General features: G+C 43.8%; 4 protein-coding genes across 6 annotated transcripts; 2 read left to right on the top strand and 2 right to left on the bottom strand.

Moving 5' to 3' along the window:
- Positions 1–66,395: 66,395 nt before the first annotated feature.
- Positions 66,396–70,415, top strand: LSM5 (LSM5 homolog, U6 small nuclear RNA and mRNA degradation associated). The gene is made up of 5 exons (XM_082308027.1): positions 66,396–66,459; positions 67,305–67,400; positions 67,634–67,661; positions 68,315–68,387; positions 70,189–70,415. The coding sequence occupies exons 1-5, from the start codon at positions 66,414–66,416 to the stop codon at positions 70,219–70,221; spliced, it is 276 nt and encodes a 91-aa protein (XP_082164153.1). The 5' UTR covers positions 66,396–66,413; the 3' UTR covers positions 70,222–70,415.
- An 81,945-nt stretch (positions 70,416–152,360) lies between these two features.
- PDE1C (phosphodiesterase 1C) lies at positions 152,361–479,235 on the top strand (the record flags this gene model as incomplete). Of its 3 annotated transcripts, none has more annotated exons than XM_082320990.1 (19): positions 152,361–152,445; positions 198,003–198,053; positions 203,548–203,719; positions 390,833–390,946; positions 391,809–391,991; positions 394,090–394,156; positions 399,819–399,935; positions 401,860–402,000; positions 413,885–413,985; positions 415,759–415,887; positions 427,424–427,525; positions 428,838–428,958; positions 431,966–432,047; positions 439,073–439,193; positions 440,268–440,443; positions 445,312–445,611; positions 449,050–449,124; positions 470,834–470,893; positions 479,066–479,235. In XM_082320990.1, the coding sequence occupies 19 exons, from the start codon at positions 152,361–152,363 to the stop codon at positions 479,233–479,235; spliced, it is 2,367 nt and encodes a 788-aa protein (XP_082177116.1). The 3 variants fall into 3 exon arrangements, with proteins under 3 accessions (XP_082177116.1, XP_082177115.1, XP_082177117.1); XM_082320989.1 differs by having other exon boundaries at positions 470,828–470,893; XM_082320991.1 differs by lacking the exons at positions 152,361–152,445; positions 198,003–198,053; positions 203,548–203,719 and adding exons at positions 266,725–266,825; positions 287,558–287,584 and having other exon boundaries at positions 470,828–470,893.
- Positions 479,236–487,348: 8,113 nt separating this feature from the next.
- Positions 487,349–498,130, bottom strand: PPP1R17 (protein phosphatase 1 regulatory subunit 17; the record flags this gene model as incomplete). Its single annotated transcript, XM_082322034.1, has 4 exons — positions 487,349–487,428; positions 494,419–494,580; positions 496,040–496,192; positions 498,049–498,130. 4 exons carry the CDS (start codon positions 498,128–498,130, stop codon positions 487,349–487,351), a joined length of 477 nt encoding a protein of 158 aa, XP_082178160.1.
- Positions 498,131–524,224: 26,094 nt separating this feature from the next.
- On the bottom strand, positions 524,225–570,798 carry ITPRID1 (ITPR interacting domain containing 1; the record flags this gene model as incomplete). Its single annotated transcript, XM_082304350.1, has 12 exons — positions 570,675–570,798; positions 558,027–558,078; positions 557,117–557,203; positions 556,335–556,537; positions 549,901–550,493; positions 547,662–547,716; positions 532,788–532,873; positions 530,906–532,411; positions 527,212–527,339; positions 526,265–526,376; positions 525,214–525,567; positions 524,225–524,281 (listed from the first exon to the last, which is right to left on the bottom strand). Exons 2-12 carry the CDS (start codon positions 558,056–558,058, stop codon positions 524,225–524,227), a joined length of 3,213 nt encoding a protein of 1,070 aa, XP_082160476.1. The 5' UTR covers positions 558,059–558,078; positions 570,675–570,798.
- Between the last annotated feature and the right edge of the window lie 5,918 nt (positions 570,799–576,716).

Below are 576,716 nucleotides of genomic sequence, written 5' to 3'. Positions count from 1 at the left end.
TAGGGGGAGAGAGAGAGAGAGATGGTGCAGGTGGGGAGGAGGTGCTGACGAGCAGCGTCATTTTCCTGTGATGAAAACCATTCTGGATTATTGCAGGTGTTACTTGGCTGCCTTCTTGCTTTCCTTTTTTCCCTTTTCCCTTCTCCCTTTTTTTTCCCTTCTCCCTTTTATCTTTCCTTTTCCCTTTCCTTTCTTTTCCCTCTTTCCCTCTTTCCCTTACCTTTTCTTTTCTTCCTATGGCCAGATCCTGGGTTTCTGTCCCATCCCAAGTGCCTTGCAGTCCCACCACACAGAAGACACATCAAACCTCTCCCTCTGATTCCTCTTCCCACCTCCCCACACCGGTCACACACCTCTGTCTTCCGCTGCGTCTGGGTCACCAGGCCCTGTGGCAATGCTGATTTAGCCTTTACTGCTTACGGGCCAGGACCGGCTTTTTTCCCCCCCCTTCTACCTGGAATTATAAAGGTGCTTCCATACTCTTTGAGCAAGGAAGGACTTTTGAAAATAGTTAGAAAAGAAAGTTGCAACAAAATCGGGTAAGCTCAGCTCATTAATCTGCATTAAGCGTGCTTGCACGGGGGTTTGCGTGTACAGATACTCCAAAGTGACTGGTGAGAGACGATAGCGCGGCCAAAGCCAAGAGGTTCTGTCAGTTGTCAACACAAGTATGTAAGTAGTCTTCAGATTGCATTGAAGGCATCCAGAGTTGTAACACGGGGTCCTTCTCGTGCTCCCAGACGAGAGGCACCTTCCTTGCCCGACAAAGGGGGTTTAGCTAGCGTGTACTTCTGCTGCCTTTTCTTTCCTGGTACCCGCGCACAAACTGGAAGAGAAATGCAAGGAAACCCATTTGGGTAACGCCAGCCTAGCTAAATAAGCTTGCCCTTGCCCTTGCCCTTCCTCTTCACTTTCCCCTTCCCCTTCCTTTCCCTTCCCTCCCAATGAGTCGAATAACGATGAGGCTGATTTGATTGTATTTTTCGCACTCCGTTTCAGAGCAGATGCTGACAAGCAGGCAGACGGTGTGCACGTGGAGCCAGGAGCAGGCTGAGGCAAGGCTCACTTGAGCTTGAAAACACCTCACTTGAAGCCTGGCAAAGGGAAGGGAGAGCTACAGAATGCCGCAAATCCCCTACGTCATGTGGAAAGCCGGATGCATGATTATTATGGTTAATAAAAGATGAACTTTTGCCAGAAACAGGAAAGCAGGTGAGTGACTGACGCACGAGGAAGGCGCTCTGGAAACCAAATGGAAAAGTCTTAAGAATGTGATTTTTCTCTCTTTTTCTTGGGGATGAGTTCTTTCACGTGGATTTTTATTTTGGCATCTGAGAAAAACCAAGCCCAAAACGTTCCCACACCTAGTTTATAACTACTGTTTTCTCTTGTGTTTCTAAATTCTTTTCTTGTTTCAGCCTGTGAGAAGAGAGGACTGTCCCCAGTGTGACGTATCACGGGGGATGAGAAACTGAAAGAATATGGCAGCAGGAATAGCGGCCGAGCAGTCCCCGTTTCCTGAAGAGCGTGAATTTGAAGAATGAGCATCGGGACCGATCACCCACAAAAGACGAGGAGGAGGAGGTGCGTGGTATTTTCAAAAGTATTCCACTTCTGGATGCCAGTGCTGCTTTGTGGCATGCAAAACTGGCTCCGCTGTCCTTGGGCAGCGATGGGCAAGAGAGGCAGAGAGAGGCAGGGCACGAGCGGTGCCTCGGAGGCGCAGGAGCAGCAGGCAGGGACCGAGTGGAAAGGGCCCAGAGGAGCCCTGACAAGGGGCTGTGCTTAGTGCTAGAGAGGACAAGAAGCAACCCCGGGGGCCACCCTGGGCCCGCCCTGGGAGCCTGGAAATCTTCCTCCCCCCAGCTGCGGGGCACGAGGGCCACCTTCGTGGAGCAGGAGCAGCAGGCACCTGGCCAAAATGGCTCAAAGCAGCCCCGGCAAGTGCCCGTGCTCAATGCTGCGGAGGAAGGCAAAAACCCCCGGAGACACTTGCTAGCCTGCCGTGGGGAAAGAAAAGCCTTCCTCCCCGCAGCTGCAGGGCACGAAAGGCCATCTTGGTGGTGCGTGAGCAGCAGGCAGTAACGCAGCCAAAAGGGATGAGAGGAGCCCTGACAAGTGGTCATGCTCAGTGCTGCAGAGGAAGGCAAAAAACCCCCGGGGAGCAGTGCCAATGTGCCCCGGGGGAAAATTCCTTCCTGACCCCAGCGCTGGCGATCGGCTATTCCCTGAGCGCGTGAGCAAGACCTGCCTCCTCGTCCCACAGCCTGGTCACGCCTCCCAGGAGCTGCCCAAGCCCTCTTCTCCCTCACCCTGGAGCCACCTCAGGAGCTCCCGAGAGTGGCCAAATGTCCGCGGCCTGAGCGACCTCGGGGGCAAGAATCCTTCCCAGGCCTGGCAGGACACCAGTGGCTGCTCCAAAGCACTGGGAGCCCTTGCAACATCTCTGCCTCCCATTTCTTGCAGCTGCTGCCCCTGGCTCTGCAGGGGATGAGGACAGAGGGCTGTGCACTGCTCCTCAAGTGCTGCTGCAGAAGGCATTGCCTTGGTCTTGCCAGCGGGCTCGGTGGTTGTTGTCATCTCCTGAGGAGCTGGCGTCGGTTCCCTGAGGGCTGAAGCAGGATTTCCATCCATCCATCCAAAGGGCTTTGAAGGTGGCCCCGCCGGGAGCTGAGCTTGCAGCGGAGAAGCTCCAGCAGACTCGTCCAGCCTCTGGTCTTCTTCCCTGCAAGTAATTCCCCCGGCTCCTCAAGGACTTCCTCTGGGACGTCTTGGGCTGCGCCCAGGCCACCTATGGCAGCGGGACGCGGGACGATGCTCCCTTTTATCCTGCCCCGGGGCATTGTGACTGGTGCTTTGCCGGGTGGTGGCCCTGTGACATGGAGGTGACAGGGCCCCCCATGCACAGCCCCACGCGCCGCCCCTCCGCCCAGCATCCTCGGGAGGAAGGCCTTTGGGGTGCTGGCCCCCAGGCAGTCCCTGTGCCCAGGAGGCCCAGGGAGCTGTCCCTGCCCTTGGTGGCCGTGCTCTGGGCACAGTTGAAACCACCTAGGAATGGCGGTGGGATGAAATTCCTGATGAGGTTCTTCAGATAGAAAGGAACTTTTCTCTCCCCTCTCCCCTCTCCCTCTCCTCTTCAATAACTAAAAGAAACGCTGACAAACAATCCTCTGGCACACGCATGGTCATTCATGGGTCTGCAAAACCGGTGCAATGAGTGGAGAAAGCTGCCAGCCTATGCCAATTCAGTGAAAGAATGTCAAGCTTTTGATGCCAGCTCCATGTGAAGCGGCAGGCCCTCGCGCGTGGGGCAGATGGGGATGGGATGGCTGAGCAGGCAGAGGGAGGCTAGAGATGAATTCCCTTGCCAGGATGCCCCCTGTCCAGAGGGCTGTTAGGAAAAAGCCTTGGGGAAATTAGTTGCATTTCTTGCCGATGCAATCAGAGTGAGGTCATGAGAAACCAAGGGCTAAATGTTAAAAGAGCTTCCCCCCACCCTTCCCTCCTTCCCGGGCTGCAGGGGAATCCGGCGCCTGGAGCACCTCCTCCCCCTCCTTCTTGAACTGACCTTGGCGTCTGCAGAGTTGCTGCTCTCGCGTATTCTCACTCCTCTCTCCGGCTGCAGTCGCTGTTGCGCAGAACCATTTTCCCCTTCTGGAAGATGTTACCCCAGAGGCGTTACCAGCATCGCTGCTTGGCTCGGCCTTGGCCAGCGGCGGGTCCGTCTTGGAGCCGGCTGGCCTTGGCTCTATGGGACATGAGGGAAGCTTCTAGCAGCTTGTCACAGAAGCCACCCCTAGAGCCCCCCCGCTCCCAAACCCTTGCCACGCAAACCCAAGACACCCTGTTTTATTCCTCCCATTGGGATGAAGCTTTTTTCTCACCCGTCTCACGAGCTAGAGACGCGATGCCGCTCGCGTGCGCACTGGCCAAGAAGAGTGGCAGGTGAATGCTCTCCTCCTCCTTCTTTGCCCACTGCGAGGCAGGAAGCAGGTAGGAGAGATGAGCCCGTGGCTTGTGTCCTGGCAAAGGGAGTAGGGCTGCAAGCTGGGGGCAATGAAGCCCTCTCTCCTTTTTTGTCTAGAAGGGCTTTGCTGTTCTGAATCCCCAGAGTAGCAGTAGTGAAGTGCGTGTGGGAGATGGGCAGAGGATGATTTTCCCGGTGGTATTGGGTGAGGAAAAGAATGTGAGTGTTGTGGCAGAGCCCCATGCAGAGCCAGCCCCGCGCCTTCTCTTCTGCCAGCCGCGCAGCGGCAGTTCCCTGGGCCTGCCCGTGTGTGCCCCGGCCCCTCGGCATCTCGAAGGCGCTGGGCTGGGCCCGCACCGCTGGTGTCGGTGCCTCTCCTGTGCTGGGGAGAGCAGACCGGGACACGGGAGCGCGCGTGCAGCCTCCAAAGTGCCGAATGAGAGAGGAGAGCCTTTTGTGTGGTTAAACGGGGTTTTTTATTGGGTTGTATTGGGTTTTTAATTGGGTTTGATTGGGTTTTTATTGGCTTTTGACTTGTTTCTTGGCCAATGTTGCTGTCTCCGCCATCTGGACTGTTTGCGGGGATGGGGCATCTAGCTGCTTTGATGGTCTGTTGCTGTTGTCTGCGCAGTGCCAGGGCGGGTGTGGCTTCATCTTCACCCCCCCGTTGGGTAGCTGAGGCGAGAGCTAGCTGAGGACAGCCACCCGCCACTGGCTTTCTCATCCTCAGACTGCCCAAATGCCACCTCCAGGCCCCAATAGCCTCGGAGGTGCTCCAGGGGAGTCCAACAGGCTCTGGCGGTGTCCGGTGGTCTCCGAGGGTCTCCGGTGGTCTCCAGCGGTGTCCGGTGGTCTCCGAGGGTCTCCGATGGTCTCCAGCGGTGTCCGGTGGTCTCCGAGGGTCTCCGGCGGTGTCCAGCGTTGTCCGTCGGTGTCCGTCAGTCTGCGATGGTCTGCGTCGGTCTCCGGTGGGCCTGAAGGACTCCTCCTGGTGCTATGGCGCTGCCGGGCAGAGGATGGCAGCCCCTCTCCTCGCCTCTTGGCCAGGGCTGAGGGCAGAGGAGATGCCCCCGTTGCTGAGGGGCGTGGGTGGGGGGTGGGAAAGCAGGGCTCATGTGGGGCTTGACGGCCGGGTGATGTTCCCGCTGAGCCTGGCGGCTGTCGGCGTGGCTGGTGCCGTGAGGGCTAGCGTCGGCTGCGGGGGTGGCGCCGCTTGTTGGGAGCTGGGTGCCTGGAGGGTCCCCGCGAGGCCGTGGCGGTCTTGCGGCGCTTTGGGCACCATGGTGCTGGAGGCAGCCCGGCCATGGTGGTGTAGTGCCCCATCAGGCCTGCGGAGGGTGGGTCCACCTCCATTGGCTCGTCCTCTGCAGGTGGATCCACCTCCATGGGCTCCTCCTCGGCATTGCGTGACGGGTCGACCTCCATGGGCTCGACTCGCCTGCCAGAGGTGCTGCTGCTCCCGTCAGCCCGTTGGCGTTTTTTGGGCTGTGGAGGCATCCCGAGTGGCTCCAATGAGCTCTTGTGTCTCGTCCCACTCAATGTGGGCTTGTCTGGGTCCTCCTCTCCCAAGCAGGCTTGGTGTCAGAGTGGCTAGGTGCTCCGGGAGCTGTGGGCCAGCCGCAGGGGTGCCTGCTTGTGCAACGGAAGGCTGGTGACGTCACCAACGGCCACTGCTGTGGGGGGGACGGTGGCCCCTGAGGCCCTGAAGGCCGCGTTGCGGGGGGCCATTTTGGTCGTCGGAGAGAAGGGCTGTCCCTGGGGCAGCGGGCCTTCTCCCCATCTCCCCTTGTGTGGCCTGGGCTCCAGCCCCCTCCTCGTGCCAGGCCTGGGGTCCCCTGAAGGGGCCAGTGGCCACGGTGTCCCAGGAGGGTCGGGGAGGCCGCATCGCCCTGCAAGCGCCGGGCTCCCTGCAAGTGACATCGTCCCCGCAGCCGCCAGTAGCAGAGAGGGGCAGAGGGGAGGAGAGGGCCTGGCGTCGTGCGGGCTGCTGCGCGGGGGCGTCAGGAGGAGCGCGTTGTAGGGCCGCCGAGGTGCTTGGGGCGTGGAGGTGGGGTTTTGGGTCTGAGGACGGGAAGGCCCCTGGGGGATTGCTGTCCGCGGCTCCTTCTTGCCTCAGCTACCGAATGGGTGGGTGAAGGCGAAGGCAGAGCCGCCCTGGCGTTGCAGAAAGGGTAGCTGCAGACCAGTGGGGAGTCTAGAGCAGCCCGCAGGACGGATTTGATCGTGGCTCCGGGCTCTTGCGGGGAGTGCTGAGGGCGAAGGGTGTGCAGGTACTTCTTGTCGCCCACCAAGTGGATTCCCGTGTACCTCAAGCAGCGTAAAAGCTGTTGAGAGCACGCCATGAGTGAAGGAGTCAAGGGAGGTGTTTTTCTTTGCTCCCCAGTGGCTGGATGAGAAACAGTCGGCAACGAGATCTGTGGCTGCCCGTGGTTGCAAGGAGGCAAAGGAAGCTGGGTGTGAAGGCGTTCCTGGTGACGGCTTGCTGTGCCTGCGCTGCCGTGGTGAGAGCAGATGCCACCGTGCCCCTTGCGCCCGTGCCGTGCCGGTCCTCTGCTTTCCTGGCTTGCGTAGCTGCAGAAGGCAATAGCGCCTTTGAAACTGTGCACTGGTGTCCTGGGGGAAGGCGTCGTCTCTCCGCTCTTCAATAGTTTCCTTTCTCCCTTTGGCTTGTGCTTTTTGGTCACGGCCTCTGTGCAGAGCACCTCTTTAGGGGATTGTTTGCTTTTCTTTGGGTTAGATTTTGACAAGCTTTTAGGGAGAGAGAGAGAGAGATGGTGCAGGTGGGAAGGAGGTGCTGACGAGCAGCGTCATTTTCCTGTGATGAAAACCATTCTGGATTATTGCAGGTGTTACTTGGCTGCCTTCTTGCTTTCCTTTTTTCCCTTTTCCCTTCTCCCTTTTTTTTCCCTTCTCCCTTTTATCTTTCCTTTTCCCTTTCCTTTCTTTTCCCTCTTTCCCTCTTTCCCTTACCTTTTCTTTTCTTCCTATGGCCAGATCCTGGGTTTCTGTCCCATCCCAAGTGCCTTGCAGTCCCACCACACAGAAGACACATCAAACCTCTCCCTCTGATTCCTCTTCCCACCTCCCCACACCGGTCACACACCTCTGTCTTCCGCTGCGTCTGGGTCACCAGGCCCTGTGGCAATGCTGATTTAGCCTTTACTGCTTACGGGCCAGGACCGGCTTTTTTCCCCCCCCTTCTACCTGGAATTATAAAGGTGCTTCCATACTCTTTGAGCAAGGAAGGACTTTTGAAAATAGTTAGAAAAGAAAGTTGCAACAAAATCGGGTAAGCTCAGCTCATTAATCTGCATTAAGCGTGCTTGCACGGGGGTTTGCGTGTACAGATACTCCAAAGTGACTGGTGAGAGACGATAGCGCGGCCAAAGCCAAGAGGTTCTGTCAGTTGTCAACACAAGTATGTAAGTAGTCTTCAGATTGCATTGAAGGCATCCAGAGTTGTAACACGGGGTCCTTCTCGTGCTCCCAGCCGAGAGGCACCTTCCTTGCCCGACAAAGGGGGTTTAGCTAGCGTGTACTTCTGCTGCCTTTTCTTTCCTGGTACCCGCGCACAAACTGGAAGAGAAATGCAAGGAAACCCATTTGGGTAACGCCAGCCTAGCTAAATAAGCTTGCCCTTGCCCTTGCCCTTCCTCTTCACTTTCCCCTTCCCCTTCCTTTCCCTTCCCTCCCAATGAGTCGAATAACGATGAGGCTGATTTGATTGTATTTTTCGCACTCCGTTTCAGAGCAGATGCTGACAAGCAGGCAGACGGTGTGCACGTGGAGCCAGGAGCAGGCTGAGGCAAGGCTCACTTGAGCTTGAAAACACCTCACTTGAAGCCTGGCAAAGGGAAGGGAGAGCTACAGAATGCCGCAAATCCCCTACGTCATGTGGAGAGCCGGATGCATGATTATTATGGTTAATAAAAGATGAACCTTTGCCAGAAACAGGAAAGCAGGTGAGTGACTGACGCACGAGGAAGGCGCTCTGGAAACCAAATGGAAAAGTCTTAAGAATGTGATTTTTCTCTCTTTTTTCTTGGGGATGAGTTCTTTCACGTGGATTTTTATTTTGGCATCTGAGAAAAACCAAGCCCAAAACGTTCCCACACCTAGTTTATAACTACTGTTTTCTCTTGTGTTTCTAAATTCTTTTCTTGTTTCAGCCTGTGAGAAGAGAGGACTGTCCCCAGTGTGACGTATCACGGAGGATGAGAAACTGAAAGAATATGGCAGCAGGAATAGCGGCCGAGCAGTCCCCGTTTCCTGAAGAGCGTGAATTTGAAGAATGAGGATCGGGACCGATCACCCACAAAAGACGAGGAGGAGGAGGTGCGTGGTATTTTCAAAAGTATTCCACTTCTGGATGCCAGTGCTGCTTTGTGGCATGCAAAACTGGCTCCGCTGTCCTTGGGCAGCGATGGGCAAGAGAGGCAGAGAGAGGCAGGGCACGAGCGGTGCCTCGGAGGCGCAGGAGCAGCAGGCAGGGACCGAGCGGAAAGGGCCCAGAGGAGCCCTGACAAGGGGCTGTGCTTAGTGCTAGAGAGGACAAGAAGCAACCCCGGGGGCCACCCTGGGCCCGCCCTGGGAGCCTGGAAAGCTTCCTCCCCCCGGCTGCGGGGCACGAGGGCCACCTTCGTGGAGCAGGAGCAGCAGGCACCTGGCCAAAATGGCTCAAAGCAGCCCCGGCAAGTGCCCGTACTCAACGCTGCGGAGGAAGGCAAAAACCCCCGGAGACACTTGCTAGCCTGCCGTGGGGAAAGAAAAGCCTTCCTCCCCGCAGCTGCAGGGCACGAAAGGCCATCTTGGTGGTGCGTGAGCAGCAGGCAGTAACGCAGCCAAAAGGGATGAGAGGAGCCCTGACAAGTGGTCATGCTCAGTGCTGCAGAGGAAGGCAAAAAACCCCCGGGGAGCAGTGCCAATGTGCCCCGGGGGAAAATTCCTTCCTGACCCCAGCGCTGGCGATCGGCTATTCCCTGAGCGCGTGAGCAAGACCTGCCTCCTCGTCCCACAGCCTGGTCACGCCTCCCAGGAGCTGCCCAAGCCCTCTTCTCCCTCACCCTGGAGCCACCTCAGGAGCTCCCGAGAGTGGCCAAATGTCCGCGGCCTGAGCGACCTCGGGGGCAAGAATCCTTCCCAGGCCTGGCAGGACACCAGTGGCTGCTCCAAAGCACTGGGAGCCCTTGCAACATCTCTGCCTCCCATTTCTTGCAGCTGCTGCCCCTGGCTCTGCAGGGGATGAGGACAGAGGGCTGTGCACTGCTCCTCAAGTGCTGCTGCAGAAGGCATTGCCTTGGTCTTGCCAGCGGGCTCGGTGGTTGTTGTCATCTCCTGAGGAGCTGGCGTCGGTTCCCTGAGGGCTGAAGCAGGATTTCCATCCATCCATCCAAAGGGCTTTGAAGGTGGCCCCGCCGGGAGCTGAGCTTGCAGCGGAGAAGCTCCAGCAGACTCGTCCAGCCTCTGGTCTTCTTCCCTGCAAGTAATTCCCCCGGCTCCTCAAGGACTTCCTCTGGGACGTCTTGGGCTGCGCCCAGGCCACCTATGGCAGCGGGACGCGGGACGATGCTCCCTTTTATCCTGCCCCGGGGCATTGTGACTGGTGCTTTGCCGGGTGGTGGCCCTGTGACATGGAGGTGACAGGGCCCCCCATGCACAGCCCCACCCGCCGCCCAGCATCCTCGGGAGGAAGGCCTTTGGGGTGCTGGCCCCCAGGCAGTCCCTGTGCCCAGGAGGCCCAGGGAGCTGTCCCTGCCCTTGGTGGCCGTGCTCTGGGCACAGTTGAAACCACCTAGGAATGGCGGTGGGATGAAATTCCTGATGAGGTTCTTCAGATAGAAAGGAACTTTTCTCTCCCCTCTCCCCTCTCCCTCTCCTCTTCAATAACTAAAAGAAACGCTGACAAACAATCCTCTGGCACACGCATGGTCATTCATGGGTCTGCAAAACCGGTGCAATGAGTGGAGAAAGCTGCCAGCCTATGCCAATTCAGTGAAAGAATGTCAAGCTTTTGATGCCAGCTCCATGTGAAGCGGCAGGCCCTCGCACGTGGGGCAGATGGGGATGGGATGGCTGAGCAGGCAGAGGGAGGCTAGAGATGAATTCCCTTGCCAGGATGCCCCCTGTCCAGAGGGCTGTTAGGAAAAAGCCTTGGGGAAATTAGTTGCATTTCTTGCCGATGCAATCAGAGTGAGGTCATGAGAAACCAAGGGCTAAATGTTAAAAGAGCTTCCCCCCACCCTTCCCTCCTTCCCGGGCTGCAGGGGAATCCGGCGCCTGGAGCACCTCCTCCCCCTCCTTCTTGAACTGACCTTGGCGTCTGCAGAGTTGCTGCTCTCGCGTATTCTCACGCCTCTCTCCGGCTGCAGTCGCTGTTGCGCAGAACCATTTTCCCCTTCTGGAAGATGTTACCCCAGAGGCGTTACCAGCATCGCTGCTTGGCTCGGCCTTGGCCAGCGGCGGGTCCGTCTTGGAGCCGGCTGGCCTTGGCTCTATGGGACATGAGGGAAGCTTCTAGCAGCTTGTCACAGAAGCCACCCCTAGAGCCCCCCCGCTCCCAAACCCTTGCCACGCAAACCCAAGACACCCTGTTTTATTCCTCCCATTGGGATGAAGCTTTTTTCTCACCCGTCTCACGAGCTAGAGACGCGATGCCGCTCGCGTGCGCACTGGCCAAGAAGAGTGGCAGGTGAATGCTCTCCTCCTCCTTCTTTGCCCACTGCGAGGCAGGAAGCAGGTAGGAGAGATGAGCCCGTGGCTTGTGTCCTGGCAAAGGGAGTAGGGCTGCAAGCTGGGGGCAATGAAGCCCTCTCTCCTTTTTTGTCTAGAAGGGCTTTGCTGTTCTGAATCCCCAGAGTAGCAGTAGTGAAGTGCGTGTGGGAGATGGGCAGAGGATGATTTTCCCGGTGGTATTGGGTGAGGAAAAGAATGTGAGTGTTGTGGCAGAGCCCCATGCAGAGCCAGCCCCGCGCCTTCTCTTCTGCCAGCCGCGCAGCGGCAGTTCCCTGGGCCTGCCCGTGTGTGCCCCGGCCCCTCGGCATCTCGAAGGCGCTGGGCTGGGCCCGCACCGCCGGTGTCGGTGCCTCTCCTGTGCTGGGGAGAGCAGACCGGGACACGGGAGCGCGCGTGCAGCCTCCAAAGTGCCGAATGAGAGAGGAGAGCCTTTTGTGTGGTTAAACGGGGTTTTTTATTGGGTTGTATTGGGTTTTTAATTGGGTTTGATTGGGTTTTTATTGGCTTTTGACTTGTTTCTTGGCCAATGTTGCTGTCTCCGCCATCTGGACTGTTTGCGGGGATGGGGCATCTAGCTGCTTTGATGGTCTGTTGCTGTTGTCTGCGCAGTGCCAGGGCGGGTGTGGCTTCATCTTCACCCCCCCGTTGGGTAGCTGAGGTGAGAGCTAGCTGAGGACAGCCACCCGCCACTGGCTTTCTCATCCTCAGACTGCCCAAATGCCACCTCCAGGCCCCAATAGCCTCGGAGGCGCTCCAGGGGAGTCCAACAGGCTCTGGCGGTGTCCGGTGGTCTCCGAGGGTGTCCGGTGGTCTCCGGGGGTCTCCAGCGGTGTCCGGTGGTCTCCGAGGGTCTCCGATGGTCTCCCGCGGTGTCCGGTGGTCTCCGGGGGTCTCCAGCGGTGTCCGGTGGTCTCCGAGGGTCTCCGGCGGTGTCCAGCGTTGTCCGTCGGTGTCCGTCAGTCTGCGATGGTCTGCGTCGGTCTCCGGTGGGCCTGAAGGACTCCTCCTGGTGCTATGGCGCTGCCGGGCAGAGGATGGCAGCCCCTCTCCTCGCCTCTTGGCCAGGGCTGAGGGCAGAGGAGATGCCCCCGTTGCTGAGGGGTGTGGGTGGGGGGTGGGAAAGCAGGGCTCATGTGGGGCTTGACGGCCGGGTGATGTTCCCGCTGAGCCTGGCGGCTGTCGGCGTGGCTGGTGCCGTGAGGGCTAGCGTCGGCTGCGGGGGTGGCGCCGCTTGTTGGGAGCTGGGTGCCTGGAGGGTCCCCGCGAGGCCGTGGCGGTCTTGCGGCGCTTTGGGCACCATGGTGCTGGAGGCAGCCCGGCCATGGTGGTGTAGTGCCCCATCAGGCCTGCGGAGGGTGGGTCCACCTCCATTGGCTCGTCCTCTGCAGGTGGATCCACCTCCATGGGCTCCTCCTCGGCATTGCGTGGCGGGTCGACCTCCATGGGCTCGACTCGCCTGCCAGAGGTGCTGCTGCTCCCGTCAGCCCGTTGGCGTTTTTTGGGCTGTGGAGGCATCCCGAGTGGCTCCAATGAGCTCTTGTGTCTCGTCCCACTCAATGTGGGCTTGTCCGGGTCCTCCTCTCCCAAGCAGGCTTGGTGTCAGAGTGGCTAGGTGCTCCGGGAGCTGTGGGCCAGCCGCAGGGGTGCCTGCTTGTGCAACGGAAGGCTGGTGACGTCACCAACGGCCACTGCTGTGGGGGGGACGGTGGCCCCTGAGGCCCTGAAGGCCGCGTTGCGGGGGGCCATTTTGGTCGTCGGAGAGAAGGGCTGTCCCTGGGGCAGCGGGCCTTCTCCCCATCTCCCCTTGTGTGGCCTGGGCTCCAGCCCCCTCCTCGTGCCGGGCCTGGGGTCCCCTGAAGGGGCCAGTGGCCACGGTGTCCCAGGAGGGTCGGGGAGGCCGCATCGCCCTGCAAGCGCCGGGCTCCCTGCAAGTGGCATCGTCCCCGCAGCCGCCAGTAGCAGAGAGGGGCAGAGGGGAGGAGAGGGCCTGGCGTCGTGCGGGCTGTGATCTGTGGCTGCCCGTGGTTGCAAGGAGGCAAAGGAAGCTGGGTGTGAAGGCGTTCCTGGTGACGGCTTGCTGTGCCTGCGCTGCCGTGGTGAGAGCAGATGCCACCGTGCCCCTTGCGCCCGTGCCGTGCCGGTCCTCTGCTTTCCTGGCTTGCGTAGCTGCAGAAGGCAATAGCGCCTTTGAAACTGTGCACTGGTGTCCTGGGGGAAGGCGTCGTCTCTCCGCTCTTCAATAGTTTCCTTTCTCCCTTTGGCTCGTGCTTTTTGGTCACGGCCTCTGTGCAGAGCACCTCTTTAGGGGATTGTTTGCTTTTCTTTGGGTTAGATTTTGACAAGCTTTTAGGGAGAGAGAGAGAGAGATGGTGCAGGTGGGGAGGAGGTGCTGACGAGCAGCGTCATTTTCCTGTGATGAAAACCATTCTGGATTATTGCAGGTGTTACTTGGCTGCCTTCTTGCTTTCCTTTTTTCCCTTTTCCCTTCTCCCTTTTTTTTCCCTTCTCCCTTTTATCTTTCCTTTTCCCTTTCCTTTCTTTTCCCTCTTTCCCTCTTTCCCTTACCTTTTCTTTTCTTCCTATGGCCAGATCCTGGGTTTCTGTCCCATCCCAAGTGCCTTGCAGTCCCACCACACAGAAGACACATCAAACCTCTCCCTCTGATTCCTCTTCCCACCTCCCCACACCGGTCACACACCTCTGTCTTCCGCTGCGTCTGGGTCACCAGGCCCTGTGGCAATGCTGATTTAGCCTTTACTGCTTACGGGCCAGGACCGGCTTTTTTCCCCCCCTTCTACCTGGAATTATAAAGGTGCTTCCATACTCCTTGAGCAAGGAAGGACTTTTGAAAATAGTTAGAAAAGAAAGTTGCAACAAAATCGGGTAAGCTCAGCTCATTAATCTGCATTAAGCGTGCTTGCACGGGGGTTTGCGTGTACAGATACTCCAAAGTGACTGGTGAGAGACGATAGCGCGGCCAAAGCCAAGAGGTTCTGTCAGTTGTCAACACAAGTATGTAAGTAGTCTTCAGATTGCATTGAAGGCATCCAGAGTTGTAACACGGGGTCCTTCTCGTGCTCCCAGCCGAGAGGCACCTTCCTTGCCCGACAAAGGGGGTTTAGCTAGCGTGTACTTCTGCTGCCTTTTCTTTCCTGGTACCCGCGCACACACTGGACGAAAAATGCAAGGAAACCCATTTGGGTAACGCCAGCCTAGCTAAATAAGCTTGCCCTTGCCCTTGCCCTTGCCCTTCCTCTTCACTTTCCCCATCCCCTTCCCTTCCCTTCCCTCCCAATGAGTCGAATAACAATGAGGCTGATTTGATTGTATTTTTCGCACTCCGTTTCAGAGCAGATGCTGACAAGCAGGCAGACGGTGTGCACGTGGAGCCAGGAGCAGGCTGAGGCAAGGCTCACTTGAGCTTGAAAACACCTCACTTGAAGCCTGGCAAAGGGAAGGGAGAGCTACAGAATGCCGCAAATCCCCTACGTCATGTGGAGAGCCGCATGCATGATTATTATGGTTAATAAAAGATGAACCTTTGCCAGAAACAGGAAAGCAGGTGAGTGACTGACGCACGAGGAAGGCGCTCTGGAAACCAAATGGAAAAGTCTTAAGAATGTGATTTTTCTCTCTTTTTTCTTGGGGATGAGTTCTTTCACGTGGATTTTTATTTTGGCATCTGAGAAAAACCAAGCCCAAAACGTTCCCACACCTAGTTTATAACTACTGTTTTCTCTTGTGTTTCTAAATTCTTTTCTTGTTTCAGCCTGTGAGAAGAGAGGACTGTCCCCAGTGTGACGTATCACGGAGGATGAGAAACTGAAAGAATATGGCAGCAGGAATAGCGGCTGAGCAGTCCCCGTTTCCTGAAGAGCGTGAATTTGAAGAATGAGGATCGGGACCGATCACCCACAAAAGACGAGGAGGAGGAGGTGCGTGGTATTTTCAAAAGTATTCCACTTCTGGATGCCAGTGCTGCTTTGTGGCATGCAAAACTGGCTCCGCTGTCCTTGGGCAGCGATGGGCAAGAGAGGCAGAGAGAGGCAGGGCACGAGCGGTGCCTCGGAGGCGCAGGAGCAGCAGGCAGGGACCGAGCGGAAAGGGCCCAGAGGAGCCCTGACAAGGGGCTGTGCTTAGTGCTAGAGAGGACAAGAAGCAACCCCGGGGGCCACCCTGGGCCCGCCCTGGGAGCCTGGAAATCTTCCTCCCCCCAGCTGCGGGGCACGAGGGCCACCTTCGTGGAGCAGGAGCAGCAGGCACCTGGCCAAAATGGCTCAAAGCAGCCCCGGCAAGTGCCCGTGCTCAATGCTGCGGAGGAAGGCAAAAACCCCCGGAGACACTTGCTAGCCTGCCGTGGGGAAAGAAAAGCCTTCCTCCCCGCAGCTGCAGGGCACGAAAGGCCATCTTGGTGGTGCGTGAGCAGCAGGCAGTAACGCAGCCAAAAGGGATGAGAGGAGCCCTGACAAGTGGTCATGCTCAGTGCTGCAGAGGAAGGCAAAAAACCCCCGGGGAGCAGTGCCAATGTGCCCCGGGGGAAAATTCCTTCCTGACCCCAGCGCTGGCGATCGGCTATTCCCTGAGCGCGTGAGCAAGACCTGCCTCCTCGTCCCACAGCCTGGTCACGCCTCCCAGGAGCTGCCCAAGCCCTCTTCTCCCTCACCCTGGAGCCACCTCAGGAGCTCCCGAGAGTGGCCAAATGTCCGCGGCCTGAGCGACCTCGGGGTCAAGAATCCTTCCCAGGCCTGGCAGGACACCAGTGGCTGCTCCAAAGCACTGGGAGCCCTTGCAACATCTCTGCCTCCCATTTCTTGCAGCTGCTGCCCCTGGCTCTGCAGGGGATGAGGACAGAGGGCTGTGCACTGCTCCTCAAGTGCTGCTGCAGAAGGCATTGCCTTGGTCTTGCCAGCGGGCTCGGTGGTTGTTGTCATCTCCTGAGGAGCTGGCGTCGGTTCCCTGAGGGCTGAAGCAGGATTTCCATCCATCCATCCAAAGGGCTTTGAAGGTGGCCCCGCCGGGAGCTGAGCTTGCAGCGGAGAAGCTCCAGCAGACTCGTCCAGCCTCTGGTCTTCTTCCCTGCAAGTAATTCCCCCGGCTCCTCAAGGACTTCCTCTGGGACGTCTTGGGCTGCGCCCAGGCCACCTATGGCAGCGGGACGCGGGACGATGCTCCCTTTTATCCTGCCCCGGGGCATTGTGACTGGTGCTTTGCCGGGTGGTGGCCCTGTGACATGGAGGTGACAGGGCCCCCCATGCACAGCCCCACCCGCCGCCCAGCATCCTCGGGAGGAAGGCCTTTGGGGTGCTGGCCCCCAGGCAGTCCCTGTGCCCAGGAGGCCCAGGGAGCTGTCCCTGCCCTTGGTGGCCGTGCTCTGGGCACAGTTGAAACCACCTAGGAATGGCGGTGGGATGAAATTCCTGATGAGGTTCTTCAGATAGAAAGGAACTTTTCTCTCCCCTCTCCCCTCTCCCTCTCCTCTTCAATAACTAAAAGAAACGCTGACAAACAATCCTCTGGCACACGCATGGTCATTCATGGGTCTGCAAAACCGGTGCAATGAGTGGAGAAAGCTGCCAGCCTATGCCAATTCAGTGAAAGAATGTCAAGCTTTTGATGCCAGCTCCATGTGAAGCGGCAGGCCCTCGCACGTGGGGCAGACGGGGATGGGATGGCTGAGCAGGCAGAGGGAGGCTAGAGATGAATTCCCTTGCCAGGATGCCCCCTGTCCAGAGGGCTGTTAGGAAAAAGCCTTGGGGAAATTAGTTGCATTTCTTGCCGATGCAATCAGAGTGAGGTCATGAGAAACCAAGGGCTAAATGTTAAAAGAGCTTCCCCCCACCCTTCCCTCCTTCCCGGGCTGCAGGGGAATCCGGCGCCTGGAGCACCTCCTCCCCCTCCTTCTTGAACTGACCTTGGCGTCTGCAGAGTTGCTGCTCTCGCGTATTCTCACGCCTCTCTCCGGCTGCAGTCGCTGTTGCGCAGAACCATTTTCCCCTTCTGGAAGATGTTACCCCAGAGGCGTTACCAGCATCGCTGCTTGGCTCGGCCTTGGCCAGCGGCGGGTCCGTCTTGGAGCCGGCTGGCCTTGGCTCTATGGGACATGAGGGAAGCTTCTAGCAGCTTGTCACAGAAGCCACCCCTAGAGCCCCCCCGCTCCCAAACCCTTGCCACGCAAACCCAAGACACCCTGTTTTATTCCTCCCATTGGGATGAAGCTTTTTTCTCACCCGTCTCACGAGCTAGAGACGCGATGCCGCTCGCGTGCGCACTGGCCAAGAAGAGTGGCAGGTGAATGCTCTCCTCCTCCTTCTTTGCCCACTGCGAGGCAGGAAGCAGGTAGGAGAGATGAGCCCGTGGCTTGTGTCCTGGCAAAGGGAGTAGGGCTGCAAGCTGGGGGCAATGAAGCCCTCTCTCCTTTTTTGTCTAGAAGGGCTTTGCTGTTCTGAATCCCCAGAGTAGCAGTAGTGAAGTGCGTGTGGGAGATGGGCAGAGGATGATTTTCCCGGTGGTATTGGGTGAGGAAAAGAATGTGAGTGTTGTGGCAGAGCCCCATGCAGAGCCAGCCCCGCGCCTTCTCTTCTGCCAGCCGCGCAGCGGCAGTTCCCTGGGCCTGCCCGTGTGTGCCCCGGCCCCTCGGCATCTCGAAGGCGCTGGGCTGGGCCCGCACCGCCGGTGTCGGTGCCTCTCCTGTGCTGGGGAGAGCAGACCGGGACACGGGAGCGCGCGTGCAGCCTCCAAAGTGCCGAATGAGAGAGGAGAGCCTTTTGTGTGGTTAAACGGGGTTTTTTATTGGGTTGTATTGGGTTTTTAATTGGGTTTGATTGGGTTTTTATTGGCTTTTGACTTGTTTCTTGGCCAATGTTGCTGTCTCCGCCATCTGGACTGTTTGCGGGGATGGGGCATCTAGCTGCTTTGATGGTCTGTTGCTGTTGTCTGCGCAGTGCCAGGGCGGGTGTGGCTTCATCTTCACCCCCCCGTTGGGTAGCTGAGGCGAGAGCTAGCTGAGGACAGCCACCCGCCACTGGCTTTCTCATCCTCAGACTGCCCAAATGCCACCTCCAGGCCCCAATAGCCTCGGAGGTGCACCAGGGGAGTCCAACAGGCTCTGGTGGTGTCCGGTGGTCTCCGAGGGTCTCCGATGGTCTCCCGCGGTGTCCGGTGGTCTCCGGGGGTCTCCAGCGGTGTCCGGTGGTCTCCGAGGGTCTCCGGCGGTGTCCAGCGTTGTCCGTCGGTGTCCGTCAGTCTGCGATGGTCTGCGTCGGTCTCCGGTGGGCCTGAAGGACTCCTCCTGGTGCTATGGCGCTGCCGGGCAGAGGATGGCAGCCCCTCTCCTCGCCTCTTGGCCAGGGCTGAGGGCAGAGGAGATGCCCCCGTTGCTGAGGGGCGTGGGTGGGGGGTGGGAAAGCAGGGCTCATGTGGGGCTTGACGGCCGGGTGATGTTCCCGCTGAGCCTGGCGGCTGTCGGCGTGGCTGGTGCCGTGAGGGCTAGCGTCGGCTGCGGGGGTGGCGCCGCTTGTTGGGAGCTGGGTGCCTGGAGGGTCCCCGCGAGGCCGTGGCGGTCTTGCGGCGCTTTGGGCACCATGGTGCTGGAGGCAGCCCGGCCATGGTGGTGTAGTGCCCCATCAGGCCTGCGGAGGGTGGGTCCACCTCCATTGGCTCGTCCTCTGCAGGTGGATCCACCTCCATGGGCTCCTCCTCGGCATTGCGTGGCGGGTCGACCTCCATGGGCTCGACTCGCCTGCCAGAGGTGCTGCTGCTCCCGTCAGCCCGTTGGCGTTTTTTGGGCTGTGGAGGCATCCCGAGTGGCTCCAATGAGCTCTTGTGTCTCGTCCCACTCAATGTGGGCTTGTCCGGGTCCTCCTCTCCCAAGCAGGCTTGGTGTCAGAGTGGCTAGGTGCTCCGGGAGCTGTGGGCCAGCCGCAGGGGTGCCTGCTTGTGCAACGGAAGGCTGGTGACGTCACCAACGGCCACTGCTGTGGGGGGGACGGTGGCCCCTGAGGCCCTGAAGGCCGCGTTGCGGGGGGCCATTTTGGTCGTCGGAGAGAAGGGCTGTCCCTGGGGCAGCGGGCCTTCTCCCCATCTCCCCTTGTGTGGCCTGGGCTCCAGCCCCCTCCTCGTGCCGGGCCTGGGGTCCCCTGAAGGGGCCAGTGGCCACGGTGTCCCAGGAGGGTCGGGGAGGCCGCATCGCCCTGCAAGCGCCGGGCTCCCTGCAAGTGGCATCGTCCCCGCAGCCGCCAGTAGCAGAGAGGGGCAGAGGGGAGGAGAGGGCCTGGCGTCGTGCGGGCTGTGATCTGTGGCTGCCCGTGGTTGCAAGGAGGCAAAGGAAGCTGGGTGTGAAGGCGTTCCTGGTGACGGCTTGCTGTGCCTGCGCTGCCGTGGTGAGAGCAGATGCCACCGTGCCCCTTGCGCCCGTGCCGTGCCGGCCCTCTGCTTTCCTGGCTTGCGTAGCTGCAGAAGGCAATAGCGCCTTTGAAACTGTGCACTGGTGTCCTGGGGGAAGGCGTCGTCTCTCCGCTCTTCAATAGTTTCCTTTCTCCCTTTGGCTCGTGCTTTTTGGTCACGGCCTCTGTGCAGAGCACCTCTTTAGGGGATTGTTTGCTTTTCTTTGGGTTAGATTTTGACAAGCTTTTAGGGAGAGAGAGAGAGAGATGGTGCAGGTGGGGAGGAGGTGCTGACGAGCAGCGTCATTTTCCTGTGATGAAAACCATTCTGGATTATTGCAGGTGTTACTTGGCTGCCTTCTTGCTTTCCTTTTTTCCCTTTTCCCTTCTCCCTTTTTTTTCCCTTCTCCCTTTTATCTTTCCTTTTCCCTTTCCTTTCTTTTCCCTCTTTCCCTCTTTCCCTTACCTTTTCTTTTCTTCCTATGGCCAGATCCTGGGTTTCTGTCCCATCCCAAGTGCCTTGCAGTCCCACCACACAGAAGACACATCAAACCTCTCCCTCTGATTCCTCTTCCCACCTCCCCACACCGGTCACACACCTCTGTCTTCCGCTGCGTCTGGGTCACCAGGCCCTGTGGCAATGCTGATTTAGCCTTTACTGCTTACGGGCCAGGACCGGCTTTTTTCCCCCCCTTCTACCTGGAATTATAAAGGTGCTTCCATACTCCTTGAGCAAGGAAGGACTTTTGAAAATAGTTAGAAAAGAAAGTTGCAACAAAATCGGGTAAGCTCAGCTCATTAATCTGCATTAAGCGTGCTTGCACGGGGGTTTGCGTGTACAGATACTCCAAAGTGACTGGTGAGAGACGATAGCGCGGCCAAAGCCAAGAGGTTCTGTCAGTTGTCAACACAAGTATGTAAGTAGTCTTCAGATTGCATTGAAGGCATCCAGAGTTGTAACACGGGGTCCTTCTCGTGCTCCCAGCCGAGAGGCACCTTCCTTGCCCGACAAAGGGGGTTTAGCTAGCGTGTACTTCTGCTGCCTTTTCTTTCCTGGTACCCGCGCACACACTGGACGAAAAATGCAAGGAAACCCATTTGGGTAACGCCAGCCTAGCTAAATAAGCTTGCCCTTGCCCTTGCCCTTGCCCTTCCTCTTCACTTTCCCCATCCCCTTCCCTTCCCTTCCCTCCCAATGAGTCGAATAACAATGAGGCTGATTTGATTGTATTTTTCGCACTCCGTTTCAGAGCAGATGCTGACAAGCAGGCAGACGGTGTGCACGTGGAGCCAGGAGCAGGCTGAGGCAAGGCTCACTTGAGCTTGAAAACACCTCACTTGAAGCCTGGCAAAGGGAAGGGAGAGCTACAGAATGCCGCAAATCCCCTACGTCATGTGGAGAGCCGCATGCATGATTATTATGGTTAATAAAAGATGAACCTTTGCCAGAAACAGGAAAGCAGGTGAGTGACTGACGCACGAGGAAGGCGCTCTGGAAACCAAATGGAAAAGTCTTAAGAATGTGATTTTTCTCTCTTTTTTCTTGGGGATGAGTTCTTTCACGTGGATTTTTATTTTGGCATCTGAGAAAAACCAAGCCCAAAACGTTCCCACACCTAGTTTATAACTACTGTTTTCTCTTGTGTTTCTAAATTCTTTTCTTGTTTCAGCCTGTGAGAAGAGAGGACTGTCCCCAGTGTGACGTATCACGGAGGATGAGAAACTGAAAGAATATGGCAGCAGGAATAGCGGCTGAGCAGTCCCCGTTTCCTGAAGAGCGTGAATTTGAAGAATGAGGATCGGGACCGATCACCCACAAAAGACGAGGAGGAGGAGGTGCGTGGTATTTTCAAAAGTATTCCACTTCTGGATGCCAGTGCTGCTTTGTGGCATGCAAAACTGGCTCCGCTGTCCTTGGGCAGCGATGGGCAAGAGAGGCAGAGAGAGGCAGGGCACGAGCGGTGCCTCGGAGGCGCAGGAGCAGCAGGCAGGGACCGAGCGGAAAGGGCCCAGAGGAGCCCTGACAAGGGGCTGTGCTTAGTGCTAGAGAGGACAAGAAGCAACCCCGGGGGCCACCCTGGGCCCGCCCTGGGAGCCTGGAAATCTTCCTCCCCCCAGCTGCGGGGCACGAGGGCCACCTTCGTGGAGCAGGAGCAGCAGGCACCTGGCCAAAATGGCTCAAAGCAGCCCCGGCAAGTGCCCGTGCTCAATGCTGCGGAGGAAGGCAAAAACCCCCGGAGACACTTGCTAGCCTGCCGTGGGGAAAGAAAAGCCTTCCTCCCCGCAGCTGCAGGGCACGAAAGGCCATCTTGGTGGTGCGTGAGCAGCAGGCAGTAACGCAGCCAAAAGGGATGAGAGGAGCCCTGACAAGTGGTCATGCTCAGTGCTGCAGAGGAAGGCAAAAAACCCCCGGGGAGCAGTGCCAATGTGCCCCGGGGGAAAATTCCTTCCTGACCCCAGCGCTGGCGATCGGCTATTCCCTGAGCGCGTGAGCAAGACCTGCCTCCTCGTCCCACAGCCTGGTCACGCCTCCCAGGAGCTGCCCAAGCCCTCTTCTCCCTCACCCTGGAGCCACCTCAGGAGCTCCCGAGAGTGGCCAAATGTCCGCGGCCTGAGCGACCTCGGGGTCAAGAATCCTTCCCAGGCCTGGCAGGACACCAGTGGCTGCTCCAAAGCACTGGGAGCCCTTGCAACATCTCTGCCTCCCATTTCTTGCAGCTGCTGCCCCTGGCTCTGCAGGGGATGAGGACAGAGGGCTGTGCACTGCTCCTCAAGTGCTGCTGCAGAAGGCATTGCCTTGGTCTTGCCAGCGGGCTCGGTGGTTGTTGTCATCTCCTGAGGAGCTGGCGTCGGTTCCCTGAGGGCTGAAGCAGGATTTCCATCCATCCATCCAAAGGGCTTTGAAGGTGGCCCCGCCGGGAGCTGAGCTTGCAGCGGAGAAGCTCCAGCAGACTCGTCCAGCCTCTGGTCTTCTTCCCTGCAAGTAATTCCCCCGGCTCCTCAAGGACTTCCTCTGGGACGTCTTGGGCTGCGCCCAGGCCACCTATGGCAGCGGGACGCGGGACGATGCTCCCTTTTATCCTGCCCCGGGGCATTGTGACTGGTGCTTTGCCGGGTGGTGGCCCTGTGACATGGAGGTGACAGGGCCCCCCATGCACAGCCCCACCCGCCGCCCAGCATCCTCGGGAGGAAGGCCTTTGGGGTGCTGGCCCCCAGGCAGTCCCTGTGCCCAGGAGGCCCAGGGAGCTGTCCCTGCCCTTGGTGGCCGTGCTCTGGGCACAGTTGAAACCACCTAGGAATGGCGGTGGGATGAAATTCCTGATGAGGTTCTTCAGATAGAAAGGAACTTTTCTCTCCCCTCTCCCCTCTCCCTCTCCTCTTCAATAACTAAAAGAAACGCTGACAAACAATCCTCTGGCACACGCATGGTCATTCATGGGTCTGCAAAACCGGTGCAATGAGTGGAGAAAGCTGCCAGCCTATGCCAATTCAGTGAAAGAATGTCAAGCTTTTGATGCCAGCTCCATGTGAAGCGGCAGGCCCTCGCACGTGGGGCAGACGGGGATGGGATGGCTGAGCAGGCAGAGGGAGGCTAGAGATGAATTCCCTTGCCAGGATGCCCCCTGTCCAGAGGGCTGTTAGGAAAAAGCCTTGGGGAAATTAGTTGCATTTCTTGCCGATGCAATCAGAGTGAGGTCATGAGAAACCAAGGGCTAAATGTTAAAAGAGCTTCCCCCCACCCTTCCCTCCTTCCCGGGCTGCAGGGGAATCCGGCGCCTGGAGCACCTCCTCCCCCTCCTTCTTGAACTGACCTTGGCGTCTGCAGAGTTGCTGCTCTCGCGTATTCTCACGCCTCTCTCCGGCTGCAGTCGCTGTTGCGCAGAACCATTTTCCCCTTCTGGAAGATGTTACCCCAGAGGCGTTACCAGCATCGCTGCTTGGCTCGGCCTTGGCCAGCGGCGGGTCCGTCTTGGAGCCGGCTGGCCTTGGCTCTATGGGACATGAGGGAAGCTTCTAGCAGCTTGTCACAGAAGCCACCCCTAGAGCCCCCCCGCTCCCAAACCCTTGCCACGCAAACCCAAGACACCCTGTTTTATTCCTCCCATTGGGATGAAGCTTTTTTCTCACCCGTCTCACGAGCTAGAGACGCGATGCCGCTCGCGTGCGCACTGGCCAAGAAGAGTGGCAGGTGAATGCTCTCCTCCTCCTTCTTTGCCCACTGCGAGGCAGGAAGCAGGTAGGAGAGATGAGCCCGTGGCTTGTGTCCTGGCAAAGGGAGTAGGGCTGCAAGCTGGGGGCAATGAAGCCCTCTCTCCTTTTTTGTCTAGAAGGGCTTTGCTGTTCTGAATCCCCAGAGTAGCAGTAGTGAAGTGCGTGTGGGAGATGGGCAGAGGATGATTTTCCCGGTGGTATTGGGTGAGGAAAAGAATGTGAGTGTTGTGGCAGAGCCCCATGCAGAGCCAGCCCCGCGCCTTCTCTTCTGCCAGCCGCGCAGCGGCAGTTCCCTGGGCCTGCCCGTGTGTGCCCCGGCCCCTCGGCATCTCGAAGGCGCTGGGCTGGGCCCGCACCGCCGGTGTCGGTGCCTCTCCTGTGCTGGGGAGAGCAGACCGGGACACGGGAGCGCGCGTGCAGCCTCCAAAGTGCCGAATGAGAGAGGAGAGCCTTTTGTGTGGTTAAACGGGGTTTTTTATTGGGTTGTATTGGGTTTTTAATTGGGTTTGATTGGGTTTTTATTGGCTTTTGACTTGTTTCTTGGCCAATGTTGCTGTCTCCGCCATCTGGACTGTTTGCGGGGATGGGGCATCTAGCTGCTTTGATGGTCTGTTGCTGTTGTCTGCGCAGTGCCAGGGCGGGTGTGGCTTCATCTTCACCCCCCCGTTGGGTAGCTGAGGCGAGAGCTAGCTGAGGACAGCCACCCGCCACTGGCTTTCTCATCCTCAGACTGCCCAAATGCCACCTCCAGGCCCCAATAGCCTCGGAGGTGCACCAGGGGAGTCCAACAGGCTCTGGTGGTGTCCGGTGGTCTCCGAGGGTCTCCGATGGTCTCCCGCGGTGTCCGGTGGTCTCCGGGGGTCTCCAGCGGTGTCCGGTGGTCTCCGAGGGTCTCCGGCGGTGTCCAGCGTTGTCCGTCGGTGTCCGTCAGTCTGCGATGGTCTGCGTCGGTCTCCGGTGGGCCTGAAGGACTCCTCCTGGTGCTATGGCGCTGCCGGGCAGAGGATGGCAGCCCCTCTCCTCGCCTCTTGGCCAGGGCTGAGGGCAGAGGAGATGCCCCCGTTGCTGAGGGGCGTGGGTGGGGGGTGGGAAAGCAGGGCTCATGTGGGGCTTGACGGCCGGGTGATGTTCCCGCTGAGCCTGGCGGCTGTCGGCGTGGCTGGTGCCGTGAGGGCTAGCGTCGGCTGCGGGGGTGGCGCCGCTTGTTGGGAGCTGGGTGCCTGGAGGGTCCCCGCGAGGCCGTGGCGGTCTTGCGGCGCTTTGGGCACCATGGTGCTGGAGGCAGCCCGGCCATGGTGGTGTAGTGCCCCATCAGGCCTGCGGAGGGTGGGTCCACCTCCATTGGCTCGTCCTCTGCAGGTGGATCCACCTCCATGGGCTCCTCCTCGGCATTGCGTGGCGGGTCGACCTCCATGGGCTCGACTCGCCTGCCAGAGGTGCTGCTGCTCCCGTCAGCCCGTTGGCGTTTTTTGGGCTGTGGAGGCATCCCGAGTGGCTCCAATGAGCTCTTGTGTCTCGTCCCACTCAATGTGGGCTTGTCCGGGTCCTCCTCTCCCAAGCAGGCTTGGTGTCAGAGTGGCTAGGTGCTCCGGGAGCTGTGGGCCAGCCGCAGGGGTGCCTGCTTGTGCAACGGAAGGCTGGTGACGTCACCAACGGCCACTGCTGTGGGGGGGACGGTGGCCCCTGAGGCCCTGAAGGCCGCGTTGCGGGGGGCCATTTTGGTCGTCGGAGAGAAGGGCTGTCCCTGGGGCAGCGGGCCTTCTCCCCATCTCCCCTTGTGTGGCCTGGGCTCCAGCCCCCTCCTCGTGCCGGGCCTGGGGTCCCCTGAAGGGGCCAGTGGCCACGGTGTCCCAGGAGGGTCGGGGAGGCCGCATCGCCCTGCAAGCGCCGGGCTCCCTGCAAGTGGCATCGTCCCCGCAGCCGCCAGTAGCAGAGAGGGGCAGAGGGGAGGAGAGGGCCTGGCGTCGTGCGGGCTGTGATCTGTGGCTGCCCGTGGTTGCAAGGAGGCAAAGGAAGCTGGGTGTGAAGGCGTTCCTGGTGACGGCTTGCTGTGCCTGCGCTGCCGTGGTGAGAGCAGATGCCACCGTGCCCCTTGCGCCCGTGCCGTGCCGGCCCTCTGCTTTCCTGGCTTGCGTAGCTGCAGAAGGCAATAGCGCCTTTGAAACTGTGCACTGGTGTCCTGGGGGAAGGCGTCGTCTCTCCGCTCTTCAATAGTTTCCTTTCTCCCTTTGGCTCGTGCTTTTTGGTCACGGCCTCTGTGCAGAGCACCTCTTTAGGGGATTGTTTGCTTTTCTTTGGGTTAGATTTTGACAAGCTTTTAGGGAGAGAGAGAGAGAGATGGTGCAGGTGGGGAGGAGGTGCTGACGAGCAGCGTCATTTTCCTGTGATGAAAACCATTCTGGATTATTGCAGGTGTTACTTGGCTGCCTTCTTGCTTTCCTTTTTTCCCTTTTCCCTTCTCCCTTTTTTTTCCCTTCTCCCTTTTATCTTTCCTTTTCCCTTTCCTTTCTTTTCCCTCTTTCCCTCTTTCCCTTACCTTTTCTTTTCTTCCTATGGCCAGATCCTGGGTTTCTGTCTCATCCCAAGTGCCTTGCAGTCCCACCACACAGAAGACACATCAAACCTCTCCCTCTGATTCCTCTTCCCACCTCCCCACACCGGTCACACACCTCTGTCTTCCGCTGCGTCTGGGTCACCAGGCCCTGTGGCAATGCTGATTTAGCCTTTACTGCTTACGGGCCAGGACCGGCTTTTTTCCCCCCCTTCTACCTGGAATTATAAAGGTGCTTCCATACTCCTTGAGCAAGGAAGGACTTTTGAAAATAGTTAGAAAAGAAAGTTGCAACAAAATCGGGTAAGCTCAGCTCATTAATCTGCATTAAGCGTGCTTGCACGGGGGTTTGCGTGTACAGATACTCCAAAGTGACTGGTGAGAGACGATAGCGCGGCCAAAGCCAAGAGGTTCTGTCAGTTGTCAACACAAGTATGTAAGTAGTCTTCAGATTGCATTGAAGGCATCCAGAGTTGTAACACGGGGTCCTTCTCGTGCTCCCAGCCGAGAGGCACCTTCCTTGCCCGACAAAGGGGGTTTAGCTAGCGTGTACTTCTGCTGCCTTTTCTTTCCTGGTACCCGCGCACACACTGGACGAAAAATGCAAGGAAACCCATTTGGGTAACGCCAGCCTAGCTAAATAAGCTTGCCCTTGCCCTTGCCCTTGCCCTTCCTCTTCACTTTCCCCATCCCCTTCCCTTCCCTTCCCTCCCAATGAGTCGAATAACAATGAGGCTGATTTGATTGTATTTTTCGCACTCCGTTTCAGAGCAGATGCTGACAAGCAGGCAGACGGTGTGCACGTGGAGCCAGGAGCAGGCTGAGGCAAGGCTCACTTGAGCTTGAAAACACCTCACTTGAAGCCTGGCAAAGGGAAGGGAGAGCTACAGAATGCCGCAAATCCCCTACGTCATGTGGAGAGCCGCATGCATGATTATTATGGTTAATAAAAGATGAACCTTTGCCAGAAACAGGAAAGCAGGTGAGTGACTGACGCACGAGGAAGGCGCTCTGGAAACCAAATGGAAAAGTCTTAAGAATGTGATTTTTCTCTCTTTTTTCTTGGGGATGAGTTCTTTCACGTGGATTTTTATTTTGGCATCTGAGAAAAACCAAGCCCAAAACGTTCCCACACCTAGTTTATAACTACTGTTTTCTCTTGTGTTTCTAAATTCTTTTCTTGTTTCAGCCTGTGAGAAGAGAGGACTGTCCCCAGTGTGACGTATCACGGAGGATGAGAAACTGAAAGAATATGGCAGCAGGAATAGCGGCTGAGCAGTCCCCGTTTCCTGAAGAGCGTGAATTTGAAGAATGAGGATCGGGACCGATCACCCACAAAAGACGAGGAGGAGGAGGTGCGTGGTATTTTCAAAAGTATTCCACTTCTGGATGCCAGTGCTGCTTTGTGGCATGCAAAACTGGCTCCGCTGTCCTTGGGCAGCGATGGGCAAGAGAGGCAGAGAGAGGCAGGGCACGAGCGGTGCCTCGGAGGCGCAGGAGCAGCAGGCAGGGACCGAGCGGAAAGGGCCCAGAGGAGCCCTGACAAGGGGCTGTGCTTAGTGCTAGAGAGGACAAGAAGCAACCCCGGGGGCCACCCTGGGCCCGCCCTGGGAGCCTGGAAATCTTCCTCCCCCCAGCTGCGGGGCACGAGGGCCACCTTCGTGGAGCAGGAGCAGCAGGCACCTGGCCAAAATGGCTCAAAGCAGCCCCGGCAAGTGCCCGTGCTCAACGCTGCGGAGGAAGGCAAAAACCCCCGGAGACACTTGCTAGCCTGCCGTGGGGAAAGAAAAGCCTTCCTCCCCGCAGCTGCAGGGCACGAGAGGCCATCTTGGTGGTGCGTGAGCAGCAGGCAGTAACGCAGCCAAAAGGGATGAGAGGAGCCCTGACAAGTGGTCATGCTCAGTGCTGCAGAGGAAGGCAAAAAACCCCCGGGGAGCAGTGCCAATGTGCCCCGGGGGAAAATTCCTTCCTGACCCCAGCGCTGGCGATCGGCTATTCCCTGAGCGCGTGAGCAAGACCTGCCTCCTCGTCCCACAGCCTGGTCACGCCTCCCAGGAGCTGCCCAAGCCCTCTTCTCCCTCACCCTGGAGCCACCTCAGGAGCTCCCGAGAGTGGCCAAATGTCCGCGGCCTGAGCGACCTCGGGGTCAAGAATCCTTCCCAGGCCTGGCAGGACACCAGTGGCTGCTCCAAAGCACTGGGAGCCCTTGCAACATCTCTGCCTCCCATTTCTTGCAGCTGCTGCCCCTGGCTCTGCAGGGGATGAGGACAGAGGGCTGTGCACTGCTCCTCAAGTGCTGCTGCAGAAGGCATTGCCTTGGTCTTGCCAGCGGGCTCGGTGGTTGTTGTCATCTCCTGAGGAGCTGGCGTCGGTTCCCTGAGGGCTGAAGCAGGATTTCCATCCATCCATCCAAAGGGCTTTGAAGGTGGCCCCGCCGGGAGCTGAGCTTGCAGCGGAGAAGCTCCAGCAGACTCGTCCAGCCTCTGGTCTTCTTCCCTGCAAGTAATTCCCCCGGCTCCTCAAGGACTTCCTCTGGGACGTCTTGGGCTGCGCCCAGGCCACCTATGGCAGCGGGACGCGGGACGATGCTCCCTTTTATCCTGCCCCGGGGCATTGTGACTGGTGCTTTGCCGGGTGGTGGCCCTGTGACATGGAGGTGACAGGGCCCCCCATGCACAGCCCCACCCGCCGCCCAGCATCCTCGGGAGGAAGGCCTTTGGGGTGCTGGCCCCCAGGCAGTCCCTGTGCCCAGGAGGCCCAGGGAGCTGTCCCTGCCCTTGGTGGCCGTGCTCTGGGCACAGTTGAAACCACCTAGGAATGGCGGTGGGATGAAATTCCTGATGAGGTTCTTCAGATAGAAAGGAACTTTTCTCTCCCCTCTCCCCTCTCCCTCTCCTCTTCAATAACTAAAAGAAACGCTGACAAACAATCCTCTGGCACACGCATGGTCATTCATGGGTCTGCAAAACCGGTGCAATGAGTGGAGAAAGCTGCCAGCCTATGCCAATTCAGTGAAAGAATGTCAAGCTTTTGATGCCAGCTCCATGTGAAGCGGCAGGCCCTCGCACGTGGGGCAGATGGGGATGGGATGGCTGAGCAGGCAGAGGGAGGCTAGAGATGAATTCCCTTGCCAGGATGCCCCCTGTCCAGAGGGCTGTTAGGAAAAAGCCTTGGGGAAATTAGTTGCATTTCTTGCCGATGCAATCAGAGTGAGGTCATGAGAAACCAAGGGCTAAATGTTAAAAGAGCTTCCCCCCACCCTTCCCTCCTTCCCGGGCTGCAGGGGAATCCGGCGCCTGGAGCACCTCCTCCCCCTCCTTCTTGAACTGACCTTGGCGTCTGCAGAGTTGCTGCTCTCGCGTATTCTCACGCCTCTCTCCGGCTGCAGTCGCTGTTGCGCAGAACCATTTTCCCCTTCTGGAAGATGTTACCCCAGAGGCGTTACCAGCATCGCTGCTTGGCTCGGCCTTGGCCAGCGGCGGGTCCGTCTTGGAGCCGGCTGGCCTTGGCTCTATGGGACATGAGGGAAGCTTCTAGCAGCTTGTCACAGAAGCCACCCCTAGAGCCCCCCCGCTCCCAAACCCTTGCCACGCAAACCCAAGACACCCTGTTTTATTCCTCCCATTGGGATGAAGCTTTTTTCTCACCCGTCTCACGAGCTAGAGACGCGATGCCGCTCGCGTGCGCACTGGCCAAGAAGAGTGGCAGGTGAATGCTCTCCTCCTCCTTCTTTGCCCACTGCGAGGCAGGAAGCAGGTAGGAGAGATGAGCCCGTGGCTTGTGTCCTGGCAAAGGGAGTAGGGCTGCAAGCTGGGGGCAATGAAGCCCTCTCTCCTTTTTTGTCTAGAAGGGCTTTGCTGTTCTGAATCCCCAGAGTAGCAGTAGTGAAGTGCGTGTGGGAGATGGGCAGAGGATGATTTTCCCGGTGGTATTGGGTGAGGAAAAGAATGTGAGTGTTGTGGCAGAGCCCCATGCAGAGCCAGCCCCGCGCCTTCTCTTCTGCCAGCCGCGCAGCGGCAGTTCCCTGGGCCTGCCCGTGTGTGCCCCGGCCCCTCGGCATCTCGAAGGCGCTGGGCTGGGCCCGCACCGCCGGTGTCGGTGCCTCTCCTGTGCTGGGGAGAGCAGACCGGGACACGGGAGCGCGCGTGCAGCCTCCAAAGTGCCGAATGAGAGAGGAGAGCCTTTTGTGTGGTTAAACGGGGTTTTTTATTGGGTTGTATTGGGTTTTTAATTGGGTTTGATTGGGTTTTTATTGGCTTTTGACTTGTTTCTTGGCCAATGTTGCTGTCTCCGCCATCTGGACTGTTTGCGGGGATGGGGCATCTAGCTGCTTTGATGGTCTGTTGCTGTTGTCTGCGCAGTGCCAGGGCGGGTGTGGCTTCATCTTCACCCCCCCGTTGGGTAGCTGAGGTGAGAGCTAGCTGAGGACAGCCACCCGCCACTGGCTTTCTCATCCTCAGACTGCCCAAATGCCACCTCCAGGCCCCAATAGCCTCGGAGGCGCTCCAGGGGAGTCCAACAGGCTCTGGCGGTGTCCGGTGGTCTCCGAGGGTCTCCGGTGGTCTCCAGCGGTGTCCGGTGGTCTCCGGGGGTCTCCAGCGGTGTCCGGTGGTCTCCGAGGGTCTCCGATGGTCTCCCGCGGTGTCCGGTGGTCTCCGGGGGTCTCCAGCGGTGTCCGGTGGTCTCCGAGGGTCTCCGGCGGTGTCCAGCGTTGTCCGTCGGTGTCCGTCAGTCTGCGATGGTCTGCGTCGGTCTCCGGTGGGCCTGAAGGACTCCTCCTGGTGCTATGGCGCTGCCGGGCAGAGGATGGCAGCCCCTCTCCTCGCCTCTTGGCCAGGGCTGAGGGCAGAGGAGATGCCCCCGTTGCTGAGGGGCGTGGGTGGGGGGTGGGAAAGCAGGGCTCATGTGGGGCTTGACGGCCGGGTGATGTTCCCGCTGAGCCTGGCGGCTGTCGGCGTGGCTGGTGCCGTGAGGGCTAGCGTCGGCTGCGGGGGTGGCGCCGCTTGTTGGGAGCTGGGTGCCTGGAGGGTCCCCGCGAGGCCGTGGCGGTCTTGCGGCGCTTTGGGCACCATGGTGCTGGAGGCAGCCCGGCCATGGTGGTGTAGTGCCCCATCAGGCCTGCGGAGGGTGGGTCCACCTCCATTGGCTCGTCCTCTGCAGGTGGATCCACCTCCATGGGCTCCTCCTCGGCATTGCGTGGCGGGTCGACCTCCATGGGCTCGACTCGCCTGCCAGAGGTGCTGCTGCTCCCGTCAGCCCGTTGGCGTTTTTTGGGCTGTGGAGGCATCCCGAGTGGCTCCAATGAGCTCTTGTGTCTCGTCCCACTCAATGTGGGCTTGTCCGGGTCCTCCTCTCCCAAGCAGGCTTGGTGTCAGAGTGGCTAGGTGCTCCGGGAGCTGTGGGCCAGCCGCAGGGGTGCCTGCTTGTGCAACGGAAGGCTGGTGACGTCACCAACGGCCACTGCTGTGGGGGGGACGGTGGCCCCTGAGGCCCTGAAGGCCGCGTTGCGGGGGGCCATTTTGGTCGTCGGAGAGAAGGGCTGTCCCTGGGGCAGCGGGCCTTCTCCCCATCTCCCCTTGTGTGGCCTGGGCTCCAGCCCCCTCCTCGTGCCGGGCCTGGGGTCCCCTGAAGGGGCCAGTGGCCACGGTGTCCCAGGAGGGTCGGGGAGGCCGCATCGCCCTGCAAGCGCCGGGCTCCCTGCAAGTGGCATCGTCCCCGCAGCCGCCAGTAGCAGAGAGGGGCAGAGGGGAGGAGAGGGCCTGGCGTCGTGCGGGCTGTGATCTGTGGCTGCCCGTGGTTGCAAGGAGGCAAAGGAAGCTGGGTGTGAAGGCGTTCCTGGTGATGGCTTGCTGTGCCTGCGCTGCCGTGGTGAGAGCAGATGCCACCGTGCCCCTTGCGCCCGTGCCGTGCCGGTCCTCTGCTTTCCTGGCTTGCGTAGCTGCAGAAGGCAATAGCGCCTTTGAAACTGTGCACTGGTGTCCTGGGGGAAGGCGTCGTCTCTCCGCTCTTCAATAGTTTCCTTTCTCCCTTTGGCTCGTGCTTTTTGGTCACGGCCTCTGTGCAGAGCACCTCTTTAGGGGATTGTTTGCTTTTCTTTGGGTTAGATTTTGACAAGCTTTTAGGGAGAGAGAGAGAGAGATGGTGCAGGTGGGGAGGAGGTGCTGACGAGCAGCGTCATTTTCCTGTGATGAAAACCATTCTGGATTATTGCAGGTGTTACTTGGCTGCCTTCTTGCTTTCCTTTTTTCCCTTTTCCCTTCTCCCTTTTTTTTCCCTTCTCCCTTTTATCTTTCCTTTTCCCTTTCCTTTCTTTTCCCTCTTTCCCTCTTTCCCTTACCTTTTCTTTTCTTCCTATGGCCAGATCCTGGGTTTCTGTCCCATCCCAAGTGCCTTGCAGTCCCACCACACAGAAGACACATCAAACCTCTCCCTCTGATTCCTCTTCCCACCTCCCCACACCGGTCACACACCTCTGTCTTCCGCTGCGTCTGGGTCACCAGGCCCTGTGGCAATGCTGATTTAGCCTTTACTGCTTACGGGCCAGGACCGGCTTTTTTCCCCCCCTTCTACCTGGAATTATAAAGGTGCTTCCATACTCCTTGAGCAAGGAAGGACTTTTGAAAATAGTTAGAAAAGAAAGTTGCAACAAAATCGGGTAAGCTCAGCTCATTAATCTGCATTAAGCGTGCTTGCACGGGGGTTTGCGTGTACAGATACTCCAAAGTGACTGGTGAGAGACGATAGCGCGGCCAAAGCCAAGAGGTTCTGTCAGTTGTCAACACAAGTATGTAAGTAGTCTTCAGATTGCATTGAAGGCATCCAGAGTTGTAACACGGGGTCCTTCTCGTGCTCCCAGCCGAGAGGCACCTTCCTTGCCCGACAAAGGGGGTTTAGCTAGCATGTACTTCTGCTGCCTTTTCTTTCCTGGTACCCGCGCACACACTGGACGAAAAATGCAAGGAAACCCATTTGGGTAACGCCAGCCTAGCTAAATAAGCTTGCCCTTGCCCTTGCCCTTGCCCTTCCTCTTCACTTTCCCCATCCCCTTCCCTTCCCTTCCCTCCCAATGAGTCGAATAACAATGAGGCTGATTTGATTGTATTTTTCGCACTCCGTTTCAGAGCAGATGCTGACAAGCAGGCAGACGGTGTGCACGTGGAGCCAGGAGCAGGCTGAGGCAAGGCTCACTTGAGCTTGAAAACACCTCACTTGAAGCCTGGCAAAGGGAAGGGAGAGCTACAGAATGCCGCAAATCCCCTACGTCATGTGGAGAGCCGCATGCATGATTATTATGGTTAATAAAAGATGAACCTTTGCCAGAAACAGGAAAGCAGGTGAGTGACTGACGCACGAGGAAGGCGCTCTGGAAACCAAATGGAAAAGTCTTAAGAATGTGATTTTTCTCTCTTTTTTCTTGGGGATGAGTTCTTTCACGTGGATTTTTATTTTGGCATCTGAGAAAAACCAAGCCCAAAACGTTCCCACACCTAGTTTATAACTACTGTTTTCTCTTGTGTTTCTAAATTCTTTTCTTGTTTCAGCCTGTGAGAAGAGAGGACTGTCCCCAGTGTGACGTATCACGGAGGATGAGAAACTGAAAGAATATGGCAGCAGGAATAGCGGCTGAGCAGTCCCCGTTTCCTGAAGAGCGTGAATTTGAAGAATGAGGATCGGGACCGATCACCCACAAAAGACGAGGAGGAGGAGGTGCGTGGTATTTTCAAAAGTATTCCACTTCTGGATGCCAGTGCTGCTTTGTGGCATGCAAAACTGGCTCCGCTGTCCTTGGGCAGCGATGGGCAAGAGAGGCAGAGAGAGGCAGGGCACGAGCGGTGCCTCGGAGGCGCAGGAGCAGCAGGCAGGGACCGAGCGGAAAGGGCCCAGAGGAGCCCTGACAAGGGGCTGTGCTTAGTGCTAGAGAGGACAAGAAGCAACCCCGGGGGCCACCCTGGGCCCGCCCTGGGAGCCTGGAAATCTTCCTCCCCCCAGCTGCGGGGCACGAGGGCCACCTTCGTGGAGCAGGAGCAGCAGGCACCTGGCCAAAATGGCTCAAAGCAGCCCCGGCAAGTGCCCGTGCTCAACGCTGCGGAGGAAGGCAAAAACCCCCGGAGACACTTGCTAGCCTGCCGTGGGGAAAGAAAAGCCTTCCTCCCCGCAGCTGCAGGGCACGAAAGGCCATCTTGGTGGTGCGTGAGCAGCAGGCAGTAACGCAGCCAAAAGGGATGAGAGGAGCCCTGACAAGTGGTCATGCTCAGTGCTGCAGAGGAAGGCAAAAAACCCCCGGGGAGCAGTGCCAATGTGCCCCGGGGGAAAATTCCTTCCTGACCCCAGCGCTGGCGATCGGCTATTCCCTGAGCGCGTGAGCAAGACCTGCCTCCTCGTCCCACAGCCTGGTCACGCCTCCCAGGAGCTGCCCAAGCCCTCTTCTCCCTCACCCTGGAGCCACCTCAGGAGCTCCCGAGAGTGGCCAAATGTCCGCGGCCTGAGCGACCTCGGGGTCAAGAATCCTTCCCAGGCCTGGCAGGACACCAGTGGCTGCTCCAAAGCACTGGGAGCCCTTGCAACATCTCTGCCTCCCATTTCTTGCAGCTGCTGCCCCTGGCCTTGCAGGGGATGAGGACAGAGGGCTGTGCAGTGCTCCTCAAGTGCTGCTGCAGAAGGCATTGCCTTGGTCTTGCCAGCGGGCTCGGTGGTTGTTGTCATCTCCTGAGGAGCTGGCGTCGGTTCCCTGAGGGCTGAAGCAGGATTTCCATCCATCCATCCAAAGGGCTTTGAAGGTGGCCCCGCCGGGAGCTGAGCTTGCAGCGGAGAAGCTCCAGCAGACTCGTCCAGCCTCTGGTCTTCTTCCCTGCAAGTAATTCCCCCGGCTCCTCAAGGACTTCCTCTGGGACGTCTTGGGCTGCGCCCAGGCCACCTATGGCAGCGGGACGCGGGACGATGCTCCCTTTTATCCTGCCCCGGGGCATTGTGACTGGTGCTTTGCCGGGTGGTGGCCCTGTGACATGGAGGTGACAGGGCCCCCCATGCACAGCCCCACCCGCCGCCCAGCATCCTCGGGAGGAAGGCCTTTGGGGTGCTGGCCCCCAGGCAGTCCCTGTGCCCAGGAGGCCCAGGGAGCTGTCCCTGCCCTTGGTGGCCGTGCTCTGGGCACAGTTGAAACCACCTAGGAATGGCGGTGGGATGAAATTCCTGATGAGGTTCTTCAGATAGAAAGGAACTTTTCTCTCCCCTCTCCCCTCTCCCTCTCCTCTTCAATAACTAAAAGAAACGCTGACAAACAATCCTCTGGCACACGCATGGTCATTCATGGGTCTGCAAAACCGGTGCAATGAGTGGAGAAAGCTGCCAGCCTATGCCAATTCAGTGAAAGAATGTCAAGCTTTTGATGCCAGCTCCATGTGAAGCGGCAGGCCCTCGCACGTGGGGCAGATGGGGATGGGATGGCTGAGCAGGCAGAGGGAGGCTAGAGATGAATTCCCTTGCCAGGATGCCCCCTGTCCAGAGGGCTGTTAGGAAAAAGCCTTGGGGAAATTAGTTGCATTTCTTGCCGATGCAATCAGAGTGAGGTCATGAGAAACCAAGGGCTAAATGTTAAAAGAGCTTCCCCCCACCCTTCCCTCCTTCCCGGGCTGCAGGGGAATCCGGCGCCTGGAGCACCTCCTCCCCCTCCTTCTTGAACTGACCTTGGCGTCTGCAGAGTTGCTGCTCTCGCGTATTCTCACGCCTCTCTCCGGCTGCAGTCGCTGTTGCGCAGAACCATTTTCCCCTTCTGGAAGATGTTACCCCAGAGGCGTTACCAGCATCGCTGCTTGGCTCGGCCTTGGCCAGCGGCGGGTCCGTCTTGGAGCCGGCTGGCCTTGGCTCTATGGGACATGAGGGAAGCTTCTAGCAGCTTGTCACAGAAGCCACCCCTAGAGCCCCCCCGCTCCCAAACCCTTGCCACGCAAACCCAAGACACCCTGTTTTATTCCTCCCATTGGGATGAAGCTTTTTTCTCACCCGTCTCACGAGCTAGAGACGCGATGCCGCTCGCGTGCGCACTGGCCAAGAAGAGTGGCAGGTGAATGCTCTCCTCCTCCTTCTTTGCCCACTGCGAGGCAGGAAGCAGGTAGGAGAGATGAGCCCGTGGCTTGTGTCCTGGCAAAGGGAGTAGGGCTGCAAGCTGGGGGCAATGAAGCCCTCTCTCCTTTTTTGTCTAGAAGGGCTTTGCTGTTCTGAATCCCCAGAGTAGCAGTAGTGAAGTGCGTGTGGGAGATGGGCAGAGGATGATTTTCCCGGTGGTATTGGGTGAGGAAAAGAATGTGAGTGTTGTGGCAGAGCCCCATGCAGAGCCAGCCCCGCGCCTTCTCTTCTGCCAGCCGCGCAGCGGCAGTTCCCTGGGCCTGCCCGTGTGTGCCCCGGCCCCTCGGCATCTCGAAGGCGCTGGGCTGGGCCCGCACCGCCGGTGTCGGTGCCTCTCCTGTGCTGGGGAGAGCAGACCGGGACACGGGAGCGCGCGTGCAGCCTCCAAAGTGCCGAATGAGAGAGGAGAGCCTTTTGTGTGGTTAAACGGGGTTTTTTATTGGGTTGTATTGGGTTTTTAATTGGGTTTGATTGGGTTTTTATTGGCTTTTGACTTGTTTCTTGGCCAATGTTGCTGTCTCCGCCATCTGGACTGTTTGCGGGGATGGGGCATCTAGCTGCTTTGATGGTCTGTTGCTGTTGTCTGCGCAGTGCCAGGGCGGGTGTGGCTTCATCTTCACCCCCCCGTTGGGTAGCTGAGGTGAGAGCTAGCTGAGGACAGCCACCCGCCACTGGCTTTCTCATCCTCAGACTGCCCAAATGCCACCTCCAGGCCCCAATAGCCTCGGAGGCGCTCCAGGGGAGTCCAACAGGCTCTGGCGGTGTCCGGTGGTCTCCGAGGGTCTCCGGTGGTCTCCAGCGGTGTCCGGTGGTCTCCGGGGGTCTCCAGCGGTGTCCGGTGGTCTCCGAGGGTCTCCGATGGTCTCCCGCGGTGTCCGGTGGTCTCCGGGGGTCTCCAGCGGTGTCCGGTGGTCTCCGAGGGTCTCCGGCGGTGTCCAGCGTTGTCCGTCGGTGTCCGTCAGTCTGCGATGGTCTGCGTCGGTCTCCGGTGGGCCTGAAGGACTCCTCCTGGTGCTATGGCGCTGCCGGGCAGAGGATGGCAGCCCCTCTCCTCGCCTCTTGGCCAGGGCTGAGGGCAGAGGAGATGCCCCCGTTGCTGAGGGGCGTGGGTGGGGGGTGGGAAAGCAGGGCTCATGTGGGGCTTGACGGCCGGGTGATGTTCCCGCTGAGCCTGGCGGCTGTCGGCGTGGCTGGTGCCGTGAGGGCTAGCGTCGGCTGCGGGGGTGGCGCCGCTTGTTGGGAGCTGGGTGCCTGGAGGGTCCCCGCGAGGCCGTGGCGGTCTTGCGGCGCTTTGGGCACCATGGTGCTGGAGGCAGCCCGGCCATGGTGGTGTAGTGCCCCATCAGGCCTGCGGAGGGTGGGTCCACCTCCATTGGCTCGTCCTCTGCAGGTGGATCCACCTCCATGGGCTCCTCCTCGGCATTGCGTGGCGGGTCGACCTCCATGGGCTCGACTCGCCTGCCAGAGGTGCTGCTGCTCCCGTCAGCCCGTTGGCGTTTTTTGGGCTGTGGAGGCATCCCGAGTGGCTCCAATGAGCTCTTGTGTCTCGTCCCACTCAATGTGGGCTTGTCCGGGTCCTCCTCTCCCAAGCAGGCTTGGTGTCAGAGTGGCTAGGTGCTCCGGGAGCTGTGGGCCAGCCGCAGGGGTGCCTGCTTGTGCAACGGAAGGCTGGTGACGTCACCAACGGCCACTGCTGTGGGGGGGACGGTGGCCCCTGAGGCCCTGAAGGCCGCGTTGCGGGGGGCCATTTTGGTCGTCGGAGAGAAGGGCTGTCCCTGGGGCAGCGGGCCTTCTCCCCATCTCCCCTTGTGTGGCCTGGGCTCCAGCCCCCTCCTCGTGCCGCGCCTGGGGTCCCCTGAAGGGGCCAGTGGCCACGGTGTCCCAGGAGGGTCGGGGAGGCCGCATCGCCCTGCAAGCGCCGGGCTCCCTGCAAGTGGCATCGTCCCCGCAGCCGCCAGTAGCAGAGAGGGGCAGAGGGGAGGAGAGGGCCTGGCGTCGTGCGGGCTGTGATCTGTGGCTGCCCGTGGTTGCAAGGAGGCAAAGGAAGCTGGGTGTGAAGGCGTTCCTGGTGATGGCTTGCTGTGCCTGCGCTGCCGTGGTGAGAGCAGATGCCACCGTGCCCCTTGCGCCCGTGCCGTGCCGGTCCTCTGCTTTCCTGGCTTGCGTAGCTGCAGAAGGCAATAGCGCCTTTGAAACTGTGCACTGGTGTCCTGGGGGAAGGCGTCGTCTCTCCGCTCTTCAATAGTTTCCTTTCTCCCTTTGGCTCGTGCTTTTTGGTCACGGCCTCTGTGCAGAGCACCTCTTTAGGGGATTGTTTGCTTTTCTTTGGGTTAGATTTTGACAAGCTTTTAGGGAGAGAGAGAGAGAGATGGTGCAGGTGGGGAGGAGGTGCTGACGAGCAGCGTCATTTTCCTGTGATGAAAACCATTCTGGATTATTGCAGGTGTTACTTGGCTGCCTTCTTGCTTTCCTTTTTTCCCTTTTCCCTTCTCCCTTTTTTTTCCCTTCTCCCTTTTATCTTTCCTTTTCCCTTTCCTTTCTTTTCCCTCTTTCCCTCTTTCCCTTACCTTTTCTTTTCTTCCTATGGCCAGATCCTGGGTTTCTGTCCCATCCCAAGTGCCTTGCAGTCCCACCACACAGAAGACACATCAAACCTCTCCCTCTGATTCCTCTTCCCACCTCCCCACACCGGTCACACACCTCTGTCTTCCGCTGCGTCTGGGTCACCAGGCCCTGTGGCAATGCTGATTTAGCCTTTACTGCTTACGGGCCAGGACCGGCTTTTTTCCCCCCCTTCTACCTGGAATTATAAAGGTGCTTCCATACTCCTTGAGCAAGGAAGGACTTTTGAAAATAGTTAGAAAAGAAAGTTGCAACAAAATCGGGTAAGCTCAGCTCATTAATCTGCATTAAGCGTGCTTGCACGGGGGTTTGCGTGTACAGATACTCCAAAGTGACTGGTGAGAGACGATAGCGCGGCCAAAGCCAAGAGGTTCTGTCAGTTGTCAACACAAGTATGTAAGTAGTCTTCAGATTGCATTGAAGGCATCCAGAGTTGTAACACGGGGTCCTTCTCGTGCTCCCAGCCGAGAGGCACCTTCCTTGCCCGACAAAGGGGGTTTAGCTAGCATGTACTTCTGCTGCCTTTTCTTTCCTGGTACCCGCGCACACACTGGACGAAAAATGCAAGGAAACCCATTTGGGTAACGCCAGCCTAGCTAAATAAGCTTGCCCTTGCCCTTGCCCTTGCCCTTCCTCTTCACTTTCCCCATCCCCTTCCCTTCCCTTCCCTCCCAATGAGTCGAATAACAATGAGGCTGATTTGATTGTATTTTTCGCACTCCGTTTCAGAGCAGATGCTGACAAGCAGGCAGACGGTGTGCACGTGGAGCCAGGAGCAGGCTGAGGCAAGGCTCACTTGAGCTTGAAAACACCTCACTTGAAGCCTGGCAAAGGGAAGGGAGAGCTACAGAATGCCGCAAATCCCCTACGTCATGTGGAGAGCCGCATGCATGATTATTATGGTTAATAAAAGATGAACCTTTGCCAGAAACAGGAAAGCAGGTGAGTGACTGACGCACGAGGAAGGCGCTCTGGAAACCAAATGGAAAAGTCTTAAGAATGTGATTTTTCTCTCTTTTTTCTTGGGGATGAGTTCTTTCACGTGGATTTTTATTTTGGCATCTGAGAAAAACCAAGCCCAAAACGTTCCCACACCTAGTTTATAACTACTGTTTTCTCTTGTGTTTCTAAATTCTTTTCTTGTTTCAGCCTGTGAGAAGAGAGGACTGTCCCCAGTGTGACGTATCACGGAGGATGAGAAACTGAAAGAATATGGCAGCAGGAATAGCGGCTGAGCAGTCCCCGTTTCCTGAAGAGCGTGAATTTGAAGAATGAGGATCGGGACCGATCACCCACAAAAGACGAGGAGGAGGAGGTGCGTGGTATTTTCAAAAGTATTCCACTTCTGGATGCCAGTGCTGCTTTGTGGCATGCAAAACTGGCTCCGCTGTCCTTGGGCAGCGATGGGCAAGAGAGGCAGAGAGAGGCAGGGCACGAGCGGTGCCTCGGAGGCGCAGGAGCAGCAGGCAGGGACCGAGCGGAAAGGGCCCAGAGGAGCCCTGACAAGGGGCTGTGCTTAGTGCTAGAGAGGACAAGAAGCAACCCCGGGGGCCACCCTGGGCCCGCCCTGGGAGCCTGGAAATCTTCCTCCCCCCAGCTGCGGGGCACGAGGGCCACCTTCGTGGAGCAGGAGCAGCAGGCACCTGGCCAAAATGGCTCAAAGCAGCCCCGGCAAGTGCCCGTGCTCAACGCTGCGGAGGAAGGCAAAAACCCCCGGAGACACTTGCTAGCCTGCCGTGGGGAAAGAAAAGCCTTCCTCCCCGCAGCTGCAGGGCACGAAAGGCCATCTTGGTGGTGCGTGAGCAGCAGGCAGTAACGCAGCCAAAAGGGATGAGAGGAGCCCTGACAAGTGGTCATGCTCAGTGCTGCAGAGGAAGGCAAAAAACCCCCGGGGAGCAGTGCCAATGTGCCCCGGGGGAAAATTCCTTCCTGACCCCAGCGCTGGCGATCGGCTATTCCCTGAGCGCGTGAGCAAGACCTGCCTCCTCGTCCCACAGCCTGGTCACGCCTCCCAGGAGCTGCCCAAGCCCTCTTCTCCCTCACCCTGGAGCCACCTCAGGAGCTCCCGAGAGTGGCCAAATGTCCGCGGCCTGAGCGACCTCGGGGTCAAGAATCCTTCCCAGGCCTGGCAGGACACCAGTGGCTGCTCCAAAGCACTGGGAGCCCTTGCAACATCTCTGCCTCCCATTTCTTGCAGCTGCTGCCCCTGGCTCTGCAGGGGATGAGGACAGAGGGCTGTGCACTGCTCCTCAAGTGCTGCTGCAGAAGGCATTGCCTTGGTCTTGCCAGCGGGCTCGGTGGTTGTTGTCATCTCCTGAGGAGCTGGCGTCGGTTCCCTGAGGGCTGAAGCAGGATTTCCATCCATCCATCCAAAGGGCTTTGAAGGTGGCCCCGCCGGGAGCTGAGCTTGCAGCGGAGAAGCTCCAGCAGACTCGTCCAGCCTCTGGTCTTCTTCCCTGCAAGTAATTCCCCCGGCTCCTCAAGGACTTCCTCTGGGACGTCTTGGGCTGCGCCCAGGCCACCTATGGCAGCGGGACGCGGGACGATGCTCCCTTTTATCCTGCCCCGGGGCATTGTGACTGGTGCTTTGCCGGGTGGTGGCCCTGTGACATGGAGGTGACAGGGCCCCCCATGCACAGCCCCACCCGCCGCCCAGCATCCTCGGGAGGAAGGCCTTTGGGGTGCTGGCCCCCAGGCAGTCCCTGTGCCCAGGAGGCCCAGGGAGCTGTCCCTGCCCTTGGTGGCCGTGCTCTGGGCACAGTTGAAACCACCTAGGAATGGCGGTGGGATGAAATTCCTGATGAGGTTCTTCAGATAGAAAGGAACTTTTCTCTCCCCTCTCCCCTCTCCCTCTCCTCTTCAATAACTAAAAGAAACGCTGACAAACAATCCTCTGGCACACGCATGGTCATTCATGGGTCTGCAAAACCGGTGCAATGAGTGGAGAAAGCTGCCAGCCTATGCCAATTCAGTGAAAGAATGTCAAGCTTTTGATGCCAGCTCCATGTGAAGCGGCAGGCCCTCGCACGTGGGGCAGATGGGGATGGGATGGCTGAGCAGGCAGAGGGAGGCTAGAGATGAATTCCCTTGCCAGGATGCCCCCTGTCCAGAGGGCTGTTAGGAAAAAGCCTTGGGGAAATTAGTTGCATTTCTTGCCGATGCAATCAGAGTGAGGTCATGAGAAACCAAGGGCTAAATGTTAAAAGAGCTTCCCCCCACCCTTCCCTCCTTCCCGGGCTGCAGGGGAATCCGGCGCCTGGAGCACCTCCTCCCCCTCCTTCTTGAACTGACCTTGGCGTCTGCAGAGTTGCTGCTCTCGCGTATTCTCACGCCTCTCTCCGGCTGCAGTCGCTGTTGCGCAGAACCATTTTCCCCTTCTGGAAGATGTTACCCCAGAGGCGTTACCAGCATCGCTGCTTGGCTCGGCCTTGGCCAGCGGCGGGTCCGTCTTGGAGCCGGCTGGCCTTGGCTCTATGGGACATGAGGGAAGCTTCTAGCAGCTTGTCACAGAAGCCACCCCTAGAGCCCCCCCGCTCCCAAACCCTTGCCACGCAAACCCAAGACACCCTGTTTTATTCCTCCCATTGGGATGAAGCTTTTTTCTCACCCGTCTCACGAGCTAGAGACGCGATGCCGCTCGCGTGCGCACTGGCCAAGAAGAGTGGCAGGTGAATGCTCTCCTCCTCCTTCTTTGCCCACTGCGAGGCAGGAAGCAGGTAGGAGAGATGAGCCCGTGGCTTGTGTCCTGGCAAAGGGAGTAGGGCTGCAAGCTGGGGGCAATGAAGCCCTCTCTCCTTTTTTGTCTAGAAGGGCTTTGCTGTTCTGAATCCCCAGAGTAGCAGTAGTGAAGTGCGTGTGGGAGATGGGCAGAGGATGATTTTCCCGGTGGTATTGGGTGAGGAAAAGAATGTGAGTGTTGTGGCAGAGCCCCATGCAGAGCCAGCCCCGCGCCTTCTCTTCTGCCAGCCGCGCAGCGGCAGTTCCCTGGGCCTGCCCGTGTGTGCCCCGGCCCCTCGGCATCTCGAAGGCGCTGGGCTGGGCCCGCACCGCCGGTGTCGGTGCCTCTCCTGTGCTGGGGAGAGCAGACCGGGACACGGGAGCGCGCGTGCAGCCTCCAAAGTGCCGAATGAGAGAGGAGAGCCTTTTGTGTGGTTAAACGGGGTTTTTTATTGGGTTGTATTGGGTTTTTAATTGGGTTTGATTGTTTTTTTATTGGCTTTTGACTTGTTTCTTGGCCAATGTTGCTGTCTCCGCCATCTGGACTGTTTGCGGGGATGGGGCATCTAGCTGCTTTGATGGTCTGTTGCTGTTGTCTGCGCAGTGCCAGGGCGGGTGTGGCTTCATCTTCACCCCCCCGTTGGGTAGCTGAGGTGAGAGCTAGCTGAGGACAGCCACCCGCCACTGGCTTTCTCATCCTCAGACTGCCCAAATGCCACCTCCAGGCCCCAATAGCCTCGGAGGCGCTCCAGGGGAGTCCAACAGGCTCTGGCGGTGTCCGGTGGTCTCCGAGGGTCTCCGGTGGTCTCCAGCGGTGTCCGGTGGTCTCCGGGGGTCTCCAGCGGTGTCCGGTGGTCTCCGAGGGTCTCCGATGGTCTCCCGCGGTGTCCGGTGGTCTCCGGGGGTCTCCAGCGGTGTCCGGTGGTCTCCGAGGGTCTCCGGCGGTGTCCAGCGTTGTCCGTCGGTGTCCGTCAGTCTGCGATGGTCTGCGTCGGTCTCCGGTGGGCCTGAAGGACTCCTCCTGGTGCTATGGCGCTGCCGGGCAGAGGATGGCAGCCCCTCTCCTCGCCTCTTGGCCAGGGCTGAGGGCAGAGGAGATGCCCCCGTTGCTGAGGGGCGTGGGTGGGGGGTGGGAAAGCAGGGCTCATGTGGGGCTTGACGGCCGGGTGATGTTCCCGCTGAGCCTGGCGGCTGTCGGCGTGGCTGGTGCCGTGAGGGCTAGCGTCGGCTGCGGGGGTGGCGCCGCTTGTTGGGAGCTGGGTGCCTGGAGGGTCCCCGCGAGGCCGTGGCGGTCTTGCGGCGCTTTGGGCACCATGGTGCTGGAGGCAGCCCGGCCATGGTGGTGTAGTGCCCCATCAGGCCTGCGGAGGGTGGGTCCACCTCCATTGGCTCGTCCTCTGCAGGTGGATCCACCTCCATGGGCTCCTCCTCGGCATTGCGTGGCGGGTCGACCTCCATGGGCTCGACTCGCCTGCCAGAGGTGCTGCTGCTCCCGTCAGCCCGTTGGCGTTTTTTGGGCTGTGGAGGCATCCCGAGTGGCTCCAATGAGCTCTTGTGTCTCGTCCCACTCAATGTGGGCTTGTCCGGGTCCTCCTCTCCCAAGCAGGCTTGGTGTCAGAGTGGCTAGGTGCTCCGGGAGCTGTGGGCCAGCCGCAGGGGTGCCTGCTTGTGCAACGGAAGGCTGGTGACGTCACCAACGGCCACTGCTGTGGGGGGGACGGTGGCCCCTGAGGCCCTGAAGGCCGCGTTGCGGGGGGCCATTTTGGTCGTCGGAGAGAAGGGCTGTCCCTGGGGCAGCGGGCCTTCTCCCCATCTCCCCTTGTGTGGCCTGGGCTCCAGCCCCCTCCTCGTGCCGGGCCTGGGGTCCCCTGAAGGGGCCAGTGGCCACGGTGTCCCAGGAGGGTCGGGGAGGCCGCATCGCCCTGCAAGCGCCGGGCTCCCTGCAAGTGGCATCGTCCCCGCAGCCGCCAGTAGCAGAGAGGGGCAGAGGGGAGGAGAGGGCCTGGCGTCGTGCGGGCTGTGATCTGTGGCTGCCCGTGGTTGCAAGGAGGCAAAGGAAGCTGGGTGTGAAGGCGTTCCTGGTGACGGCTTGCTGTGCCTGCGCTGCCGTGGTGAGAGCAGATGCCACCGTGCCCCTTGCGCCCGTGCCGTGCCGGTCCTCTGCTTTCCTGGCTTGCGTAGCTGCAGAAGGCAATAGCGCCTTTGAAACTGTGCACTGGTGTCCTGGGGGAAGGCGTCGTCTCTCCGCTCTTCAATAGTTTCCTTTCTCCCTTTGGCTCGTGCTTTTTGGTCACGGCCTCTGTGCAGAGCACCTCTTTAGGGGATTGTTTGCTTTTCTTTGGGTTAGATTTTGACAAGCTTTTAGGGAGAGAGAGAGGGAGAGAGGGAGAGAGAGAGAGAGAGAGAGAGAGAGATGGTGCAGGTGGGGAGGAGGTGCTGACGAGCAGCGTCATTTTCCTGTGATGAAAACCATTCTGGATTATTGCAGGTGTTACTTGGCTGCCTTCTTGCTTTCCTTTTTTCCCTTTTCCCTTTTTCTTTTTTTCCCTTTCCCCTTTTTTTTTTCCCTTTTCCCTTTTTTTTTTTTCCTCTTTACCCTTTTTTTTTCCCTTTTCCCTTTCCTTTTTTTTCCCTCTTTCCCTCTTTCCTTTACCTTTTCTTTTCTTCCTATGGCCAGATCCTGGGTTTCTGTCCCATCCCAAGTGCCTTGCAGTCCCACCACACAGAAGACACATCAAACCTCTCCCTCTGATTCCTCTTCCCACCTCCCCACACCGGTCACACACCTCTGTCTTTTCGCTGCGTCTGGGTCACCAGGCCCTGTGGCAATGCTGATTTAGCCTTTACTGCTTACGGGCCAGGACCAGCTTTTTTCCCCCCCCTTCTACCTGGAATTATAAAGGTGCTTCCATACTCCTTGAGCAAGGAAGGACTTTTGAAAATAGTTAGAAAAGAAAGTTGCAACAAAATCGGGTAAGCTCAGCTCATTAATCTGCATTAAGCGTGCTTGCACGGGGGTTTGCGTGTACAGATACTCCAAAGTGACTGGTGAGAGACGATAGCGCGGCCAAAGCCAAGAGGTTCTGTCAGTTGTCAACACAAGTATGTAAGTAGTCTTCAGATTGCATTGAAGGCATCCAGAGTTGTAACACGGGGTCCTTCTCGTGCTCCCAGACGAGAGGCACCTTCCTTGCCCGACAAAGGGGGTTTAGCTAGCGTGTACTTCTGCTGCCTTTTCTTTCCTGGTACCCGCGCACAAACTGGAAGAGAAATGCAAGGAAACCCATTTGGGTAACGCCAGCCTAGCTAAATAAGCTTGCCCTTGCCCTTGCCCTTGCCCTTCCTCTTCACTTTCCCCTTCCCCTTCCCTTCCCTTCCCTCCCAATGAGTCGAATAACGTCTGTCTTGGAGCCGGCTGGCCTTGGCTCTATGGGACATGAGGGAAGCTTCTAGCAGCTTGTCACAGAAGCCACCCCTAGAGCCCCCCCGCTCCCAAACCCTTGCCACGCAAACCCAAGACACCCTGTTTTATTCCTCCCATTGGGATGAAGCTTTTTTCTCACCCGTCTCACGAGCTAGAGACGCGATGCCGCTCGCGTGCGCACTGGCCAAGAAGAGTGGCACGTGAATGCTCTCCTTCTTTGCCCGCTGCGAGGCAGGAAGCAGGTAGGAGAGATGAGCCCGTGGCTTGTGTCCTGGCAAAGGGAGTAGGGCTGCAAGCTGGGGGCAATGAAGCCCTCTCTCCTTTTTTGTCTAGAAGGGCTTTGCTGTTCTGAATCCCCAGAGTAGCAGTAGTGAAGTGCGTGTGGGAGATGGGCAGAGGATGATTTTCCCGGTGGTATTGGGTGAGGAAAAGAATGTGAGTGTTGTGGCAGAGCCCCATGCAGAGCCAGCCCCGCGCCTTCTCTTCTGCCAGCCGCGCAGCGGCAGTTCCCTGGGCCTGCCCGTGTGTGCCCCGGCCCCTCAGCATCTCGAAGGCGCTGGGCTGGGCCCGCACCGCCGGTGTCGGTGCCTCTCCTGTGCTGGGGAGAGCAGACCGGGACACGGGAGCGCGCGTGCAGCCTCCAAAGTGCCGAATGAGAGAGGAGAGCCTTTTGTGTGGTTAAACGGGGTTTTTTATTGGGTTGTATTGGGTTTTTAATTGGGTTTGATTGTTTTTTTATTGGCTTTTGACTTGTTTCTTGGCCAATGTTGCTGTCTCCGCCATCTGGACTGTTTGCGGGGATGGGGCATCTAGCTGCTTTGATGGTCTGTTGCTGTTGTCTGCGCAGTGCCAGGGCGGGTGTGGCTTCATCTTCACCCCCCCGTTGGGTAGCTGAGGCGAGAGCTAGCTGAGGACAGCCACCCGCCACTGGCTTTCTCATCCTCAGACTGCCCAAATGCCACCTCCAGGCCCCAATAGCCTCGGAGGCGCTCCAGGGGAGTCCAACAGGCTCTGGTGGTGTCCGGTGGTCTCCGAGGGTGTCCGGTGGTCTCCAGCGGTGTCCGGTGGTCTCCGGGGGTCTCCAGCGGTGTCCAGTGGTCTCCGAGGGTCTCCGATGGTCTCCCGCGGTGTCCGGTGGTCTCCGAGGGTCTCCGGCGGTGTCCAGCGTTGTCCGTCGGTGTCCGTCAGTCTGCGATGGTCTGCGTCGGTCTCCGGTGGGCCTGAAGGACTCCTCCTGGTGCTATGGCGCTGCCGGGCAGAGGATGGCAGCCCCTCTCCTCGCCTCTTGGCCAGGGCTGAGGGCAGAGGAGATGCCCCCGTTGCTGAGGGGCGTGGGTGGGGGGTGGGAAAGCAGGGCTCATGTGGGGCTTGACGGCCGGGTGATGTTCCCGCTGAGCCTGGCGGCTGTCGGCGTGGCTGGTGCCGTGAGGGCTAGCGTCGGCTGCGGGGGTGGCGCCGCTTGTTGGGAGCTGGGTGCCTGGAGGGTCCCCGCGAGGCCGTGGCGGTCTTGCGGCGCTTTGGGCACCATGGTGCTGGAGGCAGCCCGGCCATGGTGGTGTAGTGCCCCATCAGGCCTGCGGAGGGTGGGTCCACCTCCATTGGCTCGTCCTCTGCAGGTGGATCCACCTCCATGGGCTCCTCCTCGGCATTGCGTGGCGGGTCGACCTCCATGGGCTCGACTCGCCTGCCAGAGGTGCTGCTGCTCCCGTCAGCCCGTTGGCGTTTTTTGGGCTGTGGAGGCATCCCGAGTGGCTCCAATGAGCTCTTGTGTCTCGTCCCACTCAATGTGGGCTTGTCCGGGTCCTCCTCTCCCAAGCAGGCTTGGTGTCAGAGTGGCTAGGTGCTCCGGGAGCTGTGGGCCAGCCGCAGGGGTGCCTGCTTGTGCAACGGAAGGCTGGTGACGTCACCAACGGCCACTGCTGTGGGGGGGACGGTGGCCCCTGAGGCCCTGAAGGCCGCGTTGCGGGGGGCCATTTTGGTCGTCGGAGAGAAGGGCTGTCCCTGGGGCAGCGGGCCTTCTCCCCATCTCCCCTTGTGTGGCCTGGGCTCCAGCCCCCTCCTCGTGCCGCGCCTGGGGTCCCCTGAAGGGGCCAGTGGCCACGGTGTCCCAGGAGGGTCGGGGAGGCCGCATCGCCCTGCAAGCGCCGGGCTCCCTGCAAGTGGCATCGTCCCCGCAGCCGCCAGTAGCAGAGAGGGGCAGAGGGGAGGAGAGGGCCTGGCGTCGTGCGGGCTGCTGCGCGGGGGCGTCGGGAGGAGCGCGTTGTAGGGCCGCCGAGGTGCTTGGGGCGTGGAGGTGGGGTTTTGGGTCTGAGGACGGGAAGGCCCCTGGGGGATTGCTGTCCGCGGCTCCTTCTTGCCTCAGCTACCGAATGGGTGGGTGAAGGCAAAGGCAGAGCCGCCCTGGCGTTGCAGAAAGGGTAGCTGCAGACCAGTGGGGAGTCTAGAGCAGCCTGCAGGACGGATTTGATCGTGGCTCCGGGCTCTTGCGGGGAGTGCTGAGGGCGAAGGGTGTGCAGGTACTTCTTGTCGCCCACCAAGTGGATTCCCGTGTACCTCAAGCAGTGTAAAAGCTGTTGAGAGCACGCCATGAGTGAAGGAGTCAAGGGAGGTGTTTCTCTTTGCTCCCCAGTGGCTGGATGAGAAACAGTCGGCAACGAGAACTGTGGCTGCCCGTGGTTGCAAGGAGGCAAAGGAAGCTGGGTGTGAAGGCGTTCCTGGTGACGGCTTGCTGTGCCTGCGCTGCCGTGGTGAGAGCAGATGCCACCGTGCCCCTTGCGCCCGTGCCGTGCCGGTCCTCTGCTTTCCTGGCTTGCGTAGCTGCAGAAGGCAATAGCGCCTTTGAAACTGTGCACTGGTGTCCTGGGGGAAGGCGTCGTCTCTCCGCTCTTCAATAGTTTCCTTTCTCCCTTTGGCTCGTGCTTTTTGGTCACGGCCTCTGTGCAGAGCACCTCTTTAGGGGATTGTTTGCTTTTCTTTGGGTTAGATTTTGACAAGCTTTTAGGGAGAGAGAGAGAGAGAGAGAGAGATGGTGCAGGTGGGGAGGAGGTGCTGACGAGCAGCGTCATTTTCCTGTGATGAAAACCATTCTGGATTATTGCAGGTGTTACTTGGCTGCCTTCTTGCTTTCCTTTTTTCCCTTTTCCCTTTTTCTTTATTTCCCTTTTCCCTTTTTTTTTTCCCTTTTCCCTTTTTTTTTTTTCCTCTTTACCCTTTTTTTTTCCCTTTTCCCTTTCCTTTCTTTTCCCTCTTTCCCTCTTTCCCTTACCTTTTCTTTTCTTCCTATGGCCAGATCCTGGGTTTCTGTCTCATCCCAAGTGCCTTGCAGTCCCACCACACAGAAGACACATCAAACCTCTCCCTCTGATTCCTCTTCCCACCTCCCCACACCGGTCACACACCTCTGTCTTCCGCTGCGTCTGGGTCACCAGGCCCTGTGGCAATGCTGATTTAGCCTTTACTGCTTACGGGCCAGGACCGGCTTTTTTCCCCCCCTTCTACCTGGAATTATAAAGGTGCTTCCATACTCCTTGAGCAAGGAAGGACTTTTGAAAATAGTTAGAAAAGAAAGTTGCAACAAAATCGGGTAAGCTCAGCTCATTAATCTGCATTAAGCGTGCTTGCACGGGGGTTTGCGTGTACAGATACTCCAAAGTGACTGGTGAGAGACGATAGCGCGGCCAAAGCCAAGAGGTTCTGTCAGTTGTCAACACAAGTATGTAAGTAGTCTTCAGATTGCATTGAAGGCATCCAGAGTTGTAACACGGGGTCCTTCTCGTGCTCCCAGACGAGAGGCACCTTCCTTGCCCGACAAAGGGGGTTTAGCTAGCGTGTACTTCTGCTGCCTTTTCTTTCCTGGTACCCGCGCACAAACTGGAAGAGAAATGCAAGGAAACCCATTTGGGTAACGCCAGCCTAGCTAAATAAGCTTGCCCTTGCCCTTGCCCTTGCCCTTCCTCTTCACTTTCCCCTTCCCCTTCCCTTCCCTTCCCTCCCAATGAGTCGAATAACGTCTGTCTTGGAGCCGGCTGGCCTTGGCTCTATGGGACATGAGGGAAGCTTCTAGCAGCTTGTCACAGAAGCCACCCCTAGAGCCCCCCCGCTCCCAAACCCTTGCCACGCAAACCCAAGACACCCTGTTTTATTCCTCCCATTGGGATGAAGCTTTTTTCTCACCCGTCTCACGAGCTAGAGACGCGATGCCGCTCGCGTGCGCACTGGCCAAGAAGAGTGGCACGTGAATGCTCTCCTTCTTTGCCCGCTGCGAGGCAGGAAGCAGGTAGGAGAGATGAGCCCGTGGCTTGTGTCCTGGCAAAGGGAGTAGGGCTGCAAGCTGGGGGCAATGAAGCCCTCTCTCCTTTTTTGTCTAGAAGGGCTTTGCTGTTCTGAATCCCCAGAGTAGCAGTAGTGAAGTGCGTGTGGGAGATGGGCAGAGGATGATTTTCCCGGTGGTATTGGGTGAGGAAAAGAATGTGAGTGTTGTGGCAGAGCCCCATGCAGAGCCAGCCCCGCGCCTTCTCTTCTGCCAGCCGCGCAGCGGCAGTTCCCTGGGCCTGCCCGTGTGTGCCCCGGCCCCTCGGCATCTCGAAGGCGCTGGGCTGGGCCCGCACCGCCGGTGTCGGTGCCTCTCCTGTGCTGGGGAGAGCAGACCGGGACACGGGAGCGCGCGTGCAGCCTCCAAAGTGCCGAATGAGAGAGGAGAGCCTTTTGTGTGGTTAAACGGGGTTTTTTATTGGGTTGTATTGGGTTTTTAATTGGGTTTGATTGGGTTTTTATTGGCTTTTGACTTGTTTCTTGGCCAATGTTGCTGTCTCCGCCATCTGGACTGTTTGCGGGGATGGGGCATCTAGCTGCTTTGATGGTCTGTTGCTGTTGTCTGCGCAGTGCCAGGGCGGGTGTGGCTTCATCTTCACCCCCCCGTTGGGTAGCTGAGGCGAGAGCTAGCTGAGGACAGCCACCCGCCACTGGCTTTCTCATCCTCAGACTGCCCAAATGCCACCTCCAGGCCCCAATAGCCTCGGAGGCGCTCCAGGGGAGTCCAACAGGCTCTGGCGGTGTCCGGTGGTCTCCGAGGGTCTCCGGTGGTCTCCAGCGGTGTCCGGTGGTCTCCGAGGGTCTCCAGCGGTGTCCGGTGGTCTCTGGGGGTCTCCGATGGTCTCCAGCGGTGTCCGATGGTCTCCGAGGGTCTCCGATGGTCTCCAGCGGTGTCCGGTGGTCTCCGAGGGTCTCCGGCGGTGTCCAGCGTTGTCCGTCGGTGTCCGTCAGTCTGCGATGGTCTGCGTCGGTCTCCGGTGGGCCTGAAGGACTCCTCCTGGTGCTATGGTGCTGCCGGGCAGAGGATGGCAGCCCCTCTCCTTGCCTCTTGGCCAGGGCTGAGGGCAGAGGAGATGCCCCCGTTGCTGAGGGGCGTGGGTGGGGGGTGGGAAAGCAGGGCTCATGTGGGGCTTGACGGCCGGGTGATGTTCCCGCTGAGCCTGGCGGCTGTCGGCGTGGCTGGTGCCGTGAGGGCTAGCGTCGGCTGCGGGGGTGGCGCCGCTTGTTGGGAGCTGGGTGCCTGGAGGGTCCCCGCGAGGCCGTGGCGGTCTTGCGGCGCTTTGGGCACCATGGTGCTGGAGGCAGCCCGGCCATGGTGGTGTAGTGCCCCATCAGGCCTGCGGAGGGTGGGTCCACCTCCATTGGCTCGTCCTCTGCAGGTGGATCCACCTCCATGGGCTCCTCCTCGGCATTGCGTGGCGGGTCGACCTCCATGGGCTCGACTCGCCTGCCAGAGGTGCTGCTGCTCCCGTCAGCCCGTTGGCGTTTTTTGGGCTGTGGAGGCATCCCGAGTGGCTCCAATGAGCTCTTGTGTCTCGTCCCACTCAATGTGGGCTTGTCCGGGTCCTCCTCTCCCAAGCAGGCTTGGTGTCAGAGTGGCTAGGTGCTCCGGGAGCTGTGGGCCAGCCGCAGGGGTGCCTGCTTGTGCAACGGAAGGCTGGTGACGTCACCAACGGCCACTGCTGTGGGGGGGACGGTGGCCCCTGAGGCCCTGAAGGCCGCGTTGCGGGGGGCCATTTTGGTCGTCGGAGAGAAGGGCTGTCCCTGGGGCAGCGGGCCTTCTCCCCATCTCCCCTTGTGTGGCCTGGGCTCCAGCCCCCTCCTCGTGCCGCGCCTGGGGTCCCCTGAAGGGGCCAGTGGCCACGGTGTCCCAGGAGGGTCGGGGAGGCCGCATCGCCCTGCAAGCGCCGGGCTCCCTGCAAGTGGCATCGTCCCCGCAGCCGCCAGTAGCAGAGAGGGGCAGAGGGGAGGAGAGGGCCTGGCGTCGTGCGGGCTGCTGCGCGGGGGCGTCGGGAGGAGCGCGTTGTAGGGCCGCTGAGGTGCTTGGGGCGTGGAGGTGGGGTTTTGGGTCTGAGGACGGGAAGGCCCCTGGGGGATTGCTGTCCGCGGCTCCGTCTTGCCTCAGCTACCGAATGGGTGGGTGAAGGCAAAGGCAGAGCCGCCCTGGCGTTGCAGAAAGGGTAGCTGCAGACCAGTGGGGAGTCTAGAGCAGCCTGCAGGACGGATTTGATCGTGGCTCCGGGCTCTTGCGGGGAGTGCTGAGGGCGAAGGGTGTGCAGGTACTTCTTGTCGCCCACCAAGTGGATTCCCGTGTACCTCAAGCAGTGTAAAAGCTGTTGAGAGCACGCCATGAGTGAAGGAGTCAAGGGAGGTGTTTTTCTTTGCTCCCCAGTGGCTGGATGAGAAACAGTCGGCAACGAGAACTGTGGCTGCCCGTGGTTGCAAGGAGGCAAAGGAAGCTGGGTGTGAAGGCGTTCCTGGTGACGGCTTGCTGTGCCTGCGCTGCCGTGGTGAGAGCAGATGCCACCGTGCCCCTTGCGCCCGTGCCGTGCCGGTCCTCTGCTTTCCTGGCTTGCGTAGCTGCAGAAGGCAATAGCGCCTTTGAAACTGTGCACTGGTGTCCTGGGGGAAGGCGTCGTCTCTCCGCTCTTCAATAGTTTCCTTTCTCCCTTTGGCTCGTGCTTTTTGGTCACGGCCTCTGTGCAGAGCACCTCTTTAGGGGATTGTTTGCTTTTCTTTGGGTTAGATTTTGACAAGCTTTTAGGGAGAGAGAGAGAGAGAGAGAGAGATGGTGCAGGTGGGGAGGAGGTGCTGACGAGCAGCGTCATTTTCCTGTGATGAAAACCATTCTGGATTATTGCAGGTGTTACTTGGCTGCCTTCTTGCTTTCCTTTTTTCCCTTTTCCCTTTTTCTTTATTTCCCTTTTCCCTTTTTTTTTTCCCTTTTCCCTTTTTTTTTTTTCCTCTTTACCCTTTTTTTTTCCCTTTTCCCTTTCCTTTCTTTTCCCTCTTTCCCTCTTTCCCTTACCTTTTCTTTTCTTCCTATGGCCAGATCCTGGGTTTCTGTCTCATCCCAAGTGCCTTGCAGTCCCACCACACAGAAGACACATCAAACCTCTCCCTCTGATTCCTCTTCCCACCTCCCCACACCGGTCACACACCTCTGTCTTCCGCTGCGTCTGGGTCACCAGGCCCTGTGGCAATGCTGATTTAGCCTTTACTGCTTACGGGCCAGGACCGGCTTTTTTCCCCCCCTTCTACCTGGAATTATAAAGGTGCTTCCATACTCCTTGAGCAAGGAAGGACTTTTGAAAATAGTTAGAAAAGAAAGTTGCAACAAAATCGGGTAAGCTCAGCTCATTAATCTGCATTAAGCGTGCTTGCACGGGGGTTTGCGTGTACAGATACTCCAAAGTGACTGGTGAGAGACGATAGCGCGGCCAAAGCCAAGAGGTTCTGTCAGTTGTCAACACAAGTATGTAAGTAGTCTTCAGATTGCATTGAAGGCATCCAGAGTTGTAACACGGGGTCCTTCTCGTGCTCCCAGACGAGAGGCACCTTCCTTGCCCGACAAAGGGGGTTTAGCTAGCGTGTACTTCTGCTGCCTTTTCTTTCCTGGTACCCGCGCACAAACTGGAAGAGAAATGCAAGGAAACCCATTTGGGTAACGCCAGCCTAGCTAAATAAGCTTGCCCTTGCCCTTGCCCTTCCTCTTCACTTTCCCCTTCCCCTTCCCTTCCCTTCCCTCCCAATGAGTCGAATAACGTCTGTCTTGGAGCCGGCTGGCCTTGGCTCTATGGGACATGAGGGAAGCTTCTAGCAGCTTGTCACAGAAGCCACCCCTAGAGCCCCCCCGCTCCCAAACCCTTGCCACGCAAACCCAAGACACCCTGTTTTATTCCTCCCATTGGGATGAAGCTTTTTTCTCACCCGTCTCACGAGCTAGAGACGCGATGCCGCTCGCGTGCGCACTGGCAAAGAAGAGTGGCAGGTGAATGCTCTCCTTCTTTGCCCGCTGCGAGGCAGGAAGCAGGTAGGAGAGATGAGCCCGTGGCTTGTGTCCTGGCAAAGGGAGTAGGGCTGCAAGCTGGGGGCAATGAAGCCCTCTCTCCTTTTTTATCTAGAAGGGCTTTGATGTTCTGAATCCCCAGAGTAGCAGTAGTGAAGTGCGTGTGGGAGATGGGCAGAGGATGATTTTCCCGGTGGTATTGGGTGAGGAAAAGAATGTGAGTGTTGTGGCAGAGCCCCATGCAGAGCCAGCCCCGCGCCTTCTCTTCTGCCAGCCGCGCAGCGGCAGTTCCCTGGGCCTGCCCGTGTGTGCCCCGGCCCCTCGGCATCTCGAAGGCGCTGGGCTGGGCCCGCACCGCCGGTGTCGGTGCCTCTCCTGTGCTGGGGAGAGCAGACCGGGACACGGGAGTGCGCGTGCAGCCTCCAAAGTGCCGAATGAGAGAGGAGAGCCTTTTGTGTGGTTAAACGGGGTTTTTTATTGGGTTGTATTGGGTTTTTAATTGGGTTTGATTGGGTTTTTATTGGCTTTTGACTTGTTTCTTGGCCAATGTTGCTGTCTCCGCCATCTGGACTGTTTGCGGGGATGGGGCATCTAGCTGCTTTGATGGTCTGTTGCTGTTGTCTGCGCAGTGCCAGGGCGGGTGTGGCTTCATCTTCACCCCCCCGTTGGGTAGCTGAGGCGAGAGCTAGCTGAGGACAGCCACCCGCCACTGGCTTTCTCATCCTCAGACTGCCCAAATGCCACCTCCAGGCCCCAATAGCCTCGGAGGTGCTCCAGGGGAGTCCAACAGGCTCTGGCGGTGTCCGGTGGTCTCCGAGGGTCTCCGGTGGTCTCCAGCGGTGTCCGGTGGTCTCCGGTGGTCTCCAGCGGTGTCCGGTGGTCTCCGGGGGTCTCCAGCGGTGTCCGGTGGTCTCCGAGGGTCTCCGATGGTCTCCGGCGGTGTCCAGCGTTGTCCGTCGGTGTCCGTCAGTCTGCGATGGTCTGCGTCGGTCTCCGGTGGGCCTGAAGGACTCCTCCTGGTGCTATGGCGCTGCCGGGCAGAAGATGGCAGCCCCTCTCCTCGCCTCTTGGCCAGGGCTGAGGGCAGAGGAGATGCCCCCCTTGCTGAGGGGCGTGGGTGGGGGGTGGGAAAGCAGGGCTCATGTGGGGCTTGACGGCCGGGTGATGTTCCCGCTGAGCCTGGCGGCTGTCGGCGTGGCTGGTGCCGTGAGGGCTAGCGTCGGCTGCGGGGGTGGCGCCGCTTGTTGGGAGCTGGGTGCCTGGAGGGTCCCCGCGAGGCCGTGGCGGTCTTGCGGCGCTTTGGGCACCATGGTGCTGGAGGCAGCCCGGCCATGGTGGTGTAGTGCCCCATCAGGCCTGCGGAGGGTGGGTCCACCTCCATTGGCTCGTCCTCTGCAGGTGGATCCACCTCCATGGGCTCCTCCTCGGCATTGCGTGGCGGGTCGACCTCCATGGGCTCGACTCGCCTGCCAGAGGTGCTGCTGCTCCCGTCAGCCCGTTGGCGTTTTTTGGGCTGTGGAGGCATCCCGAGTGGCTCCAATGAGCTCTTGTGTCTCGTCCCACTCAATGTGGGCTTGTCCGGGTCCTCCTCTCCCAAGCAGGCTTGGTGTCAGAGTGGCTAGGTGCTCCGGGAGCTGTGGGCCAGCCGCAGGGGTGCCTGCTTGTGCAACGGAAGGCTGGTGACGTCACCAACGGCCACTGCTGTGGGGGGGACGGTGGCCCCTGAGGCCCTGAAGGCCGCGTTGCGGGGGGCCATTTTGGTCGTCGGAGAGAAGGGCTGTCCCTGGGGCAGCGGGCCTTCTCCCCATCTCCCCTTGTGTGGCCTGGGCTCCAGCCCCCTCCTCGTGCCGCGCCTGGGGTCCCCTGAAGGGGCCAGTGGCCACGGTGTCCCAGGAGGGTCGGGGAGGCCGCATCGCCCTGCAAGCGCCGGGCTCCCTGCAAGTGGCATCGTCCCCGCAGCCGCCAGTAGCAGAGAGGGGCAGAGGGGAGGAGAGGGCCTGGCGTCGTGCGGGCTGCTGCGCGGGGGCGTCGGGAGGAGCGCGTTGTAGGGCCGCTGAGGTGCTTGGGGCGTGGAGGTGGGGTTTTGGGTCTGAGGACGGGAAGGCCCCTGGGGGATTGCTGTCCCTGGCTAGTTCTCAACTCTGCTAGGACAGGCTAGAAGTGTTCCCCTTAAGATGCCTCCAGAAAGGCTGCCAGTGGAACCTGCTGAATAGAGCGACTTCAGCATTTCCCTCTTTGAAACAAGTGGTACAGTTGAAGGTGCAGCAGACCTGGAAATGTAGGCAGTTCTCAAAAGAGTTGACAAAATGAGCAGACTGAACTTGCTCTTTCCTTAGACATCTCCTACTTCTGCAAACAAAGTCAAGCCTAACTTGCTAAGAAGTCTGCTTGGAGACATACGCTCCCTAGGTATAAGTAAAAAAGGCCATGTGCACGGATTGCTCAGGCCATGGTATGTGCTGATTTCTGCAGATTGCAACAAGTATTACCTTACGGAGCTCAAGTACTTGAAGCTCCCAAATGACAGCAGGAGCACATACACAATTCAGGAAGGGCATCCTTCCCTCTCAAAGATCATATTCAGGCTCTTTTCTAAGACTAAGGTATCAGCTCTTTCCTTCCTGGTCTTAAGTTTCCTTTGCATGCCAGGAAGAAAATCTACGGTCAGGCAAGACAGGGGGATTGGTCTTCAAACACAGTCCACACAAAAACACACCAGCACAGACAGGCAACTCCGACACTCCTTTCGAGAAAGCCATCATCACATTTACGTTAAAAAGTTCAAGTACTTTGAAGATCCTTAGGACAACCTTTGGGATCCCACAGGAATATGCCTTTCGGTATTTACAGTAATCCACTCCCATGTCTGTGACACCAAGTTTGAAATGTCATTCCCCACAGGTGTACAGAGGAGTGGGTCAAGATCAGCTGCCGTTATTTTACAGAGCAAGGATCCCAAGCAAACAAAAGTGACTGGCAATGTGAGCAGTCCAGGACACACACAGCACCTTCCCCACTAGTCACACTTTTTTCTTTTCCACAACACAGTTGGAAATGCATATGTTTAAGTCAGGAGCAATTTGGAAGGTAGTCAAGCCCTTGAGAGGATACGTGAGACAATGGTCACCCACTGCACAAGGTCAGAGGTGATCTGCAGAACTGCTCAGGACCCCGAGTGCAGGAAAGGTGGGCCAGGCTTCTCTAGTATCAATTGATGCGCAAATGCTTTCAGGACTGAGTTGAAGACTTTCTCTCACGCTCAGCTCGTGTCCCCGCATTTCCCTCTGTTCTCACTCAAATGTTCTGGGCCATTTAGAGCACATTTTTTCATCGGAGAATTATGCAGGGCATTCTCAGTTAGGTTAGGAGTGTGGTGTCTTAAAAGTACTTCTTCCCAGGTGCACGTAAGCAGTAAACCCTCTTTTGGAAGGTCTAAAAAGTAGAACTTTCTTGTGGGCAAGAGCTATTACGGCTGAGACAGTATGAAGACAATGACAACATATTGTGAAACCCCTTTTTTCTGTATGGTTTTTCTGTAAATCATGTTGAGACACCCAAGCTCGTGATGGCATACAAAGGTTTTGAATTAAACTATTCAGACAGAAATCAACAGACTTGCCTTTTTCTTTAACTCTGTGTTTAAGTTCTTCTGTGTTCTCATAACTGGAAACTCTCTGTCCACAGAGGGGAAACATACTTGTTGTGTAACGAGGAGCTGAAAAGTGAAAACAACCTAAGACAAATGGGGAATTTAATCTAAAATCAGATGTGTTATGCCTGTAGAGCTTTTTTTGCCTCAATTGTTTCTAATCTTACAGTTTCTGGCTCTGGATTTTATTGGTTATTGCATCAATGTTTTTAGTGTTCCAATTCCATTTTTTGGTATTTTTTTAGTAATTTCCTCATTTTTCCCCTACACATATTTAAAATTAAAGTGCTAGAGAAACTAAATAAGCCAATCCGCTTAAGAACTCTAACTGCTATTCAGTTAGAGGCTTATAAGTCCTAAAAGGCTAAGAAGAAAAGAAAGAATTATGGTTAGCACTTTTTTTGTGGGATCACAGTGAACTCGATTCCAGAATTTGTTTCAGGCAAGAAAAACTCTCCTCCGTAAGGCTTAATTCAGTTCTGTCCTGTAGAACCTGACAAGCGTGTAGAAACTCCTACCAAATCAGAATTGTGTGTTTTACATAAATGGACAAAAGTATGAGCAACTACATATGACAAGGGGCTGTGTTTGGTGTTCCTCTTTCCTTAGGCAACTCCTCTTATCACTACCAAACACGTATCGAAAGAACAACTTTTCTGGACTCCTAATTAAATGTTGTAGTAGTTTTATTTCAGATGAATAAAAATCATGTTAAATTCCTGTTACAAAAGGCAGGCTAGCTGCATGATCTCTCGATCTTAAGCTCAACAAATTCACTCTGACTTACTGCCATTTGAAAGCTGCAATTGCTTTTCTGCAATTAGTAGTTTCTCGTATGCAATCTGCAGTGCGTCCGCAGACGGTTCATATCCACTTATTCCTGTGCCAGCGCTGTCTTTTAGATTAAATGGTTGGTTTTTCCTCCTTAATTTTCACTTCCTGACAGGCTCCGTGTCAGACTGCGTGTAATGCTGTGGTTCAATGAATACTCCAAACACCATCAGCAAACATGGGAAGCAAAAAGAGAAGTCCCAGACTGCCACTTACAAGAGACTCTTTTCCACCCCCTTGCTGGTCTTCTCCTTGTGCCCGTGAGAACCCATGAACCAACCGGCTGAAAACCAAGGCACCAAAACAAGGCTTACTTTTTGGAAGCCTCCTTTTGTTAGCCTGCCTAGCCAAGCTCTTCGAAGTCCTCCTCTTCCTCCAAACCAGAGTGCCCAAGGACTATCTCATCCAATCCTGGAAGCGACAGAGAGAATCTGCATCCATTTTTCTGAAAGGTGGGCCAGAATTTTTATACATCGATAAATCTATTATTATTAGGCTGTAGATTTGTTGGCCCCTTCCTTGCAGATCACAGCACTTTGGTGACTTGCCCAGATTATAGCTACTTTATTTTTTTGTACCAAGAAAGCAAATCTATCATTTACTCTGACAACAGACGCAGGTCAGTCAGGCATGATCCATCTTTAGTGAATGCACATAGGACTTGGTCTACTTAGCTTGATGTTGTTGATGAATTCTTTCCTTCACAAATTCTCTAGAGCCTTGCATGCTACTGATGCCAAACCCATTAGGCTATATCTGCGCAGCTGCCTGCCTCCAGCTCTTTTAGGAAACGTTTTCTGTAGGTAGTTCAGTTAACAAATCTGCTAAGTGAGGTAGAAGATGTTGAAAGTTCTTGCTCTGAGAGAGGGCTTCTGTTTCATGGGTCAGTTCCTTCTAAATTCTGAAACAAGTTCCCTGATGCCTTTGATCCAGCCTACTGAACTCAGTCCTTGCTTCCTCGTGCCATCTTTAACATTCATGCTCAATATCATCATTTTTGTTGAAAAAGGAGACAAAGGATTTGTTTAAAGATAATTGCATACGCCCCAAAAGCAGAAATCTCCCTATCTTCCTCCTGACCTCCCTCCTCCCATTTTTTTTGTATTTAGGAGGCTGAAGAGAGCTCTGGTTTGATTTCCCTTCGGAAGGAAGCCTGGCTGTTTGTGGCTCTAACGATTGTCATTCTATTCCTGCAGTTCTTCCGCTGTGACACAGCTACCCCATCCCCTTCCCCAAGTACCTTCCTCTGCAACCCCCTGAGTTACTTAAAGTAGACTGTGGTTCAGAGATGTTTCCCCCTGCACACCTGAACAAGGTGAGGGCAAAAACGCACTCTTCCTCCTCCAGACCCCCAACTAACGCTCATCTCCTAACAGTCTTTGACAAGAAAGTGACTGATAAATACCGCAAACCTTGCAACCTAGATGATCAAATTCCTTCGTAGGAACTGATCCTGAGAACATCCACATGCGAAGAGCCCCTAGACACCCTGAGGAGAAAGGATGCATTACAAAACCATACAGGTCTTTCAGAAGAAGAGATGGAAGAACGCATACAATGAATTATTGCACTTCTGCTTCCGCCTCTGCTGGTATGAGGAATTGTTTTCTGTGTTACCATGCTTGTTTTGTTTCCTGAAGCATTAACAAAGATGAATTTATATCTCTGGTACCTTGTATGGAATGCGTTCATGTCAGACCAATTCTTGGCTAACAATGGCCATCACATACATGATTCTTCTGGCAATTTTTGTAAAGAATACGAAGGCTCCACGGAAGAAGACTGGTCGGCCCTCTCCCACTTTCAGAAGAGCTTCTTCTGGGAGTGTGGAAGGACACTGCCGTTTGAGGGCTCCCTTAACTAGAGCATCCAGTTCTCCTGGAACTGAAACATATCGGACCATTTAAAAAAAAACCCTTTCAGGAATGAAAAAAAAAAAGCTAGTGAGTAGCTCTCCCCATTGAAACTCTGAAATGCAGTCTATGAGGCTTAGCTAGTGAGAGAATAGAGAGGGGGAGGAAACAGAAGGGAGAAGAATGAAAACAAAGCCAATTTTGTGTTAAACAGATTCAATTCACTGCCTCACTAAACCCCTTGATTATACCAGCAGTCACAAATGCTACTGGTAATGTAGGTGCCCTACCTTGAGGGAAATTGGGGCTGTAACTTCAGGACCATCTGTGCAGGTCGTGAATAAAGGAAAGCCGGCAAAACCGAAAGGAGTTACATCACGGTTGACGAGGAAGCAAATGTGGAATGATCTTGTACAAGCCGGCGTCCCATGATCAGAAATAAACAGGATTACAACATCAGAAATGTTTCACCAATGGCAGAATTTAGTGCCTACACAAAAAAGCTGACTGCCCCTGGCCCGGCCATCAACTCCATGCCCGGCCTCAGCCCTGCCTGCCACCTCAAGGCAAGGTACTACCTGGCAAATGCCAAAATAGTAGAAATGAAGGTTTGGCAGGTCCCCCAAGATTGCCACCGCTGTAGCCTCTTACTGTGAGGGGGACCAACCGCCCTATGTTCCTTTAACTATAAAGTGGCGGTCCGGGGTGATTTTACATGTGTTAGCTCTGGTGGATACTGGAGCCGAGGTTACTGTATTACATAGTAATATTAATAATAAAGAAGCCACATCGGAGATTTGTGGATTGGGGGGAAATCCAACCCCTGCCCTCTGAGCTAAGGTTACCTTGACAATAAGAAACGCCACACCACTTACCACAACAGTGTTAATTGCCCCAGTTACAGAATATACCTTGGGTATTGATGTGTTGGCAGCAGGATGAACAGTTGAAACTTTACATGGTTGCTTCTGCTTCGGGACTTGGCAAGCGGGATTCGCTATTCGATCTATAACTGTCTTGTGTGGATTCCTGAAGTGGGATCCCGTTGTGCTGCCCGTGCCTGCCAAGGTGGTAACTGTAAAACGATATTTTATTCCAGGGAGGGAGGAGGAAATTAGTCAAACCATTCAGGCACTTCAACAAGTGGGAATTGTTAAGGAAACCGTGACTGCTTTTAATAATCCTATCTGGCCTGTTCAAAAACCAGACGGCACTTGGAGAGTGACTGTAGATTATAGAGAATTGAATAAAGTCACCCACCCACTTGCAGTTACGGTACCAGACATGGTTACTGTTATAGAAAAAAACAGCAAAAATTTACAACCCTGGAAGGTGGTGATAGATCTTGCTCGTGCTTTCTTTTCAATGGCCATTGCTTCAGAAAGCCAAAGCCAGTTTGCCTTTACCTGGCAACAAAAGCAATATACTTTCCAAGTATTGCCTCCGGGATACAAACACAGTCCCTCCATTTGCCGCCAAATGATAGCAGCTGATGTAGCACTATGGCCAGGTACCGTTACTGTTTACCACTATATTGATGATCTGTTGATTACGGCAGAGTCACAACAAGAAATTGAAGTAGCTGCCGAATTGCTGAAAGCACGTTTACAGGACCAAGGCTGGGCGATTAATCCAAAGAAAATACAGGGCCCTAGTACTACTGTACAGTGTTTGGGAATAGTTTGGCGTGGACAGATTAGAGAAATACCAAATCAGGCACAGCAAACAGTCCAGCGATTTCCTGTACCAGCCACAGTAAAATGGCTACAGACCTTCTTGGGACTTTTAGGGTACCCACATCTGGCAGCATTAATGCGCTCTCTGCAGAAATTAACTAGGAAGAAAGTTGTTTGGCAGCTGACCAAGCAACAACAAGAAGCCTTTGATGCCTGCAGAAATGCTTTGACTGAGCATGCACAATTTTACACTCCTAGGCATGGATATCCTGTTGAATTAGAAGTAACAATTCTAGATGATATAGTCTTGTGGGGATTGTGGCAGATGACTGGGCCAAAAAATCAGACAGAGCCTGTAGGATTTTGGTTCAAGGCATTACAAGGCTCCGCTGTACGTTATACCCCGATGGAAAAACAAATTTTAGCTTTAGTTTGGGCATTACAAGAAATTGAGAGAATCACAGGCCAAGATAGCGTGACTGTACACACACCCACACCTACTCATGGGTGGGTTACTGATGGTTCTGTTAGGGCCCATGCAGGGGTAGCTCAGGCAGCCACACATTGGAAATGGCAACATTATTTACAGCAACGATTTCTTCCGGGAAAACCACGTATAACCACTCCACATGCCACTCTTCTAGGAACTGTATCATTTAATCATAGGCCCACGCTAGCGGAAACTCTTCCCCTTGGAGATATCCCTGCACCTCCTGTGGAGGAAGCTCCCCCTTATGATGAGCTAATAGAAGAGCCCAAAAAAGATGCCTGGTTTACCGATGGAAGCGCAACATACGCGGCAACTGGGCAAAGACAATGGAGAGCAGTTGCGTATGCTCCAGTTCCAGGAATAACATTATGGCAAACAGGGGTATGGGCATCTAGTCAGTGGGCTGAACTGGTTGCAGCATCTCTTGCCATGCTGGAAGGGAAGGCACATGACTTATACACTGGCAGTTGGGTTGTATACAAAAGCCTCACAATGTGGTTACTCTGCTGGGCCCAAGAGGATTGGCATATACAAAAATACCCTATATGGGGGGCAGATATATGGCAACAAATTTGGCAATATCTACAAAGGTACCCTTTAAAATTAAGGCATGTCTCAGCTCATCAAAAAGATGACTCGCTTGAGTCACAAAATGATAGGGAAGTAGATGATATGACCTCCGCCAAAGTACGTGCTCAAGCTATAAATGCGCATATAGCTTGTGGACAACGATCAGCTCATACTGCATGCGCGTGGGACATTTGCTCACAATCAAACCCCTCTGCCATTACATATTTATAAAGCATGTGCACATAATTGTACTGTTTGTACACAGCTACATTTAAGGGCATTATATAGGCCATGGGCAAAGACAAAATGGGGTCAGTGGGCCTTGAATACCTGGCAGGTCGATTACGTGAGCCCCCTGCCCCCGTTGAGGGGGTGGCGATATGTATTCACTGCTCTGGATAGTGTCAAGACTGTTTTTTGCTAAACCCACTAAATAATCAGCAAATAGCACAACTGAAGCATTAGAACAACCCATTCATCAATATGGACCTCCTCACCAAATACCAAGTGACCAAGGAACACACTTCAGTGGACATGATGTCCAAGATTGGGCTCCAGGGCTAGGGACAGATTGGATATTCCACATTGCCTACCATCCCCAAGCTAATAGCTTGATTGAAAGAATGAGTGGGATGTTGAAGGAACAATTAAGAAAGCTAACCAGTACTAAAACTTTGCAACATTGGATTTCACAGCTTATTAAAGCAGGTTTTTTTGTTAACAGCCAGAATATTCATAAGCAAACACCCCATGATCGTATTGCAACACCTCCAGTACAAAACATGGCGAGGACTGAAATTCTTCCAAATGGTATTTCTCCCAAAATATTAACTACAGGGCAAATGGAATTGTTACACTGATGGATTGCGTGGTGGGACCACGACCTATTAGTCTAGATATGAAGATTCGTATAATGACCCCTGAGAACGCCGTATGGTTCTGTACCCCAACTTCTCCTCTTATTTTACATCCTCTGTTGATGTCAGATTTTCGAGTTCTTGTATTTCAGCTATCTTCAACGAATACCTGTGCCTTATCTAGAGGAGACAGATAGCATTGGAACGGTGTTATTGGTGTCGTGAACTCAACATCAAACGAAGTTCAATCTGAAAAAGCGCAAGCCATATTTCTTCAATCTGTGTGGGCAATTACCCCACATCAGGCTATCAAACCCAGAGTAATATTAGCTGAAGGAGCTGGAGCAACAGCGTACGTATTACTGGAAGGAGATGACACTCCTGTTTTCTTCCCTTATCACAGGTTGGCTCATTGTGCTTTGCAGTCTTGTACTACAAGCACATGCCCGGGATATGTTTCCGTGAGATCAACATGTAAATACTCGGATTTGGTTGGCCTCTACTGTAACTAACTCATCTTGCCTTTTGTATTGTATTGATTAACAGCTGCAGATCTTTTGACAACCTGTTTTATTGGCGTGCCAACTCCAGTAGCTGTATTACAGAATTATACTATGCTAAGTGCTTTTGATATTAATGTTCCTCATTGTTATTCTTTCCGAGTAGGTAACAGCTGTACGCCAAGGAACATTACAAAACCAATTGGCAGTGGACTATGTCCTTCTTTGACACCATAAAAACTTCTCCAATTTTGAAGGCATGTTGCTTCAACACAACTGATGAATCAGCCAGCGCAGAGGATGACATTCAACATCTCCAGGATTTAATGCATCAAATGAAACCATCTACTGGTGGTGCCTGGCTGGCCGAGTGGTTTAATTCCCTGACAGGATGGGTGGGACACCTGGTTCAAGGTATTACTGTACAGATAAGTTTATTCCTTTTTCTATATGTGTTTATATGTGTCTATATGTGACATGCCTCTAAGTTACCCTGCCCTAGACCCTGCAAGTCCAAATGGACACCTCCAGCTTTGCCAGCCCCAGTGGAAGTGGTCCCTTGAGCGAGGGGGTGGCATGTGGGATAATAACAGAAGATCGGCGAGGAGGACTACAAACACACTCAAGTGACTTGCAGCTGGGGTGCAGAAAAATATGTATATCATACTAATTGTTGTTTATCCTTCTGTGCTTCACAAGTAGAACATCTGTGTTTAGATAGGATGGGCCTATGATAGACTTAGAGGCACCCTATTGGACACACTTGAAATTCGTGCCCTGCTACGGAGAAGATCAAAGCACGGTGGTCAATTATGCCTGTGTGAATCCCTGATAAATAGGCAAAAACAGCAGGGTCGGCGATCCTCCAGCGTGGACCGAGCTGTCATGTCCGCATCCCCGCTTGTGTGCCTCTGCCCGGGTGCTGCTTTGGGGATCCCCTGGTTGGCGAGGTAACGAAAATAAATTTACGCTTTGGATTTCATCCGCGGGTTTGTGGTTGTTCCTGCGCGCCGCCCGTGCTGACTCGCGCCGTCGGTGTGAGCACCCCAGCTGGCCCTCCGTACACCCTCTGCTCCAGGCAGCGACGCCAGCCCTGCAGCGCGTCGGGACCAGCGTGACATCTCTCTGCTCTGCCCACGGCGCGTGGAGCCCCGCGGGGCAACGGCACCTGCTGATTTCGAAAGCCGTATTTCACTTCAGGAACAGAAAGCCCCAGCGTTCAGCGTTACCTGGGAAGGAACCACATTTACGAGCCGCGCCAGCAGCCCTGCGATGCCAGCGGCTGTCCGTCCTTCCAAAGGTACGCGCGTCTCTGGAGGCAGCGCCGTCCTCCCAGGCAGGGGACGGAGTTTATTCAGGGCTCCCTTCTTCTGGCGTCTGCCCCGTCACAAAGCGTGCAATGACCCTGGAAGCTGAAACACCGGGTTTATTTAACACCGTCGCATCCAGCAAGCAAAGCGTGCTTGAAGAGCCAGCGGTTTTTTGGCTCCATATCCATATATATGTATACGCAAAAGGGCTTCTTCCGACAGCTCTCTTGGGAATTAATGAGCAAATCTGGGAAAAAAAAAAATAAAAATCAGCGCATAAAATCTTTCCGCTCGGCACGGAAAGACGACTTATCGGAAGGGCGGGCGGACTGACAGCCTGGGGCCGCCGGTACCGCTCGTACCGGGCACAGCCCAAGGCGGCGCTGCCCGGCTGGGCCGGCAGGAGGAGAAGGGGAAGAGGGAAAAGGTTTTTTCGCTTTAAATCTGTACCTGGCCGCGTTCACAGCAGGCGCGGGGCCGCGGCTCCAGCTCCTTCCCGGCGTTTATAGGAAAACGGGGGGAAGGCCCGCGGCCGGAGCGCAGGAGCGACGGCTCTGCCATCCGCTCGTCGGGCCTGCTGAGTCGGCTTCCCCGGGAGGCGGCAGCGATTGGTCAGGTCTGGCTGCAACATGGCGGCTAACGCGACCACCAACCCCTCTCAGCTCCTGCCCCTCGGTAACCAGCGCCGCCGCGACGCTTCGGCGCTCTGCCGGTGCCCGGCCGGGCGGGCGGGGAGGAGGGGGGATCTCGTCTGGTGACCCGCGGGCGGGGAGGAGGAGGGATCCCGTCTGCTGACCCGCGGGCGGGCGGGGAGGGAGAGGCCGTTTGTGGGCACCTCTGGGTGGCGCGAGCGCCGCCGCCGCCGCCGCTTGGCGGGAAGCTCGAACGGGGCCGGGGCGGGCGGGCGCCTCACGCCGGGCCGGGGTTTGCTCGCCCTGCCCGGGGGGTGAGAGCCCTCAAGTGCCCGGGGCTGCGGGCGGGGCGGGCTGGGGCGGCCGCTCCCGGCGCCTCGGTCACGCCTCCGCCTGAGGCCGCGGGGCCTCCCGGCGCGGGGCAGCCGCGCCCGGGCCGGGCACCGGCGCAGCCCCTGCCCGCGGCGGCGGAGAGGCGCTGGGCCGTCCCGGTCTCCGGCACGGGTGGCGGCCGGGAAGGTGGCTCTGGGCCGTGGGTTGGGTGCGGAGCAGAGGCCGGCGGGGAGGAGTGTTGGTGCTCGGCCATCACAGGGTGATGAGCTGCGCACCGGCCGCGCTCAGGTGTTCTCGCTGGAGGGGACCTCTTCCTGCAGCGTGCTAGCCTGTTGCCTCAGAAACATATGTACCAGCAGCAGTAAAACGTGCAAAGAAAGTTTTAAAAACATATTTTTTTGTGTCTTCTTTTTTCCCCTTATTTTTGTGGTTTTTTGCCAGTGCCCGTGGCAATTACTTCTTTGCCATCACAACGTCAGGGGTTTTGTTCTAAGAAATGTATGTTCTATAAAATAATCTCTTGTACCTTTAGATGTTTTTTGTTTTTATTTACAGAACTTGTGGACAAATGCATAGGCTCACGCATTCATATTGTGATGAAGAGTGACAAAGAAATTGTTGGAACACTTCTAGGATTTGATGACTTTGTCAGTATCCTTTGATGGAAACGTTTAAGGCTGTCCACTTTATGCTTTGGATCAATTCATTTATTGCTTTTGAGAGGTTTGAGTTCACTGGATAGAACCTTTTTGTATGGGTTAATTGTATTATTCTGATATTTTTATTTTACAGATAAAATCACAGTTCAGTATAAAATTTAAATACCTTTAAATATTGTGATTTTAAAATTCTGGGCCTTATTTTCCTTGAAACTGGATTTTCAGATATGGTGTTAGAAGACGTTACAGAATTGTAAGTATTATTTCTGCCTCTCGTTGCTATTTAGTTTTTGATTTCCTGAGGGAAAGCATTGTCTAATATCTGTAAGCAAAGTGTTTTTATATTTTTGGAATACTTGCCAGCTGAATAGTTTATACCTTGGATTTAAACTATAGAGGGTGATCTATTAAGGACAGCCATATCATAGAGTAGCAGTTGCACGATTTATACTTGTAATCAGATTCCTAATTTGTAGCCTTAATTTTGCATGGGTTGTGCGTTGAACTTTGCAGTAGTTTGTTTGCTTTTACATTTCCTTAAGGTCTAGGCACAGATTTAAAAAGTTAGCAGACTTAAGGATGAGTATTTATTACTTTGTCATGCCATGTTGCTCTTTGAAACCTATTTTGAGTATTGGCCTTATTCAAGAAATTGCCAAGATTTAGAGGGTAAATCTGTATCTTTATGTACTGAGCAGAGAAGTACAATGGATCTTTTTTAGTTGGCAGGTAGCTTTCTTTACCCAGGTGGTCAGTTTATCAAGATTATGCTTCAGTGTGGCTAACTATTTGTTAGTTCCAACAAATGTCATCTTAATACAGATATTTATGTCAGTTCTGTAATCAAAACTGTAATCATTGTCTCTGGTTGTGTGTTCTTACTTACTTTTTCTAATGCAACTTCAGTGAGATTACACCTGAGGGCAGAAGAATCACCAAGCTAGACCAGATTTTGCTAAATGGAAATAACATAACAATGGTAAGTCATTATTGTTAAAAGGCTGCATGCATTTATTTTCTGTACCTGTAAATCGATCAGTAATTGAGTTCAACTACTTCAAGCTGAGCTTTCCAGACAGTTCCATTACATAAGCTACTTTGAAGTAGCTTCTGCAGTGTATGTGTGTATGAACGATGCTGGAAAAGTGATCTTATTGCCTTACTCAGTACATGTTGCAGTTTAAAAAAACAACATGAAAAGAGCATGGCCCTGATTTTATTTTGGCGAATGCTTTTCTGGTCTTCAGGTGTGCAAGTGAATCACTGGCTTTGTTGCCCACTCTGTATGCTGGTTCGTACAGTGGCTTTTAACTCATGAGCGTTTGCCTGCATGAGTGTGTAGGGTGGGATACATCTACATTTCATCCGTTATTGTATGTATAGGTGTGTTTGCAGCAGTTTGGATGCTTACAAGCTCGTCAAGTCATTTGGCGATTATGATACCATGTGATGCCCAGAGAGCTGTACCTTTATGTGCTCTGAATAAAAAATCTGGCCGCCTGTTGGATTATACCAAATCAGAAGCACGATGATTTTTAGTTTATCGTGTGCTGATGTATGTAGATCAGTACTGAAACAGTAATTAAGTATTGTGATTATGCATCCCTAAGGTGAATTCTGCAACTTCCTAAATACCGCAAAAGCAGACCCACAGCAGTTTTTTGCTTGTCTGCATAGATGGCTACAAAATCTGGACTTCCTACATAAGGGCATTCCTAATTTTGTGGGAAGAGGAAGACTGATTTGAGCCCAAGTTGGCTCTTTGTGAATGAAGAAGAATCTCTGTTTTGCCGTCTTGCCTACCTTGCACCTCCTCCCTGTGTGTCTGAGCAAGTGCCATCTTGTCTTCATTTCAAAGCCTTTTTCTGCTTTAGTTATTGTTCTGCATCCTTAAAGGACAGTGCATCTTCTGACTTCTTGTATGGGGTAAAATTACTACCATCCAGTTAAGCTGGTGGTATAGTGCTCTTGGAGCAGAAGCTGGTGATTCTTAAGAGTGCAAATTTTCAGCAAGACATAGACCTGTTTCTGTATTAGATCTTGTGTCTTTTGGAGACGCATCTTCCCATGTCAGGAAGACTGCTTTAGACTTTTTCTTACTTCAGTCCCAAAAGCAGCGAAGCTCTTTGTCTTTAGAAGTGCTCAGCTAATTATCAAGAACATAGCAGTAAAAGGAATAGTTATCCTCTTTTTTTTTTTTCCCCCCTTATTCATGTTTTTCCTTTTGTATTTCTTCTTCTATTGTTCAGTTCTTTACTTTCTTCACAGGAAAATGCTATGCTGACTTATTCCCTGCTGCCTATAGAAGGGTTCAGGCTCTTTATTAGTTTTTGGGCTCTGCTTAGCAATAGAAGTTGGAAAGAGGAAACCAACTTACCAGTATAGCGACAGTCTGGGGAAGAATCAGCGACTGGAGAAATCCTTCGTGAAAGGAAGCATTTTCTTTCTCCTTTTAAAAATAAGCTGTAGTGTTTCAAGACAGAAACATCTCCCTGAAGTGAATAACAAAGACAAAAACCAAAATGTGTGTTCTCTAGGAACTCCTTTGTGTTTTGTTCAACATTCTTCGTATTTTGGAGATTCTCTTTGGCATGTGCTTCTCTGGCAGTAACTGACATCCTCTGTTGGGAGAGGAAGATAATATTGAATCTAAAAACCACTTTTGTGGTCTACCATGAAGTCTCCATCTGCTAAAATGTTGTAAAGCAAGAACTGTCATGTATGGGTTTGCAGAACTCAAATCTGTGCCACTAATACAAAATTGTCTTATTCTTTTATAGCTGGTTCCTGGAGGAGAAGGACCTGAAGTATAAATTCATACAGTTGTCATCTATGAAGACATGTTATATATATATAAATAGAGCTTTTGGGGTATGGGTGGGTTTTGGTGTGGGTAGTTTGATTGTTTTGGGTTTGTTTTTTTTTTTTGTTTACACACTCTTGCAGTTGACATTTGATAAGAGACAAGGATTTCCTCTTCAGGAAAGGTGCGTTGCTAATGATAATGCTGACTTTGTAAGTTGAAATCATTACTTTCTTGTATAGATGCACTAATCTGTTCTGAATAAAAGGCTTTCTTTTTGTTATTGTGTTCTGTTATGTAAGTGCACAAGTTACAGTTTTATAACTGGTTGATGGAATGGAAAAATAGTAGTTATGTTTAAGTTGCTGTCAGTCTTCAGTTTTTCTACATCTGTTGCATTTGTTTATGGCCCAAGTCTATATAAAACACAAGTCGCGAGCTGATGTTGCTGTTTTTTGGAGTACAGGCAGATACTAAGCCGGATCATTTGTTTAAACACGGCTTCAGGCTGTGTCACCAGAAACCATGTGTTAGAGTGCTAGAGAATTCTGAAAGCTCTTCAAAGTGGGTGCATCTGTTTGACACTCAGCAGCCTTTGGTTCCGCTGGCCTTGAGGTTCAGCTGTCTTGGAATTCTTTTGCTTAGTAGATATACTTCCTTATAGTAAAGGCACTGTAATGGTATTTGGCAAGCGAGGAGAAATGGATCAGACCGAGTTCATGTTCAGGGGATTTAAAAAAAAAAAAAAAAAAAAAAAAAGGCTGCTGTTAAAACTTCTCATTCCTGTCAGTGGAGACTCCGCTTTCACCACTAAGTGGTGCTGTGTATACTTTAATTGGAGCTACCCATGCCTGCTTGCATAGTTGGGAGTAGTCGTTTTAGAGTAAATGTTCTTTTGGCTGCATCTGTTCTCCTGTGATACGAAAACTTGACAGATATTGGGGGCAACGACTACTTCTTTAGGAAAACTTCTATAAATTAAGGAATTGCTGGTTTTATTTTGTCGTGACGGACAAAAAAAGAACTGAATCTAAATCATGTCCACTGCAGCTTTTGCCTCCATAATACACTACTCAACTGATTTCTGTGTGTAAATGTCTTTGGAGAAGAATCACAGGTGCCTGATGTTACTATAGACAAGCAGGATAGAGTATGGGCTCACAGGGACAGGACATGCTTTGCCTTCCTGTCACAGAAGAAGAAAGAAGAGTTGAAGAAGGGGGCTTAGGAGCAAGAGACTGCAAAGAAGTTGCTGTACTAGATCCTCTCACCTTGCTTTATCTGACAGAAAAGCTGCCTTCTGCTAGCTGCGTTTTAGCTCGAAATAAAGTGAGAACTTCTCGCTTTAGCCTATTAAAGGGGAAAAAGACTCCCGCTTCTCTCCCAGGGAGCATGCTACTTTTGACTCGCTTGTTTTGAATATATGATCTGCAATTCTCATGTTTAGATTGCATGGTGACAATCTATACCATTGATTCCCTGAATGGTTTTTAATTTCTGTCCCCGTTTCCTTCTCCAGCTTTTTTCAATACATCAATTAAAAAAAAAAAAAAGAAATTAACTTAACATTTGATTGGAACATCATGTCAGTTTTGGCCTCAAACATTTTATTTCCTAGAAATAAGTTGAGTCTTTTCATCAGAACACTTCAAAGATTTCTAGCCAGTGTAGTACTATTGTGTTGGGGTTTTTTTGAATAAGATTCTATACGTGTTCCAGTGCGTGCACTTAATTTCTGCTTCACTTAGTATTTTGAAAACAGTCTTAAACTGAAGAGAGGTTTCATGCTTGGGAGAGAAAAAGAGCAGATCTTGACTCAAAAGCAGCTTTTCAAAGGGAAAGGTAAACTATGTTGTTTCTTTTTGGATTTCTACTCTGAGAGCACAAATGTCTTGTTCTCTCGGGATTTTGTTATATCCGGAAAAAAAACTTGGTATTCCCTCACTTCCTCCTTCTCTGGTGTTTTTTTCACTCCCTCTAGAGGAAGTGCTAAGACTGTTCTCTCTTAGGAAGACATTTTAATTCATGACTCGGAGGTCTGCAGACATCACTCTAAAGACAGTTTCTGTGCATCCAAATGCTGTTAATCCTTTAAAATATGAAAGGAAAGATTTGTAAGTTTGAGCTGAGAATTCAGAGTATTCCAGATGGGTCTGGCTTGCTTTGCATTCAATATTCCTGTAGCCTGTTGCTTTGGAAGTGCAGGTAATAAGCTTTTCAATTGAATAAGTGAGTGGTGGTGGTTTCTGTTTTTACTCCCCTAGAAATCCAGTGCTTAATCATACTGCACTGTCCTGTAGAAGTTGTGGACACTCGTGTTCTCCAGAATGCTACTTAGAGTGCCACTACAAGTAGGTCATTTAAAATAATAACCTTAGCCTTTAAAAATATGTAAAAATCAATGATGCTTAAAGATTAGAGCAGGTCAGTCATCAGGTTAAAATAACTTCATGCTTATGACGTGCACAGTGATGGTTCCTTTCAGGTTTGGGGTGGTTTTTTTTCACTACTTTAAGATGGCACTGGTTGCAGTGATCTTTAGTTTTACTACATGGCTAACTGTCTTAGTGTGGACATGGTTCCTTTCTGCCTGCTATTTCAGTTTACTTGCAGACATAGTTAAGATAGCTGTTTGGAGTTGTGAAGTATAGAGGCATATGTGTGTGAGTGTGTATGAAAATAATAAGACCTAGTGCCCTCCCCACATTCTTAGTTTTTGCTGAGCTGTATTTCAGCGTTATCAAGATTTTGAAGTGACCCGAGTATTGCTGTTGCAAATGTTTCCATGTTTGTCTAACTATTCTGATTAAATAAATACAAAAAGAAATCAAAACACTAAGTTTTGCCTTATAACTATACAGGCTTTCCCTGTCTAATATGTATTCCTTTTTTTCAGGATTCACTATATTTTTTTACCATATGAAATGGAAAGAGATTTCTGGCTTACTGTTGGCTTTTAATAGATGTTTTATCCTTGGGAAATTGCCCAGCAATTAATTCACAGAGTTTGGAATTGAATTGATGGATATTTTTCATGTCTGTGTTCAAATATTGATAAAAACAAGCCATCATACCGTTCATGTTCGTAGCTTTATGCATACTTTAAAAGATAGGCAATAGTCTTATTTTTTTAATAATACTTTATCTTTTTCTCATTGGCAAGAACAAGCAAATCTGCCTGGTTTTGTAGTACTTGCAGCTTTTCCCTATCATCAGACTTTAAAAAGGGGAAAATCTGTATCAAGTACACAGGATGGTGATTTTTAAAATACTAAGTTGTATAACGGTCTCAGGAAGAACATGTGTGACTGTGAGGGAGAGTTTGTGGTGCAGCATTACTAATATTTGCTAAAAAAAGTTTTGAAGAATGAAGCATTTGCTTTATGAAAGATACTTGAGGACAATTTCTGATGCTGCTAAAGTTTATTGAAAAATTTGCACTGATTTCAGTGATTATGCAGGTTTGATTTCTGCTCATTAAATTTGAAAAGAACAGAAACCTACATTTGAAGGAAGATTTTGTATGAAGGGTAATCGACCTAGTGACCTACTTTAAGAATTATTTTAAAATATTTGAAGCATCGGTTAAGGCAAATAAGTAGTTTATCATATGCTCCTACATCAGCTGCGACTATTGAATACAGTCAGCAGTCCACCTCAGAACTTTTTGGCGTCCAACTGGAACGTGTAAGTTACAAGACTTCGCTGCCATGAACTGACAGGCCGTGGTGTTCTCAAAGCATAAAGTGTGGTAAGTTTAGTTTCTTGCATGACAGTGACTCTTTTTAACATTAGTAACCATACAACAGGGTAAAAGACAAATTTAGTGAGTAAGATGTGTCCTTGTCAAAACAGCTGTTCCGCATTTCAATGTGATGCAGATCCTTTCTATAGCGGTGGCGTTGGCACATGTCTTGGAATTCAGCTGATCTTCTCGTGAACTCATTTAAACTTTTGGCCTTCACTACATCCCTGACAACATGTTTCACAATGGAAAAATTATTTCCTTAAAAAAAAGAAGAAAGAAGAAGAATGGGTGGAGGAAGTGGGGATAAAAAGTCTATTTTCTGCCAATGTTGTGGGCTGCTCACTCATTTTTCTGTTGAACTTATGTGGCTTTTTTATTTTTCTACCTTAGCTTATCCTCTGCACCTTTGGTCATCTCCTGAAGTTTGTCTGTAGTTTCCTACATTAGTAGGTAAATTTATCTGTTTTATTTTATAGAGCTTTGATAGTCTTTAAATCGTCTTTAATAGTCTTTAAATTATACAAATAAGTTAAATCTTGAAACAAATGTATTTGCTTATTAATTTTTGTGAGTAGCTATGAAAATCTTATTCATCAGTTGCCCCTTTTTAAATTAAAATAAAAATTAATGTTAAGTAAGAAATATATTGGAAGTAAATAGTAGAGTCCTACTACTGCTCAGTGTCGAGAGATCGTGGGAAATACAGAGAATTTGTATTAAAAATTTTGGATGTTTTTCAAGATATTTTTCCGGGTCTGAGACACTGAAAGATTTCTTTCATATGGTGGTGTGTTTGGCTTCATTGACTTCAGCAGAATACATTGACTTAAACTAGCTGAGAACCTGACGATCAGATTTAATACTCTACCTAATGTAGTGTTGTGATGACTTGTCATCTGAAATCAAAATTGCATTTGATCATCTTAACAGGAGGCTGGATCTTTGATCTGGAAATTATACTGATAGTGACGTTACAGAATCCACGCTCATAACTTCACTGGTTTCTTGCAGCCCCTCAAGTTCATAATAGCTGGGTGGGAGGGATTGGTTAAAGTTACTTCTTATTTGCACAATTTAATATCTTAAATATGAGTGAACAGTATAATTGGAACAGTTTCATTTTTACAAGAGGAAATTTATAGATCGGTTTTATCCTGTGTTAGAATTAAGATACATATTTACTGAAGACAATGAGTGTAGCCCAAACACTGAAACACCTCAGTCTGGGTACAGTATTAGAACTTTTGTAAAATTTTCAAATCATAACAATCTGTCAGTTCATGCTTGTTGAGTCTGAGACATTACATGATGCCCTATGAAAAGGTAAGTATTGCTAATAATTGATATTTGGGTTGTAGACTATGCCTTTTGTATGCTCTAAAGTCACATATAAATAACTTTGTATTGTTTCCTTTTTATTTATAGAAGTTCTGTTCACCAAACCATATAAGCACATACCTAAATTCCAAGCACATACCTAAATTCCACTAAATTTGTTGTTAAGCTTCCTGAATTGCTATAAACTGTTCTGTTGCTGTAAACTATTTTGGCTGATAAACCTAAGTCGTCAACTTTGTATTCCTACGTGTATGTGTGATTAATATGCAATAGCTCAGAACAAGTTACCAGGCAACTGCACGCTCAGGCTGCACAGGAGGCACAAAGCACCTGGCCTGTTCCTTTTAAGCAGTGGAAAAGTACAGATTCTCCTGTGACCTCGGTCACTCTGTCTAACATAGATAAGAGTATTTTTATACTCCTCTCACAGTGGGAGAAACACTGTGTGTGTTTCTGCAGCATGTGAGAATCACTTTACCAAGGTTCTTTTATTTCTGAAACACTTAAAAAAACCCAAAACAAAACACAGTTTTAAAAATAATTTAACCCAAGGTGGACTTCAGGATTCTCATTCTCACAAGTTATTTTACAACTGTATGACCTTACAGACTCTACTGAGAATGAGTAGCTCGTATGTGACATTTAAAAGTGCCATTTTTGGTGTCCTACGCACTTCTGCTGATCGTAATGCCTTTGCCTAATGGCAACTGGCAACAGATGATGCATATTGGTTTCAAGGCACTGTGGAACGGAAAAGGTAGTTTGCCAATGTTCTAACTGCTGTTGCAGGCATTGTTTCAGTGGTTTGCAAGTCACACGTTCCAAGTACCTTTTCCTACCATTGCTGTGTATTTTTTTTTCTTTTTTAATCCAGATGAATGTTTCTATACTTCCCTTCCCCATAGATGCATGTTGATCTAGGTTGCATGCTATTGCAGAATCCTTGGTCTACCAGTTACAGATTACTTCTTTCAGTTCTTGTGCGTTTATGAATGTGTATCTACTGATACGCCTACTAAACTGTAACATTTACTCAGACCAATATGCAACTGATACAGAAGTCAGCTATTTTGCTAGTTATGGTATTTGCCCCTAGTTAGTTCTTTTACAGTCTAATAAGTACCTGATGACAGAGAAGGGGAATGTCAGAAAATAGATGAGTTAGGCTTTGTATTAGAAATGGTTTTCATAAGACTTAAGAGAACACGATTTTGGAATAAGGCTTTACATACTGCTTACAGTGATCTATTGGGCTAATGTTTTGCAAGAAAATGAGGTGTTTAACTTTCAAATGCTGTTTATATAAATTGGCTTACCTATGAGTAATCTCCTTCAGCTGCGTGTAACAAAGAAATAAATTTGCATATGTAGACATGTGTGTATGCGTACGTAATTGTAGGTGCACAGCTGGGCATGGTGCTTGTGTTTGGTGACTGTAAAAATACACAGAGGGGCAGCAACGGGGAAAGAAGAACCTTTAAAGATAGTCTAGTGTTGCTCTCATTCTAAAGGTGAATAATCAACTTTCTGTATCGTTCTTGACAAATTGTCTAATTTATTCTTAAAAATTTCCTGTAATTGTTACTACTATTGCAAAAATTGCTATGTACCCTAAGTTTTTCAGGTTATAATTTAAGCCACATTATTCTGTGTCCTACATGCAGTGGATGTACAGAAAAGTTTTTTCTTTATAGCTACCATTTAGATGTTTAAACATACTTATTTCTCTTCAGTATTGCCCTTTCCAGGTTAAGCAGCTGTTTTTCAGTATATACTTTGAAGTCAGACTTTTGTAGATCATCGAGCACCTCTTGGACTTCCTGTAGGCTCTCGCCGGTTATACTACACCCTTCTTGAAATGCAGTACATCATCTGGAGGGTTCAACAGCTAATCTGTGCAAATATAATGCTGCAAAAATAATGCGTGGATGTACTAACTCAAGTGTGATGTGTGACGAGGAATCACTGGGCCTTTTAATTAGTGAGAAATGGTACATAAAAACTAGGTGACAGAAACAGGACAAGAGGCTGGCATACTGGTCTTCAAGCTTGCAGTGCAGCTCCATGGGCTTTGGATGACTAAAGAAAAGCATGAGGCACAGGAGAGAGCTGCTGCTGGATCTTAGTGAAAGGTGGTAAATGATTTGGAGAGAGGTTTTCAAAGTCAGAAATTAAAGTCAGGTGCCCAATTCCGAATTGTCTCTGAAATCACTGTGTACTTCCCTCATTTGTGTAACTTCATGTTGTATATTGTCTGGCAGCTTTTATTTCAAAGTTAATGAAGTTACACTTGTGTGATAGGTGATGCAGTGCTCTCATAACAATAGGCATAATCCCAAGTCATGGAAAATGTCAGCATTTGAAACAGACCCATGATAAATTATTAACGACTTATACACCTGTCGCTTACCATGCCTTCCATGTTACAGCTGTCTTAATCATTGATGCCGTTTCCTCAGACTTGGAGCTGTAATATCTGATTTTTGTTTCAGGGTATGTTCTGTCGTTGCTGATGGCACTGCCTTAGCCCTTTGGCTAAAAGGACTAGCAAATAATTTGTGGATTATCAGTATGAGCAGAAGTCAAACAGCATTCTTTTCAAATCAATAGAGAAGAAAGTTGCACCAGTTTGTCTGGGTTCCCTAATAACAAAGGTCTTTCCCACATTTATTGATCTTTTTGTATTTTCCTCCTTGTTCAGGGTCAGCTGATGACTGGAGCAAACAGTCACATCTTTGCAAACTGCTTGTAACTATGGAAAAGAGATTTGTTGACTTCCTTGTGTAATAAGTAGACACTGAATAAATTGTATGCTGCTCATCTCTAAGTCAGAGACAGAAATTAGATAGGAATGTGTTACTGGAAAACAAAATAGCACTGGGCCCCTTGAGACAGAAACGTGTTGTTGAAATCATGTAGTAGTATTAATCGAGACGTAGTGACTGTTTTATCAGCTAACAAACAGCTCCTATGCTAAAATGATGTTTGTTCCAGGTAATTCCAGTCAGTCTCTCAAAGCAATGGATCTACTTTGCAAATGAGAAAATGCGGACCTAAATATTGAAACAATAAGGGATGGTTTTCTCCCCCATTTCAAAACTGGCACAGCAGAGCCTATATAGTTTTCAAATCGGTAGCAGCTCCTTCACCTGCTTGTTAGCGTACAGAGCAGAATCTGTACTTTCTCCTTCTGTACGGCTCTTGAAAGAAACTTAGTTGCACTTGTTCAGTTGTTGGGAAAAAAATGAGATGTTGATCAAGTGCATCTGTAGCAAATACTCACTTTGCTTAAACAATTTAGAGTTTTCCTGTGTTGATACTCATTAGAAAAAATCAAAACTTGAAAAAATTGCTTTAAGGATTAAGCTAAACATTATTTTCAGAAAAAAGAAAATAGAATAATAAATGGAACATAGTTTTAGAGAAAGTAACACTCATAGCACTTCGAAGTGAGGCAAAAGAGCTGTCTGTAAGCACAATGTTTAAGCAAAAGATATCTGGTGTCTTTGTGATTCTTTTTGTGTGCTTCTAAATGAGAAGTCTGACTGTGTGAGCCCTAGTTATCTAAACTGATCTGCTTTGCAAGCTGAGAGTGTTCTGAAACAGAGCAACACAAGAGACATGGTCTTATGGTTTTGGTTACTATCATGTGTAATTTAAACATACTGTATAACAGCCAAATCTTTTTGTGATTTAAAAACTCCATTTAACTGCGTAAAGGATGAACGTGCCCCGTGGATAGTTTCTTGTGTTTATGCACACTGCTTGTATTTTACTACTGAGGGAAATCCTAGCAATCGTAAACAACTAGATGATTCATCAGAACCTCAAATATAAATGTATCTCAAGTAATTTTTGTATCACAGCTAGTCTAATGCATTAACTTTTTATGTTATGAGCTCTTCCATAATAATCTATTTCTCATTTTATGGGATAGACAATGAAAGAATTTCTTGAAATATCTAGGGAAAGGAAACATTGGATGAGAAAAAGAAGAGAGACTGAATGGGTTTTGAAGTGTCGATGCAATATTATAGATTGTGTTCCAGTTCACAGAGGAAAAGATTACTTCGGTTATGATACCAAAATATTTCTTTTCCACATCTGTAAGCTACACTAATTACTTCACACTTAGAAACTTAAGAGATCCTGAGAAATTGATTTCAACGTCTTAATAACGGCTACTTGGCTAACATGATACTATTCCATCTATGCGGTCTAGATTAACTCATATCTTTCTCAATGACAACTATTGAGCTGAAAGTTTTATTTTCACATGTCCTGGATATCAGAAATGATAGGACTAAGTAAATTGTTGGAGGTTTGAATTTACAAGTCTACTGAAGCTTTTAAGTGCCTGATTAATGTTTAAGAGCAGAAGAAACCCTACTGAATTCAAGTGGGACCATGCTTTTGTGAAATGGCACATCTGGTTTTAGTACACTCCACATTAGTTTAGAAATGCTGTAACTATGTGATGCAAAGCAGTGAAATCATGTGACGTTGCTCTTCTAATTTGTTTTGTGAATAAATTTCAAATGAGCAATTTGTCTTAGCAGATTCTGTGATGGATCATGTACTGTTTCCTCCCCCATAAAGCATAAAAACTGTCATAAATATCAGATTGTAAGTTCTGGCTCAATCAAAAGAAATTTGCTTACACCTCATCAAGAGGAAATTTCAACTTCTAGATGATCCAGTAGTACACAGATCTAATAATAATGAAAATCGAACTACAGCTTCCACACTTTGTTGGACTGAAACCAGAATGTACAGTACCTTATAGGTGCAAGTGTAGCTGTAACCAACTCTTTTTACCATATTGTAAGTAATTTTTTTACCTTATGTTCAGTTTCAAAGTTATTGTGAATGCTAAGCTGTGTGTATGCCATAATGCAGTATGTTTAGTAAGTTGAAATGAATATTTCATAACAACACAAGAACCAAATGGCATCTGGCATGGCATTATAATTTACCCCGAAACCGTGGCAGGAGAACTTTGCCAGGAAGTACCTGTAACAGAAATCCATGATACTGCCAAATTGCCTGTTTTCTTCACCAGTGAAGATGTGAATTTTCAGTAAGGCATAGCTAAATGAAACACGTAAGCAAGGAAGAATCTATTATTGAACGCAAAGGAACTAATATTAAACTGAAGTCAAGTTTTCACATAAACATTCACTGTGCTTATTCTTGAAGTCTCAGGTTGCATAAAAAGGGAAGGTATTTGTCACATTAAGTCAACAGGCATTTTCGAAGGTGTGTACTGAAAGAGCACATACTTTTTGCGCCAAGGTTAAATTAGCAGTTTATGCAAACATCGGGGCACTTTAAAAGTGAAATCCTTCACTATTTCCTGCTGAAGTCATCAATACTGTTAAGCCTTATAAAGCGCTGAAATTTACACCAAATTTAAAGCTAATAGTTTCCTCTTGCAAAGATTTAACTGTACCTTGGGGAAAAGTTGCTTCCCTTTGAGATTAAAAGGGAATTACTCCTACAGAGAATAGCTGTATATAACATAAACTTCTCTGCCTTATATGCTAGCTCTAGGACCCACGTTAACCTAAAGAAAAGCAAACAAATTCAGTGAGTTTTCTCTACAGACCAAAATGATGGGAAAGAGTAATTTTACAAGAATAAGATTTCTCACCTACCCATAACAATGTTTTCTGTCTCATGTTAAATATTCAGCTGAAAGCAAGGTATTGTTCTCTGACAAACTCCAGCTGTCCTCTGCGCTTGCAGTGGGATCGAGGCTAAAAACTGTCTGCTTCTGAAACCTTGGTCAGAGCTGCGAATGTGAAGCCCTCGGGGAAGAGCTGTTTTCGCTTAATCTATGTTTCTGCGTAACAAAGAAGAGACGACGCTCTATTTGCTACTGATTTTTATGATGTTTCTTTTCTCCATCTTTCTCTTTACTTTTCTGACATGCTGGAGTCTCCCAGAGGATGGGATGGTGTCATGAGCACTCAGGCACAGCATATCCACTTTAGTTCAAATAATTGGCATGTGTTTCTTAGGCTGCTGCCTATAAAAAGCATTTCGCTATGGCAATAGTCCCAAGTGACAAAATGGATGGGTCTGTTGGTTTAATTAAACCTCTCCTGCATTGCTGCTTTTCCCACCCCATCCCCCATCAAGCTCATATCAAAAATCAAGTAACAAGGCAATCTTGAAACGGAAATGTTGGTGGGTTTTAAGGCAAGGGCAACTCTTACTTAGTCTGCACTCCAGTATGCCACGAAAGAGGCTTGTGCCAAGCAATTGCTAAATCAAGCTTACTATGATTGCTGTTTATTATGGTAATGATTAGGGATAAACCAAAAGTACATCATAGCTGTACAGGTGTAAAGAAGTAGCTGGATTTCTGTGGTCTGTTCATACTGGATACACATTATTTGATGTATATGCATAGCTAATATTCACATACCTAATTAGTGAATTGTTCTAGCTTGTATGTACAGAATTTCAAATTACTCTGTTCTGGATAATGTAAATATTTGGAGAAATTAGTGGCTGAAATTCTGAACTTGCAGAAGAGAGCCACCACCTTGAAATACTTATTTTCTTCAAAGGAAAGACATCCACTAATAAATACTACCAGTGCTGTGTAATCAGAATATTACATTATGGCATTTTCTTCTAATATCATAGCATAAGATTAGGATAATATTTCAGTTTTTCACAGATCTTTCACAGTTCACAAAGAATGGGAAGCTCAGGAAGACAAAAGTACAAAAGCTGTATTTTGTAATATGAACATCTATAAGAAAGCAGTAGGAAAACATCCAATGACAAAACTACTTTTGCAATGTATCTTTGCTCCTCTTTGGTTATTTATCCCTCTTCTGTCAGTTCTCCAAAATCATCCAAGCATTTTAATTGTCTACTGTGTGTGTATTGGTTTGGGTGTTCTCTGTCTAAAATTACATGCGCAGAGCACAGAGTTGTTTCGTCTTATTTGAGGCTCCTGTAGCTAAATGTATAAAGGAATATCTCAGGTCGGAGAGCTGCAATATAGACAGTTTACTTTATCAGCAAAGATGATTTATTTAACCTCCGCAGTGGTGTTCTAAGGGGTTATGAGTGTCTGATCTCATGAGCGTAATATGCATCTAGATAATATCTCACAGCTATTTGTGTTAGAGGAAATGGCAGTTCATTCTTAACACTTGAGATCACTGCTGCTTCTGAATTTAACACAACCTTGGAAAATACAGTAATAGCACACGTATGGATGAGATGCTGCAGGACAACAAATAGGCAGAATACATAAATCATACTTTACAACCTGTTGTCTAAGAGTCAGACTGAAGTATCAGAAGATGCCTTTTTGAAAATCGTGTTAGTTATCTAATCCCACTTGTTTGCATAAGTGGCTAAAGGCTTATTTTTTTTAAATACCCCAGAACTCGCTCAGCATATTTTACATGTCTAAGCGTTACTCCTGCTGAGGAAGTAATAAGTGACGACTCCTGCCTTCTCACGGCATCACAGTGAAGGTATCTGGGCATAAGGGAAATGAGGAATGGCTGTCTAGAGAGGGCAGCAGGGGCTTGGAGCGTGGCCTGCATGGTCCTGGAAAAGGACTCCTTAAACTGCCCAGACCTAAAAAATTCTTGAGCTCAACTGGGTTTTACCGCTTTTAATTAATTCCAACTTTGGAGATGCAATTAACTTTTCACCCTGAAACTTGTTTTACAGTAGATGAGGGAAGGCCCACAGGTAGCTAAAAATCAGGTATTTTTCAAAAACACTTCAACAGCAAGAAATGTTCTAAATAAATATATTTAATCCGCTTGGTCTGTGAGAGTATAAATATTTGTTTGTCTTCCAAATCATTTAGACCTGACAAAGGAATCCTCTAAAATGCCGGCCAAAGGCTAGAAATCATGATTTAAAAAGTTTTCAGTGTAAATGAAATTAAAAGTTAATCCACCTAAACAGATGCCATCTGCTGAAAGAATAGTTCATTGCGTAACTTGCGAGTGTTAAAAGGCTGCTAGCTGTAAGGTGGGAGTGCTGCAAAGACGTACAGTCCAGGGAAATGGTGCGGTCGAGAGGATTCGTTTCTGTTCAGTAGTGTGGTTGTAGGTTTGCCGCTGAGCCTCAAGGTTGGTAATGGAGGGAGGAAAAAAGATTAGCCTAAGTGTGGGAGCTGTGGTTTGTGCTCTTTGGGAGAGAGAAACGCAGCAGATAAAGCAAGAATGCAAAGCCCTGTCCACCCTCTGTTGCAGACCTGGTTTTGCTGCTTGAAAGCCTGTTGAGCCAAACGCAGCCACTGTATACTGTGTATGTTTTAGTACTTCTCCTGGTAGCTGTAATTACAATGGTGGGGCTGCTGGTGGAGCAGAATGAGTGCACTTTCTTCTCCCCCCCCCATTAATCTTCCTCCCCCACACTTGTTCTTTGGTTGCCGAGCAATGCTACTCTCCCCGTCTTTGTATCAGCGGCGGAATTTGGTGTCGTGTATCTGCCGGTCCTGCTCTGTCTGCCTCCGCCACGGGTGAAACGTCATCGCTCCTGACAGAAAGCTTGTCACCTGGCCGCGGGAAAGGCCATCCCTTTGCAGCTCGCATCTCTCCCGCTCTGCTGGCAAACGTTTGTGCTCGCAGGCAGGGCACAACCCTGGCAGCTGACCGAGGGGGGCAGGTACCCCTCGTGCTAACTCTTCCATGGACTCATGTAGCCTCGGTTCCTGCCAGTTTGGGGCTCGAATTTAGAGGCTGATGCCTGGTAAGAAATAAGTTAAGGCTGCGGTCTTTCCCACAGTGGAGAGGAGTTTTTGTCACTTATTCCTACAAATCTTTTCATGAGACTTGCATTAGCTTTGCATCTTTGAGCACTTTACCGTTTTAGATTCAGGCAAATCTGACAAAGAGTTAAACAATTATGAGGAAGTCAGTGATCCTATGAGCCTTATTTTCCTTTCGGCTGAAATACAGCAACGGAAGATCATTTCAGGCAGAGCCAGAAACAGAACTCAGGCCTTGTATTGTGGCAGAGCCCGATTTCACCCCCTTTGCATTTCAGAAAAATAATTGCCTCTCAGTCCTTAACTCTGCAATAGCTGCTCCTGCCATTACATGGGCATCGTGGCTGTAAGGCAGCTTTCAGCTGGTGATTCACCAAAACCGAGTATTTGTCATGTACCCCCTTAAAATCTGAGACGGCCCAACTCAGGAACGACTTGTATGTTATTCTTCAGGCTGTGGGTGCCGGGCCTGCGTTGCAGGTGTCGGTAGCTGTCGGAAGGGACTGTACGGAAATCCTATATTTAGAGCTTGCTGGTGATGCTATGTTATAAAAACACACACATAGGATCATACAGTTAGATGGAGTTATGATGCCTGTGTGCAATTTGGCTTCATGTTGGGCTAGCAAGTTTAATTCTCGCACGTCTTAAAATTTTGTGCCTGGATTTCATAATTCTGCAATGTTGTATGTCATTAATACTTTTACTCCTTCAACTTAAAGTTTTTTTTTTAAATAAATATTCAATTAAAATGAACTTTCCCTTACCACACACCAAAACTGAGGAAAATGGGGAGACGGGGTTGTTCTAGAAGATAGGCTAATACTTTTTATTTCCAGTCTCGTCTTCTCGTGCTTATGGAAAGTTCTTCCCGATCAAGTGGCATCCCCAGAGAGCGAGACGTGTTCTCTACCTGACATGCTACTTCGTGCTGAAGCTGTCTTCCCTGCAAGGAGAATCAAGGAGGTAGACGCACGGAGACAAAAAAGAATTAAACAATTGCGGAGGGTTAAAACGAGCAGGCTGCGTGCGCCGTTGTTTTCTTGCTTTCCGATGCAGTAGCGGCACTGTTTCTGTCCAGAAAAGGAAGACCGCTCTAGCAGAGGAAATTCCCATTCACAGTTTATTACGTCAGCGTTGCGTTGCTTTGGGATCTCGCTGTAAGAGCGTAGCAAGAGGAGAGCGAAGCAGCCGGCGGCAGTCGGCTCTGAGGAACAGAACTGCTTGGGAAAGGGGCGGATCCTTTCCAGGCACGAAAGAGAAGCGGGATAACAGGCTGCGCTCTCCTGACTCCTGCTCTGGGGAGAGATGCAGCTGGTTGTTACTTTTGTGTTGCTGCTTGGTGTCGCCGAAGGGTTATGTGAAAAAGCAGAGACAATATGCTTAGGAAAGTGTATCTATATTCTACTGTCATTTTAAACATCTAAGGAAATGTCTGTCACAGTCCCATATTACAAGGGTACCAAAGCGCCTTTACAACTTGCAGCGCCCTGGTGAAGTTTTATGATATCTATTTTACAGATCCGAAATTAAAGTCAGCTTTGGAAATCTCCAGCAGCCGGGAGCCGCGTTCAGATTGTAAAAGACCTGTGCTAGCGATGCCGTCATAGCTGGTGACTGTGTCTGTAGTGAACTCTACAGTTGTGAGCTGTCAATATGGTACGGCCAGCGATGCCGTAGCGGTTAACGCCGCACAACAGCGGGGGCTGGAAGGCGCCTCTGGAGATCGCCTGGTCCAACCACCCTGCTCGAGGCCGGGGCAGCTAGAGCAGTGCCGCGTCCGCTGCGTGCCACCGTGCTCGCCTTTCCCTCTGCCTGTGACAAGGCCACCCTTTTACTGAGAGCATCGAATGACAAATAAGGACACTAAGGAGCAGTAAAAAGCGTCAGACTTCGTCCCGCTCCCTTAGGCGGAGGGGGAAGAGCAGCGCGACCGCAGCCGGCCAAAGCAGCCGGTGCCTGGGTGCCGCGGGCTGCCCGGCGCCGGGCGCCTTCCCACGCCCGTGCGGGGGCCGGGGGGGAGCCGCCCGGCGGCGGGGCCGCCTGCCCGGCGCGGACGCTCTCCCGGGGAGGCGGGAGGGCTCCGTGCTGACACTCCCGCCTCTCCTGGCGCGGCGGGGAGCGGGGGAGGCAGCGTCCCGGCGAGGCGGGGCCCCGCGGCGTGCTCGGCCGCGCCGGGAGCGGGGCTTTTCTTCCGGGAGGGGAGGTGGGGCCAGGGCAGCGGCGCTCCGGCCGTGCCGGGGGCCGCTGCCGGCGCAGAGGCGGCCATGGGCTCCGTCCCCTCGGCGCTGGGCCGGCGGCGGCGCGCCCCGCCGCGGGTGGGCAACGAGCCGCCCCCCGCCGCCCCCCGCCGGGCCCCGCCGGCCGCCGCCGCCGCGCCGCCGCTGTCCGCGGTGCTGAAGCTCGGCGGGGAGGAGGAGGAGGAGGAGGAGGAGGAGGAGGAGGAAGGCGGCCCGGCCGAGCCCCCGGCGCCCCGCCGCAGCCCCGCCGGCCGTGAGTGTCTGCGCGGCGGGGGGGCGGGGGGGGAGGGGACACCGCCGGGGCTCCCCGCCGCCGCCGCCGCTTCCTGGGCGCGGGGTTTCGGCCGGGGGCAGGGGGCCCCCGAGGGTCTGCGGGGGAAAAGCCCCCCTCGGGCGTCCCCCTCCCTTCCAGGCTCGTCTGGGAGCTGAGCGCCGTTTGCTCCAGCGGTGGGGTGTGGGGAGGGGGCGGGTTCGTGGCGGGGAAGCAGAAATTGTGTTAAGCCTTCCCGTTCTCTTACGCGGTCGTCCGGGTGTAGCTTTAGGGCGAGGAAGGAGCTTGGGAAGCGTTAGGAGTTCCTTGCTGGGGTGCTGGCTGCTTGCAGTTGCTCCCTCTGTGTCAAAACTTACTCAGCTAAGATTTCTGGTCTTACCGTGCGTGCCTGTGCAAAACTTTTCCCATCGCCGTCCTTCAGTTTCAAAACAGCGCGCCATACTTTTTGGATGATTTAAAATGATCGGTGTGTTTTATTCAGTCAGGAGTCATAAAAGCGTAAGGCTGGATACTGCCTTAAAAAATCTTTCATACGTTGCAAAGGAAGGCAGGGATGTCATCTCATATGAAAACAAAGTTCCATACTCTGGCAAGTAAATAACCTGCTCTTTATGCTGCTTAGCATCAGCTTTCTCTTGTTCGTATACCTCCAGTTACGTTAGGTGGTAGGCGAGTGTCATTGTTTAATGAGGCTTGCTTCACAGCTCTCTTTTGTTGTCTCTACTCTTTAGACCACGCACGTAATCATTTGAAATCAATGAGCTGGCAAAGCTTAAGGGTGCTAATCTAACTAAATGCAAAGTGTGGCTCCTCACTTTTAAATGCAGGCTCTCTCATGAGAAGGCTTGGCCATGGCGACCTTTTCATTCATACCATTCCCCCTTTCTTTCTATTTTAATATCTCCTGTTTATGACGTTATATGAGTGGGAGCAACTGTTTTTATGTCCCATCAATTTTTTGTAAGTTACTGACTCATTGGTCTTTTCACTTCAGGTCCTGTAGTTATGTCTTCAGAGCAATGCACTTGATACATGATCAGTCTTATAATGCCAACATCACAAATTCCTCAAAAATTCAGAATAATACGATCAGATCCTGAGGTGTTGTCATCCCTTGAAAGAGATGTAATGATAGTGCTTGTTACCAATAATTTGCCATTAGGATTTACCTAGTCATGCTTTCTAACTCTTCACTCTACAGGAGAAAAGAGTACGTACAGCAGGATGTGCAATCTACTGGGCCTAAGTTTCTTCTTTACACCTGGTCAAGATGCTATTTACCTGGAATTTGAGTTGAAGGAATTAATTTGGCATTAAAATAGATTTTCAAGCACCTAGCACTTTTTTTTTTTCCTCTGAGTGATTCCTAGGTTGTAGACTTCAAACACTTTAAAAATTTCGCTAAAGTGCATGACTAGTGGTGTAGTCATTTCAGTTAAGGGTTATTACTGTGCTAAGCCTCGAGGCAACGGTCTGCTGATGATACTTCCAAATGAATATTTAAGTTCACAGGGTATTTGGTGTTGCTTAGCCACGCATTCTAGATCTAAATATTTCTCAGGATTATTATTCTCAGCAATGATCTCACCCTTTCTTCTGTTGCAGCCATTTGAAGTATTTTTTAAGGTATTCTTCTTGCTTATGCCAGGAACATATACACATATTAGCTAAGCAGTGTCAAATGTTGTAATAGGAAATAGATTTTCTCACTTATGTTGCAACCCATATAATTAAACTTAGGAATGATGCCTTACACTGGCTGCGAAATGGAACAATTAGACATGATTATGTGTTTTGAGATTGATTCAGTTTCACTGAAGGAGACTGTAGTCAGGAATTATTTGACTTGGCTGAGTTTTGCTTGCATCCATCTTAGAGGCTCAGTTTTAGCCTGGGCTTGAATCAGCGGTGGGGCAGAGGTGCAGTGCTCTTATGGGAGTTCCTGGAGGCACCATTCCTCAAGAGACGTGTCTGGTCGTTTCCTGAGCCCTGGGGAGCGTGGGTACAGGGATGGTGGGAAGTGAAATCTGCTATTTTGCTCGGTTCCCATCACACACTCAAAGAAAGGGCCTGACACAATTCGTCCTGAATTGCCACGAGTACCAGCACGTGGCCTTTCCATACACAAACATTTTCATCCACTTAAGAGCAAAAATGTATTTCAGTTACAGTTTGCAAAGTGGCTTCCAATGGCTTTGTTGATCTTAAGGCCTAGTTCTAAGTCACAGTAGCATAATGCAACGATTGCATACGATTGTATTATGATGCTATGATTGCAGGGAGACTACCTGTTTCTAGTGTGGTATGTGAATAAGACAAAAGGCATAAATCAAAGAAACCTTAATTCATCTCTCATGATTTTTTGATCATAACGCCTCAGACAGTAGAGGAAAAAGGTTTATTCTGATAGAGTGCACCAGTCTGTCTAAATCACATGAGTTACCAGCCACTTCTGATCACACAAGATAAATGTAGGAAAAGAGTCAAGCCCTCATTTATTAATTTGTGCTAAAAACTTATGATTTAACTCCTTCATTCTTCCTCTTTCCAAGCACAGGATTTTTTTACTGAAAAACTGATTCCTGTATCATTATTGATGGCTACTTGGCCTCCAGCTTTGCCCTGCTGATTTCACTGCTGTTTCTGTTAACTTGAACTCCAGTCCCGGGTTTCTCTGATACCATCAGAGCCCTTTCCCGGCTCTCAGTGAAGGACCTGAAAAGTCCACCTGAGGCAAGAGCGCTCTTCTCCACGGTTAGCAGGCGAACAAACATCCCATGTTGTCTCCTAGCAACCTAACCATCCTTTGTAGAGCCCTCAGATGTTAAATTGCTCTTTCATGTCCAATCACAAATGCTACACCTCCCACCTCCTCCATAAGACGATGAGAACCCGACACATTACCCGCAATGAGTATGAAGGGTGAGAGGACTCGGTGAACTGCTTTGTTTCTCTGCCCAGGTGCCAGACAGTCCCAGTCCTTACAGTCGGAGAGCACAGTCGTTAGTGAGGTTCTGGTTAGTCACCTTTTGTTTCGTGCAGCGTGGGAGTGCATCAGTGACAGACCTTTCTGCTAGATTAATGAAAAAGGCTATGTAGAAATATTAGTGTTCTTGGGAGCATGTTAACTGTAGTTAGACTGTGGTTGAAATGCGATATATTTGTTCTGAATATGTTTTTGATTTTTTTTTTTTTTTTAATCCGTAAAACATTTCAGCTAATCTGTGGGACACATTGTTAAGCTAGAGTTGTGCATACATACATTAGAGCAATGGGCATCACTTCAAAGTCCTAAACACCTAAAGGGGGGTTATAGGAAGGTAGGAGATAGTTTTAATGTCACGTTTTCATCCATTGGACTCTGTGACACTGTGAGCCGCATCATTATTTCTACCAGTTCAAGGAGTGATTTACATGCAATACCATTAAGAAAACAGGAGAGGAAAGGAGAAATGAGTTGGGGGTGGCAGGGCATTTTGACTTTTGGGGAATTTGAGCTGCAAGTGTAAGCATAAAAACAATTTCCTAACATCAGCAAAAAAGCTTAGAGGTTTTCATTTGACTTTTAGGGAAACAGCATTCTTTGAGTTGAGAACTTTGAAGCCCTTCCTCTGTTAACAGACAACATTTTGCCAGACACCTGCCATTCTTTACATGCTATGTTCTTTCCATGGATTTTTATTGATTGTTTTCTATTTTTGTCTACATCTCTACTGTCTCCATTCATGATCATTTTCTAAGACATCCAGAACTGTATCTCATAATGAATGCAAATCTACAGAAAGTGTCTGACTGCTGGCAATATGTGCATACAAAAACAGTTTAAAAATACATCTATATTAATTACTTATGGTGCCTCAGGGCTCTAGTGCTGGCTGTTCATGCAAAAAGGAATAATTTAGGAGGCTAAATTTGTATTAAACAAGTGAGATATATGTCTCTAAATTGGGCTCTTGGGGACTGTTTCAGGGTAAGAGCATGCAGCACTGATAAAACTTGCTAATTACTGGCTAGCAATGTGGTTACTGCTATGAAATATGAAAGATCAGAATCCAGTCCATCTTAACTAGCTGAAAATGAGTAAAACCAGTAAAATACTGATTTGATCTGAAGGTTTTTGCTAGATATGTGGCTGAGGTATTGCTGTGAAAAACTAAACGGCTGACATTATTTCAAGGTGGTGATATCTGGCTCTCAGAGTAGTGGTGGCATGTTGCCAAAATGCTAATAAGGGATTGTCAGAAAACGTGCCATTTAGTCAATGGTTGGTGTGCCCACAGCCTTCTGGTCCGAAGCACAGACCTCCCATATTTCAGCTAATGGAATAATTAACACAGCAGTACAAGACTTTATTACCCTTTTGAGCATATAAGGTGCATACTGCCAGTAGTTTGTTAGATTAATAATTTATGTATAACAACGTATTTGACAAGCTTATAGAAGAGATAACAGTGGTTAGCAGGAAGCTTGCACTTTATCTTGATGGTAGAAAAGGTTGTGGTTAGAATCATCATTTGAGAAAGCACGTAGTCTAAAAGACAGAATTTAAATAGATAAGTTTTGTGTTTAAATATGAAACTCTTCCAGTTCTTCCTAGTGTCTTGTTTAAAAATCCCGATACTTACAATCCATGTGAATATAGTTATTTTCCTAGTCATAAAGACTGGGAATGAAAAAGAAATATTGAACACCTTCCAGTGGAGGAGATGGAAGTCATAGTTCAGGGGTTTTCAGGTCAGCACTGCTTCTCTTTGGACAAAAAATACTTGGATAGGGAACTCCTCTCCCTTTCTGAAGACCTCTGGATTGGTCCTCATGCTCTGAGAACAATTTAGCAATCACCATGCACAAACCACTCTAGGACACAACTCAACATCCTTGGCCGTCCAAGTACTGCACCCAACGGCAATTGGACAAACCTGGGTGCTGTTTTTTCTTGTATCCCAGGCATGGGGACCTCACCCGTTCAGGTATTGTTCAGAATCACAGAGTGGTTGAGGTTGGAAGGGACCTCTGGAGGTCATCCTGTCCAACCTCCCTGCGCAACCTGTGCCAGTGCTTGGTCACCCTCACAGTGAAAAAGTGTTTCCTGATGTTCAGAGGGTACCTCCTATGTTTCAGTGTGTGCACATTGCCCCTTGTCCTTCACGGCACTACTGAAAACAGCCTGGCTCTGTCTGCTTTGCACCCTCCCTTCAGGTATTGATATACACTGACGAGATCCTCCTGAGCCTTCTCTTCCCCAGGCTGCACAATCCCGGCTCTCTCAACCTTTCCTCACATGAGATGCTCCAGTCCCTTAATCATCTCTGTGGCCCTTTGCTGGACTCTCTCTGTCGATGCCTCTCATGTACTGGGGAGGCCAGAATGGAACCCAGCACCCCAGGTGTGGCCTCAGCAGTGCTGAACAGAGGGAAAGGATCACCTCCCTCAACCTACTGGCAACACTCCTCCTAATGCAGCCCTGGATGCTATTGGTCTCTTTGTGACAAAGGTACATTGCTGGCTCATGTTCAACTCGGTGTCCACCCGGTCCCCCAGGTCCTTTTCTGCAAAGCCACTTTCCAGCCGGGCGGCCCCCAGGATATACTGGTGCCCGGGGTTGTTCCTCCCCAGGTGCAGTTATGGTCTGTTAAATCACCTGTGCTTAGCAGAAAGATCAACTTTGCTCCAGGTGGATTAAGGAGATAGTACTGGGTGACCAAGAACATTTTGTAAGGTGAATGCAACCAGTCTTCTTGTTGTACTTTTCTGAGTAATGTTCAATCTGTACTTTGAAGGTACCCCACATTTTCTAAGCACTCAAAACTGACAGGCACATTTCCTCCAGTGACTCTTGAAAGCTCTGTGAAAACATATTCCCTGCTTAAGCTTTTCTTGGATGCTGACCTGCCCGTACTTTCTTTAGGAGTGCCACTTTGCATGCTGATGGTGAAGTGAGAGGGAATTTGGGTTCTTCTCACAAGTTTGCAGCATTTGGAGATGAGCTTGAGCTGTCTTGGCAAGCAAGGGCCTTGCCATTAGTAGGAGGGAGATTTCATGTTATACGTTTGATTTTAGTTCAGTATACAGTACCTAGTGCCCATTATATAAGGTAGGGTTGCCTTCCTCATAGTTAAATGGGAATATTTGTTCCATCTTTTAAAATGCTTTTTCTCCTCTGTGGGGAACCTTCAGTGCTAGGGCCTGAGGGCAGTAACAGCCTTAATTACCCTGATCAGCCACTCCTGGTGTCTCCACCCACCCTGCCCACAGCTGGGAGCTCTATTTAAGCTCTGCCTGGGGCTACTGCTTCTTCTCTAAGCGGTGCTGTAGGGCTGCTGGTCTTTGTTGCTCCAGCCTCCAGCATGTTGGCTGTTTTTCTGTCTGCCTTGTCACTGTGGACTTGCTTGGCCACTGTGGGACTGTGTCTGACCTTGGCTACTCTCACTGGACATGATCCTGACTTAACTTCCTGGCGTGGTATCAGACTTGTGTTGCTACCATGGGCTTGCCTGGTGATCTGGACTTGTAGCCACCTCTGAGGCTGTCCCACTGCCTTACTGGAGTGGTGAGATAGATCCTGCTGGCCTGGAGATCCCCATTCCTTGAGGAGCAGCCATCTCTCACTGCGCCTGGATTGGTAAGCAATCTTTCAGCCTGCTTCTAGATCTGGGGTAAAGCAGTTTAAACCAGCCCTGGTGTGTCAATATGATGGCAGGAAGTTTTTGGGTTTGTGGGGTTTTTTCTTTTTCTCTCTTTTTTTTTTTTTTTTTTTTTTTTTGGGGGGGGGGGATGTTTGGTTGTTTGTTGTTCTTTGTTGGAATCATGTTTTGGAAAATCAAGATCTCTAGTTTAGCACAAAGATCTGAAAACAGCTGTGTTATGAAACCTATTGAAAGTATTGGCATCACCTTGCTTGGATAGGTTGGAGCCTGGGGATAAATACTGTTTAAGGGAAGTCTGTCTTTTGAGTCTTGAGAGGCTTAAGCTGGCTCTGTATGCAGTAAGAACTCCAGAACCATGTGTGCTTGGCTAATTACCTTAGGCTGAACTGATTATACTGGCTACTGTACTACCCAAATGCAACTACACTCCTTTGGATGCAGGCTGGTAGGGCCAGCACAGTATGTGGTCTGACACCATATGTGCTGCCTGGCTTAGGCCACGTGGCATAGATGTGCCTTCAGTTGGGATGACCAGATATTCCCAGAGGAGAGCGTTCCTAGGGCCCAACAGCAATTCAGGATGCTGTTTCCATGTTTCATGGCATCTTCTTCCTTGTCTCCAATTCTTGAGATGCAGTTCTTGGAAATGGCTTACTGCGAGGGCAGGCTGGGGTGGAGGGGAAGATGCTCTCCATCAGAGCCGTACACCAGGCCATGCGACCCAGCACAGCAGGCTTATCAGCCTGTCACGCAGTCCTGTGCTGCAACTGTGACCTCACTTTGGTCCCAAGTAGTGTTTTAAGGAACAAAATGCCTTTTCCTGTTGTCTATATAAGAGCATGTATCCTAATTTTAAGCAATAGCTAGATTTTGGAAGACTTTCCAAGGAAAGTAAAAGTCATTATGCCTGTTTGATGGATAAGGAGGTCAAAGTATAGCACCTAGCTGAAAGGGAATGACGTACTCTGCCTTAAGGAGCTACCATCTGCAGCTGGACAGTAGCAGATATGCATGACCTGGGCCTTAGGACTGAAGCAACTTGGCCAAGGTTTGTGGCAGATGGGCACAGAAATCAATTCCTCCTTGTCTTATTCAAGTGCTGCATATATCCCTTTGTGGAATCTGGGATGTTATGGCAGATCTACATATAGATGCCTTGGTGCCCCTAGCCTGCAATGGAACCAGGCTCTTGAAGTTGTTGCTAAGCACTGAGCAGAAATAGACAGTGAGGGATGTGTATTGATTGCTCATGAGCAATAATTCCAATGCCTTATTTGTAAAATAAAATACACCATTTTTTGATGGTGAATTCAAGCTTGCCGAAGCTACCCAGACACTCCCAGTGACTACTGTCAGCATATGATGGTGGGGAATTAAGGCTCAGCTGTGAGGGTGGCAGGTGCTTTAATTATGTATGTTGTGATTTATTTACTTTTTTCTGGAGACCTATATTTAGCTGTTCTGTGCATTTGGAAAAGAGACAAACACCAGAAGGCTTACCTAGCCTTCCATTGGCAAAGTTTGGAGGCATCGAAGTCTAATTAAATGTTTGAACTTATTTCTATAATTTAAAAACCAGAGGAAAGGAATAACAAAATCCCTGCCAATGTAATTGTGACAGTTGTATTTTTTTTTTCTTGTTGATGAGCCAAAACAACAAACACAAGAGTATTTCAGTCTAGTAAGTGCACAAATAGCACTTCGCTCATTAGCCGTGCAGCAGAGTGCCATTCTTGGCTTGTTGATACTCAAACGCTTCCTCCTCTTAAGGCCCAAGGATCACAAAAAGACCTGGCTGGCTGGATGCATAGTGTATAGCTATCCAAGTTTCAGCAGCTCCAAACCAATGTACATCGAGTTCCTGTGATGGGAAACGTAGCTTTATTTCTGACCGAGGTTTTGGAGAGCAGGCAGGTCCATAGACTGTGTGTGTCTAGTGTAAATACAGAAGTAATGCTTGCACCTCTGCGTTTTTGTAAGCAAAAGCTTCAGTCTCCTCCCTGAGTAAATAAGGGCCATCTTATTTTATTTAACTTCTGTGATCGGTTTTCAAATTAGTTTCTGGCAGGCAAGAAAAGCACATTGGATGTTGGGAAGCTATTCTGAGGAAATGATAGCTGTGCACCTCTGCTGATAGTACCCATTTTGGGAGGGCTTTGACACTGTTGCGGGTAGTATACTGAGCTGAAGGGACCTTTGCGCTGACTTACTGCAGTGATTTTTGTGTTGTGCCTCTTGTAAGCAGCTCAGAGAAATCTTTCGGCCTGCTGGGGAAGGGGAAGCAGGTGATGAGGCTGGCTGCCATCAGTGCCGCGTACCAGCGCAGCTGCCTGTAACTGTGTGAGCTTTCACTGTTGGGAATAAGCGTTAGGGGGTGACAGGTTGAGGATGAGGATTTTCTTTCTGTATCGGATTTATGTGTTTCCTTAAAGTGTTCAAGTGGGATTTGTAAAACTGCATGAGGAAGGTTATGGGAATACTTCTGTGTCTGCATTTTCTCATCCATTTCTGTTTCTTCCTCTAAATTATGGAGGTCCTTTTGGTCTCCTTGCCCTTGCCACTGCAGAGAGGGACCTGCTTTTTTGTAGTTGCTGTCAATGCTTGTGGCTCATGTTTGCTTATCAAGGGTGTAATTACATGAAAGCCTGACACTGGGATTTTTACAACACGAGGCGTGACTAAAGATTATTGTTCTGAGCTATAATTAAGTGCTCGTCTTATTGCAGTGTGTCTTGAAGAGAACTCAATAGTTATTATTAACTGTAAGCGTGCATATATATAGTTGCAACAAACAACTGCAGCTGTTACAGCATTGCTAATGCAACATAAAGCTGAATCCTCCCTCAGTTTGCTTCCCTCCTAGGCTTTTCCTAATTCCTGGATACAACTGCATGCTTCAGCATATGTTGTTCTCCCATGTCCTGCATATAATCATCCAGATCTTGGTTTCTGATGTCCCTTTTGGGCTGTTACAGCTACCTAGAGGAGAAGCAAAGCTGCTGGAGATGCTCATTTTGCATAGGCCAAGGGATCTGTCCCATTTGGAGGCTTTTTTTGCCATGTGACCTCTACAGCCACAGTAGCATCAGTGTGCTGTATCTAATTCAGCATTCAGGGTTTTCTCAATGCTGTACTTTCTCATGCAAAGTCCCCAGGTACTCTCAGGCTATACCTGTACTGCTAAATGAATGAGCTTGAACGCTGCTCACCCATTCTTCTGCGTTGTTCCCTCGCGTGCTGCTGGCTTGTGTGAGTGTCTGGATGTGGCTGGATGGTGGCACACAAGGGACTGTTCTCACCAGGTGGGAATGTGAGACTGGCTCGGATTTGGATCGCTTCACAGGTATCCCTTGGGGCCACTGGATCCTACGGGAGATCAGACAGACCAGCCTGTGCCACTTGGCCTCAGGACCAGAAACCCATCTGAGGCCCAGTTCTATTTAGCCCTGTAGATGTAGCCTTGAAGGCTGACCACCATTGTGCCGTTTGACACGCTATGGCTCTATAAGAGGAATTCCTTAATGGTAGTATTTTGTAATATTACCCTGGAACAGAGATGAGAACCTGGCTCCTGTTGCCTCTGCAGGAGGGTGACATTTACTTGCTTGCAGCCCTAAGACTCCTTCGATTCTGTGCCCCTACTTGAGGACCAGAGCATTGCGTCAGCATTGAGCTGGCCAATGGAGAAGTTGAATTTTATTCTTAATGAGAGTAATTAAATGAAATTACCAGCTGAAGACAGTTTTTTCTCAGACTGACAGATTTTCTTTCATGTGCAAATTGTGGACGGTACAAAACTATCATCTGCAGAGTCTAGCAGTCTTTTGTTCCTCATACATGTACTGTGGGCTTATACGCTCACTCTTCTTAAATGCTTCCTTATTTTTGTTCAGGATAAAACTGTGTCTATAAGTTAGCAACCTACTTTGGTGAAGGGAAATGACATTCAAGACAGACTTCTGAAACTGTAAGCGTTGCTAGTGCAAGATGAGAAGTAAATCTCATGTATGGCACTGCTTTGGTTTTCTATATTACTGCTAGTAAGAGTTCTTTGATCTTGATTTGCAGGCATGTAGTCTGTTATCACAACAGATAAAAATATTCTGTTTTAATCTAATTTTATTGACTGTATTTGAAGTATGGTTTTAAAGTTGTTGTCAAAAACTACAGAACAAAATGCCTTGAGGGAACTGAGAAATGAAGTTATAGTTGCACTGAAAATTTTTGGTGCTTACAACCAGCTTTCCAAGAAGAAAATAATTTGTCCACCTTCTCAGTATTCCTAAAAGCAATAGAGATCAACCAGCATCCACAGGCTTAACTCCAGTCTCTCTAGAGAAAGTTTGTGTGTATTGGGAGGTAACTCATGAATGTCCATTTCCACATAAAACCAATTTCCCCGATAATCCCTGCCCTTTCCTCTTCTGAGACTGTTTTGTATGACACCTGCCAGTTGTCAGATTCTGTGGTAGTTTTATGTGTCCAGTTATTTGTAGACTTTAACATTTAAACAAAACCAAAGTGTGTCAACCATGATTTAGCAAATATTTATATATACATATTTTTTTTTTCCAGAAAGTGCAAAAGGGCACTGGAGCTTCACTGAAGTCAGTAAGTGTGCTTTTATTCTGTTAGGGCTGAACACAACCTTGAAGGTGGTCACGGTGGCCAAGGTCATGGACCGAGGACCAACTTTTACTTCAGACTGTAAAAAATAGGCACTTATTAAGGTTCCAGTGAAGTTAAAGCAAGATAATCTACTCTCAAAACATTGAGTCTATCCAGCAAGGTCTGTAGCATTTGTGTACCAAACAAGTGAATTTTTTAGCATACTAACCTTGTACACATCACTTGACTTGTGTAGGGTTTTTTGAAAATGTTTTCTTTCTTGTTTGTGAGTACACTTATGGATTTTTTGGGGAATGTGGTCGTGGGAGGGACGACAGTGAAGGTGCATTTGCAGTGTTCTGACTGAAGACTTGCCATTTAGTCTACAGGTATATTAATTGTGTATGATTATCTTGGCTGTAAGGAGGCAAGGGAAAACAATTCAGAAATTAGCAATTTTATCAATTATTTACAAAGTGGTCTGTTAACAAGGAAAACGTCATTTCTAATTCTAGATGAATGAGGTCCAAAGGAAGTGGAAAACAGTCAACAGCAGTTAGTAAGTCTTTTGTTCTGAAAGGCTGAGTGCATGCTAAAAACAGTTTCTTTCCGTTTTAAACAAAAATAAAGAGGGAAGGAGAAGTAAAAGCTTATGTCTTGTTGTAGATTATAACTGTATGTCCACAACTGTACGATGACGTTGATTTGGAAAGATGTTGTAACAGAAGGGTGCCATCAGCACTTCATCTAAACCATTTCAATATGTGGAAGTACGCCACAGTTTTCATTGTATATAGTGTAGGAGCATTCTGGGCACCTGTATATTTAAATATATATCGGTCTCTTCTCCCTAGTAACAAGCAATAGGACGAGAGGAAACGGCCTCAAGCTGTGCCAGGGGAAGTTTAGGTTGGATATTAGGGAAAAAATTCTTCACCAAAAGAGTAGTCAGGCACTGGAACAGGCTGCCCAGGGAAGTGGTTGAGTCTCCATCCCTGGAGGTATTTAAAAGAAGGGCAGACATGGTGCTCAAGGACATGGTTTATTGGTGGACTTGGCAGTGATAGGTGAACAGTTGGACTCCATGATCTTAAGGGTCTTTTCCAACCTTATCGATTCTATGATTCTAAATGTGGATCCCAAGGTGGAATCCTGATTTTATTTGAGTTTGTGGCTCCTGCACTTTTGGAACTTTGATGAATGTAAGTGACAGAGTCAGGCTCTGTCTGCAGTAGAGCTGAGTCAGCTGCTGTGATACAGCAGTCTCGACTCAGCTTCCCCGTTTCTAGTTAGTGGAGTGCGAAACGTCCTATTGGACGTTAAACTTGGCGCTTCAAAACAAAACAAAAAAACCCTAAGTGATTCCTCTAAATGCTCACATATGCTTTTTTGCATGCAGCTTATTGCTGACTGAAAAATTGTCCTGTTTGTCAAAAATGGCTTAGGGTATTGCAGGCATACGTGCATGGCAGGAACTCAGCAAGGAGCCATGCCTGTGCAGGGACCTGAGGTAATCTGACAACACTGGGGCTGTCTTAAAACTTGGTGGGGCCCTGGGTACTGGCTGTGGGCTTGAACAGATGACTCTAGATTGTGTACTCTAGAGTACACAGTGCTAGGGAATGAGCATTTTGGAGTCCTCTCCACCTATACAGGCTCTCCAGCATGAGTCTTGCACCTCCAGAATGGCACTGACAGCAATGTTTTCTGCATCCAATGTGTTGCCTTATTCCACCACTGACTGCATCTTACTGTTTCTCGTAGCTCTACTGTTGAGAATCTAGATCCAGCCAAGCTGCTGTTAGCCCTGCCATGACTAGAGGAGGCCTTTGGGGGCCTTCCCAAAATCCAGGCGGGGATCATTCTCGCAGGGTATTGTGAGAATTGAGATTTCTGACTGAATCCCAAACCTAAACGTACAGCTCTGTGCATGCTGGAGGCGGGGTGGGTGTTACAAGTATGGAGGCAAAAACCATTATGAGTCATGCTTTTTAACCTTTTCTGACCCCGTTAACTTTTCATGTTTGTTGTGGGTTAACCTTGGTACGCAGCTAGGCACCACGCAGCTGCTTGCTCACTTCCCCTGACCCCCAGTGGGATGGGGGAAAAGGAAAGGAAGAGTAAAAGCAAGAAAACTTGTGGGTTGAGACAAAAAATGTTTAATAAGTGAAGGAGAAGTAGAAGAAGAGAGAAAGCAAGCAAAAGAAGTGATGCAAAGGCAATCACTCATCACCTCCCATGGGGAGATCGATGCCCAGCCAGTTCCTGAGCAAAAGATGGCTAAGCCCCCTAAAATCCCCTCCTCTCTCTTTATTACTGAGCATGATGTTGTATGGCAGGGAATCTCTTTGGTCAGTTTGGGTCATCTGCCTGGTTGTGTCCCCTCCAAACCTCTTGTGTGACCCCAATCTATTCATTGGGGGGGCAGAGTGAGAAACGGAGAAGGCCCCAATGCTGCGCAAGCACTGCTCAGCCACAGCTAAAACATTAGTGTGCTATCAGTGTTGGTTTTGTCAGTAGTCTAAAACATGGCACCATACAAACTGCTGTGGGGAAAATTAACTCCATTCCAGGCAGACCCATACGATGTTATAAAACTGATGGCATCGATTGCTCTTTTCTAATGAAGAATAAGAAATTCTTCATCTGCAGATGTAGCCCTGCAACTGGATCATTAATAATATCTGCTGTCATTTGAAGCTGGAATAATATTTACAAATGATTGCCCAAATTTGAATGAGCTTTTGGTACACCATGATTTTGAGCAAATGGGGAGATGGCTAGCACATTAGCTGGAGTACTGCTGTTATTCCGCTATTAAATTATATTATTAATACTATTTTGTCTTGTTACCACAGAAACAACAGAAGCCATGAGTTACAGTCTTTAAGGGCTTGAAATACACAGCTGTTTGTGGGTTTTTGAAAGTATGAGCAATCAATCATTCAGGCAGGACTACCAGCAGGATTGTGTTGTACTCCTGTGATGGCCGCCAACCTGCCCACCTTGCTATGTAGGTTCTGGTTTGGGCAAGGGTCTAAACTGTTTAGCCTGACACATCTGCCCTCTAAGTGTAATCAGTGCTTTATTACAAAGAAACAGAAACCCCCATCTTGTGATCTGGAGAAGGACAAATATTGACTGAAGCCACACTAACCTCATTTGTGTATGCAAATCAGGTTTACATGGATAAAATCTTCTCACACTAAAAGTGTGGAGGCAGTATCTAAAAGGTTGGAGTAACTTTTTCAGCTGTCTAAATACATCTTCTAACAACAAAATTGGAGATGTTTAGACTTGACATTTGGAAACAATCAATAGCACTGTGGAAGAAATGTGCTTGTGAATTTTTTTTTTACTTCAGTTTCTTTTTGTTTCACTGAGCCATGTTCAAAAATAAAGTGTACCAAATGTTTAGTGTCAGTGACTCAAAGAAAAACAGTCACTCTTCAAAAGAACACCCAAGCAGCAAATGATGCTTAATTGCACTGCTCTTGTTGTTGCCCCCAGGGCTGTTAGCAGCTGGGATATGTGCAGAGGTTGCCAGGAAAGGACAGGTTAGCGCAGCTGGATGAGTACGGGGCACAGTACGCTGCCAGCCTCTGTTACGGAGGTGTTGTAGAAAAAAGAAACAAAGAATATGTAAGATTATTTTTTTTTTTTTGCAAAATACCTCATTTTCTCTGCATGGTGAAAACCTCTCAACAGGGGGGGATTTCTTACTGTCGCTTCCCTAGAACCCTGTAGATAAATAAGCGTCTGCCAGCAGAAACAACGCATAATTTCAACAAAACAAGACTTCCCTCATCCTTTGAAGTGCCTGAAGAAGTCTCTCCCGTCTTTCCTTGTCCTTGCATCCGAGCCGTAGCCTTTTCTTTCTTTTATCTCCATCTAGTGGCCACTGTGCTCAGCGCAGGACCGGCGTCAAAACTTGCTCTCCACATAGGCGGTGCCCACGTTGTAAGTGTGCCTACGAACACCTGTCAGATCGCAGGGAGTGGGACGTGGCAGAGAGAAATCCCTGGTTTCTGGACCAAGGTGGCTTTGGAAGTCCTCTAGGAAACGCCGAGGTGAGCCTGTGCTTATTCTGTGGTAATGGGCTTCAGGGATGGCGCGCAGCACGGTGTTAGCCGGCTGTGCCACAAGGCGCCCTGTTTCTCACCGCTGTGGCAGCTCACCAGAGTGTTTCAGGAATGCAGTTCTAAGATTTTTGACCCCAAATACTACTATAAACACTCGAGCCCTTTTTAAACCTGGAAACTCTGTCCTAGCAGGAGACTTGAGAATCTCCTTGTCCTTTTTTAATAGAAACGGAAAGGTCTAGAGTGCTTAGTTATAAAGAAATCTGGAAAACTTAGTACGGGTGACTCTGGGGTCTGCTTCGGTTTAAGACGGCTGCAAGCAGAAACTCTGGGAGGTGCGAACGCCTGCAAATTCCTCCATAGCATCCTGACAGTGGCGTGCAGTAGAGAGCTTGCCTCACCGGAGGGTTCTGCATATGGATGTGTCTTTATCTACCTTGATGTAGTGCACTTGCCTAAGCAGATGCTCTCTAGCTGTTGGGCAAGTGTTTGAGCACCCCTTCTCCTGCCACCTCCTGTGGCTTTTCTTTTCCTAGAAAGGGGTGGTGATTTCTTGCTCCACCTGGGAGGAGAGGAAATCTTTTGTTATGGCCACATCAGAGGATGGTCCTCAGATGCAGAGAGCACCTAAGGCTCCTGATCAGCTGGGTCAAGTCTTGACTTGAGCCAAGTTGTGAATAGCTCAGATATTTTTACTGGGATATTGCAAACAGGTATGCATCCTTATAGATACATACTCCAGAAAGCATTTTTAGATTGACACTGTGCTGAGCAGCAGAGCAGAAAAAAGCAGAATGGCCAAGAATAAATGTTTATATAGGGGACCTCCTATTTTCTTCTAGATTTTTGTATTGCATTGACTGTGTAAAGGGCTGGAGAGCCATCAGCGGGGTCTTCCAAGATTACTTTTCCTTCCTATAGTGCCTCACAGAAGGTGTGGGTGTAGCAGGGCATCATATGATCTGGCTATTTTCTCCTGCTGTGTCGAATCTTTAAGGTCATTGCTAAATCTATTAATTGCTAAATCAGTGCTAAAAAGTATCCTTTGTTTGAGGCTCACTTTCCCCCTCCAATCCTGCATGCTCTTCTGTTGTTGCTACTGTTTTGTACAGATGATTCCGAGATAAATCTTGTTCAAAATGTTACCTGAACTACCTTTCTTGGCAGACTTCAATCCAGTAATGCAATTTCATGAGGACTTTAAAATCTTAAATATTGAATTCTGTATTGTATATCACGAATCCAAAACATCAAGAAGAGCATTAGGCAGGCTGAAAAATAAACCTCTGGGCACTTATGTCAAGCAGCTGGGTATACAGAAGCTTGATGCATGTGTTAACTGTGGAATAACGCATAAAAAACGGACAGTGAATGAACCTGTCATGCATTGTGTCTTATCCTGGCACATGGAAATAAACAAAAATTTTAGAAGGCCCTTGCTATATGGGACTGACATATTACTTTTTTTAGACAGGTCGAGTGTGGGAGGAGAGGCCACATATCAGTCATGACTTGGAAAAACAAATAATGTTTTAGGGAACACAAAATGCCAGAGGTTTTTCTTCAGTCAACCACTTTCCTCCTCTTGTTGCTTGACAACAGGACTTCTGAGTCATTGATGTTGCTTCCCTATCAAATAGCAGATGATTCCAGAGTTCATAGGCAAATTCATTCCTTGCTCTTGCAGACCTGGTCAAGGCTGCACGTTGAGCATGATTTTGCACGTTTGACTTCTCTCTTGTGCTACCCTGAGGTTGGGGGCATCTGTTGAGTCACTAGACTCTTTCTGGCACCCTGGAGGGAGGTGGTGGGTGCAGGCACTCACAGGGCTGTCCACCTGCCAGGTGGGTCCACCTGTTGTGGTACTAGTTTGGCAGAGGTGGGAAAAGAGGTCTGAGGCCATCTACCCAACGTGACTCTCCAGTGTTTAACATAATGGTTCAAGTCACCAGTTGTAGTTGCCTAATTGTAGGGCAGCCTTCGATGCAGTTTTATGCATTAAAATACAAGGGCAATTTTGGCCAGTGTGCATCTGCTATGCTATGCATAGGAGTAACTAAGCTTTAAATTGAATGAAAGTGCCTCTGCTCTTAAGAAATTATTTTTTTTCCTCCCCATTGAGCTTTGCTATACTCTTTCTCTCTGCTCTGTCATTGATAATGATGCTGAGTGATAAAATGCCTCTTGCCTTTGAAGTCATGTCTAATAACACTAATTTTCAAACCAGTTTGAACTCTTTTGTGGAAGAAGATAGGAAAATGATAGGGCAATCATTAGTTTCTTTTTCCCCCTAATCTGGTATAATGTGTCTCATTATGGTCTTTGATAACAGTAACCACAGCAACAAATAGTGATGGATATATTGCATTAAGGTCTCATCTCAGTAATCATATTCTGCATCCAGATGCCGTACGGGTCACAAAGTAAATTAACGTTTAACAGCAATACATCCAGATTCTGCACAAAATTCCCTCCTCCCTTTCAGAGAGATGATCCATGTTGTTAGAGACCTTTGAGCAGTAGCTGACTTTTCTGAAGTCTGACAGTATCCCAACCTGACAGTTACTGAGCAGGCTGCTGTGTAAAGGTTAATGAAGTTGTCTGTCTAGATTAGTCAGAGAGGCTGTACAGGCATCAGCAGGTAGGATTAAATGCAACATATACCAGCAGGAGAGGAACTGGAAAGTAGCTTAAGGGGATGGGGTGTATTGGAGTTTTGGTAGCAGGGCACTCCCTGTTGTGGGGTGGAGTTTTTCCTAAACCAAAAGCCTTTTAAAGTCAAAAAAGTTTACATTAGTTATAGTTCTTTGCTGCTGGTTTGCATTCCAAATTCCATCATAGGAGCTAAACAGCATGGAGTGGCATGTTGGGCTTTTGGAGAATATTCACAGTCCAGGCACAGACGTGAGTGTGACCCTAACATGTCCTGCAATCAGAGGGAGGTATGCAGGTGCAAGAGGTCTCGGGTGAGTGTAAAAGAAATTGTGATTATAGAGGAAGGTAACATGTTTGACTCCCCTCCCCAACATCTTGTAGGAAGGACTGAAAACGGCAGCAGAAGTGTTGCACTGAATGCAGTGGAGCACAGCTGTACCTTGTATGAAAACCATATGTACTTGATCCTTATTTGAAGGGTTGTTAAATTACTTTTGGCCTCTCTGAAATGAGGAAGGTAAATGTGTCCGGTTAAATTTCACACTTGCTGTGCACATACGCAAGTGTACAAAAGTCAATTTTTGCTCAGCCACAGGACGTCCTGAGATCGGTATGAGAACAAGTGGGATAAATTGCTTCCGAGGAGTGTCTGTCACGTCCCAAAGAAGTTGAAAAGACAAGTCAACTTTTACAAGTGTAAAGTCAGAAGAGATACCAGTCCTGCAGGGAGATTTTATAAAGCATTGAAGAAGATGAAACAGAGTGGTTAAACTGATCGGTTGATTTACCTACTAAAATTGCATGCGGGCATGTTGTTAAATCTCTTGGGCATTTCAGAAAATACCCTTCTCAAAAGGTACAAAGCAAAATATACTTCTAGATACTGAGTCCACGTAAGGATGTAATACTTCTAAGGAGAAACAGAATTTTCTTTTACTCTATTCAACAAATTTGCCTATGCCTTATCTACTACTCCCTTGAAACTAAAATGAATTTTTCTGAACGGTTCACAAATATGTCAATTTTATAGTTATGGAAACACAAAAATAAACTGCTCGCAGATATATTAGAAGAAACCAAAAGCATCACACTCAAATATTGAAAGGTACATCTTGGACACAGCATCTGTATGCAACAACACAGATATGCCTGAAAAGAAATACCTGTGAGACTGGTTATTTATTTGAGAATTGATGTCTTGCTGTTTGTTGATACTACCCTGATAGGGGGACGTGGGGGGAAAAAAAAAAATTAATACTTTTGAAAGAAAGTGTGTGTTTCTGAAGTACTGATTGATCATGGCTCAAAATATTTGACTTGGTATCAATGTTTATAACTAGACCACTCAGCAATGGCCTTATGCTTTGCAGCATGTACTTTCTATGTCTTCTATTAAAAATATATAGCAGGAGTCTAGGGATATTCCTTCTCTTCCTGAAAATAATTGCATTAGAATTCATATTTCTACCATGCTCTATCATGTGTAGAAATAATTAAATCTGATAAATGTTCATTTTTCTACTGAAAGCTCTCAGGAAGAAGATATTCCAAACATGCTTTGTCTTGTTTGGAAAAGACCTCTATTCTTTTTAAATGTGAGATTGTTGGTTTTACTGATGTAGCTCAGTTTATGTTTATAAACATGGGCAAATTGATACAGTTTTCATGTCTGACTGCAGTGACACTATAGCTGTTGCTCCCGTTCACGTTTATGGCTTATGGTGGAGGATGCTGCAAAGGCAGGCTGATCTCACTGGTTTGACACGTCTGCGCTCCTGGCCCATCTATGCTGTCCAGTGCAGGTATGATCTCTGCTTGAACTGGAAGAAAATGTTGCAACTGAACTGTGGCAGTGGTGAAGGAAATAAAGTAGCAACTCCAAAGTACCTATGCTTTTTCAAATGTTAAAAAAAAAAAAGTAAAAGAAAACGCAAAAGTAGTAAAGCGAATCTACCAGCAGCATGTGTGGGTTTTTTGGGGGGCTTCTACAGCTAATGTAGACCCTTGGCTGTTCCATGGTAGTGCTTTTCCCATTACACACTTCTAAAGGTTGAGAAGGTTTGATTAACAAAATACTCATTATATATTTTTCCATTAGCGCTGGCAGAGCTGGTTCTGCAGGTGTGCGTGAGCCAGCTTCCCCCCAGAATGAAACGACCGGGTGTGGACATCCCACCCCCTGCTAGGAAGGGGTCTGTGCCTCCTGCATGCTGGGGAAACCCACAGAGGCAATGCTGGAGCCGACCCCGGGTCGCCCGTGCCTTGTCTCCCTCGGATGGCCCTGCCCTGGGTCTGTCGCGCTCCTCCCAGCGTTACGGGGATGCGGGAGCAGCGGCTTTTAGGCAAGAGATGGCCCACGCTGCTCCGTGGCCTTTCCCCAATGCCAGCAGAGAGAAGAGCATAAGAGCAGGGTGCCTGCTCAGAGCAGCAACCCGACCCTTGTAGCTTTGGAAAATTGGTAGATTGGGGTCTGTAAAATCAGACTGCTTTTCCTCTGTCTGCTTGTTACTAGCTGGATTTTTTTTTTTGACTGCATGCGTGCCAAACGCCTGTTGGTGGAAAACTGGATTTGGCAAAGTCATAAGTGGGGGTCAAACTGATTTGGCTTCGTTCTTGAATTCACCATTTAATTGAACCAGCAGTCACGCATGAATCTGAGCAGGCATATCAGAATTTGCATAGCAGATATAGGTGACTATTCATGCTGTACCGCATAAGGGTCCTGCGTCTGCATGGGACAATCATTCAAAACTGTTCCATAATAGGTTAATTTGTAAAAATAATCCTGGGTTACAAAACCAAACAGAAGACACTTTACCTTTGGAAGGATTAATAATTGTAAAGCAGTGGCTGAATTTTCTGCAGTGAATTGTCTTTGAAGCAAAATAAGCTAAAATGGAAAAAGCCACTACTCTTCTGGAGTAAGCTTACCCATTACTGAGAATTGTTTTACATAATTATAGGAATATAATTCTATCTGTTATTTCCTGGAGTAAACAAGTTCTCGGTATGATTTAAAAAAAAAAAAAATCAAAAAGGGAAAGCTAACATATCACTACAGTCTAGTAATGAATAATAGCTGGGGTATTCGTTTGCTCTGTTGTTAAATGAGTTAATGCTTGGATTCAGTGTTCATTAAAGCAAGTTCCTAGTTGTGTGTTAGACCCTCTGCTTTTCTGGAATGTTTAAGAGGGTCACTCCATGTGGAAACAACCGGCTTAATCACAGGTGGACCTGAGAATGGCAGCTGGTTTCAGAATTACTGTGTGCAAATGGTTCATAGGAAAGAAACATCATAGACATTTAAACTGAAAATGTGCGTTGTTTTCCATTCTAATGAAATTTTGTGACATTTGAGGGTTTTTGTGATATTTTTTCCTCTTCTCTGTTAGATCCTGCAGCACATCATCTCAGTAGCTTAAACATTTCTGTAGCACACTCTAGAATGATTTCATTGTGTATTTCTTTCCATTTCAGGAAAGTCTACACAGAAATAACATTATGATCCTTGTTTTGAAGTATTTAATGGAATACTGCAATAAAATCACATGCAGCTTTATATATACACTCAGCTTAACGTATGCAACACTTAAAATTTTTGGTATTGTTGGTGTGTTACTTATCAGCCCAATAACTCTGGGTGTAGCAGAACAAATACTCTCTATTAAAATGTTCTCTACTGCTCTTTTACTTCCAAGGCAACAGCTTATCCTGCAAAGATCACCTATCCAGAACTACCAGCTGGAGACTTTTGCATTTTGAATATACTTGATATTATTATCTATTATTCCAGGAAATGACAATTCTTAGAATGGAGGATTAATTTTCAACCATGAGCAATAACTCGGTTCACCAGAGGATGGGCTCATTGTTTGACGTGAACAGAACATTCTGTGTGAGACTTGACCAAGTCTCTGTTCACCTCACTGAGCACTGCAGAAAATGTCAAACGGAGCAACGTGTCCCTTCTGAAGCAGCAGCCTCTCCCCCTCCGCAGCTCAGATGGGCACAGCAGCGGCAATCGCATTGCAGTGTGCTCAGGGCCTCCGGACACAACCGCTCGCCCTGCATCGGGTTTTGGTCTCGACCCATTCTCAGACCTCAAAACCATTGAGAATCTGAACACTTCAGTGCAGCTGCAGAGGGGACAGGAACACTTCTGCAGTCCTCGGCACTGATATTCCCAATTGTAAGGACTTGGCCTTTTAAGAGACCCTCTCTATTCACTACAGGGTGTTTTCATGCTATAATCAATGGTGGCTATGTATCCATCATAGTGTGAATGATGCTACAGTTGCAAACGTGGGAACTCAAGCCCTGGCACATGCTGCTGTCAATGGAGCAGCTCTCTAGGCTCCCTGCTAAATGTCACCAACCTGCGCTGGAGCCATGTCACCACATTTGCACTGTCACTGTTACTTCTGTCAAGTTAGCATGATCACAGAGGTGTATTTCTTGGCTTCAGGTACCCTGTAGCTTTATCCTTCATCGCACTAACTAATTCTATACCCCTGAGTATTTCAACCTTTAGATACTTTTCAAACTTCTTTGGTTAGAAAATGCGTATTTACACCTTCCCTCGGATTATTTTATAAGAAACTGCTGATGTGTACTTAACCTACAAAATGGCATTTCTTGGTGCCATCATCCAAATAACTGTAGATTGCTCTTCACTTATTGAAACCTCTGCCTTTGTGGTTCACAAAACTGGTACAGGTAGCTGAATTTTTTTGGATGCTTCCCTGCATGGCTCCGTAGGCTGTTACTACATGGCATCCTAGGAACTAGCATAGTTCCTCATTTGCTTGCTTTCTTATGTGTGGTCTTGGTTCTGTACGCATACAGGGAAACTGGTGCATATCTGGAGAATGTGATTTTTTAGAAATAACAAATTTGACTGTCTGGCAAATATCCAGTCACTCACACTCATCTTCATAACAGCAAAAAGCTCAGTGTGTGTTTCCTGCAGGAGAGGATGATCTTTAAATCTTGAGCACAAAAACGCCATAGATAAATAGTGGTCTGTTCTTTGAGAAATATTTTGAAAATTACACTAGGTAGTAACTTTGAATGAAATCTTCTTGCTGCAATAAGAAATTATTTATAGAATAATTGATGCAAGCAGTTACATAGCAGGAAGTGCTAGGTGTGTTCAAAAACTGTATTTGTGGAAACCTGGAAGTTGTCTTCAGCAGTCAAATTAGAAAAAGTAGTAAGTGACTTTAAATTACAGTGGCTGGGGCCATGCTTGATTAATAGCAGATCTAATACTTAAATGGGATGCTGTTGTGACATCCTTAGATTAAAAGTATGGGGCGGCAGGGGTGGGGTGGAAAGGAAGCATCCTTATTCTCCTTGGAAGAAGCAGGGGGGAAAGAAAAGCAGGAAAGAGGTGGATACTGTTCCTGGGACTGTGGGAGGCTGATTATAAGCTGGGAGTTTCTCACAGGCAGCCCTGTAAGGCAGGATGGCGAAGAGGAAGCTTAGAGATGAGCGATGCTGGTACGCTTCTTCCTTATCCAGTCCAAAAGGATCCTCTCGTACCCCATGCAATGCAAAATGGTAGCTTTTGCAGAATGTTGAAAACTGTCCGTAAACCTACTAAAGTCAGTGGGATCATGGATTGCAGAGAACACTACAGTTTAGTGCTTAAATTAATTAAAAAATAAACAATAATGACTGGAAATACTCTTCAGAGAATGTCCTGGTCATGTCTCATCAGGCAACTGCAAGCATATTCAGAGGTTTGCATGTCTACCAGAGCAGCGTGCATGTGTGTGTGTGCCTCTATTTTTAGATTGCAAATTGTTGTCAAATATTGCTTTATGCTTTACGGTGTTATGGAGCTTGGTGTGTTGGAAGAAATAGACTTCTGCCGTGGGCTTTAGAGACCAAATCCTCTCCAAGTGACCTGTAACTAAACACTGTGCAATGTTTTTTGCACTATAAAAGATTTCAACCTACCTGACTGCTATAAAAAGTTTATTTTGCCATGTTGAATAGCTGTGGTATGGAAGTCCTTGCTACAGTACACCACAATGGTTACATATCTGTATGGATGATGAGATCTTCTGTAGTTATGAAAGCAAATAAGTATCCGTGATGAACATAACCCCAGGGCTGGACAAACAAAGAAAATTTCTGTGGGATATCAAGATGCAGACGGGGAATCAAGAGTTACCAGGGACACAAATCATCCGGTCCACTGTTAATACAGGTGCTCGTAAACTTCCTGCTGTGATAAATGCAAGATAATTCCATAAGTGTGGTTATCAAGTACTATCTGAAATGTGGTATGTCTGTACCCTTCAGTAACTTCTTCAAATGTTTGTGCCATTGACTGAGACCATCAGAAGCACTGTAATGGAAGAACCTAGGAAGAAATCTTCCGCCGGCTTGTCTGTTTTGCTTTGGTGGTTTTTTTTTTTGTTGGTTTGAGGAACTATTAAGCAATGACTATGAGCTAATCATTTTACAGTGTGCAGCTAGTAGTTGTTCTCAGAGAAAGAAGTTCTCGTGAGTTGCCAGAAATCACTGTTATGCTTCAAGTGTGAAACTGCAGGTCCTTACTAGTGGCGCCTTGTGTGCACTGCATATGTTAAAAGGCACTGCTGGCTCTGTCTGCTTTGTCTTGTTACAGGAACGTAACGGCATCGTGTCTGCTGCAGCAGGATGCCTGCCTTCTTCCCACTCTGTAGACTCGCGTGCTGCCTCTTACAGGGACTGGCAGTAGAGGCATCAATGGATGAGAGAAACCCTGCACTGAAGTAACCTATTCTCAGGAATTGTTTCATTGCATTCAGCGGGGCAGCAGTGGTAGAAAAATCTGGGGTTTAAGTTTGAGAGTACCGGTGGTGGGTTCTCACGCTTGATTTGGCTTTGGTTGGGATGACAAACTTGTTCTGCGTTGTATGGATTTCTGTCAATCTTTGGTAGGTGATGTGTGGCAGAATTACCAGGAGGTCGTTCTCATTGCCTTAAACTGGGTTCTTTAATGCAGGAAGCATAACGACGCTAATCAAAAGCCTCCAAATACAGAAATGATTAGGAACACACACACACCTCTCTGTGTGTGTAGTCTGGTTTGTGCATTGTGAGCATATCTTTGTCACTGATGAAATGACACATCCATGAACTCTTGTTTCTTTAAGCTGGTGTCTCTTGTTCCCACATAAAAAGAAGTGCTCTTGTAGAACTCACGTCTGTTCTTAATACTTTGTTTTTTCTCTTACTTGTATTGCAAGGTGCAGGAACAAACTAAGCAAACTTCTGTATGCAACTTGCACTTCTGAATTTCAAAAGGGAGCCCACATCTCCTAATTTGTTTTAATCACAAGAAACAGTGTTCTTAACAGTTTCTATAAATGTGATAGATGGTAATGCAGCAGAAAAAATTAAATAATATTACAGTACTGATCACTCTCTAAATGTGTTTTGACTACAGTAGCCAAGTTTTTTCGGCTAACTTTTGCCATGATATAGTTGTTTGTTTCTGGACGTGTTGGGGGGGGAAAGGGGAATATGAAAGGGAAAACAGGAGAGAAGATGAGTGTAGAATGTGAAAATTTACATACAGGTGTTAAAGTGTTTATGCAAGTGATTTGCATCAAAAATTGTTTAGAAACTTGCTTTATTTTTAAATGTGCCCAGTACTTCTACAAATATAAAGATTTCTCAAGAGAAAAAAATACAATGAGTAAGTGTTCTCTTCCACTGCTGTGTAAAAGAATAACCCATGACTAACTTTTCCACAGGAATACAAGTAAAAATCTGAGTAAATCTGGACTTCAAAAATTTTGTAGCAACACGGTAGAGCTGTGAGATGACAGGCCCACCCTACGCTTTTAACACCTCGCCCGCCCACAGCCTACAGGCAGGCAGAGCCAGAGATGGCCAAAAACTCAAGATGGTCCATATAGTGAGACAACTGGGGCACAGATGGAATGAGGTTTTCTTTCCCACGTGCGTTACCTATTTTGAAAAACATAAACAGTTCCCTCCTCCTTAATACTTTTCTTTTAACACTGTCTGCTAGCTAGTCACTTGGCCATGTCAAGACAGCTACAACTGTGCTTTTTGGAGCAGTCGGGAGGCTACTTTTTTGGAATGGAAGATGCTGTCATTTTTGTAAAACCTTGTTGGGTGAAACATTATGACATGTCTTGAGTGTAAAAATCATCAAAATTACTCTATCAGGTCGATCACAGGGTTTTCTCAAGCCTGGACTGAGAAGCCCTCAAGCTGGGCCACAGTCTGCTGTTTTCCCTTTTTGCTCTTCACGCAGCAACGCGAACTGCATATTGGGCTCTGTTATCAAGTGCATAGCCAGCAGGCTTGAAGGAAGTCTTTACACACCTCTCTCCACCACTTGTGAGGCTGTGTTTGTAGCAATGTGTCCAGCTTTGGGCTCCTCAGTAACAGAAAACTATCGGCAAACTGGAGTGAGTCCAGCCACCACAATGATCAGGGCAGGGGAGCATGGGATGTAGGAAGAGGCTCTGAGAGCTGGGTTTGCTCAGTCCAAAGAGCAGAAAGCTCAAGTGGGATCTGACAGCTGATTTCAACTACATAATGAGAGGTTACAGAGAAGACAGAGCCAGGCTCCCCTTAGAGCTGTGCAGCAATTGGGTGAGAGGCAATGGACAGAAGCTGCAACATGGGAAATCCCAGTTAGGTTGTAAGAAACTCTTTCACTGTGAGGGAGGTCAAACACTAGAACCAGGGCCTACAGAAGTTGTGGTATCTCCATCCCTGCAGGTATTCAAAACTCATCTGGGCAAGACCATGACCAGCTTTATCTAAATATGAAGTTGGATCTAACATCAAACTTTGGTCCAACTTTGAGCAACGTGAAAGGGGATATTGAAACTGATTAACTAAATGACCTCTAGAAGTCCCAACCTCAATTAATTCATTATTCTCTTCCACAGACATGTCATTGCCTGCTAGTGTTATTGAAAACTAACAAGCCCACAGTCTTCCACCTTGACTCGCTTCTGGAATCCAGGAGAATAAGCTCAAGTTTGACATTTCTGCTGTTGGTTGCAGACAATGCTGTGGCAAATCCACCTGTGTCTTAAATAGCTGTGATTATAACAGGGCTGGTGTAGCACCACCTTGGCTGGAAGCAGTGACAGCAGCACCTTTGTCACTTCAGTCTCTTATATGCTGCTCTGTGCAATTCCCGGTGCTATGGTGTCCTAGTACTCTGGAGCAATAGTGAACCTATGTTGATAGGAAGCCATGGGGTTTTTTGCGTGCAAAAACCACTGTGAGGAAACTCCAGATCATAGCACTCAGAGTAGCTGTGTTGTCTTGACGAATGAGTAGTTTTCTTTATCCCCTCATTTTCCAGATCAGCCAGTTGAATCCTGGTGATCTCTGGTCATGGTTGCACTTGACAACTAGGGAAACAGTGAACACTGAGGTAGAGCCCTTTAGCCTTTTTTTTTTTTTTTTTTCCTCCCTCCATTTCCAAAGTCCTTAATTCCTGGGCTGAAATGAAATGTGAGTACTTGCATGCCAAAAGGGATTATTTTACTCGGGTTTTGTGGAGGAGGAAAGGAAGAGGTTCTGAATAGGGATTAGAATAGCACTCGGAATAGCCTTTGCTTGCAGTAGAAGGAATTGGGTGCTTCAGTCATTTCAAGCTACAGCAATCACCTTAGCAAGCACCACTGTAGAGTATGAGGTAAAGTTACTCCTGTGTAGAATACTTTTGTTCACTCTCCATATATAAATAAAGAATATGAAATTGTTCTTAAAACTTTGGTTTGAGGGGCTACAGGGAAAGATCTGATATGTAAGAACCAAACAGATCAGTCTCCCTGCGGACCATTTGCATTAATGAACCATCTGCTACCCTTTCGTCTGTGAAGCATCATGGACAGCATCATGGTCCTTCTGTCATCCAGTGATAATGGGATATTCAGGTGTCTTTGTAACAGGAGCGTGTTTGACACGTTTTTGGTTGTTACTCCTCCCTCCCCAGTGACTGCTTCTTGTCTCAGGCAAGCTGGTCCTGTCGGTCATTATAAGCGTGACAAGAGATAGACATAACCAAGAGGTCTCAGGTCTCCTTGGCAATATGGTGATTAACACGGGCTGCACAATGATGTGATTCATTGACAGAGAAGGTGAGTGTGGAGCTGCAAATGCTTTGCTTACGTGGCATCGCAGCATCCAGTCATGTACAGCAGGTTGCTGCTATTTGTATTGCCTAAGCATCTAATTTTCTTAAAAAAATCTTCATTCTTTACTGATTCTTACAAGGTCTGAGGCATCTGATCATCACCTTGTATCAACAGAGAAGTATTTATACTAGCTATGTGTAAAGAGTATTTTTCTGATGAATTTGCATATCAGCAGTTGTGCTATGCTGTATTCAAACACTGTTTCCCTTTCTGAGCAAGTGAAACAGAAGTGAAGGATTCTCTTACACGCATTTAGAAAGTAGGGAAATTAATTCTGATTTCCATGCAGTTACTTTGGATTTACACTTTACTACCAAGGAGGGAATCAGTCCTAGTCTCAGAGTAGTACAGTCACAGAGGGAGGTTATTGGTTGTGTCAGGGAAAACTTCTTTGTTTAAACACACTGCACTGAAGCTTAAACTCTGTAGCCCTCCTGTGCTTTGGTTTTGTTGGCAGTAAGAGATGTGCAGTTATTGAGGGAGGCCTTGGCAGGAGGAGAAACAGCCAAACCTTGCGCATCTTCTTTACATGGCTTGTATGAGTAGAGGCTATGCCTCCTGGTAGTACCAAGTTCAGCTCTTTTGTTTTAGGAAAAGTTTAGTTGGGAAGAATATAGCCTCACACAAGTTTTGTCTGAAATGCACAAGAATGGCAGACCTAGATTTTTATTCAACAGAAAATAATTTTCTCTTTAAAAATGTCTTCTGCTTAAATACACAACTCTTTATTCTACTGACACTGCTTTTTCTTGAGGCTCTCCCTCATCCAGTTTTGGCAATCAGAATGTCTTTTCCAGAACACTGCTGTTCTATGGTGTCTTGAGTCTTGTGGGTGTGGTGGTCTTTAGTCTTTCAAAATCAAAGCCAAGTCAACTATTAAATTCTTTCCTTCCATCAGTGCATGAATCCTCACAGCATGGATTTTGTTTAGAAGCAGCTCGCAGGCCAGGTAATAATCAGGAGAGATCTCTGATCAGCTTGTCACTCTTGTCTCAGATGCACGTGATTTCAAGGGGAAGCTATCATAGGAATGATTTAAACTACCATTTTGCTGTCTGTCTTCCCTCACCCCCATTCATTCACTGTAGTTAGCCCCTCTTTTTGAAAATTCCAATAATCAAATTCATAAAGCAAGACAGCTAAATCATAAATTCTTTCCCCCCAAACCAGCTGTTCCACCATTTTTCTCCCTGTCGGTGCTCAGAAACAGGCAAGACTTCCTGCTGCATTAAATATCCATATTGTTGGCAAAAAGCAAAAACGTTGTAGCTTGCTACTACCTGAATATATTGGTCATTAATGAAGAAAGTCTGGTAAGTGTTTGCAGGACTGCTGGTGCTCTGAATAGTACTATTTGCTAGCAGCTACCCCTTTTCACTCTCTTGATATTGTGCAAAATGAATTAAAAGGTTAAAGAAGACTCCTCAGCACTGAGAAGTGATAAACAAACTAAAATTGCAGGAAAATAAGAACAGAATGGGATAGAAACTGTAAAGTTTCTCCATGCAGCCTTGTCAATGTATAATCTCCTCCTCCACCCCCTTCCCTTGTTAGGTATTTTTTGGACGTGTTTGTGTACATAAAGCCTGTTGGTAGACTCCTCATGCTCTGGGCAGATTTGTGCCTGCTTAGGTGTTTAGACACCTCACAAAAATATTCAAGCTTTCTCAGTTAGCCCCAGCTGGTCCTGGGGAGGAATGGGGGGTCAGCAGAGTCGAGTGTTCAGACCATATCCTCTGTAGCACTGAGCAGGATCTAGTGATTCCTCACCTGGCTTTGGACAGCGGCTTTGGACAGCAGCTTTGAACAGCCCCATTCCCCATCTGTAAATTAATTAGTAAATCCAGTTTGAACTGTTTTAATTTCTTTTTTTATAGTGGGCAGTGGCGTTTTGGTGTGTTGCAATTAAACAGCTGAAGAGAGAATGGTAACACTTGAAAGTGACCTTTTGCTAATGGTCCTCGAGAGTGTTGAAAAGGATTTGTTTGCTTAGACTCTGACTACTCCCTTGTGAGCAGCTTCAACCTATTGATTTTAATTGGTCTATAGATGTTATTCTCCTGGCTTTATTTAGTTTGGAGGGAAGATGGTGAGGGAGGGGAGAAGTTAGACAGGCTACTTCATATCTTTTATGTGTTCTTGTTTTTTCCCATATGTCAAAGTTTTCTGTGCTCTGCAGAGAACATTGGAGTTAAAGTATAAGAAATGCAAGGACAGAGTAAGACAACTCTGAAACCTGATTTGGCGGAGATTAACAGAGAAAGGAAATATGGCTATTGCTTTGTCTATAAATATGTTTTTTAAACTTACTTATCTTACCTCCTGGGATCTTGGATCATATTCCAAATACTCACAGCATTCCTCCCCACCAGGAAAGCGTTGTTATCCCTGTTGTACAGGTAAGGGCTATATGTCAGAGTAGACTCTCCAGTCTGTACTACTCAGGTCTGAATTTTTGCTCTGTTGAGAGTTGCAGAGCCCTTTCACTTGTGTCTATTCATTTGAAATGCTCTTAAAAAGAACAGTAACGCTTTCAGAAAGTCACTTACATGGTTCAAGGCAGAGAAGAATTAGACCCAGAAAGCTTGTCTGGACAATTCAATGGTGATTTAAAGGGATGGGGAAGAGGAGAGGATGGAGGCTGGGAGCGGATATTCTTCATTTGGCCACAAGCATGCAGTGTTGCATGGAGATTTGCCATGCTGGTGTGACAAATGCGACAAAACCCTAATTCCTTCTTCCACTGGCTCTGTGTCCACCTCAACTAGGGAGAAAACCCAGGGCTCTTGACACCCCATCTTCATATCCCAATACTCCATCCTAGGTGGGAAGCCAGGCCTGTTGCTTGTGAAGGGTGGATAGACAGTGTTCATACTGGAAAACTCAGCAGTTGGCACCCCCGAATTTCATTCCCAGCACTGCCCTGAACTCCTCCAGCTGATTACTCACTACCTTTCATACTTGTGGAGGGCCCTGTGTAGAGTGAGGCCCTTCTGCTGGGAAGGGAACTTAAGCCCTGGGTTCAAGGAGAAGGGGCAGTGTGAGCACTGGAGAACCTAACCCCCTCGCTCTTCTTCAGAGAGGTGTAAGATCTTCTAGTAATAGTCCTCTTCTGCTGTGATTTTATTTATTTCTTTTTCTTCCCTCGTTGCCACGGTTACACTTTAATTCTGTTTAGCAAAAAAGCCCCATATGTAAACTTGACCTTGCAGACTTCTATGTTTATAACAATGGCTCGTTTTTGTGCATTGTGTTTGGCTTCCACTGTAAGGTATGGGGTCAAAAAGTCTGAAGACAAGGGGATGGGAGAGAGGTCTTGCTTCACATTAAAATCTGCTGTTTGAGTCAGATCTTTTCATTTATAAACTTTGTCAGTAAACTCAGCAGTCCTTAACACACCGTGAAGCTGAAGACTACAGATGCACTCTGCAGAACCCAGCCAGTGTCTGTTCCTGCTAATGCCTTACCCGTTCTTGTGGGTCATGAGGCAATCGGGTACATGCTTGCGTTAGATTATTCATGTGTCGTATGCTGTTGGACTCTGAAATAACTTTGATTTTATGCATTAAATAAACAATCATGTATTAAAGCTCCTAATCAAATAAAAATCTGCACTAAAGTAAGAAGCAAACACTTCATGCACCTTTTTTTCTGTCGCAAAATCTTAGCAACAAAAAGTACCACATTTATGCTACTCACTTTCATAATGACCATTCTTGCTTGGGGTTTGTTCTTGCAAGGTGTTGAGTGCTCTGGCTGTAATCCAGCAAGATTTAAGCATGTAATTTAACTTTAAGGATGTAAGTTGTCCCACTTTATTGAAACCATTTGAGTGATTAAAGGTACGCAGGTGGATAAGTGCTTTGCTGGATGGAAGCCAGAATGCACAGAATCTTCCAAGATCAAATCCTTAATTATTAAATTGATTTAGAGCAGTTCTTGTATCCAAGGCAACAATGACAATGAGATGGTCGAGTACTAAACTCCCTATATGTCGCAGAGAAATGTAGTTAGTTAAATTATGCTCAAATACGGGTGGACGTGGTTTACTGTAGTCTCTTCTTCCAAAACAGGCAAAATCTGGCTCAATAATTGTGTGTTGATGAACACAAATGGTGTAAATTAGTCACACTATGGGTCCTATATGTAAATGTTTGAGGTCTTTTTGTTTGCTTACTAACTTAACTCAAAGCCAGTCTTCATATTACCTCTTCTTCCCTCAGTCATTTGGTAATTTGTCCAGATGGTTAGCAGGTCTTTCTCATCAGACAGGTGTTGCTGACCATCATATATTATTTGATAGTATTTGAAATACAAATTTCTTTGGTCTCTCCTTCCTGGATTTCATTTAAATGGGGAAGAATATTTTCTAGCTCTTATACTCCAAGATCTCATTTACCTGTAATATGCTAAACTATTAAGTAATCCAAAACTCTTAAAATATTGGAAGAAAAAGACCCTCCCTCTCCTTATTCTATTTATGTTTAAAGAAGCTCTTGATTCTGGAATCTGTCTCATGATTTTTTAATACCTAAAACTAGGATATCGCTAACATCATAGTTCAGACAAAACAGTTCAGATTGAATCAGTTCTTCAGTGTTTTCATCCAAATACTCAGTTGCTTTACAACAGCTGAAACATAGTTCATATTAATGGTAGGTAGAGAAGAATCCATCCCAGGGTCTTTCACAGGGAAGGAAAGATGGGGAAAAAAATTGAGATTCTCCATGGTCCTGTCTGGTTTTGCATGATCTTTCCACCTAACCATCAGTAAGATGGAGAATAATCTTGTTCAGGGTGAATACATTGCAAGAATTTACTGTATCTTCTGAGGTTTTTGTAGTGTCAATTGATTGTTGATTTATGTCAGTGATGGGTCATTTGTAATCATACCCTGTGATCTGTGTTTATTTCCAGTTTACCTTGATATTGTTTTGTATCTTGTGTGACTACATATGCTGCAGAAATAACAGACATTTTCTGAACTAGTAGGGAGGAGAGCAATCTGTTTCCAGTAAGACTGCCTTTTCGTGTCGTTCTGGGCTTTCAGGAAACAGGGAAAACGTGAACTTCAGAGTACCCAAATTGAGATGCCACAGGGGAGTTCACAGTTTGAAAAACCTGGACATCAGTTAAAGCAGTGCAGAGAATATCAGACTGTAGGCTTCTGGAAAACTCTAGGTGGTAAAAGTGTGATGAATTCTTCATCACCTGAAGATAAGCACAAAGGTAAAGCTACTTTTTCATGTTTGTGGTCCTGTATCACCCTAGTTTCAAATTAATTTTTGGTTTAGTAGAAGATATTCCCACAAAACTTCTACAAACTGTCTTCGCCTTTGTAGCATTTACTTTGCGAGTAAACCCTGGAGTCCTCATTCTCCCCTGCGCTGCATATGGAGCAATGATTTCTATCACTGCAGAGAAAAGGCGTTTAACCCACGCTAGTATCGTCTTTGCCACAGAGATAAACAGTGACGCTCTTCAGTGTCACGGACAAGGAGGCTGGTTTCCTGCGTCTTGCTCTCTGTGTTGGTTCTGCCTGCTTATTGCAAAGGTTTTTTTGCTAGAATTGCCTCCCACTTTGAACTGCTGCAAACTTGATTGCATCCAGGTTTCACCAATGAGAGGGAACCATTAGCAAAATTAAGGAGCAGATGCATATGAAGTAGTTTTGCTTGGGGGCTAATGCAGATACAGCTGAATTATGTGAAGCCAGTGTGTTGTTCTTTAGCTAATGTCTTGATTTGGTCTGTGCTTAAAATGTTTTGTTAGATTAGCTGTCAGCTGGAAATATGCTAAAAACCAAAACAACCTCCCACATCATTAATGAAGAGAGCTATGTTGGCAAAAGTTCTTAAATGGACACAGTTACACTGGAAAAGGGAGGGCAGAAAGATCCCCTTGGTATAATATGGTCCATCTGGGGAGCTGGCAAAAGAATTACAGGTGTAGATTACACCTGTATAAACTCCCTCTCCCAGTTTGCCAGTAGGCTTGACTGGTGAAGCTCAGATGTTTGTCAGTGTACGTTCTTCCACAGAGTTATTTATTATCTGATGGAAAACAGCGCGTGATCTATGCCCAGGGTTTTGCAAGCTAGCGGTTTTAGGACCGTTCTGTCCGTAGTTGTGTCTCACACCACAGATGTGCCTGAGGCGCTCCTGATATTGCAGGGTGGCAGGATTTTCTCTTGAAGCCCTGCACAGTGGCCGTGCTGTTGATTCTCTGGGAAAGCTTTGCTGATTCCTGCTGCCACCCCTTAGCATCAACCTCAGCCAGTCAACAGCTAGAAACCAGTACCCAAAATAATGAGGCTGGTTTAGATATGAGATTCAAAACTCAGTGGTTCCTTTTGTCTGGCTCTTATTTTTTTGAGCTTTTGGAGTTTATTTTTCAAGCCTTTTGCTGGCAACGGCTGAGGCCCAAGGTAGGATACTTAAACTGTGGAGCTGGTTCCATCGTGCCTCACTGGGAAGCTCCAGAAATGGAGACTGATAACAGGAAAGGGAATTGGCCAAAACCCATCTTCTGCTAAGGAAATTGGTGGACATAGTGTAAGCTGAAGTTACTTCCCTGGTAGAAGTATTAGATAAGCAGACATTTTTTCTGTTTTTTAGGTTTTACACTGTTTTTCATTACTGATTAATAATTAAGCGTGGTTTCAGGAGTAAATTGTACTTCCTACACTCAGGATCCTTGCATTTTTGGTGCTATTTTCTCCACACACTATTATTCAGTGCTTAAAAGTCCTTAAAAATTAATAAAAATTAAATGTTTAAAAGAAGAAACAGAATCCTTATTATAAAGCTTCAGAGCTTACTGGAAGAAGGGGGAGTAAAGGAAAACAATGCCCTCTGAATTTGAGTAGCTTTACATGCAACTTGGGCTAAGTTGATGTAAAATGATAAGCATAGAAGCTTTAGCTATGAAAAATATTAGAGGAAGCAGATGCTTGGTGTGTGTATATATATTCTAACAACTTGACCGATAATACCAAAATGGGTAAAAATGACCTGGGATATCAAGCTGGCAATCTAGAAAACAAGCCAAGGATAAGAAACGTCAGACTTGCTTTTCTGCTTCCTCTAACAGGCAAATGGATTGCTGTAAATCCCCATTGCTGAAAAGTCACCCATCTTGGTGCCAGTAAAAATGATGTAAAAACCCAACAGTGGTCCTAGAGACAACGAGCCTGGAGACCTAGGTGCAAAAGGTGCAGGAGTAACGTTGCCTTGTTTGACAGTACCACGGCCGCTTTGCCTTGTGCTTTGCCTTCCTACCGAGTTCCCTTGCCACCGCTGCAGCAGCCTGCCCGCTGCTGTTGCATGTTTGTTAGGAAAAGCTGCTCGTCTCGTCCAGGCGCTAAAGATCAGCTGCAAAGAGGTGCTAGTCTTGGATGGCTACGAAACAGCAAGTTGTACTGCAACATGCAGGAGCGATTTATCAGGGAGGAAAAACTGGCAGCATTTAGGTAAAAATGATCCAAACTGGGGGCTGCTGTGTGATACCGGCACTTGAATGGCAGATAATGGTACTTTCTGCTGAGGGCATGTGGTACGGGGAAAGCACGTAACTAGACGTTAGCATTTCTCTGCCAGTACGTACGTACTTTGACCAGGGAGCAGAAAAGTACTGAAAATTTAAAATTTGGATAGTAGGGATCTCTGACATGTTGCCAAGAGACTAAGCGGCCTTTATCTTTGTTACCACCCTAAAGCAAAGCTCTAATTACTGGCTGCCAAAAGGTGTTTTCCAGGGACTGATTTCTGTTTGTTCTGCCCCCCAGCCCCATGGAGCTAAGCACATGCTATCACAGCCCCACTGGCCAGTAGTATGACTTTTGTCATCTTGTTCTGCTGGTTTTGTGTGCTTCTGTTTAAAAAAAAAAAAAAACAACAAAAAAAAACCACAAAAAAAAAACCAAAAAAAACCACCAAAAACAAACAAACAAACAAAACAACCAACAACAAAAAAAGTCTGTGAAATGGTCTGAAGTAAAAGCCAGGGAATTTTCCTGCCTTTCTCCTTTCCTTCACAAGCAGCTGAACTGGCGCAGCTGAGGCTGGTAACCTTCACTGAGGGAAAAAGGCAGGAGAGAGATGGGGCAAAGCGGCTGAGAAAAGCCTCCTCACAGAGCCCTGCTTTTGGTACCTGGGTGATTTCTTTCCCAAGCAGAAAGAAGGGTGAGGACAAGGGTGTGCAGGATGAAGGAATGAAAGAGGCTCAGAAGAGGGCAGCACCCAGCAGGGCTCCTGGCACAGTGGAAAACAGACAAAACGAGGGAGCGTGGGAAGAAAGGAGGCACTGAGATCCTTCCTGGTGGGGTGGGAATGAGGAATGACAAGCCACGGGCGTGCTGGAGAAAGTAGGGCTGGATGTCTGAGTGGGGGAGGCACACAGGGAGACTTTGCATTCACGTACTCTTCAGCAAAGCTCCTGACTGGTTAATATCACGGAAAGTTAAAAATATTAAGCTTGCAAATACACAGTTGTTTGAATTGGATGTTAAGAAATAAGTCATGCAAAGTTACTAGTTTCAGTGAAGCTTCTGAATTTGGCCTTCGGTACTGACAATTAAGATAGAGATGGGGGAGCTCCTCTTAAAGATACTTTCAAATCACTTTTTCTACTCCTGGCATTTATATCTATATGAGGGTAACTCTAGAGAACATTTATCTTGTTTTTGAGATGCGTTGGGCTGCAGGGATACAATACAAACAAATACATTCCAGGGGAAGATGTTTCTAGATCTCCTTAGTAGGCTTTCTTTCTTTCTACTTCACAAATTATTCCCTCTCCAGACACTACTGACATCAATATCAGTGTAAGGAAGCCTTTAAGTTCTGAAATAGGTAGTAATAGATCTTTGTATAAGAAGGAGCCAAACTTGCATGCCATTTGTGGGAGGGAGTGTTTCATAAAAATTACTTTTATTATTCTGGTATTGTGTTAGAAAATCATGTTACTAAATGTATGAGAGAGAAATTATTATAATGGAAAATGTCTTAACGTAGCTTAAATATCTGACAAGAGCATTTCAGAACTAAATCATTCATGCTCCCACTTGCTGCCAACTGTAACCTGCTGCCTTTCTCATGATAACATGATGTCCCTGACTTGCAAATTAAACATTAGCCAGTAATGGCATAGGAAATCAGGAAAAAAAAAAAGTCCATGGAAACGGAGTTGTGAGTTTGCATCATAGTCATGCAAAGTGATGCCCATTCTGATGAACTGAAAAGCTCTCAATGAATTTTGCCATGAAATTCTTTTGCAGTGAAGATTTTCCCCCAGACTGAAACTGCTGGGGAACCCTGAAATCCTGAAATTCAGGTTTCCTGAATTAATTCTTTGACATCTTTTGTCTAAAACTGCAACTAGGTCTTCCCAGAAAACTAGTGGAGTGGGCAAGTGTTAGTGGATACAGCTCTGCAGGCACTGAAACCAGTGACAGCCTCAGAAGAAACCCTGAGCTGCCTCACTCCAGGTAAATATCATAGATAAACATTGTGTTGCCCATAATATATACAAATGTGCTTGCTAGTTTGTGCACTGAGGACTAAATAATACTTCTATAATAGCAACTGTGTGGTGGGATTAAGATGACTGCAGAGGACAGGGGGAGGGACGCTAGAAAACTCTGCTAGATGAGCATACATTATATAAAGTATACAAAATCACTGACAGCTGCTTATGTTTTGCTGCCTTACATCAGTGGTTAGTATTCCTGCTTGCTGATTCACCAAATCAAACAAGTCACTACCTGTTCTCTGTCCTCTTTGGTGGGAGGTGGGATCTTGACAGATGGCTCTCGAGAGCTGCTTTCTCATAATGTTGCCGCTACACTACGTATGGGATAATTGCCTTTTTTCAACCATACGTTGGCTAACACAGGACAGGCTTTACCAACACACATATATGCAGCAGGACAGTGAACTCCTCCTAGTTTTAAGTCGTCTTGTCCTTATTTCTTGATAAAGTTGTCTAATGAACACCAGTTCTGTTTCAACAAACATATATTTAGAAACTCTATACACCAGCAAAAGGTAGCTTACAGCTTCCCCTATCAGCAAAATAAAAGTTTAGAAGTGTTTTGCATGCAGACAAACAATGAGAAAGTCTGTGCATTGGCCTATGCTTAACTGGTGGCCATGGTAGGTCTATGCAGGCTGATGGCAAAGCTTTGGCAGTGATACAGCCGTGTTGGCAGTACTTATAGTTGGGATATCAGTTCAATGCAGAGAAGCCTGGACAAGGAATTGGGGCTTAAGTCCAGCTTTGACAATGTAAAGAGTCTGGTCTGAAGTGTATCCAAGGCTGAACCTCTGTCCTAGAAGTGGTCAAGACAATGAAAGGATTGAGGGTCTTGCGTATTATGGCCCCTTATTCCCTGCAGCAAGTGAAATGGTCACATTCCTCCGCTGTGCCCCCGCATCAACAGCTATTCTTTTCTCTTTTGAGAATGGTGCTTTTTAAAATTGAAAATCAAGTTCTCTGTGCTCTTTCAAATGTGTTTTTCAACCTAATGAGGCTGTTTATCAGGTTTTGTAGGATAAGGTGAATGAGCTGACTGTGTGTGTGCTCTGCATCCCCTTTGATCAGAAAATAAATATGGTAGATCAAAGCTGCCTTCAACCCATTAAGATCCAAATTTTTGATGAACATTAAATATCATGGAAAATGACATACTACTGTGGCACAGCAGAGGTGTGAACAGTAGCAAGGAGGTCGGTATCAACAGGGCTGCAAGCAGATTCTGTACATGGTCATGTCCATGTCCTTTTGTTACAACAGGGTGGCATCTTCCTTTAATGCAATACATTGTTAGCAATCTGAGATTTAAAATGCTTAGGGTGCCAGCATATTCCCTTTTTAGTACTTCCATAACAACTAAGGAAGCCTGGCATGTGGTGGGGTCTGTTCTCTGCTTCTTACATATGTGCAGCTGCCATTGATGCTAGTGGGAATGACGAGTCTGAACTGAAGGCAGAAGAGTCCCTACTGTTTTCATCAGTTCAATAGTCTTATATAAAAGCTCCGTGGTTCTCATCCCAGGGTTGTTTGTCAACCTCTGGACCACGTTCTTCCCTAGGGTATCGACTAAATGTGGCTTTCTGTGCCTTCTATCGCAGAGGTCTTTGTGCAGTTGAGAGAACTACTGGGTTGTTTGTACCTGACACCGTTTGCAGCATGACAGATGCATGGAAGGTTAAGTTAGGAAGTCGTTGCTTTAGTCTTGTATCATCTACAGCAAAGAATAAGAGAAAGTGGTTATGCTCTCAGTGATTGATTTATTTATTTTCTCTCGGGGAAAACATGAACCTGAGCAACTCTGAGGTACTTCACTCCTAGCAGTATATATTCCTATCTGTCAATTAAAGATAATGTTCGGTCACATTTAGAGTGTGCACCAAATCACAAGAAAAGTAACATCCTTCTTTGAAGTAGTGAAGTGAATCCTTTCTGTGACGTTGGAATTATCCTTCATTTTATGATCTCTTTGGTTTCACAAGTCGTAGCAATTCAGTTGTTTGGGCTGTTGCTAGGAAGTTTTTTCCTCATCTGTGGTTAATAGATGTAGCTGTTGTCCTGGTTTCAGCTGGGATGGAGTTTAATTTTCTTTCTAGTAGCTGGTATAGGGCTGTGTTTTGGATTTAGGATGAGAATAATGTTGATAACACAAGGAAGTTTTAGTTACCACTGAGCAGTGCTTACACAAAGTCAAGGCCTTTTCCTGCCTCTCACAGCGCCCCACCAGCGAGTACGCTGGGGGTGCACAAGAAGTTGGGAGGGGACACGGCTGGGACAGCTGACCCCAACTGACCAAAGGGATATTCCATATGATATCATGCTCAGTATATAAATTAGGGGACAAGCTGGCCAGGGGTCCACTGCTTGGGAACTGGCTGGGCATTGGTCAGGAGGTGGTGAGCAATTGCATTGTGCATCACTTGTTTTATATATTCTTTTCTCATTATTATTATTTCCCCTTTCTTTTCTGTCCTATTAAATTGTCTTTATCTGAACCCATGAGTTTTACCTTTTTTTTCCTTCCTTCTCTGGCTCTCTCCCCGTCCCACTAAGGGGGAGTGAGTGAATGGTTATGTGGTATTTATGCCCACTAGGTTAAACCACAGCTGTGAAAGTCAATTGCATATAACCAGGCACTGCACTTCAATATGCATTGTGTTGCAGAATTGAATTTGTGAATGTGATGTCTCAGTTTTGTCAAGGTAATGGAACTGAAGTTCTGTAAATATGTATAGCTTTGCTGGGTCATGGTCTACAGTTTCTCATTTATTTGTTGTAAGAAACAATTTAACCAGAGTGTTTGCATGTTTCATACATTTCAAATATATAGCTGTGAAGAAGGGGCTTTTAAAATCTGTAGCTCTCTTTGCAACTCTTGCACTCACTGTGTGAATAAACTCTGACATAAATAAAATGGGAAATAAAAGATGTTCTTGTTTAAATCTTTTCTTTAGCTTCTGCATTAGAATACCACAGATAGCAAAACAGAAGAATGATAAAAAATTCAGCCCTTAAGGTAGGTTTCTATGCTTAATTACGCTTAAAAAAAGAAGGGAAAAATCATGTCAAAAAAATACGAAGCTAGCAAAATCGAGTGAAACTTGCATGAAACCTTGATTTGCATGTCACAACTCCGTGCATGTGTGGTGGGTCGTCCTTGGCTGGCTGCCTGCCAGATACCCACCCAGCTGCTCTCTCACTCCCCCTCCTCAGCAGGACAGGGGGAGAAAATAAGATAAAAAAACCTCAAGGCTTGAGATAAAGACAATTTAATGAAAAAAAGTGAAGGTTGTGTGCAGAAGCAAAGTGCAAAAAAAAAAAGATTATAATTTTTTCTACTTCCCACCAGCAAGCGATGTCCAGCCACAGGACCTCAGTTGCGCGTAGCGATTGCTTTGAAAGACCAGCCTCTTAATAGCAGATATACCCCACCCTCCTCCTCCTTTCTCTTAGCTTTTATTGCTGAGCATGATGTCATATGGTATGGAGTATCCCTTTGGTCAGTTTAGGTCAGCTCTCCTGGCTGTGTCCCCTCCCAGCCTACTGGCCTTTGCGGGGGTGTTGGAGAGACAGCCCTGATGCTGTGTGAGGACTGCTCAGCGACAGCCAAAGCATTGGTGGGTTTATCTAACACCGCTCTAGCTGCAAATACGAAGCACAGCACTATATGGGCTGCTATGGGGAAAGTTAACTCCAGCCCAGTCAGACTCAGTACAGCATGAGAGGACAGTGCAAAACTATAGCTGAGTTTTACCTTGAAATGGTCTCTGTTGTGACTGTTTTGATGAAATATCACAGTGGAGAGAAAGCAGATGTGGTTTTGATATCACTGCAGCTAGTTAAGGTCAGCTCTTGTTATTCCCTCAGCCAGGGTTTGCATGGATTAGCTCCAGGTAAGTAAAACTCCAGAGCTTCATGTCTGTATTAAAATATTTTTTAGTATTTATACTGGGTTAGCAGAGGTGATTTGGGAGCTGTTGGCCGCATAAAAAGAAGCGTGACCAGCAGGTCAAGGGAGGTGACTCTCTCCCCCTACTCCACTCTGGGGAGACCCCACCTGGAGTGCTGCATCCAGCTCTGGGGTTCCCAGCACAAAGATGGGGACCTGTTGGGGTGGGTCCAGAGGAGGACCATGAAAATGATCAGAGGGATGGAATACCTCTCCTACAGAGCACACCTCTCCTGCAACTGAGAGAGTTGGGGTGGTTCAGCCTGGAGATGAGAAGGCTCCAGGGAGATCTTATCACAGCCCTTTCAATACTTAAATGGGGCCTTTTTAAGAAAGATTGAGACTTTTTACCAAGGCCTGTAGTGACAAGACAAGGGGCAGTGGTTTTAAACTGAAAGAGGGTACATTTAGATTGGACATAAGGAACAAATCTTTTGCAATGTGGGTGGTGAGACACTGGCACAGGTTGCCCAGAGAAGTTCTGGATGCCCCATCCCTGGAAGTGTTCAAGGTCAGGTTGGGTGGGGCTTCCAGCAACCTGATCTAGTGGAAGGTGTCCCTGCCTACAGCAGGGGGGTTGGACGAGGTAACCTTTAAATGTGCCTTCCAACCCAAACCATTCTGTGATTGTGTGATTTTCAGAAATGGCTGTTCCAGCAACTTCTGAAATTAGTATAGTCTTTACCCTTTTTGAGAGAAAAAGGGGATAAGGAGTAGGTTTTAATTTGGCATTTATGAAAAATAGTGGCCACTACTATTGCTTCAGGGTCATTCCCTGCAGCCCTGCTCACCCCCCGTGTGCCAGACCAGCTCTGGACTCCACGGGCTGCCAAAACAGCCCAGCCACCTGCCCTGTTGTGAGTAGCTACAAATCTTTTTCATATTATTGTTCCACAGCAAAATCCAGCACAAACATGCTGTAGATGTAGGCAGCTTCTGCAAAATCTTAAAATAAAACTAGCATTTAGGATGGGAAAGACTAGTTGACGCAGTTATATTTGCCCATGATATTTTTTCAATAGTCAGTTTTTAAGAGGAGGGATAACTTTCAGTCTTTTTCTTTCTCTTCCTCCCTCCTTCTCTTCTTCAAAGACTACTTTGACATATTTCAGTGTGATAAAAGCTGGACACAGGCCCATCTTTGGAAGAGTGGTGGGAGGTAGCGTGGGCTGGGGTTGGGTCAATTTATTGTTCAGGCTTTTAAGTGGAACTGGAGGAAATTGTGAAATCGAGGTTGCAAGGAGAGGTGAGCAATACATTATTTCCTTTCCTTTTCAGATTACCATTTCAGCTGCAGGGTATAAAAACATGTTGAACAAAAAAAAAAAGTAACTTAGTTTTTAATGATTTCAGATAATCCTTTCTCTGTATGTGAAGGTAAAACAAAATGCCAATGACTCTTCTGTGGTTAAAAAAAAAAAATCTTGTAACCTTTTGTTCAACATTCTCTTATTTCTTTGTTGTAGTTTCCCAAGGCTATTATGTATTAACAATATCTGCATTGTGCAAGAGCTTGCGAATCCTGTTGTTATGCCACGCATTTGTGGGACTGGAAGGGCAGCTCAGGTTGCAGTGAGATGTGTTTTCCCTGTGTTCAAGTGATTCTAGAGCTAGGGCTTGAAGAATGGTGGGGGAATGGAGCTGTGAAGTGTTTGAACTGTGAGGATGCGAATTAAGTGACAATGAATGTTTAGAAAATCAGAACCCCTTTAGGGTTGCATGGGTTAAAGTAATACGGGGTATTTACTTTCAGACAACTTAGATTTTGTCAAGCTCAGTATTCATTATCTTATAATGAGAGCAGCTTATGGAGGAGGAAGGAGATGCTGCTATGGACCCTTTGGCTTACAAACCTTGGCATGTAAGCTTCACGCTTAGAACCGCTGATAAAAACAAGTTTAAGTGTGTATTCATTGTCTGGAGACTTTGGAAAAAATACTGGAAGTTTTCTGGGGAGTAGAGAAGCTGTGACACTTATTTAAAGGAAAAAAAAAAAACAAACCCCCAAACAACAAATCTCCAACTTGTAGATATTTGGGGTAGATATTCAATGGCAGACAGAACAGATAAGTGTTCAAGTCCTGGAAAAGTTAATGGGAACTGGATGCTTCACTCTTTTTTACCTCCAAAATTACTTCTTGGGACCCTATGATCTATCAAAATGAGTTGCATTTGGATGGGTAGGTCCCCCCTGTCCTGTCCCCCCCGTCCCCCCCCAAGATCTGGTGGGGAGATGGGGCAAGGTCATTACAGCCTGCAGCTGAAGTATAAATACAATTTCTTTGCCAGCTTTAAAATACTGTGCACTTCTGGTGGAAGAAACAGTCAGCAAAGCAGACAGCAAGTGTATCTGAAGCTTTGAAGCTGTAGTCTTGAGTATTTCGTGATCACACTGTCTAGATTATTATTTGGCTGGCTTCAGAACTCGGCACTCCTTCAGCAGAAGGTAGTTTTGGGATTGAAGGAGAAATTAAAGCATTATAGACTACTGTTGCTATAAACTTCTGCTTGCAAGCTGAACTGTGATTTCAATGTAACACGCTACTGCTTCCACTGGCATTTGTGGGAGCAGGATTGAAGACAGGTGATTCATAACCTCTTGAGATAGACTTCCATGGTCACATCTGATAGACTGATGGAAGAAGTGACCATCCTTCTGACATCTAACCAATGGTTCCTGCTGTTAGTTCGCCTCCCTCTTCTGTATGCTGGTAGACCTACTAGTAAAATAGATGAGGGACACGACCCTGACTGACTACTCTTCTCCCCCAAATTTTCTAGCAGCTGTTTTTAGTATGGATCACTTCCCTGTTGTGACAAAGCACAACTGTGGGAGGTGGTAAGCTCTGGCACAGAGGTGGGAAAGACCTGTGGGAGCAGGAATACTTTGTGGCCAGAAACCTCACCTCTTCAGGTCACTTTTAATGGGCATCTTTAACCATGTGTAGACACTGGAAAGCCAGGAGTATACACAGTTTATGGCCATGACAATTATCTTCTCCACTGGCTCAGCTGCAGAGTGGACAGCTGGGACTAACATGCTGCTAGGCGAAGCATTAATGTGCTCACCAGCCCAGTGCAGGTATGTGGCGAGTCTCTGCTGGCCAGGCAGTTGTCAGTGAGGCAGGGAGGTGCTGCCCACCATTGTCTCCTGGAGCGGGCTGACCCTTGATCTTATCAGGTCTTCATCTTCTGACTCTCTGCTTTTTCTCTGAGAGTTTTATATGTCTTGGTGATGTTCTTTTCGAGTCCTTGAGTGACTATTTCTGACTCCACAATTTTTCTTTGATTTTTTTTTTTCTCATTTGCTTACCTTGCTGACTTTAGTTTGTGCTCTATTTACAAGTTTTTCTGAGTAACGTCAAGCCAAGGTCACATCCAAGCCTTGGGTCACATTCAGATGAATCTCAAAGGACCGGGCTGTGAGTTTCCTTCTTTGATGGTTTGATCTCTTTTGGTCATTGATGCTATTGCTTTGTTGATATTAGGGTCTGGCATCGAGCTGAGCCTCCACTTACACCTCTGCCGAGTGGGCTGCAGCAGGGTTTGGGGTCTTAATGGCAGTGTTCAAATCAAAATCCAGTATCAGAGCGTATGCGAACACCAGCCTAATTAATATCCTAAGTAGCTGCCACTCATCTGGTATTTCAGTGTCAATCCACCACTGTTGAGGTTAAGTGGTCATTGCCAGATAAGGAAAAAAATCCAGGTGGAGCAGGAAAAAAGCACTGAGTCATTAGGATGATGGAGATTTTTTCATCCCACGCTGCTTGTGTGTTAACCATTTTATATCTGATTAACCCTATGTATTTGCTGTGAGCTTTTGGAGTGTCCAGCTGTGTGAAACCACTGTTTATTTCCTAGAATTATTTCTTTACTATGGTTTCCTCAGTAGACCCTTTATATCAGGTTCTTGCACCAGGAGAAAACACTACTGAACTTTTGACAAGCTTTCATCTCTGCAGAAACATTTTTGATAGAAAGTGTCTTTTGTTCCTTTAGTAAAGGTCTACTATGACCTTAAAATGTTTGCCCCTCGTCTTGTTTGTAGGCAATGGACTAATGAAGTATATTTGGACTCTTGTCCTGGATATGTCTTTTTCTATTGGCAAAGAGCTCTGTTTTTAATTTGTGTGTGTGCAATGACTAATGCATGCGGCAAATGCTTATCTACCAATGTTTGAGTGAGTGTTGTCTTCTATCCCTAGCCACCATTCTGCAAGAAGTGTGGCAAGATCTATGCCATTTACATCATAATTGTGATATCAGGATAAAATTCAGGTGTCTCCTAAAATGATAATTCTGGTGTAGCTGGATGTCAGGGCTGTGCCTGTGTGCTCCCCCAGTGTAATTAATCATTGATGCCCTGGGCAGGTCCACCTCCCCAGCTGGTCTCTCTGTAGATGAGATGGACTGATTTGTGGCAGTGAACTGACTTGAGACAAGGTGATTGACTGAACTTCTAACTTTCCTGAACGCTGCTGTTTGCCCAAAGGTGATACACGGGGGGGTTGGGGAGCTGAGTAGCTTTATTTTATCACTGCAGGGAGCTGCACTGACTGGCCTGGATCGGGCATTGCCTCATGTTCATCTGCCAGCTCCCACTGCCCAGTCAGTTCAGCCACCTCTTGCATGAGGGTACTGGTGGGCACCCCATCCCAAGCAATCATGTTTTTTTCCTTTGATCATCAACATTTTCCAAACCATATTCTGCACATATCATTTCTGCCACTAGTGAAGTCCATGTCTCAGAGCTGCCCACGTATCCTGTCCACTACAATACCCTTCCCCAGCCTGACCTTTCAAAGCTTGACCTCTGGCTCCTGCCTTGGCCTGGAGATGATGGCCTTTCTCTGCTGCCCTGTTCGTTCCACATGGATGGCCCATCTGTGCATGTGCATCTTCATGGAGCGGCTCAAAAGGTCCCTATTTGCCTTTTCTTAGTTTCACACTTTTGTGCTGCCATGAAAATATGACCAGCCTGTGTAACCTTACTCTTAAGTCTGGCCCAGGTCAGACATCTGCATGTCTAATGGTCCAAGAATAACTTTGGGTGTTGCATCTGAGATGCCAAACACCGTCCTTTTGCAGCAGAAGCTCACTCTTGAGGCTGTTATTGCTGATTCTGTTCCTTAAACATCTTATTCTTAAACTTTAACTCCTCTTCTGCTTCATCCAGTGTTGTGTTATGCCCTGTATTCTTCTCTTGCTGACTTTAATGGCCAGTCATACCTGTATTTCTCTAGAAAGCCCCTGTGGCAGTTGCCTAAGCACCTGCTTTAGGTGGTTTTTGTTTAGTACTCAACTGCATCATAAATGCCTTTCCTCCTTTCAGTGTATCTTCCCCTCAGAAGATGTACTGAGGGGGATGGACATCTTCTACTGTGGGCAGACACTTTGAAAGCAGGACTAAACACATTTTTTGAATATGGGTCAATCTGGATAATGTGCAGAGCAAACAGCTGGGAGTAACGTGCTACTAGGCTAAGCATGAATGTGCTCACCACCCCAGTGAAGGCATGAGGTCAGTGTCTGCTGGCCAGGCAGTCCTCAGTGAGGCAAGGAAGTGCTTCTTGACCCTTTTCTGAGTTTTATAACTTTTCTTGCTGGTGTTTTTTTTTTTTTGAGTCCTGCAGCAACTCTGTAATTTCTTTGAGTTTTTTGTGGGTCTGGGTTTGTTTGGTTGTTGGTTTTGTTTTGTTTTTGTTTTTTTTTTTTTAGTAAAGCTGAGCCAAGGTCATGCCACTGCATTTCACACAGCTGAGCCTTAGCTCAGACAGCTGAGCCTGAGAACTGGAATGAGGGTTGCAAGGCTTCGCTGCTGCACTCAGTACTTCATTAAGCGACCTCCACTGCGAGTTACCACGGGTCTGATAATGTACACCTACTTCTTAGACCACAGTAAATTGATCGCTTATGATCATGGGAATTTACCTTTAAATCACAGGAGCAGTCTAGAGAATGGGGAAATTGGAGGACTCTTAATTGGCACAAAGTTGGATTAAAAAGTTGAACTGCAAAAGCTGTACTGAAGGAGTAGTGCCTGGGCATGGGAAGCAGGACAATGTCGTCATCAACCTGCCTGTTGCTCTTTCTATGAGAAGATGTTCATGTATATTTATGTCCATCAGATACCATCATATACGTTTTCTGACTGGCAGTCACTTCCTTCTACCTTAAGCTTGTAGTGTGTGCAACATGTGCATATATATATTTTGCCTGTTGAATCAAATGCTTTTAGGGAGAATCATTTAAGTGTTCACAGAAGTGAAAAATACCCTCCCTCTCCCAACCCAATTATGGCCCCTTTTGCTCCTATCAGATGATAAGCAAACTCATAAATCTCATTTAAATGTTTTTTTTTTTTAAGTAATGGACTAGGTTTTTTTAGGTAATTAATACTTGTCTGCTTGAAGATCTTTCTGCTGGAAATGGCTATACTATTAAAAACAGTTCTGTCTGTCAATGAAATGTTAAGAGGTGTTGGAGAGCCACTCAGATGGCCTGTATAATGTTCATATTCTGTATGTGTGGGTATTGTAGGTCTGATTTAGTAAGGCTGTTAGCCAAGGACATCTTTGTAAGAAAAAAAAAAAAGTCATTCACATTGCTGAAAAGATAGGAGTTGTATTCTTGAAGGCTCCTTGCTTACAGATGAACTGTGCTAGCTTATCAAATACTTTGATTTCTCATCTTTCTCCCTTCTCACACTTTGTGCCAAGTCAGTCACTGAGCATCCCTAAATGGAACCATCAGAATCAATTTGCCATTTACCTCTCTCTCTTTCAGTGACTCAAAGACTGCTTTTCTTTTTAAACCTTCTTATTTGTGATTGCAGTAGCAATCATTCAATATTCTCCATTTCAGAGCTCTCCAAGAGCTGAACAAGTTGACTTGGCAACCAGGGAGTGCTTCAGGAGATGGGAGCGGAAGGCTCTGGCTGGCAGGGCATTAGTAATGCGTAATGTTCATATTGCTATGAATCGGTGGCAAACGAGTGCTGCCTGCTCCTTGTCGCATAATGAACACCCCTGAGATTCAGAAGTCCATGAGTTTTCCCCAAGTTCTGCAAGCTGGGTGAAACAAGGGCAGATACATTGCGACACTTGTCAGATAAATAACTTGGTCAGCTCACTTTATGTACACCTTTGCCCTTAGGAGCTGCTGAGTGGCAAGAGAGAGGGAACTGACTTTTCAGCTGCACAGACCCGGTTCAAAGACATGGGAAGAAAATGCAGTAAATCTGGAACACAAGCCCTGAGGGTTAATCACTACTGCTTAAACTATAAGGAAAATTACTTTACTGTTAGCCATATAGGCTTTGTGACATACAGGTGAGCAGATACAGTTGCTACTTTTCATGAAGCATATTCACTAGCCCGTATGTGTTGTTTTAAGCGTTATCTGTGTGCTGCTGCACAAATAAGACGCTGATGTCATGACAAACCACAAACCTGTTGAATTTCCTGCATCGTGTTTCTGGCAGGGAAGGACTATCCCTCCTGTGCCTGCAGCCCCGCACCTCAGCCTTTCTTTACTCTTGTGGTTTTGTGCATCAGGAGGAAGCAGCATCTGTGACCCCTTGGCCAGTTGCAGCTGCTGCCTGGAGTCGTGAAAGAGGAGAAGAGGGGCTGTCCCAGGGCCACCTTGCTTAGCAGGGCCCAGAGCTTAAAATGCTGCTGCTGGGAGGCACTTGCCACCAGAAGCCACATCCCACATCCATCATGTCACCTGATGCACCAGGGAGTCCGTACAGCCCCACAGGAGGATGTTGGAAAGGAACTTGAGAGATCGGAATTTACTGCTTGTGGCAAAGTATTCAGGTGTACTGGGCTGGAAAGCAGTTTTGTTAAGAGCCTTGACTGGGGAAAACACTGCTAATTGTATTCTGTTGTATTTATGATTAGTTGAAGGAAATACACTGTTCTTTGTGGGAGATTTTACTTGCTACTTTGAACAGGGTTGTACAGCAAGGCATACAGAAAAATTACGTACTGTGAAAAGCACCAGAGAGACCAGGATGTCTCTTAAATAAAGATGTTTTTCATGAATCACTGCAAAGATTTGTCAAGCTACATTTAAGGTGCAGATACACAAATACAAGACTCTATTTCATGAACTTTCAGGATTTTACTATTTCTTAAACATTTTACCTAGTTAATTGGTCAGAAGAATTTTGTGCCTAATATTCAAAACTCATATTGTATCAGTTTGTGGTCTCTCGGCTCAGATTTTAGTTACATTTCTGATCAAAAAAATCTGTCCTGAAGTCAAGACTGGAACATGTTGCTAATCTAATAGAAGGTTGAAATATTTACTTAACACATACTAGTGCTTCACATTATAACAATTCTTAGAGTAATTAGATTCAGTGTTTATTTTTCTAAAAGCATATTTTTGTGACTAAAAGTATTTTACCAAGTACCACAGCAGAAAGCTTTTGTGAATGCATGAGGAAAATGGAATAAAACCAAGTTTTCTATCTTAACACTGGCTAATCTGTTAGCAGAAATCTCTTATCTTTACATGCACTTTTGCGTGTGCTTGGGTCCCAGGGAGGTTCAAAACTTATGCTGCTGGGATCTGTGGGTTTTTTGTGTTTATTAGTTTTATCTTTTAATAGTTTGCTTACTGTTATGAAATGGTTTCTTTATTGGTTTGTTACTGTTTCCCTAAATAGTGGACCTAGAATTTTTACACACGAAAAATAAAGCAACACGTTCATTCTTTGGCAATTGCAGAAGCTCACCTGAGCTTTACAAAAAATGTTTTTGGATTTTTATCTCTCTGCCTGCACAATTTCTTTAGTCTCTTGCAAGAAGAGGAGCAAACATCATAGGAAAAGCTGAGGTGGATTGAACCTCTTTGCAGTCTTGTCTCCTGTGGTAGTTCTATGCCTAATTGGCTCAGGCCCTGGCCTCCTTCTTGACATGTCTGATGGCATGACCAATGTGATAATTACTGTGGAATGGAAGTGTAGCTGTGGCGTTAGTAGGGTCCTTTGGACCGGGAGGAAAGCAGATGTACTGCATCTATGACAGACAATTAAAAAGGAGTCTAGCATTCCTTCCTTTTCTTCCTACCTTGAAAGATCTCAAGCACTCTCACATTTATTATCTTTATAGTGTATGTGCTTGCACAAGACTCTGTTTCTGTGCCAGGGAGCAGTGAGGGCTGGCTGCTCCCTAAGGGCAGGCAAAGCAGGAGCTGTGGGTGACCCTGGCACAGGCTGTGTGCTCACCCGTGGGGTGCTGTCCTCTGGGGTCTGAACCAGGCGGGCAGAACCAGGTGCTGGTAAGGAGTGAGGAGATGAGCCTGGTCCAGGGTCTGGCTGGGGGCAGCAGGAGCTGTAGCTGGAGAGAAGACTGCAGCAGAGGTCCCACGTTCATCTGGGAGACAGGGCTGGAGATGAGCTGGAATCTCCACACAAGGTGTCCATTTGGGAGATGAGCTACCTAGAGCGCAGGGCTGAGGCTCATCCAAGAGGCAGGACCAGAGCCAGGCCACCTGCAACAAAGCTCAGGCTGGGGCCCTGGGCAGAGGGTGTAGGGGAAGGTCCCAGGTGAGGCTGGTCGGGGCTGTTAAGACCTTTTAGTGCCCCAGGGTCCTGGTGCTCTGTAGCTTCATTAGGCCTCCATACCCTGATGAGCTTTGGGCGGAGGCAGTCCTCTGAGCTTGCTAAAGCAGAATTCTTTGCAGCTTCCAATGACTTTACCCCCGAGGAAGACAGGCCTTGCTAGGTTTTATGACGACAGATGGAAAATGCATTTGTTATCCGATTTACTAAATTTTGGCCTTGTTAGAGGCATTCAAGTTGATTAATTATTTCTGACAAGCGATGTTAACTATTCTATCTCTTAGCTGAGAGCTCCTAGAGGTGGCTCAGTAGTGATACGCCAGCCCTAAGATGTAATGAGATACACAGCAAGGTACCATGGACCTCAGACCGAAGGGTCCCCTGAGCTGAAGTGCCAGCAGGAGCCTGGCTTCAGACACAAGGCTGTGCTTTGGGTGTTTCTGGGACTTTCTTTGAGAGGACTACACAGGTCTGAGTGGATTGTCCTTCAGGAGTTTTTAAATAGGGAAGACACTCCAAAGCTACAATGTGATTTAGGTAAGGAGGCAGTTGGATCAGCTGATCTGATCTTGCAGCCTTCTACTGCTGAAAGGAGGTGGTCCTGCCTCCCTCTTGCATCTTATATTCACACTGCATCCTTCTTTCCTCCTCTCAGTGCAAGGCGACTTTGATTTTACATTGGGGTGAATACTGCAGACCCTTATAAGACTCACGATTTAAGAGGGGAAAAAAAAAAGGCAAGAAGGAAATCCATATTAAGAATAAGTAGATCCATGTGTTCAAGTCGGAATATTGGCAAAATCACAGTCAAATTTTCAGTACCTTCCCTGAGCTCTGGTGCTTATCTGGCTTATCTCTAAACAGGTCTTTGCAGTGAAAGTGAAATGAATTTCCTGCACCAAGGGAGAGGATGGGGCAGCGCAGCAGGGAGGAGAATGGGGAAGGGAGGAGAACTCCTCCCTTTGGTGCCAGTGGCTGACCTGGCTGCTTCTGAAAGCCAACGCTAAGGGAATCCCACGTTTCTGCTCGCTCACCTTCACTCCATCGAATTGACCTCTTCCACCTTCACTTTCACAAAGATGGAGGTCAGTCAATCATTGCCAGTCTTTCTGCAGATTCTTTTAACTTCCTGAAATTATTATTGCGAAAAGTTGATTCATCATACAAAAGAACATTTTTATTACACTATTCATAGATGGAAGGTGTCGTGGTTTAACCCCAGCCAGCAACTAAGCACCACACAGCCGCTCGCTCACTCCCCCCCGGTGGGATGGGGGAGAGAATCGGAAGAGTAAAAGTGAGAAAACTCATGGGTTGAGATAAAGACAGTTTAATAGGTAAAGCAAAAGCCACACGCACAAGCAAAGCAAAGCAAGGAATTCATTCACTACTTCCCAGCGGCAGGCAGGTGTTCAGCCATCTCCAGGAAAGCAGGGCTCCATCACGCGTAACGGTTACTTGGGAAGACAAACGCCATCACACCCAATGTCCCCCCCTTCCTTCTTCTTCCCCCAGCTTATATACTGAGCATGATGTCATATGGTATGGAATAGCCCTTTGGCCAGTCTGGGTCAGCTGTCCTAGCTATGCTCCCTCCCAGCTTCTTATGCACCTGGCAGAGCACAAGAAGCTAAAAAGTCCTTGACTAGTGTAAACTCTACTCAGCAAGAACCAAAACATCAGTGTCTTATCAACATTATTCTCATCCTAAATCCAAAACACAGCACTCTACCAGCTACTAAGAAGAAAATTAACTCTATCCCAGCTGAAACCAGGACAGTATCCACCCCTTATTCCATACCATTTACGTCATGCTCAGGTCCCACATTATCCAATACATCCTCATTAACCACCACCCCACTTATTCTATGGACCACTCCTGTAAAATGTCTGTAAAATGTCCATAAACATCCACAAATGTCCACATAATGTCCATTGGGTTCATTTAGTCCGTGACTGGGCTCCATCGGTGATGGTGATCACTCAGGACAGGAGAGGTGGTGTGTTGCGTGGAGTTATTGGGCACCAAAGCCAGCTCAGGTCGGGTTACTGCTGCACTTGCACTGCTTCTTGTAAGGCTTCTCCTCCATTTGTTCAGGTGGTTCCTGCTATGGTAATTCCTATAACATGCAACTCAGATCATGGGTTACAACAATTTAAAGGTATTTCCATTACAATCTCCACCCCTGGCCACTTTGGGCCAGGATTAACATTGCAATGAACTCCTCCCCTTGCTCCTAGCCTGGCTAGCAACAAGGGGTTCCTGTTATAGTAATTCTCATAACATGCAACTCAAATCCTGGGTTACAACAATTTAAAGGTATTTCCATTACAATCTCCACCCCTGGCCCCTTTGGACCAGACCATTGGGTTTAACACTGCAATGGACTCCTCCCCTTGCCCCTGCTTCGGCTTGGACTTATCCACAGACTGTAGTCCCTTAGGGGTTTACCTGCTCCAAGCGGAGCCTTGTCTATGAGCCACAGTCTCTCCAGGGGTATACCTGCTGTGGCATGGATTTATCCACAGCCACAGTCACTTAGAGGTGCACCTGTTCCCACATGACCTTCTCCATGGGCCACAATGCTTTCAGAGATATACCTGCTCCAGCGTGGCCTTGCCCGCAGCCACAGTCTCTTCAGAAGTAAACTTGCTCCACCATGGCCTTACCCGCAGCCACATTCTCTTCAGAAGTAAACTTGCTCCACCATGGCCTTACCCATGGCCACACGCTTTGAGGTGCTCCAGCATGACCTCATGCACAGCCACTGATGCTTCAAGGTGTACCTGCTGCAGCACGGACTTATCCACAGCCACAGATGCTTCGAGGTGTACCCTCTCCAGCGTGGACTTATCCTTGGGCCACAATCCCTTCAAGAAGTATACCTGCTGTGGCACAGACATAACCATGGCCACAGACTCTTCGAGACATACCTGCTCTGGTATGGGCTTATCCACGTCCACAGGCGCTTTGGGGTGTCCTGCTCCCACATGGACTCATCCACAGGTCACAGTCCCTTTGACTCGAGTTCACACTGGAGTTCCAGCCTGTCCAGTACAGCAGTGCAGAAACAGCAGCGATGCCCTGGCCATCTGCCAGCCCAGGGCATGGCCGTTGTTGTTATCAAAATGTTCCCAGGCACAGCACAATAAGATGATAAGCAGTTCAGTAAGTAGCAAAAGCAAAAAGCAGCCACTAACGAGCACTATACTCTAATATACAGTAAGGCAAGCAAGCCCCATGGCAAGTACAGAAGCCTGCTGATTAATACCTAAACAGCAGTAACAGCTATAAATTCAATCTAGCACATTCCAATTAAATCTGTCATTATCTCGAACCCTTCGAGCCCCACGTTGGGCGCCAAAAAGGACTGTCGTGGTTTAACCCCAGCCAGCAACTAAGCACCACACAGCCGCTCGCTCACTCCCCCCCGGTGGGATGGGGGAGAGAATCGGAAGAGTAAAAGTGAGAAAACTCATGGGTTGAGATAAAGACAGTTTAATAGGTAAAGCAAAAGCCACACGCACAAGCAAAGCAAAGCAAGGAATTCATTCACTACTTCCCAGCGGCAGGCAGGTGTTCAGCCATCTCCAGGAAAGCAGGGCTCCATCACGCGTAACGGTTACTTGGGAAGACAAACGCCATCACACCCAATGTCCCCCCCTTCCTTCTTCTTCCCCCAGCTTATATACTGAGCATGATGTCATATGGTATGGAATAGCCCTTTGGCCAGTCTGGGTCAGCTGTCCTAGCTATGCTCCCTCCCAGCTTCTTATGCACCTGGCAGAGCACAAGAAGCTAAAAAGTCCTTGACTAGTGTAAACTCTACTCAGCAAGAACCAAAACATCAGTGTCTTATCAACATTATTCTCATCCTAAATCCAAAACACAGCACTCTACCAGCTACTAAGAAGAAAATTAACTCTATCCCAGCTGAAACCAGGACAGAAGGGAATATTAGTACTATATGGAAGTGAATGCAGCAACATACAATTCTTAAAAAATGGCATTAGAAAATACACATGAAAGTAAAATAAATCCTTGTATTCATGTCCAAATGTTAATGATTCACACCTGAATACTTAGTCTTCCCTCCTTTGCTAGACTTGGTGACCTGTTGTACATTGTCTTGAAATGACTGCAGACATGTACTGAAAAAAATAAATATGAAATAAATATGCCCTTTCAAACTGAGAGGTTATAAACAACACTTTTCTTGGCCCAAATCGCCTGCTTTGCCAAAGGTGTGCAAAGGCTGCATGGATCTAAAGGAAACTAATTTCCTCCTCTATTACTTTTCATAGTCTGCTGGCTCTGTGTGAGCACTTGGTATTCGTATTCTGCTATCAGGCAGGGACTATCGCAAGAGATTGCTCAAGAGTCTGTCTTCTAATCAGCAATAATAGGTGCCAAGTACTTATCAGTGTAACAACATAAAAATCTCTCTATAGCTAGTAGCCAAGGTTAATTGCCTCATGTATCACCTCTCTGAAACGTGTACATAGTTACTATGAATTCTGCTTTTCTTGAGACATGAGTTTGTTTGTGGATACTTGCTGTAAACATAGGTACAACTAAACTAGAATAAGTTTCCTAATGATAATGGAAGAATCTCTCTGCTGCTTTGTGTTCTGTGTTAAACCCATACCCAGAGCTGGGGGTCAGGAAGAATTTTTCCCTTGGATGAGATTAGTGAGGGCCACTGCTGTGCTTGTTTACTTGCTTGCCTGTTTGTTTTCTTTGCCATCCCTTGAAATGGGGAGAGGGGCCTGCTTGCTTGAATCCTCTGGGATTTTTTTACCTTTCAAAGCTCCTGCCTGTGCAGGGACCTAAAGTATTGCTGCTGCCTTGGGTGTCCTGCCCTTGATCTCGGTCACTGTTCTCTGTGCATTGCACATTGAAGGCCTGTAGCTCAGTTTGGGGTGTGAGATTGTCTAGTGACCTGGGGCGTGCAGAGTTAGGGAGGTAGAAGTCTCATGAACTAAATGTTTTTATTTTTGCTGCCTATGATTGTGAGGTTGTGGATCTGATGATCCTTACCAGTTCTTATATTACTGTGCAACTATGTGGTCTGGGTACTCTTAGCACTGAAATTGATCCTGTGGGCAGACAAATGGCAAAGCATCATTTTATTAAAGAATGAACTGTGATGTGGTTGCATGAAGGAGCCAGAGTGCCTTATTACATTCATGCGCAGAATGAAACCAAATTGATTTTTTTTTTTTTAAATCCACCTACTTCCTCGTTCCCCTGTCCCAACCTCTAGAAATGCACCGCATGTTTGTGCTCCTGACACACCGCTCCCTCCGCAGCCCAAGATGTTTATTTCTTTGCCCATCCACTGGCCCGATTCCCTTTGTCTCTCCTTCTGAAGTCATTCAGGTTATCGGGATGAGGCGTGTGTGCAGGTTATCTGATGGCTCGGTTGCATGTGGGTAAATGCTTCTCTTCTGTGCGAGTGTTGTAGCGACAATCTCACGGGTAGCAGTTCTGTTCAGCCACACCTTGGTATCTGCACGGCACTGTCGACAACCAGGAACCTCTTCTAGTTTTTCTGCCATTGGTATGCCCTCACAGAGAACAATTTGCGTGGCTGAAAGTATTTGGTGGTCTAGGTGGTTTTCAAGCAATACCTGTTCTGCCCTTGGCCCTTCTGAGTGGGCTGGGAACAAGACGCCCATAGGCAGTATGTTTATGGGGGCAGCTGTCCGCTTGACCCGATATTGCCAGACTTTGGATGGGCAAGCTACTGAGGGAGAGACCTTGCTACATGGGCATGGACCACCCCAAACTCCTACCTGGACACTGGGGTAGCAATCCTGAAGGAGCCATCAGAGGGGTGCTTACTATTTCGAACCTGCAAGTGAATAAATTACTCTGATCTCTTCTGGTACTTAACAATTCAGGGCAGGATTCAGCTCCTCTATGGCCACAGACCCAATTTTTAGGCAAACACACAAGCTAGTCAGCTAGGCTCTTTCTGTATTCAAACTAAAATTCAGTGTAGAGCGACCCTATCTCTGGAGGTGCCTATGCCTCTTCCTTGATTATAGAGGGTGTCTGCCTGGTTAGCTTGGACTGGAGGCCTACTTTTCAAATGGCTGGAATTTAAATGAAATGAATTGTGTTCTAGGCTTCCCACCTTCTGCAAAGGTAGTTTGCCAACAGCTCAAGGTCTCGGGATAAAAGCTGCCAGTTGCAGTACAGAGACTTAGCCCAGAGTAGGTTAGTAGGAAGTAAAGGGCAGATGGTGGCCAAATGGAATGACATTATGTGCTGGGTATCTTATACTTAAAATAGTATATGACATATCTGAACTAGTTGTGCTGCTTTGGACTTTTTAGAAAGATGTGGCTTTGCATATATATAAAACATTCTAGCTGGCAATTCTCAGTACACTCACTTTTCATATAATTTTAAAAAATTAGATTAAAGCAGTAAGATAAATGGTGATCTCATAAGCATTATAGACTTCGACAACAATGGAATTCTAACCATGAAAAATATGCTTGTTGAATCTCTCACTTTTGATTAACAATAAAATATTAGCTTCCACTGTATATAATTCAAAGGAAGCCACTTCACTAGCCTGAGTATGTTAATGATTAAAATATTCATTATGGGAACCTAGTTTTTAATGATTCAGCAGTTTGATCAGAGCAATAGAACTGGTTAGTTTTGAAATATAACTAGATCTGCTCCATACATAGTGATGGTAGGCCTGGTACCTGTCGCTCATTCCCTGTGGCATGGCCTTCATCCTGCCGTTAACTGTACAGGGAACCCCGAGCGACTGCGCACTTAAATTCAGCACTTACTGTTATATGCCTGAAGCAGGTAGTGTGGAAACCCCTTTTCCTCCTCCCTTCTGTTTCAGAGTATTATTTGCTGATTTAATTCTTCTGGGGACAAGGCAGCTTTGCGCTGCCCTTCTCTCACGAGATAGGGTAGAACAATCACCAATGTATTGCACGTGGTATAAAAAGGTGTCTGTGTGTGCTCACGTGGCGTGTGGGGGTGTGTGTTGTGTGTACATTTCAAACCACCCTTCTGAGGCATAATTTCCATTTATTCAAGTGTATCTGTATCAACAAGGAAAACAGCCAGTTCTGCAACTAGGATATAGGCTATGTTCACTTAGCATCAAGGACACTTTTGATCTGGACAAAAAAAACTTGGGTCTAGGAACTGTGTGTGTGTAGCAGGCAGTCTCCTTGTGAATACCTGCTAAGAGAAGTTGGAGTTGCTGCCTGTTTTTACTTACTCGTGTTGGTACGACTGAAGAAGGAGTAGCTGGCTCGGGGATGGAGTGGTTTGGAGCACGTGTAGGGCATTAGGTTGTCATTTTTACCTGGTTGCTTTTTAATTTTTTTAGGTAATTTGAAGAATGTAGTTCTCGTGATAACTTGAACACTTTAATTCAAATTGAGGTCTGGAAAGGATAAAGTGTAAAATCTAGCCAGAAGTAACATATGCAATATAGGTAAAAGCAAGTATATACACAACATATATAAAAAATGGGGAAAAGCAATGCTCGTGACTCCTTTCGGAGGGTATGTAGTTAATCTGCTGTTACCATGTGGAACAACGGTATGTTAAAAGCCAAATACTGATATGAGGAGGCTGGCATTCAGCACACTGGCTGATAAGGAGCTGTGCAAGCAGTGCAGCTCAGTTTCCCCTCCAGGCTGGAGGGGAAGGAGCAGATCTTGATCTTAAGAGCTAGGGCAGCTTTGCTGAATCTGGCAAAGTTGCGCTGGTTTGCACCATCAAAAGATCTACTTCCTTGCTCTGTCTATTGTAGCATGCCCTCAAGATTTTCACATCGTAGATAAAGCATGTCTGTGGATTCCTTTAGCACAACAAAATATCTTTAAAACTAACTTTGCAGAAGAGGGAGGAGAGAAGAGAGAAATCCAAGGGGTGAAAAACCCACTAGTTGGTATAATGAGTGACTTGGAAAGCAAAATAATGGCTTTCATGGTTTGACTGGCCACAGCTCGAATCATCAGGGAGACTGATGCCTGCCAGGGAATCAAATGGGATGCAATGATTTGGATTCATGCACTAACTGGTCGCTGCTGTTCCACTATGTGGTGACTTTTCAAGAGGGGTAGTGGGAAGGAATGAAGGCAAATCGACCAACAAAGTAAATATTATGGTGCAAGTACCATGAGGATCAGAAATCCCTCTGACAAAATGGAAAGGGAAATCTTTCAGAATCGCTTTAACTGTGGAGTAGTCCCAGGAATGCTGTTGGAAGCAGAAGTCTGTCGTCATCACATGTATATGGCAAAATCGTGTAGTGTTAATTCTTTTGCAACCTGTTTTTAACACTGTTACCCCAAGCTTTATTTTGTTGTGTGATGATATAATTTTTATTGGTTCTGATTTTGGTTGAATTGCTTTCAAGAATGGCTGCTGTAATATGGAGCATCTCACATTACACTGGAGAATCATACTTCAGTAGTGTGCAAAATGAAACCAAAAAAAATCAAAACAAAAAGACAAGCAAAATCTGATCAGCAGCACTGTTTATACAAGAGTGGAATTGGAGCATTAAAAATGTTTTGCTGATGAAATTCTATTATTTGTTTAAAAAAACCCAAACAACCAAACAAGGAGAAAAATCTCATTTAAAAAGTGGCACTACACCCAGAGGCAGGGATGCTTTTGGCTTTCATGGTGTTAGGCACTACAAGTTAGTGTGTGAAGGAAGTATGTGGGGGTAGGTGTATTTACAGGGGTCTTTCAAAGCCTTCACGTTCTCCTTTCCTGCCACAGCCTTTTCCCCATCGTTTAACTTTGCAAATGTCCAGACCAGCTGCTCCTTCACCACTTAGTTTTGGCCAATTACAAGTTGCGCTGGAAAGCTATATGATCATAGAATCATAGAATGCTTTGGGATGGAAGGGACCTTTAAAGGTCATCTAGGCCATCGCCCCTGCAATTGGCAGGGACATCTTCAACTAGATCAGGTTGCTCAGAGCCCCATCTAGCCTGTCCTTGAATGCTTCCAAGGATGGGGCACTTACCACCTCTCTGGGCAACCTGTTCCAGTGTTTGAAGTTTCTTACGGTAGTTTAATATTGCATTTTTCCTGGACACATCACAAAAGATGGACCTTGCTGTTGTTAGTGACTTGCATCTCATTGGAAGAGGATCATGATTTACCATGTCACTGTCTGCAGGCAATCTAGAGAAAGCGTAAGCTATTGCCAAGGATCCTGCTACTCAACTTTAGTCTCCTCACTAAGCTACCTCTTCCAGAGTTTAGATGCCTTAGGCTCTCTTGGTCTTCCAAGGAGAGAAAGAGCTTCTCCAGAGAGCGACTTGGATTTTAGGAGCTCTGGTTGAGTACTCTGGTGAGTACCTTTGGGGTTGGCTGCTCACTGCAGGGGGAGCCTCAGGGTTCCTCATTTAGGCACTTCAGCTAGGTGCCTAAAATTAGATGGTATCAATCCCTCCTGTGTTTCTAAAGAAAACAACGCATTTCCTCTGAGTTGCAGAACTGCTTGTAGTAGTTAAGATGAAGTCCAAGCTCAGAATAATATTACAGGGTTTTTTTTACCTTTCCTGTGCCCGGAATTTATTGGATGCATTTGGATTTTCACCCATGGTGGGAAGTCACTTTAAATAACACAAAATGAGTGTATATTGGGAAATATAAAATAGCATAAACCAAGATGATACTCCAGCACACTGGAGACTGTTCCTTTTGTCAGCATTTGTTAAAGGAGAAAATGGTAAAGCTTGAAGCAAGCAGAAAGCATCGAAACAGCCAAGCATTAAAAAGTCATATTGCCTTCTGGCTGTCACGCCTAAAAATAACTTAAATGTAGTGGCTATTCCTGACAGTGACAATGTCTAATAAAATCGTCATAACATGCAGATGGAGTACTTCTAGGAAACAGTAAAACAAAGAAGCTTTCAGGGAAGAACGCTGCATTGTTGCTTGTGAGAAATATACTGAGCACCTCAGGGATTTCTGCTTAATTTCTTCGCTGAAGCTGGAAGACATTTCCTTAAGAGATTTGTCAATTCTTCGTGCATCATGCCCAGTCCTGAAAAGTGCTGAGCTCTTCTTTGGGATGCTAAATGTTTTCAGGTGACACTGACACCAGTGATGAGAGCACCCTCTAAAACTGCTCTGAAAAATAGCTGCTTGGAACATTGATTCAGTTGAAGTTTGTGGAAATAAGGTGTTCCAAACACTGATTTCAAAGGCAGGACCTGCCTGGTGCTTCTGTGGTCCACTCTCACCAGAACCCACAGTCTCAGGGTTTACTTACCACTAGAAACCCTGCCACCCATATAACTGCTCCTTACCTTTGGATTCATAGCCAGAAGGCTTCAGAATTGATATTGTTATCAAAGAGAGTATTAGGCTAAAGAGCAACCATGTAGTGAGAAGGAGAAAGGTAAACAACCAAAAGCAAGAAGTCTTCATGCAGTGTTTAGTTAAGCTGTGGACCTCCTTGGCAAAGGATGCTGAGGATGCTGAAGGTTTAAGCTGATTGAACAGGAAACTTTTGCCTGTTTATGAACATACAGAAAACACAGCTGGCTCAAGAGGTACCCAAGCTGGTGGTGGTTGGATATCTAGTATCACTACAGCCTGCCTTGTTCCTGATCATTTTCAGCATCTTTATCATTTTTTTTAGCATCTATTTTTGGGCAATGATGGCGATATGATACAGAGCTGCGTATAGGACACTAGGTTCAATGGACCTTTGGTCTGACCCAGTAAGGCTGCATTTTTTTTCTTAATATTCAAAGTCAAGTTGTCAGTTGATTTAGGCTACCTGAGACATGTCTGAAAAGATAAAAATTCAGAGATCCTAATTCTGCTAACTTCAGTGACAGGTACTACAAAAGCATATGGATGCCTGAGGTCTAAATTCATCACTGCTCCTGTGAAACTTGATTGTGTTAGGAACTGAGTCAACAGGAATACAAGTATAGAAAACCAGGAGGATAGAGCTCCGGCCCTGTCGAAGTGAGTGGGAGTTTTGTCCTTGACTTCCATGGGGCTAGGATTTTACTTAATGCTTTTATTTTCCCTTTCTCACACTCCAAGAGCCAGAGGATATAGGACTGAAATAACAAGTCATGCCTTTGAGCTGATACATAGAAGAATTTCTCCACGCAATTGATTTCTCAGAGCTTATGCTTGGGAAAGTATTTGGGTGTAAAGTGCAATTAAAAATCTTTCAGTGTTGCTGAGACAAATTTACATAAATAATATGCCTTTTTAAGCTGCAGGGCAGAAACAGACTGCCTAGGGATAGGCAGACAGTGTTGCCTATCTGTTTGTTATAGGTGGCTGTTTTTTCACTGTTTCCTCTAGCATGTATGTTGGAGGACAGCAGACTGGATGGATATTTGGTTTAATTTGATATGGTCTTTGGTTAAAATAGACTTCCTAAAAACATGCAAACCCTTCTACACATTGAAAATTAAAGGGAAAATATTAAAGTAACTGCTGTTTTAGGTGTTGACAAATTAAATGTTACCATGGATACCCTGCTCTGTTTACAGCAATAATAATAAATATTTTCAATTCACACTGTGCTTTTCATCTCAGAGGATCCCCAGGTGGTTTACAAATGACATACATGGATTGCTCTACACGGCACTGAACTGCAGCCACAAGAACTGACTAGCCATCTATATTGGTACTGCCTGGCAGTGGAAGGTAGAAAATGTACTGTACCCTGAGTGAATCTGTAGGGATTGTTTGGGAAAGCAGAATGTAAACGGCAGACCTGAAATCTAGCCAGGAGCTGAACAGCAAAATGCAAAGAATCAGATAGGATCAGGTATCAAGTTACTGATACCATTTGGTAATTCTTTGAGCAGCTGGATTAAGTGTTTACTAGAGCGGGGAAGAAACTGTTTCCTTCTTGAAAAACTTGCAGGTCCAAACCTTCCCCTTTTCACCCTGAGGTGAGTACCTCTGCAGTTTTGAAGGGAGAGAGCATCCCGCTGCAAACAGCTGGTTTAGGGCCCTCTCCAGGGATGTGGGAGATCTGGCTTCTAGCCTTGTTTGATCACTTTGCACTGCTGAGTGACTGTCTTTTACTCTTCCTAGGGGAATTGTTCACTTTGACCTAAATAAGCTTATCAAATTATTACAATTATTTGAATTAGTATTAGTTGGGGCTTGAACAAAGTGTTGTTGCAACGTAACTCAGGTGTGCACAGCTGCTGAATGGCCGGGCCATTTTCTCTCTGGCGATCTGTATGAAGTGGCCGAAGTCCCAGTGAAGGAGACCAGAAACGAGCAACAAGGCAGTAGCTTGGTGATCTGGATATTCTCCTGAGATGACAAATGCTAAAACAACTCTTCTGCTTTCCACATGAATACATGGTCCAAGCCAGGGAGCAGGCGAGACTGTGTCTGCCTGTCTTTTTTTTGGAAAAAAGTTTCTCCTGGAACTAAGAAACTTGATTGAAGCTTCATGATCACCACTGGTATCTTCCCACAATTTTGCTTCATGAATCAATGCTTTATAGCTTAAGGAAAAAAAATGGTGTCATCAAATAACTTAAAAAAAACCCAAAAAACAAACAAAAAACCAAAAAAAACCACCAAACCCTGACAGTTCCAACATTTCTTCCTTTTAGATAACACTTAACTTTGTGCTTTCTAGGTATAGCGTGAGTAATTCTCTATTTCGCTTTCTTAGGCAGAGCATTAGTGCTTATGTGACCTATATAACCAGTGACAGAGAAAATGATTCCTTAGAAACACTTTATACTCGGACTGTTTTCCTACGTTGTTTAGGAGAGGCAGCTACACGATGGAGTGCAGTAAACTGCTTGAGAACTCTTCATTGCAGTGGCTGCCTTTATAGCAGCAACTCTTTTAAATTCCTGAGCTGTGCCTACCCTTCTGAGGTCAAAAATAATTGCAGGTGCAACTGATGGAAATGTTACATCTAAATAGCTGTTATTATTTCACACTTCAGTCTTGAAAGGGCAAGAAACCTGGAAGATCAGGTCCTCCTTCCTGTAAAAAAAGAAAAAAAACAAACCAAACCCTCACGAACAGCTTTTTTCTTAATGAACGTGCCTTGTATTATTGAGCATCCAAATAATTAAAAAAAATGTTAACAAAAAAGGTTTATTTGGCTGAGGCTCTTCACTGGGCTAGAACTAAGTGGATTTTAAATTAACTACTGGAGCTCAGTAGTGACTCTCTTCCATACTTTGAACAGAGGGGATTTAAAAAGTGCAACTTTTCTATCTGACTTAAGCTTTTGTTGAGCAGCCAAGGTAGGGTTGATGTTTATACCTTAAACACAGACCAGGTTTGCTGATATTTTGTAAACCTTTTGGTGTGCGTGGGGCAAGCTTCTAGTAAACTGTCTCAGCTGTTATTTTGATGAGAGTCTTCCTGAAACTCAGGGTTTCCCTGTGGTTTCCACGCAGAACAATGCAAAACCTGATGAATTTACCTGGAATTTACTTTTATGCTTGGGAACGTGTAAAATTGGAGCCCTTTAGTAGCATCTTTCTATATTAACACACATTACAGGAAAAAGAAAAGGATTGCACAGATTTATGTGAACTGGGATCATTAAGATATTGACAGTGTTTTCTCGGATACCTATTTATAAAACCTTGGCTTGCTGCTAGCCTTCTGTGAAAACTTTGCCAGCCTTGACTCTAAATTTTGTCTGTTCATAGGATAGGGATGATTTGCCTGTCTTTTTCAGTGGATTGCTGCAAGCACTCCAAATCACGTTTTTAAACATCATTGGGTAAAAAAACTGCAGAGAGGAGTTTACAAACTGTGCGATGAACCACTAGGAGGAGGAAGAGCTCAGAAGACTTTTTGTGTGTGTACATTTTGCTCAGTTTATCATCATTACAGCTAAACTATTTTTGTTTTCCCACAGTCATTTATGTTCTTACTTACTGATAATCTCTTGCATCCTGCTGCCAGTTGTGTTTCTAGAGACTTGCTGTTAGTATAAGTAGTAGATGATTGATGGTGTACTGTAATATTGTAACATTCATTATTTCTCGAATGATTAAAACACGCTGCTTGTATTTGAAGGGCTGAAACCTGAGCACAATTTGCTGCAAGTCAGAAATCCCCATGAGCAAGGGGAGCCGCAGAAGCAGGGGCTGCAGCATAGCAGGGAATACAAGGAGTGTCAGCGGGTAGATCACAGCAAAATCTAACCCTTCATCTTTTTTTAATTGTGTGCTGACTCCTACACAGAGATTTGACAGATACAGCTGGCTTATTGACTTGGTAGTCTTGCACTAATTGACTGCCGGGTTAGATACTGGAGCCTCTCACCAGTTGTTAAACTCTGAGTAGGCACGTCGGTAACATGCCAGCGAGTGTTTGGGGGAGGAGAAAGCTTCTGGGTGCATGCCTCTCAGATTCGGCTCCCCGCGCCGGGAGATGTGCGAGGTTGGGCGTGCGTGCTGTCACAGGCAGATATTCCAGGGCAGCTAAGAGCGAGCTCGAGCGCTCTGCTTCCACGGGGGGAGAGAAAGGCTGCTGCTGAAAGTACAAGCTGGAAGGATCATGACAGAGCCAAGCAGCAGAAAGGAAGGATTTAAAAAATGCCGGAGTGCTACTTTCAGCATTGATGGCTATAGCTTTACGATTGGTGAGCCTCATTTAATTCCTCTTCTTTCCTTCATTGTCTATCTTCTCCTTCTTTCCTCTCTTTCTTTGCAGCTCCAGTAAGTACAGGTAAAAGAGCTGTTGACAACTGCCTTTTGTCAATATACGCCTTTAAAATGTATAGATGCCCTGCAACTTTTGTCTGGGTTGGTTTTCCATTCCGTCTTCTGTATTTTCTTCTGCCCAAGAAACTTGCCTTTGATACGTAGCCGCTCTAAATCCTTTCGCTGGGTTTTGGCACCCGTTCACTGAGACGTTTGCAGAACTTTTGTTTTGGAACCTTATCTCAGGAAAGCCTGGGCTTCTGGATTGCAGGTTTCCAACTTGCTAGCTGCGTTTCCTTCCGATGAGCCCAGAACATAACCCCTGGGAGCCTTGGCTTTGTTTCCAATATTTCTTTGTTCACTTAGCCAGTGTTTCCAAATTCTGTAACCTTTTGCCATTTCTCAGTTTGCGTAAAGATGTATGTAACAGTTCTTGTTGCCTCTCAAACACAAAAAGCAAAATTGCTGGGGCAGGGAAAGGTGTGAGGAGAGATCAGGAATTTTAGGACTGGTTGTTGTAGCTGTTTGAAGAGTGCAGTTTATTGTTTGTGTTCACTGTCTTAGGGAAAAGTGAGGCTTCTCAAAGCGACAGGTGTCTGTGTTTTTCCAAGAGACTTGCTGTGCAGAAGTTAAAATCTGAGGATTCCCTGAGCAGGCTGCTCTGCTAGAACTGCATATCTCGCTAGGCTACGTTATATAAATCCCTACAGATCTGAGAAACGAAGCAAACTTGCATCTCATTTTAATTTTTAGATTAAATCCAAGTTAAAATATATGGATAACTTCTAATAATCAATCGATACAAATTCCATTCCCCTTGAATACCTTTAAGATGACAGAGATTCTGCTTCCTTGCAGTTGTGAAATCAGGAAAGTTTTTCCTGATTTGTACTGGTGTAATTGGGTCACAATTTCATCTAATAACGATGGATACCAGCTTTTTACTGGTGTGGGAGGAGGTACCTGTTTATTCCTCTGCTTTATGGAAGACTTATTTTACAATCATTGACATCATGCAAACATTAAGCTTGCTGAAAAAAAATTGGAGATGGAAATGCATGTTTCATTAAATATATCTTCATGTAGTCATCTGTTAATGTGCATATAGCATTGTAAAGGTGAAACTGTCAGGCAAATGCTACTCTTCAAATGTCTTTCTCCAATGGGAAGGTGGTAGTCCCTCCACAGGTTAAGTTACAACATGCTCACTTTTGAACTCCCTATCCTAATCTCTCCCCCTCTCAGCATCATTACTAAAAGTGTTATTTTATCAGTTTGTGTCAGTCTGGATGATAAACGTTTCCTTTTTGAGCCTAGGCACACTATCTGAAGACGCTGAACGTTTATGACTGTGCCTAATTATGTTTTTTTTTTTGTTCATGAGCAAACCGACAGGGTTGCTGTATTTGTTGTTCTGCTGTATTTGTTGTTCTGCTGTCTTTATTGCTACTCATGCTCACAAAACAACTAGACCAAATTTTGGATCAAATGACTCAGGTTTAGAATTGCAGCTTCTTCTGGTTCTTAGGACAGTTGTTGCATAGGAGTTCCTGTGCTATTTTCTTCTATTTGGTGCACACAACCAGCGTATTGATTCTGTGATCTGTGCATTATATAACATTTATTTTTATATCTGGGCAAGCATGCATTGGATTGACTCACATAACCGTGAAAACTTTGTAAACATGCTATCGAGTATTACCAGCACTGTGTGGTAGACAGACCTGAATGATTTATGTATTTGTTAATTCTTATACTGAAGAAAATGAATGTATCCAAAAGAGCCTACAGCAACATTAGTGTGTTAGGGATGGGCTTAAACTTTTTTTTTTCATCAGATGAGACTTCTGTGTACTATCTTCTTTTGAGTACTGCAAATTTTTAAGAAGTTCTTGGGAAATGGTGAGCTGCTGCATCTGCTATTGAAGTGTCAGCTGGGAAAGAACACTGATATTGTTGAAGAACAGAGTAATATCAGGTTGAGAGAAATAAGTTTCCATTTGGGTGCAAAAGAAAATATTTTGCATTGATTCACCCTTATACTAACTGCTAAGAAAGGATGATCTTCACAGTGTTTTGAAAAATTATCACTTACAATGAGACTTAATGAAAATTTTAATGCAAGGCCTGGGCCTAACATCAAACATGAAATTATGTGGGCATGGAAGGAGGCTGCTGCAAGAAGAGCTCCTTGCTGATGGCTTGCAGTTAGATAGCCTCGTGTCTCTGGAGGTGGTCACCATCTGTTCACACAGCAGCGCAACCTAGAGCAGCTTCTCGACGGCTCTAATTTTCACCCTGGTTGCTTACAGCGCTGGTGGTGGGACGGGAGAGCTGTGGGAACTCTGCACTTCGCAAGGACCTCACAGATCCCTGTGGAAGAAAGGGATGTGCCATACCAGAAAGGCAAATGTATGCCAATACTCGATAGCTTTCTTCTGTATGAAGAAACCAGGTAGTTGCAAATCCCTTTCCTCCAGATACCACCCTTTCGACAGAGACCCTGAGGAGGACTGAGGCGTTCTGCTCTATGCCCACTGAGGATTTCCATGCGGTTTTGGATATTCTGCTTTTACGGACTTTTTGCACTGGTAGCGTGATGTAAAGGGACTATAGTGGAGCCACAGTGTGAGCCATTTAGTGGGACCATTCAAGACAGGAATCATGCAATTTAGTAGCTCTACAAAGTTTGATGCATCTCAGATGAAGGCTTCAAGATCTTTATTTGCCATGGTCTGTGTCAGCAAATTTCAGAGTCCATGAAGTTTTATATACACAAGTTAATGTATTTGAGCTCTTGTTTAAATTTGGCTGAATTGTCCTCCACTAAAAGTAAAACATAACGAAAAAGAAATTAAGAGGTAAGGCCTGTTTTGTTTTTGTCCTGCGCCTTGTCTCATCACTCCTGTGCAAATGAAAGGCTATTAAATCAGAACGCCAGTATATTACTTAGTGACTTTGCTGCTGTAATTGACTGACTAAAGGTGCAAGACAGAGAAACATTCACTGTCTTTAAACCTAGGAAAATGGTAAACACAAACATTAACAAGAGGATATTTTCTTCTGCATTTATCACCTTCCTATGACCAAGAGCTAACTTCATTAAAGCTCCCACTCTCTGCTTTTCGTATCCAGAAGCACCTGGCAACGCTGTTTTGTCCCATCCAGTGTATCTAATAAATTTATTTTTATAGAATAGAATGAAATGAAGTGATGGGGAGTTCTGCTGTAACTCAGGTGTTACTGGAGAGAGAGGGATGTGGCACTGAAACACTTAGTCTAGCTCACAGCAGTTGTTCCTAAATCTTACAGGAAAGTTTCTTTAGCAGACACTGTCTTCATTTTTCATGCAAAAACTCTCCCTCCAATTATTACAGAAGATCTGAGTTTTGCTCGGTGGTGCTTTTGGGGATCTATTTTGAAACAATTCTTTAAAAATGTGGTTTTCTTAATGTTGTTGGAGTTTCTCACGTTGCAGTTCACTACTTGAAACCCATTTCAACATCCCTTTCAACGTCACAGGCAGAAGAGCCAAAGTAGTTCTTGCTGGTCCCTCAGACAGATCACTTCAGAAACACTTTCTGTGTTTTAGTCAAAGAAAACGTTGCTTGAGGAGGCGCGTGCGTTGTGTTGGTCTGAGTTGGGGTGGGGGAGATTGGAAGCAAACTAAATGTTGAACTTGGCTTTATTAGGATAAGGAAGAATACCTTCAGCTCTGTGTCGCGTGCTTAACTTTTAAAGAAAATGCTGCTGTGGATTTTCTGTTATTCTCTCTTGAAAGGTTGTCCATTAGGAGTGGAATAGACAGAAATGGGTTTTTAAAATTGTTATAGAAAGAAACTAGAGAAATAAGCGGTTTCATTTTTTGTACTGTATTTTGGCCAGAGAACTGTGTACCTTGTAGCAATTAACTCTTTTCCTCTTGTGTATTGATTTTTCAGCCTTATTGGAGTTTGTCATTCATCTGAGGGCAATGGCACCTTTGCAACCCACAGAGGCAGGTTTCAGCACAAGACACCCGTAGGCCCGTACGCAGTGCATTTTCATGGAGATTTACTTTAATTCTGCCCTTACTTGCTTATAATAAAAAAATGTCATTCTGACTGAAAGCACACTGTAATTATAAGGTGCTGACAAATCTCTCACTAATTCTGCATGTGCGTCACTCGTAGCCTTCCTTCAAAGGAGGTCTGGGAGAAACGTCTGTTTGCGGGGTCAGTCGGCTTTCGGGGGGCGGGGGGAGGTATCTCTGCCGGCACATGAACAGTGTCCCTGGCACAAAGGTGAAGGAGGAATGCGTAGCCACTGCTCCTGCTGTGCATCATAGCCTCTCCTTGTCTTTGTACCTAAACTCTGTCATTTTCTTTGTTATGACATAATACAAAAGATTTAAAAAACAACAATGGAACCCCCAAAACTGCCTTTTTTTCCTCCCCCTCTCTCTCCTGATAGACCTTACTGAGAGGGTATTTTCTCAATAAGAGCTAATAGGTAGCACTGATTTCTGTGTAAACAGTTGAACACTGTCATCTGAAATCTAGGAACTGGGATATCTAAGTTTATTAATGTAACACAAATACCAAGCTTGCAATAGGATGTGAGATTTTTAATGTAATTTAAGGAAGTCTGATGTAGTTATAATAGACTATAAAGAATTAAAATCTCTTCCAACATAGTCCTACCCTCAACAAATTCACCTAAAGAAAGCTGTCAGCAAATAGATTGTGAAATAAAGCTCTAAACTTAGAGGTTTTTTTTTCCTGCTCCCTGCATTACAAAGTTGTGTGTTACCTTCAAACCAGTATGGTCTCTGTCTGCTCTGCCTGAAAATACACCTGAAAGGAGTCTGCATGGTTGGCATGCATATGGGTGAGATACCCAGCTGGCCCTTTGTGTGGGGGTGGATGGTCTCTGCCACAGTGATGGGCAATAGGGATTCCTGCTGTTGGTACTTAACCTGTAGCTGCTTCTCTAAAGAGGTGGAGATGGTGATTTCTGTGGCATCTACAGGGTCTCGATATTGCACTGACATCTTTGATGTTGCAGGGGTGGACTGCTGTAAGCAAGGTAAATGATCTTTCAAAAGACTGCAGTGATAGTTCTTGTGTGGCAAAAACCTTGGCAATGTTTTCACGGAGCTCTGCCCGTTTGCCTCTGTGGATGGTTTACCTTATCACTGCTACCTGCTGTTCACAGCTGTGCTCTGCTGCCTGTGTCTTGGCATCCAGAAACACAGTGAGTGTTTGGGTCTGTCCCCTTCTCTGTTGTTGTTGTTTTGAGTGAGAGGTTACCATGCAGAGTTGCACACCAGGTTCATCAGCAGCTCACAAAGGATCAGATTCAGATTGCAGGTCCCTGTGGGCAGGGTCACATCAAAAGTGCTATTTTCCTTCCTCCTCTTGATTGTATTTCTCAGGGAAGCTACCAACAGTAAAACCTTTGCAACACGTTTTGATGTGAGTGAATGGGCATCCCCATTCTCTGCAGCTGAGTTCATACGTGGGAAAATAACCTCCAGAGCCCTGGGAGAGGAGAGATGTTAATGGATAAAACCATTGTCATCGCTGTCAGGAAGGTTTCCTTTAATTACTTCACATGAATATTTTTTTTTTTTTTAAGGTTGGCGAATTACATATGTCCAGGTCTTAGTGCTCGGTCACCTCTGAACGTAGCTTCAGAGGTGACTAATGTCACCAAATGGTCTAAACCCCTGAATATGTTGGGAATAAGATTCATGAATGGAAAGTAGCTATGAAAACTGGGCTTGTGGGGCAAAAGAGCCCCCAACACAAGGTGCAGATAGGGCAGAAGGTGGAGACACCTGGCTGGAGATGGGGACTCCTGCTTCCTTTGTGCCAGATCCCAGACCCACCATGCTGTTTGTCCCTCTGCTGGTATTCTGTGAGGGAAGGAAGCACAGTCAGTCCTCTTCTAGAGACAACAAATGATTCTTGCCCCCTACCAGGAGGGGCCCCATCTTACCACGGTGAGAAATAGTGTTGCCCCTGCTTCTGTTTTCTCTCTGGTCTTTGGCCAACTACTCCTGCTCCCAGTTCTCCAACTTCTCAATTGATGCAGTGAGATTAATTACAAATTTCAGATTTTCTAGAACGCCCAAAGTTCAAAAGAAATAAATGGGCATGAACTCTTCTGTGCCTTTTGAGCTCAGTTTTAGGCAGGCAGCCAGGCCTGTTCCTGAGCAGGCAGGCTCTGACTGGGAGCAGCCTTCCCTCATTCGCAGCCCCAGCCGGCTCCCTCTCCCATGTCCAAAGCCAGAGGCCTGCATCCTCCTCCTCCTCCTCATACTGCTGATGTGAGGACCAGAGTCTAGGAGCTTTAAAACCTAATTGCCTTTGGGGATTTGCATTACTGCTGCAGATCTTCTATTTTAAACGCTTGTGCGGTACTGATTGGTCTATTTTCCTGATGTAGTGTAAATGCAAACTCATTTTTCCCAGTTCTGTAGCTCCGCATGAGTAAGAAAGTAAAAGGCTCCTGGATGTATCCTGCACTTATTTGTGTACCAGTGCAAATCAAGTCAAGAGGCAGGTTCCTGGCCATTGGTGAATCTTTATCGCTCCACTGCAGTTGGGAGAACTGCAGTGATTTAAATGAGCCCAGGATCTGTCCTGGACAGTCTTTTTCCAGTTAAAGCCAATGCTGCTGTAGGTTAGAGAAGGAGCTGCCCTACGTACAAGGAAGGCAAATCACGCAGCTTTTCCACGGCTTGCTTCCAAGACTTGATCAAGATTATGCTGATATGATTTTGCTCCCCACTTCTCCCTGCCTGGTAACACAGCTTGTATCTAACGACCCTGCTGAAACTTGATCCCAGATTTCTAATAGCTACAGGCTCAAAATATTCAGGCCTGGGAACTTAACCCTCATGACTACATCAATAGCCTCGTGCTACGGCTGTGTGCAAAGTTGGAAGCGTGGTGCGGGAAAAGTTGTAGTAATTACTGAACAGATCCACTTAATGAGGTCTCTACTGGCTTCCCAGCTGGCGAGTCGAGCTGTGCACTGGGACAACGTGACAGCAGTCGCTCGGGTCGTTGTGTGACATCACATCCTCCCCCTTGTTGTCATAGCAGCTGCAATCAGCCCCCTGAAAATTTCCCTCAGGAAGACTGCTGCAAGCATCATCTCTCTCCATTAAATGGCAGCGCATGGTGCTTAGTCTCTTGCTGCTGCTACATGATGCTATGTCTTATTTCTGTTGATTTAGTCCCCTTTCCAACTCTTTCTCCCTCTTCTTACAGTGATGGAGAGCAATGAGACCTGTCAAATGGTGTGTAATTGGAAAAGGGGAGAGGGCAGGCAACTTGCTCAGCCAGTACCACTTAATTCAGTTTCAACCCAAGTGCCTCTTTCTACGTTCAGTAGATTTACAGCCAGTTTATACTCATCGGAGGTGAGGATAAGGAACGCTGTTTGGATTCAGGCTGCGTATCCTTTCTCTTTTAGTATTGACAATGAATGCTTATTAGGAGTGAAAGCTTTCCAAAATCAAATTTTACTAGTTTCTTCCCCGTGTACACAGGTAGCTGAAGTCCTTGCAGTTCCCCCACGTGGCATGCCGATTGCTTTTTATGGACTCACTTTTTCACCTTTTTTCTTTCCATTTCTGGATCTTGCACTCTTGAACTGTGGTAATGGATCTAGTCCCCAAAATTTGTACCAGTGTTTTCCTCTTTATGCTTTATCCTTTTTCCCTCTTTTATTTTGTGCTTCATGAATGCCAGTGGTGTTCAGTTTGAATCACGTTAACTGAAAACGAAGCTTTCTTGCTCTAGTCCCACCACACAGCTAAGTACACACAGAAGATTTCCAGGGATTTTTTTTTTTTTTTTTTATTGCTAGTGCAGGTAGAGCAAGTTATTAAACCACTTTAGAAATAGACTTGAAGTAAAAATTACAAATATGTTAACTTTGCCTGAAATTACGTACAGCAAAATGTTCCTCTGCTTAGAATACTGAGTTTGAGTTTTGGGTTTTTTGATCTCTATAGCTAAAGATGAATGATTTACACATACCAGGCAGATACCCTTAAGAAAACCTAAAAGGAGATTTTTATTCAGGCCATGATTCTGCTGTTGAATGTGTGCACATGAAACCTTACTGAAGTCCCAGGGTTTTTCAAACAAGTGGTCCTCAGTTAGTCGCAGGCTGAGGAGCTCTGTTGCGTAGTGATAAAAGTGCGCTCTATGATTAAATGAGAGCGATTGGTATTTTCATTACATACCAAGTGGGGACGATTGCAATTGTAACGCTCTAGGAAGTGAGCAAAGAATGAAAATGCATGGAGAAAAAGGAATCTCTGAAATTTACAGGTGCTACCATCAGCTATGCTCCAAATGCAAAGTGGTGTTTTCCTCTCCCATTAAAACTGGCCTTTTGCAGGATATGATGTTTTGTACGCTGCTGTCCGCGATGTGAATACCAGAATACTAAGCCCATTCAGTTTATATTGATTTCCTCCCTCACTCTCAAAGCTGTGATTATAACTAGACATGTATACTGTTAATAATCACTATTTCCCTTGAAATGTACTCTGAAAATGGGATCTTTAGGATGTTCAGGCTTCTTTATTTGGCCTTATTTGGTGGCACTGTACCACATTTTATTAGTCTACAGGAGGGAATGGTCTTTTCTCCCAACTGCTGGCCCTTGATTTAAAGACAATCTATGTTCTTTCTGCCTTGAACATTATCATAATTCAGAATTACAGATCTTGTAGGCCAAGTTATGTTCTGAATCTTAGGCAACCCTGGTAACTCAAAACATAATTTGGCCTGCAGTGTGTATTATTTTTCTTAAGACTGCCATATGAGCAAATCTAAGAAATCTCTGGCAAAGCTGTGGGTTTTTTGTTTGTTTGTTTGTTTTTTTGTTTGTTTGTGGTTTTTTGTTTGTTTGTTTGTTTTTCTTGCCAAAATCTGGAATATTAAAATAGAACTTGATAATCAAAGGTGATTTCAATCTGAGTCATAGGGAGGGTGATTTATCTTTTATAGCCCATGTACTGTATATATGGTATATAGTAAAAAAAAAAAAAAAAAAGTTGAATGTGTATATAACTGTTATGGAGCACAAGGGATTGTGGTAGATTCTACTGCTGCTCCTAGGAACGTAAATAATTTTTCAGAATTAATTTACAGAATCTCATTTCATGGCTTCTCAAATAACAAAAGCAGTGGGATTTTCCAGAGCCCCAGCTGCTGGCTAACTCTGCTGCTACAAAAATCAATGGATATCTTTAGAAAGCCCAGAACAGGACACCCTGTGCTACTTTTGAAAGCTCCCTTGCAGATAAAGAGTTAATTTCTTTCTGGTAACCTCAACACCTTAAATAGAATTCCAGCAGGAAATACCTAAGACCTAAGGACTGCTGCTAACCTTAGCTTTTAGTTGATTGTCTGCTTTTCAGAAATTATGCAGCATATATAGATCAACTGATACTGAGCATCTTGCTTCACTTCAATGGAATGAATTCTGAGTTTTCACAAGCATAATTCAGTGTAGATATGAGCTGGGAGTGTTTAATGACACTTGGGTGCATGTTTCATCTGCAAAAACGATTGATTTTTTCCACACTGTGAATTTTTGGTTGTGAGAGAGGTAGATATTAAGGTGGTAGTTTTACTTCTCCCTATTAAATTTAGACAGAAATTATTACATGGAAACCTCCTGACTCACCTCACAGTACAAAGCTACAGTGTGGTGATGTCTGTTGGTGCCGGAGCCTGGCATCCTCAAATGATGATTATCCCAGAACCTGGTTGAACAGGAGGTGTAGCAGCTCCTTCGCGACCGCAGTTTGCAGCCCGCTTTGCTGCCGAGAGCAGACACTGATTGCTGGTAACTTTAATTCATTGGGCTGTAAAGTTGAGGCCTTTCCTCTTGGCTGGCCCCGCTGCAGGAGTAATCTCTGGGAGAGACACAGGACAAAGACAAGCAGCTGGAGGAACCCTGATCAAACCATTGCTGTTTAAAATGCCACCTGGGAGTCATCACAGCAGCCTGGGGAAATCAGGGAATCCTGGCTGTTAAGCGTTGTACATGAGTTTCACTTGGACAGGCTGAAGCTGCAACTGGAATATGGATCCATGTCAGCTGGTGTTAGATCCTCTAGCTAAGCAAATGCCTCAACTATCTGTCCAGTCCGCTAACACTCCCCAGCATTCCTCCATTCCCAAAGTATCAACAGGTTATTATTATTATTACAGTTGCTAGGTGGCTTCATGATATTATTCTCATCTTCATGGCTAATGCTTAAGGCTTAATTGTTCTTGAGTCAAGGGAAGTGTAAGTACTGAGAGGGGCAATTACAGCACTGCTGATAACTTGGATCCCCTTGCTCCTGGAAGATGCTCCTGTCAGCTTGACAACATGATCAGAGTAAATTTTCCTTCATGGGAGAATATGTTTATTCTTTATTGATGTTTGCTGCCTTATGTTCCAGTCTAATGCTTCCTATTAATAAGAATTCATTGTGCCATTTAAGTGAAGTGGCATTTTTGCAGTGAAATTCTGCATGATGCCTTGTCATTTACTCTCTGATTGTGTTTGCCTACTTGCCCTCTGAAGCAGCAACAATAAATTGAGCCTTCTGTTTTATTAGCTGTCATTTACAGTAACACGTTACATGCATAATTATTTTTCTCTAGCTGTGCACTGATACTTAAATGAAACCTCTGGGATGTGTTCCCAGCTGGTTGTGTGTTTACGTGTTCTATTCAGTCGCTTGCATTTGATCTCTCTTATGTTGTTTGTGGCAAGCAACTTTTGTGTCCTTTTGGGAAGTTTTTAGCTTTAATTATTTCAGTGTTTATTAAGCACTAATCTGTTCAGATGCTTTGGATAAGCCTTTTCAGGGAATGCCTGTATCTTTAGGTCCCTAAGCCAAGAGGCAAAGGAAATTTGGCACTTTGGGAAGTTTTGCCTGTAGTGCATAGGTGCTGTTGCAAACATAATTTTTTAATTGGGAAGAAGAGGATGGTTCCGTGTTGGTGAAATGAGTGTTACATGGGAAGGAGGGGGGAGGATTTTAGACATGGAGCTGTACATCTTTCCCCAGCCCCCATAGTCCTCTCCACCCTTTGGCAGTAAGACGCCAGAGTCCTGCCACTTGCTGGCCCTGCTGCTAACCAAGAGGAGGGGATGGAGTTTTTTGGCATTGAGTCTGTCAAAGGAACCCGGAGGAAGAACGAAGGGAAGACAGGACATGCTTTGGGTGCCAAAATCTCTCTCGACGCCTTTGCTAAGACTAATCTGTGTTTCTAAAGAAAGTGATATCGTACCTTATGGACCTTGAACTCCTAAATCCAAATGATGCAAGTTGTAAAATGCATTGGGAATTTGTGAAAAGAAAGGAGCAAATACCCTAATGCTTTTGTAATTGTGAAATAGGCTTCTAGCCAAGCTTACTACTCCAGAATGAAGCACAGGGGAAACTTTGGACACGCAAAAATGAGTCTTATGCTACATGATTATTTTTTAATTTCATTCAAAATATTCCTTTTCAATTTTAAGATTAGCTTGCTGTACTTAGTGGATTTATCACATCCAGTAAACTGCCTATGCAGATGGCACATGCCGTGTTTGTCATCATCACTACAAAACATTTAATTGTTCTTGTTTGCAATAAGCTGATCGTTGAAGTCACTGAGCAGCATTCGAAAGGTTAAGACATTCGTGACTGCTACATGAAGTAATATTTGGTACCTTTGGGCACTCAAAAAGGAACAAAGAACAGAATCTTTTGAAATTGCGTGTCATTACCATAAAATAATATCTGATAGCTAAAAAGAAATAATTTTTGTAATATTTTAAATTATTTTGTCCCGCATTGCCTTTCAGTCTATATAAGGTCTGTACTTTTACAGAAAATTTCATATTTGTTAAACTGCTATAAACTGCAGGAGGGATTAGCATTGGAAAATGAAGGCATCTGTTAGTATGGCTGCTGAAGAACAAAACACAGCAGCAGTTCCAAAACTTGTTAAAGAAAAATAGCAGTGAGGAGCAGGAATATTTAAAGAAGATAGGATTAAGGATTTAGCCTATATTTCTTATTCAGTTCAAATCCCTAACAATATCGGTGATAAGGGAAAGGAATTAAAAATTAGACCCAAGTTATTCAATGCTTGAAAATGAGGCTGGTAGTTTGTGTAACACTAACCCTTTTTAAATGAAAGGAGCATTTGCTTTACAGTTCATTGTGGCTGCAGGGCCAGTGCCACAACACTCACTGGTGAAGTGTCTAATCGGGTAATTTTGCTCCCCCTGGGAATTCAGTGATCTAAAGTGGGCAACAATTGTTGGTATTATTCTCTCTTCTCCAATCTTTTGCTGATGTAATTCATGCCATCGTAGGGCGTTCTTTGATCACTGAAATTTTGGGACACAGATGAACAAAGCAGTAAGTGGAAAATAAATCAGATGTAGTTGCAGAAGGTAGCAGATATTCACAGAAGCATAAGGATAAAGCAGTCGGGATGAGGCGCGGATATTATACGCCACTTAGGTTACAAAACATGTAGTTGGACTTCCCCAGGGAAAGACTGTTTAAAAAACAAACAAAAAACCAAAATCACAAAAAACACAAACCAAAACAAAAACCCAACCTGAAAGAGAAAAGTTAGAGATGATACTGTTAAATATTTTTAAAAAGACGGCACGTGGGAAGATTCTGTAAAGAAGCATGGCAGAACCAAAGAAAATCAGTGAAGGCAGTACCTAAATGAGAATTATTTTGAGTTCGGTCATGCATTTCTATGTGATTAGTCCCATTACAATAAATGAAAGTACTTACTACTGCAAGAGCTGCCAAATTAGACTTGTTCGTAATGATAACTTTTAAAATATAGAAGATATTTTGCTTCAGGAGCTGTCACATAGCTCTTAAGTGCTACGCCCAATGCGTTTATGAAGTAGTGTTTTTGTGGGTTTTGAAAGCACACTGTTGCCGGTACCTTTCTGTAATATGGGCAGATGCTTCCATTGAGGTAGCCACATATTCAGCATGCCTCCAGCCTTCTCCTGGGATACACCTGAGAAAATAAGAGAGTGGTCATCTCAGAACTACTCAGTAAAATATAGTCAAACTCCTTCCTCTGCAGAGAGCTACTGCTGTAAGACCTTTTAAAGGAGCATGGGTTTAACCCCCTCTGTATTGCATCCACAGCGTCACGTGTATTGAGGCAGAAGACCTTATACCATTGTCATATAGCTTCTTGAAGGTACTTACACCTTCTGCTGTGCGCTTGTAGGGCCAGCAGATAGCTCCTGCTGCACAGAGAGACTACAGCTGGTTTGTCCTGATGAGCAGATGACCACCTCCTGACTTCTGAGCACAAAGTCCTAAATTATATCCCATTTTCAGCCAGAAAACTGAGTGCTGTGTTGCACAGACTCGGCGTTCACCATGGCCTGCTTGCTGTTGGAGCTGCTGAAGTAGCACTGTCTCTAGAAAGAGCCAAGGGATTTTTTTTTCTATACAGAAACAGGGATGTGCCTTAAAAACCAAGGTGTCTGTCGGGAGATGCGGGGGAGACATAGCATGTATTATTGCCTAGTTCAGTCTGCATGGTACCTGCAATGAAGTCACTCCCAGTATTACTGATGAAAAAATGAATCGCTTTTCACAGGTGTTTCATTTAGTGTCTTTCAGAAGAACGAAACAAGCAGAAGTATTTTTCCTTGGCTAACGTTTCAATTTAAAGAGCCATATGTAACTTTTAAACTACAACTGACATTATATAGCAGCCAGTCTCAGGGTTTTGCTCAGGGCCTTCACTAAGGGTATACAAGCGCAGTGCGATAAATTGTCTGACTCGGGCCTTGGATCTTCCCTCCTTTTATCACAGGTTGACAGCAACTGGATGTGAAGCTTGGTGAATCTTTTAAAGATATTAATTTTAAATTTATGTAGCATTAAGACAAAGCTGTCCTCTTTAAAGCGGGAAGACAGCTTTGGGGGAAGAGTATACATTCTACTGGTCACTACTTTTATGGGTATTGGTAGTTTATGTGAAGTAATAATGATAACGCTGGCAAATACTCCCGGTGGCATTTTTCACGTCAGAAGTGCTTAATGGTTTGGCTGCACTTGCTTCAAAGTGGTGATTTAAAAAAAGAGTGCAAAAAAAAGTTTTTATTTTAAAACACACGGCATCTTTGTGTGAGTAAATCCTTTTGCATAATGACTGGAGACCAGTTGCTGCAAATGCAACTGGTCTGAGAGGGCCCTTTGCAGGTATTCACTGGCAGATTGCCAGTGACAGGGAACTGCGAAGCAGCACTTGGTTTCTATATGCACCAGAAGCTTTAGTTATTGGCCCTAATTTCAATGTCTTTGAAACAATTAGATCAGATGGGATCGTGTCACCAGTCCACCTCTGCTGCGAGCCGGCAGAAAGCAGACAAGCTGAAAAGGAAAGAGGCATGTGATGGTGCTCCTAACATCTGCACCGGCGGCTCGTGAAGTGGTGTAGCATTACTGTATGGCTGACTTGCTGTGTCTCCTGTTAATGAGAAGTTTATTTACCAGGATTATCTTTCTTAGCTTTTTGCACATGCTGTTCTCTATTTGTGAGAAACCCTTCCAGTTTGTGCCACCTGGCAGGTAGGCCAGAGCAGCGTTAGGTTTTGCTAATTAAAGATCGGGCTTGATTTCATCAGTTGGAGGACACAAATCCTGCCCTGTTCTTGGCCTGCTCTCTGAAGCACAGGCACGTAAGCACAGAGTCTTTTTGTATCCCGGGTTTAAGATTATGCAGTGCAGGGTGCTTTATCGCTGCAGGGCAGTATTTCTTATCCAGCTGCTCAGAATGGAGTCCTTAATTAGGTCTAAAAGTCTCTTATATCTGATCCTATGCTGCTTGTAAAGTAAATAAATAAAGGGTGCATGCACTGGTTCCAAAGTGTACATGGGGGAATCCTGTGGCACCGCAGCAACGCCTGTGGTGACCACAAATGAAGGAAGCTAGAAACTCAGTGTGCTTCCACTAGTGAACCACTTTTGCAATATTTCTAGAGCCATTCTGCACAGTGTTGTAACTGAAATAGAACTTTAAATATTTTTGTCCTGTAACTCACAAGCAATGTGCTTTGTTAGCCTTACTTTGAGCAAGGATTGGACCTCATGCCCTTTGAAGGTTGTTCCCAGCCAAAGTTGTTCAGTGATGCTATATGTGAATGAAAAGTTTCTCTAGATTAAGATAAGGCAAAAAAGAAAATCATGCTTTTAAAAATTATTTTTTCTTTCAGTTTCTACTTCCTTTCTTATTTTTTGCATATTGTGGAAGGATTTTATTCTCCCATTGAAAAGAAGGGCAAACAAGTTCTGCTAGTTTCAGTTGGATCAAGACTTGGATTTGCACAGACAGAAATGTATTTACATTGCATTTAGAGGGAAAAGCACGGCATCACCTTCTTTAGTTTGAAGCTTCTCTTACAGAGTCTCTCAAAAGTATCGTGGGCAATGAGCAAAATTTGTGCAGTGTAGTGCTCTTCCCTACAAGCAGCAGGAAGGCTGTGACAAAGGACAGGTGACGATAGCTGCATGGCACCAGGGCAGCCTGAGCGGTCCCCGCTGTTTCACATTCAGCCTCCTGTTCCTGAGAGAGCGCACAGAACAGGGAGAAGGGAGGCTTCTCTGACGATTAAAACTGAGTTGCTGAACAGTTAAGGGGAGGCCTCATGGTGAAGTCTCTTCAAAAAAGAGGATGTAACGGTCCTTCTCTCGCATGCAGAATGGGCAACCAAGGATGAGTCTTTCATGGCCTGCTCTCCGTGCAAACCTGCCAGTGTTGGTAGATGAAAAAGCAGTAAAGTGCAGGGCATTTCCAGGCAGAGCTACCACTGATGTACTCGAGCTGTGAATCCACTCTGCTGTGTGGCACGTGCAGCGGTCATCTGTCCAGTGCTTAAAAGAGCTAGCAGGTCTCTCTGCCTCTGCTTGTCTTTCTGTCAGTGTGCAGCTGAAGTGCTGATGTTTTGGGGGAAGAAAGGAATTTCCAAGGCCTCATTTTAAATACGCATGTGTGTATTTGTGTGAATTTATGGAAGTAGGGGGAGATAAAGGAACCGCGCAGCAATTGTACACGAATTTAGCAGAGGTATAAATGACCAAAGGTACAAGGCAGTGAGGACCTGGGATTTGAGGCAGCTCCAAATAGAACAGAGGGTTACTTGAAAAGGCATCGTTTCCACTTAGTTGCCTTCCTTGCTACGTTCTTTTGGCCCCTTGGCTTTTGGGATTTCATGGGGAAACATTAGAAGTGACACGCAGGGAAAGAGGAATGGGGCAAATTACATGTTAATAAGTAGATGTAAGTCTTCTCCAAGGGAAAGGCGAAACAAGGTGTGGGCTTCCTGGCATACGCTTCCTTGAGTGCTATCTAAGTGCACTCTGAGTCACCTCTGGGCTTGGGTGATGCCTGAGGTCCCTGCCTGGCAGGGGAGGGAAGAAGGGCAGGCGTCAGAGGAACTTCCTCAGGAGTCCCACACACAGCCAGAGGGCTAAACCTGGATCCCCCTGGGACTGCCGACTGAAATAGAAGGGAGAAGGAAATGGTGTATAATTGGTCCCTATTGAAAACAGTGGGATTGTTGCCTTGTAAAACCAAATATTGTGTGAATGAAGCTTCCAGAGACTGCATGTTTTGGAGTGCCTTTAAAGTGAACTCTCCTAGGAGCTGGTAACCGAGCCAGAGCCCACAGCATGTTTCTGTTCTCTGCTGAGTATGACCTGTCCATGCGTAGGAAGATACCTGATGGAAAGCGGAGTGGACAGAGTGATGATCCCAGGGGTGCATACAGCTTAAAAATTAAAATGGGATGCTGGAAAGGAGAAGATGCAAAACACAGAAAATAGTGAGTTCATCCCTTGAGAAAGAAAAATCAGAAATGCCTGTTTCCTCTCCCAGTCATCTCTTGCTTTGTCTGATATAAACTCAACTGAAATCAGAGGCAATGGGTCCTCTGTTCTATTTGGCTTTTGGAATAGACCCGGTGAGAGAAAATGTGGGCAGAGCCTGCTGCTGGAAATGCTGGTTTGACCTACAGTTAACTATCTCAGCCATGCTTCTTAGTACCCAAAAGTCTTTTATATGTGCGCCAAGCTAATGATTATCACTTTTTTTAACAGGAAAAATAGCACTAATTAATAGGAATAGTAGCTCAGCATTCATCCACTGTGTTCACTGTAGCACAGAATTATTTTAGTGACTCTATCTTTAATTATATTTGGCTAAAGGAATAAAAAATTTTCAGCTATGTCAGCCATTTTCCTTATTGCATAGTATCTTTGTTAGTAAACGGACTAGCCTGAAATGTTTGGCTTTATGGACTGCCACAGAAAGCAGTCCAGTCTGTGGAGTACTGCACTCTTTGCATAGGGTGAGGATGAAAGGTGATGTATGTCCCAAAATTATGTCCTAACCACCTAACGTATCTAGAAGAAACGATGTAGAGGAAGATCACAAAAGCGTTCTACGCTCCAAGCTCCCAGGGAGGCCTGTCTGCTCAGTGCAGCTTGCAGATGTGTCAAAAGGTGAAAGCACACAGAATCACAGAGTGGTTAAGGTTGGAAGGGACCTCTGGAGGTCATCCTGTCCAATCCCCCTGCTCAAGCGTGGCCAACTAGACCCAGGATTGCCTAGGACTGTGTCCAGATGGCTTCTGAATATCTCCAAGGATGGAGGCTCCACAACTTCCCTGAGCAACCTGTGCCAGTGCTTGGTCACCCTCACAGTAAAAAAGTGTTTCCTGATGTTCAGAGGGAACCTCCTGTGTTTCAGTGTGTACGTCCTGTCACTGGGCACCACTGAAGAGAGCATGGCTCTGTCTTCTTTGCACCCTCCCTTCAGGTATTTCTCCACATTGATGAGATTCCCCCTAAGGTTTCTCTTCTCCAGGCTGCACAGTCCCAACCTTCTCATCCTTTCCTTATGTATGAGGTGCTCCAGTCCCCTAATCATCCTTGTTGACTTTGCTGGACTCTCTCCAGTATGTCCATGTGTCTCGTGTACTGGGAAGCCCAGAACTAGACCCGGTACTCCAGGTGTGGCCTGACCAGTGCTGCATAGAGGGGAAGGATCACCTCCCTTGACCTGCTGGCAACACTCCTCCTAATGAAGCCCAGGACACTGTTAGCTGTCTTTGCTGCTAAGGCAAGTTGCTGGCTCATGGTCAAGCACAGCTGCCCGTCTTTCACCTGTCAGTGAGGTGAGGTCATGACGCTGCTGTGACACCTCCCCTCCTTTATGAACTTCTGTGCCAGGGAACAGCCAGGACTAGGAAGCACAAGACAGAAATCGTGGCAGTGCGCAGTGTACTAGCCCACCTCGCTCCAAATATCCCAGCTGGAAAATGTATCCAGTGCTGTAGCTCCTCTCCAGCCACGAAACCAACCATGGTATTGGGTTATGCATTGGAAATGGGGTTGCTGGACAGAAAGTGTGCATGTCTGGGCTATAATTGCTGTTGAGGAAATCAATCTAATACTGCGTGACCTCTTTATGTTCTGTCCTGTGGCGCATATTGGGCAGTTATCAGTGCGGGGGTTTATTGCAGGGCAGTTGAAATCCATCTGGGGCAATGAGGAGTAAAAGGCAAATGCAAAGTACTGTGGTTTGGTGTTTTTTTTTTGTTTTTGGTTGGGTTTTTTGTTTGTTTGTTTGTTTTTGTGCCTTTTTTTCCTTTGAATGTTCCTGTCACTACCACAGTAGCCTAAGGTACCTTTGCTATGAATGCAAACACTCTAGCTCTCTTAATTCTTCAGGAACAACTTGTTTACAGCCTGACTGCACCAAGATCATAAAGAGGTGTGCTGTTGTTGATGGCTATCAGAAAAATACCTCTCTGTCTTCGTAACAGATGACATTTGCAAAAGCTCCTAATGATGTGGGAGCTGAGGCTCTGCTTTCAGGTGTGACACGAGCACTTCAGGACTTACATCTAGCGATCTTTAAAAGTAGGACTTGCACTCCCAAAGCATTACCTGCTTTTGTATCTTAGTACTGATGTAGAGTAATGGCTGCATCAATCTTGTATTTCCAGGTAACAGAAGTGCCTGTTTGGCTGAGTGGGGATGCCATTGTATTACCGTTGATTTAAGTACCTGTTGATAAAGTGCTCTGGAGCTACTGCATTTCCCCCCTGCTACAGAATCATTTGATTTGCTGCATTGCACGGTTTTATCACCAAGCTGTCATATCAGAGCTGGCAGGTACATGTGGCTGAGATGGTTTGTTGCTCTGTGATGGTTATGGATTCAATTATTTTTAAAGCCAGTTGCTTTGGTGAAGAGGAAAACACAAACCTCATCCGTGTCGGAGGCTGAACTTCTGGTCTGGCATTCCTTTAGCTGTGCACAGCTTGATGATTTTCTTTTTGATTTTTTTTTTTTTAAGATCGCTGTATTTCATCCCTGTGTGGAACAGCAGCGTACATTCTTTCCTTTTTTTTGATGTTCAGCAAGGGAATAAAGGTGCCTGTGAGAAATTCGCAGGAGGCCTCATTTACTAGTATTACAAAATTCAAATCCAAAGGGTCACGCCCACAAGAGCTAATTGTCAAACTGTTCTCTACCAATGGAAGAAAAAAAAAAATGTTTCCATGGTAACTTTCTAATGAGTCTGCTTAAAAACCTTTCCAAGAAGAACTTTTTTCCAGTGGATTAGACATTTGTGAGGTCAGGTGGCTCCTACGCTGTAGGTATAACCTCACATGATATTACTGGTGGTTTTTACACAGCCCAATTATTTTCAAGGAGAGCACCTCAAAACAGTCTGTACAAGCAGCACATGAAACCAGGTCAGGGCAGGATTTCACCTAATTTAAGGCATCCTCATCTGAGGTAATCATGTTGGCTTCCTTTATAATCAATGTAGAGAAATAGATTCTTGTAGGGTGTTGGTCATCTGACCTACTTTAGCAATCAATCTCAGGCTGAGCTGAATCATGCCCTAGAAGTGACATTTTCTTTCTACTGACTATAAAGGGAGCCTGGATGACTATATTGCACTTGTCAATATCTAGATCTGAAGAGATGGCCCCCTCACTCCCTAGATGCTTTGGCAATCTAGAGGTCTAGAAAATGTGTGTTTTGAAAAAAGGTAGAATGAGTAATAATATAGTCTGGAAAAGATAAAATGAGGGACACACACGTAACAGTTTTCAAATACACATAATTTGAAAAGAAGGGAAAAGTGATTGAAATGGACAAATGGGGTGGCTTAAACACTAATAATAAGGATAGCGAGACACTGATGTTTCACTGAGAAGTACCGATTATCTACATTTTTGTGGAACCATTCCATAATTTGTTTCGCTTCCCAGCACTCTACAAATTCCAGCCTTCTACTTTAACAGAAAAATGCTTACTTGAGATACTTTTTTCCTGTTGTCAAGACAACACATGATTGTATATCCTCCTTTTGTTTCTCAAGGATGTATTAAAAAAAAAAAAACAAACTAAAAAAACCAAAACAAAACCAACCAAACCAAACAAGCAAACAGTTTTTTTCTTTTCTTTTTCTTTTCTTTTTGTTTTTCTTCCTTGTAAAGTGATTTTTTTGAGCAAGGCTTTTTATGGTTTTGGGTAGAGGGGGTTGCCAAGGAGTTTTGGCTGCCTAGAGTACCAGAAGTGTCATACAGTATTTGAATGGAAACAAAATCTGAAGAAGATAGTTAAAATATCAGAAAAGCAATAAAAATTGCATACTTGATATCAACAAACTAAGTGCTTCATGGGACATTGGGGGAGACTTCACATGGTTCAAAACAATGAGCAATGGGGCTTTTGTAAAAAATAAAAAGTTAAAAACTTCTCTGTCATTCCTCTAGTTTACCTGTCAGGAATATTTGGCAGCGAGATAATCTGAAATGTGACAGTGGATGTTCTTACTATGTGTATTGCTTTTTTTCCTTTCTCTACTGGTAGAAGTCAGTTGGTCAGACCAAAGCTTCCTGAGCAATTCAAGGTGTTTCAAGCCACTGGTACCATTCAAAGAAGTAGTTCTGCTGTCTCCCTCCAGCTACCTCCATGTTTCTGTATCCTCATCACCATCAGTCGCTGCAGATGGTGCTGCATCTGGGCAAAGCACCAGAGCTAGGAATTGACCCTAGATAAAAATCAGTGTCTTTTCTTTTTTCCCAGTGTCAGGAAGAGCTTGGTGCAGGTTTGGAAATAAATGGAAGATGAAAGGACAGGACTGCTTCTTTTGGTCACAATGCTAACTTAAAAGTGTTGGTGAAAGCAGGAATCCAGTTGTGTGATGCTTGTTTTGACTGCTTTGTGAAACTTCCTTGGTCAGTCCTTGGCATCTTTTAGTAACTTTGCTAAGGGCAAAGTTTAAATATCATTCTTCCAATTACAAAGTATAATTTAAGGAGCAAATGGTGCTATAACAAGAAAGTGCATTTTGATCTTGCTTTGTTTTCATTAAGGCATCATGTGGAAACCAAGGACATTTGTCATTCTTCTAACGACTTTGGAGTGTGGTGGGGAGTCTGGACCCGCTTCCTGTGAAATCATTAAAAATAATCCAACTAATCTGTGTGGGCTTGCTGTCTCTTTTCTTCCATGCACTCACAGATGAAATGGTTAGTATTTAGATTCATTGCAACGACCACCTGCTATTTGCAGAGCAATCCATTTGCTAGTGGACTCGCTGGGAGGAAATTTAGCAATTAAGATGACAAACATGGATGCCATTACTTTGCTATGTATGGAGCGACTTCAACCTGTAGTTTTTAGCCTTGCAAATACAGCTGATTTTCTTCTAGGAAGAAAAGAAAAGAAAAAAAAGATTTTCCTTTTTACAAAAGTGTAAGTTATAAATCCTATCGGAACTTCTGTTTTTGACAGCTGAGTTCAGACATTGTGTCTCTAAAGCTTTATTTTCCAGTATGCTTTCCCGAATGGAAGCAGATATGTTCAAAACTGTGAAAATGTCATTTCAAGTTAGGTAATTGTCCTCTATTATTTTTCTGTTTGACCCAGAGTCCAGTTGCACAACTTGGTCACGATGATGACGCACATAACAAATTTCTGCCCATTTCTGCAATACTTAAGTTTCCTCAGAGGTTAATGTCTCTGACTTCTGGATTGCTAGCTCAAAACATATTGTGAGGTGGTGTAAGTGTTAGTCAATGTGACATAGTTTTTTTTTCTTTAAGTGTTTAAGCCCTTAAGTTCCTTTTTCTATTCAGGAGTGTTCAGAGCCCGAGTCTGAGAGCAGAAGAGAATGAGTGAAAAATCCAGTAGCATATGTTCTGAAATATTTTGAAATTTAAACTACATAATTTGAGATTTCCTGGCCTTTACCCTTTCTGGGTACTTTTCTTGCCTCGCGAGTTTTATATTCTCAAAAACTTTACAGCTGTCATGCATCAGCACTTAGAACATCAGACGTAGCAAAGCTTTACAGTCTGGATTGTCCTTGCAGAGGAAACAAAGTGGGAAAGGACAGAAACCACTGAAATTGGTACTACGTTTTAAAACCTCAGAAAGGTGAATGCATGGGAAGCTTGAAACTGCTTCCTTAAGCAGGGGCTCAGAAACTTCTTGTTCTTCACCAGTGAATGAGGAGATGCTAGTGAAATTTGAGGAAAAATGGATTTGTGCAGTAGATTTGCGCAGTAGATTTGCTTCTGGGACCGTAGCACAGCTTCGTGCATTGCAAACAGAAATGCTTTACATGCCAAAGGCTATTAAATGTGGAATGCTGAGGATGGATGCTGCCGATTAGCGTCAGGCTGGGAGTTTTGGAGAGGACTAGTGGAGTCATACAGGCACCTTCCGTGGGTGGCAAGTGGACTTACCTCAGTGAATGTCTATAAAGTTGCATGCACACTTACTCAAGCTGGCTCTGAAGTGGGTGGACCCCAGCTGGCTTCAGGCTGGAAGGTATCTTCTAGTCATGTTATCACCCTGTTTTACCCAAACTAATAAAGCTTTCTGAAAGATTCCTGGTTTTATAAATGTATTTCTTACAGTAGAATTTTTTTTTTTTAATTAAATGGTGCTGTTTTGAAAGGGACAAAAGCACTCCAAAGACTTAATACTGTGGGTTTTTTAGCTATTTTGATTCTAAGCTAAACCTGTTCATTGTGTACGTTAGTGTTCATATACATGCACAGACCAATTGAAATCCAGGTTGCAGCATGCTTCACTGAGGTTCACGGTTTCTAATGACTTTGCTTGTACAAATGTCACCATCTGGAACTAGCTCGTGTGACTTTTCATATTGAAGGAACAGACTGATTACATTTAGAAATCTGAGAGTCTAGATTTTCTTGTGATATTACATTATGCTGTCACATCAAATTTCAAAATGGGGGGATTTGTGCGGTTTCCATCTAAAACAAATAGCTACAAAATACACAATGATTACCCAATAAGGCTGTATCACTTGTTTCTTTCACAAGAAATCAAAAGAAAGAAAAAATTATTTGCTTCTGTTGTGCAGATTATAAGTTTTTCAGCTTTTCTTATTCAGGTCTGCTGAAACTTCTGCATCTTAAGGTGCATTTCAAAATGTACTTATTAACACTGAGTATGTCAGAAACCTCTCACTTGAGAGTGAAAGGATACTGCAAGTTCATGTATTCAGATAATAATCAGTTATATCTGCAGTTCTAGTCTGGGAGACTGAATCCTACTGTGGCTGATTATATCTGCAGCTGAAACTGGTAATAGTTCAAGAAATCTTGATATGGACAGTTAGAAATTGCTCTTTGAAAGTTTATAAGGGTGTCAAATTTTAAGACGTTAGATTTCCTGCTGAATTATTGTGCCTACATTCTGGCCTGAATCCAGGGATACTGCTTATGCCACAAATAGGTTTCTTCAGAAAAGCCTCAAGAGATTAAAAGTCAAGCCTTCTTTTACAAACCTCAAAAATGGTTGTTATTCTTACCCTCCCCTTAACTGTTTTCTTGGGAAGGATGTGACCTGAGAAAACACAGAGGGTTAAGTGGGTGGGAAGGGCCTGCTGCTTCCTGGGCTGTGCTGTGGGTACAGTGAAGCTGTTCTTGCAGGCATGGCGGTTTTTATATTTTTTTTTTTTCAGCCCAGGCTGGAAGAAACCTTGAAAGATCATCTGGTCCAACCTTTTGTGGGAAAGGGAGCCTAGACGAGATTATCTAGCACCTCGTCCAGTCACATCTTGAAAACCTCCGGTAATGGGGACTCTACCCCGTCCCTGGGGAGGTTGTTCCAGTGATTGATTGTTCTTACTGTAAAAAATTTCTTATATTGAGATGAAACCTCTCCTGGTGCAACTAGTACCTGTTGTCCCTTGTCTGGCCCATGTGGCTCCTTGTGAAGAGAGAGCCCCCATCCTCTTTGTAGCTGCCCTTTAAGTACTGGAATACCGTGATGAGCCTTCTCTTCTCTAGGGAGAAAAGACCCAACTCCTTCAGTCTTTCCTCATACAGCAGGTTCTCCAGCCCTTTGGTTATCATCATGGCCCTCCTCTGGACCCTCTCCAGTCTGTCTGCATTTTTTAACTGTGGGGACTAGAGCTGGACACGGTACTCCAGGTACAGCCTTGTAAGCCTGAGTGGGATGATTGTGTCCCTATCTCTGCTAGTAATGTCCCTGCAGATGCAGCCCAGGATCAGATTTGCCTTTGTTGCTGCAGCGGTGCACTGCTGACGCATGTTCAGCTTGTCCACCAGGACCCCCAGGTCCCTTTCGGCAAGGCTGCTCCCCAGCCACATAGATCCTAGCCTGTTGTGGGCTCTTTGGTTATGATGTCCCAGGTGCAGGACTTTGCACTTGTCTTTGTTAAACTTCATACAGTTCTTGCTAGCCCACTCTTCCAGCCTGTCCAAGTCTCTCTGTAAGATGGCTCTTCCTTCTAACGTGTCCACCTCACTGCCCAGTTTAGTGTCATCAGCAAACCTGGTGTGAGTGCTTTCAATTCCATTGTACAGATCATTTATGAAGATGTTCAACGGAACGGGGCCTGGTATTGATGCCTGGTGGACCTCACTTGTGACAGTCTGTCAGCCTGAGTAGAAACCATTGATCACCACCAATTTCCTACGCATCTTGCAGACCACCCATCCAGTCTGTATCTTGCTAGTTTGGTCACGAGAAGGCTGTGGGAAACAGCATTGAACGCCTTGCTGAAGTCCAGGTAAACAACACCCACTGCTCTCATCATATAACGCAGAATGTTATTTTGTTGTAGAAGGTGATCAGGTTATTCTGGCATGAATTCTGGCCTTTGGCAAACCTGTGCTTGCTTTCCCCAATCAACTGCTTCATTTGGTTTGTAATAGTTTCTAGGAGGACTTGTTCCGTTACTTTATCAGGGAGTGAATTAAGACTAATGGACCTGTAGTTTCCCATGTCCTCTTTTGGGCCCTTCTTGTAGATAAGTATGACGTTTGTCCTCTTCCAGGCATCAGGGATATCCCCCGATCTCCATGATTTTTCAAATATTATAGACGCTGGCCTTGCAACAATGTCAGCCACTTCTCTTACCACCCTGGGGTGGTTTCCCTCTGGGCACATAGATTTTGGCTACTGGTGAGCCAACACGTGTTGTGGTAGCTACTTGACCCTGTGATCTGGGGTCTACCTATGTTGGTCAAGACAGAGGCAAAGAAGGTATTAAGATCCTCTGCCTTGTCAGCATTATTATTAACTAGTTTCCCTGACCCGTTTAGCAATGGGCCTATGTCTTCTCTGTGCTTCTGCTTACTGCTCGTGTATCTGGAGACCTCTTTGGCCTACACCCCTACCTCTGACTGGCAAGACAGAGGAGAAGGTCACTTGGGCACCTGTCCCTTTCACTTGTGCCCCCAAGGCTCTGAACTCCTGCTTGATCTTGCCCGGCTTTTGCTTCACCATGTCATGGTGCCCACATGGAAAAGGAGCAGGAGACAGTAGGCTGTGCTTTTAACCAGCGTGGCAGCCTCCCTGTGACACCCTGGCGCAGTCCTGGGAGGTCAGCACTGCAGGGCCCTAGTATTTCTTCTTGCAAAGTCTCAAATAATAGCCTATTGCTTGTTCCTCCTCCCCAATACAGCGTAGCCTGCTGACTGCTGCCTTCCCCCCGCGGCTCCTCCACCCGCTGAGTGACCCCACCAGAGCGCGCCTTGGGCAGGAGGAGACTCGGGAGGGGAGGTGCGGTCTTTGCAGCCTTCCACCCGGGCAGCAGCTTCCCTGGTAGGGGAAGCTCTGTCAGGCTGGTCGCCCCCAGCTAGCCTGGCCAGCTAGCTGCAGGGCGCAGCCCTCCGCCACCACGCTTCCACCAACCCCAAAGCGCTGTCTAGCAAGCCCTCCTCCTTCTCTGGAGGCCTGGGGCTGCACGGCCACCAGCTAGCTTGGGGTGGCCGTCGGGGCCGCAGCCCAAGGCGGCGGGTGAGCAGAGCGGGCCCCGCCGCTGACAGGGTGCGCTGCCCTTCCCGCGCTCCTCAGGGGCAGGTTGTTCGCGGCTTCCCGCCCCATGGGAACGACCGCCGGCAGCCCCCGGCTCTGGCCCGCCCCTCTCTTGAGCCCTGCCGCCAGCCGGCCGGCCCCTCCAACGCGCACAGGCGGCCCGAGGGTGCCGGGGGGCCGAAAACCCCCTCAGACAGCCGGCGGGGAGCTCGCAAGCCTCGCCGCCCTTCCGCGGGCGGCGGCTGCCATCTGCAGAGGTAGGGGGAAACCGCCGCCTCTCGGCTGAAGGGTGAGGCGGGCCTCCACAGGCAGCGCTGTCCTCTGGGGAGCACCTGCTACCGGGGGACCGGGGCCAGGAGCCTGGAAATAAGGGGGAGCTCGCCTCAGGCTTTTTTCTAGAAGGAGCACGGTTCTCCTAGGTCTGCTTCTCTGGTCAGTGACAACATTTATTTCCCCTGTGTTTTTTTTTTTTTTTTCCCTTCTCCTTTACTTGTTTTTCCTCTGCTGTAAGAGAAACATTTTGGATTGTACCACGCGTTGCCAGGCGATGGCAGGGGTGAAGAAGAGGGGTGAAAGGCCTCCCAGAAGCCATGGAGGGAGGGGGCTGAGCCCTGTGCGGCAGCAGCTGTCGGCCGGAGAGCACCAGGCTGCTGCTGGCGAGGTTTCACCAAGCGAGGAAATGTGGGGTTTCTCCAGTTGATTCATGTCCTTTTAATTTCTTCCTGGTACAAAAGCCCTGTGAATTGCTGTGGAAGTGCGAAGTGTTGTCTCCCAGTAAGGAAAGCACCAGTTTCTTTCCTCGTGGTTATTACCACAGCCGGTGGCCAGATGTGTGAGTGTAACAAAATCCAGGAATTGCATTTTAAAAACTATGTCCCAGAATGCAAAAACCGACATTGTTTGTATTTAATGCTTGCAAATGTTTCTGCGATGTCTCTGGTGGCCTTTCCTGGCATCTGCTGTGCAGTTACCAACCATGAACTCCAGGAAATCCACAAACATTTTGAAATCTATCTTGGGAATGTAGGAGTCAGGGCATGAAATGCCCAGATGTGAATATTCTTGAACTTCAGAGGAGTTAAGGTCTGGATGTCTACGATGTGATGCCATCCCTTTCCTTAATGAGCTGACAACCGAGATCTGAACACCCCTGTTACCGGTCGAGCTGTAGGTGTACATTTTAGTGGGGGATCATCATGAGTTTGTGGTATTGCAGAAAGTACTTTGGAATCTGGATACACCTAGAATATATTTTTGATTGTATGTTCAAAAAACAAACAAAACCTCATGGGGTGGCAGTGGAGGGATGAAACTGAACAGGTTCTCTTTCTTCTTGTTGAGTTTTTTTTTTCCCCCTATACGATGGAATACAGAAAAATGGGCTTGAGCCCTGACCTAAGCTCTCAGCAGTGATACCACTCTTCCCACTGAATAGAAATGGCTCACTGATGACCAGAAAATTAGCGAATTAGTGGGAGTGCAGTTAAGCAGCAGCAGTGTTAAAGGTGAGTGTGACTTGTGAGGTAGAAAAGGCACTCCTTTTCTAGGTGATGGAAAGCAAATTCTGCTTTCCCTGACTCCCACACGGCCTCTTTGTTTTCAGCAGGCTTCCCACCAGCACCTCTGCAAGCCCGTTCTTAGGCGCAAGCAAGAGCAGAATTTTCTCTTTATTATTCCCACAGCTCAGAGGCAATTCTGCTTTTACTGAACTGAATGGAAATTCGTGAGTAAGGATGATGTTTAGATTCATCTGTAGTGCCACGGTAGAGTTCATGCGGCCCTGCCTGCCTTCAATAAACGTCAGCTTGGTGTTGTGGTTTCCACTGAAGTGATATCTACTGAATTGGAGAAGGACCTGTGGGAGAGAATAAACTGATGACAGAAGTTTTGAACGACGGGCTTGGGAACAATAGATGTGCATGTTTATAAAGTGCGTCTTTTTCAATCTCCTAAGAGGGTTTTTTTCCTCTCATAACTTGAGTAGGATGGAAATCTTTTTGGTCTAGTGAATTTGATATTTTTAACTTCGCTTTTTATTGTGTGTGAAAAAAAATTGAATGCAATCTTCTCGCTTACGTCCCACAGTGTTACCCGCTGGTCCAAAATGTCTGAGGCTTTCACATCTATTTCACACCTCTGCTAACACTGTGCCAGTCTTGATCTGGTTGAATGAGAGCTGCTACCATGAATAATGTTATCAACTTCCCCATCTCCTCACTCTGGTTTTCCTCTGTTTCTCAGGCATGCTTTCTAGAGATTGCATATAAGGGAGAGAGATTAGTACTAGAGTCCTTTCTTATTCCTGAAGGCATCTGAAAATTCTGTTAGGAGTCACTTGCTGTAAAATTATCTCCTGAAGTCATTGCAGAAATATTGAAGATTCTGTAGAAATTCGTTTGAAGCTCAGGAAGGTACAATCCTTTTCTTAAGCTCAGTTTAACGAAGTCTCTGTAGCCTTGGTCTCATCTTCTTTAATGCTACATTTGAGGATTACTGGTTCTCCGAGGCAGGGTGCCCTGCTGTTCAATTAGCCAGGCACAGCATAGAGCCCTTGGTCTGGCCATGGTGAATATTTTTGGATAGACTCGGACTGGCGTGGTGAGTTTATGTTATTTCAAGGATTTGTTGCAATGTCTGTGGCAGTTTTGACCCAATACTGCAAGCCTTTTAAAGCCACATACTTCATTCCCCCCCGCAATGAACTAGTCTGAGACTCTGTAGAGCACAGGATTATTGCACTATAATATAAGGTATTAATATAGTGGCAAAGCAGTCTTCCTTGCCAGTTTCCTCCTACCACAATAACATTGTTTCATAATGTGTGTACTGGAATGAAAACGCTAATAAATGCAACATGAATATTTGCTAACTGCAGGTATTTTTACAGTGCTGATCCCTCTAATATCAAGGCAGATGTAACGATAGTCATCAGTGTGCTTCTGTGAGTCTGTGCTATGTTTAGTTTGTTAATGGACTGGAGAGTGATTTCTGATTATGATTCATGCATTATTAGAAAGGGTAAAAGCGGATGTGGAAATGGCTGGTAGGATTGGGAGCTTAAGTGTATAAATAATTGTAGCATCTGACAGTTGATCCAGTCTCAGTGGAAACTCTTTGAGAACAGTGCTGAGCACTTGATCTCGGTGAATGGTCAGAGTAAGGTGGGAGAAGGAACTATGGCTTTATTCAGATCTTCCCTCTAGTCGACTTAAGTAAGAGTGGATGAAAACCCTCTTGTAAAGAACACTTTTGAACCTTCCTCCAGACTGAGGGTTTTTGCCTTTTTATTTATACTAATGTATAGTCTTTACAATATTTTCCCCTGGAAAAGTATATCGATCTATGTGTTTCTTACTTATTCAAGTGTGTTAATACTAACTATTACATAAAGAAACTTTATTGTATCAGAACCACTAGACAAATATTGTTACAGAACTGTATATAAGTGGTGGTATAATTTAACTATGATTGCTCAGAGATCACAGCAGGTTATTATAAAAAAAATTGATGCCGACTTGGAGTTGGTAACACTTATGCAAGCTCATTTTATGACGCGTAACAGCATGGGTAAAAAAGGTGTCTTAAAGGTGATGGTAGGATGGGATTCAATCTGAGCCTTACATGCCAGGTGATATTTCATAAATCAGACAACCAAGTAGATAGCTTCCTTGTGAACTGGTACTCATCTGGGATTAATTTAGGGCCTAATGCCATTGCACAGTTGTGGCCTGATTGTGCATTTTCTTTAAAGACATCTTTAAATAGGAAGCTGAGTTTTCAACTTAATTTGTACAAGTCCCTGTTTCCTCTGAGAAATACTGAGTTTTCATTGTAAAACTAAAAGATGCCCAAGCTGAAAGAGCCTTAGCTCTCAAACAAAAATCAGTACTTTCCATGGGAAACATCCATAGACTCTTTAAAAATACTTTTGCAGAGCCCTTCACACATCCTTCTCAAAACTCCTCCTTTTTTTTCTAAACAGCTTTATTGGCAGTGTAATTTCTTCAACTGCCAAAACACCCTTTTGAAATCCAATTGCTAAACTGCTGTGCAACTTTGGACAAGGCATCTTTAATTTAGTTTCTGTCAAATTCAAAAAAAGTGGGGAAAAACTGCTTCTTTTTCTCTGTTTGCATTCTTAATTAGAATAGCATAGTTCAGTTGGAAAGTACCTACAATGACCATCTAGTCCAACCGCCTGACCACTTCAGGGGTGTCTAAAAGTTCAAGCATGGTATGATGGGCATTGTCCAAATGCCTCTTAAACAGTGACAGGCATGGGGCATTGACCACCTCTCTGGGAAGCCTGTTCCAGGGTTTGACCACCCTCTCGGGAAAGAAAGGTTTCCTCGTGTCAAGTCCCAGCCTCCCCTGACGGACGCAGCTTTGAGCCATTCCCACGCGCCCTGGCACTGGGTACCAGGGAGAAGAGCTCAGCACCTCCCTCTCCACGTCCCCTCCTCGGGAAGCTGCAGAGAGCCATCAGGTCGCCCCTCAGCCTCCTTCTCTCCAAACTAGACAAACCCTGTGTCCTCAGCCGCTCCTCAGAGGACATGCCTTCCAGCCCCTTCACCAGCTATGGTGCCCTCCTCTGGACGCATTCAAGTACCTTAACATCCTTTTTAAACTGTGGGGCCCGTTTTACAGGATTGCATTCCCCACAGTACATGAATGCAATTAGTGCAGCTATAGCTAATTGTTTCAGGATGTGCTATGTCAGCATGCATTTGCCTTGTGTGGCCCTTAGCAGAGAAGAAAGCATGGTCTTAAAATGCACTGGCTACCAGCTTGTTTTCAAGCGTAACTCAAAGCATAGGTTTTAGCTCATAAATCCCATGTTGTTTGAAATCCTTGCTGCTTCAAGACTGTCTTTTTCCTCAAAGCCCTCTGGACAGGGGGCACTCGTGGCAAGGGAACTTGTCTCCAGCCTCCCTCTGCCTGCTGATCTCTCAGATCCACATTTGGACACATGCAAGGGCCTGACTCGTCACACCAGGCTTGCATCAAAATCCTGAGATTCTTTAGCTGAGCAAACAGTCTGGCAGCTTTCTCCACTCATTGCACCTGTTTTGCAAAGTCATTGCCGTGTATGTGCTAGAAGACTGTTTTTCATAGTTTCTTTTATTAATTAAAAAAAAAGTTCTTTTGTATCTGAATAACATCATCAGTAATTTCATCACACCGACATTCTCAGGTGGCTTCAGGTGAGCGTATGAAAAGCAAAAATCTTCATTCCTTCTTTGCAGCTACCTTACAGGCGTGCAGGGCCTCTTAAAGAGAGGCAGTTGCCTTCTAGTGTCGGACGGCCACCTGGCCAGCCACCTCCTTACCCATATCAGCGTTACCAGCAACAGCCTTCCTCTTCACTAAATGCCTGCAGAATTAATCTAAACAATCATCAGCAACCTTTATTCACACTCTGGGAGAGTAAAGCATATCCCCACAGGCAGCACTGCCACAAACTGCATCACACTGACCCACCAGGGTTTCGTCTCTTGCAGCCTTTTCAGCACTGGGGCTGATTTGCCACTTTCTCCCAGGAAACTTTGCAAATGGAAGCTCAGCTACTGCCAGCTGTGGCTATTTTCTTCCCTAGCAGGCAGACATCTGCTTTGAAAGTGACTGGGCTGACACCACCAGCGTTGTGTTCAGAGCCCACCCACAGAGCCCGTCCATTGCCCAGCCGGCCGGTGGGGGGCTGGAGCTGGACTCCAGCAGGCTCCTAATGGGTGAAAGCCCCCTTAACGCATCCCTCAGGCTCCACCCTTCACGCCTTGCTGCCGTCAAACGTATGAAAGAGTGAAGTTCATGGTCAGGTCTTTGGAATTTAGATTGCAGAAAAGCATCGTTCAAGAAATGGAAGCTTCCTTGTCCACATTGTATTCTGGATTTCATGGCATGCGTGAGCCTGAAAAAGCTCTGTCTCACGGTATGGTCCTACGGCCCCCATCCTCCCCACCAGCTGAAGCTCTGACAGGAGAGAGATCCCCTACATCAATAAACCCTGAGTGAAGAACTGCAGGGGACAAAGAGGTAACGCAACGTCAAGGGGAGCACCGTGACTTTCTGCTCCAGTTTGGAAACATTGGCGTAGGGAAGTGTTCCTGGAGGCATGAGCAGATCACAGGGTGACTATGAGCCACGAATGGGATACAGGCAAATGTGTTTTGCGTGTCAGGCAAGATATTTCCATAGGAAAGGCAAGCATTGTGCAAAGCCCTGGTGAGAACTCACCTGTACTACTATGGACATTTCTTATTCCTTGAGCTCAAGAGAGTCAAATCCAATCTGGGATGAAGGCAGACAAAGACTAAGCAGCTAATTAGGGGCATGGAGGGCCTATAGAAGATGATGATGACTGGAAGGAGCAAGACAAAGGCTGAGAGGGCTGCCATCACTTTCAAGAAGGGTATCAGGGATGAAGGCCAAAGGAGGAAAAGAGCTACTGAAGTGCGAGGAAAAATATGGTCAAGAACACAAAACAATGCCGGACTTCCTTCCAAGAACAAGACCTCACCATAAACAGTGTAGTAGCAAATGACCCTTGGTGCATTGGTAAGGAATGGTGAGGAAATCATGCACACTCCCTGTGTGTTTGCAGAGTTCATGCAGAGGGAACCAAACCCCTTTCTTTCGCCTCTGGCATCACCACAACCAAATGAATCTCTATGGTATAAATGTCTTCATTGTCATAGCCTGAAGGTCCCTACCAATTTTGGCGCCAATGTACAATATGACAAGAATAGTACCTTCCTTACTCTTTCAGTACTCCAAATACTAAATCCTGAAGGAAAAGGAGATTTGCCAGAGTTTTAGATAAGATCTGAACATCTTCCCACAAAGTGAGACAGGCAAATAACTCTCAGAAAGGTTAAAGTCACAAATGAGCTGTGAAAGTTTTACCCTGGGGCTGAAGCGCATTTCGTGTCCTGTATAAACATGGCCAATGGGTGTGTTTAACAGAGGGGCTGCGCAGCTTGGGTTCAGTGCGACAAGGGGATGTGAGAGTGACAGCGGCACTGGGCTATTTTTATGGTTTGGAAGAGTCGTCCTTTGCCTGGCTGTGCTTTGGGCATGGATCCAAATGTTCTAGGTCTGAAAATGACCAACCTTTCCACCACAGCAGTGTCACCTCCGCTCACTTGTTTTTCAAAGCCTGTGTTATTTCCATGGCCGTCTGTTGGCACCGTCCACTTTGGCTTTCTTCCAGGTTGCGGCTGCCAAAATCACCCCCCTTACACCCCAGGAAAAGGGTTTGTGTCCAGCCAGATCAAGTCCCTAGTCCTCTTTGCTGCATGGCCTCATGGCCATTAGCTCTGGTGCAGAGCGGGGATGGCTGACAGGGGTGGTCTCTGGGCTGCGGAGTTGGTTTCTGCCACAGCCTGAGAGAGGAGGAACAGCACTGGGCGTGTCCTTGGGAGCCGAGTGGCAGAGGAGGCTCCAGGGATGCCCAGCAGCTGTGCCCAGTGCAAGGCCAGCGAGGGCAGGGACAGCCCCCTGGGCCTCCTGGGCACAGGGACTGCCTTGGGGCCAGCACCCCAAAGGCCTTCCTCCCGAGGATGCTGGGCGGAGGGGCGGCGGGCGGGGCTGCGCATGGAAGGCCCCGTCACCCCCATGTCACAGTGCCACCACCCGGCAACGCAGCAGTCACAATGCCCGGGGCAGGATAAAAGGGAGCATCGTCCCCTGTCCCGCTGCCATAGCTGGCCTGGGCGCAGCCCGAAGACATCCTGGAGGAAGTCCTTGAGGAGCCGGTGGAATTACTTGCCCCCCCCCGGCGGGGGCTGAGGGAGGAAGACCAGAGGCTGGATGAGTCTGCTGGAGGTTCTGCGGTGCAAGGGCAGCTCCCGGCGGGGCGATCTTCAAAGCCCACCTGAAGGATGGAAATCCTGCTTCAGCCTTTGGGGAACAGACGCAAGCACCTCGGGAGATGAGGAGAACCACCAAACCCTGGAGGTGCCCGAGGCTATCAGGCCTTTTCAGCTGGATGGCAGTGGCAAGAGCAAGGGAATGCCTTCTGGAGGAGCACTGCAGAGCTCGCCGTCCTCATCCGCCACGGAGCCAGGGGCAGCAGCCGTAAGAAATGGGATGCAGAGATGTTAGATAACAAGCAAGGGGTCCCAGTGCTTTGGAGCAGCCACTGGTGTCCTGCCAGGTGCAGGGAGGATTCTTGCCCCCGAGGTCGCTCAGGCCGGGGACATTTGGCCACTCTGGGAAGCTCCTGAGGTGGCTCCAGGGCGAGGGAGAAGAGGGCTTGGGCATCTGCTGGGAGGCGTGACCAGGCTGTGGGACGAGGAGGCAGGTCTTGCTCACGCGCTCAGGGAATAGCCGATCGCCAGCGCTGGGGTCAGGAAGGAATTTTCCCCCGGGGCACATTGGCACTGCTCCCCGGGGGTTTTTTGCCTTCCTCTGCAGCACTGAGCATGACCACTTGTCAGGGCTCCTCTCGTCCCTTTTGGCTGGGTTACTGCCTGCTGCTCATGCACCACGAAGATGGCCTCTCGTGCCCTGCAGCTGGGGGGAGGAAGGCTTTTTTTTTCCCCACAGCGGGCTAGCAAGTGTCTCCGGGGGTTTTTGCCTTCCTCCGCAGCGTTGAGCACGGGCACTTGCCAGGGTTGCTTTGGGCCATTTGGGCTAAGTGCCTGCTGCTCCTGCTCCACGAAGGTGGCCCTCGTGCCCCGCATCCGGGGGGAGGAAGCTTTCCAGGCTCCCAGGGCGGGCCCAGGGTGGCCCCCGGGGGTTGCTTCTTGTCCTCTGTAGCATTGAGCACAGCCCCTTGTCAGGGCTCCTCTGGGCCCTTTCCGCTCGGTCCCTGCCTGCTGCTCCTGCGCCTCCGAGGCGCCGCTCGTGCCCTGCCTCTCTCTGCCTCTCTTGCCCATGGCAGGTTTGGAAAGGCGCGAGCTCTGCTCTTCCCTTGGCTCCATTTCCCCAGGGGTTCTTGCTTGTGCCAAACAGCCGGGGCTTGGAAGGGCTCCAGGCTCGCTGCACCATCCGCAGCTGCCACTTTGCAGCTCTCCCTGCGCGCAACCCAAGCGCAGGGCAGGCACGAGAGCGCTTTTCATGCATCGCTGCCCAAGAAGCACAGCGGCGGAGCAAGTTTTGGAAGGCAGATGTATGCTCGTCATCGATACGCGTCATACTCTGGAAAATACCCCACGGTACCGCACACCTCTTCTTCTTCTTTTTCTTCTTCTTCTTTTGTGTGTGGTCGGTCCTGATCCTCATCGTTCGCGTTCTCACTCTTCAGGAAGCAGGGCCTGCTTGGCCTGTGTTCCTGCTGCTGCTTTCTGCAGCTCTGTGCCTTGCCTTTGCCAGGCTGCAAGGGAGGTTTTTTCAAGCTCAACTGAAGAGCGCATCAGCCTGCTCCTGGCTACATGTGCGCATTGTGTTAATGCTTGTGAGCATGGCTCTGAGGCAGAGTCAGAAAAATCAAATAAAATCCTGTTTCCACTTGTGACCTTTGTGTGATGTGTCCTTGAAAGTGTTTTTGGAGCTGAAAAACCCCTGGCATTTTAGGCAAATAACAGTCTCATCGTTATTTGAGTCATGGTGAGTGTGGGGAATAGAACAGTGATGCTATGTTACGCCTAGAGTTATGGATGCCAAGCCATGCCCGAGGCCTGAGGGCTCCATCCAGGAGAGCAGCTCCCTGCAGTGCAGGGCCCAGGCCCAGCCAGGAGACAGGGGCAGAGACGGGCACCCCTACAACATGGCTCAGGCAGGGACTTCAGTCGGCCCCAGGCCCAGCTGAGCCACCTCCCTTGGGCCCTTGGCAGGAGACGGTGGGGCGGGGGTCCCAGGGGAGGCCGGTCCCAGCCACTGAGGCCTATGAGCGGGTCCAGGGCCCTGGCAGAAGTAGGCTTGCGCTGCGCATAGGCTCTCCTGGAGACATGGATGGTTGGCCACTTTGGAGACCGGGTATTGGGCCAGATGGACCCTCTCTCTGAGGGAGTCCTGCTGTTCTCGGGCTCTTTTGGTTTGGCATGTTTTTCCACAGGAAACAGCTCAGGCATTTCTAAAAATGAGTACAAGGAGCAAAACAAAATCGCCAGGAAATGAACAGGTATTGCTCACCTCAGAAAGATTTGCAACCATTTAGTTGAGGAGCACGTCCTGCTTCAGACTGAGGGCTTGATCTTTGAGGCTCACTAGGGTCAGAGATGTGGGGTGTTGCCATCCTGTGGAAAGCCAGCTGAACTGGATGAACACAGAAGATTTCCAAAAACCGCACTTCACACTTGCTTTTTGCAGATTTGTTCAGATGGTCCAATTATCTTGAGACAATCCAGAGCTCTCACCCCCATCAGAAGGTACGTGCCTCCTTCCCATGAAGTGACAGAGGCAATGCCTAGGCTGGGATGTGGTTACCTATTTAATGCCTTCTGCTAGTGCAGGGCTGGGAAGAAATGGCATCAGAGATTTCCTCAGCGTGTACAGGTAGGGAAAGGAGGAGGTAGGAAGAAGAATAGCATAGCATAGTTCAGTTGGAAGGACCTACAGCGACCATCTAGTCCAACCACCTCACCACTTCAGGGCTGACCAAAAGTTAAAGCATGGTATTAAGGGCATTGTCCAGATGCCTCTTAAACACTGACAGACATGGGTCATCGACCACCTCTCCAGGAAGCCTGTCCAGGGTTTGACCACCCTCTTGGTAAAGAAATGTTTCCTCATGTCAAGCCTGAACCTCCCCTGACACAGCTTGGAACTGATAATTAAATATCTCTACTGTTAGTCACTTGAAATTTGTCCTTTCGTTGAGACATCACCCCATTATCTACAGCTATGAAACAGATAGTGACTTGGCGGTGTCACAGGGGTGTACAGGCAGCTGTCTGTATTCTGTTACTTGATGCTCAGTGTTTGAAGTCAATGCCTGAAGTTGTGAGCTTGATTCGGTAAAGTGTGTGCTTCTTCCTCAGGACTTGACCTGGTGTCCCTGAGGAAAACAGATCGTTTCTGCTGACTCGCAAAGGACTTGAAATCAGGACTGTTACACTTTTAGGGTCCACCTGCACAAGGGGGCTAGTTTCAGAGTGATATGACTTGATGTGTAACTGCATCATAATTGGTGACTATATATAAGGGCTATATCTGAGTGACAAGCCAGTATTTAAAAAACATAAGAGGTGCTGAACTGAGCCAGACTAAGACTAAGTCCAGTGGTCTGTCTCAGGTGGTGGCCAGAAGTGCAGAGTGATCAGCTTATTTTTTAGAGCCTTGTGATGGGGGACGTTCCTCTTGGATTAGGTGATCAAGGCCAGGGCCAGATGTTTTCCATTCTTCTGCTGGGAAGAGAGAACTTTTCCAGGCTTAAAAAGAGTGGAGAGAAAAGGATACTGGTGTCTCAAGGAAACTATTGAAGTAAGAAGGTTCTGCAGATTTTTGCTGAGATTTCCTCCATATTCCAGTCTGCCCTAGTCAGACTGGGGTATCTGGGCAGCCTATGACAGCAATTGCTGTAATAGAGTAATATAGGGTGTAGAGTATATGTAGCTTATAGAGAAATATAGGAAATGGCACAAATACTTGATTTTTGTTCTGCATCTTTGCTTCTAGATAGGGAGGATGGCCTCTCAGCTCTGTAAGAATGTACCGGGGTCTTTGTACAGGAGAAGTATAACTAAAAAAGGCTAAGGGGTGCAGTGCGAGAGAGAGACAAATGTCCTTGGGCTCATCCAGTGTTGGCTGTACTTCCACTGAAGTGCTGTGACTTGAGGGGAGCATGATGAGCAATGGAGGAGTGGGTGAAGAAGCTCAAAGACAGAGGATTGCTGGTGGGCAAGGTTATGCCAGCCAGCACATCTTGCTACCGCATCTGATACCACTTTCATGTGTCTGGTCACTATGCTATTGTTTATATGATGTATTTTCTAATGGAAGTGAGCTGGAAGTCATGGTAGCACACATGGGCAGAATCCTGTTCTAAAAATCCCATGGCTTATTATTTCCATCTATCTGTCTTAGATTCGCTGCACAGAAATACACGACTTAGACCAAGCTTTCCAGATGTATAGTTACCCTCAGGAGAAAGATGTGAGCGGGTTTGCTACAATAAGCAATCTTTTAGAGCTACCAGAAGTCTCAGCTAAACGTAGAAAATCAGCTCAGACATTTCCAGGTTAAAAAAAAAAAAAAAGTCATATTTCAGAAGCCAAAAGTTAAGGTAGCTTCATCACCTTTCAGTGGAGAAGTTTTATATACCTATATAGTTCCTCTTCCATCATCTCCTGATTCACAACTTTTCTGGTAGCCATTTTCAGGCTGTTAGCAAGCAATTATGGGTCCATCACACGCTGTTTGTGACTGGGTGTGCCAGAGGCATATATATGTGTGTATGACCAGGGAGGCAGCGGGGCTGTGCTCTTTGTACTCTGAAGACTGGCTTGGCAGAGGGAATGAGAGAAGCCTGGAGCTTGTGTGACCAGAGTCATTTGTTCTGTGAACTCGGAGAGCTGGGGGATATTCAGTCTACAGAACATATGTTACTAGTTTGTATCTTGGTTTTGAGGTTAGGAATATGTTTAACATGGGCCTTCGTGCAAGGAAGGTGGTTTTGGTCCAGGCAGTTGTTGGTCTTTGCTCCTGTTTTCCTTCATCTCCAAAACCCAGCATCAGGGCCCCTCCAGCCTTTAGGTGCCAACAGGGCCAGAGTTTGCAAGTTCAATGTTTGTATCTCTGCCTCTAAATAAAATTTGGCTGAAGCTTAGTAGAGTATCAAATAGTTTAGCTGCTTTTCACACAGGTATTTTGCACCTATTTCTCTGTTACAATTCCCCTGGGTACACCTTGCCCTTCTGAAAGCATTTCTGTGGCAGTGGATGAGACGCAGAAGCTCCGAAATCTGTGCATGGAGTCAGAGTCCCTTCAGAGTGAGACAGCAACTATCTTCCCTTGTCTAAGGGAACAAAGTGTTTTCCACTGCAGAAGCAGTTGTCCCGTCACAGATGCAAGTAACCTACAGTGTAAGGATCCTTTCATAAGGAGAATGAATTATCAGTTGTGTACGGTGTTCCTCTCCCAGTTAATGAAGAAGGACAATGTTTGGTGTACAGTGTTGTTGCCAGGCAAACAGCAGCAACAAAAATCCATTAGGAGTTATTTCAGGAAATGCCTGGTGGCGTATGCCTCGTGGTTATTTCTTGTAAGTGCAGACTGCTGTTTCCTGCCTTCCAGAAGTATTTTGAAACATAGCTCTTGTTTTGAATGTGTTTTGTGATCTTCAGGTTATATCCAAGAGACACATATTGTGCCTTTTCCATCCATGTAATTGATTTATTACTTAATTGTAGTAACTAATTAGAATCTTAAATCCAGAGAGACAGTCAAGTCATCCGATAGTTTTTATCAGCAAAAGGTGGCTGCATATTCTTGTAACTTTGTGACCTTACGGATTTGCTTTATGGGGTGTGTTTATATCGCCTGTACTGTTGATGTTTATAGCATGAGCATTGCAAATCATATTAAGTTGCTGGCATTTGCTCTGTGGTACTGGGATTCAACACTCTAAAAAACTCCTTGGCTGACTGACTCTGGAGGGGCCTGAATAATCTCTGGCTCAGTAACGTGCACACTGGCTGCACAGTTCCTGTGCTTGCAATTTATGTAGTGCTGGATAAAAACTCTCAGAAGCAGAATTTACCTCGTTATGAGGCATTACTCGTGTAGTCTGAGACTTTTCTGATCTCCTTATTGGACTCAAAATCCCCCAAGAATAGGTTTTCTTATGAGGAACCTTAGCTTCTAAATGGGTCAGAAAGCCACCAGGAAAGCCTTCCTTTGGTACTATTGTGCTTCAGATCCCTGTGTGGGATTGATCTTGTGTAGGATTTTTGTTAATGACTGTGACACACTAAAAAGGAAAGTGCCGATAATTGCTGCTGACGACACAAAGCATTGCCAGTACAGGGGGGGGGATCCGAATATCTCACAGTAAGATCCACGGGACCTAGAGGATGGGGCTAACAACAACGGCTGAAATAAAGTAGTATGGGGTGGAAGATCACGCAGATGAGGACGTAATAACAAAAACTTCTGCTATGAACTGAGAGTCTGTTAATTGTATGAGCGGGGTGCCACAGCACACAACTAATGTGTGACCAGGCAAGAATAAGGCCTCTTAATGTTTGCATACAGTATCTGTGAGAAAATGAATTGACACTGAAGAGGTTCAATAAAGATGGGGAGGGGATATGAAGATACCTATTCTGTAAGGCAAAACTAGATGATCATGGTGTGTTTAGTCCACAAAATGATGGTAGCAGGGGGAAATTCAGTCTTTCTGTGCCCAAGTCAGAGGAGGATTAAGCAGCAGAAAAAAGAGATACTTCAGTTTAAGGAGGTTGCTGGTGCAAGAACGAATTGATATAAATTGACACAAATTAAATGATAGGTCATAACCGACACTGCAGTCAGGTTCTGGCAAAGTCTCATAAGATGGGTAAGCATAAAAAACAAGCTACTTTTAAGATGGAGCTTGATAAGTTTATAAAACATCTAATGGCATTATAGTCTTTGAGAGTAAAAACCGCTGGAGTTTTCAGAGATGATCTTACTTTGATTTCCCTGTAAAAAAATAGACAGGCACAGTTGTCTCAGCAGTTGCAGTAGTCTCTTTTATTCTCCTGAGTTTTAAAGGAAAAGATTGCTAGGAGATGATACATGAGGGCAATCCAAAGATTTTTTTTACAGGAATGCTGTTCAAAATATGTGGCATTGAAGGGGAAAAGAAAAAGAAAAATCCCAGAGAAGAGTTTATTCAGCTTTTATGTTCAATGTAAATTTATCTACATATCTGTGTTCTCACCGTATCTAATGTACTTTTCCTCTTCCTAACACTGACAAATTTACTAGCAGTGTGAAACACATAGTTAAGTTCATCTGCCCTTTGGCTGATTGAAAAAAAAAGTCGTCTCCTTGAAAGAATGTGTTTACTGGTGGGTAAAAAATACCTGACTTTCTTTTTTCAGCCTCTCAGCTGCTTAATGCAAAATATAGATGATGCGCTATTGTCTGTCAGTCTTAATGAGTCAATACTACAAAGTGGTATTTTTTCTTTGCATTGTACTACAGGTTTGACAAAGGATCTTTGAAAGCTAAATTGGCTGAGGGGGCGTTCTGGTGAAATCGATACCTTCTGTAGAAAAAGGTGGCAAGCTGTAGGAAATAGTTTAACAGGGCAGACATTAAAAAATGAAGCCTACCCACGAAGTGGGCATGCAGTGAACTTGCGTATGAGTGATCCACGTTAATCAAAGAACTGATCATGCCTATGAAGATATTTTTATAATTGCAGTGAGAGGCTCTTGAGATTTACAGGCAGTTATGATACAACATAATACTTTTGAAATTGAAGAAATTTCGCTAGGTCGGGTATTTTGTTGTCTACTTGGACAAGAGAGCACAGACAGCACGTGAATGTTTTGCTCTAACAGGGTGATTACAGGATGATGTCTTCTGCCTGTCATGGATGTCTTTCTGAAGGAACAGAAGTTACTTACAAGCTACCAGCATGTTGCTATACCCTTCACCAAGATTTATTTGCTTCCAGGTTAGAATGGAAAATCACTTCAAATGTGCATGGTTCAGTATTAAAACAAAACAAAACAAAACAAAAAAAACAATTAAAAATGGTGGGATGGAAACTGAAGGAGGGCCCACCCACTTAGGAGAATGAGGTAAATACCTGCAGTTTTCATGCCGATAGTATCATCTAATCAGAGATGAAAATCAGCCTAGACTTCAGTGTAGAAGGGTAGAGTGTGGCTGGAGAATAAGCATATCTGAAGAGACAGCGGTACAGGAAATCTTTAGAAATACCAGAAATCATCTTTGGTGTGGGTTGTGACTTGCGCTTTCAGAGATTCAGCTTCTTTCTCCAGCTTCATTAATTCATGCCTGCTTTCTCCCAAAAGCTTATTACTATTAATAAACTTGAATAAATACAGGGTGGAGAAGATTTCAGGCCATCTGGAGAAAAAGTCTTTTCTCATTTACATGTATCACATACATAGGTCTCTTAGTTCTTTGTGTCTCCATAAACTCCTGTAAGACAAACTGTAGGATATATACACAAAATTTCCCCAGTAAAAACTGCGTCAAGTAAAATCTGAGATTTTCACACAAAGCAAATGTAGAAATGCTCTTTGCCTCTGAATCCTTCCCCTTTTGATTGCAGGGCTAAACAAACCTGAAATCTCACCTACACACAGACCTCATCGTTCCCAGACAGTTCCCAGGCAGCAGCGAGCTTACTTGTACCAGGAATCTTGCTAGTAATGCAGGTTCAGCACGCCCAGCGCTTTCTGTCCTGCTCATTGCTTTGCTGTTCTACCTGCACCCTTGCTCCGCATGGCTGTATGCCAGATGGAAGGGCATTACTCTGTATATGACACCACCTGATGTTTGGAAAGCACTGACAACCGAAAACAAACCTATGCAGCCTGGAACTGGAAAATGCTTATTTCTGAGGGGGTTAACAACACCTGTTGTGTTGGGTGCTGTGAGTCTGGGAGCTGAGCTGCCCAAACACAGATGCTGGGTGGAGTGCTCCGAAACTCTTATTGCAACATCCAGCTGGAGAGTGCACAAAGGTGAGACCTTGTGTGCACCTGAAGCCCCTGGTGACCAGGGAGTGCTGTCTGCCACCAGAGGGGGGAAATACTCTAAAGTGGATAATAGTGCAGTTAAAAGGCCCTGAGCAGGCTCTGTCGTCGTTGATCTAATAGTTCTCTTGATGTTCCAACTTAGACATCGGTGCATGTTATGAATTTGCCTGGGCTGTGCTGCAATACAGAGAGATACCTAGGACCCCAGAAGGGACCAGTCCGGCAGGCGATCTCTCAGCCTACCCTGTGCAAGCCATCATCACGAAGTTAAAGACAAAGCCTGGCTGCTTGACCTTTACATATTGGCTATAGCAGTGTTTTCTGGCACGGTTTTTGATCTCACTGGGTCCAACTCTTTTGATCCCTGCCCCATGGAGGATGCTGCTGCCTCTCCTTCACCATGCCATCACTTCAAGCAGAGCCAGATTTGACTCAGAAACTATGAACTGCTCTGGACCTGCCTGACTTTGTGCAGTCACTCTGGTGTCTCTGCACACAATGCCCCGGGGGGGCTTATTTGGTTGGGGTTTGTGCTGCCGGTACCTGTGATGGACTCAAGACAAGGAAAGGTGTCTTGTAGGACCTGGGAGACCTCAGGGCCCCCGCTCCGGCAGGCCTGGTGAGTTCCCCAGGCTGATACAGAGGCACCAGTGTTTTAAGGGCACCATCTGCTGGCTAATGGGAGCAAAATGAGGCAGTGATTTGTTAAAGAGTCCCTCTGTTCACTACAATGAGTGTTGGAGCCACCTTAATCAACAGGTAAAGATTGGAGAGCAAGTAGGGAGAGCTGGGGTGGCACTGGATATGGGTCTTAAATAAAGCCAAACTTAAACTGACAGCCTTAAGACTTGTCAGAATAATTAAATTTCATCAAAAGTCTTTCTGGCTTAAAAAAGTCTATTGTAGTTTCGTTGACATTATCTTGCTAGGAACCTGTGAGTCTCAGTTCTGGTCATATTTTGCATCCTTTTATGGGATTTCTTAGCTTGGTTGGTCTTGTCTCTAGAAAACAGCATTTTTAAAGAAAGCAAAGAATTGGCAAGGTTTCTGTGTGCACTTCTAATATGCTCTCCTCCCTATGTGCCCGTCAGTGCTGTTCCTCATGATTGTTCTAGCTACAAAAAGTAAAAAGTCATGGGTGGTAATTCCTCTCCTTGATAACTCTCCTCTCTTTACAGCTGTAGTTTAATATTGTGAGAACCCCAAAGAGTCGTTTATGCTGTTGACTAACTGCATACTGGCTGGGTCACAGAAATGTTGGGAGCTATGCCAGTATGAATCTGAGGCAGAAAAAAGCAGGATTTGTACGGGGTTGTTTTTATCCTAGGTGATATCTATATGCAGTTCCAAATGTCAGAGGATTCCTTTGCACAGATCCTTAAATTTCATTTAATTTTCTATTAAATGATTCTCTGGGCTTCCAAATTGCTAGTGCATTTCCTTATACAGGTGGAATAATCTTACTTTTTTCTTACTGTACTCATTAATGCAAATGGGAAAAATGGTATTTTATTTAGGACTTGGAAAGAAGTCCAATATAAAATAGGATTTTGTCGTGGTTTAACCCCATCCGGCAACTAAGCACTACACAGCTGCTTGCTCACTCTCCCCCGGTGGGATGGGGGAGAGAATCAGAAAGGTAAAAGTGAGAAAACTCCTGGGTTGAGATAAAGACAATTGAATAGGTAAACCAAAAGCTGCACATGCAAGCAAAGCAAAACAAGGAATTCATTCACTACTTCCCATGGGCAGGCAGGTGTTCAGCCATCCCCAGGAAAGCAGGGCTCCATCACGCATAACAGTTACTTGGGAAGACAAACGCCATCACTCCGAACTTCCCCCCCCTTCCTTCTTCTTCCCCCAGCTTCATATTGCTGAGCATGATGCCATATGGTATGCAATATCCCTTTGGTCAGTTGGGGTCAGCTGTCCCGGCTGCGTCCCCTCCCAGCTTCTTGTGCACCCCCAGCCAACTCGCTGGTGGGGTGGGGTGAGAAGCAGAAAAGGCCTTGACTTTGTGTAAGCACTGCTCAGCAGTACCTAAAACATCCCTGTGTTATCAACACTGTTTTCAGCACAAATCCAAACCATAGCCCCATACTAGCTACTGTGAAGAAAATTAACTCTATCCCAGCCAAAACCAGCAAAAATTTGTAAGGATGACTACGATCATATATTGCTATGTACTATTAATGGCTAGTGCTTGAATGTTGGGTAATTACACGATTCAGTTATTATGTGGGACAAGACAATGTTTGCAGGTGCCTGTGGTGTGCCTTCTGACTCTGAAAGCCAAACTGAACCAGACAGAGAAAGATGCAAAGTAATATATTTGGTGGCATTAAAAAAACTGTTACATATCTATGTGTATGTATCCAACTGCTGTTACTGTGAACAGTCTTCTCTCCCTTATATGCATGAGAATTGCTATTATCATTAATCTTAATAATTTTTATTTCTCTCTGTTTTCTCCTTTCAGTTGCAAATGAGACAGGTGACAAAAATGCACGACCACTTTCACGATTTGCCCGTAAGTAGCCTTTTTTATTTTAACTGGTTGATTTCTATATCTACTGTAGAAATAAACACATTTAATAAGTCTTTTAATCTCATATTATGTCCACCCTGTTACTACAGCTCATTTACAGTACTAAACTGAGGAACCATAGTACTTAGTTGGAAAAGTCACTTACAGAAATTCAGTCTTGTTGAACAGAGTTGATGCAAATTTAAAAGAATGGAAGGCTTTGTGGCCTTACTATTGTTTCAAGCATAAAAAAAATATAACAATATAAGTGTCACAAACCCAGCTGAAGTTGACTACAGTGGCTACTAAGAAATTTGGGTCAAGCCTTAGAAATAGCGTACAAAAAATGTAACTAAACCTTACTGATAGCACCTCCATCACCTTTTGCTTCACACAGCAAGGTTAGGAACTAAAGGTATGGCTTGGGATTTGAAATAAGTGAGCCAAGTTTGAACAAAACAAAGGGATGCATCTGGTAATGTAGCACCAACTGACCATGACTTTGACCATACGAATTATTAAAACCACGTGACCAAATATGTAGGAATTAGGAGGAAGATAGGAAATCTTGTTCATAACGTATGCAGTTTCATGATGATTTGTGATCACTTAGCAGGGAAAAATCCCCTTCTCATCATTAAAAGGAGACATTTGCCATCATCATGGGTGGTACAGATCAAAACATCAAAAGAATTTACATCTGTGGTGCAGTATTTCACACAGTCACAAGATGGCACTCTGAGCATGCCATACCTCACATAGGTAGCTAAGGTGCATAATGTAAAAGGAACTGCTGTGGCTATGAAATCTGTTGCATGTAATGACTTACAAGATGATGGAGCAGATTGAATAGGACTGAGAGAAAAGTGTACTGGCATTCCTTATTCCTGATTTAGGGCTTATTTTCCTTCACGTTGTAGACAGTAAAGCTTAAAAAAGGGGGTCTATTAATCAGTCCTGGCTGGTTCAACCCTGAAAATGCATATGCCAAAGGAAATCACAGAGGAGAGAAATTTAAATGTAAATGCAAACATTTTCAAGTTCTTTATCACTCCGCTTTTTGCCCATTATGGTTCCTGAATACTAGGTACAGAGTTAGAAGATTCAGCCCAAGTACTGTTTATTCCTGGATGTTTGGGTTACGAGGATTTTGTGCTGCAATATTGCCTGACAAGTAGGTCAGGCATAATGTCATGACATTTGGAACTGAGCTGGCATTTCAGTTCTGATTCTGACATTCATAAGAACTTAATTTTTGGTGAATGTGTATAGGGTGCAGGTCTGAGACCCAGCAATAACCTGGTTCTGTTCCTCCTTTAATCTTGGCTCTCAACCAGGCAGCCAAGCCTTATTTGCAGAGTTAGGGGTGACTGGCTTTACATGGAAGAGAAGACACTGGTGGAGGGCTATCAGCTGAATGAAAGCACAGGATACCCCCTTGCAAGGCCTCATCATATGACCCAGTGCTGCATGGGATTAAGTGTGGAGGTGAGATCAAGGCCGCAGGCTATTTGACAGTACCAGAAATGCAATTCAGAGAGGAACACTTAGATAAGCCTGGTTGGGAAGTAGTCACAGAGGCATAATATAAGGTTGAAGGGAGATAATTCAAAGTGTAAACCAGACCTTCGCTGTCAGGAGTTAAATTTAGTGATCTGGGAGTCAGGTTGAGGATTTAGTGATCCAGCTAGCTTCTCATAGGGTATCATTAATGATGACTCTGTGGCCATGAGCAGTATAAGGTCACAACTCTGTGGGAATGGGAAGGAAAATTAGAATGGGAACTGTTTTATGGAAAGGAGGGAAATGTCTGAGGCATGTGCTGTGCTAACATGAATTAAATGAATGATGCCCAAATTTATGCTGAGAGTACTGTAACCTACTCTACCATACCATGTTTCATTGAACAAACAGTGGAGTGCAGATCAAACATTCAAAAACATCCTGACTGAATGGCAGAAAAAGCTGCAGCATTTGAGGACAAGGATTCAAGCAATAACTGAAGTCATAGAGGATTATCGTTGTTATCCTTGTGTCTGAGTCATAAACCAGAAACTGGGATCTTCCTGGATCGTGCCTTTCACATTCACTCGAATGATTAATTCAAAGGCAATTACTAAATTCACAACAGAGAACAGGATTTCTATTGCTCTGCAGCAGCTGCCCATTTGAGGTCAACAGTAAAACCTTCAGAGATTTCAGTGGGATCACAGTTGGGCTGTCATTGAACATTTAACAAACCATACCCATTTTGGCTGACCTTATTTACCGGATCTAACTTTCTGTGCATGCAACCAAACACAAGATAACCTACAGAAACCCAGATGAGTCTTGTCCATCCTGACTGTTGTCCGCAGATCTCTGGAGCATGTAGCTGTTTTCCCCTTTAGTTCAGGAACAAAGAAAAGGGAAAGGCTGCAGGTGTTGTTAAGTGAGGCAACGGGAATGATAGTTGTGTAGTTATCTGTGATCCAGGTAGCCAGACTTCCAGTGTAACAATATTTTCAGGCTATATTAAAGTATTTGAACACCCACCTGCAGATTCTTTAAGCAGTCCTGTACTTTTAAATGTGAAGTTCCAGTCAATTAAGAGACTTCGAATTTAAGAAGTTACTACTCTTTGTAGCAGCAGTTAATGTACCTGGTATCTCACTAGGTCATCTTGCTACAAGTACCACTGTGCCATCAGTCTTTGAGCAGTTGTGGCTGTGGGAATTTAAGTTCATCAGGCTTTCAGCATTTCAGGCAGCTGGAAGTTCCTGGCTGGTGTCTGTTCAGGCAGGCTTGTTAAATAAAAAAATCATTTGCCAAATGCCCTTCACCTGAGCATAGCTGCGGGCAGGCTACTGATTAGGACAGGTGGGCATTTCATTGCTGTAGTGAAGTTGATTAATTCATGTCAGTTGGCTGATTTGCTGCTGTTGATCTTCAGAAGAGCCAAGTAGATCTGGGTCTACAATCTAGATATAATCATAGGGGACAGCTGCATAGGATGGATATCCAGGCTGGAGGAAAAGGTAGAGGTGTATATGTAGAGAACACAGAGAAAACAACTATACATAGTGAAACAAGTGCTTGGGGTTTTTTTTGCACTGTTTTTGTTTAAAGAAAAAAAAAAAAAAGGTTTGATTTGAGTGATTATATGGTTTTCAGTAGCAGTTAGTTAACCTGTCACTGTTGGCTTTCAGTGGTATTGCAAACAACAAGCTACTCATAAGTGCAGAAAAAGGCTAATATGTCTTTTTCCTGGACCATGGAGTTGCCCTGTGCCTGACAAGCTGGAGGGCTTGTGGAATAAAAGAAAGGGTAGAGCAGAGGAAAGAGGGAGAAGATGGTGGTTTGGGAAGCTCAGCAGATTCCTTGGAGTCATTGCAGGGGAAAACCTCAAAATTATAAAAGTGGCTTCAGAGAGCCTTTTTTCCACAAAATATGATTTTAATAGTGCACAGCTTTTCCTGCAAGTGTTGATGTCCTGCTCTCCTGTCTTAGTGTGCAGCATGTATGGCTGGATGGCAACTTATATTTCTTTGTTGACCGTATCTTAACAGACACTTAAAATTCTAGTTCCAACTCTGCTGAGTATGCCATAGTTTTGTGAAAGAAACGGTCCTCTCAACATACTATAAGGAGTCACAGTGGTTTTGGCTTTATCACAGGGGGTCTGTATGGTCAGATAACTTAAAACTCTTACATCCTTTATATTTCCCCTTACAGAATGGGAAAACAAATGCTTACCTATTCAAGTAAAAGTAAGAAATTTTGGGAAATTTGCATGGTGGTCTAAAGAACAGAAACAGTGGTATTGCCATAACATTGTAAGTCCTTGAATAATAAAGATGTATGGATGTTGCTTTTATTTCTGCAGCTGTTGTGTAGACATTACTTTGGACTACCTGGTGTGAGGAGTAATTTTGCTAGCTATTGTACCACAGAACTTGGCACAGGACAACAAGGCTACTTATAAATCTGGGTAAATACGGTCCTTGCACCTTAAATAGCTGCTGACAATTAAGAGCAGAGAAGACTATGAGTACGGAGCTTTCCTGATTAGCTGGGAAATACTCTGAAAATTACTTTGGAATGGGGAAGATAGATGAGGATTCTTGCTGATCTGTCTTTGCACCACTTAGGCTGTGTGAAAACAAGACACTGAAGACAACCAGCAAAATAAGGCTTCCATCACCTGTCTGTAGCAGCAGATATTGGTGCTTCTAACAGGGTAGCTTCTCATGATATATTCCCAGGAGACATGAGATAGCAGCTCTTCTATTTGGTTTCCTCTTATGTATTTAGTGTGTACTGCAACAAAAATTCAACCTTAATCCATATGTGTTAGGTCTGCTCTTTGTTTCTTAATTGTCTCTGCTGGACAATTAAGTCTCAATGTCAGGAAAATATTTGAAAATTTTACCTGTACAGTCTCTTATAAAAATCAGTTGCTGACTTTAGACATATTCCATTTGTCAGAATATTTTTTTTTTTCATTTTGCATATTGATAAAAAGCCCATGGAGAATGACTACCAGCAGAGTTGGTACGTCTTATTACTTTGGAATCCGGTAAGATTAATGCTTGCTGCACCTCTGTTGTGGGAAGTCTCTTAACTGAAATAATTAGTATTTCAGTACTTAACTGCTCTTCTTGGGATCTGCTAACTCACTCATGTATATTTATAATAATTGAAAGTTAGAATGTGACACAGGTGTTCAGTATGGGAGTATCACTGGGATTTTCAGAAGTGCCTAATTTATTCAGAAGCCATTTGGAAATTTTTGAAAATATGAAATGGATACTTAAACTTTATGAAATGGATACTTAAACTTTATGAAATGTAAGTCACGTATTCTCTTCTCCAAAGGCGGGGAGGAGAGCTGACTGAAGGATGCTAATTGTACTTTGTCAGTGGAACTAGACTTACAGATGAGGATGGGTTCTCTGAATGACAAGCAAGAGGCACCTGGTGACACTTCTAAAAAAATGTAAAAAGATCATCCATATAAATATTTTGGCAGTTGAATGTCTACTGAGAAAAGTTGAAGTTTCGACAGAAATGTTTTCTGATACTAGTCCTTCAGTGATATCTTCAATGTATAACTCAACCACTCTTAACTTTAGTCTAAGAAAGTCAGCGATTAATACTGTATTGATTTGGTACTTTGGTTTTTGGTTAGTTCTTCGGCTTAAAATACAGCCACATCAATGCGTGCTAAGCTGTAATCTAAGTATAATGTGGAGAGGATGATTTTTACTGAGATGTGGAAACTCCATGTTCTGTAATCAAATCCTTTTATGGGAAGCATTACAGTCTTGGATTTGGAATGACCTGAACATCAGTGCTTATTTCCACTTGGAGTTTTATTTCAGGTGTTCAGGCTTAATCCCAAACTGTGGTGATGCAAAGGTAAAAAGATAACAGATCATCTGTGTTTTCCAGACTGCTGAGAGACTGGACGCTAGGCCTATGAATTTATTTTCCCTCTCACTGTCTGTTTTTACAGGGTCTAAATCACAAAACTGCTTGTGGAACACCATTATCGGTGGGCTGACCGGCAACCTCAAGGAAAGGCCAAAGCCAACCATCATCAGTGACCCTAGACCTCCTGAAGAAATCTTAGCGGATGAACTACCGCCAGTGGACAGTCCTGAGGCGTTGGTGAAAACATCTTTCAGGTCTGACGGATATGTGTTTACTTTGTTTATCCTTGAAAGGATATCTTTTTAAGATTAAGTCTGCAGCGTGGGTTTGGTGGGGGAATCGATACTGAAGGATTCAGCAATGCTGTGTATCTTTGTACTGAACAAGAGTGAAAAAAGAGGTCCATAAATAATACTGACTGGACTCGTCTTTTACTTCTCAGACCTCATTAGCCTTCTTAAAAGATTATGGACTAGACAGGTATAAATTCTGTAACTAATCAAAATGGTCAACAAAGACAGCTCATTATATGAAGGTGTCTTTGAAGGTTGATATTGTTTCATTTGAAAGTGGTTTACTGATCAAGACTTGTGCTTTAGGTCAGATGATGGGCTTTATTGATGCAAGCGAGAGCAAGACCTTTTTCTGTTGATGTAATGTCTTGAGAACTGTCTAGCATTAATTTATTTTGTCAAGGAGAAGGATTCTGGCCAGGGGCTTGCAAGCGAGTGATTGCTGCTGTTGTAAAGTGTGTGATCTATCTATTGCTGGGTTTTCCTCTCTTTTATTTAATCATGTGGACATACAGTTGTCAGATGTTTCTTGGAGGCATGTTTTCTGAAAATAATTTTCTCAAAATGAGGTAAAATAGAGAAGCCGTGTGCATGCAGTGGATCTTTGACCAAAATGTGAGAATTGGTGTGCCCAGCAAAAGCGAAGTGAGTGGCAGGATTGATTTTTCCAAGTGTTTTTTGAGTTTTTTTTTCTATTGTTGAAAAATTATGCTCTACTTTTATATTAAACACACATGTGTGCAAGCATAAAAAGTTTTTTTGCTTTGGATAAATTTCTCTGATTACAGTGATTTTGATTATACCTTAGTCTGTCAAACTTATTTCAGTCATCATATATTCATTATTTTGAAGGTACTTATTTAAGTCATTGTATTAGGTAGTAATTTCAGATATCTTGTTTATACTGCTTGACATTTAAAAACATATTACCGTAAAGTGAGTTTATGTCAGTCTATCTAAATAAATCCTGTAATTCCATAATGCATTTACGTTCTTTAATATTTCCATTGAAATTATTCAGGACAAGTGTTTTAGAACCTGGATCCTCCTTTTATGATGACCGATGGTATTTAATAGCTTTTAAACACCTTGTCTGATATTTAAAGTCTGTAATTTCAAGAGATCTAACTCTTTTTCAGCTTTCACTTCTCATAACGAATTCTGGGTAGCAGCAATCCTTACGTTGCCATCATCAAGATAATTTCAACCATTTTATATGACGAAATAATGTCACAGTGTTTCAAATGGCATGATTTGATTATGTAAGTACGGGTGACTCTTGGAAGAAGTGAGCTTGTATACGCCGTAATAAGGACTGCTGAGTTGGAAAATGTAATTTAGCAAAATAGTTTTGCTAATGTAGTTTAAATGGCTTTATAAACATTACGGAACCTTTGTTATTTCATCAGTATAGAAATTACTGTAAAACATGGCATTTTGGGGGGCTTCTATAGATGGAAATACAAACAAATTGTTGTTACGAAATAAATTGTAACTGTCTAGTTTTATAAAGAAAGGAAGACCCATGTGTGTTTAAGAGCTACACAGAGGAGCGGAAGATAAGAGAGTACATTGCAATTACTGTCTAAAGACGTGAGAAAATAAAAACACTGATGTGTTTATTCGTTTTGGGATCTTGTTGATATTACGGTGCAAACTGGGGCTTTGGAGGAAGTAGCATCTTTTGTACGATGGGTTGCATGCTTGATTCATCAGGGTCTTCTGTGGGTAATGATCTTCAAGTGCTTCCTTGACAGAGTTTGGCTGGTGTGTCTGAGTGCCAGCGATTACCTGCCGAGCATGGGCTTTCCTTGTTTCCTGTTTACTAGACGCTAGTGGGAGATCTTGCTACCCTCTTGCCTCTGGGGAATGAAATGGGCTTTACAAGTTGTCTAGTCCGGCATGCCTTAATTAGGAATCTGGTGGCTGAATCTCAGGAGGTGTGTGGGGCAATGTGGGGCTTGTACGAACTCATTTTACAGAGAGAAGAACCAGGCCTTGTTTTCGAACGTGACTGTTACAAACCGTAAAATGCAGCGACTCCTTTACTACTTCTGATTCACTGCTGTTAAAGCAGTGTATGGCAATACTATCCCTTTCATGCATAGTTAAAAAGAAAATGTCTCTCCAGTGTCAAATGAGTCACACTTCCTTGTGATTGCCTATCTTTTTATGTGAATACATATAAGCAGCATGAAATCCCAGTTGCCACCTCTTGTATTAGATCTTGTTTTCTACTGTGCAGTACTTATTGTTCTGTAGCTTGGAAAATTAGGAAGAGATCTGTATTTGATTTTATTCAGCATCTAGATGTGAGCTTGAAATGCATTTAAACATAAAAGGAGGAATGTGATTATTTCAATCATTTCAATCGTACCTTTCCTGCAGTAGTAATCCATCTTTAAGATGTAAAGCAAAAACCAAACGGAAACAACCCCCTCTCTACACCCAAATATAGTGCATGATCTCTCCATAATTAAAGTGTTCTGATTGTCTTGATTTTCTTATACAATTTTTTTAATATCTCTTTTCTGAAGATACCAAGAACAAGCTCAAGATTGGTCTAAGCAAGGTTGAATACCTTTCGAAAGAGAGAATTGAAAGAGTTTGTAGTATCTTCTTGTTTGCAGTGTCGCACTGAGTGAGCAGCTATAAGTAATTTTGTGTCTTGACTAGTTATACTACTGCAGTGCTTAAAAACCAGATTTTTAAAATCCATTCTCACTGGCATTTAGTCTATTTGTCTAGTAAAGGCAGGGGAGGCCTCAATTTGAGTTACATTTGGAATACAGTGGAATAGAGAGAATGGCAGATTATCCCCCTTTTGATAAGGAAAAAAAATAATTAGATAGAAGTGATGAGCTTCTTGGCCCACACTTTAGGCAAGAAATCTGATATATCCACTATCTTTCTTTGCACAAATAGGTAAGTTCACAATTACAGGAGCTGTGATCACTTTCTTTTTTAACAGCTGTGCACGTATCAGCATCCATGCACGTACAATCGTTGGCAGTGGCTGTGGATTGATGCTCAGGAATATTAGATGGTGGGCGTATGGCCTTGTCAGGGCTGCGTGATCTGGATGTTGGCTGGAGATGTCAGTAGTGGCCAACACTGAAGTCTGCTACTCAGAAACTCTCTTCCTATATCTGCTTTTTGATCTGCTAGGTCCCTGTAATGAGTAGTGGTGCTATCAGTATTGGTGAGAATTAACAGTGGTAATTCATGAGCTCTTAAGGAGGCTGTGTAGTAACTTTACAGCTTGCTTTAGCTTCTGTGTGCTGCTCCCTGGCAGCACTACCAAAGCAGGCATTTTGATAATGCTGGGCTGGCACCTGCCAGGAGGAGCAAAGAAAGAAGAGACAGGTTTGGGTGCTGTTCTCCAAATACCACCTAGAAGTTTGTGGAAGCGCTTTATGTTGGAGGATACAAGAGAAGGTGCTGCATTTGTCCCCAGACTGCTGCCTGGAGTCAACCAAGTCACCAGCGTGGTGCTGCTCCAGCTGAAAATTTGATGTGTCCAAGATGTCGTGATATCTCCCAGGCTCATTTGGTTTTTTGATGTACGGGAGAGGTGGAGTGTTGTTTTGAGTCTGGAGACCTGAAACACTCTACTGGGGTATATGACGGTGCTTCTGGGATGTAATGGCCATGCTGCATCTTGTGGCAGGAGAGATCCCATGGTACAAGGTGTCTGAGACATCCAGGGAAGAATGGAGATGCTCATCTGAGACAAAACGTTCAGTGCAATCTCCCATCCTGGTCCAGGGCCTGCGTGACAGCTAAAGTTGGTCTGGAACTGCTGAGTAGTCCAGCTGGCTCCATCTAGCACATGGGGGCTTGGGGCGGGAGTGTTTGCGAAGTGATAAATTGGTGTAGCAGGCAGCTGAACAGTCAGTAGATGAGGCAAAGACCCTCCATCCTGTACCAGACAAGCCTTGCTGGATACCTGTGTAGCTATGCAGAACTAGGAAGTGGTATATATTGTCTGTTACCAAGGCCGCATGTCCTGGGAACCAGAAAGGCAGATTCAGTTCCTTCAGGGTCAGGGTATTTCTACACTCAGGGCTTGCATGGGTTCTTCATTTCTGTCACCTTTCAAAATATCTCCAGCTTTTAGCTTGAGGCTAGTAACATCCCTGCTTACCTTAATAGCCGCTTTTCCTATGTCAGCTGCAAAGTTTCTTTATCTTTCCAAGGAGAGTTTGCTTTGCTTTCCTTATCTGCTTCTGTTCTGCTTTGGGAGTCTTAAATCACACTGGCAGCTAATCTTCTTGTATTTCTGGTTTGGTCATGGGTGATGTAAACTCTTGCTCATGCCGTCTACCGGCCACTTGGTCTACAGGACAGAGGTGATAGCTGTGTGGGAGAGCCGTGACCATGACTGCAGAAGAACAGTTGAGGGCTAGTCGTGGGGTAGAATAAAGCCTGTCCTCCCTCCCTCCTGGGTCTCTGTATTTGTTTATTGCCTTTTTTATTTGGATTTTCTTCTTGTTTTTTTAAAAAACACACACAAAAATGAGAGATGAGTCTCACTTGCCCTAACTTGTTTAAAAAAAATAAAAAAAGACTGCGCAAAGCTGGAAATATGAAAAACAATTTCTCATTGGTTTTTATACCCATCTACAGCAGATCCAGGTCTCACTAAATATTAAAACGTAAGCAGTCTCTCTGAAAAACACCCTTCTGAACATCTTTCTCAATCCAGACTTATAATAAGGCACTTTACTTGCATTAAACTTAAATTCATCTATGTTCTATTCAAACCTGTTGCTTATTCCTGTTATTTATTGATACTCATTAGGATGAATAAGACGTGAAAAGTGTTCTGTTCATTGAGGGAGTGTCGCTCTTCTCTCTTCTTTTAATTGTGCCTCCCTTCTAGGTGCATGTTAAGCTTTGTGAGAGCTACGCACTCATTTCTTGGTAGATTGAGATTTATGAGTCAGAGGGGGAATGATCAGAGGAGAAAGATTTATACCAGTTACTGTTCAAAGGCTGCATTCTCTCTTTCCGCGTATATCCACACGGGTCCAAGAGGAAGGTGTTTTTTCAGGCAGTTGAAAGAGAAATGGACTTCTCTCTCTCTCTCTCTCTTTTTTTTTTTTTTGATATTACAGTCTTCTTGTTCTTCATAGGATAGATGTATTATTGATGACAAGCAAAGCCAGCGATTCTATCCCTGTAAATATCAGACACATCAAAAGACCCAAGCTGAGAAATTCAGATGGACTGTGGGTGTCCTAACAGAGCTGTGCCTCTGAAAGGCAGGGAACAAATTCACTTCCAAAATGGGAGCGAGAGTTTGAGCTGAAGCTCTGTGGGTAAACAAAGTCCTGGTAGTAAGAAAGTCCTGCTTTGAGGGCCGACCAATGCCTGTCCTGGACCACACTTCGCTGCCTGATGTGCATCACCTGAATCTTGTACCATAATAAACTCTATTTGTTTTGCAGCTGTACAAGGCTTCCAGTTCTGCCTTTGTAAGCATACAGATCACCCCCAGTCCTTGACATGGACTATGCTAGCCTCTGCCACACAGAGGGTGGACGTATTTTTAAATCCAGACGTGGTATACCTGTACAATCACGTGAGTCTCAAATGTCTGTGCGGCACTCGTGGGTATACAAGGCTGTTCCAGGGGCCATGATTAATTGCTTGGCTTACTGAACTTGCCAGCCCGGTCTTTCTTGCAGATTTACAGAAGAAACTGCATGTGGGCAGGGAAGTGTATATAGGCAAAGACATGAATTTAAGGATGGTCTTTATCCTGATAAGGAAGTGTTTAATAATGCACTATTTAGTTATCTCCACCATGGGAGATTAATAGCCTCTACATACTAATACCAGACTGGGGTGCCTTGCAATTCCCATTTACATGATTTTTAGCCTGGTTTCCTAAGGAAAACTGGCTATCATTTTCCTAAGGAAATTGCTGCATGTCTCTCTGTCAGCCTTCCCATTAACTTCTTAAACATAGCTGAACTTGATCAGTAGCTTCAAAGAATGGTAGACATCTCAAAAGTACTTAGTTCCTACCTATTTTGTGAAAACTGATGGTAGGATAGAAAAGGGTCCCACTGAAGGAATGGGTAGGAGAGAGAAAAGCTGACTTCAAGAGTTGCTGTCTGGCTGACCAGTGCTAGCATGCTCTCTGGCTAATCAGCACATGCGTAGCATGAACCAGGTGCCACATGGGACCACACAAGCAGGCAGGGCAATATTTGGAGGAGAAGCCCAAGGAGAGCAGAGTGGCAGGAGACACAGCAGGTCGCAGAATGTCTTGCTATGGGGAAGGCAGGAAAGATGTAAAGCACAAGTGCGTAAGAAACCAGTCATAGCTTGTGCTGCAGCTTTGAGTACTATAATTGATGCTAATGAAAGGTATTATAGTCACTACTGTTATGCTATAAATCATGCCTAATCACCCCAGTGGAGTGGACCACATATCTTATTCTGGTCGATTAAGTGAATTATATGCCATGATCCCCTCCCCTCCTGCCACGTGGTTACATCCGGCATGGTCTTCCTGTGCACAGGCAGAGGTCCAGGGTTTCCTGATGTGAACTCACTCTCATGGAGTGTCACCTAATGGGGAGGAGCGGCTGGGCTGGAAAGGGGCTGGTGGCTACCTGGCCTGTCCCTCCAGCCTGCAGTCTGCACTTGAAGGGCATGTGGGCTCTGGAACAGATTTATTGTCCTGGCAGTCTGCATGTCCTGTGGGCTGTAAGTTGCTCATCCTGTTATTAAATTAAGACTGTCACGGTATATATTTCATTCCCAATGAGAAAATGGGACAGTGGCTTTCTTACCCTTGGCAGTCAGAGAGAGTGTGATGAGCTGAGATAAAAGTCTTTGACTAATCCATTGCTGAAGCTTTATCTTGAGTTCTTTAATTTGCGTAAGCAAGAAACATTAAAAAGGGGCTCAAAGGAAATTCCTATACAGTTCATCTGCTTTTGAATGGCTGCTGATGGCAATGAAGTGGTATGTTATACTGTGATGTTTTCCTAAAGGATGTGGTAAAACATCCTGTAGATCCAATCCAGTCAGGTACAGATTTGGTTTGGTTTTGAGACCACAAAACCTGCAAGTAAAGAGTTCAGGAATATTTTGAAGTGAATAACAACAATAACAATCATGAAATTACCCAAAATAATCTTAAGGCTGATGGATAAGAGCTTAATCTTCACTAATGTCCTGCATTTCTTCTTAATGTGAAGAGCTTTGAAGGAGGAGGGAAAAGGGATACTTAGCTCCAGTTAATTGAATATGACAATCAGATCTGGAGAGAAAACTGTATTCTGTCTTGGGAAAATGCTAGCCATTTATGCATTGAAATGCAAATTTGAGATTTTTTTTTTTTTATGAAACCCAAGAGAGAATCTACACTAAACGTCTACTTGGGACACGTTGGAAATCCACATACGCATTGCAGATGTCACCCATCCAATGGATCAAATTGTTGATTCCCACGGGAATGCTATTAATACCAGGCTCCACGTTGCTCAGAGTCACCTGTTTGCACCCCCTGCTCTGTGTATCTCTCTTTTAACTCTGTGGTTTCTGATGAAGGTCTTGTCCAGTTTGCCTCCCCATGCAAAATTATTTTTGGTAACTGCAGTATTTTGCTGGAAATTCTTTTGCCAGAAATCTGCAGTCCAGCCTACCAGTGACTTTGCAGACATATAGCAACATCTAGGTAAGTAAAGCTGCTGCAAACTGTCAACACCCCTTACCCACATAACTTGCTAATGGCTGTTCTTTATCTGGTTTTTGCATGTTAAGCTTCCTGCTGGCAATTTCTAGAAACTATTTTATGTAATAGAAAGGTCTCATTTGGAAATTATCACACTATCCGAGTACTCAGCACTTGCTGATGTCAGAGCCATGGTGTCTGTAGTTTGCAGATTGGGACATTTATTTTTAGTTCCAATAATTTTTGGATCTGGATCTACTGAAGTGTTCACAGCAAGACTGCTAAAACTATCATGTGTTACTTGGTTTCCATCCGAACTTTATAAATCGATCTAAACTTTATAAATTGACTCACGTTGTTTTGAAAACAGGCCTATAGTCTAAATTTGCTGTCAGTGCTGCTCTTACTCTGGCAAAAAGCAATCTTGTATCTTCTTTTGGTAGAAAGGCCTTCATTTTGAGGTGTGCAAATTGATCCAGGAATATGGGCTTTGGATCCCCATTTGTGCCCAGTGATTCCTTCCATTATATATGTACCTTTGATCTGTCTCCTCTTTCATGTGAGCACTTAAGAGTTCCTTGTCAGAGCAAATTTTCTCTCAGCTCAGCTGAAAAAGGACCAGACCTGAAGTTCTGTTTCTTTTAAATAACAGCTACTGAAGAGCATTTATTGTAAAAAGGAAAACTATGAGAAGCTTATTTTCCTTCCTCCTAAATGATGTGCGCAAGCATCATTTGGATCGGTGTGAGCATCTGTAGTTGCAGTTTCTAAGATGATGATAACATTTCTATTTCTAGTACTTAGAACCTCAAGATTGATTTTTGTCATGTAATTGTCACCAATAGTATCTGCTCCTGAATCAAAAAGATGCTTGTTATCCTACCGGATTCTTGTAGCAGTTATAATTAAGTCTGCCCTAATTCCAAACAGTGTTATTCATAATAAAGTAATATTCAGATTCATTCTGAAGATGAGATGTTGAGAAAATTGGATTCCTCTTATGGCACTGTACCTCCTTTTGAGGGCTTCTTCACTTCCTAAATTGTTTTAAAGTTGCTCATAATATAATTATACGCAATGTCAGCAGTACTTGAATAAAAGAATTGCAGAGTGTAGTAGTGTAAATACAGTGGGCCAAATTGGGTGTAAATTGGCATAAAACCCAGTTGATTTCCATGGAGTTATGCTGATTTACTGCAGCTGAGTATGTGGCTTGATATTTCAAAACAGTGCTTGTACACTGAAATTTGCATATTTGTTGATTAATGTTACAAATCTTATAAATTTGGCAGAGTGTTTTTGCTGAATCATGAGTGATGCTGTCGAATAATATGTTAATCAAAGTGGCCTGGGGTAGACAGAGCAAATTCCTATCTGAAGAATGCCTACTGGCTTTCACAAAAACTCTGTGAAGCTTGCAGGCTTTGAATCAGTACAGCCTTTAACTATTTGCCTTTTTTCTCCATTGCTTTAACGCTGGCTCTAATGTAGCCAAGGCACTTTCTGGGCATCTGAGGATGGTGTTGGTAAGCCATGACCTGAAATGTACGTTTTCTTTGTGTCGCTTGGCCTTTACATATTTGCTCATTGCATTGGTTCTCAGAAAAAAAAAATGTACTTAGTGCTTTTTCCCTTTATAATTCATTATCTAATATAAATAATTGTGTTATCCTGACATATCAGCTCTTGTGCTAGCAAAACTGCTCTCATTTCTTACAACAATTACTCATTGGTACCAACAGAACACAGGCTCCTTAGTTTTGTGCTACAGCAGAATATCAGCCGTATTACTCTTTTTTTTTTTTTTTTTTTAAACTAATTTCATTTTTTTTCTGAATTGAAGTGAGATTAAACTCAAATTTGTCATACTCTATGTGTCATTCTTTTTGAAGCAGTTGTACAATAATTAATGAAAAGTTTATATAGAACAAATTGATTCAATATTTTACAAAGATGGTATTTTTTCCAGCATGGCTGTGTTATGGCTTATACAACTATGTTTTATGCCGTTTAACATTAATGACCTGGATGATGGGGCATAGTGCATCCTCAGTAAGTTTGTAGATGAAAAAAAACCCAAAAAACAGAGGGAGTGGTTGGTAGACCAGATGGGTGTGCTGCCGTCCTGAAGGACCTCTGCAGGCTGGAGAACTGGGCTGACAGGAACCTCATGCATTTCAGCAAGGGGAAGTAGAAAGTCCTGCACCATGGTGGGGAACAACCCCATGCACCAGTACATGCTTGGGGCTGACTGACTGGAAAGCAGCTTTGCTGAGAAGAATCTTGGGGTCCTGGTGGACAGCAACTTAGACCATGAGCCAGCAATGTGACCCTGCAGCAAAGAAGGCCAACAGCATCCTGGCTGGCATTAGGAAGAGCGTCACCAGCAGGTCAAGTTTCCCCTCTGCTCAGCACTGGTGAAGCCACATGTGGAGTGTTGGGTCCAGTTCTGGGTTCCCCAGTACAAGAGAGACAGGGACATACTGGAAAGAGTCCAGCAAAGGACCATGAAGATGACTAAGAGACTGGAACATCTGACATAGAAGGGGAGGCCAGGAGAGCTGGGACTGTTCAGCCTGGAGGAGAGAGGGCTTGGGAGGAGCTTATCAATATAAATACTTGATGGGAGGGACTGCACAAGATGGGGACAGACTCTTCTCAGTAGTGCCCAGTGACAGGACAAGAGGCAGAAGGCAAAAATTGAAATACAGGAAATACCATTCAAACATAAGGAAAAGCTCTTTTTTAAATTTCTTTTATTTTTTTTTACTGTGAGCGTGGCTGGACACTGGCACAGGTTGTCCAGAGAGGCTGTGAAGTCTCCATCCTTGGAGATATTCAGAACATGACACAGTCCCAGGCAACCTGCTGTAGCTCACACTGCTTTGAGCAAGGGGGTTGGACTATATGATCTCCAGAAGCCCCCTCCACCCTCAGCATTTCTGTGATTCTGTGGTGGGAACGGTGAATTTGAATTACCACCCTGTGAGTAAAATCCTAGTGTCTGATCTGCATTGCGGATCTGTTATCTGCATTGCAGATTTTTGTTGCATCGTCTGCACACATCTGCTGCATGGAACTCCCTCTGACGTCAGTATGAAGTAGAGGTCTGCAGTGCAGAGTCATGACGGGGATTTTTCACTGGAGAGTTTCCCCATCTGTGTTTGAGACAAACCAGAATAACATGTTCTAACTTTTTTCCTATGTGAACTGAGTATTTTGTGAATTGACTCTTCCGTAGAGAAGTTTATTAAAATGCAAGCTTCATCTCCCAGTTGTCAAAAGAAAGTGGCACTGAGTTCACAGCTCATATAGATGACAGGAAAGAAGAAACTCATGTAATGAGATACTAATACAGATCCTCAAATGTAATTTAAATTTGTCTGAACAAGTTTCCTCTAAGTAGGGAGGGGAAGTGCAAATGACAGAGGCAACTTCCATAAAGAACTGGTGAAAACTTTTTCATCAGTTCATCCTGAGTTGAGCAATGGTCTTAGTGAGATTATTTGCGGCCTTATAAATCATTAGTTCATTTCCAGGGTCAGCCTAACGCTTTGATCTGTCTTGAAGCCTGGTAATAGAGGTTACTGCTTGTTACTTCTGCAGAAGCACTTCTGGGGGTCCTGCTGAGCTTCCTCTAGGTCTTGAAAAATATTGCTTAAATATTTATCTTCACAGAGATACTAGACTAAGGTGTCATATATTTTTAACCAGTACTCGCTACTAATGTTGATTTCAATGGAGAACTTGGCCTAAAACACTACATGGAAAATTTTCTAATGTGTTTCCTCTGGCACTGAGATAAGATGAAGTGATAGAAAAGCAAATAAGTGTGTTCTGTCATTAACCTTTCAATTGCTGAATTTGTGTGTCTGTTGATGTGCAAAATGTCATTATACTTTTTTTTTTTTTTTGTCTCGTCAAAGATAAAGTCATCTCAATGACACTCGTTTCTCCCCAGACAATGTATTGGGAACTACCTGTTAAATACTTTCAGTTGCTGGCTTCTAAAGTTCTGTCTTTTTTTGTGTTGCTTTGTTGGCCCAGGCATGGCCTCAGATGTGAGACCAGATTCTCCGCCAGTTTTATCCATGCGGTTTTATTAGAGTACCTGACTTTAGGAGAGCTGTACCAGTATATGCCTAAGGCAACTAAGACGTTGCAAGCTGAATGACATTAGCTAATTGAATGCAATTCAGCTGGAGAGAAAGGTAATCAATCAACCATTCCTCTGTTCTCTTCTAAGTGTCTTCATACTCCTGTGGCCATTTCAGGGAATCTGGCGATAGAAACAAAGCACCAAAAGCTGACTTCACTCAAAATTTCAGACAGGTAGCATGAGCAATGACCATCTCTGTCTTTTTTTGGAACAAGCGAGATTTTCTGGGGAGAGTGTGAAGGAAACAGGCTTGCTATGTGACCACATATAAACATTGGCTTTGTTGAACTCTGAGACAAAATGCTGGCTTTTAAGGGCCAAGTATGGGCAATTTTCAGAGCATGCCCTCATGGCTGTTGCTTAGGCTAGAACAACTGCATCCATGTTCACGCTGTTTGGCATCCCCAGCCCAGAAGGGCTGAGTGCTGCGAGGGATACTTGCTACTCCACAGCACCTGACTACGGTCTGCCTGGTCTTGGCGAGCATTTGGGCCATGACTGACTTCTCCATAACCATGCGGACCCCAGGACCACCTCACTGTTACCTTTATAAGTGGCTCTGCCTAGTGGCCTCCTTGGCTGTTCTCTAATGACCATCAAGGGATTGTTTTTCACTGTGATGTTACTGGCAAGACAGGAAAGGCAAGAGGGGTTCAGCTGTTTTGTGAGGGACTTGCAGGTAAGAGAGCTGAGGTCACCTGAGGTGACCTCCTTGTGGTTGTGGATAGCCAGCTGGTTCACATGCAGGGGTCTAGCTCCTGTGCCAGTTTTATGTTGTGTGGGTTTTTATTTTTTCTCCCTCCCCCCCAATTCTTATTGAACCAAGGTCTGTCACCTCACGCCATTTCTGGTGGAGTGACACCAGCATCCCTTGCTAGGCCTGGATTTGCAGGACTGGGCTGTGGGCTAAATGAACTGGCAGAAAGTTTGGAGTAGCGCCAGGTCTGGGACAGGCTGCCTAGTCCAGAAGGAGAGGGTGGTCATCATCCTCTGTCTGCACCAAACTCACGTTACCCGGTGGCCTTCCCAGCTTGGCACCAGCCTGTTCCTGTAGCCACCATCAATGTCAGAGTTGTTGGAATGTGCAGGTGTGTGAAACCACAGCCATCTGGCTTGTCCTCAGCTTAGCAATGAAACTAACAGTTGCTTTCTGACAGAAAGCCATAGTTGGCTGGGCTGGGAATGTCCATGGGATCCCTGTTGTGTAGCATCTACTGGAGGATGGTGTCCATTTGTGTGGCACTTATTTTCCCGGGATGACTGCCATAAGCATTTCATTTATGCTGGCGTCACTGATCAAGTCCACAATTTCTGCATGTTTTTGGGCTTTTGTCTGGCCCAAACTTACAAGCAGTCAAGTCCCAGGTGTTAATTTAGTCTTGTGAAGCCCAGGGGCAGTTATCTGATCAAAACCATCCTTTTTGTGGTGTCTGTTGGGATGATATCATGACTGGCTACTGTGTGGCATTGTTGCATCTAGTTTTCTGGGTCACACTGGCTATAGCATCATGCTGACCTGGCCGTGTAAATACAGTGTTTTGGTCTATGCCTCTTTTCCGGGTGTACATTGACTCGCGGTGCTTCAGGTGGCTTGAATCCAGAACATGCATCCAAACTACATATGAGTGCAGACTGGAAACGGCATCAAAAACCTAATATTTTCAAAGCGTTACTGCCCGTTGAACAAAGGCTTGTGCCTTGCTGCAGCCTCGGCAGTGTGGACATATGGCCAACTTAGCCTGCAAAGTGGCTTTGACAAGACAGTCCCAATATAACCAATGGAGAGGTTAGAGAGGATTGCCGAGTTCGTTTTATATGCATTTCCTGAAATTTCTTCTTCTCAGCTTTACTCTTTTTGGTCATATATTCTTAAAATAAAATTCTTCTTTAAGAAAAAAATAAAAAATTCTGGCTCTATAGTTTCCAGGCAGCATGGACTATAAAATGAAATAACCCAACTGTATATTTAGAAACATGCAAGTAAATGTCTTGTAGCTAAACTTATTATAAAGGTACAGCTAATTGCAAGTAGTATGTTAACACTGAGAGTAATGCTGTACTTGTTTCCCATTTCAAAAGGTAGAAAATATACTTCCGTTAAATGAAATTATGATGCAAATCATTATTATTTTGTTGTATTTCTGAGGAAGAAATTAAATGTTGGAAATTTCTTAGATGATTTTGGAGCTTTTTTCTATAGTGGGTGTTCTTTCAACTTTAAAACATTTTCATCAGAATTTTTTGATGCCTCTAAAAGTAATAATAATGTAGGAGATTAGCAACATTAGATAAACAATTACCAATTAAATCAATCTTACTGTTAACACACAATATGAAAATGCGTACCGCAAAGCAGCGTGAAAAAAAAAATGCATATAAAAATGGTAATGCATGACTTTCAAAATAATTTGGTTTATGGTTTTTACATCCCTGTTTAGCGGTTGGTCATAATCCTTACTGAACACTAATGTAACGAACCAGATTTGCAAAGGACCTTCCTTACAACAGTCTCCTTGGGATACCTGCTTTGTGACAGCAAAAATGGGAATGCCGTGGAAAGGAAAATGGGGAGCGAGAGCAGATGGATAGTATTCTCTGTGTGTGCATGCGTAGGCAGGGAGAGCCCTGGGCCATTTCATCAATGTCAGACCAGGATACTGCTCAGAGATGCTGGTGGTCCTTCAGGATAACTCACCCGCAGATTGTCGTCCCTCTTCAAGTGCTCTCTCTGTGAGAAACCTTAAAAAGGTGGCATATCTTGGAAAAGCAGGGCGTGTGATACCAAGTACCTACTTTTTTCACTCTGATAGGAGAGGAGGAATTGTGGCCTGTAGCCTATTTTGCTCCTTTCAGAGCAATATCATAGGTTGACACCTCTGAACACACTGCAGCAACTCAGCCAGGTGGGAAGCCTGAAAACATACTAGGGGACAAAACTTAGCTGCCAGAAGAAGCATTAGAAACTGGCAGTGAAATTTGTCATGCACAGGTCCAGTGAGGAACCAGATATGTTGTGCTCAACTCTGAGGAGATGCAAAAAAACCACAGCTGAATATTAAGTTAAAAGGGGGAAAAAAAAAGAGAGGAAAAAAAGAAGTGTAGTTTGGAGGAAAGCACATATTTTTCACTCTCATATAGAATACAGGAACTTGGTTTCAAACGTTTTGTTGTTGTCATTACCATTTTGATACAAGCGTGTTCATGCTGCTACAGGAGAATCACAATTAAACCGATGACGGTGTCAGTGTAGCATCCAAGGTAGGAGGCAGCGCATTCCCATATCTCTGTGTTGGCTTGCAGAGCCCTCGCTCCTCACTGAGGGAGGCGGGCTGCCACGCGGCTCTGAGCAGGGAGGTGGGTGATTTTGACGCTGAAGGTCATGTCCAGCTCCTCTTTCATGTGCCACATGTCTGTGACTAGCTGATGAGTGTAGCTGCACATTATGTATATGCAAGGGGAGATAAGGGGACTGTTTTGCTGTGGCTCTACAAAAGCTGTGGACAAGAGGACCCAATGACAGAGGAGTGATAGCTCTGATAAGCCAGACCTCTACGCAGTGTCTAATTTTAGTGTTTATCTGACCAGTGGGTAACTGGAAGTCTTGTCAAATGACAGATAAAACCCTAAAAACATGCACTGTGACCATCCTTTTATCATCAGTTGCAAGTAACCATGGGGATAGGGATCTAAGAGGTCTGTTTTTGTTTTCCTGTTGTTCAGTTCAAGAGTGAAATCAGGAATAACTTTAAGTGAGAGTCAAATGGACTCCAAGCCTGTAGATGAAAATAAATTCAGGGACAGAGACTCTGACCTTGTCTATCCACAAAAATAGCAGTGATTTAGAGATCAGTTTATTAACGAAGTGCTTGCATCTATTTAATTGAATTCAGTAACTGATCCGTGCAGCGTTCCCTTTCTAGCACACGTGCATGGAGGAAGATGTGAGCATGCCAATTCAGGCGCTCACACAGCAGCAGGAAATCATGAATACGTCGTCTGTCGTTTTCTTCCTTCACTTCCTATAGACGACCATCTGAAGTAAGGCAGAGGGGCATCCTTCCACACTGTCATTCTCTGTATTTCCCTTTCTTCAGCCTGTTTCCGTTGTACTTTAATTTTGTGGAGAAGTGATGGCTTGCCCACAACACCTAACTGATGGTTGTTCTCTCATTTGGCCCTCGTCACCGCAGCAGCAGGCTTACTGTGATTGCTTTACTCACCACGTTAGGCTATCAACTAGCATTTGTTGATCATTTATGTGCTTGCAGATTTGCAGTTGTCATTCTTTGCGTTTGCCCCAGTTCTCTTTTTTTAAAGCTTCTGGCACAGGACACAGCCCTCGCTATACTTCAAGTAGTCCTCTCTGAACCCTTCCCAAAATTCGTCATGAATGTTATTCAAGAAAGCAAAGAAAGGGTCAATGAACAGCTCTGAGACAGAAAGAATTAACTCCTGTCAGTTTATATTTAACGGATGGCATTTTTTTTTATTCAGAATTAAATACCTGAACCTTTTCTCCTTTCAATTCTTGGAAATAGTTTTGCTGTAGCCCAAACAATCTGAGCTTATTGTTCTCAGGCAAGAGAGGAGCCCTGTTGGTGGGAGAGTTGTGTGGGTGGTGTAACACATCCAGCCTCCAGCTCACCTTCCCGTTGTTCAGATGCCAGAATCTGTGATCAGTTGTGAAACACAAATACAGGCCACTTGCTGCACACATTTTTGTGGCACTTGCAAGATACCTACTGCTATGTATTACTCTATTATAAATATTTTGTCACCGGTATGAGATTGCTGCTGAGCTGATTCATCCTTGTGGAGAGTGAAGTCAGATACGTAAAAAGTTAATTATTTGGCATGTGCTTGACTTATTACACTGACGTTCTATGATGTTGTGAGTCAAATTCAGAGTGTTCGCCCTCATCTTCGGTGATCTGGACTTGGATGTAGTTCAAGCTGCAAATGAAGGCTGTGATCAACAGCCTTCTGAACAGTGGGGCTTTTTCTACAAGTGTACAAGTCTGTACAGAAAGTGGAAATGATTTTTGCTTTCAAGATTTTTCTGCATTTTAATGGAAGTTTACAATTCCGAACAAAAACCTGTGTGCAAACATAACTCAGTTGAAATCCAAGAGTGACTCCTAGGCAAACAATAACAAGGGGAAGTTTGACAGAAACTGGTCCAAATTCTTGCAAACATTTCGATCAGTTAGCACAATTTTTTTCTTTTTTTTCTTTTTTTTTTTTTTTTTTTTACAAACTTCAGGAAATCTTCTTGGCCTCGTTAAGGTATCTTTCAAGTTTTTCAGTTCCTGCAGCAGAAAGTTTCCATAGTCATCCTGAGACCTTTCAAGCATGGGATGCTTGGCTGAGCAATATTAATTGGGGAGTGAGGAGTTTTCGGAGTCTGCTATTAATAGACGTGTACTAATAAGGTGATCCAGGAGAATTTAATATTGGGGTGGGGGGAAGAGGTGCAGGAGGGGAAAATATTCCTCAGATGAATCATTCTGATTTAGATAAATGTTTCTCATTCCACTTACTAAAATGCATAGTATGTGGATTAAATATTCAGAACGAGTATCTGTGAAGTAATAGGCAAAACATGACATCCACCTGCTGCGTCATTCTACCTCTTAATGAACAGTAAATGATGCAGCTGCTTTGCCACGCAGAGTGTATTTAGCTACAGAAATGGGGAGATGGCAATAGAGAGCTGTGATGAGGCTGTGGTAGGTTCCTGTTTTTAACAAAGCCTGCCAAATGTCAGTGTATAATTTGTGATCATTTCAGTAAAGAAATTCAGTTTTAGATTGAATACAGAGGGGAAAGAGGTATGTCACAAGTGGCTGATTTATGCCTAAAATCCTTTGCTTTTAAGAATATAAGTGAAATTTGAGAACAAATAATTCTTAAACCATATTTTACACTGTCCACTGTACGTTAGGAATAAGTAGATGTGTATCAGACTGATAAAAGATAAGTCAGATCCTGTTGTCTGATTTTACTGAATGGTAAAATGAACCTAATCTATAGCATCTACCTTGGTTCTCCCAGAGACAAGATAGCTCTCCTGTTTCTCATCTGCATCAAGACGTTGCATTTTTTTTTCCTTAATGGCAATTTTGTTGCCAGATTGACAGCTTAAGATAATTTCTCCTCTAAGCAAATTACCTGCAGTTTGCCAAGAGCAGGACTGAGGTTTGTGTGGGAAACCATCTTAATTGATGTTCATTGCTGATTTTGTTTGGTGTCAAAGATCTTTGCTGTGCTGGAGGTCTCCGTTTCAGGACAGTGATAATTAGAGCAGTCAAAAATGCCCTCCTCCTTTTGAGGTTCTCTGCATGTTGATGCCCCAAACCTTTTCCAGAGGCAGACAGCCACGTAATGTGCTCCAGCAATAAGGTAACCTTCAAGGTGCTTTGTGTGTTGCTTGTCTTTTCATATCTCTGAAAAGGGATTTGATTGTGGGGAAAAGAAAGTGGACTAGAAGCAGAGAGTATGTGTCATTTTTGTATAGCTTATTTCAATACCACAGTTCTATAGCAGGACAGGATGGTGTGTCAAAGCCAGGGTAGATAAAATGTTAGTACACAGACTTGTCTTTACTTCCTATACAAATAAGCCAGTAGTTTATAATGCACTAACACAGCTAATGTTGATGAATGGTAAAACCTTGTAGCATGGAGGCAGCAGTGTTTTGGGATTACCATATTCCCCAGCGGATATCTGCAAGTGCTGCAAAAGAAGAAAACAACACAGAGAAAATGTAGGATGTGGCTGATATGTGGTTATCCCAATGTGCTGCAGAGTAGGGGCAGACTGTGACTTCTGTGTCCAGAGGGACTGTTTATTAAGGAGAAAATGTATGATTTTTTTTTTTGTGTATCCTTTGTGTGTCTCAGATTACATGGCTTTGCATGCTCACAGCAACGTAATTCCTCTGGGAATGTCCACCTGAGGAGAAGCGATGTGGATGTGTAGAGCTCCGAGGTGTCCTGGGAGTTGTGGAGTGGTAGGGCTGCAAGGCAGCAGGAGCATTTCTTTCTTCCAGCATGATGCAGAGGCTGCGTGCAGTCATTTCAGAAACATAATACCACATTATAGATCTTCGTGGGTAGCAAGACATCTGTCCCAAGCAGTATGAAAAATCTGCCCCTTGTCCATTTAGGCAATAGTGGGGCGGGAGGAACAGCTCTCCATTACGGTACCTGCTCTGCAGGTTTTCCTTGTGGGCAATGAAAGGATGTACCTTGGCATTTTTTAAATCAGTGTTTTCTACTTGTGTGCTGTTCCATCCATGCTGAATTTTCAGTCATGTTAAAGCATCTTTTTAACTTCTCCGGCAATGTAAAGGATTTTACATGGACACGTATTGCATTGTACCCACCTCAACAACATTGTGCTTGGAGAAAGAGTGAAAAATCCTGTGGTGTAAATGAGCATCAGACTGGCGGATTTGCAGGTGAGGGATGTTTTGGAGTTGCACATGCAACTGGACTGCTATAAAACTTAGAGATGTTTTAAAGCTGAAAAAAAAAGTTTTTTAAAATCTGAAATCAGTTGTTTGATTTGTGCGTGCCCATGTTTAGAGATGGAAATATCGAGCACAGTGTAAAACAGTTGGAATTACAGAAATGAAGAATCTCACCCAACTGGCTTACCAGTGAGAGAGATGTAAGGATAAAAATAAAACAAGTTGCAAATTAACCTATTAGCACTTCGTTGTACGTGTGAAGTAGACAAATCACTGATCTATCTGTCCTCACTCGCATTTCTCTATTATCCATGTACAAAACCTCACACTCTCCAGAGTGCGTAAAAGATGGTCAGCCTTTCAAGCCATATCGCAGTATAATCTTTGTATTAATCACAGAGCAATAACTTGAAATAACATTCTGGGTAGGTGAAAGCAGCATTAGAATCTAATATTTCTGTTGTCATCATCTCCCCTGGAAATAAACTAAAAGTACAAGGTGTGTTGCAGTGAAGCTTACACCCAGTTGAGTGAGTAGGTGTATACTTGTTTTCTCACATTGAGATATGTTTCTTCAGCTATGAAATAAATAACTGATCATTTGAAATGAGCACATGCATATGTATTATATAATCTGAGAGACGTAGTTACAGGACAGTAAGTTCCTTGCTGGTGGATAGCAGTATAATGATAGTATACAGCAGGTTTTTCCAATAGCTCAGCTAACTGTGACTAGAAAACTTGCTTCCAACAATTACAATCTGAGATTCAGAAGAAAAAAAAAGCCATCAGTACAGTGTGAAGTATTTTCAACACTAAATTGTGTGCATGCGTTTTTCCTTTGGAGGCAGGGCTACAAACCGTACAAAACCGTGCAAACTTGAAGAGCTGTTGGCATTTACTACATTCTGTTAACTTCTGGAAAAACAAACAAACAAAAACCCCAACCAAGCCAAAACACACCCTAAAGGGCAATACACTTGTATTTGTCAAGTATGTAGAAGTGGAGAAGGACCATTAAGTACTTGGCTCAAAAGAAGAGCCCTCTTAGCTGCAGATTTGAAAACAGTTAATAAAAACGTCAGTTCTTGCTCTTGAACGAGTACTGTCCAGTTTCAGAAGGCAAATCCTCTTCCCTTTTCTCCCTTCTCACGCAGCAAATTCACTGTGTCACGTAAATCTTAGTCCCGTGTTTGTCTGCGCTGTGGATAGAGGATGCAGCATCCATCGAGGATGCAGCATCCATCTTGGATGCACCAAGTGAGGCTGATGTTTTACCCACCTCATTAGCCTTTGCACAAGCATTGTCTCACAAGTGCCAGATTCTGTGTGGGCAGGTACCTATGGGAATTGTGCATGCCTACGGGTTGACCAGTTGATGTTGGCAATGAGACAGTATTCAAAGAAAGCTGTAATGTAAATAGCTTTAATAAGATAAGTTGCTTCAAATGAACATGTGTATATGAACAAGCAAGTGAACATTGATAAGCAATACAGGTAATTAAGAAAGTGTATAACAAAGGTCTCTATGTATAGAATTTCTTGCATGTGATGCATTTTAGGCACCTGTACATCAGGTAATTTTAGCAGAGCTTGAGCTAAAGCAGGCTGTTTTTATTTTTTTTAAACACTGAGATTCATTTTTGTTAATACATCTGCCAAGATTTTGATTAATTTTAGAAGTTATGATCTCTAAATTGCATAGTTTTTCAAGCTAAGAGAACAACCTTAATCTATGACTATTTACCTTCAGCAACCTGGTAATACTTTCTACATCAGATTTTATGGTATCCAATTTAATTATGGAACAGCTGTGATGTAGGCTGCATAACATCTTGACTTAAAATCAGTTTTACATAAACAGGACAACTTTAGGAATACTGATGTTGATATGTAGAGCATATCAATGATGTTTTTCTAACTGAAGGGGACATGCAAGAGCATGCTGTAAAATATCACTCACAAAGATATTTCTAAGTGTACTAAGGCGAAGTAGTACTGTACTCTGAGCAGCCTCAAGTAGTATCCGTGGGTCTAGTCAGAGGCAGAAGGGCAAAGATACATGATATGTGTAAAAGTGATGAAATCTTACCCCAGGTACTTATAAATATTAGGGATGTTTGATTGGTTGGCGTAAATGGTGAATATTGGCAAACGTAACTGCAATACTATTTCTTGGGAAATGGAGAATGAAAACAGCTCTGTTGCTGTTTCATTGCAAGTTTCTTTGACCTGTGAATCAGCCTCTTGAGCCACTAGGCTTTTTCAGTTTTTCCCTGGTCCTGTTTAGAGAAGAAGAGATGATTGATTTATTTATATATATATATGTGTGTTATAGTTTTTATAAAATATGTTTAAATCTTCAGTCTGGTAAAAGATTTGGTCTCGTGGGGAGCAAAGCTTGGATCAGTTAATGGGTTCTTGGGTCAGACTATGTCTGTCTGGCATTTGATAACATTACTTGAAAACAGAAAATACATGACTTATTTATCCACTTTAGAGAGAGAGACATATAGGAACATAGGAAGGCCAAGAATTATGTGGACTGTGAAGTATTTTATATAGGCTTTTGTCAAAAAAAAAAAAAAAGCCTTTTCAGTAAATTGCTATGATGTAAGGGCGCAAAAATGACCCACAGAATAAGTAAACCAGACTGAGTGGAATTACACCAAAGATGCATTCTGTGGTAACTCTAGTAATATAAGAAGTTGTATCCATTCAGCAGTGCTATTTTTATTTCTTTAAAAAGATTCTATTGCCTCATAACGGGTGGAATCCAAGTCCCATAATGGCCCAACGTTTTGAAACTCATGTGGGAAAGATCTGCTAGTGCAAATAATTAATCTACAAGCAATACCTGGGGAGAGCAAGTTGGTATGGCTGGTGGAAAGTGCTCTCTGTGTGCAGTGGACGGTCCTAGCTGTACCCCGCTTCTTTGGAGGCGGAGAATTCTGTCGATCTTGGCATCTGTTTTGTCCAGGACATTTTTAGAGAAAACACATTTCAAAGTGTACCGCTGTGCTTGCACACGCTGGAGAGGTGAGAGGTGGCTCATGGCTCTTCCTTCCTTGGCGAGGAGGAGGAGGCAGCAGCATGGGGCACAGCGCTGTGCGTGGGGTAGGGGTGTGAGCAGGGGGTGAGCTGGCAGCGGGGCCCCTGCCTGCACACTCCACCCCGAAGTGGAGCCCTGGTCATGGGTGTCGGGATGCAAGCGTGGCAGTGCAGCACGGAGGGAAAGCCCTCACCCCTGTTGCCCCGAGCTCCTGATGTACCGCTGCTCGCTCGGAGCCTGGCTGCAAACTCCACATCTCCCCCATGTCCTCTCCCAGACTGCTTCCCACAGGGGAAATCTTCCCACCCCGCTCCTCCCAGAAGGCGGAAGGGGAGCGAGTTATGGGAACTAATATAGACTTGCCCAGTGAGTCATCATCGTATGCGTCTTCGCGCCTCCCCCTGTTTGGCACCCCCTTGCCGCAGAGCCCCTCTTCTACCCCCTCCCAGGTTCCCACGCCTTCCAGCTCAAAACTCGCGTCTTCTCTCCCAGCCCTACCTCCTGGCACAGTTTTTCCAATGCTCATCTACCAGCTGTACTTAAAAAACTTCATTCAGAAAAGAGCCCGGCAGCTTAAAGAAAGAGGACAAAGCTGGGAAAGATGGACCCACTGTAGGCTTTTTTGGGCCCTTTATTTATCCTGTGGTTAAGGTTGGGGTGATAAAAGCATCAAGCTCTGCAGAGGAACGTTGCTGCTGTGGAAGAAGGCACTTCAGAGGCGATACGTAGGAGACAGCTGGAGTGCTCATAGGCAGCTTTTGGAGGGGGCTGAGGGAAAAGGTGCTGGAGAAACAAGGATCTGTTTCTGTCTATGGTGACCTCTCTGGGGTTGTGTTTGTTATCACAGGGTTGTTTACTGTTTTGTTTCCAGAGTGGGGTCCTCATGCTTTTAGTGGGTTAGGAAACCAGTGGTACCTTGGCCTACATTTTGCCTCTTGTTTTTTTCTTTCATACCACCTACACAAAGAAACTGCAGGCTGGATCTAAACTGGGGCTGTTGTTTTCTCCTCGAGATTCGTGAAACTCTCCTTGAATAGAGAGCAAAAGGAATTTATTGCAGCTTTTGCAATAGCAGTGATGTGTCAAGATTAGAAAAAGTGTAACCATGCACCTGGCTCCAGGGTCTGATAGTATGGGAGAAAAGGTTTGCCTGAAAATCGAAAGTTTCCTCCCTGCAGTGCAGGGGTCCATTTTCTGTGTGACTGTTGTGGGAAATGCAAAGCCAGGAGCTGGCCTGGCAGTAAACTGATTTGAGGCTTGATTTCTTCACCCCTACTTCAGGGTAAGCACCTTATTTCAGAGGGCCTATTTGTGTAGCCAGCAGTACTGCTTACGGACGGGGATGCTGTTCTGCTCAGTAGAGAGGGCAGAACCATCCCTTCTGAGGCTCCTGGAGCTATTGCTTCATTTGTAAAGCAGCACAGCAACCTTCGTTCCCATCTGCTATTTTCTTTGTGGGATTTATTTATTAAAAGTGAACCGAAGGATGCGCTGTGAAAACCAGATTAACACAGATATGCAAACGAAGGCCCCTGGTATTTGATAATTTACTGAGTGAGTGTGATTGCCTGGTCACCAGCTGTTAGAGTGAATCCTGGCTCAGCACAGGCAAAGGGGAAAGTCATCACTAGATTAAATAAGAAAAAAGCAAATAAAACCATCAATAACTCCCTAACAAAATATTTAGCTTCCTGTCATTCTCAGGAATCCATTTCATGTAGTACTGCAATTCATAATTTTCTCTGGCTGAAGAAATGGTATCATTATATTTAAAAAAAAAGTGCTGAAAGAATATATTCATTAAATAAAATTTACGTAGAATATCTTCATATATAATGTTTTTTACCCAGGAATATCAAAGGTACCTTCTTAAAACAGCATGGTTGTAGTTTACTTCATTTATTCCTAAATGCAGCTAAGTAACTTTCAACTTAAAGATTTGTCTAAGTTAATAGCATTTCTCTTAAATATAGCCTTTTAATGGTAGCAGAAATGAAGAGAAGGAGATAAAGAACGCTGTGCCCAATTGAAATTATAGGGTTGACTTTCAGATAGGCAGACTGAATTTGCTAAAATTAGAAATATTCCTGCATACCTGAGTTAGCATCTTCCTCTTTACTTCTGTGTCACTTGCTGCACTAACAGTAATGTGGTAACTATAGGTGTTTTCTGCCTTTGGGTCATGAATGCTGGAAGAATCCTACGGCTTCTGGATCCATTCCTGAGATTACTGTACAAAAAGTATTTGCCTAAATTTATCCTTTTAAACCCAAAGAGTATGGGTTTTGAAGAATATCATGTGGTACAGTGCGATAAGTATAATAGGGATTAAAATGCAAGAAAGGAAAACTTAACTCCCTTAGGCACTGTTTAATGACATTTCGTTACTTTGTAACAAGTGAACTCATGTCTTAGTTCTAGTATAGGTGGTCAAGGCTATATCGACAGTCACAGGTACCCCCTTTTCTGTGTCTTTTCTGTGCCTTTCTGGGAGTTGATGATGGTATAACACAACACAGAGCTGTTCTATGTCAGTGGCATCTTCCCTAGCCAACATGCCCAAATAACACAACAAACACGTGGTCTGAGGCATCACATGTTTGCTTGAGATTTCTCCAGTACTTACACAAGCCAGGAGGACATTTGAAAGACGAGCTGATGTTTCTAACTCTGAATTTTTGGCTTGTTTATAATTCAATATTAAAAAATGCTTATAGGCTGCCATGCATAAAGAAATGTTTGTATAATTTCAAAATACAGGGAATGACCAGAGGGCAGAGCAGAAATTTCAGTTCACCAGTATGACTTCCTTGATGACTTCCTTTAATGAAGTTCAGACCAGCTAAAGGACTGGGACGAACAAATAATCTGCTGAACCTCTTCCCGTGCATTTTAAAGGTCTGAGGGCACTGTATAAGATGGAAACTACTTGGTAGCTCTTGTCCCAAGCCTCATCTGCTTTCCACTGAAGGAGCCTGCAGCAAGGCTGTAGGAGACTGTAGCACTGGCAACATTAGATGAGTTTCCATGGAGGATGCACAAAGCCAGCAGAAACGTGAAGGGGGCTAAAAACCTCCTGGAGTTCTACCTCATTCTCAGTGGTAGGGGATATGTAAGCAAGTTCTGCCTTCTCCCACTTTTTTGTGTCACACACTCATTGTAGGCATCTGCATACGGTCTTCAGTTAGGTATGTACCTCAGAGACTGGTTATTCCTTCCCTTCTCATGAGGTACCTTGTTTCTTACCTTTTCTATCTTTTGTAATGAAATTGTAGCTTGCCGTATTGCTTCCTGCCCGGGTGACAGTGCTTTGGCAGTGGAGGGACTGTTGTGAAAAGGGCACCTAGATACCACAGTAGCAAGCCTCATGTAAACACCTCAGGAGATTAGACGGGAATGCCGCGCGTGACCGTGGTGTTCGCTCTGCCTGACCAGAGCCTCGGGCAGGCTGGTTCATCTGCGTGAGGCTGGCAAGCTCTGCTGGGACACTGCGTCCCTTTCCAGTGGATGAGCCCTACAGCATCTGTAATCGAAGAGCCCGTATTTCTAGAACGTGACTTATGTCTGTTTGACATAAAGTTACAAATGGGAAAATACAGTGAGACTACCTTAGAGTAGAGATGCCACAGTCAGCGTGCAGCAGAGCTGCTGTTAGTCCCTCACCTGATAATAGACATGTATAAGCTTACGAAAAGTCCGACTTCAAAATACCATGCTTTAGAAAAGAGTATGCATTCAGTGTAAGAAGTGGGAAGATAGCAGGAGAGGCTTATACTGGAGAAAAGTTGACCATCATAAGGTTCTGCAGGGAAAGAGACAGAACCTGGTTTACATTTCCTTTGTACCTGAAGCAATGGCAGGTGTTCCAGGTTAGCATGGTCTGGTTGTATTACACTGGTTTGCTTTGCCTCCTTATTGGATGCAGCTATCCAGGGATGCTGTAGGACTGATGCTGTTCAAAGGAAACAGGCTTGTTTTCACAATTTTAATGCATTTATCAACCACTATGGTTACTGGGGGGCAAGGGACTGGTGCAGCACTAACACCCAGGCTCCCATGGCAAATCATCTGCTACCCCATCTGTCTGCCCAAGACTTAGTGACACATGATTACAGTCCTGGGGCCTTGTGGCTGCATTTCAATCTTCAAAGCTTATTAACTTGGCAATTAATGGAAAATAGTTTGGTAACTGGCAGCACCTGCCTGGTATATTCTGGGCTGGAATTAGGGGGTTTATTTTCAAAGGAGTCTACCTGAGGATTAGGCAACTATGTCTGCACTTGGATACCTAGATTAACTAGCTTTGTTTTCAGTTGAGATCAGTTACACAATCTATTTGAAATTTGTAGTACCATTGACAATATCATCTCTCACTTCGAAAAGTGACACAAGTCTTGCAAGGAGGGATACGTGGTGATGGGAACTGGCGGGGAAGAGAGAGGGGAAAAAAATGCTCAGGCTCAAAATGCTGGTAGGTAGGAGGTTGAGTTTCAAGCTCCTGTTCTGCCTGCCTTTCACGCTGCCTGTAAGCACCAGGCTACTCTGATTTAAGGTTCTGTTGCAGAAAAAATATTAGGTCATCTTCTGAGTCATCGCTAAATTTCATTTCCACCTGTTACATCCAGCAATGTAAACAGGAGAGACCAACAGTCTGCAAATTCTTGTGTGGCTTTGCCCTGTTTCCATTTTTTTGTTGCTGCTTAGAGTCAGTATGCAAGGGGTTGTTTTTTTTTTTCTCCAAATGTTCAATTTCTGCTATATAATATCTATTACATTATACATAATGTAATATTTTCCTGGTGTTACAGAATACATTTTTTTTCCCTTTCTGTCTCCTTATCGTGTAACAGATTAGAAGACACTTAGGACTGCTGAATCATATCTCATATGACTATAAATTGACACAAAACTGAAAGCATCTCAAAATTTATGAGAAAATGGTTTTTTCAACAAGTGTATCAAATCCAAGATGATGATTACTGGTACAATACATTTGCGGGAAAGCTACTTTTTTGATAAAGAGAGAAATTGAATCGTACCAGGGTGGCAATTATAAACTCATTGGCAAAGTGGCAAGAGCAATTTGTGCTTTGCTTTATACTACTGGGAAGTACAGTTTGGCTTACTTGACCGGTAAGGAAACTGAGGAAAAATGATAAAATCCATTGAAGTGAATGCAGTGTTATTTTACTACCACTTGTGAAATTGTCCATCTGCACTTGTTTCCTCAAAGATGCTCATATGATTAAAAAAGGCCATATGGGGACTTTATGCTAGAGCTGGGATTAAAGCTCAGGATGAAGACTGAACAGGTGTTTTGGGGTGAACAACCTGCCCTTAGATGCAGACTTTGTTAGTCTTAAGCTATTTGCAAATCTGGTTTTGAATCTCATCAAACTGGGCAAATATGTACGAGGAAAAGTAAAAAGGAAGCAAGCATTTCATAAATGTTGATATCACCTGATTCTTCCCCATTTCCTTACCCAGCTCCATCCTTTCATCTCCCTAATTTCCTTCTATGCATCCAGATTTGCCAAATCAGCCAGCCAGATGCAACAGTCCGCAGTAAGATGAGGGAGAATGAGTCTTCGTGCTGATGGTGGGGGCACATCCCTGGGACAGAGCCACCTGGCTTTTAGGCCCTGCTCCAAGGGTTATTCAGGTATTTCTCACAAAGCAGAATGAGAGAGACTGACGGAAAAGATATTTGCAATATCAGCTACAGTGGTAGTCACTGAAGGCATGAGCGCTCTCTCAAGGTGCTAGGCTTTCTTCAAATCCCTCCATGGAGTGAGGAAGGACATATAGAAAATAGGTCTTCCACACCGCACAAAACAAGCAGCTGCCCCCCCAGCAGCAAGGTTGAAAGGCAAGGAGAGAGTATAGGTAATAGCACCCTTTCCTTCCTTGTTTTGCAGTGTGCACATTCGTTTCAATTACAAATTCCCCTAATTTATTTTCCAACTGAGCAAAACTTCTATAACCTTAGACAAGTGATCTTGATTTTCCGGGGGCGGGTGGGACACACTAAAAATCCACCAAAATGTCAAGGCCATCTCCTTCATCTGCTAATAATGCTTTTTTCTTGAAAGTTGCCTTCTTCCTCTGAGTCTTTGCGTTTACTTCTTCCTGACAGTAGATGCAGTGTGTTTCATATACTCTTGAAAAATACAGGTATCACCCAGAATTTTTTCTGTTAATCTAATTGCAGTTAGAGGATATATGCTTCTCATTTTTTTCCAAATTTTAACACTCCGACATTAGCAAAAGGGTGAAATATGAGTACTCCTGATTTGAGCTGAAACTTGGAAAGAAACAAACAAAATCCCCTCCGTGATCAGAGGTCCTTTTGCCAGCCCTGGTTTAGATGAGGCAGAGGTAACTTGCAGCAATATTTGATTACTGCAGGAAATACAGGTCATCTTATTTGATGATCTGGAGCTGGAGATATATTGCAGCTTCCATCTGTCACTTGTGATTAGTGTAGAGCACTGAACTGGACTGGAAATGAAGTTAAAGAACGATAGGATCATGGCAAGCCAGGCTGGCGGGAAGGACATCTGGGGTAAGGGAGGTATCCAGAGGTACTGCCCACCGTGGTCGCTGTGAATGCGGCAGGATAGCTTTGGCACTGCTTCCTTGGCAGGCTGGGTTGGAATTATGGGCTGAAGTGTGGCACTAAAACAGACTTTTACTTCAATTCCTGGAAACAAAATGTGGATGTAAATGGGCGCACTCCCTCACATGCTGCATCTCACGTGGACTCCCTGGCCGCAGGACCCCAGCAGGCTGTTTTCAAGGGTTCGGTTTTATTTCTTAAAACAAGACTGGTTAACGCGAGTTTGATGTGCCATTCATGTTCTCCCTCATTCTGGTTTCTAAAACAGCCTATTTATGCTGTGAATTTACACTCCCACCAAGTTTTTTATTTGCAAGATTAGACTCCGCAAGCCACCTCCCTGGGATCTGGAAGTTAATTATGATCCAGGAATTCCAGTAGGAGCTGCGCTGTTTCCTGAAGCTCTTACTACCCACTAAGGTCTGTATACTTAAAGATATTTAGGTACCTATTTCTCCCTTGAAATGCCTAGATCCTCTACCTTGGTACACTGACATGCTCAAGACCACTCTGCAGCTGCTCTGCATTAACTGAGGGAGCTGTACGTTAACTCTCTCTAGCAGGAGAGTGCTAGAGGTCATTTCATTCCAGGAACCATTGCTGTATTGGAACAGAAATTGGAAATTTGTGGCACTGCAATGAAACCTCCCTGTGAAACCTCCCTGACATCATTGAAAGTCAGCATTTACTCAGTGTGTCATACTAGGGTTAGATATGTTTTCAGTGTTTCTGGCTTAGCTGTGTTTTTCATGTCTGTCCAGAACTTGTACCGTAGGGGCCTGATGCCAGGGGCTAGTGTTTTTTCATAGTAATGTTGCAATTTTCAGTAGGAATTTAAAAAGGTACTCAACAGATAGTGATACTTTAGCTTGATTCTTGCAGATTTTTGGCAACTCCTGCATCTCTTCAGACCTTGGAGGTGTTGAGCTGGCATCAGCAGAAAGGGCCTTTCTTTGTCATGCTGAGTAGCAAAAGCAACTGAAAAGAAACAGGCAATTTTGAAACTTTTAGAATGTTGTTGCCCTTACGTTGCATTCTCTTTTAATGCTTTGCATTCCTCTTATGTTATTTCTTTTGCTTACACAGAAGAACTAATCCTTATTTGTAAATTTCCACTTTGTGTTACAGCTGGTCATCTTTCTTAGGGATGAGTCCTGAGAATATCTAATGTAAGTGGGGTCAAAGACAGAGGCTAGAGACAGAGCTCTTGGGAGAGACTTGCTCCATAGACAAATACACGTAACCGTAAAGCATTTGAAGGTGGTATTGAAATACTAACTCATTCTATACATCTTTCTGACACCTGTGGTGGGCTGTACCAGAAGCTAAATCTTTACATGCAATCCTTTTTTCCAGTAAGTAAAGAAACTGTATCTCAATGCATCTTGTATAACATAATTTTTACACCCACATGGGCTAAAAATAACTGCCTCTAAAAATTCACAAAAGGGAAAAGATAAGTCTGGACTCAGCTCTGAGTCCCTTAAATATTTTTGTTTCTGGTGTCTTCAGTCTAAAATGCTTTGCTAAGGAAGTTTTGCTGGAAGTAAAATATTTATCTGTGTCTGATTTGCAGCAAGCTGCAACCCATTTTTAATAGGTACATATACTCTCTTTTATGGTTTCCTATAACTTTTGGTCAGTTCTGTAATAACATATTTCATCATGTTCCATTCCCTGAATGCTGGCTGATGCGCTATTCCAGCTAATAATTTTAGTAAATGGGATACACTGTTATTGTTTTAAAAATTAATTCTGGGTTTTACAGAATTGATTCTTAAGTGTCTTTAGAGTGATTTTTAAGTGATTTTAAAAATTTGTATGGCATTGATTTTCTGAGTTCCCAACAGAAGCTTTAAAAACACATTTCTATGTAGACAGAGCTTCAGTACTGTCACTTACTAAATAACACGTCAAACTACCATACTGCAGTCATGATCAGGGACTGGCTAGTGTAATCAGCAACCCCAGATCTAACCCGGTGCCAGGGAGTCGTAGATGCTTGCGTAGTCAAATCGCCTTTCGGTTACAAGCAGCCCTGGAAAGGGTAAAGAATAAGACAGTAGTTGGCTACTCAAGCCCCATTCATGTCTTGATGTTGAGTTATGGCTGTGACGCTTAGGTTTGCGACATAAGAAGCTAACAGATCACTATGACGCCTTTAAGACCTGTTCATAAAGTGCTGTTTATATTACATTGTCCTTTAGCCTTCTTCCCCTTTGCACCCGGTGGTCCTCTGTTACACAAACAGCCCCACTAAGTTCATCACAAGGGGCTTTTCTCTTGCAAGCTCCTGGAAGGCAGGGCTCGCCTTAGCTTGGCAGAGTACACAGAGGACTCTCTGAGCGAGCAACCTGATGATGGTGAGAGCTCTATACTGGGCTAATCTCTCCCCAGTTCCTGAACAGATTGCTTGACGTTAATAACAGCAGAAAGTTAAAAAAGCTATGCAAGTTGAAAAAGACAGCTGCAACCCCCCCGGTGTTACAGACACCTGGAGAAAGAGTGTCTTCCTTCTTGTTTCTTCCATCCTGGAGAATAATCATCAAGGCAGTTGGACTCAAGTCCTTCTGACCGCTGTCTGGTTACTAGTGGTGTAATTCTGTAGAGCACAGAGGAGGCAAGTCAACTGCTGTAAGCAAATCTGACAGAGCAATGCTAGGAGCAGGAGATGAAAAAGCTCTTAGTAAACTGCTAGACTTGCTGAGCTATGACACTGATGTAGCACAAGAGACAAAGCAAAATGTGTTACTGAATTTATAGTTTGGGATTTGGGCCGTTGTTTTAAAGGTGCATTAGTTTGCACTGATTGACAACTGAATTCCTTTTTGAAATGCGTGTGGTAGGCACATGAAGGCAAAATTAATGGCAATCAGCATTTCTGTTGTGAATATGAATCCAGTTAATAAAAGTTAATTCTGTTGCATGTCTCAAGGTGATGGACAGGACTGGGCATTTTACAAACAGGCACACTGCCCTGTTCAAGTGGATGAGAGATGCTTTCCAGCTCATAGTCTAGTAACCACTTTGCTGGGCCGTCCCTGAGACAGCTCTTAGATTAGGCTTGGTGATTCAGCATCACACAACTCTTGATTAACCACAAGCTGTGGACTCTTCAAATCTTCCTGTTTAAAAAAAAAAAAAAAAAAAAAAAATTCTAAATCTTCAGCAAAACAGATTGACTTCAGTTTGTACAGTGCTTGGTGCATGATACATTGTGTTTCCTTTGCTACTTTGCAACAAACAGAAAAATAGTCATCTTTCAGCAATCAGTTTTATTTCCTCCTTTTTACCATGACAACTAAGTAACATGGATTACAGTCCCCCCTATTATCCCCCCAAAATCTGGGAAGGAATAAAAAGCCAATATCCTCCTAAAGTTCAAATAACGCAGGCTCCATCATACAATATTCATCAAGGCAGTGAGTTATCATTCCCTGTAGGAAATCACGGGAGAAAGTGTTCAGCCCCTTCTTTCTATGGACATTTGAGGTCAGCCCCGAAGTATGACTTGACACATGTCAAAAAAACCTGACAGGTTTCTAGTGGAGTGAAAAGGTACGCAGAGTTACAGTGTTGATGGGAGATGTTGCCAGCCTCAGGAGTGTTTTGTTGAAGTACCTGGATGGTGAGGCACAGTGGGTGGGTGCTGCCTGTAAGCAGGCATGGAGGAAAATATCTTAGGTGTTTGAAAGTATGGGGTCTGCTCTCGTCTGTATCGGCAAGCCACACACAAAGAGGAATACTCCCACTGTGGAGGACTACGTTATCCTGAAGTGTCTAAATTCCTTTGTTCTCCATTTGCACAGCAGATAAGCATCATGGGCTATCGGTGACGTTCCAGGATGCCATGTTAAAAGAAATATGAATAAAAATAATATGGCTGTTACTGTCAGGGTTGGGTGGGTCTTTTTTTTTTTTTTTTTTTTAAATTCTAAATGCACAGTCTATTCCCTTTAAGATTTGTCATCAATTCAAGCAATGGAAGCAAACTTCTCTAGAAAGTTGTTCCTGAAATCTGGAAACAGTGAATGGAAAGCTGCACAGTATTTTTTCACTGCGATTCTGTTCTACAAGAGCATCTACATGCCCAAAAGAAACATGAGCACAGGTGCTGAAAGAATATACATCAAAGGCATTTACATTTTAACACATTTCATTTTACAGGCTTATTTAGGTGACCAAGGCTTAACTGTCGGCTATTGGAATGTATTTTTTCTGCTTTACATATTCTAAACCACTCTCTAATTTTGCATCGCTTAAACTTTTGAGAACTTTTTGCGAATTTTGCCATGGGGTCAGGAGAAATTAAGTATCTTTTCAGTATGAAAGATAATTTTGCTTGAATTTCTGAATTTTCTGCGGAGAAACTGGATGCATTGTAACAGAATTCTCTATGAAAATGAGTCAAAAGTCATATTCAAGATCACAGAAATTGTGCTGTCAACTTCTGAAATACCATTTGCCCTCTGAAGTAAAGCTAGTGTTGATTCCCTTTTCATCCTTTGTATTCTCATGGCTTTACTTTCCTCTTCTACTACAAAAATAATGTTATGCTGGTATATTGTTTGATAGAATGATAAACTAAAACCAAGAAGCAGCCCTGTCTCAAACTTCATCCTAGTTTTAGCAACAAACCATAGCACTAAAAATTATTAATCCAGCTTTGTGAACTTGGACCACTTTTTTTCCTAAGCCTCTAGCATTCTACAATGTGAGAGCTGAGCCCTTCTCAAAGAAAAGCCATTTTGTGTATTACTCTAATCATTAAGGAGACTCACCATTGAGTAATTCATCATTTTATTGAAAAATTTCCTAACCTTTGTTGCCAGAATCTTTTTCTGTTAGCTGTCACTTCAAATGTGGCAAATAGTAAGCATTGTGAAAATAGCCATTTTGTAGTCAGCTGAACCCCTGGACTTGCTGCTGGCTGGGTTAAAATACTTAGCTTTTATTCTGGTTCTCCTGTATTTTCTTTTCTTTCTTTTTTTTTAATCTTGTAAGGAAATTCCAAATTCTCAGATTTTTATCAGTTTCTTTTGTCACTGCAAATAAAAATATCCAGGACAGCTTCTCTGTCTGATATATAAAAACCCCGATAGGCCTGACATTTCAAATACAAAATTAATACCCTATACTGTTATCTGCGTCTGTAAACATACATATGTGTGTGCATGCAGTGCTACACGATTCAATGGCAGAATGAAGAGGTAAGAAGGGAACGGGACGGTGAAGTATTCTTAAAACATCAGAGAAGAAGCCTTTGTTGTAAACACTTGCAAAGAGGCTGCAGAAAGCTCTTTTCTCTGACACCACTTAAGTCTTGTCCAGATACAGAGCAAAAGGAGAGACATTTTGTGCATGTTCCCTGCTTGCTGATAAAAGCCCTTGGAAAACAATTTAGCTTTATAGATAAAATGGTCCAAAGTTATGGATGACCTAATTCTCTGGAAGCAAGTGGGACAAGTTACAGCAGTGCTGGTTCCTGGGGCTCTGTGGAAGTGGACAGGCTTATGCAGGATAGAGTTTGAACCAGTCTCTTTAATGTGAAGCTGTGGGAAGGGGAGACTTTGGCTGTGGGGATTGTTGATCAACACTGATGCATTCCTGTCTAAGTGGTTACCATTAATAGTGCTGCAGTGCTTTTTGCTCTGAGCACGCTTCAGTCATAAAACTCTAAGCTGCCTTCTCTGCCCTGTGAAGGGCAGGAGAAGATGGGTAATTACATGTCTTTGTCTAAGAAGAGAGGGGAAGAGCTGGGAGGGCCTGGAGACAAGGCATCATGCACAGTGGTATGGAATCTGTCTGACTGCTGAGGCCAGCATGGTCCTCCAACATGCTTAGTAAGAGAGCCAAGTATTTATCAATATTTGTTTTCCAAGATTAATTCTATTTTTGCATAGAAAATAAATGAAGGTTTTAGCTGCATAATACGCAGCATATTTCATTCGGTTTAATTAATGAATGTGGACCAGATCCTCAACTAATAGAAATTGGCATAGCTGCATTTGAGTATGTGGCCAGATTTTCAGCTTTATTCCTTCCAGTGGACCTTCTAGTACACAATGAACTTTTGTTTTGCTTTATTTGAGGAAACTGTCTTTCAGCGTTTAAAAAGACATAAATCTGAAAGCCTGCAACTTTAATTCACATTCAGGTTATAAATATGTGGATTCATACTTTCTCATTTTAAAAAAATTGGAGTGATGAGAGAATAAAGTGACATCAATTAATTCAGAAGTACTGCAAGGGGAGGAATGATCTCTAATGGCTATCCAAGACAGACATCTCAGCCTCAAAGAACATCATCTGTCAGCAGGGAGATACAGATGAAGACAAGACTGTGCAGAGGTCTAAAGGTACTTGTACTGTTAGAGTGTCAGTGTCTTAGCAGAACGAAAACATAAATCTGTTCAGCTAACCAGAATATTGATGCTTGGCAAGACTCAAAGCAAAAGGTTTTAAGCTAAGGGTTACCCTTTGCCCCTTTTTCTGCGACGCTCCTCTGATTTTACTGAGCCCAGCTCTTTGCAGGCCAGCAAACATACAGAAATCTACTCCTGTCAAATCTTGCAATATTTTTGTGAACCGGTTTTATTTTTTGCACTTCTAATATTATTCGTTCCAGACAGTTTTAGCAGTAGACATTTACTCCTTTCTTTTATTCTTTTTTCTTACTGTGCAATCTGACAATAGCTAATTTTTTTTCTGAAAAATTGTCAACCAAACTCTTCTTTGGAGGAGGCAGATATCTGTTCAAGACCAACTAGCAGTATGGAATTGCATTATTGCATTGAATATTACAGTAAAGTATATTATTTTGGACAGGATAGGTGAAAGAAGAAAATTTTTCCATTTATTTGTTGTTCTACTGTACCTCTGTAAAGAAGTCCGAGTCCACCTGACCAAAGTAAAATATAAGTTTCCCTGCTGAATTTAAATGAAACAGGATCCTGCCCCATTTTCATGCCATTCTACATCTATCACTTGAATCACCCACAGTTTGTGCCATTTTGTTAGTATATTGACTTACAGCTCCACAGAGAAAATACATTTCTTTGTTTTTCCACCAAAATCCATCTCACTTTCTCAACTGATTTCACTGAAATCAGAAACAGAACTGAGTTTGCATCGAGATGTGGCATGAGGGAGAACACGAGTGCACTTTACATAGTTTTGTTGGCGAGAGAAGAAATGGCTGGCCGGGAACCCAAGATTGTAAATTCAAGAGGCAGGGGAGAGAGGCTACAAAGAGAAACCATCTCAGCCTAGAAAAACAGTTTTTAGGAGCCTGGCACATGCTTAAACATCAAACTTACGAAAAATAAGTCACTGTACTGACTGAGGTGCTTTCTCTTTCCCTCCCAACTTTCTGAAACACAGGATAATTGTTAACTAGACCAAGGCCACATCCACTCAGTAATATCACACAATTATCAAAGTGTTTTTAGGAATGAAGAAATATACTGGCAACTCAGTGACCCGTCATGGTAAAAAAAAAAAAAAAATCCTTTAAAAAGAGTATTAGGTCTGTGACATGAATTCGATTCACCTACATTAATTCAAGGCCTTGAGCAGGTGGTGCACAGTCAAATCTCTAAGTCTGCAGATGACGCTGGTAGTCAAGTGCCACCCCAAAAGCAATGCGCTCCAGAAGCACCTCACTAAACTGACTGCCTAGGCAAAAAAGTGGCAGGTGAGCTTCAGTGCGAGCAGTCATAAAGACGTGCGTGCAGGGAAAAACGAGTCTAAGACATGTTTATATAACGTTTAGTGTGACACTGATGGTTACAGCTCAGGAGAGGGATCTTGGAGCCATTGTTGACAGGTGTCTGCAATCATTAGCTTAAAGTGCAGAGGCAGCCAAAAAAGCCAGGAAAATATTGGGCATCATCAGGAAGGGTGCTGGGGACAAGACCAGAGGGCATCATTTTGCCACTGTTTAAAACTTTGGCACAGTCACATCTTGAGCCCTTTGTCCAGTTCTGGTCCCTGTATCTCACAAAAGGTGTAGTGGAGTTAAATATATTTGTGTGTGTTTATATATACAACAAAAATGATCTAAGGGCTGGAGCATCTGCTCTGCAAGGACAGATTAAAAGGCAAGGACTCTGAAGAGCAGAAATCTGTGCGGGGTTACGAGCAAAGGTGTACGATATCGTTAAGGGAATAGTGTGAATACAGAGCTGATATTCAGCAAGTTCAGCAATACCAGAATGAGAGACCACTCACTGAAACTAGTAGGAGATCAGTTTCAAATAGACTAAGTATTTTTGACCACAGTAGGTAATAAACGTCTCAAATTTATTTCTACAGGAGGTTGTGGAGACAGGTAATATGAGCACATACAAAAAGGGGTTAGCCAAATTCTTGGACAACAGGTCTGTAAAAAGGAATGAAAGGAAAAAGGCAGGGCTGTAGGCTCCACATCCCTAACACAACAGTGTGGACGCTGGGGGATTACAAGGAGAGTGGTCTGTAGGAAATATCCAGATTCATGTGCTTTCCCTAAATGCCATCTCTTATTGCTGCTGGTAGACATCACTGTTTTCTTGGAGATGGACCATTTGCCTGACCTAGAATGGCATTTCTTACGTTCACAAGATTTCTCCCATTTCTTCAAAGAAACCCTCGGTATTTTCATGTTTACTAAACAGATGAAAACAGTCTTCTAAACACCTATTTTTCTGTAAATAAGTATCCTCTAAAACTAATGAGAAGCCTGGAAAATGTTAATGAAAGTAGATTTACATGCCTTGTCTTGTTTTGCTTCATAAGAGTGAATGCCTGGGGGCACATTTAGTACAGAGGTCTGTGACTCACCCAGAGTGTTGCCCACACAGATTACGTTGGACTGAAATGCTACTGACACTCTGACAAATTATAAAGTATCCTGAGTTTCACACATTGTGAGTAGATGCTCTGACTGCTAAGGTGTTGGATAAAATGCAGGGAGCCCAGGATAATGATACTGCTACCCCTGTTAAAACCTGGTTTACCATACAAAAGCGCATGGTGAACACAGTCTGTGTGTGTGCCCAGGATCAGGATGATTGTAATCGAATTTTTTGGCAGGCATATCATTCAGTCAAAATCTTTAACTTATTTCTAAGTGGAATTCTTAATATATATGATTTATCTCACTGGAAAAAACAGGAAGGAAACAAGACTAGTCTCTCCCCACATTTAACACTCTGAATAAAGCCACAGGCTCAGAGATCTGGATTCAGATTAATCTTCAGTTATTTTTTTGCTCCCTCTCAAGGGAGGCAGCTGCACAGCTCAAGGGAAAGTTCAGCCCACCTTAAGATCTTCCATTGCTGACTATCCAGGCAGCATAGGATGATTAAGTCCTAACTTTGGCACTGCAGTGCCTGAAGTCAGTTGGGATTAATTCAGGTTCTTCCCCTTTTCCAGATTCTTTTTGTTGGAAAAAGTCACTGGATTTTTTTTTTTCACTGAAAGTACTTGAACTGCAGTCAGTCTTTGGATTCAATTGCTGGACATGTAAAGGGATCATTTAAGATGAGCCTTGTTTTAGGCTCCTTGTTTGATGTGTGGTAGAGTAGGGAACTATGTTCTCTGGCATTTATTTATTTTGCCAGAAATGCTCCACTTTATGATTCTTGTTGATTTGTTGGTGTGGCAATCTGGCATGCACTGGTAGCTGCAACGTCCTGGGGGCACACATTCTCCCTTCAGCGCATACATACAACTCTCCTTCACAATATAAAATTTTAGAGAGAGATAAAAGTTGTTCTCATTCCTTTTCTATATTTTTGATGCACATTGTTATTGACATTGTACATTTAAAAGGATCCATAGCTGAAATGCTGGATTGAAAGCACTTTTGTTAGCTGAGTTCCCTTTCAATAAGCTGGCAACAGTGTTCAGGAAGAAGAAATAAATTTTCTATAGCTACAAATTTTAATGGAAGCTCACACAGATAGGATCTCTCTCCTCTTTTTTTATTTTATGAGTACAAACGATAATATTTTGACAGTAGTAAACAATGATGAACATGGGAACTTCTAGATCATCTTAGTTCTACTGGGCCTCCAGGGTGACAGAGGACCCTGAAATTCTTTAAGGGTACATGAACATTATATTAAGGGAAATCCTTTACTTAGTGTGTAGTATGAATCTCCCATATGGAGGCAATACAAGGCTATACTGTATCTTGTATTTCAGTATCTCTGTGCAATGATCATTAGCGTGTCTTTTAAGACAGAAAAGCCCTTCCCTTCACATTACATTCATCAGTAACTTCCCAGGCAATGATTCTTCACCTTCATTAAGGTTTATTATTTGTCTTCATATCGTCCTCTGTGGTCACTGTACATGATATGAGCCTTTGGTTGAGGACCATGTGGTACCTGCAAGTACCAAAGCCATGGAGGCTTCTGGACAGAATTGTGCTCAGTTCTGGGATGAGCAGCTCTCTCTTAAATACTGCGCTTTTGCCACCCCATCAACGATGCTGGTCAGTCATGCAAAACATAAGGTGTTTTTTTTGTGTAATGTGCACCTCTTGCAGAAAAATCAAACTTATACTTGGCTGTAGTGAGAGGCAAGAAGGCAGCAACAAAACGCAGACATCTGGACAGATGTTATTTCCTTTGAGCAACCTTTGCCTGAGCTTATGCTTGTTGCTTGCAAAGCACAGGAACACAAGATAACAGGTGATAATGATGGAATAAATAAATGTGAAGTAGGAAATACGATTTGTGACGTTGTTGGGAGCCAGGAGATGGTGCTAGCCAGAATGATGCTGAATGATGCTCGCAAGTCTTTTAAAATGAAAGCATAAAAGATTCGTTCTTTGTTTTCTTTATGTTTGGATACTATTGAGCGTACTACCAGTAAAATTGTTTCTTCCCAAATATCTTTTGCCTATGAAGAACCATTTTCTATCTATAGGTTACATCTCCATTTGCCTCTACTACTCTGCCTCCAAATACTGCATGGTGTCAAAATCATTGTATAGATTATTCCTCTAACAGTTTAATTTAATGTAAGTGATATTATGCAGTGGTGTGCTGGTTTTGGCTGGGATAGAGTTAATTTTCTGCATAGTAGCTAGTATGGGGCTATGTTTTGGATTTGTGCTGAAAACAGTGTTGATAACACAGGGTTGTTTTAGGTACTGCTGAGCAGTGCTTACACAAAGTCAAGGCCTTTTCTGCTTCTCACCCCACCCCACCAGCGAGTAGGCTGGGGGTGCACAAGAAGCTGGGAGGGGACACAGCCGGGACAGCTGACCCCAACTGACCAAAGGGATATTGCATACCATATGGCGTCATGCTCAGCAATATGAAGCTGGGGGAAGAAGAAGGAAGGGGGGGACGTTTGGAGTGATGGCGTTTGTCTTCCCAAGTAACTGTTATGCGTGATGGAGCCCTGCTTTCCTGGAGATGGCTGAACACCTGCCTGCCCGTGGGAAGCAGTGAATGAATTCCTTATTTTGCTTTGCTTGCGTGTGCAGCTTTTGGTTTACCTATTAAATTGTCTTTATCTCAACCCAGGAGTTTTCTCACTTTTACTCTTCTGATTCTCTCCCCCATCCCACTGGGGGGAAGTGAGTGAGCGGCTGTGTGGTGCTTAGTTGCTGGCTGGAGTTAAACCACGACAAGTGGGAATACATGTTCCAGAAGATAGCTTGTGATCTGTAAAAAATATTGCTACCCTAAAGAAAAGAAATCCACGTATCTCTGAGCAAAAGTGTGCAGTGTTCCTCTTGACCGTCCTTGCGCACTGTAGATCCTCTAATCTTTTCATTCTTGGACCATTCCAGCTCCTTTCCCTGCAATATCAAGATCCAGCTGTTCACACTCTGGGATGAACAGGCTTTTCACAGGAACGTTACTGTAGCATCCATTTTTAAAATTTACTCTATCTTATGTGCATCAGGATCAAGTGTAAATTTTCCTGCATGGTTTCTGCTTCTCCCTGCTTGAGATCCTCATTGGTGGTGGGTGATGTACCAATATCACCCCAACACTGGGACTTTAAACTCAAGGCTTGACGTGATACCAAAACTCCCAAGGGTGAACGCTAGCTTTGTGTCCTATTCCCTGTACTATCTGGTGTGGCCCAATTTGTTGTGTACTCGCTGTTCTTGGCGTGCGTCTGCCTCATCTCCGCCTTGCAGCCCTTTGCTCATCTGGAAGTAGGGAAGGGAAAAGTTGGTGAGAGTTTGGGCTTCACCTTCCCTCCCATCTCTGTTCCCTGTGTCCTCCTTGGCGATGTGCTAGGGGAGAGAGCTGCTGTTTCACAGCCTGCGATCCTTTACCTGAGATTGTGCTCGGGGGGCCAGGGCCAAGCTCTTGGTGCTGCTCTGCCTTCATGAGCTGCCATCCCCATGGAGGCACTGCGCCCTTCCTCTCCAGCAAGACCAGACCAGTCCTTACCCACAGATTGCAAAGCCCCATTGAGCCCTTCCCAGGCTTTTGGTAATAGCGTACACAGTGACACCGTGATACTGTTTTTGCTAGAGAAGTGTGAGAGGCCAATATTATTGCTCTTCGCAGGTCTTTGTCCATTTGCCAGAACAAGTGGAAGCATTGCATGTAATATTAACTTTTCCTCCCTAAAAAAAAAAAAAAAAGTTGCAGTAAAGAAAATACTACAGATTTACAGAGGAAGAGAGAGAGGGGGACTTGTTAATTTATTTGTTTTCCATTTTGTCTCTAAATTTTTCAGTTCTTTTTTTTTTTCTGACCAAGTTGATATTGTTCCACATTTGCCTGAGTGCCTCCAGGGATTCAGGTTGCTTCACTGCTCTGCTCTTTCCCCATGCCACACTCCAGGATTGGACTGCTTATTCCCCTGATGCAGTATGTCAGTGCCTGTCAGTGAGAGAGTCCTATGGCCCTGATCCTCCAAACACTTGAAATACTTGAATTAATGAACATAGGCATGGTTAAAGACAGTGGTGAGCATTGTTACCAGGTTCAGGGGCTATATTGGAAATAAATATATTGATTAATTCCATGAGGCATAATTTCACCCTCTTTCAAATCTCGCTGTCATTTTGCTTTGTTAATGACAATGTGTTTTCACCTGGAATTGTAACCAATGTTTGAGGTTAATAAATTTTGCAACTTTCTTGCTTGAAGCAAGGGTTAGAAACTCTTTAAGGACAACTCTGAATTTCAACTACTGCACTTGGTTGCTTTATGTTTCCCCTTAGAATTAAATTGACATAGAGAAATCTCTGCTGCGTGTCTACTCACTGAATTTAGGAAAGTCCTGACATTTAGCCCATCTATTAGACCATGTGATAACTGTGAAAATTCATGGAATAGGGGTCTGCTAGTATGGTTACCAGTGTGAATGCCAGCCTTCAGCTTGCTGAGGACTTCAAATGGCTCTTTGTGGATGAAAAATCATTCATTATGACTTCATTTCTGTAGCTGGCCTTTTAAAGTTGCTACACTTGAATTAGGAGTGGAGTAGTTTTTGAAATAAAAAAGGTATCCTCTAGGAACACACATCTGATGTGACCTTGAAATCTGGAGACCTGTTGATTACTTTCATATCCAATTGCTTTCAACAATGTTCTGTTTCAAATGACTGATTTTTGACCAGGAGTGCATAACAATATTCTTCTTGAGAGCACTGTGGTCAGATGGGACAACATGGAATTATTTGTGGTAACTGAAGAGGAATGCTTAAAACCCACCTGTTTATATCTTTGTGTTTCGTGTAAGACAGTATATGACAACTAGCAGCAGGCGTGATCATTTTTCTCTAAAGGAACTACCAATATTTGTGACACATTTCTGATATCTTAAAAAGTAAAATTAATATCCTTAATGCCATTTTTCTTGCCTTAGCAAATTTTAGGTGTACCACCTGTCCTAAGCTCTAAAGGCATCTAATTAATAAAATTTGTAGTAGGTTTGCTTCTTGCTGAGCTGAGCTTTCAGTTGGGTGATTTTAATTTCCCGTATTAAAGCTTGTGGGCATGGTTCACTCTACTGCTGTTTTTTCATTAACCTGTTTAAAGTATGTGTCTATTATAGGTGCTTTGCTGAAAGGCATACAAATACAAGATGATGAGTTTGAGTGCCTCATCCTACCAGATGTAGAAGTGTATGAGTGTCTTGACTCGCTTGACTACAGCCAGTTAAGTAAATGAGTAGGTGAGTTAGTGCATGGACACAGACAGTTTTCTCAGCCAGAAGTCTTTGCAAGGAACAGTGCATTTTTCAATGTATGTAGAAGCTCATGTTGTGAGACTGTAGTTGCATACTGCAAAAGCGAGAACAAAAGCCAAATGCTGATGTCCGAAACTGCTTGATAGACCCAGGGTAGCTGTTGTCATCATTGAAAGCTCTAAAGTTAATTTTGTTTAAATCAGCATTTTTAACACATTCATACTAGTAGCAAGCAAGTCACACATTTAGGGGATTATACAGCACTGTCCCTTGGAGAGGAGTTCATGGCCCTCTCAGCTGCGGCTTTGTAGCCCCCTTTCGAGGTGTCACAAAAGTGATGGCCAGCTACACTTCTGCACTGGTAGTTTTGCTAGGGGGGGTTTGGAACCATGCCTTGAAATGGACTTTAACGTATTCCTTCTTCAATTAAAGAAAATAAGAGAAAAGAAATTTATGCTTTAAAGGAGTTCCAGTCCACATGTCCAGGTGTTTGCTTCTTGAGCTGAGCTTACAGCTAGTTTTATTTTTCCTTTCCTTTATTAACAATTTATTAATCTCTTACTATTCTGTAGTCTGCATGCATCACTGTTCTGTTGTTCCTGCTTGTTGGTGGGGTATTTTTATTAACCATTGTTTAAAGCATGCATATGTATTGCAGATGCACAACAGACGCTTGAGGTTTTATGTCATATACTTTGGGTATAGATATGATTCTGCTGGCAGTATGCACATGTCAGTGATTCACAAGTGAAATCTTCCTGGATCGGAAGATTATTAGTCAGGAAGCCTTAAGTATTTTAGTGCTATGGTGACGAGTGATTTTTTTAAATATTCCTATTTTATTTTGTTCAGAATAAGAATTCTTCAATAGTTTTTTCTGTGCCTTTTTAAGTTCCTGGGAGAAGTGATGTTTTATAATTTAATACTTCAGGGCTCCATATTATACTGCTAGGGAGAAAATACTCAAGAGAAGCCAGCACTTGAGAGAACATTACAGGCTAGGCATCCTGCTAGAGATGCAGGCCTGTGACTTCTTCCAACTGAATCCAAGAGTCTGGTCTTCCTGCTGTGATGGGGAAGAGAAATGTTTCATGCTTCTCTTTTCTGGAAGAGAAATTCTTCATGCTTCTAAGGAGACACCCCACATCTGGCAACATTGGGCTCAAATAGACAACTGTTCAGGTTAAAACACAATCAGTATTTACACCACTCTTACCCAGCATTGCTGCTGCTGAGAGCGACTCTGCATCAAGTTCCCACGGGGTACGGCAAGTATCTTTGGAGTAAAAAGTTTAGATAGTTTCTGAGCAGACTTGTCTGTTTGGACAGTGTATGGGTCTCAAGTGTGTGCCTAGTTATCTGACATCAGGAGGAACCTTTCTATGACCTGAGACAACTGTGTCAGCTACTGGTGTTTGGAAATGAAACGCACACAGTGGACACTTACGTAGGTTTAAGCTTGAAGGCTAATTCCAGGGTGCTCATTGAATAAGTGTTTCCAGGGTGCTCATTGAGTAAGTGTTTCCAGAGAAAGGCTTTTCAATAAAGTTGGTAGCTGCTGCTGTGTGCCTTTGTATGAAACCACTAACTCACTGCACTCGCTCCTGAACAGTAAACAGTTTTGCATATTCTACTTCAAATAGGCTTCAGGGAACTGGAAACTTGTTTACAGATACATGCAGGCAGGCTTGCTTTTTATTTGAGCTCCTAGGTATTATTTTCAGATTTTTCACTACATAATTAGAGACTGTCATCCTGTTAAAATAAGACTTCCTAGAGTATTACAAGATTTGCCCAGAAAGCCAGCAGTATCCTGGGCTGCATCAAAAGAAGCGTGGCCAGCAGGTCGAGGGAGGTGATTCTGCCCCTCTGCTCTGCTCTGGTGAGACCCCACCTGGAGCGCTGAGTCCAGCTCTGGGGTCCTCAGCACAGGACAGACATGGACCTGTTGGAGCAGGTCCAGAGGAGGGCCACAAAAATGATCAGAGGGATGGAACTCCTCTGCTATGAGGAAAGGCTGAGAGAGCTGGGGTTGTTCAGCCTGCAGAAGAGAAGGCTGCAGGGAGACCTTATTGTGGCCATTCAGTACTTAAAGGGGGCTTACAAGAAAGATGGGGACAAATTTTTTGGCAGGGTCTGTTGTGATAGGACAAGGGGTAATGGTTTTAAACTAAAAGCGGGTAGATTTAGACTAGATACAAGGAAGAAATTTTTTATGAGAGTGGTAGAACACTGGAACAGGTCGCCCAGAGAGGTGTGGTAGATGCCCCATCCCTGGAAACATTCAAGGTTGGGTTGGACAGGGCTCTTAGCAACCTGATCTAGTTGAAGATGTCCTTGCTCATTGCAGAGGGGTTGGACTAGACGACCTTTAAAGGTCCCTTCCAATCCCAACTATTCTGTGATTCTATCATGTCATAAGAGAGAATTGGGAGAACCGAGGAGGGTTAAAACTGGGGAAACAGCACTTCCAATCTGCTTCTGTATGGTTCATTTGAAAAGTCAGCTTGTGCACTACAGTTTCTCAGCTCTCGTTTGGAATGCATTAAAAATACTGTACAAGGAGTACTCAGCTTTGGTGCTGTAAACAAGACTTTAATGGACTAAGATGTGGTTTGTAGGAGTCATAGGTTATATTCCAACCAGAGCAGCAAGTAAAATGTCCTGCGTGCCTTGTTGGTCACACAATTATTTTCAACCCCAAGAGATTTTGCCGTGCTGCCACTGAATTTTCACACCTGCCACCAGCGTGCCCATTTAAAAAAAACAGCAAACAACAATAGACCTAAAGTACTTCAGGGGTGAAATTTAAATATCTCACAGATAGAAGGCAGTCCAGTATACTAGTATGGGAGGTCTGTACGGTTTTGTCTTCAAAACTTGCCTCTGGAGTGTTGTCCGGGGGAGAGGGGAACACATCTGCCCTCTTTCCCAAGGAGCAGGACCTCTGCGAGGTATTCCCTCTAAACCTCAGGAACATCATTGGAGGCTTCTCCTCTCCCTCTCCTTTTGAGGCAAGAGTACCAGCAAAGATTTACCCTGTTGCAAGCCAGCTGCTGAGGCTGTTAGTTATGTGAGTCAGCTGAATCCTGACGTTGTAAGCAAAGTTTTCTGTTGTAGCGGTGGTGGAACTGACCCAGCAGAGGAGTGGGAGCTGCGATTTGAGCAAGCAGCTGTGGCTTTTCCTGTCCACGTGCTGAAGTTCTTCAGTAGATGAAAGTCGATAGGCTTTTTGAGTTCATGTTTAAATGGGGTTGTCTTTATTGCTCTCCAACACAAATAAGAAAAATGGAATCCCTCCAGGAGCTCTCTGTGTCCTAAGATGATCAATCTTAGCTGAAAAGTAGGATTAAAACCAATAGGCAAAAAAATGCAAAGGGTAAACCAAAGATTAGGTTAAAGAATTTTGTTGACTTCTTTTGTATTAACATAATTGTGTAATTAAAATCAGAGGGACTCTACAGCTTACAAAACTGGGCTCCTTGTTACAATTTTGAGCCCATTAATACACAAAAAACCCAGCTGTTTGGCCTATCATGAGGAAATAATCAGCCCAATCCTACTAGAAATGCCTGCTTTGGTAGCAATCTTACACTGGCATGTGAAAATACAGTCAAATATATATTGGGAAATTACACCTGCAAATTTCATTGTTTAAGACTTAACTGAAATGTGGTACATTAAATTTCTTGATCCAGTCTCTGGAATATTTGCAAATAAACCAAAAAAGTATTCATTCTTGCATATTTCTGCAGAAACTGGGAGGGTTCTTTGGTATGAGGTGTGGCATGTCTGACCATTTATTATTTTGGGTTCACAAAGTGCTTTGTGTTTCCCTTCTTTCCTTCCCTTCTCTTTAAGCTATAACTTTTGATCTCTACAATTTACTCAGACACTAATGTCAGACTAAATCAGAACAGCAGATACCATCAATTCTAATAATTATTTGTACACAATTTGTTCTCTGCAAGCTTGTGTAACCTGTTTCCAATTGAAAGTAGAAAAAGGCTTCCCCTTCCTCTGCTCCTCTTAGCATGCTTGCAAGATGAAATGTTGCGGCAAAATGTTGTTTCTCGGCTCTGATTAAAAGCATGAGTCACAATTTGTCAGGTCGCGTGGGTTAGAATTGCTCAGACTCTCTTGCTGCATCCATTTCAGGACACATTATAATGGAGCGTGGATCTGCTAGAATGAAGTCAGAGCTGGTGAAAAGAGGGAATTTCCTCTTCTTTCTGGCTAAACATACAGACAAGAAATGACTTCTAGGAGCCTTTGGATAGCTATAAATCAATGCCATGAAAGAGCCACCGGAGAAGGTACTGCTTTGAAATGAGTGACAACAACTGATACCAGCTGCATGTCTGAGCCACTTCATGGGTTTGCAATACATTCATTGGGCTTTGAGCAGATTAGGGCAATTTAATTGTGAATTAAGGTTTTAAATACTGCACGGAATTTGTTCAACACTTACATATAGACTGAGATTTCATGCAGCATGAAATTATGCTGAATCCAGTTTCTGCCAAGATCCACAAGGAGGTTTATTAATATTTTGTGTTTTTACAGTAGATGCATTACAGACAGCCAAATCTAAGCACTGTTCAATTGGCACAACAGGCCCCAAGTCACGCTTATATGTTCAGAGGTGGCAGTTCCCTTATAGCAGCATATTTATCACCTATCATTAAAATGCAGCATTTGCAGGGTCCATGTGTAATATGCTCCCAATACCCTGTTCAGAACACACGTTTAGCTAAAAAATATAAACACAAAGACCATTTGAGCCAAATACAGGAGAATAATACTGCTTCATACCAGTGCTGGAGACAGAAGTGCCTCACGGTAGAGGGATCAATAATGAAAATGGGATGCCGCATGAAAAAGAAATGCCGTTTCCAACTTCCCTCCTTCCTGATATCAGTATCACTTGTGTCTGAGTGAATGTGTGGAAATTAAACCAAATCATTATTGTAAGACTCTATTTCCAGGCCTTGTACCACTATAGACTTTATCTGCTCTAGTTGCTAAGCTGAGCAGTCTAATATGAAAAGAGATGTATACCCCTGAAGAGTCCATAGGGAAAGACCTCAGTGTGCGGTGCGGGGTCTGTATGGTGCAGTACAGAAATGGGTATAGTCACATAGCTAAGAGTTTTCTCAAATTATTGGCATGTAACAGAGTTGCTTAGGGTTGTCTGCACTCTTTATATTGGCTCTTTTTAAACTTCTAGTGCTTGCCTTTTTTACCTTAACATTCTTGTGTCTAGTCTCACACTTGTACTCTAACACACACACATATGCATGCACACAGATATAATTTTAGCTTCTGTGCAGATGGTCACAACTGACATGTAGAAAAATGATAATTTGAGACTGGATAAACATTTAAAGCCATGGGAATCCAAAAGCAATAATAATCCTTTTAGGAAGTGCTCAGGACTGAGTTATTATGGTGGCAGATGCTTCATACATATAAATCAAATATTTACTGACGAGTGAACTGATTGCTGCTGAGCATATCTTTTAAAAATCAAGGTAGCAGGTGAGAAGAAAACACATTAAGGCATGAATGAAGCGAGTAGATACTTCTTTGGTCTGTGCAGTTATATTAAGGTGCAGTTTGATGGATATATGACACTGCATTATATTTATCTGAAGGAAGGGCATACAACCCACAGCACTGGCAAAGACAGATCTGTTCCTAAAGGACAACAGTGTAATAGCTTCTTGATTCCGAAGTGATTTAATTGTAGTCTTCTTTATTATTAAAATGCCTCTCCAGGGTAATTTTTTTTATGCTGTGGCATGTACAATACGCTGTTTAAATTTCTCTCAGGTGTGACCTAGATAAGTAATTCCACAAGCCACTTGTGGAAAGTTCAAAAATCATTTCATATCAGAGATTTAGTGATTGTACTTGAGAGCCCTTCAAAACATGGCCTGCCATTTTTTCCCTTTAAGTTCGCCTCTTCCTGCCATAACTCTTTGTCAATATGTGAAAGTACATTGATTTTCATGTGGTGGACCAGCGTGATGAAGATGAAGCTGAGATGTCTGAAGGGGACATTCTGGAGGTTCTTGCATAGGATTTGTCTGAGATCTTTCTACATATTTTCTACTGCTTTGGACATGCAGGTGAAAAGTGACACAGACACTGAAAGTAAGCAAAAATGGTTGAGCCCAGGCCTGTAAGGAAGGAGTCTGGGCAGTACCCTTTGCCAAATCAAAACTTTACCAACAAGCTGTGAGAGGGAGATGAGCGATGGTGATTCCCTTGGGGATGGTTTGCTCCCTCATCCTTCCCAGGCACCAGTCAAATACCATATGCGGGAACCATTATGGCAGTCATTTCACTGACCTCCTGCACTGTTGTTGTCTGTCTTCAGTACTTTAATTTATTCTTAAATCCATCCACTGGTGGCCAAGGTTGTGGTAATGTGCAGTGGAAATGGGGAAAAAGGTTAGATGAGAGTGTGAACGAGATGTCGCTGCAGGCTTATCAGTGGATCTAATTTAAATGGGAATTGCAGGAATTGGCTTAAATGAGGATTTTGGGAATATCCCTTGTTCTTCCAGTGCAGGATTTATCTTAAAATATCACTTAGCAGATTTTTAGCTATTGATAACTTTTGGTGTTGCCAGCGAAGTGCCACAAGGCAGTGGTGAACGCTAAGGGCAAAGTGTAGCTTGAAAACTCCTTGTGATCTTCTAGCAGTGCTTTGGAAAGTCAGTCTGAAAAACAGTCCTTGTAGATGCAGGAGGATGCTATGATTTTTAGCTAAAATGCTGCGCACTTTAAAAGATCTATTAAAAGTGTAGCAGTGTAAAGATTTGATCTTCAAGTCAGTGGGTTTCTTTTCAGAATGCGGACCACAGGATCGAGAGGGTGGTAAATGAAAGGCAAAAGGGAGACTTGCTAACAAGAAAGCTTTTTTTCTTTTCTGTGATTGTAATTTGCAGTGTTTGGGGTTTCATATGTATTCATGTTCTTTGCAATATCTATGTTAGTTGGTCTGGTTTAGGATACTTTTCTGTACAACATGATAATGAAAAGAGGGAACAGCAGTACCAACCCCTGTGTAATCTCTCTGAATACATGCCAGCAGTGACGATTAAATCCCTTAGCACATTCCACCTGAATGGACACGTTTCTGTGAAAACTTCTGGTCAAAGGAGCTGCCATCCTCTGCTCTTCCAGCAGACAAAGAGGATTTAGTTCTGCAGCAGCAGGAGGGAGGGTATGAGCTGCCTTCGAACCTTCTGCCCTGTGCATCCTGAGGTGTGGGTGCCTGTTACCTGCCTAGGGAAGGGGGCCACCTCGAACCTTCCTTGTGACAAACTGTTCTGCAATAGTTTCCCTGGTGTGGCAAACCTCTTTATTTGGGAAGCCTCTGCAGTCTGCACAGCTACATCCATATATATATGTTTTCTTGCTGTGACATTTTTCTGTAATTTCTGTGTTTATTATAAACATTACTGGCTTTCAGCATTGTAAGAATCAATCATGGCAGAAAGGCTAATTGCAGCTGCAGAGGATGGGGAGCGTGTCATTGCAGTGAACTGCCTAAACCTACCTGATGGCTCACAAAACTCTTTATTTTTGTCACACGGAAAAAAGGTACTTCAGGTTTTGAGGGCAGGCCTTTCCTCTTTCCAGCGGAAGACAACTTATGAGAAGGGATGTGGCGGTGTGCTCCCCCTGCCCCCTGACCTGACCTCTTCCCATAACTCTGATCAAGTGATAACCACCAGTGGTGCCCATGATGGGTGCACCCGGTCTTGATGGCTGCATCCGGCTCAAGGCTCAAGATGGATTTGGGGGAGACAGACAACAACACAATAACCAAGGGCTCATTTATGGTAGTGCGCCCACCTGACCACAGTGCTGGTCTATGCCAGATTTGGAAGAAACTGGCATCTGTGGTCGGTATGCAAATATGGCTATAAGTCAATCATCTTACCCCCCATAAATAGCGAGCAGCCCAAGAGCCCTTTGAGCTCTCCTGCACGGCAGCAGGCTGCATGCCAGGATCTCCCCTTGAGTAGGGACACCTCTCAAGGTTACTCCTCGAGGCTGAGAGAATCCTTATCGCATCAGATACTCGGTAAGTGAACTGGGAACAAGTGCACTGAAACTTTGTGATCTTAGCTAAGTAATAGAAAGGATTGATTGCACATGTATAATCCTTTAGACATAAACCGTTGACCAAGTCTGAGGCTAAGTCTGGATCCAGCTGCACCTAGACCCTTCTCTGAGAAGGAGTTTAGAAAGCAAGGGGGTCCTTTCTGAACCTCGTGACTCAACAGGAGGGTCTCCCTGACAGTCTTGTCTGACCCTGTCCCCTATGCAGTAAATAATCCAGTGTACCTTGCCATCGAATCTTGTTAAACCACTGTCGCATTTACTAGCAAACTTTGTTATCAGTAAACATATTGCTGCTTCTGTCTTACAAGTGAAGTGCTCCATCCACAACAAGGGAGGAAGCCCCAAAGCCCTTAAGCTGTTCAAGGGAGCTCAGCCCTTGGTGCTGAGAAAAGAGTGGTCTTTGAGGAGCACCTTTTAAACCTTCCGAGCAGCCTCTCCTGTGAAGTAGAGAGCCATTTGTGCTGAATAACAATGTACCAATTTCTTGCCTCTCCTCCTCCCAGAGGAAACCCCTGTTACCTTTTTTTTTCCTTTCTGGAGAGTGGGTTACCCTGAGCTGGTTGTCCCCCCCTGTGGGTGTCAGCCCAAGACCTCTCTGTGCAGAAGCAGGAACATCGGCAGGGCACAGGACTCAGCATAGGTCGCTGGGTCCAGCCTGCTGGGTTGCATATAATCCCTGCATAAGCTGGGGAACCATCATCTTCCAATAAGCGAGGTGGGTTTTTTCATTCATGCTGCACCAATTGGGAGGCTTTTCCAGAGGCTCAGTGCTCGGATGGTCAGAAATCTTCCAGCTCCCAAGTTGTATTCAGGGCCAGTTTATTTCCATTTGCTCTTGCGGCAAGATTGTTCCTTTAAAGGTTTGTTGGTTTTTTTCATGGTGTTTACTTCTGATGACTACAGAGAACAATTGCAATCCTTTTCAGCCTTCCTTTTGCTCTATTGAAGCATCTGATCCCTTAGGGTTTGCGTAAGCAAGGACAAGTAGGGAAGACGGGCCAGCTGTGGCAGTGGAGAGTCCTGGGAAGGCCCTGCATCCTTGGCGTGCTTTTAGTCATGTTTCACATTGCAGTTCATTGCATGTGCCCTGCTCACATTGCAGTTCTCTGTTCCACTGCCTGTTTTTTCAAAACACTGAAATTGAGGCCTTTGTAAACTCCAAATATGTTTGATTTACCACATTTGCGTGATCACAGGAAGTGGATTCAGGAAGAAAGAGACCGGGTTAATCAGCCATGATCCAATGTGATAAATAGATGTTGCTTTTTATTCCGCTTCCCTTTTCTTTAATTATTCTTTCTTCTGAGCTCTGATGCCTGGCACACTGCTGAGATCAGACTAACGAGCTTCTACTTTGTGAATCACTTCAGCAAAAGGTCCCTGTACATTGTAGATGCCTGCTAACAGGCAGACATTTCTCTGATGATGATGGACTCCCTGGTTTCAGAGCAGCATGGCTTTGCATTTTGCTTCCACTTTCTGCTTGCACCCGTGTCCAATGCATGTTATCCATGGAAAAATACGGGAAATATTAATTTAACTGGGGGGTTTGGGGTGGAAAGGGGTCAACATAAGGTCCCAAAGCTAGCATTTGTCACTTGGACTGCAGTCTGCCAGAGTTAGTTAGTTAAATAGCCCTGACTTGGCTATCTCTGCCAGCAAAGGCAAGTGGAGAGAACAGAGGTGGCTACCTATCTCCCCCAGGAGACAGTGGGTGAGGAGAAGGGAAGGAATAGCACTTGGGCTCCCTGGCATCAAAGAGCAGTGGTGGTCTTAAAAAGCAACTGGGAATCTTTTCTCTGTACAGCAGCTGGGCAGATTTTAATCCAAAAAAAAAAAAACAAAAAGGGGGAAAAAGTGGAGGTCTGATTTATAAATGACTTCTATACTCTTTTAAGTCAATAAAATTCAATGGTATATATACAGATGTTCCATGATAGTCATAGATTTGTTTCCTAACTCCAGAAGAGATAATACATGATGCACAATAATTTCTGTCTTCATTCTTTGTAATTTGTGTATATCGAATATAGGATCAAATGTAGCACTTTCATGGTACAGGGGGCAGCATTGGCCTGTGTAATAAAATGTACCTTGTGTATGAGACAGACATGTGAAAAACTTCCCACTTCTATGTCTCAAACACATAAGTAGTGATTAACAAACCCTTTGAGACAACTTTGTTCTTGTTTTGAATAAACTTCAGTATTTATTCAATCCCTTTGCATCTGAAGATGTGAAGGATGACCTGGAGCAGGGAACTGCAAGAAAGCTGTATAGAGGCTTCAGGTCCTCAAAGTGGTCTACTTTGACCTCATTGGATGTTTGCTGGTGAAAAAGGAAAAGACTAGAAAGCCAGTTCTTGTTTAATCCTCTAATTAGATATTTCTTTTAAGTAATTAATTGTTTGGACTGCTCACATCTTACCTGCTTTTGCCAAGACTTTTCATAGCTGAGTTTTCAAGCTCTCCTCATTCTTTTTTGCAAAGCATTTTATAAAGCTCCTCTTCCCTTAACCATCACTCCTCTCTCATGCCTCCTTCCTAAACCGTCATGTATAGTAATATAGGTTTTAAGGCTTTCTAGCGCTGTTGAGGTCATTAAAGAAAAACAGACTTTTAAAAATGCCCTTCAAGAGTGACAGTGCTTTTGTCAAGGTTGCAGTGCTCTGAGTGAGCGCAATAAGGATTTTTATGGAGCTATTGCAATGCCATGGTTTAAGTAATAACTTCAAGTGTCATCAGCATGGAAATTTTCTCATTTTGTTAAACCTCCCAAGTTAAAGAAGGTTTCTGCAAGTTTTCTTAAATCTGCCTTCACAGAAACTGAGCAACTCTGGGTCAAAAAGGACAGCCTGCAGAAGAGGTATGCACTTGTCTTAGTGGCAGCATTAGTTGATAGTATTTGACAGAAAAATTCTTACCAGTCACCAGAGTTTTTAATCAAAACTGTCAGCTTGATTCACTTGACTCAAGAAAAGTTCAAATGAACAGCACCTTTTCCACCAACTTCATCAGTTGCATTTTTTTTGTCCTGATGATTTTACTGTCACTTTTGTAAATTTTTTTTTGTTTATTTTCTTAGGTGGAAAGCTAAAATTTGCCTTCCCCTAAAACTCCTGCTTGAAATTCTCCATAGTATGCCTAGTCCTGGTGGCAGTCTGAGACTGAACACATTGTTAGGATGCAGGGAATGCAGCAGTAGCCTTAATATATTCTCTCTCTCTATGTTTATATACATATATCTCTCTAGTTCACTGTTTTTGAAACTTTTTGAAAGTGCAGTGTTCCCTGGGTCAGCTGCATCTGTACTCCTCCTGGACAGAGAAGCTAAGACTATCTGTAATTACTGGATGCAGCAGAAATCACAGTTCCCAGCCCTGAGGGAACTGGGTGATTGCTTGTAATTAAAGGCAGTTAGCCCTCCCTTAGATTGCTACTCCTGGGCTAGCTTTAACCCTTGCAGCCTTGTCTTCCAGCCCTCATTGATGGTAGTATTAATGGCTCCGCAGCTATGGCGTAAGTCAGTTACCATCAAGCCCTAAAATCTAATCTTAGGCAGAAAAAAAGATTAAATTTCACTTGCAAACTACAGTTTGAGAAGTACTTTATCTAGTTTAATAGAACCAGAAAGTGGAATTGCAACAAAAATCTGAAATGAATGTACCTCATTCATACCAGTGTAACTCCAGATGCTAACAGATATGTTGTTTGTTCACACTGGAATAATATATGGTTGAATTATGACTCTTTAGAGCAAATTTACTAGGCTTGGGAGCTTATAATGTTCTTAACTAAATGGGACAGAGACATCTACGCTTTGATGACAGTTTCTTGCTGTCAAAAATGCTTAATATTTAGGTGAATATTAATGCTTTTTCAGCAGCCAAAAGCTGAATCAGGTACAAGTAATTCTGTTCACTACCATCTATTTTGTAGTGAAGTGTGACAGTTAATTATGCTATTAGATGAATTGTCTGATTTATTCGGTTTCTGAGTCTCATGATTTTTGTATTAACTCTTCATACACTTAGCACAGTGGTTACCTTTCTCAGAGTTCAACCTTCTGAAGTTATGTTTTGCTCAGGACAAAGTGCTGTAATTCTGATTTTTCAAAAATGCATACAAGTCAGCTGCAATGTCTAAATATTTCCCAATCACTCTCCTATATTTCAACATGAAGAATAAATAGGATAAATACAATTCAGTGATACAGCTGATCCCCTCTCACTCCTCCTAAGCCCCTCCCAAACAAAACAAACAAACAAAAAAATTGTTCTTAACTGAAAACGAGCAAGAAACTTTTTTCCTGCTAGGATAAAGACTGAGCAAAATCTTCCCGGCTCATTTTGGCATTAGCAGAATTAGCAGAAATGTCAGTGTTTTACAAACTGTTTGAATATAGTATTAGCATAATATTTTGGAATATGGTACTGGCAGACTCATCACAGTGTTTGCCACAACTGAAGTTCAGAGATCCAGACTCAGATGTGCAATAATGAAAGCAAAGAGAAATACTCTGCTGCAGTTTTGGTTGGAGGCATTAGCGGTAAGAGAATAAAATATATTCTGGATTATTTATGCATGGAAAGACATATGAATACATTGCAGTCATACTAATTATAGATCTTGTTATAACGCTTGAAGCTTTCATTCTGTCAAATCAGATTAATTGATGGGAGAAAATGCATGTTCACACAGGCGATATGTAGGAATAGCAATAGGCAACATTTCAGCACGCTTCCAGCGCCCCGTGCTGCCCCTTCAGCATGGGGTAACTTAGCTGTTTTCACTGCAGTCCTGCAAAGACTTCAGAAATATTGCTGTTTGAAATTATCGTTCCAGTTTGCTTGTTCCCACTGAAGTGCCGTTTCCGTCAGACAGGCTGCTGCCTTGGAAGCATTTTTGGATGTGTTTCAGTGGGTCTTTTAAATGTTATTGCTATCCGCACTTAGCTCTGGTGAAGCCTGCAAGGAGGACTCTGAACTTTCCCACGCTTTTTCTAGTCTTCATTTAAAAAAATAAAAGAAAGGAACTGTAGGTGCCTTTAAGGAAAGTTTTTGTTGGGAAGTTTTATCCGAGGACAGAGCCTAGTCTGCAGCCGTGTGGTATGTCAGAGGTGGCTCCGACCATTCTGCCTTAGACTTGTTTTGTGTATGAAATACCTGTACCACCACCCAGAGAAAGGCAGGCCTACTCCTGCACGCCCAGGTATTTTGTCCGTTTTGCAGAGATGCCTGCCCTCGCGGAGGTGCGTTGTGGACGCTACCCTCCTCGGCTGCCTTTTGACACCTCTCTGCTGCATGTTGGCAGCATCCCCCTGCATCAGCAGTCCTACAGAAATAGTGCACTTAATTACAGCTACTTCTCCTTCCTCATTAAGATCCTTCCTGCACGGGGCTCAATCAAGAGGCTTTTAGCATGAATACAAGTGTGGTCCTGGCCTGAGGAAGGGGAAGCAAAGAGGGTGAATCCCCCATTTGCCCAAATCTATGTGCTGTGATAAAGGAGGAGACTGGCGTAGGGCTTGTTTGGCCTGGGACCTTCACATTGCTCTTCATCCTTTGCTCTCGCTGACAGAGCTGACCTAGTACCCTAGGAAGGGAGCAGGTGAAAGCTGTCCAGGACGGGTGTCCCAGCTCCTCTCCCACAGGCCAGTGGAGGAGGCAAGGGAGCTGCTTCCAGGGCTCAGAAAGGAGTCTTCTTGCCCTGGACCTCATGCCAGGTAACAGAGCAACTGGGGGAAATCCAGCCTTTCCCTTGGGCTAGACCTTATTTGAAGGCAGCAGGGGTGTCCTGGATCCCTCTCACATCTCCTGAGAGACAGCTTGGGGAGGCGCTTGGATGGAGCACAGTGGGTTAAAGTTTGTGCAGTGCTGCTCCAGCTGTAGGGGCATGCAGTGCTGCATACACAGCCCTGCCTGTGCTCCCAGCACGGCCTTCACCCGCTGGAGGCTGGGCAATGGATGTCTCTGACAGGCACGGGGGGGGGGGGGGGTTTGCACACCTGAGCTGTCCTCTGCTTTGAAGACGTGTCTCATCCATCAGGAGGTGGCTTACTGATCCATCTGTCAAATGACGGTCATGATAGTCAAGCGCTTTAAATGGAGTGAATCAGATGGTGCAATTCCTGCCTTTTGGAGCTGGACTTGCTGTGTGCCTGAGACCTGTCACCTCCATGCAGCAACGTGAGCACAAGAGCTGAAGCAGTGCTGTTCGCTCAGCCTATAAACTTCATCCTTTTGGCACTTACTCTTGCTCAGCATGAGCTAAGCCATCAGTTTAAGGACAAGGCAAGCAAGATGACATGTATTTATGGTAGATACTTACAGGACAGGTTCATAGCATTTTACAGCCACAGCCACCGTCCTGGTGTTTGCTATCTTGCTGGCACCTATCACAAAGTCAGACCGGCAGGAGAACAATTTTCTTAAGCAAGCAAAAGAATCCCAAACTTGAGCTCAAACATGGCGATATCAATACCCTGCATTTCTGTTTTGCCCGGCGTTACTTCTGATGTACCTTAAAATCAAATGGGCAGAAAGAGAGGCATCATGTTTTGTAATAGCTTTACTCGCCACTGCAAGCCAGTGACATGCGCAACACACTATCTGTTCAGTGGCGGGCATCAGCGTAACGGGAAGTAGTACAGGCAGTGAAGAATAACGTTATATTCTGTCGACACTGCAGGAGGAGTGTAAGCAGACAGTATAGCATGCTCCAAGCTGGTACGGGCGTCTTTGCACTCGTTGGGAAACTGCTTACTATGGCTGCTTGCGCAGTTCTTTGTATCGTTCAAAAGGGGTTCCTAGAGCAAACATACTGGGTTGTCCTTTGCAATGCACAAGAGGAAAGAGGACCATCTAGGGAATTATTCATGCTTTTACCCCTCATAAGTTGTCTCTTTTCCTTGAATGTGTCCAAACCTGACTCAGCTGCTTGCTGGTTATATTTGAGGATCTCACTCAATTGCAGAGAACTGAAGATGGTTAACAATTGCAGCAGCACTATATCTGGGTAACTCCTTAAGAACGACTCCTAGGAAAGGATTTAAATTGCTTGGAGCTGATGGCTGATACAATTTAGCACCTCGCAATGGGAAGGATAACTTTCATTAAACAACCAGCCTCCTGAAAATCAACATCAAGTACTTCAGAGACCCTCCCTGGACCTAGTGCTGCAGGCATGTTGTTGAATGTCATCACAAGGATGAGGTGACCTTCTCCAGGGCACAAGCGACTGGACTGCCTGAGGTGCTAAGCATCTGCGGTGCAACAGACCCGGGTAGTAGGTAGGATCCTCATGCTGCTTCAGCCGCTGGGAATTCCTTGTCGCCGCTAATTAATTATTGGAGTTTCTGTTATCATGGGAGGAAAAAAAGAGTTTCTGTACTGTAAAATTTTGTTAAAGAAGGAAGGAAATTTTATTTTTAGGAAGTCTCAAATGAGTTCTTTTCTAGTCGACTTCTATACAAAACCAAATGGAGAGGTAATGGAGAGACTGAAGGGGAGAGACTCTTGCTAACAGCTTCTTTTATTTTGTTACTACAGTGGTGCTGTTGTGTGGGATCTCATTAGGGACCTCCCTCCTACCCCAGCCCCAAATTGTATCACAACACTAAATCAAATGGGGCAGGAAGCCACCTTGTGTCTTCAGCAGCTCTCTTGTCAGTGCCATCTCTGCCTGCGTTGAGCAGATAAACTGGTGTCTTTGTCTCAAATTCCTTCAGCTAAGTGTCACAACTGTAAAAATGTTTGCCTTTGGCAGGAGCAGCATCCTCAGACACGTTCCCAGTTCCTCTGTGGCTGCCTCTAGACTTTCCATTTGCTTCCAGAGGCTCCAACACTGGTGTCGCTCTTGTCAATGCTCTTTCCTTTCCCAGTTCATGTTTTGCATATCACCTTGTTTCCTGCAAACACTGCGAGCCCTCTCTCTGCCCGTAATTCCTGTAAATATCATTGCTGTGACATCATATTGGTCCAGCCCTCAGTTACCTCAACAGGTGAGTGCAATGGCATTTTTGTCTGCACACTCCTGATTTGGCCCCGTCTCAACTTCCCGTTTTTTTATTTGTTTTTACAATTAGCTATCAGAATGCACAGTCCTTTTATTTCGTAGCTCATGATCTCCAAGGCTCTGGGAGGTCAAAATATAATGACACAAAAGGCCGTGCAGCACTCAAGGCCGGGAGGATACCTAGGTTCTCCTGTATCACCTTTTTAACAGGATCCACTCAATATTAGTTTAGTTCTTCAAATCTGTGGAGGTGTCCTAGCACAGAATCTCATCATTTCCTTTTTTCTTCTCTCCACCTTGCTATCTTTGGCTGCCCAATATCTCTTCCCTGTGTGTCTGTCTTCATAACTATCACACTAGTTCATAATTTTTCTGATACTTCTGCAGTCTATAGTAACTTTCCTTTAATTCTTAGTCTCATCCCTCTGTATTTGCTTTTAGATATCAGCTGAAAAGAATTTTTTTTGCTTTCCTTCATAACTTTTTCTCTTCTGTCATTATGTATGTATTCTTTCTGGCATTATCTGGTATTTTAAATGCATAATTTGCATAGTAAATAATAACTTGATGAAGGTGAAAAATACCTGGGTTCTGCTAATCTTGACTGGCTGATTATTGCTGAGGAAAAGAATGAGTCACTGGTTAAATAGATAACATACGGGTAAGGTACAGACATAGAGGTTACACCAGCATCAGATTGTTGTTGACTTATTTTTTACTCTTGAGCTGGAGCCGATATGTTTATTCGTTTCAAGGGAAAACGTTATTTAAAAAGTGTATAGGTTGTGGTATGTTGGTAATACATCTCTGTTCCAATGATGATTCCTGGTAGTAAATGAAACTTCATAGAAAATGCTCCTGACTAAAGCTGAATGGAAAAAATGCAATTCTGTGCATTCAGCAATAGAATTGAAAGAGGTATACAGGGAAAAAATGAAATGTAAATGGGGATTTTTGTTCTGCCAGCCACTTTATGTAACTGTGGTAGGCCACATGTCCATGGGGTTGAATACCTGCCTCTGGCTGTCGTGTGAGGTGTTTTTTTAAAAATCTCTAAAACCTGTAGGAGCTAAGGGTGCGAGAGCTTTGCATCCTCCAGCAAAATAGAAACCTCAGCACCTCTGTGTTGATTTGTGTGAATACTAAAAGCTACAAAGGGTTTCCTTAAATGGGATGAGTTGCATTTGGGAAGTCTAATATCGAATGTATATGGTATGCGTGTTGGCAAAATGATGCAGAAATAATGAAGGATGATAATGCCTTGCTCTTACAGTCTCCTCCTCTTCAGTGGACCTCAGCGTCCTTCCTGTAGGTAGGTGGTAATGCTGTGCTGGTTCTCAGACAGAGACGCTGAGATAAGGAGTAGGGAAATGATTACCTGTCACCTATGAAACATGTGGCTGAGCTTCTGGGTCTTACTGATGAATCAGTAAGACTGGGTTGTCTTATCGACAAGGTCAAAAAGTGCCAAAAAGTTGGTAAAACTCTAATAATGTAAGCTTTAATTCAGTATAGGCTGTTCCCTTTCTGTCAATATAATACAACTTTTTATGGAGCCGTGTCTAATCTCACTGGAATTAAAATGAACCCTGGCATTTTTTCTACTTTGGAAGAAGAGTTTAAAGATTTGTGATTTTACCTCAAAATGTTTTTTAACCCTTCCCCCCACCCCACCCCCCTCCCCCAGTGAAAACTGCCTTTTGCAGTAATGGATGCAAGGCTTCTAGTTTTCCTGTGTATGAAAAGCACTCTTGAATGTGCAGAAACAAGAGAGTGAATTGGTAAATTGTTGCACAAACTCAGCAGCACAGTTTCAGAGCCTAAGCCCAGTTATATGCCCTCTTGCCCGCAACAGATCCCAAAGCAGAAACCCCACTGATTTTTTATAGATGTATAAATCTGCAATTTTATTTTTTTCCCATGGGGTAGGAGAATCTCTGTGCAGGCAAGACGGTCTGTTTTTACTTTGCCTGGCTGGATTTTGAAGTAGTCAAGTTACATGACTAAGAACTGATCTAAGTCCTTTAAACAGGGGCTCGCTTGATTAGGCTAATTAATGTATTTTCACATTTCCACAAGCTACTCAGATTGTCAGTGTGTGGACTTTCACAACTGGAGCTGGAAGCATCACCAGCGAGCGTGTTGTCACCGGAGCCTGTATTCCCTCACATGGAGAACTCCTCTGTTGCAGGCTCTGCTTCTCAAAAGGCAACTTTCGCAATACGTGACAAAACGTGTTAAGGCTAGGACAATGTTTTGATGGTTATTTTCCCTCTGCTCTAGTGGCTTCAGCTGAAAGCACCACATCAATAACCTTAACTAAAGAGATGCATGCAGGGGATGTTGGCAGAGTGTGAGAGGTGATTGATAGGGTCAGTGCAACGAAGGAAATCCCTGCCCTTCCTCCTGCCCAGAGCAGGGACCCTGTAGGTGTAGAGAGGAATGCCTCATACCTTGGTCCCTGCTGTGCCTGGGGTCAGTACGGGGGTGCCTCAGGGGACCCGGAGGCAGGCGTCCTATTGCAGAACTGAGTTTTAACCTCCCCTGTGTAAACCTCTTGAGTTTGATCCATAGGTCCTGTTTCAGGCCTCATGCATTATGAATAACGTGTTCTCTTTTAATGTATTGTTTGTGGTTCTTGTTGAAAGGCATCGATATATCCGTGACTAACGTGTTGGGCTTGATCTCTCGTCAGTGTATGGACCTCCCCTGATGTGTTTTGGGGTGCTTTAGGCAGTGGTTCCTTACAGATTTATTTATTTTAAAAGTGGGGTTTGCCCCAGTTGAAGCCTGACAGCCTGTGCTGCGTGTCGTGCTCTCAGGAAAGCAGGCTGACTGCAATGAAGCAGATGGCTGGTTGCCAGGAGTGAGTCGCTCACTTTCTGTAATTTACCCTTCCTTTTTTTTTTTTTTTTTTTTAAATGGTTTGGCTTGGTTGGGTTTTTAATCAGAGCCAGCCATTCTCCAATAGCCTGTTCTCTCTCACACGCCTGTGTTTGTGTGTGTGCGGGAGAGAGGGAGGCAGAGAGAGAAGCCGTGCCTGGGCTATGCTGACAGACGACTTTTTCCTCAGTTGTCAGGTTTCGAGCCTGTCGGCAGCGCTGCTGGTAAGTGGAAAAAAAATAATGCCGGGGTGGGGGGAGCGAGCCTGGAGGGACCGTGGGCTGCCACTCGCGTGGCGGCGGCGGTGGGCAGCCTCGTAGGCAGTGCGCAGCCCTGGGACCCCTGCAGCCGCCCGACTCCCCAGCTGCCCGTGCAGACAGCTCAGTTGTCAGCAAGGGATTTTCCTCCCCTCCTCCCTTGATAAAGATCCCTCAGCTGGTATTACTGATTGTATCCTTGGCTTATTGAAAATTAAAAAAAAAAAGGGGGGAAAAAGAAAAAATCCGTGTGGGTTTCCAATCTGGAGATGAGCCTCTAATCCCCTCGGTCAGCCTGAGGATGGTGGCATGCTGGCGCAGCTGCCCCCCGCGTACACCTGAGCGCTGGTGGGCTGCCCAGGCAGCCCCGCTCGCGGGGAGGGGGGAGAAGTGGCTGCCAAAAATGTTGGCCGCTCCCGGGCAGCGTTAAAGGTGGAGCGTGTGCATGTGTGGGGGGCAGCATCCGTCCTCGACGAGCTTTAATCAAAGCGGTAACCTGCAGCTATGGAGTCACCGACTAAGGAGATCGAAGAATTTGAGAGCAACTCCCTGAAATACCTGCAGCCAGAGCAAATAGAGAAAATCTGGCTTCGTCTCCGAGGCTTGTAAGTAGTACTTTTTTTCATATCCCTCTCCCGTTTCTTCTTATTGTCAAAATTATTGTAGCACTTTCTTTTTCCTGTCTTGCCAGTACCTTCAAAATCTCCCAGCAGTTTCCACACCTGTTCTCCATAAATACAGTGACTTAATCTTAGCAAAAGATCTATGTGCTTCCTTAAATTGAACTGCTTGTTACATTGAACAAACATTTTCCAATGGGAATGTAGAAATGTCATTAATGAGACATTGCAATATATAAGCAGTTACTGAGATGCTACTTACTTTAGCTGCTATACTAGAAAAGTTTTGTTATAGCCTGAGTGGCACTTAATTGGATCCTCTGTTTTCAATAATCTTACCCTTAGATGCAACATACAGGAGACTTTTTTTCCCCTGTAAATGTACACCATTTCTGTCACTGACATGGGTAATAAGGACAAAATAGTCAGAGAAGGCACAACGGGAAAACATTTTTAACAGCGTTTGTAATGGCAGCAAATTCATGTTCCGTGGATTGGATTGTACTTATTAATTTATACATTAAGCCTGACTTGCCATGAAATGATGGGACACTGCCTCCTGAGTAGAAAAAATGTACCTGTGCTTAAAGAAGAACTTGGCACTGCAGAAAAGTAAAAGTTTATAGGCTGTAGTGTTTACGTAGCTTATTTAGAGTCAATGTCTGGCGTCTCGTTCAGATTCTCAGTATGTAAAATACTGTCTACCAGCAGCAAGATCTATTACTGGCAGCAAAGCATTTATTTGCCCATCAGTTTTTGGCCAAGGCAAAGAGGAGCATTACCATGTTAAGCTGCATCCCTCCCTGTGTTCAGAACTGTTTTTTTTTTTTTCCTTCAGCCTCACATGTTAGAGTTATTAAAATTTCAGCCCTCAAGGGAAAGCGGGGAGGGGGGGAAGGGAGCAAGGAGGCTAGGAAACAGCAGAAGCAAGAAAATGTAGAAAGAGTAGGCTAATAACTGAAAACAAATGGGTCCAAGTTAAACTTGAGTTGCTCTTTGAGTGTTATTTTGTCTGAGCAGTGATGGCATATTTTGTAAAGCATATCCAAAACTTCTGTAGGACTCCAGGCAGTCTAAGAGACGTGCATGAATATGTATTTCTTTCAAGGCGTCACTCCAGGAAGCCTGTTTTGTGAAGGAACTTAATCAAAGTAGATGACAGCTGTCTTGTAAGCCTTCCAAATAGAACAGCCACACAAAACAAACCCTCTTATTTTCAAGTCTGTGCCATGCTGTAGTATTAGGAGTCCTTCAATTTCTGTCTAATATGGAGTTTAGGAGCATGCCGGTTTGGATTCCACCTGAAGTTCACAGATAATTCTTCAGCAGCATTGTAGTTCAGGATCTCTCCTGCTGTTAGTACAAGGCAGTGTCTGCATATTATACATCAAGCTCCGGTCTCTTCTATGTTTTGAAAATTTGGCAAAACTAAGACTTATTCTAGATTTGTAATAACTAAACCTCAGGCTGTTTTTCAGTATAGCCCTCTCTGTTGGCAGTGTGTGTGAGTGTAACAAACACATTCTTTCTCCTACTGAGTTTCAAGATTTCCTTGTCTAAAGAGGAGATAGATTTTCTGTAGAATTCTTGATCACAAGATGAAAACTGAAATGTGTTCTGCTCTAATTAAAGACTGTAGAAGATTTTCCATTCCCAGTCATTTTATGGAGGCTTTTAGCGCATGCATACACACACACAAACTGGTTGCAAACGGAGGTTTGGCATCATGTTCCATGTTTTTTCTTGTCCGTTTTTATGCATGCCTGTCTGTGTAAGAATGATTAGATGTGCACAGCCATCTTAATTAACTCTTAAATAAGACGCTTCATCCTGGAGAGATCAAACACTACTTGAGAAGACGCCTCTATCCCCTGCCCCTTGTACACCGGCAGCCGTGTCGCAGAGGAATTAGTTACGACGAACAACAGTGCTACGAGAGCAGTGTTACACACGTAGTGAGAGAGCACGCTGTCGGCTGAAGTCGCCCGGGGAGTTGTAGTCTGCAGCAGGCAGATACCCAGTAGGTAACTTGATCCTGATACGGCTTCTTAAATGAGAAGGGCTGTGATGATTTAAACAGTCTCAGGTGCTCAGTGTTGGGCTGGACATCTCCTTGGTAGGACTTCACTCATGGCAAATCTGGTACCTTCCTCCCCATCGTCCCACCCCCAGTGCCAGCTGGTGGGTTTACTCACCGTGACTCAGTGGACAAACCAATATTCATCACCTCTTGCAATACCTGGCTTTTCCAGGGAGCGGGGAAGGGGGCTCTTTTAATTTTCACCCCATCTCAGCCTGCTTGGTTTGAAGGGAATGGAAACCCAAAGGCTGCAAAAGGGTGGTTAAGCTGAGGCTCTTTTCAGTCTCCCTGAATGTAGTGTGTTTTCTGCTTAAGCAAGTCTGGTTTTTTTGCCATGTGCCTGGTACAGTTCTGTCCTGCGGGATGGTTGGCCTCTGGAGGTCTGGGCATGGGGCTTGTATTTTCAAGGAATAGGGATGTCTTTTGGACAGCGGGCAAAGGGCAGGTTTTTGTGAGGCTGAAGCCAGGTGTCTGTTGCAACATGAGTCGTATGTTGCTGTAAGAGCCAGACAAGATATTGAATTGGCCTCTGAAGTGGAGTGGAAGGATTTCCTCCTCCCTTCCCATATGTATCTCTCCAAGATGTGGTTTCTTGGTCAGGACAGCCTGGTTGCTTTGTAAGCGTAGCAGTATGAGGCAATGGTTCTTAGGCCATATACAGATTACTTTTGCTTTTACTGTTTAAGAATGAGCTAAAATGCTAATGCAATAACATACTGAAATGCTTTTACTTGACACATATATATTCATGGCTTAGTGATTCTGTGCAGCAATTTATAAGAGAATCAAGTCAGTGGACCTGTAGTGTTCTCTCAGGTTTAAGGGAGAGTGATAAATTGCCTCACTGGGCAGTAAGTCATCTGTGGCAAAATATTTGGGTGTCTCAACCCAGGGATCTATGAAATAAACATTGTCTTTTATACATGACCTATTAGATATTAATTTAGGTTTAATCACAGCTTAGAATAGAATCTTTTAGTAGTTTATTATTAATAAACTTCCAGGAAAGGTTTCTGAATAAGCTGTTTCCTGGGCAAAGGACATGGTTTAGTGGGGGACTTGGCAGTGGTAGGTTAATGGTTGGACTCGATGATCTTAAGGGTCTTTTCCAACCTTAACGATTCTGTGATTCTATGAAAGGTACCATTGGAGGTATATGAAACTCTCTTGGGAAAATCTTGAAAGTTGAGAACTGACAATTTTGCCCTTTTTTCTTATGTTGTGCCAGAATGTCAGGGAGAGGTTTATTCCAGATTTCTCCTTGTAGGAGCTCACTCCAGCAAAACGGCTGTGTGCACCAGGCATGCAGCCACCAGAGTCCTGTCTTCCCTGGGAAGGAATGCACCAGCTTTCCCTGCAGCAGGGACCTCTCAGAAGCAGAGCCGCTTCTGAGTTTCATCGTCGTCGTAAATGAATCAGACTGGAGCAGCTTTACATCCCTTCAGGGGTATCTCAGCTGGGGCTTTCCCTCTTGGCTGCAGGAGGGCTGCCTGCCTCCCAGGAGTGCCACTGGGCGCAAGTGGTGCCTCCCCAGCACCCTGTGCCTCCCTGTCCCCACAAGCACACACGCGCTCCCATTCCCTGGCTGCTGATGGGCTGCCAGCTGCCTCTGCGGAGTGCTGGTGTATACGTGCACTCCTGCTGAGCGTGTGTTTAATTCAGGAGTGGATCTTCTCGGTTCCCCAGCTGCTGCTGGGCTGCAGGAATGTCTGTCTGTTTCCTCACGTTGGGCTTGCCTTTGAACAGTTGCCTCTTGTTCCCAAGCAGTGCTCACCCATGAAGGCTGACAAGCTCAGCCTGCAAGAAACCGTGTTTCTTAAGGATGTGTTGATTGTTTGCTTATGGCTCTCAATAGCTGCTGCTGCTGGCAGAAAAAGGGTCTTAAGTCTCTTGCTCTGTTCTGTCTTCCTTGCCCCATGGATCCTGTCCAGAAGGCAGTCTTTTATTCAGACTTGCCTTATTCAGCTCGGGGCTTGGACGCTGTATACACAGGAGTTACATATGAGCCTGCCCTTCACTCTCCTAAGGTTGCTAATAACTCACTCTGTTAAGCTTGGACCTTCTGTTCTGCAAAACGTATCGGTTAAGATTAGGTGGAACCCATTACAGGGCACAGTTAGCAGCAGAGCTTGGAGACCTGATTCCAAAATTTGACTGCATGGTTGCTTTTCAAGCTGATGGTTTCTCTAGGGAGGTACGAGCAGTGGTGGCTGTGTTGGGGCGTTCTTGTTTTAGCACTTGGACCCCTAGCTGTAGGACTGTGAACTCCCATCTGCTAATTAGGACTCTCAAAGCTCCATGAAGTGGCTTCAGTTACCTCACGATTTCCCAAGAACAGAGAAAGCACTGAAGCCCTTTTCAACACTAGGATTGGGTGTCGTGTCTGACGGCACTGAAGAATGCAGAGGCATATATCCAAAGAGCTTTGCTAGTTTCAGTAGAGATGTGCTAGTTTACGGCAGCTGAAGACCCAGCTTGGAGATATTTTCGGTTTGATTTTGGTTGCTTTTATGCAGAAAAATAAAACCTTGGTTTCTAGCTATTACAGTAGTACCAGCATCACTGGCATCTGCTGGTGCCCCTGCAATGCTTTAAGCATTGCAGAAGCAGAGGAGATACAATGGACTTTAACCTTCTTCCCAGTAGGTGGGATTATAATGTTAAATTGCTAAATACATAATAAATCCCCTCATTGTCAGTGTAGTGCTTCCTCATGCTGCCGAAGATAACTACAAACAGCAGCAATCTCTGAACTGCAACTCAAATGGGATGCTTGACTTTGAACTCATTTTTTGGACTCTCCTGCTCAAACCTGTCAATGTAGAATTGGTCTGAGAAAACAGATAGGGAAAGAAGGTAGAAACACATGTAAATCAGTGTCTTCAAAAACTTCATGTTTTTGCTGAAGACCTAGAACAATATTTCAGCACTTAGGGCATATCCCCAGCTTCCTCTGCAAAGCACTGTGCATCCTATCGACAGTGAAGAGGTCCCAATGCAAACGTTTGTCTAAGATCCAGATTTGTTCTTGAAGTAAATGGTGAAGCAGCAACTGATTTCAATGGGAAAACATGGAGCCTTGGTGACTGAAGACGATCTGACAAGTGTTAGAGTGCCACCGCGCAGTTATCTGTTTCCCTGTCTTATCTGTATGTTCTCTATGATATTTTTAGGTTTCCTTAGTTGAAAAATGTCACATACAGAACAGCTGGTTCTGCCAGAGACAGTATCCTGATCCGCTTTGTTTTCGTGTATGTGGCCATTGTAAACAAGAAAACAGAGAGCTCCCTTCAATTCCAGAGGCACGCTTTACACAGTGGGCTTTGTCCCCAAACATTTTAGCTGGCAGCAGGCAGTAGAAGTTAAAAAAGCCCCTCAGAAAGCACCACTTTGTTAGGAAATGTGTAAATTAGTCAGGTTTCAAGTGGAAAATATGAATATGCTAATTTGTTTCCGGAGGTGAGAGAGGCACTCGGGCTATCTTTGGTCTTGGTTTCAGTCCTCCTGAACCTCCTGAGGGTCTAGATTTAAACGGAAGCCCTGTTCGCCCTGGGAGCAGAACTGAGCTACCTTCAACCATACTTAAATACAGCTACAGCCACCCTGTTTCTCGTTTGGCTTTCCTAATGAGCATAAACAGGGATTATTTGTCAGAGAACCGTGTCAGGAAACTTCTCTGTAGGCCTCTTAGGTCTAAATTTCACTTTTCCTGTGGTTGTCGTGATTCCTAGAAGGATTAAGAAGGTCTCACTGGTTAGCGAGTGGGTGCTAGGTACGTGCTGGAGGCAGCAGCGCTCCAGCATGGCCTAGAGGTTCTTAGTTTTGGTGAGCTACTCTGTGGGTATGAATGACTCAACTAGTTTTAAGGTTTGTCGGGGTCTGGTTGATCCATAATATTGTTCTCCCCGTGGTGTGAAGAAGATCTGAATTTTACCGTTAGACTAACCCGTAACAGCTTGTTTTATGCTGCCTGCAGTAGAGTCCTTGAAGGAGCAAGGGGAACAGGAGAAGTGCTGCCAGCTTCTAATCTCATGCCTGACAAATGGACAGAAGAGAGAATATATTCTAATAAATAGCAGAACAGCAACTTCAGAAGATGTTAATTAAAAAGTAGGTGTTTGGAGGTGTAGTAATTCAGTAAACTGATACATTTTGCCACAGTCCTTCCGTTGCTTTGTTCCACCCAGTGATTTTTATTTGAATCTTAAATCAATAGATGAGTCCTGTAGGTAACAAAAGAGAGAAGACTTCATGTTTAATACTAAAATGTTGACTAAGAAATAATATACACTCTCTAGTTTTTGCCATAATCATAAAAAAGCTTTTATTCTTCTGGAGGTAGTACAAATGAATCATACTTCCAGCCCAAAAAGCAATTATTTATTTCAGCAGTCATAAAAAGAAGACCACAGTCTGTCGTAGAAGGAAGGGGCTCCCTTTGTAATATTAAATTCAGTGCTTTTCAAATATCACTGCTATAAAGCTTTCAGTCCTGCATAGGAAACAAGGATATGAAAAAAGTTATTTTGGGGAAAACGAATTTAAACCTCAGGTCAAAGGGAAATTAAGAGTCTCTTTCTGGAATTCTTTTTTAAAACTGTCTCGGTGGGATAGGAGTCCATACAGAAAGGAATAAAACCTGATGGAAGACAGCACTGAAAAATCCTCTGCGTGTGTGTGTGCGTGTTTTAAAGGCTGTGAGGCCAGCTCATTTCCTAATCTGCCAGCTTTTGGTGGATTCAAACACTGTATTAAACCCAATTCAGCCCTTGAAAGAATTGTTATTTAGTGTGTTTCTTTTTCTTCCTGCAATTCATGTGAGATTTTCCTGTTCCATTCGCTCTTGTCTTGTTCCATCAAAAAATCACTTCAGCCCCTTCAAAATACTAGAAATGGTCTGACTCTGATCCTAACTGGTAGATGAGGGAAGGTTGAGGTTCACATATTAGGGCTGACCCATTAAACCACTATAGCAGCTGTGAAACATACCTCTACAGATGCGAATTGCTCTCAAAACACTGGGGATTTGGATAAAGTGGAGGTTTTCTAGAAGGGCTTGTTTAGATTCATAAGGCTGGTTTTGATCTCCCGAACTGTGCTGTAAATACTGGAAAGAAAGACCTCATTGATACCCATGCATTTGCGGGGAAGAAATTAGAATCCAGTTCCTGGTCTTTGGAGCATTTTTTTGTTTGTTTTCTTTGAAAAGCTAGGTTTTCCAAGTAATTGATGGCTTGAGAAAAATAGTTCAGCCCTGTGATGGTGCAAAATTTTCTCTGACAGTGTTAAGCTCAACTTTGTGCTTAAATCTGAATTGTAGCTGAGCAATAGGACTTCCTCCAGCAGACTCAGTACTGCTCCAGGCCTCTGCCAAAATTTGTCTGCAGTTGTCTTGGATATTTGAAAAGCAGATTCATTTTGGAGGTGTGATTATAAATACGAAGAAACCAGAATTAAAATTTTGCAGTAGATTAAGACTGCAGCTCAAACTCTGGTGAAACTGGTTATAATAAACTCATCTGGTTGACTTCAGTGGAATCAGGATTCCTCTAAAAAATTGGTAATGTCCATGTTGGGGATTTTTGCATTTTCCTGGCCAAGAAGTGGGGGTGCAGAGCTCTCAGAAAGCCATAGCTCTACATGGCTGTCAAGAAGAGGTTTGGAAGGCTGTGTCTCTGCCAAGGAGACCAATTCATGTCATAGCAGTCTGCCTTGCCTTCTTTGAGAGGACCTTCACGCCCAGCAATTGGTGACATTGGGTGGAGAAGCCCATGTGAGCTCAGGCATGCAGCAGGAGAGGACTGTCATAATCTTTCTTGGAGAGAGAGATGTAGGAGACAATTTAGTTATTAAGATGCATATAGACATGTATGATAAGTTCCATGCTTTTCTTCCATATCTGTCAAGCTGTGGAGTCATTTTGTTATTAATGTGACACTTTGAATGGCTATTAGTAGGTCTGTGTCATCACTTTAGGAGTGATTTCTTACACTCCTAGGGACAGATACTATTAATGCACAAAACTCCTAGCCAAGACAGAAAGTTGCACAATATCCATCTGTAGCACGAATCCTAGCTTGGCGCAAATCTCATTTCAACACCAAGATCAGCACAAATTAAACCTAAGATCTGTGCAATTTTTAGCAGCTAAGGCTGTACAGAGCCCTTGAGCTACAGCTGTGGCACGCAGGGAGTCCCTGCAGAGCGCATGGCACAAGGTACAGCGAGCATCCAAGGGCAAAGGAGCAGAAGTAGAGCATAAACCCCCTTGCAAGGCTGAGCGTTTCAGACGGTTGCTGTAAATGATGCTCAGATCACACTTCCTCCCATGCCTCCTGTGGAGCAGCTGGTTTTCTGGGATTCACTAGCAGTAAGCAGTTACTGGTGTCTGCTAAGCAAAGAGTCTGAATACACAATTTAAATATGCTCCTATACACATATTGATGCAGCAGGGACAGCTACAGTCAGATGGGAGAACTCTCTTTTTTTCAGACTTGCTTGAAAAGTGAAAGGAGAGGAAGATGTGGGGGTTGAGGCTGGGAGTGGAGAATTGGGAGATCATCTACAAAAGAGCACACTGACTCATAAAAAGGGTGGAGAGGAGAACCACAGAGAGCTTTTTTTTTTTTTTTTTTTTAAAAAAAGGTGGTGGGGAAGGAGATAGTCCTGTGAGTTCTTCAGGTCCCTACATGTAAACATTTGTTAGATTTATTTACTTCAAGATGAAAATAGCTCACAGCACAACATATATGCAATTCATTTAGGAGTTTGAGTTTTGCTGAAAATCACAGGGACAAGGGCTGCCTTTAAGGGCATTTGAAAATGCTGCCCAGTCTGTAGCGCAGTATTTTTTGCCTCACTCAGATTCTAACAGGAGACCTTGAAGGAAAGCCTGGGTGCTGCAAGAACACCTCTGGTTATAAATGCTGCACAAAACACAGCTTCAGTGTCACCTTCTGAGCATGTCTTCGTTCAGGCAAATGAGGGTCTCTTCTTCAGGATGCCATTGCTTTGTTTCTTTAGAGGATGGGGGAACTTTCTTTGGTATCTTGGCCACATTCTTGTTGTAACACCAGTCAAAATTCTCCCTCCCAGTGTTCCCATTAGCATTGTCTGGGCAGTCATCTTTCCTTTCCCTCTTTGCACTAGTGTTCCAGGTGCAGAGAGCCTATGGATTTGGATGCAGTTTGACTGGATGTGTAGATGAAGTCACTCATGTCGTACAGAGAGCGTCTTTAAAGTGCTTTGCAGAGAAAGGCTTTTGTATACGTGCTCAGTGATCTCTAGAAGACCTGTTTCTAATTAGCTCAACTGCAGTGAAGATATCTTCTTGCAAATGGAGAAGAATGAAATTCCTGAGTTATGCAAATTTGCTGAATAACTTGGAGTAAATGATCATAATGGTCCCACCTAGCCTCACAATCTATGAAACATCAAATTGCATTTTGAATTACCTATTTACCTTATGGAGGCACATCTGCTCCTCTTCTGGGCCAGAGGCAGGGAACTTGGCTCCTCCCTTACAGCAGCCAAACTTTTAAGAACTAGAGTCGCTGTCGCAACCATGGCACCTGGTATGTGGAAAGGACAGGACTTGCTTATTTAAATACATCTTTATATCGGAGGCTTCTGAAGACACCCCCCCCCCTCATGGTTGCTGTGGCATCTAGATGCTTGTGAGACAGCTGGTGACAGCATGGAGTAGGGCCTTAAGGAATAGAAATCTTGCACAGCCTCCTCCATTCTCTGTATGCATGCTCAACGCCTGTTCCCATCCACCCACCCGTCCGTCCCAGTTCCCTCTCCTGAAGTTTCCCCCTGTGTGGCGAGGAATTCCCACACCAAGACTGCAGGGCAGCGTTTCTGAGCTGCAGATGGCGGCGGATGCCGCCTCCCTCCCTCTCCTCCTTCCCCTCTTCCATCCCTCTGCCCTCATGCCTAACCCTGCGGAGCCAGCTGTGTGCCACCACACCCGGGTCATTCATGCCCGGCAGGGATGAGGAAGGAAAGATGGGCAACCTTCTTTACTCTGTGCAGAGAATAATGTTGTAGTGATACAGAAACGGTGTTGGCAGAGTAGCAGGCAGTCTGCTGAATGTGCTGAGCCCTGCTGCAGCCAGCAATTTTGAGGACAGGAGACTCCATGAAACTACTTTTCCTCTGCAAACAGGCTTGCACTGGCTATCCCAGAGGCCCATCGTTGTTCAGATGACTTCCCTCTGTAACATCGCTGCTCCTGGAGAAACACAGAGTGCTGGGAAGCCCAGAAAAAGATCATTGGCTCTTCATAAGAAGTTTAAATGTTGCCTTTTCCTAAAAGTGACATTTAATAATTGGTCTGTTAATGAGGAAGCACTGTCAGGACAACAGCAGTCCTGGCTGGCTACACAAAGTAGTGTTGCTAAAAGGCTTGAATAATTTTTAAAAATGACCAGCGTGCTGAAGGAGGGGATGGTTGGGAGGTGGGGATGGGGAAATGAACCTTCTTTTGGAAAGGGAACACCGCATCTTTGTGCGGCAATTTTTTCACCCCATGTTTAGGCTTGTTCAACAATAATCCGAGTGTTTCAGTCTGTAACCCAGAGTCAGGAGAGGGCCTGGCACAAAAACATGAGATTTAAAATTCTGCGTCACACCAGCTGTCTACTAGCAGACAGAGGGAGTGGGTTGTGTTTGGGGGGAGGAAGGCTGGAGGGGGAAACAATAACAAGCAACAGGCTGATAGATTTACTAGAGCTTAGGGCAAGATGCAGATTTGTTTAGTGACTTCACGCACGTGGCTGGTCTGGTCTGATGTAATTCCAGTCCATGTTTCCTGTCTTGATATTTAATCCAGGGTATGAAGAATGATTCCCACCCCCCCCCCCCCCCTCGTTGTGCATGCTGTAACTAATCACAGAGCCACCCTGCATGAAACAAACTGGACAGCTGCCTCTTTGGCCCCTGCGGAATCTGAATATGTTCGTTTTACATAGTAGCAGTGATTAAAATAAGTTTTTAATCTGTACATGCTTGTTTCTTCCAGAGTCTAACAGCTTTTTACCACTGGGGGAATGGAACTCCAGCTTAAGAGTATTACATGCTTCTAACATACACGATACATCAATATTGCCCCTATATGTGCTCTGCAAAATTCTGCTTTACTTTATTCCAAGAGGAACTGTTGTTCCCTTTTACGCTCCTTGTTGATACGACTCGTTTTCACAAGCTCTTTTCTTAGTGAAACCAACAGGATATAACTAAAGAATGCACAGGAAAGGTTGTGTACATGCTCCCTTTTTTGAGACATTGTAATAGCAAGGAAGTGGCATCCCACTTGCAGAGGTCAGTGTTGGCGTGTAAACACACTGGGAAGCACATCTATGCTCAGAGCAGCGGGGAGGTATGCTTCCCTCCTGGCCCCTCCGATCCCATTGTGCAATAAGCGCCACAATCTCTTCCAGTGGGAGAGGCTACAGAATAGGCTTGTTGAAGTACCACCCATCCTGTACTTTGCAGGTCATCACCTTTACTAATTTCAGAGCCAAATGTTCCATAACTCATCTGGAGTGTCCAGCTAGAAAGCAACACTCGGTCAGACTAAGTATATATGTATTTTTCAAATAGTAAATGTGCGAAGGTCATACACTATGGTGATTTGACAATCCTTATCTTTTTTTTTTTTTTGTAAGCATGAATACTGAGAACTGCTCTATATTCTTTTCAGACCTTAGGACTTTATTTTCCTGAAATGTACTTTCCTGTAACTGGTTGTTTTATGAGTACACACTTTTCTTGGGAATGTGATGTGTGTGAAGCACAAGAGAATTTGCTTGTTGTGTACTAAAAAAAAAAACAGAACGAGCAGTAGATCGTATTCTTTTGAAAGGGTTAGATTTTCAGAAACAGACCCATTTTACTTTTTTATTTTGTATTTTTCTTCAGGTAAATCCACACCAACTGCAATGGCAGGGTTTTTTTGTTGTTTTTTGATTGTTTATGGTTTTGGTTGGTTTTGCTTTTTTTTTTTTTTTCCATGAGGAGTGATGGAAAACTGAGTAAATACAGAGGAAGAGCCTCAAGACTTAAGTAATTGTACTGCCTCTGTACAAAATTTACATGAATGAAATAATATTTTTAGAAGCTTTTAGAACGACGTTTGCTGACTTTTTTTGTAGTTAAGATGGCAACACATTAAAATCCCAGTCCAGTCTGTTGCCCAGTACAGGGCAGTTCCAATACTGAATTTGAATTTGCCCTTCTGATTTGGCCTTACTGAAAACCTCATTTGGTGACGAAGCTGGAGCGCTCAGCTGTCCCTGCAGGGTTTCCAGTGCTCCCTGCAGATCCCTGTACCTCAGACTGTCTTGCTGAAAACCTTCCTATACATACAGTATTCAATGCAGACCAATTAAGTAAACTTTTCCTATGCTGCTTTTTCTCCTCATTTGTGCACATACTGTGCCATGGAAAGATACACAGCAGTTACCTTGCCTCTTCTGATAGACAGTGGTGCTTATCAAAGTTCGAGCAAGCCACGGTTGCCCTTTGTTGAAATGAAGCTAAACAAAATCATGACAATTGATCATAGATCATCTTTATGTCAGCCAAAAATAAAATACCTTTAACTAATACACCTCTCATGCTACTGCTTGAATAAAAGCATTATAGCTGTATAGGGTCCTGCCCAACCCTCCTGCCCGAGGTCAACAGGTGGCTGCATTATACGAGCCTTGGGAGATGAGATCAAGCCATGGGTCGAGTTTGTAGTGCCAAGTAGGTCAAGTTAGTCGTATCCTCGTTAGCTGCAGGAGCAAATCTCAAGAGTGACTCCCTTCTTACCACCTCCCTTTCCCCTTTCTTCCTTCCCCCTCCCCATACTTGAATCCCTGCTTTGCTAGGGAATTGGTGCCCAGCACTCTGGCTGCGTGAACAACAAAGGAATTTGGACTCGAGTGCAATTTAAGGTCATCAGGTCTCATAAGAGCTTATAGTATAATAGCGTCGTTAATGTTTGTCCACTCAGATCATATCCATAGCACCCATCTGTAACACCTCCAGGCTCTGTCCACTCTACTAAACGGGTAGAGAAGGGAATCCAGCTACCTTGAGCTGTACTGCAGAAGAAATTCCTCACCGCCTGTGCTATCACAGAGGGTTTTCTGTAAGGAGAATTTGAACACATTGCCTCTCCAGCTATGCTTCACGTGCACTTGGTAAACACGTTAGACCCCAAATGACCAAGTGGGAAACTGGCCGTTAGGCCACAGATAAGAGCCCTATCATGGCAAAAGGCCACAGCAAAGCAGAGGTAACACAAGAGGCATCGATTGATCATTCGTATGTCCTAACAATTGCAATCCATTTTGGAGATGAAGCTGTAAGTTTGCTTTTTACCCAGTTGTTTAGAAAACTCAGTAGCTAGACTGCTGAAATTCAGTGGTCATCCAGATCAGCTAAAATTTATCAAAATAGCATTTTCCTTGGGCAAAATCAGTGAGGATATTTTCTGACCTTGAGTTATTTACATACATTATTTACTGCTTGCGAGTTGAGTGCAAGCTTCACTTCCACTTTGTAGCAGTACTTCTTGTTTCCAAGATGTGAATGTTTTCCCCTCCTTTTCTGGCTGTAAATCTGTTGTGCCTCTCAACTGTCTTGTCTCTGTTTCTACTGAAATCATCGTACCTGTTTCAAGCTGTGAACATTTCTTGTCTTTGTATGCCTGCGCTGCACATGCCCATACTTAAGAGCATACAGACTCTGCTTAAAATGAGACAAGGGACTGTGTCATCCTCTCATGATTTAACTATGTCCCCATGTAGTTCAGGGTCCAATTTAAAATGACTCCTATTGTTTTTTAAAAATCTCACATAAACCCTCCATCAAATTTCAAGTACCAGCGGAAATCTTTTCTTCTTTCCTCACACACTTCTTACAATTTCTTGTCCTCTGCTGTCACTAGCGTCTCTGATTGTATTGTTTTTAACTTAGCACAGTATTCTGGTAAACAGCCCATGTGCAAGAAAAAATAAATAACTTTTTTTTTTTTTTTTAAATTGACTGGAGAGTGAGTAAAGCAAGAAAGCTGATCTTCCTGTTTCAATTAAGGAATTAAAAGCCCAGCAGGAGTTGATGGCATCATACCCTTTGAAGTCTGGCGATCTCAATATATTTCTGAGTTCTGGTCAGGGCTCCTGCAGGATTCTGAGCTTTGACAGACGCTGGTCCATAGTCTGTGCTGTGCTGTGCTGTGAGATTGGGTTTTTGTGAATTGATTTATAAATGGTTATTAATATAGGCTTTGGTAACGTAACGTAAATGCATCACTAATCCTGTGATGTTGACGATTAATTGGTAATGCACTGCATGATTCAGAATATCGAGCTGCTGGGAGAGAAGGTTTGCGATTTATTGAAGTGATCCCATCAGTCAGAAAAATCTAGCTTGATCTCAGCCCCCAGCCTCCTCTCCTGGGGAGTGATGCACAGGGGGACGGCGCCTACCCCCGGTACGAACTGCTACGCCACCGTGATATGGCCAGAGAGGGCACCTGGGCTCAGGAGCTGGGAAATGCTCTTGAACCTCTTGCCTAGACGTGGCCATCGAGGGGAAACCTTGGGGATTCTGGACCGATGAGCTGGAAGGATTTGGGGACAACAGCAGTAAACATGAATTGCGGTTGGCTCTTAGAGAAAAAGGAAGGGGAGGGATATCATTCAGTAAAACCATAGATTCACTGATGGGTAACAAAAGAGCAGGAAGAGTCTTCCAGATTTGACCTGTAGACAGACTTGTTTCTCTTTTGCCAAATTTCATCACTTATCTCACTGTTGGTTTGCTAAACTATGAAACAGGCTTTTAGTAGTGTTATCTAACATCAGAAGCCCAGCTCTGGCAGGAAAGGAAAGAAAAGAAAAAGACCCATGAAAATGTGCATGTTACAAGGTGGATGTTTCATCGTGGTAAAGTGGCCTTTTCTCTCTGCCCTTCCGAATGAGCTGGTGAGAGGAGCCCTGCAGGGAAGCGGGGATGAATAGCTCTGGCTTGCGTGAGCTACCTACGTGGTGGGACTCCAGTACTGAAGGACAGACGTTGTTGGGTGCTTTTGTTAATGGATGATTAAGCTCCCACTCACATCTTAAACGTGCTAATTATAAAGCTTCTAAATATAGAAGAGGAAAAGTCCCTCTTTCCCCTCGAGCCTATGAATAACTCATTTTAAGTATTTGCTCGTGGCAACTGTTTTCTTTAACAATTGTGGTTCCTCTGAAGAAGTAGCTTTTGTAAAATGTTCCTCTTCAGGAAGGAGTTTCCTTTCCCTGCGCATAGCTCTGATCATGTTTACCAATGTCAGCAGCAAAAATAAGGGTACGGCAGGCAGGCTCTGGTGAGGCTCGCTGCATCAGCTGGAGGAGTTAATGACCTAGTAGTTTCTTTTGCCTCTCTGCCTCCACCACGGAGCGGGCAGTAAGGAGCACGCCTCGGCTGCGGCAGTACGAAACCCAGCGTCTTTGCTTAAAGCCCCCGTTATTGGCAGATTAAGCCAAGAGGCCGAACTTTGCACTGAAGCCGCTGGTGCCCAGGGATGCATTCGCGTCCGCCAGCCGTGCTGCGAGGGTGCTGACCCGTGGCAGGGCGCTGCACACAAGGCGGCTGCAGGCAATATCTTTTTAAACTGCTGAAGCAGATTCCCTTTAGCTAGTCTCTCAGTGCCCTAAAAAGTCGTTGCCCTCTTTTCTCACGAAGAAGCACTGATCCAGCCTGAAAGCAGATGCTGCGTTAGATCCAGGCTTGTATGTTGTCAACCGACGAAGGGGAGAGCACAGGCCACCGAGTTTTAAGGACTTCAAAAGATCTATCTGGCTTGCTAAACTGCTTTCACCAACTGTGTGTGCCCTCCAAACCCATTGCAATGGTCAAGCAAAACAAAACGCATTAGATTAAGCCACTGTGAGCACTGATTCTGAGCTTCAGCCTGAAAATTGAGTCACTTGACCGTCTCAGCAGCCTAAGGACATGCTTGTGGCACTTGGCATTCCTGAGCTGGGAAGCATTAACTCACTGAAAAGTGTCACCTGTGTGTACTTCAGGTCATTAACCACACATCCATCAGCTGGTGGCCTAAGGCTGATCACTGCACTGAAGTTACGAGCCTGCAGAGACCTTACCAAGGGCAGATGTAACCCTTAGTCTCTAGAAGCAGTGTGTGAGCAGAGCGTGATGCTCATTAACTTTCAGTTTTTAGTATAAATTTCCAGGGATGAAGTTAGGCAAAGATCCTTCTATTACTTCTGCAGCACCCACAGTTTTACTCCATATACTGAAAAGATGCCATTAATACCAAACCCTGTGGAATAACACCATGTTAACCAAGCCAGTATTATGAGTAAAAAAATTTAAGTGGTTTAGGTAATTCTTCAGAGGCCGTGTAGGAGTGAAAGAGCAATTCATCTAGCTAGTTGATATTCTGAGTTGTATGATTATGGGGCAAAAACAGAGCAGTTGGCAGAGTTACTTAATTCCCCCAACCCCTCCACCCTCACTCCTCTCCATACCTACTCAGTCACATTAACTCATTTGGCGCTCTCAGAAAAATAAGGCCTGAGAACATCATTAGACACAGTTTCAGACACCGTTTTTGTGTGTTTCTATTAAATTCTCTTAATCTCTAGGTTTCTAGATGCACAGGAAGTGTGGGAGCTTTTTGCAACAACTCAACAGTAGTGTTATTTGGGCTCCAGTTATGCCCCACTGGGGGCAATTGATGTGCAAAACCCCATACAGCTAAAGCCACAACCCTGAAGAGCTAACAAACTAATGGAAAAGGGTCTGAAGGGGAAATATAGGAAGAAAGCAATTTGCCTAGGGGTGCATCAGAATTAAATGGCAGAGGTAGAAACATAACCCTGGGAACAGATACTTAGCCGTAAAGAAGTTGACGGGCATTGAAGCACAGAGAGAAATTTTGCACGTCTGTTTATTTCAATGGGAATTGAGTGCCCATATAGCTGTAGCTAGCTACATCTTACGGTGCTTAAATACCTTCAAAAGTCTGTCCTAATTTTATGTTGGGCCAGTATATTGTGTTCCTCTGGCCACACAAAGAATCCAGTCATCCCCAAAAGAGCAGATACTGAAATAGCGGGCTCCACTCTCTTGTTGGCTTTATCTCATTTGAGTCAGAAATTTCATGCTACCCACCTTTTTGTTTAGTTTTGATTGTTACAAAATACCTATTTTTAAAACTCTTACTGGATTTATTTTCATTACTCTCCAGCAACCTTCTGTACTAGGACTGACTCACTTCATACTACACTCGTGCAGGTGTAATTGCATTAAATTGAGTGAAGTTATTTCTAGGTTACACTAGTAATATAGGGCCTACCTAGTGTGAGTCACCTGCTAATTCTCTTCAGCATGAAAAAAATCTACCTTGTTCTAATTTATTTTTTTAAATGTAAGCTAAATGTAGACCTATGAGTAATACATTCCACAGCAGGTAACAGGAGTTGAATGGATGTGGCGGATCTTCTGGCACAGCACGTGTGCAGCGGGAAAAGAAACTGAACTTATACGGATTTGGTAATATCAATAAGCCTCTTGCAGGCATGAACACAGGACAGCCCAGAGGTGTGGGAAGCTGTTAACACCACTTCCTTTAGGTCTTTCTCATTCTTTTGCTCCTGGGAAACAGGAATAGCTTGGGTTTGTTCAGAAAATCACATCCTTTGAGCTTGACTGGAAGATGTATCTGTTTCCAGGTTTATCCCAGAGCATCTGCTAAAGGCAATTTAGCAGCTAGTTCCTCAGTGTGTGGACTCCTCCTGGGGAGACAAACCAAGATAGCTTGTCCCACATCTTTTTTAAAATAACCAACCAAACAACAACCCCACAAAACAACCCCAACCAAACAAACCCAAGCAAGACCAAATCCCCACCCTCCAGTTTCCTCTTGTTAACTCGCACATGGTTGCTGAATGCAGCCAACCACTGATGCTGCCAGTGGTATTAAAAGAGGCCCCTTCTAATTTCCTTGTTTGCAAGGATCTCATTTAATGGAAGGCAGGTGTAAGTGGTGGTTTGTAAGCATTAAGCAGGTAGATGTCAACATTGTCTGTGTTTCCAAACAAAGTTGAAGACTTACGGTTAGAAACAGCTTTATATTATCAACACTATCTTTTTATATTGGTGAGTAGCATTGTCAGACCTTGTTTTTGAAATGCTGGAAGTTCAGGCATACAGGAATTTTTTTGCTGGATATCAGAAGCTGCTAGTAGTGTTCCTTTTAAAGCAAGTGCATGCAGTAGTGATACTGAGTCTATAAACAAGCGTTCTTTTAGTTATGTTTTCCTCAACTGTAACGTGCAAATTCAGTGCTAGTAAATGCAGTTACTAACTTGGTACATGTAAACCTTGACTGTAATTGGACTGCAGGTGTGGAAACAATAAACAATAACAATTAAAAAAAAAAATGTATGTTTTTTAAAACTCCTGTGACTAGGCAAATGCTTTTTTCCTAGCATTGTCATCTGTGATAGTACATGGTTTTCTAATGCAGTAAAAATATTCTTGAGTAAAAGGAGCATTAAAAATGTAACTGATCAGAAAAGTGATGTTATTACTCAAATGCAAAGAGCAGCCTAGGGCTGGGTCGCCTCTTTAAAACATACAAGGAAATTTTAGCTAATCAGGAGTTAATGAATGGTGTCTTTGCTCAAATGTGAAGCTTGGCTGAAAGAGAAACACTTTATAAAATGACATGAAAGTCACTAACTGATAAAGGGAAGAATAGTTCTGACAGTGCTGGAATGCACCATAAGACACTTTGAGGGGAAAGAATTAACTTGTAAATAACTTAATTTGAAAATTTAAGAAGTTATGTAGCAGAAATAAAAATCTAAACAAATTTGGATTTCTTGGGAGTAAGATAATTTTAATCAACCTGGTTTGGAATGGCCAGTCAGGTGGGGTTTTTTTCAGCATTTTCTTTTTGCAAGAAAATTTAGTGAAGTTCTCTATTTGTCAGACTATAAACTTCCGATCCAAGCTCTTCAAAGTGAAATGTCTACTTTTCACCCTTCTGAAAGTAAAATGAAAAATTCCCTTAGAATCAGATGTGTCCAAGTGGGCTTCTGCTTGTATGTGTCAGCATCCTGAATGCCAGGAAACTAGAATCTTGATACTGCTATGAATGTTTGCTCTGTTATTCCTTTGCATCTGTTCAGGTTTAAATAAGTAATTCTTCACACAGTAAAGTGTAAATGAAATATTTTTAAATCCTTTTAAAGTAAATATCTAGGATTTTTATGATTCTAACATAGTCAGAATACAGAAGCAGGCACAAGCATGAATACGATTTCTAAAGGTAATATTGGATGAAACATTTGACAGCCAGGAGACATTATTCATGCTTCTCATTAAGTAGAAAATAGCACTACAATCCTTTTTGCCATGTTTCTTCTTATTTTTAAGAAACAATGCCCCTTGTTTGGGTTTTCTGGGCCTGACTTAGCCATAATTTTCCACGTGCAGTAGTATCAGAGATGAAACAGCAGAACTTGATGCTTATAGCAGTACACCCATTCTAACAATATTACCTGTATATTGATCTGGTGGGACCTGTCTGTTAGTGTATGGCTGAACAAAGGGTGGTGATCACACTGAGACTTGTTCCTGTCACTACTTGTTAAGTTTAGAGATCATTAGCTTTACTTTAAAACACAAAAGCAGGGCTGAGCTCCAGTGGGATCAGTGCCCTGTTTTGCCAGGCACTGTGCAAAGCCATTGGAAAAAGCTGTTGTAGCAGCAAGAGCTCACAGACAGCATACAGTGCCAATACCCACTGCAGCTAACTGTATGGCCAAATAGGTAACCGTGCAGGAGGGCTCATGATTATTGCCCTACTCTGGGCGTTGGCAGCTTCTGCCATTGCCTGCGGTAGAAGACAAAATCCAATGTGCTAAGAAGAGTAAGCAGTTTACAGTGTTTGTCGCAATTGATGTGGTGTAAGGGATGGGGATGAGAAGAGGTGCTATCAGTATGCTTATGTGCTCTTGCCATTCCTACTCCTGGGCTCAGGTCAATTAGGTCCCGAGATAGGTACAACGAAGTGAAGCTCTGCGGTGTGGTATCTGGGATTTGGTGGAGTAGAGAACTTGCTAGGATATAGACTTGCTTTTTAGAGCAAGTCTGCTGTAAAGCCGCTGGGGTTTTCCACTGAGTGACTACAGCCCAATGTGGTTGGATGCGTCACGTCACCACCACTACATCTAAGTGGGATCTCCACAGATAAGGCCATACTTATCTGCTTGAAGACATAAAAACTACTTTACTACTAGCAAGTAGAAGTAAGTTTCTGCCACTTGGACTTCCTGTTAAGTCATTTAGAGTAGTAACCCATTCTTTCCCAGCTGCAGTAACCCTGTCTTACAAGAAAAGGGCAATGTGTGCATACAGGCAAACACACACCTTTTTCTACTGAAGTTAGTGGCAACCACCACTGAGGTTAGCAAAAGGGAATGGCTACATCAGGTTTGGGGCAATCTCATGGCAGAAGTGACTTCCCTCAATTGCTCCTGATTTCTGACCCTCTCCTTTTCTCCCCCTCACCAGTGGAGCCTTCTTATCTCAGTTGTATTTTGTTCTTTTCCTGCAGGAGAAAATACAAGAAAACATCACAGAGGTAAGAGTAAATCGCAGAGGACTGGAAGGTATTTGTGTGTCATCTGTCTCTTTTTGTTAGGGGGTTTGAAGGAGGATTTTCCTATTACCAGATTGGTTTTGTTCCCAGGGAAATGCCATTCTACTGATTGTTTCCCCCTTTGAAGGTCCATCTTGCACTGCTGCTTTTCCAAATCCCCTGTGCTGCTAGCGGTAGTCCTCCCCTCTTACGTTAGTGGTAGTTCTCCCTGAGTAAGGACAGAAAGATTTATCCTTGAAGGTCAAACCCTAATAAACGTCACTGTTCCTTCTGCAAGATCTGCTGGTGCTAACTCCTATCACTTACTCATGCTGTAATAACAAAATGGATTGTGGGCTTGTAGCGTTGCTAATGATCTGTGCCTTTGCAGGAGACTGAAGGAAAATGGGGATCCTGTTGATTAACAGGCCCTGTTACAGCTACCTGATCTAGTTATCTTCCCGCCTCCTTGCAGGAGGGAGGCCCAATGGGGGTCTTTGACAGATTCATTTTTCTTTCTTTGGAACCCTTGTGCGTGGTTGCTTCAGAGCATCCACTTTTCAGCACAAAGTTTTTTTGGTGCTGAGCTGACTCCCCCTCCCCTGCATGTGGAGTATTAATTGGTGACTTAACCTCATGGCGTGCTGAGCATCTTTAGTTCATGTTGACTTTAACGGGATTTGAGACTCCTGCAGAGTGCTTCCTAAAGACTAAACCCTGCAGCTCGTGCTGAATGTGTCCTTTAATGTTGTGTGATGGTGGAGGGAGCTGGCAGATAAGCCAACATGATGATCTGATGGGCTAAGACATCACAGCCACCCCTCCTGTTTGCTGTCACCCTGTGCTGAAGATGATCACTCCAATGCAGCATTGGCAGGACAGGCTACCTGTGTGCTTGTGTGTCACAGCCACAAGAGACTGAAGTGGCTTGAGTCATGGATTAGGTGGGTTTGAGCTATGACAGTTTAGTGGAAAATACTGATTTTGAGATTTCTGTGCTGAACTGTGCAGGCGGGCATTGCGTAGTGTGAGACACAAGAACAGGGAGAAGGTAAACATGCTCCCAGTTGTTTTTCTAAATGTGGAGCTGACGCTGTAGTTCTGTTTGCAGCTCTACTTTTCCCCCTGTCTCCCTTCCTGCTGCCGTGATTGTTAATTAATTATGAACATGTCTCTGGCTGGAGGTCTCGAGTTGCTGCAAGAGGGTTTGTTCTGGGGCTGAGATGGTTTCCAGAATGAATGATTGCTCTGTGTGTGTGTGTGTGTCCCCTGCACTGCTCACATTGTACTGAGCACTGTGTCTTTTTGAGTGTGTTTTCTGTGTACATATCCATGTCATCAGAGAGGTTTGTATTCAGCGTCTCTTGTACGGGAGAGTTTCTGTAAGCCTCAGAAGAGAGATGAAGTATGTTAAAAGCTTCTACAACCACAATACATAGTTGTATCAACGACATACAGAGAATTGAATATGTCAGTCTGTTTAAAGGTACCATTACAGGGTTATGTTTTGTGCCCCGTGGGATTTTGAACTGTCTTTTTTTCCTCTGGCTGTTACCCGTGCCTGCTGCCTGACTGATGGTGTGTGCCCTTGCGGCAGCTGGGCAGACAGGCTTCGTGGCCCTCTCCTGTCTAACAACTGGTGTGAGCTCTGCGGGGGCAAGAGGCCACTCCAGGGACCGGCACACAGCAACTGCTGAGCAGCTACTCCTGATCACCCTGCTCAGCGGGAGCTGGCTGCCGGCCGAAGGGCTGTGTGGCACAGCGGGGTAGCTGCTGTGGCTGGGAACCACACTTTGCCAGCACCTAGGGCAAACTAGCTGGCTAGTAAGCTTCTGACTTGAATTTGCCACCTGCTGTGTGATGAAGGTACGTTGCTAAATGGGAAATTGCACATATTGCCATCTGATGCAGAAGTGTGACATCCAGCAAAAGGAAGTGGTAGGTAAATGGAAGTGGTAAATGCAGCAGTGCGTTTAAAGGCTGGTTTTAAGTAGCATCTCTCTGTTGAGTTGGTAATTCCAGCAATGAACATAAACTGATGACTTGGCTCAGATCTCCACCTTCATTTCCCACATTTATCTGTTGTGGGGCTTTCTTCTTTTTCCTTTGTTATGTTTTTTCAAAATGATCTTGGCAGTTCCTACGTCACTGGGCTCTGGAGGGTGACTGGCAGCTGAACTGAAATGATCTTTTGCTTGCTTTTGCATCTTCTTCCTTTTCTTTCTCTTTGGGGAGTGTTATCACATAAGAATACCTAGGTGATAGTAAGCAGCACTTAGTTATGTATGAGAAACACTGCTTAGTTACGCAGGAGAAACACTGCTGTCCTCTGTACCGTGCAGCGTAAAGAAACGGTTTCCCCTGAGCGCAGACCTCTTGTGAAGGAAGATGAGGTTGTGCAAGAAAACTTGAGGAGAAAGAGTCGGAGTAAAATCTGAGCCATTCTAAAATTATAATTGGAAGTGACAGGCACTGACTGTTGCATTGATCATTCTGTTAACTGAGTTGACTCAAATGCTTTTATAACAATAATATACCGATATGATTTTCCTCATAAAGTTGGAAGTTTCACAGCCGTCTAGACAATCCTAATTTCATTAGTCCCAACCTAGTAATTGCATCTGAACCACTGAACTGTGATGTAGATTAATCACAGCAATACCAGAGAAACAGGATATTTAATCAGAACTTGGGTCATCTATCATTCTTCCATCTAGTTCCCCTTGGGTAAGTGACTAGTAGATAGCTTATTAAATAGTGACTGGAGGGGTAGTCAGCAAGAGGGACAACTAGACAGGAAGCCAAAGCTTTCTTAAACTTCCAGGTCCTGGATTGGTTTTGCTTCTTCTGGAGCACCTGAGACCTCAGTCATGTTTGATATGACTGTTGAGACTCCCGTTGTCCTGAAGACACCCAGCTGTGGGCTGCTCATGTTTTCCTGAGAGAGACTCTGCACCTTCAGCTCCCTGGGAGATTAAAAGGGAAATGAGCCTTTCAAGTAGCTTTTGGCCATCCCCTCCTGGATTAGGTTTGTCTGCTTGGGTGACATTCAGCTAGCGCAGTCAGTTTTGCACTTCTAAGGACTCATTGAAGTCCTATTTCTCTTCTCAAAATTTATCAGATGAGCAATCTGTGTTAGCTTACATGGCACACATTTTCCTCCATTACAGTCTACAGTCATGCATTTTTACTCTGCCAGTAACAGAATTGCATGTGTTGTTGTTTTAGCTTAGCTGCATGTTGGTTAATTGTACAGTTTAATTTTCTATTAAGAGGCAAATGCTTCTTTTATGATGAAGTCATTTTAGATAAAAGTCAAGTAAAAAGAGCCTTGATATTTTATCCATCCACCATGGATAGGATGAATTTTTTTCCCCTAAGTACCTGTTAATGCTAAACATGAAGTACAAAGTAGAAAAGGAAATGTAACCGAAGTGACTTTGAAATATGGCTGTGACCTTGAAAGAAGCATCCTGATGGGTCCTGCAAAATACTAATGTGATTTCTTTAAAAAAGATTGTACTCTAATTAAAAAAGATACAAAACACATGGCTGGAACGTCAAGCCTTCCCTAATTTTCATAAGGGTTTTGTTATTTCTACTTCAGATGATCAGGCAGGAAACTCATAAGCAGAAATCTTTTCCATCCCTTTCCCACACTTTCCTATTTTTTCTCATCTATGTCTGTGCTTCTAAATTCCAGTTTGCTCCAGCATTTAGTTAATAGACTCTTGGAGGAAAATGTGAATGTGAACATGTTCTTCCTTTAAAAAAAAAAAAAAAAAAGGAGTGATGTATTTATGTTAGTGTGTTGCACAAGAGGTCAAACCATACATGCACGAATGACGTTACATACAAAATAAGTGGAAAAGTGTACTTTTTTTTCCAACTTTAGTTGATAGTTATCTTCAAGGTTACTCATGCTGATACCTCTTCAGATTAAAACAATCCACTCTCTCTTTTGGATTCTTTCCAAATGCTGGTAAATTTATAGCCTTGCAAGTCTCGTTCTAGGTAATCTTTAAGTTATGCATTTACTCAGGACCAGATCCTGTGAGGAAAAGTGTGCTGGGATTACTCTCGTCCTTTAGTGCTGTTAGGACACACTAAAGAGATCTTCATTGGAATGAAGCATCGGTACTCTCCCAAAGCTGATTGCCTGCGTAAGGACATTATATGTGGCTGTAGTTGGTTGTCACTGCCATTGATAGAATAATGTAGACTGAAGGGGACCTCCGGAGGTTGTCTCCTTCAGCTCTCTGTGCTTGCGAACATCACTATGGCCCTGACTAACTCTTGGTGTTCATCAACTTACTTAATTTGACAATATGCTTAGTCCTTAGTTCTGATACCATTTCATTTCCACAGCTTATCTACTGACCTTGCAAGGTTATCTTAATTACAAATAATAAAAATACTCCTAATTCCTTAAGCTGTGCAAGTAATTATAATACAGCTTAGCTCAAGTTTTTCTTTATATATAGTATCCGAGCAGCTCCAGCAATACAGGATGCATTAAAGCTTGATATCCTATTCAGTAGCATGCACACACAAGGCACATCTTGACGTGTCAAAATTCTTCGTAAAGTGTGGTCTATTGGGTGCTGAGACCTCCTCAGCTCTGTCTAACTTCAGTAGGACTTCTTGAAACTCTGCCTTTCAGGGAAACTGACGTTAAATTTTCAATTCAAGGCTGCTGGCATTGTGCAAAAAGAGACCTGCTGACTTATTTCTATGATATTACAAGTGGAGCTGGTTCTGTTAAATGTAATGAACACTTAATTTCAGTAAAAAGGGTACTGATTTGTTGAGTGGTCTGTATTTATTGCAGTGCAGAATCATAGGTGCTTTGGGAAAAAAATTGAACATGGTCATGTAAGTAAAGCTTATAATTAACCTGCATGTGAAAGGGGCAAATTAAAGTTACATTGGCAACCTTAATTCGGTATTTCCTAGCTTTCTGGGTGCTCGACTTTGCAACCTGAGTGATCTTCTAACGTAGTTTAAGTGCAGTCAGATACTGGCAGCATTGCACAGCTCTGAAAAAGAGGCTATGGTTCAAGTTAACAAAGCTAAGTGGAGTTTGTGCTTTAATTCACAGAGGAAGTTTGTATTAGTTGGCTATGTGTAGGGAAACTTCATGTTGAGAGAAGAGGAGGAAACCTACCTCCTAGAAAATCCCAGCTTATGTTCTTCTCACGCTTTCTCAAGGAGGAAAACATTGGAGATGACAGAGGCTTTTACATACCATCCCGCTTTCTGTCCTTCTCCGATTTCCCTCTGTTTATGAGAGCTGGAAGATGCAGTGAGATTGGATACAAATACATGCATGATTTTTCTCCCGCTTTTGAAATCTTGCTCAGTTTTTCTACCTTAAAAGGAGGCAGCCACTTCTTAATATGATGGCTCTGGTAGAGGAAGGTGTACATTTTGGATTCCTGACATGACTAATGGGACTTATCTTCTTTACCCAGAGCAGGACTAAGTTCAAAATAATTAGGAAACATGATTAAATAGTGACCAAATCTTTCTTACTGATATATATTCCTATTATTTTACTAAAATTAATTTTATTCCCTCTCTTATACAGTGCTGAATAATTATCAATAAATACAAGTCCTTAATGATTAATGACTATTAAAATATTGAATATATTGAGCATAGTTTTTCAGCTGATTTACAATACCTAAAATATTACTGTTTGTGCAGGAATTGTTCTAACAATAAACATATCTTGCTTGATAAGGAATGGACTCTATGAGATTTCAAAATAGAAAAAGTAGTTTATGCTACTCAAATACTGTGATGACAAGTGTCCTTACCTATCAAAAGAAAGTTATGGTCAGGTTTTTCCTAAATGTGTTCATGTTTAGGTGAAATTCAGCCATAAACCTCAGTATCATTTCAGCAGAACTGATAACACAATCCTGCTTTTGCATTGGTCCTCTGTCTGTACGACGCTGGTTTTCAAAATGTAATCGTGATATCATCTAGATTCAGGTTTTACTGACACTGTTTGTATCAATTTGTTAGAAGTTATTTGTAGCTCCAAGATTTGCAAGATTCATTCCCTTTTTGCTAGAGTAAGATTGGTGTGAAATGAAAATTATGTTCAAAAGTCATAGGCTTTAATGAAGATAAACTGGTATCAAATATTGTTTGATATCAGCCTTTCAAATCAAAATGACTTTGTGAGGTATAGATGCTTTCTTTTTTTAAAATTCTTACTGCCTGACAAGTTTTCCTGATTCCAGTCATGGTAAGAGGGCAGACCAGAACAGTCTTGTGCCTTCTACTCCTTTTCTAGGCTTTGTTATGAAAAGTTGTCTGGAAAAAAGCTGCTGGAGAATAGTTTTTTCACTAGCTGTGCACCCAGATAATTAACACTCTAAAAATAGGTGATATCGATTAGATACACTATAGCCTTATGATATTTTGGCACTTCTGTTTCCACCAGTTGGAACCAAACAAAATAGGGCACGTATGAATCTTGAAAGCTGCATGGAGAAGAAAAAACACAGTCTCCTGGCACCTTCCCATTGGGTTAGTTTGGCTTCTTTCAGTGACACCCAGTGCTCTTCTGACTGACTTATTTTTAGCTAAATTGAAATGACTTGCTTTTTTCTTTGGGGTTTTGCAGTTTTCATTACTTAAATGTACAAAATATAACTCTGCTTGTGGGTGCACAGGTACTAGTAAGTGTTTGTTTCCATTTTAGTTAATCTGAGATCCTCTATTGAAGTATGTTTGGAGAATTAGATTAGGATTTGGTGAAGGGATGTAACAGGGAGTTCTTCTTCCATGATTTACACATAATTTGTATAAGAAGGATAATAAAACTTAATGAAGAATTCAGTTAAGGCCTGTATTATTGCCTACTAGACATGATCTTCCTGTAAAATAATATTGATTTTTTAAAATTCTTTTTTTGTTTTGCCCCTGAGAAGTGAATTACTTAGATTCGATCCATACAACTCAGTGAAACTTCCTTAGTGAAAATGACATTAACTTTGATGGTCGTGTTGGTAGCATAAGAGGGAGGAAGCTAAGACACTTGCTACTCATGCAATCCCTCTATGGATAATCAGACTGTTCATTTCCCAAGTCTGGATGAAAGCAGTTTGCGTCGCTAGTAAGGGGCCTTCTTTTGTTGGAGCTTAATGTAACTGTTGGCAGAGGCAGAGGCTGTTCTGTAGAACTTCTCTTTTTGCCGTTTTCCTCTTATTTGCAATTTCTTGATAATCTCTCCATGTTCACGGAAAATCTGCATAAGTGTCTGAAGAAAATTCTGGGTTTATTTCTTGAAAGTAAGTGTTAACACAAATGTTAAGACATCTGTCTCCAGTCCTTCCTTCCCCAGCTGCCATTTCCCATTCCCTTGTTCATCCCTCTTTCCTAACTGTGTGTGAATTTCTCTAATCCACAGCATAAGGAAGACAGGTGTTAGTCTTGACTCTCTGTATCCCACCGGGCTTCCACTAACACACACAACACCCAGAAGCACAGAGTCTTGTCTGTCAAAAAGCTTTCCTTCCAAGGGAAAGCTCAAGAAACAAGTGGGAAACTATAAGATTTGGGATCCCACTGTCACTTGCTGCTCTTAGGCTGTATCACTTTACACTTCAGTTGAGCATCCAGAAGTTCGTGGGGAATGAAACGCCAAAAGAAGGAAGAAAACAAAATAACTTAAATGGATTTCTATTTTTTTTTTTAAACTGAATGCTAAATTGTATCTGGTCAAACCAATAATCCCAACAGCTGCTAATGAGCTGACCCCTCTGAACCAGTGCTGCAAGTAGTGGGTAGGTAACCCATTGATTTTCCCCATTGAGCATTTATAATGTATGAGTTATAGCAACTTCTAGGCAATTTTTAGTACACTGGGTAATTACAAAAAGCTGGTCATTTAAATTACCTTAAGATGCAGCATTTCCATGACTAATTCAGAACTCCTATGTCTTAGCTGTGTCTCAAATTCAATTTGAATTGATAATGAGTTGTTTTAATGCCTCTCTTTGATTTAGCAGTCAGACCAAAGGACCACATTTTTTAGGGGGGTAAGGAGGAGAGAGGGAGAAAGAAAAAAAATTGTTAGTAACTGTCATTATTTCATTATTTTGACAGTTAATGTGGGAGTGAGCTTTTACTTGGGGGACCTCCTCTGGGGGAGGGCAAAATAATTGAAGTCCTATATAAGCTTCCAGGCTTCAAAATCTCTCACTTCCTAAATGTGTGTCTCCCTTGCAAATGATGAGGGAATCCTAAGGCACTTCGTTAAAAATCTATCACATACAAGGGATGAGGCATCCTTGCTGAGATAATTTGCCCCAGGAAAGAATCAGCTATCTCCTGGCAGAGTGACTTTTTCTCAAGAGAAATTTCTCACTTTTCATGTGGATTACACTGGAGCCACTAACAAGTCTTATCAAATCCGGGAAGGCTATAAACCCTCTTTCCTCATTGCCACATCAGAGAGTCTCTCTGTTTGATTTCTACTGATTAAGCTCTGTGTTTGCTTTAGCACATTCTCAATAGACTATCCAAGTATTATGAATAATTATAATAATTTCCCCCAACAAATGCATTTTATTTGCCCTGTTATCCTGCCTATTTTGAGACGATAACTTGGGGATGGCATTTAACTTTAATTATATGACAGGTGAAGAAGTCCTCCAGATCTTTATGCCATATCTACATGGACACTGCGCTCTCTCTGGGCCAAAGGATTTATCGCACATTAAGGTGAAAACATCTACGAGAGTCTCTTGTGAAAACATTGGCAGCTCCTTGCTGACTGCCATGCCATCTCCACAGGCACAGGGGACCACGGCCAGTAATGTATTTTGACAGGCTGGCTTCCAAGCGTTAACACCAAAAATGGAAAATAAGCCTTAAGTAGAAGCAAAGGACTTGGGCTTCCTTTGTGTGTGTATTAGTTTAAAAAGGAATCAGACATTAATATGCTTAATACGTGTTTGAATGAGCATCACCACAGAGAAGATTAAGAAGCAATTTACTGTAGTTTTTGGCTGGTGTATCTCCTTCTCTCAACATCTACTGATGAGGCGGAAGAGATGCAGACCCCGTTACAGAATTTCATGTGTATTTTTCCAGGGTTTGAAGTAATGTGGATGATGATGTTAGACTGTCATTGTGCAGAAGAGCAATTACTCTCCTGCTAGGGAGGAGGTTCTGGAGTAGAAACATCCAGTTGTTGTGTACTCAACCTGCACATACTATGCTTCACAAGGGCTTCCTAAAAATATCTGAGGTATTTATATTGTGGATTTGTTGTTTAACCACACTTGGACATACCAATGTGCCTGGTTGCACAGATGTATGAGCAGGTATGTGCACGATAAGCACATTGGATGCATCCGGTTTTATAAGACCAATCCCAAGCTCTCAAGAGTAATGTTTGGCACAATCATTTCCAAAGATGTGTTCCGAGTTTTTTGTGGGTGGTGGTTTTTTTTTTTTTTGGTTTGGTTTGTGGTTTTTTTTGGTTTTGTTTTTGTTTTTTTTTTCCTCAGCCAGATTTTGGGAACAATTATAGTAGAGACGCGCTTTGTTTTCTCACAAGACATAGGCGCAGGACTTTGGACATCTGGGCCTCCAATGCTGGGTCAGAAAACCTTTTTTTAAGTTTATGCTTTTTTTTGGTATAGCTGCTTATTCCTAATTATCATTCTGATTCATAGAGTAGTTAAACCCACGTTCCCCCTCACCTACCTACAACCATACCTTCAGAGAGAAGATATAACAATTGTCTGAACATAATAGAAGTGCTATAGTTAAATCATGATTTCTTTCTGAGGTTATTACTCTTAACATGTACAAGTATCTTATTTCTGTGCTCCTGTGCAACACATTCAGATTTAGTGATGCGTGTAATTAAGGTTCATAGCTTTGGAACCTTTCTTGACTAATATTTGCATAAAACATGTTTTCAGCTTATGTTTAATTGATTAGGACCAGCTATTTTTAAAAGGGGGACAAATTTTCTGTTCTTTTAAGTTTGTTGTCAGAAACAATGCTTTATGCAGTGCAGAAAGTGTTCTCTGGACTTGCTGATCAGTGATACACAGTTATTCTAGCCTTGTAGACCATTGTCTCGTTGGGTTGCTTTTCAGAGTCTGGGATGTTAATAGTAATGAGTGGACAGGATGGAAGTGGTTCTTTCTTGGGTTCTCGCTTGTTCTTCCTGGGAAAATTCACAGCAGATAGCACTTTATGTTTTTCTTCTTTTTTTGGTCAAAAAAAAGTAGAATTTAAAAAAGTGAGAGATGCTGACAACATTTCAAGTGAACCAGTTCTGTACATGGAATCCATTTATTCCGATTTCTTTGTCTGCTAAAAGATGGTTTTAAATTCTGGGTTTTTTCCTCCTGTTTCTGTCAAAACAGATACTACTATAACTGAGTTACACATGAGCTGGTAATTTCCCTATTGGAGTTTTTTTTCAGCTATGTAATAACATTCCAACAAATTCCAGCAGTACTTAGTGAATACTAAGGACGACTTCTTCTCCAGTTTTGCTTTGTAGTCAAGACAGAAATACTTATCCACTATCCACTGCAGGAGCTGGTAGGTTCCATGCCCCAGAGCAGCATGGATTTACATCTCATGGTTTTGTGAAATAAGTTATTGGAATCGGAGCATCTGGTTAAGCCCCTACAAAATGAAACAACACGTTGATTCTCATGAGAACGCTGAAGGAATGAGCAGGCACAGAGCCTAAGGTACTGTCCAACTGCTGCTGATCCATGCCCATGTAGGTCAGGATTAAAGCATAGCGATGAAATAAAAATATGGACTATGAATGCTAACTGTGTTGCATATGGATGAATAAGTGAGTTTGATCTCCTAGGCAGTCATTCCAGCCTTTTACCAGCAGTAGATTTGCTTAGAAGAGAAAACCAAGACTATCGCAAAAATACGTTGTTCGTGCTCTGAAAGGCAATCATGTTGTTGCTACTTTTTCTTTAGGCTGGCTAAGCCATGGGAATGGTTGTACTTCAGCCGTCTTACAGATTGCAGTTGTGATTTTTTTTTTTTTAAATTTTTTTTTTTCCCCTTCCCCTGGCAATAATGTGAATGTTTTCAGACTGTGATGACAAACACCCCTTCTGGGAGTTTCTGCGCTAATAAACAATGGCGACAACAACTTGCTCTATTTCATGTTATAGCTTCAATTTTAATGACTCATGAGGCACGAAGAACTTAAGCACCGATCTGTTTATTGACAGAGCTTAAAGACACCAAGGACTGAAGTGACAGTAGGTATCATTAATCAGCGACCTTGTTGCAATCTCAAGCAACGCTGCGTTTTGATGGCTGTTTTAAAGAAAACTGTAAAAGCTGGACCAGGTGAATTCATCTACAGTCCTGTCCTAAAGCTTGCCAAGGTGAGGGGCTGGAAGGCTGACGTGCACCACGGCTTCCAGAGGCGAGAGCTTTATCCCCAGCGCCTGAAGGACTCTGCCCTCGGCACACACAGCAGTCGCCTAGAGGAGGGCAGTGCTGGAGATCATTGAAGGTCAGGGTCTGGAAGGATTGTCACAGCTACTTCACACTGCACACCTGGGAACGGTGAACATCAGTCTGGAGATGCAAAGATACATGGAATAGATGCGGCTGTCCTGTTTTTAAAGTGAGATGTGACAGTTTCTAGCAGAGCACTCATGTGAGGAAAATCCTAAATACCTGAAGGTTTTGACTCTCTTGGGACCAAACCTGAAGAAGTTTGATGATGGCAGAAACAGCCTCTCCCAAATCTCTCAGGACTTTCCAAATGACCATTACCAATGCATGTGATTTAGATCAGTTTCATTTCACCCCAGTTCTTAGCTGGATGGTCTGAACGCTGGGAGTGCAGTGTCCCAGTTATGCTGTCCCAGCCAGCTATGGGCAGGCTGATGCTATGCATTTTGTCAGTGTCCTTGAGAAACAGTGAGAGACCAGTGGCAATCAACATTAACTCTCACCTTTTTTATCTCTAGAAAACAATGTTCAGCCTTTACTTATCAGCCTAGCCTTGACACTGTGCTGTCATCTGAATTCAGAACTGAAACATCTTGGAAGGAAAATATCATCAAAGCTGGATTTGCCTCATCATCACTTGTCCAGTAACCTTCGCTTGGGAGGAATTTAAAGAATAGATGTAAAGATATTTCTGAACTGCAGCTTTATTATCATTTAATGCTTCAGTTAATACTAACACATTAATAAGAGTTGGGTGGTGGTTAGACTTGGAGGCGGGGCTCCTGTCTCAGGTGGTTTGGGGCCAATTCAGGACGGTTAAAAAAAAATTACAGACGGTGGTACAGAATCTCACAGTTGTTTGAAACGTGCAGGGAGTCTGTCACATCACTAGCAAAAGCACTTTCCTCTGTCATGTGCAGCTGGAAAGCTGTGGGTTGCTCTTATTAATCCAGTGGTGGAAACATGGATGGCTCTGAGAAACCTTTCACACTGTCTACAGACCTGCACATAGAGAATTTGTGGCTGCAAAAGGTGTAGGTGGAAGAAAAGATGACAAATTTCTTCAGTCCTTTCATCTGAAAGGACGTGTTAGAAGTTGAGAGTGAAGCAGAAGCAGGAATAATATAAGCTAAACCATATTAAACTGTCTTGTCCTCTAGCATGACACTTCAGTAGGGCTGTGATTAACATCTGGATTGCCATATATTGAGAGTGGATGGGGAACTTGCTTGGTGAATCAGCTGGTAAAGTTCTGTGTGCTGAAGAAAATGGAGAAAACAGGGTAAACAGACATGACTGGCTTTTTCTGATGCAGACTTTGTGATGTCTGAATATATGCAACTGCCCATTCTTAATTAGGAAAACTCTTTTGTTTGAGCAGACTTTACAGCGTTCACCTGCTTATTCTTCCAGTTCTTTGTTGAAAGGCTGTAATTAGGAGAGCATGTTTCTTCAAAGCATCATATGCACACGTATTCAGCAAAAGCTTTCAATCTGAATTAGGAATGTGCTACCCAGGCATCAGGTTTTATTAGCGTACGATGCGTCTGTCTCTGTGGAAGGATCTCAGCTTGAGGAACAGACATAGAACATTAAGGAAAGCACGAACTCAATAGGAGACAAAAATGTAATATTTTTGCTTTGAACTAAAATAATTAATGTTTGGAAGTGACATGCATTTTCAGTGGATTAATAAATGGCATCCATATTTTGGTCAGGAATACACAGAGGGTTCTTCCAATTGCTGCTAGAGTTGTATGAAGGGAAAACAGAAAGACACCAAATGTAGTTAGTTTAACTATACTGTTAGGTATTACTGTTCTGTAAGAAAGATGTCTAACAAACATTTTGAATAAGAAGGCACTTGAACAGCCATAACTACGTAATACAGCTTTTAATAAATCTGTGTTTCAGTTCAGCAGTGTTTCCCCATCCAAGGAGTATTTCTCTTGAATGAATATAGGTTACTAGTGTTCTGAAATTGAGTCGGAACTCAGCTCACTGAAAAGTAGAAAACTTGTTATTTTATCAGAAAAATAGTTATCACAGTTATTAGGTGTTAGCTGTCTCAGATCTGAAGGATTTGTAAGTCTGGAAGTGTGTCTTCTAGCTCTATCAGTTAAACTCCCACAGATTTAATCTCAAACAGAGGACTTAATTGCTGACACATAGACATCCTATGTTGTTTCACAAAGCCACGTGGCCTCTGGCTTCAAAAGAGCATGGGTCTTCTGTGTTTCTTGTGTGCCAACCCACTGCAGATGCTTTGGATGCTGAGGGCACTTCAAATGCCCCCACATAGGTTTGTTCAGGTGACTGATTGTCACCCTTGTCACTGTGTAAATTCAGGCTGAAATACAGTTGCAAACTGGATTTTGCTGAACAACCAAACTTCTAGGTGCTATAGAGACATCTTAGGTCAGTATCAGGACAAAGGTATTATTTAAATGTTTTCCTATTACTGTAGTATCAAAATCACACTTAATACTGGAAAAGTAATAGTAATAGGAAATGTGATCTGTGTGTAAATATGTATTTGTAGGCAAAGAAGGAAAGGAGAAAATGAGTGGGCAGTACTGAGAAAGCAAGAGTGAATTATAGGGCTCCTCAGCATTTTCGACAATACGGAAACCAGTCCAGGTTGCAGTTAAGGCTGTTAAGTGGTTTATAGGAAATCAGTTTGATGACTTAAGTAGTTTTCCCACACATATGCATATCCCACAAGCAGTACCAAACTATGATGCCTAGTCTAGATGTGAAATAGGTGGGTTTAATGCATCATATACCTTATCTTAGTGCGTGTGTTTAAAAGTCTTTAAGAGGACTCTCTAATGCAAGGAGAAACACAGAATTCTCTTGGCTGGCTAACATGTGGAGACTCAACGTGCGCTGTCTGCTCCAATGGTTTAAAATTTGCTGTCTAATATATATTTTCATTCTGTTATTTGAAAACCATTTTATCCCAAATTATATATATCATTACTGTCTGTTTTCAGGCTATGCTGGACATAGATTTCAACACAGGCTGTTCCAAGCTAGTGTGAGGAGACACTGGCACAAAATTTTCTGGGAGAGGCAAGAAGCTTTCATCTCCAAGAATACCTCTTAGGCAATTATAATGACCACCATCTTCTCACAAAGTGGAATGACCAAGCACATAAGTGAATGTTGATTTAAACACTCTTCTGGCTAGGAGTGATTCATTTTTTAAAAGCTGGTGTTTTTGAAGCAGAGCTTTTAGGAGGAGAACTGTACAGTAGGCAATTGCTCAGGTCTAAATGCAGCTCTGTGACTGTATCGGTGCGCAGAGATCATGTGGCAGTTTCCTCACACACCAGGCGTGTGCACGGTGAGAAATCTTCCGGGAGATCATCTTCTCAGAAGCGTTCTCATCACACATTTACAGTCATCAGTGAAACCAGTGGTTGTGACTGAAGATACCATAAAGCTGTTTTGCCTCTTGCCCTTTGAATAAGTTAACTGTCTTCCTTCATACTGACTGTTTCTAAGCCACGCTAAAGCATGCTTTGTAGACAGCACACAGCCTGTTTTGTACTGTGTGGATATGGCTTGGTGACTATGCAAAACCTCTAACTGATTAAAATTATCCTTGGTGAGAAATGGAAGAAACCCATGCAAAGACTGTGTCCTACGCAGCATTTTTTCCCCTCCCTGTGAGCTACTTACTCTTGCATGGGACTGCAGCACCTCGTTCTGTCACTTACTAAGAACAGCGGTGACGTATTATTTTTCACAGTAAGGAGAGATAAAATAATCTCATTGTGGTAAGTTAGCTTGAATTGTCACTTCACATTGCCATTCCTGAGACGTTTCTTCAGTGTCTGTTTACTGCCTGGGTCTTATCAACACTTCCCAAGCCGCGCTCTTTGGAAACCTTTGGCTTGAAACTTTGCCAGTACTGCTGAATAGTTCCAATAATACTTGTTATTACCTGCTTTTTGACTTAACATATGCCACAGGCCATGTGGAGAGTCTCATAAGGATTCAGTGGTATGCCGCTGGTATCCTATCCGAAGGATACAGCCATAATAAAAGGGGAAAACCAACCTAGGCAGCTGGGTAGATTATCAAATAGAGCGCCTGTATAGGTCTTCAGAGGATCAAACAGCTCATCAACTTACACTTACAGTGTCCTGAATGGAAATATGTACTTGTTTTAAAGTTGCACTGGTTCTGTTTTTCAAATAGGAATGTTATCGTACAGTGTGAATCATCACAGAGAATAATAAGCTACAGACCTTGCAGAAGGGAAGTTATGCTTGCCCTTTCTGGAAAAATACATTCGCAAGGAAGTATTGTGGTTTAGGTAGCATGACCTTGCGTAGAAGTCGTACTTCCCCTTTGCTTTGTGTGATATGTTTAACACTCCAGTCCTCCTATTTGTTAGCTTGGGGATAATTGGCAGCAGGTTTGCAGATCTGTGGGAGCTTTTTCAAATGACCTGAGGTTCACTTTTAGCGTTGGTTCAGAGTATCTCTAAACCTTAACTAAACGGTTTATTAAATTTGATAGGTCACTTTTTGCCACTAATTTTTATTGATTTTTAATCACTAAAATTATTTAATTACTCTTTCTTCATCTCACATTAACAATTGTTTTTTTTTAATTCCTCTGTGTCTACTGCTAATCTAGTAAGATGTCATAAAAATTGGTCTGCTGGATGTTTTCCACTTACTTGCCTGTAACATTATAAACTAATGTTATATAACAGAAATAAATTAGAGGAGAAATATTTTGTTGTTTGGCACTCCTCAGATTATGAAACAATGTTTACTTCACTTAAAATACTGAATCCATTCCAGGCACGAATAAAACTTTGAAAGGTATTATTTACGGAAAGAAATAGTAGACTTCCTTTGTATTTTAAAGAAAGATTTTTAAAATGTTAAGGGCCATCAGTCACACCCTCACTGAAACTTCACAAGGGGCTTAAAAGACTTTGTTCATTTTTTCCACTGTACAAATGCACAAGGACATTTAACAGTCAGCATTCAACTTGTTAAGAGTTACATCTTGTATCTTGAAAAGTACAACATATGCTGTTCTAGCCTTTATAAAAACATTCCGAGTTCAGACTCTTTTCTTAACCTACAGAAAGGTACCGTGATAAATGCTGGAGAGCTGACGGACTTTCTTTATTTCAGGAGCTTGTTATGGGAAACAGTCATCACATTTGAGCGACTCCACAGTCTGATAATTCACATACGGTCAGTCACTGTGTGCGTGTGTGGGTGTGGAGTGTTGCGGGGCAGGCGAAGGCAGGACGGCAAAACTTTTGCTTAGGTTTTTGACAAGAGCCTGTTTGTGTGCCTTTACAGAGAAGGAAATAAATAGGGTGAAACTCTGGATCTTAAAAAAAAAATTTCCACTTATTTCACTTTGAGCAGCATTTCCCGTTCAGGCTTTTGAGCTGATTGCTAAATGCCTAGTTCACATTAAAGGTGTGCAACCAGCTCTCTTAGGCTAGGCTTTTGGAGACTAGAGGTCTCTTCTCATCTGTTTCTTTCTGTCCTCCCCCTGGCACCCACCTCCCATAGGCTTATCATTAGGACTGTACGGGGTGACTGTAACGACGTGAGCTCCCATACCATGTAAATGACAGCTCAAATGCCAAGATGCTCAATCAGAAAAATTGTGTCTTAGGCCCTCATTTTGGCCTCATGCTGGATCCTGGTTGCAAAATAAACTTCCAGATAAAAGGATATTTTACATCTGAATCACAAAACAGAGATGGAAATGACGGCTGGGGTGCTGAGGTGTGGGGGTGGAGCTAAGGCTGGAGTTGGGGTTGAGCTGGAAGACTACCACCAAAGCCTGCCTGCCTTAGAAATACTGCCTTTGGTTGTTCTCACCGTCTCAACGTTTCTGTGCACAGCCTGCTTCACACTTTAGACGTTGTCTTGTCTCTCTGTTTTCAGTTAACTCTGTATATGTACTAAGTTAATTATCTCACAGAGATAATTGCTGAAAGGTAGAGTGGCTTTCAGGGTAGAGAGAGATGCAACTAATACAAGTGTTTGAGATTAAACTGTGGCACAAGTGCTGGGTTAGATAAGTAATATGAACAGTCCCCAGCCCTGAAGAGAATTGACAGTCTAAGCAAGACAAGTCTAAACCAGCAAGTCATACTAGGAAACCCTGAGGAATAAATGAGAAGAATTCAGAAGAATTATTGCTTGCCACGCACTTGCTATGAGTTCACTTACAGCCTGTTTAATATTATTAGGGACAGTTGTTTTCACTACAGTGTTTGGCTTTAAGTGCTTAGTTGATTTTGTTAACAGCTCTTGTTAAGCGTGGAATTCACCTTGCCTAATTGCATTTGTCTGCCAAGGGGAGATTTAGTGGAAGGTGACTCTTGTGCAAGCTACTGTAGAGGGAGCTTAAGGAGAAAACCTTGGAGAAAAGAGTAAACGTCTATTTAGATGGCCAGCGTTAGGTGATATGACTCCAGCCCTGCTTTGCCCTGCTCAGTTCTACAGGCGCGTATATATATATATATACACACACACACACACATATAAATACAATAACACAGGCTGTGGGGTCAGGACTATGAACCTGAGCCTTGTATCTCATAAGGCATGTTGTACATTTATTAGGGAACTTTTCTGTGGAATAACTTAAGTGTAGGAGTGTTATCCTAGTTTAGTTAATGGTAGATTATCTGGAGTTTACTTTTGTGCTTATTTGTCTTAAATGTAAGCCTCTTTAACACCTCTGTCTCATGTAAATGCATGTAATTTTTACTAAAAAGGAAAATTTACATAATTGCATGCACATGGATAAATTTACCTACCTCTGACTACCACCTTTTCCTTGCAGACAGATGTGTGATTGCCACTGAATTAGACAATTATTTTCCCCAGAGTCCTTCAAGTTGGAAGGGACCTGAGGAGGTCCTTACTCCAGTCTCCTGCTCAAGACAGGCTCAGCAATGAGCTCAGACCAGGTTGCTTGGGGATGTATCCAGATGGGTCTGGAAAATCTCCAAGGATCAATCCTGCACAAATCCTCTGTTCTGCTGCCCCAGGGAGAAAAAGTTCTTCACCCCTTGTTGGCCCTCTAGTGCTCAAATCAAGAAGTTGTTCTTGACACCACCCAGAAATATCCTGGATGGCCTGAGTCTGGCCTTGTTGCCATTTGAGCTGCTCCTTCAGATAGAGGGCCAACCCTGCTCTTTGTATTCCCTGCCTACTTTTCCTGAAGAGGGTGTACACCTGTCCATCACAGCATGCCAGTTGTGCAAGCCATCCCACCGTGTCCGTTATTCCAACCATGCCGCAGTTCTGTGACTGCATGTGGAGCTTTAGTTCCTCCTGTTTGTTTATGATGCTTACATAGATGGGCAGTGGGGGGGTGATAGTCTGAGGACTGGAAAAGACTCAACAATTTCTTTGCCACATCCCAGATAAGCAGCAAACCTGAGACAACAGGTCAAACCAACAGAAGGATTCCTCTCTCCCTTGCAGGAAGGAGTCTCCAAGAGCTATTCTCCAGCAAGCTATTCTTGGTTGAGGCTTAGCTAGCTTTGATACCTACCTTGATGCAAGGTGACCTTTCTTCCCTGTTTCCAGAACTAGAAGTGGAGAAGAAGCCTCAGTTATCTTGCTAGAAATGACAAGTTTCAGTCTTCCCCCATCTTGGGAGTTTTGATCCATTGAGGGTAGTCTCTAGATTTCCCTCCTGCCTTGCAATGCAGGTTTTGGATTCTTAGCTGTGCAGGGTCTCTGCAAAGACCACATTGATCTCCTGTTCATCCTACCTGATGGTGTGCATGCTCACCTCTTCTCACAGCTCCTTCACCTGGTAGTCGAGTGCCACAACCACAGCATACTTCCCACAGGGGAGGAAACCACTGGTCCCAACCTCAGGCAGGGGCAGCAGGCACTTCTTGCAGCCTCAGACCTGAACAGTGGCATCCTTGCTCAGTAGTGCTGTTTGGGTCAAGGCCTGCAATGTGTCAAGGCCGCTTGCTCCAGCCGGTGTTGGAGACCACACGGCACATCACCACTGTTAGTGCACAGTCCTCAGCAGAGGTTCTGGGCTCCTTTGCACTCCTGCAGCAACAGCTGCTGGGACACCGTTAGCAGCGCTTTGCTTGTTGGTTATATAGCTCCTGCCAAGCAATGATTGCAATAAGTGCTTGGCAGTCCTTGATCAGCAGTCTGTTGTAGACAAAAGCTATGGGTAAGTCAGAAAGCAGCCAACAAAGACGGACTGTTGGAGCTGTCAGAGGCAAAAAGCATATAGCAGACTGCAGAAGTTAACCCTCAACAACAGCAACAAGTCACCAGATGTTTCCTGAAGAGTTTTGCTGAAGAAGTAGTCTGGAAATTGTTGCAGGTCTGTTAGCTGCCTCTCTGCACATTTGCAAATGTTCTGTTCTCTTCTATCCTGGAAACTATTTTGAATGCAAAAATAGGTGCAAAGAGTGGAATCTTCTAAAACAAAACCAAAAACGAAACCAAAGCAAAAAAACCCCAACAAAACCAACCAACCAACCCACCCACCCTATTCTTGACGCTTACATCAAAAGCTATTTATAACGAGCCCTAGTGGGTTATCGCTGGCAAGTGGTGAAGAGATGATATAGTTTTGTGATTACTGTATTTCAAGATGATGGGTCCAAACAGGAAGTGTGCATATAGTGCTCATGGTGGGGTATTTCCATATTCCATATCTGAGACCTTGATTTTCCCACTGCATTGAGCAATGAAGTCTCTTACTGCCTTTGGCTTGACCAATTGGGACTTTCAGCTTTGGTCCATTATAATTTTTGCTGCAGTTAATCTGCTTTAATGTTATTTAACCGTGGTTGCTCCTGTGGTGTTACAGAAGTGAACAGATAGTGCAGTGTGCAGCACTTCCCAGTGTCTGCCTTTGGCAGGAAGGAATGGATCTGATGTATTGAGTGTTAATAGATCTTCCTCTGAACGTTAGCAAATCAAGCAGAGGCAGACTGCCCATGCTCTTTAGAATTAACATCCCTATATTGCTTTTAGACATTTATAGTGCAGGAGATTTATAGCTTTTTTTGAGTTTCAAGTGCATCCTGTTCTAGGATAGCATAGACTCTTCCCTACTCCTGAATTCTTGCAAATGTCATTATTAATATCTTTGAAGTAAGTCTGTGGTATGTGTGAGTGCATGTTGATCATTTTGCAGTACTCCACCGCCATTCAGAACAACCTTGCAGCAGCCGAAACAACACACAATGTTATTTTCAAAATTTTCCTCACACTTCAGCTACAGCCTGTTCCTAGTTTATCGCCTCTGACTAGACTGATCAAGTACTTGAAAATTTCTCTTAAATGATACGGCACTGTTTTCCAGATTCATATTGGTTAAAATGGAACTTCTGTCAGGGGAAAAAAAAAATCTGGTTTGGGAGAGCCGTGTGAAGGGGATAGAGGAAACGTAAGTTGGAGGATACTGTCTGGGTGGTTAAGTTACTCAGCTGACACACAAGAAACTCAAGTTCAAGCATCGGCACTAGGTTGCCATTTTGCTTTCACAACACTTTGAAGAGAGCTCAATTTCATTTCTTGTTGGCATTAGAAGTAAACTTCTGAAGCCTCAATTTTCTTTTTTGTTTCTCTTTTGTGAGTCAGTATTCTTGTTTTCCAAACAGCTCAGTCCATGATAAGCCACTGAGCTTTTCTAGTTCTGGTACAAAATGGTTGCATCATGTATGTATCAGTCTGAGATACAGATTATGAATATTCTTCAGATGCGTGCAGTGTAATTTTTTCTAGAGCGTAGTGGCAATAACTGGCATATAATGGAGGCAATAAGTATCAAAACCCCCCGGATATCCACTTACACTGGCAGAAACAATGGAGTCGCTCTTGCAAGGACTTTTTCAAATCACTAGCCAGCAAATTCTTTTTAATGATGGCTCTAGGCTTTCCCAGACACCTAGTATCAAGGATACATTGCGGTGGTGCCTGGCCAGGCTTTTGCCACCTACTGGTACCAATAAATGAGGTGAAATAGCCTTTTTGGATTGGCCTTAGAGCTGTATATATCTTGCAAGTAGTTCATAGGTTAAAGGCCTCTTAATTGGTGCCTTGCCTTTTGTCCCCTTTTGCGTGAGGATGCTGACTCTGCACAGAGTTCCTGGAAGGACAAGCTCTGCTTAGTGTGCAAAGGTAGTCAGAAAGCAAATGGATGATGGGACATAATAGTCAAAAGCTTGAAGAGCACTTCTGGGAAATGATGGGCCTCCTGCCCTGTGAATATTGGGTTTCCTGGTAACTCTCTGGAATATAAAAAGTAGAGCAGACAGAAGAGGATTCCAGAGCCTGGTGGCAAAAATGATGAGGCTTCCGCGTGAGGTAAGATTAGAAAGATGGAGACAATTTTATTTAAAGATGAGATAAATCAGAGTGGATATTTTGGTGTTCTAGAAACAGCTACTGAGATAGAGCAGGCATTAGCTCTGTCCTGTAGAATAACGACCAGAGGAGACAAAAGTAATTGAGAAGCAATTCTTTCAATTTGATAAATATAACTGTGTCCTATCAAGCTGTGTATTTATAAGTCAAAAAGTTCATTAGGATTCACAGTGGTGCTTGCTGCTTCTACAACAAATGAGAATATTTGCAGCTAATATATATATAAGAAGTCTTTTCAGAAGGCCATAAAGTCTGTCCATACTGATGAGCTCTGCACTTCGCTTTACAAGCAGTTTTTGCCACAGTTTGTAGATACTTTCCTATCTGAAGGGCAGTATGTGCCAAGTGAGAGACACAGCTAAGTAGCTCAGCAGTCGAATGTTCTTAAATCTGTGTCTGAAAGTGCTATAAGAAAGCCAAGTTAGTAGAGAAGTGAATGAGGAGCAGCAAGATTATATTGTACCAATGTTAATTTTACATTCAGGTAACCAGAACTGCAGCGTGAGAATTCAACCCTAGGGATTGTTAAAACCTTTTAAGATGATGATGGAGACTCCATTAATATTCTGCACAATTTTTTCAGAGTATATTTTTTCTTTCCTTTTTTTTTTTAATCTCTCTGTTAGAGTAAAAGACATTTTTTGTATTTTTTTTCTGTTTCAATATACAGGATGATTAGAGAAAATGAACTCCTCTTCAATAACTGTATAATCGTTCATTGTCATTCAGATATGAATTTGATTCAGCTGAGTGATTTTTAAAGAACACGTGCGTGAATTCCAAAGTGAAATTTATTTCTGCAGACTGATCTGAAAAATACTCTTATTTTTTTAATTGTAGAAAGGGAGAAAAAGTGATGAGAAAAAAGGCTGGCAGCTTGTTGAAAATCACAAGTGATCCTACACTATTTTGATTTAATTGTAGTGCCTGCAAACTTTTTTCATTAAAACTTTTTAGAAAGAAAGTACCAGTCTCAGAGAGTTGAATGCCTTGTATCTCATGAGCTAATACTGGATGGCAGAAGGATGACATGAAAAGAGAGCAAACCGAGACCAAGGGAAGACGGTGTTTTAGGCAAGAAGAAAAGGAAAAGTGCACGTGTTTGAATGTTTAACTCATTTTTCTGAGGGGCAGTAGATTTCTGGACGTTTCAGATGAATTACTTAATTTGAGCTTGATTGGATTGTATTGCAAAATGCTCTGAAATTTCAAAGCTAGTCACTCTTTCCAGAAAATGAGCATGTAAATCACTTGTTACGTTTCTAATACGTTTTGGCTTTGAGTCAGGCTGAGTTCCTCTCATTCAGGCTCCCTGGCACCTTAACACTTGGGTAGTCCTAAAACTATAAAGGGGGCTTCACGCAGAGTGGGGTATTATACATCCACAGCAGAATGGCAGAACACGGCCCTTGCCTTTTACTAAAACATGCATTGACCCCTGTTGAGGGTTTTGATGTGTGATTTTGTAACGGGCTCATGGCCTCCAATCCGAATTATGTCATGGCACAGACTTGGGGAAGAGAAGGGCAATTGTTATTCAACGTATTTTTGGGATAAACTGTCATTAGATGCTTGTAATCAGATTGCATTGGCTTTGAAAGGAGGCTTATGAAGAGGAATTTTGCACAGTGAATGGATGATGGGCATGCAGATGGTCTATTAATTTCCTGCTTTGGGATGTATCAGATGAAATGTTTAACTGACAAATAGTCCCAATGTGTTGAAGAGGGGTTACTGCTTAACTGCAAGTCAAGTCTTTAAGTGATACTTTATTGTACTGATGTAGACAGAATACCATACGTAATTGCAATATTAATGGCCTGCGCAGTAACAGGCAGAGTCTGGAGGGAGGGGTAGTATATTTTATTGGACCAAAATGTGACAGAAAATTAAGAAGCCTTTAGACAAACAAGCCTGCCTCCAGGCATGTATCTCTACACTACTCTACCTCTTCCTCCATCTATCACATATGCAAAAACATTACTTCCACAATCTGGAGTAATAAGATAATAGAGGGGTAGACTGCTTCTTTTTGTCATGGAAATAGTTACTGGGTAGAGCAGCAGGGGTCAGAGCCGCTGATTAATCTCTCCAGCTCCCGTTATTAATGTTGCAAATGTCACTCCTTATTCGCATCACCCACTCGAGTCTGTCATGTCCTTTTGTGCCGACGGTTCTGAGATCGAGTTTGACATACAGCGTGTGATAACAGATGGGCAGCTGAAGGAGCGGGCTGGGAAAACATTTCAGCCTTCTTTGAGGGACACGAATTCTTTATCTCCAAACATTGTTTCCTTTTTCCATGGTTGCCCACATGTTGTAGGGAACCCATCTAAATTAAGCTGTCTAGGGAAAGGCTGCGCACGTTTGAGAGGACTGGGTACAGGGCTGGGATTTTCAGCTCATAACTCTATGAAAAGCTGATCTGTCACATATGAACTGAACCCCTTCTGCTGTGCTCATCTCCTGAAAACTGGGCATGGGCTGTTGCTAATTAAACTCAATGTTTACTTGTTGGGAATGACCTGTTGGGAGCCATGTGGGGCACAGACCTGTATGTGCAATTTTCACTTTTCCACTCTTGAGAACTTGTCAGGCTAAGTCTGATTTTTATTTTTTTTTTTTTTCCTCAAATGCTGAATTTTTTTGATAAGTTTTACATATTTCAATAGAAAAAAGGTTTAAAATGACAACTTTCATGTATGATCTACACAAGATGATGTTTTTTTTTTTTAACTCCCATAAGCTTTGTGGGGAGAAAATTAAGAGCATGGGGAGAGAAAGGGAAAAGGAAATAAATAAGTTTTCCTCTCTTAAGCCGGTTTTACAAAACATGCATGTGGCTCATTTTAGGGTTGACTGAAGCCTCTATGCTCAGCATGGAGATTGTGCTCTGTTGTGCTAGAGGCTGTTTCAAAATGGTGTTCTAAAGCCTGTCCAGCAATGCCATGGCTGGACAAGACAAATGAGAGAGTGGCTGAGGAAAAGGGGGGGAAAGGAGTAAATGGAAATATGTGTATGCAGTTTTCAGGCCGCTCAGTAAGCCTGCCATGTATACAGATGTTGCAGTTTCATGTTAATGCTCAGCGAGGTGAAATCTGGAGACACTCATCGTTCTTCAGAGTTTTACATCTTGACTGGAGGTAAATTGATTTGTGTGGGCTAAAGAATAGTGGTTTATGGTATAAATATCCATTAGGGGAGTTTTATACATATGGACATCTGCTATTTACTACCTTTGAAGAGGGATTTTGGGTAGATTTGGACAGTGACCTATATTAGGATGGCAGTTCTTATTTTCCTTTGTGGCAACTGGAGAGAGGCAATTCTGGTGGAATACAAAAGCAAACTGGGCGAGTGAGGACTTCTTTTATACCAACAAGAAAATGTTGTTTATAATGAGTTGTAAAGGGAAAGTTTAAGTCTTCTCATGCAACAAAATAGTTCTTATATGCTTAGGATAAATTAGGAGATAAAAGGTGATATTTAGAATAGATATTTTTTTTCAAAAGGCGCAGCATTACTTTGGTAATTAGAATCCCTGTGAATTAATATCACACAGATCCATACAACATATTATTTTTTCGTATTTATAGAAAATCTCTTAGTGCTGCTATCTTGCATTTGACTTTCCCTCTTTTTACATTTGGTAATTAGAATCCCTGTGAATTAATATCACACAGATCTATACAACATATTATTTTTTCATATTTATAGAAAATCTCTTAGTGCTGCTATCTTGCATTTGACTTTCCCTCTTTTTAGATGCTTGACTAGTCAAGTGGCCAAGCAAGCACTCAACTTAGAAACAACCATTTACATTGAAAATAAATCTCCCAAACTGCAAAGGTTAACTTCTTTTAAAAAAAAAAAAATTGTTTGCTCTCCATGGAGAATTTGATTTGAAACAGAGTAATAAAAAGATAGAGTTTGCATTTAAAAGCTGTTCTTTTCCCATCGATGTACCAATTCTCTCTTGCAGTTAGCTACGTTAAGTGTTTAAGCTATTGCTTAAGGCCAGTATAGAGAAGTGTAAGGACAGATCAAAGCTACTGATGACATCATATCCATAATCCTATGTATCTCATGTGAAGTTTGCACATTTTGAGAATTGCCACCAATACACTTTTAAAGTTGCCTCCATTATTTTAAAGGTGGTTTATAGACATGTCTTTTAGTCCTAGAACTCCTGATGAGATTTTAGCCTTCTACATTTAATATTCTTCCTTCGGTATCAATAGTAATGTAAGGGTAGGGCTGGCTCAATTTTGTGTTTTAATCTATTTTTCAATAGAAAACTGGATTTGGGCCTAAATATATTTTCACAAAAATGGCAATTTGTGGTGGAAATAAAAAAAAAAAAAAACAAAAAACAAAAAACAAACAAAAAACAAACAAACAAAAAAACCACAACAAAAAAACAACCCCCCCCAAAAAAAAAAAAACAAAACAAAAAAAAACCAAACCAAAACAAAACAAAAGAACAACTGCCCAAAGATTGAGGCCAAAATGTTCTTTTGAGTTGATAGCTGAGATTTCCAGATTTGGGTCATTTTTCAATATTACTGGAGCTGCTCTTTGTTGTTTTTAACTCAGAAGTGCCTGGGGGTCCCAATTAAAATCGGATTTGCAGTGCCAGAACTGCGACAACGTGTACCAATGTGTACTGTTCCTTTCCTGATGAGTTTACAATGCAGTCTCATCACACAAAACCAGCTTTCCAGCTTTTCTCCTCTCTCCTTTGACAGTGTTATACCTCATGAAAAAAAGGTCAATTTTAAAAGCCTGTATGCCATAAATGTTGAACATACTTGTCCTAGGCAGAGCTTAAAAAAAACCCAAATGAACAAACTTTTTTGTGTAGAATACAATACTTCTGTGAATTCCCTTTACTCCTTCTACTTTACTCTTACTTCCTATTTGAAGATAGAGACTTCCACAAGTGTTATTTGATAAGTAATCCAGCTATAATAAAGTTGCAGTGCCATCAATTCATTGCATTATCAAAAGGCCAATTGCTTAATGTACTTGAATTGGAACTTGCTGCAGGCATAGCAAGGAAGCGACTAACTGTGATGAATGGCACTTACAGTTAAAATTGAATAGACTGCTCTGGAAAGTTATGTTGGCATTTGCTTTCTGCTTTAACTGCAGAATTGTTTCATTTAAGAAGAAAAGATTGAGAGACTAATAATGATTGGCTTTGCTTTGCATAATATTGTCTTATCCTTGCTATAAATCTCTAACAATATCAGATTCACAGGACAAAAAGCTCACAGACTCCTCAAAGCTCATTTGTGAAAATACCAAGCTCTGAGATTCTGAAATGAGGCTGGCATTAGAAGATGCTAAATAAGCTTCTTCATTTTTGATATTATTGCAACATACTTTCTTGTCTCTACCCACTCTCTTTAGGGATCGTGCACAGAGAAGATATAGCTGCAAGATGTATGAGAAAATGAATACAGTTTATTTTCAGGCTTTTCTTCACAGATAAATAAAATATGTCATTTTCTTGCGGGGCGGGGTGGCCAGGTGAGTAAGGTATAGAGCTACGAGCTGCAACATCTGGGTTTCACTGCTCTATCCTCAAATCTGTTCTTGGTTCATGGCAAGACCCTAAAGATCAATATTAACAGAACCCTAATATTTGTCACCTAGATATTTGTATATGTAAATGGACTTCCTTTATTTTTTTTTATTGATTTGAGCAACAGCACATACTGATGTGAGCACCATGTTTTAAGGCCCGACAGTTGAAAAACATTGATGGCGGTGCCTTTCACCTAGGAGCCTCAAAGAACACCATAAACCCCATCTGACTGAGCCCCTGAATCCTCTTTATGGGACACTGGTGGTGGAGTGTCATCATGAAGGCAGGGAGACTGCTCTACAGGAGAGCCACCTGACTTCGCTGCATTCATGTAATGAGTTAGTAAGAGACTCAGGAACACACAACTCCTGATTACTAGTCAACTAGTCTAACTATTAAGTACATGCTGTCAGTCCAACTTTGTGGAGTTTATAGGAACCACCATAAAAACGGAGCAGAACTTATTTTTATGAACTGACAGGCTCATACTGCCCACTCTGTGTGAATTCACATTGCTGCTTGTGAAATTTGCCTACAGAAAATCACAGGGCTCGCTAGTAGTAAAATTAAGAAAAGCTCCACTCACAGAAAACTGGGGAATAATTTTTTCTACCTTCAATAAAATGAAAATGCCTTGCTTAAAAACAAAACAAAACTTCACAATCTTTCCTATCCACATGCATTCTTATTGCTAAAATATTCATTATTGCTTGTTGTGTAACACAAAGAAATAAAATCAATATTATTATTAATCATTTAAGTTAGTTATGTAATACTGTGTTTAAGACCAAAGTACCTTATCCATTCACTGAAACTGATTTCCATTTTTAACATTAAAACTGTACATACTGCTAATCTAGCTAAAGTCCTGATACAGCTTCTGTCAGGATTTTCTTATGGTCCTCAATCGTAGCATGTCCAGGTGTACCATCTTTGTTGAACTTCTGAACTTTTGTTTTCTATTGGAAAAAAAAAAAACAAAAACAAAATGTACAAAAGGAGGTGATTTGCTTTTATTATGTCTGTCTTCATTCTGGACTAGTAAAATTTTGTGGAATTTTGTTTGGTTTTTTTTTTTTCCCCCCCCTCGATACTTTTGTATTCAGAGAGGCACGTTCTTGATAGTACTTAATATAAAGGAGGCCATGTTGACCCTTGGGAGCTTGAGAGTGCTTTCTGCCTCCTAGCTCTGGATGTGCACTGCAGCTGAGTCCTGTTTCATGTAAAGATAAGACTTGCATGCCATCCTTCTCCTCGTGTCTGGGCTTCCATGCAAAGGGCACTCCGGTGTGGACCAGAAGGCGTTTCCTAGCCGCTGTGGTGTGCATCAGTCTGGCAGTATGGGAGAACTCGTAACTCTTCTAGTCTGAGGTTCTCCTGCTGATGAGATCCACAGGGTCTGCGTGATTTCTCTACATCCTGCTCTTGACTTCTGGGGCGTGGGCCGTTGCACACATTAGCAAAACCAAGACCAGCAAAAAGGTACTGAAACAGGTCAGTAGTAGCACCATCATTCATTTCACTCCTTCAAATATTAGCTGTCACATGCACCACGAGGAAAGCATGTCTTCAGATCTAGGAACACTTCTGTAACTTTTCAGTCATCTAGTTTAACTTCCATTTATGGGTAGTGTTTGGTATGCTTACATGTATACATAGGCAATTTTCTCCTTTCCGATGTTGGAGAAGTAACTCCTGTAAGATTTGTAGTGAGTACGTGTGATGAATAGCTTGTTCGCTGCAGCTCAGAGCCCTTCTTATTAATTACTGCTGATGAGCAGTTTATGATTTGTTTAGAATCACTGGTTATGTGAAATCATTCTTGAAGAATATATGCATAACTTTGTGAGGTAAATGTTCATAGACTGTATAATACGTACATTTGATATCATCATTGATTATACTCATGCGTCTTGTTGGAACTTTCAAAATAATTGGGTTTGTCTCAAAGCCTCCGCACCCTCAGTGATGTGGTTATGAGAGAAATCTCTGAGAAGGACAAAGATTTTAGCACCTACTTGGGGGGGGGGGGGGGGGGGGGAGAAAAACAACAAAATGCAAATCTCAAAAAGCTTAAAACCTAAAGCAAGGGTTTGAAACATAAATTAGAATTTTAATGATAAAAAGCAGTGGCTGGTGCCATAAAGCACACTCATGATTTTTGAAGGGTGGAAAGACTTCCAGACAGTTGGTCTCATTTGGATCCTGGCCATGTAAGGGTGATTTTGGATGGAAAGGGCTTTAGGCATGGTTAGCATGGAGGTGCCTGGCTGCAGATTTAGAGAAGTCTCTGTGTCAGAGAGGTGCAAGGGGGAGGCTGTTTGCTCCCTCGTGTCTCACATTTCCATGGGCAGGTCTCTGAGCTGCTGGCCGAGGGAACTGCTTTGTCCTGGAGAGGTGCTAGAGGGGCAGCTTTCTTCACTGGTGCCCCCATTCCTCCTCCTGTCTCTCTCAAGCTGGCTGGCTGGTGTTGCTGGCCGCCTTTGCACCTGTACAGAGAACTACGACCTCTCTGGAAAAAGGACAGAGTGAGTTTCTACCCTTCATCACCTTTGGCAGGGTGCGCAAAGCAATCCTTTAAGGATGCAGCGTGAGCTGGTTGCTGCTTGTTTCAGTGCAGGATTACAGGAGCGAAGGGTCCAGGTATAAAAACTACACCTCATTTTTGGTTTTCATACAGCTGGCTGACAAATCAAATTTCCACCTCTATTAATGATGCCTTCCCTCCCCCACACCCTGGCCAGCAGGCTTGGAGGTGAACAGAAAGGAAAGTAGATACTAAGAACAGCCACAAATGATCCTCGTGGTTTATTTAAGAGCCCTGTCCTGAAGGAGTGACACAGTAACCTTGGCTGTGACCTTCCTCATTGCTGCTGGCTGTTACATGGAGCATTTCTAGAATTAATCTGGTGCTCTGACTCAGCGGTGCTGACGTGGTAGACCTGCTTTAATCAGTGGAGGAATTTTGCACTCACTTGCAAGCTGGTGTGTAGGCTTTTCCTTTTTTTAATAATGTGTTCTGAAATGTGTCTCTTCTTAGCTCCTTCCCTAGTAGAAGAAGAAAACTCAAGGATTTTCCCTGCTAGGACTGCTCAGCAGACCCTAAATGCAGAGGAGCTTAATACTGTTAATTATGCCCAGTTGTAGAGGTGTCATTAAAATCAGAGAAACTGCTCTGCGTTTAGTAGGTACCTGCGTAAGCACTGGCAGGACCGTGGCAGGTGAGTGCGGAGGTACACCTGGGTTCTCTTTATTTTAGTCCTTAAGGATTACTGCACCGTTCACTCGCATGACAACAGTACGTAGAACTGTGCATGTAAATATTGGTAACCGTGGCACATTTGCATATCAACTGTATCTTGATTGCAGAGTGGCTATGAGCTAAATATGGCATCATTTTTCTCAGGTTCATTTGGCAGATGTGGTTTGTCTGGGCAACACCAATGGAAAAGCGGAATGCCACTCGGTATTCCCATGCAGTCCTGCTTTTAGGTGTTTAGTCCTGATATACAGCATACTGCTTCTCACCCTCCAGCATAGACCCTGTCTTGAAGAAGAAGAATCAGGAGTGAAAAAATGAATGGTTATTTTCTAAGGCTTATGAAGGGCTGTTAGGAAACCATCAAAACAACCTCCTCCATGTGAACTGAACCAGATTTAAGTTGGCAGAAACCAAATGACAATCCATAATTTACTCAGCTCCCTCACCCATCCGTTCCTCCGCACTTACAAAAACCTTAATCAAAATATTTGAAGGTAGTTGACAGAGCTGAAAGTGAGTAGCTTCAGTCAAACAAGAAGAAATTGGTGTGATGTTCCAGATCCTTTGCTTCTATAAATGGACAAAGTATCTCAGTAAACTCCAGTGGAATTTAGCTATTTTACATTGGCTGAGGATTTAGTCTCAGACATTTGACATTGTACTAAGTATGCATTAGGCACTGCCTTATGGCTATTCCAGCTTTTTGATGGAAACAGGTTTTAGAGTTTTGGTTTTGAGAGTGCAAAACACTGTAGATAAGACTGTCACTGTAAACTCAGTCACTGATTGCTAGGAAAAGGGAATTGGCTGCTATTAGGAATAGCTGCATACCACCCAGAGACTTGAAATATTGGAAGGAGTCGTCTCTACCAGAGGAGTTTACATTTAGTGGCTGAACTGTATGTTGTGCTAAGACGCACGGCGGACCCTCCTGGCCACATCTCTAACTTGTGAACCCAGCCAGGTCCCAGGTTTGAGCACTACCTTTTTTTTCAACCAGTAAATATCAATATGACTCATGTCTGCTAGTTTTAATCAAGTAAATTAGAAAAATTCCTATTGATCTAGTTGAATGGTTACAGTTTATCTGATTTACACAAGCTATGGTGGTAAACTTTTTAATTAATAGGTGTTTGTGAAGCTGCTTAGCTTTTTTCTACCTTGTGCCATTTGTTTCTTATTTTACTGTTACGCTTTTATTCTAGTTATCCATTTCAGATGGCAAATGTTGAGCCGGGGGGACATGTTTATGATTTATTTCATGGATATCAAACCGATGCTAACACAATAATCATCAGATATAACAAATATTCATCAAAGTCATATTGCTATACCTTTTCAGTTAAGGTGAAAGTCGAGCGTGCTCGCTGACAGAAGTATTGCCTTTTAATTTCGCCCTCAAAACATGTAATCATTAAAATCAGGTGACAGAAAAATCTCATGAGATCCCTAAAATAATATCTACCAAATAAAAAGAAGAAAAAAATGTGTTCCTTTTTCCTTAAAAACGTTCAGCAGAAAACCATCAAGTTTCTCACGGATCCTCTCTCCTATTGCTTCTTCTGGGAAATGTCTTCAGTTATGGATGTCAAAATAGAGACACAACCTGTGCTACTGGGTACGCTCTGAAGGCGCAATAATGGTATGTTGCTGAGATGACAGATTCATGATTATTTTTCACCATCCTTTATAATGTGTTGTGTGCGTTTTTAATGGACTCATATGGTTTATTTTCATCCTCGCTTTCTATCCAAGCGCATCAAACATTTGGTCTGAAAATTTCCCGTTTTCATGACATATTTTTCCTTGGGCAGCAGGTAATATCTAGTGAATGACAAATGACCACATCATGGACAAAGCAGGCAGGCGGCTTTTTCTCATATGAAGCTGTTCTTTTTATATCCCCTCTATCTTTCCACTGACAAAACATAAATATGTATGCACAGAACTAATGCAGGCTCAATCTACCCGAGTTGGAGGGTGAGGAGCACCGCTGTCTGCAGATAGGCGGTTCCTGGACAGAATGATTTTCTCTCTCGAGGGATTCTTTGTCACAGTGAAGCAATGAAGCTTTTGCCTTGTCATTAGGAGGGAGATGAGGATCCCTGTGGCCAAAAGTGGTCAATGTGCAGGGAATGTCATTTGTCTGGTCCCAAATAATGTAGGAGTGAATAGTTTTTTCTTGTATAAAATCCATCTCTTCCAAAGAGATGAATCGAAACTCTTGTCTAATTTGTAGTTATCAAAGTCCCGTTCCTGAATGCAGCTGCAAAAAGCCCTATACTGAGCCGAGGGAGATCTTCCATCAAGTAAGAGCAAGGCAAAGCTAGCTGGGAAGGGGTGGATGTTCTCAGAGAGAGCTAGAGCTCCTCCTGCCCCCACTGGGTGAGGGAGGGCCCATGTATAAAAAAAGGCTGAACTCCAGAATTTCTCAGCAAATTCAAGAAAATATATTTCAACTTTATAGAGAGGTTTAAAGTAAGCGTGGGAAGGGTCTGGAGGAAGGCAGATGTGTTGGTTTTGGCTCTCGCGGGCTTTAGGAAGATATCTGGCGGCATGGGGAAAATAAAGTGACATCCTAAGATCAGAAAGCTGGTCAGGAGACCCCAGGCCTCTCTGACTTCCATGCCAGCACCCCATGCGTTGGCTGCGCACGTGCCAATAGGTGCGCGGTATAAAGTATAAATAGACATATGGCACTGCAGAGCTGGCGCAGAGCAGGAGCGTCGTGCAGAGCAGACGTCACTGGGAAGGTTAGGACGGCAGCCCACTGTTCCGTCCTTGGCATCGGCCTTTTGTGCCCAGAATCCTTCCGTCACGCCTGACGGCAGCATGTCCTTCTGACAGATGGGCGTAAACGCGTGCAGCTTGGAACCCTAGCTGAGCACCAGTCACGTTTATTCAAGAGTAGCCCTGCTGACCGGGAGGGGCGTGAAGAGTTGCTCTGTTGCGAGGGTCTTTTTTGCCTACAGTTTACCTAAACGGTTGTCACCTCTGTGCGTCTTCACCCCCTGGTCTCTAGTATTGCGCAAAGCACTTGAAGTAGTTGACTGTCATTTGGGTGGCTTAACCACGGATAATAGAAGTTGCTGCAGCTGGGGAAATACCTACAACAGGGCTTATAACCAGCAGTAGCACTGCAAATGTGCTAGGTGCTTTCCAGTGCAGATCCTGCCCTAGAGACCCAAGGAGAGGAGTGGAAGGGACTGCCTAGGATCAGAGTGCTGGCAGGCTCACGTCACCTTAGGTACACAATTTTCTTTCCATAATTTAATCCTCTATCTTTCTCAGTTTTGCTTTCAGACAAGAATGCGTATTCATTATTCATGCAATGAATTAACAATACTGATAAGCAGAGGCCTTAATAGATAGTGCTTTCTGGAGTTATAAAAATAATGCTCCCTGAGAAAAAAAGATAATAGTTTTGAAGATGGGTTTAGTCCTTCTGCATTCTGAATCATCATGCAAAGCAATATATGCTGTTGTTCTAAACTTGCTTGTCTGTCTGTATTGTTTTGGGAAAAAATAGGATGTTGAAGAGCCTCTGCATATGCTTAGCATGTATTCTGCATTACACATTCAAATGGCATATTTCTGTTGTAGCAGGATTGAATCCACGCTTTTTCCTCTTTTTCTTTTTCTTTTCTCTTTACTCCTGGAACGTGATATAGCAAAAGAAACAGATTTTTTTGGACAAATTGTTTGTAAATGGTACAGTACAGTATATCCTGCAAATTAACACGTGTTTACTTTAGCTGGGTTGTTTATATAATGCTTTGTCAACACTGCATCACATTCTTCTGTGCTGTATTCAGACTAGGTGATTTTACACTAGTCTCTTAGCATATTTCACTACAGCGAATGTTTCTCTTGAATTTATTTCTTATTATTTTCTGAGCAACAAATATGCTCTGGGAGGATTCACTGCTGCATAGAACTCCCGACAGATCAGCAATGTTTTTGCTGAGTTATATTTACTACATTTCTTGAACCCTCCTTTCTCCCAATAAAGCAGTATTTTGACTACAGATCTGTTTCCTCCACCTTTACAGGCTGTGTTGCTGTTGCTCACCTCTTAACTATCCATACCAAATAGTTCAGTCTAACAGCGGCTGCGAAAGATTAAAGTGTTCCTACTGAATAAATGTTGTGCAGCTGTGGACATTTCATGCCCAGAAGAGTCCTAAGGCTTCCTATTTAGACAAATGGTATTCTGAAAGCAATCACTGCTACTCTTTGCCAACACCCAGTTCTGGGAGGTAACAAATAGCACTTTGATGCTGCCGGGATCGGCCTTTATGGTGCCATATGCCAGCCAATTATCTGAGTGTCATTAGGCACAGAACTAGTGTTTCCCACATGCCCAGATCATGCAATTAGTGTACTTATGTGAAGTGGGATTGCAATGTAGCAAAGAAGAGTCAGAGGGTAGACATTGCTTGTCCAGCCAACTTTCAGTTTGCCAGGAAAAAGCAGCTATGCTGATGGTGGCTACCACAACCAGAAGTGGAAGCTCTTAACTCTGTGTTGGTCTGTCTGTCCTAGAAGCATAGAAAAATTTAGGTTGAAAGGGACATGTGCAAACCATGTATTCCAGGCTGCTGCTGTATCTCTTGCTCGCCCAAATTTTATGTTGTCCACAAACTTAGAAAGGCTGTGTTGCATCTAATAATGCAAGTCACTGATAATGATCTTCAATAGCATCACCACCACCACGGTCTTGGTGTCTTGGGTCTAGCCACGTCTATGGAGCACTCAGGGTGGGGTAATTTATGCTGCCTTTTGAGTGAATTTATAGCCTGATTTGGGGGAAATGCATTGTTGCAGCTGGACTGTGACCAGTACCCAAATTTATAGGTAGTTCAGGTAGATCTGCAGCAGCATGAACACAGCCAGAGGGAGTTGAGGGTTGATGCACAGCAACTAGAAAAACATGGTGCTTTCCTGAGACGTGGTGGTATTTTTCTGAGTAATCCCCACTTGCATTCTTTCTCCTTCTGAATTGCTTTTTCCTCATCTCCCCTTGGATACCACCTGGTTTTAAGGAGACCAAGTTATTTGTATTTATATTTATAGATGGGGGGAGAGGATCTAGGGGAAGTCTGGGGAGTTCTGGCTGCTGTCAGTGTTACAGGAGAGGAATCCAGGTTAGGTGAAAGCTGTAGCTGAATGACTTTGAGGTGCAGGAAGAGGAAGATGGAAACACTGGTGTGGGATGCAATCTGTGAAATACAATATCTGTCAGTGGACCCTAGGTCTCACCTAAGGGAACCCAGAAGACTCAGCCTTATGATCGCAGTGTTTTGTGCTGGAAAGAGTTTCCAACAGAAAAAGTTGCTGAACATGTTTTGATCTTTGCTTTCCTCTATGTTCAGAGTGTGGTTATTGAGGAATCTTTTCTGTGATTCATTTAAAAGTTGCAGCAAAATTTAGCCTGAGATGACATAAAAATTGAAGCTATTATGAACTGCTTGGTGAATTATGAAGGAAAGGCAAGTCTTCCTGGTCTCTGTCTAAAATCAGTGGGGGGAGAGAGAGAGGAGCTGTTATAGAGGATGCTTTGAATGTTAAGTTTCTCCTCCTGCTCCGATTTGCCCTCTGGAGGAACCTTCTCCTTCCCACTGATTATGGATGATCATGCTCATTACGCCAAAGCTCGCCTTTGTGTGCCCACCCCCAGCCTTCATGACAGACCATTACTGCAGCTCTGTTACCGGACTGGCCGGGTTGCAGCCAGAGGAGGCATGGGCTCCTTGCTCCTCCAATGGATCTGCTCTTTGTCAGGCCATGTTGATTTTTGCTTTTCTCTGAGCTGTTTGCCTCTTACTTAAATGTTTGATAATTGAAGGCTGTTGTGTATAAATGAGCGGTTGCATTATGATTATTTATTGCGTAAAGCCCCATTTATTCCCACATTCCCAAAGAACATCTTAATTTCCTGTTATGCTTCTGCATCTGCTGCTCATTACAGTTGTTTTCTAGTCAGATGTTTTGGTTCTCGGAAACGTGCGCCCTGAGCACATCTATCCCTTTGTGCATGGGGAAGGTGCACAAACGAAATCCTCTGGGGTTTTGAAGACGTAGTACATCAAGTTGGATGTTTCTGTGAGCATTCTAACACCAAGTAACTACTGACCTTTCTGACCATCTCTTTCAATGATAGCTGTCAGACACAACAGCCTTTTAATGGGGCCAATACAAGTGTCCCCTCTGTGATGTTTGAAAGCAACCTTTTCTGAAGGTGGTGATATTTTAGGAGTTGCTTGACAGAGATTATTTTTTCAGAGGCTTACTCATGCAAGTAACCCCAATGCTGTCAATAAATGTAGCTGTCTGAGACAGCTTTAGGCTGTGGAGCTGCTACTACTCTAACTGCAAGCAAAAATGAGGCTTTCCTAGAAGCTGAAGCTTACGTGTACGCTCCCATAGTGTTTCTTGAGAGGTTAGATGCAGCCCTGTAACAACGAAAGGTGTTATTCCCCTCCCCTTCACATAGTTCATTCTCTCCATTTATGTATTTCTAGGGAATGGTTATTACTTAAATATCCCTCTTTCTGCTCTTGTAATCGTGCCTTACTAGGAAAATAGCACTCATTAGTGCTTGTTCACTTTTTGTAAGGATTGAACTCAAGATCATTACAGAATTACTCCTCTGCTTTAACAGAGATGTCTAACCAGTATTTCTCTCACCATTGCACAGTGAGAAACTTTTGAAGGCTGGTCTTGTCAAGCTGTGAGAGTGATTTTAAAACTAACAGGAATGTAAATTATATAAAACATTTCTCATTTGTCCTGTCCATGAAGTCAGCATGCACTTGTACGTGCTGCAGGCCTATTTTCAAATCTGTTGTTCCATCACCTAGGCACTATAATTATTATTTCCCTCTGAGCATAATCTTTTGAATAACTTAGTGTAAATGAGAATATTTAAGTCTGAATGATAGGCTTTCGTGTCTTTAGTAAATCATTTGGTCATTATGTGCTACCCATACAGGGGAGACCACCAGATGTCACAGACTCTAACCTGACAACAAGTACAAAGCAGAAGTAAACAAAGTATTGGTGAAGGAATATGACTTTCTAATGAGATGATGCGAATTATGGCAAAGCTAGCTCTTCTTCACATTAATTCCACATCCCCGCCCCTCCTTATTGCTTTGAATTCAGCTCTCATCTTCTGCTGCAGACACATTTGCAATCCTTTCTTGCTGGTTAAAGTTGTGTGAATAATTATGTTATTTTTGTTTTGCTTTTTTAATTCTATTGCTGAAGAGAAATGTTTTGGGGGAAAATGATTTGTGGTGCCAAATGAAACGTTTTGCTTAACTTGCAAACAAACACTTTGCTTCTGGACCTGTTTTGCTCTTCCAAAAATACAGTGGATTTTTAATTGACATGAAAATGTTTTGCTTTAGAAATAAGAGGTTTTGACTTGTCAGAAATTTTTGCTTATATTTTTGCATGTTTCAAATTGACCAGAATTTCACATCCATTTTCTTGCTCTGGAGCAGCAATTTTTAAGTGAATTAATTCTCTGTTCAAAGGAGCTTCCCTGCTCTTCTAATAGTTAACGCACACAGTTATAAAGCCGCCTCCTCACCTGTTTCACCTACTCGGTTGCTTTCTTTACAATGTCTCCTTACAAGGAGCTACTCTGACCACTGCTTGGTCCATCCTTTTATTTTTTATAGCTGTGAAGATGAAAAGCCTGAGGGATGCGGAAGGTCTCCTCTCTCTCACCGACAGGCTGAGGAGAGATGTGCGGCTGTGGTGCAAGGCTCCCCACACTGCAACATCCCCGGTCGCAGGCTGACCTGGGGTGGGCGGTCGTCCCTAGCCTGCGCTTCACTGCACCTAACTTCTTGTTTGATGATGTTTTGTAAGGAGAGCTCCTGTCCTCTGGAGCCTGAGCTGAGATCCTTGGACCTGTTTCACCTGAAGGTGAATAAGGAAAGCAGCCTCCAGTGAAGCACCGACTCCTCGTGGCAAACTAAGGCCTGTTTCTGCAAGCTGTTAAGAGAGAATTCCCACTGGAGTCATCACATGTGCTGCACCTGGGTTTGCTATCATGCCCTAATATATTTCCATATTGAGGCATGAAATTCTCCGAAGTGTTTTTCTCCTTTTAATATTTTCCTTTCTTTCTTTTAGCTTCCTTCTTTTTATGTTACTAGGCAGTCTTTCTAACTAGACCCATTTTAATATATTGGTGTATTTAACTGAGAAAGCAAATTTATAGATGTTTCTAATGTTATGGCAACCTGTCATTTCAGGTCTTAGTCGGGTATTGATTTAGCGACCTCTTTCTTTTTTATTAATCAAGCCATAATCTAGCTTCTTCCATCACTTTAGTCATAAATCTTATTGTTTGGAACTAAATAGAAAAATTTCTTCCTTTCTCATCTTCTGTTAGCTCTCTAATAGTTTCTGGGCATTTATTACTTACATATTCAATTTTCTAATTTAATTACTTTGCTTTCTAATTTTCCATGATGTGCTCCCTCTTTTTAATTTGACTGAGTAAATTATATAGTGCACTGTGAGGACAATTTGTAATAGGAGCTTATGATCAGGAAAGGGACTCTCTGAAATGACATCATGATTTTCCTTATTTGTTCCCTATCGGTGTCTTCCCTGTCAAAACCAATCCATGTATACATTGGAAGATTTTCTGTAAATCCAGCTGTGTTGTTTTGGCCTTCTACTGTCTGTCTTACTATCCCCAGAATAAGCTGGTGCAAAGACTTAGCTGTTGAGATTTTAGGCATGCAAATACACAAGATCGTTTCTTGTTGGACCCCTTCAGTTTTCCTGTACCTCTGGGGACCAGTTAAAATTTACAATTTTGTAAGTGAGCAAGAGGAAAATGGATGGATTAATGAAAAGTCAGCAAATAATAACAGGCTTTGAAGAATAAGCATGTTCAAGTGAACACTTAGGCATAGATTAGTGAGATGCAAACCAAAAAATGAGTGTGACAAACATCGGCTTTAACGCCTTGCTGAATTATTGCCTTTAGTACTTCCAGGTGTATCTGGATTTGAGCCAGCTGCCTAAGAATGGAGAGGAGGATCACAGCAAGATGTAGGTGATGCCAAACCTAAGGGCTGTTGGGAGCCTTAAACGTGGGAGCTGGGAACTTTTCAGCCCCTGTTTCTATGGCTGGGCTTTATCCATGTTAAGCCCTGATCTAAAGCAGGCGCCTCTGCTCGTGGCAGAGGTGGGGCTGCTCCCAGGATGCCCAAAGTGGGGGACACTGCTGTGCACAGTGCAAGGGCCTGAAAGCCTGGGGCGGGGAGGGAGAGGCAGATGAGGCTGTCGTCTGAAAAGCTGCCAGCTCCAGGTCACGTCTTCTCAACATGCTTGTCTGACTTTTGAGGACATTCAGCCAACCCATGAGGCTTTGATGGGGGTTGTCTCATGTGACAAAATGTCTTGCTCTGGTTCTGATGAAAGGTACCACCCCAGCCCATGATAGGCATGCTCAGTTGCTGGTTATTCTGCCACCGCTTCAAATCTATTTTATCTACCACTTCAAAATGCAGTTAGCTAAAATGGCACATACTTAATGCTAGAAAATTCTCAAATACTTACACCTTCTGATGGATCTGTGGAGAGGGTAAGTGCAGAAATGAGGTGCGTGTCTCACTCCGATTCTTTCCAATATCTTTTCAAGTAAAAGATATGTGAAGGCTAGTAGTGGAGGAGAAGATGGATTAACCTCAGTATGTTTAATTTAACCTCAGTATGTTTAAATATGGCAAAGATCTGATGTACATGTAAAAGTAAAAAACATCATTGCATGTATTTCTGGCAGACTATGCTGAATTCCTGCCACAAAATAACTGTTAACTTTGCATATCTCCATAAGGAGCTACCTCAGCTCTGCTATTCCCTTTGTGACTGTCATTTGTAATGTTACATTATTGTACTGTCTAACGAAGTGTTTATGGAATCTCTTCTTCAGGAAAGATCAGATGCAGAATCATAACACTTCTATTGAAGTCTGCTTCCTCAAATATCATGCTAAAAACGGAACAGACTTTCTTTAGATAGGTGAGCAATGTGGGAGGGCTGAGAGAGATGTTAACCACGCACATGCTGGAATGGGGACCGGTGCAGGCGACCGCTAAACTTGCCGTGCTCTGTGGGTGCTCCTGTGGCTTTTGGAGGCACTTGTTACTCCACCAAATCTCACTTGGCTCGTCAGAGAGTCGTGTCTATAACTCACGAATAAGCAGAGTGATTAGGGGTGTGTTGTGCTGCTAAACCTTCTGCAAGGAATGACGGTTCTGTCTTGCTGTTCATGTTAATTTGTCTCACCAGGAGCTTTCTGGTTTCTAGGAGTTGTGTTAGTAGTGTAATAAAACCCAGGAGATGACTAGAACTGGAAGTGGGAACTGCTGATTTGAAGTTAAGTGTTTGTTGGAGGACTTCTGAAAGCTCTGCAGGAGCTTGGGATGGAGGTGGGGCTGGACAGGCAACCACATAACCGTCCTGGGGATGGCACAAGCTCTGCTTGGTTGGCATCAAAAAGTGTGCCTCCACTCACTGTTCTTTTGTGATATCTTCCTGCCTTTTATCTTTTCAGCCCAGATAAGGCTGAGGTAGGTTTAAGGCCATGTTATTTCAGCTTATCCATTATATACAAGTGAACTGACAAAACCACTACTTTTGAACTATAATTTACTGCATAATTCTAAAAATGTACAAATGGTTTTGCATTTCTTCTGATTAACTTATTATTCTTGTTAACTTCAAGAATATGTAGAGATAAAAAGAGAAAGAAGTCTACACATTTTTTTTATGATACATCTGCCATTTATAATTTGACTTTAATCCATTATACCCCTTAACTGTATTTTAAATGTTCAGTGTTTTGTACAACATGAAGCTTCATATCTAGATCAATAGTATTGTCTGTTTTACAGAGTAACCAAACTGACTTCTTAAAATCAAATTAGCTATTGGTCTTACTCTATCTTGCCTGTTTTTCAAGTTCACTGAAGGCTAGAGGCAAATAGGAGGGAGAACCAGACAAGACAGAAGGCAAAAAGGGAACATAAAGCACCGAAAGGAAGGGAGTTGAGAAGGTCTGTGCAAGGCAGTCAGGGTTAGCAGAAGCATCTCCTGTCCTTTCTCCAGGTGTTTATGGACAAGTATGTGGGCCATTTTTCCAAGACCTTTGGGCATTTATATTGCAATATGTAGTTCCTCCAGGGCTGACGAGGCTGGCAAGGTCTGTACTCCACTGACCACTCCAGGATTGGGCTTTTTTTGGGTCTCACTTCCATAACACCAGTGTTGAATGACTGCTTTCCTGAGCTCAACAGTGCTTTTTTTCCCCTTCCCTGTATTTATCCCATTCTGATTTAGCACCCATAAAGCTTAAAAATAGACGGCTAGTTTTAAGCACAGCTCCATTTGATAAGAAAAAGTGCTTTCTGCCTGTGAGTTCTGTCCAGAACAACCGAACGCAGGGATGTACACAAAGAAATTATACCGACAGCTTCTGTCATTGCAGAATTTTATTAGCAGTGTTGCTGGAGACTGGAGTTACCTTAGATTTCGTTAAATTCTTTGTACTTCCTTGAAGTGTTTCTGCATTTAAGTTACTTACCAAAAAGTAAAAAACAACAGCAGCAAAAGTCTAAAATCATTATATTCATCAGACAGATGGCTTGGTCTTGTGTTTGTCTAATGTCTCAGGTAGGATCTCCTTTATCTGTGCAGCTAAACAGAATCAAGATGTTGTGCTTGCAGTCCTTGCGCTTGCAGGATTCAACATGGAGAAGAAAACCCAGAACCCTTTCCACCACAGCAAACCAGCAGAGCATGTCCACAGCTACGTGCTCACTGCTTATCATCAACATGACATGAATCAACACTGAAATGGAAGCTGCATAGCTTAGCATAGTCCTACATGTCACTGGTAGAGTATATAATTATTTCAGGCTTAGCTGTGTGCTAAACGCCTGTATGGCTTCCAGTCTGCTCAGAGAGGATGATCTTTGCTTTGTGCCTCATTTCCCTGTACCTTGTGCTTGAGTTAGGCATAATTCTGTCAGTGGAAGGGCCCATTACAACGTGTGGGATGATGTACTCTGGTTCTTGGTGTGAGTTGCTTCTTGGGGTTCTTGCCCCAGAATTTGCATGTTTCAGCTGCTGTTACTGAGGAGGACTCTGTCAGCCCTTTCTGAATTGTGAGGGTCCCTCAGGGTACACGCCTTTGCCCAAAAGGAGCATGCATTTTCCTCAGGAACGTTGTTCTATTCCTTTAGAAATCAAAGACATAGCATAAAAACATTATTTTCTGAAAAGAATCCTGGCAGCTGGTTGTGCTGTTAACTCTACGAGACTATTTTGTGAAAGTATCAATTCATATAATTAATGGGGTGAATATTTAAATGTTTTCTCTCTGTATTTCCATTGCAATGGCAGTGAAGCCATCAATAAATTTGTTTGCTGTAATAGAAAATATTATTCAGCCCTTTATGCCATCCATTATTTAGCAGCCATCATTAAAAAAATCCTGTAGTCATTAATAATCTTGAAAGGTCTTGTCATGCTGAAACATACGGCATTAGAATACACATTGCAGTTACCTTGAAGTCCCAGGCACTAATATCAGTCGCTCAGTATCCTGTCATTACTCAGCAATGGCATAATTTTGTATGTTGACTTGTCACTCCTGCCAGAGAGTGGGTGCATGTGGAAAAATATTTTAATTGCATTTCCAGCATGTGGCAGAGTTGAAATGATGACTGATCAGATGAAGAGAGGAGAACCTTTGTCTATGCCGCAATTAAAACCAGTTTTTGTTTGTACTGTATATAAAGAAAGCTTAGTCTTGGAGAGGCTCCAAGTATTCAAAGGGGTTTTGAATGACAGTGTTTCTACCTCAGTCCCAGGAACACTCAAAGAAAAGCAAATTAATAAAATATGTGATTTAGAAACGTTTTACTGAAGTCTGAACCCAAACATTCAAGACTCTCTTTACGGGGTCATAACTGCATCCCAACGCTTAGGCCCTGCTTTTCCTGTGACCTCACTGTTGGCACTATAAATGACACACAAATGTGTCCATATTTTTGCTCACCTGTAAGACCTAGCATTTGCTTGTTGGGAATCCCGAGTTCAGTGCTGTGTGCTGGAGAAGGAGCTTTGCCCTTCTCTTCTGGTACCTCCAGCACGGGTGCTGTGTGTTCACATATACAAGCTCTAGCATCTGTGCCCCTTTTCTTCTAAACTTTTGTCACTTTTGGCAAATGTTAAAGCCATGGAAAATACTTTTTCAGTTATACTTGTTGTTCCTGGTCTGACTTATCATAATTTTGATTCAAAAGGTTTAGCATGATTCTGTTAATTCAAAGCAGGAGGAACTCCATTGATATGTAATGAAAAAATATCATTATATCAGGGTAAGGATATATGTACAATATTATACCATTGTACAGGCTGTGGAGATAGCCTGCACCTTACACACAAAGATGAGAAGTAACGGTAGTGCTGTTATTAACTTCTGTCCCCAAACCTCTGAATTGCCCAAATAAACTCCTTTATTTAGCTGGAGAAGCCAATGCTGTGGCAGAAGAACAAGGTGTGAGTGCTCACCCAAATGGAATTTTAATGCTGTCACCTAAACAGCAACATGCCCTAAGGTCAAGCAGAGTTAGGCTTTGCTAAGAAATTTAAAACAAACACTAAACTGTTCTTTATCTGTATAAAGAGGAGTGGGCTGCTGTACAATGAAGTGGACGTTGCAGAAGATCTGGGTCTGGCCCCTATTGAGACTTTACCTTTCATTTCATAAGGGCTGTGGTATAGGTGAACAATATACTTTATTTTCTACTGTAGCAGGCCACTGCTCTGGTGGGCCAAATGATTGTGCATGCACATGAAGTTGTTTCATCATGGTTGTTTCAGCATGCACATAAATGGCAATGTCTGGGGCCGACAAGATGTATTGACCTAGCCCATGCACAGTGTTTTCTTTCCCTCGCCATTTGAGGAGCCAGAGAGAAACACAGCTGGAAGAGATTGTCTTCGTCATCTGGCCCACAGTTTCTCTTTTCCATGGCTGTGAAGCCCTCTGGGGAAGGATGCCTAGGAGAGGTTCGTGAACCTCAGGAACTGTCCGTGTAGGTTGAACATAGGCTTTGGGTCATCGGTTGGAGGGCAGAGTGAAAAGGCAGAACTAGGAGAGAAGGTATGAAATGGGAAATTATCGCTACCAGGGAGATACCAAAATGAATTTAATCTGCTCAGTTTGAACTTAATCCACTTGGTTTGCAGAGACTGGATATTTTCCATACCAGAATACTTGGAGAATTGAAACTCTGGCTCTGTTTTCAGAAAGCCGAAATTCCAAATTCAGTGACAGATTTATGATTGGGCTGCTGTATTAGGGCAGAATTCTGCGATTGGGTTATTTATAGTGTACGGTATATCTGTATTTGAAAAAGGGGTAAAAATAGCCTACAGAAATAAATACTTATTTGATTTTGGAAATGTACAGGTTTTAGAATGACTTTTGAAAGAAAGAATAGTTGAAGACACAGAGGTAAATGGCAGAAAGGGATGGAATTCAGTATGCACTTGCCAGTAGTGGACTTGATCAGACTACATGACAATTTTCTTGGCTACATAACTAATATTTTAGAAAAATGAGGAATGGAAGTTTTAATCCAGTAAGACTTTGTGAAATCATAATGTTGTGTGAGAAATCATAATGTTGTGTGAGAAATTATTTTTTAACCTGGAGGAGATGGGGACCAAGATTAGAAAGGGAAGGTGGCTGATGGAGACGCAACAACAGGATGTGAGGAAGGTTGAGTTACAGAGGGTTTCTACAGGAGTTCCTCACATTCTTGGGGCTGATATTATTAGTGAATTTGGCAGATAGAATAGGAAGCAGAAAAAAATAATAATTACAAACATTCAGAAAGTCCCATCAGTGTAGAGGAGTGTAGGGCAATATAGGAGAAACACTTAATGACTGAGGAATGGAGTAAGTACAGTGGGATGAAATTTAGCAATGTAAGTGCGAAGGTGGATATCTGTATGTTTAATAACAAGAAAATATTTCATAATTTTGTAATGTGGCAGTGACAGAAGAAGAGAAAGTCTTAGGCCTACTGTTCCTTCACATGAAATCAGTAGTAGTGAAAAAGGGCAATTGCCATCCTCGGAAGTGTCAGGCAAGACATTTTAGAGGCAAGATTTTGAAGAAGCCATTGCTCAGGTCCCCATGTAGAGTATTACGCCATTCATATTCAAGAAATTTTGAACAAAGGCAGAGAAGAACAGGTAGGTTGAGTGGGGACTAGAAGATCTGGGCTCACTAACCTGAAATGAAAGCTTAGAGTGAATGTGATCGATGCCAGTAAATACATGAGAGAAGTAAATCCGAGAGAAGGAGAAGAGCCATTTGAGGTCATGAACAATGTTGCTGAAATAAAGGGTTTTACCTGTCCAGGAGTAAGTTTTGACTGGAGAAGGGATGATGTTATTACAGCAAGGAGGTTCAGGAAACGATTTCTCAGAAGTAATGGAAGGCCAGACACACAACTAGTTTTCAGATGGGCTTGACATGTTTGAGAGAGACAATCTGGGATCTGATTTGATATTTGAGAAATGATATGATTGCTTTTGCCAGTGGCTGACTGTTTTCAGCTCAGGGATTTCTTTCTGTTCTATGTCTACACTGATGTTTCTGATTTAGAAAGCGGTTAAGAAGTGAGAAAGCACTCTCACATACACTGATGCTACTTCACTGCTGTAAAAATATTTTTACAACCTAATGATGATTTCATAATTCCCTAGTGGGGGGATGAAGTGGAGACAGAGTGGTTTTGTGTACTGTCATCTCCTGTTATTGGGAATACAATAGTAATCACTAACGAGAAGAAAATGTGTTTGACATTCTTCATTATGGCCACAGCATTTTCAGTGATGGAGACAAACAAATGATTACACCTACTGGAATCTGTGTGGGCAGAGGTTGTTTTGAAATCATGTCTGTCTTATCCATTTATGGCGTTGGCACCCTTGGGTATATCATACAGGCTTTTGCCCTCTGAAGTGGATGCTGTTGCTTCCAGCATGCTTTCCCACCTTTAGGGAGAAATGCCATTCTCAGTTTAATCTTAATGTTTTTGTACAAGAGCATTATAATATAAAATCCTAATTCTTTGCTATAGCAGCTATCATCTTGCAATTTGAAACTTCAGAAGACAATGAAATAGGGCTATTTCAATAAACTTCATAATCTCTGAGGCATCACAGTCAGAAAATAATGACTCATTTGAGAGAACTTCAACAGCGGAACATGTCATCACTAGCCAATTTCCAGTTAAATACCATTTGAATTGATGCTGTGCCTTCAGCTAGACAAAATTCCTGTTCCCATGACAAAACTCATGGTTTTTACTGGGTTCTGTGTTTAAGCACCTATCTGTACAGCCAGATTACAAATTCTCTGACATGATTAACAGGTAACTGTGTGCTTTTTGACCATAGCTGTGTTTGTATAATCCTATTATGAGTACAGTGGAGTTAAGCCTACGCATCAAGAAGGGAATGTATCTCTTACTGCATCATATTAAAAATACAATGAATGAGAGCAAATTGTGTGCTGTCTATAGGTCTTCTTCTAATGAACCTTCTTGGTTTGAAATTGACCTCACTTGGTAACATGCTCCCTTTGTGTTTCACGTTTCTGGTAATGCTTAAAGAGGGAGTACAGAACCAAGGGCATTCTTGCACTAATGCTACCATCTCTCTGAGGTTACAGATTGTGATTTCACACTGGCTGATGAAATAAATAGCAGTCACTTGAGGCATTATATTTCCTTTCAAAAATACTTTGACTAGGGAACATTAAAACCTAGTTTTTCAAAATTGGAATACTTCCATTCAGTAATCCCTGCGTAATCTCTGTCTCTGGAAGCCACAGGATTGCTCTGAGTCTGAGGACAGGCAGCTTTGTCCTTACAGTGAAATGGAAGAATGTAGGTTCTCTTAAAACCCCATACTATTTATCGGAGAGTGTTTACAGGAGTGTTCTCACTAGTTTTTTATTGTGAGGCAAGATTGTTTGATTAGTCTTTTCTATCAGAGTTGCCAAGTTCCTTGCAGTTTCTTGGGTGCTCTGTGACAAATTGACTTTTATGATTCAATGGATGGACCAAAGGAAAGAAGAAGAAGGTAAAATGCAGTCACCTGAAAGGAAAAGGGTTTGTTTGTTTTCTTTCCTCAAGAAACATTTTGTTAAAATTAACGATTTCATTCTGAGGAAGCTGAGAGGAAATTTTTCCCCCATTATTTCCCTCTCCTCATTTTTTTTTTTTTTTGAATGCAAGTATAATTTGACACAAATCCATGGAATATCAAGAAGAATGAGCTCAAGTTGATGAAGAAAAAGGCCATTGGTCAACAGAGGGTAGAGCATCTGTCATGTAAGAGGAGAAGAGAAGAGTTTGACTTTTTTAGGTGTAAGGAATGAAGATTGAGACAAGATGCAACCGAAGGCTGTCAGGGATGTAAAAAACAAGAGAGAGTAAAACATTTAAGCTAAATGAGAGCTGGCATACGTACAAATAAGAATAAGGAAACCATGAACTGACTTAGGCTGGAATTTAGAGAATGGTTTGTAACTCCCAAAAGAATGAATGTCAGAAGCAGCTTTTTTGATTGGAGCAATAGAGACAAAATAAAAAATACGATAAATTTTAAGATGAACATGATGAATTTCTGTGCAGGATTATATGATGAAGTTGCCTATGATAGCAGAGGAGTAAGCTATATGACTGCACATTTCTTGCTAGTCCCATCTTCCTATAAACAATTATGATTTGAATGGCCATTTTGGAAAAATAATCTATCTGAAAATTTTACCTAGTTCTAGTGGTGACTGCCACAGATGAAATAGTGCTGAATGAGTAGGTGAATCAGTGACAAAGTGCCCATGGTGTTGGGTTGTGAGGATCAGAAAGCTTAACAGCATGGTGTAACGTAAGGTATTTGGGGAATTTAAATCTTTGGGCTAAAATGATGATTCTTGGCACACTTGGTTATGGGATGCTGAAGAGAAACTGGGATACAGGAATTTATTATCTGAGCAGCAAATGAATGCTGAGTGGGGAGAAGCTGCATTCCCCTGGTTGAAGGTGGTTGATTAGTGGGGAGGGATGAGACTGCGTTACTGCATTGTGATAGATAATAATTTGCTGATAAGGCTCTATGGTGGGACAAAAGGACAGTTCTAGGCAGGTCCTGAAAATGGCAAATCATTTAACCTTCAAGGCAAAATAATGTAGTCAGAGAGCCAAATGGAGGAGTGGGCAAACTTTTTGGGTTGTTCTGTTGTGCTTTTAAGTGCAGAAGAGCCTGAAGTATGTTTGTATTGAGAAGGTTCAGAAAGAGGAGGGGAAGGGTATGGAGAGAAAAGAGTGGGTCTGCAGGAGACCGAGAGCAGGAATGTGAGGAATTGTGCAAGCGGAGAAGCCAGAGGAAGATAGCAGAGGTCAGCTGTCAGCTTCTGTGGCAGGGAAGAAAGATGGGAGAGTTGAGGGGACGGAGATGGATGCCAGGGAAGGGACAGATCATTTTCAACATATTCTTTCTGGGGAAGCCACTGAAATCTGTGGAAATGATACTGGAGCAAGAGGAGAAGACGACTCGGAGAGGTAGTGAAAAGGGTAGCTGAGATTACGGGCCTAGAGTTCAATGACACTGGAGAAATAGAGTTATTTACTGTAGAAGATGGCAGGCCAGAAGGAGGAGATGGCCAGTGTTCACTGGAAGAAGTTGTTCTGCTCTGGAATTTCCCTGAGGGATGCTGGGTATATGCAAGAGCTGAGATGGAGGACATGGATGGGGGGGGAATAAGTAAGGACTAGTGACTGGTGGGACGGGCATTGTAAAAGGACAGAGATGTCCTATCTTCTGTGAAGAGACTTTGCACCGTATCCAGCGTATAATCCTTCTAGATGGACATATCCAGGTGACAGATAGTGTCTGTACATACTGTGGGTACAGGTGGCAGACGCTGTCACTCTTTGTTTACCATGAGTAAATGAACATTATTTTCTGAGTTGTTTTTTTTTATACTTGAGATATCTTTTCTAAACCTTTAATTTCATGAATGGCACTTCTCTTTCCTTTATTCTGAAGTGTGAAAGGGAATCATAAACCCTCTGATCACTCCCCAGCCTATAAAATGCAAGTGGAACTTTACGTGATCTCTGCAGTGCATTGATTTGATCTCATCCGTGGACCCATTCGCACTTGACTTGCCAAAAAGAGATTCTTCTGCTTTTTAGCTTTCTCCAAGGAATATTTTTAACCTTATTTTCTGCAACGCCTTTACATGCACTCTTTTTGCAAAGTGACTTTTACTCTCCAAAGGAGATGTGCTGTTGCCAGTTTTCACAATTTTTTTCATGAGTTTCTTTTTCTATTTTTAAGAAAGAAACAAAAATTTGAGATTTCTAGTCCTCATAGATACAGAAGACTTGATTATCTGGGGATCTCAGGAGTCAAAAGGCAATTAAAATTAATTACACGTATTATTTTCTGCTTTTTAGTTTCCTGAACGTATTTTGGTCATGCACATGGCTATTTTTTTGGTGGAAGGGAGCCGAGTGGTCCTTATTTTCAACTACTTTGGGTAATCAATACTTGAATCAGTTCAGAAAGCACCTGTGCACATAGAGCAGCTCTGCAAGTAAATGTTATCTTCACATGTTGTGAGACCACGAGTAAAACACTAAGGAAAATAAACCTCTAAATCCCATTCTTCAGCACGTTTATACAGAATGAGGAGATTTGTCCTGACAAGAAATCCAAAAAATTCTTGTCAGCGTTCTGGAAAATAGTCAGAGTTGACAGATGGTGTACCTAGCTTCAGATGTGGATATAGACAAAGGGAATCCACTTTATCACAGAGGGAGGGAAGCAAATGGGATTAAAGAACTGCCCAGAAACAAAATTTGTTTTCTGTGAAATGGAGTGATTCATTTTCTTTAATATATTTTTTTATTTGTGTGTTCTTCAAACGTCTGCTCAAGCAGAAGCAGAAAATCAAAAGGCCCTGAGACAGACAGTTCTGCCTGGGTTGTCTTGGCTCAACTAAAACCAGAAGCTCCGAAGAAAAACTCTCCAGTCCAGAGCTGCAGCATTTGTGGTTGCCAGCTATCCCTCTCTGGACCATTTTCTCCTTTCTTAGTCCCCCTCTCAACTTGCCACTCCACACTTTTTCTGCTCCAGTGTTGCTTATTGCTAGCCAGTCTTGAAAACAGTTTTAATTGACTTTTTTTTTTTTTTTTTTTAAAGCATGATGCTGCTCACTAATGAGGGATTATGATAATAAAGAGAAATTGTGTATCTTCTCAAAATGAATCAAGGTAGCTGACCCACATAATGTTGACGAACTATTAGCTGGTCACTCTGATGTTAATGACATTGCAAGATGAGTCCTGGGGTCTCTGACATCTTCATGTTTGTCAAAATATTTTAGTTGTTATTCATCTGCATTGCTATACTGTCTAATTTCTTTTTATTAATGAAATGTTCAATAGAAACCTGTATTTTTCACATTAGCTTCTGTCTCTATGGAGATTTCTTTTGAATGTCACTCAGAAAAAAGCATCAGCATTGAAGTTTAATGAAAATGGATAAGCAAAAAAATGCTCATTACTTTTGTGATACTTAATAACACAGATGTCTTTATCACATTTATTTAGTATAATTACATTGAGTACTTGAGATTTCAAGCTTCTGTTACAGCTTTATTCATAAGAACAAAAAGATTTGATACTTGCAGGTCCTAATACCCATGATGTGACTATATGGTGGAGAGTACAATTTACCCCTGTTCTAACAAAAGAGCACTTGGCTTATGTACTGGAATTAAATGAATTGAAGTTTTATCCGTATAATGCATTTATGTGACAAATACTTGAAGACTTGACTTCCCCTGTAGGTACCTATTTAGGAAAAGCTTTTCTCAAACAAGATCCTCTTCAGATCTGAAGACATACATTTCTTTATGTATTTATTTATTTCTTGCAGGGGTGAAAGAGCTAGAGAATGGAAATTGTTTCCATTTCAGATTTTCATAGTGATTACACCATGCACTCCCTGTTGGGTATATAACAAAAGAAATGAAGCTTTGAGAGACACTCAGTGGTTTTAGGTCCTGCTGTACTCCACAGAAACAGCAGTAGTTTGTTGTGTATAGGGCCACTTTGTTTGGGTCCTCTGAAGAGGACTTCCAGTCTTCAGAAGTATGTGGTAATGAAAGTGTATGTTTTAATATAACAGATTTGAGAAACAAAGGCATCTCTTGGCATTTCTGTTCTACTTCCTTCATGCTTCCCCACCCCCATTTTTTTTGTGCTGAATGCGATGTGGTGTTTATTTACTTGTACTGTAACTGCCACTGCTTGTTTTCTATACTTTAATAGCATTGCAGAATATCAAGGCAGGGTGGGGGGAAGGGGAAGAGAGGTTTCTCTATGGCCATTAAAAACACCCTCGGCATTCCTCTTGAGAAAATTAACTTTAGTTATTCTGGTTTCATCTCACTATTTTTCTCATAAGACTTTTGATATTTTATCTTTAGATGTCTTCAAGTTTCCTATATGGTCAGTCCCATCCTTATTTCTCACCATTCTGCCCAATTCTTCCTCGCAAAATTGTACTATGACGGTATATTTGCTTCACTCTCCGCTTGCTCTGTTTATTTCTTTTTATTAATGATTTTCTACAGATCCTTACAACGTGTTCATTTCTAAACTGCAGGTTTATAACCTGGAGTCTTCTTGAGATAGCATGTCTGGATCACTGGATGGGTGGGGAACTTCCTTTGCTTTCCTTCAGCTGACTCTTTCTTCCTGTTTCCTTGCCACTGTGACTGGGAGATAACCTGGGATACAAACTGGCAGGACTCTGGAGTACATGAAAATAAACAACGTGGTTAGCAGAATGAAAAAGGCAAGAGATACCCAATGGTATTTGTGCTTCTTGATAAAATTCTGTGTTTCAACCCATGTGTTTGAATATTCACTCTTCCATAATGCTCTGAAAAAAATCTGTAATTGAATTAAAATGCAAGACCTGAGAAAGAACTTCTAAAATTGCATGGCTCTCTTTCTACTTATTTTATTTCCACTACTGTGACGTCCAAGCACTCTGCAGTCTTGTCTTTAGTGCATATTCCAGAGAAGCAGGTGTTATTGCTAGGAGGTAAGTGTTTTCATTCCTGTTTTACACATCGTTACTGAGAATAAAGCAATTTAGGTGGCAGAAGCTGCAAAATTGTTTAAACGACCTTAAAATTCTAGCCTACAGTGACACAGAAAAAATGTGTCAACAAGGATTCAATCTCAGGTTTTGTGTGCTTGGGTTAAAGTCTAAGGTGTTGGATTATCTTTTTCGTTGTGATGAAGTAGTACCATTATATTTATGCTGTTACTTTCACTTTACTCAGATAAGATGTATTAGAGAGGAAGGCAGAATGTAAGAGTAACATGGTGAAGGTAATGAGTAGACTCAGTGTGAACCAGGGAAAAAAAAAAATAAATCCAGTGCTTAATTTCCAGTCAGCGTTTCTGTAGGCTGGGTTGTTAAAACAATATGAAATTACTTTTTACTCACAAAAACTTGATCTTGAAGTTATGTGAATGTTATCTGAGTCGACTTTGTTGAAGGATGTGCTGGAAAGGACATTGAAGCCTTGACGTGTGAATTTTGGCACTTCCTTCTGGTTGTCAGGCTGAAAACACCATGTGAAGAGCTGACCTTAACAACCCTCTGTCCATTTTCTTTAAATGCAGAACTAAGGGGAAAAGGGTGGAAAGTCAGCAGTTGTTTGGTTTTGGTTTGGTTTTTTTTGTTTTGGTTTGGTTTTTTTTGTTTGCTTTTTTAACTTGGTTAGGCTTTGGGTAATCGTTCAGGTCAAAATTTAAATGGTTCGTATGGTTTACCTGATCTCTGCTTTGTGTCAGTGATATTTCATCTGATCCTGGTCTTATCCCCATAGAAGAAGCTGCCTGCTTGTGCTCCTGGCTTAAGCTGTCTTGATCAATTTTACTGGAGGTTACTTATAGGGGAATAGGAGAAAGGGTCTGCTTGTAAAAGTCTGCTGTGCTTCTGTTGTATTTTGCTATTTTATTACTGTGATTAACCTTATATAGTTTCCCTTATAGTCAACACAATTACATTTATTCTAGCTTTAGAGAGATGATAGATTCGGAGACATTTCCTCTATTTAAAACAAGAAAAGCCTCTAGAATAAGACTTAGATTTTTTGAGTGTGTCCATTGTAGCTTTCAGTAAAATTCAAGGCTGACCCACCGTAGAAGTCTTAGGAATGGTATCTACGCAAGTACCAGTATGTCTGCTGTTGAACACAGCATAGGTACTTTTGAAAGAATGAGCTAGGTTTTCCACAAAATGGAACAATTGTGGTGAAAAATAGAGAGAAAGGAAAATATTACAACAAATGTGCACACAGTAAGAGGGTTTTTTCTGTTCTTCGCTAAATAATTTTTTAAGCTGAGTTTATGCTGCCTCTTGCTTGTCAGCACAAAGTCATGTGAAGATGAAGAGATGTGTCAATGAACTGGGCATAACTGCAGAGATGGGTATTCATCTAGTCTCCAGCCTGTGACAAGACACGTACATTTGCAAGAAACTGTGATTCCTAAATAGAATAGGACTGTATGTATACTGTCTTCCAAATTACTGAATTACAGGACTTCATGAGTAGTTTTAGGGGCTAGGTTGGGATTGTTGGCTAGAAAAATTAAAAGGCCAGGCAAGTTGAAATGAAGCACAGAAAGCTTGCCTAGAGACACTAACAGCAAGAAGAACTTAGGAAAGTTGTCAAAACCCAGGTTGTGCAATTTTGTTGGCTATCATAATTAATAAAACAGTTAATTAATAAAACAGTTAATTAATAAAACTTCTTCTTGAGGAAGAAGATGGCCTCATCTTAGCAATGATTCTGTGAAGAGTGAATTAAAAATACTATTTTATATTGTGTTCACCTACATATCTGACTTCTGACATGATGAACATCTGTAAGTCTAGATGAAGGGTTTGGAAGTGAAATACAGTTTATTCAGCTGAATACACGCATCCTCACTAGTCTGTTTTCAGGAGGTTGATGGTTCTAGTAATTAGGTTAGGTGGGAAAAACGGTCTCTTGGACAAAATGTGCTGGCCTTCCTTACATTGCTGTATAACAGGTGGACTCAGATATGTGGGCTTGGGGGGATCACCTCCCTCCTCAGAGCTCTTATTTATGTCAGTCAAGGGCCTTAAAATGCCACTCAGCTGAGGGACCACAGGGAGGGGCCACGCTGCCCCTGAGGGAGTCACACTGCTGGTCTCCTGCTGTCTTTGGTCCAACTGGATTATAAGGTAGGATCTAGCCATGGAGTTGAAGTGCACCATACTCTGTGTGTGGATGTGTAGTCTATTTTCCATTCAGGTTGCTCCAGGGCAGGCCCTGGTTGGAGGCAGAGAGGAGAGGGGAGGACACAGCACTGATGAAACACAAGCTGTGGGGCCCCCTGTGTGCTTCCAGCCCCACGTTGCTGCTGCAACAAGACCGGGAAGAAGCAAGCAGCATCCGCTGGTGGGGAGGTGGAAATGAAGCAGAGGACAACAGTTCTTAGGAGATAATTTATTAGATGGCTTTGACCCTTTTTCTCTTGGTTCTTGAATGGTTACTGAACAGACTGTGATTTGTGCCTGTTTGTTCATTATTTATAATAATTAGTTGGATGGTTTGTTTGAGGATACCAGTCTGTGGATTTGCTTCTGAATGACTCACCAGAATTACTGCTTGGAGAGGTGTTCGCTGCTAATAACATGCTATTTCTTCTGGCTCACCAAGGGCATGGTGTTGTTTTTCATTCCTGGACTGGAGGACTTCCACATCTTTCCAGATAATGCTCTTTCATTCTCAGCACCTCATATTCAAATACTCATGTGCACATACCATCACATCAGTGCTTTTCCCTTTATTTCCTTTTTTTCTTTTTCCAAATATCCTACTGACCAAGCACTTCTTTCCTCGTAGATGTGCATCAGAACTGAAAAGAGTTCAGAAATGTTATCTGTTTCAACAACAGTTCATGATTTTTAAAAAAAAAAACTTCTTTGGTTTTGCACTGCTTGCCTTGTGCTAGTGAGTTATTACCAAACAGCATTTTATGCAAGGAGTAAATGGTACTTCACAGATAGCTCCTCTGGGGGTGGAGGATGGGAGGCTATTTTGATCCATTTATCAAATAGCTTGTAGCTTTCATTTCAAGGCAAAGACAAATTACTGAGAAAAGAAAGCACATTCTCACCTAGAGATCTATTTAGCAAATAAAAATGAAAAAGAAAAAGTTCTACAGGCTTGATGCTTTTGCCTGCTCTTGTTAACAAGGATTATTTTCCCTTTAGCAAGCAATTATTAGATAGATAAACATATTCTCTTGCTGTTTGAGAAGATCTGTCAAAGTCTGTTCCTTTATTCTTATGTTCACAGGAACATTTCTGTGGATTTTTCTGAGAAGCTTCCTTTCTATTTCTTCTGCCATTGGAAGCAGCAGCAAACAGCACTTTTTACATCTTCCTCAGATATTAATTGTCTGTTTCTTTCCTAAAATTAGTTTTACGTACTTCATTGACATCTGCGAAAATATTCCTGATTTACACAATTATAAGTGAGATGTGAATTAGAGCCTAAGGAAATAGATTTTTGAAGCTGGAGAGAGTTGTGATACAGCAATTACATTTGGTCATTTAAAATTTTAATTAAAATGTTGACTTTTATATTATTCATTGTCTTGGCTACTTCACAAGTTACTTAATTTCCATGTCTTCCCCCTCCACCACTTTTATAGTCATAGGAATGTTCCTAATATGTCCGCTTGCCTTATAGAAACATTGCCAAGATCAATTTTTCTAGAGCAATTATATTAATTAGTTTCTAAGTCCTTTTTTTAAGAGGTACTATGCCTCCTTCCCTTTATTTAATTTTTCTAGGGCTTAACATTGGAAATAGTGTGTCAGAAACAGGTTACCAGTTGAGCAAAAGGGAGTACTTTTTTTCGTCACTGTAATATACTCATGTCTGCTTCTGTTAGCCCACTACTCACAGGTTACCAATGCATCATTTCTCACTGTGCCACGGATCAGGGAATTTTAGTGATTTCCCTGGCCTTTTTGTTGAGCATTCCTGGGGATTTCTCTTTAGGCTGTCCTTCACAGCCGGTGCTGTGCAATCACAGAGATTGCTCTACTATCCTGAAGGATGGACCTGTGGGATTATAATTAGATTTTGCTTGGTGATTTTGTTTCACTGAATATATAAATAAAAAAGCATGAGCAATTGCTTTGCTATAAGCCCAAAGGCATTGACCAGTATACGATGGTATAGCCAACTGCTCATTAGCTGATGGGTATGCTTCATGCAGTGCCAGTCATCATGCTATTAAGCAAGCTTTGAAAATGAAAGTGTCTTTTATTTCCACTAGTCCCTGCAAGCTTCAATTAATCAGGGGCTGTTCTGAAAACGCTAAGGCTTTGCTCTTGCAGTTTTACTTTTGCACTTCCCACTTCTCCCTCTCCCTCCTTCCCTGGCTTCAGCAGCTCCATAGGGAATGAGGTCTGCTGAGAAGCAGAAGTGAGTCATTTCTCTCAGCAAGTGAAATATGCCTCCCATTTCTCCCAGTCTTCTGTTGAAGGATTTATTTTCTATTTCAGCAGGCATCTGCTGAACTTGAGAGCCTTTGGTTTCCAACTGATGCAGGGGTCTAGAAGGGCTCACCACAGTGTAAGCTCGAGTATGGCAGGGCTTTACAAAGTGATCTGGAAGGAGGCTGATGAAGTTAACATGATAAAATTTCCTTTTTTACAAGCAGGGCAAACTGCAAATCCAAAACCCGCCTTTGGCTGCAGCTTTAATATCAATCAAAGCAGCATTTTCTATTTTCCATCAGAGGGAGCTCAGGTGAAAAAGAACCAACTTTTTTCATGCCAGCTTTCATGCCACCAGAAGGCTCTTCCTCAGCCTCAGGGGTCCCAGCTAGCTGGGGGATCGGGACAGGGAGTAGCCGAGGGAAGTGGCACGGGTCTAAACAGCTGCTGGTCTCTCACCCTTCCTGCCCACGGGTGGTGGGAATGGCAGTCTTGTGTCTTTGGGGCCAGAGAGTCCAAGAGGTCCCAGCTCCTGATGCTTTTAGGGAAAAAGATAAATCTAGGCAGAGTGTAAAATTGGTGTGAAAACCCTATTAGCCCTTCCCTGCTCTATTTCACTTTTTAGTGGTGTGTGAGCGCCTTGAATTTGTGAGAGTGAGGGGTCTTGTGATGAGTCAATTGACTGTGAGGGAGAGGGATTTGGGCAGGGTGGTGTTTTACGCACCGGCGGGCAGTGAGTTGCAATGGTATGAACTAGAGGAGAACTGGCTGAAAAATGTGTGATTTTGATAACTGTGGTGACTTGTCAGAGATACTTGCAGTAGATTTCTTTCTGTCATATGACATTTGCATGGTATTACGCACTAGCCATGCCTCTCCTCCACCAGTGTTACCTGGGGATCTAAGTGATACAAGGAGTTCAAGAAGGAAACCTTGAAATTTCAAGCACAGTGCCAAACCTGTCATCTTTTCCTTGACGTGATCAATGATCCAGGTGTTTTACTAGCAGCAGTTCTAGGAGAACAGGCATGTTATATAGCCAACTCTGTGGAAACAGTGGGCGGTGTAGATCCCAGTGTGGAAATTGCACTAGCTCTGCATCTAATTATATAAAGGAAGAGATTTTTGAGCTCCAATCAGTTGCTTATCAAACATCGTAGTTACACCTTTTGTAATCAGTTCTTGTGCATTTTCATAATTAATTCTTACTCCTTGCTGAAGATCTTATTAGGTTGGTTTGTTCTGATTTCCCTTTGAGAAGGATCAAAGTTGTGGAACATGTTGTACTTCTGAAAATAAAAGGGGCATGAAGATATTTCCAAATGTCCAAGACTCAGAGTCTGCTCTTCCTCTCTGGCTGCTTTTTTGAAGATTTTTAGACAGCCCTATTGTTTCCTTTGCACTGTCAGGTTGGTCCATGAGGTACCATCCTCTAAGTTGCCAGTGAACAGAATATGTGTTGACTTGTCTGTGGACTGGACGATCAACTGACTGGAGCTGCCATATTGGAGGGGTTTTAACTCTCGATAACTGACCAGCTTTATTCTCTACAGCTCACAAATTTCAAGGCAAGGAACCCTCGGGTGACTAATACCAGTGTTTTACATCTCTCTGCAGTCATCTCTGCGTAATAAATCTTTTTTGAAGTAAAGATAGAGTTGTGGTGTCAAACAGAGTCAGTATTCAATATCACAGTGGAGGGAATTCGTTCTTCCAAGAGCTAATGAACTTGGCATCAGTGATGATGGCTTTCGTGTTACAACTGCCTTGTCACTGGGGATTACAGTCTGAGCCACATATATCCTACTGTTCACTTGACATGAAATTTATGTCCAGTAATTCTCGAGGAAGCATAGGTTACTGGAGTGCATAGTAAGAGTTGGGTATTACAAGTTGCGTAAGTAAGGGTTTACACTTAATGGTTGCTGGTGCTGTTGCAGGATAGATTACCACTCAACTTCTGATCTTTTTTATTAAAAAAGCCCAACCAAACAAAACCAACACAAACCTCAAACATAGCAAGGAGTTAACACTGTCACACTGAGACAGTTAATTCCTTAGTAATGCTCATAAAGTCTGGTCTCTCTGCAGCTGAGGGGATGAGGACCTGGATCCCCGTTCTGTATTTCTAGGATGATTAAAATCACCTTTGTACTGCATTTTTTCTGTCATGTTCCCTGCTCAGGGAAGTGCAGAGATTTCTTTTAAAATACAATAACTTCATAGTTTTTTGCTTGTTTGTCATTAAGATATTTCCTAATGAAAGATTCTTTGCTAAAAAGTCTCTGAAGAGGTGAAAATACTTATTTGGGGGTTGCTTTTTAATCCTGGGACCTGCTCCTTGGCTCAGGAAAGTCACTTGCATACCCTCCGCTCTGTGGAAGATTGACTCACCAGCACCGTCTCATTGAGGTCAGTGGCTGCCTCATGTTTCCATGCCGATTCACCCTCCTGGATTGGGGTCAGCAGGGACCAAACAATCTTGGAAGGTGGAAGGATGCATTCATCAGCCAAGGGAATTGCAACAGGAAGCAATTGGGGGCCAGTTAGTGCTAAGTCTGCTCTACTGCATGATCAAAAGTACTAAGCTATTGGCTTAACATAAAACACATCTAACAGCAGTGTCTACGGAGAAGATTTTTTTCCACCTTTCCTTTTTTTTTTTTTCCCCTTTCTTTTTTTTTTAATGGATTGTTGATTTTTGTCTAACACTTCAAAACTGAATGGGAAATATGAAAACAGGTGTTTCTCTAAGGGAGATATGTCTATGGAATTTAGAGAAAGAAAAAGAAATGTTAGGTTAAATCTGTGCTCACACTTTCCTTAATCCGGTGATTTCAGTGGTGTCCTTCTGTTCTCTGATGATTTGTGGAATAAACAGTGTTTCATGTTGTGGGTAACTCCAGCTCAAAGCTGGGACATGCTGGTTTTAATAAAATGCATCTAATCCTTAGAGCCATTTAACATCTGGAAAGCAAGTTGTTAAAAACATAAAGCACATATAATCCTGTGAGCTGCTCAGAGCCTAGAAGAGGAGCTTTTTCTTTATGGAGTGCTTTAAAGCCACAGCTAGGATATGAACTGCTGAGACATTTAGTCTACTGTGCTATTCAGGCTGTCAGGGTGCTGGATGAAAAATTATGATAGCATTGGATATCACATTCTTCATCTAACATATGCATACCTAATATATATTTAGAGACAGAGAGCGACAATGAGAGCAAGAATATAGAACCACTCTTTTTAAGAATACATAAATATAAAATGCAAGAATATATGAATATGTCCAGTGAAGATCTTCCCTGTACATATATTATTTTCCTGGCTAATGAAAAGGACCTTGATCTCAGCCATATATTGGTAATCTGTGGATTCAAGAAAACTGACCCATTAGTTGGCTGGCATGATATTTTTTATTCTTACTCTAGCAAAGAGCTAAAAATATAAAGCTCTTTGATTTGCCTTTATTAAGCAGCAGAACCAATAGATGGTTGGGTTTTTTCTTTCCTCAAATAACACTAAGTAGAAGTGAAATAACATTTTGTTATATCACTAGCCTGTACTTAGACATATGTTGTTGTCTTGGGCTGGTATTTCTCTCAAATGTACATATGAGAACCAGAATGACATGAAATATTTGTTTTTAAAAAGCTGCATTAGTGAAACCAAAATGTTTTCATGAACTCAACTCCTTCAAGCTACTTACAGTCAAATTGGTAAGCTCAAATATGTAAGTCCTATCCCTAGCTTTTGCAAAGTGTCTGTGGTTTTGCAATATGACCTCATTAAATCTTTACAACAGAAGCTGCTGTATTCAGACTTCTGAGTATGTTCACACAGAACTCGCTGGTGTGATTTTAATGCAGTACCGAGATATTCGAACCACTTCTCACCAGGCTTGAAATCCAAAGAAAGTGAACAAATACTTGGGCAGGTTTTGCAGTGTGTTTTAAAAGATGAGCTCTCTGTCACAGTGGTTACAGGGACACTGATGTTAGGACTAGATTGTGCAGGCATCGCCCTACGTCTTTGTAACCACAGGAGCAATGCCAGCGTGGCTGATCTGAGTTTTATTTGTCTACCCAATGGCAGAGAGCTGAGGATGTCTTGACAGCTAATGAAGAGAGGCTTGTAGAGATGGCTTCTCAGTCCTATTTTAACTACACAAAATGCTCCATGGGAGTGTTAAAGTAACCAGGCTCACCATTCAGGAGACTCTGTAACGTCCCTAAAGTTAGGTAGGAGGAACATGGCCCATAGAGGTGAGTGAAGTGGCATCAGCCACAGCAAATGCAGCAGGCTTAACTCACTTCGGAGTTAGGGCCCACAGGATAATTACAAATACCTCCTCTTTCCCACTCTCTTTCCACCTTCTTCTTTCCAGTGAGGATTTTTCCTTATTTCTTTGGGACCTTGAAGTTACCATGTTTTCAACTCCGCTGGCAGTGGTATTGATGAGATTAGGAAGTACATTAATGGTTGTTTCATTAGGCTGTGCAAATAAGATATTAAATAACGTGCTCTATTAAACCTAGTTACTAGCAAAAGCTTGCTGTAGTTACTAATTTAATCAAATCTGTTAGGAATCCGTGTTCTTGTCTGTCCAAACAGTCTCAGACAATCTGGTCAGAAAGTCAATTAATGAGCATTTGCTCCATTATAAGAGAGACTCTCTTAATTTTTAAAAATCAAAATCAGTTTGTGTCAGATTGGTTTTTGAAATGTGATAGTGACAATGGAGTTTTTTAGAATGGGAAACTAGAGGAGGGAATATCCAGAGCTTGACATCAGTTTTGCCATTGATTTTCTAGGTGACCTTAGGCAAGTTGCTTTTCTCTGAGAAATATCTCTAAAAATAGTGCTGTCAAATCTATGGTTGTCTCTAAGATTTATGTACCATATGTCCTATCAAACAGAGAAAGTAGTTTATCTGTCATTCCTGGAAAGTCAACCTTGGTTCTGAAATTCAAGTGGGATCTGAGTTGTCGCTGGTAGTTAAGCTTCTGCGGGATGATTTAAATCCTTATTTGCACCAGTGCAACCACACCATTTGCAAAGACTTTTGTATACAGGTAATGACTGTTAGTGTCCAAGATAACAGAGAGGAAAGGAGGACTGTGTGTCTTTTCTCCTTCACTTTTTTGACTCGGTAGAAATTACAGGAAAACTGTAGCTACGTGTGTATGTGAAAAGCTGCGTGTTGCATTCTGCCCTGACCAAAGTCAACACAAGTGTTGCTGTTATTCATATCCTAGATATGTGAATGCAGACACTATCATGGAGATGGTTCAGAGGGAAGATGATTTTTATACAGTCCCCCTTCAGCGCTGAAGCACATCTTCAATTTACCTGCTCCTTAGCTTTGTCAGTGGTGAGATGATTCTAAGACTGAGAGTGGTTTAAGTTTAACGTGTTTGGAGACACGTTATGAGTTTGAAGGTTGTGTGAAGCTTTGTGTGGTGCTGAAGAGCAGAGCTTGAGACATGTCAGTGGGCAACAAAGTGCACAGCAAGGTGTATGGAGTGGAGGAGCCCTCTCTGGAAAGGTTTAATTTTGCAGATACACTGAAACCAAGACACTTGAAATTTCCTGTGTCTTTATAAAATAAAGGGAACCTCTTATTAGTTAGAATTGTAGTTAAAGCTTTTTTATCCAAATTGAAATGTATGGTGACTTCACCGTGGGTAAATGTTAGTTGTTAATTGTATGTAAGAGCTAATTGTTAATGCTGTCGTGAGGTTAAGAAATCGAGAAGGCATAAGCTTGATGGGATCCAAAAAAAGGATTATCCACTTATCTCAATAACGAAAACATCCACAGTTGTATTAGAGAGGATTAAAAAATGCAGAAGATATAAAACTCTTGGTAAATGGAGTTAAGAAGCAACATCCCTCACGTGCACTTTATTCTCTAATTGTCAGTGAAAGCATTGATTATACATGTTTCTATATTATAACTGTCTTGGTTAGTAGTCTTACAAGCTTGTTCACCTTCTGCATTTGCACAAGTGGACGCGTTGGCTTTCCAGAGAGTCATAGAGTGGTTGAGGTTTGAAGGGACTTCTGGAGATCATCTGGTCCAACCCCCTGTTCAAGCAGGGCAATCTAGAGCAGGCTGCCCAGGACTATGTCCATACAGCTTATGAATATCTTCAAGGATGGAGATTTTTTTAATGAATTTTACAAGTAGCAGTGAAATTACAGCATGAAAGACAGGAGAACTACTTGTGTTAGCTGTGAGACATCTAGCTGCAGCCAAAGAGGATGGCCACAGACCAGATTTATTACGGCAGTCCCTCTGTTGCTGCAACAGTCGGGGCGTTCAGAAGCAGAAATTTCTATGATACTGTTAAATAGAACCTTTTGTTCTTTGCTTTCTAGTAAACATCTAAAAACACACACTGAACTAGAGGATTGATATAACTGCTCATGGCAGTGGATAAAGTGTTGTTATTACATTGAAAATAGGAGGCACAGACATAGCCATAAGAAGGTGAACACTGAATATAACACCATAGCTTATACTGATGCCTACAACATGATGTGCAAAATCTCCTTTATAGCAATTTAGCTGTAGAGTTCACAAAACGCTCCACACAGAGGACGCTACTCGCTGTTAAACGACTGAAGCAGCTTTATAGCCGTGTCCAGACACAGAGCAGGAATAACTTCATGGCAGTCAATGAAAAGACACAAATAAAGCTCGTGATGGAAACAGGAGAGTCAGGCCTATTTCAGTGTGATTTTACGGATCTCATTAAAAACAGTACCTCAGTAATGCTGGTGTCAAAAGTTGTTACCCTTTCTAATATTTCATGTAGGAGGCAAGGGAATTTATCAGTGAATCCCAAAGCTTTCATACCGAACGATCCTTCCAGGCTGAGAATAATGTTTCTGGTTATGTTTTCAGTACAGACCTCTGCACTTGGAAGTAATCTAAGACTTTGTGTCATAAAACAATCTTGTGATTATTTATTGTAATCACTGGAGAAGCTGACACTTTTCTGGTTTGCGGAAAAACTTTGTTATCAAGTACGGATTGTTCCTGAGATCCAGAAATGGCCTTTTCTTTGTCACAGAAAAGTCTGACCTGCTTCTGTGCCTGGGGGAAAAAAAAAAAAAAAAGTATTCTGCTTCTCTCTCACTTGTGTTTTTCAAGAAAAAATGCTGGAATAATATGAAGACCCATAAATTCTCCTGAGAGGTCATCCCTGGCCATCACATATATGGAATTGGGATAATCTAGGGGTTTTGACCACAGACAATATAAGATAGAGGAATAAAAGGAGGCTCATACTTGGTCTCATCAGCATATGTCAGAATCAGCATTTCACTAGATCATCTCTTCACCCTTCTCCAAGGAAACATGTAGGCTGGAGTTCTCCAAAATTTTTTTTAGAAGAGCAGGGAGAGAAAAGATGTTGCACAGAACAGAGTTTGGTTTTAGCTTTGGTATTCTAAGGCAAAAAAAGTCTAGGACAGTACATAGAACAATACTGCTGAAAGTCTTTTTGTAGAGCCAAACACTGAGAAGTTAGGAATGGCAGCTGTATTTTTCTGTGCAATTTTATTTTTTGCCTTCTTATATGTGTGCATTATTATTTTCAATTGCATGCTGACAAGAACTTAAAATCTTTTTGTCATAGTCCTCCCTCATTCTGTGAACAGGTGATACAGCTGAATTTGAAACGAAAACTTTCAATTTTTCTATCATTTCCTTTTTGTGGATAGGATAAAATTATGAGTTTATATAAAACTATATCGTAAGCATAAAAAAAGAAAAGCAATTCCTCTGATATTAAGGCCTAATTTCCACTTATTAGTAAAAGATATATATTGAATTAGCATACAAAGAAGCTTCTTTACACTGGAAGAACAGAAAGAATTAATGAGATTTTTGGCTTTGTTTTGGCTAAATTTCTTTATCCTATCCTTAGCCTGACATCCTTCATCTGAATATCTGCAAGCATATGTAGGTTTTATGATGAGACTCTTACCTTATCCTGATTTCAGCTGGGTCTTAGATAAAAATGTTCTTAACTTCTTCAATTAGTCTTACCATGCACTATGAATTGGCAGTTCAATGAGTGATCTTATGAAAGGACCACAAATTTACTTCCAGAGACAGTCTTTTATTAGTGTATGGCATACTAGCTGCCCACAGGTCAGTTTAATTTTTGCTGCTCATGTTGTATGTGTTCTATGTATAAACATAAACTGCCAATTTCCAGGTCTTCCTGCATAGTAGCTTTGCCTAGATCTAAACTCAAACCTAACAAAAGCAAGAAGGGCGTAACGGCACTCACATGACCATTTTTAAAATATATTGCTCTAAGTCGGGAATTTCCTTCTTGCCTCCTTGAAGGAATAACTTACCTTGCTTCCTCTGGCAAATGCTGATACATTGAATGCCTGCAGTGAAATATTGCTCTCAATTACCTAGCCGAGAGGTATCTGGAAATTGCACCAGACAAAATGATGGGCAGAATCAAACTGAAATGCGTTTTCTTTGGGGGCTGTAAGCATGTCCTTTAGCAGCTGCGTTGATGGGAATTCTGCACTGCAAAAACGTTGACTCTCTGCTACAGCAGTGATTAAATTGAGTAGCTTTTTGTGGCCCAGCTGAAGAGTGATATTTCTTCCTTGAGAAGTGATTAGCCTCAGGTTTTGTGCCACATATCTTCAGAGGGCTTAAAGGGATCTCCCAATTAGAAGGTTCAGCACCCTGTCCTTTCAAAGCCCAAGCACTTTATTGATTAAACCCTCCAAAAAAATGGAGGCACTCAAAATTCTAATCGCTTCCTGACAATGAGATTATCTTTTGTTTTATATACTGGGATTTGTAAAAATGTGGACAACTTGCTTAGAAGGAATAAAGCTTTTGTATGGAAGTTTTTAGGGAGTCCTGGAAAATTGGAAATAAATAAGCAATCCCATAGTTGGTTTCAGTGGATTAATTCCAAAAGTAAAGTTTCATGAAAGGAGATGTACACATTGTTTTTTCATCTTCTTCAGTCAACACTGGTTTGTTGTTTGCTTTTTTCCCCCCTCTCCTACACTTAGAGGTGCTGTGGGAGGGCTGTAGAGGAGGATGAGCAAGAATCCTAAAAGGGACCAAGTGTTTCAGCGTAGCAAAAATATATTAACCTGTTTTCCTGAGAAACCAGGAATTACATGGTAACTCTTTAAGCCCGTCTTTACATCTGTCAGTCAGTTGGTGAGTCAGTCCCACCAAGCAAATTTTTGAATTTGGAAGAAAATTCCAGTCACATTTAATATATTTGGTTGCCACAACACATGGCCTGGGGAGTGTGCAAAGGCCCCAGAGCCATCTCCTTGGGCTGCCATCAGGCATTTGGCTGGAAGCCAACAGCCGAGCCTCGGTGAGGCAGTTTCCTCTGCATCCATTCTGCCATGGCAGAATAAATCCCTTTCCTGGCTCGTGCACCAAACTGAAGGAGGCACAGTATGTGGACAAAACAAAGGGTTTTTATGTGGACCTGCCTTTAACATCCAACGAAAGCATAACAAAATTAGTATATATGACTTTATAAGAGCCAGCACTTGGGTTTACTGAGTTTCTTTATGGGGTGTAGAGGAGAGCTATTAAAGCATGCCCTTCCAGAGGTGTTACATCTTACTGTCATTGCAGAAGAGAGGGCAACATGATAAGAGTGTTGAGTGGCTTCCAGTGGCCACGTTTTGTGAACATTAATCAGGAATGGGTGACAGGATAACATGAGTTTTGTATGACGAGAGGCCATAACATTATTGAAAGTGCAAACCATTGTTTGAAATACAAGTTTTTTTCTTCTTTTTTTTTAAATTTTCGAATCACAGGCATGTGCCACATCCTTACCTGTCCTCTGAAGAAGGTAACTTTCCACAGGTTTCTAGTTGCTCTTCCCCAAGGTACTCCAAAACTATCTGAAATCGCTTGGTGGGCACTACTGACAAGCAAACTAAGAAGTTATTTTGGTTTCAGACTGGAGGAATTCTGTTTCAAAGAGGCTGAGGAGCAAGAGTGTGCTGGGAAGAGGCGGGCAAAGATCTTGCATATAAATTTTTCATTGTATTGAAGCTTTTATGGAATGAAAGAGAGACAACGCCTGTTTCCTAGGCCTTGTGGAGGAGTTAGAGTTTATGTGTGCATACCGTAAGGGAACCGTTTACAACAGTTTTCCCTGTGTGATGATGTCCTTAAGGGAACCATGTGATAGGAAAAGCAGGCAGGAGTTTATCTCTCCCAGTTTTTAATTTTATTCAGCAGGGTCAATCCTCAGAGGACCATGACAATCGTGAGGATTAAGAGCGGATTTCCCCTGGCCCACAGTCACATTAGATTTCTGTGCCCACAGAAGTACTTTTCCCATTGCTCTGCTGACACGTTTTGCTCTCAGTGCTTCAATGTGTGTTCAGCTTCATAAGAAAGCTTCTGGCAAAGATTTCTGAACAACCTATTGCTTCTCCTGACAGGGACATAGGGAAATCTTAAGCACATCAGGTGAAAAATGTGTCAGTACAGTTGTGGTTCATGTCATTAAAGCAATATAAAACATGCCCCCCTCAGGGGTACTGCATTTGTAGGCACCTGTACTGATGCTTAGCATGAAAGAACAGAAAACAAGATCTTAGAATAATAATGTAGCACAGTAAATACGTGATGTAGTATTCAAATAAACCCAAACCCGCAACTTATAACCCTAGACCATTTAGAAGTTGGTATGTTAGAGGGGTGTGTATGCACTGCTTCAGTTTTGAAAACCGGTAGTTTGGAAGTTTGATAAGCCTAACGAATAAGGCCTGGAGTGATGACAACTCCATTCAATTCCCATTTAATCCAGGGTTTTCCTCTTTCATGCAGACCAAGACAGTCAGTCTGCCCTTGAATCCTAGCTCTCCATATTTAAAATGAGTTTCATGACCTTATCATAGGATAGAAATAAAAAATCCTCCTGTGTTTGTTTGAAGTGCTCATATCTAATGGTGATGAAGGCTATTGAAGGGCTTGGATAAAAGAAAGTTTGTATAAGCCATGCATTTTAATACCTCTAGGTAGTGTATTTTCTTTGGGCAGAAGGTCTGTAACCAGTTTATGTTCCAGTCAAGGCAAAACACCTCATAGGTTTTTGTAGTTGCCATCTTACGCTGGTTACTCATGGCTGAATTTTTCAAACTTATGCCATGTCTTAGATAACTTCAGTGTTAGAAAAGCTACAGACCTGAATGTTTAACTCTGTTCCTTCGTCCCACCTCGGATAGACATGTACCCATTTTAGTTATAAATTTCTTTTCGTGTAGCACAGCTGATTGCATTTAGGTGGATAAATGATGATTTGTCTGCCAAAAACAATGTGTGGACTTTCTTGAACAGTCATTTTCTCTTGTGCTCTGGAAAATAAAATGTTTCCATTGTTAGATCAAGTTGAGAGTTACCGCCAGTTCCTATAAGCGCTGCCAGATACCGAGTCTAGAGCGTCGTGTGACTGAACCTTGGCTGCACCAGAAACAAAAATTCTTGCTCCCGTCATTGGACCAGCTTCTAGCATTTTTATGTAGACCAGTTTCTGATGTTGTAGGCCAACCCAAACAGTGAACGAAAACTCACAATTCATAGCCTGTTTGGGTAAAAACTAGACTGAGAGCAACCCTGTTTTATCGTCTCTTGGCCTAAAACCAATTTCTTGTTCTGAACTGTCACCACTGATGACAGGCAGATTTACTAGTCCCCCTCCAACCCCATTTGACAAAATTAGTAACCAAACAACTTCAAGTGCTTTCTTGATCTAAAGAATAATGAGTATATAGTAAGTAAAAATCCTTGTCACCAAATTGTTTTGATTGAGTATTTACACAAGTATGTCAGGCTTAGGAAAAAAAAAAAGTGTTCATTAGTATAACCACAATGATGTGCTCATTTACATTAAGCAATCAAGACTGGCTCTAATGGATCATACTTCGTTGGGTTTTGTTTTTTTAAACCCCTCTTGCTTTCCATGAAATCATTGTGATTATTTTTAAAACAATGCAATTAGGCCTTTAGATATGGTATTTGAATATTTATTCTGTTGATCTGAATTATTAAAAGCATCCTTCCTCTGAAGCATAATTTTTAATTATCTTCAGTGGTGGTGTATCTTTAATAAGTGCTCTAGCTGAGACATGCAATTATCCCATACAATAGTTGCAATGAAATTTTGGTTGTTAGTGATGCCTTGTTAAAACAGTTTGGCCGACTGTTACATTGCATCTGCAGGCTGCTTTGTCTTAAGATCAGAAAAATAGTTCATGCTAGGCTAAAATGTACAGAGATAAACTGGTAAACTGAGCCAACAGGTTTATTTTGGGACTGAAGGCTAGAGTGCTCAGCCAAATGTGTGGTTAGTTAGGGTGGGCCATAAGTAGTAGCTCTGGAAAAGGGAGAGAGTGGAGGTGAGATGTTTCACTCCATGCTGCCTTTTGATCTGGAGTTCGTGTGCTTAGTTGCCGAATTGCAGCACAGTTGGGCTGGTCTGACCATAAAATCCCTTTGTGGTGAGCCTGCAGAGAAGTTCTGATCCAATTGTATTGAAGTTTGGATGTTACGAGATCGGGGGCAGACACATCTCAAAATGCTGCCTGTTTTAGCAGCATGGTAAATTTCTTCTCAGAAGTGCAGTACATGGGGATCGATTAGTTTATTGAAAGAACTTGGCCCAATCAATACAGCGTGAGGTTCCCCCCAAGCGTCCCATCTCGTGTTCCCTATTTAGCATCACAGACTGGTGTCAAGCGTTTAGGGCCTTCGGTCCTGCCTCTGCTCCCTGTCAGCTGAAACGGCTCCTTGCATGGCCTCATGCCTTCACCTCGCTTCCTTGAGTGACGACGACTCGTGGGTTTTCAGGAGAGGTGCAAAGGAACGTGCTCAGCAGAGCAGTGGCTTCTCTTCCCAGGCTCATCGGTATTTGCCCTGTTGCCTATGGTGGACGTGAATCAAATCTCATAAAGTTTATGCATCAACAGGCTTATGGCGTCATTGTGTAAGCTTCCAGATGAAATGCCTAAATCCCTCTTATGAAATGCAGTAATCTAAGGTTATATTACTTACATTTTTTCCTTGTCTTGATTTCCCAATCATTTGATTTTTCCTTCAGATTTTAAGATGGTATATTGAGTTGTTAATAACAGTGATTTAGGTTTAATGGTCTTTTTGATTTAGCTGCAGGACACTGATTTTGGAGCATTCAGCTATTGAAGTCTTCCTAGGTAGAATCAAACGTGGTCCATGGAGATGCCCAAAAGTGCACAGGCGCGTGTGCACACATGCACACGCACGCTCTAATGCTTCTGGAAACATGAGGCAAGGTGTAATTTACCAGTGTTGAAACTGGTATGGTTCTGTAAAACTTGTTCTATGAAAATAAAAACTTACGTGATTAACTAGTTTGTAAGTTTTTACTATTAGCTGTAGCACAGCTGTGTGATTCTCTGTTGTACACCAACGGGCTACCATCAAGAAGCGATCAGTTCCTGCACAGTTCTGATAAAAAAGAATAATCATGTCATGAAAGAATAATTCAGGTTGGAAGGAACCTCTGGGGTCAGTTCCTCCATCCTCCTGCTGAGCACAGGGCTAACTTCAGAGTTAGGCCAGCTTGCTCAGGGTCCGGTGCTGCTGCCTTTCACAAGTCTCCAAAAATGGATGTTCCACAACGGATCCAGGGATTAACCGCTCTCACTGTAAACAGTTTTCCCTTTGGTTGGAACAAGAACAGTGCATATAAACTGGTCATGAATAAATTTAGGTAGGAAATCCGATGACTTCAGTCATGTTCTGGAACAATGCTCTTGATAGGATTTGTGGGATGAGAAAGCGTCCCCTTGAGCCCAAGATGCATCTTTGTCTGATTGTAAAAGTGATGCTATAACTGTCTCTGATAGCAAAGGACTTGACTCAGTGACCCGTTTCAGATTTGAAACCTTGATGATTTTACCAGCGATGGGTGTTGAATTTGCTGCTTGCACTTGAAATGGTCACCTTTCTGCTGCTTCCCTGTGTTTATATAGAATTGTAAATGTCATACATTTCTTACTGTGCTCTCCTCTGGTTATATTTCAGTGGGGAATAGGAGCAATCTTTCTCCTTGAATTAATGAGGCTAAGTCTCTCCTGAGAAATTAAAGAACAGACTGGGCACAGTAATAGAGCTTATTATCTAATTTACCAGAGGAGCAATATTATTCACAGTTACTCATTTTGTCCCTTCTCTGGGTAGAGACAACACCTCATACTCCAGGTCTGTTAGTGCAGTACCTTTTTCAGGCAATTAATTCTCGGGCACGTGTATATAATGAAGTCAGTATTTTACTTCAATCATTACTTTTTTTCTATATTTGTCAAATGATCTTTCTTTTCTGCTACCTTGCACCACTGTATGAATGATAAAGTCACTAAAGTCACTACTGAAGTCCACCTGTGTTTTGTCTCTGAATGCTGATCTAAGGTGGGAGCCTAAGCAGGCATTTGGAGCATGAAAGCATTTTCACTCGTCCTCTAGTGGTGGCAAGCCCAGGTGGGCTCTGAGGGAGTGGACTGAAGCCCCACGCCCATTGTGTGAAACCTGAGGAACTGTGCAAATTCGTAGAGGTGTTTACTGGGGGAGAGGGACAGAGGAAAGGGCAGCAGCCCCTGTGCTAACATAGCTTTCAGTCTGTACCGCTGCAGCGCCTTGCCCACGTCTGCACCCGTTGCAGGGTGTCTGGCTCTGCAGTTATGCATACGTGCACGCATAGTATAAAATTACCTTTTACTCAAAGGCCCATTCTTCGAAGGGAAGACAGTGAATTACTGCTTTAGGTCCCAAGTAATATGTAGCGATTTAATGACCTTATAAGAAACACTAACTCTAGTATGGAGCAGAAATTTCTCTTCTCTCCATTATGATCAAACATGCGTTATATTGTAAATGAAGTTGTTAGAGGGAAAGGATTACTTTCTTGTGTTGTAGGAAAAGTAAAATTGCATCTAATGAGCTTGTTTGCAATTTTTAGTAATGTATATAGCCATTAAAATCAATGATTTTAAATATTAAACATAGTAATTAAACTTTGGACTACATTTCATTTAAACTTAGTATGATGGAATAATTTTTCTCACAGAGTGTCAAATTGCCATCAATTCACTTTTTAAATAGGTTATTGAGTTTTAGGAGACATATATGCCTGAATAAAGTTATGAGCTGTTTATAGGATGGATATACTAGTACAAAATATTCCTCAGAAATTAGTTTTAAAATTATGTGATATATAGTCAGTGTACTTTTTACTGCATCTTTAGAAGAGTAGTGTATTTGAGAATACACTTTACCAGAAGAACTGCTTTGGTTGTGTAAGAAGTTGGGGAACAAGACAGATGAAATGTCTTGAAAATTAGAAGATAAACTTAGGCTTTCTATCTAAGTTGTCCAAGCACTGAGGATTCAGCTGTTCTCAGGGAATTTAAAAATTCCTAATAGGTGCTAATACTTTGGAAAATTAAGTCACTTAAGGGTTTCAGAGCCTTAGTTAGACACTGTCTGAAAATATTCTTGTCTTTATAGACTCTTACAAAGCCCTTCCACAGAAGTATCTAAATGCTTTCCAGCAGCATATTAAATGGCATCACTAACATTTTAAAAAAAGTTGCAGTAATAGTGATACCAAAACTATAATGACCTCCATTTTATGTAATGCTAAGGCAACAATGCACCAACATTGTAGCAGTGGTTAAATTTGGGCCAGGGATAATATGTTTTTGTATGGACTTGAAAGCAGTTATAAACCTGCAGAAGTGTGTTCAACCAAGTTGCTCATCGGGAGAGTTTCATGACAGGTAGGTCTGACCGGCTAGGGTAGGAACATGTATTATCTTTTCTGAATCTTTGACTCTGGAAATATGCTAGAGAAAGTAAAGGCAAGGTTACTTAGAAGAAATATTGGTTTGGTCAGTTTACTATGGAAAATACTTTTAAAATTCTCTTTTATTTTGCTCTTGTCTTTTCCGTTCGAGGAAACAAAAAATCTTTTTTCTCGGTCACTGATAATAAAATACATCTCGAAATGGGGTTTTCTTCAGCCTATACAAAATAGATCTTTTCCAACTCAAAGTCATCAGTCTTTCTATAGTAATAGAAAAGAAAATTTATGTCCTCTGGAAAAAGTCAAATGTTAATTCAGAGAAGGTTAATTATTAGCTGTGGGTGTGTTACTGTTTTAACTTGCAGGCTTTGTCAGCAGGAGGGGAGGATGGAGACAGAGTGCAATTGTAAATATCCCACGTCAAGGGGTGTCGGCTGAGTGATGGCTCAGCTTACTCCTGACTCTAACCCCCGCTTCTCTTTAGTGACAATTAACAATAACCTTGGGCTTCAGATGTGGCAAAGGCATAAAAGGCATGGTAACAATTGCCTGTCATTGTCGTCTTTGTCGGTCCCAGTGTCTGTACTATACACTCAGCCCCAAGGGTTTAAGTAGAAACTGTGTGCTAAAGGGGACTACCGTAGCTTTTAGACTCATTTCGATAGAAATAGAAGTGTTTGACATTTGGAGTTTTTTCTGCCAGGAGTTTTTTCATATTTCATGGCTAAAACTATGCAGAATTTTTATTTTGGCTTTTCACAAGGAGTTTATCCTGGTTTTGACTGACTCTACTATTTGCCTTCTCAAATCATAAACCAGGCTGTTAAAATGGCTGAAAGAAAGGGATCTGCTCACGGGATGAAAGAGCAAGCGTAGCGTTAGGAACAGTGCTGGGAAGGTGCAGTGATAAAGGCCTCATTTTTGGCAGTAGAACCACCACCCAATACCCGCTCTCAGTGGCACAGTACAAAGGAGAACGTAATTTCCTGAAAACTGTGTGAAGGTAACTGGGTAAAAATGGCAACAGAAAGAGCATATGTAAAGAACACGTAACGCAACCAGGCTGGGAAGCTTCTGTTCCTTTTTGCTAGTGTCATTCCTGAGTCAGTCGAATGCCCCTTTGCCACCAAGGGATGTCTTTGAGATCGCAGCAGGTTACTGCTGTTGCCTTTCCAGTGGTAAACAGGTACGGTGATGAACGTTAACACCCAATAAAGACTGGTTTCCTGTGGCTTTGTGGCCTGTTATTAGACAGATATGGCATCCAAAACCATGCATTTTTATGTCTTTGGAGCATTCACAGTGTCACCCCTATTTGGAATCCCTGAGGTCTAGTAAAGGTTGTGCTAGTACTGACACCTCTCTCTCAGTCTCTTTCTCTCTACAGCTATTACTCAAAACTTAGTATAATAAAGATTCCAGCTGGGTTGAAATTGTCTAATTGTTTGAAAAGTTATTCAGGGGGATGATCACATATCACCTGTGTATGAGCACTCGTGTTTTAAAGGGAAAAGATCTTTAATAGACTATTTGGAGAAAAGGCAGAACATTTGAGAACTCAGTCTTTTTTAAAGTTAATAGCATACCTTTTTTTTTCTTCAGCTCTTCTGGGTGATCCAATAAAATATGCTTCCTCTCACTCTGAGCTTTGTGTTTTGTAGCCTTAAAGCCTCATGTCTGCAGTAGCAGTGATTACACTCAGATTGGTGTAGGAAAATGAGTAAATAACATAAAACCATTTTCCAGGACAAGTAGGAGAAAAACTGTTTACTGGTGAGTGTCCTTCCCTGTGCTTACAGAGGCCTTCTTGGCATCTAATTGCTCTGTTAACTGGTATGTGAAGCATCCCCTGTGTGGCTAAGAAGAAATACACCCCTTCAATAGGTATGTTTCTTTGCTCTGCTTCTCCAAGCTGTCATTACGCTTGCTTACCTTCTTCCTTGATCTTTCTTATGCTGATTCTTCTACACAAAATTTGTATCATTTTTGATGATTAAAGCTCATAGCTATCTATAATGACAGTTTCTGTCAACACTGCCCTTCAGATTCCTTGACTGTGCATTAGTAAGTTAGGAACATGTTTAAAATTAGAAACACGCTCTGCTCACACGTAGCTGATGATCTTTGTCTATTGCACTCATCCTTCTTGATGACTCTAGCAGTAACTTAATGCTTTTGTCCATACTGACTTCTACAGATCTTGTAAGATTTCTCTTATAATAACTTTTTCAATGTGTATCATGCCCTAAAGTACAAACAATATTTGGTATGCGTTCTTACTCTTCTGGGAGGAAAGTCAGAGTATTGAATTTCAGAAGAAATTGGCATCACCAAGTGGAAAACGTCAACCTTGAGAGGGGACCAGAGGGTCCTGCTACCACTGTCCTTCACAGTGCCTTTTGCTTGTGTTAGGTTTCATTAGCAGAGTCATTTCTGCTCACTGATGTTAATGCCTTTATGTTAATGCATACGTTCTTAGAGCATATGACAACCTGTCTGATAGTGAAAGAGGCTTGTGCTCATGATGCTGGAATAAAAAGCCAGATGGATCACAGGGACGCTCTTCCCAAAAGCTGACCATTTAAAGATTGTGCTCTCAATCATACAGCTATCGCATAGACTCTCTAGCATTGTTTTTACACTGCAGCTCAGAAAATTACGGTTGTGTTGTATGTCTGTTTGCTTACACTGGTAATCTAGAGTGTAAGCACCGTAGGCACTGTAATCTTTAGGCAGCGAAATGGGCTATTTGTTAGTATGTGCAGAATACACGCTTATTCTTTTCCTTCTCCGTATTATTTGAAGGCGTAATTTGTGTAGCTATGTCTCTTACACCCGGCCTTAAATGATTAAGATAGATTCACTCCTTTCGAATGCATACCCTTTAGTGTGCAGTTGTGGTTGTAGGCTTAATTAGTAAGGCTCAAAAGCTTTGCGTACATAAAGGATAATGGGGAATGTTACTGACAAAATGAGCTATTGCTAAACGTCCTTGACAAATGTGATAGTTTTGTTTCTAAAGCATTTATTTTGCTCAAGGGGTTTTTACTTCTCCCATTCTCTTGCATTATCATGGTCAATTTGAAAGAAAAGGAAGCTATGGCAAACAAGAATCAATCCAGCCCCAGCTATATCTCAAGTTTGAACCTGGCCCTTTTTGTCTTGTTTTACAAAATTAAGTCCAACTTCTACCTGAGTCAGCACTAGTAGCAGAAGTTGGAGAGTAGGGGTCAGGCACGTTACAGCTTTCATGCTAGGGTGATGGGATCGGCTCTAAGACACTATCTATGCTTTTCTGAAGTCAGAGAAAAGCTCTTTGTCTTCCCTGGTGGCAGAATTAGGCCAGCTCTGAGCATGGCAAAAGTTTTTCCCTGTTTGGGGAAGCCAGAACTAAGACTCAGACTGTCACGTGGGAGATGTCACTCACGTTTGCCTGGCGCTCTGAGCACTCTGGCAGTGTGCTTTTGCATCTTTAGCCAATTCCAAAATTTTGTTTTCTCCTTCCTGAAACAAATAATATTTTTTTATTATGCAAAGCAATTAGCCATTTAGCTGAAGTCTCAAATATTTTAATGAACCATAACACTAGCTAACGTAACTGCGTGATGATTTTTAATGTAATTGTTCCTATATCACACTACTTATAAAATGTTAATAGCATGGTTGAAAAATATTCAGTGAACAAGGCAGGGTTGGGGACTTTCCTGAAGACATATGAAAGGGTTTTTTTGCAGTTTGCTGGCACATTGAAATGTGCTGAAGCTATCAAATCAAAATAGCGCGGGTTCCTTTAGGATGTGCACACGACATACTGTAACACAGGGAGAGAGGCCTGTGGCCCCTCCAGGCATGCCTTAGCTGCAGATTGGGTAGTGCGTGTTCCAGAATCATGTCGCTTATCTGGGGTGAATGGTCAAATCCCTTGCTTCTAGCTATCAGATCAGTGCTTTACCTGTCATGGTAATAAGCCCCTTTTTATGTATGTTTTTAAGGAAAAACATGTGAATCTTACTGAAGTTACAACTTCTAAATTGTCATTTGCAGAACAGGAGCTTGAAATCAAAATACTGTCTGGAGAGGAGAAATATGAAAATGGTTAGGAATAAGAGCGCTAATCACAATATGGTCAGTGTGCTTTAGGCTTAAATAGCATGAGTCAAGCTGCAACTATTTTTAATGATTATTGGATAGATATGTGATGCCCTACAGTAGTAATGTAAAAATAATTTTCATGTAAGGGTCATGTTACCAAATTCATGACAATGAAGTTCAATTACCAATCTATAAAGTGTTTTGATACTGTTGTGTACTGCAGTATAAGAATATTGATTTTACTTTTTTGTAGTATATTTATTATTTTAAAGCAATAAGTAAGAACTTTTTTCTTCTTCAAGTCCAAGAGAGGGAAGGGGACTATTTTGTAACAGCCTGGACTGATCCTACAAATGTTTATGCTTGTGCTTGGCTTTACTCATGAGCAATGTTGTGCAGCTGCGTTAAGCAGAAGGTTTCAAGATCAGACCCTGATTTAAGAAGACATAATGATAGGGCTAATAAACAGGAGAAAGACAAGGGATGTAGCACAATGTATAGCTAAACTACATATGGGCACTGTATCAAGAGCAACTTGTGGTTTTACATTTAAGATACTGTTTTCTTGTTTTTTCTTATCACGTTAAATTTAAGCCCTCATCCTGGGACATACTGAAAGAGCCTATGCATACTGAGGTCAGTGGGAACTGATGAAGCAAAGAACCTTGTAAATCAGTCCTTTAGGCATTTTTTTTAAATTATTATTTCCCTCTCACTTTAAGAATAGTTCAAATCTGCTTTTTTTATTATTTATCAAAGAATATGTTTAAAGGAGTTCTGGGTCTTAACCATTGAGTGCTTCCACTGATTACATTTGCTTTACCATTCCTTAAATGAATTGTTCACTAGTTCTCTTGTGCTCCTAATGTGTCCCCAGAAGCTTTCAGTATCCCACTCTCTGCTCATAAACCCTCACTGACAACACAGTTATGGTTCCTTCATTTCCTCTTTCCCAGCCCTAGAGGGGACAGGGTGCTGCGGCAATGACCGTAGATATTTCAGAAGAATATGGAAGTCTCTTGTTATCTCAGAGACTATAGTGAGAAGCAGCGTGAGCTATTGGGTGGGTAGGTTACTAATTACTAACTCAGAGACTAAAGAAGTTGAGTGAAATGTGGATAAAATGGAAGTTACCAGGAGCTGCTAATTCCCGGAACTAAGTCTGAGACACTGAAATTTTACAACATTGCAGATTTGAGGTAAAATTGCTTATTGTGTAAGGCGACCCACATGTTTTGTGAAAATGGTCTCTGTTATCTGAAGGATCTATAAACTGAGTTTACGTAATGTTAATCATTTTAGCTTAATGACGTGCATTCACAAAAAAGCTTTGTTGTTTTTGTTGGTGGCTATTAGACTGTATTACTTGTCTATGAAAAGTAACCAGAAAGATTCTTGTTCCCCCTCATTCTTGTGTGGAGTCATTGGGAAAAAAAGTTGATCCCTTCATTGCATATTTGAGAGGGTGGAGCACAAAGTTTGCTACATCTTCTGTCAAATCCCTCCCAAATTTCAGAAACTTGGCAAGAATAAGAGGGGTCAATTGTTTTATTTTAGATTTTTCACACAGTTTAAAGTCAAGATGAGAGCAAAAGGGACTCATATTTAAATGCAATTTAAATCAGAGTTATTGTGCACAACAGGTTTTTGGTAGTCTTGTTTATGGAGCCAGAACATTACCGTGTATTCTGTGAAGTTGTCTGTTATTGTTTGATTTGAAACATAATGCTTACAAACTCCTAAGTATGATTCATTTACTCTTATATTGACTTTAATTTGTTTTAAAGAGAAGAAAGCCATCTGCAGTCGTAATTTTGGTCAAAGGTTGCAGAAGTATCCTGAATTGCTTAAGAAAAAAATATGAATGCATATCTTCAGAAGGACTATCATTTATGTCTGGAGGAAGAGAATTACCTGTAACAGTAACATAAGGAATATATATGTTTTTTTTTAATCCACTGACCTTTAGCAGGAGTGGCCCAACTTTCATATAGTTTACAGAAGACCTAAAAAGCCTAACATCAAAATTCAAATGAAAGATCTGCAAGTTTGATTGAAATTGGTGGAACACCTGCCCCGAGGTAAAATACAGCAGCTCAAAGTCACTGGAGAGAATCCCAATTTGATTGTCGGCTGCTCTTGGGAATGAGCAGAGAAAGGAGCGCGCACAGCCGCCGCAGTGGCAAAGTGCGTGAGACTGTAAGGGTGGGTCACACGTTCCCCGCCTGGGAACCAGGAGGTTCAGTTTGTTTCATAGTCCCTCCTATGAGTTGCTGGGATAGGTATGCTGGAAAACATAAGACACACGTCTTGCAGTTTTCTTCATCAAACCTATGGTTCAGATTGCTTCTGTGAATAAACGTCGCAGGGTTTGACCAACGCAATGCAGTACGTACCTACAGGCAGTTAATCTCTGAGAGACACTGATTCTCATGAGCGAGGATCTCTGAAATACAATCACCCCTGCTGCAAGATTTCTGAATGATGAATGCTTGGGTATTGGTCTTTGCCCCTTATTGGGGCTCTGGCCCCAGTCAAGGCGCTTCAGCTGACAACCAGGTTTGTGTCCCATGAGTGTAAGCAAATGGCAAAAGATTGTAAAGTAATAAGAGGGTGTGTGTGAGAGACTGCAGTTAATTCCTTCAAATTGGTCTGTTTTGTTCACCTCTATGACACTTCGGAGGTTGTTTTGAAGGACTTATGAGACGCATGACAGCAGTTTAAAGATCTAGATCTACATCTTTCCTTTGCTGTTATTTGTGTATATCCAGTCTATTTTTATGTGAGGGCGTGCAGAAGGAAAGCGGGTGGGTTGTATCATCTGGGGCTGTTGTGCAGAAAGTAGGTAAAATTTTAAGAAGATATCACTAACTGCTCTCATACATACTGAGAAAGAGTTATGGTGCTGATATACCTTCAGAAATTTATATACATAGAAACATTAATACTTTCAGCTGTATATAAATATAGCCTTCGGTCTTCCTTTTTATTCTTTTAAATCCAGTATTACCTGAACAATATCTTCCAATTAAACTAACTGTTCTGCAGTCCCAGTAATGTCCCCCCTAAGGGAATGTGTTTTAGTGTGCTTGCCTAGGTATTGACTTTCCTACCACTTCATTTTATTCTAAAGAATAAGGAAACTCAGTGCTTGATTTAATTTAAAAAAAAATATTAAATATTAGCTGTCAGAAAGAGATACATCAGTTTTTTCAAACCTATATAGATATCTAATATTCACCCTGTTCTTTAAGATTTGCTGCCAACAACTATAACATTTCTTTTAAAAACCCATATATTTCCTTAAAATAATTTAATGAAATTGTACATTTTTAAGTATGAAATGGAGCAGGAGGCTGTCTTTTTCAGTTCTCTTGTGTCTTTTAGCCATATAAAAGTGGTTTATCAGGCTGCAGAGATGTTTAATGTCGAGATCATTTACATTACTGAATATTATAACTGGAGCGCTTAAAAGTCATTAAAGCATGAAAATGCTTGGTCAACTATTGTCGGTGTTCTAAAGTGTGTCAGCCATTATTTCTGCAGTTCTAGTTCAACAGTGTGGAACACAAGTTCGTATGTTTCAAAGATATAAAAGAAGAGTAAAAAGCAACTTTATATAAATGGATCAATGTATGGAAATTTAAAATATAAGATTAAAAAGAAGGAATAGTATCCCACACTGGAACAATGAATACACATCAGTCCACATGTATGAATTTTTGCATAAGCATTACTTGGAAGACTTTTTTTTTTTTCTCTTTTAAGTTTTCCATCTGCAAAGTTACCAATCACCAAGCACAGGAGGAATAAGCTTTATCCTTCATGGAAGAAAGAACTAAAGCACTAAAGCCAGTTCAAAAATGTGACATTTTTTTCACTCACTGAAGAGATGGTCATTTTATTAGTGCTTATGTTAATTACCAACCCTGAAAGGGCTTGAGTTACTGGGCTATGACAGTGTGGTATTTTTAGATGTGGACAAGTTATTTTTAGGAATTTTAATAACTCCTTCTGCTCTGCAAAATTAATCTCAAGGCACTTTTACAGAATGTCTATTAGAAATCATCCCGATAAATTAGTTTAAAGTTCCTGTAGCTGAAGCAGCTTTTCTGTTTTCTCATGGCGTAGCCAGCAAATTTCATCACACAGTGTATTAAGGCTGTAGGAACCAGCAAGTCAGGCACCACAGTGCCTAGCTGCCAGAAGCTTGGCTCCTAGCTGGAGATGTGGGGTGTCATTACTCTTGAGGCTTTTTTTAGAGGGTAAGTTCCTGTAAAATCCAAAGAACTCAGTACTCTACTTTTTAAAAAACAAAAAAAACAAAAACATTTTTGCTTCCTATTTACATTGTGACCTAGTAGTTAGAGAACTGGCATAGGCAAAGCCAAGATTTTGGCTGCAAGGCCCTCCTCCTCAAAAGGGGATTTACATCAAGTTGCCAGGAGAGTGCCTTGACCTCCTTGACCAGGCTAACTGAAGTGGCGGGGTTGGGAGGTCTCCAGCCCAAAGAAATGTCAGATTTGTGAGGCCACATGGAAAGAAAGCAAGAGGAAATCCTGGTGGTTAGTGTTGAAAGGAGGGTTTCTGGATGCCAAGTTCCAGCTTCATACTTTGTTTATATGTTTTACCCACCTCCTTAGGAAAATGGTAATCTTTTGCAACAAGGCTGGGCAAAGCTGTACTTTTGCAGCTGTGTCAACCAACAGATAGTTCTGCATTTCATTTTTTAACCTGTAATCTAAAGTTGCCAGTCAAAATATCCAGTCTAGTTTCAGGGATCCTTAAAAGCAGGAATTTGAGGACCTAAATGTGAATTGGCTCTTCTGGGGAATGAAGTCATTCACCACGGATGAAGTTACCATATTTCATTGGCTTAGAAGCGGGATGGAAAGCGAGCAGAGAAATCTTGACTGTGGCATTCCAGTCAAGTCAACTGCCTGGCAGGGAACTGATCTTAAACGTCTCATACCTGTCTAGGCCCTCAGGGAGGATTAGGCTTCCAGGTTTGGAAACATGAGGTCAAAGGGATTAGTGTTGAGTTAATAAAAACTTGAATTCAATATGTGAATTCTCTTGGGGCACCTGATCCTGCAAAATACTGCAGCTTCCCTTAAATTAATGTGTACTAAAAGTCATCTTGATTTGGGAGATCAACATCAAAACCTGTCTTTCTTTTGTCCAACCTCTATTGATCTTAAAAAGCTAATATTACAAGGTAGGGTTACAGGAAAGGAAAGGGACAACACCAAGGCATTTTATCTATAATTGATTTACGAGTCAAACTCTGTGCCCACGAGCATAGCAAGCTCTAGCTAAAGCGTGTGCCTGTTCTGTTGATAGACTCAGTGTAGTCAGTGCCCATCCGATTCAGATGGGTCTTGTGCAAGGAGGATTGATGTAAACTCATACCGCTGAATTTCATAGTATCATTCATCACAGCACTGTAAAGAAGGACAGGAAAAATCCTGGAAAAGATACTTATTCTCAAAGAATCAGTCAGATTTTTCTCAGCTCTTCCCTGTTTAAAAAAAAAAAAAAAAAAAAGAAACAGTTTTCAGTGGATGTGTTTTAAAAATATCATTGCTTACATTTGGACTGTGGAAGCAGATACAAATGATGCCATGTATTTCTATGATTCAGAAATAATTTTTGTCCTATGAAAATAATAATTGAAATCTGCCTCTGCGCTGTCAGATTCTGGAAAATGGTTGATCAAAGCTGTGGGGTGCCTCTTTGTGCTTTTTTCCTTCACAAATGACACTTTGCAATCTAAAGATGGGAAGCGATTGCCCTGAAGTGGTAGGCAGTTGGCTTAGGTGATTGTTGTAGGTCCCTTCCAACTGAGCTGAGCTGAGCTGAGCTGAGCTGAGCTGAGCTGAGCTATGCTATGCTATGCTATGCTATGCTATGCTATGCTATGCTATGCTATGCTATGCTATGCTATGCTATTCCATTCCATTCCATTCCATTCCATTCCATTCCATTCCAATTCTATTCTAAAAATAAAAACCAAGATGGAAGCCCATGTAAACAGCAGAAATGAGATAGTCTCATTCATGTTGAGCAAGTAAAATGGGGTATACTTATCCCTATTATTAATATTCATTAAGGAATTAATATTGCCTGCAGCCTTCCACTGAAGCTAACAGAATCATGTACCCGTTGTACTGGTCTCTCTCAAAACAGAAGACACGTTCAGTTGTGTGGCTCCCTTTTCTCATCACACACAGACACTATAGATGTGGCTGTCTGTGTGGCTGTCTGCTTTTAGGGCATTTGGAAACCATATTCAATGAGTTCCAGACCTGTAAGATGGGTCAGACATCTATTTAGTCTCTGTTCTGTTCTTAATGGGAAGGATTTAATTCAATTGTATTGTGCAATTTGGGGAAGACAACTTCATTTAAATCTAACCTTTTGTGGGATTGTTTGACCGAGGCAATCTAAACTTTGAGAGTATATTTGTCTTTAAAACCTCTTAAATAATTTCTAGTGGTTGCTTGTGGTTGTTTATTTAGTTGTATTCAGTGTTGTATAAACACTGAGTAGAAATTCAGTTTAGACTCTTTGATCCAGATAAATAGATATAAACTATTTAAGAAATAACCTTTCCTCACATATCTAACATTCAGAAATGGCTGACTGGTTTTATAAATATTTATCAGTATATGCTTTTACCTTTAATAAACCACAGTGCTATTGCGTCACTGAAAAGACCTCAAATTGGTTGGCTATTGATATACCTCCAGCCTTTAGAGCAGTTGTACTAATTTAAGCCTTATAGGTTCTGTGTCAACAGACTTATTCTACAACCTTCAGTCTCCTCTAGTTTAGAAAGTAGTATGCATATAGAAAGGCAAAAATGGGAATGAAGTTGTGTTGCAGGAGACATTATCTTTTCAGTACTTTGTTCTATCCACTGAGCCGTTTCAGTTGATGAGTGTTTTCTGTAATATGTGTATACTCCACTGTACCATCTCACACTTCTTTTATTTACCGGTGAATAAGATCTATGGTTTGTGTGGTGTGATATGAAGGAGAACTCCTGAAAGATAAAGCCTGTTGTCAAAACGAGCTAGGGGACATCTGCAACCAGGAGAGGTGGCAAGCTCTCCGAACATGCTTTCCATATAGCGGTGATCTCAGCGGCACTGAGGTGGAGGCCGCACCTTATGCAGCCCTCTACCCATCGTTTCTAGCCTCCAGAAATCAGTGTGTTTCTGGTGTTTTGAAAAAGCTGTATGTAACCTCATTTAGGGTAGGATTGCCATCTGTCTTCCAGATCAGTGGAAAAGTGGAAGTATTTAGTGACCCTCAGAGTCTGGAGAACACCTGGGTCCTGCCTTCATTAGAAGTGCTAAGGTGCTAATGACCACACTGTAATGGTCTGTGGAGGCATTTTAACATGGTAAAGTAGGTATAAAATAAGCCAGGGTTTCCCAATGGTAGCCAGCTAAATTGAGGTAATAAGTATCACAGGGCACAAAGTGAGGAAAAAGGTGCAGGTCAGATGATTTATGTTAGCTAACTCCAGCTATTTTTCTTAGACACGTTCACTGTAATCGAATAAATGGCGGTTCTAGATTTAGTTACACAAAGATGTAGCTAGGCTACTGAATTTTCACTAGAAAGTATTATGCTGTGAATTGTTACTAAATTAGTTGTACTTATATCAGAGGTATCCAATAACTAGAACACTCTGCTCTCTCTCCCATTTTTGGCTTCCTTAAGTGCCGTTTCCCACCCATGTGGCTTTCAGCCCCCTATACTACAGACAGCTTTGCACCTTTGAAATTATTTGGGGTTGGTTGTGCATATAGAATCATAGAGTTGTTAAGGTTGGAAAAGGCCCTTAAGATCATTGAGTCCAACCATTAACCTATCACTGCCAAGTCCACCACTAAACCGTGTCCTCAAGCACCGCATCTACCCATCTTTTAAATACCTCCAGGGATGGAGACTCAACCACTTCCCTGGGCAGCCTGTTCCAATGCCTGACTGCCCTTTCAGTGAAGAATTTTTTCCCTAATATCCAACCTAAACTTCCCCTGGCGCAGCTTGAGGCTGTTTCCTCTCATCCTATCGCTTGTTACTTGGGAGAAGAGACCGACCCCCACCTCGCTACAACCTCCTTTCAGGGAGTTGTAGAGAGCAATAAAGTCTCCCCTCAGCCTCCTCTTCTCCAAACTAAACAACCCCAGCTCCCTCAGCCGCTCCTCCTAAGACTTGTGCTCTAGACCCTTTCTTTGGACACGCTCCGGCACCTCGATGTCCTTCTTGTAGTGAGGGGCCCAAAACTGAACACGGTACTTGAGGTGCGGCCTCACCAGTGCCGAGTACAGGAGCACTATGATACCCACTTGACAACTGCAGGGAATTCTTTTTTCGCCCAGATAAAAAGCGCTCAGGTTTGAAATTGAACACTTTCCTTTTAGATTGATTGTAGCACGTAGAACCTTTCCTTGCTTTGACTGTTTAAACCGAGAGAAATAAAACCAGCATGTTGGTAGATGGAAATGCTGCCTACCCTGTTCTTGCTGGGATATAGGCCTACGCTGTGTCTTTTTAACGTAGCTAAATAACATCCAGGCACTTTGCAGCATATGGAAATTGGTCCATGAACATGAACAATGGATGAATACTACGACCTGGAAATTTCCAAACCGTGCAAACTTCCCTAAGTCTAGACTTAAGTGTATAGTGACGTTTCTGCTTCTCGTTGTACATTCAGTGATTATTGAAGAAAGAGAGTCTGAGAGATTATTACACTTCCTTTGTAAAGATGATGGGAAAATATATCAATTCTTTTTATTGCCACAATAATTGTAAAATCAATCACATTACGTATTATTGTTATCTCTTCAGCTTTTATATTTGTAAGACAGAGCAACACTACAAAGTTAATACAGCAACCATCCATCAATGCAAGCTTTCATTCTCATGACAGTTTATTTCTTGGAAATGAGAAGGGGAAAACAAACAACGCACAAGCCCTAGAAAAGCTGGAGAGAAGATCACCCAGAAGTTCCACAGCTGTGTCAGAAGCTTCTTGTCTTAATGCCCCTTTTTCTCCCTCCTTATAGGCAGTACTTTCAGTGGTATTTTTCTCTTTCCTTTTCAACCTGATGTTTTCTCAGTTCTTTGCGTTGGCCTGTCCTGCTATTCCTAAGTGTCTGATGTACATATGTTTGGATGCAGAATTTGGAGCAGTGAAACTTCCACCTTCCCAAGTGCCAAAGGTGGAAGACAATGACTCAAAATATTGAACCAGAAAAAATATTTCATGGCCATGGGCCACAGATTCAGATGGCTGGCATTGGCAGTGGTGAAGGATTGAGTCCAAATAGCTGCTCATGCCCACCTTTGCCTTTGTCCTCTCTTTGTACGCTGGTGTCAGGACTGTTTTGGCCTGTAGACCCAAGTACGGTTCTGTTGAGGCACTGCTGACTTGAGACACACGGCCAGTCCCCAGGCTCTGTTGTAGATGTCTCCTTAGGCACAAGAACACTCAGTGTTTGGAAAGACATGTTTGGCCCCGTTCTGAGGCATTTCGGTCTACCAGCAGGATCCTCTGGGACACTGAAACGGTGACGGCACCATGAAGTTCCCATGGGATGGTGCATGCACTCTGTGTTTCACGTTTCTCTCCATCAAAGGCCCCTTGGCCTCATACTTGGCTCATACTTCTTCAGCATATACTGTAGGAGCCAAACAGGGTGTATGGACTTTTGGACTTCTGGTCATTTCTGCTGCACTGACCGTACAAAGCAGACAATATGGAGGGAGAGGTAAACAACAGAGGAACTAGAGAGGAAGTGAAGCCTGAGAAGAGAAATTACGAGATCCCAGTCTAGGTGCGATGCCTCGAGGCTATTGATTCAGGTGGCAACAAGTAGTAGAAGAGACCAGCAGAAAGCTCACCTATCCTCAAGCTGGAGAAAGTGCACTTGTAACGAATCAATTGGAGAAGAGGGGGATTTGTGCTTCTTTAGGCAGTGCAGTGTTTCAAAATTACATCTTTACATCAAGATGTAAAGCTTTATACTTAAAGCTTTGCCAGATTTCTGCCTATCCCCCCCTAGGTTTACCATACAGAATATGTATCTTCATGGTTCTTTCCCTTCTGCAGTGTCCCTTCAGCTACACTGAACCTCATATCTGAAGTAATTTTGCATTGTCTCAACTCCCAGAAGAGGCACTTACCCTGCAGCTTCCATCTCTGCCTATTTTGTTTGTGGCATTCCCTGAATCAATACCTCTGACTTCTGTTTAAAAACCTGTGCTTCTTCCCAGAATTTGTGCATTTCAAAAATGACCTCTAACATTCTTTTACCAACCCACCTTTGAGGAAGCAGGTGGTGTGCTCTGAGGGCTCAGCGGAGTCTGTGTGCAGCTGAACCCATCTGGCACTGGAGAATGCTAGCCTGTATTGTTTACTCAGGGCAATTAGCAAGCAGACTATCTGGGGGTATCACCATCAAAAGTTTACCCTCTTTCTTCATCTTCTTTATGTTACCCATGCATTCAAACTCTATACAATCAATGCAGCAAGATGTAAATGATGTTCAAAACAAATTCCCTGCCCAGTGATGCATAGAAATGAAGCACGCCCTGATGACAAAAAAATCAGTGTTGCAGTAGAGCCCACAGTGGCACAAAAATACAAAAGAAAGCATCCTAGAAGGTAATTTCACAAAGGTTTTGTTCAGAATTCAGAATTTGAAACATTACCTTACCATGCTTCATGCTGCTCCCTACTGGACTGCATATGATTAACTTAAATATTTATTGGCAGCTGGTGATTCTCTTAGCCTGTAGCCACTAGGCTCAGATGAAATACATAATCTGCCTGGGCTAGTACCTACACAGGAGCCTCTGTTTTGTGTTTTTCAGTACTGTTGCACTCCTGGCAGGAAAGAAGGGAGTTTTGCACTAAAGGTGATCAGGTTCCACTAACTTAACATGGAGAAATAAAGACAAGGGTTACACGCCTGTGCTTTTTGGAAGAGAAAGTCCTGAGTTTGCTGAGCAGAACCCAACACTTTCTCCCCTGAAAATTTTTGTTTTTGTGTTCAGGGAAAAATTTATCCTGACTGTAATTCATAAGTCAATGGGACAACACTGACAGTGAGCCTGAATCCCAAACAAGCTGTGCTGCAAGTATCACAAGTGCTTACGTAGCTATGTCAGCTAATGCCCTATACAAATTCAGCAGTCCCACAAGGGCCTTTGGTAAATTGAAATAAAATATGGTAGCTGGAGTTTTCCATGTGTAAGAACCAGTTACGAAAGAGCTCATCCAAAGGGATGCCAGAGCCAGAGGAGAAAACTCCTTCCAGAGTGCTTTTGTAAGTAAAGAAATTGGGATTTGTGTCTAGCTTGTCATTTCATCAATTAACTCTGGGCTTCCACACATAGTTTTTCTGCCCCTTTTCAGATTGTTCTGGGAAGAGCACAAGTATGGTTTTAGCCTCTTGCTTCCCAACAACACTTGAGAGAGGCCTCTTTAGCCCTGTTCATTTGAATCTAATGTAAAGTTTTCTTACATGCTCACTTTTCACACACCCCTGCTGCCAGCAACAGTGTAAGGCTAAATATTTACAAAGAAGAGCTTTTTCTTGACTAGTTATCTCCTAAAACTTTAACACTTTTTTATTTTACACAAGTTGTTTAACTTTGCAGAGGGTAGAGAAATATTACAAGTTTGTTTAAATTTGCTGAAGTTTGTTGCTTTGTTTTTATTCACTTTTTTTCCTTTTTTTTCCTCCTCAACAGTTACTTAATGTAAATGATTATGGGGATAGCTCTCTTTCTACTTTAGTGTTTGAATTCCTGTGCATCTCTTCCTATGCAATTTTTAAAAAGTGTCAAAGACAGGAGAACATTGCAAATGTAACTTTGTGCTTTTATAATTTGAAAAATGAGCAATATTTACATAGGGAAGAAACTACAGGAGCTTGTATTGTTCATTTAGTGTTGGTTGAAGTTGAGGAATACCATATGAAATTGAATATTTTTGGTGTACTTTCAGAGCATCAGTCATGACTAGACCTGTGTAAATCCTAATTCAAAACAACACAATATTCAAAATCAGACTTTTTTCCCCCCACTTCAGTTTTAATCCATGAACGTGAATTTTGTAGGCAATTTTTCTGACAGCACAACTTTTGTTGGCATTTTATGAGTTTTTCCAGCCTTTCTGCTTGTCAGTAGCAATTTTAGAGAAAGCTTTTCAAAGCAAATTTCCAAATATGGGGGAAAGTTATCTACTGTTCCTTCTTTTTCTTTTTTCAAATGGTCGAATCTGGCGTTTATGTTCACTTGGTCTGGTTTTACTCGGTTGCAGAGAGGGATGGAGGGGCTGGACTATACTATACTCTCACTGAGCCTTTTAACGTTTTAAGTGTGGCACTCATGAAGCCTGGTTTCTTCTGTGTCAGAGCTGAGGATCTCTTTAGATTCTTTGTTGTCTAATAATAGTGGAGAGGTTATGTTGCTGTGATTTCCTCAATGGAGGTTCAGTCATGTACATTGGCCATTTATTGTCATGCAACCTATGCAAACTTAATGTTTTAGGAAACCCTTTGACATCGTTTGAAATTGACTGATAGTTTCATTGGTCTCTAGACATGGACAGACAGTTTGAATCAGCCTTGTTTTCTTAGGCAATGATGTTTAAAAGATATCATTTAGGCTAAAACTAATCATGTTTTTTGGTTTCTTGTTATTCTTCCCTCGAAAGGCCTTTGATTATTCTGTGAATTCCCCAGTTAGTCAGAATTGCTGTCTCAAGGGAAAACTAAACAAGAATGGTTTTTTTGGGTCCTTTTAGATCCAGTTAATTCCATACAAGAATATGACTCCATTGTTAAGTTGAAGGATTTTTGAGGGATGAGTGAAGTCTGCTGGGAAACATGAGGGTTTTCATACCCCAAACCTACAAAGTCTTCCTGTTCTGGTCAGAGACCTGCATCTTCTCCTGACAGTACCGCTACAGTCTAGAACCCAGCTTGTGTTAACTCATGGTTACAAAAATGCCTTTGTAGGCTGAAAGCCATGTGATAATGATGTGTGTTTCCCCCACTTGCCATTCCAGGTTCAAAATGCATATTTAAGTTCTTAAAACTTAAGTTTTAACTTTTCTTAAGTTCTTTTCTTGTCATCTTAGAATAATTCTTCACTTGCAGTGATTCATATCAGTATCACTGCATTTAGCCAGTGCTTGACTGAACAACTTTATCCTCACTGAGGTAAGTGGTGGCTTAATTATGGTGTCTTGCATTCTGGTTTGCCACAAATGTAGATGAGATCTTTTCAGTGTTCATATTAAATTGGAGGAGTTTGTTATGTAAAACAAATACAGGCAGACTCTCTGTAGCTTGAGCTCTAGCTTTGATTGTGTTTTACAGTGGGACAGAGTGCGTAAACATCATTCCAGATGCTCATCCAAATAAGAGCGTGGATGCTGTTCAGGTCTGCCATTGCCACCTCTGACTCGAAGTGTTTATGAGTTGGTGTGCTTAGCATGTGGTATGGCAGGGGAGGTTGGAATGATGACCACTGGTAGCATAAATTGGACAAAACTGGGAAAAGGCAGGCTGGATATGCCTTCAAAAGTTTTGGTCTGTTAGGTGAAGAATAAAATGATGTTTGGTAATTCAGCAACTTGCACAAATTTCTTATTCACTGTAATGCTCCGCATGATTGTTTTGAAACAACTGGCTGTCCCGATACACGTCCCTTCCCTTTCCCTTACCTTTCCTCTGATGCTACCACTCTGTTGCCGTTTGACACGGTATTTGTGAAGCTTTCCCTCTCCATTACTGGACAGAAGGTCCTCAGAAGCTTTTTAGCTAGAGTGCACCTCTCGGCATCCCTGTTGTGGCCAACTAAGTGCTATATCATCTAAGGAAGTGGATGGCAAAATAAAATGGCTTTGGACAGCTTCAGTATCTGTTTGTCCCGTTTTACATTATTGATGTTGTTGTGCAATCATATTGACATAAGGCAGAAATAGGCTTCAGGAAGGTCAAGCAAAGCAAATCACTGAGATGCTGCTAGTGAAATTTCAACTAGTCATGGTGAAACCGAAACTGAGGGTGAGGGAAGAAAATAGGAAGGAAAGGGAAGGATAGGCAGAAACAAGATAGTATTGGTGCCAAGACTTAAAGCTAATCCATATTTATTGTGCCTGTTTAGCAATATTTGAGGAATGAAAACCCAGAAAAGTATGAAAACATTTATTTGCAAAAGGATCATTTGGGAGCTAATACTTCCTTCAGTCAAAGCCTGAGGCAGGAAGGTATTTGGGTATTGCAGTAGTGAGTACAGTTGAAGTGTTCAGTGCCTCTACAGCAGGAAAGTGAAGCTAATTGATCTGCAGATATCTGCAACGCAATGACACTCGTACATGGCATGTGGAATCCAACAGCGCATGCAGGGAATGGATATGGGAGACACGTGCCCTTGTAAACACGGTAATAATATGCATAGAAGTTTATTTTAATAAATGATCTTTACAAGTTTCCTGTTGTTCTTTGTTGCATCTTTTTCTTATTATCACTATTCAAAGACATTTTTAGTGCTGTTCCTCTTTCTAACCTTGGGTTATTTCAAACAGATGTTTTTGAAGTGCTTGCTTTGTGTTCCATTGAATGCGTGCAGGAAATCTCAGTCGATTTTTTTTTTTTCACTCTTACATCAACAGCCATGAATGAAAAGTGTTTCCTACAATTTACCATTTTGTCAGCTGCACACAATTTTCTTTTCACAATTTTTAGTGCAAACTTTGCATTGTTTCATTTCTACCTGCTAATCTGTTTCGTAGTACAATGAACAAGCCATCAATTTCAAAAGTTTCTTTTCCTCAAAGAGGTCATTTCCCAATCATGGTCTCCAAATTTGGCTAATTGCACTTTTGACCCATCAGGTTGCTGAATATGTATGCCATGGAATCTTGAGGGTTTTCCATAACATTTGCAGTTGGTAAGTTGTACCAGCTGAAGCAGCCATTCTAACTCCTTTTTATGGCTCAGTAAAGGCGAGGTGAGTTATTGCAATTAAAACAAGGAGGTAAGATTCCACCAGGTAAATGTGCATGATGTATTCTTAGAATGGACTTCTTGGGATGCTTGCATGGCCTTTTTGAGTTCATCTCTAAATAGGACATGTAGTCTTGGAGAAAAGAGCGTGGCTCAGAAATTTGCTTTCACCTGATTTTACTCTAACCATCAGTGCTGCAGTGGCCAGATTGTGGTTTTGGGATAAGTCCAGTTCCTGTGCATATGAGCAAGCATACAGGTTTGAAAGGCTAGTAGCGATTAGCCACAGTACCCCTGGATCTATTAGCCAGGCTGGTAATTAAGGTAGACAAGGAAGCAGTCTGCTGTGCAAAGACCAAACTACCAGGGTGTCAATAAAGACCACTGTGTGAAGAACTGTTCCGAATCATTTGCATTCCAAAAAAACATGGCTAGGACCCTATCTCAACTATTTTTTGCTACAATTTGTGGCTTGGCAAGCTCCAGCTTTCATTTTGTAATTGCCTCTTCTTGCCATTTCTCTCCAAAGACTATGGTTCTCCTGATAGTGCCCAGGTTGTTAGAAATTCCTGGCATGGCAAATATCTAGCTCAACACCTTCCTCATGTGCAGCTGAAAGTTGGCAACGGCCTTGGTTTTCCAGCCTTTAGCAAAAGACAAGGGAATGTTTACTGCTGACTTTGGGAATGCTTCCCTCAAAATAATTAAGCGTACCAGGAATGGGCTTGTTTTGTAGAAGTATAGACTGGCTACTTCGCAGCCACCAAGAAGGGAATGATTTTGCAGTTTAATGCAAACTTTGTGGGCTTTAGGAGAACAACAGCTTGCTTTTAACAATATTTGTTAAAAGGGTGAATTGTATATTGAGAAAAGGCATATGAAATATCTGAGCAAACAAATGCACATGCTAATATTACCAGAGAAGCGTGGTGAACTCCTGAACTTTCAGAGTGATTTCTTCAGGCTACAAAAAGTGCATAGCAGAGGTTTAATATGGTGATAAGTAAAATTTTAGTACAGACTCAGCTAATTTTTCTCATTTTTAGACCAGCAAATCAGCTGCGTAAATAACGTCAATCAATTAGCTCTGTAATATTCCTGGCGAGTATGTTGTCCTGAATGGAAATCAGAGGCAGAAAAGTGAGGATCCACATCTTAAATGTGTCTAAAAGCCTCAGTGCCTGGGTATCCAAAATTTACCAAGGAAGGGTATAAGCCTTTAAACATAAAGGAAATCATTGAAGTTTTTAACCAGAAATCTGAGTATTTGCCATTTATGCCAATGTAGAATAAAACAAAATCTGAAATGTCTTCTCAATGAGTTACCTCTGATCACAGCAAAAATTAAAGTTAGCAGCTGTGTAAAATGTATTGTTCATGAGAAAATGCTTCATGAATGCAGCCTTGTATATAGCATGAAATCTTTGGGCTAGTATCAGCTGTCCTGTCTCTAATGGGGTGAATGATGATGACTTCATGAGCACGCAGCTGCCTTAGGGATCTTGAGGAACTTAAGGGTCCGTTCGAGTAAGCAGAAGTTTGCCAAACCCAAACCCAGCAAAGAGCATTGAGGTCATATGGGAATTTGCCATTGATCTGTGCCTGTCTCTTGCCATAGCTGATGGGATAGAACTGAGATGTAGTCTTTGCCTGGGTGTTGGGAAGTGCCGATGGCTGAAGGTGGTCTGAAAGGAAGCAGCCTGGGAACCACTTCTCCTGCCTTTGCTTACGGGGCATTTCTGAAGACCAGGCAGGGACATATTCCTGCCTGAACTTCACACTGCATGTGGACTTTGATCTGCGCTTGCCTAACTGCCCTGTGGGTTCCTAAAGGCTGCTCTGGAACCTAATTGATTTTAGCAACTTGAAAGAATGAGTTAATTGCAGACTTTCTGCCTGTGGATATTTTAATGTTAACAGATGGGGGAGAACTAAGGTTACAATGAAATATTTTGAAATTATCTGTTGAACTTCTCCCTGATCTCTGCAGCGAGCGTTAAGTAAAGAGCCAGTGTGGAGTGCTGACATTCAGATCTGCACAAAGCAATCTGCTAGCATCATTTGGAAGAATGACCTTGTTCAAGGACCCAGAAATGTGATAATTGTGGTTTCAAAGAAAAAGATTCAGTCTGTATAAAACAAAGGGGAATGCGTCATTGGATGCATCAACACTGAACTGACAGTATGTGTTAGTTGCCTCAGATGCAAATTTAGGTGGTTCATTTCAGGTACCTATTTTTGAAGATGCAAATTAAAAATTGTTAGATTTGTGGCTGACACGTTATAACTGAGGTTGTTTTTTATAAAAGGCACCAGTGATTTGGAAAGGCTTCATTCCAGGAGACTTCATTTGCTGTCTTTGGATCTCATTTCCAACAAATTCAGTGATCCTATGGTTTCCTCAAAAAATTAATTCATGCTAGCATCCCAAAAAGAAAAAGTCTGCCAAAAGGAAAGCTTACTTAAACACCAGTTAGAAGATGGCTAGTTGTTAAAACAGAATATAGCAGCATTTCCTTCTCTCCCACATCTGAAATTTACCCTCATTCAGCCCTCAGTTTATTCGGTGGCAAAGAGTCATCTCACCTGTCTGAAACCACAATGACTGCCTAAGCTCATCTTTTAGCTCATTTCTGTCATTAGTGGGGGAAGGAAGGCACATCAAAAAGGCAGTGTGCCATTTCCTGAGGAAATATATGACAGGCAGCTTTTGAAGGTGACTCCTCCTGGCTGTCCATCTCCAGTGACTTCCATGAGCATCTGTCTGCCTGATTTCTGTGAAAGGTTAGTTCTAGGTGAGGTGGTTAACTTGCATGAAAAAAGACTCATGACGAAGACTTCTAATGATCTGATCACCAAAGACTCCGACATCAAAATTTTACCCATGTTAAGGCTTTTTACTGCTTATGCTTTTCTGACTCAATTCCCAAAGTTCAGCACCCAAAAATGGGGAGGGTGTTTGCACATAAGAAGAGAGTGCGCCCTTTAGAAGTTTTCAGTGGCAGGAGATGGAGACAAGAGTAATTGAAAGGACTTGGCGCTGAGGAATTGCTTAGGCTGTTGTTTTATTGAAAATCCTCCAGTAAGCCAAAGTTTGCTAATGTTTTGGGCACAGGACTTCCCTTCCTATAATAGGCATGAAGGAATTTATGACTGTGAAGTGAAAATACAAACTATGTATGATTTCACTTATAGCTGGCTAATGTGGTCAAAAGCTTATTTGAGTTAAGGTGAGTTGAAAGAAGCTGTTAGCTGTCCTGCCAAGGCCACTGAACTTTTCATTGTTGCATTTTGATGCTTCTAAATAATACAAAATTAATTGATTACTTCAATTTTTTTTTTTTTTTTTTTTTTAATTCAAAGGAAGAAGGATATTTCAGGAAACATGAGGAAGGCAAAACAATTACGTGGGAAATTGCTTGTAATTTCTTCTGATGAATAATGCCAGTGTAGCAATGCTCTGTGTTTCAGTGATTGCTCCTTGCAAACACATGTTTTTTTCTTCCTGTGGCTGTTGCCACTTGCAGTTTTCTATACAAAGCAGTGACAGAAGATAACTATCCAGCCTAATACAAATCTATTGGGTCACAGGCTACCAGTTACTTTATTTTCAGTTGTGTTTTGAGGATTACTGCTGGAGCTGGCTTTTCTAGATTGTGGCTTTTCCTCAGTGGTTCACACGTGCTATGTATGCAGAGCCTTAGACTAAAATGTGGCAGACTGTGGAATGAATCATACCTGCTGACTGTTGTGAAAAGACATGGTGAGCTCCTGGATTGCTTTCTGTCTGTGCTGTACCCCTCCCACCAACCCACTGTTTGAATGGAGCATCAAAGGGGCTGCTATGCAAACTGTGGAGGCATCTGTCCACCCAGCTGATTGAAACCACTGCGCACGTGCATTATGCCGCATAACCGCGTGCAGTCCGCTCTGGATGCTTTTGAGCAGTGTTAAATACTTTGTGCGTTTGCTTTGCAGTTTCTTTACACCCTAGCAGGCACTCGGATACCGTCATGGGGCATCTGACAGACCTTCTATGCGCTCGCTGCTTAGCGGGTCTGCACATGCTCTCTAACTCTGATATGTCCCCAGCATATCAGATTTACTGAGTTCGTACATTATCGTGAGATAGCAGATGCACACCTATTTCTGTGTTGAAATTGAGTAAAAATATAGTTCACTGCACAGTGAACATCTGTTTCTCAAACTTATTCATTAATTTCCTACCAGTAATTATGGTGGTTTTCCAGAGGAGGGTAAGGAATGTACTGTAGATCAGAAGGCAGGGTTTTGTCTTTCAGTTCAGCAGATGTTTATCTTTCCAGCCTGTAGAAGCAACCCTTGGTCTTTTTCTGTGCGTAAACTGAAGCTGGCATTTATGCAATCAGGTCTACTTCTGATTATTATTTTGTTAATTCTATTTATTTATTTTGATGTTCTTAAAAAAGCAATTTGAGCTGGCTATCAAAAGAATGTTATCGCAAATGAGTTGTCTTTGAAATCATCCTCTTGGGTTTTCATTATATAAGGGTAATTTGACTAACAAAAGCCACATAAACACAGACTGATAGCAGAAGGTGCCTCTTATTCATGCCCCCAGAGTCAGTGACAAGGATTTGCTGAAGCTGAAAGTGTTCCTCACTAGTGTCTAAATGTAATGATGTTCTTTTTGTCTGCAGAAGACTCATGAAGGACCTTATTGTAACTGGGATCAATCTTATTGTGTGCCAGTTGTTGCTCGTGAACCTCTGTGGTGAACAGGACCGTGAATAGTGTTCCGTACTGAAGTTAATTCTGACAATATTGTGGGGAAAATTTTGTGTATCTAAGCATTAATCATGGCAAGATTATTAGAAATTGTTTCTTATATGAATGTAGAAGCTTTCATTCTTATCCAATATGCAATTGCAACACGTTTTACAAGTATGCCCACTTGCATTGAAAGTTGGTGACGTTTGAGACTGAAGGAAATGCCTGAACAGCACAGTTACTTCACAAGAATAGGGAGAGGCCATGAGAGCAAACCTCATTTCTTACAGAATGTGTTACAGCATCCTTTATGTTTACAGGGAACCCCCACGCTGTTTGCTCATGGAGTGCAGTGTCAGAATTACACTGAATGCAATGGGTTATTGTCTGCTTAAGGAAACTTCGAAGTAAATTTAAAAAGTTGATTCCAAAGCTTTGGAAACTTGAGGAATAGCAAGAACAGATTCTCTCCTGGGATATGAAACTGGCATTCAGGATATGAAACGCGATGCTTTGTTGCTACATACACACGTTTTTGTCAGGCGTCCATAAAATTCAGTTCTCTGTACAAAACTTTCTTGTACCATATGTTCTTGGTACATCGGTAAAACCTGGTACATCAGTAAAACTCTCACAAAAGAGTTGAGAAGTGACATTCTCATGTATAGCTTTAGCTCTGGTATGATTTAGTGTTAGGAAAAGGTTTTCTCTATTTGTGTGCATGGACTACGTACATCTTTGAAAGGAACTAAGAATGCCACATCTTTTCTGGGGTTATTGCAGCAGGAAGCCAGTAGCTCATTTTAGCTAGCCGTGTCACTATTAGCGAGAGTGGGAGAAGTTCTAATGTTGCTCAAATCTCTTAAAGTTTGTCAGAACATTTTCATATTTTGCAGGAAGATAAATCAAAAGGCTCTTTTGGTGAGGTGTGGACCATACCTGCCTTCCGCTCCTCCTCAGGTGGGAGACAGGAAACTTTGAATAATTTCTTCCAACCCATCTCTGTAGCGAACTTTTGAACTCGCAACCCAGGCAAATAATCCACTCATGAGGATTTTCTGGTCTAGGCTACAAGTCCCTTCTCCCACCGAGCTGTTCTTTAGGACTGAGCTATCGAAGATGATTCCCTCAGTCTGTCACCTGAGCTCTGGGATCTCCAGTTTCAGTGTGTGTTAAAAGGGACCAAGCAGCAATCACTTCAGCCCAGGGTTCCCCTCTCTGGTGAGGGCCTTCGCTACGTGGACAGGGCTTCGTTTTGATAAGGCGTTCCACTGCAGGCTTTCTTAATGAAACTTGTGTCAGACTTAGCAGAGGCTTTTGAGTAGCTTTTGATCTCATAGTGACAATTGATGAAAGAACATTGTCTCAAGAGAGTACTTAACCAGCTCTAGCAGTGCTGTGTTCAATAGCTTGCCCTCTTTTCCCAGCTGTAATAAAAAAATGTCTGTGCTTTCTACAAACCTCACCTATTAGGTAGTAGGCTATCATGGTTGAAACAACATATTAATCGGGTTGAGCTGTCAATATCAAACTGTTTAGCTGTTAATATCAAGAGTAAAACAGGGATAAATATTCCATCCTTGGTAATCTGTGATGATATTAGAATTTTTTTTTATTTTTTTTTTAATTTTTCATGTGCATTCCAATGGTATGAGGATGATTCTCAGAGGAAAAGATTGAGTTGTACTGTTGGAAACATGCTAGTGAATCACAGTCAATAAAGCTTTGAAAATAAATGCAGGGACTAGCCACGCAGCTTTGCCGACTTTACACCAGTTGGAGGAACTTGCCCCAAGTATTCAGACAACACGTGTGCTTTGCATGTTAATTGAAGCTGACTGGTATCCAGACTGCGGTGGTGTTAATCTTCTCTGCAGTGATATGTAATGCTATTTTTAAAAAAAAATCGACAGCATAAAAGCAAGCCCTCTAGCTAAGGAGATAAATATTTGTACACAGATACTGTTTTATTTATAACAGAGAGGAGAATGCTTGGAGCGGTTACTCAGAAATTTTACATTTCAAGAACACGCTGAAAACAGCCTCACTTTTTCCTGTTACTCAGTTTGGATCTGGAGTGGCTGTGGGTCTTGGAGCTGTGTAACTTCCATGGACTTAGTTCAGCTGCCCGGTTTCTAGACATTTGCTTTCTATCTTCCTGAATCTTATGAGAGCTAGTACTTTAGGGAAACGTTAAAAAAAGCAGGAGCGGGGCTGCGGAACAGCGTACGCTCTGGATAACCTCTCACCTTCACCGAGAACCCTGCCCACCTGCTTTACACAAATGTATTGCTCTGCTGAATTCAGTGGGATCATTTGCAGATACTCTCAGGGTTTTTTTACAGTGGGTGCATACAGATATTTTCCTTGGAAGGGCAGTGCGGGAGGCCGTATTCCGGAATTGGCCCTTTTCCAAGATTGTACACCTACTTGTGGGGTCAGAGGAAGTTAAAATGCATTGCATTGCTCAGGACTAGGCGTTTTCTTTGGAAAGTTAAGGGATTATTCTGAGGACTAAAATGTGAAATAACTGTGCATAGAACAAAGGTTCTCAGACTTTTTCCATAATATTTGGCACATGTTCACAGAGAATTTGCAGACTGGAAGAATAGCTTCCCTTGGAAATCTCATTAAGAAAGGCATTAGCTATATCTTAATATAATTAAACAACTAGATTTAAAGCTAATACTGTGTGACCAACCAGTTCTTTGTAACTGCTGTGCTCATGACCATAATCTGAGAAACTTTTGGCTGACCTACAGCCTGGCTCACTTGTGGCATGTGCCATGGTCTTAAGACAGCTTAATATTAGAAATGGTTAACACCTCCCTTCTGGCCTGGGATCTCCTTATGCAGAGGAACTGGCTGCTTCTCCTACAGCCAGCGCCATGGGCTCCAGTGGAACTAGGTCTGATAGATCTGTGCAAATTTTTAGTTCTGAACTTGAAAAGAAAAGGAGGGGGAAGAAAAAGAAACAATGAAAATTTAGGTTTTGATCAGTCTATAATGAACTTTTTAGAACAGAACAAAACATGATTTGGTTGAAAAAAGCATTTTGTTCATACAAAACAGACAGTTACAATAAAAGCAAAGTAAATGATGAACTGGGTTCCTTAAATTGATTGTGATAATTATATCAGTATGTTTCATTCAGTCGGTAGCCTGACAGACTCAGCATTTTCCTGTGGAACGGTACATGTGGCTGAACCCTACTCGCTTGCTGCAATGACTAGTCTATGGGGTAAAGATAGGAAGGTCAGCATCTTGCCCTCTGCTTCCCTTGCTTTAATACAAGCTCCTAAAAATAAAGCATGTTTAAAAGTTTGTGGTAATGTTTTTGTTTCAGTCAAAATGATTTGGTGAATTTGATTGAATTCCGGAATTACTTCAGCCACTGTGAAACAGAATTTTTCAGCTAATAAATTTGCCTGGATGCCCTTCAGTGGGACAGCCTGGCCTTAACTTTATGATTGCATTTAGGACTATTTAGAAAAAATAGAGATACATGGAATGCATTAAAGGCAAACTGTCACCGGGTTCTTATTTAGTAAAGGTAACTGGCAGCAGCTGCTGTGACTCAATGAATCAGAAATAGTTATAGATAATGGATGGTAAGACAAAGACAATGTCATTTTTTTTCACATGAGAGCGGCTGATCGTGTGACAAGGGTTTATTATAACAACTGTACTTCTGTTTTTCCAAATGATTGATGCACGCAGTACTCTGCATAATCTTCTTCGATGATGAATGTTGGTGCCATGAAGCAACCGTTACTCACTGTGCTATTATTGAACATGAATTTTGAATGACTTGTGGCATAGAGCTGCCAGGTACTTAAATCAATGAAATAAAAGTCAGGAAGAGCCAAAGATAATGTTCCTCCTGCAATATTAACTCCTGTGGCTTGTATACAAACCATGTTTCTGGTAACTAGTTAAGGGGTCACATCTCTGGACTCCCCATATACGGGATGAAGGAAGGAGGAGGCATATGAATCAATGCTTACTGTTTGGACGTGAAAGTTGTTTTGTTTTTTCCTCTTCCTCCCCTCCTGCATTGGCAAGAAAAGCTGGGAGTGGGTAGGAGGGATCAATGGTTTGGCTCTAGGGAGGAGGTGAATTCATCTTCCATGTGTGCTGCCCGAGGCTGGATCAACCTGAAAGGTGGTGGAGCACCTTTCCTAGCTCTGCTCATCAAACACAGCGTTGCTGCTCACACCTGGTGGTGCAGTTACACAGAAGAGGGGTATGGGAGCACCGAGCCGTGCTGCTTCTTCCATGGGGCTGAGGTTGCTCCACGGATTTCCCCAGCTGGGTTCCAGGATTGGAGGGAAACGTGCTGGCATAGTTGAATGCTCTCCGCCTGGCTTACAGAGATGAGAAGAGTTGTGTTCAGTGTATTTGTACATCACTGACCTTCCCATCTCCGTTCTCACAGCAGGAATGAAGTATTGAGCAATACTTTTGTTTTTCAACTGCCGACAAGCAGATGAGTTAATCCTCCCGGAGATAGAGGGTCCACCTCTTGCTCAAGATTCTTTGTAATGCTAAATATGTAGCTGTGTGTCAGCAGTACCACTGTCAGTAGGAGTGGCATTTGTGTGACCTAGCCAGAGGAACAATCGATATTTTGTATGATTTTTATTCTCCAGAGCCTCACTGTTTATGTAGGGAAAGCGAGGGTGAAGAAACCCAGCTGCAAAGAGCTGTTTGTGCAATGCACGCAGGCAGACTGCCTGCTCCTCAGCTCTGCCATGAGATACAGCCCCATGGAGACGTGATTCCTCCTGAAAGCACTGATGCCACTGGGGCATTGTGACAGCAAGGGAATACAGATACACAATTCATTTTAAGAACTTCATGTACATGTCTACTGTAGGAGGTTGGGCTCCCACTACGGTTAATAAAGTGAGAGCAGGCACTTATATGGGGCTCTAGCTCTGAATTGGAAAAGGTTCTTTTTCTCCATAGACTATAGAAAAAAGCTGAGGAAAAGTAGTCTCCTAAGTAGAAGACAAATTTTAGATGACATGACTACTCTTCTACATCTTTGCATCTTGAATAGGACAAATTAACAACTTGTGATTTCTGCTACACTGTTAAATGTATATTTGAATGTTTATTTAACTGCTGTTTAACAAGGATGAAGACATTCACAAAAATGTTTTAACGTGTCAATTCTTTATCCCCTTGTCCATTTTAAAGAAATGGTAATTTTCTTTATCTAATTGTAAGCATGTATATTCTTGGAATGTTTAAAATATTTACATTTTACTCTCTACTTTTGCATTTTCTTCTCTTTCTTCCCTTTTTTGCTTTTCTAATTTACCACAGAAAGTAGAGTGAAGGAGAGGAAAAGACAAAAGAAAATTGCGCAAATATAATAATTGTCTTTGACACAGGAGACATTTTCTGCACAATTTTTTGTTTTCAGAAAGTCTATTTCCCCCCCAGTAATAATTATAACCTGATAAAAAAACTTCCATGAGTTGTTTAATATAGATGGGATAGTCTAAGGCTGACCTCCTGATCTAATGAAAATCATAGCATTTCCTAACCTTGTATAGTATTTCTGCAATAGTGTTTCTAAATATACTCTAATAAAATTTTGCATAAGTGTACACCAGTCATCATAAATGGCTGACTTTTTGTCAACAGATACTACTCAAGAAGTTACTTCCTTTCTTATGGCTGGAACGAAATTGCCGTCTCTTAGCTCCTGTGTTAAATTCCAAGTGATTTCTATTTTAACTTATTTCAGTATGAGTAGGGGACAGTCATAACTCACTGACTTATTTGAGATTCAATATAACGTGATGTTTGCCTGGCATCATTGTGACTGATCTTTGAAAAGTGATTTTTGTTGATTTCTTGTATTCGGCTTAAAGAACCTCGTAGACTTCCAAAAGTTTTTACCTGCCAATCATGTATGCTAAGTCTCACGCTGGATCCAGTTTTGAACTGACACTCACTCTCAGACCTATTTCTCTTTGTACTAATCAGATTTCTGTTTTCCTTGTCTCTAGGTTGCGGTCTTTGGTAAAGCAGTTAGAGAGAGGGGAAGCTTCAGTTGTAGACCTAAAGAAGAATTTGGAATATGCTGCGACTGTTCTTGAGTCAGTGTACATTGACGAAACTAGGTGAGTTCACTACAGGCATCAGCACTCATATCTAGTACCAATGACACAAAATCGTAATTTACAGGTCATTTGGGAAGTTTGTTTTAGCCAAGATTTATTAGTCATAGACAATATGTTTTTAATCATTAAAATATTGTAGTCTGTGTAGAGCAGATCTTCAGTCCTAGGTTTAAAAGCTGCTTTAAGTTTCCTGGGGCGGGGGAGAAGATCAAAAGCAATCATAAATTTAATATATATTCTCTTGGAGAAATGTTTTCATAATAATTATGTCCCACTTTTTCTGAAAGTTTCTAAATTCCTGCTCCTCTATTACTTTTGAATAGTGTTAAGTCTTTTCACTTGTATCAAGTCTTTGAAATTAAAAATATTTTTACTCTGGATCATGATAGAGGTAGACTGGTAAGACGGTGCAGAGGAGTTCCCCGCTCTGTTATATGCCATTTCCCCAGTGCTAAATGCACTTGTAGGTTCACCTCAGATGACCAGAATGGGAAAGGAGAGGACTGTGTAATACTAACTGGGAAATTAGACATGACCGTAAATGAGCTCTGAAGGGCAGAAAGGTCAGGAGTATTGACAAGCTGAAGGTGAGAAGTGAGTGGATGATGATGTAGTTGTGCTTCAGAAGGCTGATACTTCTTCATTGTTGGCCTAGTAGCAAGTTTCACAATCTGACATTTAACTATACAAGAGAATAAACAATCTGTTGAAGACTTGCACAATTGTGTTCCATTAGGGCTGACAAACCAAAGACTTTTAACAACTGCTTTAATTAAAATATATGTGAGCTTCTTTTTTATTAACAGTGTTGCAATGCTCTCCAAAGAAGTCTGTTTATCCATCTTTTTCCTCCCCCTTCTAGGCGTTTACTGGATACAGAAGATGAGCTTAGTGACATCCAGTCGGACTCTGTGCCCTCGGAGGTCCGGGACTGGTTGGCTTCTACCTTCACACGGCAAATGGGGATGATGCTCAAAAGGACGGAGGAAAAACCCCGGTTCAGGAGTATTGTCCATGCAGTACAAGCTGGGATATTTGTGGAAAGGTAAAAGGGCATGTAATTACTTAGTTCTAACAGCTGCCCAGGTACTGCAAATTACACCTGTAGTATTGAATGCGGAATACTTTAATATGCTTCTAATGATGTTTCTACACAGATCTGGATAGCACCTTGAAAGCTGGGATTAAGTAATAGATTGCAACCTGAAACAGCACATACTGATCTGTTCTTAGCTTAATACAGATATAATAGCACAGTTGGAATGATTTTGACAAAGAATATGCACCTCTGCGTAGCCCTAGGTCAAGAGTGACAGCTTTTAAAATCCAGTCAGGCCAGACCCAGCCCTCCCTTGCCTCTGTTTACCTCTGTCGTCTAGTATTTCTCATGAAGAGCTGCTAAGAAACAGAAGAAAGTTCTGTATCATAGTATTACTGGAATGGACTATAGACCAAGACTGATGTGAAAATTTTGGAGCTCAGGGAGGATTTCAAAAAACCCATCGAGTCCTCTCAGCCTTCTCAGTTGTGATTTGCATCAGAATCTACTGCTAAAACTGATTTCACTTTCTGAACCCCTTAAAACATTTAGTCATTTCAATTTGGACTTGCTTCTAATCTTACCTTTTCTTATTGAGTAACCACTCCTGGCTGACATCATTCAAGCTAGAAGAAGGGCTGGCACATGTGGAACTGTCAGCAGACTTCAGGCAGTATGAAAGACAGCAGGTCCCAGGTCTCTACAGCGAAACTCAAGTCAGGAATGGAAGACCAGAGCGCGTTTCACTGTTCATCAGAATCGCAGTGACAGCCTACCAGCCCTCTGTGCAGGAGGTTGGGCGTATCGAACAGTGGACCACGAGCCACACAGCCACACAGAAGCCTCCTCCGGCATGTCTACAGCTGATTTTTTTATCTGTGTACCAAAGTTACTGTACATGTGTTAAGAGTGACAGCAGATTGTGATAAGACTAAACCCATCATTTCTCCTTGGAACAGGTTTCTCCTAGGTTTGACAGGCTATTTGTGAATTAACCCTCGCTCTCAGTGAGGGACTTGCTTGACAAGGAAGTAAATGAACTGCAGAGAGCTGGCTGCAGGAGGCTGTTTCCCAGCTGATCTGAATCACTGTGGCCCAAAGGAGGAAGTGTTCAGATATGATATGGCACCAGAGGAGGGTTGTGGCTCTCCTGTGCTAAGGGAGAGGGACCCTGCCTGAATTGTTGCTTAAGAGAAGGCTGTGGGGCTTCTGACAGGAGGGAGGAGGGGGTAAGAAATACTGTAATTTGGGGAATGGGTGAATTTAATTCTTCAAAGGGGGCTGACTTTTTTCAGGTCTGAGTGCAGAACTTGACAAAGAAAAAGGGAAGTGAAGGAAGACTTCACATGGGTTCATTTCAGATGGGAGAAGAGAGCTTTCCATCATCTCCTTTTAGTCCTACATCGCTTAAGTGCAAAAAAGGGTGACCTGCAGAAAGGCATTTTAGCTATGACAGTGTTTCTGCATTCACCAAGCCTGTTAAACACAGCATGGCCTGAAAACAAGTTTAAAATCTGGTACATCCTTCAGTGCTTTGTTTAGTATGGTTGCAGATGTTGATTATTGCCTTACTCTTTCTCTCTCTGTCCCTCAAACACACACACAGAGCAAACACCCAAAAGATTTTATACCAATCTTAAAAAAATGCAGACAAAAGTAACAGCTGTACTGAACTGGAGTTAATTCATTGCAGACAAGAAATGATTTCTGAAGTACGTTCAGAATTAGCTTTCATGTGGACCAGCAAGGACTAAGGGAACTGAAAGAGCAGTATGGTCATCTGCAGTGGAAAGTGGGGAACATCTTGTTTATTTGAGTGTAGCCTTTCCTTCTGATGAAGACCTGATATTGGCAGATTTTCTATGATGGCCAGGTAACCAAGCTATGAGATACTGGGGAGCGTATAGTCTCAAGTTAGGCTATACAATAAGAATGGTATAGAGAATATTGTGCAAGTTAGGAACACGAAGGAAGAAAAAAACCAAATTGCAGTTAGGGTTTCCTGGGCTAAATAAGGTCTCCTGTAATGGTCTGTTGCTTTATGGTTTTCGTTTGTTTTGTTTAATTCTATTTATGTGTTGCCTTATCTATTTTGTCTTCATAGAATGTACAGACGGACTTCAAATATGGTTGGTTTGAGCTACCCACCAGCTGTAATTGGAGTGCTAAAGGTAATCCCAATAAGAAGGTGTTGGGGGGGGACACACACACGTGTTCTGTACAAAGCATAAAGAAAACACTGCGATATTTGACTTGGTAAGGGGGTCTTAGCACTTTTCCTTTCCTTCTCTCTGACATTTAGTTTAGTTCACATACATTAATCATTTACTGGGCTAAGGGAATATCCTTTCAATAAAGGAAAGAATAGAGTTCAAGGCTGTGGCCATTTTCAGGTTGTGAAGGTTACAGCTCTGTTCTAGATTACAGTGATTAAACTGAGGACTTGGTAACATGCTGGAATCAATCACAACCTCCCTCAGGGATGAAAGAAAACACAGATGGAAAGAGGTGGAGAAGGAAAAGGATCAGTTGCTGTGAGAGTAGGGAATTTCTTGCATTGCTTGGCTTCAGGTCTTCAAGGTGACAATCAGTTTAGGAATAATGACCCTTTTATGAGTTTTGAGGTTTCAGAGGAAAACTGATTAGTCAGAAGTAGTCTGAAAAAAGTAAGGTTCTATCCCTGAGACAATTGCAAGGTTCTTGACTTAGGAAGGAATTATCAAGACTACAAACACAAGTTAGCAACCGGCTGCCTACACAGCAGCTTTGCAGATTACATGTTGCATGTATTTCAGCCATGTCATGCAATGGTGAAAAAAGGTGATACAGTGGGGCAGTACACAGGGACATTGATGGACTTTATGCTCGTGAAGCAATCCTTCTGCTCTACTCCACACTGGAAAGACCTACAGTTAGGGTACTGAATCCTTTTTATTTTGGATAGTACAACTCATCGGAAGATGTGAAGGAATTGCAAAAGGTCCATTGAACACAAGAAGAATGATCAAGCATGCCTTTCATGTACAGAATCAAAGCATCCATCCACACCTTTTTCCAACTGCAGGTTGACAAGTGTTAGCTTCACTCCTGCAACTGGGATCTAAAGTCTTTGTTCTTTTAGAACTACACCCCAGAGCCAGCTTATGAGGGAACATATCTATAATGTTACCTCTTCTCCTGAGTTCCTCAGCAGTAACAAGACAATCCAAGACCCATCAGCTACTCTCAACTGACTTAAACCTTACAGAATCCCTCTCCTCTTTCTGTGTTTTTAAATGATAATCATTTAATCATAAGGGTCATAAAGAGAACTGATCATGCTAGAGTAAGTTAAAACACATCAATAACAACAAAGACATTGACTAATTTTGCTCAGGGTGAAATAATTCTGCTTGGCTACTGTGCACTCTAGGATGTATTTTTTTCCAAAACTATTTTGAGAACATCTCTTTGCCTGGATGGCCTTGGGGTTGGTAGTGGATGTGGTTGAAATGGGAGTTACTTGTTTTAAAGACGTCTTCTGTCCTTGAAATAGTACTTCATCTTAAATATCTTAGTCCTATCTCCTTAATGGAAAACGGTACTTTTTGTTGCTTGCTTCAGTCTAGTAAAGCCAAGTAAAAGAACCTTATGACTACCCGACTGCTTGGTGTGCTCTGTAAAATGAGCTGATGGTTTAAGCATGCAAAAGGGTGTAGGAGTGTACCACACACATCTCTTTAGCTGTTCTGGATTGCCATAATCAACATTGCCCTCAGAGTCATGGTATTAAGGACAAGGATTGGGATGACATGGAGTCAAAACTAGCTTATTTTGTAACTATGTGGTCTCCTTTTTGCTGCCATGGCCAACAGGATGTCTGCACTGAGTAACCCAAAGCTGTGGAATCAGCTTGGCAAAATGAGGTTGGTTTTAATAACACAATGAAATACTGCCGCTTCTGCAAGAAAAAGCAGGTGGAGTGGTAGCAGTGCAAGTCCTAGGTATATAATCTGTCTCACTTTTTCAGTGGATGAGAAGTTAGGCAGTTTTTCGAATGGATTGCACAGCATCTCTCTCTATATATTGGATACTGATTTTTCTACTGCAGTAGCCTGTTGCCTTTCTGCATGACATGGGCATGATGATGTATGACCTGTTGCCACAAAAGGGATGATCAGCCTTGTGTCTCATTTGAACAGTGGCCACACATACCATTCATACAGACATGTCTGAATAACTGTGTTAATTTACCCAATAAGTTGTGGTGATCTGCAGCTCAGCAGTGTAGTGCAAGACAGAACTTCACATTAACTAGCTGCTGAAGTAGTTGCCTGCTTTAGAAGCGAATTTTTCCGCCTTTTCTGATGCCCGTGCTGTCATGGCAATATTTTCTGGGCTAGCTAATATACAGGTAATGAACACAGAACCTGTAGTCACTTACAATGTCTGCAGTATAGACTTCTGCTTGTCTGTGCCTACAAAAATGTCAGGCCGTCCAGTGGCGTTGAGCAGAATGACATCTATCCTTGCATCTGCTTGTTGGCTTTTAAAACAAATCAAGTCTCCGAGGTTAAGGACAGACAGAAAGGCAGAAAACTGAGCATTTAGGAAGAACTGCTGTTTCACTTCATCTCTAGGTTCCCCCGAGCAGTGGAGCAATGGCCAAGTAATAAGAACACAAGACTGAGAAGTAAGACATCTTGGATCTATTTGCAGTTACACCACAGTGGGTATTTGTGGCATTAGACCAGCTTATGACACTTCAGCTGAGGCTACAGGGCCAGTGACCTAGAGACATGTGTAGTACAGAAAGTTTCCCATCCCTTTCTTCTCCTGCTCTCCTTCTCCTCCATCAGAAGATATCCATGAAGCTCTGCCTCCCTTTAGGCCCCTCCACAATATAGGGGTCACTTCTGTGTTAAAGTTTTTTTTAAGGTTATAAAATCCACTAATTTTCAAAGCATAACTGGTGTTGCTGCAAGCCTCTAAGCCATCTGTGACACTTTCATGCTTCTGTTAAGAGGATTTTTCTCCCTAGTTATTCAGGGTAAAATGCTGTTGTCGTTATTGTCAATAGCAAAACTTCTGTTGACTTGACAAGAGCAAGGATTTCTCCCTCAGTAAAATCTAAATAGCTCTACTGTGGAACTTATCGTCTATGTGGTTAACCATTGTTTCATACAAAAGAACAATTCTGATGTACTATTCTGCAATTTCACAATTTGGTAAATTTTATCTGCTGCAAGAGCACAACATTAACTGCAGGAAAAATATATAAAGGAACAAAACCCTTTTATTTCTACAAGATAAGATCGCCTTACAGTGAATTAAATTTCAGCATAGTTGAGACATAATTTTCAATGCCATAGGACGCAAAAGTAAATTATTATATGCACGCAAGTGTTAAATTAGTTTGCTTCATTGACTGAGATAAGTGATTACAAAATAAAACCACTCAAAATACTTAAAATTGACTGAGTGGATGCTTTGGGCATTATTTTTCTCGCCTATTTTCTAAGTTTGTTCAGGGGCTTCAAAACATGTTTTCTTGGTGGAACTTTTTCCTCTCTTGGTTGTTTTTCCTCTCCAACGTCTACTGAAAGTGTTGAAAAGCTGCAATTTATGATTGTTCTTCTGTGACTTGGGCCACAAATCATCTCTGGAGAAGCTTGACCCTGCCTTCAACGTGTGGGCTCCACACAGCTTGTAAAATCAACTGCTTGGCAAGCAAGTTATTTACTGGGGTAGATGAAAGCAGACCTGAATCTTCGGCATCCTTGATATTCACTCACTAATTAGCCTCACCGTGGACTGTACTTCCACAAGAGACGTGCGCAGCTCTGTGTAATCAACACTATGCAAGTAGCAAGGTTGTCAGGATCAGCCCATGCTGGAGAGAGCCAGTACCAAAATACATTGGTCTTGTTCAGAACATACAAAGTCCTGTAGCTATGCTGATGTATGGGTCTCCGTCCTTTGCATTTGACTTGAAGTCAGGTCCTTACCTGGAATATGACCTTGACAACAAACAACAAAGGTGGACTGGACTTTAAGAGCTCAATAGATAATTGTAATTTAGCATTTTTAGTATTGCTAAAAAAGATGGCAGATATTTAGATGGACTCTAATCCTTAACAGTATTCAACATTATGTCTAGCCAACCCCTATTTCTTGCACTGAGAGCAGCTGTGTACATGCGTGTGTGAAATGTAGTCATCTTTATTTCTTGGTGAAAGTGCTACAAGGAAATGCAAGGTAACCTGCAACAGTTTGAAAGTGGAGGGAAACTTCAGTGTACAGATGTCAATCTTTAATATATGATCTAAGGAGAGTCATTTGGATAAACCCCTGTGGGAATTACATCAAAGTTCTCAGCAGGCGAGAGAGATTGAGAGCTGGTCCTCTGCCAGATGCAGCTGCATGGTTGATCTGTGTATCATTCTTCTAGCTATAACTCCTTTCGCACCTTTCCTCTTTGCTGCTAGGAGGAGGAGAAAAAGGTTCATAGGGTTTCAGGAACATCCAATTCTGAGATCAAGGAGCTTTATCTTGCTAGATAATGAGTGCTGTCAGCTCCCAGGGCCTTCCCTAAGAGTTGAGATTTGAACTCAGCCTTCTGCAAGAAGGTTTATACCTTAATACTTTAGCTTTATGAGCTGGGAAGTGAACTTTCCCTCCTCAATCTCTTGACTGACCACCCTGCAGCATTAATATATCATTTACAGCTGACTGGAACTTTCCCAACTGGAATTAGATATTCACTCTTCTGTTATAAAGGTTGTTTTTTATATCGTTGTTAGCACTTAATGTAACATTACTGTGATTTTCTCCTGCTCTGTAATTTTCTGAAAGGCACGGTGGACTCACTTATCTTTACAAAAAAATAAGGAAAATTAGGGTTATCCTGTCTTTGGGCAATTTAAGCTGCAATAATCACAATTCAGGATTAATATTAAAATCAGAAGGAACTAAGTTGCTTTTTTGGGTCTAGCAAGATAGTTCTAGTTAGTTATTATTTTGGTTGACTGAACAGTAAGTGGTAAAAATATGACTACAGGTGCCTGTATGGTTTTTTTACTGCGAAAAACATATCACCTTATTCTGTTCTAAGCATGAGTGAAGCATTGGAGTGCTTTGCTCAGAATACAAAGTCGTAAGAACTCTATAGGGACAGCAAAATCCAGAGACTTTAATATCATTAGAAAGCATATCTTTGTTATTCCTGTTTCCTTCAAAGTTAATGTTATTTTTCATAGACATAGCACATGGGTAGGGGACAGAGAAGGGTAAAATCAGCCACAATAGGGCCATCCCAATGTTTCAGGTACTAAAGCTGTCCTGGTTTCAGCTGGGATAGAGAATCCTGATTTGCTTTTGTCGTGGTTTAACCCCAGCCAGCAACTAAGCACCACACGGCCGCTCGCTCACTTCCCCCCAGTGGGATGGGGGAGAGAATCGGAAGAGTAAAAGTGAGAAAACTCATGGGTTGAGATAAAGACAGTTTAATAGGGAAAGCAAAAGCTGTGCGCACAAGCAAAGCAAATCAGGATTCTTATCTTTTTGGATTTAGCCTTTGCTGATTAAATTCTGGTATGGAGAACTGCCATGTTTAGAATAAACAAACAGCATACATGTTCATAATGGAAGCTTCTTAAACACAAGTCATACAATACTGATGAGTAAATTAGACTCTGCATTGGTTAAATGGAATTGAAGAAGTTAAAAAAAAAAAAAGCTATGCACTTACATCACCACTCTAATTCTCCATTTGTAAATGTAGAGTGATAGAAATTGAACTATCATTGTAAAAGGGATGACCATATTAACTGCCTTTTCTCCCCACTCTTGCAGAATGTAGACAAGTGGTCCTTTGACGTATTTGCACTAAACGATGCCAGTGGGGATCATGCACTGAAATTCATTTTCTATGAACTTCTCACACGCTATGATCTGATCAACCGTTTCAAGGTCAGTAGTTAGAAGATGGGTCTCTTCTTCCATTTTGAGTTTCGTGGAACTTCCCTCTCGTCCTGCTTTGTTCCATTCCAAATGCAATTTTAGCACTATTTGAAGGCTTCGTGGATACTGTACTTTCCCCAGTAAGCAAGACCAAATGTTATTTAAGCAGTACTTTTAATTGCGATGGGAAACCATGAAGTAGGCGGGGTTCCAAACAGGCTTCCCAATGAAATCCATGGGAAATACTACATTTGATCCTGTGGGAACGATGGTGTCATTCTCCTGAGATTCATAGAACTCTCAAGCATGCAGGCAAAAAAGGAGAGCTTGAATTCAAATTCATCAAAAGAAGCGTGGCCAGCAGGTCAAGGAAGGTGATTCTGCCCCTCAACTCCACTCTGGTGAAGACCCCACTTGGAGCACTGCGTCCAGCTCTGCAGCCCTCGGCACAGGAAAGACGTGGACCTGTTGGAGTGGGTCCAGAGGAGGGCCACAAAAATTATCAGAGGGATGGAACACCTCTCCTATAAGGAAAGGCTGAGAGAGTTGGGGTTGTTCAGCCTGGAGAAGAGAAGGCTCCAAGGAGACCTTATTGCAGCCTTTCAGTACTTAAAGGGGGCTTACAAGAAAGATGGGGACAAATTTTTTGGCAGGGTCTGTTGTGATAGGACAAGGGGTAATGGTTTTAAACTAAAAGCGGGTAGATTTAGACTAGATACAAGGAAGAAATTTGTTACAATGAGAGTGGTAAAACGCTAGAACAGGTTGCCCAGAGAGGTGGTAGATGCCCCATCCCTGGAAACATTCAAGGTTGGGTTGGACAGGGCTCTTAGCAACCTGATCTAGTTGAAGATGTCCCTGCTCATTGCAGGGGGTTGGATTGGATGACCTTTAAAGGTCCCTTCCAACCCAAACTATTCTATGATTCTATGATTGTTACAGAGGTTTGCAGATACAAATGCTATGTATCTTTTCCTCCAGCTTTGAACAGGCTTAAATTTGGATGGTAGAAACATTGTTCTCAGATCTTGACCATTCTCCTCACCCAGATAATCCACTGTCCATTCCTCCATTGACACTTCCACTCCTCAGGGGTCCTCACTCACTTTGGCTGGAAAAGGATTTACAGCTCTCTGGCTCCTGCCCTTCTTCAGGAACTGCCCATACCTGATGAGAAATGTTTGAAGATAACTGGTCAGAACTGCATCCTCCCCCGATACGTACCCAAGAGAACATCAGTACTCCTCTAACTATGGAAATATAAGTGTTTAGGGTATTTGCCAGTTCAGCAGATGAAACTGGAGAACGCATGGTGCCAGTTGCATATGTTGTAGCTGACACCACCTGCGTAGTCTCCTCTCCAGAAATCCCCTGAATTGCATTTTCTTGAGTGTGCGGAGTTCTACTCTTGAAATCAGAAAAGCATGGCAAGCCCATAGGATGGGCAGGCTGGATTTCGCCATGAAAAGCCAGAGGTCTGATAAATGATACTCCTCTTAGTAGCATGATGTGTTTAATTAGAAAATCTTGAATGTGAATAGTAAAGCAGAGATATATTCCAGCGGGTAGTGAGGGGAATAGAGAGACGCTTGTGGCCTAATTAGAAATATTTCTCCAGGGGCAATCAATCAAGTGCTCTCTGTAACTTTTCATACTGCATGTGTCTTCCAGATGGCATTTTGTAGTATACTTGCTTGTGTGTGTTTACGTGTAGGAATGATTTATCCATAATGTAATTAGGGATGGGAAAGCCAGTTTGAGGAAGTAACCTGGATTTGCTCTGTCTCTTGACTGCCTGTTTCAGATGTTTCAGCGTGTTATTTATTTCTGAAGTACAAACTGCTCTTCAGGACCTCTTATCAAAATGCTCCCCTCCAAACGCTAGCCGTTAAAGGTGATTATATTGTTTGCAATTCTGTGCTGTTTTCCTCAGATCCCCATTTCTGCCCTGGTGTCCTTTGTGGAAGCTCTGGAGGTTGGCTACAGTAAACACAAAAATCCTTATCACAACCTAATGCATGCTGCAGATGTGACACAGACGGTCCATTACCTCCTTTTCAAGACAGGCGTAGCGGTAAGTACAGGAGTTGGCATCCTGAATACATAATGAGATTACAACAGTTTTGACTCATTAAGGAGATTATGATTATCCACCATAGACAAACTTCATTTGATATGGCTGTACTAATGAAAGCAGAGATTTAGGATTATTTAGAAATAGAAGGTAGGTGAAGATATGGATAACTCTTTTAACAGTGATCTAAAAGAGGATGAATGAGAAACCCAAGCTCAGTTTTTCACTCTGCCACAGATCTGCTGGGCGATTCTGCCAACTCGCTTTTGTTGGAAGTCGTTTGACCTAATGTGAAGAAGCAAATTGTCTAAGCTTTCTTCTTGCTTCAGGGAGCCAGGCAGTACCTCCAAAGGACAATTCATTCCACTTCTCTGAGGATGACAAGAGCCATCTGGAGCCTCAGATGGAGATGCTCCTCTGGATGAGCCTCTGGAGATGCTGATCTCCATCCAGTCTCTAAGGCAAAACCAGCTGAACTGGCTTACGTAGAAACCTACAGGTGGCTAAAGTCTGACAATAATAACAGGAATGGATAGAAGGCTTAAAGAAACATACTTAGCACACAATATGTTTGCACAGCGCTTGTCAGGACACACAACAGAAATACGTTTGAAGATGGACTAGAGAAATTGAAGGCAGACAGATTCCAGAATGGTGATCCGCCATTACAGTTAGGGTTCAGCTGGTGGCTGAGAAAGTTGTTTCAGGCTCTTACTGCAGCTCCTGCCTTCTTGAACACTCCCTGATCACTCCAAGCTCTGTAACTGGGAACTGTTGAAGAAAAGGGTGAGGGAAACTCATGGTTGCATGGGACCCGGCCCAACCAAATTCCAACACTGTTTCCCATGCCCTGAGTACCTTAGATGGCCTGTACGAAGTCACCCTGAAAGTTGGCAGTCAGCATGACTCATGGCAATACTTGTGTCTCCCTCGGTATGTCGATGAGGCCCTTTTCTGCGCAGCTCAGTGAGGAACCTGAAGAAATGGTGCCGCCAGCGCGTGCTGTGTGATGGAGCATGGGACAGAGAGGTGCAAGCTAACAAGGTGTAGCGCAGCTCCTGCTATGTCTTTTGAGCCAGTTTTAACAAGCGTAGAGCTGCTTCTGCTTGGGAGCAACCTTTTATGCCTATGGTTTCCCTTTCTGCAGTCCCTTAATTGCCACAGTAATGCTGCTTTCAGTCCTGAGGCCAGACCTGGATGCTCTTCCCTGAGGAGTAACCTGCTCCAGTGCCTCGGGTAAACATGTCCCGAGTCTCCTGTGTGGGATGTAGACTGCAGCTGTGAATTGCAATGTTTACTGAAGATGTATTTGGAAGGAGCCAGGCCCTGTCTGTCTCAAGACCTGATCCAGACTACCTGATTCTGACTGAAGTTGTGTCAGGTGCTGCTGATTGTGTCTGAAGTAAATTGGAATGAGGTCAGGTTTGCAGCTAACACAGCTGCATACTCAGACCCTCCCTCAAGTGAGATCCTCAATTGGTCCCTGCTGCTTTTAGGGCCATTAGTTAATGAAAATGCACTGAAGGCTGTAGCTTTCCCTTGGGGCTCTTCTGCTCCAAAAAGTGACTGGATGGCAAGAGCTGCCCAAGTGCAGCAGCCCTCCTGCCCATGTATGTAATAATGACTTAAAAAAAAAGACTAAATGTTAAAAGAGCTTCCCCCCAGCCATCCCTTCTTCCTGGGCTGCCGGGGAATCCGGCGCCTGGAGCACCTCCTGCCCCTCCTTCTTGACCGACCTTGGCATCTGCAGAGTTGCTGCTCTCGCATATTCTCACTCCTCTCTCCGGCTGCAGTCGCTGTTGCGCAGAACCATTTTCCCCTTCTGGAAGATGTTACCCCAGAGGCGTTACCAGCATCGCTGCTTGGCTCGGCCTTGGCCAGCGGCGGGTCCATCTTGGAGCTGGCTGGCCTTGGCTCCATGGGACATGAGGGAAGCTTCTAGCAGCTTGTCACAGAAGCCACCCCTAGAGCCCCCCCGCTCCCAAACCCTTGCCACGCAAACCCAAGACACCCTGTTTTATTCCTCCCATTGGGATGAAGCTTTTTTCTCACCCGTCTCACGAGCTAGAGACGCGATGCCGCTCGCGTGCGCACTGGCCAAGAAGAGTGGCAGGTGAATGCTCTCCTCCTCCTTCTTTGCCCGCTGCGAGGCAGGAAGCAGGTAGGAGAGATGAGCCCGTGGCTTGTGTCCTGGCAAAGGGAGTAGGGCTGCAAGCTGGGGGCAATGAAGCCCTCTCTCCTTTTTTGTCTAGAAGGGCTTTGCTGTTCTGAATCCCCAGAGTAGCAGTAGTGAAGTGCGTGTGGGAGATGGGCAGAGGATGATTTTCCCGGTGGTATTGGGTGAGGAAAAGAATGTGAGTGTTGTGGCAGAGCCCCATGCAGAGCCAGCCCCGCGCCTTCTCTTCTGCCAGCCGCGCAGCGGCAGTTCCCTGGGCCTGCCCGTGTGTGCCCCGGCCCCTCAGCATCTCGAAGGCGCTGGGCTGGGCCCGCACCGCCGGTGTCGGTGCCTCCCCTGTGCTGGGGAGAGCAGACCGGGACACGGGAGCGCGCGTGCAGCCTCCAAAGTGCCGAATGAGAGAGGAGAGCCTTTTGTGTGGTTAAACGGGGTTTTTTATTGGGTTGTATTGGGTTTTTAATTGGGTTTGATTGGTTTTTTATTGGCTTTTGACTTGTTTCTTGGCCAATGTTGCTGTCTCCGCCATCTGGACTGTTTGCGGGGATGGGGCATCTAGCTGCTTTGATGGTCTGTTGCTGTTGTCTGCGCAGTGCCAGGGCGGGTGTGGCTTCATCTTCACCCCCCCGTTGGGTAGCTGAGGCGAGAGCTAGCTGAGGACAGCCACCTGCCACTGGCTTTCTCATCCTCAGACTGCCCAAATGCCACCTCCAGGCCCCAATAGCCTCGGAGGCGCTCCAGGGGAGTCCAGCAGGCTCCGGTGGTCTCCGTCGGTCTCCGATGGTCTCTGGTGGTCTCCGATGGTCTCTAGTGGTCCCCGATGGTCTCCAGCGGTGTCCGGTGGTCTCCGATGGTCTCCGGCGGTGTCCAGCGTTGTCCAGCGGTGTCCGTCAGTCTGCGATGGTCTGCGATGGTCTCCGTCGGTCTCCGGTGGTCTCCAGCAGTCCGTGGCGGGCCTGAAGGACTCCTCCTGGTGCTATGGCGCTGCCGGGCAGAGGATGGCAGCCCCTCTCCTCGCCTCTTGGCCAGGGCTGAGGGCAGAGGAGATGCCCCCGTTGCTGAGGGGCGTGGGTGGGGGGTGGGAAAGCAGGGCTCATCTGGGGCTTGACGGCCGGGTGATGTTCCCGCTGAGCCTGGCGGCTGTCGGCGTGGCTGGTGCCGTGAGGGCTAGCGTCGGCTGCGGGGGTGGCGCCGCTTGTTGGGAGCTGGGTGCCTGGAGGGTCCCCGCGAGGCCGTGGCGGTCTTGCGGCGCTTTGGGCACCATGGTGCTGGAGGCAGCCCGGCCATGGTGGTGTAGTGCCCCATCAGGCCTGCGGAGGGTGGGTCCACCTCCATTGGCTCGTCCTCTGCAGGTGGATCCACCTCCATGGGCTCCTCCCCGGCATTGCGTGGCGGGTCGACCTCCATGGGCTCGACTCGCCTGCCAGAGGTGCTGCTGCTCCCGTCAGCCCGTTGGCGTTTTTTGGGCTGTGGAGGCATCCCGAGTGGCTCCAATGAGCTCTTGTGTCTCGTCCCACTCAATGTGGGCTTGTCCGGGTCCTCCTCTCCCAAGCAGGCTTGGTGTCAGAGTGGCTAGGTGCTCCGGGAGCTGTGGGCCAGCCGCAGGGGTGCCTGCTTGTGCAACGGAAGGCTGGTGACGTCACCAACGGCCACTGCTGTGGGGGGGACGGTGGCCCCTGAGGCCCTGAAGGCCGCGTTGCGGGGGGCCATTTTGGTCGTCGGAGAGAAGGGCTGTCCCTGGGGCAGCGGGCCTTCTCCCCATCTCCCCTTGTGTGGCCTGGGCTCCAGCCCCCTCCTCGTGCTGCGCCTGGGGTCCCCTGAAGGGGCCAGTGGCCACGGTGTCCCAGGAGGGTCGGGGAGGCCGCATCGCCCTGCAAGCGCCGGGCTCCCTGCAAGTGGCATCGTCCCCGCAGCCGCCAGTAGCAGAGAGGGGCAGAGGGGAGGAGAGGGCCTGGCGTCGTGCGGGCTGCTGCGCGGGGGCGTCGGGAGGAGCGCGTTGTAGGGCCGCCGAGGTGCTTGGGGCGTGGAGGTGGGGTTTTGGGTCTGAGGACGCGAAGGCCCCTGGGGGATTGCTGTCCGCGGCTCCTTCTTGCCTCAGCTACCGAATGGGTGGGTGAAGGCGAAGGCAGAGCCGCCCTGGCGTTGCAGAAAGGGTAGCTGCAGACCAGTGGGGAGTCTAGAGCAGCCTGCAGGACGGATTTGATCGTGGCTCCGGGCTCTTGCGGGGAGTGCTGAGGGCGAAGGGTGTGCAGGTACTTCTTGTCGCCCACCAAGTGGATTCCCGTGTACCTCAAGCAGTGTAAAAGCTGTTGAGAGCACGCCATGAGTGAAGGAGTCAAGGGAGGTGTTTTGCTTTGCTCCCCAGTGGCTGGACGAGAAACAGTCGGCAACCAGAAACCTGGCTGCCCGTGGTTGCAAGGAGGCAAAGGAAGCTGGGTGTGAAGGCGTTCCTGGTGACGGCTTGCTGTGCCTGCGCTGCCGTGGTGAGAGCAGATGCCACCGTGCCCCTTGCGCCCGTGCCGTGCCGGTCCTCTGCTTTCCTGGCTTGCGTAGCTGCAGAAGGCAATAGCGCCTTTGAAACTGTGCACTGGTGTCCTGGGGGAAGGCGTCGTCTCTCCGCTCTTCAATAGTTTCCTTTCTCCCTTTGGCTTGTGCTTTTTGGTCACGGCCTCTGTGCAGAGCACCTCTTTAGGGGATTGTTTGCTTTTCTTTGCGTTAGGTTAGATTTTGAGAAGCTTTTAGGTGGGGAGAGAGAGAGATGGCGCAGGTGGGGAGGAGGTGCTGACGAGCAGTGTCATTTTCCTGTCATGAAAACCAAAACCACCTCAGGCCACCTTTTCTCTCTTCGTACCATCCTTGTTGCCATGATGCCGTGTGACCAGGAATAAAAGAGGAGGTAGGTGTAGTTGTTAAGGGTCAGAGGGCAGATTGTCTCTGGGCCATTTCCTTGGCGTGAGTTGATAGGCAAGTTTTTCAAGACTTGGATAATTTTTCTTGAGTCAAGTTACTCAGTAAACCACTCAGGACAGTTCCTGTTTGTGTGAATTAACTTTGGTTCTTGATGAAGTTCTTGCTGAATACAAAACTGGGTTTGACTCATTGGGAATAAAGGAGAAGAAGATATTGCAGAAATAGCAGGGGGATCTCTGACTTTCTAACCCCACTTGGTAACACTGGAAGTGAGAGCTGAATTTGCCTGCCTCTTCACCATAGGTCAAAACTGAGACTATTTCTAAAGCCTGTGTATTCAGTGCTATCCTTTGGCACAGTTGCACAGCAATGCGTGGACATTTGAAAGCAGTGCAGCCTCTTCTCTTACCTCATGTCTTCTTAGGGATTGTAAAATCTATTTTCTTAAAGGTAAAGGAGATTATTTCAGTTGACTTGCTTTTGCTATGCTTTTATATGCTATGCTTCTCTGCTAGAAAGGTGTCAGCCCAGATGAAAGACAGCTCACTCTGAAGGTGGGTTATGTCAAAGACGAGCAGGCTTTTGTGCCTTATTGGCATCATTCAGTATAGTCCAGTGATACCTCGGTGGAAACACCTCTTGCAAAGAGTTTCTGGGGACGACTTAGCCCGATGTGCTGTCTTTGGCTGGGCTAGAGTTAATTTTCTTCATAGGAGCTGGTACGGGGCTGCGTGTAGGATTTGGGCTGAAAGCAGTGCTATGCAGCATGCAGACTGCAGCACCATAACGTGTTGTGTGGAGTTTGAAGGCAATTGCAGAACCAAAGTGCAAAGCTGGTCAGAGCAAAAAGTGACAGCTGCGTGTATCCCAGGCTCCAATGTGACTGAGAAGCAAGACCAAGAGCTGGGTAAATACCTGTCTTCGGTTCTCTCTGTAATGTGCTTCAGCCTTATCTCAACCTGGCAACAAATGCACAAACCTATCACCCTCTAGCGTATGCCTTTTGAGATTTTCTCTCGTGCGTTACCTAGGTCCAGTAAATTATCTATGTCCGCACGCCTTTCAAAGTCACCTGCTGTTATGCTGCCTGATGTTTGAAGTGACAAATAAGAACTCTTTTGTAGGTTTTTTTTGCACTTTCTTTTGTAATGTCTCCGAAGTATTTTTCCTCTGTGTTTCTGGGAAAACAATGTTCTGAAATGCGTGCAGAGGTCAGGGCATGTGCATATTGCAGATTTGCGCCTGTAAAAGGGAAGCTAGAATTTGTGTGCTTGTGAGCCTATGTACATGATGGCACTGAAGGCAGTGACTCATTTGCCTGAGCTGAGCCCTTTGCTTTTGTATTCCTACTGTAATAAGCTACGCACAAAGTGTCCCGTGCAGACCGTTATGATGGAGTTGCACTCCAGAGGATGTAGTGAAGTGTCTGCTGTTTCCCAGGAATAATCCCAAGCACTAATTGTTCCCACAGCATAATCACACCCTATTGTTGTGAAAGTTTGTTTCTGTGCGTTCAGGTTCTCCTCCCTTGCCTCTCTTGCTTGTATTGACAGAGATGTTTGTGCTGCTGGGAATGAAGCAGACGAGGGAACTAGCCAGGACTGGTGAAAAAATAAAGAACCAAATTAATTTAAAATAAGTTTGTTTTCAGCCACTCTGTCATCATCTTGAATGCTGTTGGCTATGCAACTGATTGTACATAAGTGTGGGGTGGAGGAGGCGGGTATACTGGGGGAAGACCGAAGCCAGCTGATGGCGTCTTAATGTATGTGCAGAACTCCTGGCAGGGGGGAGTCATTACGTGCCACCCGTGGGATGGTTAGGCACAGCAGTCTTGGGTCTTTATACAGTGGTGGCCTGGGGCTGGAACTTGAGCACAGCCACCAGAGGGAAAATAGACATGCTCAAAATAGACCACGTCCTTCATGAAACATTCATGAAAGGAAGAATGGTAACTTTTATTTTTAAATGAAAGCTGACCTGTTTCTGAATCTTGCAGATCCTGAGCTGGTGTGCTAACTTTGGGCTGTTTTTCCTCTGTTAACCTGTGGATAACTGAACAGAGAGAAAGAGAAAATATATTTGTATTGCGTGCTAGATCAGAATGTTCTGATATTTTAACATCTCTAGGACATCCATATTATCTTGAAAGAAATTTCAACTGGATCATAAACAAAAAGTTCATACAGGAGTAGTTTGAATGAATAATATCAGGGAAGTAATGGAGGTTCTCAAAGGTCTTGGCTGCATATATGTATCATATATACTAGGAGATTTTTTTAACGTGCTGTTTTTCCTTTAATAATATGACTAAACTTTCAACATAGGCATTGACCAGTTTTAGTCAGCTGGGTAGAGGTTCGGGTTCAAAAGTTCACCTGATTTCATGCCGAGGCTGTAAACAGTCTTTTTACTTCCTTCTAAGAATGCCCTATAAAAGAAATCAGTTGTGCTTAATTGAAAAAGGAGTACTAATACTAACCCACTCTTCAGAAAAACATCTAGGATTTCTCTTAGCAAGGATTAGCCACCTGGCTTAATTTGAAGCCCTCCCACTCCTGTGTTTGTGCAGAAAATCATTCATACTCTTCCCCGTCCCTGAAAGAGGGATAATGGAAAGAGTGACATACAAAGGCAGAAGTACTGTCAATAATTTGCAGAGAGACAACAAAAGAAACTGGTGTGTGTCTGATGCTGGTTTTTGTTTTTCTCTTTCCTTGCTAGGAAATAATCCCAAGCACTAATTGTTCACATAGCAAAATGATATGTGGCATTTGGTTTAGGATCTAATGTAGCACAATAAGAAACTGCTCTTTTGCTACCAGCAACAAGGGTCTCGCAACACTGCATGCCAACAGTGACATTTCAGCTTTGCCGCCCTTGTTATAATGCTTTTTTTTATCTTTGTCTTTCCCCCCCCCCCCCCCCCCCTTTTTCTTATTTTCCACCCCGACTCCCCTGCAGGATACACCGCATCTCAATGTGCATAGATTAATGTAGTTTGAAAATGAGCTCTAGAGGTCATCGATCCTAGCCTCCTGCTCACAGCAGGGCTAGCTTGTAGTATGCATTGTATGTTCATACATGGTAAAGAAAGGTAGGGGATATTATCCTGTTTCCAGAATTTGCTCACATCAATATCTTGTCCTTACTCTAGTGTACATAGTTGTTCAGTTCATCATTTTCACAATATTTATCCAAGGAACTTGGACATGCTGGAAGATAAGACTTTGGTTTCAGAAGGCGTGCTGGGGCCATTGGTTTAATTCTTTGATGGGATGAGGACCAAGACTTGTGAAAAAATCGTACAATAAAAGAGAAAAAAAAACCCTAATTTATCTTGTTAACTAGTTATTTGCAATGTGGAAAAAGAACTTCTTTTTTCAAATTCACATAGTCTGCATAGTAGTAATTTGTTTTAGTCTCAAAGGGAAGAAACAATTGTGTGGTTTATCTTTACATGGTTCATTTGCCTTTGTCATGCTCCCTGTTATTTACAAGCTCTCTCAACAGTTTTGTTCCAGGCTTCTTCTTTCTTTCATTTTCTTTTCAATTAAAATATATTCTTTCCCTCTAATCATATTCAGTGCCTGAAATCTCTTTACTTTTCCTGTTATTTTCTTCCTCAGGATGATGACTTGGAATTAATTCATTATACTTTACCGCATGAACTAGAATATTTTGGGTTCTCTCATAGAATAACATTGAAAGAGAATTTGGAATTACTCTGATGTTTCTCTCTCAGAGGATTGGTATACAAGCGTGAAGTTTAAGAACAGCTTCCAAAAGCTGACACACTTTTTGCTCATTTCATTCTTTCCTTTATTTAACTCTGTTGTTCAGCTGTGATTATTACTTTCTTCGGTATTATTTTCTGATTAATCTTTATAATTATTAGGAATTACCATATGATTTCTTTGAATCCAGACAATGAGGTGAAAATGGTAAATCTTAAGAGTTCTTCCTCTGATACTGTTAAGAAGTACAGGAGAATATTTCCTGCAGCAGACGTGTAAAACTGCAGAAGTGCAGGACTTGTGTCACATCTGTTTGTACCAAAGGGAAGTGAGATCCTCCTCTCCTCTAGACTATTGTGATTAATAAGCAGATCTCATCATGAGCTCTGAAAATGATAACTACTTTAGAATAAAAGACCATAAACTGGGGAAGGAAACAAGCTAATTATTGCTGTCTTTGCTTTGTAGCATTTTCTTGGAAATGAATCCATTTGTTTTGTTAGATTTGGAAACACTGCTCTTTCCTCTTCCTTTTTCTTTCTGTATGCATCGATCCTTTTGTTTACATGCCAATGACTTGCCTTAGTAGCTAATTCTTCATATTTATTGTATGTTTGTGAAAGACAATCATGCCTCATTACCCTTTTTTTGTTTCCACTCTGGAAGCCAATACTTGATCTTTTATTCTGCCTTTCCCCGCCATCCCCCACCCCCTATCATCGCAGAAAGTTTGAAGGTTTTGTTCTGGATTGTTTTTGTCAACCCGTTAGAAATGAAAAGCATTCACATTTCCTCGCTCTTTTCACCTGCGACAGTGTCCTGCTGGTTTCTCAACAGTTCTTGATGGCTTTGTTCTTTGAAACTAGCTCTCTGTTCCCAAGATGAAGTCCATCACAGAGCAGTGAAAGGTAATATTCCCGCTTAGATGGAGATTGCATCCATACTCTGCAGGCTCTTTGCCATCTTGTTTGCTTTTCCTTGCAAGGTTGTAGCAGAAAAAAGGGACTAAAAGGTTCCAATTACTTACCTGCTATTTCCCTCCTGTTACTCACAAGCCAATTTTGACTTTGTCCTACTTACACTGATTTATTTATTACCCACAGTTCACAACTCTAATCCCAATCTGTATTCTGAGTGGTCTTCCTCAAATGCTGTTATCATATTTAATATCTCTCCTCAGGTGTATTACACCCTATTTGAAAACCTGCATTACCTGAACTTGTGATATCAACAAGTGGTACTTTGATAGGGCATGCCAGTTAGCACTTTTCCTGTATGAGTCTTGAGAGATGAGGTAGGAGACCTCAAGCACAGAGCTCATTGCCTTAGTGATGTTTTAAGTCTTGGGTCATAAGATCCTGTTGGAGTGGCATTTGTCAGATGATGCCCAGAAGGTCTGAAGTGGATGCGTTAGACTAACTGGGCATGTCCCATAGTAGTCCTGCGTGCATAGCGTAGGTTTGCTCTGCCTGTTCCTGAGTGCTTGTGCCTGATTTTTTTCTATCATTTTCACTCTCTCCTTTTGGGAAATGGCAGAATGTGGTTGAAGAATTGAAGTCCAGATCTAGACACGTAGCATGGAAACACTAGTTCCCTTTTCCCCCACTGCAGTTGCCAGAAGTCGCTGCTTGAACGTTGAAATCATGTTCTTCATCACCTGCAAAGAATTCCTTATTCACAAGTCACACCTAGAAACAGAAACATCACAGATTTCTCCACCACCAGTGCTGTCCATTCCCGTCCTAGATCAATTGTGTAGAAATGAGAAAATAGGTTATTTTCTGTGTCTGCTCATTTCTTGATCTCTTCACCCTCCTCTCTCTCTCTCTCTCAAAAAAAAAAAAAAAAAAAAAAAAATCAAGAGCTACCTTGATTATGGTCAGTGGCATTGTGCAAAATATCTCTGGCTAGTATTTTCAAACTACATCTTTAATGTAAGGAGATCTTTAATACTGAGACTTGCTTCATTCTTCATTGGTTATGCAGAGATGGCTGTGAAAGGCAGGAGAAGAGCTGGATAGGTCGCTGTGTGCAGAGCCCCGCAGTTATCTGCACTTCCCCTGCACGTGGTTAACAGACCAGTGGTGGCCCCTGAGCTGTAGTAGATGTCTAGAATAGATTTATGAATCCATACTGCCTTTACTGGACTTTGAATTAAAAGGCAGTTAGTACGTGAATGTCTGTCAAAACATTTGCAGGTTGACAGCGAGCTGTTACAAAAATATTTGGCTGCCACTGTGGTAAAGGTTTTCTCTAAATGTAATACATTTAAGCATTTCATACAAATATTTACAGCATCTGCAGTATCTAGAGCCTTTGTCTCTGACGCGCTTGATATTAACAGCACTCCTTGTGTACTACCAGTGGAAAACCAGACAAAGCGATTGATTGATTGACTCAGAGGAAAATTATTAAAAGCATCTGAGTCATTTAGAAATCTAAGTCAAAAGTGACTTAAACATTGAAAAATAAGGCTTCGACCAGGCAATTAGAAAAAAAACCTCAGGGCTTTCTCAAATGTTTCTGTAAATGATAAATTAACAACAAGTCCTGCATCTTGTGAGGTTGTGTTCCCTGTTATCCTTATGATTCAGTGACTGAGAAGACTTTTAGTTACTGGAAATTAGTGACATTCTTCTGTAATTGAGGCTCTGCTACCCAGGTCAACTGAACTGAAAATACATACCCTGGTGGTATGTGCATACCTGCACATGTATTATGAAGTTCCACTTGAAGAACCTTGATTTTCTCGAGGTTTTCCTCTCTCTCTTCCTCACACATTGTTCTTCAAGAAGGGCACATGTTGCTCTGCTATAAGCCTTATTAGCTCCTGAAACCGTTTTGCTGAAGTTCAATTTATTTAGATGAAGCTTCAGGAAAAACACTGGTTTGGCTTTTGCATATCAACCGGAGAAGTTTGCTTTAAAACAGCTGGCAGGCTGCAGCAGAAAGGCAATGATGTGCAGCGTTGACTGTCAGCAGGGGATAACTTGCCTTAAAAGACAAAAGCCATAATGCCTGGGAAAATGACAGCTTATCTGATTGCTCTGTAATCTCTTTTCAGCACTGGCTGACAGAGCTGGAGATCTTCGCTATGATCTTTGCAGCTGCCATCCATGACTATGAACACACCGGAACCACCAACAACTTTCACATCCAGACACGGTGAGGCCACTGTAAATCATGATGAAGGGTTGGGAAATGGAGGGGGAAACCTTTGGAGAATAACAGCACAGCCACCTAGAAAAGTGCAGGAGCTTTTGCTTTTGCTTTCTTCCTTTCAAGGAAGAAAGTTCACTTCCTTAGGTTGCATTTAATTTTCTCTTGCTCAACCTTTTACAATGGAATGGATGTATTCTAGCTTCCTGAGCATTGTTTCATATTAATAATCAGGAAAAAGGAAGGTCCCAAAATATTTGTCTACAGTTGCCAAAGACAAGTTGCTGTAGAGAGTGATGTATTTTGATGAAGGTGTACTTTTGGAGGAGATACTATAATTCAACAGTTTTTTCTCCTTGTTGAATTTGAAGGATCAAGCATTAACTACATAAATCAAGAATTCAGCAATATCTGTGTTCATCAGTGAACACCAACACTACACATACTATTTTTACTTTAGTGGAGAACCACACCTGCAGCAAGGGGATATGTTTAACAACACCTGTTCAGGGATATAATTTTTTAAAGCTTTGTAAATTGCTAGACAGTAATTAGCTAATCACAAACTAGACTGGACCAGCGTATTTTTTGAACTCAGAATCTCCTATAGGGCTTTTGGGTTGGTGGAAGAGAGAAGAAGATGAAGATGGCAGCAAAATTCAGAAGTGTGCTAAGATTGTGAAGTCTCTACTTGCAGTGATAATTGGGCATCTAATGTCTGTGTATTATTTTGACAATGGGAGTGTACTGGTAGCAATGACAAAATGTCTAGATGTCCTTGACTGACACTGCACACTTGGGCATTTCTAAGATGCATTGCATCTTACCCTAAATTAGATGTCTAGAGTATGTTAGCTGAATCATGCTGTGTATCACAGATATATAAAGGTTGCTAGGATAAATCACACATGCTCAGGAAAGTTTGGGAACGTAGAAAGAAGTTTCTGTCTCTGTTCTGGGCCAAGGCACACTCCACTTCTTACAGCTTCATGCATGCAAGAATTAGGGATCTGCTGTATTTCCCAAATACTTATAGAAGAATTCAAGGAAGGACAGTCGTAATTTCATTTCTTTAACACTGTGAACGTCAGAGGGTGTAAAGTGTCAGGGGAGAAAAATAGACGCTGCTCTCTGGGAAGCAGAACTGAGTGGGGACTGTAACAAATCATACTCACACTCTGTTGCCATTAACCTCCAGCAAGAATTGTTTTCAGACCAGTTTAGCCATTCATTAATCTCAGATCTATGCCCTGGAGCTTAAAATAAGGCGTGAAGTACCTTTGGTCTTACTCTATCGCACTGGAAATTGCCCTTCTGGACAGCATAGTCTAGTGCACAGATGACAGAGAGCAGTTCAGTTGTATCTTGCTTACAGCCAATTTGCTGTTCTGGAAACAATACTGGGACACGTCTTGCAGTTTCTTACTTGGGTACAGTCAGGCTTTAATATGAGAGCAACATACATAAAAGTTGGAAAAGAGCCTCATGATTCAACTCTAAATTTACGTATCTCTCTCGGCTCTCAGCATTTTTTTTTTAAGTATGTAACAAAGAGACTAGGTGAGTCTCAGCTGGTGAAATAGATTTTGCGGTGAATTTTGATCTTTAGTTTTCTTTTACTGAATAACAGCAATGAACAAAGTATTGCAAGTGCTCTTAAAATGCTTCTATGTGCTATAGAACTAACCTCTGTAGTTGATCAAAGGAAAACTTCTGAATGTAAGACTCTCTAGCCAGGGAAGAAACATAACCTTTCCTATGTTTTCTTTTAAATACTAGGTCAGACTCAGCCATTCTATATAATGACCGGTCTGTGCTTGAAAATCACCATGTTAGTGCGGCGTATCGTCTTTTGCAAGATGATGAAGAGATGAATATTTTATCTAATCTCTCAAAGGACGACTGGAGGTAAAAATGAACTTGGTGGCTGCCTAGGAACATTGCAGCATCACCATAGACTGTTATTACCTTGTTTGAATGGCAATATGCATTATTGTATATTGCATGTTAGTATTGCTATTGCTACGAGAAAAAAAAGCTTTAAAAGGTGTTTGTCTTGCTTTTTCTGCTTTTGGTTTTCATCTCTGGTAGTGAGACTAGACTTCATGACAATGGATTATAATATACAAATTCACTCCCATCTAATTTCTAAGTCTCACAGAGACACCCTTTGTACACATCCATTTGTAACTGAGTGTAGGGGTAGCCTGCTGTTTGTTCGTCCTAAAGCATAAACATAACCTTTATCCACTTTGACACTCCCAGCCTGAAAATTATAAACAGGACTTAATGCAAAAAAAAAAAAATCCAGTCCAAGGAGCATAAATTAGTGTACTATATACACCAAGGTGATGTAAGAAGCTGTAATTTAAAATAAGCCTCATGCAACGTATGATTTATGTGCCAAAAACAAACCATGATTTGCTTTCTAATAGCAGACAGTTCAAACTGATGAGGACTTTCTGGTTTTATGGTTTTTTTCAAACTCCAAGGGGTGGTACTTCAAAAATAGCTCAGTGTGCTAGACAGGAAGAGTCCTGCTCCATGGTCTTTCTCATGGGAGGGGAAGCAACTTGTGGGATCTTACGTGATGCACCGTGCCTCCTGCAGACACTTAAATGTGATACAGTGCTGAGCAGTCAGTTCTTCTTATTTTAATATAAACGGGGAAATGAGCCATTCTCCGGGGCCTAGCTTCTAGCAAGCTGGTCAGTGAAGGCTCTGCTTGCTAATCTGTTTAGCCTGAATTTCCTCTTTATTTCAACTTATGGACAGTGATGCAATCCTATAGCTAAACACCAGGAATAGCACTTAGGAACTTAAGTGGCTGATTTCAATCAATGTGAGTGTTGTGGAGGAGTGGCCTGAGAAATTCTATCCCCCAATATAGAAAATAGTCTCATGGTGGGCAGCAAGCAGGAACTTAAAAAAAAAATCTGCATTGAGGTGTTAAAAATCTAATTTATTTTTTTAGCTACAGCTGGTAATGCCTTGTCAAATATTGGCAGCAAATTACTGCTTCCTTTTATGTTGGCGGGGGAAATGCAAGGAACTAACTGACTAGAAACAGCAGCCTTGGAGCCACTGTCTACACGGAACAGCAGAGCAGCTAGTTGAGTATGCTTCATTGCATAGATACTGTCTTTAGGAAAATGGTCTGCTTTGGATCTTTAAACTGTTTTGCCTGAATCAAAGCTAGCTTCAGGTATTTCTCCTTGATTCTGTAGGGTCAAAATGTGTGTTCTGTTGAGGCAATATGCTCAAACCCAAAGTTTCAAAGATTAACCCATCTCTTTAAGAAATACTGTAACTGCCTGAGCAAAAATATTGAGTGGTTTGGATTGCTTATTTGTTCTCTCTCAAGTAGGGCTTTATTATTTTGTAGCTGTCGATCAAGCAGCAGCTGCAGAATAAAGGCCATTATCTGGATATGCTCTAATACCAAAACATTGTGACTTTTGTGTGCTTTTGCTTTTGACTGCCAGTTTGAAATCCCATAGACAAACATTTGGGAAGCACTGGAAACATCAACTGACTTCAGCAGGATCTGAGGTGTTGAGAAAAAAAAAAACAAGAAGCCCAGAGTTTCCCAGACTGGCACTCAAAAATAGGACCCTCAGTATTGAAGAATGCTTTGGGACACTACTAAAGTGTGTCCAAATTTAACTTTATTTTTGTAGATATACCTGATAAATCTCTCTCAGCAAAAGGCCCGAGTGATGGTTTTTGGAAAGCCAAATTCTTAAGTGCCTTTCTGAGCTGAGCTCTCACTCCTTTTTTCACATTACTAGTAAGAGAAAATCTGATGGTCAGTGCATGATTTTGCAGTCCTACATGTCTATGTGGATTTTGTCACTTCTGTGGTATTCAGTCATTTAGTTAGAGAATGTTTTTTCAAGAAAGAAATGTAGAAAATTAGAGCTACATTTCACTGTTGGAAAATAAATGGGCACAGGTTTTGTAAGGAAAGCAGATGAAACTGAAAGAGATCTTTTGGGCTACAGTCAAGGAGAAAAGAGTTGAATGCTTACTACTACTTAAACTACTTATTTTTCTCCATTTAAAAAAAACTCTGTTGCTTATTAAATATTTGAAAATCAGTTGAGGTGCCTCATTTCATGAATCCCATTTGTGCAAGTCATCAAGTAAATGAAGAAACTATAACAAAAACAGATCACAGTGAATTAAGAAAAGAAACTGCAAGTGAACAGATGCTTTCCAAGATACTGTTATAGATGTCTTTTCTGGCACTGTATTTCAATGTTAATAATTTCCATGCACTTTATTGAAACAGAGTATGTTTAGCGCAAGCCCTTTACCGTCAAGTACAGGATTAAAAAGGCATCTGGAAAATGTTTAGCTCTTTAACTGTGTATTGGAGTACAGCTTTGGGAAGTAACCTTTAATGCAATACGACTTTGTTAGTAAAGCTGCTTGGGGTGTCATCCCTCAAATAATTATGAGCCTTCCTTGTCAATCCATGTTATTCCTTTCGAGATTGCGGTGAGAAACTGTGAATCTTTTTTGACTGAAGACAGCTTTGGTCAGAGCCTACTTTTATACATAATAGCGTGTGCATGGTTGCATAATCATACCCTTTTCTTGTAAAAGGTTGTTTCTATGCGTTCGGGATGCACACATGAATATTCTGAGTGTTATACTTTTAGTGAGAATCAGCCATTGAAAATGTTGCCTTGAATGTAGCGGTTTTTCTATTCATTTCCATGAGAATAAAGTACTGAGACTTCAACTGGACAAAATGAGCAAAACATCTCACTTCAGGAGATCTTACTGTTGGCTCCTAGCATAGGGTTTGAGTGATCTAAAATGGCCTTTTTCCTGTCCCTTTCCCATGAGTGCAGGGGGATGTGAGTCCTTCGCTAGGATACGGCTCTAAGGAGGACACGGATATTGAGCAAAGACATATCCAGCAAAGTATCCAGCAAAATGTTGTAATGTTCTCTCAGGCAAGAAAGGTGAAACCATGAAGTAATTATTCTAAAGAGGAAATGAAGATATTTGCTGGATGGATCAATGCAAGGCTCAGAAGTATTTAGATGTAAAGTCAGCCAGAGTCTATCTCGGCAATCAGTAGTAATGATGCCGTAAAACTGTGCTTGCTCATAGGACTGTGCCAGATACCATGTTTATACCTGAATCACCTGCAGGACATTGGTTAGAAAACAAAAAATCAAAGCTGTGACGTTAGCCACAAGATGAGTTATTATTCAGCATATGACAGTAATAAACCAGGACATTCACTTCAGGTTTCCCTCTTCTACTTGCTTTTCCTGATTCTGTTCCCCGACAACCTGCTCTCTCCACCTAATTGTTCCTTTCCCTAATTCTGCAGGGGTTATTAAAAGGCAAGTTTTCTTAGAATTTATTTTCAAATTTACTAACTTCTAACTTTTTATCAGTGGTAGGTTATAGGTGTGAGAATGTGATGTCTCCCTGGCTCCTGGCCTAAGGGAAATGTATATTCTACCATGAGAGAAAACATCTGGAAGTGTAATGAGAAATATTAAAATCCCTAATTGGTCAGCCAAGCAGCACAGGCAGTTCTATAAAAAAGATCTTGAGTCCACAAGGGATCTTCACTTCAGGAGACCTGCAAGAAAAAACATTCCCAAGCCCTAGCAGAGCGATAATATTCTCAATAGTAACCGCTTCCATGTGACTTTATTTTTGCTGCCACAAACGGTGATCTAAAAGAGGATGAATGAGAAACCCAAGCTCAGTTTTTCACTCTGCCACAGATCTGCTGGGCGATTCTGCCAACTCGCTTTTGTTGGAAGTCGTTTGACCTAATGTGAAGAAGCAAATTGTCTAAGCTTTCTTCTTGCTTCAGGGAGCCAGGCAGTACCTCCAAAGGACAATTCATTCCACTTCTCTGAGGATGACAAGAGCCATCTGGAGCCTCAGATGGAGATGCTCCTCTGGATGAGCCTCTGGAGATGCTGATCTCCATCCAGTCTCTAAGGCAAAACCAGCTGAACTGGCTTACGTAGAAACCTACAGGTGGCTAAAGTCTGACAATAATAACAGGAATGGATAGAAGGCTTAAAGAAACATACTTAGCACACAATATGTTTGCACAGCGCTTGTCAGGACACACAACAGAAATACGTTTGAAGATGGACTAGAGAAATTGAAGGCAGACAGATTCCAGAATGGTGATCCGCCATTACAGTTAGGGTTCAGCTGGTGGCTGAGAAAGTTGTTTCAGGCTCTTACTGCAGCTCCTGCCTTCTTGAACACTCCCTGATCACTCCAAGCTCTGTAACTGGGAACTGTTGAAGAAAAGGGTGAGGGAAACTCATGGTTGCATGGGACCCGGCCCAACCAAATTCCAACACTGTTTCCCATGCCCTGAGTACCTTAGATGGCCTGTACGAAGTCACCCTGAAAGTTGGCGGTCAGCATGACTCATGGCAATACTTGTGTCTCCCTCGGTATGTCGATGAGGCCCTTTTCTGCGCAGCTCAGTGAGGAACCTGAAGAAATGGTGCCGCCAGCGCGTGCTGTGTGATGGAGCATGGGACAGAGAGGTGCAAGCTAACAAGGTGTAGCGCAGCTCCTGCTATGTCTTTTGAGCCAGTTTTAACAAGCGTAGAGCTGCTTCTGCTTGGGAGCAACCTTTTATGCCTATGGTTTCCCTTTCTGCAGTCCCTTAATTGCCACAGTAATGCTGCTTTCAGTCCTGAGGCCAGACCTGGATGCTCTTCCCTGAGGAGTAACCTGCTCCAGTGCCTCGGGTAAACATGTCCCGAGTCTCCTGTGTGGGATGTAGACTGCAGCTGTGAATTGCAATGTTTACTGAAGATGTATTTGGAAGGAGCCAGGCCCTGTCTGTCTCAAGACCTGATCCAGACTACCTGATTCTGACTGAAGTTGTGTCAGGTGCTGCTGATTGTGTCTGAAGTAAATTGGAATGAGGTCAGGTTTGCAGCTAACACAGCTGCATACTCAGACCCTCCCTCAAGTGAGATCCTCAATTGGTCCCTGCTGCTTTTAGGGCCATTAGTTAATGAAAATGCACTGAAGGCTGTAGTCAGTAGGAATAATGCACTGTTGAGTAATGTGAATTGCATGGTAGTGGTGAGCAAATGGATCCCCTTTTTGTCCTCAAAGCCTTGAAGAAGGGCAGCTTTCCCTTGGGGCTCTTCTGCTCCAAAAAGTGACTGGATGGCAAGAGCTGCCAAGTGCAGCAGCCCTCCTGCCTGTGTATGTAATAATGACTTAAAAAAAAAGACTAAATGTTAAAAGAGCTTCCCCCCACCCTTCCCTCCTTCCTGGGCTGCAGGGGAATCCGGCGCCTGGAGCACCTCCTCCCCTTCCTTCTTGACCGACCTTGGCGTCTGCAGAGTTGCTGCTCTCGCATATTCTCACTCCTCTCTCCGGCTGCAGTCGCTGTTGCGCAGAACCATTTTCCCCTTCTGGAAGATGTTACCCCAGAGGCGTTACCAGCATCGCTGCTTGGCTCGGCCTTGGCCAGCGGCGAGTCCGTCTTGGAGCCGGCTGGCCTTGGCTCTATGGGAAATGAGGGAAGCTTCTAGCAGCTTGTCACAGAAGCCACCCCTAGAGCCCCCCCGCTCCCAAACCCTTGCCACGCAAACCCAAGACACCCTGTTTTATTCCTCCCATTGGGATGAAGCTTTTTTCTCACCCGTCTCACGAGCTAGAGACGCGATGCCGCTCGCGTGCGCGCTGGCCAAGAAGAGTGGCAGGTGAATGCTCTCCTCCTCCTTCTTTGCCCACTGCGAGGCAGGAAGCAGGTAGGAGAGATGAGCCCGTGGCTTGTGTCCTGGCAAAGGGAGTAGGGCTGCAAGCTGGGGGCAATGAAGCCCTCTCTCCTTTTTTGTCTAGAAGGGCTTTGCTGTTCTGAATCCCCAGAGTAGCAGTAGTGAAGTGCGTGTGGGAGATGGGCAGAGGATGATTTTCCCGGTGGTATTGGGTGAGGAAAAGAATGTGAGTGTTGTGGCAGAGCCCCATGCAGAGCCAGCCCCGCGCCTTCTCTTCTGCCAGCCGCGCAGCGGCAGTTCCCTGGGCCTGCCCGTGTGTGCCCCGGCCCCTCGGCATCTCGAAGGCGCTGGGCTGGGCCCGCACCGCCTGTGTCGGTGCCTCTCCTGTGCTGGGGAGAGCAGACCGGGACACGGGAGCGCGCGTGCAGCCTCCAAAGTGCCGAATGAGAGAGGAGAGCCTTTTGTGTGGTTAAACGGGGTTTTTTATTGGGTTGTATTGGGTTTTTAATTGGGTTTGATTGGGTTTTTATTGGCTTTTGACTTGTTTCTTGGCCAATGTTGCTGTCTCCGCCATCTGGACTGTTTGCGGGGATGGGGCATCTAGCTGCTTTGATGGTCTGTCGCTGTTGTCTGCGCAGTGCCAGGGCGGGTGTGGCTTCATCTTCACCCCCCCGTTGGGTAGCTGAGGCGAGAGCTAGCTGAGGACAGCCACCCGCCACTGGCTTTCTCATCCTCAGACTGCCCAAATGCCACCTCCAGGCCCCAATAGCCTCGGAGGCGCTCCAGGGGAGTCCAGCAGGCTCCGGTGGTCTCCGTCGGTCTCCGATGGTCTCTGGTGGTCTCCGATGGTCTCTAGTGGTCCCCGATGGTCTCCAGCGGTGTCCGGTGGTCTCCGATGGTCTCCGGCGGTGTCCAGCGTTGTCCAGCGGTGTCCGTCAGTCTGCGATGGTCTGCGATGGTCTCCGTCGGTCTCCGGTGGTCTCCAGCAGTCCGTGGCGGGCCTGAAGGACTCCTCCTGGTGCTATGGCGCTGCCGGGCAGAGGATGGCAGCCCCTCTCCTCGCCTCTTGGCCAGGGCTGAGGGCAGAGGAGATGCCCCCGTTGCTGAGGGGCGTGGGTGGGGGGTGGGAAAGCAGGGCTCATCTGGGGCTTGACGGCCGGGTGATGTTCCCGCTGAGCCTGGCGGCTGTCGGCGTGGCTGGTGCCGTGAGGGCTAGCGTCGGCTGCGGGGGTGGCGCCGCTTGTTGGGAGCTGGGTGCCTGGAGGGTCCCCGCGAGGCCGTGGCGGTCTTGCGGCGCTTTGGGCACCATGGTGCTGGAGGCAGCCCGGCCATGGTGGTGTAGTGCCCCATCAGGCCTGCGGAGGGTGGGTCCACCTCCATTGGCTCGTCCTCTGCAGGTGGATCCACCTCCATGGGCTCCTCCTCGGCATTGCGTGGCGGGTCGACCTCCATGGGCTCGACTCGCCTGCCAGAGGTGCTGCTGCTCCCGTCAGCCCGTTGGCGTTTTTTGGGCTGTGGAGGCATCCCGAGTGGCTCCAATGAGCTCTTGTGTCTCGTCCCACTCAATGTGGGCTTGTCCGGGTCCTCCTCTCCCAAGCAGGCTTGGTGTCAGAGTGGCTAGGTGCTCCGGGAGCTGTGGGCCAGCCGCAGGGGTGCCTGCTTGTGCAACGGAAGGCTGGTGACGTCACCAACGGCCACTGCTGTGGGGGGGACGGTGGCCCCTGAGGCCCTGAAGGCCGCGTTGCGGGGGGCCATTTTGGTCGTCGGAGAGAAGGGCTGTCCCTGGGGCAGCGGGCCTTCTCCCCATCTCCCCTTGTGTGGCCTGGGCTCCAGCCCCCTCCTCGTGCCGCGCCTGGGGTCCCCTGAAGGGGCCAGTGGCCACGGTGTCCCAGGAGGGTCGGGGAGGCCGCATCGCCCTGCAAGCGCCGGGCTCCCTGCAAGTGGCATCGTCCCCGCAGCCGCCAGTAGCAGAGAGGGGCAGAGGGGAGGAGAGGGCCTGGCGTCGTGCGGGCTGCTGCGCGGGGGCGTCGGGAGGAGCGCGTTGTAGGGCCGCTGAGGTGCTTGGGGCGTGGAGGTGGGGTTTTGGGTCTGAGGACGGGAAGGCCCCTGGGGGATTGCTGTCCGCGGCTCCTTCTTGTCTCAGCTACCGAATGGGTGGGTGAAGGCGAAGGCAGAGCCGCCCTGGCGTTGCAGAAAGGGTAGCTGCAGACCAGTGGGGAGTCTAGAGCAGCCCGCAGGACGGATTTGATCGTGGCTCCGGGCTCTTGCGGGGAGTGCTGAGGGCGAAGGGTGTGCAGGTACTTCTTGTCGCCCACCAAGTGGATTCCCGTGTACCTCAAGCAGTGTAAAAGCTGTTGAGAGCACGCCATGAGTGAAGGAGTCAAGGGAGGTGTTTTGCTTTGCTCCCCAGTGGCTGGACGAGAAACAGTCGGCAACCAGAAACCTGGCTGCCCGTGGTTGCAAGGAGGCAAAGGAAGCTGGGTGTGAAGGCGTTCCTGGTGACGGCTTGCTGTGCCTGCGCTGCCGTGGTGAGAGCAGATGCCACCGTGCCCCTTGCGCCCGTGCCGTGCCGGTCCTCTGCTTTCCTGGCTTGCGTAGCTGCAGAAGGCAGTAGCGCCTTTGAAACTGTGCACTGGTGTCCTGGGGGAAGGCGTCGTCTCTCCGCTCTTCAATAGTTTCCTTTCTCCCTTTGGCTCGTGCTTTTTGGTCACGGCCTCTGTGCAGAGCACCTCTTTAGGGGATTGTTTGCTTTTCTTTGCGTTAGGTTAGATTTTGAGAAGCTTTTAGGTGGGGAGAGAGAGAGATGGCGCAGGTGGGGAGGAGGTGCTGACGAGCAGTGTCATTTTCCTGTCATGAAAACCAAAACCACCTCAGGCCACCTTTTCTCTCTTCGTACCATCCTTGTTGCCATGATGCCGTGTGACCAGGAATAAAAGAGGAGGTAGGTGTAGTTGTTAAGGGTCAGAGGGCAGATTGTCTCTGGGCCATTTCCTTGGCGTGAGTTGATAGGCAAGTTTTTCAAGACTTGGATAATTTTTCTTGAGTCAAGTTACTCAGTAAACCACTCAGGACAGTTCCTGTTTGTGTGAATTAACTTTGGTTCTTGATGAAGTTCTTGCTGAATACAAAACTGGGTTTGACTCATTGGGAATAAAGGAGAAGAAGATATTGCAGAAATAGCAGGGGGATCTCTGACTTTCTAACCCCACTTGGTAACACTGGAAGTGAGAGCTGAATTTGCCTGCCTCTTCACCATAGGTCAAAACTGAGACTATTTCTAAAGCCTGTGTATTCAGTGCTATCCTTTGGCACAGTTGCACAGCAATGCGTGGACATTTGAAAGCAGTGCAGCCTCTTCTCTTACCTCATGTCTTCTTAGGGATTGTAAAATCTATTTTCTTAAAGGTAAAGGAGATTATTTCAGTTGACTTGCTTTTGCTATGCTTTTATATGCTATGCTGCTCTGCTAGAAAGGTGTCAGCCCAGAAGAAAGACAGCTCACTCTGAAGGTGGGTCATGTCAAAGACGAGCAGGCTTTTGTGCCTTATTGGCATCATTCAGTATAGTCCAGTGATACCTCGGTGGAAACACCTCTTGCAAAGAGTTTCTGGGGACGACTTAGCCCGATGTGCTGTCTTTGGCTGGGCTAGAGTTAATTTTCTTCATAGGAGCTGGTACAGGGCTGCGTGTAGGATGTGGGCTGAAAGCAGTGCTATGCAGCATGCAGACTGCAGCACCATAACGTGTTGTGTGGAGTTTGAAGGCAGTTGCAGAACCAAAGTGCCAAAGCTGGTCAGAGCAAAAAGTGACAGCTGTGTGTACCCCAGGCTCCAATGTGACTGAGAAGCAAGACCAAGAGCTGGGTAAATACCTGTCTTCGGTTCTCTCTGTAATGTGCTTCAGCCTTATCTCAACCTGGCAACAAATGCACAAACCTATCACCCTCTAGCGTATGCCTTTTGAGATTTTCTGCGTTACCTAGGTCCAGTAAATTATCTATGTCCGCACGCCTTTCAAAGTCACCTGCTGTTATGCTGCCTGATGTTTGAAGTGACAAATAAGAACTCTTTTGTAGGTTTTTTTTGCACTTTCTTTTGTAATGTCTCTGAAGTATTTTTCCTCTGTGTTTCTGGGAAAACAATGTTCTGAAATGCGTGCAGAGGTCAGGGCATGTGCATATTGCAGATTTGCGCCTGTAAAAGGGAAGCTAGAATTTGTGTGCTTGTGAGCCTATGTACATGATGGCACTGAAGGCAGTGACTCATTTGCCTGAGCTGAGCCCTTTGCTTTTGTATTCCTACTGTAATAAGCTACGCACAAAGTGTCCCGTGCAGACCGTTATGATGGAGTTGCACTCCAGAGGATGTAGTGAAGTGTCTGCTGTTTCCCAGGAATAATCCCAAGCACTAATTGTTCCCACAGCATAATCACACCCTATTGTTGTGAAAGTTTGTTTCTGTGCGTTCAGGTTCTCCTCCCTTGCCTCTCTTGCTTGTATTGACAGAGATGTTTGTGCTGCTGGGAATGAAGCAGACGAGGGAACTAGCCAGGACTGGTGAAAAAATAAAGAACCAAATTAATTTAAAATAAGTTTGTTTTCAGCCACTCTGTCATCATCTTGAATGCTGTTGGCTATGCAACTGATTGTACATAAGTGTGGGGTGGAGGAGGCGGGTATACTGGGGGAAGACCGAAGCCAGCTGATGGCGTCTTAATGTATGTGCAGAACTCCTGGCAGGGGGGAGTCATTACGTGCCACCCGTGGGATGGTTAGGCACAGCAGTCTTGGGTCTTTATACAGTGGTGGCCTGGGGCTGGAACTTGAGCACAGCCACCAGAGGGAAAATAGACATGCTCAAAATAGACCACGTCCTTCATGAAACATTCATGAAAGGAAGAATGGTAACTTTTATTTTTAAATGAAAGCTGACCTGTTTCTGAATCTTGCAGATCCTGAGCTGGTGTGCTAACTTTGGGCTGTTTTTCCTCTGTTAACCTGTGGATAACTGAACAGAGAGAAAGAGAAAATATATTTGTATTGCGTGCTAGATCAGAATGTTCTGATATTTTAACATCTCTAGGACATCCATATTATCTTGAAAGAAATTTCAACTGGATCATAAACAAAAAGTTCATACAGGAGTAGTTTGAATGAATAATATCAGGGAAGTAATGGAGGTTCTCAAAGGTCTTGGCTGCATATATGTATCATATATACTAGGAGATTTTTTTAACGTGCTGTTTTTCCTTTAATAATATGACTAAACTTTCAACATAGGCATTGACCAGTTTTAGTCAGCTGGGTAGAGGTTCGGGTTCAAAAGTTCACCTGATTTCATGCCGAGGCTGTAAACAGTCTTTTTACTTCCTTCTAAGAATGCCCTATAAAAGAAATCAGTTGTGCTTAATTGAAAAAGGAGTACTAATACTAACCCACTCTTCAGAAAAACATCTAGGATTTCTCTTAGCAAGGATTAGCCACCTGGCTTAATTTGAAGCCCTCCCACTCCTGTGTTTGTGCAGAAAATCATTCATACTCTTCCCCGTCCCTGAAAGAGGGATAATGGAAAGAGTGACATACAAAGGCAGAAGTACTGTCAATAATTTGCAGAGAGACAACAAAAGAAACTGGTGTGTGTCTGATGCTGGTTTTTGTTTTTCTCTTTCCTTGCTCCTCTCGTTGTGATGCCATCGTAAAGGGAATTCAGAGCTCTAGTGATTGAGATGGTGTTGGCCACGGATATGTCCTGTCACTTCCAGCAAATCAAAGCCATGAAGAATGCTTTGCAGCAGCCAGAAGGGTGAGTCACTTCACAACACTGTGCAGTGAGGGGCTGCATTTCAGCTGGTGCTTTGCCATTGTGTTTGACTTCAAAAGCACCTCTCCAGAGGCCCTCACTCTCTTTGATGTCCACATCGATTCTCTTTGTGCTGTTGAATTTTGAGTGAATTCACTTAGGAGTGGACTGGCACCCCCCTATACACACATCTCTATCTTGTGCTGATGGACCAAAGCTTACAAAGGTCACCATGTTGGGATAAGCCTCCCTGGGCATTTCGCTTTACGTATCAGGGTAACATCAAGGGCGTGATCCAGCTGAGTGACCTCTACAGCTTGAGTATGAGTCAAGGTTATAAGATCTGCAGAACACAACTTACGCATTGCCCTTCTGCAGCTGGTATCAGCTGCCATCTCTGCAAGGGCCCTGCTCCATAACCAGAGGACAGATGAAAACAACTTGAGATCCACTGAGGGAAGGACTAGAAGATAACAGATGGAGCAGTATGGGGAAGGCCTTTTCTTCTTTCCAGTACGCCACTGGGAGCTGTAATATTTTGTCCACAGCTCTTCCCCGTAAAATTCCTTTTATACTGCAGAAAGCTCTGAGTGGTGGCCATTTTTTCACCCTAGACACAGGTCTGTCCAGAGCCTCCCAGAATTACACTTGTATCAGACCAGAGTGTGGCTAGCCACTTGGTCCTCTCAGAAGCTACAACTTTTCCAGCTATTTCAGGCAGTCAAAAGCTAGAATTAAAAACCGAGACTACCCATCCCAAGAAAGCATTATTTACTGGGTTCTTGGGCTAGCCTTTCACGTTAGGGGTTTAAGAAATTGCCAGCCCTTTTTGTTCTGTGGAACCAAATGCAAGGATCACCTTCTGATCTCACACTAGTTTTCTAACAGTGAAACATTTATCAGTTACTGTGTATACTCGTCAGTGCCCCTGAGATCAGATCCTAACTATTTACTACAGTAAGATGGTAGGGACCGACTTCTCTTTTGAGCTGCATAAAATGCAGCCCAACTGAAATGGGGAACACTGCAGCTCTTCAAGCCTGCTTGTGCAGACAAACAAGCCTGGAAAGTAGTTCAGCAAGGCTGAGTAAAGTTCCTTTTTGCACTTCTTAATGTCTGTGTTACAACAGGAATAGTATATGTTGGAGAAATTAGACAATCTTTCATAGTTGTCTGATTTTATGAACACAGAAATCATTCCATTAATATCCTGGCCAAAGATTCTAGTGACCTCATTTCCCTGCTTAGGGGAGATTTTTGTCATTCTCCACTGCAAGAGCAGACAATTAATTTGTTTGATCCTTTGGGTTTTCAGAATTGACAAGCCGAAAGCCTTATCACTGTTGTTGCATACAGCAGATATCAGTCATCCAGCCAAGGCCTGGGATCTCCATCATCGCTGGACCATGTCTCTACTAGAGGAGTTCTTCAGACAGGTAAAGCTAGGGAAGTTCCTCTGCATTTCTGCAGTACAGAGGGAGTGTGTAGGACTGGGCAAGGAAGTAGGAAAATACGAACACAGATCTTTTCCTCCTCTGATTTTCTCAAGAACCTCCTAAATGATATGAAGCTTTCTCATCTGGCACCAGTAGCACTGGCTATTATGCCTCTTGGGAAGTGCCCGATACGCTGCCTATAGATACAGATGTTATCTACACAGTAGAAATTCTAATTTGGGAAGCTAATGTGTGTTTCATATTAGCAAAATATAGAATATGTGACGTGCTACTTAGCTGTAGAGCCATAGAAAACAGATTTAGGTAGCTGTACTTTATAGAACTGTACTTATATTGTTGGGCTAGATGTGAAAAATGCATTACCCTTACTTTAGATGAAGTGAACTGATCTAGTTTATAGCTCACAGTGGCCTGCCTGTTGACAGACCCACACACCTAGACAAATCATTAAGCTCTGTGTGATAGCTATAAGCTCCCCAAGTGACTAATTAAAACCATTTAAAGAGCTGCCTTAAAAAAAAAAGTAAAAGTAAACAGAGCACTTAGGAGTGTTTAGGATACTTTTCACCAATATGAATTACTAAACTAAGCAGAAAACAAAGTGCTTTATTTCCCTCCAAAGTTCAATAACTTAATGTTTTATAATAAATCTGAATGAAAAAAAAAGAAAATTATATGACAAAGTTCTAACAATTTTTTTAAATGGCAGTTGTTTTTAAAGGCATTGTGCAAATCCCTTCTTAATAAGGACGTTGCAAGAATTTGCTTTGAAATGAATTCTTTAATTTATTTTTCAAACCAAGAATGGGTTTACTAGATGGAAGCAGGTTGGTCATACTTGCAGCTGTCTCTGTGTTGCCACACAGGAGGCTCATGCAAGTAGGATGATTTTCACATACGTTTTAGGGAAAACTGTGTATGTTTATGCTTTTCTAGCTCAAAATTATACTAGATGCGTTAAAATACACCACTGCTGAGTCCCCTAAAGACTGGTGAGGGAATTAAGATTAGCTAGATATGAGACCACAAAAAGCCCAAGTTTTACACGTGTAATGAAGACAAAATTCTTATTTTATGTTTGCATAAGAATAATTTCATTTCAGCCAACAAGTCCTACTTTAGTTTTGAATGACAAATGCCACCGCTTTTAGATAAAGCTTTATATAAAACTTGTATTCTAGTTCCAAATTCAGATGCAGTCTTAATTCACTCTTCAGAAAAACCCTAAAGCTTACCACGAAGCATAGACTTGTATTCATTGAAGTTATTTAGTACTACATCAATAAATACATCCCTACCTGACAGCAGAAGAACAACACACATTCTTCTCACAAGCTGAGAAGTACCACTAGCCAGAGGGGACCATGGTGATAAGAAACTGGACTGACCTCAGGTTAGGTATTTATTTCCTTACACTCTTCACCTGCAGACTCTCTCCTGTCCTTTCTGTTATGTGCTCTGCAGAAACATAAAGCCTGACTTAACCTATATCAGTACAGGTCCCCAGCACTATTGGTTTCCAAGTATTTTGTGATGTGACACAGGTCTTACTGCACCAAGTAACCATGCTGTAGGTGTGAATGATGCTTCTGAGTCCAATACTGGTTTTTTACATTCAGCAGCTATGGTGAGCATCTCTTAAAGCAAACATCTTGCAATTTGTTTTACTAATGCACTTTAGCTAGCCATGAGGCAGCTGCCCAAACAGCTTAGAAGAAGTCAGCTATCTTTCTGAGCAGTCAGAAAGGCAGTTAGGGATTCCTTCCTAAAGAAAATTAGGCACTGGGGTTTTTAAGAGGCATAAGGAGTAAGAGAAGAATGATGATTAGGTAAGAGCTGGCATTGAGCGATGTTTTGCCTGAGAGATGCAGCAGACACAGTAAAGGAACGTTACTTGGAAATATTTCTGTATTTGGTTTCTGTTTTACCCTGATATTTGTCTATCAGACTCCTAACAAAAAGCAGAATTGTTCTGCAAAAGAAGAATACTATTGCTTGTTGTTCCATCCGAAACTCTAACAGGACTTGTGCCCCCATTTCATGTATGTTATATTAACAAAAAGAAGAATTCAGCTCTTCGTATGCCTACAGAGGTTTTTCTCTGATTAGTTTGCTGGCTATTTTACCTTCCATTTGACATTAGTCAGAACACCGGAAAGAAGTTCAGCACAGTTAAAGTGAGCTGCTGATTTAAGGAATTGATTCTGTAGTATAGTTAACAGGCTATTTATATATGGTCAGTGGGGAGTATTGCAACTATGTCATCCTATATATCTTCTCGGCATAAAGCAATATGTTATAGAATGACTGAACCAAGTTAAAGGGCTTTTTGAGAACATGCAGCTTGAAAGACTGGAAAAAAATGGGATTATAACACTTGATCTTCTGCACCATCTTGTGATGTTAGAAAAGGACTTTCAGTTCTGAGGGCTGGAAGGCGTGTTTGGACTTTTGTACTTAAGCACTTATGTAAAATGTTGACAATGTCAGTGTTTCCTTTGGAAGAAAAAAGTAATCTGCATCTGGCCACCCATGATCTGTGAATTCCTTATCTGAAAGACTAAAAAAGACATCCAAAGAAGTGCAATCCCTGAAAAATCAGTCCTGACACTGATGTTTTCTCCTCAAAGGTTTGCTCTGAGAACTGTGTTCTGCTGGGTTCTCTGGAGAACTGCAGTGAGAAGTGTGCCTAAGTGGGTTTTTAGTTGGTGCATAGAAGTACCAAGCAGGCAGGGAAAGCTCTGAGGAAAGATGCACTGGAATCAAGATGTGTAATTCACCAACTTCTGCTTGGACTACAACTTTTCGAGCCAGACTCAAATTCTCCACAGTTTCTGTTTAAAAAAAAAAAAAAAACAACACACAAAAAAAACCCCAAACTTAATTAAAGAAAGTAAAATGAGACGCTTTTACAGTCGTGACCGAAGATATGAAAGTGCAATGTATCTTGTCTTTTTCTAATTTCTTCTCAATTTTGTTTCTCCAGGGTGACAAAGAAGCAGAACTAGGGCTTCCTTTCTCTCCACTGTGTGATCGCAAGTCTACTATGGTTGCTCAGTCTCAAATAGGTATGTCCCTTTTGGTGCATGCAAAGTAGCATCTTAAAAGCAAAACTTACTCCCCCCTGTGGGGCTAAGATCAAGGTGATCTCTGGTCATTTGGAACTGTGTTAAAGAGAGGAAATAAAGCACAGTGGTGTTATTTTCCCCAGACCAACAATTCAAAGCTTAACCAGGTTACCTCTGATGTGTCTGCAGAGATGACTACAGTGCCTGGTTATGACATTACTCCATGGTTTTCTGAGCTGTGAAGATGCGGTGCACACGGCAATGTGTTGTGATATGAGTATCATTGGTGGATATGAAAACGTAATGTCAGTCCCATCAATGACCTGGGCAAAACCTATTGTGTGTTTTTCCATTTATTCCTCCCACCCTTTCCCTCCCAGTGCTTCAAGCCAACCAATATTGTTCACTGAAACCAAGCAAATAGCAAACCTTTTTCTCCTCCACCCATCCAGACACAGAGCTCTTTTTACAAAGCTCTTCTTTCACTTTGACTCACCAACAGCACTTTCTCTACCTCTCCTCCAGTTATCGAGTGAAAAAGTAGGAGAAGGATGAGGCAACAAGCCTGGTATTTGGTGAGAAAACAAGAAGGGCTAAGTGAAGTAAAACTCTTCAGAAGCCTGGGAGCAAAACAGGACAATGGAAACGGTGGATTTTTGGGTGGATTTTTATACCTAGGAAGCAAGTGAAGTAGACAGAAGAACGTGATCTAACCTCGACGGGAGAATAGGGTGCCAAATGGAATAACAAAACAAGGATAATACAAACCCTAAAAATGAGGGAACCAAGTCCAGAAGCAGAAAGAAAGAGAATGTATTAAAGGAAAACAAACAAAAAATTTGAAGTATGAAATTTCTCTCAAAGAACAAGAAAAAGATATCCCTGAACCTAGGAAAGTTCAGATTCATATCTGTGGCTAAGAGCTGTTTCTGTTTAAAATTATTTCATTGTTCCTGTTAGGCAAGCCATTCTTCAAGGGACCCCATCCCAGATTTTCTGGCTTTGGAAGTTTAGGCAGTTCAGCCAAGAATCTGAACTTGAAAAGCCCTGTGCAAGCCTGGCCTGGTTGCCAGACTTGCAGCGTTTGCTCTTCTGCAATGGTAACCCAGAAGAGTGGGAATGTGTGTAGAGCGCAGTGCAACTGCTGAGGACATTTGTGTTCTGCCAGCAGCTCAGTGGAGGGAAGCAGCAGCAAATTGAAGTGCTGCAGTCTCAGCTCAAACCCATGTTGAGGACTCCTGGGCTGACTGCACCTACTCTTGTGCTGTGGGAGAAGATAAACTCTCTCTCTCTCTAGCTGGTGTGGAGGGAAGCATGTGTAGAGACTTCTCTTTCACATATGTCCCTCACTCCTTACAGGGAAGAGGAGTTGTGCTTCCCACAGGGTCCCTCTACGTAGGGTTGTGTGTGCTTAGAAACCAATTTTCCTTGTCCTCCTCTTTTGTGTTTCTTTGCTCAGAAAGGCCAGGAGAGCCAAGAGACTTCTGCACTGATGCCCCTTGTGTCAAGCCACTGCAAAATTACTGATGAATTAAACCATCACCAACACAACTGCACCTTATAAAAGAGGCACTCATTAGTATGCAAATGCAGGCTTATTTAGTCATATACTATTTGTCATTATATTCGATTTGTGCAGTTAAGTAATCCATTGACATTAGTAGGCTACTCTCTATAAATTTTGCCTTCTAACATTATAAAATTTTCATTTCTCAGTCTGCTGCACATACTGGCAGTGTCTTTCTGTAACGTCTCCTTTGTTAAATCAAAACCTCTTATATTTTCTGGCTATCTGCTGAGGTAAGGCTTTCAAAGATGTAGGCTACATTCTCAGACAAATAATCTGTTCCCATTGATTTATTTACCTGATTAATAGCCTTAACAAATTGTTCCCTGGAATAGTAATTACTACATTTCTTTGCAAAAGTAAGTTCTTACTGAATTCCAAATTGTGCTATTATCTGCAGCAAGCAGCCATCAGTTCCCACAAATAAAAAACCTCTGTCCTTTGTGAAATAAAATTGTGCTCTTGGTTCTGCCAGGGACAGAGCCTAGAAATCCTGTTCTGGTGGCTCGACTTGTTTGCAGTTGCTGGTTTGCTGCTCTAAGGTCACTGCAGATGCAACAACAGTGAGCAAGCATTTTTATTAATAAAAGATTTTCACAAATGCAGACTGAAGGCTTTGCAGTATGGACTTTGTCCATGGAAGTGAAGCAATCTAACAGCAAAAACTTCCTCAAAAGAAAGAATGTCTCTCCTGTTGCTTCAGTTTGTGAAGAAATTGTTCAGAGTTTAAATTGATAATTAAAAAAACCTGACTAACAAATAATGAACCTGGGTTTTAAAACCTATTAATGTTAATGCTAATGACCAATTTATCATCCTTTTTCTTCTTCAATCAAATGAGTGTGGTAAATATTTCTGTATGACAGCGAAGTACAGAAATCAGGAGAGATTCATGTCCAGAAGTCAGGCTGCTTATCAGAGTGGGGGAGACAAACAAACTGCAAAGAAAACCAGGTCAAGAATTGTGTTTCCCAACAAGAGTATCAGGAGTTAAAGCTTCTCTGTCTGCCTCAGACTGTAGGAAGCTTGTTTCACTGGAGATCAGCCTTTGTTGTCATTGTCTTTTTTGCAGCTGATAAATGTAGCAGCATCCTTTTATTTTTGTCCTTTGGCTGGCAAGAAAGAAAATTACAGCTTCAGAAAACATTGGATAAAGGCTGATGGGTGCATGTGATGATTCTTTTTTCTTTTTTTTTTTCTTTCTTTTTTTTTTTTTTTTTTTTGTGGTGGGCTTTAGGGAAACTCTCCTCTAGCCAGTGTTTGCTGTGGTGATGTTCTCAGGTGGAATGAATGAACACTAGGCACGTGCCTGGAATCCACCCTCAGCATGCAGTGTTAATTGGTAAAATCATCTTAGCCACTGGGGTACAGAAATATTTACCGCGCTCGTTCTATTGAAGAAGAAAAAGGATGATAAAATGGTCATTAGCATTAATAGGCTTTAAAACCCAGGTTCATTGTTTGATATTCAGGGTTTTTAATTAGCAAACTAAATCACCATATTTAAATCACAGTGTCTTTAGGTTAGAAGAGAGAGAACACAGGGGCAGGGAGGCACTTGGGGATATGGCATAAGTTACATAATTATTAATAAAGTCCTAAGTTTTGTTTCTACAACAGCTGATTAAGTTTCCCAACTTTATTATAATCCCCATTTTAAGGTAACATAGTTGAATTACTTACTCATGTTATAGGGAATAGAGGAAAAAATACCACTTGTCAAAGAAAAGTTATCCTAGGTCTTTGAGTTTGTTTACCTGTGGTCCCTTGTGCCACCTCTGCCTGCCTTTGTTGCAAGATGCAAGAATTCTCCCAGGGAAAACTGGTTTTTTAGATGCTTACAAGTGGACTTTGTGTTTATGTGCAAATGTTGAGTATCTCAGGAAGCGGATCCCACCACCCCGCTGCTGAAGTTAGTGACACAGTCATGCATCTGATATCAGAGATTTGCATGTCTCAGGGTTGTTCATGGTGATGGAGCACATGGCAGTCGTATTACTTGCTGTGTTGGTTTTGACTGGCGTAGAGTTAATTTTCTGCATAGTAGCTAGTATGGGGCGATGTTTTGGATTCGTGCTGAAAACAGTGTTGATAATATGTTTTAGTTATTGCTGAGCAATGCTCGCACAGCATCAAGGCTTTCTGCTCCTCATACTGCCCCGCCAGCGAGTAGGCTGGGGGTGCACAAGAAGCTGGGAGGGGACACAGCCGGGACAGCTGACCCCAGCTGACCAAAGGGATACTCCCTACCATATGACATCATGCTCAGCAATAAAACTAGGGGGAAGGTTGGCAGCGGGCTGCTGCCTGGGGACTGGCTGAGCATTAGTTGGTGGTGAGCAATTGTTTTCATTTGCATCACTTGTCTTTCTTGGGTTTTATTTCTCTCTCTTTGTTATTTTTCCTTTCATTACAATTTTTTAAAAAATTGTATTTCAATTATTAAACTGTTCTTATATCAACCCACAAGTTTTCTCACTTTTACACTTCCAATTCTCTTCCCCTCATCCTGCTGCAGGGGTGGGGAGTGAGCGAGCAGCTGTGTGGCGCTTAGTTGCGGGCTGGGGTTAAACCACAACTGTCCTTTTTGGCACCCAACGTGGGGCACAAAGGGTTTGAGATAATAACAGATTGACCAGAGCATGTTAGAAGGGATTTATATCTGTTAACAGTTGCAGGTCACGACATTGATTCATCTGTTCTCGATATTAGTTTATCTGATCTGCACCATGCTCTTTTTTCTGCTGTACATGTTAAAGATTGGTGTTGGCTTTTGCAGTTTGCTGTGCTCTGTAGTGGTTAGTGATATTTTACCTGGGAGATTTGTTATTAAAACACTGACCTTGACCTTAGTCTGATGTTTGGGCTCTATACTGAAGCCATTACTGTACTCTGGGTACCATCTCATGGAGACAATTAACAATTATACTTCTTCCTCTGAGAGGTTTTTTGTGGAGGAAACACAGAATGGCACCTTCGCTACCATCTTCTGTGATGTTTTCTCCCTCGTTACAATAACTTCTCAGTATCTGGAACATCCCTGGGTAGTTAAAATACTTCTATTGGTATTTCTTAGGAATATTGCTTCAATTTTGTCTAAGGTTAACAAGCAATTTGGGAATATGACCCAGGCTCCGTGAGAGTACCGTCACGAGTGGCACGGCATGTGGGAGAATATGGGCAGGTATCTAGAGAACTTCTCACCTCCAGTGCTCTGGAACTTCACTCCCGAGCAACTACAGGATCCTGATGAAGTGATAGAGTGCTTGAAAAAAAAATGCCATGGCTATTCCAGAGAGGCACAGCTTACCACACTGTGCTGGGCCCTGGCCAGCAGCTACCAAACACTGCTTGATATTATGCAGCACCCTCAGGGAGAAGAGAGGGAAAACATACCAACAGACACTATGGCTAAACCAGACACTGTATCAGTCGCCCCTATAACTGAAAAGAAACAGTGGAAGTGGAAGTCAGCTTGTTTAGTAAGGGATGAGGAAGCTTCTCCAAAGAGGGAGTAAGAGAAAGACACAGAGGAGGCAGCCTGTTCTGCAGCAGAGCAGTCACAAGAACAGGAAGAGGAAGAGACTGAAGTCATAAATGAGACAGAAACCACCCGATCTCTATCCCTAAGTGAGCTGTGAGATATTTGCAAAGATTTTAGCCGTCAACCAGGTGAGCTAATTCTCAGCTGGTTACTCCAATGCTGGGATATTGGGGCCAGTAGTCAGGAATTAGAGGTTAAGGAAGCCCAGCAGCTAGGATCGCTTGCTAAGGACAAGACCGTTGACAAAGGGATTGGAAAAAAGGAAGGAGTCCTCAGTCTTTGGTGGTGACTCCTATCAAGTGGGGTTAAACTACGACGCTTGCCAAGCAGAAGTGAAAAGGTACCACGGCTTGGGTTTCTTTGCTCATTAAGAGGTAAACATTTTTTTGAGTGAAGGGGAATACAAGAGACATATAGACAGGCAGACACACACATATGTAAATCAAATTCTCTTTATCCTCAGGATTCCTGTGGCACACTTAACACTGTTCTCAGTCAGTACAATTTCCAGTGTTTTAAAAAATTGTATGAAGTTTGCTGGAATTATCTGGGTTGTGATCTAGCACACAATTTCCTGTCGTGGCTTTATACTGCGTACATTTCTGATTAACTCCCTGGGAGGAAGGGAGTTCTTTTTTCCCTAAATTTGAATAGATAAGACTGTCTCAGTGTTATGGAGGCACATGATTCAGATATTCAGATAAGACTGAATGCATATTCTCTCCAGATTTACAGAATGTTAGTATGAAATTCTGAGAACTTGCAAGTAACATTTTTAATTTGGCTAGGCATGAAAATGCACTTAATTACCCAGAAATTTAGCAAAAATCAGGGGAGGGAAATGGAACTAGAAGGATGCTCAACTGCTTTGCACTCAAGATGTGGATCAAAGCATCTGTGAATTCAGGTGCCTGGCCCATGTGGTCCTTTCTTTTATTTTTCTTTTATCAGCTAGAATTGCTAGGGTCTGTCGTAGAAACCTATCAGTCAGAGAAATGATAATATTATGAATGTATAATTAATAATCGATAATTACCAAATCTTTAAAAATTGTAACAGTAGGGAAATCGCAATGTGCCTTAGGAGGGATTAAGGACATCATTTTCTTGGCTACCTGCAGGACTAAGAAATTTGCGAAGTGAAGCGCGAAAATGAACATATGAAATAGCCTTTGCCCCAGGTGAGAATTTAGGGGAAGGTGTAAGGCACTGTAAGCTCACATTTTTTCTGTGCAACTTGGATTTTTTCTTCATCTCATAAGCTTATGGCCACAGGGCCCTTCAGTCTACCCTTCCCAACATTCAGATCAGAGCTGTATTCATCTCTGCCAAACTGTATACTGAAGTAGAAATTATTTGGCCCTTTATTTTTTTCCTTTCCTTATATTAAAAAATGGGGGGGAAAGCATCTAAATCTGTTTTATTATCAACAAGAACAAGCTGGCCAAGCACTGAGGAGAGAATATTCACAGCAATCCACTGATATGCAGTAAGGGAGGTTTGCATGTAACTCCACACCAGCAGAGCTTACCAGTATTATTACTGTTATATTAATGTTCTGCTTTTAGAGAGTTCATCTTTGAAACTGGGTTTTATCCAAATCCGCTAGGAATTTGGCTTAAATATCATGCTCCTCATATAAAACAAGTTTTGATGCATCTGTTTATGTTCTGATTTGCCATGGTTTCTTTCCAGTGTTTAAGTAGGTACCTTTTATTGCATGCTATATCCAAGCTCTCGGGTCAGGGATTAATGTATAACTCCGTTTTCCCTTTCTAGTATTTGCCTATCCCTCTTTCAGGGTATAATTTTTTTTACTCTGTCTTTTACAGAGTAATTGTTTGCGATTACTGAAGCAGTGACTCCACATAAATCCTCCTCTTGCCTGCTTGACTCTGCTTGTGTTTCTGCTCAGGTTTCATCGATTTCATTGTGGAACCCACTTTTACTGTGCTGACTGACATGACCGAGAAGATTGTGACTCCGCTCATCGATGAAGCTTCCCGCTCTGGCATGTCCGGGTTCAGGCGTTCCAGGTGAATAACCATGCACCCTCTCCCTTCACTCTGCCCGTGCTGCCATTGTGCCCAACTCCCCCGGTTTCCCCCCCACAGTATATGTCTTCCATGTTGCTTAAAGCCCCATATCTGCATTACTGACACTGCAGCTCACCTTGTGACATGACTGTGTTGCAGGGAAACTCTAGCCCAGGGAAGGGCAAAATGCTGGCATGAACCTGAGCCATGCCTCCACAGGCAGTGAGCACAAATGATTGTAGCCAGGTGAACTTTAGTGCTCTCTCAGTCACTAATGTCAAAGAGAAGGTAGAGGCTGTCATTGGGAGGCACTCATTTCTTCGTGTCTAGAAGTATAAATGGGATTGAAATACAGAAGAGGACTGGGAAGTATAAGCACACTTTAGTGACAGTATTTGGGGTTACAAATGTGTGAAGTACCACCAGAATTCACCTGGAGTTCGGGTGTAAGGAGTCTTGGCCCATTCAACCTGCTCTGCTGTTGTAGAGAAACTACTCTTTTAATAGTTTCATGGACAGGGCGTGTCTTGGGATTCAAATGCCACATGGCTAGTGCTCCCTAGAGCAGGGCTACCAAGTCAGGATTCCCTTTCCCAAGTGACTTCTTTACTCTTGGACTGTTACACAAAGAGCAAGCAGTAATATCTTTCTGTGTCAGTTATCTAGCTGCCCTTATTAAAATGTGCACAATGAAGTGTCCATCCTTGAAAGACAACTGTAGGGTCTGTAACTGAAATGAGTGCCTGATTTTCAGCCTAGGGAGTGAAGATGCACAGCAAAGGTAATGGCAACACTTTGAGTGATTCTGTTTCTTAGGGACTGTGGATACCAAAAAATAAGCAGGGAAAAGCTGTCCTTTATTTCTAATACTGGCTCAAGTTGTGCTGTTTGCTTTAACATAGGTTGCCCTGGGGTGGGAGGGAGGGAGAGGAGGATGAAGAATTCAAGCTTAATTTTTGTTTTTCTTGGTTGACTCTGTTAAGTTATCTAGACTTACAGTCATTATTTCTTCTTAGCTGTATTTGGGTGTATGGGATACTGATTTCTTCTGTACTTTGTGATCTTGTGTCCCAGTCTGAATAGCATTAGTCCCTCTGAAGTTAAAAGATCAAGTGTCAAGAGCACTGGGTCCGAAGGAAGTGCCTCACTCAACTGCTCCATACTCACTGTGGACTTCAAATGTTTTAAAGCCACCTGGACTGAGGTGGTGCAGCAGAACCGGGAGAAATGGAAAGCGCAAGCCACCAAAGGTAACAGCCAGGCTTCTTAGTGAAAGAATAAAAATTCTTTTGACCTCTTCTTCAAGCTCTTCTTCAATCAAATTATTCTCCAAGTAAGCACTATTAGTTTGAGAGAATCTGCTTTTCAAGGTCAACAACCTACACTGAATTCAGAAAGATAGGAATATTGTGACTCATCTGTGCCTTATACTCTTCTTACATGGTGTAGTGTACGTAATGAAGAGGATGTGGACAATGGGAGGAAAAAAAAAAATAATTGTAAGGGAGGTCCCCTAAAGGCATGAGTCAGACTCAGGGTGGGCGCAAAAATAGCTGGAACAGCATTTGTAGAGATAGGTTATCAATTGTTCACTGTTAAGATTGAGAGAGGTATGGATGATAGTTCAGGGGAGAAGGACAGGGTATTCTGGATCAAAGCTGGTTTCATATTTCTAGTGATGACTTGGATAATGAATTGGGAACTATGCTGCAAATGCTCATGATGCCATCAACCTGGGAGGGACTGCAAATATTTCAGAAGAACATGAGGGCTGTGTTGGTTGTAAGTTGACCAGGGTTCAATATTGTCATGTTATTGCAAAAAAAACCAAACCCAGAACAACAACAACAAAACCAGACCTTGCTTCTAAGACCCCTCTGGCATTCTTGCCGCTCTTTCCAGGCAGTAACAGGGCCCCCACAGCAGTGCTGTGTCCAGTTTTGGCCACTGCAGTTCAGGAAACATATGGACCAGTTGCAGACAATACAGAGTACAGCAATGCGAATGATGGTAACTGTTGTTTATAGCTGAGAAGGTTTGTAGGTGAAAGCTGTTTTCTGAAGACTACTGCAGCTGCAAAATAAGGGAACAGGTTTTTTTATTCAAATACCCCGGGCTGTTAAGAGGAGAAAAAATTGGCAGGTGATTATAACCTGATAATAGGTTAGACGTTGGTAAATCTCTATTGTTGGAAATATTTCGGAACTAATGAGAACCATCTGTTGAGAATGACTTAGGTAAAACTGCCCCTTGCCTCCCAGGGGCTGGATGATTGTCCAAGGTCTCCGTGAGCCCTGGGATGATTTAGACTAGCTTTGGAACCAAACCAGGAGGAATGTATCACTGTGGGTTTTTTTTTTTTTTCCTCATGAAACTGTTTGTGATACAATTTCTTCTCTGAGCTGAATGCTTGTTACTCAAGCCCTTCTTTAATGGAGTTGTTGTATTTCATGTAAATGGAAGGAGTTCGATTTTAATGTATTATGTGGCCTTGGCTTCAGGGCTGATGGAAGATTTGGCGTAGTTCTCCTATTTGCCGGAGCAGATTGTTCCTCTCCAACTGAAAGGCCTGTCTAAAGGTGCAGGAAAGCACGCATTATTATTCAAATCACATTTTCCTTTGTGATTAAAACTTGCCATTCAGGAAAAGCCTTTCTAGGCATTCCATGAGAATGAAAACAAAAACATAATTCAAAATCTGCTTATTTTCCAGGGGCTTTTTTTAGCTTTTTCTTTTTTTTAATTAGTATTTACTATTTCACAGTTCTTTGTGGACCAAACAAATTAAAGCTGACCAACCAAGCAAAGCATTTAACATGGTCAGTGTCTCACAGTATAGGAGTGTTGAGTGAATGAAGTCAATACAGTTAACTAGTTTTAAGGATTTCATTTCGACATGTACCATACACTTTGCTTGTCTACTAAGGATCTACTAGATAAAAATCCTATATGCAAGAGAGACCTGTGGGGAAATAAATAAAACATATCTTACATTTCACCTAAAACAAATATATAGAGTAGATCATAATAGATTCTGGCTATTTAACTTTTAAATGTGCTTTGTACCCACTTGCAGGGCCTGCTTTGCATAAAGATTTTTACTAAATGTGCACATGTAAATGTCAAGTTATGATTCAAGTGGATGTGCACACATTGCTTAACTAATGCTGCTACTGGCACTATGTATTGATGCAGTATTTCATATCCATTCTTTACAGAGTATCCTGACAATAAGTGTTTGGTTATTAATACTTTAGCTGGAGAGGAAAATGTTTTATTTTTAATTGCCTCATAAAAAAATCCTTCTAGCAGCTCCTGAAGGTAGTCTGTGGAAGAATTAGTTGATCACTTGAAAGCAAAGAGCTCACCAGTCTGCATTATTAGATGTGGGAGCCCTTGAGTAGGTCATTTTATCTTTACCTTTCTGACAACCTTTAGCCCTGAATAGTTGATTGACTTTATGTTTTTGCCAAACTTCATTGCCAATAACTTGGATCAGGGCCCTGGTTTATGGGTCAAAGATTCAGAAAGCAGTCTCAGCTTCTGTTCATCTGAATTCATTAACTTTCACATAATTTCTGTGTTTAGCAGTACAAGCATGCATATTTTTTTATCCTGAAAGATTTATACAAACGTATGGCTCAGCATGCCTTTGTACGGCCTGGTGACTAAGGAACTGTTCTTGGACTCCAGAGCCCTCGCATCAAAACCTTTGCTCGGCTGCTGTCTTGCTCCTGACTTGCAGCAAGGCTCTGCACCCCTCTCCATCTGCCTTGCCTGTCTCAGCCATATGCAGCAGGGCCGGCCACGCAGCAGGGGTTTAAATTGCTGACCCCTGTCAAACCGGTGTCTTGCAATGCATGAAGATGCTCTGCCAATAAAAATAAGAATTATTAAGAGAAGACAGATAAATCGTTTAACTGTTGATTGACAACAAAGAGCAACTGGGGATCAGAAGGGAAGGAAATCCATCTATTATTATTGCTATTACTATGATTATTATTAAATGATTTGTAGAATACTGTATTCCCTTTCGTAATGGCATTGTCCCTAGAAGCATCAGTGAGCTGTTTTTATCCTGAGTGTGGTATTTATAGAAAATTTCTCGGACTGTGTGGGCAAAGTAGGTAGGTTTATTACTGATCTCTTTTTGCTTAAAGGATCATCTTTAAATAGCTATAAATTAAAAAAGGAATAAACTAATACCCTGATGTGCAAAGCACCATTTAGGTAAAGTATTTTCTGACACTGATTTTGACAAGAGGCACTCATCCAACAGTGCTGTAGCAAGCCCCAGTCTCCTGAGCCAAATCTCTCTCCTGTGGTTCAGGTGCAAAATGCAGCACTTTTTTTTCAAGTCCTCAAGAGGAATCCTTCTGTGTACCGTGAGACTCCAGGGAAAATATCAACATGCATAGCTGAGCTATCTATGGAAGCTACCATAGATTTCAGGAATGATTAATAAAGTGAGGGAGGCTCATATCTAATTTAATTATATTTTTGTGTGAGCTATAATTTATTCATTTATAAATTAATTAACTTTAGTTAGCTGCTGGCAAGGAAATATAGATTGGCATTTCTTATAAACGGCTTTCCCTCTTTCTCTTTTGTATCCCATCGGTACATTTTTCTCAACACTGGTTCTGATTCGCTCATAAGAAGTATTTGACAAGACACTTAGAAATTCTTTTGTCATTTTTACTCACTGGCCAAGACCCTGCTCCTTTAAGGAACAAAACATCTTCCCCGTAGGTGTCAAAGTGCTTCTGTAGGACCAAGGTAGACTTTATTCAATGTTTTGTAGGAACTGTTTGTCTGCTCATCAGCTTCCACAGTCTCTCAGAAACCAGGAGCTACATCTATTTGTGATTCCTATCACAATTAAAGTGCAATTGGTTGTCCATGATGGGGTGATGGATAGGCCGGGATATTGCAGACCCAGAAATCTTGAATAATAGGCATAGGGCGGTCACATCTGAACGCTTAGACTCAGTATGGATATAGATAGGCTCTGAAGCTGTGTTAAACCTTACAGGTTCCAAATTGGGTGTGTGTTGAGCTACTCAGCTGCTTTTGCAGATTAATTCTCTATTGATCATGGAAAAGGGGGAGAAAATCGTAGAGTCTCTGCCCAGAGTCTATGCGCACCCATCTGGCTTTGTTAGTTTGAGGACTGCGCTGAAGGACTGTGGTTGTGTCTTGCTTTCCAGTGTGACACAGGAAGCCACACAGAGCCTTTGCATCTGAGTCTGTGGGGGTGTGCTGTACCGACCTGGGCTAGAAATGTAGTGGTCTCAACACCTGGAGCCAAAGTCATTTGCAACCTGTGTTATAAGTAAGTGTTGCATCAGGACTCAATGTCTGGATAAGAGCAAGAGCAGCATCTTGAATGGGGGAAATTGGCTTCTCTGTGAATTTCTTTTTTTTTTTTCTGAATGACAATATTTTGAGATGCTGCTGTTGTTCAGCACTCACTTTTGAATTTATACCTTTGCATGTTTGTGATTGACTGCAAGACATTTTGGGATGGAAGGGCAAGTACTAGTAGCAATATATTAGTCTGCCAAGGAAGGACAGAGCCATAAAGAAAGGATAACAGTAAGTGGAAGGGAAGAGATTAGGAAGCTGGCATTGGAAGCAGCCTGGAACAAGAGGGAAAAAAAGTAGATATCAAAGAACCAAGACTTTTTATGTGCTTAGAGTTACGTGGTATGGTATGAGATAAACTGAATGTTGTTTGACTGATTGATGTGTGTCAAAAATGAAACTAACCTTGGCACCCCTAGAGCCTTCAATAGCTAATATCTCTTTTTAATTTGCCTTTTAAGAATTTTGAGGAACTGCATTTTCAAAGGTGAACTTTATATGGTAAAAAAAGGACATGCACATAATATAGATTTAGGCCAACATGGGTTGTTTTTTTCAGAATACTTTCTTAAATGTTCTCCTATGCTCTTTTTCCTTTGTCAAGTCAATTCCTACATTTATCTAAGTAAAAGCTGTTTGCATGTAAAAAGCTGAAGTAGATTTAGATGTGTGAGTTGTATCATTCTTGTCAAATTGACTGATAATCGTGATTTCTTTCCTCGTTTTGCTTCTCTCTTTGCTGAGGATGCAGAAGAAAAAGCTAAGAAAGAAGCAGAGGAAGATGCTCATCAGGGAACAGATGAAAAGAAAACAGATGAAAAGGATGAGAAGAAGCCAGCTGAAGATGCCACAGCAGCAAAGACAGAGAACAGCAAAGAACCAAATCCTGGGGAAAACAAAAGCACAGATTCCAATAAGAATCATGTAAATGGGACTCGGCAAACTGGGGTGAACAAACACGAAGCCTCTCAAGGGAAAAACGCACCTAGGACAGATAAAGGAACAGACTCTCATCATGCAGTGGGAGAAGAGAAACAGCATGTCCAGAATGGTGAGTTCTCTCCTTCCACTGAAACATGAATCCAGCCCTAAACCCAGTATCTCACCTGAGTGATGGGGGCACCTGATGTCCTGAAAAAGGATGTCCTGGGTGCAGAGCCTCTTCTTGGACATTGGTATAGTCACCTGCATATGGGAATTGGAATCTGTGAATTAACTCCCAAGTAGTGTTCTTCCATAAAAGATTGGGTTCATCATACCTGCTTGGGCGCTTTTGGAGGAAAGGAAAAAAATCACAGCAGCCTGTTATGATACAGACTTAAAAGCTGAAACAAGTATTCTTGGTTCAATGAACAGCTTCATTGCTTGGGTAACTGACAGAGGAGAACTTAAAGTTGGCTTATAAACTCTTCTTAAGGCCAGTTAAAGGTATCTTTGAACTGAATCTCTAATATAAATATGTTTTGGGACAGAGGATTTTTCCCCCTCTCTGTTTCTAAGAGTTATTTTATTTATGCTGCCATTGCTCAGTTTTTTTATTAGGGCAGTCACAAACCTTTTTTGGAGATTTTTTTTTTGTCAGAAATTTTATTCCAGTGTTGCAACTTGCTGTAGAACTGAGTTAAAATAAGAATCACATTCTGCACCCAAAAAAAGTGGAAAAATGTTCAAAAATTGCATTGAACATTAAAATAAAATTATTAGACCCATGAGAACAGTGAAATGGCCAAGGGACCACTGATCTGTCTTTCTCTCCCCAGCTCCTGCTCCTGAAGCCATTTTCAAAAAATGGCAGCACAGCCACACGTGACTTGGCACAAACTTGGCTAGTATCAGCCAGTCCAAAACCAGCAAAAAACTGAGACTCAGAAGCATCCTCTTAGAAAAATCCTGAGTGAGCATACAGGCCTTGAAAGTCGCACACTCAGGCAGTGAGTTTAGATGGCAGCAGAGGCAGAAATTCTGTTTAAAACATTCCTAATATGATTCTTATGTATTTGACGTGGCTGCTGGCCGTTCCCAGTGATCCATTCATCTTTAGCTTTTTTTTAGATTGGAAGGACTATGGGGATCCGAGCTGTCATGCTCTGTTACGTATGGGATTTTTCTTCACACGGTGTTCCGTGGGTGAACAGGAATGGGCCCCCCAAGGAGACAAAAAGGTTGGGGACATATGAAATTCCAGTTAGACTGCATCAGACACTTCTTCTGAAACCCTTTGTTTTACATGCTTCTAACAATATGGGGGTTAAGTGTACTCTAGTGATTTTGACAGTACCTTTTTCTGCAACGTCTCTCTGCTGCAGGTGTCAAAAATGCTTTGAAAGGAATTATAATGATTTCTGAAAATTAGTGTCTTCCTCAGGAAAAGCAGTTCTGCTCCTTAATTTATGGGAAAAGGCCTTTATGAGGTACAATCACTGCAGAGTCTTTGGAGACTGATGAAATCTTAACATTCATATCTGTGGGTTCACCACATCTTCCTTTACACCTCTATGTTAATATCTCATCGTAAAGTATTTGCTTTATTATTTCACTGCCTTTGTAATCCCTTTGGAAAAGATCATTATGATCACCGTTCTGCTCTGCTGCTGGCAGTATGGCAGGGTAGATATTACAATGCTCAAAAGTCCCCTATTCATAATAAGTTACATTCAATGAAAGTTCAGAAATTGTGTTGTCAGATGAGTTTGAAGTCTCCCTCAGTCACTCGCTGCCCATGTACTTTCTCAGAGAGGTCAAACTGTGTAATAACGTATGTGTGGGTGTTCATCATCTTTTCCTGCACGCGCTTAGGGTCAAGCAACTTCTTTATGCCATGGTCAAATAAAACATTATTAGCTCATCATTACCATCAGCCATATGATGGTGGAGGAAATGCGAGAAGACTTTTGTGCTTTGCTGGATATATTTTAATTTCATTTCCTGAAGATAGTGTCCTTTTAGAGGCCACCTTCGTCAAGCAGACACCTCAACCATGCTTGGAGCTGCTCATACCTCTCTGTTCAAGGAACCCAAGACAGTGGCGGTGTGATCAGCTGAGGAGGTTGCTGCTTGTCCTGTATCATCCTGCTTTCATTTTTCTCTCACCCACACAGTGAGCTTAGGAAGAAAAACATGAAAAGTTTTGGCTCTGAACGAGAGCTGAACAGGACATGTTTTTTCCATCTTGTTCAATATTTTAAGATTTGAAAACCATTCCTCTTTTATACTCTGATGAAACTTAATTGGAGAGAGAGATCAATCCTCTGTCATCCAAGAATAACAAATATTCTAGTGGTTAGGGCATGATGTGGAAGAGGGAGACTTTGCTTCTCTACAATTTCTCTTTTTTTGAGCTGTTCCGAAAATAAGTATCCACTGGCCACGACTATTTTGAAGGCAGATCAGATCCTCTTTAACACATAATACCTATAATCTTGATCCAGAGGCTGTGAAGTTGTTATAGTAACAAAAATAGTAATACAAATGGAATAAGCATTACTTTAATACCCTGTAACATCCCTCACATTTACAAAATTCTGAAGTGAGACTTTTACAGCTTTTTGTGTTGAGGTGTAGGTCACAAATTCATTGCTACTCCTCTCAGGTGAAGGGACAAGCTGCCTGCTCCCATCTGGGCAGACTGCTGTTGCTTCTCTGGACATCTGAAGGAAGGACACCTTCTTTGCTACTTCTTGGACACTGCAGCTGGAAGAACCCTGTTCTGCTAGAGCTCTCTCTAGAAGTTATTTTTCATTTGATCTTGCATTTGGCATTCTCGTTCAATGAAGGGATGGTCTGGGAAGGTCTGATGTACTCTGGTGTATGATTAATAAGGGACAGAAAATGGGAATAACCTTCCTGGCTTCATAAAATACACCCTGGCTCAAGTTGCCATTTTCATTCTGCATCAACCATTGCTCTGCCAAAGGCATTGCTTTCCTGGTTTGCTATAGCGACTCTCAAGCCAGTGATCAATGCTAGGATGACTGTTTGTTCCCTGATACTGTCATAAAAGGACCAACCCAAATGACTCTGTGGATAAAGGAATCTGGTAAGAAAAAGTACGACAAAATTATATAGAACTGTTTGGGATATCTATGGCGGTTCTTCAGTGCAGAAGCTTATGATGAAGTCTTGCAGGGTCTTAGTCCTTTAAAAGCGTAAATGTTTCGGAGTCCTGATTTTGAAATGAAGATTGTGCTCAGATTTTTAATGGCCTACATACAACCAGAGGGAGTATGAGTTTACATGTGGACTTAAAAAGGTGTTAACGGTTATAATAAATTTAAAAGTAGATTGTAAAGCTTGATTTTCTGTAGGACTTGGATAAATTTTGTCTGGTGCTGTATTCTATGAAAATGTGTTAATCCAGTTCCTTGTGAATTCAGACCGTTTCTCCTAAGGAACATCTCCTTTGGATGTTGCAATTTGATGGAGTTACAGGCATTAATAAACTGCAGTGTGCATTAAAATGCTTATAGTGTTTCTTATTGCTTCTTTCTAGGTGAATTAAAGGAAGACAATAAGTTGGACAAAAAAGATCAGTCTAGTGTGGAGGATGAATCAAAGAAAACAGATGGTAAGGACAACATTTTATTACATTTTGCCACCCATTTTTATATGCAATCTATTGTTTCCTAAACATCCGCAGTTTATTCTAAACCGAAAAATTGTCTGGTAACCAGAAATAGACTTAACAGATACAGTCATTAGACTCGATGAAAGGCATTGGGGCATTCTGGGGGAAAATCATCCCTTTCACATAATGCCTAGCACCACCTAGTTGTTCTGTTGGTAAGCCTTATCCATCAATTTTTGTGCAGTACCTGCAAGAAAAATCCTGGATTATTAGAGTTGCTTAATAAGAAATGCAGATTTGTGAGGTTCTATCCTTCTGACTTTCTTTGGGCCGTATTCTGCTCTCTGTTAGGACAGGCTGCATGGGAGATGCAAAAAACAGAGCTAAGAAAAAACCTGCACGAGGTATCCCTGTTTTTCATGATTGCATGTTATACTATGCCAATACAAACACAAAGCTTTCTTGACTTAATTGTCTGAGGGGGAATTTACCAGGTGCTGTCAAATCACAGGTGTGTGAAGCAAGCAGGAGTAAGCACATCAGTGTAGAGGTCCTATTAAGGATGCTATAAAAAAAGGAATGTTGCTGAAACATTGTTGAACTGAAGCAATCCCAAGCCATAGGATGGTTTCTTGGGCATCTGGGAATATTTTCAAATGAGTCTGAGCCTAGTGTAGAGGTCCATAGATGTTTTAGTAGCCTCAGCAAAGTGGAAAAACAGCTGTAAGGTATGTTTACTCTTTTGCACCTCCTCAGCGGTGTACCACAGGGCTCTGAGATAGTATCTGAACCCACATTGCTCCAAAAGAGATTGCTAAAGTATTAGGTAGCAAAATAAACGGAAACAAATGTTAGAGCTAACGTTTTCCTTGTGTATGTCTCAGTGAAATCCGCTGAAATACAGGCATTCCTAAATGTAAGTTATACAGAACTTTGTTTTGATGGTTGAGAAAGACAACCTCATAATAAGTACTGCAGTTTAGAATGATACTATGTTTTCTTTTATTGCTTCCTTGTAAGAAATTACTTTAAATTCCTATTGCTCTGGCAAAGTGATAAATAAGAAGGAAATGTGATAACTCAACTAAAAATCTAGAAAAATTCATCTAGAATCATGTATTAATTTCAAACACATAAATATGTAGTTTTTTTAAAGAGGCCCCTTAGCAAAAATTGTTTAGGAAAATTCAATTATTTTGTTAAGAGGTCATATTATTTACACACTTGAGTTAAGTGTTTGTCAGGAAAACAATCTTGAACAAGCACCACTCACAACTCTTTCTGCGGTCATGCAGCAATTAAGCACAAATACTCAAGTAACATGCGACTCTTCAGATGTTCATGAATATGTGCAGTGGTGTATGTAACTGTCAAGGCCGCAGAAGAATGAATGGGCAGAATGGCTACTCTCCCCACTGCAGTGGGTGATGGCTGAGGACTGGCTGTGCTGGAAGGCTGCAGTCCTGGCAGGACCAGGCGGATGCAAAAGACTGGGGCTTCTTGAGAAGGACTCAGGATCATCAGCTCAGCCAAGAGAGTAGACCTGGGAATCCCTAACTTTGGGGACCAGGTTACATTTGAAGGCCTGCACTCTCAAGGTCTCAGAAAGATTAGGGGCACCTATTTAGCTGGGCTGGAGGACCAAGGAGTGAATGTTTCATGCTGACTTGAAGAGTGAGGGTGTGAATTTAGTTCCTTGCAAGTGGAACCGTCTTTGTGTGGTGTTAGTTATTTAGTATCTGTTTGTTCTCCTGTAAGAAAATGTTCTGCTTATCCCCTTAGGGAAAAGACCAATACCATGGCACCAGTTGATTACAGTGAATAAGCAACTGTAACCATGCAAGGACAATTTGTAGGCTGAATGTTTTTCATTCAGATGCTGTAGAGGCAGATTATAGCTAACGATCTCATTGATAGAAATCAGGAGAAAAATTGTGAATGATGCACCTTAGAAAGGAAAGTGCTAGGGTGGTGCTTCTCTTTTGACAAATCCTGCACAACCTGTTCAGTCCATTACTCACTCCAGAGCAAATCTCCTTACCGGCCATGTGAGGGATGTGAAGAAAGGAACATTATTCATGGATAACACATAGCTGTTTGCAGGCTGCTGAAATGTTTACCTGAACATATGCTTTCTCACGTGCCAGTACGTGGTCTTTCACATGCTGGAAAAAAAGATTAAGCGGGGGAGTTAGAAAGACTGAGGTTACAGCTGTAATGCACTCACCACGTGTAGTCTGCTGGTGGGTGAAACTCAGCCTGGATTTTTTGCAGGGTCAAGGGTCCTTGGGTTTTACAGCCTCTGTTCAGTCTGTAGCTGGAGTGTATTTATATTAAACAGGTGCCCATTTGTGTAGATTTACCATGAGAACTTCAGCTTTCTCACCACCACCCATTAGCATCAGCTAGAGCCCTGCACTCAGCTGAGGTCAGTCTGCTACCCTGTCCTACTGCGCAGGCATCCTGCACCCAGAGGAGAAAGCCGCAGAGTATATGTAGCATAAATCTTTGCAGGATCTGTGTCCAAGTTGCTTTTTAAGCATATACAAAGGAAGTTATTGTAATACTTTGTTATTGAAATACATACATTCCAAAATGTTTCTAATACGTTTGTCCTACTACATGGGGAACCAAGTGGCCAGAGACACATAGAATAACTATCCCATGTGGGCACAAAGACATTGAAGCTGCATGTCTACACTGTAGTCACAGGTGTGAAATGTACCTTCTGTGTCAGAGTTGCCTTGAAGCTACCCAAAAATAATTAAGTGGGCATGCCTCTAGAAACAGGGATCAGGCTCGCTGAGACAGCAAGGAACTACGTATGCATCTAGCCAGAGCTTCATACGACTGAGTCTATCTGTACCAAAGCCAACTACTTTAAAGCTAGCTTGAGGACAGCTATGCAGGCTGCAGTCATGCAGCTTTGGTCTTAACTGCTTCAAAATCCTGTGCAAGTCTCTTGAATATGGGCTAGTCCCCTTCTCATGTTAGTCTAATCTTCATATTATTGGCTTTTTTCTGTGGGAGATACTGCTTGTTACTCAGTACTTCCCTTTTTTTCAGTTCCAAGAAGAGAGAGATGGGGCTGCCATTTCCCACATAAAGACACAGCCCTATCAGAGACATCATCAGCACAAGTAGTTCATCAGATGTTTCCTGTGGGATAGAACATTATTAAATCATTTTGGAAAACCTGATTTTCCCATGTGAAATAGTTGCTTTTCAACACTTTGAATGGAAAATTGTAAGCAGTCACATGGAAATAATTTTTATCTACATTCACAAACTTTCTTTTTTGCAACTTTTTTTCTGCTCACAAAACTGAAAACAAATGAGAAAATTATTCCTCCCCATTGCCACTTTCACAGATTATCTCTATCACCTCCTTATTTTTTTTCCTACTGGGAAAAGATTCTGCAGCGTTAATACAAAGTTTTCAGTGCAACTCTGTTCCAGGGACCAAAACACAGTTTATTCAAATATTCTTCTTCAGCTAGCAATTACAGACAAGTAAAAGGTTCTTTTTTTGTGTTTGTCCTGGGAACTTATTATTCTAGTGGTAACATGCACCTTTGCAGGTTATAGCACAGAAATATACGGGATATTTGTATCCTGAACAGCTAGTGTATACAGAGAAAGCCTAACGTGCCCTGGGTATGTGTGACGAGCAATGCTCCCACCTCGTGGTCAAATCGTAACCCTGCGTTTTGACAGGTCTTGGTTTCAATAATACATTCCTCTATGCACTGCAAGAGCATATAATATAGTATAGTATAATATAAAATAATACATATGTAGCCTTTTAAATATACAGACTCTATGAAGGGTTCATAACAGGCTTACCAGAAATTGAGTTTTTAGCATTCTTTATTTTGAATTTGTTAAGCTATACTGTTGCTTAACAGTAGTTAAAAGCCTATATGGTCTATACATTGCCTGTGTCAACATGTAAAGCTGGCTTTTGGTCTTAATTTTTCTTGACAATCATTCCTTGATCAGCAAGTGGAAAATTCCCTGATTATAAAGGTAAAGTACAGGGGCTTAATTTCCTTCTGTCCCAGTTGTCCCCAAAAATCAAGTGGCAGAGTGGCTGGCACAGAATGTTGTTATCTGAGAATGCCTTTGGTATAGGAACATGGTGGTGTGAAGGAGCCGTGAGGATGGCTCCACAATTACCCCAGACATAGTTGAATTAACAAGATTCTTCCCAGCTACGTTTAAGGAGAATGCAGCTTTTTGCAAAGCTGTTCAACCATTTAAGAGTTGTCTGTCTTTGCAGCCACCTGCAGATACAGTTTTCATGTGTGTCGATCTAGCCAAGACCACCACATAGCAATGAACACTAAGTAGACTTCTCACAAAACCCTGCTCATGTAATCTGCATAATGCCAATGTTATTTTAAAAGAGGTTACTCAAGCGTATAAACGAACAGCATTTGTCTATATCTTCTTGAGAGAGGTAAAAAGGTGAATTTCAGGTCATATAAATAATGGTGCCATTTCTATTTCTGTTCCAAAAGATAGACTGATTTCTCCTTTATTGTCAGAAGCAAAAAGCCCATTTCAGTTTGTAAGGCAAAAACATTGGATTCCTCCTTGCTGCTTGATAGTGCTCTTGATATTATATGTCAGAATCCAGCAGCACTGGCAAATTGGAATGACAATAGTCTAATAGTCTAATAGTCTACTTCTAAAGACAATTTCCTTCCTTTTCTTACTTCTTTTTATGGCCTGTTATTTGAATTACATTAAAGGTTATTGCCCCAAGTTAAAAATCAGAAAGCGTTGTACTGATACCTTCTGGAAAAGCTTGCTTGCAAGCATAAGGGCATTTTGCTATCCAAAAAGACGTATTTCACCATAACTTCTCTCTGCTGAACAATTGCTCCATAGTAGTGCAATATAGGATAACTGGAGGGGAAAAAGCTTCTGTGTTTTTTAAAATCCTTTTTGTGCTCTTTTTAAAAAAATGAGTGTGTCTAATTTAGCAAGCGGCACCTGAGGCAAGCTGGAATTTGCGTAGAGGGATGTACTCTGAAGAAGGTTTTATGCAGTTTTAATATCAAATAGAAGATGAACATGATGTGATGTGATCTTTGAAGCTACATGCAAAATACATTGCTATCATCCTGACTTCGGGAACATTATATCACCATGGCATGCATGCTTGATGAGAATTTGGCAATATGTAGAAAGGTACCTTGTATAATTATGCAGATTATTTTGCAGCTTGTCTGTTTTGTGAGTGTGTGTGTAAATCTTATGGAAGGCACCTGGTTTTCCTTTAAGACTTTCAGGTATCTCTTTTTTAGCCTGCTTTCCATTGTTCAGGCCATGCCAGGTAGTTAGAAAGTCCTTAGGATGCTTGACTGCTTTTTGCTTCTACTTTAAGTGAAGTCACAGATATATGTGACAAGTTTAAAAATTGGGAATAGCATTTGGCTTGATTTCAGATTTAAGTGAATATTTGGAATATTCATTCCAGATGCATAGTGAAAAAGTATTCACTGTAGGTACTTAAGTGGGTTTTTTGAGTAGTTAACTTTACGGGGAAGATTTTTTCAGGTTATCTTTGGTCCTGTAAATATAGTTCTGCTCAGAGACAGCATATGGCTGCATTGCTCCTCGGGAGTAACGTCCATGGTCCTACAGGCATGGGGGAATATGTAACTTATGCAGTACATTGCGGAAATTCCTCCTTGATTTTGCACCATCAGCCATTTTATAGCACCAGTTAGGGAGTGGAGCTGTAGCCTTACTGCTGTTACAGTCCTTCTTATCCCATTTAGGATCATTTGCCTGTGCAATGATATATAGAAATTCTCTGCTTCAGCAAGAGTCCTCCTTGCTCCCCTCCTCCAAGAATTTATGTTCAATCCAGTGACAGTCAGGCCTCTGTTTCCTTTTGCAACACTTAGCCCTGAAAGAGAAACAAGATCATGCCTGAAGGGGAGGAAGAATGTGAAATGGTGCCTCAAAAGAGGTCGGTGACCTTTAGCTTTCATCTTGTCCCTTCCCCATGGAACAACTAGCTTCCAATTTGAGCATACCAGCTATAAGTATCTTACTAGATAGGGACTCTGAGAAGGTAGTTTAAGTAGAAGCATTAAGAAAGAAGAAATCCAACAGTCAACTGTATGGTAATCCAAATGTAAAGACTGCACTCTACAAACTGCCAGCTGGGTGCTTGGTGGGTACCTTCATGCCCTTTGCTTTGTCTGCTGGACCTGCTGCCTGGTCTCTTCCTGGGGGCAGAGGCAAAGGGACACCAGTTCCCTCAGGCTGCTCAGTCTGCAGTTCTGTGCCATTCAGTCCACAGAAGCTGGACAAAGAGAACAGAGAGTCAATGTACAGGTTAGTTTTCTGAAACTCATACCCTAAGAGTACTCTTTACTACTTATTACCATTAATTGGTCCATCGCTTGGCAGTTCATTCTTTTCTCTGCTTCTAAACTGCTGCTTTGCTATTCTTAATGTCAAAACCTGGGACTTGGAGGCAATAATAAATGTAGAAGAAGAAAACCAGCAAGTGATATTAGTTGAAAAGTGCTACTTTGAATCAGGCTAAAGTATTTAGGAATTTAAGTCTAATTCAAAACAAGTGCTTGTTAAAAACTGAAGAGGCACTGAAAAAATCCAAATGAGAATTTTTGCTTTGAAGTGATGTTTCACATTTTTAGCCAGGTTTAAGTAAATGGTAAAAATAAAAGTTTTGTTTGAATTAGATGAAAAGCCCAGCTTGATCTTTCATTGCCTCTCCACCTCCCTCCCACCAAAAAAACCCACTCCCCAACAATCATTTTTGCCATGAGAGAAAGAAAGCAATTACTTGTGTCTGACCCAGAGCTAAGTATTTTCCTAATTTTTCAGTTTAGTCACTCAATCAAAGAAGCAATTATTTGCCAAGTGCTAATTACAAAATTCTGATTCATATATTTGGCTGAAAACTTCATTGGCTTTGATTATTCTTCTGCCTGTGGCAGCTCATCCCTTTTGTGCCTTGAAAAGCACTGGGGTTTTCATTTCCATCCATGATGGAACAGGTCTTTATGAAAACCATGATCTAGCTTTTACCCCAGACATGTTCAGAGCTTTGAATTATGTTCGATTATCAAATGTAGAATAAACTTTTGCACTTAACTGCTGTAGGTCGCTTTGCATAACAAGCGTCTAATTTCTTTTGTACATGCTTTACTCAGGAAACTCAAACGTTATTTGGTGTAACCAAACTTTTGCCAATGTATTCATTGTGTTTTTCTCTGCTGTTTTCTATTTCCATAATGTGCTGGTAAGCAAACAACATACATTAAAACACAGCTAATCTCTTTCTTCCATCACTGATGTGATCTCAGGTCAAGTGTAATACAAGCTGTCAAGCAAACATAAAACTCAACATCAGTGTGAATAGGACTAGAAATTGTTTGACGTCATGAATGATTTAGGGATAATTATGTGCCAAAGCTCAAAAATCAGAATACCTTCTATGCTAATGTCATTTCTCCTCCTAGCAAAATGAATGTTAAGCACTTAGGTCATCTGCTAAATTAGAATGATGGTATTTAAATTCAGTTACAAAACAAGTATTCAAAACTTTTTCCCAACAGCATTGATTCTTGTTTTCCCTTGCTTTAAACAGGACACAGGTATCTTCGAGTAACATTCTGTTTTCTTTGGAAAAAATAATGACTCTAAAATTTCGTATCCATTAAAAAGACAGATAACGGAGATGAATTAACTTAAAACACTTATTTCTTCTTTGTTTCACTGATCTTCTGAACTTTGTTTCTTAGGCCTCATTCATCTCCAATGCAACAGAAGCAAGAAAATAGCATAAATATGCAGAATTTATTCCTTCACGGTCTTAATTTTCTTTGAAAATGCTTTCCAAATGGCTTTAATAGGAGACAGGATCATCCAGTGCTGGGAACTGAACACTGAGATTTTTGACATCTTCAGTTTATTCTGAGCGCTAGGAGTAGCTTTAACAGCGCTTTTCAGGTGGGGACAGGTTACAACTGAGCACACTTTAGCACTCAGGGGAGACAAGAAGTACCCAGGCTTTTGGGAGTAAACTTACAAAATTAAGGGGTCACTCCTGCAAGATGCTGAGTGAGTCCACAAAAGGAATTAAAAGTGGCAGATTTAGCAATCTGCTTCACCAGCTGCAAATGCTTCCATCATTTGTAGTAGGAAGGATAAACTTTTTGGATTATGGGTTATCTGAGACACATTTACTCAGACTGTTATTTCCCCTCATTGTGCCCTGCATCAGTAGTAATCATTTTATGATATCAATTACCATACAACAGTTTGTCATTTCTGTTGTCATTTCACCCAGTGCCTGGATGGAGCAGGGTGCTGGGGGAGGACAGAGTTTGGAATAGTCTTGTCCTGAAAAGCCTAGGCTTTTAGTAAGTGAGGGTAGAGGCTACTTTCAAACAGCGTGTCAGCTTTCCTAGGAACACTCAAACAACCATGCTGGGTCAGACCAAAAGTCCCTTTAGCTCTCCATCACCTACCTTACAACATTTCATAGCAGAGATCTTAATGAACAAAGAACAAAACCAGAGCAATGCCTCCCCTCTACACCTTTCTGTCTTCCAGAGAGCTAAGGCAGAGGTCAAATCTCTGACTTGAATAGCCTCCGATGGATTTTTTCTTCCATTACTTTGTCTAATTATCTTTAGAGCCCTGTTACTCTTTTGTGTACTGGGCACTGAGGCAACACAATTCAAAATTTACTTAGGCATTATGTGAAAAATCACATCTTTTTATTGGTTTCAAATTTACTGCTTGATAATTTCATTTGATAACCACCTCCTTGGACTGGGAGAAATTGTGAGTAATTGTTCCCTATTAACATTCTTAGCACCACTCATAATTTCATTCACCTTTTATTAGATTCTCCCCTCAACTCTCCCTTTTCAGGCTAAAGAGTCATAGCATGCATAAACCTTGTGTATTCAACTTTCCTTCAAGTGCAACACTTTTGATATGTTTATGTTAGTATGTAACACTGACAGTCTGTGTTACACATGTGGTTATTGGGGTGTGACAAGAGAATCTGATTTTAATAGAAATGAGAAAACCTGTAGGATTAGATTCTTTTCCCTAACAAAAATGTTCATTTTAATATAATTGTGTGATGGTTTTTTTTGGTTGATATCTTTATGATGTTACATCATAAAAGCATGAAAGGGCATCACCATGGGGAGCTCAATAAGGGATATATTGAATGAATATGGTTAACTGAGGCAGTCTTCTTTTGCCGTTTCTGTATATTAAAACTCTAACTCAAAAATATCTTGGGGTAGTAGTACCTCAGCATTATTTGATGGTGTGGTGGAGTTCTCCCATCCTATAGAAGTGCTCATGCAGCATGCTAAGATGATGAGATTTGTTCATGCTGAGCACTACTTTTTCACAAGTGAACTGCAAGGTTACCACAGTCTGCTTAAAAAGAAAATGCTAATGTGTAATCCTGGATAATTGTGGTGTCATCTTGAGCTTCCTTCATAATTAAGTATGGTTATAATGCTGAAGGAATGCCTATTTGAGCAGAGGAAACAGGAACCATGCAATAACCTCCCAAACACTTTCATCGACAGGGACTGCCAAGCAAGCTAAGTAGTTTGTGAAAAAAACCCTGCCCATGAAATCCTTATTGCACATCACACTGTCCTGCAGTCTGCATTCAGCATTTATTTTTCAGGAGAGAAAATAGCAGAGTTTTCTTTTAAATGCAATTTGAAAACCATAGGGCTCAGTCTTGTCCTGACAGCCTGGCCTGGCACTGGAGGCCGTGGGGAGGTGTCCTGAGCCCTCTCTGGGCAGCGCTGTGCTTTCGGCAGCTGGGGAGGAAGGGATGGAGAGAAAGGGCAGGCGTTTGGCTGGAGCTGCAGGGCCGGCCACCTTCAGAAGCGATGCTGGGAGAGGTCAGCTCTCCATTTCCAGCTGGTACAACCGGCATTGCGCCTGTGGTTTACCCTCAGTGAGGAGCGTGACTCATTACAGAACAGGTGTAGTTTTTGAGTCAGTCTAAACTCTCACCTCAGTCTAAATGCCTCTGGGGCTCTGTTCCTGTTCTCCAACTGGGTAGCAGATTGTGAAAGTTTGCATTAGAGAGACATAATAAATGCCAACTGTTAAAACGGGTAGTTCTTGTAAGGCCTTGGACTCCAAAGCATTTGTTTTATCACAAAAAGAGAGGCAAATGTGTGAGATTAATCACTGATTGTGCAAAACTGACAGCCAGCTTCCTTGCTGTATGGATACACTCGTACGCTGCGTAATTCTGTGTGAAGGAAAAGACAAACCACAGTGCATTTTCACTTCAGTACGTCAGACTGTATAGTAACATAGTAAATATACGTATATTCATAGTCCAGCAAGCACAAGTTAAAAATGCCTTAATATAAACTGCAAGCTGATAGCAGAAGTGGAGTTGTTAATCTCCTCGCAGTGAGTGCTGCTATCACATGAAGAGCTGTAGAAGTCACTGGTATTTGCATTAGTGATCAAGGGGAGGGCTGATACTCAACCTTGACAAACAATATAAACTCATCAGCAACCCTGAAGAATTGAGATGTGCATTCAGACGAGGCCATTTCAGATAATGAAATTCAATATATGCCAAGTGAACTACTTGAAGTCTTCCTGTGTACCAAGGACTGTATATTCATTCTTTTTCCTCTTTCAATTACCTCTGTTGTTACATACTAATATTTGCACTGGATCTATTGTGCTGAAATGAGAAAGAGGCTGAATCACATTCAAGGTTAAGGTAGTTGTAGGGAAGCTATATTTGTATCCAAAGGGAAATTCAGCTAGGAAACCAACACATCTGCTCCACCAAGTAGAAAAACAATTTAAAGCAAATGCTGTACTGGAATGTTCTCATTGGAGCTCATGATGTGGCTAACAGAAGCAAAAAGCAATATATGACTCAGTTCTCCACAAGGAACTTCTAGAGTCTGGAAAAAAACATTGCATTTCCCCTTGTTCCACTAACAGCGATGGGAGGAGTTAAAAGTCTTGTGAATGTGGATGGCATAGGAAGGAGAGGTCATGTTGGGTGGTACTTCGAGCTCTATTTCAGATTCCTGGTGTGATTCAGCAAATCATTTAAGAGATTCAGAAATAATGACTGCTCAAAGATGTCATTTAGTGCAGTTAATGGATGTGTCCCAAATGATTACCTTTCCTTCAGGGTCAGTATTTTCTCTTTAAAATGTGGCTAATGATACATCTCACAGGATTGTTATGATCCTGCTAATGACAGTATATCAGGCTGATTTTTTTAGATGGGAGACATCAAGGAAGTATAGTACTATTGTTATGGCTGTTACTATTGCCCATTATAGATTATGCTGTCGGTAGTGCTGGGAATGTAACAATTCAGTCTAAATAAATCCAATGAAATAGTGAAAGCCTAATTCTTTAAAACAGTGTCTTCGAATTGCATCAGTGAGCAAGATATTGTAGAAACTTACAGGGGACCATCCTGAAAGGAGAAGTCCCCCTGCTAACTACACAGTAGAAGAAAATGATGCCAACTCACTAACAGATCCGTGCAGCCACTGCTATACATTCATCAGAGATAATGCAATCCAGCAACAAAGCCTTAGATCTTTATTTTGCCAGTCCTTTTTCTCTTTGCCCAAACACTACTTTAAAAATAAAGGCAATATATTACTGAAGGCAAAAGAAACCGGTTTTCTGGAAGGACCCAAAGAGATTCTGATGTAATCACATCTTCCAAGGCATGCCCAGCCTTACAGATAAATTGATCTCTCCTTGGGCTGCATCTCGTTGGTTGAGAGACCCTTTCAAATGCACTTTCAAACTCTACTGACATAAGCATTGTCAGAATAACAGTAGCTAAGCAGAGTGCCAGGCGTGTTCAGATAACTGGTTGGGACGGCCAATAAAGAGTAAAATATTCATGTTCCTGTTTGAAGTTTTTCCAGAGGATTTCTAGAGGAGGGTGTGAGGATTGTTGGATAGAGTGTCATCTTTCATTAGAAACTGTCCTCTTTCACTAGAAATAAAGAAAAAGGTTTCTTATCTACATTCACTGAAAGGGTAGTCAGGCACTGGAACAGGCTGCTCAGGGAAGTGGTTGAGTCTCCATCCGTGGAGGTATTTAAAAGACAGGTAGACGTGGTGCTTAAGGACATGGTTTAGTGGTGGACTTGGCAGTGATAGGTTAATGGTTGGACCTGATGATCTTAAGGGTCTTTTCCAACCTTAACGATTCTATGATTCTATGATTTCTTCTTCAAGGAGATCTGTTCATTCTGAAGATTCACTTGTAGTATAACTACATAGACAGTTATGTTTGTAAATTCAGGACGTTAGTCAAATATAGACTAATTTTGAGGCCAAGGGATTATAAATATTTGACAGGAGTCAAGTAGATTGTAAAATGCACATATTTTGTTAGATCTCAGGCACCTATCCATACATAAGGCTGTGCTTTTCATTGCAAGCTGTTTGGGAGAAAGGGGCTTTTAAAAAGTAGTGCTCTTTTGTGTTTGAAGCATTTTCTCTTGTTCACCTCAAACAACACATACAACATCATTGCTTTTATGAGCAAAAAGGTACTGGAAGAGCTAGTGAGCAAGGGTGATCAGAGAACCCTACAGCCAAGAAACCTAATGGGATCTCTTGATCTAAGCATGCTGGATTCTGTTACATGAGCCCTTTGATGCCAAAGGTTGAATTCCCACTGGATCAGTCAGGGAGCAATGGATTTCACTTTGTGTAGGACAGAATGATATTTCCAGTCGAGCCAATAAGAGGTATTGCTTTGGTGCGCCTCACCTTGCAGCCTTTCAGCAGTTAAGCAAAGCTGCACTGCTTGGAGGAAATGAGGCTGTCTAAACTGATACCCTTCTTTTTCTTTCCCAGATTACCTGCTCCTTGGACAAAGGGGAGAAAGGCAGCATTTGACATTTTTCTTTTTCTTTTTTTTTTCCAGATATGGAAGAGTAAAAATATATAAAAAAAGAGACTGCAAATTTCTTTCATCATTTTAGCTGAGCTTCTTCATTCCTGTTCTCCTCCTCCTTCTGCAAAGACCAGTTTCTGGGGAAGGCGTTAAACAACTTTCAAAACACTCCTCCTCCCACTGGCTACTTCACAGCTAATGACTCTGGGTTCTAGGGTGGGGGCCTTGGTTTTGGGGGTCAGTTTTATTTTTGCTTGTTCGTGTATGTGTGCGTTTTTTGTTGTTTTGGGAAGTTTTTTGTTAAAATCTAAGTGGTGATTTCCTGATGCAAATGGTTCCATTTTTCTGGACAGGTCGAGCAAATAGATGAGAGTCATTTTCAAAAGCCGGTATTGCCCTTTGCTATGCCTCAAATTGTGAAATCAACATTAGGATGATGCAAAAGAATATAACAAAAAAAAAAAAAAAGAAAACTTGATAATACTTCACTTTTATTCTTTTACCCAAGACTTGTTTCCAATTAGAATTTGACATCGGTTTTGCCCTTGCAAAATCTAGAAGATTTTGTTAATAAGAATGGTGAATTTGTAGAGTCATTTGACCATTGGTTAGGATTTGATGTCTTTCCCAGATGATACAATGATAGCAAAATGTTTTTGTTTCTAAACAGCAGGCAGACTCACTCAACCCTTGGTTTTGTTCTGGTTTTGCAGTTAATAATAGGAAGGAATAATCAATGAAAGTGATATTCTCTTGGGGCGAATTTTGTTGTCAGACTCTGAGAGCACGCACTAATGCACTGCTTGATGTGCCTGCCTTAAGTTGAGATTACAGGTAATGAGCTGTTTCCCACATTTGTTCATGGGCTGCTCGTAACATTGTCTGACCTGAAGATCTAAGAGAAGAAGGGCAGCAGGGAGTCACACGGATCAATTCTTACTTTCATCTCAGTGTGGTCTTTCTTTCGTCACTGACTGAACAGACAGGCCAAAGAAAAGGAAAAGCGTTACTGGAAAAGTACAGACAGACAAAACCAAAATGAAAAAGTGTGTCCTAAATATACTGCTGGAGTTGGTGGATAAAACTGCCTTATCCAGTGGAGTTAGACGCATGGAACGTAGCCATCATTTTGGCCCATTTTAAAGAAGAAATGTTAAAAAACTAACTCGCTCAGGCCTTGATTCAGGAAGGTATCTTTGTATGAGAAATGTCAAACATGTATGTAAGTGCTTTTCTGGCTTGGGATCTTGGTAGGGATCCAGTTAATTGTAAGTAATTTTACCTGTCTATGTGGAAATCAAGACACATCCGTACACATACAACTGTTTTTTGCCTAACTCCTTTTTGTTCAGGATGAGTTCTTGCTGTGTTAGTCGTATATGTATTTTACAAAGAATCAGACTGCTATCATGGCTCTTTTCTATGTAGAGAACATGCAAAACATTGGCTTAGGAAGGTAAATCTGTGATGTTTCCTTTTCATGGTCAAAAGCACAGGACTTTACCACCAGCCTACATTAGAGCTTAGGTCTCTGTTCCTGCTCAAACTGTGCAAGTAACAGGAACGAGCTTCCCGTGACACTAGCAAAAATCACAGCAGTGAGCTCAGCCTAAATCCACATTTAAACATGAATAGCTTCTCACTCAGGAGTGTTTGTATCTGGGATTTTGATTATTGAGGCTAGAGACATTTTGAGTTCTTTTTTTGGACACCAGAGTTTGAATTTGTTCAAAGCCAGAGATTTAGATTAGGTTCATGCTGTGAAAAGGTTGCACTTCAATCACATGTTTTCAGAAGGAAGTACAAAAATAACTCTTGCAGTTCTTAGAACTCGCAGTTGGCTTCACTGAACCAGCTCATTTAAATAAAATAAATATAAGGGCACGTAGTGTTCCCATTTGTGAGCTCCTGGTTCAATGGTAGCTCTGGAGTAGATTTTCTGAGGAAAGCGGGGTGCTGGGAGGACAGTGGCCCCGCAGTCAGCGCTGAACACTCTCTGTGTCGTGTGACAGGCAGAGCGCTGTGTCACCACGTAGCACTTTCCCACCTCCCCTTTCCCCCCTCCATCAGCATTCAGCCCCAGTAGGAGTGGTAGAATATGACTTCCAGCCCTGACCAGGCTCTTTGAAGGCACACTGATGAAATATCAATAATGCAGAACTAAATACCACAGCAGTGACTCAGTCCCTGCTTCGTCGGACTTCTCCCTGAAGTCAGGGGGAACATACCCTCACCAAGTGTTTGGTCAGAGGTGCCGGATGATTTAGTCAATATTTTTTAAGTTACCCTTACCTAATGTACAGTGACTAAAGATGCCTTAGATTATGCACAGTAGAATAATAATAATAATAATAATTAAAAAACCCTAAATCTTCATCTGCTTCTGATACATATTTTCTTTCTTTCTGGGAGTGACTTCTTTCAGACCGCAAAGCCAGACTGCTTAATTCACGGCTGGTCAGTTCTTGTTTCTCATGCACTGGCACAAAGGTGTGAAATCAGACTGGAAAATGTTTTTCCTCAATTGTTCGGGTTATTCACCACCAGCAGGAGCTAATAAGGGAAGTGGTGGATTTGCTGTCTCTTGGGGACTGCAGATCAGAGCTGCTATTCTAGAAGAGATGCCATAGTCAAAGTTGCTGATCTCAGCACACAGGTATGCAACACAATGCTTTGCAATATACAGGCAGTCAGAGCTAGCTCTAACATTCTCCTGCTCTTTTAAAATCCTTTCTATAAGCTACAGTGGATTATTAGCATTATTTAGAATTTTTTGTTGTCATGTAAAAAAAATCCCCCTGAAATCTATTAGCTTGGAAGTATATAAAGTGAAAGTGAAATGTAGAAATCGAAATCCTACAAAGAGACTAGGCCAGATGAAAGCATCTATCATGGGGTCCCCTCCCAGGATCACACCCACATTCCCCTACTCTGCCCCCCCACCTCCCTGGAACACTCTGCAGCATTGTGCTAGTGCATTGTGAGCCAAGGAATGGTATGTTTAGACACCTCCCAGTTAAACTAGAGATCAGCCACTGTGCAATTGTGTAAAAAAATAATAAAAATTTAAAAAACAATTTACAGAACTGCTTTCTCTTATTTTATTCCACGAAAGAAAACAAAAGAAGTGGAAAAGAATTAGGTGTTCATCAGCTAATGGCCTATGTTTATAAAGAATGAGAAAGGATTTCTGTTTTTACATCCTTACCTAGCTTTCCCTAGATGTATAGAAATTATGTTTTCAGATGCCTTCCTTTTCCATCCTCAGTAAGACTATACAAGCAACGAATAAGCCAGAAATTCTGCAAATATAGGGCCCATGCCATTGGCCTCATGCTGAAATTCTACGGAATTATTTGGGAGCACCCACCAGTAGGCACCAAGGGGTCTTCTGGTGCCAGGGTGCTTCTTACGGAGGGTGGCGCAGGCTGGGAAGCTGTGTGATAAAGACGGCACTCTTCCACCTCTGCGCAGGGACTGCTGGTGCTCTCAGAAAGCTCTGCCTTGCTGGAAGAGCACCAGGCATCTTCTGCTTCACAGAAGCTGTTGTGTAACTTGAGAGGGAGAATCCAGGCACTTTACCCCCTTAAAACAGGGAGGGATACCATTGCAAGTATCCCTGTCAGTGTTTTTTTCCTTCAGCTGGGACTGGTGTTCAGGGAATTACCAGACCTTTGACTCATGGTGACGTAGTGCTTGAACTCCTGGACACACTATCATTAAAAAAAAAAAAAAAGAAAAAGCAAGTAACATGTTTTTATCCTGTTCATTATTTAAATGGCTCAAGGGGTGACAGTTCTCTGGGCTGCACTCAATCAGTGATTTGAACCATGCGTTTCTGTGACAACATGCAAGAAGTATTCACACATGTGAAAGAAGGGATTTGTTTATTTTTTTAAATTAATTTTTTAAAATGTAAAAACCTGTGATACACCCTCTCAAAATGCTTAAGTCAACCAGTTTTCCTTACCAACTACGTAATTTTTTTTTTCGAAGTTATATGGTCAGATTTCTATGTTTCATTATAAAAAGATGATAGATGTCACTAATGTTTTCCATGTTTGAGAAAAAATAGAGATGCCGGAAGCCAACTTTTTTTTTGCTGCTGCTGATAAAATAGGTGGTGGATTAAAAAAAGAAATTTTGCAATTTTAGACTGAAAACATTTCAGAGTAGTCAATCTAGGCAGACTGATGCTTATCTAACAGTGCAGCCTTTTGTATAGCTCCAGCTGGTGTAAACACACTAGGTATTGATACAGTAGGATGTTTAGCATCAGAATGAATCTGGAATTTGGGAGTCTGGTTCCTGATGGGTGAGTAGAGGCAAATTCCTTTTTCTCGATGCGTCTCTTTTCAAGCATAAATTCTGTGGTTAGAGAAACTTTCCAAAATGTAGTTGGTTATGCCAGAGAAGAATGGTGTATGGTGGTGTCTTTACAAACTATCCTTTGAATATGCAAATGTTTGCATATGTACTTACAAAGTCTTACAAGCACAGTCTGGAAGCAAAAAGATTTCAAGCTAGATAGATGATAGTGCTGTGCTGCTTTGTAATCAGAAGGTCTGTGAGCTCACCTAGCTAAAGGCAAATACTTCTGCTGTTAGTCCTTGCAAATTCTACAGTGGGTCCCAAATGTGGCTTCTAATTAAAAAGCACAATATTCTATTCAGATTAGAAATGATGGAACCTGACAAGGACAGTACTTCTTTTGCTTCATCTAGAATAAACTAGTCTATATCCAGTCTATCTTGTGAAATGGTCTTAAGTATTTCTTATTGGCCTACCTTTTTCCTCAGATTTCATTTTATAATAATGAAACTCCTCATCCTCTGATGATCTACACCGTATGTTAGCCATATATACTCAGGAAATGACAGCATAATCAAGTCCTTTTCTCTTACCTTTTTTTTAATCCATCACCTCACCCAATAATTAAAAACAACAGAGCGATCCTGTGCTTTCGCATGTGTTGAACCGGTGCTGATCTCAGAGCTGTGCTGGCGCGGTGTCTGAACATCAGCACTCAAAAGCAGGAACGCGCAGAGGACGAGAAGGAGCCCTGCAGCACTGACTCCGTGCAGGTCGCTCTGGGGAGTGGGCATCAGTGCTGGCCTGGTAGAAAGGAGCAGAAAAAAACATGCTTTAACATTTTAAGGGATAAATTCAGCTCCCTCTGAAGTGGGTACAGAGGTTTTTCCCACTTGTGTTACCCACAACATGAGCAGGTCTGCTTCAGGGAAGTGATCGAGTCTCCATCCCTGGAGGTATTTAGAAGACGGGTAGACGTGGTGCTTAGGGACGTGGTTTAGTGGTGGACTTGGCAGTGCTAGGTTAACGGTTGGACTCGATGATCTTAAGGGTCTTTTCCAACCTTAATGATTCTGTGATTCAAGGAGTGCATCCTAATGTGGTGCTTCCCCTGCTTCCATAGGCAGATAAGTTTTGCGGTCCCAGACGACCCTTTCCCTATCTGATTACTGCGATCAAAGCAGGAGCAGGGTGGGTGACCACTGCCAATGCCATTATTTTCTGTTAAAATGAAATGCAGGCCATCCATTTCTGCTTGCTGAGATTGCCTTCTCGTTGCTGCGATGTCCCTTTTGATCCCCAGCAAGCACCGAGGGTTCTGATCTGTACCCAAGCAGGACCGGGACACATGCCTGTCTTTGAGGCATCAGCTGTCCTCCCTGCTCTGGTGACTTGACCACCAGGTAGAAGAAAATGGAGCTACTTCCAGCCAAGCTGGCTGAGGACCGGAAGCTCAGTTTTAGCAAATTTATTTACCCTCATACCTAAGCGCATGACAGCACTCACTCACAAGCTTCACAGCACACTCTTGGCATTTTGTATTCTTTTGATTTCTTCCAAGTGCATATGTATCGACTGCTGTCTATTCATAACACCCTGGTTTTAGAAGCTATCCAGTGGTAGGAGGAATATATGTAATCCCGTTGTCTCTGCCGGTGGTCGTAGGAGTGCATCTATCAAACAAAATTACTTATGGCCATTGGGGTTTTCTAGTGATAAAACCTAGCAGTAGAATGACAGAGTGAGCATTTTCCTTTTCTTCTTGCTTGGATGATATTTTTATACACTTTTATATGCAATTTTTTTAAATATTTGCTATTTTTATTGTAGGGTTCTGGTTGGGTTTTTGCCAGACCTTCTGGTTGTCTACAGGCCCAGATTCTCACAGGAATATTTCCCTTCCCTTTTCTCCTCCCCGTTCTTCCCTGATAGACAAAAGCCATTGCGTTTGCAACATCAGCTTAGAGCAAAATAACACCTAGGGCCTGATCACTCTTTTAGTTGCACTGAAATCAAAGGAAGTTGCATGCAGAGTCCTGCTGGTCCCACCGCAGTGTCTGGGGCCAAAGACAAAATAACCGCAACATATACAGCTAATAACGCGCAGGGCGGTCTGTGTAAAGCCAATGCATCAGAGTGGCACTGTCTTCCTTTGCTGTGGTAGGAGCTGCTTCCACCACATGTATTTAAATGCGACTATATATCTCTCTTCGTTCTGATGATGCTACTTCTTGTAGGCACTTCAGTCAAAGTCATACCCTAGCGCACTGACTATCTTCAGCAGGGAGGAAGGGTGGACATCGTAGCTTATCTGTGACAGTAGATTTCACTGCTCTTGTGGTTAACCCTACAGTGACAGGTCCTAAATAAAGTTAAGAAACATTAAACCTATTGGCAGGAAGGATAAGGGAAAATTAACCAGATTCAAGGATCTTGGTCTTGTAAAATAACCTTCTCTCAGCTGGCATTCTGCAGGGAATTCTATATATGAAGTTGAACATAAACTTTAGAGTTTGTTTATATTAGCAGAACTGATAGTGGAGATGTCTTTCTTGAACTGAACTAAAATAAACAACAGACACCTGTTCTCTAACATTTTTCAAGGAAGAAAGAGGCAGGTTGTTACGCTATTTTGCACCAGGGGATAGAAAACAAGTTAAAACACATGCTGAAAGCAAAACTCAACACAAGTTTGCTCCTGGGACTGGGTGGGTAGGGTAACGAAAAAAAAACTATTTGGTTTGTTAAGACTCATAAGGAAAAAAAAAATGCAAAACCGAAATGAATGATGCCATAAAATGCCAAGTATTCTCAACTGTTCTGAGAATAATGTTAAACAATATGTATTTATTGTTAGTTCCTTATTTGAAAGAAGAGGCTTGTGGTCTCTAAATGTATAAAACATTTTTCAACATTCCAGTTTTTTCTGTAACCAAGTCCGTGTATGTTCATCCTATTACCAAATAAAAACAAAGAGGTCTCCGCTCCATTTGAATTAAAGTTGTAGAAGGGTTCATTTTGTTCTGGTGCTTTCTACATCCGATGCAGGCATGGCACTCGCCGTTTGCTTTCCAGCGTCCAGCTCCCCATAGAGTACTGGTAATAATCAACTTTTTTTTTTTTAAGCGTCATGGGAACATTGCTTGGACACCACTTGCCCCTGTGGCATTACCTAATTTCTAAAGACAGGGAAATTGAGGTAGAGAATTCAAATAGCTTATCTAAGGACCCCGAGGTAAATCTCTACCAGTTTGGGGATTAGACTTGTCAACCTCACTTTTCCTCTTTTCTCTTTTGACTGAAATCACAGCCCATAAGAGCATCTAAACCAACAACAGCACACCACAGTCATGCCCACCGAAACACTTGCTTGTGTGATTTTTTTTCTTCTGTGCCACTTGTATCATGAGTATCGATCCCAGAGGACTGGTGTCCTGTACTCCAGTATTGCTTATAGACCTTTTTTCACAGCATTTCAGCTACATCTCTACATACCACCTTCTACAAAATATCTTATTCCACAGGTAGACTCAGGCAGTGTCTGTGCCGTAGTCATGACACCACACAAGTAATGACCAGAATTGGTGAAAGGCTTTGTGTGGAACTCTCTTCCTCTCTGGGAGGTTCACTGGTATTGATTTACTGAAGAACATGCAACGTGCTTGCTACTGTACCTGCTTGTGTTCTTATACCTCACCATCTGGCTTTGAGTCTGCATGTACCTCCAGTCCAGTGCAAGCAGAGATGAAGCCAAGCTGCCAATTTCTGGTAGATATTGTGGGTGTTCGTGTAATTGACTGTGGTCTCCAAATCAAAAATACTGGCTGCCACATAAGCAAGAAGGGAGAAAAGATGGTTTGGAAAAAGCATCTAATGATTTGGGTGACTCACCTCCACTGGCAAATCCAGTATCAGAGTCCTTTCTCTGGCACATATAGCCAGTGGCATAAATGTCCAGAGCTGTTACCAACCAGCGGTACCCAAAGTGATGCCAGCTGCTTGCTGAACTGCCACAGAAGCAAGGTAAGTGCTGTGTAACTGCCTTCAGAGCCATGCCAGGCAATAAAACTGGCAATTGCCAGTTCTGTGAGGACACGGTGGTAGGTGAAGGGAAAGGTGGCTGAGATCTGGCAACAGTTCATAGGTCCAAAACTTAAGAATGTGAAACTTCCAGAATCAATAGCTCAGGTATCTCCACCCAAACCCAGTAAGTGATAAAAAGAAGAAAGATATGTTTGATATCGACTCGTTTAGATGGAACGGTACCTAGAAGTGAGGCTGCTTTCCCAGTTACCCTCACTTAAAGCCATGGATAAGAAATGGCAGAAGAAAGACAACAAACACCTCGCAGTGGTGGCAGCACTACAAAAAGCATTTTCATGGCTGGTGGGACTACCGTTCATCCACCTCTGCTGAAACTACTCTTTCTTTTTAAAGGTCCAGCGCGACGTTCAGCTGACTTACCAGGCTCGGGTTCCTCGGCAAACCACCTTACGTTGCCAGGTCAGTCAGTACCACCTCACTCTAATTTGCTTATATGCGCAGCTTTAGAAATAGGCACTCACAGTGCCTCCTGTTTGGGAGATGGACATAAACAGATGACTTCTTCTCCGGGTATGGCATGACTTTTACACATCACATTAAAAAAGTTAAACCCATTCACTGGGGTTGAACAAATGAACTGTTGTTTTTAATGTTTTTTACCGCATTTCAGGTTTTTTTAAACAAATACCTTATGTTTTGTGTCTCACAGTGCAGGCTTTGCAGACTATTTTAATTCGATCGGCAAATTAATTTGGGCCTTTATCACATGGATATAGATGCTGAAGGGAAAAAATAAGGCTGTTTTGTGGACCCAAGCATAGTTTTCTTTGTGCCCTTCCCATCTACCAAATCCTGCTGTCTCTATTTCACCACAGTAACTATTTTCTTAATCCCTTCATCTTTGTCTCACACAACTGTCAGAAGAAAGGGAGGGTAATATGAAGCAGTTACACAAAATAATGGCTTAGTGTGAACAAGATTCTATCTTACATGCGCATATGCAAGGGCATTCATATATGTATAATTCACAGTAGTTGAAAGAAAGAGTAAGTCTGCAGGAAGACAACAAGAAATCACCAAGAAAAAAAACCCCAAACTTCAAGCAAAGTACTTAAAAAGTTTTACTACAGATGTTTTCATCAGTGGCTGCTGTGCCAGCAGATGAGGTATGGTGTGGCTCCATATATAGATGCCAACGTGCGGTAGCATGTTTCTGTGCTGTTTGGTTCTCCAAGCTGTTCATGGTGTGATGCTCTTTCGCAGCTGCCACCGTAGCAGATTGTTTCTCCAGACACAGCTGCAGCCACTGCTTGGGTGTAAGTAAGGAGAAGAATGAGCACGAATGTGAGAGAGTTCAAAACACTGTATTCCCTTAGGAAAACAATGTGCTCCCATGAATTATTGTCCTGCTCAAGAACAAGCATGGCAAATCACTGATAGTAAAATTTAAACCTCTGAGCAGCATGCTCACATGAGGACTCCCAGGTACCTAGCCCAAGACATTTTTTAGATAGAAAGCATGGAACAGGAAATATCATAAATACATCCTCTTAACTTCTGAAGTTTCTCATCATTGGCAGTGACAATATGTATTACCTGTATGTATTGCCTATTTCTCATAGGGTCTCATAGCAGTTGTTAAATTCTTACGTTTATATTCATAGGGGAGGCTACTACTTTGGATGTTTTCACCCAGGATTTTCTTGCAGGTGGCATTTAAAGGTCTTGCTCTTTGGAGGGATTTTGGAGAGGTCTTGCTTTTTGGAGAAAAAAGCATGTTTTGTTTTAAGGAAAAATTGTGGAATGAAACATTCATGTCACACCACAGCCATAACTCTCATCTCATGTAAACAGATCTAGTTTCAAAACTAGCTCACTTTTTATACATTTTGGCATGTTTGTATTGGTCTCTTGTTTATTTTTAAGCAATGCTTACACAGGGTTTTTCATCCATTTCTCCAACACTATACCACTCTTAACCCATCGATCCGTTAATGAGTACCTGCAAACAGTAAATCCCACATCCCTTCTTATGTGTGATCCTTTTTCTGAGCCTGCGGACCACCATTATAATAAGAAGCTAGAGAATACAAATTCAGAAGAGAGGGTTTTGGCATAAGGTACCAGGTACAGTCCCTTCATTATTGCTGACTTGCTAAATGACCTTCTTGTGTGCCCCAGTTTCCTCACCTGTTTGGGAATAACATTTACTCCCCTTTAAAACTATCCGATCTAGGGATCTGTTAACTGTTATTATTAGAAAAACAGCAGTAGGGAGGATCCGTCTTCAAGAGAGGGGAGCAATCAACCCAATAGTCTCCCTTTTTTGCAGAAAGACACTGTGGATTTGTTGCTAGTCCTGTCTTACTTTCAGTAGCGATACTCACTGCGATGATCTCACGGTGAATTATAGGAAGGTGCCTTCTGTCTGGCACTTGCAGAAATGACTAGCTGTGTTTTGACTCTCTTCGCTAGATACCTCCCACCTCAGTGTATGTTTTGGCACCAGTTGGTTTAGGGACCCAGTGGGTTTTCTCTGTTTTGGCTGTTTAACACTGGTACCTTCCTACCCGTGCCCTGTTACCATGGCTTACACAGCAAACTGTTTACTCTGGTACGGTTTGCAAATCAGCCCTTCCTGTGCAGCTATTTACAGTATGTGATGAGGAGTAGATAATAGTGCAATATTTTCCATGTATATAGTCCAGTGACGCATTTTGTTTACAGCCATTATGGTGGTGTTTCTTCATGCTCTATATAGATCATGTTTCGGGGGGGGCTGCTTTTGCTGGAAGCAGCCACTAATTAATGTGTAGTTAAGAAACGGTCTGCTGTAAACACACATGCATGCAATTTTCTAACAGAAAATGTTATTGTCTTGCTGTTTTTTCTGCAAATCGCATGTGGTGTCTTGAATAAAAAGGGTTTAATACGTTGGGTTTAGCCTCACTTCTGAAGGAGCGAGGCTGATGAGAACAGGCACACGTGCGTGTGATCTCGTCCGTTTCTTTGCCGGCAGGTTGGCCAGTCTTCCTCATCACTAACTTTTGAATCTGTGCCTTGTCAATTTAAAGTGCACGAGAGGAAGAAACACCCAAGAGGTCACAAAGCTGGGGAAGTTTTATGAGGTTAGGTGGCTGCGTGCAGGAGAGAGCCCTGGCAGCGCTCCCACCTGGGCTTGACCGCTGGTGAAACCAGAGTCCCCTGGCAGCTCAGCTGCATCTTGCAGTGCCGCAGGGAGCCCAGCTGCCCTGGGCACGTCTGCTGCCTCCTGGAACAACTCCTTTTTCTCAGTGCAAAGAGGATGAACCAACCATTTCTCCAAGAAGACTGCAATTTGTATGGTGAGGAAGCACAGTAGGGTCACTGAGGTACCCAGAAGTATTATTTACAATCACTGAATAACCGCATTTTTCTTTCTGTGGCTTGGAAACATTTGGAAGGCTACTTCTGCCAGGGCCCTGGACCTGCTCATAGGCCTCAGTGGCTGGGACCGGCCTCCCCTGGGACCCCAGCCCCACCGTCTCCTGCCAAGGGCCCAGGGGAGGTGGCTCAGCTGGGCCTGGGGCCGACTGAAGTCCCTGCCTGAGCCATGCTGTAGGGGTGCCCGTCTCTGCCCCTGTCTCCTGGCTGGGCCTGGGCCCTGCACTGCAGGGAGCTGCTCTCCTGGATGGAGCCCTCAGGCCTCGGGCATGGCTTGGCCTCCATAACTCTAGGCATAACATAGCGTAACTGTTCTGTTCTGTTCTGCTCTATTCCCTGCGCTCACCATGTGTCGAATAACGATGGTTATTATAACGATGGATGCCTAAAATGCCAGGGTGTTTTCAGCTCCAAAAACACTTTCAAGGACACATCACACAAAGGTCACAAGTGGAAACAGGATATTATTTTTATTTGCATTTTTCTGAATCTGTCTCAGAGCCATGCTCACAGGCATTAACATAATGTGCATGCGTAGCCAGGAGCAGGCTGATGCGCTCTTCAGTTGAGCTTGAAGAAACCTCCCTTGCAGCCTGGCAAAGGCAAGGCACAGAGCTGCAGAAAGCAGCAGCAGGAACAGAGGCCAAGCAGGCCCTGCTTCCTGAAGAGTGAGAATGCGAAGGATGAGGATCAGGACCGACCACACACAAAAGAAGAAGAAGAAAAAGAAGAAGAAGAGGTGTGCGGTACCATGGAGTATTTTCCAAAGTATGACGCGTATCGATGACGAGCATACATCTGCCTTCCAAAACTTGCTCCGCCGCTGTGCTTCTTGGGCAGCGATGCATGAAAAGCGCTCTCGTGCCTGCCCTGCGCTTGGGTTGCGCGCAGGGAGAGCTGCAAAGTGGCAGCTGCGGATGGGGCAGCGAGCCTGGAGCCCTTCCAAGCCCCGGCTGTTTGGCACAAGCAAGAACCCCTGGGGAGATGGAGCCAAGGGAAGAGCAGAGCTCGCGCCTTTCCAAACCTGCCATGGGCAAGAGAGGCAGAGAGAGGCAGGGCACGAGCGGTGCCTCGGAGGCGCAGGAGCAGCAGGCAGGGACCGAGCGGAAAGGGCCCAGAGGAGCCCTGAGAAGGGGCTGTGCTTAGTGCTAGAGAGGACAAGAAGCAACCCCCGGGGGCCACCCTGGGCCCGCCCTGGGAGCCTGGAAAGCTTCCTCCCCCCGGATGCGGGGCACGAGGGCCACCTTCGTGGAGCAGGAGCAGCAGGCACTTAGCCCAAATGGCCCAAAGCAACCCTGGCAAGTGCCCGTGCTCAACGCTGCGGAGGAAGGCAAAAACCCCCGGAGACACTTGCTAGCCCACCGTGGGGAAAAAAAGCCTTCCTCCCCCCAGCTGCAGGGCACGAGAGGCCATCTTCGTGGTGCGTGAGCAGCAGGCAGTAACGCAGCCAAAAGGGACGAGAGGAGCCCTGACAAGTGGTCATGCTCAGTGCTGCAGAGGAAGGCAAAAAACCCCCGGGGAGCAGTGCCAATGTGCCCCGGGGGAAAATTCCTTCCTGACCCCAGCGCTGGCTATCGGCTATTCCCTGAGCGCGTGAGCAAGACCTGCCTCCTCGTCCCACAGCCTGGTCACGCCTCCCAGGAGCTGCCCAAGCCCTCTTCTCCCTCACCCTGGAGCCACCTCAGGAGCTTCCCAGAGTGGCCAAATGTCCCTGGCCTGAGCGACCTCGGGGGCAAGAATCCTCCCTGCACCTGGCGGGACACCAGTGGCTGCTCCAAAGCACTGGGACCCCTTGCTTGTTATCTAACGTCTCTGCATCCCATTTCTTACGGCTGCTGCCCCTGGCTCCGTGGCGGATGAGGACGGCGAGCTCTGCAGTGCTCCTCCAGAAGGCATTCCCTTGCCCTTGCCACTGCCATCCAGCTGAAAAGGCCTGATAGCCTCGGGCACCTCCAGGGCTTGGTGGTTCTCCTCATCTCCTGAGGGGCTTGCGTCTGTTCCCCGAAGGCTGAAGCAGGATTTCCATCCGTCAGGTGGGCTTTGAAGGTGGCCCCGCCGGGAGCTGCCCTTGCACCGCAGAACCTCCAGCAGACTCGTCCAGCCTCTGGTCTTCCTCCCTCAGCCTCCGCCGGGGGGGGGCAAGTAATTCCACCGGCTCCTCAAGGACTTCCCCCGGGATGTCTTCGGGCTGCGCCCAGGCCAGCTATGGCAGCGGGACAGGGGACGATGCTGCCTTTTATCCTGCCCCGGGCATTGTGACTGCTGCGTTGCCGGGTGGTGGCCCTGTGACATGGGGGTGACGGGGCCTTCCATGCACAGCCCCGCCCGCCGCCCCTCCGCCCAGCATCCTTGGGAGGAAGGCCTTTGGGGTGCTGGCCCCGAGGCAGTCCCTGTGCCCAGGAGGCCCAGGGGGCTGTCCCTGCCCTCGCTGGCCTTGCACTGGGCACAGCTGCTGGGCATCCCTGGAGCCTCCTCTGCCACTCGGCTCCCAAGGACACGCCCAGTGCTGTTCCTCCTCTCTCAGGCTGTGGCAGAAACCAACTCCGCAGCCCAGAGACCACCCCTGTCAGCCATCCCTGCTCTGCACCAGAGCTAACGGCCATGAGGCCATGCAGCAAAGAGGACTAGGGACTTGATCTGGCTGGACACAAACCCTTTTCCTGGGGTGTAAGGGGGGTGATTTTGGCAGCCGCAACCTGGAAGAAAGCCAAAGTGGACGGTGCCAACAGACGGCCATGGAAATAACACAGGCTTTGAAAAACAAGTGAGCGGAGGTGACACTGCTGTGGTGGAAAGGTTGGTCATTTTCAGACCTAGAACATTTGGATCCGTGCCCAAAGCACAGCCAGGCAAAGGACAACTCTTCCAAACCATAAAAATAGCCCAGTGCCGCTGTCACTCTCACATCCCCTTGTCGCACTGAACCCAAGCTGCGCAGCCCCTCTGTTAAACACACCCATTGGCCATGTTTATACAGGACACGAAATGCGCTTCAGCCCCAGGGTAAAACTTTCACAGCTCATTTGTGACTTTAACCTTTCTGAGAGTTATTTGCTCTCTCTTTGTGGGAAGACGTTCGGATCTTAAGAGGCAATTGGACAATGCCCTTAATACCATGCTTTAACTTTTCGTCAGCCCTGAAGTGGTCGGGCAGTTGGACTAGATGGTCGCTGTAGGTCCCTTCCAGCTGAACGATACTATACTATTCTATTCTATTCTATTCTATTCTATTCTATTCTATTCTGTTCTGTTCTGTTCTGTTCTGTTCTATTCTATTCTATTCTATTCTATTCTAATATTCCTGGTGATACCGATGAACGTAGTTTGCTACAAGCTGTGGTACATTATATTCCTGAAAGTTGGATCTTGAGCAATGTTATGGAGCATGGACTTGCAGAGTTCAGGTTGTCATGTAGGCTAGATTTAATGTAGGAGCTGGCTGGGAATAGAGGAAAGCGTAATATGCATTCAGTGGATTAAAAAGCATACCTGGGCAGAAAAAAAGTCATAATTACTTACTAAACCCTAATCTTATGTCACAGTGACTGGCCAAGAAGTAGCTGTCTTTGGACTCTTTCCTTGAGGTTTCTCATTGGAGAGAACAGTGAATTTCATATAAACACACAGATTTTCTTAACACTCCTAGGAGACTGATTCTCCCCAAGTTTAGAACATTTCTTGAGTGTCTCTAATGAAAGACAGTCTTGGTTCTGCTGCTCCTTTGACCTGCAGATCTTCCTGATAATTACAGCAGAAACTGGGGTGAATGTTATAGTCCAGATGACACAAAAAGTCCGTGAGAAATCTGAGAACAGAACTCTGGAGTCCTGAGAGTGAGTCTTCTCCCCATCACTTTGAGTCATTAAAGCCTGAAGAAATTAAATGTCATGGATCCCCTTCACCAGCTCCTGTATGAGGATGATAAACAGCACTGTCAGTGTTCTGGATAAGCCCCCTTCAACCTATTAGCCAAGTCATCTCTGCTGGCAACAACTCCAGTAAAATTCCAGTTAACAATAAACATTCCCCCATGCTGAGCAATGGAAAATCCAATAACAGTTTGGCTGAATCCATGCTGAGTACAGAAAATGGAATTAATCTGAAAAGTGAATGTGCCTCAAAGAACAGTAACTAACCTGGATATTTTTCAAGCTTTTAATGAATGTCAGTCTAGTCTAGTTGAAAATAGGAAAGACTATGACTATGCAGAAATCTGGATGTGTATTTCTAAAGTTTATGAAATCCATAACATTTTAGAATATGATTAATCACTCAAGGAGTTTAACAAGACAAGAGTGTGACTGTTCTAGCATTTGATGTTAGCTAGCTCACACAGGGGATTCTTTTTAACTTCTTAGGATTCATGCTGAGAGCAATGACTTTTCTTTTAAAGTGCTTATCATGCTAATAATTGACTTATTACTTGGTTATTTTGCAAATAAAGCATAAGACTAATACATTTCGGTCATAGTCATGTGTAATTTTTTTTTCTACCTATGTAAAGATGTAAGAAAGCAAGACAGATTCAAATAAACAGAGTCAAGAAGTTGTGAATAGTCAGATTCATGTGTAGCCCACTTGTGACTTTCACAGTGGCCTGTAGTTTACTGGAAAATCATATGAAAGCCTTCAGATCCACCTATTCCTGAATTCTGGGAAACGTGATCTCCATCCAGATTTATTGCCTTAAAATGACCTTGTTCAATAATATTTTGAAAACAGTGAGGTGTTTAGCTATCTAGATGTAAATAGGTAAGTATAAAGTTGCTTCTTCATTTAGACTTTTGGCACTTTCATGTTCTGTCTAAACTGTTGTTTCCTAACCTTGAGAATGTTCCTTGGGATTCACCTGTGTTGGTGTAGTCTTCTGGGATGTCCGAGTAAGGGCATGATTTCAAGATCAAGTGTTCTGAAGTGCTTAATTGCCCAAATTTCAATTTTGGAGATGTCTATATTTCATTCTAGAGTTTTACATCTGTATTTATGATTTATATTTTCACATCTTTTTTTTCCTGAACCTTTTCCTAACACGCTGTAACTAGCCATTAACCCAAAAGAGTCCTGGCTCTCAGGCTGAGAAATCCTCCTTTGCACAGACAGGCTGTGCCAAGTGGGATGGACACAGCTTCTGAGGAATTCGTTTCTTGTCCACCAGCGAGTGAATACTAGGCATGGTAACCATCGTTGTTCTTCTTTTGTCACCACCAGCCATCAAACCTCAGCTGCGTCACCTCAGGAGGCCCACACACAGCTCAGGAGACTATTTCCCAGCCTTCCACAAGAAATCAGAGGAACATCCAGTGAGATGTAAGCTGCTTGACCAGAGGGGAAGGATGAAGAAGATCCAACATATTTCCCAGAGCTGGAATAGGAAATAGCAGCAGAGATAAAGAGGCATCTTCTGGAATGATGTGCCTCATAGGCGGACAGAGGACATTGCATAACCATTGCACAGGCCATACTGCGTTGTACAGCAGCTGCAATTCTAGATAAAAGCACATGTATACTTTAGCTAACCAATATAATGGACATTTTGTTAGAAGTGTTCTCAATAGCCTTCTTATTATTGCAGCATATGCCCACTTAGTACTAAAATACTGGGCTGTTACCTTAAAAGAAGTAATTGTATACCACTATCTCCTGTCAAATTAAGGAAGCCAATGCTTTCCTAGATTGTTGGGCTCCTTATGGTGTTCTCAGTGTGACCTTCCACCTACCACAGGTAAGACAGCAACTCCTATTTCAGACAGCATGGGAAAGTTTTGTCTTGCCTAGCTGCACTGAGAATAAATGTCCTCCTGTTGTAGTGTGATAGGTACTCAGGAGGATAAAGGTAGGAGGCTGGAGTATAAAGAGTCCTCTCGCTTCCCTCATTGGAAAAAGAAGACATAGCACAGCATTAAAGTTGTTCTTTGCACGAACTCTGGTGAATGTTAAATACCACTGATTGATTGTCTTTTGTGGCATTAATTTAGTTGAGTTTGATTGCGTGTGTTCTTTTGGTGCGCGGTGTCCCATGGGCCTGAGTTTCACAGCTGAATGTGCCCCTCTGAAAAAGTTCCTCTTGCCCCCAGATTTCACACTGTGAGAAACAGCGGCAAATAACTTTCTGCCCTCTTTCTCCAGGCCCCTGGTGATTTAGGTACCACCTCAGCTCTCCCTTTCTAGGCAGTGAACTCTGTCCTGTTTGTACTCTCCTCACAAGCAAACCTACTCTTTATCTTCCTTGCTGCTCTTCTCTGTATCTTTTTTTTTTTATCTCTTTGTGAAAGGAGAGGATGAAAACTGCACACAGTACTCAAGATGCAGGCATACCCGAAGTTTGTAAAATAATGTAATGACACCTTCTGTTTCATCTTCCATGCCTTTCTGAACAGTTTTTAAAGTTGTACTTTCCTTTTTGAACCTCCTTGAGCACTGAGTAGTAGTTTCTGTAGAATTATGTATAATAAATCCTAATTAATTTGTAGCCCAAACGCACATACGGAGTTGGGGAGTTGGGGTTGCCTCTCTCTGTTTGCATTGTTCTCGGTTGGTTTTTTTTTTTGTTTTTGTTTTTTTACCTTACATCACCTTTTTAACCTTAACCTTCATTTCTGTTCCCTGCTTCTTTTCTTCTTCCATCAACAGCTTTTCCAAATCACATCTTCTGGATAAGCACATTGACTAGCAGAGAGGACAGTCCTCCTTTACTATGAATGCTGACCATCTCATCCCACTGTTTTTTTTTCTTTCCCCCATTGTTAACCAGTTATTTACCCATCTTAAGATTATATATTACGATCTTCTTTGAATCCATGACAGCTCAGTAGCTTTGACAGCCTTTCCAGCAGGACCCTGTCAAAATGGAGAACTGAAAACCATTTTGGCTCCTCCAAGGAAGTCTCAAAGATTTGTGAGGCAAAATTTCTTCTATAAAAACTAGGCTGACCACTCACTGTAAGTATCCCTACTACCTACCAATTCTGTTATTTATATTTTCTAGAAGTTCACTCACTGTGAATTCGCATTCTGTTACACACTACAGGTTTGTATGTCCAACATCAAAACTGCACCAGCGGGTGTATGTAGCACTGCTACGTGACAGTCACATTAAAATCGTGGCTGGTTGTTGCATGAAAAGAGCCGGGGTGTTTTTCCAGTGTTACGGGTGGCCCTCGCTCCCTTAGAGAGGATCACTGCAATTCCGGGCACGCTCGCCCTGAGGTCTGACACCATTCCACAGTGTTTTGCTAGACATCTCCACTGCCCGAGTGCTCTGATGTCACCTTGTTTCACTTGGTTTTGTCTGTTTTACCCTGTGCTTCATGTTTGTGGTGCTGACCTTAACCACCATCAGAACTTGTGACTCCAGCAGCTGGGCTGGGTCACTGCCTAAACCACATGCAAAGAGGAATGCACTTTAAAGCCTCCTGCTTATGAAAAGTGATTTATCTCCAGGAATTCCCCAAGAACTGTGTTTTGCTTGTAGAATACCTTGAAATGTTTTACACAAATAGGCTGTATAGAAATGCAAAAGTATACCATCCTTCCAAACACCTTTTCTGTCTGTGTCGTTTCCTTCCCTTTAGGACACCTTTGGTTAACACTTCACCTAACAGAGCCCTGCCGGACTGTTCTCTGGACAAGTGGATGGCTCTGGGTCACTTGCAGAAGTTAAAAGGGGAACCTCTTTTTTTTTTGCCTTTTGTTATTACCGACAGTTTATTGGGGTTATTGTTTTTGTGTCACTAGCATCTCTCAGAGGGGATGATTTTTGTCTGTGCTCTCCCCACACTCTCTCCTTTGCCATGAAGCAGAGAGAAGCTACCATCTTGAATTTACTGCTGTGTAGTCAAGGCACAGGGAAATGAAATGACCTACCTGAGGGGCGCGTATGTGGCCACTACAAATTTAATGTAGTTCTGGTCAGGTTCCTCTTTGCTCTCGCTTTTCTCCAGCCGAGTCCATGCTGTGCTGAGTTGCTGTCTATTAGAGTCCCCTCTAGAAAGTGTCAGTTCACCCAAGTGGTTTAGATGTTTGGTTTTTTTTTTTTAATTTATTTTTCCTGGAGCTGGGGAAGGTGAAGAATGCCAGCAGATACTCATTGGTATTGGAAAGATATCTCAGGATGTCTCTTCCCTCTTCCAAAGCCTGGGGCTTTTGGCCTAAATGAAATACTGCAAAGTGGGGGAGAGAGGATGTTTGTGCAGGCTGCTCCTTGTAAATATCGGGTGCTTCACAAAAATAATTCCTAAGCAAAACTCGTTGTGCTGATGGCATCCAGCCTGATGCGCAGAGCTGTGTGATGGAGTGGATGGGCTCATCCTCTCAGTCCAACCCTGACATCTAGTGTACATCAAAGGGAAATTTTCCAAGTGTGAAGCTGAAAAATGAAATCTGTGTTATTTGGGGGAGGTCTGGCTTTGCAATGCACTCGACCTTTTTCTGCATTGATGATTTCTGAGATAAACACTTGTTGCCAGCATAGCAGTAAGTCTGAGTAATCTGTCCCTCTTGGAAAGTCTTATGATCTCAGACCTAAGATGCTATTTAGACTTGTTATGAATTACTTGTTGCAACTATCAACACTTGCAACTTTAGCCTTTTTTCTGTTTAGTCCATTTGTGAACTGAGTGTTTGCTCTAATCACTGGATTGCTTTGCTACAGCAAGAAAGTTTGGTGCTCTGTTTTTTGAGAGGGAGTTGTTTGTTTATTTTTTTAGAAAAGGATTAAAGTCTGAATTAAAAATCTGAATGTTAAAATCCACAGTGAGTGAGGCACAGAGAGACTCTTGAGTATTCATTCCTTACGTTTTGTGTGTTTCTATGTCTACACAAACAGGGATTGGAAAGGAAGATTGGCTCCAATGTCCTCAAGGGCAATTGCAGTAAACTGCATCTCTGCCAGAGCAGAGATGGAGGAGAAAGGGGAGGAGGAGGGAGGAGGAGTTGTGGCTCAGCAGCTTAAATGGGCCTTTCCAGTTCTTTAGGTCATGAGGTAGATGGTTGGGTTCATAAAACACATTTGTTTCTGGACTGGCCATGTCCCCACCTCCTTTCTACTTCTTGTTAAGGTCTGTTGTTCGCTTCTGTTGCTCAGGTATCTGGCCAGCACAAGGCCTTCTGGCCGATCCCTCACTATCCTTTTGCAAGTACTTCTCCCTTTACCCCAAACTTTTCTCCTGATCTCTCACAGACCTGCTAAGCATCACCGAGCAGCTCCCTTGGTATGGATCCTCGGCTATAGTCACAGAATCGCTGAGGCTGGATGGCACCTCTGGAGCTGGCCAGTCCAAAAAGGGTCCACTGGAGCAGGTTACTCAGGTCTGTGCCCAGTTTGGTTTTGAAAATCTCCAAGGATGGAGACTCCACAACCTCTCTGGGCTACCTGTGCCAGTGCTCAGTAGTAAAAGCATGTTTTCTTACTTGTAAGTGGTGTTTCATGTATTTCAGTTTGTGCCCACTGCCTCTTGTCCTGTCAGTGGGTACCACTGGGAAGAGCCTGGCTCCCTCTTCTTTACTCCCTCCCATCAGACATTTATATACATTGATAAGATCCCATTAAGCTTTCTCTTCTCCAGGCTAAACAGAATACAGAAAAACAAACCTGGGATAGGTATAACTTTGTCTCAGGCCCTAAGACCACCTGGGGGCCTAAAACCTACTTTGAAGGTTGAAAAGGACTTGACAGCTTGGAAAAATCCAAAGCTCATGGCAATGTGCCTCACGGTTATAAATACACAGCTTGCATTTTACAGGATCATCGCACCTGTAAGAATAAGCACAAATGGTCCATCAAAAGCAGTTCTTTTATTTCTGGAATGTGCTTTCTAATTTTGCTGCTGCTTGTCTGTCTGTCCAGTCCTTGTCTTTTCAGGATTCTTCAGGATGTCGGGTATAAGGATGGATTAAGCTTCCCTTCACAGCTCCTGGGTCTGACAGACTGACATGGGTTCCTCCCACAGGACCAGGAGCCAGTATCATGGAGTAGAAACTGGCTTTTAATGTTCACTCTTTCTATTTGTAGAACTACATTTCCAGAATACTGGTATTTCTGTTCGTAGCACCTCACTCTAAGAGGCCCATGGCTTTTGGGGGGATGTAAGGAACAGAATAATACGTGTTTATGAACTTTATCTAAATACAAGTGAAAAGCCAAAATTTCTTTGTGTGCTTTCACTGACGTGCACTTTCAATTTTTGCTTGTAGATGCAATTGCTGGGCAGTCTCTCTGCATACAAGAATACTGTAAGGTCATGCATACAAAACAATCTCAAAAGGTAGGAATGGCATAGGACATGCAGGAAGAAAATCTGTTACGATATCTAAACACATCTATTAATTTGAGTGGTCAAAGTATTACACAATTATCAATTTATTAACCAGCAAGACAAAATTTTAACCAGACAAAATTTCAGTGTAAGTGTTGCTAAACTCAATGCATGCAAATGCTGCTTTATCTGTGAATATAGTGTGCGTTAGTGATAGCATCATGAATGTTGCTTTGGATTTGTTTCCGCTGCAGCTTAGCTGGGCAAATCACTTAACCTATGGACCTCATGTTTAGCACTACAAAAACGCTCATTACATCCCCTTCAGATGGGTGACAGTTTTCTGCAATCCTCGGTTGAAAGCTGCTAAAGCACAAGGCCATCAAATCCCTTTGTCCCAATTCTGTCGTAAATAGAGACCTGTCCCTTAGTTTCTAGGTAGAGGTTAATTGAGAATTCGCTCCAAAAATGTTAGCCATTCACAACCTCCCGACTGCAGTCAGTCTTTTATTCACTGACTGAAGCACTTCATTCCCCCCAGGCCTCGGACTGGTTGTTCTGCCCAGAGCAGAATTCTGGGGTGAGATGCAGTTCCAGCTAAATATCTGAATCCAAGCCAGTTACTAAGGCCCTAAAGCAGTCAACACCTACGTGCAGACGATGTAAGCAACTTCAGTCTGGAGCATCCCAGTCCTAAGAGTGCTACAGAAAGGCTTAGCCTGTTTCTGTGCTTTCCGTTTCCTTCTGTTTTTGCTGTAATGGCCATGGAGAACCTTCAAGGACACTGGGTACAAAAGCATTTCTGCCCCAGAACACACCAACTCCAGCCATTTGCCTAGGAGAGCAATTTCTGCAGTTTTAGCACTATCTGGTGTTAAAGGGAGAGTTCAGAGCCTGAAGGAAAATAAATAAACCCAATAAACTACAATCACGCCATTGTACAGTCCACACACAATTCTGCAATGCCTAAAGGCTTTGTTTTGGGGGAAGGGACAGTGTTTATCTGATTTGAAAAAAAAACCTATCTTATTCCCAAATAAAGTAACATTTAACACTTTCACTGAATCCAATGAGGCAGATGAAAGCTTTGAGAAACGATTCATCGCACTGCTTCCCAGGAACATTGCAAAAACTCCTATTTACTTAATTGATCAAGTGAAAAATTACTTTTTAGTTACTCATGTTGCTCCTGGGTGGAAAAACAGTAAATGCTGAATTACCAGGCTATGAATATGCAATTTTAAATGAACTGCAGCAAATGATGTATGTTGCAGCGTTTTTATGGCTGGGCTTCAAGTTGATCTATACAGGGATGGTAAATTAGGCTGCTGTGCCGTCAGAGATGTCACTAGGACTGTAACTCCTCTTTGGCGAAGAACATACAGTGTTAGGCTTAAATGATGCTCTTTTTTTTTTTTTTTTTGTATTAAGCTGTGTCAGCGTTCCCCAGGCTTGGAAACAAATCCTCTTCAGAGCAGTGAAGTCAGTCACATCCTATTTGTGCTCCTGCCGCATGTTGTTAAGGGCCTTCACGTCTAAACACGTGCATTTTCACAGCTAATCCATTGCTGATGTCCATTTGAATCTTTTCAGGACTCCACGCTCTCACTCGTGCTGTATTGTGCACTAAAAATATTCACCAACTTCACCGGTAAAGCTAGACTCGAATCGCATGTATTACTTGTCACGTACTTGCTGTGACATACTTTACTGTGTACCTTACGTGAACGTTGTTATATGAACTATTGATTGATTATATTTTAAATATTATCTTGTCTCACTGATAGATTAACAGGATAAAAAAAGTACACCTCCTAGATATCAGGCATCCCATTAATAATATAGATGGCCTCTTATACACTTTAATACATGATTATTTATTATAAGCTTGTTGATTACATCTTGAAGCTGAATATCTGCAAATGGATGGCGTTCTCATGAAAGATGCTGGGTCAGTCACTGTGGCAGGTGAAGTCCAAACTAGTGTGCTCCTCAGCTGTCTGCCTAAGGGTGTTAAAAAGATAACTGAATTCAGTCTGCCAGGCTAGATAATCTTTAGCTGCCAGCAGTGCCGCTCCATCTAGCGCACAGAGCTATTAAGGTAAGCGCAAAACTACCCAGTTCTAGCTATTTTGTATAATATTCTACAAGTACCCGTCTCTGTTTGTACAAATGTTGAAGGCTGTAGCTGGCTGTGAAAACAATTCTTGATTGAATCAGTGAGGTAAACTATTAAAAAAAAAAGCATGGTGCTGTTCCATCTTGCAGTATGTGTATGCCACTGAGTAACGCTATTCCTTTTACTCAATTTTTACTCTCCCGCTGTGATTTTTAATCTTTACAGCCCCTCCTAACTGACTACCTAGTACTCAGTTTAAAAAGCAGATGTCAAAAGGAAAAATGTGGAGTAAAAGGATCAACTGTCCAACTAGTTTATCTTTCACCAACCCAGGAATAAAACCTTTGAAAGAAAAAAAAAATCAATAGTCTACCCTGGGGTAACAGGCAGGCGCTGCACTTCCCATATGTTTCTCTTCTGAGAGCTCTGCCCTCCGTCCTGTTTGATGTGTCAGCGTTGACAACCCTTAGCTGTAAGTTTTCGTACAACAGTAAATCTACCTTTTTCTCCTCACAAATACAAGTCATGAGCAGGTACAGGCAGAGGAAGTGTTTGCTTTGCATTTCAGGGGCTCTAGAGTTGATTCCTGCCCTCCCGCTGTCTCCATCTATCCCATCAGCTCTGCACGTGGGAATTTGCACTGTGGTCAATGTTATTCCAGCAGAGCAAAGCTGGAAGAATGAGGCAAAATGTCAGGAGAAAAATGCAATTTGAATCGTTAGTTGGTGTTTTATGGCCCTGTGCTACCAGCCGCTCTGGTATCTAGTGCCAGGTACAGTGGATTGGTGGTGGCCTTTGTGTTAACCCTTATCACCACGCTGCACAAGACTAGATCTGATCTGAGGTGGGGTCCTCATTGACAAAAATCCTAGGAAGCTGCTTTTTTTTTTTCAAGAGAATCCTTCCAAGCCCACGTGTAAGTGAAATTTCTGTCATCATCTCCTATGATGCTTGCTGGGATTTCATGAGATGCAGATAAGCACTTGCAGATAATTTAAATTCAAGTGCGTGCTTGAGAATTTTTATTTATAAAAATGAAAGGACTGTGTTTTCTATGTGCTGCCACTTTGAATGACCCAGAATTATTTACACTGCATTATTGGAAATATCACTGTAATCTTAACTGGGGACCGTGTCTCCATCCTTTTCTTCATCTTCCATAATCACTGTTTGCTTTTCTTCTGTAAGCAGCTTAGTGCCTTAAAAACAGAAGGACGCAAAAAAAAAAAAGAAGAGAGAGAGAGAGAGAGAAAAAATTAATTGATTTACAATATTACTTCTTTAGAAAATATCAGGATAAGAAGAATCTTTCAGTCCTCTCTAATTTGTTGATCCTAACATCACTTTCCAACATCATGGGAGTTACTCATTTATTTTTGGCACGTTAATCTCCTGATATTTAGTGAGCTAGAATTGGATCACTGCATTTTTACCTAAATTTATCAGGCGCTCTTAAATCCAGCGTATTTCTGCTACCCCTGAAAAGAGACACTGAAGTTTCATCCGGGAACCTGTTAAAACGGTTTGGGAAGCTAAAAGAGGGAAAGAGCTTGCATAATGAAATAAATACTGCAACTGATCTTTGTGACTGAGTCGGTTTGTATGAACATGGGCATGCATGCTTGTTTTCTGTATGGAAGCAGCAATATTACTTAGATTCTGCAAATGCAGATGCCAAAAGAGACAAATGTTAGAATACCCATGTGCCAAGTGCCATCCCCACTGAAGCCATATAGTATCAATAAGTTGCAGAAGCAACCACATTAAGATCAGTGTTAAAACACTCAGGTGTGTTACTGAAAGCTTTGAGCCAGTATATGAGTTACTGAGGTTTGGGATCTTAACAAGCTTTGAAGCCTAGCCATCCCAGAAGAAAAATAAAGCTTCATCCCTATCATGAAAGCACCGAAGAACAATATGACATGATATTGAAAGGAATTTGATTTAACAGTTTGAGCACACCATGGGGATTTTCCCACATTTTCCCGCAAAATGCTTTCTGCTTTTCCCAGAAACCTTTTCATCAGCTGTAGGTATGCTATGTGAAGTATCTTTCCACGTATAATTATTTCCTTCTTCCAAAGTCCTTCTCTATTATATAGATAGGTTGTGGATCATACCTTCCCCAATTATCTGCCTCCCCCCCTTCTCTCTGTCTTTCTCTTTCTCATACTTAAAACACTAAGTCCACCCCTTATGGATCTTGAGGCTTTTATGTGATATCAAGATATCACAATTACTGTAACTGCTCTCTTTCTTAGAAATGAAATTAATTGAATGAAGAGAGGACAATGCGTTAGCTAGATAGATAGAAAATGTTCTTGATCCTTATTTTAACAGATTGTGTTGGTTTTGCCTGTTCCCAGTAAAAAGCAAGTGACCTGTAAGATATAGTTTATGCCCACATTCCTTGGCGTGGAGGTTAACATAGCCTAAAAACAGGATGAGGGTTACCATTGTGTCGAGACCAACGAAATCTCTCCCTAATTTGGTCTCCTGCTGTTTGCTCTCAGTCTGTGCTAACCAGCTGAGTTGTTCTGTCAAACCAACCTGTTTTGCTTGTTTCTGCATCGAAAGCCCTCTCAAAGAGAAGGCTTTCAGTCCTGACAAGCTCTAAAAATAGAGCAATACCACACAGGAAGATTTTCTTCAATTTTGGAGTCTTTTCAAGAGGTGATGAATTAATGAAAATACTAACCTATACTGCCCTTCATTTAAGGTAGCTCCTGCCATTTATGTGCAGTCCTCATGAGCTAACTGGTTTCAGCAGGACCATGAGATAAACTGAAAGGCATGAATGAATATTATTTCGAAACACAAAGGACTTAATTTGTTCGAGCAGCAGTTGAGTAACCACCATTAACTACAAAGACTTATGCCATTTTATGGAGATGGGTGTAAATGTTCCCCACCAAGATTTCTATTCATATAGACAACTTAGACAAATACAGACAATTTTTTTTTTTCCTGTTGTCTTTGGGGTTTGGGTTGTGGGTTTTTTTAGGGGAGAGTGGGGTTTTGTTGTTTTTCCTTCATGGAGCATTTCAGGAATGAGGAAAACATAACTAAAATATGCTTAAAATGTGAAGCTACAATGGATCATTTGATGACAGCTAACCTGTTTTTCAGGTAAACTCAGGAATAAGAGACTATGAAGGTGAGCTAAATAAAGCTGCACTGTGCTTTATGGTCATGTCCACTCTCTTCTTTGAATTGCAAAGTGATGAAGGGAAAGTATGTTTATGTAATTCTGATGGCCTGGTTATAGCACATAAACTAGCCTTTTTAGAGCAGATGCTAGAGACAGCTGGAAGGCAGCAGCCAAGCAGAGGTCCCCAGCTCTCAGCTGGACCCACATTAGCAGCGTACCAGACGCTTACCACAATCAATAGCAAGATGATGCATCATGATCAACGAATGGTGACTGATGAACTCCAAAAGTTTCCAGTAGCGTTCAGGATTTAAAGCTCAGAGGAGGACGTAGCCTAGAGCTGCAGGTTATTAACTTTGCAGAACATGGACCACCAGCAACTTCAAGGACTAACTATGTACCTTTAAAATAAGCCTTTTAATGCGAAACAGTGGAAAGAGGATACAAATGGGATGTCTTAGCTGGAATTATTTCTATAACACAGGGAAAGGGTTTTTGTCTTTGATACAATGCTGTGGAGAAAGTGTGCTTTACTGAATGTGGTTTGGAAATTCTGGATTTAAAGGAGTGAGAAGGATGTTGGAGTTGGGGAACATTTGTAAGTCAGTCTTTCTGTTTACTGTTTAAGTAAATCACTTAGCCTCCCTGTCTCTGTTTTCCCAGCTGTGTGTATTATGAAATGCAGCTCATCCTGCAGATCTGTTTTAAGGATTGATAGGTTGTTCTGTTAATATCTGCCAAGGATCTGACTAAAGAAAGCAGCATAGAAATACAATGTAGCCATATTTTCCCAACAGAACTTGCAACTACTTGCGATTTTTAGCTAGAGACTAGGACCTCAAAGGCTCACAGAGACATGAGAGCTTCTGTTAGCAAGCTCAGACATGGGCAGAAGAAGTTGGCTTACATCAACCATTTGCCAGGTGCCACCTAGATCTAAATAACTCCTCCTGGGCTGTAAATCAGAAAATGGCCAAGATGGCACCAGTTCCACTTGACTGCCTACAGACAACTCCTTCAGCGGGGTTGGAAGAGTATTGGAGAGCTCCAGTCACATCCCTTGCACTGGGAAAGGGCAAGAGGTGACATTAAACTGCTGTATTTCTCTTGTGTCACTCAGAGATTTTTCACTGGGGGGGTTGATGTTATCCAAAAGGAGCTACCTTAACTAGTTTTCTAGGACATGAGGGAGAATGAGTGTTTGAAACTGTGGGTTTACTAGTTTTCTCTGATCTGATTAAGAAACCCTAAGCAGCCACATTTCAGGAACCGCGTTCCCATATTTACAAATGTTTTTACATTCTTACTTAAAACCACGGGCCTGAAGAGCTCTCAGAAATCCTTCAGTTAATTGAATATATTGCTAAGTGGGGATGGCAATAGAGTGTCCCAGAGCTGAGTACAGGCTTTGGATCAGATTCAAATCATTTACTATCATGTGAGAGGAAAAAAAAAACCCATATTAGAACTGTGATTATGTTTTGTCTTCTGGTCTAATCCCTTCAGAAAGCCAAGGTGTTGGCTGACTGAAGGGGGAGCTGGCCACTGGAGGAGATCTCTGCTCATGGCTCCTTTGTACACACATGGCACAATGTTATTTGCGCCCCTGCAGTAGGAGGTTGAAAGTTGAATACATTTAGAAGTCAGACCGTTGTAGCGGAGGGTTTTGTGTTGCCCAGGCTTAGGCATTTAAGCTGGCTAAGGACTGATTTCCTTAGTCTCCTTCTGCAGACAACAGGTAGCCATGGTTTCCTGCAGACAGTAACGTTCAGATCCTAATTTAGCCGCCCCCTTGGGTGTTGCAAGGTGTAAAACCGATTCTACTTCTCACTTGGATCATGTGCCGTCCAGTAGATACATTGAGTTTCATCACTTTGTATGGTCTGTTTGACTTGCTTTTATTTGCCGTAGAAAATCTCTCTGGACACCCAAGAAGGACAGGGACAGTCCTAGAGTGCTCATAACCAGTTGGTCAAAATGGAGAGAGATAACACAGCTGCCATTTTTATCTACATTTACAACAAAGCTATTTGTGTGGACAGCTGCTTAAAAAGATAATCTAGTAATTAAGCTCTGTTACTACAAACAATTAAGCGGAGTTTTTTGACTTGGCATCTGGAAGTGGCATTTGGAAGGGATCTGAAGGGGAAATGTTAGAAATGGGGACAATCCTCATTAGCAGGTCGCAAGGGATACATGCAACACCAAGTGTGCTGCTTACTGCAGCAACATCAATAACAGGGAGACAGGGACAGAAAGGCCTGTCTATATTTATTTAGTGCACGTATCCCTGCCAGGGCTTCTCAGGTCTCCGAGTCTATAATTCAGGCTCTATTTTGCACAGCAGTTCCGCAAGAGCTCCATTTGTTTGTGCTCTGTCTGCTACCTGATGGGATAACCCTGAAAGTAAACAAGTAGTAAATATTGGACCAGCCCTCGGCCACAATGAGTCACTTTTTCATAGCAAATCATGGAGCCACCGCTGGTGAATTTCAAGCAGGAGACTGCTCTGTGTTGGTATGTGCCTTGAAAAGAAAATATGCATCCTTAGAGTAGGGAGGGAATGAAATTCAGGCATTCAAACACATAGGCTGCTTTGCCCCTGATACAGACACAAGTCTGCCACAGGCAGTCGGTCAGTCGCTAGAAAACGGACCCAGAATACAGGATCTGGAAAAGCTGTCTGCAGGGAGAGGGTGCTCTGAATCCATGCTGGGTGCTGGAAGGTGGCTTTACCAGTACGCAAGAAAGTGTCATTGGAGGTATAATTGAAAACAAATGAAAAATGCATTAGTTTCTATCATTTTCCCAACATCAAATGCACACTGTTTGAATTTTGTCACACATTTGAAGGTTACTGCATTTTTCTTTTCTTGTGCTCTTCCCTTTTGAGTTTTTTGATTATCAAATCATTTGGGGATTATAACATGTTACCATATGACTTGTATTAGCTTCTTTTCACTTTGAAAATTATTAGACGTTAAAGAGGAAGTCTGCATGGGAGGCAGGAGGTGAAGACCCTTACAGTGATTCTTATTTCTCTTTTAAGTGCCTGCTTGAGCTAGTTAAAGCTAGGGTAGAAACATGAAGTAATACGTGACTAGATGCTAATCCAACCAGAGCGTTGTTGAGACAGGACGAGGAAATAATTCACCCTTGCTGCATCCTCTTAGCTAGCAATTACATTTAAACCAAACGAGTCAAGCCTCTCAGCTTCACTGTCACACATTTCGTCTTTGATTTCTATCAAACGTGTTTCAGATTCTCCTTCTCTGCGTACACCCTGAAGTACATAGGACATATGACATCTTCAAAGGAGCTACAAATGGCCAAAGGCAACTTTTCTTGGGAGTGTTTTTGAACTGACCAAAATAATGTCTCATCTCTCCTCCAACGTCCACAGGAAGGGTATGCTTCAAGTATAATACACAGGACTAATATATATTACAAATGGTTTGATAAATTTTGCCTCTGCTTCTGTTTCTGAATCAATCCCTAAAAGACTATGATTTTTTCCCACTTAATTTATTTGTCATGTGGAATTTCAGGTTATTTGCTGGGTAATTTCCTCCAGCAATTATATGAGCAGCTCATTATCAGGGCTCTATATTAAATATTTCAAAGTGGAGCATTTGCAGTTGGGCTCAGAAGTTGTGCGATACATTTCATTTCCCCCAGCAAATGATTGGACCAGGTTTCCAGTGACTCACTCCCAGCAGCTCTGATGCTGCAAAGCATTGGGATGCTTGAGTTCAATGAATGAATAAAAAATGTATTTTCCTTAGGCAGATCAATATGCAAGGCATTAGTATTCACCATGCTTGCTGCCCATATCCTGCCAACTTAGTCATAGTCCTCTCTGCTTTTGGGAGCCTCATACTGATTAAATGAAAAAAATCTTGCACGTGTTTAAGTCAGTTACGAAGGCTCAGATTCACAAAGAAAGGAGATGTCTACAAATACAGGTGCCTATTTGAATTGATGAAGCCATTTGCACACCTTATAATTACTAGGTGTACAGCAAATTCCATTCAAAGTGTACCTGAAACTCAGGTGCGTGATGTACTGAGCTGTTGCTTAGTCACTCGGGGCCAAAGTATCTGCCTCGGGACCTCTTCATTTAGTGAGTCTCACTGCTCAGTAGCGCCAGCCCACAGCAGAACTGGTTCATACGAGAGGTTCCTAAGAGAACAGTGTTTTCCAGTTTTAGCACTAGTTTTGGATCTGGAGTTTGGTTGCTTGTCTTTTGTTCATTCATTTGTTCATTAGTTGATTCATTTTTTGCTCCATCCTGTGTTCTGGAAAGGGCTAGTGCATAGCATACAAACTTGCACTAGTTCCTGCATCCCTAGCTAGCACTAGTAATTAACATTGACACAGTGCTTTACATCTTCAAAGACCTTCAGAAATATTGATGAATTGAGGCTCTTCTGTGATAGAGCAATGTGGGAAATACAACAAACAAAGGGTCTTAAGACCAAAACATGGCTGGCTGACTTCATATGGTCACCAAGCAAATTAGCTGCTGCACTGCGTATTATGCCAGAAGCACAGAACTGTCTTTAAGGTGCTGTTAATGACAAGTTCATCACAGCTGGGTTTCCTCAGTGCGTGTTAGGGACTGTCGAGTTAAGAGGAGGTTAATCAGGACAGTGTTCCTCCAGGTTGTTTGAGGCAGTGTGAGCTACATTAGTGCTGGTGACCTAAAAATTTGCATGTGTTCAATTTGAAAAGCAGGGCAGTAGTTGGCCTTTCACAAAAGTAGGATCGTGTTTGCAAGGGATAATCAAGTGACCTAATGTCTTCTCTTACTCCCCTTCCCTTCTATCCCAAAAGCATGAGTAGGGAACACGGAAAAGACTTTCCATGAGCCACCACTGCTATTATATACTTTTTGACTAAATAGGTCCAGTTCAGCAGGAACTGCTAAGTACACCGGGCAGAACAAACTGCTTCCAGCCTCCTCCCAAGCATACCGCTGACAGTAGCCACGTTTTGCTTCCTCTTTGGAGCACCTTTACCTAAGTATGTTTCTTACCTATTATCAGGGGTGGGATGTGTATTGCAGGTGTATCTTTTCTCCTGGGCTTTTTCTGCTCCAGTTCGGTGATCTGAGAGCCTGGACTCACTCTCTCCCTCTGTGGCTTTTCTGTGATACCATATCTTTTCAGCAGATTATCAGAAAAGTCTGAAAGTATGCCTGCAGGCAAGAGAAAAAAAAGAAAATGCCACTTCAGCCTTGCTCATGTCGAAGAGATTTGCACCTGTGTAACTTTCCCAAGGACTACTCTGAAGTAAGGCTGCACGAGTAGATCTGTTCTGCATGGTGTATATACTCTTCAGGTTTTGCAATGGTATACATTTCCTCCAATTCAATTATATCCCACAGGCTACAGACAGTGATGCTATCAGGCCACCTGTTTCTGGTTGTACTTAATGCACTAACCTGCAGCCCATCAGAAATTGTGGTAAAGATGAGTGCAATCTTCTATTCCAGAAGCTTAGACATCTTACCAAAGTGGTGTAATCATACAGATGTTCAAGCCTCTGCTTGGGGACAATATGACCACACAGAAATGGCCTGTTTTAACTAGTGAAGCTCCATTTTCTTTATGATATGGCTACTGTGGGCACAAAATGCACCTCTCCAGCCTCTGAGCCTCTCTTCCCCAAGGGAGGATTGCTGAGGGGCAGATACATGTGAGAGCTGAACAGAGTCAAACATGCCGAGTTCAATATCCGGATTACAAATACTGGAAAATCCCAGTTGCTTGTTTTTGACTTGGTGAATTGTTGTGGGTACACAGGGGACCATGCAAGTAGCTACTGGGTAACTCCTCTGTGTATGTGCACCATGGGAAGAAGAACTCAATGCAGTGGATACAAGAGCACAGCTCTCTCCCCGGAGAGCACAAGGAGTGCTTTTTAGCAGAGAGAAGCGACAAACTTTTGATCCCACTGCTGGTCTTCGAAGATCGTCAGGTTTCAGTGGCAGTCTCCTGCTCATTCTTCCCTTCCCCAGGTTGGTGGCATTTGGCTCTTGAACTTCAGAGGTCTGTAGATGCGCAGCAGCAGGGAGCATCCTACAAGGAGCCCCTTTGTGGCTGCAGTGGTTTCTGGCTTCCCAAAATACTCGCCCTTTGCCAGAGTCCCCATAAGCACAAGAACCCTACGATTTCCAGGAGGTGCAACCCACGGCCGGCTTGTGTGCCTCTCCCATCTCCCCCCAGCCTTGCTCCTGTTCAGCCTCCCCATGAGGGAGCGCTAGGTACGAGTTGCACAAGAAAGTGCAGGGGCTGAACTGGGTCTTTTTGATTTTGGACCAGATCAAATCTGGGCATCTAGCATGGCTCAGCAGCTAGAGATGATAGGCACACATCATTTGTCATGTAAAGGCAGTAAGAGTATGAGCTCCAAGGGAGCATGTTTTTTCAGGAGCACACACCCACTCACCTTGGGGAATGCCCTTCAGCTCACAGGGAATGCCCTTAAGAAAGTGAGCCTCTCTGTTTGCCTGCCTTCCCAGGTGCACATGGCATGGAGCTGCGTTCTTGCCCACCTCCAAGGGGACAAAAGTGGATGAGGGGTCTCTGGACCTTTGCCCAGATTCAGGCCCCTCAGCTGAATTGGGATTTCAAAGTCAAGAGAGTATTGCTCACCTGTTAGGGGTGGTGGGGTGTGTAAAGCCGGTGTATCTTTTCTCCTTGGCTTTTTTTGCTCCTGTTCAGTGTTTTGGGAAGCCTGGATGGTTTTACCTTTTCTTGGTTTCTTTTTGAGGTCACAGCTCTTAATCAGCTGCTCTGAAAGATCCTCTGTGGGGAAAAAAAACACAACAGAGTAATAGAAATTGAAACTGAGGGGAAATAATAAACCAGATGGTGAAAAGAAAAGCTTTAATAATACTGCTTTCATCCAAGTAGATTAAAATGCCTGTGGAAAAATATTCCTTAAATAGAAAGTTAGTATAAGAGGCCTCTGTGCTACGCTACGTGGGAAGTCAAGTGACTTAGGTGGTCCTTCTGCTTTGTAGGTGGTAGACATAAAGCAGAGGGAGAGAGTTGTGGGCAGCTGTGTGTTACATGGTAGAGGGAAGGCTGCACCATCGTGTGCAGAGGTCCCATGGCCATCCCTCTTTCATCCAGCGCTAACTGTGCGGGCTGTCTTCAAGAGTTACAAGGGCACTTTTGTGAAGGAAAGATTTATGTGTGTAAGGGGTCAGCCTGAGGTATTGGTAAACCGAGTCAGTATATTGTTCCCTTCAAGAGCTGGCTTTATTTCCAGAGCCGCTGAGCAGTTGGTATTCACTTTTGATTTACATAACATTACACTGGATTTTTGGTTTTCTCTTAAAGCAAGCTTTGACTCAGATGACTCAGATGGTCAGCACAGTTTTTCTGCAAGGATCTGCATTCTTCCATGCTTATGCAAGCTGAAAATATTGAATCTAGCCTGTCATTAGCATCATCATGCAAACCAATGCTTTGATTTCTTAAAAGTTGCTTGTATGGCTTCAGCAGAGTCCCCTATCCCCACCCAACCCCTGACTGCAAACGTGGGTGCAATAGGGCTTCATTCCAGGCTCTCTCACACTATTTGAGACAGCTGTACGACTGTGAGCCTGCGGGTAGATGTGGAAAGGATGCCCTCCGGGTGAAGTCCCTGGAAGATGTGGGGTCTTTTTCTGGCCCTCACAGGCTTCCTGCATGGTCCTAATCAGCTCATTTAGCCTCCCGCCGCCTCAGTTTCCCAGCTGTAGAATGGGACACATTCTGTACTTATTTAAATAAGTAATTTTATGGAACAATTATGTTTGGTATGGAGGCAGCTGTAAAAGTGGTGCCTTTGGCTAGAAATGCCATGTGGCAGAGGCAGAACTAGGATACCTTTCCTGCAGGCTAGATAGATAAACAAAGTTTATAAAGTTGTGCTTGCCTGTGGTGAGACATGGGTTTTTTTGACAAGCAAGTGAAATTACATTTGTGTTTCATTATTGTCATCACAAGGGTAACAAAGAGCAAATAGATTTTTGTTTCTGGGTTGCTAAATCTTCATGGCAATTTTGCAAGGCAGGAGTGAAGTAATAGCATTTGAAGCAGAGGCAAAGACCATGAATATGCAAAAAGCACATCTATCAAGTATGAAGTCTGGTATTTAGGAGTGTGGTGGAGCAAAGATGCCTCTGGTACTCTCAGTGCAAAAGTTGTATATGAAATAGGTTCAAGAGAGGAGACAGATTGATGATGAAGGAGAAAAAGTATTTAGAAAGCCACCCCAGCGGAGGCAAAAGGGGTGTTGGAAATCTTTTACTGACATTGCATATGGAAAATATGTTCAGGGAAGGCTCAGCTACATCCTAGCTTTCAGTTTATTGTGGTATTAAAGAAGAAACTGCTCTACTTTTTCTGCCAGGGGAAAGAACAATGACTCTTTTTCCTTTCTCCTCTTTAATTAACTTCACTCTAGAGCTTCAGCTAATATTTATATGCAGGAAAAACACTCTTTGCTTTTCCATCTGGCATCAGAAATGTCAGCAGAAGGTGTAATCTATCGGGTTTCATGAGGGCTCAGTTGTGTTGCTGGAGGGTAAAAACGGGCACTGGACAGGACCTACTGATGTGAAGACAACACGTCTCTAATTACTGCAATGACATCATCTAATAACACTTACCTAAATGGTTACAGTGTGAATCTCGCTTGTCCAGTCTGTCTTCTGGGATATCAAGTGGCTGAACACATTCTGTTGACATCATTGAAACGGGCTTTTCTCCCCCTTTGAAGCTACCGCATCAAAAAAAAAAAAAAAAAAAAAAAAAAAAAGCAGCAGCATGACATAAAACAGACATATCGGTGTTACATATCCACTTGCTAGCCAGATCATGAGAAGTTCTTGTCTTCCAGCTGCTCTCTGTCATGCAGTCTGCTGGCCTGATTTTGCTCATGCATGCTAAGAGATGCATTTATTCACTGCCTTGGTTACACAGGCAATATCCCATGTTTCCACCTACCTTGCTGTAAGCAGCGCACACTAGCACGGGAATACACTGGCTCTACAGAAGAATACTGACTTTAATCATACAGAAAATGCTATCACATCCATAAAGTAAATGCTAGGAAATAGGATGTTTTGTTTTGGTTTTCTTCATTTTTTTTCTCAACTGTAAACTAAGGATCATATTTGGTGTTTATCATACAATTTAATTACAAATGCTGTTGAGTTAGTCTTACAAGACCAGCTCCTCTAAGGGAGCTTGGATACCTCTGAAGACCCAGGTTTGAGTGCTGCCTCTTGAAAGATGGCCAGTGCCCGCAGACCCCAAAGGCAGCATGAAGTAGACTTACTCATCACCTTGGTAAGAGCATGGGAAGCTGTTTCACAAAGCTGTTTAAGCACCCGTGCTCTGTAGATCTCACTGGATTGCTGTTTTGCTGTTTTATCCCCCTTTACTCACAACTGCAGGGGTTCCTAGAGCCCAGCCTCCAACCTGAGCTCCCCTAGCATGCCCCAAGCTGAGGTTTGATCCTGGACTCACTCACTCTGGGATCGTCCCAGATGCCATCACAGGAAGAAGGAAATTAGACCATTTTTTACTGCTGATCATTTCTATGGTTGCTTAGCAGAAACCCGTCAGAATGACAGAGCAATGTTAAAGGAAAAAGCCTTCAACCTGAAGGTGCAGAGTGGTCTGGGTATCTCCCTTCAGCCAGACACAGCTGTGGTAGTTTCTTACTCACAACCTCTGTTCTTCATTTTTGGGGAATAGGAAAAGGCTGTGACTTCCTTGTAGGGAGGAGGAAGACAACGAGGAAGAAAAAAATAAAAAAAAAAAAACAGGAGACGACATGAAGAGTAGAAGAAAGACAGGAGGAATTGGGACAAAAACAGAGGAAGGAAAAGGAGGTGAAGAAGGAAAGGTAAAAAAGAAAGGTGAAAGAAAAGGTAGCTGGAGAAAAACAGTGAAAAGGAGCGTGGGAAAATAGGAGACTGTACTATGGGAGTTTGTTTTTATCTTGCTGGAGGTAAATTACCCCTATTATTTCTCTGTAAATTGCAGTGGTTGTTTGTCAACAAGGAACAGAATAGTAGGGAAGTTAAACCTCATTTCTATGACTAAACTTGCATCTATATGAAGAACAGTTAATCCTCAAGCAAAATCCAGTCACATAAATATTTGCCAAACAAAATATGAAAGGTCACACTCATAATCATGCACTGAGCTAATTCTTCAGGGGATGGAAAAACATGTCCTAAGATCCAGTGACTTCAAAATAAGTGGAGCAACACTGGCTGACAGTAATAAAGGTCAGGAACATTGACTCATAATGCACGTATGGGATTAACTCCCATACCCTTCAGCATTCAAAATTCACAAAAATTTGTAAAATTCTACAAATTCCTAAACACCTTACTGAATCAGGGCTGGACAAGGGGTTCGACCTCCAGCTGTTCACTGCAGAACTGTCCCAGTCCAGCCTCACATCTGTACTAAAGGATTGTACTGCCTGGAGACTTCAGTTGCATTTACAGAAAAAATAATCTTCCACTTGGGAAGACGCTGCATAAAGAAATCTTTGAACACACCTTAGCAGGGTATGGTTGTTCTGTTTATCCGCTGTATAAATAAGCTATAGCTATGGCTTAAAATGAAGCAGTCATAATTTTATTTAAAACAAAAACTTATTATCTGGCCACAGAAGAAGGCTCGCACTGCATTTTTGTGATTTGAGGGAGGTTTTTTTCTTCAATGCCATTTGATTTGATTGGATTTGATTAGGGCACGCTGGCTAAATATTATGATTGCAGGGAAAATGTCCTTTTCTGAAGGGTACTCTGTTTAGAAAGTTTTCAGTAAGATTAGGGATACCATTTCAGACACTATGGACATTTTTGAACAGGTCTTGAGGCAAAAAAGCAGAGGATGGATAGTAAAATTTAAATGTAAAATCTGTAGTAAATTATACTGACTGAAAATGCCTTATAAAATATGATTAACTTTGGTTTGATTTCACTAAGTTCTTTCATTGAGTTATTTCATCTAAGAAAAATTAAGCTTTGTAAAGAGACCTAATGTAGGATTGGTATATGCAGATTATGAGAGAGTTCCTTAATTATGTTTTCTTAATACAGTAGTTTGAAAAATAGTATTCTAAAATAAATCTCTTAGATCTGTCTTCACATTTTCATAGTCACAGATGCCAAGCCCTTGGCATCTTCAGTGCTTTAAAATATGGCTTTACAGCCTAACTTCTGACACCCCCCCCCCTTCTTTTTAAAGTTTGCCCTGCAGTCAGCATTGCCTTGCTTAAAAAAGTGTTTCCACACTGCACATTGTGACAGTCTGTGCGACAAAAGAATAAAAAGAGAAAAATTACCAAAATGTATCATGAGGTTTGGTATCTTGGGTGTAGATACATTGCATATGATGTGTGACCCTGTGGGTGCCGTTCCATCCTGCCGCTGTGCATTACACACAGAGCTCTCCTTCAGAGGGGAGGTGATGTATGTGAGCATTGTAATGGTGCTTTCCCAAACCACTAAAATCAATTCCCGCCACTGAAGAAACAGATTCCCCAGTAACATTTCACGTGGGAAGGAAGACCGCTATGGGGACTGTATGAAATCATTAATATGCCTTTACAAATGGAAACATATTCTCGGATTTTCACGTGTTAAGTGCAACTCTTTTCTAGCAGACTTCATGCTAGCACGGTTTGCGCTCTCTGCTGCCGTCAGTCACCTTGGTAGGTAATGCTTGCTATTTACGGGATGGACTAAGGTGTTTTTTTCCTTGCACTCTATTGCATCTCTTGACATAATGATCCACATTCATCCTTTGTGCAACTGTAATGGTTACAGTGGAGCTCTAAATCACACTCAGCAGGAGACACTTCCTGAAATGCATATAGATTTTTCCATATGAATCAGGATTCGGTAGTCATTTAGCCTGAGACTTTGGTACAACGCAGCTAGGCTGTACCACCCCCCTGCAGAGAGATGTGCCTAAACGAGTCACCTCGAGTCTCTTACTTTTGGGAAAAGGCAGAGCTGATTGATAGAGAGACCTTTAATGCTTCCCTAAAGGTTGAGACAAGTTCTAGCTTTGCCTAGGCAGTTTTGCATTTGCTCCTTGTAAAAGCATTTGGCATTCAATAGGATTGGCTCCACTTACAGACAGAGAAGAGCAAGGAAAGATAAGGCAGACTGAAAAGTGCAGGTGTGAATAAAAGCTACTTCAGCCTCATGTGGATGAGCCCTCACGCGGAGTCACTGTCATATAACAGCAGGACTCCTTTGGGCATACACGCTTGTAAGAGACGGTGATTCAGATGGCAAATATCTGAACTTTTCACTTTCTAGATATCAGCTTTGGATTTCTAGGTAGCTTAAAGCACACTCTAAAGTTTCTTTCAGAATTCTCAGTTGCTGTATATGCTTGATTAAAGTGCCGAAATAAAGCTATCCAGAGAAAGGAGAGGTACAGCTCCAACCACTCACTAACATAGTCTTAAAACACACAAATGCATGCAAATAATAGGATTCCTTTCTTTGCTTAAGTTGTGGGTCTCCATCAAAAAGTCTACAAACACAACTAGTTCCAGGCTTCAATTAGGTAAAAATATTTTGCCTAGAGATGGACAAAGAAGCTAGTTTTGGTTTCCTATTTTAACGTGCAGTTGGTTTAATGTAGATATTTGTTGCCAGTAATCAGGCTAGAGCTTAGGGAATACTCAGCAAAGCTACTCTCACATATTTCTACCAAAATTATGTAAATCTTTTGAGGCCGTCTGATCATGTGACATTTAAACCAACTTGAAATGAAATTTCATGAGAAAAACCTACCTTGTAAGACAGAAAACTAAAGCTTCGAGAACAAAACTAAGGAGCTGGACTTTTTTCACTTGATCCTGAACTAGGCACAGAAATGACATCGGATAGGGGAAAGTTAAATCTCCATTCCTTGTCTTCTAGGATTTGAATGGTTGAAGGTGCTATGCAGCTACATGTAAATTAGGTACCTATGGACATTTGTATCCAGTCTCAAGGGATAAGGCAGTTCTCAAATGAGCCATCAGTAGGCGATCATTCTTACCTATAAGATGGAGAAATGAATTTCTGATCTGCAATTCTTATTGAAGTTTACAGGGGCTAAGTGGGCATCGGTGTCAATAGTCCTCACCGTTGTACATTAAGGGCGTGACTTGTTACCCCTGCATGTCATTTCCCTGTATGTTCAATACTTAGAATTCCTGAACCTTTGTAAGGTCTCCACGAACTGTGCTTCTGAGGACTTCAGTAGACCATGTGGTGTTGTCCACAAGCATGTATGTGGATTTTTCTTTTTTTTGTTTCTTTTTGTTTGTTTGTTTGGGTTTTTTTGCTCAAGGGAATGTTTTGTTTCCACAATTGACAAAATCCCCAAGAAAAAACATGCACTATTTTGCAGGACATGCATAATCATTAAAGAAACCATTGGCATGTTGTCATGGATGCTACATAAATAAAAATACTCTTGATAGCATCCTTGTTGGGTGGCAGCAGGCAATCAGAATTTATTATTTATTTTGGTAGGTTGATAATAAAGTTGCCACAGAAGCCTGTATGACACTATGTACCTGTCTTCTCCTGGGCCCAGAGCACTTCATAAGAACATACTTTTGCCATGAGCTGAGAGAAGGAGAGTTCAAGAGCGGAAACGGAGGCAACTGGGACTCTGGGGTGGGACAGCACGCACATGTGCTTGTATGAATTCCCGTAGGCAGGGCCTGGCCTTGCTGCCACTGATGCACTCAGCAGTTGGAAATGGGAACAAGTGGGAATATCTTACAGTGTGCTGCCCCATGCAGACCAGAGGCAGAGGCTGGACTGCAACAGCTACAGTCCCGCCTGCACCGAGGGCAGTGCTTCGCTACGCTGCCCAAAGAGCTGCTCAGGCACCACGGTTTGCCCTCTAAGAATGATGTGTCTCCTCCCACCACGCACACACTTATGGTCTCCTGACAGGTTTTGATTATTGAATTATTTTTAATTGCTTTGCCCCTCTCTGTCTGATTGCAATGAGCACATGAGCAAGGAGGGACCAGCAGGCTCCCAGCCTCCTTACCCACTCTTCTTTTCTCTTCCAAAACCTACGTGGGAGGCAAAGACAGACCTCTCCTTCCTTCTGCCACATGTCCTCTGCAGGGTTCTATAGTGTGAGTAGACCCCTTATTTGCACGGTCATCTACAAATGTGTACAGAAGGAATAAGATACTGTCATCTGGATGTAGTAATCTTGCACCCACCTTCCCAACACAGAGCTCATCTGAAACAGCTCAGGGGCCAAGGGGAATGGTACCACACCTGGCTGCATTTGGCTCCTTCCACCTGCCCTCAGCAGGCAGCCTTGGCTCCTTTACCAGCAAATATGCACCTTCACCCATACCCCAGTCCTATCCTAGCGCCGTTACAACTGCTTCCTTGGCAAATCTTGTGAATAAAGCAAGGCAACCCGTCTACTGCAGTCAGAGTAGAAAACAGATGCCCTAAAAGTAGAAAGTTTGGGTGTTCCTGTCTTGCGTTCCAAACTTTTCGTTACAAGTTTTACTACATTTAATGTTAGTCTGTTGGAGTGATGTCTTCCTGGGCACAGAAGACAGCCTCATGCTACTGCACAGAGTTTCTTCTTCAGTTATTTGGGCACTAGGCTGCTCTCTCCAGGCATTCAGATTACTCTGATTTTGATTTTTCTAAAGCATATTTAAAACTTCTTAGGAAACCCTGAAGTATTTGAAAACCTGATTCTTGTGTCTCCCTCCACTCAAAACTTTTGCTACTAATAATTGCACAGACATAGAAATCCAACGGAATTGTCTGGGAGCAGTTTCCTTTCACCGACAGCGCACTTTTGGGAGCTAGTTCAAAACCCAAGTTGGGCTATGGACTGACTCCTACTACTTCCCATCAACTTGTTAAAAAAAAAAAAAAAATCCCAACAGTTAAACTTTGGTCAATGGAAAAAAATGCAAGACACTTTTGCACAAGTTCTCGTCAGAAAGTTTTTGTCTTTGGAGATAATAAAAAATACAAAGTCTTCCTCAATTACTTCCTTGAGTTACAAACTAACCCTTGCACATGCCAGTCCTTTGTAGTGGGATAAGAAGTCCTGATAGTAGTTCCCACTCTTCTGGCTTGCATCACCCGCTTGTGAACTGTCCTGGCAGTTAAAGTTAGTTGAAGCAGTTGTCTCTAAAGCACTCTCCTCCTCACGATCCTATCCCATGCATTCCGGCCTCAGTGCAGTAGCACCCCAACTTTCCCCACATGGGACCATCCCCAGCCCGCTCCCTGCAGAGTGAGGACCCCAGGCTTTCCTGCTAGTCCCCACTGGTGACACGGGCAATTTGCGTTGCTGGTGGTGGCTGCTAAAGGAAAAAAATAAAAATAAAAATAAAATAAAAGAGCAAAGCAAGAAGCCACCCAGGCATGAGGGAAGCGTGTGGATAAAGTACTTACGAAGCGGTGTGAGGCGGTGGGGAGGGTGCGATTCGGCGTCGGGGCTTGCTGGAGCGGGACCTTGCTGGGCTGGGGCTGCAGCTGATGCTCCTGCCCGCCTTATCTAGAGACCAGCGGGAGCTGTCGCTATGGCAACACTGCGCTCAGGGGGGCTGGGGACCAGCATCACCGCTCCCCGGCCCCACCAGCGGATTTTAACCGTGTTGCCTTCCTCTTCGGTGAGTTGCTGAGGCCGAAGGAGAGAGAACAGGACAGGGAGACAGCAGCAGCGCCTCAAGGCAAAGGCATCTTTCCTGCCAGACGGCCAAGAGCCGCAGACGCTGCTGCTCTCAGAGAAGCAGGGGAGGATGCGGAAGCTTCAGCAAAGAGAGCCAAAAGGCGAGCTGCAGCCGCCGAGTCAAGAGGCGCAAGGAAAATGGCAAGGGGAGGGAGCAAGGCTGATGCCGTCTGGGACCCAGGGGAGAGCTGAGGATAAAAGTGGAGCGAGGAGGCAGGGCACGTGTCTAGGAGCAGCACCGTAAGCACTAAAAGTGAAGGGGACTGTCTCCAGTGCTGAGGTTCAGCGATGACTGTGGTGTTTGTGTATGTATCTGGCCACAACTAGTTATACAAGCGTGGTATTTATGGGGCCAGGCAGGGAGTCTTCTGTGGCTGCCAGTTGTTTGCCAGTAGAGACCAATCTCTCCTATTTTAGCCCATGCCTTTGGATGGAGCTGTTATTTCAACTGAGGGAAAAATATACAAACATGCCTGACATTGGAAAAGCTCTGGGAGGAACGCTCTACTCAGTGGTGGGACTGTGAACTGCCCCTCTCTTAGTATTCATTTGCAACAAAAATGCCTTTGTCTTGCCCTTTTATTAAAACATCTTTAAAAACTGACTGCTCACAGTTGCAGTTATCTCCTCCTTCTCTTTGCCCCCGCTCAACGACTGCAATTCAACAGCACCAGCATGCACTGCACACTTTAAATTAGTCAGGGTTTCTTTCATAAATAATATATTGTACAGAAGACCCAAAGGGGCAAAGTGCTAATTCCCAGCCCTGCAGACTGTGCAGCACCCAATGATTCTGTATGTCTCTGGTGCGGTTCTGCAAAGTGCCAAGCATGTTAACTGCTCTAAAGGCACTGCCTGGAAGCACTGTGAGCTTTCCCCATCCATGTCTGGGAGACACAAGCACATTCATTACCTCGCAGAGTGTAAAAGTCATGTGTGTTTAGGTGTCTAAGAGACCCATTTTTAAAAGCAAGCTCATAAATGCTTAAATCACTCCTGAAAAAATGGAGCATAGGCTACTAAGTAAAGTACACTAAGAATTTTTTGGCAAGATTAAGATTTCTAACTGAAAAGAAAAAAAAAAAAGGCAACCTAAAACTCTCCCAAACCACACAACTCCCAAACTGCTCATAAAAAATAGTTTTCTATGAGTTGCCCATTTCCATATATCTTTGATTTTACTTTCAACATTGTCAAGACCTCTCTGTTGCAGTGAGCTTTAAATAAAAAAAAACAACTGTATTTTTACACTGAAATGCCTTTTACTTAGAAACACAAGTTATTTCAGATTTTCCCATGAATTCAGAAAAATCAGAATGAGATCACTGAAAAATAGGTTTATGAAACAAAACACTCAAATATATTTCGAAACTCATCTCAAGATTGCCTCTTTACATTTTCATTGTCCTGATAGAAAAAGTCAGTCAGTCATTTGCAACATGGGAAGCATTCCCTGAGGATGAGAAAATAGTTTCCTGTTCTAGCCACCAGATCCCAAGGATGCTTTGGGAATATTACAGGATAGCTTTAATCATGAGGGAAGTGGCCTATCACACTCAGCAAGATCACACATCCAACCCTAGTCACCTCTTATATTTGTCAGGTACCGCGTGATGCTACAAAGTGTTTTACTGCAGCAGCAGATTTATCCCAGTTTTTCCAGAGAGGCTGTCACATTACCAATGATGTGATGGAGGATTTACTCCCAAATCTGATCTTTTAAATGTTTGCAGTTGTTGTCCTGCTTGTAAGAGGGTTGGGACTCCTGCCAGCTTTCTAATCCTTCCTGTTCAGTTATTTCACAAACACAGCCTGGAAAATAGTCTGAGTCGGTAATAAATCTGCACTTTAACCCTCTTCCCTCGTACACGAGTATTCCCATCAGCACTTGGGGAACTACTCATGTAATTAAAGATAAGCACATGTCTAGAAGTTTCCAGGCTAGTGCTTCAGAAGACAGGCGATGCAGCTTTGACAGATGGGAAAGGAGGAGACGCTCTAATAGAAACCAGATAAATACACACACACACACACACACGCATATATATGCACATACATCTCTCTATATATGCATACATATGTGTATATATAACTACTACCTACCTATGGATTTGTTATTTTTATATTTGTTTCCGGCTTGGTTTGTAATTCAAGGGTCAAATTTTCAAGTGTACAAAAGGCAGTGAGAATTTGGCCTTCCTTTGATAGTTTTTTGCTGTTAGAACTTTCCTTTTCTGTACCGAAAAGTTGGCTTACTGAAGCTTTTCAGCATAGCATAAGAGAGTGACTTCTTGAAAGATGCATGGTGCCCCTCAATGTTATGCTTGCTGGTCAATATTAGGTCTACAGTTGATTTTGCAATGCAAGCACAGCTGGCTTTTCAGCACTGCGGTAACTAGTAAAGATTATTTTCCAGCTGTAATTTTGCTCGCAGTGAACTCACTTTGAATCTGTCCAAACTGAAGACCAAAATCAGATCTCATTCATGGCAGCGCCAGTCCAGTATGAACCAGTTAAAACAGTGGATTTGTAGAAGCAGAAGCCAGATAAAGCTCTGTTCCTTACAGATTACTGGTGCCACGCTCATTCTGGCGTGTGAGCCTACAGTTTGGGCCAGATCATATGTGATAAATGAAACAGGATTGGTGTTATGGATTTGGAGGGTTGTTTTTTGAGGAAGTCCTGGTAGAACAAGACTGTTATTATGCCTTGATTCATAATACATGGGGGGGGTTGTTTGTTTGCTTAGAAGCCCTACATTAAATAAAAATCCCACTTTTGGGCTGGGAGGGGAATTACTCCAAGCAGATTGCTCAGCTTGTCTGAGTGCTGAGGCAGCAAACCTCAGACTCCATGGGGCGTTTAAAATGCCTGTGCTTTTTCCTTTTCTGCTCTCCTCTGTACCATCATTAAAATAGTTCTACTGTGATGGATTTCTATGCTGGTCCTCTTTAAAAACCACTGTCTTTTTAATAAACATTATGGTCTGGAAAAAATGCCAAATATGCAAAGGAGGCTGCCTACAAGGCATGGGTGCGGAGCAGAGCAGCTGATGCTGCCTGCAGAGGCAAGGATGAGTCCGCTGGGAAGGAGACTGTGCTGCACAGGGGAGAAACAAGACACTGGAGACCATCAGGTGAATCATATCACAGTACGTTCCCATGCAAAACCCTCCCTCTCAAGAGGTGAGGGTGAGCATAATTATCAGTACCAGGAGGCCCGTTGTCCTAAAGATGACGTAGTTGTCACCTCTACATATTCCATATCTACTGCAGGAGACCATGAAAGGCATTAAAAGCTAGTATACAATCAAAGTGGAGATGTTTCACTGTGGTTCTGTGGGGTTTTGTATTCAACTGCTTACGTTACGGTTTGTTCAGATTTGACTTTCAATCTCTGGCACTATTTTCAGATGAAGTGCGTGCTGGTAAGATAGAAGTGAAGGGTGATTTCATTTTAACAGGTCTTAGGCATCTGAAAACTGTTAGTGATCCAGCCTCAAGCAGCTTCTCTATGGAGTAACATGTGGTTACATCCAAGATAATACTCCCTCCAAATAAGCAAACTCAGGGCTCACACTGTCCTGATGTGCTTAAGCCCAGCTTCAGCCTGTGCTGCTTATTTCTGTGTGAAAGTGTACTGCACAGTACAGAAAATTTGGTCCAGGTTTATGCTAACTTCCAAGCCACTGCATGCATGTGCATGCCCAAGGTAAATTTATACACAGAGGATTAAGGAATTGTATCTTCTAAGGACCAATTTATTCATTTAGTCACTTTATAAATGTTGTCATAGGTATAAAACAGACTATGGTTGATTAAATATGCTACTTTGCAGCCAGAGCGGTTCAATCAATAGATCAATGTGCAGTGCTGTTTTTTTTTTTTATCAAACAGATTGCTTGAGGTATAGTCAACACTTGTCTTTGGCGGTTTCCCTTTAAGTTGTGGAGGTTAAAAGAGCAATAGATTGAAACCTGCACTCAATGTGCCTAACTTTTCAAACAAATGTTTATAAACATATACAATTTCCCTTACATGTAAAAGAATACACATATAGGGGCATAAGTTACATTTATCACAGATCTAAACATATAGATAACTCAGGTTTTTTAAACAGAAGGCTTACTTGAGGAAAATCATTGCCACATCCTGAAAGGCAGCACATTTGTCCCGGGTCCAAGAGGGAAACCATCTGTGTTTGTTGTACTGCTGAGTGAAGCCTTCGAGGCTGGAGCAGTCTCTAAGGCCCAGAGGAGTCTGGGATTTGTATCTACCCTGACAGATGGCTCTCATGCCAACGTCCTTCCTGCTGCCCCTGCAAAGGTTAGGGGGATTATGGAGGAGACCTAAAATCTGGAAGAGCATAACCCCATTTAGAGTGGCAAAGGAAATTTCTAGGTCAAGAGTCGGAGTGTCATGCCAAGGCTCCTTGTGCAAAGCCAAGGGAAAAAAGTATCCCACTAAATTGACATGAAAATGGTTGTAGATTAATCCGTGCTTTCACATTTAGATAAATAATTCAGCATTTTCTGATATATCTAGTCTATAACCAAGTCTTCCTACTTACTTCAGGAGGAGTAAGCCAGGGGAAAAGAAGGAAAGAAAAAGATATGGCTTTGAATGAGGGGGAAAAGTTTTCAAGTTTGGTGCTCCTAAAAACTCCGGTCCGCAGTTTTCATCGATCCTTATGTCAGGGGGCTTTGGGTGGGTTACTTTTAGGGAAAGACAGATGTAAAAATCCAGCAAATGGCAGATGGTAGTGGAAAACTATATTCCAGGGAGACCTGACCCAAAGCAGAAGCAGATGACCTCTGGCCCATGTAAGTTTTTCTTCTCCTTAAATGCATCGCTCTTATGCAGCATGGAGCAAGGTGGGAGCTGGGGTGGGGTGAAAGCTGCCCTTTATCTCTGAGATAAGTTTCTCTCCTTCCATTTCCAGGGGCATTAGATCTGTCACGTTGCTCCTTTTTCTGGAGCACCCGCTGCCATTCCTCACCCCACCCTCTAACTTCTTGCTCTAGTTAATCAGGTGTTGAACCCGTGTCTTCCCATGCATTGACACACAGGGTCTTTCTGCTAAAACACTACGGACTTGATAAGATTACAGCAGTTCTAACTATGCATCCAAGCGTTATATTTTGAAATATCATCACAGCCCTCCTGCATTTATAGCTTAAAATATTAAACCGTTTCTAAAACACCGCTGTGTTTGCTCTCCTTTCTAACACCCTCCATGCTGGCTGCTTTGTTGTACTAGACTGCGAACCTGGGAAGAAAACAACTCCTCTGATTGGAAATCACATGCATGGGTGTTAGAAACACCAGTGCCTACAACATGTGCTTATCTCTCAGACTAGAGACAGAGACTCATTAGCAAACTTGGGCTGTCCCTGGGCCTGTCTGTGCCTTGCAGCAGGATGGCAACGAGATGTAGGCATCTGAGACGATGTCTGTGAACTTTCCTGACAAAGGATATTTCAGCATGTGTTATCCAGTAAACACTTTATTAAAAGAGGAGTAAACCAGGCTTGATTGAAACCAGATCGAAAGTCTTTCAACCCAGGGCATGAAACAAAGAAGTAAGGAGCAAAGTGATCTGCATGGGAGGGTTTTCAAAGAAATTCAGGGAAGGTGAATACTGCGTCCTCTGTACTTCCCTGGGAATTCCCAGTTCACTGCAAGCATCTTGAAAAATCCTACTCACCCTTTATGCTTCGTGTTATAGCAGCACCACAAGCTCTTTGCTAGTCACTACCCCACTGTGCAATGAGAGCACATCACTGTGCTGATGAACTTCCAGTTTGTGGCTGGCTCAGGTCTCAAGGGGCAACATGAGCAGAGATGCTGACTTGTCCAGCATTGCTCAGTCGGTGGCAAGCTATGAGCTGCATCTCTGGCATTTCTCAGCACCTCCCCACTGTAGGAAGAGATAAGAACATATCTTTCCATACCCTGAGGTTTGTGAGGTTTGTGTTTTGTTTTTTTTTTTTTTTCTTTTGACTTTACAAAAGAAAATAAACCTAATTTTCACGACTTACAGTCCTGAAAAAATTAGTAGATGAGAAACTGTAATAGATTAATTGATGCTGGCTAGAGAACGCAGAGGATGAGAGTTCAAGGAAGCAGTCTTCTACATGCCGTTTCTTTGCTACTTCATTTTGGGTGTCATCATTGACTAATGTCTAATGTAAGAGTAAGTCCTTACCTGGTCAGCTGGCTGGCCCAGTCAGAGCCCTGATGGCCATCTTGTGATGATGGCAGGCTGAGGACTGCAGTTTTCTTATCAGGATATGCTTTTGAAGAAAGCAGTTGTTTTTGTGGTTATATATATATGTATAGACACACAGAATATATATACATGTTGTGAATACTATAATTTGTAATTCTGGGGATTTTGAGAAAACGTTTTTACTTGCACAATTAAGGAGTTATAATAAAGATGTTAAAGAGCCCTGTATTGTGTTGACCAATGAAGCAAATCAAGACATCTCCCAGTCCACTTATGGGCAGCTTATTTGAATGCCTCTGTCCTTAACAGCTTGCTCAAAAGATCCCTACAAAGCATTTCTGTGCTGTGTTGCTGAGAGAAGGTGTCAGAGCAAGAGCACTCCCACCTCTTGCGGTGTACAAGGACTTTTTGCAGCCCACTGACAGCTGCCTGGTTTGCAGCCCTGCTTCCTGAGGAGTATAGCTGTGCTAAAAGTTGAGGGGGAGCAAGGGGATGTTGCATTCCATGGTGGATCCTGAGAAATCCCAGGTTGCCCAGAAGATAGCAGTGGTGCTGCACCAGTGGCAGCAGTCATGCAGGGCTTTGGCCATTGTCTTCATCCCACATCCCTCAACTTTTAGATTGCCAAGCCGGCCATACAGCAAAAAGAAGGGAAGGAGGAAGGAAGTGTGCTAATGGTCCCTGCTTTCTTCTTATTGCTAAGCAGGTTACTGCCTGCTATTCAGAGCAGGATGATGTCCTCTGTCTGAGATGATCTCTTCCATTACAGGTGATGGTACAAAGGAGACAGCACAAAATATTTCAAAGGGAGAAAAGACACAAAAACCTCTCCCCCACTGTGCTGGATGGAATTTGTAGAAGCAGCCCTGCTTCTGTTGAAACCAAGTCTAAAATTCCCCTTAATTTCAGTGCCTGCATTTCAAGCTTGCAATTCTAATACCAAAATGGTGTGTTAGTCATTAACATTTTATCCGCTCTTCCTATAACATCAATAGAGCTGAGCCCAGCTGAAGGTTTGGCAGCAAGCTGCTGAACACTGAGCCCAGCATGGGTACATTACATTTCATTCATTAGAGGCATATAAGCTTTGCTTCATGTGGGATTTGTGTAAATACTTGCACAGATTCCTTATCTGCAGAAGCTTGCTCCTAGCAAGTTGTTAAGCTCATTAATAGGGCAGAAGGAAGATTGTGCTCCTATAATTTCCAGTTCAATTATTATAGAGTGCACAACATCCTAGTTCTACTGCAGTCCAAGGCAAAACTCCCACTGGTTTAATGGGGCCAAGATGGCACAAAGTTAATTTCCCAACACAACATAAAAACTGGAAACTCTCCCAGAAGAGTGACTTCAATGGAGTCTGGACCTCAGGAGATGAAACTCTCCATTGTCTCAAAAAGGCAAATTTTGTACCTTACCAGAAAGATGTTTCTAATGAGGCAGCCATTAGAATAAGGAGAATTGCCACGATACACAGAAAATGTGCTTGATTAATCAGCTAATGCAATACAATTTCTGTTGTGCACGTAGAGTTTTGACATCACCAGAATGAACAGGGCAACTTTCCTGCTCCTGAGAGCAATCACGCACATATTCACTTTCAGCACTACTATTTCAGCCCACAAGGCATTGGGGAAATATTTTTTCTGAAGTAATATCTTAGTGAAAAGAGACCAATTGGGTTATGTGAAGCGAACAATGCCAGGGTAATGTCATAGAGAGGAACATTTGTGAAGCTGATATGCAGTGGTCATTATCTATTTCAGTTAGTTACATTAATACAGACTGCTTCAATTCAAGCAGTGTCCACCATCAAGAGCCTCTTTGCCTTTATTTTAATTAAACGCCCATTCTTTGGTAGGTTTCCTACTTATCAGTGATGAAACATCAGAACAATAGTTGCTAATATCAGGAAATTTTGCAGAGGCAGGTGAGAGCTGCCTCTCTTTTTTAATGGTCCAGTGAGACCACAGAGGACTTCTTTTTGTTCAGCAGGGCCAGGAAATTATTATCATAAAACATGACAGAAAAGGCGGACAGATCTTCCAGCAAGTAGGTTTGGAAAACAAGTTGAACCGAACCCTCTTTTCATTACATAAACTCTTATCCACCAAAGGTATGATGCATGTTTAAACCAAATACCATGAGTTTCCAGCCGCAAGCAAACCTCCATGAGGATCTTGTGGAAGAGTAATAATGGGGTGTCCACTTTCTACAGCCACTGTCACGAATACTCCTATACATGTGGAAGGAGGACCAGAGACCTTGTGAAAACAGCAGCATCGGTCCCCACTGAAGGTGCTCTGGTGATAGTAAATCCAGACTTCCACTTAAACCTCTGGATGCACTTACAACCCAAAATAAAAGCTGCAGATGCATATTTGTAAAGCCAGGAGAGAGACGAACCTCGCCGCCTCCTCTCCTCCCTGCTCCCTTTGCTTCCCCACCAAGTCACCTTCCTCAGGAATAATATTTTTATGGCTTCCCTGTTAGAGCAGCAGGGAGAGGAGATGATGGCGGTAGGAAGATGTGGGGAGGGAAGGGTGGGCATAGTCCAGTCTGTGTTCCAATTAATTTCTAATTATTTATGTCAAGTAGAACAGCTCCATCCATCCAGACAGCTTGCATCCATCCAGACCCTGTGACATGCCACACTCCTGTCCATAAAATATACCCAGACCTGGTTCAGGATTAGCTGGAGGTGGTGTGCATGGGATGAAGATGATCAAACCCGTTTCACGCAGGATTGCACAAACAGACTGAAAAGTAGCTTCTTGCTCTAACTTAGTTGTGTTGACTTCTGCTAACAGTAGCAGAAAAAGCCATCAAACTGATTTTAGTTGCAAAAGCCAAGGGCCTGTCTGTGCTTCTACAGGGAGCACATCTATTGACAAAGAATGTCAATGCTAATGGGGACTCTCTAAGAGCAGAAATTAATACTGAGGCCTTTGGAGAATTTTGCAAATCCATTTCTCCCCTTTCCAAGACTTTTTTACTCATATACGCACAAAATTTACAGTAGTCTTGCATGGTAATTCAGCACTGGAAAGGTACTAGCCATCCCTTATTTTATATAAAAGGACTTAATTTTAGCCAGAAGGGGAATGGAAGATTATCTTTACTAATTAGTTCTGAACATGATTCACTTTAGACAAGTCGCTCTTTCTTTTGGGAATCAATGGGCAGTGTGAAAGTGGTGCTACATGATACTTCTTGGGCCTCTGCAGGATTCAGAAAGGCCCAGATAAGAAAATTCAGCTGGCTGCACCCATGTCATGGCTGGCCTAGTTATGGGCCCCTCTTATTTATACCTCAGTGAGGTATAAATAACGATGTAATGATTGAAAACATCAAGGCTTCCTCCATCTCATAAAATTGGGAAGAGGGAATAGTTTTGTGTAGTTATTGATTTCCAGCTGCTTAATTAGTGTTTACAATATCTCTCCTTGAAAATAGCCATGTGCATTTCATTCCCTACTTGCTTGTTTAATTTAATTTAATCAATTGTTACACACCTGTTTCCACTTACTTAAAACAAACATTATCTGCAGCATAACAAATATGAAGCAACATTAAAAGTAATTAATCTTTATCCTTGAAACATTTCTCTTGGAGTGGTATAATTAAGAACCTAAACTATAAAAATAATCAGATATCAAGTTTATACCTTAAAACACCAATAGACACATAACCTTCTCTTGAACAGTACAGGCAGATTTGAACATAGATGCACAGAAAGGAGAAGTAAGAAAACTCCTAGAACATTTCATAGGAGATTGCAAAAACCCTTTTTCTTTTGCTGAAAGGTGATGCTCTGTTAATGAATGCTGGGAAGAGACAGCTTCAGAGGACAGCAAGCACATATTTCTTAAGCTATACCAAAGAGACATGGATACGTTCCTCTTTGATTTTACCATGGACCTTATGCCCAAGCACATATAATAATACTGTATGCTACTTACTTTCTTAATAAGGTACAGAGTGACAGATCCAGCTAAATTCCTAGACCTCCTGCTTATGGGGAAAATCTTGAATGAGGCTCAAAACCATAAGGCAATCAAAAAAATACCACACACACCCTTCCCCGCCCGCCCCCCCCCCCCCCCCCCCCCCGCCCCCTTTAATGATTTCTGAGCTCCTGCTGGTGCCAAGCATGCCATCCAGAAGTCAGGCAGAGCCAAGGCCCTGGCCTCAACCACTGTCTGCCTTCTGCTGCCCTGGGCTGTAGCATGGCTCTCCCATAATCCCCTGAGAGGGGATGGCACGCTCATCCCAGGGCATCTTTGAAAACCAGCTTATAGCCGCTCCTTTCCTCTCTGGAAAGCAAAACCACTAACAAACATGAAGAAGCAACAGTAGCCAGAGTTTCACATCCATGCTGTTAGCTGATAAACTAAATCAGCAGCATGGGATTAGTGCCTGAGAGGCCCTGTGTTTCACATAGCCTCTGAGCCTCTCCAGCTGTCTTAGACTTTTGGGGTTCCAACCTGTCTTCCTCTGAGACCTTTATCCTCTTTCCTTGTATGATCTAAAGAGAGTAATTAATTTATTCCTCCAAAGGGCTTGAGTGACTGTGACAGCAATTTCACGCAGTTCATATGAGTACCCTGCTGGATCGCCACATCCCCCTGTGGACCCAGAGAACAAAAGGATAAAGTCCTAAAGATCCCAAATTAAGGTAAGGATTTAAAAAAATATATTATTTTAATTTTCTTCCAAATTTGCTTTCCTTATTTCTTTCTTTCAATGTCTGGAAATCCCCAGCGAGTCTGACATAAGTCCCTAACTCATCTGGTTTCTGCAGAATAGAGCGTTGCCAGATGACAGCTCACGCTTCACTGACGATGTTCTGTCATCTATTGGTGCTAACTATGGATCAGTGTCTGTCTCTACAGCCTTTTTAATAGGTACTTTATTATTTTGACACATTTCCTTCCCTCTTGTTAATCTAGGGATTAGCAGTGACATGTCTAAATTCATGCTTAACTGTGTTAACATTATCCCTCTTGTATAGAATTTGCTGCGATCTCACAGTGCTAGCTGCCTAGCAGAAGACCAACACATCCTCTTGCTTAAATATTCCCACCGAGACTCTCTGAGGTTGTCTTTGTGGACTCTAATGCTTTACCTGACAGGTTGGCTACAATACAGAGCACAAAAAAAGACTGAATCTGAGAGGATATGATATAAAAAAAGAAAAAATCAGTGGAGCTCCCATAGCAGAAGTAAAGAATAAAAGAGTAAAGAAGGAGTAAAACTGTAAACTAAGGGGAAAACAGTAACAGAAAAGTATCTGCACAGTCATACAGCACATGGGGAGAATCATTTATTGATCTGCCAGTCCTAGCCAGGATCTGCAAACTCATTCTGACCAGATGCTTTGCTGATGTCCATCCCTGGCTTTTCTTCACCATGGATAGGTGCCTACTGTCCAGGAGCTGCATCAGGTGGGCAAGTAGCATCTCTGACCTTCGTTGTGGATTCCCAGGAAAGACAGAATACCCTTTCCCGATAGCCATTCTGGCACACAGGCACAGCCCCTAACACAGGGACCCAGGCTTCCCGCTTCTCCTGTTTGCAGCCACCTGTACATTTGACTCCGTGTTCCTCTTTCTGCTTTCCTCTCTCTTTCTCACTATGCTTCTCTCTCTTCCTCCTGTCTTCATTCTAGTCCCATATATTTTTTTAATTCTACGTCTCCTCCTTCTTCATGTATTTATTTTTTTACTTTGATAAGGAGAAGAGACTGTACATTTTCCATAACACTTCCAGTGGTGACAGAGGAATATTTATAATTGAGTAAAGACTTGGATTCAGCAAGGGTTGAACTTTGAGAAAAGACTCAGAAGAGAGAAAAGAGCTTGAGGCAAAGCATTTGTTTGCAGGCTAAGATGATTCTACACAAAATTCATAAGGACTCTTGGCTCTCTTCTAGGATATTTCTGATAGAAGAGGGCAACAGCTTCAAACTCAGCTCTTTCCAGTGAGACTGGAGAATGGCAGCAGAAATGAGTAGCTGACTTTGTAAATTGGATGGGAGGAGAAAATTCCCTGGAATTTCTAACAGCTTCAGAAAGAAGTGTACAAATTTGAAAATCTGGAAAACTTTTGTTGGGTGGAAAAGATTAAGGGGATGGAGGAACTGCCTGGAGGGAAAAGACTAAAGGGGCTGGGACTCTTTGGTTTGGAGATGCTAGGCTCCTCAGGGTTACAGAATCAGGAAAGTGAGAGAAGGTGAATGCAGGCTGCTTTTGCACAAAATCCTGCACTTCTAGAGCTAGAGACCATTCATCAAAAGTAGGAGATCAGTTTAAAACTGATAAAAGGATTAGACATGTTAATGGAGAAAGTGGCAGGCTAGTCCCTCTTTGAGCGGGATGTTGGATTAGACAATCTCAAGAGGTCCTTCTCAACCTGTCTTCCTGTGATTCTGTAACACTAACAGATGCTAATGGGGACAGGCAGAAACATACACTCTAATGTCACTTATCCAACCGTTGTGGCTGCTGGGGACATATGAGGAGAGCAGCCTGGAAAAAAAGTAGTGAGGCCCTCCCTGAAAAACATTTTCTAGATCCTCTGTCAAAGATATAGTCCTGTTGCAGGTGGTCTGGCCCTTTAACACATTTCTTATATTCTTAACCACTGGATGTAATATCAAGGACTTGGATAGCCTTAAACTGACTGTTCTTCTGTGCTTAACCTGACTGTGGTCCTTAACCCCTTTGCTAGTCTGTGACCCTGAAGTGCTCATAAGTGTCCTTAGGAAGAGCAACAAGTGAATTTATTTGCCCAGGTTTCTGGGTGAGGGCTAAGTCAGCTTACGTATTTCATTGAAGGAACGCTGTGTATTGGACTAATATACATTTGAGCTACCTTTGAACAGATGGATCTACACATAGATGAACTTCTGCTTCATCCCTCCTTTGTCTAGTTTCAGGTCTCTCATTTCAGGTCTCTCATTTTCATTATACCTGCTCAACTGTTGGTCTTTCTCCATTTCTTTCTATGCCTGCCCCTTGTTTTCAGAGTGAGTTCCCTGTCGCATCCACAGCTACATTTCCCTCCTGCTGCTCACAAGCCCCTTCGTTCACCTCCTGCCTGGGTGGTAGTCAGCCCAGCTGCTGCGTGCTTTGGCAGCAATTTTTTCCCAGTGTCTGTCTCTGAGGATGGGCTTGCTAGGCAACAGCTGGATACAACCTGCTGACACCACGAGGCTATTGCATCAGCTCCCAGAATGAGATTTCTTTGGCACCAGCTGCTCCAAATTTACCTGGATATCTCACTCCAGCTCCCCTCCACCCTTGGCCACCCCCCCCTCGCTCCTCCTTGGGTTAGCTCAGCAGGAAACCCAAGCCTGAGAAAGGCACCTCTCACATTTGCCTGGCCTGGTTTGGGATGACTCAGGTGCCCTTGCTTCCACTTCTCTATTTGTAAAATGGGACAAGGATGCGAGGAGTCCAGGCTACCCTGCTTCCAATGGGCTTTGCTATGATTAGAGCAACCCTAGATCTGGAACAGCTCTCCTGATGTAACGAGAGTAACATTTTCTCATTATTGCTATTCCTTGTAGATCAAAAATTAAGGGCAGTGAAGCCCTTATGCAGGACATTACAGAAGTGTTACTGATACAATAGACCCTAGTTTTCAAGTAATTAGGTTTTTCTTTTTTTTTTTTTCTTCCATAAGTGACTATAACTACTTCCTACTCCCCATAATTTCTCCTTCTGTCAGTAGCTTAGAAAAACCCTCTGGAAAGTCCAGGCAACCTTTAAAAAGCTAATTCACCAGCAAGATAATACTTAACTACAGACTTTTCTCCCCCCACCCACCTTGTTTCACAGTAGGTCTACAATAGCTTCACTTGTCTGTTGGAAAGGAAGCTCTACTTGTTGTGAAAGGTATATCTTACCATATCTTCACAGTCTGGGAGCTGACCTAAAGCAATTTCCCAAAAATCTGTACAGTGAAATTGAAATGGGATGGAGTATGGGAAGGTTGAGGTGAGCACTGATATTTTCTTCACCACCCAGGACCTTCATCCTGCTCCTTTTTGGGACCCCTGGCAGCCTGCCCCCCTTGGCAGATGCTTGCTTTACCTGAAGTCCCTCTAATAAATACTTACTGCAGCCATTCCTGGAGGCAGGTGGCTAAGCAGAGAGCACAGAAGAGCAGGAATGTTTTACCAGTCTGTGTATTTGCAGAAGCCTTTTGCAGGTGTCAAGGCCAGAGCTTGCCAGTGACATGCAAGGGATACATGTGTCAACATCTTCAGGTGAGGCCCCAGGGAGCCCTCCTACTCCCTTAGGTTAAGAGGTAGGGAAGAAAAAAAACACTTAGCTTCTGACTTTTGGTCTCTCCTGCTTCTTGCCTCCTCACTACTTCTGTGACTATCATTAACTGTAAGCTCTCATGTCCTAACAGGCTTCTTTTGTATTTTAATGGAGGCAAGGGAAAATCAGGAAAAGGCTGCCTGTGTTCTGCATTATTTGTTGTGGTAATAAATGTTTCCCATATTAAGGCTGAATATCCTCAATGGGACACACCTGTGTCCCTCTTACTAGCTGTGTCTGTGCTAATTGAGTGAGTGATGCACCCATTGAAAGGCAATGGAAAAGAAAGAAATGAAGATGGATGAATTCAAACGCACTTCTCCAGCGAGGTGAGAACAGTGGTGTTTGCATTCTTTTAATTCCTGGAAGTCTCAGATGTTCTGATTCTGAATTTTCCCATTTGATAGCAAAATTGCCTTTTTGTTCATGCATCAGCCTCTTTCACCCATATCCATTTCTACAGGGAAGATCAAAACCTTGTTTCTGGAGCAGAGGGAGTTAACACAGTCAACAGCCTTATAAAGTGACACTGCAGCTGTTTCTTAAGTAGCAATGGATCTTAATGAAAGGCTGCTCATAAAATTATTATCGCAGCAGCAAATAGAAGTCCCAACTGATACTAGGCCCCTATTGTGCCAGGCACGGTATGAACACATTAGGAGAGAATAACTTCTCTGCGAGGAATTTAAAACCTCATTAGCTAAGACAGAAAGAAGCTGTGCCAGGAATAAGGGTCCCCACGGGGTAAAGGAAAAGAAAGACCCTGGTCACAGGAAAAACACATAGTAGACCCCAGAATAAGATGCCGGGTTCTTGCCACTCGGGCTTGCCGGTAGCCCTAGAGGAGAAAGTCATTCATATCTAGCAGCTCAGGACCAGTTTATTCCTATTGCTTGAGGCCAAGATTTGAGACTCTTTTTTTGTTCAAATACAAATTCCAGTCCTGCACAGGGAAAGCCCTGGTCCTGACCTGGGACACTTCATCACCATGCACTGGGATGCAATATGGAGGTAGCACACCCATATTGTGTAGCGCTGGGCTGTGCATCCAGCAGGAGGTCAGCACCACATTTAAAGCAGCCGTGACCATGTTATTTGGCTGTCACACCCCCTCTCCTGAGCCCTGCCTTCTTCTAAGCCAGTGTGAAATCTTCTTTGGACTTGAAGTTGGAAGGGGCTGAACTCCCAAGATAGTACTTTTCTTGGAGTCTGTTGGCAGCATTAACAATTAGGCAACTGATGCATTAACATGCCAGAGAGGCTCGGATGTTTATTCATGTGCTGCTCTCGAGGGTTTATTGAATTGATGCCTGGTAAAGCAACTAATGGGAGCCCTTGGCAGGGTACCTTAGATGGATTTCCTTATTATCTCTCTAGATTTTATACTCTCTAGCAAAATCAATATTCAAGCTGGTGCACAATGCAGCCTCTTTTAGCTTCAGGGTTTAAAGATTTATGGGGCATCAGGGAAAACCAATGAAGGCAAAAGACAATGACAAAAGAAGTAAAATCCAAGTGACACAAATTTCTACTGAACTAGGGTGGGCAAAAGCAATCATTAGTTTTTGAATTTTCTGTCTTTGTTAGGGAACCATTTCTTAATTGACTTCCCCTGCCACCCCCCTCCTCTCCTCCCTCCTGCTTTGGTGATGCTGCATGTTGCCCTTGTACTCCAGAAATTGTGACCAGGGCAAAGGAAGTGCTGAGCCTTTAACAGGGAGTTACAAGGATTTCAGGTGGCAGTTTTAGGTTTTTGCAGGCAAGAGATGCTGAAAGAGCACTGGAGAGCAGGGAGAAGAACCACTGCTGTAATATACCTACACCCTATGCATCTTACCCTTTTCCATAGCAGGTCTGAGCTATATTGCATGAACCTTTGCAGGGCCTCAACAGTTCCATGAAACAGAGACAATGGTTCTACCTATTTCAGTTTTGGAGAGGTGGAATATGGAGGAAAACAGTCTTTAGCTTCTTTAGCTCAAATGCTTCCATTTCTCCACTTTTTTTCCTTTTTTTTTTCATTTTCCTTTTTCTTTTTTTGTCAGAAGTCCTGCAGTGTCATAGGGTCAGTTTTCTTCAGATTTCAAGCTTGCAAACTGCCTAGTGCTAATGCTTTTCACAAGTAATGTAGCCCACTCTTCCCCCAAGATATGACCCGCTGCCTTGTGAGCCTGCAAGCTAATTTGTATGGTTCTAGCTAGCTAGAGCAATTATGATACTCAATCAGATACGTTATTATTTCATTAATTCTGTGGAGTTATCATTAAGATTCCAACCATATTTGCTTATGACTGCCCTAAAGGGAACTAAATGATAGAGTTTAAAAGGTTGGTAACACTGTGAGGTTAAGTGGGTGCACAGCTGGCTGCCACACTCAGCATGCTACCCCTGGACTTTCCTGATCAGTAAATTACTGTGTGTTTTCTTTTCTCTCCCATCTTCAACAGCAGCATTACGAGGCTTAGTCCAGCCATCCTTGTAACATGCTTGGAGGAGTTATGAAGTGAAATATCACTCGTTGTGCTCTAGGATAAGTCGGAAGACTTTTCCCATTGCTTGGTATGTTTTTTTATTGCTACAAGCTTACAGTTTAACTGTTAAAACAACATTTACGGTTTGAAAGGTTGTCTAGCTGTAAATGCAAACAAGTTCAAGGTAACAACATTTGTGCGTGTTTACGTGTTGCATATGGGGGAACCCTAGCTTGTCCATAGCTTGCATGAGATTATTTTATAATTAAGTTGAAATGAGGAATGGGATTGCACATACCAATCATCTAGACACTATTCACACAGGAAAGTTTTGTTAGTAGGAGTCAGATTCAGTCCTGGTTGAGAATACAAATGGTAGACTTCAAATAGCGCCAGAGGTCCTGCATGAGCTTTCTAATCAAGAAGAGCTGCCACCTGCCAATACCATCTTCTGTACACATGGACATAAGACAGGCAGACAGTGGTTGCAGCATCACATACCTACAGAGCTTTCATGCATCATGCTGCAGTGACACTTGCAAAAAACATGTTGTTTCATGGGAGGAATCACAGCTCTGGTAAGGAAGCTTCTTAGCCATCCTCTCTTCCAGGAGACCTTCAGCACTGGCATCATTGTACATCCTTCACCATGCTCTTTATTTGCCTTCCTCCACAAACTGAGATAGAATATCTGCAAGTGCAGTTCATAAGCCAGTGGAGAGAGAAAATACTAAGCCAAATTTAGTGCTTGTTCCACCAAAACTTAGGTGAAGAATGCTTTGGTCATGTTTGTATGCTGCCTGAAGATACTGTAACAATCACAAATCTTGACATATAAACTCTTAAACGCTTGATAGTGTGGAAGTGGTGTACAAATCCCATGCGGGGTCTCAAGAAAGGGGCAAATTTCAACCAGTAAAATTCATGGCCCAGCAAGCTGTGGAGGATCTTGTCAGTTCCTATGTTATGTACTTCTCTCCCCCAATCATTTTATTACCCTGAACATCTGTGGAAACGTGGAGGTGCAGGGAGCCTCGAGGCTGCTCAGCATGTTTGACTCCATTTTCTCCTTAAACGTGTGCAAATGCTACTTCTATTTGCACCTTCGCAGAGCTGTGATTTGCAACACCAAAGCCTAAATGACACCTAAGATCCCTCCAGAGCATTAAACAAACAAGCCAGTAGGACATCTCATAGTCTGGGAAGTGCTAAATTGAAAGCAGTGGTACAAACTGCACTGCTTTGAAAATGAACCAGTTGAATTTCTTTGCTATGATCCAAAGCTGAGAGGTCTTTTCTCATGGCTTTTTCTGCATGAATTCAAGCTCTGCGCACTCCCCAAAATACTGGACCAGGATTCTGATTCAAGGTTTATAATGTAGAAAATCTTGTGTTTCTAATCTCATTTTGTTTTTAATTGGATTGATGTGAAGAAAATATGAAAGGAATAAGACAGCCAGGAGACTATCCACAGTAATAGTTTGACAGAGTGGGTATTTAACATTTTATACACTGTCAGTAAGCTTCTGATTTGATACTGACAGTAGATAGAAGCCTCATAAAATTAGTCAGAGGCAAGTTAGTAGCAAGTTAAAAGCTAGAAAGTGGCTAGGACTATACAAGTTAGTTTGGGCTTGAGGATTAATGTTGGTTGAAGTACTGTGTTAAAATAACTGGCTATAAGGAGAACACCTTCTAGTGGTATCTCCTGGGCTGTCTGCAAGTTCTTAGTTTCTTCTCAAAAATAAGCCCTCTCCCTTTCCTTTTAAATGACTTTGCAAAGAACTGCCCTATCTCATGTGAATGCCAATAGGAGCGTCCTAAGTTTTGCAATCACAGAATAACAAAATATGTAGCACATCTCTTTGAAACATCCTTTAAAAATGCCTGCTTCTCTGGCCAGTCATCTCATTGCAAATGAAAATGCTGGGATCAGAACCTTCTATAATGCAATGTTGTGTTCATTTGTTTCTGTGATATACCATGCATTTCAGGAAAAAGGCCACAATTATTAAAACCAAAATCCATCAGTCTGTCCTCCATCAGTCTTTTCCTTCTGCTGAATCATTACCTAATGGATTTTGGAAAGATTTCTTCAACTGAAAAAAAGGGAAAAAAGTGTTATTTTCTTTGTATGTTGAGAGAATGACCAAGACTAGTCTTAAAAGGAAACAGGTACAAAAGATGACAAAACGTGATCTCAAATATTTCAATTCCTTGTTCCTCATTGCCTATGGTTCTCATTCTTTGATTTGTGTGCTAAAGAACCTGATTCTGCTTGATAATATCAGTGGTAATATCAACATAAATCAAGAAAGTAGCATAAGACTACAATAAAGAGCATTCCCTCCCATGGTATTTACATGAAGTTTATGCAGAATTTAACCCTAATTGTTCATTTAAGAGAATGATCAATCCTTTAAAAACTGGGACACGTGCTTAGGTGGAAGAGATCGTTAAATGATCGTTAAATGATAAGGCAGCTATCTAAGAGATTTTCTAGGCATATTATATACTCAGAAAGGCAGGCAAACAATTTTTTATGGTTACATTGTGAGATCAGATCAGTCAGAAATGCTGACTTTCAATTTCTTCAGAAAAACAACAAACCTTCCAGTTCACTGCCTTGACTGCCCTTGTAAAGCTGGATAATTGTCTCTGCAAATTGAAGCCATAAATTACTAATTTCACATGGTGGGAGAGGTTTGAATATACTAATTAGTCAAACAGTTGCATTCAAAGTTCAAGCAAGCCAGGCAAATACCATTCTTCTCTCTGGAGCATCTAGATCATTGCCACAGCTTACTGAGAAATATCAAAGCAGGTCCAGTCCCAGTTCTACATGTGTTGCCTATGCAGACTGAGAGTGGCCTGAAACATAGGCTCCATCCCTTCAGATAAATGCACAGCTTAGTGGGAAAGGGTCCTGACCTAAGCATTGGCAATGAGACACAGAATAGTAAAACTGCATCGCAGGTCAGTGATCCCTTCCACTTAAAACCTTGAGGATGAGACTGAAACATCTCCTTACATTGTGTAAAAATGCCTTTAAATCCATTTTTGCTTGGGGAGGTCCTTTTATTTCCTTTTTACTGGTGGAGAGCTCCTGTGAGTCAGACTCGGCTGAATTGGGCTCAGGCGTTGTCCTGGTAGGAAACTGCATTGGGGATGCCCCTGGCAGCAGGGCAGAGAGGGGGCCTGTTGCTGTGGTGTTTTTGCTAGGAGCTCTTTGGAGCACCATTTCTGAGCACCCACTTCTAGGATGCGCAGTGTCAGCAGCATCTGGAAACGCTTGTTTATTCTGGGCTTTTCTTTCTCCCTTCCAATCAGAGAGTCCGAGCTCGGAAAACAGATGGGATTGTTCTACTAGTAATTGGTCCAGCTGCTGCAGAGAAAGTAGAAGGAAAAGCATATTGCAGTAATAAAAATATAATAAAAGGAATCAAGCAGGATACACAAGAGTATATGAAGCATGCCTGCTTCTTCTGCTTGGTCCGAAGAAGACATGCAATATCTGGCAAAGGACGTGTTGCCATAAAAAGGAGAAAGGCCTAAAGGACATTTTATTCCAACAGATAGATCTAATTGCCTAATGGAAAATCACCAAATGGACTTTAATCTGTGGACATTGCAATCTTGACTCTCTAACCCAAGTTTGTCAGGGAAGAATCAAAGACAAGTAACCAATCCCCTGATCACGTTTTCTTTGCTTTCCTTTATCAAATGGAGAGCTGTTCCGGAAAAGAACCAGACCAGTAACCATTTATCAGTAATTCTGTAGGCTGACTGCCTGTCACTTTATTCTGGAAATCACGGGACCTTTATAGAGCAGAGGAGACTGCAGTCACTTCTATAAATATTGGCACTTTTTCTGGGTGGTTAAGCTCAAGCAGCATAGTCAAAGAGAAAGAGAGTCAAAGACGTAAACTGTAAGTAAGTGTGTTATCGGAAATCCTCCTATTCTTGGTGCTGAAAAGTTTATTCAGATGTACCTCAGAGTTAACACTTTGAACACTAAATAGTGGCAGAACAGACTTTAGACTCTCCCCACATGACCTGGAGCAGTGGCTTGTGCAACGTACCATAAGGATGCCCTCCCTGACCTGGCAAGCTTGATCATTCAGCCGAAACTCCAGCTCTGCAACCTCCTGACGAACAGCTCGGCGTAAGAGTTGCAGGTGTCTGCCTTCCTCCCTGTAGGGACAGCAGTGAAAGCACACTTGAGTGAGCAGTGAGCACCCTCCTCTTCCTCAGCCCCAGCATAATGCCTGTATCTCCCTCTGTTGCGGTCTTGTTTTTACCCATGATCACAGAATACCTTACAAAATAATAAATAACAGACCTTGTCTGCTTAACTCCCATTTCTTTGATTATCCCAGTTGCAAGATTAAACACATTGTAGTTGCAGAGCCAGCTTGAGGCTGGGCAGATTTATCACTTCTTCTGATTTATTGCCAGCACAAAGACTGCATAAATGCCCTACTTTCAGGCAGCTCAACACTGGAAGTCCCTAGTAACTTTTTGTGAACCTGAGGCTTCTCCGTAATCCCTGTGAACTTGGACTGAGTCCATGAAGACCTAGTTCAATTTTTCCTGTATCATTACCCAATTGATCATGAGCACTAAGTACATGGCCTAAAGGGACTGATTTGTCAGAGATTGCTCCCACCTCCTTCCCTGAACCCAACATTGACCTGGGACACCAAGCTCTAGCTGAGATCTGTTCCTGTGTTCCTATTGTTATTAAAACATAGTAGCTGCATACTAAAAATCTAGCCTGTATCTATAGAGCAAACTTCCCTTTCAAAATGCTTGTGTTTAGGAGCCTGGAACAGTGTGGAGAGAAGGTGGACTTTCCTCTGAGCAAAATTATATCACAATACATTTCTCCTCCACTTGCGGGATGCCCACAGCTGCCCCTCACTGACCAGAAGTGCTGTGGTAACACAAGTGACCAGACATGTTGGATGTGCCCATGGGCTGCTGTTGCTAGCTTTGGATTTAGGTAAGTGTGTTGGGCTGCCATTACCTTCCTTCATCTGACATCGTGCTGGAAAACAGCACCTGCTGTTCGGTCAGGTACTGTTCAATCTCATCTAGCTTCTCCTGAAAGTGCTGGCAGGAGCTCTTCATCGCTTCTATTTCATGGAGGGTACACTACACAGAAAAGCAAAAAGACACCCCACTTTACTACATTTCTTTGAGCGCTTCCATGTTGAGTGCGTTTGAAGCTGGCAGCCCGAACGGCATGGGTCCTCCTCTCACCCGCACAACAGGGACTCTGTGAGCAGCTGCCATGAAAGTCCAGGTGGCACTTCAAGTAAGTTTACTCTGGGAGCATCGCTCTCATCCCCGTCACCACCTTTTCTCCTAAAGCCTGTAGGATTAAGAGCTAGCACTACTCGAGCTAGCGAGAATTTCATTTTCACCATTGAAGAGGAAAAGGACTTTGATCAAAGATCTGACGCAATGTGCCAAATTCTGATGTTATTGTACTGTTGTCAGACATTATATTTGAGCAGGATGAGTTGCTATGGGTTAATGATAGGTTAAATTACTGTCCACTGGAAGTTAGAAACTGTTTTGAAAAGGAGAAAGAGGGAGAGAGGGAGAGAGGGAAGATATACAAGAATGATGAGAAGGAGAAGTGTCTTTCCTGATGGTTTCTGCTAAGTGTTACACAGATAATTTCTCATCTGTTACCAGTTAGAAACCTAGAATTGGATTTATCTAACCAAATTCAGACATTTACTGCAACAGATGTACATGCAAGTACTGCAACAGAGCAGATGTTCTGATCCAAAAGTAGACATCTGTAATAGGTCAGAGGATCTATGCCATAACTGTGACCATTACTCTTCACTGAGAGAAGGTATCTAGTATGACTGATCATCTTCATCTACCCTGATGTAGCCACCTACACCAGGACTGTCTCATGGCAGGGGAGATGAATGAGCAGGAACAGTACATCAAAAATTATAAGAAGATTTGCAAGTTACGACTTTGTAGCACAGGACTAATACAATGGCAGCCCACTAGTGACATCAATCTAAGTTTCTAGCCACATTAAAGACTTTTCCTTGACTTCTCACACCTTGTTCAGGGCAGTATGCAGACAGCATCATCCAAATGATTTTGGAGACAATACCGTCTGCCTTCTGAAAGCATGCTCCCCTATTATGCTGAAACTCCTCCAAGTCCAATAAGGTGTTTGGCATGTTCTCACCTCAGAGGATTTTGGTCTCTTGTAAGCCATGGGAAGACAGTGTAGAAACCTGCACTCCACTGTTGCCCAGTGCAACTGACAGGGAAGAAGAGGCACGTTTGCAAAGCATAGAAATGCCCGACATCTTTGGGTTCCTGCAATCATGCCCTTTGATGACGTCTTCATGTTTGTGTGCTTGAACGTGTCCCTCAGTCCCAGCAAGGCCTGAAACATGAGGAAGCCCTTCCTGCTGGGGGATCAGCCTCACCATGCATTTGAGAAACCTCATTCTCAGTCTCCATTTCAATGCAGCTACTATGTCAGGCACACTCCTGATGTGCATGGCAAGGGAAAAACCATCCCATAGCAGTAAATTAAAAAATCTAGCCCCAACACCCATGGGATTGCACCAGAAAGGGCTACCTAGAGATTAATAATGTTTTGATAGGGCTAGTCCTGTGACTGCAGCAGAGGTGAACTCTCCTAAGTGTCCGTGTGGAGCTCAGCTGGTGCTTTTAATGCTGTGGGTCAGGGCAGCAATTGCACCCCACTGAAGCAGTCAGATGTGCTATGAGCACCTTCAGATTAAGTGTTGGCCGATTGCTCATTTGCCCCCCAGCCCAAACTTTAATCTTGATCCTCAGACAGTTTTCTTGTTCCTACATGGAAGCATGTGGGGTGCAAGAGAGCAGTGCCCACATAGTAATCATGATTTCTTCTACCCACTGCCAAATCTGAGCAGAGCGAGGACTTCTAGCCATCAAAAAAGCATGCCCAAATGATCTTGAAGAGCTCCTGGCATTCAGGTCACTAGGGAGAAGTCAATGGGCCACAGACAAATTTCTAGTCGGTTCCTCAAGGCTAATAAAAATCTAGAAAGCACCATGCAAAAGATACAAGAGGCACAATGTGGGTAGGTTTGGTAAAAGGTCATGTTAGCCCTTATAGATGACATATGGGCAGCTCCCCTGGCACTGGCACTGACTCTTTGAGCATATTGCAGAGCACAAGTTCACATATATTTATTCAGCGTTCAGGCTCAGCGAGGATGGAGGGGGGACTAACTGTTCCAGCACTACTCTCATGCAAGACCTTGTTTAAGGTAAGGTGCATGTAAACAGGGTAAATTTACTGTCTAACAGTTGCTCCATGGTGGTTGCATTCTCCATGCATGCCCTCGGTAAATGGGACGTAACCTGAGTGAGTTTCTCTCAGTAAAAGATGTAGAATCTACCTTACCTTTAATGCCAAGTACAAACTAGGCATAGCTGTAATCTTTGCAGAGTGGCTAATAGTCAGTAAATTCACTCACTCATTGCACAGGGACTTGGGTGTGGAGCCATAGCGCTAAGAACAGATCTTGGATAACAGTACGGTGCAAAGACTGTTCCTCCCACATTCCCTGTCCACAGACTAGCGAAGACAAATCACCATTAGCTCCCGTTTGAAGAGTGATAAAAGGAGTAGTCAGTCAATGAGAACAGGCTTCCCAGACCAGCATAAGGTACTGATTCACTGCCATCTTGTGGCAACAGCAAGATAGCTGACAAAAGGCGTATTTTCCAATACCCCGTTCAGAGACAAGACATTGCAGATTTATGTATTCAGTGATGTGACAGCATAAAACTCACCAGTTTCTCTTTCTGAAACTTTTATCTAATAATCTTCTTCCCCAGTTTGTACAACAATTCAAGTTTCATTTCCTTATGAAGAGCAAAGAGAAGAGGAAAAATGGAAACGCCTGCAAACCAGCAGGAGGTATGCTGCTCCTTTCACATTTTTCTCAGGATGCAAAAGCCGCTCCTGACTCCCTTCCTTGCTTTCTTCCCCAACACACCCTGAGTCTTTGACAACTTTTGGGAACTCTCAGCAATTCTGAACAAAGAAATAAAAATCTGGTGACTTTTTACTATTGGTATTTCTATTGCAAACATTCATCTTAGCTGGACTTTAGATTTGATGCAAGCTTCTTATTCTATCATGGTAAAATGGCTTGAGGCTCTGAGAAGTTGCAATTCACTTTGATTTAGAGCAGTTTGGCTTATGGTATGTATCTGGGTGTTCACAGTTAGTCTTTAAAAAACACTAAGTAATATAACCTAAATGAGTTCTCAGTAAAAGAGGATTACACTAAATCACATAACCTTGCATTTTCTGCAGTCCAGTAAGTTACTCAGTTACTGTAACTCAGCTGATTCACAGGAACTCACTGAAACTCATTCTCATCTCTCAGCACTTCATTTGACCTGTAAACTTCATCACCCAGTTCGCAGTAACCATTTTAAGGCTGAACTGATGTACATAAGATACTAAAAGAAGCAGCCCAACAAAACTGAAGGTACGTTTGCCATTTTTGTCCAGAATGGAATGCTTCTTTCCCCATCCATTTTCTCAGTTACGTTTGCAAGATATGTCTCACTAAAGAAGCAAGCATGGCAGGAGAGAAAAGGAAAAGGCAGCTTGTGCATTTAGCTCATAAGTGTGTCAGCTGTCCATGTATATGAAGAAACCTACTCACCGGAGCAAGATTACACATTGCAGTGTCCTGTTGGAGCACCAGTGTTTTCAAGAGCTGCAGCTCAGTGGAGGCATGGTTTGAGCAGCAGCCCACAGGGTGATGGGGAGAGACACCCACGGGGACAGTCCATGGGCAGCAGCCATGCCAGCAGCAGCAGTGACAACAGTGATGGACTTGCGCACCCCGGGCACCAGAGGCTTCACCCCAGTAGTGTGACCTGTATTTGCCACAAAGCATGGTGTCAAGAGAGGCTGATTTTGTCAGGTGACTATGCGGTGGATGAAGCAGTGGTGGCCACATGCGTTTCCTGGCATGGATGTCAGTTTGGCTGGAGGCTTCCGTGGTCTGCTTCACACCATCCTTTGAAGACCCTGGGTCTGACCGTATGAGAGGACCACTCTGAGAGCGCACTAACATGTCAGAGAAGTCCACAAGATCTTCCCTAACAAGGCTCTCACTGACAGGAGCATTTTGCCCTGTGCACTTCACCCTTGAAGTAAACTCCAGCCCTGAAGACATCTGAACAGTAACAGATTTCAGAGGAGCAGAAGCCATTTCACCGTTTTGGACAGTGTGTCCCTGTTCTGATTTGTTGGCACCTAACATCTCCCCTACACTACCAGTCTCTTGACCTTCAGATGAACTTAATCCAGGCCCTTCCACTAGGCAGGAGGGTTGCTTTTGAGTTACTTGCAGAGAACATCTTGAAGTGACACTGCTTCCACTTTGCGCTGCTGAGCCCTGCTGCGCAGTTTCTGGGAGCCCTGTTTTAGGGAAACATCTTGTGTTTTTTGAATCACCATCCATTTTGGAGAACTTCTGCCTGTATGTCACCTCATTCACTGCAAGCACAGTACCATCTTCACTGACCACTTCCACTCCCCACCGCCGTCCTTTAACGTGTCCTGTATGACCTCGATGTGCACTTTCATGACATGCGACTCCAATATCCTTTTCAGTCAGGCACCTCTCACCTTCATCTTTGCCTCTGATTTTGCTCTCACTGATGACTGCAGGGTTTATATCACACAGCTCAATGAAGGTTTCATTCGCCTTTTTTTGTTCTGTACTAAAACGTAAATGATGATCAAATTTTGAGGAGCTAGGATCTCCTTTATCCTGAGTATCACCTTGAAAACAAGGACTCTGGTCTTTTATGCACTCCTCTTTTTCCAGTTGCTTTCTTCCAGTTTTATCCTCTTTCTTGTCCATGTCACCTAACATTTCTTGTACAAAAGTCTGTGGCTCAGCATTATAGGTCTGATACTTCCCATTTTCTGCAGTCAGCAGCAGATGAGTCTCTTCTCCCTGGTCACTGCATGCTTTCATTGATCTAGGTACTGTCAAAATGCTCTCGCAAGCTGTGATGAAGACCGTAGCAACACAATCATCTGGCTTTTGTTGAAAATCTTGATTGAACACAGGAAAAACCGTCCTATGTGACAGAGCTGTTTCTTGATTGTGGATATCAGAAACAAAATTAATCTTTCCTGACAAAGATGCATTCTGAAGCGAAAAAAAAAAAAAAGAGGAATTGAAATACTACATTTGTTCTATCACACTGGTTTGCCCACCACTATTTTGCCCTGAGCACCCCCAGGACATCGTTAAATACATCTTTAAATAAGCAATGAACGAAAGAATCAGAGATTCTTGTAATATTTCTTCTCTAATGCCTGTAAACTTGCACAAATCTTGCATTAGCATGGTGGAAGTGTTGCACAAAGTTCTGAGAAGGCTTCTCGCCTTCTGAGGTTTTCTAGGAGGGTGAATTCATTTTCATGAAGCTTTCACAACTCTATGATTTTTTTTTTTTTATGTTTCTTGTGCCAGGGTTACAGAGTTTTCATAGACGTACTGACGACTATTGCTGATTTCTTACTTGCAAAACTACAGGTTCTGGCAGCTCCTCCAGGAACCCACTGCTGTCTGACTGGCAGCTGCTTGTTCTTGTCACCATCACCTCTGCTGGGGAAAACAAAAGGATGAGAAAAATTAGAAAGAAAGAGAGAAAGCAGTATCCAGCCAAAATTAACATAGAGTTAAGCAGGGGCACTTTAAGTGTACATTTCTATAAATATTCTTGATCCTGGCCAGAAATCTGCAATATTGCTACAACCAGAAAAAATAACAAAATGTGCTCAGGATAGCTACTGCTGGTGTTCACCAGTGTAATCATCAACTGCAGATTTGATATATTCACACAACATACACAATGTAAATAACCTACAAAGCAGCCAACCACTTGTTTTCCTTTGCTAAAAATGTTGACTTTTGATTGTTAGAACTGGCTCAGACCAAGTCTCATTCATACCTACATAGTTTTGATGGCTTCAACCAGGTGACTCCTGGGAAGGGAGCTGCCCTAGCCTCTCCCTAGACCAGTTTATCTCTACTTTGAGGCACCATGTATGATCTTTTTGGTTTTTTGCTCTTAGGACAGGAAATCACAGTAACAAGCAGAGATGATGTAGGGCTGCATGGCAAGACATAAAGGCAAGAGGAAGGTATTCTAAATTTACTCCAGAGAAGGTTTCTAATCTAGCAGCCACATCATCTGGCTAAATCAACTCTTACCCCAACTTCTGTGATTAAATAAATTATACACCATTAACTAGCTGTTTTCATGAATAAAAGCCAATCCTCTTTAAAAGTAAAAATGCTTGAAAGTAAACCTTCTGTTATCCTGTACCTCCCGATACCTCTCAGCCCTTGGACAACTTGCACTTTCAGATAACCTTCATCCTCAGATAATGTCCTCATTCTCAGCTGGCACAAAAACAGAGGTAGAGTTGTGGGAGCAGGCTGAAAGAGTCTGCTGGGGAAGGGAAGGGGTAGAGACTGAGACGCTCTGGATACATTTCCTCTCTTGTTCTTTGGATACATAACCACTACTGAATCCTAGGGCTTTTTATCTTCTGGTTATATCCATGAAAATAATGACAATTCACCTAGCAGTTCTGAGACCCGAGTTATTAATTATCATTTGTGTGAATTGGAAAATGCAAAAAAAAAAGTCTACAAATTATGTTTTCACATAGACTATGAGCTTTATTAAATGTATCTTGGGCATCAATTAATGAAAATCACACAATCTATTCACAGGCAGCAACTGTAAAATCAAAACCAGATATCATTTTCTGGTTTTTAAATTAATTACGTGCATTGTCAGTCCTGGTATCATCAGCAGCACATCAGTCAGTCAGTCAGTCATTTTCCTATTTCAGATGAGAAATATGTGGTTCCCATATCACACATTACAAAATCTGCAGTGATGTTGCTGAAAATTGCCTGTTTTGTGGGTGGTCTTAAAACTCATCCTTGCAGTTTCCCACAAACGACATCATGGTTCAGCTTCTCCCCAGGGAGACTGCTCTACAGATTCTCTAAACTTTTTTTAAAGCTGTTTCAATTACACTTTGCATCTTTGCCAGCTGTTGCTTCCAGTGTGTCAGTTTGGCCTATAGTTTTCCATACATAAAAATGAAGAAAGGCTGGCTTAGGAAAAATTTTGAAAAGCTGGAATGTTTCAGCTGCTGTAGTTCCAACCAATTTGAGTTGGAACAGTTCACCTGTGCTTGTTACTGTGATTACCTGTCCTCAGACCACGTAATCACCTTCATCTGAGTCAGGCATCTAATTTGCACCTACCTGCATATTAGATGTGTAATGAACTAATACCCCTAGAGTAAAGGCTTAAATTCCCCATATAGCCAGCGCAAAGCGATGCCTCTGAGGGTCTGAGCCGCAGTTATTTTCCAACTACATTCAGATGTCTAATTTAATCATTACATCCCACACTGACTTGCAAGATCCTACCCAGTGTACCAGGCCATGATGAAGGTAGGGAGGTGAAGATAAGGAGTTTTTAAAAGATTAGGTGTTTTTCTGACTCTGTAACACTTTATTCAAAGCCAGTCAAAATTCCCTTGATTTCAGTGGAAGTCTGAATTTAAAAAAAAGACTTAATAAAAATTAATATGGGCCTCCAATTCAAGGTGAGGTAAAAAAGCTATGAAGCAACTGTCAAAGTGCTCCCACAAGGACTTCAAGCTGAACAACACGCTCCCAGGAGAAACGCGGAGCAGGGCTGCGTTAGGAAGGCAGGTCACACGGCAGGCTGGGGCTGTGCTGAAACTAGATTAAACATGATAGCCTTTTCAATTTAAGGCAGCTCAGTTTCAACCTATGTAAATATAGTTTGGTTTAATGTCTGTATACCAGAGCCAAGTAATGTTTGCATAATGGAGGGCAATATTTGTATACCGGGGAAACTGTGTTTTGGGTGAGGAATGAGCCAATCATCTATCCTTCCATTTCCTTTTAGTGTCCCAAACAGGGATTAAGTGAGATATTGCAAATTAGACCATGCCTGATGCTGTCCTGAGAAGGAATAGAGTTTCCCTCTTTGTGAAATTTTCAGTAATGTTAATAGCTTGCCAATGGTAACAGTACAGTTTTTCTTGGCAGGCCTCTAATACCCAGCGAGGATACCCATAGCCCGAGTTTCTACTAGGAGATTGACTCTTTGCAGGGGTCCAAAGCAGGTCTTTGCTAGGTCTCCTAGGACAAATTCCTCTATCTACCAGGTTTCTGAAAATGTCCAGGCCGGATGCTGGTGGCGGTTTGTCTCAGAATGGATTAACATCTAATGCCCTTTCAGCAGTGGCAAAGGTCACCTTAGAGACACCACTTCTTCACAGCAACAGTTCCTTATATTTAAATGAACTAAAGTCTTTTAGCAACTAGAAGATTGTCTTTAGGAGGGATACAAGTTGGCCAAAATTTACATAATTTATTATGACAGTTTTAAAATGCTCTCACCTTTCTCTTTCTAATGTGCTTTTTTTTCTTTTCTGAAAGCAACTGCATTTTTTAAATTGAAGAAGAAAAGTGTAAAAAAATGGGTTAAATCACCTGAACATTAAGCAAAACATGTTTTCCTTTCTAGTCTACCCAAACTGCATTTTTCCCCAATCATTTGGTTCAGCCACTGAACCAAAATATCCATTATTCATGTAGTTCTGCTCAGTTCTCCTAGTGTGTGGAGACACCCAAACCTGTAGAGATTCTGCAAATACATGCAGAGCATCACACCAAGGAAAGATAAAGTATGTCTGGAGAAGAAGTAGAGATGCAGACCAGTATTCAACTATGAACTAAAAATTACAACTCTAGGCCCAGTGCAGAGAATACATCTGGCTATGCTGGAAAGAGGAAACCTGAGAATCGCCCCTGAAGACCTTGGTGAGGAAAACCTTGGCTCTTCGCCTTTCTGTGCTAATTGAACTGGGAGAGTTTAGCTCCTGCATCCCATTTCTGTTCTGCCTGAATTTTAAATAAAAATAGGTTAGAGGAACTTACTAATCAGGTTTCTGCTTCATTTTGTATCATATAAGAAAGCAGACGCCTTCCAAATCCCAAAGGTCCCACAGCTTTCCAGCCCTTTACTTGATCAATCCAATTTCATTAAGAGACTTTTTCTCTCCCCTTATTTGCATGCAGATACAGTGGCTTCCATTTTCAGCAACCGTCAGCGCAGGAACTTTCTAAAACTATCAGGCTCCTAGGTTCACCACTAATGAAAGAATATTCCCTAATTAGTAAAAAAATAAGTGCTAGAATACAGTTCTGCATTCCTCTGAAGGCTCTGCAGCTGGCTTTCTGTGGACTTGGCTGCAAATAACACAACCTCTTTCTAGTTTCCAGCCTGGAGAATGCTTGCAAACTGCAAAAGATGCCATGAGAGCTACTGCACTGCTTGTAAATAATAGCGCATTTTTTTGCATGCCTGTTGAATCACATTAACATTGATGAATATACTTCAATATTTATTTTTCTACATCATTTGAGTAAGTGAGGAAGCATAGACACAAAAACTTCAAATGCAAGAACATTTGTGCAAATTTGAATTTTAAATTCACAAATTTAAATCTGGACTGCTCATCCTATCATAAGAAAAAGCAGAGTGGACAATTGCAACCTAGCAATGCTGTTCAAATTTTAGATATTTTTGTAGCTATTTAAATGTTCCTGAACATTGATATGGATAAATATTTCTAAAACTACCTGCTACTTACATGAGACTAAGTAATGCACAGAAACCACAATTTAGTCAGATATTTTGTAAAACAAAAAGAAGCCTGAAGGACTTAGAATAAGACCTTTCCACTTCACTGTATAAGCAAGGGCATTTTTGCAGTCTTTCACACAAAACTCTCAAAGCATTAACTTCATTACAACTTAAACAGGCTAAATTCAGCAGCGAAACTAGATTCCGGCTTAAGTCTATGCATAATATTCCCACACCCAGAGTTAAAGGCACACACAAATATCTCACTGATTGGGCCTTAAGAAGCATGTCCATTCAACAATAGTTGAATTCAACAGTAGTCGAACGCAGTAAGAGATGGGGTGAATGAAGGTGACACCATGTCCACAGAAGTGCCAGAAATGAATAGATGTTTTATTACATTCTGATTGCTTTGTGTTTTGCTTCTCAAACACAGGCATCAAATACGCGAAAGTGCTCGGTCCACCAAAGCTGCTCAGCACTACGGCTCTAGCAGCAGTGTGTGGAAGATGTGAATGCTCTGATTCTCCAAAACCTTGCAACACACAAGGCAAAAAAATCAAGAATTTCTGTCCTACATGACAAAAAAGGACTTTCAAAAATACTTTTTCAAACAGTACTTTCAAAATAGACGTAGGTTCATTTTTGAGTAGTTACTGAATCCTTCCCATTTAGGCATTTCACACTATCTGCTCTGCAAATTGGTAAATCCGTATGTTATCCTTAACAACACTGCCCTGCCTATGACATCGCACAAAATGATGTTGCAGGATGAGCTGGCTATGTGCTAGAGGAACACATCAGCTGCATGGCACAGTTACAGATGGTCCAGTCCTCTGATGGGAGAACTGCTGCAGCTTACTCCCCTCTCCTGCTACTCAGAGAGGATAGGCACCATCAATTTTAAGTATCACACTCTACTATATGGCCATTGAGAGCTAATAAAACTCCCCTGAAAGTATGTATTCTGCATAAGCCACAAAGAATCCTTTTTTTTAATGATGTTATCCAGAACAGTGGACTTCCTGAAGCTCACTCAACCTTGGTGCCCCAGAAGAAATTATTTTGTACAACTTTCAGCATTTGAGGAAAAGAAACGTTATTTGTATCAGTTCCGACGTATGTGGCGAAACTTGATCCTATGGTAATGTTCCATAAAATCTGCTTTGTACCCAGTATACTGTGCTCTCTTTCCTTAGTCTAAGTAGCAGCTCCCCCATAGGCAACTACACCGATTACTGACTGTTAACTATGAACATAAACATTTAATTTAGTGCCACTGAAATCCCAAAGGAAAAACTCCACTCAGTCTTTCTTTTTATATTCCTGCAATTCTATAGCACTGATTCACTTTCCACGTTGCAGAAATGGTGATGAACAAGCAAACTGATGTGAGAAAGATCTAATTTATATTTATTTTTTAGCCAAACGCAATACGCGGTTCTACAACTTGCCTGCAAGAGAGATCAGTCCAGAACAGGTTGTCACTGGAGCAGGGCTGCAGCACTGACCCCTTTCTGTACGGCTGCCTCTCAGTTTTGTGCTGCATTTCAGGAGAACAAGCACCAGATGGCAGCAGCACATAAACCACAAACTGTTTCCAAAGGCCAGCACAAACTAGAGTTTTTATCGATGTCCTTCTGCAAATTTTATTTTTCAATGACTTTATAGCAGAAATTAGATGAACTATCTTATTAGAATAGTCATATTACTTGAGAGCAAATAATAAACCCCAGAATGCACCAGATGCAGCAAAAACTCCTATGCCGAAACAAACGTAGCTAAGAAATTTGTCTATCCCTTGCTCCCTTTGAATTGAAGGTGAATTTCATGCCAACCATCTGACACAGTGTGACTGGGTGAAAATATATTTAAAAAAAAAAGCTCTACACGAAGCAATTTCTGTTACTAATTGTGCCCCACCATGCTGGTAGGTGCTGTGTAAATGGAACAGAATGGTCTATGCTCAGAAGAGCTTACAAGGTGAACAAAACCTGGCTCCTGGTATTTCCTTCTGCTTGTCAAAACCCAGTCACCCCAGCTCTCACCCAGTCTGCAATGTTCTTCTCCCCATTACTTTGGGTACCACTGGCATATGGAGGACTTCAGGTATACCTTTCTTTTTGTGGGGGTGAAGACAGACTCATTGTGAACAAGGGGGGAAAGCCCTACAGCCTCCACAACTGAAATGACCTTGCGTGGGACGCTAGTGCACGTATGCTGCATCCTGAAGAGGTGAGACAGGGCCAGGGGGGACGAAAGATGGGAGGCACATATGTCATGTGACTGCTACCAATATTTTGCTTCATCTCCACGTTCAACCTTGCAGTTCTTTACACGGTTATTTGTGGGGTCTGGCTGTCACAGCCATCGTTAGCAGGAGGCACGTGCACAGCTCCAGGGGCACCCGGAGCGCACACACCGTGCTTCACATCCTCCTGCACAGCCTCCCGCTCCTCGCCTGGGGCCCGGCTCCCCGCAGAGCTGAGTGCCCACGTCCCCTGGGAGAACGTTGGCCTAGATGCTCTCCAGATATCAGCCATAAGCACTTGAGGGAACCAGGTCACGAAGCATTGAAGACACAAACTGTGCTGGCCCAGAGCATGACAGAAATAGCTAGGCAGCAAATCTACATCGATTGTCAGAGCATTCAGCTTCAGCCCTCCTCCAAAACACGAGGAAAAAAACAGTTTTGCACCAAGCTCCAGCCAAGTTTTTGGCTTAAGATTCAGTGTATAGAATGGTTATGTCTAGCATGCTCGTGGCACAGCACAGCCGGCAGGCAGAGCACAGCAGCCTGGAGTGCTGCCCAGGTTGCAAAACCTGTCTGAAAAGCAGGGTGAGAGGGTGCACTGTCAGCTCCCCAGTGCTGTGGCTAGACAGTCACTGGTACCTGCACTAGGTGCTAGCATGCTTTAAAGCTGGTGCACGTATTTACTGATTTAAAACTAGCTTCAGTACATCTGCCGCACACTACAGTCAGCACCGCAACAGCAGGTATAAATATACTCCTTTGTGAAACGCCTGGGGCTGGTGGGTGGGTGGGTTGGCTCTCTCTTTCACTCTCTTGCATTACAGGTTGTCCTGAGCTCGTGTGTAGAAGGAAGCTTTGGAGAAGAACTGAATTAGCTGATAATATTCTGTTAAGCTACTCATTAAAGAAAAATGAGACCATTTTAATTTTTTTTTTGAATGTTCATTTCCCCTCCTCCCTACCCAAATCAGAGATGAATAGGGGCAAGGAAAAAAGCATATTCTCTACCTTGTACATCACTGAAAAGGATGTAATTTTCTGCACTAGTGAGCCACCCTGTGCCTCTCTAGAGAGGGTCAGAACTGACATCTGTGGGCTTTAGTGACAGAGGTTCACCATGCAGAAGTCTCCACCTTTGCCTCTTTCAAGAATATCTCCAGGACAATTTTGTCCATGACTCTGGAAACCCCCTTTAATAGGTTGGCTGGAGCTACAGAAAATATTTAAAGCAGTTGGGAACAAAAGTCATGTCAGGTTTGGTAATACAGATCGACATCGTGAATCTCCCGCGCTGTTGCTGAGAGCAACGGATGCACCCCTGCAAGCTGCCATGCTCGGGAGCAAGGTGGCTGCCTTCCCGGCGAGTCAGAGCTTCCCGTTGTCTCCTGCCTGTCCTACACAAGAACACACTGCCCTAGAAATGATAAAAGTATAAATGAGTAATCTAAGAGCTGAATTTGACAGGAAAAGAGAGAACACTGTAGGCAGTTCTCTGTGATAAATGATGTTTCTGCAGTCTGGGAGGTTAGGACTAGTGATGAATCTAGCCAAAACCTGAAATTGCAGTCACTTTGACAATGGTCTTTTATCTTCCCTCAGCTGATGAAACAGCTTCAAACTTTGCCAGGTCCTCCTCCTACTTTTCCTTGAGAGTCAGTATCACTTCCATCTTATTTCAACTGAGCTTCAGCCAACTGTCATTAATTCAGATTCGTGCTGCTGCCAAATGTCGGGAGAGACGGGTGATGGTTGTGTCTGCTTCTGATGAAAATGAGAGGTAGAGCTGAATGTCATCAGCCTACACTGTAGATCACGTTACATCACAACTTCTCCCAGTAGCAGCTGCACAGAAATAATGAATAAAAAATAAGCGATCGCAGGGAGCCTCGTAGGGCTCTCTGCAGCTGAGAGCACCTCACAAAAGGGAGGATGTCTTCCAGGAACCCTTATAGAGACCTTTGAGAAAAATGAGTGAAAAGCCCCTGTGTTTTAGCTAGGTCCTGCAACTTCTGCCTGGTCAGCAGTGCCCAAAGCAAATGGCAGGCCAGAACAGGTATCCGGCTTTTGGGTGTTGCTTTGTAGAGATCAACAGTTAATTAACAGCTCTATTTCCATGGTAATAGCCATTAAACTGTGTTCAGGGGGTCTAAGAGCATCAGGTTTAGTAAGCTTACCTTTCTTTGTCAGTGATATTTTCCCCCGAGGAGAAATGCTAACTATCAGCCAGTAGTTGACATGTGGAAGATCTATGGAATAGGAATCATGTTTCTCATCTGTAAAGAAATCAGAGTTCTCTAGAGTGTAAAAATACACCCAGGATAACACCAAAGATCCCCTTCTCACAGGTGTCACTGGCAGTGAGGGGAATCAACACTCTCATAGCAGCCATGGCAAAGCAATGAGGTGCCAGAAAAGGCATGTACATTCTCACAAAGCTGCCTCGAAGCCTGAGCTGTACGTGGGGTTGGGATTTTAATTTTGCAGCAAGGTTCAAAGGGTCAGGCTGTCAACTGGAACGATTAGTATAGCAATGTGGAGGTCCGTGACTGCACAGACAAGGCTCTGATCCTCCCATGCTCTGTTGAGGGTGTGGGACAAAAAGGCAGAGGAGGAAATATTTGAAGAGACCTTTCAAGATCTCAGCACAACTTTAGCACTACTAGATTTCATTTCAGAAGTTTTCTTGTTTAAAAGGTTATCACTGTTAATCTAAACCGATGTCTCTTAAGTATTTGGTTGTCAAAGTATTTGGTCGTCCTCCTGGATACCTAAGGTATTTTATGACTTTTTCCCCCTAAGATTTAAACAGCAGCAGGTTTTATAACTTTCACTGGGCCATCTGCCTTAAGTATGCGGCGTATGCATATCCTTTCCCACTAGGATGAATCAGCCTGCTGCAGTAGGAGCTAAAATATGACACATACGTGCAATGAAATGTTATAAATGTGCAATGACTTTTAGGAATGTACTCGCTGAAAATCATACAACCCCACAAACCTCCTGGGATGGCTGCTTAGACCCAAGGACTGCGGCCAGGGTGTCCTGACACCACTGGCAGGTGGTCCCAGAAGCCATTTCAAAAGTCTGCCAGACTTCCTTTCTTTGCTGCCCATCCAGTTTCTGTGCTGGTGAACACGGCGTCACCACCTCCTGGGTCTCCATCTTTATATCCATTGCTGGACTTAGACATGTGCATGTGCGTGAGATACATCAAGGAGGACTGTGGCAAAGCAAAGCAGCCAGGGTATTCTCAAGAGCTGCGGAAGTAAATTGTCTTTCTAGGAGGACTTCTCTGAGAGAATCAGACTACTCAGGATGTTTCTGGACAGGGAAAAGATGCAGGAAGGTTTGAAGACTCATCATTTCACAACTTTGCTTTTCACTTTGCTCTTTTCTCTCAGTCTCTACTTCTTTCTGAGACCACAGGACTTTCCCTCCAGACTTCTTCAGGCTACAAAATGCATTAAAATGATACAGCTTCCTCTTCTTCAAACTTACAGGTCCCTTATGTAAGAAACAGGAAAGAATAAGAAGGCCTTTACATGGTTCATGTGCAGAAGATGGGCAAAATATGGGCTGAGGCATCATAAAACAAAGGGAGGCAACCCAAAGTGACTAAAGAAGGTGGATGTCTCCTTTTTGCCAGGTCACCTGCAGAAGATAAAACTGTTGCAAAGCGGGATCTATCTATTATGGATCTATTATTCATGTTTTATGCAGGGAGAACTCATATTTGGAGACGGTATGTGATCATTAACCAATGCCAAAGTTTAACATAAATGTCAGGCAGTATCAACACAAGAGCAGTTGTAGGACATTTTTAAGTTCAGCTGATTTTGATTGTAGCTTTAGCAAGTTTGTACTTAAAACTAAGAGTCACTGTGTTATATGTGAAGAAAAACAGTGTTATGTAGGCACCACAGCAAATAAGAAATATGAAATAACTGTTTACTTCTTAATACTGAAACTAGAGAAAGATACACGGAAAATTCTGTACTCTTTGAAGCATAGGAAACATACGTGCCTTTTCTTCTTGCGCTTTTGAAGACATTGCTCCTTCAGTTGCAGGCAGACGTTACAATGGATAACGGATAATAAACAGGATTCACGTTCTTGGCACTCAGTCAATTAAAAGAAATACCAATTGCATTCTGTGAATATTCCCATGGTGCCAAACCATCAGAGGAGTTGGTGAGTAGGAGGAGTGAAGGTGTGATAATTGAAAGAATTGCTACTTGATAAGTCACAGGAGCTAATGTGTTAGCTCAGCATGCAGGGAAGCTAGGACGTTCCCAGCTGCCACAAAAACTGGGTGTATGCAATCCCTGGCACCACTCGTTGGGACAAGATGAATCGCAAGTGCTTCGGTAGCGAGCTACCATGTCACAGGGAGCCAGATGGAGGTGGTTACTTCCCTGATTGATTGCTTCGTGGGCTACCAAGGGCTTTTCCAGCAGGCTAATGCCTTTCTGTTGGCACTCCAGCACCCGGGAGCAGTGTGTCCGCTTGGGTCAGCACCATGCAGGAACTCCGGCCTTTCGGGTGCGTGGCTGCCCCGCAGAGGGAGAGGGAAGTAAATAAGGAGCAAGGGGGAGCGGGTGGCTACAATGTGCACTGAAATAACACCAACTTCCGATGCCTCCCTAATAGATGTTGCTGCTAATGAATTTTCAGGCACGTGCTGAGTTAACGGGGGTGAGCAACATTGAAACATCCTTTAGTTAAACCCAGTGCTTTACAAAGGCTAATTGAAAAAGGAAGGAGCAGCAGGGGTGGGGGGGGAGAACAAGGCGTAAGAGGGGGTGGAGGGGGAGAACAGCTCTATTTTTCAAGTGCTGAATATGAAATCCCTGCAACAGATGAGTTTACATGCAAGCCTGCACCTCATCAGGGCAAAGATACAGTGAATGGAGTCAAGCAATTTTCCTCTGCACACAGCATCCCCAGCCCCTTACCCTGCCCAGCCAGCTTTCTCAACTGTGAGCTTTAGAATATAAACAGCCAATAAGTAAGGACAATAACTGTAGTTCCTGCTGAGAGCTAACTCTGCCTGTCATGCATTTGCTGGGTCCTAATACAGGACAGTGAATAAAGCTTCATTACAGAACAATGGAGTTAGCTGCCAGAGCCTACAGATTTGAATAAACAACAAATAAGCAACATCTGCTCCAGCATATGTGTATGGTAAAAAAAAAGTCACAAAATAAAAGAATTTGTAAATGCCAAAAGCAACACTAAACTGCCAGTGCTACTGTAGAGTGAATTTTTAATTGCACATGCATACAGGCAGGCTGTGGGTATTAGTCTCACATATGTCTGGTTGCTGCCAACCTGGGAGTATAGATGAATTTAATTAAATAAGGATTATCCCTTCTCCCCAGTACAATTACTTATTTATAACAATGATAAAATTGCCTAATAAAAAAGATTGTAATATTTTTTAAAACAGAGCTAGAAAACACTATGCTTTCCCTGTAAGTCATTCAGGGATGTTTGGGGGGTTTGAGCGTCTTTTAAAATTAAGTCTCAGCATTCTGCCAAGAGAGAGGGAAAAAAAGCCTTATCATAAAGCCTACTGCAGTTAAACAGCCAGAATCTACATTATGGAGAAATATAAAGAAGACACACAGCAGCCAGGGAATTGGCTTTCATGGGGAGTGTAGAAAATTAAGCAATTGGACTAAAATTGGGGCCAGGCTACAGAGCCAAGGGACAATACCACTGGGACAAGTACTTCCATAAGTCACCCGTCTCTAATATGCTCCATCTAGGCAAAGCAGTCTGTTCCTATCTATCTCTATTTCTTCTCATAGTGGGTACCTCACACTTTCCCGCTCAGGTGAGCTCCCATTTCAGCAGGGTCATGTCAGGCTCTCACATCTTCATCATCACTCACACCCTTCCCAACAGAGCCCACAACCAAATGAAAGTGGGCTCCTCTGGTATCAGACATTGCATGAGCCTTGAAAAATAGGCAGCCTGTGCCCCGGGGAATTTGGAGGCCAAATCTAAATTCAGGCATGCTCTCCTAGGAGCTGAGGTTTTCCTTGTGTAGGTTCCTGATGGACTCTATTTCCCCTTCGGTCCTATTTTGAGGACCCCTGCTTATGGGTCTGAGCTACATTCTGCTGAATTTGATAGGAACCTTATTAAGAGCTAGGTATTATTTGCCACTAACGATATAATGTTCACAACCGGCAATTTTTAGACTGTTTCCATGATGCACAGCAAGTTGAAATTGCAATAAAACTCCCATGGGTGTGGAGGGGTGTGCCATTTAAAAGCAGTGGGAAAAAGAGAAAGAATATGAAAAAAGCCTGTAAAAAAAGCCAGAAATCTCCACTTTAAATTTAGGCCAAACATCAATGACAGTAAAATGAGGGAGAGGGAGAGACGGGGCAGGGGGGGAGAGAAGGAAAGAGAGAGAGATTCCAGTATTTAAACCAAACTCTAAAATAGTATTGTGGTTCTACAAAGGCATAAATCTTACCTAAGGTCAGTTTACTTGTATGATTTTGACTGATCACTTAACTGGATGACAGTCTTACCAGAATTAAAAACAAATAAATACTTTCTGCATTTTGTCATGAAATTACTACTAAATACATGCTTATTCCTATGTCTTAAAAGAGTATTCGGGGCATACAGTTATTTTTTTCCCCTTACATTGTGATTGATATACCTACACAATCTGCTAAATCTTTTAACTAATGCCCTTCATCGTTAAATAGCACAGTCATTTTTTAGAGATGGACAAAGAAAGGAAAAAAGCATTTGTGAGTATGCTATTACTTTTTGAATTTTTCCCCCACTGGGCTATGTCCACATTCTCTTTTTTTTAATTTCTCACTGAATGTTTGTCCAAATGGTGTTTTTCACTGCACCAGTCCTGGGGAATTGCTGTTCTTTGTATAGATACTGCTACAAGCAAGACTACTGGTATGGGGGCTTGTCTTTGTTGAAGAAGATGAAGACATCCATCAGAAAACAAAATCAAAGTAACCTCATGTAGCTCAGGTGACAAATCATACAGTCTGAATAGCAACAAGGACCTGACATTAAGCCCCAAAGGTCACTGGAGACATGCATTCACAGACTGGATGCATACAGCCTTGCTGCAACATGTGACAAGAGTAGTTGAATGCCATAGGTATGCAATCTATTACACAGTTAAAAAAAACCCTAGCAAAACAGCAAATATATGCTTACAGATCATTTGAAAACAAAAATAAGCCCTTCAGAACTGAGGAATTCATGCTATACTCCATCATCTTTACTCAGCTCTAGCATGTACCAGGAAAACCCCACACACTTTGATGAAAACACTGGCCTCACTGAAGTCAGTAGGACTTATGCCACTGCCTTCAACAGGCTCATGATTTCACTCCTGCAATTCCAGCTGTCACTCCAGCCAGTGAATGACCAGCACCAGTGGATATCTGAATTTGTTTTTTTAGATACCTGTGTACGAACTTGAGTTGCTTAATTATTTGTGCTGGCTTCCCAAAAGTGATATAATGTAGTCCTCAAAAGGTGAGGGCTCACCAAACTTTCGCCTTTGTCCCTTGCTGTCTGCTTCTTGCTACTTATTAGTTCTTTAATGTTAAATTTCTGTCCCAGTTAAAAGAAAAGAAAAAACAACCTGCCAGTCTTGCTTTAAGCACTGGTTAGCAAGGGTCCCTAGAAAGCAAGGCCAAGTGCTCCCTGCTCTGGAGGCTGAACAGCCGTTTCCCCAATATCACCACCCCTGACAGCAAACGCTTCTCAGGATCCAAACTCAGTTTGCTCCAAATGACAGCATAACATCTGGTCTGACAGCTTTGCTTTTAATCCTTTCATAGACTCCTCAAATATCTTACTTTCTAACACATGATTCAATGCTATGTCAGCTCATGTGGCGATAGTCTATGTGATATAGGAGACTCATACGATGGGGTAGAGGCCATGCTGCCACTAGAACGTCCTGGTTGCACAGTCCTGATTGAGCTGGGTACAAAGTTGCTGCAAAGCCACTATCTCCAGTCTCCTGGTTGACTTATCTCCTAGGGATCTGAGAGCTGGCAGATAAGGGGTAGTCCGAGTCTGGCAAACAGTTCACCGAGCAGGAGCAAAGCTTTGATGTCGCTTGGAAGAGTAGAGAGGTCTGCTTAAAGCATCAGACAGGGACCCCACACACTCAAAGCTGTGCATGTGAGGTACCCTTTTCATGTGCACTCATTGTGTCTCCCTGACAAGCTGAGTATATTTTAAAGCCCTGATTTATCAAGTCATATCACTTAGACTTCCATGTCTAGAATAATGCATCCAAATGCCAGAGGTGATGGGAGCAGGGAGGAAAAACATATTGTCAGGAAAACTTCAGAAGCAGCTACATGAGAACAGTGTTTTAAAACCAAAACTGTCCAAATTGTCTGTTTCTTAACACTCACCTGAAGTGGTGTCAGGAGCATTTCCACATGGAGTTTCATCCTCAAAATTCTGAATCTGACAAGAAAAAGAAGAGAGGAAGAAGAATTCTTATTGATGGTAATGATTATGAGTGTACACCTTATTATGAGGGGGGTTAGGAATAAAAGCAAAAAAAAATCTGGACATTTCAAAGTGAAAACATAAAATCTTTCAGCTGGTTCCTTTTTGGTTGTCTCCTCTTTAAAATATTTGTTCTCGTCATAAACCAGGCTCTAGTCTCAGAACCTTACCAAGCCTTGCTCAAAGTAATCAGTACATAAAGGTTCCCACCATGTAAATACACTAACAATCTTGTTTGAACAGCCTCAGAGAAATGTCCCTAGAAAAAAAATGTGACTTAGTAGAAGAAATCCAAGGAACTGTAACCATATGGAGGCAAATTCTTGCCAAAGAGTGTATGTAAGGTCAGAATTTTTTTCTTCTAGGAATGAAAACCCATTTGACTTTTTCATAGTATCAAGGGGAACATCAAGTCACGGTGCTGCACAAACTCCTTCAGAAAAAAAACTTCATAGAAAGGGGATATATTAGATACAAGTAACACATGAACATGCATGTTGAGGGTGTCCTCCATGCAGTCTGTGGCTCAAAAGATCTAAGCCGCTCATTGTCAAAGGCTAGAAGAATACAAGAGAAAGGTTGCTCTGTATGTGCCTGTCATTCTGTTCCCCATACATCTGCTACTGGTCATTGCCAGACTAACAATTTAGGAGGCCTGATGGTTTCAGACAGTACACGGTTCCTACAGCCTTAATTTAATGATGTGGTAGAGAATACTCAGAAGCTAAACAATATATACCCTGTCTAATTTGAGCATACAGCATTCACCAAATTGTCTTAGACATCAAACTGGGGAGTTCACGATCACCTGCATTTATTGCTCTACCAATGATGTTCTCACTTTTGTGTGAGTGTCTAGTCACAGAGCTGCAAGTCCAGCATGCTAAGTGCTTTAAAAAGACATATGGGCTGCTTTGGGACTATAAATTTGCTGTGCTGGAGATCTCTGTGCTGGAGACACCCTCTTCCCCACTGAGGCTGTTAATCAGGCCTGTGCTCTGATTCTTGAGTCAGCTCTGCCAACACGAAGGCTGCACCAAACCTTTCACAGAAAATACACCTTTGGAAAGACTTGAAAAGATAAATATCCTTTACTTGAGAAGAATGCCACCACCTTAACCTCACCTTCTCCAATGATTTAAAAAATGGCAAACTGTTTTAAGCCTCCCACCTTTTCCAGACACTCACTGCTTCCTCCCTTTCTTCCTTTCCTTCCCTCCCTCCTTCCCATGCTCCATATGTTTTCAGGGGGTTGCCAACCATCCCATTGCTCCTCCTTTCTTTGATTCTCACAGTAGTGCCTAATTTTTGGACACCTTCCTTTTCCTTATTCTTGAAGGATGGCTGGAAAGGGAAGAGTATTCTTGTTAGCATCCCAGTGGAGTCTGTATGATTGGAGAGTATCCTACCGTAGCCCTTTTTCTGCAGTAGTACAGCCAGAAAAACTGCTGCTCACAGAACTCTAGATCTAAGTAAGGGACTGGCAAGTATCCTGGTCTCTGCTACTTCATGTTGAACCCCCACTGACAACCCACTGTTGCTAAAACATACAAAGAGCCGAGTATCATGGACTTCACAGACTAGATATGAGAACAAGCTGCTGTTCTGAGTTATTCTGGTTTTAGGATGCTCAGCTTACAGAGCGATAAAATATTTCAAACACTGCTATAAAACCAAGGCTAATTTTGTGATGCAACTTTCTGAAAGAGCACATCAGAAAATGAGCTTAGGGGAAAAAAACAGATAGGGAAAAAAACAAACCCTGGTTAATGACTGGATCTGTAAAAATATCCTTTACCATATGTATTAGTGTTCCTGCAACTTCCTTCTATAAAAAAAAAAGCAACCTAGCACTGCATAAAATACATTGGCATCTTACACTATCATACTAGTTGAATGAATCCTACCTCAGTAACTTCAGTGCCAACTTCTTTGACAGTATCCTAACACAAAGACAATTTAAAATAATCAGAATCCCAATGAGTAGTGTAAATTCTACTGTTTTCCCCATAATGCTGTTGCATGGTGTTTGTTGAAATAATTTACTCTAGCTTCCATCCTGAAAAAGAGAATCCAAACGTACATCATAAATATGTGTGGAGATACATTGCTAGCACAATACACAAAAATCCACCTCACCTCTTCCATTTCAAATGAGTCTGGCAGCTTGCAGTTTAGGTTGGCCACTTTTCTGAGTGTGTGGGCCACAAGCAAAGGTGGCTCTTTTCTTGGCCTGTCTTTGTCAGGCACATCACATACAGGAGAAATGTGGGGCTGTTTTGCAACTAGGTGCGATGAAACCCAGGCTTTCCCTGATGGAGTTGGTGGACACTGGGATGTGGGATATGCTGAGGCACCTTTGTCTCTGGGAGTTTGCTCCTGGGTTAGACAGCCCAATGTAACATGTGCAGAAAAGCCCGGCTGGACTGTTCCCCTCTCAGCAATGTCTGCACAGGAACAGGGTTGCTCTTTCCTGCTGGGCAAGTTGGCTTCCCCAGGTGTCAGCGAGCCCTGTTTCAGCAACATTGACTGCCGAGAAGCCCTTTTCAGGAGCTGACCTATTCTTCTCCGTTTCACTTGTGTGACCGCAGGTCTGCTCTTTGCAGCACCCAGGAGACCGGTGTCATCCTCGCTGGCATTCTGTGCTTTGGTCTGTTGGGTGTTGATGTCGGTCAGCAAAGACGAGAGGGCACTGGTTACATGGTCAAGTACTTCCAGCTGTCGAAAACGTTCTTAAGTTTGGCAGAATGGAAGGCAACATGGTTATTAAAAAACATAATTTGAAATAATCAGGTACAATGATTATTCAAACTTGTCATTGCCAAGAAACATACTAAGTACCTCATTCAAAAGTGGCTAAATTTTTCCATTTGCTTCCAGAGGATCCATTCAGGCCACACAGAGACATCATTGCATAGTTCTTTATATTAGACAAACACTTACACAATGTTGAATTCGTTGGGTCAAGTGCAGCTGCATATAGCTCTGTGCGAATAAAGGTTACAGAATCCAGCCTGAAATTTTCCAGTTGGCTGGGCCAGACTTGGATGCCATTTTTGAGGACTTACTAAAATTCATGTGAATAAAGTTATTAAAATCTGATCTCAAATGTTTACAGCTGGCAGCTGTCCAGGATAACTGCAAAATGCATATAGCCATTAACTGATAAAAATTGACCACAGAAGCTATCTTCTCATTTTCATAGCAGCACAAAGCAAAATGCTTATCCCCCAGAAACTCATAGCTGATGTCGTATAAAGGTTCCCAGATTTTTTTCATTGGACTAACCTCCTGTAATTTCTGGGTCATTTTTTCCATGGCGTAACATCTAAAGAGAAACAAATAATGTTTTCTCTAAGGGATCCTGGAGATTTCCATCGCTACAATATTATGAAGTTATTTATACAAAGAAACACAGCAGATTTGCTTGCATGTTGTGTCTGTACCTATCCTGAGGCAATTAATATGTCACCAGGACTACTCCTTCCTTGAGAGATTCATTGAGGACATTAGATGGCAAAATGCTAACTTTCTTGGCTGACATTTCTCTTAGAGACCAGCCAAATTTACTGCATGCAGTCTGCATGCAGGTTGTTGGTAATGCTGCTTCACTGACAATTAAACAACAAGGGGATATTTAACATGGATCTAAGTTGGTCCTTTGCATCAGGGACCAATACTGTGACATATAATTCCTGATAGTTTCTATAGCTCAAAAATACTCCTTTTTTTCTTTGCCCCACATATTGCTTGATTTTTAACACTGGAGAAAAACGTTGCCATTACTGCCACTTTTTAAGACATGGCCAAAGGTTTCACCTGATGTTGTTTAAAGGAGTTATCTGATCTATCAGTACACACATTACACAGTGTTGTATAGTTTCCATTTGCATAAGTTTGGGCTGTCAGAGTAAATAATTTTTGGTTTTGTACATCCATTGTGCTACCACATGCTCTCCATGTAAAGCACATTCTATCCTCAGTATTTCATCTGGCTCCCACTACAGCAGGCCATAAAAATGCCAAGTGTTAATCTCCTTTGACTGACAGCAGCACATCAGTCCAGTCCTTCTTTTGATTTGAACCAGAACCAAATTTGCTGCAATTTGAAATAGTTTTAACACACTGCTTAGCTTTTGTAAATTATTTCCAAGAGCTTGGGACACCTAAAGAACAGATCAAACAACAAGAGAAATTATAAATGAACAACATAAAAAATCCCCTCACTCATGTGCAATGTAATAAATACACAGGTCATGAAGAAATTATGTCAGGGACAGCCTTGCTTCATGGACTACTTCTCTCCAGGCAAGCAGTCCCTTCAGTTTCTAGGTTTGCTCCCCAAGGATTGTGCCTTAAATAGGCAAGAAGCTAGTAAGATCTCTTTAGTCCCTGCAGCCTGCTGCAAAATAGTCTAAAACTGTAGCACAGATATTAGAGAACATAAATGCTGATTCATTTTCATTAGAAACTTCAGCCGAAACAGCAAATGGCCGTGCTGTAAACAAGACCAATGAATCTTCAATAGAATCTGTATCTTTTATAGGGCTTCTAATGACTTTATGAGCAACCATTTTATAATTTAGGAGGAGAAGCTCACAGTTTTGTTCCTCCTTCCTTAAATCTGGTATTACATAGGCTGCCATAGTTATCTATATGAAAGATTTGGAAACTCTTCGGTAGACCCCCAGTGGAATGAAGGAACACAGAACGTTTCCAGAGCCAGCAAGAAATTTTCAATCAGCATCTTTTTTTCACAGCAAATGGCAGAATTTGGAAAAAAAATCAAAATTTTCCGTGGGAAAATCAAGACACCTGAAATTGCTCGTTTTTTTGTCAGGAAAAGTAAAAATGAAATTTCAGCATTGTCTACTTTGCAATATATTAAAATATTTTCCTTTTTTTAGAAAGTTTCAACTTGAGTCTTGGCAATACTGCCTTTGCTTAAATCAAAGCTGTACTTCAGGGATGCATTTAGCAATTTACATTTCATTTCTCTTCTAGGGGTGGATTTACTGGCTGACACAGATCTCCTCTCTCCTAGCTGACCTGTGGTGGTCACAGGACAACCATGTATCATCATGGGAAATGGTGTCTACCTAATACACTCATTTCACAGAGGAGGTTGAGACTTGAACTACAGCTCCAGTGAGGGGCTTGCAGCAGCTGAGACAGACAGAAATGAATGTAAAAAATCCACAGAAACAAGACACCAAACCCCAAGTAGATTTAGATATGGCAGTATGGAAAGGTGGTACAGAAATATGGGGGTTTTTGTTTGTTTGTTTGTTTTTGTTTTGTTGTTTTGTTTGTTTTTTTATTATTAAGCATGAGGTTGAAACAATTCAACATTTCTGAACGAAGGTATTCAGAAACTTGAAGTTTTCAAAGAATTTGGGGGTCAACATATTCGGAAATATAATTACTTTTCACTTAAGATAACTTCTAATTGTCAAATGGCTGTATTTCTTCAGTTAGGAAGTCAAATATCACTTCTAATGAGGTCAGTAAAATTTTCACCACTGGTGAATGATGGGGATAAGCTTTTCTTTTGGATCTGGCTGAGAAACTGAAAGGGTGATCAACGTTTCTGAAAACACACCTTATTTTCTGTGAACTGAACCTTTTGAAAACTGTCTCTGACAATGCTGGTGAAACAGCACCAAGTGAGGGGACAATTAATAAATAACTATAACAGTCCACACGTATTTTAAAAGATCTAATCAGCAGTGAAGGAGGCCTAGAAAACTATATTCATCACAAGCAGGGAAGAGCCAGACAGAAACAGAAAAGCACTGCACTAGGAAATGAATGAAACATGAAAGTGGAGAGGGATCTACTCTGCTATGGAAGTCCTTGGTCTCTCTCTCACCTCCCTCTCTTTCTTTTTTCCTCCAGGTTTCTTGTCTTCCATATTGTACCTATAATCTTTCTCCTTATGCCTCATTTTCTCAGAGTAACACGTTGTACTAAATCAATTAAGTTTCTCTGCTGATTCAGAGAATAGAACAAAGTAAACTGAAAATGAGATAACCTCTCAGGCATTCACTAACTCAGATTAAACAATTTCTTCCTTTTCCATGGCTAGAGACAAATAAGAGGGATTCAGACTGTATTTGCATTGAAATGGTTCAGTGATAATAAACCAAATAGGATGACAATAACTGAATTCATCCAGCACGTCTCTGGGAGCAGTGGTTCAGTACAGTCTTGAAATCTCTAGAGGTGGCACACGATCTGCCTCATTTTGGCACTTTCATTTCAATGCCCTGGTGAAGCAGTCCTCCGACAGTAATGAGTCTGGAGTTCCCTAAATTGTTCATGGAGAGGTATATGCCATGGCATGTCTCTAGACCTGAACCTTCTACTTAATTTACAGAGAAGGGTCTTTTTCTGTGTCTTCTTCTGGAGGCCTTCAAAAGCACCTATTCTCTTCATTGCCATTACAGGCAATGTGGTCTTCTGCTTTAGAAGATCTGTCTCATTAGATGCCTGAAAATTTAGGTGCAGTATTAGTACTGAAGGCAGATAGATTAGGTCCTGCCCTAGAGATGCAATCTATTTTAAAGTCTAATAAATAGGAATTTGCCACTCCTCCCTCTTGCTATACCTCATGGCAAAATCATTAGACAACCTAAGGTTGGCAAGATTGGAAAAAACCAGTTTGCAAACAAATGCCGTTTGAGGATATTCCTCAGGCGTTTGTACGCTAAACCTGATACATCCACTTTAAGTCCTCTCCTGGAACACCAGCTGTAGGAAGGTACTTGTGCAAGATTATCTACATGGTCACTGAGACAGACTGGCTGCCACCGAGAGGTGTTTTAAGTGGTGGCTGGATGATCACCCGCAGGAGCTGCCTGACTCTCTCCACTTGCTATGGAGATAGAAAGACTCTACAGTGATTAAGCTCCTTGAGATGGTGCTTCAGCTAAATGCCTATAACTTGGTGCAGTGAACCAGGCTAAGGTTAATCACCGCATATATGGAAACATGTAGTCAGTGAAAGGAGAAGAGGTAAGTATCTCTGAAGGATGAATCCCACCTCTCTCGATTAAATGTTCCCAGCCCAGGCACATACTTAGGAGGCCTAAGCAGATGGTGTGAAAACCCCCTCCCAAACTGTCAAAAGCAAGATAATATGCTTTGATGGACATCACACCCACCGAAACAGAAATTCAAATCTTATCTTACTTCACAGCAACTCCCCCGTACAGATAAGCCATTAACATGTACTAAGAGTGCTCCCATTGAGGAGGACTGCAGGAGGAGTCATTAAATTCACACCTTGGCTTACCACTGCCTGCCTTCACTGTGCAAACTCCTTCCCTCAGAGGCTCTTTTCGTGCTCTCGTTCCCTTCTAGTCCTCTGCCTTCTTCCCTGAGGTCTCCATCCACCATCCACTCATACTGATTATCTCTAATCCCTCTCTCCCTCTCTCTCAGAGGAGTTACAGAGAGAGAAAGTGAGAGCTGAGAAACCTGTTTGATGTGTCAGTTTGCTGTAAATACTGAAATGTGTGCACGGGGCTTGCTATAAAAAAAAAGAGAGACAGAGAGAAAAACACATTTTGCACAATGCTCTGACATTTCTGTTTCAATTCTCATTCCGTCCATACTGCTTCCTCGGTGTAATTCTAAACGGGAATGCACGGGCTATGTGAGAGATTCTGCTTCACTGAGCATCTTAAATAAACAGAAGATTTCAAGAGCCATCTGGCTATCCTGTGCAGCAAACATGAGGGGAAATGATGTCAAAATTGGACTTTTCAGATGGGTGATATACCAGCAAATTAACAATGTTATTTTAATGCAGATATATCTTTAGGGTGAGGACCTTGTATTAATTTCTCAACTGCAAAATACACAAAATGAGAACTAAAACCATCTAAATGAATAAAAATCAAGACTGTGTGCTTTAAATGGTGCAATTTTATTGTACTTAAAATACGATCCTCATCTACATCTTAGGGCATATTTGAACCACAAAACTGTTAGGTTCTAGTTAGGGATTTGTGGGTCTGACGCACAAGCCCTGGCAGCTCTAGTCATGGGAAGTTAAGATCTTGTCATCTGCTGTGCACATTTCCCTGTGAGAGGGGTCCTGTGACCATCAAGGGGAAAAGGAAATGTGAGCCCACGACTGGCCTGGCTGAATTCAAAATCCTCTATATTGGTTTACACCATCAATGATAGTGGGTACATACTAACGTGCTGGTGGTGAAGTGGCTGAGGCAATGGAGCCATGTTCAATTCTGCAGCCTCTGTGACACCAACGACAATCTCTGGTGGGGGGGTAGGTCTTAGAGGGGATGAGCAGTTATGTTTTAAAATGCCACAGTCTGGTAGCTTCAGCGTGTAAATTAGTCTACAGTGGAGGAGAGCTATACAGTATTTCAGTCACATTAGGAAGTATCGCTGCCACAAAGGGGTACATGGTGATCCTCAATGCCTCCTAAATACATGTCCCTTTTTCATGAATTTTCTTTCATAAGCCTCTTTTTCCCTACCCTCTCAGTCCCCATGCTATTTACGGCTAAAACTTCTCCATTTGCCAAAATGTCTCTCCTTACCATATAGGTTTGGCCTCTCAATGTCCATCCGCTGCTTCTGAGCTTCCAAAAAGACTCGGATGCTGATCCCTTTTGCTACGGAAGCACCACTGAGGAACCGAGGAGGGATTTTAGTGCAGACATCAGGTTCTTCTGTACCAAACCCCAAATCAAGCAGAATCTCCACCGGATCCTTTTCCCAGAGTGCCAGCCATTCGGTGATGCTGTGGTGAAATGATCAGGATTATTCACACCACTGTCTTGATACCACTTTTCTTTTGCAGTAGCTATCATATGGTCTTGTTTTTATTAAATAATTCTCTTCCCTTCTTCTCCCCTCTTGTGGAGACTACTGCTTAAGTGAAAGTAGTCATTTTCGGTCACATTGCTAAGAGAATAATACACAATCCTCTCCCCAGAGGAACTTGATGGCATTGGATCTAGATAGCTTAGCAAGAAGAACATTAATAAAAGGTGTAGGTTCACAGCTCTGCAGGCTCACTTCTCTCTAGACATAGTACAGATAAGGCATGCTACAGCTGCTGTAGGACCTCGCAGCCTTTTACCTTCCAGTGGATTCAAAGCCCACTGCAGTTTCAGGTAGGTTTTGGTTTTTTATTGGTACAGATGAATTTGAGATCAGACACCTGTTATTAAGAAGGTTATTTTGATCTTGTTAAAATAAATGAGGACGTGCCTTTTACAAACTAAGACCTTGACTGCATATTCAAAATTGTACTCATATTTGTTGATCCCTAGATGGGCTAATGCCTTGCATTCCTAGCTACCTGGAAATAACTAACCTCTGGGGTGCACCAGTGAGCGAGTGGGAAGAGCTGAGACTCTTGCATCTTGACATAATGGGACTTTCTGAAAACTCTCGCAGGGACCTGGTTGGAAAAAGCAACAATGAAATGTGTTTACTCATGTGCTCCTCTGGGATGTCATTATGATTTTTTCCTAGAGTAAACATTTGCATTTTGTCTTGGTTTATAATGATACATAATAGCAATGCCTTAGAAGAAGAGTCGGCATGAGAGTGTGGCAATACGCTTATTCTCAAGAACAGTATGTTACAGTAGGTGTGAGAACGTAGGTGTGAGGTACCAGTAAATGCTAATTATAAAGGTGGCAGAATGGCTCACTTTTGACAGATGGTGAATCTTTGGGGAACCTTTAGGGAGCACGGTTTCTCTAGCCACCTACTTCAAAAGATATAATTGCTCTTAACAAAGTTTTGGAGAGACAAGGCACAATGAGTTGCAGCAGCAGGAGTGGCACCTGAGAACAATTCTGTGCTTCACTTCTTGTTGTGTTTGTATCTGCTAATCTGCAGAGAAATAACTGCTTTTAAGAGCCCGCTCACTGCAAAAGGAATATCCTGCAGCATGGTAGTCTTTCTTAACAGGTAAGATGACATGGTTTTGTTATGCCCAAGCTTAACTTTACCTACACATACCTATCAAGATCAGTAGCAAATGTTTATATACAGTGGAAGCATTGCATTGATCATTTTTTTTATCATTGCAGGTTATCTATCAGCTCACATCTCAAACAAGCCTAGAAGGATATGTAGATTTTTGAACTAACACTGTTGCTATCAGTTTGAGAGAAGGAAAAACAAAAAAAAAGAAACTAAAATTCCTCCTGTTGTCAAAAAGAAAACAAAGAAAAAATAATTTATAACAGAGCTTTACAGTGTCTGACACCTACCTCCTGTAGCTTTGCACAGTCATTTGTACCATTTCTGGTACTGACAAGGAAACTGCAAACAAGAAGAAATAAAAATAATTAATTTTCTTACCTTTTTTTTCCCTTCAAAACAAAAATGTGTCGAACTAGAGAAAAGACCAAAAGACTGATTGCATTATATAAGGAAACGCTTTAGCCCAAGTGGCAAAGTTGCAGAACAATACCATTGTGGGAAGCTCAACTCGCAGTGTATGCTAATCATAGGTAAATGCAACACATGTCAATAAGAAAGGAAAAATAGGTGCCTTTACATTTCATAAACCAGTAGCAGTACATTCTAAGCCCCTGCTATTTAAAAGTAAGTACTATGAATTGGGTTCCACTGTCTGCTGCAGAGCCATTGAAAATATACATAGAGCAAATATGATGAAAATAACTTTTAATCCCTGCTTTTTTAGTGAAAAAATAGAATTAAAATATATTATTTAAAATTCTCATTCCAGCACATGCTGGTACAACTTTTTTGTGTACAATAGTTTTTCAAGTGTAATTCACTGAAATTTTGTGAATATTTATGAATATTGATTTCTCTGGGCTTTGTATCATGCTCTAAATGTGTTTGAGAAGAGCCAGACAGTTGCGGGATACTTGAAAGAGTTTCTGGAGGAGAAAATGTTTGTCCAAGAACTGATAACATATTGTTTACTGGACTCCAAGTGTTCTATACCTATGAGCTGTAAGGTATATATTTCACCATTTCATGATGATGAAATGGGAATAAATCAGATGCAAATACACAGTGCCTATAGTTGTCACTTCCCCTCCTGACACTGAAGTAACACACTTGTTGATCCTCTGAAAGCTGGGGTAGCATTTGCCTAGGAGCCGAAGTAGATATTCTTCTGCATTCCACAAGATGAATATTTGCCTAGCTTTTAAAGTTTTCTTTTCTATTTAACAAAATTGTGTCAATAAAGAAGGAGAAAACATCCTTTCACATTCTCTACTGGATTATTCTTCCGCTTGTAAATTCTAACATAAGTTCCTTCTGGCTTGCTCAGTGCAAGGGTATCCATCCAAATTGAGAACATAAAGGTTACTGACATCCTGTAATTTGCTGTGGTAACATAAACCAGACTTTCTAGCAGCAAACTGAGCATAATTTGAATAAGAATCAGCTACTTGTTGTATACCATTTCCTACTCATGTGCCAACAGAAGCTGTAGATTCACTATAAAAATGCTCAAGAATGTAAAAAATAAGATCTGAAAGTGAGAGTTAATACAATTTTTCCCTAGCAGCACGTAGGCACTCCTCTCCGTAACAGAACATTATACCACAAACTGGCTGCTGCTGTGATTTCCTCAATATCTCATATTGTCAGGATTGAATGAACACAAGTGTTGCCAAACTAAAAACCTAGCACTGTGAAACACTGGCCAGGGCATTAAGTAAATAATTTAATGATGAGAAACCTGGTGTTTATAGGAGGTGTAGAAGTAGCAGGTCACCAAAAAGAAAATGGGCAGAACTTGATAGGTTACTGCAAGTTGGGTAAGAGGCAGTAGCTGGTGTGGCTGTCCTCTCAAACCAGGCAAACACAGGGTGTGACATCTTAACTACTTTTGTTGTAGGCTAAAGTAAGTTGAATTGTCCTGTATTGCTGTGGGTCAAGAACATGCCAACGCACTGCTACCAAGGCTAAGCCATCCAACCTGTTAAGTGGTAGTAAACTGCTCAGGAGCCCGTGTCCACCTCGCGAGTTGGACAAACTTTGCACCTCCAGGTAGTGCAACACCAGCCATTTCACTCATGGTTAGAGTCTCGACTTCTTTCTCTAATGAGAAGACTCTCATGAGAAGTTCCTCATTAGAGAGCTTGACATTTTGAAATACTAGTTTATTTTCTCCATATTTAAGAGGTCACAGAAATAGTAATGGGGAGGGTACAGTATTTACATTTCCTGATCTGTGTAAGTGTTTTGTTCCTGACACAAGAAACACTGAATCTCATTACGAAACTGGAAGATACTTTGGGGGAAATAATGCCCTTTAGAAATCTGTCAGAAAACCTTATGAAAACAAACAAACAAACAAAAAATTCTTTGTAAACCAACTGTGGTGCTAATTGGTGCTCTGTTTACTGCACATCTAAGTATATCTTTGCTTATGAATAATATATTTTGCTAAGCAAAATGTGGCCTCTGATACTTGAGGCATTTTAGCCTCAGTAATCTCTGATTAACAGGAGACAAGATTAAATCACATATTGTTGAACTGCACCTTCTACTTGTGAACCCAATAAACAAAAAATGTAGATATGGAAACAATGATAAGTAATATTTTGGGCTTCCAAATATGTGGACATTTTCAGGAATATATAAGGAGCTGTGAGGTGATTTGGGCTTCTGGTTCCTTTCCTAAAAAAAAAAAGTCTCTGAATTCACTATATTCAGCAGATCAGGAAAGTAGGTGAGAACAAGGGAGAAGTTCTGCATTCTGGTCAGGCAGAATGTCAGTCACCTGAAACTCTTGTACTATAATTTCCAGACCACTATGCAAACCTGTCCTAGAAACCTCCACTCCTTCAGTAGAAGAAAATCAAATCATGCCAATGGAGAAGGTGAGCCTAAGACTTTTCTGTTGAAGACCTCATGAGCGAATCTTCTCATTATGACTCCAAATGGAGGAAAAATATCACATTTTCCCAATAGCTCCCCCCCCAGAGGTCTGTGGTTCTTGATATTTTATAGTTAAGCAGTCCTTATTAGAAATGATGAATGATGTTCTATCTTACCTGCCTGCTCTTGGCCTTGCAGCTGATCCCCACTTGTAGATAGACTGTAAGATAAAAACCATTAAAAAAAGACAAAGAAATTAAATCCCTCAAAAGAACAGCTGCTTTCCTGAGAAGGGACAAGGTCAGGGAGGCAGTCCAATGGGCAGGCACATCACAGGGCACAAAGGGCATGGATGAGCTGAGTGGCATGGCTGGTAGAAAAACAGAACCATAGTCTCATCTTCTTTCCTGCCTGTGAACATCACCTGTTTTCCCCTCAACACACATCGGCCTCTGTTAAGTGTTGGGATTCAGATCTTGAGTTTATGCTGAAGGCAAAGACCATGAAATCTTAGCATTCTGCATGAAAAAAAATCTGTCACTTCTGAACTAAATTTTACTAAAAATCTAATCAAATCAGCTTATCCAGGGCAGGAGTGAGAAGAATAGAAGCAAAAGCCTTTTCAGTGCATCATGTAAGAGGCAACTGTATGATAGCCCTCGGTTGATCTGTGTCTGCATGGTGACATGGTAATTATTAATGACATCAGTAATAATAGCCAGCCCTGCAATGCATGAGTTTGGCTGGCTTGGCCTTACCCTGCTACTGGAAAATGCTGCTATGACTGTTACATAAGATTATTACTATTTTTTTTCTCCTTACCATACTTCCAAACATCATTCCTAAGGCTGTGCTTTTTTTTTTTTTTCTTCTCTGGCACAACCCTGCCTCTAACCAAGTACATTTCAGCTGCATTTGCTTAAGCAGTGAATGCATGAAGTCATACTGAAAAGTTCATGGGAAATACCAGTCTTTCAGACTTTATGTTTATCCTGAAGAAGGACAAAGTTAAAAAAATCAGAATTTTGGTGAAAAAAATACATCCAAGTTTAAGTAAATTCAAGGTTAAACTATATTTCCCTATAGTAGCACATTGCCTCACAGAGTTGTAGGTATGCGTAACCACAGTTTGCGCCATAAATCATGCTCGTGTGGCAGGCTACATATCCCTTGGGGCACAGAGCATTGTGAAATTCCCATGATGTAGCAGACAGCTTGATCAGAAAGCTATCCAGACACATGATGGGAAATGCTATCCTTCAAAGAATACCCTGGAAATGAACAGAGCACTGAGATACATTTGTCATGAGGCACTGGGTCATAAGCAAGACATCATTTCAGACTGAATAGGTGTGAAAGAGCATTTTGATGTAGTTCAACAAAACGAAAAGCTCATTCTTTGGTTGAAATCAGTCAAAGCAGAATGTTTTGTTCTGACTTTTCAGGGATCACAATTTTCCTACCGGAAACTTCAATATTGCAGACATATTTCCTATTGGAGAAATTGGGCAACAAATAATTAAGTAATAATGTGGCCCAAACTTACAAAACACAAGAATTGAACCAGTAATGAATATTTTCTTCTATAGAGTCTTCTAAAACTAAAAGTAGAGCTCTTAGGTAAAGTATTGCCAGCTCAGTTTATAACAATTAACCACTCTATTGTGCAGGTTCATTTTTGGTGAGTCCTAGAATGCATGAGAAATATTGGGAGAAGGGTCTAGTAATTTTCTTTAGCAATATTTGAGGGCTTTTTTAAACAAAATTTGGAAAGCAAAATAAAATCCTGAATTATTCATTTGTCTCTGTTATCTGCCAATCATCCATATTTTGGAAGTATCTAACAGTCCTAAGGAAAATAGCGAACTAGCTTTTCTGATTCTGCATGAATGCATCCTGATGCACAGTTCCTGCGTAGCTTGAAATGGGGGAGATGGTGCACTCTTGTGTGAGGGGGGATTACCTCTTCCTTTTTACCAAGTATGCAGGAAGCCTCCAGCAGAGCCAGGAACAGATTCCAGCTCTCCTGCCTTTCCATTCAGTTTTTCAACCTGAAGATAAGCAAAGATGGCTCAGTAGTATTTAACTCATTGCTGAAAAATGCTACGGGCAGGCTTCTTTCCCTGCAGGTTCAACCAAAGGCACTGAGACCATCAGTTTAAGGAGTAGCCTTGCTCTCCATGACAGAGGAAGGAGGAAAGTTCTGATCTGCAACATGGCTCAGTCAGGTAAAGCAGGAGGCAGTTTTGTTGCACTATCAGCTCCTGGACTCAATGATGCAACTCTCATCAACACAGTGAAAAAGCATGGAAGGTCTGCAGCAATCAGAAGTCTTTACACTCAAATCCTTAGAGACCTAATTTTGACATGTAGAGTACAGTATATATGGATTTGCAAGGTTACTCTGTCTTTTGTTAAACTACAAAGCAACCAAGTTGTTTTGAGACTGTCAGTCTCTGCCTAGCTGTAACCCTGAAAGCTCATTACCGGTGCACTGAAGGTTAAGATCTCTCAGTAAGCCAGCATGTTTTCTCCAAACCAACCTTGTAGGTTCCCTTTATGGTCAATGTAAAGAGTAAGGCACCTCCACGGCTGTTCACCTGCATTAGGAGGAAGAGACAAGGAGCTGTTTGGAGGTCCTTTTCTCCACTGACAGAAGAAGCAGCCTAGCCTTGGACTAAACACAGAGCTCTGAGATGGCTAGTGAGATGATCCCAGGTGTTAGGTGACATACCCTGACAAGTGGCACGTTCACCCAGGTAGAAGCGAGAACATTAGAACAAAGGTGAAGTTTTGATGAAAACAAAATCGGATTTTGCAACACATTGATTTTTCCCCATCCAATGAAGAGAAAGAAGGCAAACTGCAACCACTAGTGTTACACTGAGTATCAACTTAACTATCTGGTACTTACAAACTGGCTTGGGGAAACAATAGATTTGTGCATATTTAACATTTCAATAGGAAATACAAACAGGCGCACAGATTCCACCAGAACCTCTGTGGGCAAGGACAAAATGTTGAGAATAAAAAGGAAGATCGAGTTTTGACTAAGAGCAAAATATGAATGCTTGTCACTATTACAAGCACACTAGTACAGAAGAAAACCCTTGACATTGTCCTCAGTCACCACAGGATGCTGAGAATCTCCAGAATCCTGTTTTTCAGTCTTACCAAGCAGTGACATACAAAAAGGGTGGTCTACCACTTTTAACAGTGGAGAGTCTTCATCTAGGTAAGTCCGTGATGCTCTGCTGCACAACAGAATCCCTCCCTTGTCCATCTCAAAGCTATGGACGATCCATTGGCCATCTCACAAAGCAAGTCTGAAAACTAAAGTAAAAGATCCCCTGGCCTTACTTATCATGAAGCATCACCAATGGTTTTAGAGCCTATCAGTCAATAGAGAGTTCTACTGTTGATCATATGGTGGGATGCTATTTTTTGAGGCTAAATCCCTGGGCTGGTACTCTGGAAACATGAGTTCCTTCTTGAATGGGCAACTCTCCTCTTTCTTTTCCACCTCCATTTCCTGTGTGCATTGCAAATATAATAATACTGCCTCTTTCCAATGGTATCTGTTTGAATTGTAAGACTTTTGGCCAGCATGACCTTGTACCCTGATCAGTGTAGTAATGTGCTCTTGCTCTTCTTTTCAGTACCACTGCAACAGAAATTTTAAATTTCTCGTCTATGACTAGTACTGGGGCATCTTGTTCCCTATCAATTCCCATATCTTTCAGAAATTAACCTTTTCCCACATGCTCAGATGTGTTTGCAATCAAAAGTGAGCTTGATATGATGCCACTGACATAGCTGTTGAGCTGCTACCCCTTAGACTGTGAAAACTGCTCCAGCAAACCAGTAAGGCAATGTTCTCACAGCCGTCAATGCAATTAATAATCACATCAAGGTGGGGTTGTTCCTGAAATGGTGAGAAGGGGTGGGGAGAAGGGGATGCATACGATGAGAGTTAGAAACCAGGCTTTGTAAAAGACATTCAGAGAGAAAAATGGATTAAGCCCCACAAGAGCAGCTTTTAAGTAGTCCAGTATCAGTGGACATGAAGTTGAAAGGGAACACCTACTAAATGCTGTTTTATTTAGTGAATTTGGGAGGCTTTTTGTCTGACCCAGAGACCATTGGTTCAAGGAAGGCACAGTTCAGCAGCCACTGAAGAGATGCCTCCACTTAGCTTTGCTGAGACGCTTGATCTGCATCACCTGGGACACTGCCACCACTTCCTGAGCAAAAAGTCCGTCTACCAAGGTGAACTGCTGCTAAGAGAAGTGGTTTTATGACTCTCCTGGCTTTAAGAACCGAAGGAGCAATGTCTAGGTCTGCCGTAGTCACATACAACAGCCCAGATGCAACACCAGAGACAAAAGATTTTACAAAGCCAATTACCAATGATTGGGGTGGGAAAAAAATCACTTTCCTGTCCCTTTTGTGAATGTTCTTGGGACAAATAAACCAGGCTACTCAAATTCTTTGAAATCACTTAGATTTTTAGTTGTAGTTAGTAATTTGACATTGGTTTGGTACCCCCACTGATTTCTTTTCTATTATTACCTTTTAGGAGACCTTGAGACTAATAAAAAGCCATGAGTAAAAGACTGGAAGAACAGACCAGCAGTCTCCTTTGTGCAGAGGATGGGATATACAGCATGAACTGTGTTTCCGAGTCCTTTGGCAGAGGGAGTCCAGAGTCTCGTCTACTTGCTGTGGCCTCTCAAAGTCCTTCCAGAGCATTGTAGTTACAGAAGAACGGTGACAAAATATCTGTCGCTGCATTTGGTCAAAGAAAAAAAATGCAAGGAAATGGAGCTCCCATCTGTCAGAGAAGTTGCCAGGAGAAATGCCTGTGCAGCAGAAGGAGGTCAAAGAAAGGACAGTAGTGTTTTTGGGGAGTAAAGGGGAGAGCGAGGTAGAAGGACCATTTTTTCATGTTAGGATGACTCACAGTGGAGGAGATGCAGTGACATACACCTTCTTAGGGTTAGAAGTCAAAGTTTAGAGCTGGCCTGATTGAAATTAGCTCATTTCCCGGCTGAGTAATCCACTGGCCTGATTCTTCATTGTCTGATGACTTGCACAGCCATTTACAGCAGGGCACAGTGAGGGTAGGATGCTACAATGGGACTGAACTGTAAATGACACAACATGAAGGGCAATAAAGAGTTTGGCCCCAGATGTGGGAAGTACAGAGGTAGCTTCCATTACATTTAATTAGTGTTATCACCATTAATTTCCTGTGCATAGACAGCAGAAGACATCCTTTTGATTTCAAATTAATTAACACATAATGATTAATCTGATAGGGTACATCTTTTCAGACAAGAGTGTCCTCTTGATCACAGTTTGGGTGCCAGCACCACTCATCATCTGTGTGTTTTAATTTCTAACTGCTCTCCAGTAGCAAATTTAGCTCTGCAAATCTGTTGATGGAATGAATGACTGGCTGGTTTCCATGTTCTGTGTGTTTTGTTCATTTGATAACACACTGAGAACATCTTGGAAATATCTTTTTTTTTTTTTTTCCCTCTTCCCCTCCCCTCCAAGGAGATTTCAAGGTAGAAACTGAGGACTGTGCATCCTCGAGAAATATATACCAGATCTTTACTACAGAACACAAGAAATGAAAAGTTCCTAAAAACTGAAAAACACATAAACAGTTTATGGCAGGTTCCCAGACAGATTTGTCTCACTTCAGTTGCCAGCATTTAACAGAACCATTCTCCTTGCCACCAACTACAGTAAAGTGTGTTTGTTTCACTGAAACAGGATCTTGAACTTCATCAGCTTCACACCATATTCCTCACACTGTATGATACCTACTGGATAGCACTGTTAATATTACTCTTCCCTTTCCATTTGTCAAGTGATTACTCAATCACACTTGGTTAATATTTATCCACTTTCTTTAGACGTTTATGAATGCAAACATCTCCATATCCAGGTGCACCAATACTTGAGTAGACAGCGTACAGTTAACTTTAATATTGAGAAATATGCAACTAAACTTGTAGTTACACAGATATGAACTAGGAGGTAGCAGCAAATCTCAGATACCTTGACTTAAGAAGTCTGTTAAATTCCCAAGACATTCCATTTCCATAGAGAAAAATATTTGAGCATATTTATGGTGGCAGGGCTGTTTCAACATGACAGCAGAACGCTAAGTATGCTTTTGCAATACAGAATGGAGAAAAAAAAATGCTTTTTGCACATCCCATAGCTAGAATAAGAAGTTTTTCTATTATCAACTCTATGAACTCATATACATATAGTTTCTGAATCAATTGCTGCATTTAGGTAACCATTAAAAAAAGAAAAAAATGCAAGAAAAACAGCAAAGAAGATTCTTCATACTATTACTGTGGAGTCATTTATGTGACAATTGTGTTTGGCCTTCTGGCTTTTTGTGGCAGATCCATCAGGGAGAAAGAGCATGATATCTACCTACCCATCTCTGTTCCAGTAAACAAGAAGAAAGATGCACCTAGCACAGTGCCCTCAAGCAGGAAAAATCAAAATTTCTGGTGTGTAGTATTTACTCTTTTCATTTGCCATTTACTGGGACAAACCACTGCTTGAAGACTGGGGACTCTTATTTTCTCTCTGTCTTACTAGAAGCAAAAGGAGACGACAAAAACCTTTTCAGCCTTCAACTTTAGTCCCTGACTTTGGGCAGCTAAATGAGGTTGAAGTCCCCTTTCCCTGCCCATCAACCTGTGAGTGGCCAAGCACACTGAAATCCTAGCTACTGTAGGAAGATACTAATTTATTTTGTCTCTTCAGCATACCTGCCATTTACATTGAAAGAAATGAAGGACACTCGGTTTGATATTCAAAGCACCCCTGGAACATCCATGTGAAAACTCACAAGTGAAGTGACTCCAGGGAATGAAGCTTTTCTGGAAGTGCACCAGGTAGTGAAAGCTCCTAATAACACTTCAAGCCTTCTCATATGTTGGTAAATATAAATTTGGGTAGGTTTCTGTCTGTGTGAAGCCTTTGGTAAAATTCCTGCTCAGAGGCCACAGTATCAACTTGTTCTGCTCTTTTCAAAGTAGAAGTCCTAGGGCTGGTTGAGACAATCGGTGTGAATAAGCGAATTGGAAGCTGATGCTATCATTGTGCTGCATTTTAATCACAATGTGAGCTCACTCTTAATTGAGAAGAAACATAACAGATAATGATAAATAACAATAGCTAAAGATGTTTCCATTTGAAACAGCATAAGACTGTGCTGAAGAGGAAGAGAAAGAGTTGTATTTTAAGCCTCCCAGACACATAAGAGAGAGTGCATAAATTCAGTGCACAGGTTGTCACAAGCAAGGAAACAAAACAAAAATGGTGAAAACAGTAATGACAGCAACAATTTTGAGGCACGCTCAGTTTAAGCCTGGTCTCTTTGCTAAAAGACATCCCCTGGTTGGTCAAAAGAGACAGTCTATGAAGCTATGAAAAAATCAAAGCTCTTTAAATCTGGAATTAAGACCTTTTAGCTGGAATTAAGACCAGAAATAATATTAAAAACAGATTATTATTTCTCATATTATATCTTACAGATCAGAAGAGCAAAAAAAAGTCTTTCTAAAATTTTTAATGATTACAATGAAAAGAAATGATAAGTTCCAACCTGTATGGCTTGATCCAGCTGTTAATATAATGGAATAGTTGCAGGCTGGTGCATCTGCGCCTCTGCTCTGCCACAGACCCAAAGCCTGAAAAACTGGAGGACAAGACTGGTATTCTTGGCTTGGCTTTCTGCCCCCATTTTTTTTTTTTTTTTCAAAGATACCAGGAAGGGCAAGAAAAAGCTGTTTGCCAAGAAGTGGTGTTTAAGTAAGTTGACAGTTTGGAGAAAGGATTGTTTGCTTAGCCTCTGGGCAAAGCGAAAGCAGAAATCAGGACTACTCTAGTTTTTAACAATGGGAATGCTAGAAAAATACAGGATGGGAAAGAGAGGGTGGAGGAGTGAGGGCAGTGATAACTGAAACAGGAAAAAAAAAAAAAGAAAAAAAAAGCCAGAAGTTGTTTTGGTTGCTTCTATTTCCAAGAAATATATTGCTGTCCCTTTAACTCCGTATGCCTCTTTGGCACATATACCAGGGGAAGGATTACACTTTACTAAGGAAGTAATGCAAACTTGTCTTCATTTGGTTACCATGGATATGGCACTATGTGAGACAAAGCCTCCCATTTGCATTGCAAACAACCAGGAGCAGTGAAGGACACCCAACTTGATATTCTGGCCACAGTGTGTCCCAGGTTCTTCCTTGTGACTGATCACAAGTAAAACAACCACCAGCTTTGGGTCTGTGCTTGGTACCAAGAGAAAAAGGGTAAGGGATGTTGCATTTCAGATGAAGAAGGAAGAGGCAGAATCACACACATCTGCAGAAAAAATGGCATTTCTTGTGCTACCTAGTGTGAAATAGCTAACAGATAGCTATGGCTTTCCAGCTTCCCCCCCTGGGGTACTAGAGCTGAATCAGTATGTTGGTAATCTGGAATAAGTGATTTCCACAAACACTGGAATGGAATAGGAAGCGGCCAAGTCTTATGATTGCTGGGCTTTTATGTAACAGTTTTTATCTAGCTGAGTGTCCTCTTCATTCTGCAGAAGTACTGTATAAAGTACCCTAATTTTATACAAAATTCAGTTAAATGAGCAAGATGAACAGTCCCCTAAGCAGACCTAGTGGGAACCAGCACAGTACAGTTAATAGTGAAGAGGGAAATTGTCTTGTTTCCCTAAAACAAATTTCAGATGATTGTTTGTCTACTAGATTGCTAGATTGTCAGTAATTCTTTTTTATTGCTTTAAGCTCTGCCAGATATATAGTCCCACATAATTTTTATTTCAACTGACATGGAATACAAAAGGTATGACCCTGCTTCTATGGATAAAAATGGCCAAATTACCATCGGTTTGAGTGAAAAAAATGACTGGATACAAATAGTTAGCCCACATCCATGAATCGAGGGTTTTCTTGCTAAGGGATCTTAGGTACAGAATAACCAGAACAGTAGATCAGACATGTGGCAAAAAACATTGTTTCCTTCCTTAGCACTGGACCAGGCCCATCCCTGATGGGGCCAGGGCACCTACATCATTCCAGGGTACTCTTCTTGGCTCCCCACTTCAGGACAGTGGCCCACAGCTGGTGACAAGGCACCAGCACGATCTAAGTAGCTTTCCTTTGATAAGGAATGTGCAGACAGAACTGCTTCTGTCCTTACACCACTGTTCTCTGTGGGTACAGGGGGATAATTAGGACCACCAACCCTTCAGTTGCCACCAAGGGTCCACAAAATAGTAGCTTTGCACCAATATAATCCCACTCACATCAGTGGATTTGTTTCCTGGTGGGGTCTGCAAGCGAGAGAAGCATCAGCTCCAGATGTGTTTGCCTTTTCCCTTTCTTCTAAAGTAAAGAACTTGCACCATGCCTAGCCCTGAACACGTTTTCTAACACTCTGCTTACCAGGAGCTCAAGCCCACTGCTGTCATGTTCCTGAGCAAACACCGTGAGCAAAGAACAGGGAGAGCTACAAAAGGGCTAAGTTACTTCTTTGCTCTGCTATCCCACCTCAGCATGCTCCTTGAACTCCCACTCAGACCCCGTAGCGGCACAGTAATATGTGCCTTTGAGACCAGTTTTAGAGGCGCACAGCAATATCACCAGACCAAGGTTTTCGCATACCCTCAGGATTACTTCAGGCGTTTCCAGTAGTCCTAATGTTAAGTACTGATGGGACAGTATCTGCCAGGTCTTTCAGTGAACGTGCTGGTGGGGAGAGGGAGAGGGAAGGGGGCAAGTGTTAAACACAGAAGTACTGCCCCAGCCTTGTAGTGCCTGTGTAAGCACCACTGGACTTTATACACACACACTTCTGTCTTTTCCTACCCTTTCGGAGTGCCTGGCAATGAAATAAAACCCTGGATCTACTCTTTCCTCCTCCCTCTCTGCACCAGCCCACTAAGCAGGTCAAGAATAGAGAGGGAGGAAGGTGGGACTTGAAATGGGAGCAAATACCTGGAGTGGCAGCTCTGTCCGCGTGCCTCTGACAGCTCTCCAGGGCTTCCCAGTCCTCAGTTTCCCCTTGGAGTGATGCAGAGCAGGGACACGTTGCCCATGGCCTGCTCTTAGTGCTCCTCCAGATGCACCCTGCAGTAGCAACAGGAAAGCGTAGAAAACACCGGTGCCAGCCTGTCTTGTCAGACCAAAGCAAACATAAATCCTGACCATATGTAGGTCTCCTCGAAAACTGAACTTAACATTTAGTTTACTTTTAGTCCCATCCTCCTGCACTGTAGGATCCTTTCCTTCCTCTGCCACAAAATTGATTAGGAAAGAGTTTTCTTGGCATTTCTTTAAACATTAGTACACTGGCCAGTAAAGATGTAGTGAGAGAGGCAGGATGGTAAGTCTCTTTTACGATAAAATGACTCAGAGTGAATAATCTATGACAAGTACTGTTTTCTTTAATGTCTGAAAATAAGTTTGGGCTCAGTCCTCCAATCAATAGGTCTGCTCCCTCTGTGTGTTCAGTCCTCTGTTTATTTTCGTAAAAAGCATTTTGTTGCTTTCATTCTATTAATCCTGCACAACCACAAGAGCGATGGGAAAAGCAACATGCCCTTCCTCCTCACATCAGCCTGACCGCAAATTCTATATGGTAATGCTGAATCTATAAATGGTAGATATCTTGCTATTTCCGCTGGTTTCAAGGGAGTTACAGAGAGATATTCCAGAAGAGGTAAATGGCCTGCTATTTTTATTTTTAGCATTGTCAGAGCCAGGAATAACTCAGCCTGACTCTTATGGACAAGGCTAAATTTGCAGAACTGAAATTTAGAATATTTGTTTTTTCTTCTCAATAAAACTAGGATCTTTAAGTCATAAAGTATACAGCAATGAAGTGTATTGGCCCTTGCAATGTCATTCTTACAGGGCTCATTTCAAAGTATAGCATCAGTGCAAACTATTTTTACATTTGTTGCTATTTACAGCAATACAGTTCAAGTGGAATCTGGTTCTCACCAACCTTTATACCCCTACCCCACCCTTACATACGAGCTCAGACTTCTTATTTGATGATAACAGTTCAAAAAACCAGTACAGATTACAGGATGGGTATGCATTTCACTAATATCTCAGTAACATCCTAACACGGAGAAGCAAACACTGATTCTGCTTGCTTGCAGCTAGTCATACCCAATTTTGCCATGATTTTGGAACAGATTCGGAGAGCTTTACATTAGTTCACAAGCAGCCTGGCTGACTTCAGTCCGAAACCAGCATGCTTGGTATGTGTCAGCATATAAGGAAAGAAATCAGATGAGGCTGGCCTCCTATCTTGGATTAGAGATACACGTTCACCAGAATTGCTCTGACAAGTGTTTAACCATAATTACTCCCTTCTTTCTCTCTTCAGCACAAAGTTTCAACTGATTTTCTTTCATATGGAAGTAGGCAGGTTTTGCTCAAAATTATTCCCGATTTAACTGACAGTCACTTCAAGTCTAGTTCTGAGACTAAAAAAGTCAGCTGAAAATTATCCACTGAGAATTTGGTTCAGGCTTCTTCCACACTAGACTCTGCTAGCCATCACAAACATTAATTTCTCCCATCTGTGAACTGACACAGGAAACCTTGAGGGCAACCATTTTACTTTTCTGTGCTGATAAGAGTATTATTTGCATACCGGGGCGGGAAGGGGGGGGATGACTGTAAGTATGTGTAATCTTTTGTCTTGTAGGCCAGCTTTTACGTCCCTTAGTCAAACAGAGATGTCATTTAAACAATTGCTAATCCTATCTCTATGTCTGAGAAAACAAACAGTATAGTTGATAAGTCAATAACTTAATCTGACTTTATACAGACCAATAAAACTACATGGCTCACTATCTTAGATAGTGGTGTCATTAGACACTGTATATTTAATTATTCAATGACATAAGCTTCAAGCTTTAGCCGCTGGTAATGGCATTGTCCCATGCACATGGAGTAATAGAGTACGAGACGCAGTTGTGCTGTGATAGACACACCTTCACTCTCTATTAGATGCACTTGCATGCAGTGGAACAGCAGAAAAGGAATTTTGTCCTCCAAAGATACTTCCCTTGGCGTCACCCTTCTGCCAGCAGTGCTTGTCTGGGGTAGGCTTACAATACAAATGCAGCTTCAATAAAGAATAAGGGAAAGTAAACCAGGCTTACCTGGGCCAGCACAGGTACTGCAGAGCATGCTCTAATGCTCCTTCAGAAGCCAGGGGAGGGACAGGTGAGAGTCTCCAGCAGCTCTCTCATCTCAGCTTAACAGCTGTGAAAATCTCTCGCAGCTTTCCTGTTCCTAAAGGAGAGAGGACAAACATTTGCCTAACCTGGGCTGATATTTTCATAATCCCCACCCATTCACGCCAAAAAGAAATCTGTTTTTCAAATATACTTTGTCTACTCTGTGTCACATAAGTGTTTTCAAGAACAGACGTGTTCAGGAAGTTTTGTACTATTGACTTTTTTCTTAAAGTGGTGCGGGAAGTTCAGGTGGTGCAGATTTTAGGGCCAGTGAGACCTGTTGTGAGGGCTGCTGCCCTGTTGATGCCACAAGCCAACTCATCTGTGCACAGAGTAGTACGTGAATGCAAAACACTGGGCAGTCCTGGCGGGTGAGGCAGACACAGGCTGGGAAGAGGTCCCAACGACATCCAAAATTAGACTGCCTTAACGTGGTCAGTCCACACCATCTTCTACGGGTGTGAAGGTCCAGACGTCCGCAAGAAGCCAGCCTGCCCACTTGTCAGTCAGGTGCCCAGGGATGGTGGTGACCGCAGAGGTCATCAGAACAATAAAAATTCCTCGTGCCTTCAGGACTCATAGAAATGGCATAAAGCACTCTCAAACATCAATCCCAAGAACAAACAAGACTTTTAAAACAAACAGGTGAGCTAACAAAAACAAACTCAGCACTTGAAAACTAATGAAAATAACAACACAGCCAAAGCCTACAAAGCTGCTCTCATCAGACTTGAAAAAAATAAATAAACAGCCTGACAAACAACAAATCCAACCTTGCAAAGCTACTCTCAGCAGCATACTGTTCCCAAACATGCAGCTGCTGCAGGGTGTGCCATTTCAGCTGGGGACAAGGACACATTCAATAGCCCCAGTACACCAGAGAGACTGAGCAGACCAGCTAGCATAGATATGACCCAGGGCAAATCTCATATCCTCAGCCTGGCTCAGCTTCTGACTTCCACTAAGTATTTTGGGCAAGTAATTTGCCTTCTCTGTCTCAACACTGCATCCCTCGTAAAATAAGGATTCTAGCAACGTGCCACATGTATATTAAGGTATGCATACCACTTTAAACATTAATATTATATATTCCCTGTGGCCATCTGAAGTCACTCCTCACTGGGGATGAAACATCTCCTCTGCAAGCACATGCTACAAACTCAGAAAGCAACACTCATGAGGGAAAGGATGTCCTTGAGCAGCCCTTTGACCAGGAATCCTGACCAGAAAAGTCTTCATAGTGTCTCCCTCCATGTGTATTGAAAGCTCAAAGTTCCTACTGGATAGGCTTCACGAAATAGCCAGATCATGAAACTGTAGTCAAGTAGGTTAACTAAACCAATACTGAGACTAGAAAAAGAAAAGATCAAGGGAAAACCTAGGAATCCAGTCTGAATGTCTAAAAGCTCCTGGAAAGGAGCTACTTATCATGGGTGACTACACATAAATAACACATGATTTCACTAAGCATATTTATCCTTCCCCCTTTCTTCCTCCCAGTCTTCTCCTACACTTTTTGGCTTCCCACCTTATCAGTGAGGAAGTCCAAAACACAAACCACTGGTTTCACATGTAACTTCAGTCCATTTGCCGTCCGTCCTCACTTGCACTTGAGGATAGATGTACAAAACTGGAAATAATATAAGCACAGCAGAGATGCACTGGGCTCCATCAAACTCCTGGTGTACAGTGCTAACTAGTTTGCACTATTGCATGCCATTTTACCAGACATAAACAAGTTTAACAGCACTAGTTGATATTGCTGCAAGATGCCCAGCAGAGCCTGCAGGGATGTCTCTAAACACAAAGTTGTGTTGCATGATGTTCATATAGCAAACTCACCCTCACAAAATTAAGTAATTTTTCCTAGAGAAATCCCAGCCTCTTTAAGAGGGAAAATGTCACCCAGCATGAATTACCAATTTATCTGCACTTGTCCTCTCTTTATTTTCAGAGCACTCAGTGGACCATTGTACTAAAGAGGTGAAGTGAGAAAAATCAAATTAAAGAGACCAACAGAAATAAACCAGCTTCTTTTCCACAGCTCTTTAATCAAGTCAGACACTGTATCCCAATGTCTTTGCGACAGCCAGTATGATGTAATTTATCGTTAGCATGAACACAATTTATTGAACATACAAAAAAATCCTTTCATGATGATTTTCATCAGGACTCAGAAACTGGGTTTCAAAGACAACGTCTCACCCTCCAGTATGCAACTGCTGGGTCAAATGACATTCTCAGTTTTCTCTCTAAACTTTCCCCATATACAAAATCCTTCAATTTTGTTTAGATTTCTGATCTTTCCACTGTTCTTATTTAATATTTTCCCCCTTTTTTTTTTTCAAAAAGTACCAACTGAAATTTTAGAAACGCTTTCAAACCCATTAAATGTTTCTATTTTAGTAATATCAAAGCAGCTAATTATATTGTTATAATTTAATTTGAAAATATGTATTTTAATAAACTCCATTTCTATGTTAAAAATCCTTTTGGACTGGAAAGAAAAAAATCTTGTGATGAAAAAGTCATAATGGCACATTTTGAACAAGTCCAGAAGAAAGGCTACCCTAAACAGTTTCAGGTCAAGAGCTGGCAAAGATGAACTATTTCTATAAAATGTTCTCGTTTTAGCAGATCAACATTTTTAATGAGGAAAATGCAAAAAAAACGTTCTAACCAGCTTTATCTGTAATTCCTTTCCCTGCTTCTCCCTCAATCTCAAGTTACTTTGAGGAGAGTCATGTCCTGTTAAAAGACATGTCTGTCAGGAACAAATGTTATAAGTTTCTGAGAGACACAATGTGATGAATATGATTGCCAAGTGGTGGTAAGCTGCTCCTCAGGTTTGCAAGAAAACGTTCCGCATTTGGTGGGAAACCACAGCACATTCACATCCTTCTCTCCATGTAGTCTTAGCCACATACTTGTCACCTAAGTTCCATACAAGCCACAAGAGGTGACTATCCCAAAGACCAGGTGTTAAAATGTTGCCCATTCATTACTGGGGGGATTCAGTCTTGCCCACTGCAAAGGATGTGGGATTGCACCAACAAATCTGAGGTTATATTGTTGGTAGACAGAGTTGATTTGCGCAAACACACCAAGGGCCAAATTTCCCTCCTTATCTCAGTGTGACCCCAGTGAATCCTGAGCAACTGGCCAGAGTTTAGGCTCGGAAGCAGCAAAGCGTGTTCTTAGAATTAAGCACAGCTTCCACTGTTTTGCTGATAAAGACAGACTTACACTTGAAATTAAGCAAGCTGGATTCAGCCCTTCAGCAGTAGATTTTCTGTCAACTTTTCTGTAATAGACTTTTAAATTTTCCTTCCTCATCTCCTGAAAAAAAAAAAAAAAATCAAATACCTCAGCTTCTTCCTCAGAGACTTAAAGCCACATATGCCTTCTGTACGAATAAAATCTAAAAGTTTGGTTGATGACTTGTGACCCTGAAGTGAAACTATTCCTCTCAGAGTTATTCTAGAATAGTAGGCAAAAAAAGAGAATATTTTTCAACAGGACAGTCATCAATGAGGAGTTATTGGCATGTGTGCATGTGTCTGCTTTTCTATGGGTGCGTATGGGGAACGTACAAGATTAGAAGAAAGTGCTGAAAGTATATTTTTCCAGCATTCTCTGTGAAGTTAGCCAGAAACATGACAAAGAACATATCTGGATGGGGAAACAACTAATATGTGTTCTCTTGCAACCCACGGCACAAAGAGCTCATTCTGGGCTCTTGCCATGTCTTTTCTGCCCCCCTTTTTGTCACACGGGA

This window comes from Platalea leucorodia, assembly GCF_965183815.1.
Source record: "Platalea leucorodia genome assembly, chromosome: 1".
Taxonomy (NCBI): Eukaryota; Metazoa; Chordata; class Aves; order Pelecaniformes; family Threskiornithidae; genus Platalea; species Platalea leucorodia.
This window is presented reverse-complemented; position numbering and strand designations above follow the sequence as displayed.

What these genes read in the sequence shown, in the direction of transcription:
- LSM5 (XM_082308027.1), top strand. Translation starts at nt 66,414, where the DNA reads ATGGCGGCTAACGCGACCACCAACCCCTCTCAGCTCCTGCCCCTCG. An exon ending in CTCTCAGCTCCTGCCCCTCG is followed by an intron (nt 66,460 to 67,304) that starts GTAACCAGCGCC and finishes TTTTATTTACAG; the next exon opens with AACTTGTGGACAAATGCATA. An exon ending in ATGGAAATAACATAACAATG is followed by an intron (nt 68,388 to 70,188) that starts GTAAGTCATTAT and finishes ATTCTTTTATAG; the next exon opens with CTGGTTCCTGGAGGAGAAGG.